Below are 568353 nucleotides of genomic sequence, written 5' to 3' on the forward strand. Positions count from 1 at the left end.
AGTCTTGACAGATACCTACTTAAATGTGTAGGGGTGAAGGGTTGTGATATCTGCAATTTAATTTCACACAGCTTAGCAAAATATATATATATATATATATAATATACTTATTTATTCAGAATACATAGCAGAATGTCAACATTTGTTGAATTGGGCATATGGTGTGTTCACTGCACTATCCTTTCAAGTTTTTGATATGTTTGAAATGCTATAGAAAACTTGGGGAAAATACAGACTCTGGGCCTCACTGGTGGCAAATGGATTTTTTAAAAGACCACAGGCAACTCTGATATATCATCAGGGATGAGAACCACTGATCCAATGCCCCACTGAGCATGAAACTGAGGTGTAAATAGTTGAAAGACTTTCCAAAGGACAGAACAAAGGCTAAAATTCATGTGTCTTGGCTTCCAGTTCTATGTACTTTTCTTGTATATCCTCTAAAGGAATTTCTTAGATAAGAAACCTGACCTTCTTGAACACCTAAAACTCTTTGTCAGCAGATGAATTGCACAAGGTAAAGGATTTGGGCACTTAGAGGATGCTCAATTGTTAAGAGTCAGGTTATTAGAGGACCAAAAATCATTAGAGGGTTAAAAAACTGTAAGGCACTAAGGGCAAGGACAGTCCTAATTTAAAAAAATGAATTGTATTGAAGAGTTAAATTTTCTTTTAAATAATTTTATTACTTTTTGTGAAGATAATCCATGAGATTGAATTTTCACATGTTTGTAAGATTTAATATATAGACAAAATCATAGCTTAGGAAAAAATTCGAAAGTCCTATTATTAGTTGGGAAATGAGGTTACAGATGAAGTTCTTGGTGTTGAAAGAGCCCAGGTTCCTTGCAGAGAGACATGAAGAATTGAAGAGGCATCAGTAGTAGGTCCCAGTGTCTAGTGGGAAAGGCATGAGTCTTGGCAGTCAGACAAGACCTGGGTTGGAATTCTGACTCTGCCATTGACTAGTTTTGTGACATTAGGCTAGTTATGTGAGCGCCCCGCATCTGTTATTCAGCCCCTCTTGCAGGCACTAGTTGCTCGGATATAGCAGTTAACACAAGCTGCACAAGGTGCTGCTCTCCTAGAAATCCAATTAAGGAATGGGGGATATTCAGGTGGGGGTTCTAACTCCAAAGGTACTGAAAGCAGCTCTTAACCAGGTGGAGATGAAGTTGGACCGGGAGAGGGAAAAGAAGGCAACATTTTAAGGAACTGTGGGGGAGCCTAGTAGCCTGGAGCAGCTGAGAAACACATACAGTTCCTGTGGCTTTAATGCAGGTGATGGCGATTATTTAGTGAAACAAGTATGGAAAGACCTAACTCTGACCCAGAAGTAAGAGGCAGGGCTTGGGGCGTGAACCTGAGCGCTTTAAACTCTCTCTCTGCCAGGGAAGGGGACTCCAACCTCCAGCACCACAAAAGTAAAACGCCTGGCCTCTGAAGAACCCAAGACAGGTGGCGTCGGGACTGGAGGCTTATGCGGGGGGCGTGGCTTCAGGCAGCTACCCGACGTCCTCTTCCGGAACAGGCCTGTGCCCCGGAAGCAGTTGTTTGCTGAGCGACTTTGGTCCCGTTTAGGAGACTGCGTGGGTGTTGTCACCATGTTTCTGTCCGCGGTCACCTGTAAGTGGGGTTGGAGGCGGCGGCAGGGCCTGCGGCGAGGGCGGGAGGAAGGCGTCGGGACGGTGCGGGGCCGGGGGCGCGCGCCGGCCGGGAAGCTGCCGCTGCGACTCTCCCGGCCTTCTGGACTACAGCGTCCGGCATGCCTCGCGGCGCACGACTTTGCGGGGCGAGTGGTGCTTGGGGTTCTGCGGCGCTAGTTCTCGGTCCCGTTGCGGTCCGAGACGGGTAGTCGAGGCTGGTCAGCAGCAGTGGGGCGCTTTCTCCCGTCCTCCGTACGGATGTGGTAGCACAATCCCTGCACGTCCTAACTGGGAAAAAAACCCTCAGAATTTTTGGTTCACTCGTTTCGAACCCTGAAGATGAGGAAGTGGCTTGAGAAGGGCAGTGACTTACCCTAAGTCAATACAGCTGGGCTGGGAAGGAAGTGTCTGGCTCCCCAAGGCCGCCCTCTTCCCTGCACCAGGCCAACTTCTAGGTTAGTTTCCCCTCCACCTGATGTGATGGTGGTTGCGGTGCATAGGTTAACTTGTCAGACCAGTGGCTTGTTCCAGTGCAATTTTTGCACCTTAGAAGAGGAACATGTGGAGCAGATCTTAGATTTGAAAAGTAACCGGTCCAACTGAAAAGAAATTGTACAAAGCATTACATCCAGAATTGTGTTGGTCTTATTAGATCTTTGTCTTCTTTCTAGAATCCTAGCGGGGTCCCTACAAGCTAGGGAGTAGTTACTTGAGCGACAACCCATGGCCTACTTTGTCACTTACATATTTATTACAGACATTTATATGAACTTTGCATAAGAAGGATAATAAGTTGCTATTTTCTTTTCTCTTTCAACCTTCCTCTCTGCGAGAAAGTTGCCAAGAGCAAGTCAAAGTAAGTAAGGTTTCTCTTTTTTTTTTTAACTTTACTTGTTTATGTTTGGTTTGTTTTTCCAGCCCCTGCCAGTACATCCTTATGTTAAACTAAGCATTTGGTCTCGATTTTCTGAAAGTTGGTTTGAGGATTACTTACTTGGTGAATTGTTTTGGTTCTGTGAACTCTTTCAGAAAAATTTTCCCTCCTGCCCAACTGACCTACTTAAGTGAGTGTTCAAATAATTGAAGGAGCTCTTGCTGTCTTGTTCCTAAACAAACCATCAGGGTTCCCATGCTCTCTTTGGACTACCATCATATTTCTGTTTCCTCAGAGGGAGGACTGAGGGCCATTTGTCTGGAGCCCACTACAGGAGTCTGGCTGAACAAGCTTTGATTTGATTGAACTACAGAGTCAGTTTTAATGAGTTTTGTAATCCTTTGCATTCATGGAATAAGCATTTCAAAAATAGCAGATTAACGATTCTGTGCTGTACCAGAGAGACTATAAATACCAAACTGATCTCAAAATACATTTTGTAGACAATAACTGAAGTAGGATTTTCTGTGTTAAAAATAGGAAAATTCTTTTCTAGAAAAAAAAAAAAAGAAACATTCTAAAGCAGCCGTTGCTTACAACCCAAGACACATCACAGATCATAAAACTACGTTTTTTGGATTAAAGTTAATGAAAAACATGTAAGTTAGTGTTTTCTCTCAGATAGCTTTTATTCATACTGCTTTTCCCACAGTCCAGTTATTTATGTTAGAATTCCCCACCTCCAGGTTCTGTAGGAATCTCCTATGCCTTTGGTTTCTTTAGAGGTACTCCCTGCCTCTTATTTTCTTTGTATCCTTCTTGTGACATCTGTCAAATATGTCTTGCCTTATAGACCTTGTCTACACAACTCACCTTCCATACTAAACTGTTGGTTCCTGGAGAGGAAGGGGTTGGTTCCTGGGAGGGGCAGCCTTACAGAGCTTTGCGTTTCCCATAGTGCATTCCACAGAGTAAGCACTTAATATGTATTTGTTGAATCTTTTTGAATGAATGACTGTTGTCTTTCTTAATTAACATGTTGTGTGCCTCTTACGTATGAGGCACTGTGCTGGACATTGAAAGGGAGGCAAAGATGTGTAATGTATTTGTAGATGCTACAAATTCTTTTTGGAATTAGATGAGAAATAAATAGCATGGTCTACATAGGGAAGCCAGGCACATGAAAAATAACAGTATAAGGTATTAAAGGGTCTAGTGAGGCAAAACATGAACTTTATGTTTTGTTTTTTTTTAAAGATTTTATTTATTTGAGAGAGAGAGAATGAGAGAGAGAGCACATGAGAGGGGGGAGGGTCAGAGGGAGGAGCAGACTCCCTGCTGAGCAGGGAGCCCGATGCGGGACTCGATCCTGGGACTCCAGGATCATGACCTGAGCCGAAGGCAGTCGCTTAACCAACTGAGCCACCCAGGCGCCCTGAACTTTATGTTTTGAATGACTGTAAGTTAATCGAAATATGAAGGGGAGCAGGGTTTTACGTGTTAGCAGTGTAAAAGTTCCAATCTTTTTATTTTGTCTCTTCTGATTGTGCTCCTGTTGCACATCCTGGAAGATAGGGCTCTTTTGATAGAGCCATCTTTACGATTTCCTGACTGGCCAGCTAGGGTTGCCAGTACTTTTGTATTTTCCCCCTTCCTGACTTCTGCTCCTTCTAAGTGGTGGGTGTCTGAGTCTGTTCCCACATGTGGTTTGATTTTGTTGATTGGTTAGTTGATTACCAAGGCACTCTATAATCAAACAGACCTTGGGAATCAGAGCCATTGAAACTGTGGTTTATGGAAAATGTAGGCTGTCTTAGAACTGAACCTTCTTAGGGCTAAGTGATATCCCACAACTAATACTACTGTACAAAGTTTTCAAAATGTGCCATCCTCCCATGACTGATTTTAGTCTATTTCCTCAGCTTGTAATAGCTTATTTTTAAATCTTAGAACCATTCTGGTGAAAATGCTGAGCCAAGCTGGGACAGGTTACTCCTTCAACACTAAGAGAAGCCGACTACGGGAGAAACTGACTCTCTTGCATTATGATCCAATTGGTAAGATTCAGAGAAATTACTCCACAATAAGTTCAAGTGCTTTCAAGGCCTGTTGCCCTTTCCAGACTGATGCTCTACATGTCTTGGCAGTTTTGTGGTCCGTTTGACTCTGTAGCATTCAGTCAGCCAGTGAGTATTGAATATTTACTATAGTGCCAGTTACTGTCCCAGGTGTTGGGATACACCAGGACACAGTCAGCCTCAGTCTCTGCACTCTTGGTATTTACAGTCCAGTTTGGAAGGGAGAGAAAGAAAGAAAAAATGATGTTCTGCTCAGTGCTTTGAGAGACACAAGCAGGATGCTGAGATACAGCATAAAGGTGGGGAAAGGCAGATTCCACCTTTATCCTATCCTTTAGGTAGGAAAGAACCAGCCATATAAAGAGAGCAGGTGATACTGTTCAGGAAACAGAAAGAAAAGAGTGTCTTTAGATGGTGAGAGAATATTCTCCTGGGATTGTCTAACAGTGGCAAGCGGTTAGGTCCAGATTTGAATTAAAGTATGCTATCTATATATTAGTGCAGAAATAATATAACTATATATTATTTCCATTTTGTACCCTCTGCTAAAATGCCATAATAAATGGTAACTTTAAATGGTCTCAGTAGAGGGGCGCCTGGATGGCTCAGTCAGTTAAACGTCTGCCTTGGGCTCAGGTCATGATCCCGGGGTCCTGGGATTGAGTCCCACATCGGGCTCCCTGCTCAGCGGGGAGCCTGCTTCTCCCTCTGCCTGCCACGCCCCCTGCTTGTGCTGTCTCTCTTGCTAGCTCTCTCTCTGTGTCAAATAAATAAATGAAAATCTTAAAAAAAATAAATAAATGGTCTCAGTAGATAGAAGTATTTGTCCAAAAGAGATAAGTGTTCCCAAGGCCAGATTGCCTGCTTACAAACAAAAGACAGCAGCTGATTACTATTGGTAGAAGCCTAATTTTGTTTTTGGATTTCATGAGCAGATTTATATAAAGTAAACTAGCAAACAAATTATTTATTTTAAAACTTCAGGCCATTCATTTCATTTTTGTGCCCTTGATTCTGAATAGCCTCTTGATAATTGCTTCTTAATAAGAACTGTACTGGAGCTTCTGGGTTGGTGACCGTGTAGTGACTGTGGGAGAGTGACCTGCTGGGAGAGGGCGTAGAGGCTGTGCGCCCCTTCCCCATACCTGCCCTATGCCTCACTTCCATCTGGCTGCTCCTCAGTTACTAACCGCTGGTAGCTGGTATCAGGATTTTTCTTTTTTTTTTAATCGTGTTGTGTTATTTTTTTTTTTTTTTAAAGATTTTATTTATTTATTTGACAGAGAGAGAGACAGCGAGAGCAGGAACACAAGCAGGGGGAGTGGGAGAGGGAGAAGCAGGCTTCCTGCCGAGCAGGGAGCCCGATGTGGGACTCGATCCCAGGACCCTGGGATCATGACCTGAGCCGAAGGCAGACGCTTAACGACTGAGCCACCCAGGCACCCAATCGTGTTGTGTTATTTTTAAGTATAAAGACTATCAGTCACATCACCTACAGACCATGTTACCCACTGCTCTGGCTGCCAGTCTCTTGTCTGTCTCCTAAGCAGTGGTGAGGCAGATACCCTTTCCCCGGGGAAGAGAAACGATGGTTTGTTGCCTTTGCCAGTAACAAAAACGTTGGAGAGCCAGTGGCAAAGCTCTTGTATTGGCATCTTTCATGTGAACTACATCAGAAGAACCAGGGTGTCTTTCTCTGTCTGATCACACCACTTCTTCCCAGGTTAGCACCTCCGGTCACCGTACACAGATTACCAGTGTCTAATTTGATGACATTAGTCATCTTTCTAGTCTCCAAATCAGTCTGAATGGTGTCCTTCACCTTGATGAGGGGATCAGGATAGCAGATGGTGTGAGCATCACAGGTCACCAGGTGAGGGATTCCTTTTGTCCCCACAAAGATCTTCTTCATTTTGCACAGCTTCTACTTGGCCTCCTCAGGTGTACTATGATGAACAGCAGTGTGACCCTTCGTGTCCTACATCAGACGGAAATTCTCCCCAGTCTTGTCAGTGCTGATGACATCCATAAAATCAACTGGGTAGATTATATCAGTTCGGACCTTGCCATCAGTCTTACTAAAACACTGCATACAGATCTTCTTGACTTCATCTCCTGTTAGGGTATGCTTAAGTCTGTTCCTTAGGAAAATGATGAGAGGGAGACATTCAGTTTATGGGGACCAGTAGATGGACGAGGAGCAAACACGCTGGTCAGTTTATCCAGCATCCAGTGCTTTGGAGCTGTCACATGCTTCAGATACTTCTTGGGACCACAAGCCATGGCTGTGCTGGGCACAAAAAGAGAGCACAATTGAGTTGAATTGTAAGACACCCAATTGGTGATCAGAATTGAATTGGTACCGGAATCCTATTTCCCAAAATTAATCCATTATATAATGAAATACAGATACTTAACCTCATAATCAGCTTTTTTATTAACTAAGAATAAGGACTCATAGACTCTTATTTCTGGCCAAGATGGAATAATAGGAACCGAATCTCCCTTCTCCCTGGAAACACCAAAAGGACAGTATAGGCAATAAAAGTGGCCCTGAAAGAAAGGAGACAAACTAGTGTTTGTGAATAATTAGACAAAATGGGAAATTCTTTCTTGTTTGCTTACCTACACAAGTCTTGTATCTTCAGATGTTATGAGCACAAGCACCTGTACTCTCCAGGCAATCTCTATTTTATAGATGAGGAATCTGATGCCAAGGATCTTAATCAGGGACACACTGCTAAAATATGTTACAAAGATTTGAACTCAAGACTGTCAGACTCCAGTGCCCAGGCCCTAAATCACTCTATGTAGGGACCTATTAATGAGAGGTTTCGCAGGAGGCTAAAACCTACCCACCAGTGCATGACTTCTGGGCAGGCTATTAGTGCAAATCCTGGCTAACAGCTACATTCATAGCTGCCTTCAGAGCTGGTGCAGAAGGTCTCACAGCCACTGTTGAACCATTCATTATGCTGCATTCATCAATGGCTAAGAAAAATAAAAATAATATCACCTTCAAAAAAAAAAAAAAAGGTCTGTACCAGTGTGAGGAGGCATATAAAAATGGCTCTGAGAAGCCCAGTTATAAAATTGGATAGTTTCCATTCTTTAACAAGAATAAAATTCCCTGCTGTTTTTATGGTGTTATAATTTCTGGTTGTTCTTTATCATAATATAAAAGGAATTCTAGGTTTGTACCTGATGATTGGGAGTCTGAATTTCAGGATGATACCTCATATGGTAGAAAAATTATTAGAATGATAGGGTATGTGTCTTAGTCCTTTTGGGTTTCTATAACAAAATACCACAGACTAGGTGGCTTGTAAACAACAGAAATTTATTTCTGAGTTCTGGGGCCTGGGAAGTCCTAAGATCAAGGTGCCAGCATGGTTGCTTTCTGGGGAGGGCCCTCCTCCTGGCTCGTAGCTTGTGCCTTCTTGTGTCCTCACATAGTGGAAGGGCAAGCAAGCTTGTGGGGTCTTTTATAATGCATTAATCCCATTCATGAACACACCCTCATGACCAAAGCACCTCCCAGAGGCCCCACCTCTAATACCATTGTGTTTGGGGGGTTAGGATTTCAACATCTGAATTTGGGGCAGGGGGGTACAAATTTTCAGACCATAGCAATATGATACGGAGTTGGTGTGATACTTTTCTCCCTCTGATTTATTTGTATCAGCTGGTGAAAACTCAAAGTGATGAACTTTAAAGTAATTGTTTTTCTAGCATTTAGCTCCTTTAGAGTTTATTTTTAGGAACTTGTACAACATTAATGTTACTTGAATGACCTTTTATATTTTCAGTGTGAAAATGTATCAGGATTTTCATCCTTAGTATAGACGTGTTAGGAACTTATTATTTGTCAGATTGATTTTAAGTTTTGAGATTGGGAAAGAACAACCATGAACAATTCTGATCCTAATTGAAAGTGGGAGAGAAGACTCATATATAAATTTCAAACAGACTGCTAGAACTTTTCCGATAAGGAATGGTCTAAGCCTTGACAGCACAACTTTGTCTTTTCTGAAGAAGAGAATGTTCTGGGATAGTGGACTGTCTGGCTTTCTGCCCACCTACTGAATGCCCCGCAGGCTAGCATGATAATCGCCGTGGGGCCTGCCCCAATGCCCAAGGCACCAAATAGCTTGGCAGTCCTCCCAGCAGATGTTACTGCGGTGAGTAAATGATTAGTTTAAGGGTAATGTTTTGTTAGTCTGCTTTTAAAGGAAATCAGGTAAAGACACAGAAAAGTTCCCAATTATCTGAGCATTCATAGTATACTCTGGCTAGAACCAGCCTCTGACTTTTCAGACTCCTTTTCCTCATAAAGAACTAGATGCTAATTTCCAAGGAGGAAGGATTAAAGGCTGAGGCGTAAGCTTATTAAACTTTGCCAAATGTATGAAGGCTTATAAAGAAAATGAAAACTTGTCAGTTTTGATTCCTTGGATGACTAAACAGGACAATATAGACTTTAATTGAAGCAGAATAGATTTAGGTTAGATGTAAGGAAAGAGCTTGACAGATGCATTCTTCTATGAATTAGGCAGCAAATATTTTGACACAATTAATTTCTGTTTATGATCATGGACAGCAGGATGTCATTTCCATTCAGCTGTATATCCCGCAACAACCCGTGAGGGAGACGGAGTTACCCCCTCCGAGGGAAGCGAAGGCAGAGCATTTTGAGAAATGTGCCCAAGGACTCACAGCAGATATAAATGGTAGAGCCAGGGTTTAAACCCAGTCTTTTCAACTTCAGGCTCCCTATTTTTTCTATGACATGGAGCCAAATTAATCTTCCTGTTATTACTGTTTTTTTAACTGGGGAGTACTATAAGGCATTATAGGAACCATGAAAACCTTACTGCCCAGCATCCAGTCTCTGATCTTTCATCCAGGCAATTAGTACTTTTTTAAAGATTTTATTTTTATTTATTTAGAGAGAGTACGTGTGGGTGTGCGTGCATGCGCACAGACGCACATTAGTTGGGGGAGTGGTAGAGGGGAAGGGATAGGGAGAGAGAATCTTGAACAGACTCTGGGCTGAGCACAGCGCCCGAAGCAGGGCTCGATCTCTGACCCTGAGATCATGACCTGAGCTGAAACCCAAAGGTTGAATGCTCAACTGACTGAGGCATCTAGGCGCCCCAGGCAATTAGTACTTTTGGTTTTGTTTCAGAGAGCTGTACTGTTATGTAATTTTCAATAATGAAATTTTGGTTATAGTTTTCATTCTATTACCATACTAGAAAATCCATATTTGGGTATTAAGCCATCTCTGGAAAGTACACGATTTGATGTGTATTTACTCCTCTAGCCAGACTGCCTTTTCTTCCTTGGTCTGCTCAGTTCTTGTTGCTTTTTTCTCTGGAGTCCAGCTCTCAGTCTGGTCTTGCTCATCTCCTGCAAGAATGTTCATTAACTGGGTGAAGACATTGAGTGTTTTCCATGTTTGGTTGCTAGTTTTGTTTTTTGATTTGGATATTTCACATTGGGGGAGAAATAACCTTGTGGGGTACCAAAGATGCCATTGATCAGCTGGTGAGCCTTCCCTTGATTACCTTCCCATTTTCTCTAGGTTTCTCTGGCCTCTGGGATCAAGGAACTGAGTTTGCCAATCTGTTCCATTCCCATGTCAGAGGAATAGGAAAAGGAGAGAAAGGAGAGTGCTTGTGGTCTGATATGTATTTTTATTTAAAAATGGTGATGGTTTAGTTTTCTGCTACAACCCATTTTTCTCTTACAGTGAAAACAAAAGTCCTCTTTGTGGAACAGAAGAAAATACGTTCCCTCTAAACAATGGATTGAAAATGAATTTGATTTATAAATGAGAATACTGAGGGTGGGATACTGATTCAGAAATTCTGCAGCATGTAATAAAAGAAGAGGAAATGGCACGGAATCACTGCCTCCTGTGATTTGAAGGCCATTGTGAAGAAAAACAATGTACTGAAAGAAACTTCTTCATATTAGGCCATATATCATTGCATCACATTTATTTATCTTTCTGGATATTTTTATAGCCCTTAATAAAAAATATTAAAATAGCCTGTGCTATTGTCTCTTGGTGATGTTTTCCCCCACTCTTTGAAATAAAAAACAACTACATTACTGAAGAATAACCATTGTTCGTATAAAAGAAAGTTTCCATAATGAAACTTGTGCAAGACTTTCCAGTCTGCTCCTCTTTGTACCTCATAGGAAAGGCAGAGTCACTCTCCAGAGTGATCTTGAAAAAACTCCCAGGTAATAACAGAGAGGGTAACGGTGAACAGGAATAAGGGGGCCAGCCTTGTAACACAAAAAAAACCATGAGAACTTCTGTTTTGTGCTTATATAATTAGAAAAAATGCCATTGGTCCATATTCTCAAACTCCGGTCACTGAGTAGATACTGAAGCAGTATCTAGGAGTTTCTAGGAATGCTTTGGACTCCCTTTATCTTCTAGATTTCCTTTTTTCTTTTTTTTTTTTTTTTAAAGAAGAGCTATAGTGTATTTCCATAGAGCCATGGCTAGGGCTTTGGGGCATGGTACCACACAGCCAACCAGTGGAAATTCCACTAATAATCCCTAATGTTCAGGTAAGGTAAGACTGCCTTACCCAGATCCATATACTTTCTCACTCAAGCTATTGTTTCCTACAGATTTTCAGAAATACTCCATTTTCTCCTTATCACATTTCTGACTGAATGTAAGAAGGATCAGCTTTTATTTTGAGATCTGCTGGTTCATATCCTACACCATTTAAAGCATTTATGTAGAAGAATGATGGTGTGCCTACCATGGCCTCAAGAAGGATGAAACCAGTGTTTCAAGGTAACAGGTGTTCCCTCTCCATGGCCCAGCCTGTCTATGGAGGACATGCAAGCGTAGCTTTCTGAAATTGGAATTAGATGTAGACAGTTGTTGAGTTTCGGGGGCTTGTGGCATTAGAGTCGATCAGCTATTTTCTGGCATCTTTTGTTAAAGCTTTGGTTCAAAGCAATAATAGGTGAGATCTTGGCTATTTTTCGGTTGAAACTATGCATAGTGGTTTTGGGTTACAAGAAAAATCCTTCACCTGGTCCTAGCTAAGCCTGCTATAAAGGGTCTGTGACATAAATGAATCGCCATTAAAAAAAAGCAAAACAACAACTTAAAATCTGGCTTAACAAATGACTTGTCTATTCAGCACATGAGCTGAATGTGGCCTACAGGTGGTGTTTACATTTTTCAAAAATCAATTGCTGATACTTAAACATTGAAAAAATTTCAATAAACATCCAAACTTCTGGCTTCTCTCGCAAAACAGAAGCTATGACAACACCAATGCCGAGTACCAACTGTCTCTCTTAGGAGCTGCTTGAACAGTCCAATTCATGTGACCCTTCCCTTATTTAACATTCTCTGCTCGGACTCTAGACATTGTTGTCCACAAGCCCTGCCCTGTGGTGGACATACAGCATTCATGATCTGTTGGCAAGTGAGTTTGCTGGTTCCTCATCGTGGTAATGTTTGTACAGGTCCTGGTCATGGAATCCTTAATTTTGGTTGGCTCTTGCAAATACGTGAAAAGCGAAGAAATCATTATTATAAAAGAGTAAAGGCTGAGGATGACTTCACAAACGAACATATTTGCAAAAAGAGAAGAGGGTATTTTATAGTAAGCGGCTAACTAAGAGAGGCCACCTCCCTCCCCCAAGTACATTTTATTTCCAGGTACATTTATTTTAGGGTTAGTAGCAATCAAAACAGATCAAGTGGCAGGTCTTTTTTGTACGGATAAGAAGACTGTGTTCCTGCAGCCCGGACACTGACCGCCGCGATGAAATTGGATCTCTTGAGCATTTCTTCCAAGGACAGACTTGGGTAGTAAGCCAGGTAGAAGGCCAAAGCCCCCACGAAACTGTCACCAGCGCCCTGTAATTAAAAGCACAGTTGTGGAGATAAGCATGTAATCACCTGGTGCCCAGACTGTATTTTAGAAATATTTAAGTACACCTTTCATTTTAGAAGAATTTTAGATTTACATAAAAAGTAAAAGGATAGTACACAGGTTTCCATATACCCCACATCCAGTTTTGGTAACGTCTGGAAACCTCTGGTAATGAATGAAACGGTAGTGATATTAGTTGAACTCCGTACTTTATTCGGATTTCACTAGTTTTGCTTAATGTCCTTTTTTTCTGTCCCAGGATCTCCTCCAGGATACCCTATTACATTTAGTTGTCATGTCTCCTTAGACTCCTGGGGGCTGTGACAATTTCTTGGACATTCTTTGTTTTCAATGACCTTGATAGTTTTGAGGACTGGTCAGGTATTTTGTAGACTGTGCCTCAGTTGGGATCTGTTTTCCTCATAGTCAGACTGTGGTTATGGTTTTTGGGAGGAAGACCACAGAAGTGAAGTGTCATTCTCTCTTCACATATATCAAGGGTACATACTGTCAACATGCCGTGCCACTGATAATGTTAATCTCAGTTACTCAGCTAAGGCAGCCTTTGCCAGGTTTTTCCCCTGTAAAGTTACTTTCCTCCCTCTTCATGCTGTACTCTTTGGAAGCAAGTCACTCAGTGTAGTCCACACTTAAGGGGTAGGGCAGAGTATTACTTGGAATTCTCCATGGGAAATTTGTCTCCCCCTCCCCCTCATTTATTCAGTCACCTAATTATATCTGAAGGAACTCATGGGTTTTTAAAATTTTTTTTTATTCTTTGGGCTATAATCCAGTACTACATTATTTCATTGCTCAGATCCTTCCAGCTTTGGCCATAGGGAGCTCTTTCAGTTGGCTCCCGTATCCCTTTGACATAACCTCATTGTTTTGTTTTTTGAGTGCTTTACTTTCTGGGATATTATAAGATGCTCCAGGTTCATCTTGTTTATTCTCTGCTTTAGTCCTAGAATTAACTGTTTCTCCATTAAAATGGATGCAGACCGTGGTGAGAGCTATTCAGATATTGTTTTCAAACTAACTATAAGGACACAACAGTTTCTTTCCCTTTTCTCTGAAGCTCCAAAGGTCTGAGTTGGTAAAGTACATATATGGATCCATAGAAATAGAAAACACCAAAGAAAGTCTGTTGACTTCCGCCTCAGGTGGGGTAATACACGTGTTCACCTAACAAAAACCATTCTGGTATTTAATAGCTTTGAGATTCATTTTCTAGTTTTTCCCAGTTTGTTGTTCCTTACACCCAAGGATTTTCATAACAAATCTTGAGCCCTATACTTCAGGCTTCATGAAGAGCCTTGCCATGCAACATTGTTCCAGTTGCAACTGAAGTTTTAAGGAGCTATATGCCCAGGACAGTGATGGGTGCTAGCAAAGGGGTAGAATCCACTGTGGATTAAATGCTAAGTAGTGTGGCAGAGTTTATAAATGCTGTTGGATCCTCAGAAAGAGTTTGAAGACAGCCTCCCTGTAGAAGGGAGTTCTTATAGATGAGGCAGATTATAGAGAAGGAAGGCCTCAAGGAACAAAGACACAGGAGGAGGAAGGAACAGAATGAGCTCATGAGACAGTGAATGGCTTTAAGGAGAATGACATTTCCCCTTGTTTACACAGATAAAGCAGTCGGTATTAAACTTGCCAAGGAGTCATAGTAACGCAGGTGTGAATTCAACACTTTCCTTCCTCCCATAAATGTTTTCTAAGTGCCCAAAATGTGTCAGGCACTATGCTAGATGCTTTGCAATTGTTTGTATCAGTCTTTCCTGACGGAAACAATGGAGAAAGAGAGACAGGGCTCTTGCCCTCCATTAGTTTACAGCAGAGCAATGCAACAGTGCTAATATTTGGTTTTCTTATTTACAAGGAATGGGGGCAGTATTTTTTCCTTTATGTATCTTTTATATTACTGCTTAAGCTTATTGTTATAAGCTTATATTTTTCAAAAAAAAAAAAGAATAAAAATACTTCATGAACAGTAAGTCATGTTTCTGTACCTCTCTCACCTTTAACTTGTGGCCTGACCAGAGCAAAGGCACAGGGCTGAGGGGAAACATTCTAGCATCACTGCCAGAAATCAGTTTTATATATTCCTGTTGGCTAGTGGGGTATTTAGCTGCAGACAAGATTTTTAAGAAAGTATAAAAAGCATTGTACTTATATCTGAAAGACTATTGAAATTGCTTCCCATTATAGCCAAAGCCAGGGAAACACAGTGTTTGGTGGAATTGTGTGTGCTGGAAGCATTATTTAGGCAACAGTGATTTTCACAACTTGATTTCCTTTCATTCTTAGTGCTACACACTGTGTTCATAGAGACTGCAAAGGTGCAGAAAAAAAGAAATTCAAAAAAATAAAGACAAAACAGATCAATATTTCTCGTGAACTTAGATGCAAAAACCTTAAAAAAATTTAGTAAACTCTGTGTGTGTGTGCGTGTGTGTGCGCGTGCACGCATCTCATGACTAATAGGGTTTATCCCAGGAATGTAAGATTAGTTTAACTTTAAAACTAATTACATTTAGGGGCGCCTGGGTGGCTCAGTCGTTAAGTGTCTGCCTTTGGCTCAGGTCATGATCCCAGGGTCCTGGGATCGAGCCCCACATCAGGCTCCCTGCTCTGCAGGAAGCCTGCTTCTCCCTCACCCACTTCCCCTGCTTGTGTTCCCCCTCTCGCTGTGTCTCTCTCTGTCAAATAAATAAAATCTTAAAAAAAAAAAAACCTAATTACATTTAAAACTAACATTAAAAAAATCAATGTAGTTCACTAAATTAAAAACCTTATGATAATTTTAGTAGAAGCAGAAAAAGCATTTGAAAAAATTCTACATCCATTTGTAATAAAAATCCAGCAAATTTGAAACAGAAGGTATAACTTGATTTTCTTGATAAAGGGCGTTTATTAAAAATCCGCAGTTAGCATCATACTTGATGAGAAAGATTGAATGATTTTCCCTTGATACTGGAAACAAATCAAGGATGTCTGTACTCATTACTTCTATTTGACATCACACTGGATTGTTGGCCAGTGCAATAAGAAAAGAAAAAAAGAAAAGGCAAGCAGATTTGAAAGGAAGAAGTAAAACTCTTTTTTAGCTGATGGCATAAAAAATCCTAAGAAATCCAGCAAAAAAGCTACTAGAAATAGTAGATTTAGCAAGGTCACAGGACACAAAGTCAATATAAAAAAATCAATTGTATTTGTATATAGTAGCAATGAACAGTAAAAAAATCTAAATTATCAAAACATACCACTACAATTAGCATAAAAATGTGAAATATTTAGGGTTAAATGAATCTGTGCAATATGAATGAATATGTGCAAGATTTATACACTCTTACTATGGAAAGTAAAAGAGATTAATGAAAACAAATAAATGGTGAAATAAACCATTTTCATAAATAGGGAAACTCAATAGTGTTAACACGTAAATTCTTCCTAAACTGATGTATAGATTCAGTGTAATTCCAATAAAAAAATCCCAGTTAGAAATTTTTAGAAATTGGTAAACTGATTTCTAAAATTTACATGGAAATACAAAGGACCTAGAATAGATAAAACAATTTTGAAAAAGAACAAAGTTGGAGGGGCGCCTGGGTGGCTCAGTTGGTTAAGTGACTGCCTTCAGCTCAGGTCATGATCCTGGAGTCCCAGGATCGAGTCCTGCAACGGGCTCCCTGCTCGGCAGGGAGTCTGCTTCTCCCTCTGACCCTCCCCCCTCTCATGCTCTCTCTCTCTCTCATTCTCTCTCTCAAATAAATAAAATCTTTAAAAAAAAAAAAAGAACAAAGTTGGAGGATGTAAACTGATTTCAAGACTTACCATAAGATATAGTAATCAGACAGTGAGATATTGATGGAAAGATAGACACTGTAGATCACTTCAACAGAAAGAGAGTCTGTGAATAGACCAGCAACTTATTTTTAACAAGGTAATTCAGTGGAGGGAAGGATAGCTTTTTCAACAAATGATGAAGAAATGGATATCCATATGGAAAAACATGATACTTCACACCATACACAAAAATTAACTCCAAATGGGCCATAGACCCAAATATAAGGGTTAAAACAACAAAACACCTACAAGAAAATAGAGGAGAAAATCTTTGTAACCCTGTGTTAGGCAGATTTCTTAGGATACCAAATGCATAAAACACTTAAAAAACTGATAAATTTGACTTTATCAACATTTAAAACTTTTGTCCTTTAAAAGAATGCCAAAAGACAAGCCATGAACTGGGAGAAAATATTGGTAAAACATACATCTGATGGGGCACCTGGGTGGCTCAGTCGGTTAAGTGTCTGATTTGGTTCAGGTCATGATCTCAGAGTTCTGGGATTGAGCCCTGTGTCAGGCTCCATGCTCAGCTGGAAGTCTGCTTGTCCCCTGCCCTCTCCCTCTCCCCGCCCCCTGCTCATTCTCTCTCTCTCTCTCAAATAAATAATTACTAAAATCTTAAACCCATATATCTGAGAGAGCATTTTTAATATTTCAATAGTGCAACCCCAAAAGACAAAAACCCCATTAAAAATAAGCAAAAGATTTGAACAGAGACTTCATCAAAGAAGACAGACAATGGCAAATAAGTATATAAAAAGATGTTCAACATCATTAAACATTAGGTAAGTGCAGATCAAAAACACACTGAGATAATACTACATACACATTAGGAAGGCTAAATTAAACAGGCTGAAAATACTGACTTTTGTTCCAGTGGAACAACTGGAATTCTTTTTTTTTTTTTTTTTAAAGATTTTATTTATTTATTTATTTGAGAGAGAGAGAATGAGAGAGAGCAAGCACATGAGAGGGGGGAGGGTCACAGGGAGAAGCAGACTCCCTGCCGAGCAGGGAGCCCGATGCGGGACTCGATCCTGGGACTCCAGGATCATGACCTGAGCCGAAGGCAGTCGCTTAACCAACTGAGCCACCCAGGCGCCCTCACAACTGGAATTCTTATCTGTTGCGGGAATGCAAAATGATACAGACACTTTGGAAAATAGTTTTGGCAGTTTCTTACATTATTCAGCAAACACTTATCATATAGCCTAGCAGTTCTCCTCTTAGGTATTAATGTAAGAGGAATGGAAACATATGCACATAAAGATTTACATGTGAATGTTTATAGGAGCTTTGTGATCGCTCCAAGTTGGAAACAATCCAGATGTCCTTGAATGGATGAATGTGGTACATCCATAGAGTGGAACACTACTTAGCAACAGAAAGGAACAAATTGCTAATGCAACATGGATGAATCTCAAAAGCATTATCTTAAGTGAAAGAAGCCAGACAGAAAAGACTACATACTATCTTGTATGATTTCATTTATATGAAATTCTAGAAAAGTCAAAAGTATATCAACAAAAAGCAGACCAGGGGCTGGAGAATATCAACTCCACAGGGGCTGCACATGGAACTTCCTGGAGTGATAGAAAGTTCTGTAATTATGATTGGTGGTTAAATTACTCTACGTTTGTCAAAACTCATTGAATCATACACTTAAAATGGGTGAAATCTTATGTGTGAAAATGATATTTCAATAAAGCTGATTTTTATATAGGCAGGGGTGGAGGGAGGGGGGCACTGAGTCATGCAGGAGTGTAATGTAAGTTTTGAAAACTTTGGCAATATCTAAGTGCCCTCAGCTTATTGCTGATTAAAGTGTATGGTTGGGATAATTTTTGAGACTTACTATGGGCCAGGGTTAATTAAGTGTTATGATTGGCATATAGGAACCTAGCAGGCCTTTTATCGTGAGCCCTAATTCCACCTCTGTTCTTCTACTATAGATGTTTCTCTTCTAGCGGTGGGGCTTTGAAGTCAGATAGATTCGTATTTGAATCTTGGCTTTGCCACTTACGAGCTCTGTGACATTGGGAAAACTAATGTAAATTCTCTGTGAGTTTTCTATAAATAATGGAACGATTAATATCTCATAGGGCTTTTGTGAATCTGTCATTCCTTGCTTCTCAGTTTTCTTACCCCAATTCAGTTCACAGAACTCATGTTGCTACTTTTTTTAAGATTTATTTATTTGACAGAGACACAGCGAGAGAGGGAACACAAGCAGGGGGAGTGTGAGAGGGAGAAGCAGGCTTCCTGCTGAGCAGGGAGCCCGAAGCGGGGCTCGATCCCAGGACCCTGGGATCATGACCTAAGCCGAAGGCAGACGCTTAACGACTGAGCCACCCAGGCGCCCCTCATGTTGCTACTTTAACTTAACCTTTCCACCTTACTCCCCTATTCATTCCATCGCCCTGCCCCTCCCCCACCCCACTTTGTGCTGCCACGCCCCCCTTTCTGTGTCCAGTCATGAAGTATGATCATGCCACTCTTCTTTACCTTCTCATGTCTTCCTGCAAAACCCCTTTCCTTTCTTTTTTTTTTTTTTTTTTTAAAGATTTTATTTATTTATTTGAGAGAGAGAGAATGAGAGACAGAGAGCACGAGAGGGAGGAGGGTCAGAAGGAGAAGCAGACTCCCTGCCGAGCAGGGAGCCCGATGCGGGACTCGATCCCGGGACTCCAGGATCATGACCTGAGCCGAAGGCAGTTGCTTAACCAACTGAGCCACCCAGGCGCCCCCCCCTTTCTTTTCTTTAGAAGGGCCTGTTCCCTTGTGTCTTCTCAGGGTATCTCATTTTGCCCCAGCTACTTAAAAACACTTTGATAACCTATGTGTTCAACCAAAAATCCCATAAAAAGTTCAGTTTTCTATTTCCTGTCTGCCTTTGTAAATAGTGGGCTGTAGGTTAAATGTTCAAGTCCACATAAAAAAGAAATCTGCATGCAATGAGGTTGACCCATCCACAAATGCAGAAGTGATGTATAGAAGGGATGGGTAAGAGATAAGTTGTTAACAATCACTTGAAAATTTATTAAGAATCCATGAATCTGGGGTGCCTGGGTGGTGCAGTCAATTAAGCATCTGACTCTTGGTTTTGGCTCAGGTCGTGATCTTGGGGTTGTGAGATCGAGCCCCAAGTCAGGTTCTGTGCTCAGTGTGGAGTCTACTTGGGACTCCCTCACCTTCTGCCCCTCTCCCACCCCTGAATAAATAAATCTTTAAAAAAAAAATGAACTCACGAGTATATACTGATTTTAAATAGATAAATGAAAAAATAAATAATGTAGAAGGGAAAACTCTTCTTAAAGTAGAATGCCAATTAGTAAATACAGAAGTTTGAAAAATCACTTGTAGCCATCATAGTAATAACTGATTCAGGCAAGAATCATCAATGGATGCTTTTAAAACTGCTGGATAAAGGTTTGATGAGGATACAATATTTATAAGTTTGAAAGTATCGCCATAGAGATGGCCTATTCATAACAGATAACGGTCTAGTGGAGAAACCTGGGGGACACCACCTTGACCAAGTGAGCAACATACCAATAATGAGACAAACTGCCATTGCATGCTCCCCGATGTGGGACAAGGACATAATGTCACTTATGTGGTATTCCTGCCTAAAACACGTTACCTAACTCAGATCATGGGGAAGCACTGGACAAACCTAAATGGAGAAAAATTCTATGAAAGAGTAAACTTGTGATTTTCAAAAAAATATCAATATCATGAAAGACAAGGCTGAGGACCTGTTTCCTATTAAAGGAGCTAAAAGAGCATGACAATTAAATGCCATACAAACTCTTGGATTGCCTCCTGGACCAAAAAAATTATAAAAAACACTTTTGAGACATTATTGGACTGTGCATAAAAGATTATTTCAGTGTTAAATTTCCTGAATTTGATAATTATATTGTAGTTTTGTTATGTCCTTGTTCTCAGGATGTCTCTCCCGAAGTAGTAAGAGGTTAAGAGTCATGATGTCTGCAACTTACTCTCAAATGACTCATCCAAAAAAAAGTATATTTATGTACTTTGAGAGGCAGCAGTAAAACAAATGTGACAAAATGCTAATCACTGGTGAAACTCTGCAGGGTATATAGGCCTACGACAACTTGTCAGTTTTACTTAGATAAGCAAACATTTTAAAGTTTTTAATACAAGTTGATTTTCAAAACTTCTTTAGTAAAATTTCATCAGTGGCTTTGTGAATTTACAAAGGAGCCAATTTCATCCTCTGAATAATTTTCCTTTCTCTTTTTTTTTTTTTTAAGATTTTATTTATTTTTTTGACAGAGAGAGACATAGCGAGAGCAGGAACACAAGCAGGGGGAGTGGGAGAGGGAGAAGCAGGCTTCCCGCAGAGCAGGGAGCCCGATGTGGGGCTCGATCCCAGGACCCCGGGATCATGACCTGAGCCGAAGGCAGACGCTTAACGACTGAGCCACCCAGGTGCCTAATTTTCCTTTCTCTTAATTCAATTAAGTGGACATCGACTCCAAGCTGGGGTGAACTGAACTGAGAGATGCTCCTCCCTGCACTGAGAATCCCCGTCTCGTCATCTCATACAGACAGTTGCCCTTTCAGCGAAGGACTAGGCAGTGACATGCCCCTGCAGGTCAAGGGGACTGGGAGGAACCTTCCGGCCATGACACATGTGACTGCAGAAAAACTGAGGTCTGAGATGGTAGGGGCTGCCACCGTGGTGACAGCGTCTGGTGCCTCATATCAGGACTGCAACTGGGCTGTTGTTTCAACCAAGAACCAAGAACCTCGACTGAGGTGACACCCATATGTTGAAGTCTTATGAGAGGTCAGAAATCTTGTCCAGTTCTTTCCTTGACTCCTCAGAGTTACACAACCCTTACACAATACGTGCTCACATACAGTATATGCTCAGTCAAGGACTGCTGACGGGCCACTTCTCAGCTGCCCTGGTCTCAGGTGGGGTGGTGGTGGCGGTGGGTGTTGCATGTTCTTCTTTACAAAGAGGGCAGCTGTTGGGCCTCTGAGTCCCAAAACACAGAGAAGTAGGAAAGCCCTTGGAGGACAGGGGCCATCAACTCAGAACCATGAAGACCAGCAAAGGCTACCTTGAAAATCACATTATATCCCAAGATGGAAAAGCTCTTTGAAATTTAAGCATGAAAGGTGTGGAAAAGTAAGTACTACTTAACCTTCACAGAGGAGTGGAAGGGTAAGGAAGGGAGTGAACGTTTATTGTTTGCTCTGCATCAGGAAGCAGCAAAGCTGGGTGCTTACATACACACCCAAGACATTTCATCTTTACAACCACAGCCCCCTGACCCCTGCAACCCTTGTGGGGACCGAATCTTAGAGACATGAAATAATTTATCCCGGGTCACATGGCTGGTAAGTGGCAGTTTGCATCCAGACCCAACTGATTTCCATGTTCTGTTCACATTACACCACAGAGCGACTGTTTGTGGGAAGCAGGGAGAGAGGGGAGAAGGAAGGAAATCACCAAGTTAGGAAACAGCTTTCTCCCTTCTATCCCCTATTCCTTTGTCCCTCCCTCAGGCCACAGTACTGGGGGCTGTGATTTGTCAGGCCCACAGTCTGGGACAGTCTGAAAACTCTTTGAGGGCAGAGGCCCTATCTCTGTCCCCTCTGTCTCTCCTACTGCCTCACCCACTGCTTTGAGTTGACCTGCCCTGTTGCACCTAGTTCCATTGTGTTCTCTTCCAAGGTGGCCAGAGGACTCGCTGAACTACATGTGACTTTCTTTTGTGTCAGTGAAAGTGGAGGTTAGGTTGCCACAGCCCAGAGTTACTTGAGATTCATTCTCATTGTCGAATCTATTTATATCACAAGGCTTTCAAGTGCCAATAAATTCCTCGGCTGTTGATTCACATCTTCAGTATAACTATTTTTATACGTTGGTATGCTTTTTTTTAATGGAAAGTGCTTTAAAAGTGGAAGCTGCATTGTATCACTTTGATTTTCCTGTAAGGAAAGTACTTTCCAATCAATCATTCTTGGAATAATGGAACAGTTCTCATTGATACAACATGATGGTTTTAACCTTTTACTGAAAATTATTTCTGTGCCAGAAGGGGTGATGGCATAATTCATCTTTCTTCCATAAAAATACCCAGGTGGTTACTATTCGCTGCCTTCGCACAGTGATATCCTCTTAAGGAAGAGCCGCTCTTACAGGATGGACGGGGCCTTCACACTCCTGGGTTTGGAGAAGTCCTGGCGTGTGGCACCCGCGGAGGCAAGTGGACTATGAGTGGAGTGAAAGGACAGCAAAACACGCCCGGCCTGCGCCCTCCAGGGGGGTTGGGCAGGGGGAGGGGCCCAGGCGCTCTGCGGGGCTGGTGGGGTAGGGAGCATGACACTCAGGTGCAGCTAGTGAGAGGCCCCCCCGGGGAGCATCTGCGAGGTGGGAGCTCCTGAGGGCTGCACCCTAGAGTTGGGGTGTGGGTTTGGGGTGGGCAACTTCTGCCCCAGAGCCTGAGGCATTCCTGCCCTCAGGAGGTTGTTACTCATTTCCCTTCTCCCCGTCGGAGCCCCCTCTCTGTCCGACTGTCCCACCCCCTCACTTACCAGCTCACTTCCAGTCTCTCAGGGCTCCCCTCTCTTGACGAGAAATGGGGCGCGCACTGACGGACCTCACCGAGCCGCTGCCATCCCAGCAGAGCACGCCCACGTGTTGACGCAAGTCCAAGTAGGCCGAGTTAACTCTTTCGTCTGAGGTTCTGCACAGACAGGCTCTTGGCTGGGTGCTGTGCCTACCGTGGCCTTGATTTCACAAGACCCCGTGGAGAGGTGGGTGTGGTTGGGGCCCCGGGATTCAAGGTGGCACTGCACCAGGGTGCCCAGGTGAGGGGGGCACTGTGGTCTGCAGGCCATGCTCAGCTCATCACGCTGTGTGCCTGGCCAAAGGGGCACCTTCTTCTAATTTGCACTAAGTGCCCCAGAGGTTGGCAGCAACACTGGAGGGTCCTGATTTTAAAACTGAGGAACTAGGATTCGAGGAGGTTAAGCAACTTGCCCGAGGGAAGAATAAAGGTGGTAAAGGGCAGTCAGGAGCTGTACCAAGGTCATCTGTGTGGAAATCCAGCAACAGAGCAGGTGGAGAAGCTATTTTGGGAAAGAAAGATTGGGCTTTTGGCTAAGGCTTGAATTTTCCTATTTCCCCGTGGGAAGGCTTAGGTTTTCTATAGCACTGAAGAATGACAGGGATGACAGAGTGAAGACGGTGAATGTCTAATGCTGTCCCTCTGTACGGGGACCCACTTTCCTCCGTGTGCTTGGAGCAGGAGTAGAGAAGAGACTGTGACCTTGCTTTGCCCTCGTCAGGTGTGGGGGAGAGTGGGAGTGCAAAGAAAGCTAAGGTTTTAGGAAACACCACCTCCGATGAACAGCCAGTTAGTCTAACCGGGTTAAGGAAAGAGGAGAGGTCAGGAGGGAGTCTACAGGTCAGAAGGAAACAGAGGGAACTAAGGGCAGTGGGAAGTGAGATAAGAGGTGAGAGAGCTGGTTGTGCCCAGAGAGCAGGATGTGAGGTGTACTCCCATATAATGGAAGCCATGCGGGTATTAACCATTCCTGGGAGTCTCATGTAAGTGGGAGGCTGGAGGGGAGGTGAAGAGTCACTGGAAATGAGGGCATCTGGGAACTATGAGACTCAGTGATGGTTCACCCTCGTGGCACTGAAGTCATCTGACAGGATGGCAGCAGTGGGGTGGAGAGAAAAATGGTGATGTAGATAAACAGAACGGTCAGGCAAGGAGGTCAAGGCATTGTAAGTGAATTGCACGAGGCTCAAAGATACAGGAATCTCTACAGGAGGGTAGATGAGGGATGGCTGGAGGCTGCAGCAAATGGGCTTTGGGATAGGAGCAGCTTTGACCTGCGAAGGCTTTCTGGAGAGTTAAGGATGTAAAGGAGCTTACGATGAGGAATAAGACAGCCGGGGCGGGGTGGGGCGGGGGGGCTGGGGCTTCAGTGGAATATTCAGGAGGGAGAGAAGCACAGAGCAGCAAGGGACTCTCCTGGGTTCCGTGTCTCTGACTTTCCTTCGTCTCTATCATGGGGCCCTTTCCCTTCTCCTGCACTAACAATATTGGCATTCCCTTGGCTTCCGTCCTTGGCCCACTGTCCTTCTCATTCCCCATAATTTCCAGGGGGGTCTCTACTGCTGTGCAGTTACAGTTTCAACTGCTATGAACACGATGAGTCCCAAGTCAGTATCTTCAGCACACACTCTCCTCTGTCTTCGGATTCGTGTATCCAACTGTCCATGAGTCTGCTCGACCAGGCTCATGTCCCCTGCAGGCAACTCTAACTCGGCATGCCCCAAATGAACTCGCACCTCTGCCTGAACACGGGGCCCCTTATCTTTCCCACACTGGAAGTCTGGGGGTCTTCTGGATATTGCCCTCCCACAGAACGAATTATTCACCAGTTGCCAAGTTTAAAATCCTAAATATTTCTCAAATCTGTCCTCTCATCTCCATCCCTCCTCCCATCACCCTACTTCATGCTCACATCACCTCTAGAGGATGGCATTAACTCCCTGACTAGTCTGGCCCCTTCCAACCCAGCCTCCACACTGCTGTAAATCTGGCCACTTTACCTCCATGCCTAAAGCCCTTTGAATGCTTCTCATCTTCCTTAGGATACAATTTTAGCTCTTCAGCATGGCGCATGAGGCTCCCTAGCACACTTGCCTAGTTTCATCTCTCACCTCTTCCTATTCACCTGTGGAAACTTGGGTCTTCATTCACACAAATATCTCGCTTGGACTCTTCCCTAGACTAACTCCTACTCATCTTCTAAGACTCCACTGAGGTATTAACTAGTCATCACATATTTACTGACTGGCACCACATTTAAAGCACGGTGTCTTCCCCGATCCCAGGAGTCTGGGGAGGTACCCTCGGGCATGCTCCTGCCCTCCTCCTTGGCCTTCATCCCTTCAGACTAGCATGGCGCCAGGCTCACCACTGAAACACGTGCTGACTAAATGGAGAACTGTCAGGAGGATGGGTGCTGAGTGATCAGGTGAGGAGCACACATTGTCCCAAGAATGCCCTGGAGCAGGCATGACAATGAGACAGACCTGTGAAAGTCCCAGTTTGCCAAATTCTAGTTGATAGAAAAGTGGATGTTAGAAGTTAGAAGTTAGTTAGAAGGCATGATGGGTATTAAGTGTGGTTGGGGAAAAAACCCATGTGATGAAAATCCCCAAGGTAAGAACTTGTCAGGCGGCTACAACAGATCCCAGACAATCTTGCAAGAATGATGTCATCACGAGGCTTCAGTTCTCAGGAATCCATCCCCACGCTGGATGACTCATCACCCGAACTGCTGACGGACCCTAACAGCTAAAACCCTCGCATTCTTCCTCGATGGCTTAACACATTCCATCTGAGGAGTAGATACCACTTTCCTTTCTTTTCAAAACCTCTCCCTACACAAAGCTATTCAAAGCCCACACTGTGGACCGGAATTCCTCAGCCAGGCTTGTGGTTTTAGAGGCCAGGGAAAAGGCAGATGGGATGAAACATGACTAAATCCCAAATCAATGCACTATTTCTTCTCCAGAAAGAATATCGCAAGGGGTTCAGGAAAGAGAGAGAGAACAATGTCAGCCTGCCAGGATCCCTGCCATCTTCCACCCCCACGCCAGCAGGGGGGTGCCAACGTTGAGATGGCGCGCCCTCAGGCTAGCATGGGGGCCAGTCCTGCTTTGCTCCTGCTTCCACGTTCTGAGAATGGGCTCCTGCCTCGCTCCTGTCTGCAGGGGGTTGAGGCATGAACATCTGGCAGGCCTGGGGAAGTACAAGTCATTCTTTATCCTTTAAGGGCTAATCACGGACTGGCGGGAGCCCTCGTGTTGTGACCCCCGAGGAAGCAGCAGAGAGGGAACAAACAAATGTGGTTTTAAGTCCTGCCTTTTTATTAGCCATATGTCATCTTTTAAGAATGGCAAATTCAGTATTTTTATACCTACAGTGGAGCCCCGCTGGACATAGCTGGGGAAAATGGTTTTTTCAACTGGGAACATGTTTTCATAGCTGGGACAATGCAGTAAATGGTCTGGAATCAGATGGACCTGAGTTTATGTCCTGATTTCACCATCCTGGCAAGTTACTCAACCTTCTCTGTGACTATCTGTAAAATGGGAACCTACCTCATAGGGCTACTATAAATACTGAATTAGATAATGTGTATGAAAGGCCTAGCCCGGTGTGGAGCAGAGTGGGTGCTCCACAAGAGGGGTGGACTAGACAGCATCATCTCAGAGGACTCCTTCGTTTGTTAACGTTTTTCGAAACGAAAGCGCATGGCCTAGGTCAGAAGGGACCAGGCAAGGGTTCTAAGGGACAAAGAGGGTCGTGATCCTAGGGTATGACCCCAGGGTCCCAGGGGAAGGAGTGCATGCTGTGACTAGCTTTATGCTGCAGGATGCTCTCATAGCCAGGAAGAGACAGCAACCAGTGTCCTGCAGCTCTTAATTACTGGGGAGGCCAGGCTCCAGAGAGTTCTAGTGGTGACTGCCTGTAGGTGCTGGGGTCTGGGACATCCATTCCTCTGTGGGGGCAGGGAGATACTTTAGGAGACCTTTAAAGAGGCTGTGAGGAGGAGATTAAAGAAATGTGCAGTGAAGAGTGTAAAGGCCCCCCTTGTCAGTGCAAGACTGGGGAAACGTGGTAAGTGTTATGCTTTCACTTGGGGAGAAGGAACACAGGCAGAGCAAGGAGTGAGGCTTCTGGGAGAGGCCTATAGGGTGAGGGGCTGCAGGAGAGCACGGGAAGAGGGTGAGCCACTGGCGGGGAGAGCTGTGGCCCTCCACCAGCACCCCGCTTTCCCTCACAGCAAGCCAGTCGCCGGGCAGAGGGCTGTTTCTGCCGGGGAGGAGGACGTGGTGCAGAGCCTGGAGGACGGCAGGCAGGCTGAACAGATGGCGCGGGGACACTCCTCTAGCTGTGCTGGAATCTCAAGTCAGGGCCCATCCTGGTTAGTGATGGGACACTGGGCCACCTGATCATCTTCTCCATGGGACTGACCTCACCACTCACTAAGTGTGGGCAGAGAGGGGCCCCGCCTAGACCCTTCATTCCATCCAGGGCATGCATTCTCAACTGGGGTGGCACCTCTCCGACGGGGGTGAAAATTCATGCTTGCGTGAGGGGGAGGAGGTTGTGGTGAAACATTTTTTTAAGATATTACAATGATTTGTGGCTTTCTGAAGGCACAGTAGGTGACCATATCTATCTATCTGGAAAGAGAGAGTATCTGTGGTACTAAAATTTCATGGGGGAAGATGACAAATAGGAAAAAAAAAATCTTAAAAGGCTCACTTGGGGTGGGTGGTGATTACCGCAAGACAGGTTGAGAAACCCTGAAGTAGGGCCTCGTGTCCCCGAGAACCTGCCAGTGGCCTGATTAGGATCTGCTGGTGTGCTAAGAAACCCGACCCAGGGGGCGCCTGCATGGCTCAGTCAGTCAAGCGTCTGACTCTTGATTTCAGCTCAGGTCATGGTCTCAGGGTTGTGAGATCGAACCCAGTGTCAGGTTCCACACTCAGCACAGAGTTGGCTTGAGTTTCTCTCTCCTTCTCCCTCTGCCCCTCCCCCCACCCTCTCTCTCTAAAATAAATAAGTAAATCTTAAAAAAAAAAAAAAAAAAAGAAGCAGCAGCCCTAGCCAGCAATCTCCAAATTGCAAGGCACGCTAGGCAGGTGTTGGTAGCTCCCTGCTTGCTTTCGGCTGAGCCAGAAATCCCTACCTCTCCCAGCCAGTTCCTCTCCTGTTTGCCTCAGTCAGGCCTCCATGACCACCAGTGAGCCCTGGGCAAGCCCCACGCCCCGCAGTGAGGACTTCCCAAGGAGATTAGAACTAGTGGAGCCTGGCCTATCTTCCCAAGGTAGGAAAGTGTAAAGGTTCTCTCCTCGGCAGACAGCAGTGAGTCTGACGAACGTACCATGAGATAGGGTGATGCTTACACAAGAGCCCTGCTTCACAGCTCAAATCTGAGTATCTCTATTTTCCCTTATCAGTGCATACTGACATCATAAGGATGAGATCACATCCTTTCCAACATCAACCTTCTGGCTGTCCTAACCAGATCAGTTTAGAAGCATCAAGATGGACAGTGAGAATCCAGCTTCCTTATCACTATTTTGTAAGAGCTACTGATTTTTATTCTAAATAAACCTGTAGGGAACATGGACAAATCATTATGTCATAAATGGCCATGACTGTGGCTTCAACTATTAGCCACTTTTGTTTATTACATTTAAATTTCAATTATTAGGCTGAGATAGTCAGCTTTTAAAACACTGTGTGATTAAAAGAAAGAGCAAATATTTCCTGCCTTAATGTATTTCAAATGATTATTATTTCATATTAATCATGTATGAAACTGTATGCAGCAAAGTATGGATGATTTTTATTCCTGTCTTTTAAATAGGCACAATGTTTTCCCAGCTCTACAATTTATTAGCTATTTGATTAAAAAAAAAAAAACACAAAAACAGCACCTTTTGGGGAGCCTGGGTGGCATGGTTGGTTAAGTGTCCAACTCTGGGTTTTGGCTCAGGTCATGATCTCAGGGTCATGAGATGGAGCCCCACATGGGGTTCCATGCTCAACGCAGAGTCTCCTTGGGTCTCTTTCTCCCTCTCCTGCTGCCCCTCCCTTCACCCTCCCCTGTGCTCTCCCTCTCTCTTTCAAATAAATAAATCTTAAAAAAAAAAAAAACAAAACCGCTTTTTTTTTTTTTTTTTAATGTCAGCTCTAGGCCCAACATGGGGCTCCAACTCACAATCCCAGGATCAAGAGTTACATGTTCTACCAACTAGGCCAGCCAGGAGCCCCCCCCAAAAAACAGCTTTATTGAGATATAATTAATATACTATATAATCTGCCCACTTTAAGTATACAATTCAATGTTTTTAAATATATTCACAGGGTTGAATAACCATCACCACAGTCTAATGTTAGAAATTTTCGTCCCCTCTATAAGAAACCTTGTACCCACTAACAATCACACCCCCCTCCTTCCTGATCCTGCCACGCCTAGGAAACACTAATCTACTTTCTGTCTCTGTAGATTTGTTAAGTAGGCACACATTTTTGAACAAAATCATTTCATATTCCAACTCCATAATTAACCAATAGCTTATTATTGCATAATCAGCCAATAACTTAATCACATTTAACCAATTAGATTCATACCTCATCTCTTGATTTTCGCTGGCACTTTGTGTGAAAGTGAAGTTGACGTTGGTCTAGCGGGAACTGCTCTGTGTTACTAAAACTGCATTCCTAATAAGCACTAAGGCAACAGATTTAACTTCCTGCCCAGAGATGTTCACCGAAGAGTCAGTAAAGTTTTTAAGTGAAATGATAAATGCACCAGGAGCTTGCCGTTGAAGAATTCCTATGGTGAAGGTGTTTGTAAAGGCTAATCTTTAAGGGCACCTGGGTAACTCTGCCTTCGGCTCAGGTCATGATCTCAGGGTCCTGGGATCGAGCCCCACGTCGCGCTCCCTGCTCCGCGAGGAGTTGGCTTCTCCCTCTGCCTCTCCCCCAGCTTGTGTTCTCTCACTCACTCACTCACTCTCTCTCTCTCAAATAAACAGAGTCTTAAAAAACAAAAAGTAAAACCTGGCTAATCTCTAAGGTAAAATCCACCCACATTCTCTCCAGCACAGACATGTTGACTGGGCTGGTTTTGAACTCTTGGTTTCCATAGATTTGGTTTACTTGAGGGATTTTCTTTTTGGTCCTCTCTGCAATGATTACTGTGTGGCAATGGACACTTAGCGTCCTTCTTGAAGGTCACGACTCCCTTGCATAGCACTGAAATGGGTGGTTTCAGTCCAGACCCTTCCGCTGCTAGCATGTGACAAGTTCTGGTCACGAGAGCTTTAGTGCGTATACACACACAGTCTGTCCTTACCAATCATCACAGAGTTTTCCATAGCAAACAGCATGTCTGAAAATGGATATATTTTTCTAGACCTTGTAGCTGTTTATGAGGCAGTGGTGTCCCTCTCTTAGCACCAGATAAATGGGTGGGCTGAAATGGCAGATCTGAGGCACGTCCATTAAGATGAGGAAGCAGTCATTATATAGACAAGAAGGTGGATCTGGCCAAGGAAATTATAACTTTCCCCAAGTCTTTGCCCTCGTGTAATGCTCAGATTACCAGAATCCTATTTGCGGAATAACAATGACTTGCACTTTTTCACCAATATGCTTTACAGACCGTGTTTGCAGATGTGATTCACTTTGAGTCTCATTACAATCCTGTGACGTAGGTAGGATGGGTCTTTCATTTTCCAGATGAGAAACCAAGTGTGAGAACCTGCTCGAGGTCAAACGGCGAAGTGGCGGAAGCGGATGCCTCAGCTGCGGTAGGTCTCTGCGGAAGCTCTTAGTCACACATACATGGACTCCAGCTTTGCTCAAAAAGATTGTGGAACTTTTTCTTTGGAATACTTTCCGAACCTGTAGCACATCTTTGAACGTCCTCAATGGAGGCAATATCTCATCTTCTAAGTCCGTGGTCCTCAAACTAGAGCAAGCATTAGAATTACCTGGAGGGCTTGTTAAAACGCGGATTGCTGCGCCCACCCCCAAGTTTCTGATCCATTAAGTCTGAGGTAGGGCCCAGATGATGTTCCCAGGTGGTGCTGACACAGCTAGTCCAGAGCTGCATTTTGAGAACCACTCCTCTAAGGAATTTACTTCTGGAAAGAGGGAATCATTAATAACCAAGTCTAGTGATGACAGTGGGAGATCAAGCTAGGGAATTCCACCGTTGGCCAAGACAGTGCGCAACGATAAAGACCACCACCAGTTCTGAGGGCAATTCGAATAAAGAACTCCAAAAAGGTTCTAAATAATGGCGCTTTGGTTGGACTAAGTGTGAAGCTTCCCAATATCACTGCTTTAAAGGGGATTTCACTCTTTCAGATGTGTGCTAAAGAATTTTTTCTGGCACAGTAGTACATGTGTGAGATGTGCGTTACCAACTCTTGCATTTCCCAGCTTGAGGAAAAGAAAAGAAACCATGGAGGTGACACCCACATTAGGGAGAATCAGTATCAGGGAAGAATTAATGGCCATTTCCAGCAGTTGACTAGTCAGACTGGTGTAGCAGGGGTCCCTTCTGGGCTGCAAATGTGACAGGTGTGGAAGATGGGGGAAAACGTGGACTCTTCCTACCCTGACTGTTCTGTTGAGATTGGAATGGAAAAGGTAAAAAGATCTAATTTTGGATGCCAAAGACAAACATGCAACATTTTATGGGGAAAGAATTTTCCAGCAGGCAAGAAAAATGAACTGTCTTAGGTACTTAGGCTGGGAGTCAATCCTTCGTGTCACAGAAGGGAAAAAAAGAGGCGGAGGACTGCCTAAATATTCGTTCTAATTTTATTTTCAATTCTACATTACATTAAACTCTCCTTGTACTCCTCTTTAATTTACAGCAACTGCTGACACAAATTGGTGTGCCTTCTCTTTGACATCAGTATTTCTCTTGAATTATGCATTTCCATCTGGAATGAGGTTTGGGGGCTAAAGCCGTCTTTATTTTAGATGGATGAAAACAGAGAGGAATCAATTGGGGGTTGAGTGCAAAACCAAAGGTAGGTGGGGCCGATATACATTCAAGGTAGCATCTCACTGCCCCAAAAGACTATAATATAAATGGTATTAAAAAATGACACCGGTCTTGCAATTTTCAACATATTGATTAAAATTCAGCTACTAGAGAATAAGAAAAACTATCAGCCCTCATCCCAGAACTTCCAGATTCTTCATTTACTGGTACCCTACAAGTATTTAGTAACCATTTGTAAGAGTACAGATGATCATAGAAATTGCATCAACTCTATTTGATCTACATCGTACATTGGTTGTGGTGGTTCACCCTCAGAGGTCAGCGCCATGGACTGATCTGGCTCCATTTGTGGTGATATATGGCTCCTGGTCCAAGTCAACCAGTGGTCCCTATTGACAGAGGTCATTTGCTGGCTCCAACTGGGGCCTGATTCAGTATCTACTGGTTCTGGGCTGGCCACTCATACCAGTAATGGGGCGTTAAAAAAAAAAAGATTATTTATTTGAGAGAAAGAGAGAGAGAGAGCAGGGGGAGGAGCAGAGGGGGAGGGAAAAGGACGAGGAAGGAATCTCAAGCAGACTCCACGCTGAACTCGGAGCCGGACGTGGGGCTCGATCCCACAATGCTGAGATCATGACCTCAGCTGAAACCAAGAGTCAGACGCTTAACCAGCTGAACCAGCCATGTGCCCCAAAATGGGGCATTTTGATGAAGCTATTTTGAGTTAGCCCTTGCATCAAAATGACCATACAAATACTGTCTCAAATTACCAAATAACATACAGAACAGACATCCCTATCCCCATATCCTCTTCTGCACCTCATGCCACTCTCAGCCCAAGCCTGGGCTCTGCCCTAAAAGCAATCCTCAGCCATCTCAGAAAACCCTCCATTTTTAATCTTTCCCAATCACACACTCCACCCCAGGAGTGGGAATTGGGGACAAGTTGAAAGTCTTTGCTTTGTACACTGCTTGGTGATTTAGAAAGGAGAAGAATTTTATGTTTTACTTTTTATGTTTTACTTATCATAGTTTAATGTGAAAAAGTTCTTCAATCAGTATGGCCACATGAAAGCAGCTTGGTCATAATACTGTTGGGCTAAAACTGGCTGTGCCCAGCAGCCACGGCATGATGTCACTTCCTCTTTAATAGCGACCGGTGCTCGACCAGCCTGAAGAACATGTGAGAGGCTCTACTGTCAACCTGGGAGTGGTGGCCGTGAGGCCAGGGAGCCCGGTGCTGCCCTCGCCCCTCTTCAGGCTCAGAGGCAGGGCCGGCCTGTGCTCAGCAGGGGCTGCTCTTAGTCACAGCCCGCGCTGCTCTTTGGGCTGGCTGGCCACAGAGAGTGGCCTGTGGAGACTTGAAACTGGTCAAAAAACCCCATTCTGGCCGAAAATGTCTGCGGTGGATTAATTTATTCTATAATTTAAAGAATTCCATTATCGGAATGCAATTAATGAAAGAGAAGTAGAATCCTGAATATGAGCTAAAACTGGAATAAAAAAAGGCCCTTTCTTCAGGCAACATTAATGGAAGCTTTGTATATAAATAACTTTATATATTGGTGAATAAATGGCACTTACAACTACAATGTCTATGAGTGATTCGCTGGGTTCTAAAAACTGGCCTTGCCTTCTGTGGTCAGCCATCTTTTTTCTTTGGGACTCCACTATTCTCAACAGAAAACAGTTAATCCGATATGATTTAGTATCTCACAAAAGATTCTGCTAAAACATTTTCCGCCAAATGTTCATCTTCTAACAGCTGCTTTTTTATGTCAGTGAGAGGTACTTGAAATAAAATCATTGTTCTCTGTGAAAACTGCATGCTCCATAATACAGAGCTACCAGATTATTAAACAGTAAAGATATCTGATAATATTAGCACCAACCACAGGTCCCTCTTCTGCTGATGCACTAAATTTTGAGTAATTAGTCGTTGTGCAATATCATATTTATATCCTTTTTTTGCTTGAGCTGTTAGGCCACAGAATCAGTAGGCAGTTGCTGTTATAAAAGGGTTCTCTGGGGTATTTATAATGTTTCTGGTTCCTTACAGTTGCTGGTTCACTCTCGGGTCTTGGGCTAGTTGTACATGGTGGGAACGAAGGATGGAACTGAACAATTGTTCTGAGAGTCTCACTGCTGAAGGCTGGTGTGGATGATTCACAACAAACTGTGGATGCCTTGGCTGGAATACCTGGTGTTTTGTCTACACAACCCCAATTCATCACATACTGGCTGATTTGTCACTTCATCAGGGGGAGAGGGTGTAGTTACGTGAAGGCTGTGTTCGTATCTGGAGAAAGCTAGCGTCTCGGGCACAGGTGTTAGGGGAGATATCTCAACGAGCACTGTGTTGCAAAAGAGTTCCCTTCACATGCTGTTTACTTTAAGTGAAGGATAAATTTCTGCTCCAAATGCCTCTCTGTTGCACAGATAAGTGATTCCCCAAAATGGGGGTGGCAGGCAGCCAGACATGCCCAATGGAAGGGCATGCAGGGATCATCTGAGCATTTCATTTTATTTTCTGTAAACTACACTGCCATCTTCCTGTGCCATCTGCAGAGAATCACCAATGATATGGACTATTTCTGATGGGAGTACGTCTTGGTCCTTAGGTGAGTCAAGGCTCAAAACATGCTGACAACCACGGACACTGGTAGAAGGATCTATTGGTTTTGACCATGAAATAAGCATCTTACTTGGTCCCCCGACCCTTTTATTTTAAAGGAAATGACCTACCGTTATGTTCTCTGAATTCTTAAGAGTTCTTAAACTCACTTCTCAGTATCTCCATTGCCACCTCCCTCGTCCAGGCTGCCATAATCTGTTACCAGATAAGATCACTGCAACAGTCTGGGTGGTTCCCCCTGCCTCCAGTATTGTAATCTCCAATTTATTATTCTTTTTCTTTTTTTTTTTTTAAGAATAAATTGGAGCCCAATGCAGAACTTGAACAAGGGACTTAAACCCATAACCCTGAGATCAAGACCTGAGCTGAAATCAAGAGTTGGATTAACTGACTGAGCCCCCCAGGTGCCCCTCCAACTTATTCTTTATAAGCAGCCATGTTAATCTTTTAATAGAGTACAAATCTGATAAAATCTATCTCTGCTTAAACTCTTCAGTGACTCTCCACTGCCCTCAGGAGAATGTGCAAATTTCCGGTTGTGGCAAATGAAGCCCTTCACAACCCGTCCCTTTTATAGCTGCACCTCATCCTTTTCCATCCTTCCTTGTACTGTAAGCTCTTTCCACACAGAACTACTTGAAAAGGCACCAACACTGACACACCCTCTTGGCTCTGGACCTTTCATGAGCTGCTGCCTCTGCCTGGGTTACCCTTCCCCAAGCTGACTTGTCCTTTACCTCACCTTCCCTTGCCCTCTCAAAGCAGGGTCATGGGCTCCTCAGGCCAGGTGGGCTCCTCAGCCGCGCTCCCATAGCACTTCAGGTGCATCCCCATCACGGCACTTCTCATTTGACTGGGCTACAGACTCTTCCAGACCCAAGCTCTTTGGGGCCAGGGACTGTCTTATTACACCATTGCCCTATTATACCAGCACACACCTGCTGTTTGCAATGCAGAAAATTAAAATACAGTGTGCTGAGTAAATGTGTGCACAGTGGGGTGCTCCCCACCCCATTCTGCCATAACTTCCCACCGGGGTCTTTTCTGTTTCTTAAAAGACTGTGACTTTCTGTGTTTAAAGGACGGTGTTTTTAGTTCTTGAGGTCACTTTTGTTTCATCGACCCTGGGACAAGAATAAGGTGACGGGCAGCCTCAGGATCCCAGGCTTCTCTCTCTAGCGGGCTTTTTTGTTTGTTTGTTTTAAGATTTTATTTATTTGAGAGAGAGACAGACAGACAGACAGAGACACAGAGAGGAGAGAGAAAGAGAGAGCACACGAGGGGAGGGAGAGAGGAAGAGGGAGGGGGAGAGAGAATCTCTAGCCGGTTCCACGCTGAGCGTGGAGCCTGAAACTGGGCTCAGTCTCACGACCCTGAGATCATGACCTGAGCCGAAACCAAGAAAGGCACTCCTTTCTAGCAGTTTCAAAAGACATGAAGAATAGAAAAGAGAAGGTCTAATATATACCTTCTAGGGGTTCCAGAAGGAGATGATTGAGGAAGTAGGAGAGGCAATAATAAAGAGAGAATGCTTAAGAATTGTTCAGAATTGAGGAGAAACACAAATACTGACGTTCAGGAAGAAGAGAGTCATCAGCAATATAAATGAGAAGAAGTTCAGATGTGGGCTCATTGTAGTAAAACTGCAGAATGGCAAAGATCAAGAGAAAGTCTTACAAAACCCTACTGTTCTTCTGTTCAAATGTAAACGCTAGGTTCTGACATAGGCTGCATCTTTATAGCACTAAGCATCCTAAGCCAAGAGGTCACATTGTGTTTGTGACATTTTATTTCTTAAGAACTACTTGTAGCAAAAATAGCAAAATATGAAGAAATAACAAAGCTGGGTGGTGGATCCATGGGTGGTCATGATCTTGTTCTCTATACTTTTCAGTGTCATTGAAACATTTCACAATTTATAACGAAGGAAGGAAGGGAGGACGCAGGCGATCTGGCTGGCCTTGGGATGACTGGGGGAAGTAGTCAGTGTAAGTATTTGATGCAAATTATATTTCATGTACAACTGAATCTACACAATTAGATGCCCACATGCTAAAAACTAAAAGAGCAGACTAAGTAGAGGAAGGCAGTTTTCTTTTTCTTTTTAAAAATTTTAAAAGATTTTATTTATTTATTTATTTGAGAGAGAGCACATGCAAGCACAAGCAGGGGTGAGGAGGGGCAGAGGGAGAGGGAGAATCCTGAAGTAGACTCCCTGCTGAATGTGGAGCCCGACTTGGGGCTCCATCCCAGGACCCTGAGATCATAACCTGAGCCGAAGGCAGACGCTTAACCGACTGAGCCACCCAGATGCCCCAGAAGATGGTTTCCTTAACTGGGAACACGACAGTCACAGGAAGTCACTTAGCAAATGTAACCATGATCTTTCTTTTCCTAGTTTTCTCTCTTTTTTTTTTTTTAAAGATTTTATTTATTTATTTGAGATAGAGAGTGAACGAAAGGGAGCAACAGGGGGAGAGGGAGAAGCAGACTCCCCGCTGAGCAGGGAGCCTGATGCGGGCCTGGATCCCAGGACGCTGAGATCATGCCTGAGCCCAAGGCAGACGCTTAACTGACTGAACCACCCAGGCGCTCCTGTTTTTTTTGTTTTGTTTTGTTTTGTTTTGACCAAAGGAAGGAAAAGGATATAAAACTTTGTCTTTAGAGACCCTTTCAGGGGAGTTGTAATTCACCTAACCTCTGGACCCCCTCTATCCCCAAATCACATCGCTTTCTCAGGGTTGTTCCACAGTATAGAGCCCTCCTATCGTGTTTAAAGGAGTGGAAGGACGAGGAGGGAAGTGTGAGTGACCGGCCGCCCCTTTACACCCTGTCCCACTGCAGTACATTTTACACACGCACGCACGCACGGCGCTCAGGCCACCGACAGTCTATTCACACGGCGCAGACATCCTCAGCGCTGAAAATACACAAAGTACTCACACCGCTCACCTACAACACACACGCTTTCACACCAAGGCAGACAGAAGTTCGCCAAGGCTCTTTTTTCATTTCCTCGTTCACCTCTGGCATCAGCGACAGGCACGGAGGGCAGTGGGCATGGCTCCAGCTCACTGGGCTCCACAGTTCGGCTCCGGAAGGTTTTTTGCCTCTTAATTTCAGGTCTACCCAAGAAACATCTTCACACCCTGGAAACCACAGAGAAGCACCCCGCCACGGGCTCACACTGCTCTCCTGGGAGAGGCGGAGGGTGGGCGTAGGAGGCTCCAAGCCGGCACTGGGAATGGATAAGCAAGCTCCTACAACCTTAAACCAACCCTTCTTACGGGGACAGGGACTATTTCCTGTCCTTTCTTTTTTTTTTTTTTTTTAAAGATTTTATTTATTTATTTGAGAGAGAGAGTGAGAGAGAGCACAAGAGGGGGGAGCGGGAGAGGGAGAAGCAGACTCCCTGCCGAGCAGGGAGCCCGATGTGGGACTCGATCCCGGGACTCCAGGATCATGACCTGAGCCGAAGGCAGTCGCTTAACCAACTGAGCCACCCAGGCGCCCTATTTCCTGTCCTTTCACTTAGGTAGCGTCGAGGCCCACAGAACACTCTAAATCTAGATTTAGATTTTGCTCTCTTGACTTTTGCTGAGGTTTTGACAGTTTTTTTTTCTCTTCTCTACATCCTACCGCCCCCCCTCCACACCCCTCTTCTCACTACCATGGCCCTTTTTAATCTCTGGCTGGATCTGAGTTCTGAAGCACGGCTGGTGACCCCAGCTTCTGGCTCAGGAGCCCCAAAGACGTCCGGCACCAGGCACACGTACGTGCATGTCCAGGTCTGGCCATGGGACGGTACTTTAGGAAAACGGAAAACACAGCCTTGTATTTGGCCCTGGTCCAGTTCCTCAAAGTGAAGATGACATTTCTGGTAAGCAGTTACAATTAGATTTTTAGAGCCCTGGGTTTTCAACTGATCACATGCAGGATTAAGAAAGATAATGTAAAATACTTAATTCTGCCCGATTAGCCAGCAAATGAGGTGATCTGCTGATACGGAAGTAATGTAATAGAGCTAATACGGACCCCCGGGCATGACAGATGTCTTGTGCCTTGTCCATCAGTCTCTTCAGCAATCACCTTGTCCTCTGTCCTTTCTTTATACTCACTCAACTCCTTTTTGTCGTCTTCATTTTTTCTGGTAGCCAGAGTTGACAGTTTGCTCAGGTATCATGTCCATTTATTGATATCATTCCTAAGGTTAAGATGGCTATTTCAGAGCCTCAGCTGGGTGTTCTGTATGCTATGATGCTGGTTTCAGAGATGCCATTTACCCTCTGTAACTTAATTTTGGCCTGGCTTTTCTATCATGCAGGTAAAATAATCTAAGGATAGGTTTTAAAATGGGAAACTGGGCATTTTGTTTTCATAATATTAAAAAAAAAGCATGTGTATCTGAGGTTTATTCTTTCCCTTGGCATATTCAAGGTAGAATTTAAGGAATATAAGGAATCCTATAGCTCCTCGAGTCCCCTGAGAACACTGGGGGTCAGTGAGCCTAAGTGACCCTAATACATATACTAGTCACTTTCCCAGAAGGAACTAGAACTCTTTTGTTATTTCAGGAAGGCCTGTTATTATATGCCAAGCATATAGTAAGCAGTGGGATTGCCCAAAAAGGAACTCTCTGAGCTGGACCTTGAGGATGGATAGGAGTTTGCTAGGCAGGGAAGGAGGAGTGTTTTTGTCTTTCCTTAAACTGGAGAGCTAGTTTGGGAATGTTAAAAAAAGGGAATTATATTTTCCCTAGCCTCTCCAGTTAGCAGTCCAGGCCCCTATTTAAAGAAGTCTCATGGAAAGATGATCTGGTTATGTTCTCTAGGAGTAGTTCACCTCTCCTTCAGGTTTGGTCATTCAATGACGAGGATGAATGGAAGTGGTCTGTGCCCGAAACTTTGATATCTGGACTGGAAAGATCCTGCCACACTACTATCCGTGCGTCCAGCTCCTTGTCCTGTACAGGAAGATGCTGGAATCAAATGGCAGTGGGACCTGGGTTTCTTTCCACTCCGTGGACTGGAGAGCATATGCGCTCCTGGTACATGCTTCCTGGTACCCTGACATGATCCGGGTACAGTGGACACATAGGGACCTAGTAATGAGCACTAAGAGGTACTGGGTGCTTACACGTGCCAGACACTGTTCTTACGTGGGTTCCTGCCTTTAAGTGAGGCTGCACTCTATGGCACAAAGTAGGCCGTGCCTTTGCAAGATCTGGAAGCTTCTGAAAATCTAGAGGAGTGGAGGGATTACAGAAGCCTGTATCATGACAAGTGACAAGGAAAGTCAGTGCTGAGATGCCATGTAGGAGGGACTGAAGGCTGGGCGGACTGCCACAACATCAAGAGACAGAGGGGTGCGGTAGAGAGTACCCGGACGTAGGAGTCGGACAGACAGACCTGGAATCAATTCCTGGCTCTGCCAACTTGCCAGCTGTCTGACAGGGCAGATTCTTTGCCGTTAGGAGCATTACTTTCCTCCTCTCTAAAATGGGCATTAACCCGTCTTGCAGGGTTGTTCTGAGCATACAGAGTCCAGCACAAAGCCCAGCCCAGCACAGCCTAATGCCTGGCCTTTGGGCTTTAGCCTTATGTCCCCAAGAATCTGTAAGAATCATGGAGGTCGAAGATGCCTCAGAGATCACCCACTCAGACACGTCCTGTTTGGATGTACAACCCGAGCCCAAACGTAATGAGTCCTTTGCCCAAAGAAGCCTGTAGGTTAGTGGCTAAATCAGGGTTTGAGCTCAGGACATCATCTGGCCTTACCTACTGGGACCGATGATTACAGTTAAACCATAAGCAATATTCTCAAGATAGTTCACCAAAAAGGTGATTTAGGCTGATCCTGTTAGTTCACTTCAGATTATTTTCTCCTCACAAAACAGCAGACTTTTCAGTATTTGCTTTAGGTCACTTCTGAAGTACGCTCATTTGCTTTCTTGTGTGTGTTAGTCTGCTTGGGCCATCATTTAAAAAATCACTGGCTGGGTGGCTCAAACAACAGAAATTTATTTCTCACAGTTCTGGATGCTGGAAGTCCAAGATCAGGGTGCTCACAAGGTGGGCTTCATTCTAAGGCCTCTTCTCCTGGCTTGCAGGGGGCTGCCATCTTGCTGTGTGCTCTGATCTCTTTGAGTCTACACAGAGAGTGAGCTCTCTGGTGTCTCTTCCTATAAGAATATTAGTCCTATGGCTCCATCCTTATGACCTCATTTAACCTTAATTACCTACCCACTGCAACATACGAATTTTGGAGGGGACACACTTCAGTCCAAAGGATTGTTATATATGTTCCTCCATCCCTCCTGAGCCTTTCCATTCAGGTCTGTTTCAAATGGGAGGTACATGGACAATGAAGTATGTGAACTATTAAGTACCTAAAAATGAGGTATCACCTATGGCCTGGCTCTTTTTACCATTCCTTCAGGTCATCAACTAATAGAGACCGAGAAATGTGGCAAAGCCAAGGTCTGGATCATTCAATATATTATTAATTGTGGGAATGAGGGTTGAAGAGTTTAAGACTGGTAAGCAGACCCCTTCTGAAAGAAAACGTGACCATGAGTAAAGCTTCTCTGAAGATCTGCCATGCATTTGAGTGATGAACAGAAACAGTGCAGCTTTGACATTTATTCTGTTATTTCCAAGGGAAACTGTATAAAATAACATATTTTTAAGGGAAATTGTTTCTTTAGAAAGATTAAGGAAAAAAATCCTGTCAAAAGTGTGTAGGGAAATATCTAGACTTAAAAAGGAGCTCCAGTGCCTGGATCTGAAGGCAATGCAGATCTAGTTCTTTGGCATCAGGTGTGTATCCATTCAGAAGTCATCTTAAGTCAAGGGGCTACTCAGCCTACTTATATAGAGATTTTGGAATGCTTGAGAGGTTCTTTATGAGACCAAGAGTGAACCTGGCCAATTACTGGCTCCTTTGTGAGGATACCGCCCGGCACACTCTTTGAGAAATGATATCCCCTCTCTTATTTGCTAGATGTGGCTCCAAATAGTTTTTTGCTATGTCCCCAAATCATATGTCCTCCAAATTTCAAAGTAATGCATGAAAAATAAAGGGTCATGGAAATACTGAAACAATTTAGAATATGGAGTAGAATGTAGAAGTCCTCCTTTATGGCACCTGCCTCCTGTCCCCTCCTCTTCCCCATCCCAATGAGCAATAGTAGTTTGGTGGGGTTCTTTTCCCCCAGATTTTTAAATATGCTTTTATTTACAGAGAGCTAGAGTTATTTTTAACTAAATGTCACCATTGCTATTAAAATTTGATTTTCTCATATTGATGATTATGTAGATACATCTGATCAATTTTTGATTATTACAAATAAAGCCAGAATAAATATTCTTTAGCAATATTTGTATATATGAACATTTCTGCAGGATAGATTCTTAGATTTACTGGGTCAAAGGGAAAGCATATTTAAAAAATTGGGACTGTCAAATTGCCCTCTGAAAACATTGTAAAATTTACACTCCCACCAGAATTATCTGAGCGCATGTGCTTCCAATTTATTTGGACTTTGACATTATCAGTCTTTGTTTTTTGCTGAACTGATGTTAAGGGGGGAATCTTACTGTGATTTTCATTTGTATAATCCTGATTTCTTGTGAGGTTGAACATTATCACATTTATTTTCTGTATTTCTTCTTCAGTGAATTGCCCATTTATGTTGTTCGAGAGAAATGGTTGATCTTTCTGAATTGTAGAGGCTTCCCCTAATTACACATATTAATCTCTGCTGGGGGAAATATTCACATTTTCCATTAACAGATATTCAAAAGTGCATGAATGGGTCTGGAAAAAAATATGGAAGGATTTGTACTAAGAGTATAATGGTGGAGAGGGCCCCTGGCTGGCTGGGCTGGTGGAGTGTGCGACTCTTGATCTCGGGGGTTGTAGATTCGAGCCCCACTTTGGGTGCAGAGACTACTTAAAAATAAAATATTTAAAAGGATAACGGTGGTTATATCTAAGTGGTAGACTCATGGGTATTTGACTTTCTTCTTTATACTTTTCTATGTTGTCTGATTTTTTTCTCCTCTTGAGAACTAAGTATGTATTAATTTTATGAATGGAAAGAAAAAAACCCAGTAGACTGATAAGTAGGGTCAAGGTGCTCTCAAGGCCGTTCCAAAAGACGATCTTCCAAGATACTTTGAGCAGTGGCAGTATCAGTAGATACTTAACTTTCCTGAGGTCAAAATATGGAGGAAACGACAGTTAACTTCTTGGATAATAAATTGACATGGCAGTTAAAGTTAGCCTTATTATTTTATAGTTACCTCTTCAGCATCCAAGATTCTACTGCTCTTTACCCACAGTGTTTTCCTCTCCCAACCCTTTTCCAAGTCCTGGCAATCAACAGTGAAGGGAGCTCAAACTGTATCTTGGCTATAATGTAAGTTTCTGGACAGAACTGTGCAAAGGCTCTTTTCAAGGACAAAAAGGAGTAGGAGGCTACAAAGACCCCTCAGAAATCCTACTAATTATTAACAAATGCAAAGAATGTATGTGTTCATCAGAAGGAAAGAGGTGGGAGGGAGAAAGAGTGCTTTGCTGGGGAAACACATTTTAAGGAGCGTCACAAAGACTAACACTGGCAGTGCCCGGGTAAGAATGGTGAGTGTTCAGTCCTCTCAACAAGACTAGGGCCAAGGAGGAAACACCTCAGTTTGCCTGAGGTGGGGAACAGCTCTTAAGAGCTCTAAATTCATTGGTTCTAATGACATCTGGCAATATTAGCTTGGTCTTCCCCTGGCTAGAGGGTGGGAATGGAAAGAGGATGTAGGTTGGGGGGAAAAGTCATACAAAGATGGGAAAATGGCCCTTCAAATCTGGGTTTTCAAAGGCTGAACAATTTCAAAGAATGACAATTCTGAATGGTGCCTCAGAGGTAGATTAATGGGAGTCAATCCTTAAGAACAGCCTGGATGGCTGAAGGCCAGATCCTGGGATGTGGGGAATACTCTAAAGAGAAATTAACTTGGAAAACCGGGGGTAACCCATCAGTCGCAGCAATCACTGTACCTTCATGACTGCTTCCATGCAAACTTTAAAAGAAATCATCCCCACTTCCTACTGGTGCAATTTTTAGTTCCTCCAACTCTCCAAGCCCTGAGTATCTGTTGGGGGCATCCATGCAGCTGGGCTGACACTGCCTCATGCCTCACCCAGCAACGGTGAATACCACAGGACTCAAATATAATGGACAGAAGAAAAAGGGGAATAAAGAAGAGGAAAGAGAATCCCCATGCCCCTGGCTTTTGATTAGTGTCAGCTTACTTACATACCCTGCATTAGGATGACTTATTATAAGGTAAGCGATTCCTGGGAAGACAGATTTAGCCTATAGGCCAAGTTCTTAAAAAACAAGAGTATGAATGCAGATTCTAGGACTTTAACCATTTACACGTACAAAAGCAATTTCTGTATCAATTTGCAGGCCAAGGATAACTAATGTTCTAATATATCACACTAGCACGATAACCTAAAATATGACCATGCTTAAATGTGTGCGACTCTTGACTAGGGAGTGATTATTTAGTGCAATCGAGACCAGAAGGCCAAGCCCCCTTACGTTCAGGGTGGAGGACAGCATGGAGGACACGAGGGCCGTGGCATTTGGAGGCTGAGATTCAGGTAACACAGAGACACATCTGTCATGTCTCCCAAACTGAGCGGAGGACATCTGCACTCCTGCCCCATCTCATGGTAGTACAATGGGAAAGACGGAGGTAAAAATAGAAGTGATACAGCCAACTACTGACACGGAGGCGAGCTGAATAGAGCAGGAGCACTGACGTTGAACGGGCAATGGCTCCTTCTAGGGCAGCCTGCCTGTCTCGGGTGGGCAAGGGGAGCCAACTGAAGGGGTTTCCACCGGCCATGCCATCCCCGATTTATTTATTTATTTCAGTTTGGCCAGCTCTGGTGAGGTGTGATTGACAAAAATTGTATACATTTAGGTGGCACGACATGATTTTTTTTTTTTTTTAAAGTCTGCACCGTGAGGGATTAGGAGGAGAAAAGTGAGGTCATAAGCCGCCTGAGAGCGAGTAACGCCCTCCTGACAGAAAAGTGAAAGAGCCCATTTGTTCCAGAGAAAATGCCTCCCTGGGAGCTCCTCGCCTCACCATGTGAATTATCTCCTCTTTATTGGACTTATGAAGAGGCTGAACAGTGGTGTGCAGAACAGGCAAGGATTTTCATAATGACAGTGCAGGATGAGAGGACAAAGATAGCATAAAAAGGCTGAGGGAGATTCTACACCCAGAAAATAACTAGCCTTGTTTCCTGTGTCACCTCCGCTCCAATGGGGGGGCGCTGAGGGCCCATTCAGTAGATCCAGTGGAGCTATGAAGTGGAAGATTCTTTATCCCAAGAGTATCCGCTCATCGGTGAAGGGCCTAGATGGATCTTTTTCTTATTGTTGTTTGACCTTTGTTTTCTAAATTGATATAATTCACATACCATAAAACTCACCCTTTAAAAGTGTGCAATTCAGTGGTTGTCAGTATATCCACAAGGTTGTGCACCCATCGCCACCATCTAATTCCAGAACATTTTCCTCGCCCCAGAAAGGACTCCTGTACCCATTAGCAGTCAATCTCCCTGCCCCCTCTTCCCAGCTGCTGGCAGCCAGCCATCTACCCTCTGTTTCTATAGGTTTATCTATTCTGGACATGTCATCTACACGGAAGCATATAATATGTGGCTTTTTATGTTTGTCTTCTTTTTTTAAGATTTTATTTATTTTAGAGCGAGAGAGAGAGAGCATGAGTGGTAGGGGCAGAGGGAGAGGGGGAGAGAGAATCTCAATCAGGCTCTGATTGAGAGCCTGAGCATGGAGTGTGACATGGGGCTCGATCCCAGGACCCTGAGATCCTGACCTGAGCTAAAACCAAGAGTTGGACACGTAACCGACTGCGCCACCCAGGCGTCCCCAAGTTTGTCTTCTTTCACTTAGTGTAATGTCTTGGATGTTCATCTATGCTGTAGCCTTTATCAGTATTCCATTTTACGGCTGAGTAATATTCTACTCTATGTATGTACCATAATTTGTTTATCCAGTCATCTGTTGTTGAAAGTCAGGTTGTTTCCAATTTGGGAACGTGAGGAATAATGCTGCTATAAACATTTGTGGATAAATTCTTGTGTGGACACGTTTCCATTTCTTTTGGGTGTATACCTAGAAGTAGAATTGCTGGTTAAATTTAGAGTTACCAACCGGGTAACTCTAAATTTACCTTTTTGAAGCCCTTCTGGACTGTTTTCCAACGCATTTCCATTTCCATTTTACCTTCCTACCAGCATTGTTTGAGGGTTCTGATTTCTCCATGTCCTTATTACACCTTGTTATCATGTAGCCATTCTGGTGGGTGTCAGGTGGTATCTCACTGTGTTTTGTCATTTTAGAAAAAGATCAAAGCCATCCATGTATATAGTGTAAAAAGATAAGGCTTAAAGAGTAAATGCCCCATCTCTCTCCAGAACCATTTCCATGAGGCAGATACTTTAAAATTCCTTCAGCGGTTTCTTCTGGTGTTTATCTTCAATTCCTGGTTATAGGCTTCTACTGCTGCTTCTTAAAATCAGTTTCCAATATTCTCTCTTGACTTCTACCTCTGGAGCATGGGCATTCCGCTCTCTTCTCCCCAGGTGCACGGACACACACTCACTGTATCCTTCCATCTTCAAAACAGGATTATAATCTCCATGTTGGGATAAATCAATAATTGGCACTTACACTGTTATGACTACGTATTCACAGCCGTGTGGTGTGCAGAGATCATATTTACTTCATCATGCTTTAACCCTTGGATGGCAGATGACATAGAGCAAAAATCTGCCTCTTTTCTTCATTGCCACAGTTTTCTGCATATTAATTACTACTTCACCCTCAAATTCTGCAGGAAAACTAAAAATCTCTGGGCATATTCAAACACATGGATATTCCACTGTGTCTTTCTTGGTCCTTTCCTGTTTTTGTTTTTGTTTCTCGGAGACATTCCTCCAGGGCTCTCCGCTCTCCTGCTCTCACCGGGATGGCCTGGTTAGGGGCTTACTGCATTGCTGGGGCCCTGGGACTCCCCTTCATTGTCCCGACTTCTCTCCTCAGTGGCCTCGCCTGCTTCCTGGATCCCGTGTCTCCCTCTAAGTTTTATCCCTCAGTTTACAACAGCATATCTTCCAGTAGCTTCTTTATTCCTCCATTCCTGCCTTCTTTTGTGTTAAATAGATATTTTTAAGGGTACCACTGTAATTCCCTTGTTTCTTTTAGGGTTTTGTTTTGTTTTGAGTTATTTTCTTAGTGATTGCACTGGTGATTCCAGTTAACACCTTAACGTAAAATAACCTAAGTTAGACCAATACCAACTTCATGTCAATAGCATGCAGAGTTGTTTACGGCTGCTTTCATGCTAGCACAGTGGAGGTGAGTAGTTGTGACAGACCGTGTATACGTAAGGGCTGTGAAGCCTAAAACTTCACTATCTGGCCCTTGATGGAAAACACTTGCTGATCCAGTCCAGTGCCCTGATCTTTCGTGATCCCATTTTTGGCCTCCTGCCTCCAAGCATTAAGTGATCGTTTCTCCTCTGAGCTCCCACTGGGTTTCACCTTTCTTGAAACCAAAACGTTAACTGCACGTGCTAAGGAACCAGATGAAAGAGCACAACACAGTATCAACAAAGCGTGGAAACCTCCTTGTGCATCTGCATTTCAGATGCTCAAGGTGCCGTCCGTCATGATCTGTGAAGTCCGATCCTTCAACACGAAATGTCTCTGAGGATAATGACTACTGATTCAAACCTGCGCATGTCTGCGGCTGGTTTCCTCGTCACTTGGTCTTGGGCCCCAGCGGTGCATCGCCACCCGCGTGTTCTGTGCTGGGCAGGGCTTGTGTCTGTCTGACCAGCATCCACTTTGATTTTTTTTTTTAAAGATATTATTTATTTATTTGACAGAGAGAGAGAGAGCACAAGTACGCAAAGCGGCAAGCAGAGGGAGAGGGAGAAGCAGGCTCTCCGCCGAGCAGGGAGCCCAATGTGGGAGTTGATCCCAGGACCCTGGGATCATGACCTAAGCTGAAGGCAGATGCTTAACCCACTGAGCCACCCAGACACCCCGAGTTCTTTGATTTGTATTTGACACCAGGGATGGGGACGCGACATGGGGCACGTTGTGGGTCGGCACTGTGTGGGTGGGCAGCTGCCCGGGACCACTCCCAGGGCGGGCCCACCTGAGCTCAAAGGCCATCATAAGGCAGACAGAGCCAACAGGGAGAGCGTGAGCAAGCTCCAACTACGCGGCTAAACCTCTGCATTCGGCTGCACCTTCAGACTTCCCAGTCAGGTGCACCAAATAAATCCCTGGTTCTGTGTAGGCCTGAGTTGTGCTTTGGTGCTTACGAGCAGAAGCAGCTGTGACCCACACAGACACTGGAAGCAGAGGCTGAGTCTCTTTTGGGGGATATCTCCATATCTTTACTGTGTCTCTTTTGCATACATCTCATATAATCTTTACAAGAGTTACAAGAGGCAGGTTACTATCCTCCTTTTACAGATTTAGAAACTTGCCCAGGACCATAGTGCTAGGACGTAACAGAGCTGGGGGTTCAAAACTCAGCCCATGGACTCCAGACACTTCTTGTATAAGGCGCTGCGTTAAGAACAAGCAGGTTAAGTGAACATCTTCATGAGGACCGACATCTTCATGAGGACCCTTCATTTTTAAGGTATAGTTTTTGCCCATCATATGCATTTTATTTTATTTTAAGTAAGCTTTATTTTTTTACTTTTATTATTATTTTTAAAGATTTTATTTATTTGATAGAGAGAGAGAGAGCACAAGTAGGCAGAGCAGTAGACAGAGGGAGAGGGAGAAGCAGGCTCTCCGCTGAGCAGGGAGCCCGATGCGGGGCCTGATCCCAGGACCCTGGGATCATGACCTGTGCAGAAGGCAGATGCTTAACCAACTGAGCCACCCAGGCACCCTTAAGTAAGCTTTATGCCCAATGTGAGTCTTGAACTCATGACCCTGAAATCAAGAGTCACATGTTCTACTGACTGAGCCGGCCAGGCGCCCCCCAGGACCCATCATTTTCAGCAAAGAAAGAGTAAACTCTTCTGCTCTAATTCAGGACCTGGACTAGTTTTAGTCTAATTTTAGAACTAGGAAGGAACCTCTCAAATTCAGGTGACTACTTGACAGGATAGAAAAAAAATAATGGTTTCCAAAATGACTCTGTATGAAGGGGATGACAACACCAAGTATAATTTATCAAATACCTGATCAAGCACACTGTGAAAGGCAATCAGGATGTAATTTCATGTTATAAAAGCATTCCTTGTACTTATCTATTTTTCAAAGCATATTCGCACCCATAACTTCATCAGATTCACCAGGCTCCTTTTTGATAAATGACCCACATCTCAAAGTCTTTTCAAAGCATACAAACCAAAATATACTTTATAAATAATTACATATTAATTTCTTACAAATAAGAACTCTAAAATGTTTATTCTTCAACTCTAGTTTCGGGTCCCTGACATTTATATACTTTGCTAGTCAGCTCTTCTTTTTAAAAACATTTTTAGTAGGCTCCACATCCAGTGTGGAGACCAACACGGGGCTTGAACTCATGACCCTGAGATCGAGACCTGAGCTGAGATCAAGAGTTGGCCGCTTCACCAACTGAGCCACCCAGGCAGGCCCCCGGCTCCTCTCAATTCTAGGCCATAAGCAAATAATTTTTATTTTCCCAGGTTTAGAGGAACCCTGAGCTTTTTTTTCTAACTTGTTTCCTTTCCATCCCATTCTGGGCTGTGACTTGTCCACTTAACCTGCTTGTTCTTAACGCAGCGCCTTATACAAGAAGTGTCTGGAGTCCATGGGCTGAGTTTTGAACCCCCAGCTCTGTTAAGTCCTAGCATTATGGTCCTGGGCAAGTTTCTAAATCTGTAAAAGGAGGATAGTAACCTGCCTCTTGTAACTCTTGTAAAGATTATATGAGATGTATGCAAAAGAGACACAGTGAGCACGTAGTAAATGTTAGCTGTTACTATTTGTTGGCTAAAAGAATGAGTTCTGCCAACCAGTGCTCCTTGCTCTTTCATTCCACACGCGAAGCTTGTAAGAACCAGGGACTGCTATATGGTCTACAATCTAAGCCCCATGAGACAGAGACTTTGTCTTGTTCGTCACTATAGCCCCAGCACCCAATAGATGACTGGCATATAACAGGGATTCAGTACGTATTTTTTGAATCAATCAATGAATGAATATAGGTAATACAGGTATAATGCTACTGATATTCTGATTTTATGGATGAAGAAACTGAGGCTCAGAGAGGTTAAGTGACTTGAATAAAGTCCCCCAGCTGGTTAGGGAAGGATTAAGATCTAGTCCTCCCACCTGGTTTTTCTTCTCTTCTACCCTATCACCTCCTCGGGCTCTTACCTCATGATCCAAAAATTCAGGTGCAGGATCTTTGTTACTAAATGATGATTTTTCAAGGGGGCAGACATGATTCTGAAATTTTAAAACCTACCGTGGTATCCACAGCCTTGACTTTCTCGGTGGGAATGTGCTTTGGCACGGCTTCTGTCTGTGACAGCATCACACATCCTTCAGCACCTAAGGTGACGATGACCACGTGGCAGCCCCTTTCCATGAGCACCTGCGCAGCCTTCCCGGCGTCTGCAGGGCTGCCGACCGCCAGGCCAGTTAGGATCTCAGCCTGGGATACAGACAAGTGAGAGGAAACAGCAGTGAGAATAGTAACCTGGGTCCACTTCCAGATTAGATTTGTTTTTCTAGAAAATGTCTCCCTTCTTTTGCGTAACAACCAATGCCGTGGGGAACTCTGATGCATACTGGCCCAGGGAAGGAAATAAAAAGCCCAATAACAATGACAACAAAAATGAGCTCTCAAGGACATTCTTGGGACAACTGGGGAAATTTGAATGTGGCCTGGATGTTAGAAGACAGTACAGAGTTATTAATACTTTTCTTAAGTGTGATCATGGTATCGGGGCTCCTCTTAGAGATGTGTGCTGAAGTAGCTAGGAGTCAGGTATCATGTAATCTGCAACTTACTCTGAAACGATTCAACAAAAACAAAAAGAAACACACACAGGGGAGAGAGGAAGCAACATAGCAAATGTTAACAACCATCTGGGTGGACAGTATGTGACTATTCATTGTATTGTTCTTCCAGCTTTTTCTGTGTGTATGTGTGATCATTTTCATCAAAAAGAGTTAGAGGGAACAAAGAATTCTACAGAAGAAAGGAAGAGGGGAGGGAAGACAGGAGAAAAGGGAGGGGCCGCTGACAATGATTTTGATATAAATCATGTCTGTAAATTTCACACCTAAGGCCGTAATTCTTCTAGGCCCCCTCTTGGGCCATAATGCCTTTCTCTTATTACTAGTCACAGCTTTCCACGTTTGCACAACACCCATTTCTTGTGTTTGTTTTTGCTCAAGAAGATGGAAGCAGGGTAGGAGAGGCACTGATGTGTCGCAGAGAGAGCAACGTGCTGACATTTAGATGTCCGCTACTTACTGACTCTGGAACTTTCCCCATGTCAGTGAGGGGCCTGCACAGGACCACAGTTCTCTCCCAGAGTGTAGAAAGGGCTCTGGCTGAAGTAGGGGTGAAGGACTGTAGCCCTGCCTCCTCATCCTCTAGGCACCCCTCGAGCACCTCTGGGCACCCTCTCTGGTCCTGAAATTAGTGGCTGCAAAATTACTGGACTAGATGAATTATAGGATACTTTTTGACTCAAAGGGTTTATAACCAAATTCTGTCTTTTCTGTATCCCATTTCTTCCTGAGAAAGGGTCTGTGTCTTCCTGTGCCTGCTCTGCACACGCCCAGATTAGCCCTTCCCGGGGCCTAGAAGTCACCCCACAATGTCTGCTCCTTCTGGGCTTTGGTCTTCCCCAGCAGCAAAGGTTCCATTAACTTGACCATGTGTCCCTCCCGAACAGTCTTTTTCACAGACCCTTCCTGTCTGGGTTGGCTGTGCCCTGAGGCCACCTTCTGTTTTCTTTTCATAAGTTTTTTACTGATCTTCATTATTGAGAATGCTTACATCTGTGGGGTGAGATGGTCTATTTTCAGAAACACTGAATTCTTGTGGTTTCTAAAAACCTGTTAAAAAACTATTCTTTGATGAAAGGATCCTGAACGTAAAAGATAATGCAACACCCATGTACCTACCACCTGCTTTTAATAAATCTTTATGTGTTAACTTCATTTGCTTCAGATATTTCTCTTTAAAGGAGGTAAATCATGTTTTTCATAGATATTATTTGGCAATGTGCTTCTTCCCTTAATATAATTTCATTTGTGCTGATATGCGGAGCTCTTCTTCTGCTGAACTGCACGGTATTCCATTCACTACAAATATATTGCAAATATACTACAGGTTAAAAAAAATTACTCTCCTTTTCATGGACATCAATTTTTCCATTTTCCCCTTTTACAAGCAATGAAGTATTGGATATTCTTATCACTTATATGTAATCTTTTTTCCTCTGGCCGTTTAAAAATATTTTTGTCTTTATGTTTCATTTTACGAAGTTCCATTAAAATGTATGTTAGTAGAGAGTTATATCCATTTATCTCAGGTGATACTTTTTTTTTTTTTTTAAAGATTTTATTTATTTATTTGAGAGAGAGAGTGAGAGAGAGCATGAGAGGGGAGAGGGTCAGAGGGAGAAGCAGACTCCCCACTGAGCGGGGAGCCCGATGCGGGACTCGATCCCGGGACTCCAGGATCATGACCTGAGCTGAAGGCAGTCGCTTAACCAACTGAGCCACCCAGGCGCCCAGGTGATACTTTTTTTTTAAAAAAGATTTTACTTATTTGTTTGAGAGCGAGAGGGAGAGCAAGCGGGAGCGAGAAAGCATGAGCAGGGGGAGGAGCAGAGGGAGAGGGACAAGGAGATTCTGTGCTGAATGTGCTGCCTGATGGTGGGGCTCGATCCCATGACCCCGAGATCATGACCTGAGCCAAAATCAAGAGTCGGACGCCCAACCTACTGAGCCACCCGGGCGCCCCAGGTGGTACTTTTAATACACTTTTGATCTGAGGACTCATGCTCTTCCTCAGTTCTAGACAACACCTTGCAGTTTTTCCTCTAATATTGCTTTTCTCCAGTTCCCTCCTTTCTCTTCTTCTTTCACTCCAATTAGATGTATGTGAGAGCCGCTCGAGCTATATTTCATTTCTCTAAACTTCTCCTTAATATTTAAAAAATTTCTTTCTGTGATACTTTCTAGGTGAATTGAGTTTTTCACTTGTTTGTGAATTGATGAATTCTCTTTCAATTCACCAATTCTTCATTCCAGTCTAATGTTTATCTTCCTAATGAGTGTTTTATAGAAATATTTCAAAGGTGTTTTTTCATTTTCAAGATTTCTAATTGATTGGTTTTTAGATTCACATATCATTGCTTTGATCCCGTTTCTCTTTCACACTTAACTTTCTATTTTTTTAATGAATGAGAATCTCAATATTTAAAGTCTTTTTTGCATTGTTTCATTATTTGAATTTCATTCATGTTAGACCATTGATTTTGTTGGATAACTCTTGAGCATTAGGTTTCTTCATTTGCAGGCTCACGTTGCTCTCTGCGAGTTGGGGAATCCCACGCTTCAGCTCCCACGAGGCTTATCCCTGCCTTTCCAGTGGTTTCGTAGTTGCATCCATCAGGCCCCTGAGGGTCTCTAAACCAGAGCCAGGTGTTATGTCGGCAGTATGGAGTTCCTGTTCTGCTGTTAGTGATATTGCCAACCTAGTCACATTCCCGGTCACCAAGTTAGCAGTTGGCTTGATTCCTTCCTGATCACAGGCAGGACCTCTGTCCTGTCTCCTCAGCTTGGGTAGCTTTACATACTGCTGTAGTCTCAGGTAGCAGGCCTAGCAGCTTCCTCCACTTTTTTGGTTAGCAGGGGAGCCTCAGCCCAGCATCTCCAGGGTCCAGCAGTGGGCACTGCTCCAGTCTCCCCCGAGGGGCACATTTTTAGTGCCCATGACCCACTGGAGGTCCCTACCACCTATGCCTGCTTCTAGCACACTCAGGGCTGAATGCTCTAGGATTCTGTTCCCTTTCTGCTCGTGGAGTTATCTTGTTTCTGAGCTTGTGAGTATCTTTTCATTGTCTCTTGTATATTTATATATTAATGGTTTGTGTATGGAGCCGAGAGAGGTTTTTTTTTCTTCTTTCTTTCTTTCTTTTTTTTTTTTAGAGAGAGAGCAGTGGGGTGGGGAAAGGGAGAGGGAGAGAGAGAATCTTAAGCAGGCTCCATGCCTAGCAGAGCCCGATGCCAGACTCGATCTCATGACCCTGAGATCATGACCTGAGCCAAAATCAAGAGTCAGATGCCTAACCAACTAAGCCACCCAGGTGCCCCCAGAGAGGGTATCTTAAAGCATGAATTTACATTATTATCATGATTAGAAGTCCTCCACAAGAACATTAAGCTTTTAAAATTTTTCTTTTTTCTATTGAGTGTTTGAGATCAATTTTCTTAAAGACCAAAGTTTGTTCATTTGTTCATTCATTCAAAAAGCACTTACTAGGTGCCAACCATAGGCTAGGTACGATATAACAGATGCTAATTTCCAAAGGTAACTCCATCAATGTATATCACATCGTAGATGCTCTTTTCACACTGTGACAAGGACAATCTTCTATTGAGAGGTGGGGCGCAAGGGCAGACTTTCCTGCCTCAATCAATAGAATGGGCCAGAAGGGATACTGCGTGACTTTGAAGTAATAAGTAATTTGAGCTGTGATGAGTGTTTGAAGAATAAATATAGGGCTCTGCAAGTATGTAGTAGGCAAATCAGGTGGCAGTGGAGGGTTAATCGCACTTCTTATTGGGAAATGGTTACTATTTCCCACAATCCCTTTCTTCTAGCACAAGGCCTGGCCATGGTGGTTGCTCCAAAATATTGTATAGCCTATTGTGATTTGTTAAAATTAGTTTCCTTGTGGCAGTCTTCCTTTTCGTTTACTTCTGTTCTGAGAGACAACAAAAAGGCAGGTCAGGAAATCCTAGAAACGTCCAGTCTTTGACCCACATGGACAATTACTATTATAGTTCTTTTATTTTTTATTTATTTATTTATTTATTTTATTTTATTTTATTTTATTATGTTATGTTAGTCACCATACATTACATCATTAGTTTTTGATGTAGTGTTCCATGATTCATTGTTCGTGTATAACACCCAGTGCTCCATGCAGAACGTGCCCTCTTTAATACCCATCACCAGGCTAACCCAACAGGAAACGACAGATGTTGGCGGGGATGTGGAGAAAGGGGAACCCTCCTACACTATTATAGTTCTTTAATTACTAACTTTCTCTCTCTGCATGTTGCATTGTATCATATGTCCTGCCTCCCAATGTTGAGAGAGAGCTCTGGTCTAAAACTGTCTGGCCAAGAAAGGGAGCAATACTGAAATTTTCTTCCTAAAATGCTTCAGAATGAATGGCACAATCTGAATGTATTGGTAGATATCTTATGCAGCTCTATCCATTATGACCCTCAGATGGACTGAGAGGGCCCTCTCCTAACAGAGGGGCCCCCGAGGTCCTTCCCATGGCATCAATGGAGCACCCCTGTCCACCCCTGTGGTCACAGGGTCTTCACAAGAGAAGGTGGCAAATGCTCCAGGGGTTGTATATTACTTAGGGTTGTTGGACCAGCTGAATTTGAATTTCAGATAAATATCATTTCATAGTACAAGTACATTTAATATATTATTTGCTATTTATCTGAAATTCAAATTTAACTGGTCATCCTGTATTTTTATTTGCTAAATCTAGCAACTCTAATACTAATTAGTCCATAGAAGGTAGAATTAAAGAAGAAAACCAACCACCAATAGTGTGAAGGCAGGGAGAGGACTAAAATTAGCTGAGGTTTGATAAGTGCCAGATTATGGAGATGACTCAGAGAATCTTTTTGTTTTCCCCCTAGGACTCACTAATTTCCTTTTCTCCACACCCCAGTTAGTGAAAATTGTTTTCACTGGGTCCAAGAATTTACATGCAACCAAGCTGACGTGGTTAGTCCTGCCTCTTTCCTTTATCCACTTGCATGAAAGTCTTTGGCTTCTCATGGAATGAGTAAAACGTTCCATCCTTACCTCAGTTTCATTGCAGCAAAACACATCTGAGAGTCTGTAGAAGCGAGGGTCCAGGTCAGCAATAGCAGGAGCTGGATTGAACAATGTTTTCACTGTAAAGGAATGGAAAGGGGGTTCAGTGGTCACCATTTTTAACATGGTGCGCTTACAGTCACTAAGGGAAATCCCCTTGTGCAGCCATTTTCCCTATTAGATGAAAAATCAACTTAGAAAAGTCTGAAATCTCAATCTCCATGGTGACCTAGTACCAGCCCCTTCTTATTTCTATTTGCTCCATTTTTCACTTTACAACATTTCAACTTCAAGGGCAAGCAACAGTATTACAACCAAGGTGATTACAAAGTTATGGCAAAGGCCAACAACATTAAAGAAAATTTTAAATGCTGTGGCATGAAAGGACATGTATGAATGTGAACATTCAGGCTGGTGTGAACATTTTTGTTCATAAATCCATTTTCCAGGAAAGAAAAAGAGAGATGTTAGGAAAGAAATAATGAAGAAGTAAAAAATTTCCTGGTAAGAACAGGATGTAGGAAGTTCATGTACATACATAGGTTCTGAACACCTATGCATGACTTCCAAATATATCACGATTACTCATGCAAACATAGACTTTAAGAATTTATTTTTAAGTAATCTCTACACCGAAGGTGGGGCCCGAACCCACAATCCCAAGATCAAGAGTCGCATGCTCCACCAACTGAACCAGCCAGGCACTCCAAACATACACTTTTCACAGAAGCTTACGTTCTTGGCAATCCGGGAACATAAAGGAAAGCTTGAGAAAGGAGGAGAAATTCAATCTGAGGCTGAGGGCTAGCTCAGACTATGAGCCTACAAGAGAAGGAAGGATGGCGATAGCAGAGACAGGGAAAATGAGAATGTCACAGCATTACAGTGTCAGAAGAATTTTTACATTTTTCAGAGAAGAAAAGTGAGTTTCAGAGAGATGAAGTCAAAGGTCATACACTGGGACATGGTTAAGCTAGGTTCCCATCTGGGGTCCTCCAGCTTTAAGTCCAGTGTTTGGTCATCTCTCTAGACCAGGACTACTTATAGCAGCACAAGCCCCTATCCCAATTTACAATATTTTAAAACAGCCTTTGGGGTGGAACTTTGTAAATACATATTTTTTGAAAGTGTTTAGAGATTCTGTTCACAGGAAGCTCCCCCTTTGTCAAAACATTTACTCATCCACCAGAGGACCCAACTAGATTGGTTGGTCTTCTTTTCCTCTACCCAGGTCCATTGATTTATGTGTTTAGTGACCCCAATCTACTATAGACCCAGAGAGTCAAATCTTCTAGCTGCAGTTTTCAAAGACCCTTCCAGAACAGTGGCTCCCAAGCTTAGGTGCACATCAGCATCACTAGGAGAGCTCATTAAAGTGCATGACTTTTGGGCTCCACCTCAAACCCACTGATCAGAATCTCTTGGGGAACACGTGCACGGATGAGTTCCCCAAGTGAGTCTTCCGCAGTTCTTGCGGCACTGAGCCTCTTGGGGAGATGCTCATCAGCACGTGGCTGATGGAAACTGCCCACTACTTCCGCCTGGTGAGGCTAGTTTGCCTCTACACCTTCGTTAGTCTTCGCATTTTGGTTTGGCCAGTGGGTCTTGTCCAGTGGTTTACAGGTAACACGATTCCCCCATTTTCATTATTTTAGAATCCAGAATGTCCACCCACAGAAATTCTATGGTATATTTTTGGCTGCTCATATTTTTGTATAGGTTACTGTGCAGCTTAAATTAGAAAACGGGTGTAAAAGCCCTGTGTAAACTGTAGAGTGTTGTACAAACGTAAGGGATTATTACTGTTATTATACTGTCCTTCACACACAGCCCAACACCCCGCCTGTCCACCCATCTCTTTTGCCTTCTGTTGGAATTCGTAGCCTGGCAACGGTCTCTCTCATTGGTGTTCCCGCTTTTGCAAGGTCTTAGAGATGTCAATTATGCATAAAGGCCCTCAATGCCCAGCATTGCAACACATCCATTTACTTTTTATGGTTCCAGGACAAACACATGGCTCCCTATTTTCCTCAAATGGTGAATTGAAAAAGCAGTATTGTGATCTCCAAATCTGCATGCAAAGGCATTTGAGCACAGGGTAGAGCAAGCTACCAGTATGGAACAACGGCATTGAGCCATTCTTTTTTTTTTTTTTAATTTTTTAAAAGATTTTATTTATTTGAGAGAGAGAGAGCACGAGCTGGGGGGTGGGGGCAGAGGGAGAGGGAAAAGCAGACTCTCCGCTGAGCGGGGAGCCTGATGTGAGCCTCGATCCCAGGACTCTGGGATCATGACCTGAGCCGAAGGCAGACGCTTAACGACTGAGCCACCCAGGCGCTCCAGCACTGAGCCATTCTTATAAAAGTGCCATTTTATCTCAAAAGATCTCTGATCCAGCAATTCCTTTTTCAAACCTATCCTACAGAAATACACAGGCATGCAAAAATGAGGTCCAGTGATATTCAGCTCTGCTTTAACAGAAAAAAACCAAAAAGAAACCTAAGCTTCAACAGACAGGACTGGTTAGGAAAAAAAAATACCTCTAATGGAATACTCTGCTGCTGTTAGAAAGAATGAAGCAGATCTCTGTTTCGTCACAGAAAGATTTCTATAATTTATAAGTGAAAAAAGGAAGTTTTGTAATAAAAACTACAGTATGACCCCCTCTTTTTTTTAATAAAACAAAGCATAATTATATGTGTATTTACATTTTTACACTTGCACAAAAGAGAAAAAGTCTGAGAGGTTACTTCCTAAACTAATAAGGGATTAGTTCTAAAGGGTGATGGGAACCAATCTGACCACAGATTACCTGGTATACGCCAGGCAGAGACAGCATTCTTAAAACATGTATAACACCTTACATCAAAAACCAAGTACATTGTGAATGAAATGATATTAATGTCTGGCTGGTGCTTCTGAATATAACCCAAGGTTGCAGTGCGAGGGGGTGGGGAGTAGTGAGCTGGGGTGTAAATGCAACAGGATTGGCCACGTGTTGAGAATTATTGAGGCTAAACGATAGAATATGTGGGTTTACTGTCCTATTCTCTGTATGTCCATATATATTTGAAATTTTCCACAATAAAAACACATTTTAAAGAAACAGTTACACTGAATTTTAAGCAATAAAAAGAGTTGCTGGAATGAGAAATCCTACAATTTAATTTGACCATAAACATTGTATAAAAATCAGTCAAATCTTATTTGCTTGTATTTTATCGAAGGAAAGCATTCTGACCAATGCCGGACAGTAATAGGCTGGATGCAAAAGCTTAGAGTCTGACTAGTAACTAAATTTAGGGGAAAATGAAAATGCTATAAAGAAAGGACTCTTCTTTGGCTCATGCCACCATAAATAAGCATAAACACTTTACCCTGGTTAAAAAAAATGTGAAGAATGAGTAGATAACGCTAATCAAAGAAGAATGCACATTTGTGATAGATATGGTGGGAAAAAATGATATCATCCCGGAATCACGTAAAAACAGAGTCATAAGCAGCACCATGGAGTAACTTGGAGCTGCAGAGTGACCGACAGCACCCAACGTAATTATTATTCATGACAACGGCAGACGGACTAAACTCCTGGTGGTCTTCACAGCACACCAACGGCCGGCACAAGAGCGTCAGTGAGGAACTGGGGAGGCCTCTGAGGGCAGCTGCGGAGGTGCAGAGCCAGGAAAATGAGGTGGAAGCTCAGAATGGTGTCACCATGCAGGGCAGGAGCCGGACAGTTAAGAAGGTTCTAATAATTAGCTCAGAGAAACAGGAAGAAAGTCACCCTAAGCGAAACCATGGGAAGGCTGGGGTAACCAAAGCGCTGGCTTGGCGGCCTCCCTCGAGGGGTTGTTTTCTGTGAGTTGAGTGAGCAGCAGAAACACTCCACAAACTTGGGCCATGGGCTGGACAACGTCACTGTGAAAGTCAAGGTGGCCAGCCAAGAAGTTTGGTTTGCCAAATGGACAAGGACTAAAGTGTCATTAAAAGATATTTTGTATCCTACCTAGAATTTAATCTTGGCGATCTTACAATGTCAATTATTTATAATTGTTCCTGTAATGTTCCATTTGCTTTGAAATGGATATAAACACCAGACCCGACATGCATAATTTCATCACAAGCAGCTGCAGCACCAGCCCTGCCGTGGGCCTGCCTCAGAGCATCATGACCTAGAGAGGAGGGGGCCGTCGAGGGCCACTGGTTCATTTCTGATGTTGCACGTGCTGTCCCTTTAAAACCAATGCTTTCCTTTAGGTGAAGACGAGAGAGTTCTGAAACCGTATGTTCAAAGATGGAGGGGGGGGTGTCTTTTCCCTCTATATTTTAACAACTATATATAATTCAGTCATAAAATGTGTTTAACTCAGAATTCATTACTTGTAAGAAGGACAGATAAGGGAACTGTGATAATAAACCCACAGAGGAGGAGGAGGGGGACTTTACCACCTTCTTATAGATGGAATACTGCTGGTTATCACAGGAAACAAGTCTCGCGGGGCAATGGACAGGACACGCTCAACACATCTCTAAGTGTTGTCTGCTCTGCTCTGTGATCAGTCCATTCATACATCCTGACATGAAGCAGCTGGGAGAGCTCTCAGACCAGTTCTCTTGTTTCACAGAGGCCCAGAGCGAAGAACTGACTTGCGTGTGGTCCCCCATTTACTAAGGGATGGATTCTGAATTCAAAGCCAAACTTCATGACTCTCAAACCAGTGCTCCCTTCATTGTATCAGTCTTCTCTGACATGAGAATGAAAACACAGTAAGTTCTCACATACACACACTCATGGTATAGAATCTAAGCTGCTTCTGGCTGGTTACTACCAAGTGAGGACCAGCTGAGTTCTGGTCAGCAGAGTACGTGTGCATGTGTGTGCAGTGTGCGTGTGTTTTATGGGAGCGGGTAAGGGACGCATTGCAGAAAGCACTCTAGCGTCTCCGAGGAATGAGCAGCAAAAACACTCGAAGCTGAGGCTACACGTTGAACAGTGTTACAGTTCGTGGATTTTACTTTTCTTCATAAAGGCTCAGTTCCTTGGAGTCAATGGGATGTGGCAGTTTCTTTAAAATGTGTTCTAGAACACATAACTTGGGTCTTGGCCTCTGAAATCTGGGTTTCTACAATGACCTTGGTTGAGCTAATTACTTAAACTCACCAAGTCTATCTTCCTACCTTCAATTTGGGAGAATAATGCCTGCCATATCTTTGTCATAAGGTTTTTCTGAGGATCAAATATATATGAAAGTACATGGAATTCATACTGAGACATGCTGGCTCTTAGTAAAAGCATGACGTCGGCTAGTGCTCTTTGGCTTACCATCACTACCCCTGCCCATTCCCTCCCAACCCCCTTTTTTTAAATGAAGGGCTTGAATTCACGACCCTGAGTTCAAGACCTGAGCTGAGATCAAGAGTCAGATGCTTCACCAACTGGGCCATCCAGGCGCCCCATACCCCCGCCAATTCCTGATGCCCCAGGTCCTCCAGCTCCTCGCCTGGCAGAGCTCCCTGGCAGGTGATGGAGGAAGCATTTTTGGATACACCCAAATGACAGCCCAAGGCCAGGCTGTCTGCCCATCGGGATAGCTCTAGCCTCACCTGCAGTGGCTGTACCCGTTCTCTCCTCCACAGGCTGGGTAGTTAACATGTAACTAGACTAGGACAGAGGCAACAGTGATCTCTGAGAAGCAAGGGAGAGTAGGAAAAGTAGTTAGATGAGAATATGCCCTGACCGATAGAAGGCAAGACAGGAGCGAGAATGAAGTGGCACGTTGTATTCACGTCGCTCAATTCACAGGAGTGCAGCGCAGGCAATGCTTACCGTAACATTAGACTCTATGTGTGACACTCTGAGAAATGTAACCAAATGGGTTTTGGCTTCGAATGCTTTCTGACAGCTTCGAGTCCATTAAAAATACATTAACTGTCAGTGAGGATTTGCCATGGCACGTTGTTTTGCCAAGAGGAAAATTTGTTAAATCCGGACATACATTTAAAAATTCTCTACAAAATCATTTCAAGTAACTTACTTTCATTGCTATGTAGAACGCCGTAGACTTTGGAAGAAATCACTTATACAAACACACACACACACACACACACACACACACACAGTTCTTTTTCTTCTCTCTTTTTAGTTTTGTATCTTGACGAGAAAGTTTTATGTGGAAAAGTCAAAGAGGTTCTCTCTCTCTCTCTTTTTGTAAAGATTTTATTTATTTGACAGAGAGAGAGAGAGAGAGCACAAGCAGGGGGAGCAGCAGGCAGAGGGAGAGGGAGAAGCAGGCTCCCTGCTGAACAGAGAGCCCGATGCGGGGCTTGATCCCAGGACCCTGGGATCACGACCTGAGCCGAAGGCAGACGCTTAACGACTGAGCCACCCAGGCACCCCAGAGGTTCTCTCTCCTAAGTCACAGAACTACAGTTGCAATATCAAAAGGAAGCCATTGTTTTAGAGTGGCAACTTTCGCTTTTGATTTTTTTTGACCAAATGGTGCTACGATCCAGATATTACCCTAATTTAAATTTAAAGAGAGAAGTGAAAAAGAGAAGAAATTTGGGATTTATTGAGATTTATTACATCATGCTCAGCATCATATTTTATTTTGTTTCATTCTTAGAAGAACAATTCTGTAGGGGAGTATTTCTATATGCATTTAACAAACAAGGCTCAGAAACGTCGGATAATTCTGGAGAGACCGCAAAGCTAAAAAGGAACGGAAATGGGATTCTAACTCAAAAGATGCTTTGCCCAGGAGTCAAGGGTGAGCAAGAAACAAACACAAAGAAACTATTTGGATTTTTAAAGAGTTTGTGATTTGCTGAGGCGGAAGTGGGGAGTGAGTGGGATGACAGGGAAATCAACCTTAGCCATGTGCTGATAACTGTTGATGCTGGGTGAAGGGTTTTACTATGCAATTCTGCCTGCCTTTGTATGTTTGAAAATTTCCAATATAGAAGGTCAAACAGAACCAACTCACTGCTTAAAGGACGTTGACAACATAGAAAATACTACATATAAATAATCTTTTGTTGTTTACAGAGCAGAAATGGAGTATTACAAAAAGGAGAAAGAGCTAATTTTCAATTCCTAGATACATTTATCAAAACAGACCCACCTGGGCCGTCATGATACATGACATGCAGCTTGGCCTCTGCTTCCTGGGAAAGCCATCATTCTATTGTTGGGCCCTGAGCTGCTTCTGAGGTTCTAGTAACTACTTGTATTATTTCTGCTAACTAGATTGAGGATTTATATTGCGGATATCAGTAGTGCTACTCAGGTTATTTTTTTACCCTATTTGTAAGCTTTTCTCACACTATCAAGAACTACAAGAAGACCGTGAATCTCACAGGTGGGAGAAAGCATATTTTACTCCAGGGAAAGTACTGCTTTGCTTAACTTGAAAGGCTACCTTTCACTATAACAGCGATAAAAACTTTTGTAGGAAGAATAACAAATATGTAAAATCACCTCCATTGCTGTGGGCCATTGTCAGGGCTTCCAAAGACGTTTCTGGAGTTATTTCTAACTGGCAGATCATGACTTTGGCTCTGCTAATGGTCCTGGCTGCTTCCCTCAGGTCTTCAGTATTCAAAAGTAAATTTGCTCCAGCCACTATAACGATGATATTCTGGCCTATAAAGAATTTCCGCATATTTATGTTAAAAACCAAGAGATGATATTCTGCAATGTTACAATCACCCTTACAAAGTCATAATGCTAAATGTGTTTTAAGTCTTAATTTTGACATTTCTAGGTGATTCCGGTGAAATTCTATATTCCTACTGTATCTTCTTTTACAATATCCCTGCTCTGTAGGTTTAATATTATTCTGATAATTTTGAGTAAAATCTAAAACATAATTCCCCTACCAATATTCTTGTATACAAAGAATACTAGCTGGAAAATGATATATAACATAGTTAAAAATGACTGGTACAGAGTATGCGGTAAAGATCCAAATCCAAAATGACAGATGTCATAATGATGTGTACGAACAGGAGTAAACTTGCCCAACACTAAAAACTAAGGCTTTGTAGTATGCAGTCAGTTCGCGTGTGTACCTTAGGGTATTCTGAAAATCAAAACATATTTTATAATATCTAACAGATGGGAAATTGTGCCAGATAACCTAAGGTCAAGAGAGGGACATGTGACCTATGCAATACCAGATCAAACAGAAGCTGAAGTAAGAATCTTACATACTCATTACTTGGACCCACTCTCAACAATCCCACCTAAATGGGGAAGAAGTGGGGTGCATTTTAGCTGTGAGGTGAGCCCTCAAGAGCTGTGCTGTCCCCTATGAGAGTCACGAGCCCAAGCCACATGTGGCCCTCGAGCACTTGAAATGTGTCTGGTCTAAATTGAGATGTGCTTCAATTGTACAATACATAGCAGATTTTATTTTTATTTTTTAAAACTTTTTTATTATGTTCAGTTGGCCAACATACAGTACATCATTAGTTTTTGTTGTAGTGTTCAACGATTCATTAGTTGCATGTAACACCCAGTACATAGCAGGTTTTAAAGACCGGGTACAAAAAAATAAAAAAAAAAAGGTAAAATATCTCAGTAGTTTTTAAGAACATTTTGATTACATGTTGAAAAGGGTATTTTAGATATTTCAGGTTAAGTGAGTATATTAAGATTAATTTTACCTATTTGACTTTTTAAAATGTGGCTCATGGAAAATTTCAAATTCTGTCTGTGGCTTGCATCACGTTTCTTTTGGACGGCATGGATCTAGGGGACGAACTACAGCGGTCATTTCTTTTCTGTGCTCCAGGCTGCTTGTGCTGATCTTGTATAGACATGACCTAAAATTACCTCTGAACACAGAACACATGCTAGCCTATCATCTTACCACAGATGTGTCTGTTGGCCACAAGGAGGACTTAATAAGGTGGGGATGGTTCAGCATAAACCCAATCTTGGTACTGGAAAAATTCAAAGTACCCACACACTGAAAGACAGCATATCTCCTTCCTTTTGTCCTTCAGTGACCTCATTCTCTCTGCATCTGTGCTGCTGACTCCTGGATCTACGTTTCTGGCCTGGCCTTGGCTGATAAGCAACAAGACCAAGACTACAGCTGTCCAGTAGACATGGCCATATGGCCAGATCATTCATGCCTCCAATTTAACTTGTCAAAACTGAATTCTTTACTTTACCTTGCTACTCATTCCTTCACTTAAAGGAGCTGATGGTCCCCTCTCTGGGTATTTGTGTTAGCTCTTCTATGACAATCTAGAGTCTCAAGGGCATTACCAGATACAATATATAAATCAGACAAGTTCTAGCATAACAGGCACTCAATACACAATATTAAACTATATCTTTGCATGGAAAGTGTAGTTTCTTGCTACATCGATAAGGAAGAAATGGAACTCGAAGATATCCCTAGAACACAAAAAAGAGGTTTAAGACAGGGAATGAACTGCTGTTGACAGCAATAATTACTTAAAATTTAGCTGAAAGTAATGAACACAGACTGTCTATTGTTAGAATGAAAAATTTTATCTTCTTTAAGTGGAATACATTTTTTCATTGTTGTTATTGCAACTCTGGGATCACTAGAGTAGAACTAAAAATACCATATCTTCTGTGAGAAATGATTGTATGAAACTATATTACAAATCAAAGACATTTTATGACAAATCCTAATTTCACAAAGTGCACACTGACTGCCCACAATGCACCAGGTTCTGTCTGAGGTGCCCCATGAAATGCTTGGTACTTCTGAATATTCATTCTGAATTAAAGAATTTCACATAGGTTTTTTTTTTAATATTTAAAATAGTTGGCAGAAATGATGAAAACTTTACTTGAGGGTAAAGGGAAGTTACTGTTTTTAAAGACAAATGTTTCAACTGTTGCAAGGCCCTGTGACAGACAGACTTAGTTGTATATATAGGCTTTTGAGATTTGATTGCCATTTAAAGAGCAGACAAAATTGAACACTAATGATAAGTTAGAAGTAATTAGTTGCTGCCATTTGCTCAGTAAATATTCTATAAATATGATTCATTAACTTCCTTGTGCACCTATCTATTTACATTTATTTACCTGGTATAACTGAAATGACAGATGAATACTTAACTGCTTTTAAAGACAAATATCAATTCTGAGTTCATATGAAGGGTAATGGGACATTTCAGGATATAAATATTATTTTGAGGCAACTGTAACACTTCCTATGTATTGATGGAAAATTTTATATTTAAATGATCAAGTTGGGAAGTATAAATAAAGGGAAACATGCACAGTTAGATGGGAAAGACCACACTTGGGGCCTTGGAGCGGTGGGTATAGGAAGAGATCCATAGGATTACGGTAAAAATTGATGCTCCTACTCTCGTTCTGGACATGAACTGTTTCATGAAATGACACTTCAATATGCGAAACACGTACCTTCATTATTGACAATTATAGACGCAGTTCCCGTAGCAGCATCTTGAGTCTGATATGTAAATTCTAAAAGAAAAAAGAAATTACAATCATATACACACAGCCTGGCATGGATAATCTCTCTTAGCAATTTCAATGCACCACTCATCTTTGGAAAAACTTTTTAACCTTTAACCATCTGGAATGATAAAAGAAATAAGCAATTAGCGCTAATTTATACCCATCACCTATACAACAACGAAGACAGAAGCCTTTACACTTAGTTGCACCTTTGCTCTACATTAGTAACAACCCAGCAAACCACCCCCCTTCCAGTTTGCCCACATTAATCATAGTGGATACATCTGCATTCCTCTAGATCGTCACATTTCTTTTCTTCAGTGAAAGAAATGACAGACTTGAGTTGAGAAATTAAAGGTCAAACCTATACAATGAACTTGGTTGTGTTTCTTCATAAGCTTTGCATCTCATCAAGAATCATGGTCTGGAGTGTAAATGGAAATGTTGATCAGGCGGTCTTTGGCAGCAGCGAAAAGCCTTGAAATGGAGCCAAAGACCTGCATTCTGCTCCTGACTGGCTCCAACTAGCTGTGTGCTCTTGGACACGTTGAGAACCAGTCTGGCCTTCAGTTTCTCTTTGTGCAACAATGGCATCAGCTTCAGTGGTTTCCAAGATCATTTCCAGCCATGACAGTCAATGACTTTTCTTAAAATATCTTTTGTGAATGCAGCACCTGTTTTCTCTTGTCACCTGCTTTTGAAACATTTCTACGAGATGAAGGTTTGTAACCTCTTATCATTTTATTCCCATCTGGAGGAATGTACATGAAAGAATTAACCAAATGACATTTAAGTAAGACGAGACGAGGCTGTGCATAAAAATTCTCTGGCCACCAGAGGAGGATCTAATAATTCTATTCTATATTCAACTGTTCTTGTAACCAGATACCAGAGGAAAGTCATAAAAACTAACTTTAAAAAAGTTGCAATTTTACCTGTAGAAATATCGTTCTGTTTTAAGTTTTCTATATAGTCTTTGCCAAAAGAATCTTTGCCAACCTGTACCAAAAAAATGATGAATGTTAGATCTTTTACATTTAGTAAAATGCTACAATGTAGTTTTTAGAATACTTTAGCATTTTAAAAGGGCATATCTGCACAGTACTTTATAAACATTAGCTAATTAATCTTCTTAATGTAAGATGCTAGACTTGATTTCAGCCCAAAGAATTGTTCCACTTATATCCTACCTAAAACGTGAAGCATTTAATGACTGTCAGGAGTTCTAGAACTCTGCTCTCACTTTGATCTGTTCATGTGGAAACTCCCACTGAGACAGAGCTGTCTACCATCAACAGTCCTCAATATTTATGAAGAATCTCAGTTGTTTGTACTTCACTATAAATGAGGGCATCTCTGTAATGACTTGCCTGGTGTTTTAGAATCTTACCTGACACAGGATGGGTTCAGAGAAGAGGGAATTTAAAAAGCCCTCGCTAACTTGGGTAACTCGGTATCATGGAAGTCTGTTGCTTTTGCATCCTAGCATGCATTCTGGAAATGATACTTCAGTTTTTCCCTTGGGCACCCATTCCTCTTCCATTCATAGGCAACATGGTTAAGGTGGCACATTTGTTACAATCATTGATCCTATGTTTGACACATTGTTACACCGAAACTCCATAGTTTAAGTTAGGGTTCACTCTGGTGTTGTACATTCCATGTGTTTTGACACATGTATAAACATGCATCCACCATTATAGTATTATCCAGAATGGATTCCCTGGGGTAAAAACCTTCTGTGCTCTGCCTATTCATCCTTCTCTCTGTCCAAGCCCCTGGCAACCACTGATCTTTCTACTGTCTCCATAGTTTTGTCTTTGTAACCTTTTCAGACTGGCTTTCACTTAGAAAATACATCTAAGTTTCCTCCATGTCTTTTTTGTGGCTTAATCACTCATTTCTTTTTAGTGCTGAAAAATGTTCCGTGGTATGGACGTACTGCAGTTTATCCATTTACCCACTGAAGGACATCTTGAGTTGCTTCTAAATTTTGGTAATGATAAATTAATGTGCAGGTTTTTGTGCAGATGCCCTTTTATTTTTATTATTTTAATTTTAGTGTAGTTAACATACAGTGTTATATTGGTTTTCTCCTACTTTCTTTTAAATTTTAACCAGTTAGGGGACTTCACAAAAACAAATTTCCAGGAGGTCCTGAAAATCCAGAGGTTCTGGTAACACTGGGCCCACATTCCTGCAAGGCTACCCAGCTGGAACTGCCCCAAAGGTGAGTGCATGCTCTCTAGACCAGAGCCCCCACCTGGCCTACTGCAATTTATGTTACCTGCTTGGCACCTGTAGGCTTTAGGCTTGCCACTCCTGAACTACTATTTCTCTGTCCTGCAGGTGAGCACTACTTCAACGGATCATGTATCTATCTGGGTCTCAGCCACTCCTGCTGTGCTCTGCTTTTCCACAGAAAATCGCTCCCTTTGGGATATATCAATAGAAAGAAACCTAGAGATTTACTTGGGCCAAGATCCTCAATGAGTGAAGAGAAAACTTCCTGGTAAGATTTTGGATTGTCTAGATCAGGGGTTGGAAAATATTTTTCTATAAAGGGCCAGAGAGGTAATAGTTTAGACATTGTGGGCCAGATGGTCTCTTTTGCAACTATTCAACTCTGCTGTTGTAGAGTGAAGGCAGCCAAAGAAAATCTGTAGACAAATGGATGTGCCTGTGTTCCAATAAAACTTTATAAAAATACGTAGTAGGCAAGATTTGCCCCATGAGTGGTAGTGTGCTGACCCCTGATTTAAATGCCACCTCTGAGAACTTCTTCCTCAAAGGACATTTTTCCCTGTGCTCCTTGTCTGGCAGAAATGCTGATTAGCCAATAACCTTGAACAATATATAATAATTTCTTATTAACAATTTCTATCTCTACAATGAAGAGCATCCACTAGAAAGCAATGCTGTGGGGGAGAGCTCCCCGGTGGAAGGAGGTAATCTATCAAAAGTTTTCTTCATGGAAGGCTGGCCGTTTATCTACTGAAGCATCCCATTTCTTAGGTCAAAGATTCATACCAGAAATAAATTGTTTTCTCTTCTTTTTTTTTTAAACATTATTTAGCTCTCTCCCATGGGCAATCAAGATACTATATAGTTGGAAAAGCATCATTATAAGAATGTTGTAGGGATTAGAGGAAGGCCATTCCTAGGCATGTGGGGCCTGGTACAGATTAGAGCGAAGAAACTTCTCTCCCCTTTCCTATCAGTTTAATACAGGCAAAATCTGTTTAAGGTGAATTTCAAAGGCATATTTGATCAATGGTGCGATGATATAAACATCAGGAAGTGCAGGGATTAGGAAGAATTGTTCAAAGGGAGGAGAAAACCAAAAAGCATGTGGCTTTGCCCTCAGAAACTGTCGGAGGGAAAATCAGACCTAGAGAGGCACCTGTCACACCAAGTGGAATATCGTGCCCATCCAAGACATAATCAGGGATTATGCTCATGGTAACTGCATTTTGCAGGCTTGCTGCAGTCGTATTTTATTTGTAATGTTTTTTAAGTAGGCTCCATGCCTAGCATGGAACCCAATCTGAGGCTTGAACTCACGACCCTGAGATCAAGACCCTTGAGGTCAAGACCTGAGCTGAGATCAAGAGTCAGACGCTTAACCAACTGAGCCCCCCAGATGCCCCATGCTGCCTGTCTTCTTCCTGCTCTGGGAATCACCTGAAGGGCAACGTCCCTCAGGGATGGTGATGGTTCCAGATTTATTCCAATAGTGAATTCCTGGCAAATCTGTCCGCTGTCTATGTGAGACGTGGAACAAAAATACTTTGCCTTTGCCCTCTTGGAATTTCCATGACAAAAATAAAAATCTGGTAATTAAAAAATAATGGCAAAGTAACGACGCTGCGGAGGATCAAGAGAAGTCAACCTTAGCTGCATTAACTTTGCCTCAGGGTCGTGGTGACACATTACCAAGTAAAAGAACTGAGTAGGAGGGCGATATTCACATTTGTGTCAGGGAAGTTGACCCGTGTGGTTTGGGGCAAGCCGCTGTAACTGCCCCTCGGCCTCAGTCTCCTTATCTGGAGAGTCACAGTGAGTTTGCTGTGGGGATAAAATAACCCGCAAGAAGCGGGCTGACAACTGTAAAGGATTCAGTAAGGGCTCGGTGCTATCACTGTCCCTGTCCCCATCCTCATCATCACCAGCTCGGTACTGCTGCCTCCATGGCCACTTCCCTTGGGGAATACCTGCTGCTTGCATTCAATCCTGCCTGTGTGGTTCTCCCTGATGCTTCCAATTCTTCCTGTTGCTCCCTATTTTCAAATAGAAGAGCACCTGGTCATGGAAGCAAGCAGGCGGGGGCACTGAATTATTTTAAAAATAAGACTGTATTACTATTATTGTAATAAAAACATAACATCTGCATTAATGGTGAAACTAATGCTGTTTAACGTAACCGGGTATCCTGTTACTTCCATAAGAATAACAGAGCCAACCACGAGCATGTGTGTGTCTTAGACATACACATTTATTATATCGAAACGTAGGCAAAAAGCAGCAGAGATCTGAGGGCTCTTTTTTCCTTCTGCATTACAGAGTAGCACAGATGCTTTGGGCAATGTCATACTAAAAGAATGCCATTTTCCCTGTTTCCCCACCCTCAAACCTCTTACACAATCATTTATTCTGCTCGATTGACTTTAAAAAAAAGGTCGAGAGAAGCGAACATCTTCCAACCCCCTTTGGCTACTTCTGACTCAAATGTAAGCCTCTTCCCCAGGAACTGGAAATTCATAAGCAGACATCAGAGGAGTGGAACCAAGGCTCAGGTGCCATACAGTGCCTGCCATTGAGAGCGGACTGAAAGCATCTTGAAAATCACAGTGAATGATACAAATGGAATGATTTGTAATGACTGTAAATGAAAATCACAGTGAATAATTGTTGAACACTACATCTGAAACCAATGATGTTGGCTAATTGAATTTAAATAAAAAAAGAAAAAAAAATCACAGTGAATGATTTCAAATGGTCCTGAAACAAAAAGGACTTGACATAATAATATCATAGGGGAACCTTCGTAGGTATTTTTGGAGGCTTCTGTTTTCCCGGTCACATTTTGCCTATCAAATTGATAAGAGAACTTTAAGTGTAAGTATCTTGGCCATGAAGCAAAATAGTGCGAATGGGAGTCAGGAAACTTGGAATCGAATTTCAGTTCTGCCATTATCCAGCTAGTTAAAATTCTTTACATTTTGCTGCAAATGGTTCCACCTGAGCCAGGTAGGGTGGGACTGGGGTGAGTTCTCTCTGGCAGGTAGGAAACCAGGAGTTCTCAGCCTTCGCTGGGCATTAGAGCTCCCGAGGAGCTTACAGATATCCTGGTGCCCAGGTTACACCCGAGATCAATGAAATCAGCCCATGTAGGTGGGACCGTGGCCCACGCCCCAGGTGACTACAATGTATGCCTCCAGCTGAGGCCCACTGGATTGCAGGATGAACGCTGGGAGAGTGCGTGTGAAGCTTGGTGTGGACGATACGAGGAAGGAGAGCGGTCCTGCCTGGCACTACGCTGGGAAGTCAACTAAGTGGGAATGCGGAATGTGGCCTGCAGAGTCTGCCCGGGGCGAGAGGCCCAATAGGGTCCAACACGGGGATCAAGGTATTGTAAAGCTACACACAGTGCCACGTTTGTGTTTGCGGACTCCGGTCTCATTTTGATGTCACCAGGCTTGCCTCCCTTTCTCTGTGGGCTTCTCTAACACTCGTATTTGGCAAAAATCATTGGATTTCTCTGTTCTACAGAGTGGTCAGCAGAAAGGCACTATTAACTTGATGTTATCATTTGACTGTGTTAAAACACAAGGTGAGTACAATATATTTGTGTCTATTTTCTTGCCTTCTGAGAACTTAGAAATCCTTTCCCCCTCCATCTAATCAAACCTCACCTGTTTTTCAAGTGCAACTTAAGGCCTACCTCCCCTATCCTAGCTCTTCTTAATGCTCTCATTTCAACTCCTAGAGCATTCCTAGTAGATACCATTAAATATTTAATTGAATACCACCTTATATTGTTTGCCTAAACAATCTTCCTAAAAGTCTAGCCTTCCTAGAAGCTTATCGGAGACTCTAGCTTAGCGTATATTTATCCCTCCTTAAGTCCTGTGCGTGAAATGTGTTCTGTAAGTATTTGGTCATCTTAGTTGCCTGTCTGTTCATTTTCCTTGGCCTATCTTATCATTCTTAAAGGGACATGACTACAGGCACTCAGACTGTCCTAGCTGTGGCTGCCAGAAGGTCTTATACAAGGTTTTGCTTCTAATAGCCCCCTGGAAGGCATTCCTATACTCTTTCAGTAGCAGCAGTGAAATACTTTTGGGCAGAAGGATTCTGGGAAAAGCACATAGTCTTAGGTAGCCTGGGTAAGCATGTTCCAGGTGAAAGAAGCCAGGTCATCGTCAATTATGGACAACCACTTGCAGTTAAGTCAAGGTAACTCCTAGAATCCCAGCTGCTCTTCAGGAAATCCCAGGCTCAGCTCTTCCCTGAAGCTTTTAGAGTCATGCAGTTGAACAGAACTTTCTGCAGTGATGAAATGCTCTCTATCTGTGCTACCCCAAACAGGCACTTGAAATGTAGTCAGTATGATAAAGCAACTCAATTTAAAATTTTATCTTAATTACAGTTAAATCAGCCACACATGGCTAGAGGCTGCCATCTTGGATAATGCAGCTATAGAGAGATGTAAATTAGAATAATGGAAAACAGCAGGACTGGGTGGATCAGGAGCATGAGCATTTCCTCTAGCTAAGGGTCCTGAGGTATTTCCTTCACTTTTACCACCGAGAAGGCTCTCTGCATTGAGGGAGAGCCAGTCAGTGGCTTCCACAGTCCAGAACCAGGATCCAGTGCCGAGGAAGGTGACTGCAGTTAGCACTACCATATATTGAATGTCCACGTTTCAAAATGGTTGAGGAATGGGCTGTTTGGAATCCCTGAATGGTAGAAAACATCTAGGAATTCCATCTATCAACATATAGTTGAGGTAAGTAAAACCTAGAGGACCAAGATATCTTACCCAAGGTCAAATGAAGTCGAATATTTCTGCTAAAAAAGTTATCACTTCTATTAAAACAGGTTACCAGTTCTCAAAGTTACAATGCACAGAAATATAATTAACACTAAAACCAAGTTGAATGCAATTTAATCTTTGTTATACAAGACATTTTGTGACTTCTCAGTGCCTGAGGGTCATGATGAACAGCAGGTTTGGGAGCCTAACATGCATTTGTTGTCCTATAACAAAACCCAGCCGTTGCTTTTTTGAATTAAGTCCCTCATATTAACCTTTTGACTTGTCACTTGTGGCTTTGTCATAAAAGAGGACAGAAGAATACAGAAAATTCCTGTTGTTCAAGCTCTCTGGTGGTTTAAATCCCATCTAAATGGGGATAATGGCCTTGAACATAGAAAATTAATGTTACAGTCACCATTTATGAGTCCTGCTTATCTGAGAGTGGAGGTGGGTAGGAGGTAAGAGGTCGCTGGTGGTAATCCAATTTTCTTCCATTCTTCCTGTATGAGACACATATTGTTTATTTGCTTTGGGTCCTAGGGTACCCTGTATTTGGACATGTGGCCAGGCATTCTAATCAATATAGCCAGTAGTTTTAGTCAGTCGTCCTTCAGCAGTTTCACATCATTATATATAACCTGGAAAACGCTGGTGACTACTTTTTGATCTCTGAAAACTAAATCTTAATGCACAATCAGTTGACTGTCCCACAGTAATCTAACAGACAACCTAACCTTTTTTGTTAAGATGATGAGTACTCTAATACACTGCTTTTCAAGCCATCTGTAGTGAAGGCTGTTTTTTTTCTTTTTTTCATTTTCAATCCACTGTGGACTAATAATTCTGTAAAATATAACAACAATGAAATAAAAACAGAAAAGAGTCCTACAAAATACCAGGCTTAATTTATTATTACTATTATATTCATCAGCTATATCACTATTCTGTCAAATGCTATAACTGTTGCTAATTGCTTACTCTTAATTCCTGTTCAGACCCAGTGACAGTTTACGGCCCGGCCTGAGGATCAGACTTTGAGCGGCGTGGGCTCTAACACACCGCTTCTGTCACACAGCTTAATATCTGCCCATTCTGCAAGGAAAACACACAGCTGCTTATATTACAGAGGTGGTTTTTTTTTTCTTTTTAAAGGAAGCTCTATGCCCAGTGTGGGGCTTGAACTCAGGACCCCAAGATCAAGAGTCACGTGCTCTACCGACTGAGCCAGCCAAGCGTCCCTAGAGAGTTTTGAGAGTGTCATGTTCAGGGTAAGTAAGACCAGGTAGTTTCTTGAAGGTCTTCTCACTTGGCTGATTTCAGATCTGGGTCATTCGGGTCCACACCTGTTCAGGGCTTCTTCCCACCACATAAGAAGCAGGCTCTTTGGGCTCAGACTGGGCCACTGCATCTCGAACTCTTTTTTTTCTACCCTGGCCCTCCTGAGCAGCCAGTTTTGGATATCAAGAAATAACATTTAGCTTGAATGGAATGATGGAGGAGGAAACAATTAAGAAAATCGGGTGAAGTCCTATGAAAGGTATTCTCACAGACTCTTTGCCCTGCCAAGAAGACTTTCATTTTCTTTTCCTTTTTTTTTTTTTTTAAAGATTTTATTTATTTATTTGAGAGAGAGAAAGAGAGAGAGAGAGAGAGCACATGAGAGGGGGGAGGGTCAGAGGGAGAAGCAGACTCCCTGCTGAGCAGGGAGCCCGATGTGGGACTCGATCCTGGGACTCCAGGATCATGACCTGAGCCGAAGGCAGTCGCTTAACCAACTGAGCCACCCAGGCGCCCACTTTTTTTTTTTTTTAAAGATTTTATTTATCCATTCATGAGAGACAGAGAGAGAGATGCAGAGGCAGAGGGAGAAGCAGGCTCCCCGTGGAGCAGGGAGCCCGATGTGGGACTCGATCCCAGGACCCTGGGATCATGACCTGAGCCGAAGGCAGACACTTAACCGACTGAGCCACCCAGGCGTCCCAAGACTTTCATTTTCTTCTTCTTTTTTTTTAAGATTTTATTTATTTGACAGAGACACAGTGAGAGAGGGAACAGAAGCAGGGGGAGTGGGAGAGGGAGAAGCAGGCCTCCCGCTGCGCAGGGAGCCCGATGTGGGGCTCGATCCCAGAATTCTGGGATCATGACCTGAGCCGAAGGCAGACGCCCAACGACTGAGCCACCCAGGCGCCCCAAGACTTTCATTTTCTATGATATCTGCCTGGATTTGTAATCTGAAAATATCACTTCCAATTCTCCTTGGGCTGTGGCCTTGGGGCCACGACTCAGGTGACAACTGACTGTACAACTCCTTAACGACTTCAAGTGTTTTATGATTACATGTTTCACTGGATGCATATTGATGGGCTCTTGCTTAATAGTCCTTGTCACAATATCTTGGCAAATAATTCCCCTGAGCTCAATATAAGCTGTTTTGCATGTGCCATCAGTCTTACTTCACCAGAGCTTGGATTTTAGTTTGTTGCAGGGTGGTCGTAGGTAAGTTAATGTTGCTAAGAAAACTGAAGGAAATTTTCTACCTGTTTTTCTTTTGTTCCATCTGTTCATTTTTATCTTGAGTCATTTCATGATTTTGGTTTCTACTTGGAATTTGTCATCTTAAAAAAACTGCTATATAGCAGGTTGGCTATTTGGCTTAATAAGAATATAGTTCACCATGGAAAAATATCATGAATGGATAACAACAGTTTCTATTATAAAAAAGATATTTTTCTTTTGAAGAAATCTGAGAATATTATGCAATGTGTTTAAGCTTAAAGAAATCTGTGTCTAAAGATTCCAGGTGGTCTAAGCAAAGTCACCCCGTATGGGTTTTGGCTGAAGCCATGCTTTCTCATCCTCTCTGTATGGACACCCAGGCTAAAACCGAGCGCGGGGCTGAATGGCCGACAGCTGCACTGGGGCACTGCGGATATGAACAGCTTGCCCAACTGTACAGGTGCTCCCGTGCACTGTCGTACGCAGACCAGAATAAAACAAACAGCACTGTTGCTTTATCAAACTCCTGACTGTGCCATTTCCCCAAATACAGCCCTCTGCTGTCTATTCCTCTCACATCCACTCCTGACGGCTGTATGATTCACTTCCCAAGTTCAGTTCCACAACTCAAATATTTTCTATTTTGCGTTTCTCTTTGCTTCAAATTCAACAGACCCAAAATAACACCAATCTCAATCTTCGAATTGGATGAGATCCCAGGGGACATCCAATTTTGACTTTCATGGCTACATGAATAGCATTTATGAAGCTTCCAAGAGGGGTTCTCTAATCTCTCCTTTTACGGCTCCAGCTCGAGGGAACTCCTCTCTTCCCAGAGCAGCCATTTTTGGTACTTTGCTTCCAATACCAATTCTCTGTCCATGTTTTCCCGGCCAGGAAATATCCTCCTCCTTCCAGTTCCCAAGCCCGTTAAGTCAGCACCATCTGATGACTCCCCAGGCCCTTCATTTCTAATCAAGTATAGGATCGGTCAGGCCTACAGTAGCTCCCTCTCCAAGCCCCATAATTCCTAGCACGTACTAGGTCATCAATAATTAATGGCTGATTGGGGCGCCTGGGTGGCTCAGTCGTTAAGCGTCTGCCTTCGGCTCAGGTCATGATCCCAGGGTCCTGGGATCGAGCCCCGCATCGGGCTCCCTGCTCGGCAGGAAACCTGCTTCTCCCTCTCCCACTCCCCCTGCTTGTGTTCCCTCTCTCGCTATGTATCTATCTGTCAAATAAATAAATAAAATCTTTAAAAAAAAAAAATAATGGCTGATTAACTGACACTTAAGAGTTCAACCTTAGAAGATGTGCGTTTCTTACTTTGAATCTTGTGCTTCATGTGATGTTTTTGACCAAACAGCTAGATAAGAATTTCATCAGGTTAATCATAAATTAGAAATAAAACTACAGCTCATTAGCAGATGAAATGATAATTGTATAGTTTGTACATCATTGAAAGATTCCTGTGGAGAGAAGAGTGCTGTATACAATGGGAAATGACATTGCAGAGAAATTTTGGTAAAACTGACCCAGCTCACAGGAGTGAGCTCATTCTTTTAAATCTCTTAGATTTTTCTTATCCTTTAGTGTGTAGACTGAGTCTAGCTTTCCTAAAATAAACTTTAGTGTTCTGCCAGTAATGCTAGCATCTTAAAATTTCATTAAACACGCAAACATTGAACCTTTGGCAGCCAATTTTATTTTCGAATGATTTCAGTCAGATGAATAGGAATAGGGACTATTGTATCTTACTGTCATTTCCTTACATACCTGAAAACAGAACTATGCCTAAGGATTAGTTAGAGGTAGTTCATTAAGGCCCAGATTCCTTTCTGATGCAAGAGCTAGCATTAGAAGAAATAACTTAGAGATGAGTGAATCACCACTTATTAGACCAAGTTTCCAAAAGCTGTATTGCAGCAAAAATTGCTAAAAACCGGGTGACTTCTGCTGTTTAGAAGCCAGAGTATAGAAACCCAGTGGAGTAGGCGAATTCCTCTCACTTCTCACCCTTCACTTAGAAGCTCAGTAAGTTAAAGGAATGCAGCATTAAGCTACTTCCCAGAGGACTCAGTGAGGTAGAAACGAATATAAAGGATAAGGAAAAAGACTCCCTCCTATTTCAATCTTTAACAACCATACAAAGCGGATACTCAAGCAAAGTGCATGCACATGCGTGTTCACAGCAGCACCGTTCACAACAGCCAAAACGTGGAAACAGCTCAAGTGTCCATCAACAAACAAGTGGATAGACAAATTATGGTCTATACAATGGGATATTATTCAGCCACAAAAGGAATAAAATAGATACATGCTATAAGGTAGATGAACCTTGAGAATATTATGCTAAGTCAAAGAAGCCAGACACAAAATGTCATGTATCCTATGATTCCATTTAGAGGAAATCTCCAGAATAGATCAATCCACAGAGACGGAATGCAGATTGGTGGATGCCAGACGCAGGAGGTTGGGGGGTGGGGTATGGGGGGAAACTGCTTAATGGTAAGGAGTTTTACTTTGGAATGACAGAAATGTTCTGGAACTAAGAGAATGGTGGTTGTCCAACATTGTGAATGTACTAAATGCCACTGAATTGTTCCCTTTAAAATAGTTAAAAAATAAAAACCAAGTCTTAAAACCAGACCCTTGCCTCTAGAATCCTCTCCACCGTCCTTTACACTTACCTTGCATACCATGGATGTCTTTGCTCCAAGCCTGGCAGCTTGGACACACTGGTTGGCACCTTTCCCTCCAAAGCCAATAAAAAACTTATGTCCATGGATGGTTTCTCCGGTTTTTGGCAAACGAGAAGTAAGACTGCCATAATTTAAAAAGAGAAGGAAAAAAAAAAGGCACATTGGTAACTGCAATCAATTTAAGTTCTTCAGAAGAGAGAGGGAAGGTTCTCTGATGGAGTCTAGTCTTAGCCATCAGAAATGCAAGCAGAAGTAGAGAAGATCACCTTTTCCTTTAAGATAACACTTGGTAGTTGGCCTCGATATCCAGAATGCATCTGCTGACAGGATGCCTGCCCGTCCCCCCACAGTCCCACAGCCGCGCTCCTAGAGCCACTTCAGTTTCTAGTGTCTGCTGCATCAGGGGTGTTCATGCATGCCTCCATTTTCCATCATGGGGAGCTCTTGGATGGAAGTCCCTTCCGATTCCCACTTCCCAGTGCCCAGCACAGACCTTTATTCACAGTGGGACTTGTACATGGGACCAAGTCAATGTGTGTTTCTGTACTGGTTTATCTGGTCACTTTAACAAGAAGTAGGAAGTGTACCAGGGCTCTGGTAACCATGTTCAGAAAGGACCTAAGGAGAAGAGGGAAGTTGCAATTCTAGGCGCTAAGGAATCCCATTTGTTTCCTGGCAGGTGGGGGCAGGAGTGGGTTATTATTTTGATGGCAGGATAGGTGTTAGTCCCAGTCCATCCTGTATCCCACCCATTTCAAGTACTGACTCAAAAAGAGCATCTATTCTTAAAAAATGGATTCTAGAGAGCTAAGTTTAGTTGAAAATTTTTACTACAGAAAATTTCAAACCTATAAAATTAGAGAAAACAGTATATTGACTTCCCTACCCCCATGCACTCATCACCCAGATTCAACTATTGTCACCTCCTAGCCAACCCGGTTTCAGTCTCTACCATCGTGGACTTCTCCAAGAGCTAAGGATTTTCACTCACCTGTTACTGCCTGGTGAGGGTTTTAGTAAAGGAGACAAAAAGTCAGAGTAAAAGGTTTCCTCCAGGTATGATTTTCATAACATTAAACTGGAAGATGTGAGGAAACATCTTTGAAGGACAGAAGATGTGAAAATGAAAAGGGTGAGTGTGAGTCAGTGAGTGAGGAAGATGGGCTTGATCAGCATGAGGACTGGATGGCCAGAAAGAAGTGGGCTGAGGGCCAGATGGAGCGATGGCAGGTGTGACCAAAAAGGTTAATTAGCTTTAGATGGGAAAGAAAGGCCAAGAGGGAAGTTCACGACAGTAAGTCGATTGAGAACCTACCCTGTTTTGGCAGATCTGAAATTTATATTCATTTCCCACCTAGGCTGTGATCTATCTGAAATCAGTCTCTTGTGCCTAATCTTAGAGTACCTGGACAACGCCAATTCCCACAGATCACTAACAGCCTGTTTGCAATGGGATGATCTATGACTGATGCCAAGAACACACGATGGTGTTGATAATGACCAAGTTCAACCTGTGCACCTCCTTTATGTAGTTCTAAAAGTCTCAGTAAATTGGGCTAAACTACTCCATTCCCTAACACTGGAGTGTCAAATATGGCTATTTGAGATTCAAGAGACTCATCAATAATTTGAAAACATTCTATTCCACTCCTCCCCTTTTCAGTGCTATTTTTACCTCCTATTCTAAATGCATTTATAGTACTGATGAAAAAAATATCCATCTACAAGGTTCACTTCTGAAAAAGGTACTCAATCAAGAGAAAAATGGTTTTAATGTAATGTTATTATCCTGTCATTTAATTTAGCAATGACAAGTGATGATGAGATTTTGATTTGCATCAGAAATCTTAAACATTTTAGGATTCTGTTATGAACAGGCAATGATGAGTAATCTGTGCGACTGAGTAACTATGTGACTTCTTGGCTTATTGATGCTGCTACAAACATCCCTAACAACCTTAAAAAGAAAAAAATATCCAATGTGGCTAAAAACAGGCCAAATAACTTAATTAGTAAGACTGTCGGTATAGAAACTTATGACTTCCACTATGTTTATACTTAGATCTGGGTCCCAGTCCTCTGGTTTGAATCAAGTATATTTTTTATTATTGGCTGTAGGAAATCATGAAAAATATATCAGCAGATGATTATTGGGATGTGTATATAGGACGGAGGAGTGAAATCGGGGATACGGTGTTGTGTTTGATGTGGGAGCAGATGGCTGGGATTTAAAACTCCTTTCTAAACAACTTATATTAACACAAGCACTGTACTAACTTAGCCATCACTAAAATTTCTCCCTCCTTTGGAATTCTACTCTTTTCTTTCTGCATCTCTGCCCTACTCTTTCTTTCTTCCTTCAATTGTAGACTCTCCCTGTATGGGGACAAGGACCAAGTCTGCCATTTTATCCAGAGTGCCTGCCACTTAGCATGGGCTTAACATATTTTTTGACTGAGTGAATTTTTTAAAGAGACTTCCCTTGTCTCCCTGAAGGGTAGCAGAATATGAATGGAGGAGCTCAGGACACGCTGGCCAAATGTACCACTTTGGTATAGTGCTAATGTTGGGCTGTCGGCCAGTGAAAAGTAGCCAATGGAGGGAGAGGCTTTCTCTGAACTGCCCCTTATCTGCCTCAAGACCAGTCCCCCAAAAAGACTCAACAGCCATGAATCCCCTCCCTGGGAATTTCATCAACCAGCAAGGACAGACTCCTGTCACAGACGAGAAGTCAACACCACACCCAGACAAACGTCACAAACATCGTCATACCTCCTATTTAGTCTACTGAGGGCCAGTTCATCTTTCCTAAGTCATTTACTCTCCCCTAAGAGGCCTCCCACCGCCCTTCCCTATCAAGAAGGTTGAATTCTTAATCACCTTGGAGAGTCACTCCTTTTCCCCTGGGCATCGCCCATGTATACCTGGGGCATACAGGTTAATACATTTGTTTGTTTTTCTCTTGTTAATCTGTCTTTTATTACCACGGTCTCAGCCAAGAAGTGAGAAGGGAAGAGGGAAAATTAGCCCCTCACCTCCACCTCTCTTTTCTGTGTCTCCCCTGGGTAGCTTCCATTTCCTACTTCTGAAATGCGGATGTGGCGGGGTTGATGAATGGGAAGACTGGTGGGGATGTTCAGTTGTCTGGCAATGACAATCCCATGGTTACCAGACCTTGCCCACTGCATTCACAAGTATTAGCAGCACTCCTCTCCTATAAGCAGGAACTCTAACTAGAAAACAGACTATCATTCTTCATTCATGTGTTAATTCAACAAATGTTAAATTGGTGTTTATCAGTCTACCTCTATGGGACAAAAGCAACTTGCTGACAATGTAATAAATCTTAACCCTAATGCAAGCAATATATGAGTGGAAAAAAAATGTCTGAGCACAAGATTATTATGATCTGGTTCATGTTTTTTTTTCTTTTAAAGATCAAATTGGCTTTATTAAGCGATTTGTGAATCGGGCAGCATCTAACAGGTAGAGGGGAGCGCCACAACTCATGTTTTTTAAAGATAAAAAGATATATGTATATGTTCTCATAATATGTAAATGCACAGAAAGTGAAATGTTAATGATAGGTATCCATGAAAAGGGTGGAGAGAGGGAGCGAAAGTTCATGTTTTACTTTATATACAGAGGTATACGCAACAAGAATATATTTGTGCATTATGGGAAGCCACTTGTTACTACTTGAGATTCATCTGGCTTCTCAGCATCTTTTCCCAGCTACCTGGGCTGGTAGCTGGCTCCTCGTAGGTGCAACCCAACACAGCCTTGCCCAATGCCACTCTCTTTCCATTCCAGGGTTTCTGTTCCTTGGTCATAGTTCCCCGGCTGTCCGCAGCAGGTAACCAGTTAAACACATCAAGCATCTTTGTATAGGCTTTTCTTGCTCCCTGGATTATAGCCGTGCACAGATTATATGCTCTTAGACCTTTGCCTTGTGACCTTTCTGTTGAACCCAGACTAAGTTTACTGCTTATTTTATTGATTTTTTTTTTTTTAAAGTAAATGGAATGGAAAGCGGAGTTGAGAGCAACTAGAAAGTTACAGACAGGCAGAAGCATTCCCGAATTATAAATCCTAATTTACCTTGAACTAGGCTTTCCTATCTCTTTCCTTATTAAAATCATGAAATTAAGGTCTGGCTCAAGAAAGGACCTGCACAACGCACCATCCCCTCGATGAAAGCATTAATATGATTTGCCCCAATTCAGACATGAGGTTTAGCAGGGTGCCACGGGCAAGGGGTTAAAAGGAAAATAAAAAGGGAGCAGTATACTGGTAGTAATACACTGTTGCTACCATTTAAAAATTAAAAATTGAGTGAAGTTTCTGAATGAGGGAGAAACCGCAGACAGAGAAAACCAATCATAAGAAATATATTTGAATTTAAAACAAATTCGTAGCTTTAAAAATGTCACATTTTAAATTTGCGCAGGAGGAAACACTGCTAAATGTTCACAGATGGCCCCGCAGTCTTCTGGGCTCTGAGAGGTCACGTGGCTAGAGCCTAGTTGCGCAAGGCAGCAGGCCTGAGCCACTTACTGATTGTATTACCTTTGACAGCTTTTCCCTCTTTGAACCAGCTTCTTCTCTTGCAAAACAGGTTTAATAATACTTGTCAACTCCTTAAATGCCTGGGTTTTGTGCTCGGAGTTATTTCACTGACAGGTGTTATCAGAACAACTAATCAATTGCTTTTAGCTTCTTGACAATGATGTGCTTGTTACAGATTCTCAGCGATGATTCATACCAAAGGAAGGAATGACCTGGTGAAACAGGGATGAGAAGTCTTTCGACCAAAGAGGTCACACTCTCCCGGCTCCAGCCCAAAGTCGAGGAATGATATGTTGCTTTTTGGCTTTTTGCATTCCATCATTTCTTCTGGCTGCAAGCTTGTGACACCCTGTACGCCTCTAGAATAGGGGATTGTACTATTATTGCCCAATTAAAATTCATTACACTCATTTATTATTCCTATTGCCTGTACTCTTCAGCCGTTATCTGTTCTGCTCAGCATTTGTGTATGTCACATTTATAGGAATGCGTGTCATTTCCAAACCAACCTAGTGATCTCTTTCTAGCTCTGTAAAAAACAAAAAAACAAAAAAACAGCTTCAAATCTTCATTCTGTGGTTCCTAACCCTAAATTTGCAGACATAGGATTTATTTAAGGGAATGAAAGCTGAATTATGCTTTAAACCATTAAAAAACAAACTGATTTTGATTATTAAGTCCTATTTTTCCTAGCTAACCAGTCTGGGGCTAAAAAGTAGTTTTGCCTGAAGATGTAGCTATCCTTGAATTTATAGAATAGATACGAAGAATATTGTTCACAAGTGGCCAGCCTTTCAGAGTGTCCTATCCTTGAACCTTATTTAAATTTTGCTTGTGTGAAAAAGTGTGCTAGGCACGGGGAGAGCCAATAAAGAGGAGTATGTTATGGTCTTACATGGCTGCCTTCCTTCCCATCTCTGCTCAGATGTTACCTCCTTGGAGAGGCCTTCCCAGACTACCTTACAGGAGATGTCCCTATTCCTAATTTTTGTTAAGTATTCATGCATTCTGACAAGGAATACTATGTTTCTGGATCAGAGACAGCTTTTTAATTACTCATAATTGTGTTAGCTCTCTGTGTCCCAATCTCCCCCAGGGTGACATGAGAGGAACTTCCAAATCATGAATTCTTGGGAGTTTATATAAAAGCTGACACAGCTGTTACTTCTCCCCTCTGGGGTGGGGAAGGAGAGGGAGAAAACACGGCCTAGTGACCTTGGCTTTGTAATATAAACGAATCCTCTCAGGGGAGCGAAGGGGTGGGAGATCTCTAGATTTACAGCCCCTAGAATGTAAATAAATGTGTTCAAGGAAGAAGTCCATAAATCTCTCGAAAAGTCTCTGACTTGCAAGGTTTGTTTGCCATTCAAACATTCTTTAATCCTGGTGCTAGTGATCTTTGCTCAGAAAGTCCTGATGATGCAGAAATGTGAGAGCATTCATGGGAAGAACATTCATGGCTTTCCAATGATTTTCTTCAGATCAATAGCACTGTCTTGACATTATAATACTCATTTATTTCCCTCCTATCTTCTTTTGGATTAATTGTATTCCATTTCATCTTCACTACTGATGTTATTAACTCGTTTTTTTAAAAGATTTTATTAAGTAATCTCTATACCCAATGTGGGGCTCGAACTTACAGCCCTGAGATCAAGAGTTGTGTTTCACCGAATGAGCCGGCCAGGCGCCCCTCCCTTTTTTCTATTTTAAAAAGTGATTGATCTGAAGTTTACAACGAGCATCTTTAACTTATATGGCTTATTTTCAAGCATTACCACTTTATTTGTAAGTGTAATTTATTCTTCCATTTCCCTTCCTAATCTTTGTGCTAGTATTGTTACCTATTTTACTTCTGTAGGATATAAACCTTACAACACTGTGCTGTTAGTTTTAATTTAAACTATCAATTGCCTTTTAAAGAAATTAAGAAATGGAGGAAAGAAGTCTTTGTATTTGCCGGTATATTAACCATTTCTGGGGCTCTTCATTCCTTTGGCTAGATCTCAGCTTCCATCTCGTATCATTTCGGTTCTGCCTAAAGAGCTTCCTTCAGTATTTATTGTAGTGCGTGTTTCTGGTGATAAATTCTCTCAGCTATTGTTTTTCTGTCTTTATTTCCCTTCATATTTGAAGGATATAAAATTCTGTTTACAGTTTATTTTTTAGGCACTTTAAAGATTTCATTTTTTTTTTCCTGGCTTGCATTATTTCTGACAAGAAGCCTGCAATGAATCTTTGTTCCCTTATATGTAACGTCGGGTCCCCCCCCCCCATGCTTTTAAGAGTTTGTTTATAATTGGTTTGCAGGAATTTGATTACAATGTGCTTTGCGGTTTACAGTATGCTTATCTTGCTTGGGGTTCATTGAAATTCATAGATCTATACATTTACAGTTTTCATAAAATTTGAAAAATTTTCAGCCATTATTTCTTCAAATATTTTTTGTGCCTCAACTACTCTTCTTAGACTCCAATTACACAAATGACATACTCCCTGTCCCAGATCATGAAGACTGTATTTTGGTCATTTTTTCCTCTATGCTTCAATTTAGATAATCTCTCTTACTGTCTTCAAGTACACTGATCCTTTCTTTTGTAATGTCTACTGATAAGCCCATCAAGTGAATTTTTCATTTCAAAAATTGCATTTTTCATTTCTTAAACTTCTATTTCGTTCTTTTATGTATCTCCCACTTTTCTCCTCACTACATTCATGTTTTTCTTTAAATCACGGAGCATTTTATAATGGCCCTTTTAAAATCCTTTTCTGCTAATTTCACCATCCCGACCATTTCTCTATGTCAGTTTTGATTGGTTATGGATTACATTTTCTTGATTCTTTGCATGCTATTGATTTTTGAATGAATGCTGAATATTGCAAATGTTACACTGTTGTCTTAATTTTGTTGTATTTTTCAAAGGGTTGAACTTTGCTTTTTTTGGGCAGCTAAGTAACTCATCTGTTTGGTCCTTTTGAGGATTGCTTTTGAGATTTATTAGGGAGAGTTTAGAATAGCCTTTAGTTTAGGGCAAGTTTACCCCTTTTACTAAGTTGTGGTCCTTCTGGGATCTCTACTGAATGCTCCAGGGGTTCAATAATGTCTCTGGCCAAATAGAATGCAATACCTCCCATTCCTGTGTAACTTCTGGGAGATGTTCAGCTTAGAGCTCTCTAGTAGTGGCCCAGCTTTGTGGAGTCTCTATGTATGTCCATGTAGTGTTTAGCAACAGACTAAAGGGGACTCCTAAGCAGACTTCTGGACCCTTCCTTGATTAGCTCCTTCCTCTCCAATACATGTTCCCACAAATTCTACCCACCTTAGTCTCCCTAAGCTATGAACTCGGTTTTCTCAACGCACTGATATTGCCATACTTCCTTGAGTTTCTTTTCGCTGTGCCATGGTTAGTAATGCGCCTCTGGAACTCACCTGTTTATTTCCTTTCTCGTCGGGATAACATGCCTGTTGTCTTAACATCTGACTGAAACAGCTGCTTCATTTATTTTGTCCCTTATATATCCCATTTTCTTGTGGTTTCTGGTGGGAAGGTAAGTCTGGTACTAGTCACTCTATCATGGTCAGAAGTAAATATTTTTTTTTAGAAGATTTATTTATTTTAGAGAGGGAGAGAGCGCAAATGGTAGGGGGGGACAGAAGGAGAGGGAGAGGGAGAATCCTCAAGCCGACTCCCTGCTGAGCACGGAGCCTGACACAGGGCTTGGTTCCTGAGATCATGACCTGAGTGGAAATCAGGAGCAGGCCGCTTAACTGACTGAGCCACCCAGGTGCCCCCAGAAGTAAATATTTTTGAATGGATGGTCTACACCTTGAAAGACATTTATAGAGATAGCTGAGATGACAGATGCCTGTGTACATCACAGAGTGAGGCAAGAGCAGTGCAGAAGTGCTGTGTACGAGCGTAGCCCAGGGAGAAAAGTAAACCAGTTATTAAAAAGCAATATGGCCTGAATAAAGGAAACAAAAAGGGGCCGCATCCTCCTTCATCCCTCTGACACAGGATTGAAGAATGAGTACAGAAGGCACTGGGAGAGGCATATAGGTCAAATAGTTAGAAACATATTTAAAAATTAAAATGCCATCTGATGTCAACCAATCTTTTTGAATAATTATACACAGACCTCCTCCCTCCCAGCTGAGCAAAGTTCTGGACAAGGAAGAGAAGCTTAGATAGAGAGGTAGAGAAGGAGCTAATCCTGGAGCTAGAACGTGCGGGAGGAGAGGGCAGGACAAATATGTGTGTAGGGGGATGAGTGAGAGGGGACTGGACAACTAGAGGATGCAATAAGGTATGTGGGAAAATCAGGATGCAGAAAAATAGAGCAGAAAGGGAACTGGTGAGACTAAAGCATTCATTGAAGTTCCTGATGAGAAACATTTTAATTCATTGAAGAAGGCAAGTATGAATAGTGACAAATAACTACAAAACCGGTATTTTATTTTCTATTTTGCCAATTAATTATAGTAAACTTTAAATTTCAAAATGACTTCTGTCACCACATTGTAATTATCTAGGCTACTTCTTCCTGCCATCTGCTGGTGTAGGTTAAAGAAATACAAATGGAATTAATTTTATCCTAAGCAAAATATAATTAGAAAGATAAATCAGTGTACAAAAAAATAATGTATTCTGGAATCAATTATTAAAAATTTTAACTTATCTACAATTTTTGGGTTTTGGTGCTCATGCTTCTTTCACATTCCCATCATCATGAATAATCAAGAACAGATCACATTTGAACTTCACAATAACGTTTGTAAGATGGGTTAGAGTAGGCGTTATCTTCACTTTGGCAGCCAGTGAGCTACGTGAAATATCATTCTTGTCCTTTGAGCCCTTCACTGGTTCCCAGGGCCTATGGAATGAAACCCAAACACCTTAGCATGGCTGATGAGACCTTTCTGTAACATCTAATCTCTGATGCTCTACGGACCCAGCAGTGGCTGTCCCCGGCACGCTCCATGTACTCCCACGGCCCTGACTTTGCTCCTTGTGTCATCCCAGCTGGCCAGAAGGTACCCCCTCCTCTTTTCTGCTGGGTTAGCACCTGCTTGTTTTCTAAAGCTTGGCTCAGGAGGCATCCATCCCATCCAGGCAGTTTTCCCCGTACCCCCACAGAACCTGCAGGCGCTAACCGCATCACACTACAATCATCTCTCTTTGTGTCTGTCTTCTTTGGACTAGCAGTTCCTCTGGAGCAAGGATCATGTTTTACTAATTGCAGTATCCCTAGCACTTAGCACAGTCCCAGTCTTTCAATAGTGTACACAAGTAACCAAAATACTGGACAGACATTCATCACGAAGCTCACCCCTGTCCTCTCCCAAGAGTGCAGACGCTAGGGCGTGAAGAGCTGGAAAAGGGACGGATCACTAAAGGAACTTGTTTGTAATACCACATGGTAGTGTGCTTGCTTTGTCATGTGCAGCTTACTTTTTTGTTTTGTTTTGCAGTTTACTTTTTAAGGTGTTTACCGCAAAGGGATCAAAATTAGCAAATTTCCCATGAATGATCTCTTTTGATGTTAGGGAATCTGGTTGACAGAAACATGTTTACCAAAATATTAATTTAAGAGTGGGTAACTGATACGCAACTTTCAAGACCAATTTAAGGAGCAGAAAGGATAATAAAGGATATTCCTCTACCACTGGGTATGCATGACACTCCTCAGGTCAACATTCCTCTGGCTTTTACTTTACTGAAATTGTGATGCAGAAGAGATTTTTCTGTTCCAAGTATGACAAATCAAGAGGCTTCTGGTGGAATGCAGGTTAGAGGTCATGCAGTATGTTAGACACATGTAACCTTTTCTAGGTATGGTCTATATTTTTGGCTTTTTTTTTTTTTTTTTTGAAGTAATCTAGGTCCTACGTTTCATCCACTTTGGATTGAAAAGCTTCTAAATTCACTTATTCCACCATCCAATTAAAATCTTTTAAGAATTAAGCAATCATTTCCTGACTTGCCAAGGATTAAATTTAGATGCTTGGTTGAACATGAGCCTTATCTCTCAAGCCATCACTTTTAATTGGAGCATGTAAAAGGATAACACAGGGTTTTAGCTGGCATCATAGTCTATCGCCATGGAAATGTAAACATGGCTTTGTATTGAGCTTGTCTCAAAGCAAGTTTTAGGGGTACAGAGAGACTGGGAGATGGGAGATAAATTATGTAAAAAACAATGCTGTAGATGTTGGAGTGCCCTAGGAGTTCAGACCTTCAGTGATCTCATCCTGCCTCACGACCTCAAATATCCTCGATACATTGATGACTCTTAAATTTATATCTCCAGCTGGTCCTATTCTCTGAACTCCAAACTCCTATATCTGTCTTCTTGACGGTCTCAGTTGGATGTCTAACAGGCACCTCGAATCTTGCATGTCCACCCTGAGCTCCTGATACTGCCCTCTTCCTAGCCAGCTTGCTCTGCTCCCAATCTTGTTTCTTGGCAAAAGTCAGCTTCCCCTTCCACATGCAGAGGCCACAGAACTTGGGAGTAATCCTTGACCCATCTGTAGTCCTCAGCAAATCCTGTCAGCTCTGCTTTCAAAATATAATCTGATGCTCACTTCTTCCCACTTGGACTGCTTTCAAGCTACCGTCATTTCTTGCCTGGATTATTGTAACAGCTCTGAACTGGTCTCCCCTTTTTTGCCCTTGCCTTCCTTCAGTCTGTTCTCACAGCCCCCATAGTGATGATATTAATATGTACATCACGTTAGGTCACCCCTCTGCTCAAACCCTCCAGTGGCTTTTCATCTTATTCAGGGTATGACCCAACATCCTTTAATCATTAACTGCCCTCCCCCCTCCCATTCTTTCTTCTTCAGCCACACTGGACTCCTTGTTGTTCACTGATCATATGAGGCATGTTTCCACCTCACGGTCTTTGCATATGCTCTTATCCTGAGTATCTATATGGCTGGCTTCCTTTCCTCCTTTAGGTTTTTACTCAAAATCACCTTCTTAGTGAGGCTTTCTGTGGGCAAGCACCTAAAATTACTACTCCCATCTCCCTTTCATGCCTTATTTTCCTCCTTAGCATTTATCTAACATACTATGCATTTTACTTATTTCTACTGATACGGTCTCTTCCATTAGAATGTAAGCTCCACGAGGCAGGGATTTTTGGCTGTGTTTTTCACTGCTGCATCCTCTGCACTTAGGGAAGTACCTGGCATATATACAAAGTCAATAAATATCTGTCGAATGAATAAAAGATGGGTGATACACGTCATAAAAAATAAAGATTATTAATGAAAGCATGATTAACAAAGATCTGTGAGCTTAATCTCCAACGAAGTTTATTTGTTGTTGGGTTTTCATGGAATTCTGTCTTTGGAGGAACTCTGACTTAATTTTCCACAAGCTTGATTTATCTTTGCATTGTGGAACTTCAGAGATGAGTGTTCAAGAAGAGAATAATGATAAACATAGGTGGCTATTAAATAATGCTCACTTTGCCATGTTGGATGAGCTAATGATATTTTAAAATTATTAGTACACAGAGCTTACTATTCATAGCAAACTGAAATTAGACATAAAAAAAAGTTGCTCATTGATTTAATTAGCAGTGTCTGGCACACAGTAATGTAATATATAAAGTGAATTGGATTGGGTGCTGTCCAAGAGGGCTTGGTTACTGAAGTAGTTTTATTTCTGAAGTGATTCTACAGTATAGGCACGGGTGTCCAAGTTGGTGCCAGTTAAACTAAGAAATAAAGTAAGGGACAGTCACGAAGATACCATCTTTAGACTTGAAAATTACAAATCCTTAGTTGTTCTCCTTTATCAGCTTACAAAGTAAACAATGAATGCACACACTATAAGCTTTCAAATGAACTGCAGATGAAAAGGGCAATAAATACCAGCCAGAGGTAGAGGTAGAGGCAGAATGCTATAATGGAAAGATAAAGCTTGGGAAACGTGGGTTTCCAGCTTTCACTGTGACACTAACTGGCTGTGTGATTTTGGGTGAGTCATCTAACTAGTCTCTTAGTTAGCTCACCTGTAAAATGTGGAGAATGGACTGATGGGCTTCAATGATCCCCCAAGCTCTAAGTATTTTAAGATTTTTTTGACTTTAAGCTTTATCACTGTGGTAGGCAGAATAATGTCCTCCCGCCCCCCTGCCCCACCGCAAGGATGTCTACATTCCTAACCCCCAGAACTTGTGAATGTTACATTACATGGCAAGAGAAATTCAGGTTGCTAATAAGCTAACTTAAAATAAGGATATTATCCTGAATTATCCATTTGGGCCCAATATAATCACAAGGGTTCCTGTAATGTAGAAGAGGAAGAGGAAGGCAGAAAGTGAGCATCAGAGTGATGCCATGTGAGAAAGACTTGATGGACCATTGCTGACTTTGAAGATGAAGGGGCCATGAGCCAAGGAATGTGGGAAGCCTCTAGAAGCAGGAAAAGGCAAGAAAATAGATTTCTCTTAGAGCCTCCAGGAAGGAACGCAGTCTACAGACACCTTGATTTTAGCTCAGTGAGCTCTGTGTCAGACTTCTGACCTCCAGAACTGTACTAAATTTGTATTATTTAAGCCACTAAGTTTGTCAATTTGTTACGGCAGCAAGCGGAAATGAACACAATCATGATATGTACCATAACTAGCAAAGCTGGACCCAAGTTTATCACAGATAAAGGGTTTTAAATAAAAATTCTATACTCAGGTATTTTGTAAAGATCTTCAGAGGCAGGAGTAATCAGCAATCATAAGAAGTTTGCAGATAAGCCGTGAGGCAGTCTCTAAGGGAGTAAAATTTTTACTAGTGATTCATGAGAAGTAGAAACCTGGTTATTTTACAAAGGAAAGAAAATGGCGAGAGAAGAGACATTAGAAAGGTTATATACAACATGAGTTTCTTACTTCTCTGGACCTCAATTTACTCCTTTATGAACTGAAGGGCCGGGATAAATAATCTCTAAATTCCTCTAGCTCTTTATTTTTAAAGGGGACGGGGAGAGAGAGAAGGAGGGCGGGAGGAGCAGAGGGAGAGGGAGAGAGAGAGAATCTTAAGCAGGCTCCATGCCCAGTGCAGAGCCTTGCGTGGGGCTCGATCTCACGACCCTGAGATTATAAGCTGACCTGAAATCAAGAGTTGGACGCTTAACCGACAGAGCCATTAAGGCACCCCAAATTCCTCTACTTCAATAAGATTTTAAAATCCCAACAAATGTTACATGAGCCTTTGACACTCCACTCTCCCCCAAGTATGAAGAGTATTCATTTTATAAAGTATAATTATCCTTAATGTTTCATGGTCAAGCATAACAGAAAGCTCAGACTTAGTTTAAGAAGAAAGTGGCTCTGAATTTTAAACCTGACACTTATTCAGGTAGGGTGCATGGGAAAATTGCTTAGCTTTCTCTTTTGCCACTGCACCTATAAAAGTATGTTTTCAGCAATCATTATACCTGCCCCTAGCAGTCTCTCCCCCTTCCTACTCTTGGTCTGGAAATATGATTAACCTAGCTTATAAATATTTTAAGCAACATAAGACTAAATTGGGTACATACAGACCCTAGAGCTATTTTCTAGGTAAAACATAGGTGGTGCAGAGATTTGGTGACTTGATTTTCCCAAGACCTTTTTACTTATTTCCAGGCTCTCTGCTGTCCTTTGGAAAAGCAAGGTTGCAGGACAGATGAGGTCTGAACTATGGCATGTGTGATCATTTTTAATTTTTATAATGTAAAAAAAACAGTATATTTGAAAAGCCACTCACAAAAATATTAAATGGAAGCAATCTGAATGGTAGAATTTTCTTGGAATATGATTTTTTTTACAATGAACATATTTTTATAATTAAAAAAGCCATTTTCCCTTCCTCCCTCCCCCCCTTTTTTATTTTTGAATAGGCTCTAAGCCCAAGGTGGGGCTTGACCTCACAACTCCAAGATCAAGAGTTGAGAGCTCTAGCACCCAGCCAGCTAGGCACTCCGCCATTTTCATTTTAAAAAAAGAAAAATTAGGGATCTCTCCATCCAACCTATTTTCACTTAGCATATTTTCATTTTTTGATCATTGTTTTTTTTTATCGTTGTAAACATTGTGTTTATGGGTTTTTATTGATTCACACTCGGGTTACCATAAGATAACCCATATACTGATACATACAATACTGAAAAGCAAGGTGTAAATACGAACTGTTGCAGGAATGCCAACAGTCAATATGGTGAAGGGTGATTGATCGATCGCCTTTTTGACCTCTGCTCCACTCATTCAAGTTCAGACGAATAATACCCAACCTGGTTCATGTCACTGTTCACAAAACACCTTCATTCATTTTGTCCTCACAACAACCCCGGGAGGCGGGCACGTTCTCAGAGATAAAATGACTTGACCAAAGTTACTTAGGCTAGTCAGGGGACAGGTTCAACAAACTGGTCAAGAAAACCGGAGGTCTTTGCAGGCACTTCTAGTAACAGTAAGAGCTTCCACTACACCCTGGTCTCTACGTTCCCTAACTTGACAGTTACCTTTACCAACTCAAATTCTGCCTCTTCCACGCCAGGGAGGCAGGCTGCGGGCTAGGGAAACCTGTAACTCACCCCAAAAGCGGGCACTCTCCATTGCCAAAGCCCCGGTGCCAAGCACAGTCCGCCCCCTCCCGCGACCGCAGGCTCTGCGTACTGCGCCGGACTAACCTGACCAGGTCGGTCATGCAGGAGCCCACCACTACCACCGCGGGCACCTCCTCCTGCCACTGCCGGCCGGGTTCCCCAGATGCGGCCATGGCCCAAAGGAGCTGTTCTCCAACCCAGAGGCTGACCTTTGCCCTTTGTCCAACCCTGTAACCAGAAACGCCGCTTCTACGCTCCCTAACGACGCGGGCCTTCCAGACGCCTCTGCGGGTCGCCCACCTGACTGCCCGAAATAACCCCGCCCCCAACAGCCCTCTGTTCTTCCCGGCGCGGTCTCCCTGCACCACCTCTCGTTACAGAGCCCTCCCGATAGTTCCAGACTCCATGCCGCTCGCCACCCACGAGACCGGCGCGGAGGAAAGACCTTTCAGGCACTGCGGGGACGCCTTTCCGAGTGCCCGGCTCGGTGCGTCCGGGGGCGCGCACGCCGCCCGGCTCCCGGGCCGCAGAGGGGGCGGGGCGGGACGTGCGGGGGCGCGCACGCATCCGGCTCGCGGTGCGCGCGCAGGTCGGTGCGTCAGTCGGGGGCGCGCTCGGGTAACCTGTACCCCCACGTAGTCGCCGGTTACCGATCGGACTAAGTTCCAGGTACCTGGACTGGGGCTGGTGCGGGGAGGTTGGATCCCGAGTCGCACAGGTGGCCTGTGCACAGGACCGTGGTTTAAGTATGCCCGGGGCTCGCCGCCTCTTCCTATAGAGAAGGCCCCCGTTCCAGAGATGCCCTGCTCATCCCCATCATGCTGGTCCCCGCAAGAACGAGTCCCCCAAGGCCAGAGGCTGCTCTTTTTGCGTATCTAGCCCGCCCCCTGCTCCCTCAATAACCTCAGACTCCTTTCTCCTGTCCGCCTGATGAGGGGACCATACAGTTTGGGAAAAGGGAGAGTATCCCTTTTTAGATGGCCCCTAGAGTGGGGTGGTCATTCTTTGGGTCTGAGCCGACTTGTTTTTCTTGAATGTTGCCCCTGGAGAAACTGCTTCCCCACTTAACTTCCCTCGTGCGCTGTATGACGTTGAGGTGACGCAGCAGGACGCCACCCCTTTCCGTTCCATGACGTCAGCAGGGCACACGTTTCCGTGTTTGTCATCCCATCTTAATTGCGAGATACTGGACCATGCCTTAGACGTCTTTGTAGTCCCCAGGCTGCCCATCCGAGGACCTTATGTGAACCTGTTCGAGCAGCAGACCCTGTAAAAATTGTATTTCTACATTTTCCTTCTGTAATATCTCAAAATCAGGAAATATAAATTGCACAACTAGCATTCAGGGGAGGCTGGCTGCTGTAAATTTGTGCCTAGCTGGGATCTATTATAGAACTGTGATGTGTAAAAGCCACTATTGTGGGTGAGCCCCCATCCATGTCCCTGGCTCAAAAGGATCACACCAAAGAACCATCGTCTTTGGCTATTTGGTGACCTATGGTTTTGGAGTATTTCCCCTCTGTCTTAGAGAAGTCACTACACTTACGGTTGAAACAGATTTTAACGCTGCAGGAAGTCTTGCACTGTCAAAAAATAGTATTGTAGCTGTTCTGAAACAAAGAAATTCATTCCTTCAGGTGTTAGTTGAAGGTCCTGACAGTTGCTGAATTGGGACGGGTTGTTGTCACCTTAAGTATAGTTTGGCTTTTGTGCAGGTTTCTTCCCTGTAGCATTTGACTGGTCGATCACTCAGGCCAGCTTTGGCAGCAGACCAGCTGTAGTCAAACGTGTTTCTAGTGGTCAAGCAACCATTAGTTCAACTTCATAATTTTTTTCTGTTCCAATTTTATAAGTTGTACACTTAAACAGATGACTTTGATGCCTTCCTCTTTGGTGATTGCAATTATACATGCTTAATGTGAGAGGAGGATGGGTATAGTGGACTTTGAGGGAGATCTGGGTTTGAATTCTGATCTTTATTCTTGCTATGTTTGTGACTTTAAAAAAGTTAACTTAGACTTGCTGAGCTTTAGTTTTCTTATCTGTGAAATGGGAACAATAATAGAGAACAGGATTGTTGGGGGGAAGTAAATGAAATTACAGGTAGAGGTGGGTAATATAGTGCCTGATACTCAGTTGATTTTTCAGAATGTGTTGATTCTTTTTCCATTTTTCATAGAAATGAGAGGTAAAAGAATGATAGGCATTATGGGAAAAAAGCATGGAAGAATAATTTTGTAATGTAGGTGAGATCTTTGCTTTTTTTCCAGATGAGTATTTCTGTGTTTTGCATATGATCTAGATAAGCATCCTTTCAAGAACTGTGACATCAGTGGATAGAAATAAGAATGGAAATGTCGCAGAATAGGAAAAAAATAAGCTTCAAAATGATAATATGGGTTAGTATGCTGTTCAAAGGCAAATTACAGAAGTTATCCTTATCTGGTGTAGAGTGGGAATTCTAATACCTGCCTACTGCCCAGGATTGTGATGATCAACTGTAATAATGTATTTGGAAGCTCTTTGCAAGTGGTAGTGTTATAAAAATGTACAGCATGATTTTTATGATTGATAATACCGGGCATTAGATGTTTATTCTTACTTTGTAGTGACATTGGAATGGTGGAGGGAGGTCATCCGTTAAGTGGCTGGAAGAGGAGATTGTTTTATATTTGCAGAAAGGATGATTTGAGTACTGAAGTATAAAGCTTTTACTGCCTCAAAGGTACTTCTGGGTGTCATCACTATATAAGGTCATTAAGTTATTTTTTGAAAGATCATTGCAGTCCTTCCCTTTATTATTATCTGAAGTGATTAAAACAGGTACTGGTTTTCAACATTTATTTTGGCAGAGACTTGTAAGTCCTCATATGGTAAAATACATGAAAACTAGGACCAGAACATCATTTCCTTGTAGTTGTAACTTGTAAGAAATTAATTTGCTTTTGATGCAGGATTATCCTTTCAGATTGAGGAAGAAAGTGATTATTTAAATGGACTTATTCACCTCTGAAAGTAGAGGTTTTCATTTAGAAATCTATTTAGAGGAATTCATGCATTCCCTCTCCTAACCCCTTGGGTTTCCAAATAATTTAGATATGCTTTGTTGGTTTTACTTCTGTATTTTCAAGTGTAAGAACTTCTTAGTGCCTGAAAGGCAAAGACGTTTAGATCCATGTTAGTTTTTGTTGCTTAATATCCGGCTAAGTGTTTATTTTCATGATTCAGTTGTTAAATAGCTTTTTGCTACATATGTTCCTCAGATACATTATCCTCGACCACATTTTTTGAGGGCAATATTGTCTTCTCTCCATACCTCAATATTTCTCTAGTTTTTGTCTCTTTATTCATTTGTTTATTAAAAGATTTTTACTGGGTGCTTAGCGTGTGCCAGGTACTTTTGTTAAACACTAGGGATTCAAGACATAGTCCCTGCAGGGGAGAGATCACAGAGCCGGTAGTTATAACACACTGTGGAGGGACAGCATATCAGAAGTAAGTAATTTCTTGTAAGTAACAACTGGTAAGCAGATTATGCTTATTCTTGAATTTTATACAGTATTACCAATCAAGTTCTTCTTGTGGGGACACAGAGGGAGTGGTTCCTAACTTAATGGTGTGTACATGTTGTGTGTTGGGGGAGAGGATTGTTAACAAAGGCTTCTTAATGCCTCCGAGTGGGAAGCTGCCAGTTGTAAGACAGAGCAGGGTAGCTTTAGGTCGTGTGGGGCACTGTGGCGGTCAGCTTTGGAAAGGAGGAGGGAATTGGATTTGAAAGGTTGCTTCTGTTCCTGAAAAACATTGATTCAGCCTCTGTCCTGAGGAGGTGAGCAACAGGGGGTTGGTTTCTTCTGGAGGGTCATTGGAAGAGGCTGCTGTAGGACAGGAAATGAGGTATTTATTCATGCAAGAGAAGTTTCCTTGTGCTGTGCCAGTTTTCAGGAAACTTGTTCTATCTAGTTCCTCTGAATACCCTGACCACCATTCTTTCCTTCTGCTTTCAGTGGTGATTTGCAAGTCAAGCTAAAATGTCCCCAGAAGTGGCCTTGAACCGAATTTCTCCAATGCTCTCCCCATTCATATCTAGTGTAGTCCGCAATGGAAAAGTGGGACTGGACGCTACGAACTGTTTGAGGATAACTGACTTGAAGTCTGGGTAGGTACCAGAACTACTTCAACTAATGTATCAGACCCAATCCAGCCCTTACCTACTAATAAACTTTTCTCACCAGATTTATAAAAATTGAACACCACAGAAATTCATCAAGTCATGATCTTATCACATGATGATGCAGTTGGTTTTGTCCAGATCTTGACATTTTATGTTTCTAGTTGTTTTATTTGTGTTGTGGGCCATTGCTTTATGATCACAATGTTCGTGTCTTTTTTTTTTTTTTTTTTGGCATGTCTCTTTGTTAACAGTGTGCCATGTGGTTTTTAGCAAGTGTGTTTTTCATTCATTGACTTGTTTTCTTTTTACGTCTGCTGCAATCCAGCATGTACTCTAAGAGTTGGGTTTTGGGATTCTGAATCTGATATCTCTTCTAATAAGAAAATGGGATTGGTAATCTCTCCTAATAAGAAAATTGTAATAGCTAGCCAGAATGAGTCATTTTTCACAATGGGGTTGGAACAGTAGAATCTCACACCTGGGAATATTGCATTAAAAAGCCCCTACTTTTTGTTTCAAAATAAATGTAGATTTACAGAAAATATACAAAATTCTACAGAAAATTAATGTTGCTATAATGCTGTTGATTGTTCTACAAGCCTTGTTTGAATTTTGCCAGTTTTCCCACTCATGCACGTCCTTTTTTAGGTCCAGGATCCAATCCAGGATCCAAACTGGATTTAGCTGTTGCATCTTGGTGTTCTTAACCTGTTACTGTTTCTGTCTTTCTTTGTCTTTTATGATTTTGACACTTTTTTTAAAAAAAGATTTTATTTATTTGTCAGAGAGAGAGAGAGAGAGCACACACAAGCAGGAGGAGCAGCAGGCCAAGGGAGAAGCAGGGAGCCCGATGCGGGACTCAATCCCAGGACCCTGGGATCATGACCTGAGCTGAAGGCAGGTGCTAAACCAACTGAGCCACCCAGGCATCCCGATTTTGACACTTTTGAAAATAGCACTGGTTAGTTATTTTGTAAAGTGTTGCTCAGTATGGGTTCATCTACTGTTTTCCCTTTATTACAGTGAGAATTGAATTTTTTTCCCTAAGCATACTATAGAATTGATGCTGTATGGTTTTCAGTGCATTAGGTCAGGGAGTACGTGATGTTCATATGTCTGTGACTGGTATGTTAACTCGGACCACTCAGGTAGGATTGTGTCCACCACGTTTCTCCACTATAGCGTTAGCTCCATCTTCCCTTTGTCATTGGTGAGTATCTTGTGGAGTGATGTCTTGAGATGGTGCAGATGTTCGCTTCCTCATTGTACTTTTGGCCACAAATTTCAGCGTCCATGGATGGTTCTGGCCTGCAATCATTATTACTGTGGTGCTGATCTAAGTGATTTTCTATTTCCCTTACTCCCCCCCACACTTGTTAATTTGACTTCTGCTGTAGAGAAGCGTTATCCCTCCTCCCCCAGTCCCTTACTTATTCGCTTATTTATTTATGTCAGTGTGAATTTTGAGGTGTTTATTTTAGTCTCTAGGTTATCATCCAAACACTGTGTTCATTTATTTTGTTGCTCAGTTGTTCTAGCTTTGTCATTGGGAGCTCCGTTGAGTTGGTGTTTGTGTCTTTTTGACATATCCCTATCAGTTTTTGAGCACTTTCTTACTAGAAATATGTTGCATTCTTGATTCTCTTTTAGCTTTTCTTTTTAGTTTCTTTTGCCTGCTATAAGTCTTGCTGTTTTTTGACTAAGCTGAAGACTTAGATATGAGGATATACACTTACTTTCTTCAGTAGTGAGATAAAGAAGACTAAGTCAGTTGGATAGTTTATTGGAAAATAGGATGCTTTTTAAAAGATCTGGCATTGGGGCGCCTGGGTGGCTCAGAGGTTTGGGCATCTGTCTTCGGCTCAGGTCATGATCCCGGGGTCCTGGGATCGAGCCCCACTTCGGGCTCCCTGCTGAGCGGGGGACCTGCTTCTCCCTCTCCTTCTGCCTGCCGCTGCTCCTGCTTGTACTCTCTCTCTCTCTAATAAAAAATAAAAAATCTTAAAAAAAATAAAAGATCTGGCATTATCTTCAATTTAGTCAGTGGGTGGGGGGTTTCTTTTGGGGCAAAAATGTCCTAAAAGTCGATAGTGGGGATGGTTCTACAATTCTGTAAGTATATGAAAGGTGACTGGACTGAACTGTGCACCTGTAAGGTTTTTGTGGGGTGTGGATTATAGCTTAGGGAAGCTGTCATCAAAAGAAGCCAAACCCGTGAACCAGGGATGTTTACTGTCCCAAATGGATAGGGCATGGAAATAGGTCTTTCTTCTTTAGTTTGTCACAAACATTTTTTTTTTTAAGAGATGGCCAGAGGACTGGGACTGGCTTATGTAAGATGATGTCATCTGAACTTCTTACTCCTTGTATCAGTATTCTGAGAGAACATTTGGGTTCATCAACATGAAGTCACTTTATTTCTTTTCCGCAGACTCCTTCTCCAGTGCTCCCCAATTCCTGAATATTTGGTTGAGCATTTAAATGCAAATAGTGGGTCTGATGATACATTTGAAATGAATCCACTAGACCTGGCCCGGGCTGGACTAGCTCTGTGAAAAATATTTGAAATGGCATCAGTGGCATTTAGTATTTATGGAATTTACTTTCTTTAGATTTAAAAAAGGAATGCAGATACCTCTACCTACATTAACAAAGTTGCTATGCATAAAATGATGTGAAAAGCCTTACTGATGTAGAGCATTAGTGATGCCTTTTTTTTTTTTTTTAAAGATTTTATTTATTTATTTGAGAGAGAATGAGAGACAGAGAGCATGAGAGGGAGGAGGGTCAGAGGGAGAAGCAGACTCCCCGCTGAGCAGGGAGCCCGATGCGGGACTCGATCCCGGGACTCCAGGATCATGACCTGAGCCGAAGGCAGTCGCTTAACCAACTGAGCCACCCAGGCACCCTAGTGATGCCTTTTATGTAGTGCTTGTCTGAAAGATTCATGAAAGTTCCTCGGAATCTCTAACAATTCTTTCTTCAATCCTTCCATCAGGCAAAGTGTGCATTCCTCAAGTTTCTATAGCAAAACAGTGGCGGGGTTTGGGAACAGAATGGCTTCTTCTTAGTGTGTCACGTATTGGCATTTCCCTTTCTTTTAGATCAGAAGCACTCATGGTTACAAGAAATGGGGTGCACATTTGTGAGTTCTGTGAACTGGAAGGGGCATACCCTATAGGGCACAGGATACACAGCACTAGTCTTGTTTCTATATATGGCTACTTGCCCTTGAAGCGATGAGGTGTATCTATATTCTAGATCTGGCTCATAGGAGGAGTAGATAGGTAAGAATCTATTCAAAGTAAGATATTTTTTTAAAAAATAGTAACTCATCTTTATTTCTCTAATGGCACCTAAATCTTTGTACCTTATGTACACCTATGTATGTATGTATGTGTGTATGTATGTGTGTGTGTGTGTGTTTCTAAGCTCCACTGCTAGACTGTCACAATCTTAAGGACAGGGTTCTTATTTATTTTTAGGCCTCCTTAAGGCCCGCTATGGTACCTTTCCCATATAGTGTAGCAAGTAGGGGTTGAATGGGTGAAGAGGTAAGATGTTTTCCTAGAGAAGATGCCTGGTTTGGGGATCATAGTGGTTTGGACTTCTGGCTTGGAAACCTGTTTATTGGTCTGGTGGATTATTGCTTAATCTTTGTTATATGTAGTCCTTTAAAATTTCATTTCTTGACAAATGAATTGATATTTTTGAAATTATAGTGAAGTGTATTATAGTATGGGGTTTACTCTTCTAGGTAGAGGGGCCAAATTTTAATTTTAGGGAATTATTCCATGAGGCCACTGACTGTTTATTAGCTTTTTGCTCTGTGTTAATTTGATCACAAGCATGTGCTATTTGTAAGATGCCATATTTTGTCATTTTTAGTGATTTACTAATCTTGAAGCTGTCTACATGTTCAGTGTTCTGGAATGGTGCCTGGCAAATATAAGAGAGGAAAGCAGAGGGCTTACTGCAACCTGTGGTAGCCAAGCCTTATTATCTTTTTTCAGCATATCACAGTGACTCACCCTTACTGGCACATGGCTGTGTTTGGGGCATCTGCTATGACATCTCAGCCGCCCACAACTACCTGTTGCATTTTTTGTTCATGTTCTGAATTTCATTACTTAATTAAAAATAGATACTCAGTGTACTTGGTTACTAAATAGAACAGTTTTCAAAGATGAGCGCTATAAGCTTTGAAGACTGATCTCCGTTTGCTGGATGGCAGACTGAGGCTTTATTAGCCCTGTGCCTGGAAGGAAGCTGCTGGCCCAGGAGGCAATACTTTAATTTTGAAGATGGGCAACTTTTAACCATTTAGTATCCAGTTGTTCACTGGGCTTTTCCATTTCACTTTTTTTTTCTGTATTCTTTTGTGATCTTTTTCCTTTTCTCCTTGTGCATATCTTTATACTTTATGTATTCATTATATAAAAATATATTCCTAAACCATATATAGTATTATATTGCATGTTTAAGAAGTTTCAACAAATGGTGTCATCATATATATATATATTCTTCTGCAGCTTCTTTTGCTTAGTAGGAAGTTCTTGAGATTTACTTACGTTAATACTTATGGTTCAAGTTCTTTGGTTTGCACTGCTATATCATATTCCATTGTATGACTACGCCTCCAATTTTTTATTCACTCTCCCACTGATTGACTTATATGTTGTTTTAAATTTCTTTTGACAAAGAATGCCATAATGAACATTCTCTCACCTTTGTGCAAGAAGATATATACATGAGAATATTTTCTGGGGCATGGGTTTTTGAACTGGGTGTGTTTACCCATTAGTGGTTATAAAATCTATTGAATGAGTCACTCCAACATTTAAAAAATGAATGAGAATAGAGTGGAAACTACCAGAATGTGTCACACATAATAAGAATAAGCACTGTTTTGTGAATTTTGCTTTCAGTTAAATAAGTATGTGTGTACTGGGTTAAAATGTAAAATATGTGTGTCATGAAAAAAAAAGTTTGAAAGCAAAAAAAAAATATTTGAAAGCTGTTCCTCTAGGGTATATTCCTAGGAATAAAATTGCTGGCTCTTAAGGTATATGCATTTTCTATTTTATTAGATATTGCCACATTTTATCAATTTCCTTCCACCAGAACTGAATGAGAGTTCGCATTGTTCTGTAGCCTTCACAATACTCTGCGTTGTTGTCAAACTTAAATTTTTGCCAAGTTGATGGGTGTGAAATGGTATCTCATTATGTTTTTAATTTGTATTTCCCTGATTACTAGTGTAGTGAAGAATCTTTTCAAATCTTTATTGCCAATTTGGATTTCTTCTTTTAGGAATATCCTTTGCCCATCTTTTAAGAGGGTTGTTTGTAGTTTTGTATAGATTTTAAATCATTCTTTACATATTTTGGAAACTAATCATTTAGCACTTATATGTATTACAAATATCTGCATTCAGTTTGTGGCTTATATTCTTAATTTGATGCTATTGATGTCCAGAAGTTTTAATTTTAATGAAGACAAATGCATCAGTGTTTTCCTTTTTAGATTTGTGTCACGTGTGTGTGTGTGAGAGAGAGAGAGACAGGGAGCATTTCAAAAAATTCTGTCATACTCAAAAGTCATATATTTTCCTTTAAGAATTTTAAAGTTTTTCTTTTTTGGTCTTCAAATAGAAATTTATTTTTTTCTATAAAATAGTTGTGAGATAAGGACATAGTTTTTTTCTTCAAACAGATTGGTTGTCCCAGCATCATTTATTGAAAAGGTAATCCTTTGCCTGTGGATCTGCAATCCTACCTCTCTTATGATGTCAAGTTTACATCGTACATGGATCTGTTTCTAGGCTTTCTGTCCTGATCTGTCAGCCTCATTGTCCTTATGCCAGTTGCACACTGTCTTAACTATTGCAACTTTATAGTATGTCATAATATCTGGTAGGAAAATTCTCATCTATCTTGTTCTAATTCTTTTTTTTTTTTTTTTAAAGATTTTATTTATTTATTTGAGAGAGAGAGTGAGAGAGCACAAGAGGGGGGAGCGGGAGAGGGAGAAGCAGACTCCCTGCTGAGCAGGTAGCCCGATGCGGGACTCGATCCCGGGACTCCAGGATCATGACCTGAGCCGAAGGCAGTCGCTTAACCAACTGAGCCACCCAGGCGCCCTATCTTGTTCTAATTCTTAAAAATTGTCTTGCTTAGCCATATATTGTAGGTACTTTTTGATAACCTCATTTAAATAGTCACATGCCATTCTCTTAGGACATCCCAAAATTCAGTTAACAAAAATTCTTCTTTTTAACTCATTGAGAAAAGGAAATGAAGGGAAACTGACCTGGTGAAGGACTAATTGAGAATTAATGGTCAGGAAAGCTCTCTGAGGAAATGACATTTAAGTTGAATCATGAAAGATGAGAGTAATCCAATGTGAAGAGCGGGGGAAGTTGTTGTAAAAAGGGAATACGATGTGTAAAGGCAGGAGAAAGCTTCGCATGTTCAAGGATCTACAAGGCCACTGAGTGTTGGAATGTAGTGAGAGAGCATGAGAGGGAAATGAGATGAAATTTTAAAGATAGTCAGGGGCCAGAATATGTAGAGCCTGGTGGGCTATATTAGGAAACTTGGGTTTTATTCTGGGTAGAATGAGGAGTGAGTGAGGAGCAGAGTGACATGATCTAATTTGTATTAAAAACAAATCATTGGTTGTTACATAGAAAGAGGCTTGTGCAGGATAAGGTAGACCAGTTAGCTGTCCATACGTACACTAGATCAGGTGACAGATGATGGAGTCTTAGAATATGGTGGTGGTGATGGAGATGGAAGGAGGTGAATAGATAAACTAGTTAGAAGGTAAAAACATGAGGATGTTGAATTTGGGATTTGAGAGAGAATCAAGAATGAATTCTTCCTTCTTAATTTGAGCAAGTGGGTAAGATTGGTGGAGGAACTGCTTTAATTTGGTTTGATTGTTGTCTGTGTCTGCCATGCAGTTATCATTGTAGCTTTCCTCTTGCCTCTTTCCTGTGTTGAATTTCATGTCTTTCTTGTTTTTCCCTCTTGCTTTGTTGGAGCATGCACTCTAGTAGCATCCCGAGAGAGAGAAGAGGAGGTTTATTCTTGGAGTTCCTGAAAGTCTGAAATGTGTTTATTCTGCTTTTAAACTTGATTGATAATTTGGGCAGGTATAGAAGTCTAGGTTGCAGATTATCTTCCCCTCAGATTTGAAAGGCCTTGGTCTGTCATATTGGGGACCCTCAACACACATATTGTTGTAGTTTCATGGATGCAGTGTCTCCTCTGCGAGGATATTAATTATTGTTTGTTTTTAAAATTGAGGTACAATTGACTATAGTTTTAAAAAACTCTGTCTTTAGTGTTGCTGGCTTTCCTCAAACTGATGATTCTGGGTTGTCCATGTCTATTTAGGAGGGAGAATGTAAAATGTGAATTTGAAGCTTTTTATGCATAGGTAGACTTCTCAACTACTGAGCTTCACTGTAGTGGGATCACGTAGCAACTTATCTCTTTATTAGGTGATTGCCAGATTCATTACCTGGAGATCTTTTCTCTGGGGCTATAAAAAATAGAAGTGTCTATATGGATGCATACATTCCTGTGTGTCAGCAAAATTCTAACTATTGGGCCAGAGTATGTAAATTTTAAGATTTCTGATGTATTTGGTGTATTCTTCTCAGGTCTGGTCTCCTTGAGAGAGACTGGCCCAAATAGCCAGCTGCCCCAGCTGCCCCAGCTCTGTTCGGCCCCACAACCAACCTATCAGCTGAATGCAGCTGCACGCATGAGCCAATGAGAGGCCAGCAGAACTGACCAGAATGATGAGAAATAATGAATTTTCTTAAGCCACTAATGTTGGGGTAGTTGGTTATGCAGCAATAGATAATTGATAAGGTAACATATATTCATGTTACCTGTATATTTTGAAGGCTGTCCACATTAGTACAATAGAGCTGCTGCCTCCTTTTTAATGCTTGCATAATATTCCAGTATAAGAATGCACTATAATTTAATCAGTTCTCATTGAGAGATGTTCATTTGTGTCTGCCTGTTGTTATAACATGAGGTTGTAAAGAATCTCCTTTTACATTTGTCTTTGATATGCCAAAATGTTTACTTTTTATGTTGTCATCAAATCGATTTCCCTCATGGATTCTTTTAACATTTTGCAAAATTAATGCCTTTTCCACTGAGACACCTGTTTTCTTCTGAGACACCTATGCTTTCTTCTGTAGTTTTATTGTTCCTTGAAATTAATCTGGAATTTATTTTGGTGTATGATATGATGTAGGAATGGGATATTATTTTTTCTAAGTAATCATCTGGTTGTCCTAGCACTATTTATAAAATAAATCCTTTACTTGTTCACTATTTTGAAATGCCATCTTACATGCTAAATTCTCATATTTATTTCTGACTTTATTTTCAGTGATCTGTATTTGCTTTGGGCAATTATATAGCTTTTCAATTATTATAGCTTTATAGTATGTTTGAATACTCATAATCTTACCTGCTGGGGGTTTGATTGGCATTGGATAAAACCTTTTTTGTTTGGAGAAAATGGACCTCTTTTACAACAGGGGTTAGCAAACTTTCTGTGGGATCAGATAGTGTTTTAGGCATGTGAGTCTCATGGTCTGTGTCGCAACTGTTTAGCTCTTGTAGCATGGAATCTATGACAATACACAAAGGAGTAAGTGTGGCTGTGTTCCAATGAAACTTGATTTACAAAAAGAAGCAAGTGGCCCTTGGATTGTAGTTTTACGATATTGAGTATACTTGCTTTATAGTATTGATACCTCTTCAGGAGTATGGTCAGTCTGTCCTATTTATGCCCACTTTTATGTTTGTAAATAAAGGTTTGTGTTTTCTTCATTTTGTTCCTGCACATTGACTGTTCACTTTCTTCCTAGGTGGCTTATTCTTCAGCTGCTTTCGTGTAGAAATTTTTAGTGGTTTACTGGCAAAGATGAGAGCTAATATAAAAGGTAGATTGAAGTAGAAGGAGAAGATGTATTAGAAAATTTAATAAATCAATAATCTCTTATCCAAATCCCGAAGAATATTTAAGAAGAGATCAAAGAAAGTTCAAAGAAAGGAAAAATAGAACCAGAAGAGCTAACACAATGCTGGAGGAAGGGGCTGGGGTAGCACAAGCCAGAAGTCAGGTTGGACAAAGGATGGAACCCAGTGAGCCATCTTTAGAGGTGTGGGATGGCAGCATAATATAGTGGTAAGCATGTAGGTTTTTTAGTCAATGAGGTCTGAGTTTGAATCCTGATTTTGCCACTTTATTAAGTGGCATTATTAATGATCTTTGGCAAGTTACATACCTTTTCTGTAACTCAGTTTTCTCTTAATTTGGGATGATATTAATAATTGTCGTATTGAGTCGTTATGGGGATGAAATGATGTAACTCAATATAAAGCACTTAGAATATTTGGTCACAGTGCTCAATAAATGGTAGCTATTTTTATCTATAATAATAACAGTGCTATTATCATATTAAATGTTATATATATTACACATGTTATATATATATTATTATTTATTGTATTGTTGTTAGGCAGCTGGTAGAATCACTTTGGCATTTCAGAATCAGGGACTCTGTAAAGAGTGAGTGTCCATGCAGGCAGTATAAAGGAGCTGTCTAAATAAGACTCAGGCAAGCAGAGCAATATAAGAGGTCACATGTGTGTAACAAAAGTCAGAAATCATGGAGCAGAAAAGGACAGGAGAGCCAGAGACTTCTGTTTCTAGAGTAACTTTCTATCCTTGTTCATTGCTTTTTGGAGGCAGAAAAAATATCAGTGTGGCTAATTTAGACGATGCAGGTGGATCTACTTTGAAATATTTGGTTAGGTTGAAGAATGAATGGGCTTGGAGATGGCAACTTCTTTTTTTTAACAGACAGAACCTGTTTTCAATAGTTATTAGAGATTGAACTTTGGCTTTCTTGAGCAGAGACATGCAACAGTTCTCAACAGAGGGTTGAAGAAGCTGCCTGCCAACACCTCGTAAGATGGGGACTAAAGTGGGGAGCTCTGTTGGAGGGTGGAGAGCTAGTGTGGGCAGTGGATGGGTGGGGTTGTGAGTGTTAAGGCCAGAATTTTGGCTAGGGCTCAGGGTGCTAGGGCACCAGGGCTAGGGCTAGGCACAAGGGCATCTAGAAACACAGTGAACAGTGCACAGTGTTGATATTTTGAGCACTATTACCTTGTCCAGGTTATGCTCCAGGAAGTACTTCTTGTTTTTCTTCTTTTTTTTTTTTAAGTCAGAGAAATACAAGTTGTTCTGCTCCTCATGCTCCAGCCCATAGTCTTGTCTTCTCTTCGATCTTTAACTTGGGTAGCTGCCTGTCCAGCCGCCTTCCGATTACAGTAGTATAATACAGTAATGTAAATAATGTTAATTAAACAGTTAATGGGTCTCTTAATATTTCAGAGGGCTTTCACTTATTTTGTATTTAGGGTTTTTTGGGGAAAAAGTCAAAGGGATGGTATTGGCCTTGGCCCAGTAAACTTTGAAAATCATTGACCTTAGGAACTTGTGCTAGGATTCCACAGTCTTCCCACAGAGGCTAGAGTGGTGAATGCTGGGAGAATTCTGCCTCTGGAGTTGTAGATGGTTATGAATCTGGTGCTTTTCATGCCCTGCAGTGACTTCCTTTGGAATGGAATTTGGGGTAGGGGAAGAGGTGAAGGGAAGTAGCCAGTCTAATGTATAAAGGAAAGGAGGTAGAAGATTCATTTAATCTCTTCCTAGCTCTACTTTGTACTATTCAAGGGAACAAAAAATCACTCTTACTGTTATCTTTTGTGTCCTCTGTTCTGTGCAATTTTAAGGTGGTATTTTTTGATGGTTTCTGTTTCATTAAAATGACAAATTTGCAGAGTTCTTTAAGATTAGAAGATGAGCAGGGCTCTTTTAGTTTGTGTGAATAGGCACATATTAATAAGTTTATCTCAAGACTGCAAATTAACTAGTCCTGTGCTCTCACTTACGTGTTAAAGGATCCTTATGCCCATGTAGACAGCCCTCTTTTTAACTTCCGTGATGCTTGAATAATCTTGCTTTCTGGTGCCATATTCTTCAGAAATAATTTTGTAACTTTCCTTTCAGGGCCACGTTTCCTGAGTAATGTGGTTATCTTTCTAATGGCATGTGATGAAAGTTGTTTTTCCTGTTGACCTTGCTTCTCTTGACTTTTTGAAAAATGTATCCTTTTTGTTTTCTGAAACAGTTTTCATCTCAACCTTTCCTCTTGCCAATTTATTGATAAGAGCTCTTGAGTCAAGTGGAAGTTTTGGAGAATGTTTTGAAGTTCTACCGTGAAGTGGGTACAGTGCCCTCACGATGATCGTTTTTTCCATCTATGGACTCCTTAGACTTTTTTTATCTAAAAAACATCATGTTTAAAATTTTGTGGTTCAGTAAATTATTAACATGCAGATTCAGTTTGGGGCTTAGCACATACTTTCCTTGTAGTGTGGTAAAACACACGTACTATTTACCATTTGCACCGTTTTTGAGTGTCCAGTTCAGTGGCACTGAGTTCAGTGGCATTTCAGTTCAGTGGCGCTGAGTTCACGCCCATTGTGCAGCCATTACCACCATTCATCTCTAGAACCTTTTTAATCTTGCAAAACGGAAACTCTGTGCCCATTAAATAATAACTCCCAATTCCTCCCTTCACCCACCCCTGGAAATCACTATTTTATTTCCTGTCTATGAATCTGACTACTTTAGGTACCTCGTATAAGCGGAATTATGCAGTATTTGTTCCTTTATGACTGGCTTATTTCACTTAGCATGAAGTCTCCAAGGTTTTTCCATGTCATAGCATATGTCAACATTTCCTTCCTTTTTAAGCTTAGCTGAATAATATTCCATTGTATGTATAGACCACATTTTGTTTATCCATTTACCCATCGATGCACACTTGGGTTGCTTGCACCGTTTGACTATTGTGAATAATGTTGCTGCTATAAACATAGGCATCCAGATATCTGTTGGAGGCCCTGTTTTCAGTTCTTTGGGGGATATACCCAGAAGGGGAATTGCTGGATCATATGGTAATTCTCTGTTTAGTTTTTTGAGGAATCACCATATCATTTTCCTCAGGGGCTGCATCATTTTATATTGCCACCAGCAGTGCACAAGGGTTCCAGATTTTCCACATCCTCACCAACATTATTTGGTTTTTAAACGTTTTCTTTGCTTTTAAATTAAAAAAAAACTGTAGTCATCCTAGTGGGTGTGAAGTGGTATATCATTGTGGTTTTGCATTTTCCTAATGACCAGTGGCATTGAGCAGCTCTTCAAGTGCTTAGTGGCCATTTGCATGTCTCCTTTGGAGAAATAGCTGTTCAAGTCCTTTGCCCATTTTTTAACTGTGTTGTTGTTGGTAGTGAGTTGTAGGAGTTCTTTATATATTCTGGATAACCAATTCCTTAAGCGTCTGCCTTCTTATCCCTTTCCATGGGTTGCCTTTTTATTCTGTTGATGATGTCTTTAATGCACAATGTTTTTACTTTTGATAAAGTCCAGCTTATTAATTTTGCTTCTGTTGCCTATCCCTTTGGTGTCATATCCAAGAAATTATTGCCAAATCCAATGTCTTAAAGCTTTCCCCTTATGTTTTATTCTAAGAGCTTATCATTTTTGCTCTTACGATTAGGTCTTTGATTCATTTTGAATTTTTAATTCAAAGTTTTTGTGTATGGTTTAGGGGTCCAAGTTCTTTTTTTTTTTTTGCATGTGGATATTCAGTTTTCACAACACTATTTGTTGGAAAAGACAGTCTTTCTCTCTATTAAATGGTTTTGGCACTGTTGAAATTATTTGACCATATATTTGAGGGTCCATTTCTAGGCTATTTCTCATATAGTTGGTCTATATGTCTGTCTTTATGCCAGTACTGCAGTCTTTTGATTACAGTAGCTTTTTAGTTAAGTTTTGAAATTGGGAAATGTGAGACCTTCAAGGTCGTTCTTCTTTTGCCAAATTGTTTTGGCTATTCAGGATCCCTTGAGCTTCCATAATAATTTTAGGATGGCTTTTTCTATTTCTGCAAAGATTGTTGTTGAGATTTTGATGGGAATTGCTTTGAATCCTTAGATTGCTTTGGGTGGTATTAACATTTGAACAGTATTAAGTCATTAGTGAACACAGGATGTCTTCCCATTTACCTGTGTCTTCTTTAATTTCTTTCAGCAATGTTTTGTAGTTTTTTTTTTAAAGATTTTATTTATTTATTCATGAGAAACAAAGAGAGAGGCAGGCAGAGGGAGGGGGAGAAGCAGGTTCCCATGGAGCAGGGAGCCTGATGCAGGACTCAGTCCCAGGACCCCACGATCATGACCTGAGCCGAAGGCAGACGCTTAACGACTGAGCCACCCAGGTGCTCTGTAGTTTTGAGTACAGTAGTCCCTCTTTTTCTGTGGTTTTGCTTTCCGTGGTTTCAGTTACCCATGGTCAACGATGGTCCAGAAGCAGGTGATCCTCCTCCTGACACGTCAGAAGGCCAGTAGTAGGGGCACCTGGGTGGCTCAGTGGGTTAAGTGTCTGCCTTCGGCTCAGGTCATGATCCCAGGGTGCTGGGATCGAGCCCCGCATCGGGCTCCTCGTTCAATGGGAAGCCTGCTTCTCCCTCTCCCTCTGCCTGCCGCTCCCCCTGCTTGTGCACTCTCTCTCTGACAAATAAATAAATAAATAAATCTTAAAAAAAAAAAGGTCAGTAGTAGCCTAATGCTACGTCACAATGCCTACCTCGTTCCCCTCACTGCATCTCATCACACAGGCATTTTATCATCTCATACCTCCACAAGAAGTGTGAGTACAGTATAGTCAGATCTTTTGAGAGAGAGGCCACATTCACATAACTTTTATTACAGTATACTGTTACAATTGTTCCATTTTCTCATTAGTTTTTGTTATTAATCTCTTACAGTGGTTACTTTATAAATTAAATTTTATCATTGGTATATAAGGAGAAACAATATACATAGGGTTCGGTACTATCTGCGGTTTCAGGCACCTGCTGGGGGTCTTGGAATGTATTTCCTGTGGATAAGTGGGTCTGTATCCAACCTTTGCCCCCTTGGTTAAGTTTATTCCTAAGTATTTTATTCTTTTTAAAACTAGTGTAAATGGGATGTTTTTATAATTTTCTTTCCAGATTGTTCATTGTTAGTGTATATAGAAAGGCAACTGACTTTTGCATGATCATGTATCCTGCAACTTTGCTGAATTTGTTTATTAGTTTTGATTGTGTGTGTGTGTGTGTGTGTGGACTCTTCAGGGTTTTCTACATGTGGATCATGTCCTCCACAAACAGATATTTTTTCTCCTTCCTTTTGGATACCTTTTATTTCATTTTCTTGACTACTTGCTCTGGTTAGGAGTCCCAGTACTATTTTGAGTAGAAGTGGTGAAAGCAGGCATCCTTGTCTTATTCCTGACCTTAGAGAAAAGAGAGACCTTAGAGAAATCTTTCACATTTGAGGGTTTTTTTTTTTTTTTTTCCAATTCATGCTTTGATTTAAGCCTTTGGCTAAGGAGGCAAACTCATTAAGTACAGTGAGAAAAGTTAAAATAGTACTGAAATGGTGAACTTATTTTTGAACTGTAAATTCTTATGAAAATAGCTTCTGTAAAGGAGTCTACCCCCAGATTTAAGCCAGAATAAATGGGTGGAGCACCCTCATGGTTTTAGAAACAGCTGAGGGGCTTTAAACTCAAAGAGGCTTTTTTCCCTTTTCAGTCTGTGTAAGAACATAGATTTGCATTCACACTGTATTTTCACTCTTATACGGTAAATGTATCTGAATATATACTGGTTGAGGGGATAGCGGTGGGAAGAACAGAGGGAACCAACATCTGTAGACGGTTTGGGCTCTGTGCTAGTGGCTCTTAGTGGGCTTCTGCCTATAAAACAATCACAATAATGGTAGCAGGAATAGCTGCTGCACCAGATCCTGTCCTTGCCATATTAGGTCTATTACCTCCTGAAACCTCACATTGCTGTATGAGGTATAGATTTTAGCATCCTCATGTTACAGGCGAGGAATCAGTCCTGAGAGGTCAAGGTGAGCGTCCTAAGCTATTATGTGGCCATGCTAGGGTTTGAAACCGAGTCTCTGATTATATATAGCCCTGCAGCTTTCCCCTACATTTGTTGTCTTTGTGTTGTTTGATTTTAATTCTGTAACCGTATCTTAAGCTCCTTTAAATATGGACCTTGACTCATTGTGGTCAGCACCAAGAAAGTGCTGGTCATATAATAAATTAAGGTACAGTCTTTCATATACATTTCTTTGGTTGGTTAATTTGATCTCTGAGATTCTGATTATCACTTCTCTGGCCAGCCCCTCTCTTAGCACTGTCTCTTTGTGCTTGATTTTTTTTTTTAAAGGTGAGAGAGGGCTATGCTGAATTTGAGCCAGGCCTTTGTATCATTAACACCCCTTTAGAAGGAGAGGAGAGCCATTAATTGATAGACCTGCTTCTACCCAGAGTAGAAGCCTTTTAATTGAGAATTAGTGACCCATAAAATACTATTCATTGTTACTATTACTGTATTAGTGCATAGATCATGCTGACATTGGTTAATTCAAGAGACTCTATATAAAGCAGTAAGGACAATAATAAGAGCTATTATCATTCATAATGCTATTATTGTAATATAAGTGATTTGAGAGATATTATCATGCTTAATCCTTATAATAATCCCCTTAAGGCAGATGAAGTAGCTGAGACTCAAGTAAATTAAGTGACTTGTTCAGGGTTGCCTCGCTAGACCATTCCATCAAAAGCGGGCCTCCCATGTTTTTCTCCATCCCAGGCTCTGTCCTCTTGCCAATCTCAAGCTTTTATTTATATATGTGTGTATATATTTATTTGTTTTCTCAAAGAAGGCAGGGTCCTCATCTGGCGTCCCAGCTGTATCCTCCGTGTCTCACACAGAACCTGGTACATAGGAGAAGCACGGTCAGCATGAAGTTGGGAAACTGAAAGTAGTTTCCGTGGTTCCAAGTTCAGGGCCGTATCGCAGTTGTCTTTTGGGCTAGAAAAAGTACTTAGAGGGCACTGGGGAAGCCAAGAAGTGCTTAGTTGTTGTTCCTCCCTTCCCCAGGACATTAAAGGTTTAAACTCATTGATGAAAAAAAACACCTTTTTATTGAGGTACGGTATACATTTAGAAAAGTGCTTCTAAGCATATGTATGTTACCCAGAGAATTTCCAGAAACTGAACACATTTGTGTAATTGGGTCTTAAAAAAACGGAACATTACCAGCATCTCCCACATCTTCTGGTGCTCTCTCCCTCCCATCACACATGCACAGAATAACTACCATCCTGCCTTCAAAAGGCAGAGGTTGCATTTGCCTTCTTAAAATAACTTAACATAAATAGAATTTGTGTCCCACAAAATGGCATTTTGTGTCTGGCTTCTTTTGTTTGGCATCATGTTTGTGAGATTCTGTATTGTTGTGGGTCTGTTCTTTCTCCTGGCTGAGGTAGGAGCGTTCCGTTATGTGAACAGACCAGTTTCTCGGTTCTGCTGCTGAGGACGTTTAGGTAGTTCCGAGTTTTTGTCTCTTATGAGCAGTGCTGCTGTGAATATTCTAGTACATGTCTTATGGGTGAATGTATATATAGATATCTGAACCCTCTGGATTTTAAACTAAGAATAGGATAAATAAATATTGAAAAATTATTTCAGTTCCATATTGTAATTAAGTAAGGGAGAAGGCTAGGGAGGAAAGAGAGAAGGGGGGTAGACAGATAGAGGGGAGGCAGAAGGGCAGTGTGAGGGGGAGATAAAATCATGGATGAGGAAGAGAATATGAAGAAAGGGTGAAGAGAAGCAGAGGCACGTGTATAGCCGTTGAGAAGGGCTCCTAATGCCATGTCCTGAAAACCCTGCCCTGTTCCAATCTTGAGGATGGGTTTCGAGGTATTATCACTTCCTGAAATGCACCTCTCTGTACGCCCCATCCGCACCTCTCAGAGGCTCTTTGGCCTCCAGGCTATCCATTTACCTCCGTCTGTGCAGTGGATTCAGATCTCCAAGCAGACAATGTCTGTCGTATATATTTTTTTCTATGAAGAAATGAGCAGTAAATGAATTTAGCTTTTGTGAATAGTATAAAGCTTTTTTTTTTCATAGGTTGTCTTTGCCCTCAGTAGATCTGTGAGGAATGTTTTTATAACCTCCCCTTACAACTTTTTTTAAACACATGAGGGCAACACAAATCTCAGAGAGGTTAAACATCTCATTTAGGGTAACTTAGCTGATAAGTGGTGGAGGCCAGGACTAGATCCCAGGACTGGATCCCAGGTCTTCTTTACCAAGTATTCTGTATTTTTTCAAGAAAGCATTGGCCATCATGTGATTAAGGAACAGATGCCTTATAGTGTATACCCAGGTATTAGGTTTACCTAGTCCTACTTCTTATTTTCTGGATCTGCCTAAAGACCAGGAACAAATTAGGCCTCGAATCTGGGTTCCATTTGATATTTACCCCTCCATATGCTATTCTGTGTTGATTTTTTTTTCTCCCAAATCTTTTTAAAGAAAGTATACTATATTTTACCAATCCTGTTCTTCTCTCATAGCTCCTCTGTGGTGAATTAAATCTGTTTGAGTTAAAATTTTTTTTTATTATTATTTTTTTAAAGTAGGCTCCTCACCCAATGTGGGGCTTGAACTCATGACCCTGAGATCAAGAATCGCTCGCTCTACTGATTGAGTCAGCCAGGCACACCCTAAAATTTTTTTAAATACAAAGTCATGTATAATGACACTGGGCCTTCTTAACTGGAAAAAAAAAAAAGTGCATTGGCCAGGAAAAGATAGGAATCACTTGTTAATATAGTATAGTATAGTATGGAATGGGTTTTCTACGTATCTGTATTTATCTGTATTTATGAAATATCTTTAGAGATGAACATGAAAAAGCTCCCCAGTTACTGGTTAGAATTCAGATGGAAATTGGTTAAGTGACTGAGACTAAAACTTAAACATCAGGAATAGTTCAGTTTTAGAACTCCTTCAGAAAAGATAGCTATCTAAAATAGCAGTATTTTCTATGCTATAGATGGGCTAGATCCCAGATCATTTGACAAAAGTTTGTAGATGCCTCCAAATTAAAGATTGAAGGGAGGGAATACAATTTCATAGTTGGTACTAGGACAGAAATTCAACACATGTAGTTATTTTATGGTCTGTCACTGATTATCTCTTTGACCTAAATTATCAGACTCTATTTTTTTTTTTCCACATCATTTAAGCCATTGAAGAGTTGAAAGCTTGGTTGATGTTGCAAATCTTAACTAAAAGCATGCAGTTATTGGCACTGTGGGATAATTTCTTACAGCACATCACCGTGTATTTAACTTTTCCTAAGAGTATTACTCATCATATTTTTATGGAATAAAAATATCTTTAGGAATTGTTTGTTGGCAGGTTTTTATAAATATATTTATTAAATTCATCTTTATACATGTTTATGTAAGAAATAAAAGAAACGTGTAAGTCAAAAGAGGACTCTGGGGGCCAAAATAGTTCAAATGGAGAATTGCAAGTACAGGTGTGTTGGCAGAATTGCCAAGATAAGCAATCTTTAAGCCTGAGTGGAGGCCTGGCATTTAAAACTGTGCTGTGCTCTCTCTAGACTCTCTGAGAAATGAGGACTGACTGCCACGGTTGTGCCATCTGTCATGTTGCAAGATCAGGTGGCCCTCCAGGCTAGATCATCAAATTAGTTAATATCTTCTTACAAGGAAGGAGTCCAGGAATATGTTGGAGCTACATCTGGATGCAAATGAAGTAGTGTTGCAAATTCTGAGCAGTCAGATAACCTGATGATACATTTTAAGCAGTGAACTGTGTTGATATTACTGACAATTTAGCAGAGATATCAAAAGAACACTTGAATAAATTAGTAGGGTTTGTTACTGTGGTGGGGAAACCAAGGTGAATAGGGAGATTGGGGGACATCAAAGTAAAGCAGTTTATCTTCCTATCCAAGGACCTTCAGCATTTAAAGGAACTTTTGAGAAATTTTCTCTGTCTTTGGTGAAAAATACGTGTTTTAAAATTTTTCCGATCTGTTACCAACTGATAGTTTTGTGAAATATAATAGAAATGAATTACTAGAAAAATGAAATAAAAAAGACATGAGATACAAGGCTGGGTTTTTAAATATTTGATTCATCTGACTTAAAACTAGTCTTACATAATGCTATGAAAGTTTCTTACTCTCATTTTCTCTACTTATCTTATTACGGATTAGTAACAGTTAATAGTGCACTGGTCCATGGACCCCTCTTTGAGTAGCACTGTTCTAGAAAGTTTTCTGCATTCTAACAGTCCAGGAATTGGCCTTTGTAGAATTCTGTTTGAGAGTAGAGATAGTACATTAGTGATAAGTAATTCCTAACTACACATTGGATAATCTGAGATACTGCTTTTTTTTTCTTTTTAAACAAATATGGTAGAGGGTTGTAAGAATGAAGACCTCTCTCAAAATTACTAGAATTTTCAGTTAGTTGGGTCAGTAAAAACTGAGAGAGCAATACTACTTTATTTATGTAATCTGCATGTATACCAAAGAAGCATGACTCAAGTAGGGAGAGAATGTTTACAGTGTAGTCTTTTCTGAGTAAGCATTCTTCCTTTATTCATGCACATATTAAAGCTCAAACATTGTTTCATCGCTATTTGTTTGTTAAAGCAACATATGGATTTATATTTATAAGTTGGTGTACATCTTACACCAGGTCAGTGACTTGGTTGGCATTTCAGTTTTCTTCTAATTGGAGCTGATGAAGATTTGGTGACTGTGCTAGGCACATTAAGTCCCAACTTTTATTACATTGTTTTTGTTAAGATATTATCATTTGCTTTTTCAAGTTGGTTTTATGTAGAATTCATTTCTTTTTTAAGAAATTTTATTTATTTTATTTTTTAAGAGTTATTTGAGAGAGAGAGAGAGCGAGAGAGTGAGAGAGAGAGCGTGGGGGGAGGGGCAGAGGGAGAAGAGAGAGAGAATCTCAAACAGACTCCCTGCTGAAGGTGGAGCCCGACATGGGGCTTGATCTCATGACCCGAGCCGAAATCAAGAGTCAGATGCTCAACTGACTGAGCCACCCAGGCGCCCCAGAATTCATTTCTTTTTAAAAACTTAATAAAGAAATGGTGTTGGCTTTAGAAGTCCTATTATAGTATAATATTATCTTAATCTACTTGAGAATTACAGAATTTCAGGATTAGAGGCATTAAACTCTAATGACCACCATGTGCTGAATGAGCCCCTTCTAGACTTCCCTGCCAGGTGACTGTCTTTTCACAGGGAAGCCCCCTGATGCCCAAGGCCACTTGCTGGGCTGCAGATACTGTTAGAAAGGGCTTTCCTATGTTGACTGAAACCCTTTTTTGTGTCACTTGTACCTCTTGGCACAATGTAGAGCAAGCTTAATCCATCCTCCATGTGACAACACTTCAAATAAATGAAGCTAGCTAGCTATTGTGTGTTGTATTTTTCTCTTCTGCAGTCTAACATGGAGTCGCTGCTTATAACCAGGTGATTTGTGTCCTTTCAGCATCCTTGCTGGCTTCTTTCCAGTGAGATCCAGTTAGTCTCTGTCCTTAAAGTGTAACATCTAGAACTGAATGAGGTGAAAAGAAAGAATAAATAAATAAAAAAGGAGAGGATCTGTATGGTTTACTTGGAGAAATGTTAGTAATCAGAAAAGCAAATAGGCTAATGCATAAATTTCTGGAAAAAAAGTATAAAGCACATTTCCCATTACATACCAAAAAAAAATCTAGAATTCCACATATTTTGTAGAAGATCCTGAGAACAAATTAAATTGAGAGTATCATTTTATTTTATTTTATTTTATTTTTAAAGATTTTTTTTATTTATTTGACAGAGAGGGACACAGCGAGAGAGGGAACACAAGCAGGGGGAGTGGGAGAGGGAGAAGCAGGCCTCCCGCTGAGCAGGGAGCCCGATGTGGGACTCAATCCCAGGACCCTGGGATCATGACCTGAGCCAAAGGCAGATGCTTAACGACTGAGCCACCCAGGCGCCTGAGAGTATCATTTTAAAGAATAAGCTTTATGCCAATTCACCATTACAAAACATTGATCTGCTAAGTAGAGAGGAAATATTATGTGATTCATATCTAAAGATGACTTATGTCTGGCCAGGCCAATGAAATGCATCAGCATGTTATTTCTTCCATAGTGATAGCCTATAGGAATTAACTCAGAAATCTGTCAGGAATATATATATATGTATATATATATATGTGTGTGTATATATATATATGTATATATATATGTGTGTGTATATATATGTGTATATATATATGTATATATATATGTGTATATATATATATATATATAGTCAAGAAGATATTCTTTAATTGTTCTAGTGACTTTAAAATATAGAATATATGTAAAGAACTTATTAGGTACTTTCTCATAAAATGCCAGTATTTTAGAATGTATTTTGAATCCCTGAAACTATAGATTTTTAGTTTTTGGCAATGACCATGGTTATTTACATGCATAATAATGATATTTATTTTAAAGTCTTCATGATTTAATTATATTATTTACTGAACATGCCACATTAAAAAAATTTCATTTAGCTATAAGAAGAATATATGGTAGTTTTTAAAATACTAGAGTGAGGGGTGCCTGGGTGGCTCAGTCGTTAAACATCTGCCTTCGGCTCAGGTCATAATCCTAGGGTGCTGGGATCGAGCCCTGCATCGGGCTCCCTGCTCCACGGGAAGCCTGCTTCTGCCTCTCACACTCCCCCCCGCTTGTGTTCCCTCTCTCGCTGTGTCTCTGTCAAATAAATAAATAAAATCTTTAAAAAAAAAATACTAGAGTGAGGAAGACCATTCTATCACAAGCCCAGAAGCCATAAAACAAAAAATAATAAAATCAAATCATTAAAAAAAATCCTGACCAGTAAAAAAGACATAAAAAAGGAAAAGCTATTTCTTATTTGTGTACAATGTATACACATATACACGTATATACATAGTTATTTCCCTCTTATGGGTCAGTAACCCACCCTGGGTTTAAAGAAAATTTTATGTATCAGCTATAGGCAGGAGATAACGTGAATCTTATATCTAGCAAAATGTATGCAATAGTTACATTTTCTGCTTTTTTTCTTTTTCTAAAGATTTCATTTTTAAGTAATCTCTACACCCAGTGTGGGGCTCAAACTCACGACCCTGAGATCGAGTCACCTGCTCTAGCAACTGAGCCAGCCAGGCACCCCGTTTTTTTTGTTTTTGTTTTTTGTTTGTTTGTTTGTTTGTTTTTTGTTCTTGTTATTGTTTTAAGTGTAACACCTACAACTGATTGAAGTGTTCAAGAAATAGTTTTGACCAATGTGGAGTAGAGCACTGTTATCTTCATTTTTCTGGAAGCTACATTCCGTGAGGTTGTGTTGGATAGAGCTGTGTGTTGCAAACCATTGGTAAATTGTGATCCACTGGTGTGGATCATTTTACATGAAATCATTTTAGTGGGTCTTAATTTGAATTTTAAAAAATATGAAATAAAGTTGAACAAAAAATATCTGTGCATTTCATGTAATAAGGCTAAGTATTGCATAAAAATTTGTTTTAGTTTACATATACATACAAATACATACACACGTATATGTACATACATGCTTAGTACAGTGTAGCAAGTGGTCATATAAAATAGTGATTTAAAAGTTTCTTACTGTGTGTAAAAAATTTTGAAGGCCTCTGGTCTAGACTAGAGGCTTCCCCTTTTTGTTTTTTCTCTGACAGCTCCTTCTAGTCTCTTCTTCCCTGTCTACCACTTAGATATCCCACTTTCATACTCTTTCTTTTGTGGTTTTTCTGCTCTGTAACATGAGGAGCCTTATGGGCTCCATTAGATTTGCTTTAAGATCTAGGGAAATCATTTTATTGTTCTGATTCAATCTCTTGTTAATTGGACTCCCTCTGAGAATGTCTGTGGAATGAAGAAGGCATAGTAATGTCGTGAGAGGGTCAATTGAAGTTTTTTTAAATTCTGAAAATTATTGCCCAAGTGAATTAAGGGTTTAATGAAAATAGTGTTTGAGGTAGACCCTCCTCCATATTTTTGACTTTGCAGTTTGTGCTTTTGAGTAATCATAATAGTAAGTATCTACTATGTGCTAGGCACTGTTCTAAATACTCTGTATGTACCAAGTCAATGGATCCTCATAACTCCATGGAGTGGGGCTATCATTCCCAGTTTACAGATGAGGAAAGCAAGGAAGAGACAAATTACTTAAATTCATAGTGTGTAATGATAGTATCTCAAGCAGCAATCTACGAAAACCCCCCCCCAAACCATTGAAAACCCCCAAATACATGGATGCGCATTTATCCCATTACCCTGTAGTTCCAGATATGCTCATATGGCAGGTGCTACATCTTTTTGTAATCACTTAAGTAGAAGAGTTTGAGGATTTAAAAAACTTTTCTTGGGGCACCTGGGTGGCTCATTTGGTTAAGCATCTGCCTTCAGCTCAGGTCACGATCTCAGGGTCCTGGGATTGAGCCCCACATTGGGCTCCCTGCTCAGCAGGAAGTCTGCTTCTCCCTCTCCCTCTGCTCCATCTGCCCCCACCCCGCCCACTCGTGCTCTCTCTGCTCTCTCTCTCAAATAAATAGGTAAAATCTTTAAAAAAGATCAAAAAATAAAAAATGTCTGTTCTTCCATCCTTAGAAGGCACCTTTCACCAGCAGGAAGGAGAATCCTGTAATAGCACTTCAGAATCTATGAATTCCCCCTTCCCTTCTTTTCCACTCTTCCACTTTCTCTCTTTCTCCATTTCCCCCTCCACCTTCTCTGTTTTCACAACAGCTCATTCTTCCGTTTTTTTTTTCTTCTCCCTGTCCTTCCCCCCACCTCTACCAGTTTTCCATCTGTTCTTTTCTGAATCCTGCCCTTGTACTGTTCGTATTCACTTAAATATATTTTTCATACGGAAAGCATATACTGAGCACTTAGTGTGAGGCACTGAAGAGATGCAAATATAAATGAAGCAAACACCAGGAAAGCCAGTAAGGGAACGATCACAGCTCTGCTAATTTATACCCTTGAAAATCTGAGCTCCATGCCAAGCTTCTTTCCAGTCCTTCCCTTTGAGGAGCAGGAATTGAGATTGGGATTTAGATACCTAATATACAAATGGTATAAAATATAAAGCCCTCAGAATTCGGAGAATTGGGAATATATCCATTTAGGACATGTTTTGGGTCAAGGAATGAAAGTGATGACCTAAAAATAAAAAGTTTACAGGAATATTTTTACTGAACAAATTAGAGTTTAGTATAAAAATTACTTTTTATTTTTTTATTTTTTTTAAAGATTTTATTTATTTATTTGACAGAGAGAGACACAGCGAGAGAGGGAACACAAGCAGGGGGAGTGGGAGAGGGAGAAGCAGGCTCCCCGCGGAGCAGGGAGCCCGATGCGGGGCTCGATCCCAGGACCCGGGATCATGACCTGAGCCGAAGGCAGACGCTTAACGACTGAGCCACCCAGGCGCCACTAAAAATTACTTTTTATAAAACTATATTGCACATTAAATGGATAGAAGTTGTATGTAAGTTGGCTTTGTCCCTGGGGATTTCTTTTTTTTTTTAAGATTTTATTTATTTATTTATTAGCGCACACGCGCAAGTGTGCATAAACAGAGGGGGGGCAGTGGGAGAGGGAGAAGCAGACCCCCGCTGAGCTGGGAGCCACACACGGGGGCGTGGGGGCGGGGGGAGGTCTCAATCCCAGGACCCTGGGATCGTGACCTGAGCCAAAGGCAGCCACTTAACTGACTGAACCACCCAGGCAGTCCACCCCTGGGGATTTCTTAAAATATTTATTAATAGAAGAATGACCAGCATCCCCACAGTTGGATAGGAAAACAGTCCAGGATAGTTATGTAATTTTTGACTTTGACATGACCTTGGAGTGTGCTTGTCATCTCCAGCTCGCTCACCTGCACTGTTTATGCGGCAGGTATCAGGTGCCTCCTGTGTGCCAGCAGGTGGGCTGCTGGGCTCTAAGGGATCCAGGGTGTGATAGGCTGTTTCCTTGCAGAGCTTTCAATCTAGCTGAGTTTCTGTCTCCTTGGTTTTGTCCTTATTTAAGGACAATGGTAAGTAAATACTTTCTTTCCCCTACCTAGCTTGACCGGATCCAATGCATTCTTAAAGGCCAGTCATATTCCAGTGAACCTTCCTTGATTACCCCAGCTGAAAGTAGTTTCTCTGCTCTGGCAACTTCTATTGTGCTTATTTTCTTTAACCACTAATTTGGCAATTAATCATGTTAATTGCTTTGTGACTTGTTCCTATTGTCGTCTTGAATTGTTATTTAAATTGTGCTTATTTGACTCTCACAGGTTTGATTTTTGTCTTCTGATTTACAGTTCAAGGTTCTAGAGAATAGACACTCCTTTCTGTACTCTCGTAGCAGTGATCTCTAAACTTTTGATTATGCACCTCAAATAATTTGTTTATGAACCCTCAATACATGCATACTTATTTATGAAATATAGTTACATGTTATAAAACATATATAAAATATAAATTAAAAATAATGATGTAAGATGAAATAAGCAATATTGAAAATAATTTATATTACTTATAACATGGTATTTTCACCTGTCATACCCAAAAAAGAAATCTGCAAAAATATATAGATATTAATGAAAGAGAGGCAACGTTGGCTGTATACACTATGCCATAGGACCAGTTTTTAATCCCACTTGGTAGTGTTGGTTTGATTTTAGCCACCCTGATGAGTTGATGTGATGCCTATTGTAGGTTTAAATTGCATTTCTTTTGTGACTAATTAGGTTAAGCACTTTTTCATGTATATTGGCCATTTGGATTCCTTTTTATGAAGTGTTCTTTCAGGTCTACTAACTTGTCTTTTTCTTATCAATTTATAGGAGATCTTTATATATTTTATATCAATTTTATATGTTGCAAATATCTTCTCTCTGTGGGTTTTTTTTTTTAAAGATTTTATTTATTTGACACAGAGAGACATAGCGAGAGGGAACACAAGCAGGGGAACCCGGAGAGGGAGAAGCAGGCTTCCCACTGAGCAGGGAGCCCGGGCTCCATCCCAGGACGCTGGGATCACGACCTGAGCCGAAGGCAGACACGTAACGACTGAGTCACCCAGGCGCCCCTGTGGTTTGTTTTTTCACTCTAATTTTTTTTTTTATGAACAGAATATGTAATATTAATATAATCCAGTTAACCCATCTTTTCCTTCATAGTAGTACTTTTTGGGAATTTTTGTTCACCCAAAATTCTTGAAGATATTCTTCTATTTAGCCAATTAACCTTCCTCCCATTGTCTTCTAAAAATATTTTGCTTTTGCTTTTCCCATTCAGAGCTTCAGTTCACTTGGACTTGATTCTTGTTAAAATTATGAGGTAGGGATCAAGTTTCATATTTTTCCCTATAGGCATTTCTAGCTGACTCAGCACCATTTATTGAAAACAGTTTCCTTTCCGTACTGTACAGAGATGCCTTTATCATAAATTAAGTGTCCAGTTATATGAGGACCTGTCTCTGGACTCTATTCTGTCTTTGTCTATCTTTGTGTATCAGTATCAATATTTTAATTACTAAGATTTATAATAATTTTTGATATCCAGTAGGGCAAATTCTCCTGTTAAGTTTTTTTCCTTGTTGTGGTAAAATATGCATAAAATTTATCATTTTAACCATCTTTAAATGTACAGTTCATAGCATTAAGTACATTCACATTGTTGTGCAACCACCATCACCATCTATTTCCAGAACTTTTTCCTCTTGCAAAATTGAAACTCTATACCCATTAAATTACTGTCTTTTGCACCCTCCCTCAGCTCCTGGCAATCACCATTCTACTTTCTCTCTTTGAATTTGATAACTCCAAGTACCTTATATGAACAGAATCATACAGTATTTGTCCTTTTGTGATTGGCTTATTGCACTTAGCATAATATCTTCAAGGTTTATCCATGTTGTAGCATGTGTCAAAATTTCTTTCCTTTTTAAGGCTATTAAATAATATTCTGTTACACATATATGTCATATTTTGTTTATCCATTCATCAGTCTCGATGGACACTTGGGTTACTTCCAGTTTTTGGCTATTGTGTGTAATCCTGTCATGTTTTTCTTCTTCAAGAGAATCTGGTCTCTTCTTGGTTCCTGACATTCCATTTACATTTTAAAATCTGCCTCTCAGGTTCCAGATCAGTTAAGGGCAACTGACATCTTTTCATTATGTGTCTTTTAATCTATGAGCATATCTGTATTTGTTTATTTGTTTTCTTCTAATAATAGCTTTCTACATAGAGATCTTGCACATCTTTTGTGACATTTCTATATATTTGATAGTTTGATGTTATTTTTTTAAGAGATTTTAGTTATTTATTTGACAGAGGGAAAGAGACAGCGAGAGAGGGAACACAAGCAGGGGGAGTGGGAGAGGGAGAAGCAGGCTTCCCGCCGAGCAGGGAGCCTGATGCGCGGATCGATCCCAGGACCCTGGGGTCATGACCTGAGCTGGAGGCAGACGCTTAACCACTGAGCCACCCAGGCGCCCCTGATGTTATTTTCGATGGCATCTTTCTAAAAGTTTTTATTTTTAAACTGATTGTTGATGGTGTGTAGATACACGGATACAGTCTATAGTTGATTTTTGTGTATGACCTTTGTCCAGCAACTTTGCTAAGCTCACATATTTCCAATAATGCCTATGAAGATTTAAAAAGCTTTCTATATGCACAGTCATATTATCTACACATAAGTATAGTTTTATTTCTTTCTCTCCAATATTTATACCCTTATGTTTCTGTGCTGCCTGCCCTTGCTAGGACTTCCGGTACAATGTTGAATAAAAGTGGTGAGGGGGGTAACATCTCCTTCTCTGTCTCAGAGGGAAAAATGTAACATTTTGTTGTTAAATGTGATATTGTTGTAGGTTTTTTTGTAGTTGGCCGTTATTATATTAAGGAAGTTCCTTTCTGATCCTTATTTGCAAAGTCTTTAAAATCATGAATAGATGTTTAATTTTATCAAACATTTATCCTGCACTAATTGAGATAATCCTATTTTCTCTTTTATTCTGTTAACAAAGTGAATTAAGTGCACATATTAGAAAAGAAGAAAGGTTGAATATTAATAAGCTAAGCATCCATCTCAAAATACTAAGATTTCCCCCTTCCTAGTTAACTGTTAAAAATAGTTTTTGAGCCCCTCTTTCCTACTGGAATCATACTGTAAGTTAAAGCACATTTTTGTTATAGGAACACCTACTAACACTTAAAAATATTCCCTACTTTAGAGTTGAAGTCTGTCATTTATAAATGCGGACACAGCATATAAACTGGGAATAACAGTTGATGCCACATGAACTGGCAAACATTTTTTTTTAATATTTTAATTTTACAATTTTTAAAACATTCTGAGCTGAGTCACATATTTTGGTAATGGCATTTTGGAATCCTATGCTGAGGATTGAATCCTTCACTTTCTAGTAGGGCCTAGAAATAGATTTCAGGCTTTAAAGATGTAGAGGTTGTATTTGGTATATCGGGAACATCATATGTCATCGAGCAAGCAGTGCCATTCTTTTGAATGATGTAAAAAATCTCTCTCGGTGCCGTTTTTTTTGCCTTCTTTTACCTATTTTAATTCATGAGTCCCCTCGTAGAAAGCCAAAACTTGACCTAGCAGGTTTTGATGAGCCATAATTCCCTTCCAAGGCTGAGGGTGTACGATCCTGTGCAGCAGAAGTGCAGATGATGCCTATTTTGCAGATGCTTTGGTAGCTGTTGAGATAGCCTGCAGCCCTCTTCCAGCTTCTTTGCTGCTGCCTTTCAGCCTAGAAGCTATGATAATTTTGCAACTGCTTTGGTCTGAATGGAGTCGGAAGAAAGAAATTCTGTAAAATGAAATGGTTGTGAATAGGAGCTAACAAGAATCCACTCTAATTTTTGTGACTTCACATTTGTGTAGCAGCCAGTATTGGTCTTTGAGCCGATCTTGTTTCACAGTTACCTGTGATTTTAGGTTGCCAAAGCTGAGGACTTCCTTCTCAGCTGCCGGTGAATATTGTTGGTTAAGCACCAACGTCATTATCAAGAAAACAGGAAGCTCTGTAGGAGAACGGGCCAAATGGTAAATTAATAGCGTAAAGGAAACTGATGTAGACTCAGGGAAGGAACCCTGGACTCATCTACTTTGTTCTTTTCAGATGGCTCGGAGAGGAGAAATGGTTTAAATCATGCTTTTTTCCAGAAAGCATATCCAATAAGAGGTTTAGTATTAAATTAGAAAACATGTATTTTGCTTTTATTTTGCATTCTCTTAAAAATGCTAATGTCTTAAAGGTTGCAGAATACCTTTGTATAACTTTGTTAATTCAGATTAATTCTTGGCTGTCACTAAAACCCTATATGCCGCAGTGAAATTGCCAACTTTTCCTATTTATAGTGATTCCTTAATAATTTGAATCAGATCTCAGGAACTATGAACAAGTAATAAGTGAATGATTCAAATCCAAATTTATTTTCACTGTTTGTTTAAAGGGTTTGCTAAATAAGTCAGTAGTGTTAACATTGCAGAGCCTATTTAATCAAATTAGGAGCACCTTGTTCCCACTTTTGCATCATTGAATTACGGTGTATACAGTTCTAATACTTATTACTGATAAATCATTTTCACTTCACTAAAGCTCACATGGTAGAACAGTCTGTTTGCCAACATTTTGTCAGCCTTTACTTTTCATTATTTTAGGTACTTAATAAAATGGCATTTATTGACAAATTTTAATTCTCATTTTTTACTAATTCTGATGGTTTCCCCTTTAATTATTGAGAGATGATTTAGAGTGGTGTTTAAGAAAATGGGCCCTGGATCAGACATCCTGGGTTGGGATCCAAGCTCTGTAATGTGCCTCAGTTTCCTCATCTGTAAAATGGAGGTAATAATAGCATCTATCTCTAAAGGTTGCTGTGGGTTTAAATAGTTCAGTCTAATTAAAGAATTTAGAATAGTACCTGCCACATAGCAAATGCTCAACAAATGTTAGTGCCTGTTGTTATTTATCGGGAAAATAGAATAATTTTAGGAAGTGACTTTAAATATAAATTCTGGGTCACATGTATAGCTCTTCAAAGGGAGGACCTTTTACAAATAATCACACTTTTATCTCAGAGGTGAGGATAAGAGCATCTTCCCAACTCCAGTTAAATCATCAGTTTTTGTCATGAAAAGAGCATAAGACTGGGAGTCAAAGTTTATGCATTCATTTGGCAAACCTTTGCCTATGTAGTTGTTGGAGTATCCACGTCCTGGACACCAGTGCTAGATGCTGGAGATTTTACAGATGACTGAGAGATGCCTAGGTTAGGGAGACTAAGAGTGCCATGAAAGTGGTTTCCAGTCCCAGTGCTCTCACTGAGCACCTGTGAGACCCTTGGCCTTCACTGTCATCATCTGTAAAATGACAATTTCTGGGTTTAGTTTATGATAAGTAGATGCTAATATGTCATCAGTGCTGGATGCTTAGTACTATGCTAGATGCTACACTAGGACATTAAAAAAGTATAAAACAGTTTTTTTTAAAAGATTTTTTTATTTATTTGAGAGAGAGAGAGACAGAGCATGAGGGGATATAGGGGCAGAGGGAGAGGGAGAGGGACAAGCAGACTGCCCACTGAGCATGGAGCCCGATGCGGGGCTCGATCCCAGGACCCTGAGATCATGACCTGAAGCCGAAGGCAGACGCTTAACTGACTGTGCCACCCAGACTGCCTAGCACCAAGAACCTTAAGACCTGGTTGGGAAGACAAATAACAATTGGAAAATAGAGAAATAGTAATCTCGGGAGTCATGTGATTAGATGTAAGATAAGAGATGGTAGGGACAAGAGTATGTGGAGGGTGTTATGCTTAGCATTTTACTGTATCTGTGGTTAGCTGGCTCTATTTTCTGTAATAAAGCACCACAGTAAACTACCTGTTCTGATGTTATCAGAAATTCTCACTTGATAATTCCCACTTGCATCATCTGCAGAATGTGGTAGTTTAACTCCCTTTGTTCTCCCATGTGTTAAACTTTAAAATGGTGCATTCCCAGTAAAAGATATATTTTTAGAGCATAGTTCTTCATGCAAAAACTTTTTTTTCCAATATAATACCAAGATATTTTTTTTTTTGTTCATCCCTGCCGTATTCTGTGTACCTAGCACAGTCCCTGACAAGTGGTAAGCACTCGGGAAATTTAGTTGAGGGACAAATTTGAGGTTACATTTAGATTGTCAGCAATTTTTAAACCATTTAAAATTATCTTCTTATTCAGAGATACTCAATTTGGAATATTGGTTTTTAAATCTTAGACCTGTGTTAGGACAAGTTGCCATTATACAAATATAATTTTAATGAAGCCAGCTGCTTGTTATTTTAGTAGCTTTTTCATACTTATATAAGGAAATGATTTTCTAGATGAATGAACTCCACTATATTAGTTATCTGTTAATGATGTCTGATTGCAATATCCTGGGAGACCTTACATCAGAACTGCTCAGTCAGGCCATTCCCAAACTCTGACCCAATGGAACCGTGAGGGAAATAAATATTAGCCGTGTGAAGTTTTGTAATGTCACAATATAAAGACTTCCGTATATATTTTACTTGAGGAATTCATTAGTAGATTACCCTTGCAGTTTTTCCTTCTCAAAAAAGAGTGAAGCTCTTTAGAGGAAAAAGATAAATGATAAATCAAGCCATCTAGTCAAATATAAAAAGGATCTACTTAACTTTAAAATATTTATATAATTATAAAGTAGTCCATGTTCATCATAAAAATCAAAATAATGCAGAAAGGTAATCAAAGGAAGTTGTAAAAATTACCCCAAATCCTGCCATATTTTGGTGACTCTCCTTCTGAAATCTGTTTATATGCATAGACATACACACAGATCTGTCTTTTCCATAAGTGGAAATCATTCTATTCATATGTGTTCTTTGATCTTTTTTAACTCGTGCCCTTTTTTGAGTAGCAGAAAAACCAATGCCGTCCTTGAATGCGGTTTGAAATTTCACAGTAAATTAAATACATGACCAAAACCAATTTTATTTTATTTTTTGAAGATTTTATTTATTTATTTGACAGAGAGAGACAGCGAGAGAGGGAACACAAGCAGAGGGAGTGGGAGAGGGAGAAGCAGGCTTCCCGCTGAGCAGGGAGCCCGATTCGGGGCTCGGTCCCAGGACCCTGGGATCATGACCTGAGCCGAAGGCAGACGCTTAACGACTGAGCCACCCAGGCGCCCCTGACCAAAACCAATTTTAGACAGAGGTAATTTTAAAGAAGGGGAAACATTTTTAGTTTAATCTTAAAAGAACCTTTAGTTAACATGACATTGGCTTGTTTCCCATAAAGCTGTTTATCTTGGGTAATATGGAAGATAGAACATAATAGATATTTTATTTTATGTGTTTATTTGTTTATTATTTATTTATTTATTTATTTTTTCATAATAGATATTTTAAATATTTGTGTAACATTTCATGAGAGAAGCTGAGTGCTGTTTAGGAGAGAGAGACCTGCTAATGGCAGCTTCGTCTTTCCCCTGTTGCCTTGAACTGTTAAGTTCTTGGCCCCAAATTTGTATATTCCTCTTAGCAAAACAGAAACCTGCAGTTAACTGGAGATTAGCCATTTTAACTTGGGAATGCTCTTTGGGGAGTATGACCCCTGCCCTTGTCCCCACACCAAGTAAGTGGTCTTTTCAACAATATACAGCGCTCGCTCTAAGGTGAGTTTTGGCAGATTTTTCTTCTGTCTTTTCCGTGATGTTTTCATGGCCCTTATGGATTGGCTGGCCCACCCATTGCCCTGGCTCTGTTTCCATATATGATTTGGCTGTTGTCTCACACTGTATACTCTTGATTGCTCTTTTTCCTAAACTTGTTCCCCTCCTAGTCGTCCCCAGTGAGTAAATCCACATCTCTCCATTGGTACTGCTGCTCCCTGAGTCCAAGTATCCATCATCTTTCTTTCCTGAAACTCACTCCTCTTGGTTTCTGTTGGACATCTTTATAGTCTCTTTTTCCATACAGTAAATATGGTTGATCTCTTAAAAAGCATAGAATCAGATAATATTACTCTTCTTAAAACCCTCCTTTGCGCTTGGAATAAAATCTGAATTAATTGCCACCAACTGCAAGGCCCTTTTGAGATCTGTCCCTTGGCTTCGCCCTCGTCCTGATCTTTTGCTGTTCTCTCCCTCGTTCACTCTGCTCTAGCTGCATCGCCCAGACATATCAAGATTTCTTCCCCCAGATATATCAGACTTGTTCCTGCCTTCACGCCTTTGCACCAGCTGTTTCCTTTGCCTGGAGTGCTCTGGCCCAGCACTTGCCCTGGTAGGCCCCTTGGTGATAGTTACGCAGGTTTCGGATTTCTCCTCCTCCCAGGGAGGTCTTCCCCAGTCTTCCAGTGCCCTGTAGCTCCTGTTCACTGCAACACTGTTTTATTTTCTTCACAACATTTAACAGTCTTGAACCATCTTTATACCTTTGTCTCTTGTTTATCGCTTCTTTTTCCCTTGTCAGAATTTAAGTTCCTTGGAAGGGTAAATCTTGTTTGTCTTGTCCATGTTGTATTCCTAACACATACAACAATGCTCAGTAAATCTTTTCACCTAAGTGAAAAAAAAATCAGTGAGTGAATCACTCAGATGAAGAAATGTACTTTTTAACACCCTAGGGTGGCTGGAACCAGCTGTCATGGGAGGTTGGGAGGACGGGAGGAAGGTGAAGGGGCAGAGCATAAAGCACCTTTTAGTCCTCAAAGCATAAAGTAAAGAATACAAAATATAGCCCAACAGTGAATGTCACAACTGATTTCACATTGAAAAAGAACAAGTTATTCAAACAAACTAGAATCAGATTAATCCTGAGGATTTCCTGTTCTATTAATAACTTCAGTTGCTAAGCTGTGTAAGATAGGGAGATAATTTGATCTTCACGCCCAAAGGAGATGCTTGATTGTGAATGGTGTTTGTTTTTTATTAAAAAATTTTTTTTAAAACATTGTTCTTTGAATATATATGAGAAAAAATTCTTAGTGTTTCTTGTAGGTCATTTCTGTCATTAGATCATACTTTATATTTTGTAATGCTTTAATTTATGTATTTTCCATAATTGTTTTCAAATAACTGCCATGCTATGGGCTAGGAAAGATTATACTATAAGGGAAATATTTTAGTACCTTTAATAAAATGTGCCCCAAAGAATTTTTTATATTGAACAGTAAAGGAGAATGTGTTCATAAAACCTATAAGAAATTGAAATAGGTTACTCTACAATTACTAGTGCAACTTTGTTGTTTAGTTTGTAAACTGGTGTTTTTTATTGTCCCCTAAAGATAAGAGGAATAATCAACCTAGTGATTTATGTTACATACATCTGAGTTAAACTTTCCATCTGGTTCTTTTCTTTTTCATGTTCAGATAGTTTTGGGTAAAGTAATGGTAAAACTAATATGAGATCTCAGTTAGTTTTTTTAGAGTCCCCGTTTTTTTCCTGAGAGACAGAGTGCGCACATGTGTGTGCAGGTGCATGAGTGGGGAGAGGGGCAGAGGGAGAGGGAAAGGGAGAATCGCAGGCGGACTCTGCACTGAGCACGGAGCCCCACACGGAGCCCACCCACGACCCAGAGATCAAGACCTGAGCCAAAATCAAGAGTCAGACACTTCCATCCAGGCATCCCTTGGAGTCAACATTTCTTAAATTTATTTTCAAATGACTATTGCCTTCAAAGTGGCCATCTAGGGAAGTGGTACATTTATTCTAACAATGCTTCCATTCCTTAAAATACCCTTTTCAGAGATGCCTCATAGTCAGTACTGGAATTATGAAAGAAATTTAGCATTTTTTGCTTTACTTTATAATTGCAAAACCTCGTTTTTTAAAACGAAATGAAGACTTATAAATTCCTCTATTGACTTCATATTAATATTATATTAATTTATGAAGCCAATACTGCTGTTATGCAATTGAAGTTATGACTTGTGAGATCATGAAAGAGATCTTTTAAACTATATCTGTGTAAAGAACAAAGAACATTGTATAACTTTGTGAAGTAATAGATTGAAAAAAACCAAACCCAGACCTGAGTGACTAATTCACCCTCCTTTTACATTTGGATTTTATCTGAAACTGAGGGCAGTGTACTGTGCTCTGCTGTAGATGGAAGTCATGGGGTGCCAAATCCAGAGGAAGCACCTTACCTTTGGAGGTAAAAAGTGGACTCTTTTTAGTATGAGTGAAAGTTAAGGGCCTGTATTTAAAATCTGTCCATAAAACTACTCTCCTTTTATAATTTTTGACATCAAAGACTATAGACCTGTTTTGGACGGTACATCTACATTAGAAGCCAAGATACACTTATTGGAGAGAAGTAGTTGAAGCTTTGTTGGTGTTTGTCCTTAGAAAGCAGATAAGTTTTATTGTGAGATAAATGGATTATTTGTTTTAGGGCAAGTCTTATTGTCTTGGCCTCCATAACCATCAAGGGCTTTTATTTTCTTTATAAGCCAGTGTTTTAATCTTTTATCTATAAGGATCACTTTTTATTTACTTTATTAAATGTCATAAATACGTGGGCTTTTAAAAAAAAAATCTTTTCTTCTCTTTCTTTAAAGCTGCACATCATTGACTCCTGGACCCAACTGTGACCGATTTAAACTGCACATACCATATGCTGGAGAGACATTAAAATGTAAGTAAATGACTATTTTATTGAAAGTGTAGATTACAGTGCTAGTTATCAGACTTTGTGCTTCCGTTTTTATTTCCGGCTGTTAGGTGTTAATCACTAGGATTTACCACTTTTTTAAAAGTTTGTCTTTCATTTCTAGTTGTACTCAAAGTAAGGCACTTGGCAGGGGATAAGCTGTGGTCAAATAGGCATACACTGAAATTCTTAATTTTTAGGCCTGGGGGTAATTCGTGTATTTTTTTTCCTCCATTGGCCGATCATATGTAATACCCCAGTAGAGAGAGTCCACTGCTTTCAAATACCTGGCTATTTAGAAACAACATTTAGGTAGGAATGACTGCTGTGCACCACTCCCGTTAACCCCCCTCTGGAGCCGTTGCTGCTAAGAACTGTTGTGTCGCCGATGTACGATTGCCACCTGAGCATAAGAGTCCTACCCCAGAGACTCTTGGCGTAGTTTAGGAATGTCAACGGGTTTCCTATTTTATAGCAAGGGTCAGAAATGCAAATGGCTACTACAGCTGGACTGGTAACAGAAATGGGGCGAGCAGGCTAGGTGTGGCAAATGGGGGCACACCTGCCCTCCTTGAGGGGCTGCCTCTGTTGATTTACTGAGAACAGGTGGAAGTCCACATCAGTTTTGGATGCTGACTACTTTTTCAAAAATTAAAAACATAGTGTGGGCCAACGTAGTGCAGGTCCAACCAAATGTGTGTGGGGTGTGACTGGAAGGGACCACTGGTTTGTGACCTTGATGAAGAGCAGGCAGTACCTACCGTTGGATTCAGTCCACCGTCTACACCGCTTGCCTAGGTGTATCAGCCCTTCTCTGCTGTTACAACCAGTGCTGACGCTCTAGCCCAGTGTGGTAGTAACGGCGGCTTTGGTCAGTATTGATCTCACCAGGAAGTTTCTCTCTTGAACCTATTCTTGTGGTCAACAGGGTCTTGAAGTCTCTCCATTCTTAAAAAGAGGAATAAAGAACATAAATGTTAAAGAGGGGACAGATGAGTAAATAGTGCCTTTCAGACTGTGGACTATGTATTTTACAATTACAGGCCACCAGGGGCCACATCTTAGTCTTCCGTAGAATCACAAATGCAGCATTAAGTGAAAAATGTAGGACGTGCTAACTTGCGAACCTGGCATTATTAGATCATTCTCTGGAAACCATTAAAATACATAAGAATTTCACCTGCCTGAGGTAGTAGGACATTCTAGATTGTGACTGTTTTTGAAAAAATTATTAACTGAATTTAAAAGAAATGATCAAAGTAAATCATCCACATGGTTAAAGATGTAAAAAGTTCAGAAATTTTTTACACATGAAAGCAGTAGTCTTCCGTTACGTATCTTCCCAAGTCTAGTCCTGTTTCCCAAGGGAACCACTTAAATTTTGTTGTTCTTGGTTGTTTCAGTATGTAGTTCTTCTGGGGATGATCGCTGTATGTCTAAATGTTTATGCCTCTGTTTCTTGACTTACCAATTTTAGATATTGTTATCTTTTGACTTCCTGCTCTGATACATGAGGCATCAGCCTATTTTCACCACGCTCTTTATCTTTCTCTTTCCTCCCCTTTAATGTAGTTATTATCACCACAGTTGGTTCCTGTGTTGGTTACCTTGTAGCTTTAACATTTTTCCTTTCTTTTTTTAAGGATCATTTTGAGCATCGTATGGTACAGTTAAATGAACAACCCCCTAGAACGTTCTTAGTAAGTGCCCGGCACACAGCGCTGTTGTTATATAAGGACAATCTCTGGGTTAGTATATTTTTATTTAGTTTCCCATGAACCAGAGAGAGTGTCTTTGGGCTCCCCACTTTGTGAGACGAAGATACTAGATCCCGCACTGCCCTCCATTCCTCTTCTTTCACCTCCCAACTTTTGTATTATTTTCCTTTTGCAGTGTCAAAATTTGTAACTTACTGTCTGTTCTACAGCTAGAGTTATCTTCTGTGCTTTGTTTATAAATTGCTTGAATGAGTGATATGTGGGCCTACTCCTGTATTGTTATCACTGCGGGGTTTGCCTGTTTTATTCTTTTGGATTCGACCTTGTTTTGTAGAGTCTGTGTATTGAAAATTCTGTGTTTTGTAGGTTAAAGCATAATTGCTGGAACACAGTCAGATACCTTGCTTAGATTCTATTCCTTCCTCCACTCTTCTACCTTTCCTGGGGTGCGTCTGATGATTTTTATTTACCATAGTCATAATTAGGTATCTTAGTTTCCAAGAGCACTTTCTTGCTCTTGCTCTCTGTTCCTCTTTCACAGCATCTTGTTCTTATTTTATGAAAACAGTGTCTTGAAAGCTTTCAAAGAATATAGATTTTTTTTAAGACGTTTTCTTAATTATTTTAATTTTCTCCAGGGATTGTATTTTTGTTTATCATCTTTTTCCTTCTCTGTTATTCTGTAGTCTTTCCTTAAATAAAAGATGGGTTGGGGTGCCTGGGTGGCTCAGTCGGTTAAGCATCTGCTTTCAGCTCAGATCATGATCCCAGGACTCTGGATCGAGCCCAATCGTGGGCTCCCTGCTCAGTGGGGAGCCTGCCACTCCCCCTGCTTGTGTTCTCTCTCTGGCTCGCTCTCTCTCAAATAAATAAAATCTTAAAAAAAAAAAAAAAAGATGGGTTTTGGTTGTTTACTTATATTTATGACAGACAATAAAACATTGATAAGACTTCTGTATGGGTGAACTGAGCTTATTGAGTGTATGGGTTATAGTATGAGGAACCTTTATGTGTCATATTAGGGAGTTCAGCTGTTCTGGTACTCCCTGAAATCATTCTATTCCTTTAGAAAATCCCCTACATTTTTTGGAGGGGCATGCACATCTGGCCACCATGCCATTTTTGGGGGGTAGGTATCATAGACTATTCCCCATGGAACCTTTTGTTAATTTTCCCATTCTTAGCCCCATTTTTCATTCTTCCCTTTCCATACACTGGACGACAACAGTTTTTATGGGTTTGCCAGGACACATGGCTTCCCCCTCATCAGTAGCCTCTTGCTCACTTATTGCAGCCAGAGCTTTCTCTGCCCTGTCTCATCAGTTCCTACTCCCCTATCTGTATTCTGCCTTCTAGGAATTTGTTGAAAATGCTATTCTACTGATTGCTACTCTCTTCCCTTCCTCTTCACTTAATGTTGTTTTGGATTCTTATTTTCTGTTTCATTATCATTTAATGGAAGGATGGGTCTTACAAGGGAGAAGAAATAAATGTGTGTGGTTAGTCCACAGTCTTGAGCCAGAAATAATGTAACTTCACAAAGATCTTACTCGCTGTTTGAGTTTGTGTTAGAAAGCATTTACTAATATTCTGTATCTTCTGATTGCTATACGATTTTCACAGGAAACCTGTTATAACATTGATGATTATGGTATTTGGACATGCATTCACTGTATAAGTTAATTAAGTCCTATTAAGCTACTGCTCAATATAATCATTATATACTAGGGACTTAATTTAAGCCACAGAATGCTCTGGAATAATGGAATGAAAAATAACTGTTGAGGTTCTTCCACATTAAGATGAGTCAAGATTCTAGCATTCTAGCCTTAAATAGCCAACCGCCAAATAAAAGGAAACAACAATTGATTATACACTATTTCTATAAAAGGTCATTGAATTCGAAGAAGGAGTATTTTTTTTTCTTCTGAAATTCTTGACATTATTTAGGAAGGCCTTCTGAAGGATATTGGTCATATGATTAAGTTTAGTGTTAGAATCCCTTGCTTTAAAAAAATTATGCGTTAAACTCTAAAAGTGGTATACTTTGAGGTATCGTAGTGCTTCACCATGGAAGCCAAACTACCAACCTTTTAAAATTTGCAGATAGAAATTGTTTTTTAATAGCTGTTGAAAATGTGATAGAATTGTCAAAAATAAATCAAGTACATGAATTATGAAACACAAGTCACTGTTCTCTGACAGTATAAAAATGGAAGAATTTACATGAAGAAAATCAAAACAAATGCACAAACCTTTTGATATAGTTAAAATTTAAGTGAAGATCAGCAGAACCATCTTTACTGGACTAGTGTTTTGTGAATCTGCCCACATAAATTTGTTCACGTCAGTGATTACGCAATAAGGTTATCTTACTTTCCTTAACTTGTGTAATATTTAGGTTATAGTTATTTCAAGTTTCTTTCTTTACAGCTGTACTTATTTTAAAATTATTTCAAAATTAAATCTGTTTCCAGTTTTTAAATAAATGTTTCTGTGAGGAGTTTATTGAGTCATTATGTGTTGATGGTAGTAGTAATGTAGAATACTTAGATATTTTATTAACCTCAATAATTAGTATAGGTTTGTTCTGTGCGTGGTTTGAAGTTCATGGAAACAGATAATTTACTATAGCAGCCAAGTTTATTGTAAAAGAATAAATCATCAGGGCAAATCATGAATTTGCAAAGAATCATTTTCTCCTCTTGGAGAACACTAAGATCTTGCATTGCTTTTAAAATAATGTTAGACTCACTCCTTTTTCTTTTTCTTTTTTTAACTCCTTCATTTTACTTTTAGAAAACCTGGGAAAGCCAAACAGTTTTTACATATGTTTTTACTCCATCAATTTTTATAACCTCAAACATATTATATCCAAGATCAGTATGGTCATAGTGGTTAATTATCACAGTATTTGTGATTGAATTCCACCTCCTACAACCAATACAATGTTAATCTTTAGATAATTAACTATTATTCTCTGTAACAAATATTTTAACACATGTAGTTTTCTAAAACAAACATATGTAATTGAAAGGTTATATAGTTTGGGGCGTCTGGGTGGCTCAGTCGTTGAGCGTCTGCCTTCGGTTCAGGTCATGATCCCAGGGTCCTGGGATCGAGCCCTGCATCGGGCTCCCTGCTCAGCGGGGAGCCTGCTTCTCCCTCTCCCACTCCCCCTGCTTGTGTTCCTGCTCTTGCTATCTCTCTCTCTGTCAAATAAATAAATAAAATATTAAAAAAAAAGAAAGGTCATATAGTTTAATAGTCCTTGGAATATAACTGTCACAGCAAACAGAAAAGCTCTTTGCCTTATTTAGGAAACAGACCCAATGAGACTTAATTTCATGGTAACAAATTGAATAAGTATTGATTTAAATTATATTCTATGGTAACTACTAGATAAATATTTTCTAACTTTTACCTTTATCTTTCTAAACACAGGGTAATGGCTAAACCAGGGCTTTACAGTTTCAAAGCCATTTATATAAACAACTTCTTTATCTAAAGTTTCTCATTAAATCCTATTGAAAACTTGTGGTAGGTGGTTTCAACTATAATTTTAACCAAGGCTGAATCAAAGTATTTGACTTTATAGTAATTTTATTTCATAACTTTAAGTTCAGTGAGGTTAGAGATGGAGACTGTTTTGTTTGTTAAATGATATTTCCAGGCCCTAGCCTAGTAAAGATATTCAATTCAATATTTGTTGAAGGAATGGAGTGAATGCAATTAATGAAGCTTAGTGTTCAGATTTTTGTTGGTTGAAGTATCGTGTTATAAAGAACGTGGCATTCTATTACTTGTATCAGTCTTTTACCAACAGGAATTCCGTCTTTAGAAGTTATTTAGAATATATGTATACTATTAGAAGTATACAGGGAATTTGCAATTGGAACCCTGCTCTTAACAATTCAGAGAAAAGGAAGGACATAGAGTACTTTGTAGATTTGGAGTCTGTATCAATTTTGTCTTTATACATTTCACTTTGCCTTAAAGTAGATTAATGAAAATAGCATGTAATTAAAATTTGTATCTCAGCATATTTTATGTATTAGCAAACAGTTGTTCTGTAAATGTTTCCTATGTGAATAAGGGACACTGTGCAGTTAATAATGAGAGAATGAAAGACAAGGGAGAGGACATGTTTCTCCCATGAATTCGTGAATTGATGCTACAGAATTACCCACATTCAAAATTAAGTCATTGAAATGAAAAAGACCAGAAGATTACAGTACATTAGGAATGAGTTCTTGTTTCTTCAGCTCTTTTTTTTTTTTTTAATTTTTTTATTGTTATGTTAATCCCCATACATTACATCATTAGTTTTAGATATAGTGTTCCATGATTCATTGTTTGTGCATAACACCCAGTGCTCCATGCAGAACGTGCCCTCCTCAATACCCATCACCAGGCTAACCCATCCTCCCAACCCCCCCCCCCCTTCTTCAGCTCTTTTAATGTGAAGAGGCAACTCTTGGGCAGTGAAAGAGTGGCCAATTTTGGGTGTAAGATTCTCATGCAAGGTATCAAAGAATGTCTGAATTAAAGAGAAGTCCTTGAATGTCACGATTATAGAAGAGACAATTGGTACTTACTTGAACAGGATTGGAAAAGTAAATCTTCAGTGATCAAGACTGATTTAAGTAAAATACATATTAAGGTCTAGGATGGTGCCACTAAAATGCGTGAAAATCTACCAGTTATAGCAAAACTCAGAAAAAGAGCAGTGCACTTCATAAAAACATGCATTTGTAAATATGGCGACCCTAGTCACTGTATAGCACTTAACTCTTGAAGAAATTATTGTGTGTGTGTTTTTGTGGACCCTATAAATAGGGTAGGGAGTGAGGTTGTTTTGCTATTTTATTTCCAATCTCTAGCTGATTGCCTGGCATTTAGAGGGGCTTGTTTAATAGATGTTGGTGGAATGCATTAACCATGTTCACTCTTTGGATCTGGCAATGATGAGGTTTAATGAAGAAGTGACAGAACTTTGAAGTATCCTCAGTTTTACAAGTTCTTTTAATGGCACTACTTATGTAACTATATGAAGAGATTATTGAAATATTTTAAGTATATTGAGCAAGTTTGTGGCCAGTAGATCAAGCTGTTTGCTAACATTGGTTTCAAATTTGAAATTATCTTTTGTTTAAAATTTGTGTTTTTCATACTAACAGTTTTTTTCTTAATCAGGAACTGTTTGGTTATAAGAAACCCATTGAAAGAAACATAAAGAGTTGGTTTGTCTTCATGAGGAATTAAATGAATTCCATGGTGCCCAAGGGCAGGAAGCATAGCCAGGCCTCAGAGGGACTGGAACTGGGACTAGCAGGATGGTAGACACCAGAGCAGACAGTCAGCATCTGTGCCCTTGTTTGTCTGTCTCTTTCTCCTGCAACATAGTCTATTGTCACTTTATTCACTTTATTCTTTCCCCCCCAGATGTCTCTGTTTTTCCTCACATAGAGTGGAAATGGCTGAACCCCCTATGTGGTGACTCAGTTTAGGGCTACCAGAGACAGCCTCTGGTCTTTGAGTCTAAATTCCTGGGAGAGAGGGTCTGATTGGCAGCTTGGACTGGGTGTCCACTCTTGATCCAGGGGTTTGGTCAAGAGTTCTGGGTTATGGTTATAGGGGGACAGTTTTAGCACAAGGTAAGCATGAACTGGGCAGGTAGCCAGAGAGGTATCAATTCACTGTTACAGGGATTCTTTCTAAAGAGCTTCCAAATGAAACTATAGACCTTTTCCTTTTGTCTTTAACAATAGAAGCAGTATGGTTGTTTATCATTTGAGAGGAATGATGAACATTTCAAAGCCATTTGCAACAGAGTGAAGAAGTAATGCCAAAAAATTATCTCCAAAGGTTTTGAAGTGGAAAGACTTTCCCAGAAGAAAAGCCTTTTTTTTTTTTTCCAGAAGAAAAAGTGAAAAAAAAAAAAAAGATTATGATTTGGATAATACATTCCCTCCCATGTCCTCAGAGGAACATCGTAAAGTTGCTGTTCATTTCCAAAGCTTTGATACTACATCACTGAATTTAAATTTGTTTGTTTTGGGGAATGATTACAATAAAATGAAATCAACCTTAGAACTACTATTTAAGTGGGATGTTTTATTAAACAGTGGTCAAACATATACAAAGATTTTTATAGACAAATTGCAAATAGTGTTTCAGAACTTCTGTTTTACTGGATCTTGAAAACTCCATGTTTGATCCCATCTCCTTGGGTGGCTTGACTGCTCTGTGTGTGCACGCACATTCACACAGGGCTTCTCGCACTTCAGATCTACCACCTATTGCTTTGTCTTAGCTACCTGCATTTGTCAACTCAGGATGCTCTTTTTTTTTTTTTTTTTTTCCCTTTTCCTAGCCTTTGTCCTCTAAGATCTTTCTTATGGGGCACTGTGTAGAGAAACTCAGGGTCCTGACACAGAAACTGAACACCAGGGTGGGAGCCCGCAAAGGACCCGGGGTGTTGTGGCGAATGTTGCCCCAGCTGAAAAAGATAGTAAGGTCCTGTTGATTTAATCTTATCTATAAAAAGTTTGCACTCTGGTTTGTTACCGTATCTTGTATTTTGAATTTTAACCAGTAGATCCAAAAGCTGGCTGTGGTGGCTATAGCTGTTGGCACTCTTGTCGGGATGGCAGTGTGATTTCTTTCTTACATTGTTTAAAATAAATAATCTGTTTGGAAAATGTTAACTCCGTACTCTTTCTGCGTTAACCCTGTCTTCCTCCCTTTCAGTATTTTAGTGACTGAATCCCTCAGCCTGGTGTTCAGGGCTGTCACAGCCTGCCATTCCTGCCTCCCCGGCCCCCCTCGTTGGAGCTCAGCTGACAACAATCCAAGTCAAAAGCCTACACAACTGATCTGCTCGTTGTACTTCTCAAATACCCTGCCTTTCCAGTTTCAGCTTTTGTTCATACCATTTTGGCTCTAGTAGGATGGGCCAAGGAAATCATAAAGTAGCCTGACTGTTTTTGTGGCATATTTGGTTCTTCATTTGCACTCACAAATCTGCCGGCTCTAATGGATGTGCTGTCTCTGGAGGCTCCTTGGCTGGTGCACTTCTGGTCTCCAAGATCACCTGCAGGGAGAGTATGCGTTAACCATTTTCACTCTGACTTGTAGCAGTTGAGTTAAGTAAAAAAGTTGGACACTATGTCCAGGGACTTAGTATTTTGCATCATGGTGAGAAGTATTATAATTTTCCTTGGTAGCATAGTTCATTTTACTTTTATTTTTATCTTTTTAGAAGATTCATTTACTTAAAGATTATTATTATCTAGCATTCAGGGTATTTTTAGAGGCTAATTAAGGAGGCAGGTCACCTTTGATGTAGTGAATGTTCTAAAAAATGCTCATGAAAGGCAAGTAAGAAGTGCTAATTTCGTGGATTAGACATTATCTCTCCCTTAGATTTTGAGGATTCCTTTGTCCTGGTATTTCAGAACATTTTATTTTCTTGGAATTCATGGAATGTTAGAAACACTTCTGATTATAGTTTATTAAAAAATAGCTGATAGATACAATTGTTAAAATAACTTATTGAGCATTTATTTTGTACAGAGTTAGGCTTGTTAAAATAACTTATTGAGCATTTATTTTGTACAGAGTTAGGCTTATTTATATACATGATCTCATTTAATCACACAGTAACTCTGAGGTAAAAATTTATATTCCTTTTTTAAAGTATTAATGTTAATTCAGGTATAATTTACATATTGTAAGAGGTACCCATTTAAAATGTACAGTTCAGTACACTCTGTCAGTTGTAAACACCTGAGTCACTCAACCATCGTCAAGATACAGAACATTTCCATTCCCCAGAGATATAGAATATTTCATTCCCTCTATCAGTCCGTCTCCTCCACCACCATCCCTGCAATCCCTGAGCCTTCTCTCTCAAACTATAGAACACTTTTCCCTGTTTTAGAACTTCATATAAATGGAATCATATATGATATAAGTTTTTGGTGTCTGGTTTCTTTCATTCAGCATGATGTGTTTGAGGTTTGTCCATATTACTCCTTGTATCAGTACTTTGTTTCTTTTACTGCCACCCAGAATGACATTGTATGGATATATGTGCCATAGTTTTTTGTATTCATTCATCTAATTCACTCAAAATGAGTTTTTACTGGATCTTGAAACTGCCATTCCTGCAGGAATTGAGTTTCCAGGTTTTGGCTATTATGAATAAAGCTGCTATCATATTTTTGTACATGTCTTCTGTGGAGATATGTCTTAATTTTCTTGGGTACATTCCTAGGAGTGGTATTGCTGTGTCATAAGCTAAGTGTATGTTTATAAGTAATTGCTAACCTGTTTTCCAAAGTGGTTGTATTGTTTTATGTTCCTACTGGTAATTTATGAGATGTCTAGTTACTCTATTTTTGCCAAATTGGGTATAGTTATTATTTTTTAATTATATCCATTCTAGTGGGTGTGTAGTGGTATCTCATTGTGGTTTTAATTTGCATTTTTATGTGCTGTTGGCTATCCGTCTTTTGTTGTGAAACGCCTGTTGACATCTTTTGCTCAACATTTTGATTGGATTATTGGGCTTTTTGTTGAGTTATAGGTAGTCTATAATTTATAGAGTCTAGAAAGAACTTACTTGTTATTTTGTCAATATTTTCTTCCAGTCTATGGCTTCCCTTTTTAGTTTCTTAATGATGTCTTTCCAGGAGCAGAAGTTTTTAATAGTAATGAAGTCCAGCTTAACAAGTTTTTCTTTTATAGTTTATACTTTTGGCTTTTTGTTTAAGAAATCTTTGCCTATCTGAAGGTCTTGAGGATTTTCTCCTAGGAGTTTTATATTTTTACCTTTGACATTTTGGTCTATGATCCATTTTGAGTTAATTTTGACCACATATATGTTAACTAACCGCTTAAGTGTGAGTCTGTTTCTGGACTTTACATTGTATTCCACTGATGTATCGTCTGTCCTCATGTGCCTGTAGCACTGCTTCAATTCCTACAGCTTTAGAGTAAGTCTTTAAATTAGGTAGTGTGAGTCCTACAACTTCTTTTTCAAAACTGTTTTGGCTGTCCTAGGTCCTTAGTATATCCACAGAGATTTTAGAATCATTTTGTCAGATGTCTGTAGAAGTCCTGCTGGAATTGCATTGAATCTGAAGATCAGTTTGTAGAGAACTCACATCTTAATATCAAATGTTCCAGTAGATGAAAATGGTAGTCTCTCCATTATTAGATCTTCTTTAATTTTTTTCAGTGTCTTGTAGTTTTTCATGAACAGGTCTTGACAAATGTTCTTAAATTTACCTCAAAATATTTTATATTTTTGAGGCTAATTTATAGCACATATAGGTTTCTTTGAATTTTATCTAAGTCTTTGTCGCTAATCTATTGAAATATCATGGATTTTAGTACCTTAACCTTGTATTGCTTCTGTGTCCTTAAATTCACTTATTAGTTCTAGTAACTTTTTTGGTAGGCTCCTTATGTATTTTCTTCAAAAACAATCATATCGCTTGTGAAAAAGACAGTTTTGCTTCTTCCTTTCCAATCTGTAGGATTTATATTTATTTTTACTTTACTGTACTGAATGGGCTCTCCAGCATAGTATTGAGTAGAAGTGATGAAGTCAGACATCCTTGCCTTATTTCCAGCCTTAATGGGAAGGTGTTTAGCATTTCATCACTAAGCACAATTGTCAACTGTAGTTTCCCTTTATCAGTTTGAGAAAGTTGCCATCTCTTTTAACATGCTGAGAGCTTTTATTATGAAAAGAATGTTAATATGTTAAGTGCTTTTTCTATTAGGATGACCACATGGTTTATCTCTTTTATTCTATTAATATGATAAGTAAACTGATTTTCAGATATTGAACTGTGTTGCATTCCTGGGATTAATCGCAGTTGATCATTATGTATTATCCTTCTTTTATGTTGCTGGATTTGGTTCATTCATATTCTTTTAAGGACGTTTGTATCTATATCTGATGCTGTTATTTCTGTACTTCTCTTGTAGTCCTTTGGTATCAGAAGGTACAAACTTCCAGTTATAAAATAAATACATCATGGGGATGTAATGTATAGCATGGTGACTATAGTTCTATACTGCCTATTTGAGAAAATACAAAGAGAAAGCCAGTAGTGGCTTGACCCTTCCCATTTCTCTTTTGATACCATTCACATTAATACCATTGGTAACAACCCCACCAAAACAAAACAAAACAAAACAAAAATCCTTGTTTTTCTTCTGCCTTTGGCTACAGGGTTAGGTTGTAAAAGGAAGGGAACAAAATGTTTTAGTAAGATCATGTCTTTAGTGATGGGGAATTAGAGCCATTAAAAAAACACAAACAACTTAACCAAAAATATGGCAAAAGACGAAGGTGGTGGCTAGAAGGCTTAGGACATTCCAGGGAGTTTTGTAGATTTGGGATTGCAGATGAAGACCAGATACATCTCATTTGTGAGGGGAGAATGAAGGACTAAGGGGAGGAAATAGAGTTAGCTTGAGCAAGAGAGAGAGAATTGTTTAAAAAAAAAATTCTTATGCAGTCTGAATAAAATTTATGTCCCTCCCCCCCCCCCTTCCTGGGGCCTTAGAAATTAGAATCTGCATAGTACTGTCATGCCATGTGTTGGATAGTGGTGCTGTGAGCCTAAGTTGATGTGGTTGCATTCAGTGCATAGGAAAGTTACATACAACTCATCTCCAGTTAGTTCTTCTTTTGTACTTATGCCTAAACCTCTCCATCTGGACAAGTGCCAATTTGCCACTAAATTTAAATAAATAAGAACATTTCTCATCAATAGGGGTGGCAAATTTAGCCCCTCTTTAGAGCACTGAGCAATTTATGACCATATGTTAAATACCATAAAACAGCTTTAAAGACTTGGTCCCTGGCCATTGCCAGATTGCACCGTAGGAGTACAGCAGTGCTGTGAGGGGCTGGGAATGCTTCCTCCGGCCCTTGGAGGCCTCAGGAACTCACGGATGTCACAGCCAGAGAGGCCTGTTTTCAAACATTCCCTTTATAAAGGTGAAATACTAAAAGATTCCGTTTTGGCATTTGGGTGCAAAGAAGGCAGGACTTCTTTTTGATTCTTAAGGGTCAAAATTAATATGGAAAGTGTTGTGTGGGAGAATGAGTAACTTGGCAGCAGTGAGTCCAGAAGGCAAGTCTAGGAATAGGTAGTAGATATCCTACTCATTCTTTTTCTTGGAGCATGAACTGGACTTTTATAAGGCATAAGCAAACCAAATATCACATGTTTCTAAATTGTTTTCTTTTTGCCAACTTTTATGGCATTAATACTGATGTTAAAAATGGTTATTAAAATTTCATCCCGTAGCGCTGCCAGTTGTAAGGGTTTTTTTTCTTCTAGGAGGATGACTCATTATTTGGTGAACTCCAAATATTGGTTTTTTTCCTTACCATCATCACAGGCTGTGAATCATTTATGGCATCCAGTGGGCTCATGGCTGAGGGAATGAAGGGGTGTGCCAGCAAACATGTGATTTTTGGTCAAGTCGTGCTGGAGGACCTCAGCTGGACACTTAGCCATGTTAAACCTCTGGTTCAGGCAGGGGGCAGTGTTATTAAATAGGAATGGCAGCTGAAAGCTTTGTACAAGATTTTTCTGACTGTTGTCTCTGAAGGATAACTTTTCCTACAAAGGAAGATGATGAAATTTGGCTGTCAGAGGTCCAGGATTCCTAGCCTTCTCGAATGTGTAAGTGCCAGCCCAAGGGCTGATTTCCTGTCACTTCCTGTGTGGTTTTGCACTACATCCTCTTTGCAGCAGATCAGTATTTTAGGTCATCTATCATAACTGCTGTCCTGTAAATTCTTGGCAATTTGATCTCAGTTTACAGAAGGCAGCCGGCATGTTTCTCTAGGAAATGTAGCTGGAGAGTCCTGTCTCCCACTTCCTAAGGCCAGGAAGTACACTATTGTTATTCGTCGCTGCTTTCTTCCTTTGAAAGAACAAAAATCTTCAAACTTTGGCAAATTCTGAAAGTGCCCGGTACAGTTTGAAATTACCCATTCCATTTTGTTGGTCTAGGGCAAAAACTTGAGTGACCTTTGACATCATTTGCAAATCTTGCCTGGTTTTCCAGAACATAACATAGATATGTGTGTTAGTGCGAGTTTCCCCCCCTACTGCACATGAAGTCCTACTGAAGTCCTCAGAGGCACAGCAGGGTGTTTTGTTTTGTTTTGTTTCATTTCGTTTCATTTTGTTTCAGGTTTTGATTTTCAATGGTAGTTCTAGCTACTTAGGCCACGTTATTGCTTAGTTATTTCTTCTCTGTTTCTTTCCCTCAACAGTGGGATTTTTCTCTCCCGGTCAGCAGCAGCCATTAAGACTTCACTTTGGGTATGGCTTGAGTATTTGCATTGGATTTTCAAACTGTATGGAACACAGAGATATTTAAGTCACATTTCTTTACTATTTAATATTAAGATAAAAGTGTCAGTTTAGTTTTTTCAAGTTACCATGCCAGAGGGTGAACTGTGTTGTAGAGTTTAGAGAGTGAGTGATTTTCCTTCCTTCGAATGACTCAGCAGTCACAATTTGGCGATTTTTTAAAAAAAGGTTTTCTTTATTTGTCAGAGAGTGAGAGCATAAGCAGGGAAGTGGCAGGCAGAGGGAGAGGCAGAGGCAGGCTCCCCGCTGAGCAGGGAGCCCGATGTGGGGTTGGATTCCAGGACCCTGGGATCACGACCTGAGCTGAAGGCAGATGCTTAACCGACTGAGCCACCCAGGGGTCCTGGCAATTTGATTTTATTTATGTAGTACAAGAATTGCCTTTAGCCCAGTTCAACTGGGAGAAGAACCCGTTTGTAAAGAGAATGCAAACTCATGCATGAGTTATTTTACATGGTACCCTTAACAGTCTCTCGTGGCGCAGATCATTTCTGCTTCTGATTCTTTTCTCATCTTTGTAGAAACTCCACCTTTTGTGGGGTTCAACAACATCATTAGTGTTGGTTTCCTTTGTGTTCTGGTTCTTAAGATGAATGGAGGGCAAGGAAAGTTAAATTGTGCTGCTTTACAGAAAAAAAGTGAATGCCATGAAGATGGATTTGATGTCAGATCTGCGGACATGAGGTGGTATCATCAGAGAAGCAGCCCAAATCCTGCTAGTGCACCGACGATGGCACGAAGGAAGACATTTGGATTAAGACATGGGAGAATTTGATATCCAGATTATTTGTATCAAATCAAATCTGTAGTTCCTGAGATAATATGTTGTTAAACTCTAGGGGTGGGAACCCCTTTGATCTCTAAGGTCTGTATGACCCATGAAGTAGTTGATCAGGAAATGTTTGTTTATTAAATGAGTGAAATCAGGGCACTTAAAAGATTGTCTTGTGTGGAAAGTCTTAATTGGAAGGAAACTAATTTTTGTGACCTTTCAGTGGGACGAGGGGGTATCTAAAGATCTGAGAAAGAGCACCATAGTTTCCTTATTGAAGAAAGGGAAAGAGAAATATGAAAGCTTATATACATCAACCAGGTTGATACGCCTATTTAGAAAGAACCCAGAAAAAGACTCAGAAATGTAGTTTACCAACAGTTGGGCTGGAATAGGCCTAACCAATTTTACTTTGTAAAGAACAACTCTTAATACATGAATGTCTTATTATAGAATGATGAATATAGTACTAACTTGGGAAGAAAAGAATAAAGTTGAATCTATCCTGAGAGTAGCAGGGCTTTTGATTCTGTCTTTGAGATGGATCCAGGAAGCAGATCATGAAATGATTAGTTAGACATAAAATGTGTTGCTTGACAGTATGCCCGAAGTCTCATAACTGAAGAATGAATGCTACTTAAATGTCGAAATCAGAGAATTTGGTCATCTTAACGTAGAGCCTCTGTGGAGCAATTGTTTCTTCTCTGGTTATTTATTTATTTTTATTGTTCTTATCCTCGTGTTTTTCTTTCCTGTAATTTCACCGTACTTGGGTAAGACAAGTTCCAGGCAATTGTACTCAAACATCAGATTTTTTTACCTGCTTTCACAGAGTTGGCCATCTCCTATAGAAAGGAAAGGAAAGAATCCACAAACGTCAGAACACTTTTACTTCTCCACCCCAGCTGTCCAGTCGTGGAGCACCTACCTCCCCAGTCCAGATTCTGAAGCACCTTCATTGTTTGGCACTATCATAACCCTTCCAGCGTTCTCTCTTCTCCTGAACCAGATTATTTTTTGACAGTCTGTCCCTAACCTTTGTTTTCAACTCTGTCTGCTGTTCTCCCTTCTGAACATCTTGTTCCTATCAGTGTCGTCTGCTCATCATTCCTGGGGCACATGATTTTCTGCTCCCTCAGTTTTGCTAATTCTTTTACCCTTGCCTGTAATTACCTTCTCATGTTTCTTTATCTCAGCCTACTACGGGCAGCACGGCGAGTGGACATTTTAAGAAAGGATTAGACAGAGCATGATTTTAGATGAAGTGTTCAGTGAAGTAGGAGACTGTGGTGGATTGTCCAGAGGTGGCCACAACCAAATCTCCTGTCCCACATGCTCTTCTGTACTGAGTGGGACCCTGCCACTCCTCCTTCAGGGATTGGAGTATAGTTTTCCTCCCCTTGATTCTGGGTGGGCTTGTGACCCTTTTGACCAGTGGCGTGTGATGCAGGTCATGTCACGTGACTTCTGAGGCTGTATAGCTTCTGACTTCTCAGCAGGAATACTTGTTTGTGCTGGGAGCCCCGAGCTCTGCGTAAGAATATGTCTGACTGAGGCACCTGGGTGACTCAATCAGTTAAGCATCTGCCTTGGGCTCAGGTCCCGATCCTGGTCCTGGGATCAAGCCCTGTGTCGTGCTCCCTGCTCAGTGGGGAGCCTGCTTCTCCCTCTCCCATTACCCCTCCCCCGCTCATGCTTGCTCTCTCTCTCTTTCTCTCTCTCACTCTCTCAAATAAATAAATAAAATCTTAAAAAAAAAAAAAAGAGTGTGTCTGACTACTGTGAGGTTGCCATGCTGCCAGGTAGCTGCGTCACATGAAGAGGCCACTTGGAGGCATGCAGTTGGCAGTTTTGGGCTTTGAGTTACCCAGCTACCGGACACGTGAGTGGAGCAGTATTGAACCCTGTCCACCGGCTGAATAGCACTTAGTGATCTCAGTCGGTGCTACGAGGGGCAAAAGAATCACCCATCTGTACTCTGCCTGTATTTCTAACCCACGGAATCTGGGAATATAATAAAATGGTTGTTGTTTTAAACCTCTCAGTTTGGGGGTAGTTTGTTAGGTAGCATTAGTAATTAGAACATAGTCACTGGAGGGACGCCTAGGTGGCTCAGTTGGTTAAGCAGCTGCCTTCGGCCCGGGTCATGATCCTAGGATCCTGGGATCGAGTCCCACATCGGGCTCCTTGCTCAGCAGGGAGCCTGCTTCTCCCTCTCTCTCCCTCTGCTTGTGCTCTCTCTGTCAAATAAATAAAAATCTTAAAAAAAAAAAAAAAAGAACATAGTCACTGGAGAACAGGAACAGAAGAGGAACCTGTAGGAGGGTGGAAGGGATGGGTCTAGGAGCAGACATACAGAGGTTCAGGCTCCACAAGGAGGAGGAAAAGACCAAAGAATTAGAAAGACAATGGGTAAATTTTAAGGAAAAAGGGTGGGGAATGCACACTGATGGTCTGTTATTACCAATTGTATATATACGAACGTATCTTTGAATATATTTATATTTATTTTGTATGGAGCTGGGGTTGAGGTCACCTACCAAGAGGCAGCAAGAAGGTCTGGAGAGGACCTGGCTGCCTTGTAGAGAAAATTGAAGACGGTATAGATTATTGGCCTTCAGTTCCTTGCCTTTAGCAAATACTCTTGTGAGGAAAGATAAAGGCATGGCATTTTATTATGGCCTGCCTTCCTCAAGAGAGCTTTGTGCATAGTCTACACCATCAGTGTGAAGCACTTTGAGCCCTTCAGAAGAAGGAAAAGCAGTTCTTTCAGAGGAGTGCCTCAGACCACTGTGGCTCTGTGTTTATGAGTTCTGAACCTCAGCATGACTCTTTAGCGTTTCAGATAACCAAGCTGCCTGCGGTTTGGGGAAATGGAAGGGATCCTACCTTTGAGAGTAGGGAGTTTGATTTTAAGTAGCAGCTTTCTTGAGAAGGGAGGGGAACAAATCTCTAGTTCTAGTTATGGAGCTTCGGAGGGCTTTTATCCACATTGAGGACTCAGCAAGTGTTGTTCATTGAATGGTGGAATGGCTTATATAAAAGAATTGTTTTCTGGAGCATCCAGGGGTCTGGCCACCAGCCACATGCAAGTCAGTTTTTTTCTGTGAAGGATTACATGCTCCACGTCTCTGCGTACTCCTGCATGTTTTAGAAGGTTTTAACCATGTAGTGGACTATCTGATTTGTTGTTGAAATCTTTTAATTAATGTCGTACTGAGGAGAGCTGCTCTAGAACCTCACTGAAGTGCTATTACTGGATAACAGAGCACTACTTTCACGACAGGGTAACCATGATGGATCAAACCTATACTTCGTGGATTATAGGCAGAATATATGAAATTCTGTAGTATTGTAGAATTTGCCCTTGTGCCCTAAGGGATTAGACTATATTTCAATTGGTCTCTGTTAGATGCTTTTATTTCACCATTTCTTCATGTTTTATTTTTATTTATTTATTTATTTATTTTTACTGTGTTGGGGTGACCTTGGCACTTCTGAGCTGTTATGACTTGTGTTTTGCGTATTTCTCCACCCCTTCCCTGAAAATTGCGGTACATGTAGATAACTTGCTCTTACAGACCCTGCTTGATTTGTTTCTTTCTGACTTGCGTAATTTTCCTGGCAGGAGCGTGACTGTCTTTGTCCTTTGTTATTATCAACTTAGATTTAAATGATCAAACAGAAAAAATTGTCATTGTGATACCATTGCTTTTAAAAAACTGCTTGGGGGCCTCTGGGTGGCTGAGTTGGTTTAGTGTCAGACTCTTGATCTCGGCTCAGGTCTCGATCTCAGGGTTGTGCGTTTGAGCCCTGCATCGAGCCCTCCACACCTAGCGTGGAGTCCACTTAAACAAACAAAAACACTGCTTATTTTCTGTTGCTTGATTTTTGATTTTTTCATATTTTCAGTGAATGTTGGTTAGAGTTCGTGCACCTTTAACTGTTTTTACTCTGGTAGTAGTTTTATTTGTAAAAATTTTTTCATTCATTGCTTCTGAAAAGCATTTTCTTATATCTACTTTGGAAGAATTTTAGTTTATTTATCCTTATTTTTCAGCATCCTAAATTTTCATTCATTTCCACAGATTTCCCCCCACTTTAGCTTCTGTGGATTACGGGACTTGCTTTTGTTCATTGTTGGACTTGTTTAGCTCTGTCGTATGTGAACTCAAAGGATCCTTCATACTATTTTTTTTTTTTTAACATCTTTCTTGGGCCAGCTGCTGGGCATTTCAGAATTATTTGACAGTAGGAAGTATTATTCAGTGGGTTTTTTCCCCCCCATGAATTCCACAGGCTAAAGCTTGGTTTTCACAAAGTTTCTGAAAGTTTATGAGTGGGCTTTTGCACCATCTTCCAAGCACTGTTTTTGTGGGAGCTGGAGCACAAAGTCTGGTCTGAGATTGTTCTTTGTGTGCTACTTTGATTCTGCTTCTGGTGCTCTGGTTTGTGCCTGTGGATGCAGTCAGCAGAAGTCACATTGTTAAACAGTGAACTCAGAACTGAAAGAAAGATCGGTGGTTTCTTTCCCCCCATCTTGCATTCTGTGGTTATTTCTCCTGATTTTTTGGTGAGCGTTCCTTGTCTGTGTCAAGCTGTGCCACATCAGCCTTAGATTTCTGCTTTGTATAATTCAGAGAGGAATTAGGAAGAAGTATTTACAGTCGTATAGCAGTCCATATTTTCTAAAGTATTTTTACTTAAATGATCTCATTCTAATCTCCCATATAAGGGAGAGCTCGTAGAGTCTAAGTGACTAGCAGCCTGAGGTCACATAACTGGGAAGTCAGGGACCCAGAACTCAAAACCAGGACTTCCTAGGATAAGCTCAATGTTTTTCCCACCATAACATGCTGGGAAAAAAATAATGTTTTTTATTATCTTACGGTAACAATGTGCTTCTCAGTAGAAGCAGATAATAGCAAATCAATGTGAATAATCAGCGGCTCATAGCGAGAAAGTTCAGCAGGAAGTAAAAACAGGCATAGGAAGTAAACACAACATCAGATGTTAATGGCATCTGCCATACATCACTAGGAAAGGTGGTGGTCTGTTGACTAAAATCTGTTTGGAAATGAAATGACAAATTCCACTTTTGTGTGGCTCTCTCTTGGACACTTGTGGTTGGTTTTCTTGCTGAGGGCAAAATTCACAAGAAGTTTGTGAAAATAGGGTCAGAAGTTAATCAGGTTTATGAGAGGTAAAGGCTGAGTTTCAGCTTTGAGAGGTAGGGAATAGTTTTAAATGCTGTATTTTACTGTATGTGTCTTTAAGACTAGTTAGCCTGTGATCTTAAGTTATCTTGGAGGCCCTGACCTTGTAACATGACTTTATGATTCCGGTCTGTTATCTCATCTGATACATCTTTAATTGCCTTAATTATATCTTTTTGATATAATAAAAACTGTTGTTTTAATTTACGATCAGATCACAAATTAAACAACAGTTTTAAACCACTTTGTAAAAACTCCTGGGTGATATTTCTTTAATGTGGAAAAGATGAGGGAGGAAAACTTAAAGGTCAAGATAATAAGGTGGATCAGATTATATAGCTGAATTCTTTGGACATTTGTGAGTGAAAAAATTGGGTTTTCATTTTAAAACGTACTTAAAATTTATTTATAGATGAAATTATCAAAAGATTTTAACCTTGGCCTGTACTTTAGGGTAGAGTCTAAGTGACCAGCTGATTAAGTACCCAGTTTTATTTTATGAAACAGAAGGGATCTGAAAGAAATTAGATAGGATCAAAGGCAAATGTAATTAAAATAGAATATTCTCCCCTCAGCCTGTTAGTCTTGCTACATTTCCTCTTAAGAGACATGGATTTGTCAGAACTTATGTCATCCTAATAATTAACAGAAGCAGAAGAACTCTATTTTTAGAGCTAAAGATCCTTTGATGCCAACTACTTTACTACCTGTTGTAGCAGCTTCTTTCGTCGTGTTCTTGGTAAGTAGATATATAGCTACTATTCTTAATTTGAATATTATTCATGAGACAACATTACAGTGCTCATTCAAAAAATATTTTTGTGGACAGAACAACTTTATTTCCTCATCTGCATGATAGTTTCATGGTACTGAAAGGAGAGCTCAGTAGAATTCTTATTTGAATTAATTAGCCATACCCATGTTCTTTTTGTAGTAGTGATCTTTTTGAAAAATGGAATTACTAGAATTGCCAAATAACCGTCAGGGTGGAGAAATTGTGGATAGTGGCAGCAGACTACAGATGAAGAAAAACATGGTCCCAATATTTAGAGAAAACGAAGGAGAGATACATTCTTACAATTACGGTCTAATTTTTATTCTGGTGTGTTGGGTAAGATTCAAGAGCTGATTATTAAACAAATGGTTTGAGAGCATTTGAAACATGTTATGTCTTTAGTAGCCAACAGAGGTTTACTTAGAAGCAAGTTATGTCAGGGGGCCTGGGTGGCTCAGTCGGTTAAGCATCTGCCTTTGGCTCAGGTCATGATCCTGGGGTCATGGGATCAAGCCCCACATCTGGCTCCCTGCTCAGCGGGGAGCCTGCTTCTCCTCCCCACTGCTCTTGCCCTCTCTCGCTGTCTCTCTCACTGTCTCTCTCTGACAAATAAATAAATAAAATCTTAAAAAAAAGCAAGTTATGTCAAACTAACCTCTTTTTTTTTTTTTTTTAAGATTTTTATTTATTTATTTGACAGAGAGAGAGATAGCGAGAGCAGGAACACAAGCAGGGGGAGTGGGAGAGGGAGAAGCAGGCTTCCCGTGGAGCAGGGAACCTGATGCGGGGCTCCATCCCAGGAACCTGGGATCATGACCTGAGCCGAAGGCAGACACTTAACGACTGAGCCACCCAGGCGCCCCCTTATTTCTCTTTTGATAGTTGATCAGCTGACGTAGCAAATCACTTCAGCAGAAAATCTTGACCATTTCTCTGTGTTATTTGCTGGATATTTTATGTTTTTGAACCAAAAAATGATAAATTGGTTAATCATTGGAAAGTTTTTAGGGTCATATATTTTGCTATGTTTTATTCCGCATTTTTGTGAATGGTATGGATATATTTGTTCAACTTTTGGGAGAGCACACGTTTAAAGAGATTGGTACTATGGTATGGGACAAAACTTAAATTTATCCCATTAGGCTTGTATATTGAATCAGAAACAACAGGATGAAATTACTCTATTATACTCATAATAGAGTCCCTTATTAGATTTCAAAAATTAGCTGCAAAGGTAGAGGAAAGCAGTTACATGAGGGAAGATCGGGATATATAGTATGAAGCATTAATGTGATGTGACTATAGAAAAAGCTAACAGTCTTGTTCTGTATTAACAGAAACATCCTGTCTGTAGCTTGGAGGGAGGTTCCTGTGCTGTCCCTGTGGCATAGCAGACCAAACATGAGTGCTGTGTTGACAGTGTGCACCACGGTGCAGGAGACACGTTATCAAACTAGTGTGTGCTTGACACAAACAGTGCTTGAAGAAACTCGGGGAACTAGTTTTTAAAGATAGAAAGGACTGGAAATGAAGTCTCAGAGAGGTTAAGTCCATTGTCCAAGATGGGATTAGCTAATGGCAGATCTAGTTTTCTTCTCTTAGTATACAGGGTTCTTTCTACTCATCACACTTTGCTTTTCCAGAAAGTAAAACCAGTATTACCAGGGAGAAGTTACTAGGAAGCAGCTTTCGACTCTGCACAAGAGTTTTTAATAATTGGTCCAGGTCTGGGGCACCTGGCTGGCTTAGTCGGTGGAGTGTGCGACTCTTGATCTCCGGGTCATGAGTTTGAGCCCCATGTTGGGTATAGAGGTTACTTAATTAAAAACAACTATAGTTAAAAAATTGGTGTTGTATCATGAGAAATGAGTTCTTTGTTATTGGAAGAATTGAAATAGATACCATATAACTTTTGTATTGGAGATATTGTGCCTAAAAGGGGATAATTCTCAGCTGTCTGGAACTGAGCTGGATACATGTGCAAAGCAATCAACCATGTTCCTCTTTACATCTCTTGTCCTGGTTAATTATTAATAATGTCCCCTTCCCACTGTAGGGTGCTCTAGTTTGGATGATAAATTATATGATTGGCTTCATTATAAAGGTTTCTTTCAACTCTGTATGTCTGCTGAATAAAAATTGTTTTAACATGAATTGTCTTAGTTTGCCAACTGAGATCAAGTCCTAGTGGCAGTATGTGGAGTCTCTGAGAAAGTCACTTGAATTTTTTTTTTTTTTTAAATGGAAAATTTCAAACATAAAAGTAGGGAGAATGGTATAATGACTTCCGAGGTACTTGTCACCCAGCTTCACAATTATCAGCTCATGGTCAGTCATGTTTTATGTGTCCTCTGTCGACTTTTTCCCAGATCATTTTGAAGCAAATCCGAAGTGTCATATCATCCATAAATATTTCAGTATGTATTACTACAAGATAATGACTTTTTTAAAAAGTAACTTTAATATCATTGTCACCCTTCAAAAGCCAACGCTAATTCTTAAATCCATCATTACTGGTCAGTGTTCAGATTTCCCTGGTTGATATACACACACAGAGACCTGTGCACACATGCATATGTGAAATGTGTGTGTGCGCATGTGTGCATGTGTGTGTTTTACAGTTTATTTCAATACTCATTGTGTGTACATTGCAATAGATTGATATATTATTTAGGTCTCCTATTTATAGTCACCTCAACCCCCTGTGCTCCCTTTTGTTTTTCCTTTTCTTTCTACTCTTCTTCTTTTTTCCTCCTTATATTCTTTTTTCCTCCTTTTCTCCTCCTCCTCCTTCATTTTTTTTTTCTCTTTTCTTTTTCTTCTTTGTTTTCAATTTATTTGTGAAGAAACTGGGCCATTTGTCCTATAGGGTTTCCCCCAGTTCGAATTTTGATGATTTTAGCCCCATGGTGTGATTGTAACATGTTCCTTTGCTCCTGTATATCCTATATGAATTGGTAATTTGATCTAGAGGCTTAATCAGATTTAGGTTTATTTATTATTTTTTTTGGCAAGAATGTTTCACAGGGTCACATATTATTCCATTAGGAGGCCTGTAATGTCTGGTTGTCTTTTGATGTAGCAGAGCTTTTCATGGTCATGACTTAGATCTGTTAATTTAAGAGTTGCAAAATGTGATATTCTATTATCTCTTCCTTACTTATTAGCTGAAAATTTCTATTAAAAGAAGTTTTTCCTGATTAAGTGTTTGGTAATCCTAAGTACAATTCCTTTAGAAGGAGAGAATAAATACTTGATTCTTTTTTTTTTTTTTTTTCTGGTTTCCAAATATTGAGTATGTTTCTGTGTATCTTCCAAAGACAACTCTGTGTTTTTTTGTGTGTGTATGTTTTTTTTTAAAGATTTTTATTTATTTATTTGACAGAGAATGAGAGAGAGAGAGCATGAGAGAGGGGAGGGTCAGAGGGAGAAGCAAACTCCCTGCTGAGCAGGGAGCCCGATTCGGGACTTGATCCCCAGACCCCAGGATCATGACCTGAGCTGAAGGCAGTCGCTTAACCAACTGGGCCACCCAGGTGCCCCTAACTATGGTTTTTTAGAGTATTGTTGTTAACTCATGGGTTTAAATTTTGATGTGTTTTAGGCCATTGCACTTATTATTGTTATTGATGTTTGAAGTGACCCATCTTTGGCTAGTGAGAACCTCTTCGTGACGTGCCTGAGTCTTGTTGATATGACCCCAGAAGCCTTTGATAGCTTTTGTGCTTTCTGGCATGACCAGATATTCTAGGCTCCTCTTGTGCTTTTTTCATTCTGGGCCTCAGGCCAGCCTCATCACTCTTCCTTGCCCTCTGGGGAACAAGCAGGGAAGCAATTTCTTGTATGAAATTGCTTCATTTTGCAGAGTTGTGTGCCTGTGTCTAGTGAGTTCCTAAGCCAGATTCTCTCAGGTCTCAAGCTATGCTTTGGTTTGATGAAGTTGGTATATCAGGCAGCTTTGATAGCTTGAACCATTCTCCTCTACTTGAAATAATTTTGTTTGTTCCATCTTTTATTCCTCTTCTTGCCCTTTGGGTGCTGCATTTCTTTATTGGTTGTGGGATAGAAATGGAAGTACTGAAGCCCTGTCTCATCTCACTGAACTTTAGCGGCCCATACTGAGTGCTGCCTTCTTGTGAGGTCATCACTAAACGAGCAGAACTGTCAGAGATGAGATTTTGGAAAACCACACACAGCCACAGTTCGATATTAGATGGGTCATTTTTTCAGGAGCAGCATATATTTCTTTATTGAACAGCCAAATTTTTGCCTTAGTTTAGATTCCTAAAACACAGAGCTTAAGACAAGGATTTGGGTATAAGCAGCTTATTTGGGATCCCTGGAAGCACAAGGAAGGAGTGGGGAAGAGAGACAGGGAGGGAGAGAGCCAAAAAAGGGTACATAAATGATTTGGTAAATCCTACTTCCAGCTTCCCAACTGTGTATAACTCATCTCAGCATTGTTTCAAGGATGGCAAGGAAATTGTTTATATATTCACTCTCACCTCCTCTTCTTAGTGTCATTCACTTTCAGGCACTGGGGCTTTTGTTATTGTTTCTTTCCCCTTGTTGCTGACCAAGCTGCCTTTTAGGCCAGTTAGATAAAGTTATTTGAGCTGGGTGGCCACTGGTTTATAGCTATGGCCAGGGTAGGGGTGAGAGTGCAGAGGGGTGAGGTAGGATGTAGCGGAATGAGGAGGAGCGGTAGGGGAGTGAGAGTGGGGTTCAGGGTGGGGAGGTGGTGTTGTTCCCCAGAGATCATTTGTCCATATCTGGAGGCAGTTTTGGTTGTCACAACTGAGCGAGGAGGAGAGTGCTACTGGCTGGCACGTAGTGGGTTGAGCCCAGGGATACTGCTAAACATCCTACAATTCATAGGGCCGCTGCTTGCAACAAAGAATTATCCAGGCTCAGATGTCAGTAGTACTGATTTTGAGAAACTCTGATGTACAGGAATCCAGAGCTGCAGGTGACCACTGGGATGGGTGGACCAAGGGAGAATGGCTGGGGCAACAACAGCATCTGCTCTGCTTCCATAGATATGTTCTAGGTCTCTTGCCACTCTGCTTTTGCTCATGGTGTTCCCTTCATATCCTCACTCCTAAATCCTTTTTATTCTTTAATGTTCGGGGTATATATTTTATATTCTTCCACTTTTTATAAAAAAGTATCAGTGTATTTTATACAGTTTGTTTCTGTTAGAATTTTTGTGTTGCCTGACACCCAGCTCAAGTGCCACTCTTTGATGAAGCTGTCTCTTACATTCTTTACTAATTCCTCCATTTTCAGAATTACCATTGCATGTTTTTTTTGTGACATTTCTTGCAACGCTAATCAGTTTTTACCCTCTACTATTTTTTTCTCAAATTGTTATTTTTAAAAATAACATTACTCTGGTAAAATTTTTGGAAGAATTGTATGTACAATGAGTATCTGTAAACCTTTTATCTAGTTTATCAGTTGTTAATATTTTGCCAGTTTATTTCTCTCTCTCTGGACTCACACACATATGTGCATATGTATGCAGATATAGATATCTATTTTTATCTATATATCAAAATATTTTTGCTGAACCATTTTAAAGTAAGTTGAAAACATTTCTACACTTCACCTTGAATACTTAAGTATATATCTCCCAAGAAGAGGGTATTTTTCTTCTGTAGAATCTCAATGCCATTATCACACTCAAGAAATTTAACATTGCCAGAATAAGATTATTTAGTAAGTGGTCCATATTTATGTTTCCACAGTTGTCCGTTAATGTCCTTTTAGCTTTTTTCCTGTGGTCTGTGATCCAGTTAAGGATCATACACTGTATTTCCTGTTCATATCTACTGAATTTTCTTTGATCTAGAACAGTTCTCTTACCCATTTTTTTTGGTCATTCATGATATCAATGGTTTTGAAGAGTTGAGGCCTGTTTTGTAGAATGTCCCATAACTTGGTTTGTCTGATTATTTCTTCATGGTTGTATTTCAGTGAAACATTTTGGTCAGGCTTTCTAAATGAGTGATGTTCTGTCCTCACAAGATCCATGGTGTCCGTTTGTTCCATTATTGGTGCTGCTAAGTTTTACCTTGTGGTTAAATTAAGGTGGTATCTGCCAACTTTCTCTATTGTGAAGATACCTTTTTCTTTTTTTTTTTTTAATATTTTATTTACTTAACAGAGAGAGACAGTTAGAGAGGGAACACAAGCAGGGGGAGTGGAAGAGGGAAAAGCAGGCCTCCCGCCGAGCAGGGAGCCTGATGCGGGGCTCAATCCCAGGACCCTGGGATCATGACCTGAGCTGAAGGCAGATACTTAACGACTGAGCCACCCAGGTGCCCCAAGATATCTTTTTCTATTGTAATTTATTAGTTATCTGTAGGGTGATACTTTGAGACTGTATCCTGTTCCCCAGTAACCTTTTGTCGAATGGTTTTAGTATCCATTGATGATCCTATCCTGAATCAATAATTTATTAGTGTTTGTAGTTATTTTTATAATGTCTTACCTCTAAGATTGTATCTCCTAGATTACAAGCTTTATTGGGGGCAGAATCTCTTAATTCTTTCTCTGTTACTGACACTGCATGGAGTTACTGCATATGCTTAATTTTTTGAGGTATTGAATGAATTAATAAGTGAAGATTATCTCTCTAGAAAATGAGAAAAGTCTTCTTTTATCCTGTCAGCTTAACCCAAATCTTTATAGTCAATGTGCTCCTTTTCTTAAGCTTCCTCAAGTCTAGAGTAATCATTACCATTTTGTTTACATTGCTTCACATTTCAGGAGTTTTTCCATAGTGTTCTCTAAAGGACAGTGTCTCTTTTTCTTCTCTATAAATGCAAAACTGCTTATACTGTACACTTAAACCAGCCTTTTTATCCATCTCCCTGACAGTTCACAGAAAGTGAAATGTAAATACATGGTCTAGAGGCTACACCTAAATTAATGATGTGTATATGAAAATCAAGTTTATTTGCTATGTTTTCCTTTATTATTGTTTTCCCAGTTTCTCACAATTTCATGACAAATCATCATTACTGATTTGTTTTAAAATTATCTTTAGTTCCTAACTACCTTTTAAAACTACAAAAAAAAAAATCATGGAAAGGTTGAGAAAGCGTATTTTCTTTTTACGGTGTCAATGCATTATAGTCATTAACGGCAACTGGTAATACATTATATTAATGGAACAGTTTGTGAATATGCATTAGAAAATTATTAGGACTACATTTTCTGCAGTAGAATATTTATTATTCAATAAAGTAATGCTAATTCATAGCATTTGGCTTAAAATACTATTATTTTATGCACTGAAATGAGTATACAAAAATACAAGGTTAAAGGTTCATTTAAAACATATTATAACATATGAAAATGGGGCTTTATACCCTTTCCTAATTAGTCCAAGTTTCTAAGAATCAGCAACATAGAAAACTCCCTCTGATATACCTAAGAATCATGTAGCTTAATTTCTTGAGAACTGTCTTTTATTATAAACCACTGAAATAACCGGGCATGTTTAACTTGGAGAAGACTAAAAGAATAATCATTTGCAGATGGATTTGGGGACCGCCATAAATAATAATGCTTAGGGTAGGACTACCCTTAATAGGTAAAAGTGATTTGTAGGTATATGTATATTTTCAACATATGAAAGAATTTTTTCCATCCACTAATAATTGCCTAGCAACAGAAAGTGCTGCCTAATGAAGTAGTGAGTACATTTCACCAGGAAGGAATCATGGAAGATTGAATGACCTTTCCTTCATTCCCTTTGCTCTCTTCTTTCTTTTCATTTGTTCCCCTAGACCTGTGCTGCCTAACCTGGTCACTACTGGCCACCTGCGGCAATGTAGGACTTGACATATGGTGAGTCTGAGTTGAGATGAGCTGTATGACACGTCAGATTCTGAACTCCTGGTTCTAAAAATAGTGTAAAATATCTCACTAATTACTTTGACATTGATTACATGTTGAAATGATACTATTTTATATCTATTGGCTAAATAAATGTATTAATTAATTAATTAATTATTTTTATATATGATTATGTCTTAAATATTTATTTATTAAGAGTAAACATCAGTTCGGGGCCCCTGGGTGGCTCAGATGGTTACGTGTCTGCCTTTGGCTCAGGTCATGATCCCAGGGTCCTAGGATCGAGCCCCGCATCGGGCTCTCTGCTCAGTGGGGAGCCTGCTTCTCCCTTTCCCGTTCCCCCTGCTTGTGCTCTCTCTGTCAAATAAATAAATAAAATCTTAAAAAAAAATAGAGAAAACATCAGTTCTAGATAAGGAGATGTAAACACTCTCCACCCTCTCTCTCTCAGTGGTTGCAATGGAAAACCCTAGAGTACCTGAAGAATACCTATAGCAAATACCTGAGGACTCTTAAAAGTAAATAATAGCAGACATACTAAGAACAAAAATTAGAACTCAAAGAATGACCCGTATAAAGTTAGTTTTCTGTGTCCTGCCCCCCCTTTTTTTCTTTCAAAGCTCCTAGTTTAGACCATAGGGCACCCTAGATCCTGGAACTATGCAGTAGGTATGGACAGAAAAAGCTCCAGTGAACACCCTTTCTCTTGGGTCAGAAGACCAAAAGGGGAGGGGCCCTTCAGGCTGGAGTTTTTTTAAACTTTGTTATTCCTAACTCAGGCAAGTTCCAGTGATGAAACTGGACTCTCCTTCAGCAGCCTCTCAAACTTTTCTTTTGCTACTTTACCGGTAGGTGGACGCAGTCAGGGGAAGTACACAAGAACATGGGGAGGCTGAAACTCCCACTTTCTAGGCAGGAAAAGACACCCCTGGGAACCAGAGAATATATAGGGGGAAGTCTTAGAGAGGAGAGAGCTGGAGAAAAGGATCTTTTAATTTGTGTATGAAGTCTCAGGCTTACCCTCTGCACATGTATGGAACCAGACAGAATCAATATAGCAAAGGCTTTGAGAACTGATCTGTAGTGTAGACCAGTGCCTAGATCCCAGACTGGTCTCTGGGTAACACACACTTGGGGGAAAACCAGAATAACATTAAATGGCTTTGAAAACTATACTGACATTTGAACCAAGTCCACAGAAGATGGCTTAGCACTTTTCAGTTTGAACCTAACTTTATGCCAATTCATTCAGCAACTTAAATGCAATGGACAAATTCCTTGAAAGACACAAACCATTAGAACTTTCTTTTTTTTTAAGTTTTTAAAAATTTATTCATTTGAGAGAGAGCGAAAGAGTGAGAGTGAGTGAGAGCACGAGCTGGGGGGAGGGTCAGAGGGAGAGGGAGAAGCACACTCAGGACCCCAGGATCTTGACCTGAGCTGAAGTCAGATGCTTAACCTACTGAGCCACTTAGGTACCGTACCCTCCATCAGAACTCTTTCAAGAAGAAATAGATAATCTGAATAGTTTTATTGTCCATTAGAACAGCTGAGTTCATAGTTAAAAACAGTCTTTCAAAAATAAAAGTGCAAGCCCAGATTATCCCAGATGAATTCTACCAAACATTTAAGGGAGACATAGCACCAATTCTGTACAATCTCTTTCAGAAATTGAAGTGGACACAAAATTTCCAAATTCATTTTATAAGGCCAGCATTCTCCTGATGCCAAAACCAGTCAAAGAAAGTACAAGAAAAATGAAACAAAACAAACTACAGATCAGTATCCCTCATTTGAAGAGAGGAGCAGAACTCTTTAAAAAACATTAACAAATTGAATCCAGCAGAAAAAAAAAAAGTGTATATGAAATGCATATGCATTTATGACCAAGTGGATTTTATCCTGGGAATAAACCTACAACTAACATCATACATGGTAGGAAAAGACTAAATGGTTTCCTCCTGAGATTGAGAACAAGGCAAGGATGTTCACTTTTACAAGTTCTATATAACATTATACTAGAAGTTGTAGACAGCGTAGTATGGCAAGAAAAAGAAATAAAAGGCATACAGATTGGAAAGGAAGAGGTAAAACTGCCTTTATTCACATATGACATGTTTGTCTACATAGAAAATCCCAAGGAATTTCTAAAAATCTTTTAGAACTAGTAAGTGAGTTTTTCAAAGATGTAGGATACAAGGTCAGCATAGGAAAGTCAATCCTATTTCTTTTTTTTAAATTCTATTTGTTTATACTAGCAAGAACAATTAGAAACAGAAAATTTAAGAATAGTGCCATTATAATAGCTACCCTACAAAAAAAAAGGAAAAGAAAAAATACTTAGTTATAATTCTATTAAGATATGTTCAGGATCTATATGCAGGTGAAAGGAATTGACGACCCCAGTAAATGGAAAGATATCATATTCATGGATTGGAAGACTCAATATATTTATTTTCTCTGAATTATCTACAGTTTTAGTACAATCCCCATGAAAATCCCAGCTGGATTTTGTAGATATTAAAAATATTATTTTAACAACTCAGGAAACAACAGATGTTGGTGAGGATGTGGAGAAAGGGGAACCTTCTCATACTGTTGGTGGGGATGCGGACTGGTGCAGCCACTCTGGAAAACAGTATGGAAGTTCCTTAAAAAGTTAAAAATAGAACTACCCTATGATCTAGCAATTGCACTACAGGGTATTTAACCAAAGGATACAAACACAGTATTTCGAAGGGGCACATGCACCCCTATGTTTATAGCAGCAATGTCCATAATATGGAAAGAGCCTAGATGTCCATCGACAGATGAATGGATAAAGATATATGTGTGTGTATATATATATATATATACATATATATATATATATATATATATATATATATATATACACCACATCTTCCTTAACCATATATATGTGTGAGTGTGTGTGTGTGTGTGTGTGTGTGTGTGTGTATAAATATATAAAATGGAATATTACTCAGCCATCAAAAAGAATGAAATCTTGCCATTTACAATGATGTGGATGGAACTAGAGGGTATTTTATGCTAAATGAAATAAGTCAGTCAGAGAAAGACAGGTACCATATGATTTCACTCATATGTGGAATTTAAAAAACAAAACAGATGAACATAGGGGAAGGGAAGGAAAAATAAAATAAGATAAAAACAGAGAGGGAGGCAAACCATAAGAGACTTTAACTATAGGAAACAAACGGTTGCTGGAGGGGAGGTTGATGGGGGAATGGGGTAAGTGGGTGATGGACATTAAGGGGGGGCATGTGATGTAATGAGCACTGAGTATTAAATGCAACTGATGAATCACTAAATTCTACCACTGAAACTAATAATATAGTATATGTTAACTAAATTGAATTTAAATAAAAAATAAAAAAATATGGGTGCTTGGGTGGCTCAGTTGGTTAAGCGTCTGCCTTCGGCTCAGGTCATGATCCCTGAATCCTGGGATTGAGTCCCACGTTGGGCTCCCTGCTCAGTGGGGAGTCTGCTTCTCCCTCTTCCTCTGCTTCTCCCCCTACTTGTGTTCTTTTTCTCTCACTCTTTCTCAAATAAATAAAATCTTTTAAAAAAAGATTATTTTAAAATTTATTTTGAAAGGCAAAGGAATTAGAATAACCAAAATAATTTTGAAAAGAAGAACAAAGTTGGAGGACTCAGACTATTAAATTTTAAGACTGATTCTCAGGGGTAGTGTGGTATTGGCAAAAGAATAGATACTGATCAATAAAACAAAATAGAAAGTCTAGTAATTGAACCACATAAATATGGTCAGTTGATTTTTCACGGTTATGCAATAGCACTCAATGGAAAAAGGATAGTCTTCTCGACAAATGTTGCTAGGACAATTAGGCATTCATATGCCCTCCCTGCCCCCAAAGAAGGATCTTGACCTGTATCTTAAACCATGTACAAAATATAACTCAAATCACATTCTGAAATGTCAAATTTCAAACTATAAAACTCTGAGAAGAAAACATAACAGCAAGTCTTTGTGACTTGAGGTAGGCAATGAATTCTTAGATACAACATCAAAAACCAAATCCTCAAAAAAAGTTGATAAATTGGATTTCACCAAAATTAAAAATTTTTGCTCTGCTGAAAATGCTTTTGAGGCTTTGAACAGATAAGACACAGTGGGAGAAAATATTTGCAAATCATGTATCTGACAGAAGACAAATTTCACCAGAGAAGGTGTACAGGTAGCAAGTAAGGACATGAAAAGATTCTCCACTTCAGTTGTCATTAGGGAAAGGTGAATTAAAACCATTGAGATGCCATGACACACCTATTGGAAGGACTAAAAACAACAGGGGCAGTGACAACAACTACAAACTGACCACATCAAGTGTTGATGAGAATGTGTAGCAACTGAAACTCTCATGCTTTGTTTGTGTGACTGTTCAATGAAAGAGCCACTCTGGAAAACAGTTTGGTAGTTTGTTTTAGGGTTAAAGATACACTTTTTCATATGACCTACTGATTCCACTCTTAGGTATCCAGAAATGATAATCATTTCTCTAGAAATGGAAATTTTATGTTTACACAAAAACCTGTATATCGATATTTGTAGTGGCATTACTCGTGACCATCAAAAACTGGAACTAATCCAAACGTCATCCATTGGGTAAATGGATAAACAAACTGTACATCCATAGAATGAAACACCAGTCAGCCATAAAAAGGAACAAAGTGTTGATACGTGCACTTAAATGTATCAGCATATTTGGCTGGTTCTTAAATACCTATGCTAAGTGAAAAGAAGCCAGCTTCCAAAGGTTGCATACCAGATGATTCCATTTGTGTGACATTCTGGACAATGTGAAACTGAAGGGACAGAGAACAATCAGAGGTTGCCAGGGCTGAGGGATGGTGGGAAAGTTTAACTACAAAGGGATAGCATGAGGAAATTTGGGAGGCTGATAAAATTGTTCTGTATCCTAGTTTTGGTGGTTTACACAGATCTATGTACATGAATCTATGCGTTTCATAAAACTCAAGTGCTTGTACACAAAAGAGGAGAATTGTACTATATATAAAATTTTAAAAAATAGTTTAAAATTATTTTCACCCTTTTATTCATTTCATGTGGCTATTAATAAGTTTAAAATTAGGTATGTGACTTGTATTACATTTATGTTGTACAGCACAGCTTCAGGAATGCAAAGAAGGATTAGATGTAGTCTCAATCTTGAGATAGGGATCTGATAGAAGGAAGTCTCATAAGGAAAGGAGGCCAATTTAAATGACTTTGTTTCATCTGCCCCCATTTCCATCCTTCTCCTACAAGTAGTTTTTGAGGACATGTTTCATGCAAATTATGCCAACTCTCAGATATGATAATTCTTTATAGTCTCTTTTCCTTGATATAGGAAAATAAATTCTACCTCTCAAGACAAAATGTGTGCCATACAATGGAATCATTAGCACTCTCTCTGAATTTGTAGGACAAAGAGAGTATATCTTTGAGGCACGTGATAAATTTTTTCATGATATCTTTGTGATGAATGTTTAGTCTCGTGGTGTTATTGGGTAAATATTATTTAAATGATTGTACCCAAGAGGTACTGATTAATTGAACTGTGGCTGCCAGAGAGGGAGTTTTCCAGAAGCATGCTTATATCTGTTTATAACTCAGAACTGGGAGTGCCAACCCAAAATTGGAATAGAATCTAAGAATATTATAACAGGCTGTAAATAGAGAGATAAATCTAACAAGATTGAAATATAATAGGGATAAATTTAAAATCTTGAAATGGATTCTGAAATTCAGCTGTCCAAATTAAGAATGAGGGATATGTGGCTTAGCAATAATGTGTATATAAAAGTCTTTGGGCTTTTAGTTGATGGGAGGCACAATACAAATCAACACTGATGTGGCTGCCAAAAAAACGATTGCAGTTTGCAGTGGTATTTATTAATAGAAGTTTAGCCTCTAAAATGAAGGCATGGATTTTTTTACTTGATTCTGTGTTCTTTAGAGCACACCTGGAATCTTATGTGTAGTTCTGGGTTATTATCCTGGAAGAGGGCTACAGACAAACCGGTATACATGCAGAGAAGAGAGAGGAGAGGACAATCAAAGAAACTGAGGCCACATTAATGTGAGGAATAGTGAAAGAAACTGGAGCATTTAGCCTGGTCAAGAGGTGACTCATGGTAGGGTTGAAAGAGAGGTCACAAGAACTGCCTGCAAATAATTGAAGGGCTATGATATTAAAGTGAAACTAGAGTCATTCCATACATTTTTAAGATCCAGTGGATGAAATTTTTGGAGAGAAAGAGAATTAAATTTAAGTGTAAGGAAACATTATCAAGAGTTGGAGCTAACTCTTGGAAATAAGTCACCTCTCCAAAGTCTTTTGTAAAACTACTGCTTGAACCTACCTTTCCACTGAAAATCTCTGTCACTCTGGCATTTCCACCAGATTCATGTCTGACTCTTACTTCCTATACTTGGAGTTTCAGTAAATTACCATTTCATGCAGCAATTGATAGGAATAATTCTTTGATCATTGGGAAAACTCCAGTTATTTACAATTTGAATTGTTTCTTTGAAACTCTGTTTTCCTGGCACTTATTTAAACTTTAAGATAGATAAACTAACATGATAGTATTTCACTGGTGTAAGAATAAGGAGAGGAGCCTGTGGACCAGCTGTGTTCTTTTTGTGACTGGGGGGCAGGACATCTGGTCCATCCTGCAGATCTGGTGATTGGGCCTTCTGGAGATGGTGCTGATAGCTTCTAAAGATTGTCAGCTGCCAAGGTATAAGCATGTGAATAAAAACTATCTTGCACCTGGAATTTCTGTGATTTCATGTATATGTAATATTATGAGCCACGGTAAGTATGTATTTTCAAAGGGAGGAACTTCTGCCCCTTTGGTCCCACTATGGTAGCCTGGCAATTTTTAGGGAGTTAAGAAAAATAAGACCTGAAACTACCTTTTTGTTGTCAGGTGGTCATAACACTTCTAGCCATTCTAGGGGTTTTGTTTCTTTACTTTCTCCTTCTTCCTTTTTTAACCTCACCTTATATCACCTCTGATCCTAATTTTATTTCTTACTTCTCTTGCCTACTCTTCCATTTTATGAAAAGTTGAAGTAAGCAGTATCCAAGTAATGTGTACTCTGTGTTTGTATTATCTTCTCCAGGGTGAAATAAAGGAAATACAATGTTATTGCTCTTCTGTATGATTTGTGTTGGTCTTTTCTCTACCATCTCTGCCTTGAGGTCAGGTACTATGTTTTCTACTTCCTGTATAACTCCCCAGGTGTCCAATATGTGCATCTGTGCATGGTGGGTTTTTAATAAATGTTCTTGACTGATTTACTGACTGTTCACCATAGCAAGAAAATAATGCCACATTTTATTCCAAAGAGGCTATAGAGTATTGAGCAAAGTGTTCTTTGAAGTCTGAAGGTAATTGTTTGAGAAATTCTGAAATGTAAGAGTGTGAGATTCTGAAAGATATTTAAGTTACTTCCTTGTTTTGAAAAATACTTGTATAATGTTTTCACTGTATGCAATATAGTAATCTCCCTCTTTCTCTCCAAAGAGATCTTTTTAGTTGAGGGTGTGCTAATCTGGTATACATTGTTTGTTTTTTAAAGAATTATTGTATATTCAAATACTTTTGGCTGCTTTAAAAATTTTAAAAAACAAAAACATTCTCCAATATTTTCCTTTAAAAAGGGGCCGTTTGGAGGAACTTTTTTTTTTTTTTAAGTAAGCTCCTTGCCCAGCATGGAGCCCGAGGCAGGGCTTGAACTCACTACCCTGAGATTAAGACCTGAGCTGAGGTCAAGACCAAAGTTAAGATCCAGTCAGATGCTTAACTGACTGAGCCCCACCCAGGTGCCCCTGGGGGATCTTCTTGAAAAATAAAGATCTTTGTTAGTATTCATCTTATAAAAATATTCTTTGCTTTTATAAAGGGCTCAAATTGTAGAGTTTCTTTAAATGGAAAACCCTCCAACTGTATTTTCAAGATGATTTTATTTATAACAAATAAATTTACTTATAACCATTGAGTAAACACTTGCTAATATATTTGTGTTTAAGATTTAAGTAGAACAAATCTTTGCATCAGATTAAAAAACAGCTTTATTGAGATATAATTCTCATACCATCCAATTTACTCTTTGAAGTGTACAGTTCAGTGGTTTTTATTATATTCAGGAAGTTGTACAACCATCAGTATTAATTCCAACGTTAATTTTCATCCCCATCAGAAGAAACTTTGTACTCATTATCATTAGCAGTCCCTCCCTGCTCCCCTTGTCCTGGCCTCTGGCAACCATTAGTCTCCTTTCTGTCTCTATGGATTTACATATTCTGGACATTGCATATAAATGGAATTATACAATAATCATACACTATTTGTGGACTTTTGTGTCTGACTGTTTTCACTTAGTATAAAGTTTTCAAGGTCATCCATATTATAACATGTGTTAATACTTCTTTCTTTATAGCTGAATGGTATTCCATTGTATGTATATACCACATTTTATTTCTACATTGATCAGTTGATAGACTTTTGGGTTGTTCTGCTTTCTGACTGTTGTGAACAATGCTGTGCAGACATTCATGTGCAAGCGCTTATGTGGACATATGTTTTCATTTTTCTTAGGTATGTACCTAGCAGTGGAATTGGTGGGTCATAAGGTGATTCTATATTTCACATTTTCAGAAACTGCCAAACTGTTTTCCAAAGTGATGGCACCCTTTTATATTCCCACCAGCAGAGTATGAGGGTTCCAATTTTTCCACATCCTCACCAGCACTTATTATTGTCTTTTGGATTGTAGCCATCATAGTTGGTGTGAAGTAGTATCAAATTGTGTGTGTGTGTGTGTTTTTTAAAGATTTTATTTATTGAGAGAGAGAGAGGGAGCATGAGTGGCGGGGGGAGGGGCAGAAGGAGAGGGAGAAGCAGACTCCCTGCTGAGCAGGGAGCCCAACGTGGGGCTCGATCCCAGGACCCTGGGATCATGACCTTAGCTGAAGGCAGATGCTTAACTGACTGAATCACCCAGGCACCCCTCAAATTGTGGTTTTGATTTTGATTTCCTGATGACTAATGATGTTGAGCATCTTTTTATGTGCTTATTGGTCATTTCTGTATCTTCTTTGGAGAAATGTCTAATCAAATATTTTGTCCATTTTAATTTTTAATTCATTAATTTATGAAAGTTAAGCTTTCTTTTTTTAAAAAAAATTAATTCCAGTATAGTTAACATACAGGGTTATATTAATTTTAGGTGTACAATATAGTGATTCAACACTTCCATATGTTACTCAGTGCTCATCAAGATAAGTGTACTCTTAATCTCCATCACCTATTTCCCATCCCCCTGCCACCTTCCCTCTGGTAACCATCTGATTGTTCTCTGTAGTTCAGAGTCTGTTTTTTGTTTGTCTTCCTTTTTTTCCCCTTTGCTCATTTGTTTTGTTTCTTAAATTCCACACATGAGTGAAATCATATGGTATTTGTCTTTCTCTGACTGACTGATTTCACTTAGCATTATACTCTCTAGCTCCATTCATGTTGTTGCAAATGGCAAGATTTCATTCTTTTTTTTTTGTGGCTGAATAGTATCCCATTGTATATACACACCACATCTTCTTTATCCATTTATCTATCGGTGGACACTTGGGTTGTTTCCATAATTTGGCTATTGAAAATAATGCTGCTTTTGCCCATTTTTAAGTTGGATTATTTGTCTTTTTATTGTTGAGGTGTAAGAGTTTTTGATATATTCTGGATATAAGTCCTTTGTCAGATACATGATTTGCCAAATCATGTATTTCCTCTTTTTCTGCAGATTGTCTTTTCACTTTCTAGGTAATGTCCTTTGAAGGACAAAAGTTTAAAATTTTGTCTGAGGTTCAGTTTACCTAGTTTTTCTTTTGTGTGTGTGCTTTTGATTTCATATCTAAGTAAACACTGCTGAATTATGAAGATTTATTCTTAAGTTTTCCTCAAAGAGTTTTATAGTTTTCGTTCTTACACTTAGGTCTTTGATTCATTTTGAGTTAATTTTTGTATATGGTATGAGTTAGGGACTCAGATTCATTTTTTGGCATGTGGCTATCCAATTGGCCCAGCACCATTTGTTGAAAAGACTCTCTGTCTTTAGTCTGTTCAGGCTGCTATAACAAATTACCATACACTGGGTGACTTAATATTTATTTCTCACAGTTCTGGAGGCTGGGAAGTCTGAGATCAAAGTGCTGGCAAGTTCAGTGTCTGGTGAGGTCTGCTTCCTAGTTCATAGGCAGTCTGTCTTTTCACTCTAACCTCACATGGCAGAAGGGGGCAAGGGAACTCTCTTGAGTCTCTTTTATAAGGGCATTAATCCCATTCATAAAGGTTCTGCCCTTCTGACCTAATCACCTATCAAAGGCCTCACCTCCAAATACCATCACATTGAGGATTAGGTTTCAGTATATGACTTTTAAGGGGATACATTCAGTCTGTAGCAGACTTTTTTATTTAAGAATTTTTAAAATTGTGGTAAGAACAACATAAAATTTACCATTTTAATAATTTGTTGTGTATATTTCAGTAGTGCTAATAACATTAACATTGTTGTACAACTAATCTCTATAATTCTTTTCATCTATAAAAACTGAAATTCTGTACCAATTAAACAGCTACCAATTCTCCCCTCCTCCCCAGCTCTTGCTAACCACCATTCTTTCTGTCTCTGAATTTGACTACTCTTGGGACCTCATGTAAGTAGACTCATGAAGGATTTGTCTTTGTAACTGGCTTATTTTCACTTAATCATAGCATCCTCAAGTTTTATCCATATTATAGCGTGTCAGAATGTTCTTTTTAAAGGCTGAATAATATCCTATTTGTATGTATACCACTTTTTTTTTATCTGTTTATCTGTCAATGAACACTTGGGTTGTTTCCAAGGCCATTGTAAATAATGCTGCTGTGAACATGGGTGTACAAATACCTGTTTGAAACACTGATTTCACTTCTTTTAAGTATATACCCCAGAGAGTGGAATTGCTTGACAATATGGTAATTCTATTTTTAAATTTTTGAGGTACTGCCATATTGTTTTCTATAGCAGCTGTACCATTTTACATTCACGTCAGTGGTGCACAGGGATTCTCATTTCTCCAGACCTTCACCAACACTTGTTATATTCTCTTTCTCTCTTTTTTTATAGTAGTCATCTCTTTTTTTAATAGTAGTACTTCTTATGAGTTTGAGGTGGTGAGAAGACTCTTTTTGTCCCATTGAATTGTCTTGGCAGCCTTGTCAAAAATCAGTTCACTATAATAAAATAAGTAAGTCACAGGGATGAAAAGTATAAAACAGGGAATATACTCAATAATATTGTAGTACACTTATCATGGCGATATGTGTACAATAGTATATATAGTGATTGTTGAACCACTATGTTGTACACCTGAAACTAAATTAATATTATACATCAACAATACTTCAATTAAAATAAAAAAATTCAATTGACAATAAATGTGGAAGTATTTCCAGTCTCTGAATTTTATTCCTTTGTTCATATGTCAGTACCACACTCTCTTGATTACTGTGGCTCTGAAAAAAGTTTTGAAATTGGAATATGTGTCTTCCAATTTGTTTTTTTTCCATGATTGCTTTTTGGTCATGCTCGAACCCTTGCATTTCTGTATGACTTTTTTAGGATTTGTTTGTCAATTTTTGCAAAAATGCCAGTAGGGATTTTGATAGGGATTACATGAAATCTGTGGATTAATTTAGGTAGTACTGCCATCTTAACAATATTAAGTCTTTTGATCCATGAACATGAGATATTTTTCCATTTATGTGGGCCTTCTTCCATGTCTTTCAACAATGTTTTATAGTTTTCAGTGTACAAATTTTACACACTTGCTTCACTAAATTTATTCCTAAGTATTTTATTCTTCTTGATGCTGTTGTAAATGGAATTTTTTAAAAAAATTCATTTCTGGATTGTTCATTGATAGTGAATAGAAATGCAGTTGATTTTATACATTTATCTTGTCTCTTGCAACCTTGCTGAACTTGTTTATTTTGATTTGTGTGTGTGCGTATGTGTTTGGATTCCTTAGGATTTTCTATATGCAAGATCATGTCATCTGTGTACAGAGATAATTTTGCTTTTTCTTTCTAATCTGGATACCATTCATTTCTTTCTCTTGCCTAATTGCCCTGGCTGGACTGTCCAGTCCAATGTTGAATAGAATTGGCAAGAGTGGATTTCCTTGAATCATATTTTTAATGTTTAGTGTTTTGGAAATATGTATTACTGACAATGATCCTTTGAGAACTTGAAAATCCAGCTTTATGTCCTCTTGTAGTAACAAAAATAACAAAACTTCTATTGAAAATCCAACTTTATGTCCTCTTTAGTAAGAAAAGTAACAAAACTATTGGAATTTATGCATGCTGTTTATTTTTTGAACATTAATATGCACAATAGATTCTAGCTTGGCTTTTTCCAAAACTTTGATGCCTTTCCTCTGTTAGCTTTATGAGTTTGTTTTTTAAACGTCATGAAAGTAAGCCAACTGTGGGACTTCTAAAAACATGTCTCTAATGTAAATGTCCTCTTAAGGAATTGTGTGTACTGAGTATAGTTGAGTAAGAATAAATAATCAGGATGTTCATAGTGTCTCAACTAGTGCTTCCTAGTCTTAGTTTGGGCTAATGCTTTGTAGTTAGCACATTTGAAGTAAGTTTATAATTTGTAGTAGATAAAGTGGAAAACCAGAGATAATGCTAGTGGGTAAGTGAGGGAGAAGCAGTGATTATACTACTTTTGATAATTAATTTATTTTTTTCTTTTTATTTATTTATTTATTTATTTATTTTTATTTTTCTAATTTTATTATGTTATGTTAGTCACCATACAATACATCATTAGTTTTTGATGTGGTTTATTTCTACATCCAACTTCTGAAAGGTATATATTTTTTCCTTTTTTAGATTCAAGTGTAATTAGCATACAGTGTTATATTAGTTTCAGGTGTACAATATAATGATTCCGCAGTTCTATACATTTCTCAGTGCTCATCAAGATAAGTGTACTCTTAATCTCCTTTACCTGTTTCCCCCATTTCCCCACCTACCACCCCTCTGGCAACTGCCAGTTTGTTCTCTATATTTAAAAATGTTTTTTGTCTCTTTTTTTCTTTGTTTTGTTTCTTAAATTCCACACATGAGTGAAATCATATGGTGTTTGTCTGTCTTTGACTGACTTATTTCACTTAGCATAATACCCTCTAGGTCTATCCATGTTATTGCAAATGGCAAGATCTCATTCTTTTTTATGGCTGAGTAATAATCCATAGTGTGTATATACTACATCTTCTTTGTCCATTCATCTATCCATGGGCACTTGGGTTGCTTCCATGTCTTGGCTATTGTAAATAATGCTGCAGTAAAAATAGGGGTGCATATATCTTTTTGAAGTAGTGTTTTTGTTTTCTTTGGGTAAATATGAAGGGTATATTTTCTTGCTCATATTTATTCTCTACAGAAAGAGGTGGAAGTAACTCTTCTGAACTTTATTCCTTATTGTAGATTTTTGTCAGTACTTAGAAATCCAATTCAGAGAGTAGAGTTTTCTCACATATTAGAGCCTTTCTTGAATATATTCTGTATGTCACACTTTGCCCCATTGGAAATATGAAATAAGTATAAGCATGTTTATTCTCTGGATGTTTGCAAGATATTTAGGAAGATCAAGTATGTGTACTTACCTTGTACTGCTCCGTATTTGTGGTTCTGTGTTTATGTTCCTGTCTCCCTAACTAAATGTAAGTCCTCGAGGAGAACCATCTTTGTATCGACACAATGTGTATCACAGTGCCTCACGTATAGCGTGTGTTTGTTATGAATTTTTGAAATTAATAGAACAGGAAAGACAATATAATACTACAACGAAATACTCCAGTGCATGGCATAGCCAATCAGTATTGTTGAATGTCAGAGGTAATGATGATCAGTGTGTAGTGGATTTATTAGGAAAGTCTTCATGCAAGACCAGGTAATTAAGTGGACTCATCAAAGATAGGTAAGACCTGAGCAAGGGGAAAGGGTATTTCAAGTAGGTGTCATAGTTTGGAGGCAGTGAGTGGATCATATCGACTAGAATAGAAAGTTGGTATTGGCTTGTAGATAGAAGGGTGAACAAATAAGTAGGAACATCATATTTCAGAGGCCTTAAATGCTAGTTTGAAAGGTTTGCCCTTATTCCATTTGACATTAGCGAATCATTGGCATTTTTTGAGCTAGAAAGTTTTGGGGCAAAGTTGTACTTTAAGAACATTTACTTGGTGATAGTACATATCATGGGCTGGAGGGAAACTTGTATCAGGAGACCATTTAAAAGGGTACGATAATAATTGAATTCTTCAAGGTCTGTCAACTCTTAACAGAATTTTTTCTTTGCTCTTTAGTGGCTAGCATAGTGGCTAGCGCAGGGTTCAGTTTCTTTTTCCTTGGATGCATGAATGTATGAACTAGGTCATCTGGGCCTGGATAGAGCTGTTAGCAATGGGAAGTACCCTTATGAGAAACATTTTGGTGGAAGAACTGAGATGACTTGTTTTCTAAGAGTATAAGGGATGTGAGTAAGGTCCCTAGAAATAGGGAAATCAGCTAGGGGAAGAGAGGAGTGGGAAAAGGGACAGTCATGAGCATGTTTTTAGATTTGCTGAGTTTAACATTGAAATACATAGTATGTAGTTGGAGGAAGAAAGGCTCAGATGAGAACTGAAGTCTGAGTGTATCAATTTGGATATCACTATGAAGATACCGTTTGAGCAGGAAAAATGATTGGACTGATAGAATTGTTGTGCATGTACACATGCGTACATACTCTTACACGCTAGAACCCAGTATGTGTGTTTGTCGATATACTAATCTGCTGGTTGGTATTAGCAGAATGATGAGTACTGGTTCTTGGGGAGAGCAGAGGGAAAAAAAAAAGCTAAAGAAGGAGACAGGAAAGGAACAGAGGTGGAAGAACTTAACAACACAAATTTGCTAAGGAGACTTTGTAATTTGTCTTGTGTTTCAAGATGGTGTTAGTAATGACTAGTAGTACTCCCATATCACTTACTAAGTGCTTAGTGTGCCAGACACGTGATAGGCATGCTATCTTTATTTATCCTCACATCAAATCTGTGATATCACTACTATTAGATCCTCTTTTACTGATAAAGAAACTGAAGTCTAAAGAAGTGAAAATTTGCCCAAGATGAGTTGAGCTAATAAATAATTAGGATAATTGTGGATATAAACCTGACTTTTTTTTTTGACTCCAAGCCATATATTCTTTCCATTACACCAAAGGTTTGTATGTTTAATTTTTTAATTTCTTCAAGATAGGGTCTTTATCTTTAGAGAAATAGTTCCCAGTAAAGGTTTATTAATTAGCAGGCAGTGATTGAACAGTCATATTTCCTATAGAAAAATCCACACGTACTTTGGATGTGGCTGCTTTTCTACGTGGGTATTTATATTTATAGTGTGGTAGGGAGATAAAACTTTTTTGATTGCATGTTGTGGATATTTATTTTGTTTTTAAAGATTTCATTTATTCATTTTAGAGAGAGAGAGCATGAAAGAAGGGGGACAGCAGAAGTGGAGGGAGAAGTGGAGGGGCAAAGAATACCAAGCAGACTCCACACCCAGTGTGGAGCCCTATGGGTGGGGGCTCAATCTCATGACCTTGAGACCACGATCTGAGTCGAAATCAAGAGTCGGATGCTTAACCGACTGAGCCACACAGGTGCTCCTGTGGGTATTAATTTAAAAGATGGTATCAGTTCTTTCATTTGAGGAATTAATCATTCAGAGAGCACTTTTCAAATTTTTTTTTGTTAAACTAATATAAACTTCTTTTAGAAGTGTTTCTGATGCATGCCTCAAAACATTCATAAATTAGCAAGGAAATAATAAGGGCCTGATGTTTTCTTTTCTTTCAGGGGATATCATTTTCAATGCCCAATACCCAGAGCTGCCCCCTGATTTCATCTTTGGAGAAGATGCTGAATTCCTGCCAGATCCCTCGGCTCTGCATGTGAGTACTGCACGCTCGTTTCGGATGATCTTTATTTGTTGAAGAAAAATAAAATTGGCTTTTGACAATTGCTTGACAGATAAGTTTGCCAAACATGTGGGGTTTTTTCCACCCCTTTTTTCTCTGTCCTCTGAAATCAGTATAGCTCTTCATGTGCCAAAATAGTTTAAAGAAAAGATTTTTTTTTTCAATTGCAGTTTTACTTTCAGACTATTTTGAATTAAAATCTCTAGCATATTGGTTAAAATATTTTTACTTCAGCTTGAAGAGACATGTTGAAGACATTTCTTTATTTTAATTTAATACATGCCTGCGATCATTTTTCTAATGTTTACTAACACTTCATCACAGAGTTTGTTAGGGGAGTGTTTCTTGGCTCTTGAAAAGAGGCCTTTTTTGTGTAGAAGTGAAAGTGGCAAATGTGGACTTGTGTCCATATTATCTAGTATTATTATCAGAAGGTTAAAGACCAGATTAAGTTGTTCTTTATTAAGCAAAACCAAAAACTTTGTAGTTAAAGTAACATGTTTCTGGGGTTAAAGCGGGGAAAGGAGTGGTGGTACTCGTCAGAGCACATGTGGTTTACATAAAAAATTGTGTGTTTCACATTGCTGGTGGAGAAAAAACATGTGCCATTTTGTTTAAAAGGTCTGACCAGACAAAATGTCTCTTTATTTCCCTTCTCAAGTTCAATTTTTCTATGATGCCTATACTATAGTTCAAAACTATGTTCTTTGTTTTGTTTTCTGGACATTTTTTTTTGGTCTCAGAGTTTTGTAATTAAAAATTTTGATGACTTACTGGGAAATCTTGCCCCCCTCCCTTTTTAAAAAGGGAAGTGTTAAACAGGAAGTATCAACCCAAACCTAAAGAATGATCTTAAATTTTAGAACACAGCTGTAAAAATGCAATTGGCAAGAGTAGGATGGGTTTGTTGCAAAATTTCTAATAATTACGCTCAAACTGTTAGTTGATTTTTAAAAATTTATAGTTTAAGCATGGTTCCTTTAGATGCTGTGTGTTACATATTCACCCCATATTGAAGCTGAGGGGCTTACCTGGAGAAAATGAGGCGGAAATATCTCTACAGACCTCTTCTGTGGTAAAGACGTCAGTGGAGGGTAGCATTTGCTAAATGCCAAAGATGTGTTATAGGGTAAGTGCTCCAGGAATTTAAAGAAAGTTGTCAGAAAAGGCTCTGTAGTAGAGGTGAGACTTGGACTCATTCTTGAAGAATGGAGCCCAAGTGGGGAGTATGGCAGAGAAAATTTCAAGTGGGGGGGGAGTGACAGAAACAAATGAAATGTGTAATATATTACAGAAGAAGGTACTGACAAGTTTGCTGAAGTGTAAGTTAATATAAGGAAGGGCTAGGGAAGGTTAGAAAGGGAAATTGGACTAAGATTGTGAAGAACATTGAATTCTAGGTTAAGAGCCACAGAAAGAGATGATAATTGGAGAATCGTGTCACAGCAATGTGGTCAACATCATGGATTAAAGAATGATTGAGGACCGGAATCGAGGACTGTTGCAAAAATCCGGGGGAGGGAGAAGGAAGGGGCTTTGAGCTAGGATGACACAAGAAGAGGAATACCATGAAGGAAAGGATAAGAAATGTATTTACAACTTCTTTTTTTTTTTTTTGGAATTGCCTTTAAAATTTGCAAGGCACATTTTCAATGGTGATAAGTATTGTGAGAGCATAGAATTTAAAAGCCAAAAAAGGACTTTGAGGTTCAGCTTATTCCACTTTTCTATTTTAGTATTGAGAAAATTGACCTAGAATTATATAATTGTGCCAGAGTTGATATTATAACTCTACTCTTCTGATATTTAGTCCCTGAGAGAAATTTCCGCAGATGTTTTTGGGATTAGCTGAAAAGGGACAGCCAAAAAAAAAAAAAAAAAAAAAACCAAAACATTGTATCTAAGAGAAAGATTACCAATCTAGGGGAATACTTTCTCTTTAGCTGTAGTCAGTCTGAGCACTCAGCTAGGCTACCCAGTACTTCTCCGTAGACCAGTGGTTTGGGCAAGCTTAGTAAAGCAACCAGGGTACACCCTCCACCAGCTGGTGAGGTCCTCCCAGCCCTAGAGGTGCCCTTGATGCTCATTGTCATCTGGCTCAAACATTAGGACAGGATACATGTCAGCAGACGTTTCTCTGAGCATAGCATGCCTCCGAAGGAGTTTTCCCTCAGCAGTTAACGGGCTATGGTTTAGTTCTTCAATTCAGTTCAGCCTTTTTTCTTTCCTTCCTGAAATGCACAGAGCACATTCACGAATAACCTGATTAGTCCATTTTGGTTCTGAATGAAGGAGGGATTCCATGTTTCATCACCCATGGAGTAGAGAGCAGAATGTCTAGATTTTTTGGATTTCCCCCCTGAAGTACTAACTGCAGGAGGGAATGAATATGTACCCTTAGATTCTGGGAGCGTAGTCCATAGTCCAAAGTAGTTGCTATGGCAAAGATGGAATTTCCTTGACTCTTCTGGGTTTTATCTTAAAAATTAATAAAAATTATTTTGCATTTGGTTCTATAATATACCTGTGCTTTTTAATAAAAAGTATATCAAGTTATAAATATTTGAGAAAAAAATGTGTCAGTTTGAGAAATACAATTTTTGAGAATATATGTGATCTTTTATTTATTCAATTTATTTAAACCATCTTCTTTCTAGAAAAGGATTTGAAGTAACTTAAAGGATACACATAAGGTTAACAAAAATATGTGAGGTGCTCTAATCCATCAGATGAGGCCACCTCTTTCTAAACTCAAGCTCTTCATTCACAAAGATGAGTTTCATTAAGAACTTTAAGATCCTCAGATGAATAGGGCGCCTGGGTGGCTCAGTTGGTTAAGCGACTGCCTTCGGCTCAGGTCATGATCCTGGAGTCCTGGGATCGAGTCCCGCATCAGGCTCCCTGCTCAGCGGGGAGTCTGCTTCTCCCTCTGACCCTCTCCCCTCTCATGCTCTCTGTCTCTCATTCTCTCTCTCAAATAAATAAATAAAAAAAATCTTAAAAAAAAAAAAAAAAAAAAGATCCTCAGATGAATAGAAAATACTAGGTAGAGATACCAGATCCAGATAAATACAAGATAGATACCAGAGATGGGTATATCATAGATACTGGAGAATCATAAAATCATTGAGTTATAATCGTAGTTGTCCAGTGGTTCCCATTTCTGACTATTCATCAGAATAATTTAGGAAGCCTGTTAAAAATACAGATTCTTGGGGCACCTTCGTAGGGGCTTGGTCAGTTAAGCGTCTGCCTTCAGCTCAGGTCATGATCTCGGGATCCTGGGATCGAGCCCTGCATTGGGCTCTCTGCTCAGCAGGAAGTCTGCTTCTCCTTCTTCCTCTCTCTCTCTCTCTCAAATAAATAAATAAAATCTTAAAAAAAAACCCCAAACCCCAGATTCTTGGATCCCACTGGAATCTGAATTAGACCTGTTATGGAGCTGAAGAGTCATTAAATTCTCTGGGCCATTTCTATGTATTAGTCTGTGAACTGATATTGAGAATCACTAATTGGGGCACCTGGGTGGCTCAGTCGGTTAAGCATCTGCCTTCAGCTCAGGTCATGATCCCCGAGTCCTGGGATCGAGCCCCGCATCAGGCTCCCTGCTCAGTGGGGAGCCTGCTTCTCCCTCTCCCACTCCCCCTGCTTGTGTTCTCTCTCTCTCTCTGTCAAATAAATAAATAAAATCTTAAAAAAAAAAAAGAATCACTAATTGAACCCATCTTTTTTTCACATTTTTTCACTTTTATTTATTTATTTATTTATTTTATTTTATTATGTTGTTAGTTACCATACTGTACATCATTAGTTTTTGATGTAGTGTTCCATGATCCGTTGTTTGCATGTAACACCCAGTGCTCATGCAGTACGTGCCCTCCTTAATACCCATCACCGGGCTAACCCATTCCCCACTCCCCTCCCCTCTGAAACCCTCAGTTTGTTTCCCATAGTCCATAGTCTCTCATGGTTCATCTCCCCCTCTGATTTCCACCCCTTCATTTTTCCCTTCCTTCTCCTAATGTCCTCCATGCTATTCCTTATATTCCACATATGAGTGAAACCATATGATAATTGTCTTTCTCTGCTTGACTTATTTCACTTAGCATAATCTCCTCCAGTTCCATCCATGTTGATGCAAATGGTGGTTATTCATCCTTTCTGATGGCTGAGTAATATTCCATTGTATATATGAACCACATCTTCTTTATCCATTCATCTGTTGAAGGGCATCTCAGCTCCTTCTGCAGTTTGGCTGTTGTGGACATTGCTGCTATGAACATTGGGGTGCATGTGCCCCTTTTTTTCACTACCTATGTATCTTTGTGAGCCCATCTTTTATAATAACATCTCTGACAGAAGGCCCACTTGTCTTTGCTTGACATTATTTCCAGTGAGGTATCATTTTTCCATTTTGGGGATGGCTCCATTTTTTTTTTTAAATTAACAGCTTTATTGAGGCATAGTTTATATGCCGTTTAATCCACCCATTTGAAAGTGTATAATTCAGTGGTTTTTACTATATTCACAAAGTTGTGCAACCATCATCACCACAGTTAAATTTAAATTTTTTAAATTGAGGTATAATTGACATTTTAGCATTATATTACTTTCAAATACACAACATAATGATTTGGTATTTGTATATATTGTGAAATGATCACTACAGTGTCTAGTTAACATCTACCATCATCAGAGTCAAATTTAGAACATTAGCAGTCCCTGCCCCTTCCTCTCCACTCCTACCCATACCCACTGTAAGCAGTAACTATTCTACATTCTGTCTCTGTATATTTGCCTGTTCTGGACATTTCATATAAGTGGAATCATACCATATGTGGTCCTTTGTGACTGACCAATTTCATTACCATACAGTTTTCAATGTGTCATATATCACTATTTTGTTTTTTATTGCAAATAATATTACATTTTATGCATAGACCACATTTTATTTATCCATTGTCAGTTGATGGACATTTGGGCTGTTTTCATGTTTTGGTGATTATAAATACTGTTGTTGTGTAGGCATGTTTTAATTTTTCTTACATATATCCCTGGGAATGGAATTGCAGGGTCAGATGGTAACTATGTTTGGCTTTTTGAGGAACTCCCAGACTGTTTTCCCAAGTGGCTATACTGTTTTACATCCCTGCCAGCATATAAGTGTTCCAGTTTCTCCACACCCTCACCAACACTTGTTATTATCTGTCTTTTTGATTATAGCCTATGAAGCGGTATCTCTTTGTGGTTTTGGTTTGTATTTCCCTGATGGCTACTGATGTTTTGCATCTTTTCATGTGCTTATTGGCCGTTTTTATATCTTCTTTGGAGAAATGTCTATTCAAAGCCTTTGCTCTTTCTTATATTGGGTTATTTGCCTTTTATTGTTGAGGTATAAGAGTTCTTTGTATATTGTATCTCTGTATATGCCAGAATTTTCTTCAATTCCGTGGATTGTCTTTTCACTTCTAGGTAGTATTGTTTGAAGGACAAAAGTTCAAGTCTAACTTATCTATATTTTATTTTGTTGCATATGCTTCTGATTTCATATCTAAGAAATCATTGCCTAGTCTAAAGTTATGAAGTCTTACTATTATCTTTACTTAAAAACTTCTATAATTTTTGCTCTTACTTTTAGGTATTTGGTCTATTTTGGGTTAATTTTTGTATATGGTATGAGGTAGGAGCCCCACTTCATTTTTTTTTTTTTTAAGACATTTATTTTAGAGAGAGAGGGAGAGAGAGAGAGTGCATGGAGAGGCAGAGGGAGAGGGAGAAAGAGAGAAGCAGACTCCCCACTGAGTTCGGAGCCTGACGTGGGGCTTGATCCCATGACCCATGAGATCATTACCTGAACCGAAACAAGAGTTGGGCATTTAACTGACTGAGCCAACCAGGTACCCCCCACTTCATTATTTTATAAGTGGAGATCCAGATGTCTAAACATAATTTATTGGAAAGACTATTTTTTCCTTATTGAGTTGTCTTGGCATTCTTGTTGAAACTCAGTTGACTATAAATGTGAGGGTGTATTTTGGACTATCAATTCTGTTACTTTGATCTGTCTTTTAACCTTATACCAGTACCACACTGTCTTGATTGCTGTGACTTTGTAATAAGTTTTGAGATGGGGAAGTGTGAGTTTTCCAACTTTGTTCTTTTCCAAGACTGTTTTGACTATTGTGGGTCCCTTGTATTCCTTAGGATCAGCTTGTCAATTTCTGCCAAGAATCCAGCTGGGATTTTGATAGGAATTGCATTCAGTCTGTAGCTTCAGCTAGAGATTTGCTATTCACCATTTTTATTCACTGCCTGGAACTCTCTTCCCCCATTTATCTGAATGGCTTGCTTTCCTCCTCTCTTCAAATGTCATTGTATCAGAGAGGCCTTTCCTGGTGTCCCTATACAAAATAGTGGTAACACCCTCCCCATTACTCTCTCATTTTTTATCATGCTTTGTTTTCTTCATTACACTTACCACTATTTGATAAATTTTTCCTTGCCTATTTGGTATCTCTCTGCCAGGGTGACCAATGGCCCTGGTTTGCTTGAGGCTGATGGGTTTTCTGGGATGTAGTACCTTCAGTGTTGAAACTGGATAGTCCCAGGTAAAATGAGATGGAAGGTTACCCTTGTTTCTTCACTGGAATGGAAGCCTCATGAGAGAATGAATTTGTTTTCTTCACTGCTATGTCCTAGTAACTAGAAGAGGGCCTGGTGTCCTAGTCACTAGAAGAGGGCTGCACAATACATGTTTGTTAGGTGAGCAGGTTTCCTTTAAGGTTGTGTATTTCTTAAGGGACTTACTGGTTTCCAAGACTAGAAAATATGTTTTAGATGAAAATTTCAAAAGAGAAGAGATTCAGTTTTAGAGAAACTGGGAGATAAAAATCAGTTAACAGAATCTCCGAAGCAGTGAGTTTCAGCCTTGGTTTTGCAATGCCCTGTGGTATATTTGGCTACGTCACAGGGCGTTGTGAAATTCTTTTCCCCAAAAGTAATAGTGATAATTCACTTTAATTTAAAATAAAATTGCATAAATGATGAAGGGTAGTTCATAAATTTAAATGAGAAGGACATGTTGCAATTATAGCAGAATTGGAAACCCACTGATACCTGACTTCCTAGTTTGAAGAAGGTGAGGGCGATTTGGGGTTTGGTACAAGCATCTTCAGGGTAGGAGTCTAATGCTACTGCTTCCTTCACTGATTCTGTTCTGCTCACCTGGAATGTAAGCAGAGAAGGAAGTGTTGTGCTGACACCTTGTCACTTCTCCTGCCCTGCTCTTCACTGTGCTTCCTCCAGAAGGACAGCTTTTGAATGTGTCCTTGCAAAACAGTTCCCACCCCCTGTGTTCATGAAATATATGTGACGATTGCACTTTGCTAAGATGGACTGCATGGCCTGCTGCTGAAAAATGCCGGCCAGGTGTGTGGTGCTCCTGTTCCTAGACACTTCCCTGTGCCGTGGCCTACAATGCATTTTAAAGCAGAATTCTCTGTCATTTTTAAAATATTTATTTAATGCCTCATTTGAGACCTTTAAAAGACTCATCTTCAGCCCTGAAGCTGAATGTAATGCTCAAGATAGAGAAGTGCACGGAACTGCAGCCTGATATGTGCGGGGACGGAGCTAGATGCATGTGGTGCTGTGGGGACATATGGGCGGAGCACTTTACCAGCTCTGTGGATCGTAAGTGTCAGAGACTTAGAAACATAGTATTTGATTGTTTATAAATCATCTGCGTTTTTATGTAACTTAGAGACAAGTGGCGTATCTACAGGAGAGCGTACAAATCACAAGTGTGTTACATGGAGAATTTCCAAAAAGTAAACACAGCGTGTAACCAGCACTTTGATCGGGAGCAGAACATTTCCACTTTCCAGTTTCCAGGAGCCCCATTCACCCACCCCTCCCCTCACTGTGACCACCTTGCCCATGGGTAAACACTGTGCTGACTTACATCACCATGGTTAATTTTGCCTCTTTTTGATCTTTCTACAAACGGAATCACACAGTATGTACTTGTGTGTCTGACTTCTTTAACTCAACATTGATTTGTGAGCTTCACCCCTGTGGTTTGTTGCTCTTTGCTCATCGCATCCCATGAGCAGAGCACGGTTTATTTGTCCATTCTAGTACGATCGACATTTGGATCCTTTTCAGGTTTTTGCTGTTGTGAACAGTGCTACCATGAACATTGTTGTACGTGTGTCAGTGAATATGTCCGTGCATTGCTGAGGGGCATATACTGGAGGGCGGACTTGCGGGGCTGCATGGTGTAGAGGGCTAAGGAGACACATATGCATACACACATATAATTTTAAAGGTATGTGGTACAAACTGGGCTTTAAAAGCACAGTTGTAGAAAAACAGAACCTCTTGAAAGTACAAACCAGGTACACTTAAAATGAAACTTGACCAGTTTATCAGTAGGAGGCAGAAACTGTACCAGTAACTTGAATAGGGAAAATTGACTATTGACTTTTTTCTTTTTGATTGTATTTATTTATTTGACACACACAGAGAGATAGAGAGAGAGCACAAGCAGGGGGAGTGGCAGGCAGAGGGAGAAGGAAAAGCAGGCTCCCCGGCGAGCAGGGAGCCCGATGTGGGGCTCGATCCCAGGACCCCGGGACCATGACCTGAGCCAAAGGCAGCTGCTTAACGACTGAGCCACCCTGGCGCCCCAAGAGTTATGAACTACTTAAAGGGATAGAAGAGAACTCTAAAGAATGCAAGCATAGCAGTTGCAGAGAGCAGCTACTCTGTGGCTGAGAGAAAGAACCCAAGAGGGAACAAACTCGGAAGGCCCCAAGCTCCTTGTTGGAGTGGGTGTGGCTGCAGCCCACTGGATGTTGGGGGTGCTGCAGGCCAGAACTGGTGTGGCCTACTGGGTGCTGGTGGGCCAGTGGGGCGGGGTGCCAGCAAGCAGGCTGGAGGGGAGCACCACCAGGTCTCCTGTATGCCGCGGGCGGTTGCCCCGTAGGAGCAGCTATGAAAAGTCCGTCGGAACCAGGAGAAGAAGCTGCTCGGTCTGTCAGGCCTTGCACTGCCCCTCCATCACTTTCTATCGACTAGCGAAACATTGCACCGGCTGGTGAAGGAGAAGTGTTTGCAGGGTCCAGTCCCGGTTCAGAAACAGGACAAAGAAGAGGAGATTTGGAATCAGTGAATAACTAGCACAACTAGATAACGCCAGACTTATCTTCCAGTTTATTGTTTTCTGTGGTGTCTAATCTGCTGTTAAATCTATCTAATGAGTTCTTAATTTTAGGTCCTGTGTTTTTCAGTTCCACAGTTGTTTGGTGAATTTATCTTTTCATCTATAGTTTTCTCCATTTTATTGCACATGCTAACCATATTTAGTTTCAAGTCCTTGTGAGCCAGTTCTAATACCTGGAATATCCTTGGGTCTATTTATTTTGCCTGCTTTTTTCTTTGGTTATCAATCACGTGGTTCTGTATTTGGCGTTTCTCGTAGTTTTGCGTGAATGTCAGACATTCCTGTTAAAAAAAGAAACTGTAGAGGCTTCAGATGATGCATTCATCTTACAGAGAGAGGGTTCATGGTCTCCTCTCATATGCAGAGAGTGTTGGTTGATCACCTTAATGCAGACGGGGGCTTTGCTGGGTTGAGGCTGGCTTGTGTCTTTGGTAAGGGTCATCTACCTGTGGTTCAATACGATTTCCAAGGCAGTGTTCTTCAGGGTTTTTTTCTGAAGGTCTGGAGTGGCCAGTGTTCCTAGCATGTTTAAGTGCCTTGGCCTATAAAATATTATAAAGAATTCCACATCATTTATCAAATATTCAAACACCCAAACAACATGGATCATTGCCCTGATAGATTCAGAATCCTAAATTTTATATTGCAAGACTGCTGATAGCTCTGCTCTGCTTTTCAGAGGTTCTTGCTTAATTTTAGCTTCTTGCCCATGGACTGCCCCAGAATTCATCAGATTGTCTTGAGGGTAACTGGCTACATATTTGAGGCCTCTCGAGACTCTGCCAAAAGTTCTAGTGATTTTTCTGAGTCCAGCAGCAGCTTTGTGAGTGTGCAGAGCCTGGATTCTCAGCCTCCTCCTGTGCCTGGAATTTGCAAATGTCCCCAGGGTAAAAGCAGAAGTCAATTGTCTTACATTTTTGAGAACATACAATTTTACTCTTTACTTTCATAGCAAAAACATAAAAAACTTTAGTGGACCATAAACTACTACTCGCTTTCGAGCGCCTGGGTGGCTCAGTTGATTAAGTGTCTGCCTTTGACTCAGGGACTTGGGATCGAGTCCTGCATGGGGCTCCCTGCTCAGTGGGGAGTCTGCTTCTCTCTCTGCCCCTTCCCACCTGCTGTGCACGGGTGTTCTCTCTCTCTCTTTTGCAAAAATAAATAAATAAAATTTTTAAAAAGAATACTACTTGCTTTGTTGGCAAGAATACAGAATTAATAAAAATTATTAATAAAAATGTGTGATTTTCATAAAAATATTCAGTAGCATTAATAAAATGTTTGAAAACAGTGTACTTCCTTTTTTATGAAAACCTAGGATTTTACGTTCCAGTAGATTTTTCTAAGGTAGAAATAAGGGTAAACATTATTTAGAGGTGGCATCTCTAGTTCTCTTGAATTGAATGCAACTTGGATTCAAAGGATGCATCAATGTATGATCCAAGTGAACATGAGAAAGTTACTCGAAATTTTGATGTAAAATTGGTTTATGTGCTGATGAATTAAAAACTCTGTACTTCTACCATTATTTGTTTTTACTTACCAACAGTGGAACCATTTTATGAGGTAGGAAGAAAGTCGATGTTGTTATTCTTTGTAAAATGTACTTCCTAAGGGGAGACAGTGGAAGGCCCTGGTTTAAAGACAATGATTTATGATTTCGTCTATTTTTCCAAAGGTGTTGGCTGTTATAACCAGTTGTAGATTAAGGAGAGGAGTATTAATATATACACGTGTGTATACACACATATACTTTTGAAGGCATGTGTTATAAACAAGGCTTTAAAAGCACAGTTGTAGAAAAACAGAACATCTTGAAAGTACAAACAAGGGACATTTAAAACGTTCACTCTCATAAGACAAATGAAAAAAAAGGCAAACCAAGTTATTTTTTGAAATCCAATGGCAAATATAACATTTAGCAGATGTTACCAGTTTTGATTTACTCAATTGAATTTGTAAAAATGCTTTTGGGAAAATGAGGTACAGAGTTGCATGTGAAGCATTTCAGCTCAAGAATTTGCTTATCCAGAGGAGTTAATGATCCACTTTTGGATTATTCATTGTCTTTGATTGGTTGTCTCTCTTTGTTATCCTCTCTTTATCACTTCCTATCCTCTCCTGCATTCTCCTCAAAGAGTTGGGTTTAAAAATTATGATAATGTATTTTTATTATTAATCACTTAAAATATAGGCAAGTGCCAAGAAAATAAATCAGTAATTGCACACAGTTTAGAGATGAGTATGGTTACCATGTTAATGTATTTACTCCAGTGTTCTGTCTGTGTCATATACACGTATGTCCTCTATAGTTGTCAATATTTGTTTTTACTTTATATATTATCATAGACATGTCTCCGATGACATTACAGATTCATCAGAAGCAGCTTTTAAGATTGGCTTCTGTATTTTTGACCTGTCTCTGATGGTTAATACTTCCCCAGGCAAATAAAAGCTATATCTCAAACCAGTCCTTTTTCTTTATTTTTAAATTTGTTTCTCATAAAACAAACAAACAAACAAACAAACCATGAGTGGCATTTAAGACTGTTAACTAAGTGAAATGGTGATAATTTGTGAATTCTTAATAACTAATAGTTGGTTATGGTTAATAACTTACGAAAAACAGTCTTAATTCATCATCGTAAGTCTGATGTCTGTGAACAGAGATCCTACCCATGTGTCTCTAAGAAAATAAGGGTGGCATGAAATTTTAGTTAAAACAACATCAGACTTGTTTTTGGCTAGTGTACATATAGCGTTGAGTAGGAGATGAAAAACTCTACCTTTCAAGAGGACCTTGGTTTATTTGGAGAAATAGGACTTAAATGTAAAGAAGAGAAATATTGTAGCAAATGGCAGTGTGTTGTCATGGCACCTTCTACTACCTCTGGAGCCACTACTGTTTTGTGTAATAATGGTGCGATCCCATGTTTGTCTTTTCCCAGAGCACCTTAAAGCAGAGACCATATCTTATTCATCTTTAATTTCCCCAGCACTTATTTGTGGTATAGGTACTTAGTAAGCACACACTAGCGTTCTTTTTTTTAATGAGTGAATATGCTCAGTACCACAATAATGGCACAGGAGTTCTGATGAGGTGGTCATTATTGAGTCTTTGGTGGTCTGAGGCTTCATGGAGGAGGGAGAGTTTTAGCTGGGTCTTCTAGCAGGGCTAGGACTTAGGAGATGAAAGAGGGGATGGCAGTGTAGGTAGGGAGACAGCTTACAGGGAAGCATCACAAACCGAGGATAGCATATCGGAAGCACTGAGCGAACCGGTTTTGTTGGAGGAGAGTTTGTATAGGCAAACACTAGACAGTACAGTTACAGAAGATTGAGGTGAAATCGTTAAGGGGTTTGGAATACAAAGCTAAAGATTATTCATTACTAGTTTAGGCTCTGATTTTAAAAAACTACTGCAGCCTTAGATTTTGTTTTCCTTTTTTTAAAGTATGGCTTACCAAGACACTGAAGCTTTTGTGAGGTGTTCATGATCTGAAGATAATATTTTTTCCCCCTGTGGTATTGAGGATTACAGAAATTTTTGGTACCTTTACTTTTTAGCCACCTGCTGCAAAGTACACTTCTGGAAATAGTTAAGAAATGTGTGCACATTAATTTTTTTCAGAGGAGTCAAATTTTTATTATATATTTTTAAAGAAAAATGTTCAGTTAATTGTTGATTATATTCCTTCAGAATCTGCAAATTGATAAGTTTACATTTTCCACTTGTTTCAAAGGCTGGTCTTACAACTAGCTTACTTTGTATGCTTTTGGTATATAGGGCCCGATGAGTGAATAAGCTTTAATAAGCTTTTAATTTTAGAACTTTTAGTTTTAGAATTTTTAGGTTTAGATTTACAGAATTATTGCGAAGATAGTACAGAGTGTTCCTGTATACTCCGCATTCGGTTTCCCCTGTTGTTAACATCTTACCTTACTGTGATTCGTATGTGAACATGAATGAACCAGTATTGATACATTATTATTAACTAAAACCCATACTTCATTCTGATTCCCTTAGTTTTTTTTCTATTGTTCTTTTTCTGTCCAGGATCCCATCCAAGATACCACGTTACATTTAATCCTCATGACTGCTTAGGCTCCTTGTAGGTTGTGGCAGTTTCTGATTTTCCTTGATTTTGATGACCTTGACAATTTGGAGGAGTACTGGTCAGCTCTATTGATTATGCTGGGTGGATTATGCTGGCCAAGGTACTTAGTGTCTATGCATATACTTAATTGATAAAACTGTTAATATTAGTACCAATTTCACAAGGCTCTTGTAGGAATAAAGAAAGTAACATTTGAATGGAAAAATGGAAATAAAACTGGAGGTGTGGAAACCAAAATGACCATGGGCAACATATAATCATAACTCCAGAGGGCTTAGCAAATATTTGTATTTTTCAAGGAAGTCCTCTTATTTTCCTATATAACTTGAAGCAGCTTATTTTGATTTTTGAGTTTACATTTAAACTCATATAAATATGAGGTTTTGTACTTACAGAAAGTCTTTAGGCTTGGGATTATTTTGCTGTATTTGGGTTACCTGCGGGGATGGGAACATTAAAAAGGAAAAAAGCCTTATAAATTTGAACCTGATTCTAATGTATGCTTTCTCCAACATTTTCAAAAAGCTAAAAAAAAAAAAAAAACCCTCTTAGCCATTTAAAAACATTTTTCAGAGAAATTATCTGCATCCGGCTGAGAATTTTATGCCAAACTGCAGCCCCCACACAAGCTTTGGAGAGCCAAGAAATTTAAACCTGCAAAGTGTCAGCTCAGCCCTTACGCTGGTCTGATGTAATCACTTAACCACAGCATGGCTTGTAGCCTTGAACTGACAATGACTCAGTAGACCTCGTATACATTAAAAAAATGTTTTTAAATGGTTAGGATTGTGAAAATACCATAGAAGCACAATATTATTATAAGCAAAACATTCAACACAGTTAACGCAGTTTCTTGACTGTATTTCAGGAACATTTATGAAGAAGCCATATTGAAAAGTGAAAAAATCTGGATTATTATAGATTTTTTAAAAGAAAGGCATATAATTACTTCACAGAAATCATCACTCATTTTAAATCAAAGGGGTCCTTTAGGAGATTTGAAAAAATTAATTGGTAAGAATAATGATTAGTATAAAAATTGTATGTAATTTGTGTGTTTTTAAAAGTACGTTTTAAAAGGATTTATTCATTTCATTGATTTGGAGTTGTTTGCAAGGTTAACATGAATGTTAGCTCAGTCAGCCCCTGGAGGAATTATTTTAAAAATGCTCAATCGGTCCCAAGGAAGTTTGAGTTTAATTTAAAAACTAATTTATTATGTTAAAAGTGTAAGTTAATGATTTGTTTTACTTTCAGCCCCTACCTAGGTACTACTCCTGAGCCCAAATTCACTAAATCCACTCACATTAAATTAAAAGTATTTTATTTTATTTTATTTTTAAAGATTTTATTTATTCATTTGAGACACAGAAATACAGAGAGAGAGAGAAAGCATGAGCAGGGAGAGAGGCAGAGGGAGAGGGAGAAGCAGGCTCCTTGCTGAGCCAGGAGCCCGATGTGGGGCTCGATCCCAGGACCCTGGGATCATGACCTGAGCCGAAGGCAGACGCTTAACCATCTGAGCCACCCAGGCGCCCCAAAAGTATTTTAAAATCAGGAAAAGATGAAATAACTATTTCAAACATTTGAGTTTGTATGTTTATATTGATACATGAATAGAACTGAATAGAAATAATTTTGAGATATTAGCTATAGATTTATGTTGTAAATGTATCTTTTCTAATTCATAGTGAATAAATCATGGCACCCTTAATATATTTTTTTAAAGATTTTATTTTTTATTTGCCAGAGAGAGAGAGCACAAGCAGGGGGAGCGGCAGGCAGAGGGAGAAGCAGACTCCCTGCTGAGCAAGGAGCCCGATGCGGGGCTCGATCTCAGGACCCTGGGATCATGACCTGAGCCGAAGGCAGATGCTTAACTGACTGAGCCACCCAGGCATCTCCACCCTTAATATTTTTTGAATGAGAAAATCTGTAATGGTAATTTTCAAACTTTTAAGACTAAAAATAAGCAGTTGAAATACTGTCCATTAACCTAATGACTTCAACTTCCTGAAGAGAGCCTAGGAACCATTTCTTACTTTTAGTTAGTACCTTTTTAGACCTTTTTATTTATAGCCATTAAAGTTGTAATCTAAATTTTTGTGCTATTTTACAACATGTCCTGTGAGAATTTTTGTGTTCTAAGAAAATAATGAAGTAGATGTTTATAAAATTTAAGGTAAAGGATTAATGAAAATTTTGAAAGTTGAGAAACTTTTAACTAGATTAAAAAGTTAAGATTAGTTGAATGATACAGCATTTTTTTTAAACTTTTAGCATCATTTTATGACTGTAAATTTATAACTATCCATTTTTAGAAATCAAAGCATAATTCTTAGATACAATTTTTAGTAATCAGAGCAAAACAGTGTTCTTTATAACTATAGAATTTCCTCATTTTAAAAAACTGTGTTATGAAGAATTTCAAACATATTCAAGAGCAGTTTTGTATAATGAGTCCTCATGGGTCTATCACCTAGCTTCAAGAATTATCAACTCCCAGGCAGTCTTGTTTCATTTGTATCCACATTCATTTACCTCCTACCATATTATTATTTTTTTAAGAGTTTATTTATTTGAGAGAGAGAGTGTGTGAGTGCGCACAAGCGAGGGGAGGGACAGAGGAGAGAGAGAAGCAGACTCCCTGTTGAACATGGAGCCTGAGGGATTGGTGGCTTGATGCTGGGGCTTGATCCCGGGACCCTGAAATCATGACCTGAGTCAAAGTCAGATGCTTAACTGAGCCACCCAGGGGCCCCTACCATATTATTTTGAAGCAAATCGCATACATTATGTCATTTCATCTGTAAATATTTTGGTATTTACTCAAAAAGATAAGGGATCTTTTATTTATTTATTATTATTATTATTATTTTAACATACAGTGTTTTATTAGTTTTAGGTGCACAATGTAGTGATTCAACACTTCCATACAACACCCGTGCTCATCACAAGTGCCCTTTAATCCCCATCACCTATTTAACCCATCCCCTCTGGTAACCATCAGTTTGTGGTTAGACTATAATTAAGAGTCTGTTTCTTGATTTGTCTCTTTTCCCGCTTTGCTTGTTAGTTGTTTCTTAAATTACACATGAGTGAAATCATATGGTATTTGTCTTTCCCTGACTTATTTTGCTTAGCATAATACAGTCTAGCTCCATCCACGTCATTGCAAATGGCAAAATTTCATTCTTTTTTATGGCTGAATAATATTTCATTGTATATACATACATATATATATACACACACACACACCACATCTTCTTTATTCATTCATCAATTGGTGGACACTTGGGCTGCTTCCATAATTTGGCTCTTGTAAATAATGCTGCTATAATATACATAGTGGTGCAGTTATCTCTTTGAATTAGTGTTTTTGTATTCTTTGGGTAAATACCTAGTAGTGTGATTGCTGAATCATAGGGTAGTTCTATTCTTAACTTTTTGAAGAACTTCCATACTGTTTCCCAGAATGGCTGCACCAGTTTGCATTCCCACCAACGTGCACGAGTGTTCCTTTTTCTTCACATCCTTGCCAACACCTGTTGTTTCTTGTGTTGTTGATTTTAGTCATTCTGACAGGTGTGAGGTGATAGGAATCTTTTGAAAGACATCACCAAAATACTATTATCTTGTCTAAAAAATTACCAGTAATTCCCTAGAATTATCCAGTAACTACTCAGTGTTCAAATTTCAAATTGTCTGAACCAAAATCCATATATTGTGATTGTTATGTCTTTTAAGTTTCTTTTAGCTGATAAGCTTTCTCCATCTTCCTTTTGTCTCCATTTGCAGTTTATGGTTGAAGAAGCAGGGCCATTTGTTTTATGAAATTACCACAGACTGGATTTTGTTGATTATATGCCCATGGCATAGTTTAACATGCTCCTTTGTTCCTCTGAATTTCCTATAAATTGGTAGGTATATACATGTCTCCGATTTCATGTACCTTTAACCACCTGGTCATATCACAAACAAAAAATAACCCCCAGCCCAAAAAAAAAAAGAGGTTCTTGATTTTGTAACAGCCATCATAGGGACTATGTGCTTTATTTTATACATGAGAATTAGAGGCATCTTTAGTTTTTATTTAGATAATTGTGTATAACGTATGACTAAAGATTAAGATCTACAATGATACGGGTTATATAGCAAAATGAGACAAATGTGTGTATAGTGATTTGAAAAGAACTATCAAAAACAACAGAAAGATTCTAAAGGGGCATTATCCTAGAGTTATTTAAGGAAGATAGACCTTTTTACTTAAACCCCTAATGATACCACTCTTAAAAAAATGCAGCAGTATAATATATTCTCATAATAATGACCTTGATTCGTCAGGAAAGGAGAATTATATTTAATGTGGCTTAGTTTTAAAGAGTAACAACCACAACTAGAGAGTCAACAGTTTGGCACTTCAAGGATTGAAGAGTTATATATCATAGTTGTAAAACATGCTGTTGTGGTTAATCTGCAATCCCTGTTAATAATGCATGTAATATGTGCGCATTGAATATAGGAGTCATATATATTAAAAATTATAGACATTCTCCTTTATCAAGAATAACTGGGAAATAAAGTATACTCATTAATCAAATATTAAGACTAAAAATTTACTAGATAAGCCATATATGGATCACCAATTCTTTTAAAATAATTGAATTTTTTTTTTTTTTTTTTTTTTTAGATTTTATTTATTTATTTGAGAGAGAGAATGAGATAGAGAGATCATGAGGGTCAGAGGGAGAAGCAGACTCCCCGCTGAGCGGGGAGCCCTATGCGGGACTCGATCCCGGGACTCCAGGATCATGACCTGAGCCGAAGGCAGTCGCTTAACCAACTGAGCCACCCAGGCGCCCTAAAATAATTGAATTTTGATAAAATACCCTTTACGCTAAAAGTAGAACATAATTTGATCTTTCTTTGATGATTCAGAAGATTTTAAGGGACTGTTTATCCCATCAGAATTATTATTATTGTTAACCTTGATTATCATTATGTTGTAGCTGCATAGTAAAGTTGGTTAATGCAGATTTCCAAAGTCATGTTAATTACCAGAGAATTATTACTGGATTAAGGAAATCTGAATGGGCTTTGTGACCGTGGTATTCACAGAGTGTCAAATAAAGAGGTGTATAGGACCCAGTATGCATGGATATATATGTGTGGCTGCATACACGGGTATGTTCACCTCTGTGCACATGTCTACGTATTACTGTTAACTTTATGGTGTATATTGTTAAACACACACACACGCATATACTAACTTGTGACATATGCAGCCATTACCAGTACTAAGGAAGCTGCAAATTGAAGGAATTTGATCAAAATTTACCAAGAGGAAATTGGCTCCAAGGCATTATGATTTTGGCTAGAGAAGATAGTGATCCTGGCACCATATACTCCCTATTTCCTTGTGAGAGCTCCAAGATTAAATGAATTAGCTACATAGAGGCAGATGCTTGGTAGTTTTCTGGAAGCACAATTATAAGGTTTATGAAAAACAGGAAGATCAACATCTCATGCAGGTTTTTTTGAATTGGGAACTGATTTAATGTGCTATTTTGTATCCCTTAGACCTTGTCGATTGAGCCATGATAATTTGTTTTTACAACTTTTTTTTTTTTTCATCCTTATTTTAAGTGTGCTAACCTTTGGAAAGAAATGGTATCTTGAAATGATTTTAAGATAATATTTTTCAGACTGTTCAAACTTTTTGTGATTGCTGACTATAATTAGTCATGTTGCAATATTGTATTTTCAGAACTGCTCTTCAGTCTCCCTTGTCTGCTTCTGCTCAAAACGCAGACCAGCTTAGCTCCCAGTAGCCGGTATCTTTCTTGACCCTGGAAAAATTTTGAATCCTTTAATACATTTAACTTAGTTTATAATGAATTGAATAGTCGTGATCATTCACTTGACAAGTGTCCACGTTGAACAGCCCATGTCCAGCCCAGTCTTTGCGCAAAGATGAATGGCACTGTCCCTGTTCTCAGACTGTTTATGGTCTAACAGAGGGAAGTTAAAATGAAGTAACTGGATCACCCAGATAGTGATTTATTTTACAAACATTAGTGGGCACATTGAGTAGGTGAACTTTCTTTTTATCTTTCAGTTTCAGTGCCTGAGAAACTTTAGCCATTTATTCTGTTGCATTTTGCTTACACCAATAAACACGTTAGGTATTTACCACAAATGAAGGAACCATGGAGGGAACTAAAAATATTTCTAGGAAATGCCCTAAAATCTTAATTCACGTGTTGCAAACTCAGATGCCTGTAGGAGCCAGCCAAGTAATAAAAATGAGTGAAAAACATAGGTGTAAAGGCAGTTGTAATTGGTGGGGATTGTGACCTACTGAAGCGTGTATGCTTTGTCTAAAGATTCTAAAATAAAAAATTTGTATGGTTCAAAGAAAGCATGTCTGCAATCTGAGGCTGCCAATTTGCAACCCCTCTATAATTCCTTAATATTAATGGAAGCATCACAAAGACATTTGAGGGAAACGATGGTGATTTAAAGTTAAATACATCCAATTTAAGAATGATCACACCATGTTAGTAATCTATTTGGTGCTTTTCTTCTGGGGCATAGGTGACATTAAATTAGGGATGATGGGATTCTAGGAGGAGCCTGGAAGATATTACTGATCTAGGCAGGTGAGGGGATCAAGTTTAGGAGAATCATTACTATTGGAGAAACATGTTAGTAAGAATGATGTTGACTCCTCATTGCTGAAGACTTTTTTTTTTTTCCTGGATATGGCAAGCCCTAAATTCCAGGTGATAATTATTAGAGGTAAGTCAGAGGTCTGGAGACACATTCTCTTAATACCTGGGAAATGTGTGAGGCAACTTTAATGGGAAGCTTTAGTAGATGGAGCCTTTCGCCATCATTTAGACAGTGGATCTTATGTGAAGGCCTAATGAATTTATGTGAAATTACTTGGGTCTTTGATCTCAGTGAGAAAATTCATCAGAAAGATGATCAGATTTTCTGGGTTTCTGCCTTGCATTAGAATGCCTGAATGCAACTCCAAAAATCACTAGGGCCAGGGAGTATGTATCACTCCGTACGTCTGCCGAACCAGTGTCTCAGCGGGTGGGACTCGAAAATCTGCCTTTTTAAGATGCTTCCACGGTTACTCTGATGATAGCCCGGATGGGAACTCAAGCTGTAGGTAGAGAAGTTTTCAAATACTTGCTGGAAGATATCAGGTTTTCTTGGTCAGTGAAGATTGCATATTAACAGCCCTGTATTAAGGAAATTAAAAAAAAATTGGTGTTTAGTGATAAAAAGAACTCTATTCTGTTGGATGATAGTGAGTTGTCAGGAATAGAAATTAGTAGCTCGGTATATTAGAGCTTTGTTAAGGTTCTTGAGGCATTTCATTGGAGGGGTACACGTTTCTCTAACTGAGCTCCAGGGATGGCTGTTTAGATGGTACATTTGAAACAAACGCTTTTCTTTAGTTGGCTGTGAGGGGCCGCCCAGCTTTGTAAGAACTGATGAGGAGTGACTTTGGCGGCTGGAGAGGGACAGTGAGGAAGTGAAAATTGATAAAACTGGGTAATCGTTGTGTATTGCTAAGTTTACAAATGGTTCAAAGGCAGTCACTGGGGCTTCTCTGTGGGGGCCCTGTTTTAGTTTCTCTGGAGAGAGAAAGTGTGCAAAAGACATAAAGGCTTACTAGCCAAAGGTTCACATTTCCAGCTTGGCATGGAGCCAGCATTCGTGAGCCACCCCGGTACAGGTCGTATGTGCTGGTTAGGTTTCAGTCAGCGGAGGAAAGGTAAAGACATCTGTTTACAGGACCATAGAGCCAGAGAAGACCTCCTTTCTAAGCTCACTACTGTGCCGAGGCTTGTCAAATACAGCCCCCAGACCAGTGTCAGGAACCACAGTGGTTGTTCGTTTTTCTCCTCTACACCCTTCAGCAGGACTATTGGCTTTTATAGAAGTCTTGCTTTATTACCTGCCCCCTCCTCCAATCCAAAACCATACTGGTATTTGAAGAGCTCTATCTTAGATGCATTTATCTTATGCTCATTGAATGAATATAATCGACAAGGGTAGAGTCTTCCATCTTTCCCTTCTTTCTATCTTTTTATTTATTTTTCCCTTAAGAGAAATAATTGTAATCGTTATTGGGTTAGTGGAAATAGATTAATCTTCTATGTAGATTTTTCTGCAGATTATATAAGGAACTACTTAACTTTTTTCTCTCGAAGAAAACATCAGGACCCACACTGAATCTGTACTTTGGATTATAGGTCTCTTGAATTGTTATGTGGCTCAGTAAGAGTTCATGCACCTCTCCCTCTGTGGTTTCTCCTGAGGGAGGTAAAATGGAGATACAGTGTTAGGGTGTATTAGCACTCTTTTATTCTGCCTTCTCCTTCTTCCTCTTCTCCCTCTCCCTCTTCCTCCTCCTCTTCCTCTTTCACAGAAAATCTGATTGAAACTGGCTTAAACAATAAAGGGAATTCATCAGCTTATAGAACTTAAAAGACCAGAGGTGGGCTTCAGATAAGGCTGAAATAATGTAATTTAAGAACCTAGTTTCTTTCTGTTTCTTTTCTTTTCTGCTCTGCCTTTCACTGTGTTGATTTTATTCTTAGTCTTCATATCCACCCAGTAGCTCAGTCCCTTTTCTTGTGAACACAGAGTTGTTACTCCAGTTCAGACTTTATATTCTCCCGTGGAAAGAAAGAATGCTTTTATTTTGCAGAAATCTCAACTGATGTCTTCATTTATCTCACGGGGTAGATGCTAGGTGTGCAGGAAGTGTTGATAGGGTTAGGCAGTCAGCACCCATGGGGCTCGGAGTGGAGGTTCTTACTCAAAACCCACACCTGAGAATGGGGAGGAGTGGTTTCCTAAAGGAAATCTGTGTTACCAGAAGGAGGGAAATGGATGTTGGACATCAAACAATAGATGGCTACTACATGTGGATTTAGAACAATGATGTTATATGGACCTGGGGCTAGGAGGTGGAGTTTTTAGGGAGAAGGATAAAGACACTGAAAGCTTCTACTACCCCATATATTATATTTTGTGGATATCTTTTCATTTAGTTAGTGTTACTTTGCATTGCTTTTTTTCTTATAGCTGCTTGTGGCTGGACTAACAGAAACAGCTTGGGGTAGCCTCCTTTTTAGCTGATGTTTCCCCTCATCATTTACACACACATTGTGTTACTAAGATACTGGTGACTTTAAGACCACTGGCCAGGAAGGCCCAAGACTGGGGTTTTGACTAAGAGGAGGAGGATCTGTCAAGTCCACAAGTCTGGAATTCAGTTCAAGGAGCTCAGCTAAGGTCAGGAGAAGCAGTTGTATAATAAAAATCATTGTAGCCCAGAGGCCAGGTCTAGCTAGGGAAATCCTCTAGGGCAGGGGTCAGAAACCAGGCGCCAGAGCCCGCAAGTGTTTCTCTAGTTACAAATAACTTGGTTGAAGCTCTTTGTTCTGTCTTGTTCCATACTGTCCATTCCTATGGGTCTCCTTGTGATTACCTAGTTGGAAAGAAATGAGAATTTACCCTGAGGTCTGGTCCTGGCTGAGGCAGGCAAAGAATTACTGTTTTGATTCAGTAGAATGGGTAGGACTCCTCTAAGATGTTGTGACTCACCTATGGCTAAAAAACACTCAGTGCCACAAAGGGTCACTAAGCTTGAATGATCTTTCACTGTGATGTAAATAATTTGCTCCAAGCTCAAAATCTATGGGTAGAAGTTGGGATTCATAACCCTCTCAGTTTAAAAGACTCCTGAAGACATTTTCTAGTGAAAAACGAAACCCTAACAAAGTGTTTGCTTTAACTAAATGATTGCAGTTAATTTCTTGTAAAGAAACACAGAAGCACACATTAACTTAAAATAAGCTCACACTGTTGTTTCTTGTAGTACAGCCAGGAAAACCAGTAGCAAGCTGTCTCCTTCAAAATCACATCCCTGGATGATATTCGAGCAACCTGGACAATTTAAATACATCCCCAGGAAAAACAATTTGAATTAAGTTAGAAATTATATCTGCCAATTTTCTTTCTGCTATTACAGTGTTGCCTTTTATTCTTAGGATCTGAGTAGCAAAGATTGAAAAGGTGTGTGGCATTAGTGACTCAGATAAATAACAATATTCATTTCAGTTGCACAATAAATTTGGGCCTCAAAGGGTTTTTCTGTTTTTTTGTTTGTTTGTTTGTTTGTTTTGGTAAGTAATGGGGTCTTTGTGAGCTGGATGTGTGCTCAGCTTAAAGGAATTTAAAATTTATGTTCTTTAAAACACTTTGTTGGCCACACAAAAGGATTTTTAATGCTTAGGACTTATTAATCAAATTTTAGTCTATACCGGCATTTTTTACAAAATTGAAGTTCGTATTACTTATTCGTACTTTTTTGATGAACAGGAGGTATAAAACTTGAGCATTTTGGCCCCAAACAGATTTGATTTTATATTCAAAAGATAGCACTTTAAAGTTGTGTGGATATAGACAATATCTTATAGAGGAGCTAGAATGGATTTAGTTATTATTCAAGTCTGCATCCTCCAAAGTGCTTCTATTCAGTGATGTTGGTGTTCCCCATCTTAGTCCTTCTATCCATGTCATAGAAAAGCTACCATTCCTATTCTTTAAGTGGTTATACCATTGAGAGAGGAAAGGCTAGTAAAGCTTCTGTGGAGGGTACTCTTTCCCTTCTTTTCAACCCTGTTGCGTCTGAGGGGTTTCCAAGATAGAAAGGAATCTGCTCTGCTCTCTTCCTCTTCATAAACAAGAAAGGCTGGACAAAGGAATGTGGCTTGAGATTCCTTCCCTCCCTGTTCCCTCCAGCCCTTGTGTCCTGTCATCTATCTACCCCCAGTTCCAAAGAAAGAAGCAGAACTTAGAAATGTCCCGGCTGACCTTCAAATAGGGACCTATTTGAAATGGCAGTTCAACATGACGTGGGGCTGCACGCTGGTCACCTTTTAAGGAGAACAGAAAGGTAATGTTATAGTAACTTCTGATGGGCAAGAAGGGATACTGCAATTTTTTAAATTTTCTAAATGGAACCAAAGGCATAGTTTTAGCTATTTTTGTATATTCTAGATTAAAAGCATGTTTACCTATGGAAGAAACTAAATAAGCAAAGTAAACCAGTTCCAATGATTCTGACACCCTAGCACAAAATTGCGATGATAGAAAAATTCTCGTGTGATGCGCCAGTGGGTCATCCCTCTGTAGATATTTGAAAATTCCCCGCATCCCTTCTGTTAATTGGAAGCTTTGCTTATCTAGCAACTGTGGGTGAGGCTGCCTATTGAATGGCATTTCAAAAAGTTCAGATTTAAGATCCCTTGTTTTGCCTTTTTTCTATTACAAGTCTGTCAATTCTGTCACTGGGAAAATCATGTGGGAAAGTGGTCTTTCAGCCACTAAGGTTAATTGTGGATTTTGTTCAGGACATTACCTTTGTCCTTCTCAAGGATAGGTTAATTGTCGTGTTCTGTACTGACATATAATGTGGGTCACTTTACCATTAGTAGCCAGGAGACTTTATTGATTGTAAGCCACGGAATGGACTGCTGTATTTTATCCTTCAGGTCAATACAGAGTCCTTTTAGAAAGATCCTAGGTCACAAAAAGTTAACAACAACAACCACAACAAAAATCAGGGAAGTTGGTTTTTGGTTGGGAGGCAGGTCAGAACCTTGGAGAGCTCTAAGAGTAAGCCGGGGGAGAAATCACAGTCAGAAGCTTCCATGGCTGGCCCAAATAGACTAGATTTTTTGAGAAGATGCCAATTCCATTTTGCTTATTGTCAAGATATGTATGATTTAAGGTGACAAATCCCTTTCACTCTAAGCATGAGCTGTGTACTTGTGGACTAATTGGTGACTTGGGGCTAAGATCTTAAACTAGAGAAAATGCATTTCTTCAGCACATCTGCTTGTAGATCCTCTAGGTCATTTTTGGATTCCTCTTATCAGGGCTTCTGGTACCAAGATGAAGATGGTCACAAACAGGAAGGGTGGAGGAGCATAAGATTTCACTGAAGTGTTCACTATGTATTAGACAAGATCCATTTTTCCAGTAGAATTTTTTTCCCGATGACATCTTAGGTAAAACTTCAATAAAACCAAAGCCCAAGCCAAACCAAACCAAATAAAAAACAGAATGGCAGAGGTGTTCTGGTGAAAGCAGGATTTAAGAGGTCTGGAGTGCCTTCTACTCAGATTACACTTGGCTCCCTCAGTAGCCATTGAACACAGGCAGCAAATCACCACATTTCACCAGAGTACATTCAATGTACTTGTCAGACACAGTTCCCAAGTAGGTGTGAAGATTTAATCTAACTCCTTCTAGGAGTACCTTTATTAGCCCATATTGATTCCAGAAATGGCCTTATATTGGTTGTCTCCTTACCTATTCATTTCGATGTCAGAGATTTGTATCTTTCCAATTAGCTTCTGTGCTTGCCAGAACCCACTGAGCTTTCAAAGACCATGATTAACAACTTCAAACATCATGGCAACAATCTCAGATCTCAAACTCACTAGGCCCTGCTTATAAGGATGAAGATAATTATTAGAGTATTTGAAAATAAAGCCCCTGAGGATTACAAAATGACCCTATTTAATTTTTTTGCCTTACCAATATTTATTTCTGTGAGTACCCTACACACTTTAGTGGAACAGAACGCAACTGTGGTGGACTCTCCCTTCCCATGCATGCCATTTTGTTCTTAACACTTGAATTTTCTCAAAAATAAAATCCCAACACATTAACCACAAGTTAACAATAAGGGATATGATCAGGAGTGTTGTCTTTTTTGTTAGCTGCATGACTGTAAATGTGTGGAGGGTAGTTATATGAAAGTGGGAGTAGACTTGCTCTGAGGAGTCCCAAAGTTAGCTTGTCTTAACTCAGCTTCCCTGTCACCTACCCTTACATTTCATGTTAACTGTACTTTAAGAAGTTGCTATATTTTAAGAAAGTATAAGAGAAGTTTAAAATAATTTCACTTAAATTATTTTAGGTGATGCGTTAGAGGAGTTATAACGTACAGTGTGGATATTCATTTTTGATAATGCTTGGTCCTCTTACAAATAGGTCAGTTAGCAAATTCATTTTTATCTTTTGTATTCCCTAGTTGAAGTGACATTTAAAAAATTCACGCTGTCCAGTTACAGTTCTTTTAGAAATGTAAAATGTCATTGGTCATTTCCTAAGACTTCCATTCAGAGAAATGTAACACAGAGGAGTTTTGGTTGAGAGAAGCGTAATAAATTCCTACAACTGTTGCCATTACATGATAGCATATTGCAGTAGCTTTCTGGAAATGTTCTGCGAGGTTTGGAATTTAAGAAACAGTTCAAGGTTCCTTAAAGCATATTTATTTAGGGTTAAGTGATGCAAGATTTGTTCTCCAGAAGGCTATGGAACTGGGTAACTCTGAGTTGATAAAAAGAGACAATTGAAGTCTGACCTTATAAAATATGTAAATGGCAAGTGGAATTTCTTAAACTTTGAGATTGAAACACAGTTTGGAATGAAATATTTGAAGTATGCTATTCTATTTTTAAAAATTTATAGTTTTCCATTATGAAAGTACATTCACATGTTATGTATGTGCACATATATACATACATATGTATAACAATACAATTAGAAAATGTGGAAAATCTAGAACATTAGGAAGAAGGAAAAGAGAACGCTGCTAAATAGCTCCCAACTATAGAAATCAGTTGTTAACATTTCTTCTAGTAGTTTTTTAATGTATATATGTTTTTTGGTTTAGGAACTTAGGAAGGGATGGGGATAATCAAAGTTAAGGTCATGATGTGTATGCAGTTTTATATTTGTCTTCATATAATATTTTGCCAGTATTTAATAGTATTTTCTATGCTATTGCCCAGTATTTGTAAACATACTGGCTGCTTATTATTCCTTTGAGTGACCATAACCGTTTTTTAACTATTTCTTATTATCGGGCATTTAGGTTATTTGCAATTTCATGATATCTTAAATGACTGTACATTTTTTGTCTATGGTGCTTTTTTCCCCCCTTATTTTTGCTTTTTTCTTAGATTCTCAAATAGGACTTCTAAGAGGTTTTGAGAATGAACATTTTTGTGATTCTTGGAAAAAATATATAAACTGCTTGTATCAATTTTCACTCTCATGTGTAAAAGTGTCCATTAAATTGCATCCTTCCCAGCATTAGCTATTTGCTTAAAAAGTGAGGAGCTGGCCAGATCATGAGTCCCATGAGAGCAAGAGACAATTTGTGGGGCCCAGGCCCCATCTTGGAGTAAAAGTCAGGCTACTGAGTTCAAATTAACACCTGGTTCAAGGGAGGCTAGTCGAACCATGGGAGCCAGGGTATGTAGCTTCAAAGAGTGGGGGAGAAGTTGCAGAGTGATCAAAGCTAGAGGTGATTTAGGAATACCCAAGAAGGGTCAGAGGTTGGCACCTTACACAGTCCCAGTGTGGCTCTTTCTGGGGGATAAGAGTAGTCTTCTTGGGGAATGGGAGATCTAATATAAGTTGTGAGGGAGACTTTTGTTCTTGATGCTCTTTTATGCTATTGGAAAAACGCTGTTTCTTTTACCATGTATATATTATTTCTTCCACAAAAAGTTAGTTTACAAAAAAGAAGAAACCAGAGAAATTACATTTCTTTGATTATTAGTAAGGTTGCATGCTTTTCACATATTGTTAATCCATTTTGATTTCTATTTTATCTGAATGCCAGACAGTGCAAAATTTTGTGGTATGAAGTGTCAAATAATTCCTTTTATTAATGGAAAATTTTTGTTACAAGATTTGTTTTTGTTAAAGAAAATTTTTTCCCCTTAGATTTCTTTTCCTTCCATTATTAGGCAGTGATGGGTCCCAGGGCTCATTTGCTAATTTGCTTATTTTCCTCCTTTATTTCCCCAAAGATATGAACTTAGTACATTGTTTCCCGATTCTCTCCTGGATTGATGTCCTTGTGTGTGTCTACATTTGCCTCAGTATGGCTCAGAAGCCATGTTTTCAGCAAGTGAGCTGTGAATTGGGGGTGAGATAGGCTTCTGAAAACAGTATCCCTCACTATGTTTCTGACGTACGGAAGCTGACAAGGAGCTGAGGATTGGTTGGGCATGTTCAAGGTTGTGGGGCCATTGATTTGGGAGTATACATATGTGGTGGAGCGTGTTGATGAGAGAGAAATGTGGGAAGGGTGAGGGTCCCAGGAGCAGGCAGCCTCGGCAGCGGAGCCGATGTAGGGGGTCCTGAATTAATGCCGGGTGTGAGATGAGTCCTGGCTGTAGAGAGGCAGGTGCCAGTCGTTTGGCTAGAGACTGACACTTCAGTGAACTGAAGAGAGGGTTGGCAGATTTATAGTCTATACTGTCACTTGTCCGCACTTGAATATCAACAGAGCTCTTCACCCGCTCTAGTTAACCAGTCTTTAGAATGCACTGATGTGACACCTCCCTGAACTGCTTCATCAGTGTTTAGGGAGGGTGAGGAAAGTTTCATGGCAGTCGTTAACTCTTCTGCTTTTGTTTAGTCACTTTTATTGGGTTTTATCACTTGCTTCTAATGTGTGTTTCATTCTTCATTTTTGAAATCTCTCTTTTTTTTAAGATTTTATTTATTTATTTGTCAGAGAGAGAGGGGGAGGGAGGGAGAGCACACGAGCAGGGGGAGCGGCAGGCAGAGGGAGAAGCAGGCTCCCCGCTGAGCAGAGAGCCCTCCGCGGGGTCAATCCCAGAACCCTGGGATCATGACCTGAGCCGAAGGCAGACGCTTAACCGACTGAGCCACCCACGCGCCCCATGAAATCTCTTTTCTATTCTCTTTTCTTTGGTAGTATGTGTCCTGTACTTACTCTTTGTGGCCATCCTCATTTCAGATTTCTTCTTTCATGCATGACCAAAAAATAAGTAGAATAGAACTTAGTATAGTATATATAGAATAATATATGTGTGTGTGTGTGTATATATATATATATATATAGTGTGTGTGTGTGTGTGTGTATATATATACACACATATTTGTAATATAGGGGGAAATACTTATTTTTCTCTTTTTTCTAAAGAGGCTTCTTAATTTATACCTTGAGCTACACACACACACACACACACACACACACACACACACACACCTGCCCCGGTTCCCACTCTGTCCTGGCTTGCACACTTCCCTGAAGAAACTTTGGACATTGTCTCTACCCAGGAGAGTGGAGAGCTCCAACATCTGCCTTGTTAGACCATTTTAAAAATATGTCCTAGTCTTAGGATGTGACCATAATCTTGTAATATCTTCTTTGTTCTCCCCTTCTAAACAAAGTGGCTCAAACCACAAATTACGTAAGTGAAAGTGGTCATGTAGCAATAGTGGGGGGATTTTTATTTTGTTGAGCCTGTCTGTACCCCTGATGGGGATGCTTTTTGGCTAAGTCATTTCCCAGTGAAGTGTGCACTGAATGGCCAAAGAGGTCAAATGTATTTCCATGTACTGAGAGATTGTATTTTAATGGGAAGGGACTTGTTGGCATATCTTTACATATTTAACAATTAGGTTGAATTACTTGAAATGAATTCAAATTGGTAAGAGATGTTTGCCAGCTTATATATACATATATATATATAGTTTTATTGAGGGATATAGGCTGGTAACTTGCCAAACAGCTAAAGAGAAGAGAAATGATAGAATTAAAAAAATACAAGTTGAGGCAACTAAACTTTTTTCTTTTTGTCCTAGAACAGGGACTCAACTACTTGATGAAGAAATGAAAGATTGTATATTTTTCCTATTAATGTTTAATGATGATCTCTGAAGGAAATGCAAAGCAAGTTACATAATGATCATTTTAAGTTCTGTACTGTGTTTTATATCTTTTTTTTTTAAAGATTTTATTTCTTTCAGAGAGAGAGAAATCAAGAGACCAAGCAGGGGGAGGGGCAGAGGGAGCGAGAGAAGCAGACTCCCCCCTCTGAGCAGGGAGCCTGACGTGGGGCTTGATCCCAGGACTCCGGGATCATGACCTGAACTGAAGGCAGACGCTCAAAAGACTGAGCCACTCAGGCGCCCCTTGTCGTTATATCCTATTGATACTTTGTGGTCTTGAGTAGCTCAAAAGGAATTTTCAGAATCTTGAGGTCAAGAGGTTTGCCAGTGAGGACTTTTGTACTCTTCTTATCAAATCAGTTCATAGCTAGGGCTGTCTTTCATTCACTGTACTATGCTCAAGAGCTTACTTTTTTCCTCTGTTCATCAAATCTTTATTTGAACATCCCTTAAGACCTATTTCATGATTTCCCCATTGTCATTTGGTGCCTGTAAATCAAACTACTTAGTAGATCAGAGTAATTGCTGTCCTTTTAAAGGATGCATTTTTTTAAACCTTTTGTTTGTTTTCTTTTGATAGAAGACTTTTCTGGTGAGATTATTAGTTATGATATTAATGAATGTGATTATGTGGTACTATAAATGAAATGTGTCAATATTTGGAAGATCTGCATAACTCTGTGAATCAGTATTTTCTAAATGACCAAATGCATGATGGTACAAAATCATGCATTGAGTAGAAGATATATTTAAAGTGCAAGATAGATGAATGGAATTTAATGTAAGAGTATGAAATGCTTATTAATACAGTTTCAGATTCCACATTGCAGCTAACCTTTATTTTTTTTAAAATTTTTTTGAAGATTTTATTTATTTATTTGACAGAGAGAGACACAGTGAGAGAAGGAACACAAGTAGGGGGAGTGGGAGAGGGGGAAGCAGGCTTCCCCGCAGAGCAGGGAGCCCGATGCGGGGCTCGATCCCAGGACCCTGGGATCATGACCTGAGCCAAAGGCAGATGCTCAATGACTGAGCCAGCCAGGTGCCCCTGCAGCTAACCTTTAAGAAACTTCCACTTGTTGAGTTTTGGTATAGTATCCAAGAAGAATATATCTAGAATTATTTGACAAGGCTATTAAAATACTCCTCTCTTTTTAAAGTACATATTTGAGTGAGGCTGGATTTTTTTTTCATATCCTTCAGCCAAAACAACATATTGCAACACTAAACGTAAAAGCAGATATGAGAATTCAGCTCTTTTATTAAGCCAGACATTAAAGAGATTTGCAAGAATGTAAAACAATGCCATGCTCTATTTCTTTTGGAAATCCTAGTGATTCATTAAAAATATTTCTATGTTAATATGTAGTAGGTTTGTTATTTTAAAATGAATTAATAAATATTTTAAAAATTTCTGGGTTTTCATTTTTTATATAGTAAATTTAATCCCTATAATTCATCTACACAGAAGCTCTTTCGTGTTCTCAGTACTTTTTTTTAAAAGAGTGTAAAAGGTATCCAAGACCAAAATGTGTAAGAACCTTTGGTGTAGTGCTTAAGCAGGGACTTGGAGCCAAATTGCTTAAGTTTGAAACTCAACTTGATTGCTTAATAGCTCTGAACAAGATATTGAACTACTTTTTGCCTCATCTATAAAGTGTAGTAATATAGTCTATAAGGTTGTGATATGGATTAACTTGAATATATGAAAAGTTCTTAGAATTTATATAGCATTTGGCAAGCAGTATAATTATCACCTGTTGAACATTGGTAGTGTAACATGTGTTCTCCTTTATTGATGCTAAATTTCTAGCTTTCTAGAGATTGGGTGTTTTGGGGTATTAACACTGTCAACTCTTATCAGTAGAGTCCTGTATCCACAGATATCCTGTATCCGCAACCTTTTCTGTAATCCTTTTTCCTCCAAGTCCATGGTTGTCAACTTTTGCTTTGCATTCGAATCACCTGGGAGCTTGAATTTAAAACAAACACCCCAATACCCAAGACCTCGGAGAGGGATCTCAGATTAACCCAATTGAACCAAAATCAGGAGGTGGAGGGTAGGGCCCAAGTATTAGTATTTTTAAAGCTGTCTAGGTGATTCCGTTGCAAAGACTGGTAACCACTACTCTGGAGTCTGACCTTCTGCCTGGAGGTTCCACCTTTCCCTCCATGTTCTCCAATAAATTGGAGCTGATTTCTCTCTCACACCCTTTATACCATTGTGCCTAGAGGTATGTAGGTGTTCTCCTTGCTCTTCAGTGCTGCTACCAAGGAAATTGTCATTCCCTTTTCCCTAAAATTCTCTACATAAATGATTTAATATGCATATAAAGGATTCTTCCCAGCCAGGCAGGCTTTTGGTGGTACTCCACATTGTCAGTCCCAGTTACAGACCACCTCTGCTCCCTCGGTTGTAACCGTCCTGTTCTCTGACCACACCTCCCATTTTTCCAATTCATTCTTTTTAGTAGTTATCTGTTAGTATGTTTTCTGTTAGTTATCAAACCCATTAGTCTTTTTATTCAGCCAATAGCACTGGCCCTGTTACTGCCGGACACCTACTGATTGACCTAACTGGAGGAGCAAACCTCACCCTAATGAGCATTAGCCTACCAGGCTTTTATTACCTTTGTCATTCCTATTCTATTCACTGTCCTTGAATTTGCAGCAGCCCTGGTTCAAGGTTATGTATTTTCCCTATTAGTAAGCCTTTCCCCATATAATAATACCTAATGATCCACCAAACTCAGGACCATTGGTTCTGCCACCCTTTCACGAATTCTCACCTCCCTTACAAACTTGCTTGTCTTTTTCCTGGCTTAACGTCCACGGTTCATAATTGTAATCATTCTTTTGCAAACCCTCTAAGATCTTTGCCTCTCTTTCTGTTGTGCTTTTCTGGCAAAGTCCCAAGCTTTGTTAAATCCAAATTCCTCTCACTTCACATTTGCACCCAGGCAATGAAATTTATGCTAATTGGTCTCACTTAAAAACTATCCCTCTCACCTCAGTAGGGCTTTTAGTGCTATCTGGAATTCTTCCTACATTTCTCCAGTCCATTTAGTCTACTAAATGTCTCTTCTAAGTGACTATTTCATACTACTTCTCCAACTTCCAATATCCTTTCCTTCTTCCTGACTCCCATTTGATGACCTTCCTTCCTGTTTCAAGGAGAAAAGAGAAGCTCTCTGGACCACATGCTCCTTTCACCTCATGGAACAACCTGCCTGCACTTAACACTCATTTACTTGGCTTTTCCTCCCGTTCCTATGGGTGGACTCTCTGCGCTCATTTCTAAGGCCAGCCCTCTTGGAGATCCCATCCCTGTCTACCTATTTGCTTTCTTTCCTCCTGCTATTCTGCCTCCCACCCCCACCTTATTCCCCACCCCCTTCTCTACATGGACATTTCAGCAGAGGACAAACATCTGAGCAGAACTTGCCCTTGGACCCCACACTCCCCACTAGTTGCCAGTTTGAATTGTCTGTCTTAGCTATGTGCACTTTCTACGTATCCTTTCTTTAATGCTTGACAGTCACGTTTTACGTTACCAAAGAGCACCTGCTGAGGATGCTATTCATGGGTGTGTCACTGGGCCCATTGGCCAGCTCTCAGGCTTCCTTAACTCACCTTGTTAACACCATTTCACACAGCTGATCACCTCTTTCTCCTTGAACCACTCCCTTCCCTAGGCTTCTGGGATGCATGCTGTATGGTGCTCAGTAGCATTTATTACCATCTACTGATCTATTTCATTGTTTGTTTATTTTGGCCCACTAAAATGTAAGTTCTTGGAGAGCAAGGGCTTGGCTTGTTTTCTTTACTGCCTAGAACGGTGGCTGATGCTTAATAATAGGCATTTGATAGCTATTGTTGAATGAATGAATGTGAGCTTCACAATGACTGTCTGTTGACCAGATTTTCCCCTGTTCCCAGCTCCTTTCTTGCTCATAAGCTGTCATGGCCATTTCCTTCCTCTCTCTGAACCTTGCATTTCCTGATTTATTTTCCCTCTTCTCTACTCCATTCCTATCATTTCCAGGCCAAACCATCACCGGTGTGCTTATATTTCTGTGGGGCTCTGGTGTTTACAGAGAATTTATTAATATCTGGTATTACAGATGCAGATGGTGTGGGGATCTGGGTTGAATGATATTAGCATATAATGCTGGATTTATGTGCAGATTGAAAAAAATTAAAATTATAAAAGAATAAGAAGGAAATTAAGTCTTCTAGGGCTAAAATGATGGTCTTCTAGGATATTTAGGTTTCTTGTTTTATCACTGCCCTGCTCTACACTTTACTGTTTCTGTCTCCTCATGATGGAATTCCGCCTTGACTTTCTGCCAGGATTTGTAGAAGGCAGGCAAAGTCACCAAGCTCAAAAGATGCTTCTAACTTCAGTTCTGCGTTTATTGCTAATTAAGAGTGATCTGTTCCTCTTAGATTTTCATAACTCTTTCCCTCTATGTTGCTGTGCTCATGTGGTACTGGATTTGTATGAAAATTCCTTTTTCACTGGCCTTTTATTTTTGGCTCCTGCAGAACCTTGCCTCCTGGAACCCTTCAAACCCTGAATGTCTGTTGCTTGTGGTGAAGGAGCTCGTGCAGCAGTACCACCAGTTCCAGTGCGGCCGCCTCCGGGAGAGCTCCCGCCTCCTGTTTGAGTACCAGACGCTACTGGAAGAGCCGCAGTACGGAGAGAACATGGAAATTTACGCTGGGAAGAAGAACAACTGGGTAAGGTGTTTTTGAGGATGGGAAAAAAAAGGCACTTCCTCTGTAATAAAGTAATCAATTCTGATGTTCATTTGTAGTAAATCCCAGCCATTTCCTTAGATAAACATGGTTTCGGTTGCCTGTGTACTTTCTTGAAATTTCTGTGTAATTCCTCGGGGAGGAATTATATGAGAGGGTGAATACCAGGGACCATTGGGAACCACTTAGAAGCAGAAGGGACTTAAACGTTCATCTGGTTCACATGTTCCTCAAAATGATCACCTGGGGAAGTTTGTAAAATTTAGAGTCTTCTATCCTCATCCCCAGATGTTCACGAGTCAGGGGTGAAACATCGGGACCTGCCTGTATAATAAGGGTCCCTTGGAGGTTCTGAGGCAGGTCACACAGGCCACATATTTGAGACACTGACGAGAGCCCCTTCCTTTTCGGTGTAGAACGTCTCTCTCTGCCAGTCAGACAAGAGAGGTCAGTAACTCTGGAGGTACCTAGCTTATCTGGAGCCTTTTATAATCTCTTTTTGTAATTTTTTGACTTTGTAGGATCTTACAAATGCAAGTTGGATCGTATCTCTCCTCTTCCCAGAACTTAAATATACTGTTTCTCACGTGCTAAAGCCAAAGTCCCTCCAGTGGCGTAGAAACGCCCTACGTGCTTCCCATCACCACCACCCTCCACCCATCACTGCTTCTCTCACTTCGTCTCTTACTTTCCTGTCTAAAAGTTTCCAGTTCCACCGTACTAGCACCCTTGCTGTGTGTAGACACACAGGTGTGCTCCTGCCCTAGGGTCTCTGTGTAGCTTCCCCTTGTCTGGCATATTTCCCCTAGATATTCTCATGGCTGACACCCTTCCTTTTTAGTTTTTACTCATGTTATATTCTCTGTGATGCCTGTGTTAACACCCCCATTTTTTTTTTTTAAGTAGACTCCATGCTGGCTCCCAGGGTGAGGCTTGAACTCACGACCCTAAAATCAAGACCTCAGCTGAGATCAAGAGTCAGTTGCTTAACCGACTGAGCCACCTAGGCGCCCCAACACCCCCCAATTTTTTTAAGCAACTTTTTTGAGGTATAATTTACGTACCGTAAATTCACCTGTTTTAAGTGTCCCATTCAATGATTTTTAATACATTTGCCAAGTTGAGCAGCCACCACCACAATCCAGTTTGAGAATGGTTCCATCACCCCGATAAGATCGCTTATGCCCATTTATGGTTAATCCTCTTCCTACCCCTATCCCAAGACAAAGTAGTTGGGAACTACTCAACTACTTTTTCTCTGTATAGGTTTTCTTCATACAATGGTATTCTTTTGTGGCTGGCTTCTTTCACTTAGCATAATATGTTTGCGCTTCTTCCACGGCATAGCATGTGTCACTGCTTGCTTTCTTTTTGTGGCTGAATGATTCCATTGTATAGACATACCACATTTTGTTTCTCCATTTACCTATTGATGGACATTTGGGTTGTTTCCACTTTTTGACTCTTATGAATAATGCTACTACAAACATTCACATGCAAGTCTTTGTAACACCGCCCCTTTTTAAAAGATTTTATTTATTTATTTGAGAGAGAACACGAGCAGTGTGGGGTGGGGGAGCAGAGGAAGGGGGAGAAGCAGACTCCCCGCTGAGCATGGAGCCCCACGTGGGGCCCGATCCCAGGACCATGAGATCATGACCTAAGCCAAAGAAGGCAGATGCTTAACCGACTGAGCCACCCAGGCACCCTGTGTAACACCCCCTTTTTTTTTTATTAAAGATTTTTATTTATTTATTTGACAGAGAGAGACACAACGAGAGAGGGAACACAAGCAGGGGGAGTGGGAGAGGGAGAAGCAGGCTTCCCGCAGAGCAGGACCCTGGGATCATGACCTGAGCCGAAGGCAGACGCTTAACGACTGAGCCACCCAGGCGCCCCTGTAACACCCCTTTTTTAAAATCGAATCTCGCACCCCCCCACCTTTACTCTGCTCTACGTTTATTTGCATCTCTTTTTAACATACATATAATTAGCATGTTGTATAGTATAGTGCTGCATAAAATAACCATTTCAGAATTTAGTGACTTAAAACAACAACATTTATTATCATAGTTTTTGTCAGGAATCTGTATAGACCCTCTGCTTCTGGGGCTCTGAGAAGCTGAACTCAAGGTATTGGCCAGGGCTGTAGTCTCCTCAAGGCTCGACTGGATGGATCCATTCTAAGTTCATTCATGTGATTGTTGGTACCATTTAGGTCCTTGTGGGCCTTTGGATTGAGGGTCTTAGTTCAGTCCTGGCTTCTGGCTGTTGGCTGCGGCTGCCCTCAGCTTCTTGGCTCTTCACAGGGCCTCTCCACAGGGCAGCTCATAAGATGGCAGCTGGCTTCACCAGAGCAAGCAAGCAGGAGAGAGAGTGTGTGAGATAGACGTCACAGTCTTTTTGATCAAATCTTGGAAGTGATATCTCATCATATTTACCGTGTTCTGTTTGTTAAGTCCAGTCCATACGCAGGGGAGGAATTATATTGAGAGGGTGAATACCAGGGACCATTGGGAGCCACTTAGAAGCAGCCTACCACACTCATTTATTGTTTATTGTTTGTGTGTCTCTCCCCACTGGAATGTAAAATTTCAGGAAGGCAGGTATCTCTGCTCTGTTCACTGTTGTATCAGAAACACCTAGAACAGTGCCTGCCACATTGTTTATTTTCTATAAACATTGTTGAGTGAATGAATGAATAAACCTGAGTCTAGTTAACCATAGAATAACTTTTAGGTTTCTTTCTCTGTCTTAACTCTTTTAGGTTTCACTTAGTCTTCCTTAAGTTAAGTATGCCTCCTTCCCCTTTATTCTTTAGCCTTTTCTTAAAGGACATGTTTCCCAAGGTCTTATACATGATTAATGCCTTTGAATCAGTAGGTTTAAAATTTATTGTTACAAATCATCTTGTTTGTTCAGTTCAAGTTTTTTTTTTTTCAAGTTTTTTTTTTTTAAACTATTTTGTTTATTGTGGTAAAAGACACATAAAGTTAAATTTACCACCTTCACCATTTCTAAGTATACAGTTCAATAGTGTTGAGTATCTTCACATTGTTGTGCAATACATCTCTAGAACTTTTTCATCTTGCAGATTTGAAACTCTATGCCCGTTAAGTACCAGTTTCCCTTCCTTCTAGCCCTTGGCAACTACCTTTCTACTTTCTGTTTCTGTCATTTTGAGTCTTTTAGATTCTTGCAATAAATGGGATCATGCAGCATTTGTCCTTTTGTGACTGGCTTATTTCATTTAGCATAATGCCTTTGAGGTTCATGCAGGTTGTAGTATGTGATAAATTTCATTCCTTTTTTAAGATTGCATAATATTCCATTGTAAGTATATACACATTTTGTTTACCCATTTACACGTTGATGGACATTTGAGTTGCTTCTGCCTCTTGGCTATTGTGAATAATGCTGCACTGTATAAGGGTGTGCTAATAAATCTGCAAGATCCTGCTTTGAATTCTTTTGATTATATCCCCAAGAGTGGGATTGCTGGTTCATATCGCCAATGCTATTTTTCAGTTTTGAAAAACCTCTTTACTGTTTTCCATAATGGCTGCACCGTTTTCAGTTTCCACCAACAGTGCAGAGGTTAAGGCTTTAAACTATTGATGATTTTGCATCTTGAATCTGTTCGCATGGATTGTAAGGAAGACTTTGTTGAACTTAGTTTATCCTCTCATCCTAGCATTTTTCTTATTAAATAATCATCTTAGTTCTCCCCTCAAAAACAGATGTTAGGTTAATTTGGCATGACTTCTTGGTGAACCTCTGTTGTCTTTAGTGCTGATAGACTCATTTGAAAATGGGAATCACTGTCAAACTAATTGGTCTTTGGTTTTTAGGGTTTTCCTTCCCACCCAATTCACCCTTTGAATATTAAGGCTGATTTTAAATATATCCAGTTTTATGGCACCTTTTCCGAACTAAAAAGTTTTTAAATTGCAGTGGACCCTTGAACAACACGGGGTTAGGGGCACCATCTCCCCCCTTCCACCCCTATCGTGCAGTCAAAAATCCATGTATAACTTTGGACTTCCCCAGAACTTAACTACTAATAGCCTCCTGCTGACCAGAAGCCTCACTGCTAACATAAAAGGTTGATTAACACATATTTTGTATGTTATATGTATTATATACTGTTTTCTTCCAATAAAGTAAGCTAGAGAAAAGAAAATGTTGTTTTAGAAAATCTTAAGGAAGAGAAAATACAATAATAGTCCTGTACTGTATTTATTGAAAAAAAATCTCTTTATAAGTGGACCCGTGCCGTTCAAACCTGTGTTGTTCAAAGGTCAACCTTATATTCATTGGCTCAGCTAATACTTGACTTACAGTCCATCTAGATGTTGAAGTTTAAAATCATTTAAAGCAGCTAGACAGTTTAAATTTATAGTGTTTTCATTCTTCACTTAAAAAGCCTACTACTGCTATACTTACCCCAGTTTATTTTGATTTACTATTGAATAATTTGTAAGCATTAGGGCAATGGGTATGGATTCAGGGGAAGTGAAGAAACTGAGAATCCCATAGCAAGGCAGGTTAGAGGTTAAGCTTCCAGCAGAGCAGGCCTAGGGAGGGCCCTAGTAGAAGTGGGAGCTGAGACTACAGAAGTAAAAAGATAGGCCTATGAGTTAGTTACTGGTCAAGGAGCAGAATATAAAGGTGTCTTGAGGGATGAAACACATTCAAGCTTGGCAGACTGGTTCAGGAATGCATTAAAGGACAGTGTGCTAATGGAATCCATAACTAGACCAAGAATTTGGACAATAAACACAGGACGCCGGCAGAAAACAAGGAACTTGATTTTGAGTTTTGAGCCAAGACTTTTCAAATCCAGGACTGTATGAGTTTCCTTTTGCTGCTATAAAAAATTACCACGAACTTGGTGGCTTAAAACTACACAAATTTATTATTGTTATAGTTCTGGAGGTCAGAAGTCTGAAATGGGTCTCCTTGGGCTAAAATCAAGGTGTTGGCAAAGCTGTGCTCCATCTGGAGGCTCTAGGGGGGACTGTTTCAAAATGGGTACTTAAGAAATGGGCAGATGTGCTCTCAGAGATATCTTTGAGAAACTGTGGAGAAACAGAAAGATCCTGGAAGACTGTAGAAAGTACAAATGTTGTGGAGATTTTTAAAAGAAATCACACTCAGGTCTTTACATGGTTGATTTGCAAACTTTTTTTTAAAAGATTTTATTTATTTATTTGACGGAGGGGGGAGAGAGAGAGAGAGAGCACAAGCAGGGGGAGCGGCAGGCTGAGGGAGAGGGAGAAGCAGGCTCCTTGCTAAACAGAGAGCCCCATGGATGTGGGGCTCAATCCCAAGACCCTGGGATCATGACCTGAGCCAAGCAGATGCTCAACCAACTGAGCCACTCAGGTGCCCTATGATTGGCAAACATTTAAATAAGAATGTAGTAGTCAGTTGGAAGGACAGTTGGGTAACCAAGAAACAGTCATGGCAGTTTATTTTACCCTTCTAAGGAAGGTGGATGTCATTGACTTAGATTATCTCATTTTCAATAAAGCATTCTGTCATTCTCCCTTAGTATTCTACTGACTGTATGTTCCTTTCTTGGTTGTTTGAATCTGTGGAAGAGCTACACCTAAAAGATTGGATGTAACTCTTGTCAGCCATCAGGTGTCTTGTGGAATGTCACAGGGCTTTTCTTTTGACCCTATTTTTTTTGTTCACTGTTTTATTAGGACATGCTTTTCAAATTTTCTGATAACATGGAGTGTGAAAAGGTAGTTATTATGGAAGACTACAGAATCTATTTAAAATTATTTTTATATGTATATGCACTGGAATGCTGTAGCAATCCCCCAAGATGCAGTTTGATAGGGGCTAAGCCAGTGCAGGACTGATGTCCATTTATGGAAAGTCTGCTCTGCTAGTTTTGGGTAAAAAAGGGTAACTCCCCCCAAAAAAGGGTAACCTAAAAAAGTTTTGGGTAAAAGTATACCAGTGACAGCTTTTGCTCTTGAAGGTGTTAAAAATCCAGTTGAGAAGACTCAATGCACATTTGTAAAAAAATGAAATAGCAGTGTTGGATAAATTGTCTCAAGTGGTAGTACAGCCTGTGTAAGAATTTAGAAGACCCAGTCACTGAGGAATGAAGTGACTATGGAAAGCTGTCCCTGATGAACTGGAGCTGGCGGAGGCCATAAGGGAAGGTGGATACGGCATGATAAGTAGAGGAGGGCAGTGGGTAATGGTTGGAGAATAACTTAGGGGCATAACCTACATGGGGAACAAGAATTGTAAGCACACGTATATGACTGGTTTACTTATCAATAAATCACATCTATTATCTCTCTCTTTTTTAAAAGATTTTATTTATTTAGAAAGAGTGTGCGCGTGCGCGCGCAGGCGCATGTACGTGCTTGCGGGCGGGGGGAGGGGCAGGAGGAGAGGTAGAGAATCCTCAGGCAGACTCCCTGCTGAGTGCAGAGCCAGATGTGGGGCTCACAACCCTGAGATCATGATCTGAGCTGAAACCAAGAGTTGGACTCTCAACCAACTGAGCCACCCCAGGGCCCCACATCTATTATCTCTTATTGGAATATTGAAGCATGAAGACTTTTTATACGAAATAAATTGATGTTTATGAATTAAAACATTAACATGCTCTCCTATAAACACCGTGAGATCAATATAATTGTAAACCCATTTATTTTGGTTCTCCTGATCCGACTAGCCCATCTGACAACTACTCTCTGTGATGAATCTAAGACTGTGCATAATTATTTCATACCTTTGGATTACAAAATCCTGTATTCTTTTGAGAGGATGGTGACTGCTTGTCGTTACTGAATATTTCTTTCTGCCACATATATTTACATTCTTAACTTTCCATTTCTGTTGCAAAAGTGTGAGGCTCTTAAGAACCTGAGATGCCTCTTCCTTGTTACTGTCAGCTGGCAAAAGGAAAACTGTAATAGCCATGGAGAAGAGGGAGAGGGTTCTGATCTCCTGTCAGCCTTCTGACAAGCCTGCCAATTTGAAATTCAGTGCTGCCTCCATACCACCTCAGAGACTCTTCTTTTTTCCCCCAAACTTCCATCTAGAAGGTTTCAGCAAGTGCACACTTGAAAGTAAACATTTTTAAGAAAACCAGCAAAAACCCTTTGTTCTTTGCCTTTGTCTTTTTATGAAGTCATTTGTCTTATTTGCTTTGCTCATCTCCTTGAATGAGTAGATGTTAGTTTTGAACATTGTATTCTTTATCTCTGGTGGTTTTGTAATTTTTAGTAAGCACTGTTCTTTCTTTTTAATTTGGAGAAAACAGATGATACATTGAAATGTAAGCTTGTATGTTCAGAATGAACAATTCTTATGTGCCTGCATTGTCAGAGTTATTTTTTAAGTATATTTATTTATTTATTTAGAAATCACTATAGATTCACAAGAGGTTTTAAAATAGTACAGAGGTCTTGCCTACCCTTCACTCAATTTCCTCCAGTGGTTGCATTTTACATAATGATAGTACAGTATAGAAACTAAGAAATTGACCTTGGCACGATGTATGTGTATGCCAGTTTACCACAGGCATCATTTCCTGTAACTACCACTGCAGTCAAATACAGAATTATTCCATCACCACAAAATCACCTGTTACCTCTTTGAGCAGAGTTAGTTTTAAGATTAGAATGTTAGTTTTGATGAATGCCACAATATAAGCTACAGGTATTAAAATCATACATACTGTTTTGATACACTATATCAAAATAAGGGTGCATTATCAGTTTTCTCAATGGGTAAAGCCTAAGGTCTCATTTTATGTTATATATATCAACTGCCTTGCCAGTGTTTCCTGCATGGGTCTGTTGTATCTGAAGAACCAGTATTTGTTAATTGTAACAAAGCACAGTAAGGAAATTTGTGATTTTTTTTTTCCTTTGGCTTTTAATTCCCAGAACTCAAAGTTAATCATACCTAATATTTCGATCAAAGACATTTTTCTTTCCTGCTATGAAATGAATGTTTTGAGATGTTCCACAACCACGTTTTCACATTTTTTACATATTAAAGAATACCAGTGGGTGATCTGTGAGATAAAACAGTGTTTTGGCAACATATTTTTTCCTTTTCTGGGTATTTTCTTAATAATGACATACACTTATATAATGGAGAATGTGAAGCAATTATCTTTTTTTGTTATTGTAGTTGACCCCCAAATTCCAGTAAGATTTTAGGAATCCATGGCTTATAAATTAAGTTCTGGCAGCGTTTAAGAATATTGTGCAGAAAAGAAAGGAGCCATTCCATGAGGAGCTCCTCATTTGAGTTAATGACTGAGGCTTCTGCCATCTCATCCTGCTGTGATTTACGTTTCAGGGGAAAGTATATGAGGTTTGTTAAAAAATAAACAGGCATATTAAAATTTTTTAAGAGTTTATTTGAGCAGACATGGATTCGAAGTGGTTAGGAGCATTCTACTGACAAAAGCTAGGGGGCAGGGTTTTTGTAGAGAAGACAAAGCAGCAAAGCAGGGGACTTAATTGATTGGCTGTAGCTTAAGTAGTTGCATCATTTGGGAAAGCCCAGTTGGCTGTTTGTGATTGATTGTTCTTCTTAATTTGGAGGCATTTATAGGAAATGATTGGTTTAGATTTCAGTTTGCTTAAGTTAGCTACCAAGCCATGAGAACCCCCTCAGTCTGATGGCCTCCTTGTTTGATTACTTTTATAGCAGTATGTATTAGAGTGTAAAGTCCTTCAGAGCAGAGGCCTGTATACATAGGAAATGTATTGGAGAGAGAGTGATCTGGGAAGTGGGAGCTTCAGATCTAATTCTGTCATTAGTTTTGTGTATATGTGACTATAGGTTTTCCCTGTGTCACTTTCCTGGAGGTAACTCCCCTGTCACCCACCCTTGACACAAACATAAATGAGATCCTGTGTGTGGGAAGCAAACAGAATTAAGCAAACATGGAGTTATGTAATACAAAGTATTATTATTATCATTAGCCTTCTCTTGTAAATAGTTGAAGTGAATTATGATAGTAGGGGCTCCATAAATTCTAGATTAGTGGTTGTTCCCATATTATCTCTGTAAATGCTGTTAATCATAAAGTACCGTATGTGGATTAGTAGAGGTTGATGTCACTAAGATGCAGATAAGGAATGGAAAGCAAGGTGAAAGGGAAAGTTACTTTTTAAGAGGGAGAAAGTGGTGCTTGTCTTTCCAGGAGCAGTTCTGATAGAGTTCTGAGCTGGGGAGAGCAGATTGTAGGGTGTCAGGAATGCAGGTGGAGAAAATGAAGTAAAGACAGTAGTAGGTTTAGACAGTTTTTGGAGGAAGAAGGAAAAACCATATTATCTGGAAATGGCAGTGGGGTCCCATGATCCCCCCCCCCCCCACTAACCAGATGACATGTATCTGCCTTCCTGTGAGGAGTGTGCCAGGTTCATGGTATTTGGAAACTCAAGTAGGTCTTCAGGTATTTGTGACAGAGAGTATCTAACTGAATGTGGGGATTAGTATTGATGGAACAATGTCTAGAACTGTGCGGTCCAGTACAAGAGCTCCTAGCTATACATAGGTGGCTGTTGAGCACTTGCAAGGTTCCTCTGAATTGAGATACATGCAAATGTGAAATGCATACCAGAATTCAAAGAATCCATACAAAAAATGATCTCATTAACAATTTTTATACTGGTTACATGTGGAGATGAGAATATTTTGGATATATTGGGATATAGTATTAAAAGTGATCTCACTTGTTTCTCTTACCTTTTTAAATGCGGCTATTAGAAAATATTAAAAATCTTAAATTACACATGTAGGTGTGGCTTACATTTGTGCGTTGTATCATCTTTCCCTTGGAGAGCACTGGTCTAGAATGGTGGGAGAGGAGGGCCAGAATGCTAAGAGAGGGATCAACATATCTGGAGAGTCTGGAAGCACGTGGGCCACGAGGATGGAGTGGGTGTTCTGGCGATGCCTGTCTGCCTTATGTAGCAGGGGACCCGAGGGTCTTCTCTCATAATCCCTGTTGAACTTACGCTGCTTGGGAGTTACGCCCTACAGTCGTTTGACTTGTAGACAGGGATAAACTTGGACTCGCTCCTTTGAAAAGGGTGTAGTGTGGTAGTCAGCTGTGTTAACGCACACTTCTAGAACTGACAGATTTGTTTGTTTTTGTTGTTAACCACATGAAACTATTATGAGTTGAACATGATTTAAAATAAATGAACCCATGACAGGGGTTCACATTTTTCTTGTTTTCATAATGGATTTGTTATATTGAATTTTGACCCGTATGTCAGTAGGAGTACTTAGTATCATGCTAGCAGTAGTTTATATCACAGATTTTGACTCCATTCATAAGAAGTAGTATGTGTGTACCTAAATTAAAGACCTTATAGGTGAATATGATAGCTTTTTCAGTGTTACTGACATGTAAAAGGAATTTTTTTATTTTTTAAATGATCGAGGTACCAGTAGGAAATTCATGTTTCTTTTAGCAGCAGGGTGCATCAAGTGGAAAAGACCTGGTTTTATGGAGGCATATGAAACACAAAGGACATCCTTTCCACTTCCTTTGCCTGCACCCACCTTACAGAGCAGCATCTGAGGAGGGACTGGAATCGTGCCCACTCCACCACTTCTGTTTGTGAGGCCACGTGTTTGTTCTGAAACCTTGGGTGCCCTGCCCCATTTCCTAGGTGGCCATTTAGATATAGGGAGCACCCTTTACATAGTCTTCTCAGTGTGAAAGGGATCTACAGGGGTCTTCAAAGGACCAGATGCTTTCTTTCCAAGTAGTAAGAGGAAAAAGGTGAAGAATCCTGTATTTGAAGCGTTCTATCAGGAAACCCCTCAGATTATTTTATGGCTTTGGGAGAGAGTACACATAACTTAATCCCCCCACTCCTAAAAATGCTTCCTAGTTTTTCAGTGAATTTATGGTACCACTAACTCTTTTTAACTGTAAAGAAGTGTTGACTAGTTCAGAAGGCACGGAAGCCAAGCAGTTCTTGCCTGGGAATTTGGAGTTAGCACTGAGAAAGTGAGGTTGGTTTCCTTATGAGTAACTGGTGTGTCACACATAAATTTTTTCTCATATTATCTAGTCAGAAGAATCAGAAAGTGGTAGGTAGAGAGAAAGTAAGATAAAGCACAAAGCGAGCAGAGATAAGACAAGGAGAAACTGCTGAGGGTATTCAGGTCTTCCGAACTGAGGCTGGGCTGCATTTTTGTCTTAGATTCCATGAGATACCCCATATCCTTTTAAGAAATTATCTTTCATTTGCTCAGGTGAGTTTGCATTGGAATTCTGTCACCTAAAATGCAGAGTCCTAACTCAGTTACTTCCAGAGCGTCTGCTGAGTATCTGTGTCAGAGCATCACGTCATAATATTTTGTTCGTCTACTCAGAGTAGACTTTAAGCTCCACGAGGACAGAGACTGTATTTTGTTTGTCTTAAGATCTCTATCACCTAACCTGGCACCCGGCACAGTAGGTGTTCAGTAAATGTTTGTTGAATGAATGAATGAGTGAATGCATGAATTATGAGCATCTCATTATATATACTTTTAATTTGCAGATTCCTTTTTTAAAAGATTTTATTTCTTTATTTGAGGGAGAGAGAGTGTGAGCAGAGGGAGGGGCGGGGGAGAGGGGGAGGGGAGAGAGAGAATCTGAAGCAGACCCCGCACTCAACACAGCCTGATGCAGGGCTCAACCTCATGACCTTGAAATCATGACCTGAGCTGAAATCAGGAGTTGGATGCTCAACTGACTGAGCCACCCAGGTGCCCCTGCAAATTCCTTTTTAAAAGTTTTTGAGTGGGGGTGCCTGGGTGGCTCAGTCAGTTAAGCGTCTGCCTTCGGCTCAGGTCATGATCTCAGGGTCCTGGGATTGAGCTCTACATCGGGCTCCCTGCTCCGGGGGAGCCTGTTTCTCCCTCTCCCACTCCCCTGCTTGTGTTCCCTCTCTTGCTGTCTCTCTCTGTCAAATAAATAAATAAAATCTAAAAAAAAAAAAAGTTTTTGTGTGGGTAATAGAATCATATTATTGAAAAATCAAAATCTCTTAAAATATATGAAGTGAAAAGTCTCTCTCCCATCTTTGTCCTGTGTCCACCCAAATCAGAGCCACCTTCCTTTTCCTCCTCCACCCCAGGTAAGCACCGGTATAGCTTTTTTCTAGTGTACCTTTTCAGAGTTTCTATATGCACATATAAGGAAATACAAATATATATATATATATATATATATTCCTCTCTTTTAATGCAAATGATAACATATATTATACACCATGTTTGACATCTTGCTTTTGACCTAACATAACTTTAGGATTTTTTTCCCCCCAAATATAGAGACCTCATTCATTCTTGTACCTGTCATTCTTGTACCTGTCATTTTGCATGTGTTCAAGTATGTCTTATTATCAAGTAAGATAAATAACTAGAAGAGGAACTGCTAGATCAAAGACTATGTGTATTTATAATTTTATCTCTAAAATGCCCTCCATAAGTTCATACTAATAATTTATTAACCCAGCAGCAATATATGAGAGTGATTATTTCTTCACAGTATTGTCAACAGTGTATTAACATATTTGTAGATTTCTGTCAAGTTCCACTTTGCATAATGGTCTGGTAGCTTCTCGACTGACCCTTCCACACATAACAATTCTAATCTGGAAAGAATATAAAGACCTGTGCCTGAAGATGCTGGATAGTGATTGAAAGCAGTTAGATACTGGATAGAGGTTGATACTTGGAAGAGGGGAAGGCAGAGCTTACAGGGCAAAATCAAAACATCAAATATACATGAAAGTAGAGTCCTAGAAGGAGAGGAGAGGAGAAAAAGAGGGAGCAGGGAAATAGTTGATGAAATAATGCCTAGATATTTCCAAATATGGTGAAAGACATAGATTTACAGATTCAAGAATGTCAACAAACCGTAACCAAGAAAAATGCAAGTCAGAATACTGAAAACCAAAGATAAAGAGAATATCTTAAGTGATCACAGAAAAATGACACTTTATCTATAGGTGAGCAGTTATTTAAGTCAACACTGACGTGTCATCAGAAACAGTGGAGGTGAGAACACAGTGCTGTGATATCTTTAAAGTGCTGATTTCTGCCAGTCTGTTTGGTAAAAAATGATATTCAGTTTAGTTTTAATTTGTATTCCTTTTGTTATGAATGAGGTTAAGCATTTTTTCATGTTTTAGAGTTATTTGTATTTCTTTTCTATATATTTGTTGCCTGTTTTTCTCTTGTGTGTTTTTTTTTTAATCTTTTTTTCATTAAGGTCATTACCTTTTTGTGATAGGGTTGCAAATACATTTTCCTCTGTTAGTTGTCTTTTGACTTTGCTGATGGTGGTTTTTTGCCATCCACAAAATTTTTATATTCAGGCCATCAAATTTACCCATCATTCCCTTTATATAGCTTCTGAATTTGGAGTCATATTTGAAAGGCATTCCCTGTTGCAAGGTTATAAAGGCATTCATCAGTGTTTTCTTCCTTATGGTTTCAATTTTGTACACTGAAAGTCATAATCCACTTGGACTTTATCCTCATATATGATGTGAAATATGGATCTAACTTCATTCCTAGATGGCGATGCAGTTGTCCCACATCATCAATCATTCACTAAATGTATTTGGTCTTATTTCTGGACTTACTTTTCTGTTCGTTGATTTAATACCAGTATTACCCTCCTGTAATTTCTGTGTCTTTACTGTCTGGTGTAGCTAGCTCCCTCTCATTGCTTTGCTTCTTTGAAGTTTTCCTGGCTGGTATCAATTGTTTATTTTTCTACATGGTCTTATGACTTGGCTTTCTAAGAGTTCCCACAAAGAAATGAACCCCAAAGCCTAGACAGGTCCATTCTTCCTGAAATATCAGAGTACTCTGCTCTTTCTTGGATAGATTTTTCACAGGTTGTAATTTATAGGAGCATTATTTTGATTAATATCTTACTCACCCACTACATGATAAGCCCCAAGAGGGCAGAGGCCATGTCTCTTTTACTCATTATATTTACTATGCCTTGTCTAGGGCCTGACAGACACACTTTAGGCTCTTAATCCATAGTAATGAATAGGATGAATGGATCTTGAGTCTTGAGGTTGAGCTCTGACTCTTTATTACCCTCTCAATGGCTGTGGGCAAGTTTCTTGACTGTTCTAGGCCCAAGTTTTCTCATTTCTGAAATAGGTGTAAGGGAATTACATATATTGAACAGGGTTTTGGGATAATTGAATAATGTAACTTAGAAAACATTTTGTAAAGTGTGAGATGTTATGAAATCCTAGTTAGACTAACTTTGGCTTTCCTTTTCATATGTAATGGGTAATTATGGCTTTGCCAAGGAACAGTCTGCAGACTTGGGCTGTTGGTTGTCAGAGTCCATTTGAAGAATCACCCTTACCCGACTGTCACCCTGTTCAAGTTGTAGTCATTCTTGAGTGTTTCTTCACTTGTAGCTATCCAAGTGGTAGAAGCAGTTTCAGGTGACAGCTTGTTTGTTGACAAGGGAACAGCCTCTAAGAAAGAAAGTGAAATTTTCCTTTACTGAGCAACCTGGGTTTGGAGCCCATTCTATACAAGATGTCTACCTGTCACTACCTGTCACATGACACAGCTGCTATTAGCAGAAGAAAAGCTCAGACCTAATAAATTGCCAAAACTCAGAGTCTTGTTAGTTTAAGTTACTTGCCAATGTACTGTAACTTGAAAAAAAGGAAGGATACACATATTTATTGCTAAGCTGGGGAAATTGCCATTAAGGCAGTTGGCAGAACAGCTGACATTTTAACAGTCATAGGTCAGATAATTTTCTACATCTATCCAAGAGAAGATTTGACCAAGGACTGACAAAAAAATCAAATTATTCTGTTCACTTGGCTGCATCTAAATGTCTCATTTTCAGCTTACAGGAAAGATTGGTATGGAAGCAATCTTTGACGTTGCAACAGAGTGACCGTAAATTGCTTAAATAACTGTTGGAACTTCGAATATAAAAACACAGAAAAAGTCATCTGAGGTAGAACTCAGAACGGATTTTTCACTTATGTTTTGTTCCTTATGTAATTTATAGCTTAAGTTTTATATTAAGACATGTTTTAAATCAGCATTTACTTAGTTACAGAGAAGGAGATTACTTCCAGGTCACAGGGAAAATCAGCAGCAGAACTGAAAACTGAATTCTTAAGTTGTAGTTTCCAATGTTTCTAAGTTAGAAACAAGTGCTAAGTTTTCTTTATTCTCTTGTGGCAAGATAAAGAATGTATAGTCAGCTGGAAAGTTGGAGATCAAAAAGCACTTTCTGTGGTTTCCAGAGCACCGAATTCCTTTCACAGCCTTAAGGTTCTCATATTATGACATTAGTTGTGTAAATCAGTCCATTGCTGATAAACACAAACTCCTCTTAGTCCTTGGATCAACTTGCCTTTTATTATGAATTTAGTTGTGGAAATCAGTCTTTTGCCAATAAACATAAATTTATATTAGTTCTAGGATCAACATTTTGAGAGGGGATAAAGTAGGGATGGTCTAAGCGTTTTTAAAGGAATGCTGGTCTAAAATAGCTGGTAGAATAAAAATATATTGTACAAACTAAAATAGGGCAAAAGAGCTAAAATGTAGTACATGGACTAAAATAACTAGCAGTTCACATGAGTCCAAGTGCTAAATATGTAATTATATTTCCCATTACCTTATATGTACAAGACTTGTTTTAATTTTTAAATCCTACATTTTACTCCTTTCATTGTTTTCAAAAAAAAAAAAAAAATGTAGAAGAGCCATTGAGTCTAACAGTGTGAAAGTTTTGAGACTGCCATTTTAACTCACCGATTGACATTGTATACCAGTAGGTAGAAATGGCTGTTTATTGATTGTAGATGGTTTGAGTCTCCAAATTAAAAATGAAGATGAATTGAGCTTGATTTATTATCGTCTGTCCAACCAACTCCCTTCTGCAGTATCTTCTTTTTTTTTTTTTTTTTAAAGATTTTTTCTTTATTTATTCATGAGAGACAGAGAGAGAGAGGCAGAGGGAGAAGCAGGCTCCCAAGGAGCAGGGAGCCCGATGCGGGACTCGATCCCAGGACCCTGGGATCATGACCTGAGCCGAAGGCAGACGCTTAACCGTCTGAGCCACCCAGGCGCCCTGCAGTATCTTCTAACCCCTTGGTACTTGTAAAAAACCTCTCTCAATATCCCCAGGAATGACTTAACAAATATTCCGTGTAGATGCAGTCATTTCAGTGTTTACTAATGTTATGAGTGATTGTTGCACATCCTACAGCGGTTAGGAAAAGAGAATTTCGGGGTGACCTCTGATCGGTGTTAGTGCTTATTTGATCCAGTAACCTGACGTCCTTGCTCTTTCTTGAACATTTCGGCCTGCACCTGCATCAGCCCTTTTTATACTCTCTGTTCTCTTGGCCTGGGATGTTTCTCCTCCACATGCCGCATGATTTTCTTCCTCACCTCTTTCACGTCTCTGCTCAATTTGCCTTATCAGATTATTCTCTAAAGGAGCTAAACTCTACCGTTTGAGAGGTTTGAGCAAAGGAGGATCATAATCTGACTAATGTATTGAAAGCATTGCTGTGCCTACGGAGACCAGAGCAAGCTTCCAGAGGAACAGTGGCTGAAGCAGTTGGGTGTGATTGCAGTGAGCTAGGCTGGAGATGGCCGTGGCTCAGATCAGGTGGTTGTGCTGTGGTGAGAAGTGGTTGGACTAAGGATCTATTTTGAAGGTAGAATCAACAGGATTTTCTGCCACTTTGAACGTAGGATGAGCAAGAAAGAGAGGAGTCAAGGATGCTTCTGAGGTTTTTGGCCTGAAGGAATGAAAGAATGGAATTACCATTTACTAAAATGAAGACTAAATATCAAAGGAAGGGAATCAGGAGTTTGGTTTCATTCATGATAGTTGGATAAATGAAACAAGTTAGGGAAAGGTCTGGGCAGAGATAGAACATTTGGGAATCATCATCATATAAATGGTGTTGGAAGTCTTGAGCCTAGATGAGGTCACCTGAAGTGTCAGGAAAGGAGAGAGGTCTTGAGGCTGAGCTGTGGTGGTGTGCTCCAGCGTGCAGAGGCTGGGGAGGCTGTAGGGAGGGCTAGTGAAGTAAAGTCAAACCAAGAGAGGGTGGGATCCTGGAAACCAAGGGGAGAATGTTCGGGAAAGGAGCAATAATCAGCTATGTCAAAACGCTGCTGAGAGAACAAGTACTAAAATGAGCACTGAGAAATGACTGTTGGATTTGGCCATGGGGAGGTCATTGGTGACCCTGATGAGCTGTTGGGGCTGACTGGTTGTGGGGGGCGGGGAGGCTGACAGGAGAGGGTTCCAGAGAGAATAGTAAAAGAAGAAATATAGACCAGTTCTTTACAGGAGGTTATTTTGTAAAGTAGAACAGAGAAATGAGATGGGACCTGAAGAAAGGTATGAAGTTAAGAAAGACTTTTTATTTTATTACATTTTTTTCTTTTTGGTAAAGACTTTTTAAATGATGTTTGCATACTGATGGGAGTGAGTGGGTAAAGAGGGAAAAATTGATTATATAGGAGAGAGAGTGGGGACAGTGGTTGGGAATTTGTCTTCTTTGATGAGTGTTCCTTCCTCTGTAGCATTGTACCAGCACTCAAGGAAGACTCTTCTGTTCTTCCCACACCCCCCAAATTCCTACTGGGCTAGATGCCCCTCTCATAAGCTCCCATATCATTCTATAGTGCTTTATGTTGTCCCTGTACTCACGTCTTTCAGTATATGAGCCCCTGTACTTAGGTTGAAAGAATCACACTCAATAGGTGGTGTTAGTTGTAGAATCCTCTAGGAGCTTAACAAAATGCCAAAACCATACCTTTCTAGTAATCTCGGACTATAATAGAATGTAAGAATTTTATTCGGCTCTTTCACAAACCTCTTCCTCCCACCCACCATGGTGAGCTGTGTGTAGATCCTTGGGTGGCTCCTAATTATTCTTTCAAGTAGCCTGCGTGTATTGGCGTGCCCTACGACTAGCTGCTCAGCTCCCGTGATGCCTCCTGTTTCTCACCACTGGCATTTCTGGTGGTGCAGTGGCTTCTGTGAGCCTGTCTGGCTTGCCTCAGCGTTGAGTTTGTCCATTCAGTTCTCTCATTTCTGCTTTTTGTGTCATGGGGTTGGGCTTGTGGCAGTGAGGAAGTGCTCTGTCCTTAGCCTGAGGTCGATGTAAGTTAAAGGATGTTGTAAGCAGTAAAACAACGAACCACCATGCAGATGGTAGTTAGCAATTTTATCTTTTGAGCTCAAGGTTTATATTTCTGTTTGTGTTTTCAGGGTTTTAGGTCAGCATTTAAAAATGGCCGCCAGTTGTTAGGGTATTTGTAGAAAGCTGTGGTGATTGATGTGGAATCATCTGTAAGAGGTATGTAGGTAGCTTATGTGCCTTCATCCACCGATCCATAAAGAAATATTTGTAAATGCTTGTTGTGTTGAAGCATGTGTTTTGGGAGTTTGGGGTGCTTGTTTTTATTTTAAAGGGGAGAAGGCAGTGGAGATATTGGGAGCTCTTCAGTGTTCCCCAAATATAAAAATGATAGAGATCCACTCTTTTTTTTTTTTTTTAAGATATTACTCATTTATTTGTTGGAGAGAGAGAGAGCTCAAGCAGGGGGAGCGGCAGGCAGAAGGAGAAGCAGGCTCCCTGCTGAGCGGAGAGCCCGATGCGGGACTTGATCCCAGGACCCAGGGATCATGATCTGAGCCGAAGGCAGCTGCTTAACCAACTGAGCCACCCAGGTGTCCGATAGAGATCCACTCTTTAGAGTAGTTCTGGATCATCCCCAGAGTTCTTTGTTCAAACAGCATGTCGTAATGAAACCCAGTATGTCAGAATCCCAAGCTGAACTGCAGGCTTGGAGTGAGAGAGGTTGGAAGACCCAGGACCCCACCAGCTCAGCACCCTACTTTGTGGTCTTTGCAGAGGTTCCTTGGAACCCCTAGGTGTCTGACAGCCCAACTGGAAGGCCCCTTCTCCACACTATGACAAAGTTTTTTTAAAAACAATGTGACACCTTAGCCATGCCCATCATAAAAAGGAACTCTATGATTTCCCATCGTCATAAATTGAGAGGAAAACTTTTTTCTTTACGTGAGTTTTTTTCTTTAAAAAAAAGTAGAAGTCATTATTTAGGCTTGGTTAAATGTTTTAAATCTCTAAACCTCTGTACATCTTTCCTATGGAGACTAGTTCATAGAATTACTGAAAAATATTAGTTGGTGATAATGATGTTAATAGATTGTTTAGGAAATTAGAATCTTATTTGGGGTACCTACTGATAGACTGCTTTCTCTGGGCAGAAGTTTGATCTTTGTATGTACTTCCAGATGCACTATAAAGGATAGTGATATATGTCAGTCACCTGTGGGTTATAAATCTTAGTGGTCTGAATGCTTAAGTGAAAAAGAAATGAATCAAAGGGAGAGGTGTGTCTCTATTGCTTGGATTAAAAAAAAAAATCATGCATTCATGTATTCTTTTTACACGTAAAAAACCCAAAAAGGTAACACGACATTATAATTTTATTGCACATTGAAAATGCAGATTTAAAAAGTTCTAATTATGCTTTTAGTAGCTAATAATTTAAGAATTCTTTTTGATCTTTCCCTGCTTTTCCAGCCTTCTTTTCTTGCTAATGTTAGGAAACCCAAATTGAAAATGCCTCCAGTTTGAACAGGTTGAACTTGTGGCCTTGGCTATAATTGTCACTTCACAATCAATTTCTTATTTTAATCTTATTATTATACCTTTTGTCCTACAGACTGGTGAATTTTCAGCTCGTTTCCTTTTGAAGTTGCCAGTGGATTTCAGCAATATTCCCACATACCTTCTCAAGGTAAAAATATGTGATATCACATACGAGCTTTTAAATGTAATTATTTAAATGTAAATGAGCTTTTAAAGTAGTTATTTAACTCTGAATATTTGTATGATTGGCTTGCCAGCATCTTTTTCAGATAATGAATTTATTAAAAGTATTTATTATATGAAGATTCACTGAATTTGTTATCTAAAAACTAAAATAGTAGCCCTAAAAGTAATTTCAAAATGAATTTTCCTTATAAGGTAAAATTAGTATAAGTAAACTAAATTTGGGGGAAAGTCACTGTTAGTAATCTTACTGGGAGGAAAGACTCTTATGGAAATTATCTAATAGGCATTCTGGGGGCGCCTGGGTGGCTCAGTCGTTAAGTGTTTTCCTTCGGCTCAGGTCATGGTCCCAGGGTCCTGGGATGGAGCCCCGCATCGGGCTCCTGGCCCAGGCTCGGCGGGAAGCCTGCTTCTCCCTCTCCCACTCCCCCAGCTTGTGTTCCTGCTCTCGCTGTCTCTCTCTGTCAAATAAATAAAATCTTTAAAAAAGTAATAATAATAGGCATTTTGTCTTTAGGTAGGATTGCATATTAGCTATGCTAAAGGGCATCTCATTTTCCTTATTTATGTCAGCAGTTCATCTCAGGCACCTTCACAGCCGGGCTGTCGAGACTCTCTTTAGACCAGTGTATATGGCATTGTTTAAAATGTGACGCAGGCAAGGTGTGGCTGGGAGAAGCAACCACCTTGGGGCAAGGTCTACAGATGCTTTGTACCGAAGAGGCAGAATCCAAGTGACTAGGCTACAGTTAGTGTAAAGGAAACCACGTGGACCAGGGAGCAGGTTCTGAACAGAAAGTCTTAACATGAGGCCTAGGTTCATCACAAATGAGGATTTTGGTTGCGATTTAAGATATGGCTAGCTGTCCTCAGCCCCATATTTCAATCTGTAGTTATATAGCTTTAGTCTGATGTAGGAAAAATTTTTGCCTTCCTAATTTGATGTTGTTCAGAGAGTTAATGGTATTTAGAACAGTCTAGAGAGAAGATAGAAACCTTGTACAAGTTTTCCTGTATATTATAGTAGTCATACATAATATTAGATATTAATCTTGATAATGATTAGAAGTATGGTCTGGTGGAATATGAACTATAGACTATAGAAAAGATTAAGGAACACTTTTTTTTATACATTCCACTCAAGGTGGGGAAATTATTTTCTTTTCCCCTAAGTAAAACATGGGATTTTTGTGCCTCATTAAACTTTCATTTTTAGTTTCCAGTTGACTAGTTTTCCACTCCATATCCAAGGGTTATGAAGTCCAAGTGAGAATGGAAGTCAGCAATTTATATTAGTTTCTCCACACTCCTGTTGTGGAAAATATACATATGAGATCTGTGATTACCAAGCATAATTAATTTGGTTTTAGCAATTATTATGCTCTATTAGAGTGGCAAGCAGTCTCCTTGGTAACTCTTAGCTCACAGATGCAGTGACCTCCGTGGATTCCAGTTAAAACTCGATTTCAGCTCATTTAAAACCAAATTCAGTAGTATATAAGAGTACATTATATAATCACTTTAATCCATAAATTTACAGTTATAGTATCTTTGTTTTGATTTGTTGGGCCTTACCAGTTTGAATGGTTGTCTTATTTGGATCTAACGTTGCCTCTGCTCGTGTTCTTGAAGGTCAAAGGAAAAAAAATCCTTCTTGGATTCTAGTCTAATTTTTTTCTCTTCAAAATCAAATTTCCATATTTTCTGTTCTAATAGTTCTAACTTTTTTTATTATGTCCTTACTTTCCTTGCCAGTCAGACAGGAAAAAGTGGAGCCTATTTGGCAAGATGGGAAAGTGTTTCCCCTACACCCCCCAAAGTACGATGAGATGACATTTCTGCTATAGATGAAATGCCTACATTGCAGCACTGATGTCTTTCTGGACCTTTAGTCTGTGCAAAGAGAGTAAAGCAACAAGGCAAACAAACAAACAAAAAGCAAGAAACTCTTGTATAGCACAAAACAACCAGGAAAAAAATACCTGCGTCCTAGAAGGAATCCAGAATACCTGTTGAAAGTTTTAAGATCTGAGTTCCTAAAGTTGTATCATAACCGTGGAACATTTGGCTATACTACTCTGAAAACTCAGTTTGCATTAGGAACTGATTTACGTATTATTGGCATTTGGATGCTCCTAATCTGATTATCAGGTTGCTCTCGATAGTCTCAGTCCCAAATAAACGCTTCGGGTTCCTAGGATGAGGATACTGTTCACCAGCATCAGTGTAGTTTTACGTTGCCATCCCCAAGAAATGAAGGGTGAAGTAGACCTTTTAAATATTGGAATAGCATGGAGTTTGACTGCATCCTGATTTGCTGCAGTGAGATTTCATTATGCCATCATGAAGCCATCATCCACTTACAAGTTTATATTTCCAAGCATACGTCTTTTATCCACTAATAGAATTTTTTGATGTTAGAATGAAAAAGCCATTAAATATTCAGTGATATGATTTTACTTAATATTATGCTTCAGGCATATATGGTTCTTACGTGGAATAGAGTGAATTTATTCTGAAAATGAGTCCTGACTTCAGTGTCTAGATTTTATTCTTGGATGAGGTAAGTCAGTGGGTTAGATAAATCATTTACATAAGAACTCAGTAAAAAAAACAAAACAAAACTTCTGTATTAGTTAGGATTCTTTATTTGTGGGTGGTGGAAATCCAGCACAAACTACTATAAATGAAATGGGAAATGTAGCTCAAATCCTCTCCTTCCATAGTCCATATAGCAGGAAACGGATCCCATGTTGGATAGTCTACAGATAGGCATAGATCAGCTTTCCCGGGTCTGTCCCACTTGGGCCAGGTCCGCACCCTTGAACTTCTCAACTGGTAGGTTTATGGTGAGAAGTTGTGGTCCTCAGAATAAAGGGGGTATTACTGAAATGACAAAAGTGTGAGATTCACTACAGTTATTAAACCAGAGAAAGATTGTTTATACCTGTTACGTTTTTTCTTAAGGAACTAGTCATGAGGCTGAATCGTATGTCATTAGAAGATGCTGCCCTTGATTTTCTTCAGGATGTGGTGAAAATTGACTTATATATATTCTTGTCTTTACTCTTATTCTGAGAATTATTAAACCTGAGTATGTGATGCAGGGAAAGCATTTTATTTTTCTTCAGGAAAAGCATACTCCATAGTGAGATAACTAAGGAAAAGTTCTAGTTGTCTACTAAAATTTTTTATCATCTGAGCAAGAAGTACTTAGAAACTCAGAATATAGTGTTTGGGGGAGAGGAGAAGCTTACTTGTAAACATGGTATGTGTGTGAAGTAGCCTCTTAAAATAATGAGCCTGTTTATTCAGAATATAGTCAAGTTAAAATTTTATAGTTAGGACCCCCCCTCAGCATCATACAGAAATATCTAGGAAAATGGCAGCATCTCACTGCACTAGAGGGCTAAATAGTAATCATTTCCTGCTGATAGTGGATGTGACAAACATAAGCTTTAAAAAGTATCAGTGCTAACTTTTCTTTGTTTGATAAGACCGTAATTGTTCCTATAGTTGTCTTAGTTCATTCAGGCTGCTCTAACAAAAACACCATAGACTGGGTGGCTTAAACAACACATATTTATTTCCCACATTTCCGGAAGCTAGAAAGTCTAAGATCAAGTCACCAGCGGATCCATTGTCTGGTGAGGGCCTGCTTCTTAGCTTGTAGACAGCTGTCTCCCCACTGTATCCTCAAGTGGCCGAGAGAGAGAGCTTCTCTCTCAAGTCTTTTCTTATATGCTAGTCCCATCATGAGGGCTCCAGTCATGCGACCTGATTACTTCCCAAAGGCCCCTTCTCCAAATACTGTCACCTTGGGGATTGAGCAGCATCATATACATTTTGGGGGGGACACTAAAAATTAATTTTATTTTATTTTTAAGATTTTATTTATTTATTTCAGAGAGAGAGCATAAGCACAAGCAGGGGGAGGGGCAGAGGGAGAAGCAGGCTACCTACTGAGCAGGGAGCCCGATGCGGGGCTTGATCCCAGGACCCCGGGATCATGACCTGAGCCGAAGGCAGACACTTAACCCACTGAGCCACCCAGGTGCCCCTAAAAATTCATTTTATAGCAGTAGTGTAAGTAGTTGCTGGGAGTGTCCCTACACTTGGTACCATGGTGCCCAAGCCCAGTCCAGAGGTAGGACCGTAACCAGTTTGCTGAAGTACTTGGACTTCTAGTTTCTATAGGAATCTTCTTGGCATCGTTTAACTTCACACAATTTGGAGGACTGCTTGCTGCAGTTTAGTCCCACTGTGGCATCTGAATCATAACACAGTATGGAAATGAATTGAAGGTGAGAAAGCTGAAGTTGGCCATCTGTGTCAGGAGAAGAGGTTCTCAGCCTTCTCATCCTTCTTCAGAGGCCGCCATGGCTAGACTGATCAGGCAGGGCACACTCAGGGTCGGGTGGTGGCACACAGGTCCCTGTGTCAAACAGAGGCAGAAAGCAGGAATTAAGGTCAGGTTATCAGGATAGCTTCAGGGGCCCAGGACAGGCAGAGGGTCTCAGGGAGCTACCCAGAGTGGAATCATACGTGGTCTAAGAAGGTCCTTAACCTGGAGGAGAACCTCTAAGACGACTTGCGTGCTGAGGTTATCCTGTGTAGGAGCTGCCTCCCCGGTCACGCGGACGTTAGCAACCGCAGGTGCTCATGGGGCCAGGCAGGCCCTGAGAAGGAGGGAGTCTGGCTGGCTGAACTACCGAAGGAGATGGGGAGAGCGGTAGGGAGGCAGCAGGCGTGCGCGTCAGCTCTAGCAGCAGTTGCCCCGCACCTACACAGTTGTGGCCATGTGAAAGTAGGGGCCCCGTGGTGCCAGATGCGCAGATGTTATTAGAGGGAGCCGGGAATCTCAGGGCTTTTTTCATATGAAAAAATGGCTGCTTTTTAAGTGATAGCAGTGGATACATATTTTTTTAAACTACTGCTGGCCAAACAGAATGCCTCCGTGTGGTGGCCATGGCAGCCTGGTAGCCAGGTGGGCTGCACAAGGGTGTTCTGAAGAATATCTCAGGTAGATACAACTCCCCAGAGCACAGGGCGGTCATTGATTGTTGGGCTGTGAGAGCAGTGGATGGATTGACACTGCATTTTGCCTTCAGATATGCAGACGCTGATTCTGAACTAGGGAACCATTCTGTATTTGTCAGTGTTCTCCGGAGAAACAGAAAAAATTGAATATATGTAAGAGGAGATTTCTTACAAAATTGGTTCCCAAGGTTATGGTGGCCGAGAAGTCCATAGTGTGCCATCCGGAGGCTAGAGAACTGGGACAGGCCTGAGAACCAGGGGAGGAGAGGAGGCAGTGGTGTAAGTCGTGGAGTGTGCAGGCGAGAGAACCAGGAGTTCTGCTGTTCAAGGGCAGAGAAAATGGACTTCCTGCCTCAAAGGAGGGGAAGGGAAAGGGGAAAGGAGGAGAGCAGGAGGAGGGGGGTGGAGGAGAGACAGGCAGGCTGGTGGGGTGGGGCGTGGGGGATTCATCCTTAGCCTTTTGTTCTGTTTGGGCCCTCAAGGAGTGGATGATGCCCACCCCCATTAGTGAAGGTGGATTTTCTTTACTCAGTCTGCTGATTCAAATACTAATCTCTTCCTGAAATACCCTCAAAGGAACAACCAGAGATCACGTTTTACCAGCTATCTGGGCATTGCTTAGCCCTGACAAGTTGAAACAAAGTTAACCATCATATACACATTCTGTTCATAAGGCTGGTGAATTCATGACTGGAACCACTAACTGAAAGATAACTAATGTATAATTTCGTGCAGAAAGCAGTTTAGGCCTAGATTTTTGGGTATTTTAGGGCATAGAAAGTATATTTTAAAATTATCTCCTGAGGTGTGGTGTGTGTATTGTGTTTTCCTTTGGGAGGTATGATGCTCCAGAATTCTATTACATATTTATTGGATACTTTTCCACCTTGATTGCTGTCATATTAAGTGATAGGGATCCATATGAAGTGGCTTGGTTCACTGAGATTATTTTAGGAATCTATGGAACCAAAGTGAATTTGGGGAGATTGCATCTATTCTGTCTAGTCTGGGGGGAACTTGTAACAGTGGGTCACAAGTGCCAAGGGCGCGTGGGTTCCATTTAACTCTGGATGATGCCAGTTAATTTTAATCAGTGGTTCTCATGGTGGGCCACACTTGATACCCTGGCCCTACCTCGGGTCAATGGAACTAGAATCTTTGGCAGTAAAGCCCAAATATTCTTATATTTTAAAAATCCCCCAGGTAATTTTAATGTGCACCCAGGGTTAAGAACTGCTGCTCTAAGTAGAAGCTATGGATTTCTACTTTGGCTCAATAAACTCAGATGTAAATGGATTTATTGGCACGATGATGGCATGACTGCGCCCCGCTCTCGTGCCTCCAGCCTCATTTATTAATGGGCTGGCAGTGCTAAGCTTAGAAGGCTGGGAGTGAGGAAAAGGACTATTGGTATTGAATATATACTGTTTGTAGGAATCAGACTAGGTGCTGTATATACGTTATCTCCTTTAATATTCTCAACAACTCTGTGAAGTCGTTTTTTTCCCCTCCATGTTTTTATTTTTATTTTATTTTATTTTGAAGATTTTATTTTATTTATTTGACAGAGAGAGAGACAGCGAGAGAGGGAACACAAGCAGGGGGAGTGGGAGAGGGAGAAGCAGGCTTCCCGCTGAGCAGGGAGCCCAATGCAGGGATCGATCCCAGGACCCTGAGATCATGACCTGAGCCAAAGGCGGACGCTTAACAACTGAGCCACCCAGGCGCCCCTCCCTCCATGTTTTTAAATACATAAGGACTCTGGAGGCACCATTATGTAAGTGATCCAGGTAGCAATTTGTGGAACTGGGATTTAGAGGCAGATTCCTTGGCTCTAAAGTCAGTGGTCTTTCCAGCACACCACACTGCAGCCAGAAACACTCTGTATTGCTAGATTAGAATCTAGAACGGGAAGCTAGGGCTCCTGAGATCTGTCCTGACGTAGAAAGAATAAATGAGATTGAGGAAGGACACTCAAGTGAGAGCTGCAGTGGTCTGCGTTCCAAGGCAAATCTGTCTGGAGGGTTTTTCAGAGGTGACATGTTGATGTGCTCTGTGAAGCCCTGCAGTGAGTAGGACAAAGGAGGAGGGTGACGTGGATGTCACCGAATTAGGTGAAAGTGGGAGATGCAGTGCATAGGGACTCCGGGGACAGCACAAAGAAGAGAGAAGGTAGTCAGAACGGAATCAAGTAGTGACAGTGGTAAAGAGGTGAAGGCAATGTGGGGGAGCTGAAGACAGCCTTTTGTGGTGTGTAATTCTCTGTCAAGATGGCCGGAGATGGGAAGGGATGCTGAAACTCCCTGCCACTGTAAGAGAGTTAATTGTGTTAATACACGAGTCCTTTTGTTTTAACTGAAGTGAGGAGGTTCAGGTGGACTCGGAAGTGGGGATGACGCTGAAGCTGTTAGAGGCTGAGAAGTTAGTGAGGGGGGCAGAGATGGGATCCAGGCCCTTCTTCTCTTTCCTTGACTTACATTGTAGAGTGATGTTAAGGGGGATCTTAGTGTGACCCAGTGGGTGACAGAAGGAGAACCTTGAACTGAGGTAGCTCCAGAAACCCCCTTCCCCCTGCCCCAGTATCCTTAGCTGTTTACAACTGAAACAGAGTGTCCAGAACAGGCTTGTTTTCACCCTTCCTATCTGTCTGTCTGTTTGCCTTTGTATGTATGTGTGTATGTATGTATGTATCCGTCCATCCATCCATCCATCCATCCATCCTCTAACCTTGACCCTGAGCCCAACCTTGACCCTGACCATGACCATATTGGCTGGACGTGGTTCTTCAGTGCAGTACTACTGTGTTTTAAATAGTGTTGATTTAAAGTGATACTGCAATCTGTTGAGGATTAGACAAGCAAAAAAAAAAAAAGGAGTTCAAGGATAGTTGTAGGCCTTTAAAAATGTAGATTGTTATGGATTGGAATGGTTAGAGAAGCCTTTGTGACCAAGTTTAGGCATAAACTAGACCCCTGAAGAGGCATAGGTTCTAAAGACTGGAAAGGGAAGAGGGACAGCTAAGGTGTGGCTGATCAAGTCATTCCTGGTGGGACTGTGGGTGTACTTGATTTAGGGTGCAGGGAGTAATCTAGACTGGAAGAGAAATTTCTTGCAGAGAATAATGAGAGAGAAACCTGGAAAGATAAGGTTGAAAGATCTTGAGTGCTTGAAGAATGATTTCAGACTTCGTTAAACAGGTAGTCTTAATCTCTTTACACCTGGATTATCATGGTAATAGCTTCCTATTTCATTTCTTTGGCTTCACGCCCTCCCTTGTCCAATTTCTCTGCGATATTATACTGCAAGAGTAGTCTCCCTTAATCTTCTCTTGAAACTAATAATGGTTTCTTCTTGGATCCTGCTTCCAGAGCCTGTCCATCCATGCAGTGCTATTTATACTGTTCCCCAACCTGTGCTGGTAATCTAAAATGGGCAGCTCTCCTCACTGTCCTGCCAGTACTGTGAGAATTCCCAGTGCTGTCACTTTGCTTATGTTCCCCCTCACAGCTCTGAAACCCCTACTCTTTAATCTTTTCCTAGAGAATTTACTTAACTAACGTAAGAATATAGTGAAGCCCAAAGAAGTTCCAGTTACTTGCCTAAGACCATTAAGTATTTATTCGGAGCTGTTGACAGAATATCTAGTCTTAATTATTGGCAGCTGGGACTAGAGTGGAGCTACAGGATCAAAGTGGAGAAGAAGGGGATCATGAAACCAAAGTGAGGAAGTAAGTGTAATAATACAACTAGGGGAGAGCAAAGGCCTGAACTTGAAGGACCCAGTGGAAGAGAGTTGTCATCTAGGTGGAAGGATGTCAGGAGCCCAGAGTTGTGTAAGCCAAAGATTTTAAAATGTTATTGAAGAAGGCAATGCTCAAATGCCATCGAATGAACAAGAATAGACCCAGGGGTGGGGGGAACATTTGATTTGCCTGGAGCCATAGGGATGGTGAGAATAAGAAACATTTCAGTGTTATGGTCAGGGAGAGACCAGATTGTTGGTCTTCATGAGAACATAGGTGAGGAGGACATATACTCAGTGGGTAGGTGACAAAATGAGTTGTGGAAATGGGATGGAAACTTGAAAAACTGAAATGATTAAATGAAATTGTTAAGAACAACGGAAATGATAGCATACTGGCCAAAACAGTCCTAGAGAAGGCTTTTCAAGAAATAGCTTTAATTCATGACAGACTTGAATATGATAATCTTACTGGTGTTCTGTCTTTGAAAAGCTTAAAGGGAATGTTGCTGGGGAAACCCATTTCAGGTGGTGCTCTGGTTCTTTCATATAGTCAGGGAAAATAGGTAATGACGTGAGTGTCGAAAAAGTGTGTGTGTGACAGTCACATTTTGTGACTTGTCATCAAAGATTGAGTTTTAGTAAATTTGCAGTTTTGAAATTTCTCATTCTTGTCACCTTCCCTTGGGAACAGGGGAAGATTTTGCATTCTGTGGCCCAGAAAAAGAGAATTAGGCTGATTAGTTTCCCTGGGATTTTTTTTTTTTGATGAGTTCTTGCATTGTCCTTTATTATTTGGAATTGTTTGAAAGTCCATTTAGTTTTACATATTTGCTAGGAAGGAAACTGATAATCTCCCCAAAATATTCTCTTTATTTGACATCCAACCAGCTAGTTAGGGTGATATATATTGATTATAGTCGTTTCTCACCACGCATAAGATAGCAAACATTAAAAAGCTTTCTGATCCTGATAAATGACTATAAATTCAAAGACTGACCTCACAAAGATTTTTCTCTAAACTACAGATTAAATGATGCCTCAGAATTTGAGACCTTTTAGTTTAGGGAATTTTTTGGATCCAAAAAAAGTCGCGCTTTTAGAAATAAAGATTGCTTTAACTCATTCTTGTGAAATCTGGTTTTAAAGCAAAACAGTTGTCTGGTGCTTGAAAGACCATAAAGAATTCACAGGGAACCCTCATCTTATCTCAAAGGAAATAGTTTCTGTCTAGTCAAATAGGAGTGGGCATACTTTCATAAAAGGGGGAGTGCGTACCTGGAAGAAAGTGCTGTCAAAGTAGGGTGCTGTGTATTCTCGTAAGAAGTTGGATTTATCATTGCGAACCTTGAGCCAAATTTAGCATTTGAGACTTACTCACGAAGGAATTAGTGAGATGGTCTGAAAACTTACTCTGCAGGGAACTTCCCTTTCTTCCTTCCTGAAGTAGGGGACTCCTGGCTGCTTTAGTTCATTGTCCTTGTATCTCCCTCCTCTAGAGAGAGAAGCAAGGCTTAGAGAAAAATACACTCTAAATCAGGGGCCCCAAACATCTTCTCTAAAGGGCAAGATAGTAAAATTTTAGGCTTGCAGGCCATATGGTCTCTTTCACAACTACTCATTTCTGCTGTCACAGCATGAAAGCAGCTACAGACAATATGTGAATGAATGAGTGTGGCTGGGTTCCAATAAAACTTTATTTTCAAAAACAGGCACTGGTCTGGATTTGGCCTGTTGGTAGTTGTTTGCCAATCCCTTTTCTAGACTATGGAGGGGAATATTTCTTCACAAAGTGCTGGGGACATCATGGAAAGATAAGTGAGGATGAGTGGTTTTTAATACCGTGGTCTCTTAGTTTATATTTTCTAGTATCCTCAACGTGATTGAAGACTCCCTCCCTCTTTTCCTTCCTCCTTGTTGCCTTTCCTGCCTTGTTTTCTTCCTTCCTTTATTCCATCTTCTTTTATTTTTAATAATCTGTTCGTAACATATAATTTACTAACCTCTCTTCCATGTCTCAGAGTCCTGCTAAAACATGGTCAGGCTATTTGGGAATATTAATGAGATAATGAATATGATGGTACTTAATGTATGTCCGAGCTTGGAGTAGATGCAGAATAGAAATCGTTTTGATTTTATTGAGTCATTTAATTTGTATTGCAAAGTATTGAATTTATTGTGGACTAGGAAGAAAATAAGTATTCCACTGGAAGTAAGATAAATTATATTTGTTGCTTCTCTTTTCCTCTCTCCTGATTTTCTCCATCTAGAATTCAAAACCCAAATTTACTCTTGCCGCAGATTTCCAGATATAATTTGTGGTAATTCTGACAATAGTATATTTTCCTACTAAAAATGAAGAACAATCACAGGTGGCTTCTGTGAACTTCCTTTCTTTTTGGGTGTTCTTTTATAGTTTTATTTTGCCTTTAATTTTTTTTTTTTTTTAATTTTTTTATTGTTATGTTAATCCCCATACATTACATCATTAGTTTTAGATATAGTGTTCCATGATTCATTGTTTGTGCATAACACCCAGTGCTCCATGCAGAACGTGCCCTCCTCAATACCCATCACCAGGCTAACCCATCCTCCCAACCCCCTCCCCTCTAGAACCCTCAGTTTGTTTTTCAGAGTCCATCGTCTCTCATGGTTCTTCTCCCCCTCCGATTTCCCCCCCTTCATTCTTCCCCTCCTGCTACATTCTTCTTCTTTTTTTCTTTCTTAACATATATTGCATTATTTGTTTCAGAGGTACAGATCTGAGATTCAACAGTCTTGCACAATTCACAGCTATTTTGCCTTTAATTTTATGGTGTGCTTATATTTTTGTTTTCTAACTTAGAATTTTAGAATATATATGTATCTCAAGTGATCATCAGTAGCCCCATATGTGGTGAAAATCTTCAAGTGCAGTCTGTTCTGCTACAGAGCTTTAGTACCATGAATCAGTTCATACATGACTGGTAATGGAAGCATGTCAGTATAATACAAAAGTTGCATGGTTTATAGTTGATTTTTCCCATCACGTTAATATGTTGACCACTAAATAACAGCAGCTGAATCCCAAGTACGCTAAGCCAGATGAACACAGCAAGGAGTGGAGGGATATGGTGTTGCACACAAGGTCCATTCACGCCATATCCTTCCACTTGGCTCAGTTTTGCCATACACCTTGTATTTAAGTATTTATTGCATGGTTTCCCCTGATCTTTGTGAAAGGAAACCAACTCAAGACAGTGAGCCACAGCTATCCCTCTCTGGCATCATTACATTTTGTCCCAAACTTGCTCTCTACTATATTTTATGATGATGTCCCCCCCCACTCTTTCCTATAACTCAGCATTCCAACCTTTCCTTGTAGTCCCTTTCATTAAGTTATCTTTGCATTTTCAGGGCTCTTATATGTACTGTAATAATAATTCTTTATTCATTAGGAATATGGCATGGTATTTTAAGTATGTCAATATTTTTAACTGGAGTTACTTTGGTTTTTGTTAATGCTATGGTTACAAAGTTATACAGGCAACTGTAAGGTAAGGTCTAGCCTTACCATATTTTCCTCATTAACCTCTTATTCTTAATATGTAATTTACTAGAATGCAGGATTTTTAGAGGAATGAATATATCACGTTGTAATAGAATAACTTGTATTTTCAACTAGAGATTCTCTTCTTTTATAGGCTAGGCATTCTTAATCCTTTACACTTTCAATATATATTATAAGTTTTAAATTCTTCTCTATCCTCATGCTTCTCTTCAGGAAATGTTCCAGATTGCCAGCATCTGTCTTAAACTGTGATGCCCAGAAATAAGCACAAAACTTCAGATAGGATTGATCAGGTCAGTGTTGCATTAGAACTCTTCATCATTAGTTAGTATTGATCGAGTTTGTAAAAAACCCAGACCTCCTTGTTTTGTTAATCCTGTTTTATGCATTTTTTTTTTTTTGAGGCAAAGTATAGACTAATTCCATCATATCTTTTTGAATTTGCCTGTGTATGGGGGAGGTATTGCCACCTTTAACCACATCGGAACCAAGTAGCACAGGGATTATAGGATGTGATCATTACAGGTGACCATTTTTAAGTCTGCAATTGCTTTTCTCTATGATGGTTTTTTTCTCTACCCACATCATAAAGGCACCACTTGGCACCTGAAGGAGGTCAGTTTATTGCTGTCACCTGTTCTCATGAATCCATTTAATCAATCAGCAGCCTTATACTTCAAAATAAAAGTAAAATCTGGTTAGGGGCATAAGATGACTTCATAGACAACAGTAATGCAATTCATGATGATTTTAGTACTACAACAGAAGTACAAAGATCTTTTAGTGGGTTGGTGAGAGATTACATCTGGTTAGGAAAGAGGTAACATTTGGGATGGGCCCTGAAAGATTGTTAGTATTGATAGAAGCTAGAGACAAAGAATGAGCGTGATTTCAGCTCACAACAGTAGCACATTTGGAGAAAAACAGAGCAGTCCAGTTTGTCTAAGTCATAGAATATGTGTCCAAAGTCGTGGGAGATAAGTAAGGAAAGGCATTTTAAAGATACAGATAGAGCCCTAAATATTCAGCTAAGGAGTTTAATGGTTGTTTTTAGTAGTACTGTGATTAGGATTGTATTTAGGAAGAGAAATCTACCAGGAAACAATATATAATATGACTGGGAAAAGGGGCTGATAGGGTTCAAAGGATTTGAAACTGAGTATTAAAGCTCCAGGTGACCCATGTTTCAGACTTGCTGAAGTTTTCACATGTGTAGCTGAAGTGCTTGCTCATCTAGCTCAATGATCAACCTGGGAAAATGAGGGAGAGGAAAGGGTGCAGTCTGGAGCTTCCAGTCAGTGCTACCAAAGTGTCTCTCTTTCGGTTAATGAGAAGTACAGAATTGAGAGTCTTTAGAAACACTTAAAGCAGTTTGACAGAATAATCACATATCTGTTGTCTTGTAATGATAAAAATACTGGTTTGCATTTTGATGTCTTGAAATTTTTTCTTGTCCTAATAACTCATTTTGAGTGTTTTGTATGAAGCCATCAGTCTGGGAAGGATTAGGAAAAATAAAACAAAACCAACAGTAAGTGCTCTTTCGCTGTGGGTAGTTTGAGAAGCCTTGCCCTGGCCCCCGCTCTGTCTTCTGTGGCCCCTGGCTGCCGTTACCCCCCAGTCCTGAGACCCAACAGTCTTGGAGGTATCCTTGGGGTTTCTCGGTTTTGTTTTTTTTGCTGAGCTGGGTTTTGTATTCACTGTTACCCAGTGTTCTTCTCCCCCTTTTCTCATTATAAATGTATTCCCAGTATCTGCAGTTGGACAAGGAACCTGCAGCCCTTGATCAGAATGATATTTAATACAGAACTGGAAGACAGGGATTTTTTTTTCTTTTATAATATATTTTGAACAAATTTTAACAGCATGCTTATATTTTGATGTAGTTTCATGATAAAATAATGTCACAGTGATTCCCATCCTCTTTCCCCCATTTTTTGAGGACCCATTTCCTTTCTTAAGTCCATTTACTGTGGCTTTGTTTTTACATTCTGACCATATTATTGGAAGGGGTGATACCTAGAAATAAGGTTGGTGTCATTCTCTGTTCCAGGGTTGCTTATAAAAGGTTTTGGCTCTCTTGAAGCAGGATAAGATGATGATTTAGGTTTTTCAAGCTTTGTGCTAACTCTGAAAGTAGTCTACATTGCCCCAAATGTCTGTTCAATATGTGGATACTTCATACACTTCAACATAAAGTCCTGGAATACTGATGGTATTCTTAATCTCTGTTCCATAGACCAGAGCTTCACAGAGCATCTGGTCTTGGCACTCTGGTATCTCCCAAGACCCTTTCAGAGGGTCCATGAAGTAAAAATTATTTTCAAAATTGAATTGAGAATTTTTTACTTCATGAGTGAATAGTGGAGTTTTCCAGAGGCTACATGGTATTAGTGTGTCATCATCACTCTGATGGCCAATAGCATGTTTGCTTGTGCGTCCTCATATTTTAGAAATTTCTCGGTTTTATCCAAGTGTGTTCAAGAATAAATGGATAGGGGCACCTGGGTGGCTCAGTCGTTAAGCGTCTGCCTTCAGCTCAGGTCATGATCCCGGGGTCCTGGGATCAAGCCCCGCATCGGGCTCCCTGCTCGGCGGGAAGCCTGCTTCTCCCTCTCCCACTCCCCCTGCTTGTGTTGCCTCTCTCGCTGTGTCTCTCTCTGTCAAATAAATAAAATCTTTAAAAAAAAAAGAAGAAATGGATAACTTGAATAGTCTTCTATCTATCATAGTTAAAGAGTTAAATACCTTCCCGTAAAGGGAGCTCCAGGCACAGATGACTTCACTAGTAAGTTTTACCAATCATTTAAGGAAGAAATAATACACAAATTATACACACATTCTTTTGGAAAATCAAAAAGGAGGGAATGCTTTCCTGACTGATTTGATGAGGACAGCATTGCCTTACACAAAAACCAGACAATTATAAGAATACTACAGATGATTCCCTCTCATGAATATAGATGTAAAATTCAAAATGAAATCTTAACAAATTCAATACAATATTGTATTAAAAGGATGATACATCATGATGAAGTGGGGTTTATCCCAGGGATGGAAGGTAGACTGAATATTAAAAATCAGTATGATTCACCATATTAACAAACTAAAAAGAAAGATCACATGATCGTCTTAATTGACACAGAAAAACATTTGACACTTGATAAAAACTCTCAGTAAACTAGAATTGGAAAGGGACTTCCTCAGTCTGATTAAGTGCATCTGTGAAAATCCTATGGCTAGTATCATAATTAATGATGAAGGATCAGATGCTTTCTCCCTAAGGTTAATAGCTGGTAGGTTAGTAGATGTTTACTTTCATCAATTCTGTTCAATACTAGAGGTTCTGGCCAGTGCAGTAAGGCAAGAATAAGAAATAAAAGGCACTCAGAATAGAAAGGAAGAAGCAAAAATGTTTTTATTCACAGGCGGTATGATTATTTATATAGAAAAGCCCAAGGAATCTACAGAAAAGCTGTAGTGAATAATAAGTGAATTTTAAAAAAAGATTTTATTTATTTATTTATTCTAGAGAGAGCACACGGGAGAGAGCACAAGCAGGGGGAGGGGCAAAGGGAGGGAGAAGCAGGCTCCCCGCTGAGCAGGGAGCCCAATGCATGGCTCAGTCCCAGGGCCCGGGGATCATGACCTGAGCTGAAGGCAGACACTTAACCAATTGAGCCACCCAGTGCCCCAATAAGAGATTTTTTTAACGTTGCAGGATACACGATCAATATATAAAAACTCAATTGTATTTTTATATGCTAACAACAAATAATTTGAAATTGGAATTTTAAAAATACTATTTTATAATATCATCAAAAATAGGAAATAGGGATAAATCAACAAAAGGTATGAAAGACCTATATGCTAAATCAGTCAGAGAAAGACAAATACCACGTGATTTCACTCATGTGGGATTTAAGAAACAAAACAGATGAATGTAGGGGAAGGAAAAAAATAAAAGAGAGAGGGAAGCAAACCATAAGAGACTCTTAACTATAAAGAACAAACTGAGGGTTGATGGAGGGAGGTGGGTGGTGGATGGGCCAAATGGGTGATGGGTATTAAGGAGGGCACTTGTGGTGGTGAGCACTGGGTGTTGTATGTAAGTGATGAATCATTAAAATCTGCTCCTGAAACCAATTTTACCATATATGTTAACTAACTAGAATTTAAATAAAAACTTGAAATAAAAGTGCCATCTTTTAAAAAACCCAATCTATAAAGCCTTGCTGAGAGAAACTAAAGAAGACCTTAACTAATAGATATGTCATGTTCATATATTAGAAGGCTCAAACCTTGTAAGGTATCAGTTCTTCCAAAATGGATTTATAGATCTGACCCAATCCTAGCAGGTCAAAACCTAGCCAGCTTTTTTTTTTTTATACAATCTGATTCTAAAATTTATTTAGAAATAGGAAGGGCCTAGAATAGCCAAAACAATTTTGAAAAAGAGGAACAAAATTGGAAGACTTACACTGCTTGATTTCAAGACTTATGCAAAAGCTGAAGTAATTAAGACAGTGTGGTAATGGTTTTAAAAAGACAAATAGATCAGTATAGATCAATGTAACAGAGTAGAGTACCCAGAAATAGACTCACACATGCATAGACAACTGATTTTTGACAACTGTGGAAAGAGAATTCAGAAGGAAAAGAAAGATCTTTCCAACAAATGGTGCTAGAACAATTGAACATCTATTACCAAAAAGGAACTTCAGTCCATACCTTTGAACCATATAAAATTTAACTCCAAATGGATCAACTTAAATGTAAAACCTAAAACTACAAAATTTCTAGGAAAAAACATGATAAAACTGCAATAGAGCTGTTTTTTTTAATCTGTTTTAATTTCTGATATACTAAGTATCAAAATAGATAACCCACATAAACAAGAGCTCTTTGGAGTTCTTGCCACTTGTGAAAAGAGGGTCCTGAGACCAAAATATTTGAGGACTGCTGCTATCGGCTTTATAGCCTGTTGTATTTCCTACTGGATTCAGAGCATAATATAAACGTGTTTCATAAAACTTCTGCATTATCAGTCATGATAATTGTACTAAAAAAGTGTTATCAGCTCATACTAATGTAGAGTAAACCTGAGGTCATTACAAATAGCTCTTTAAAATCAATTCTACTCATAAGCTGCCAGCTTCTAGGGTTTAGCAAAAACTGTGGTCGGTTTAGGTACATTTGGTGAATACTCAAATGTAGAGATCCAGAGTGCTTATCCCATTTTGTACGTTTGCCATTTTCTGTTATGACTCAGAGCCACCTATTTATTCAAAGAGTATGTGGTTTCATGTTATAGCTAGCATTTAGAGAGGGATTTTGGTGAGAATGTTACCACTGACGGGGCAGTTATACCTAAGTTTATACAAGGTGGCATAGTGGGTATCTATTGTTGTCCGCCTGGCATCTCTCTTTCCCTTCTTGTAATAGTATTCCACGTTCATCTTCTTCTCCCGGTGCCATCGCTGTGGTTCCAGTAGGGCTGTACATTACAGTTCATCTTCTGCCTGGCAAGCATTAGTCCAAGGGCTGGGTACATGATGGCCCAGTCAGAGTCTTCCCGAAAACATTTGAAAATTGAAGTAGAAGAGAAGAACTTTTTCTGTGTTGTGATGTTTGTAGGCTGGGATGAACTGAGTCCATAACTGTAGGCAGCCATGTTCCTCACCATGTGAGAAAGCTTCTAGATCAGCACTGCTCAGGAGAGAGAGAATGTGAGCCACATGTGATTTCTAGTAGTTACTTTAAAAGAACTAAGAAGAAACAGGTGAAATTAGTTTTAATAATGTGTTTTACTTATATTCAGAATATTTCAACATGTAATCAAAATTAAAATTATTAATATTAGATATATGTGTGTGTGTATATATATATTTTTTGTTTTGTTTTGTTTTGTTTTTTGGTGCTAAGTTTTTGAAATCTGGTATGTATTTTACTTTGTACCACCTCTCAATTTAGACTTTTCCTATTTGAAATGCTCCACAGCCACATTTGGTTAATGGCTACCATATCAGACAGTGCAGCTCTACACAGGGGGAGCAAGGAAAGCCGACACAGTAAAAGAAGTAAAGATGAGAGAGAGAGATTTAGAGAGAGAATACTGTCAGTGGTGAGGTTTTGGTTTTAGTCCTTGAACTTTGAGGAGCTGTCTTGGCTTTAACTCCCACTATCAGCTGTCCTTTGGAGTTTGAGCTTCCCTCATAGTTTTCCAGTAAATAAGCTTTTTAGCTTAAGTGAGTTTGATTTTGGGTTTTTGTCATTTATAACTAGGAAGGCATTTTTATCTCCTTTTTTTTTTTTTTTTGGTGAAGAAACAAGCTGAGGGAAGTTAAATGGGTTACCCAGGGTTATCTTAATTGCAGACTGCAGGGCACAGGTTTCAGTCCAGGTTTGTCTTACTCAAAAGCTCATGTGCTTTCCACCACAAGAGACTGCCATGAAAATGAGGTGTAGAGCAGACCCTTTGCTCTGGGGAAAAGGATGGAGCTTTACTCTTACACATGCAATGCCCAACATAGTTCTTTCTAGCTTCTGATATAATGAAATTACGAAAATACTTCTTTTTTGATAGGAGCTTCTTGGTGGGAATGCATAGTAGTCCTTTCAACACATTCTACCTCCACTCCTTTCTAAAAAGTGACTTCAGCAAGTCACTTGGCAATAAGTGGAACCAACTTCAGTCCTGCATATCTTGTGGCCACATCCATGCTGCCTTGTAGATTGGTGGAGTAATCTAACCTTGTTTCATCTGAAATACATGGTAGCATGTCCAGGAAACTTTATTAGCATCTCTAAACAATTACGTCATTAAAGAGCAGGATTTATGAGCTCTGTTAAGGCCGAGATCTATTTTCCACCCTGAATAAAGTTAAGCAAGTTCTCATAATAAGTTTAGAATAATTCAGTCATTTTTAGTTGCTGTAAGCGATGTTGCAAAAAAGTGGAAATCAACAAGAGGCTCTTCTGTATTTCAGAATCATTCTTTTGAATGATTACAATACTCTAATGTTGAATTGATAGTTGATCCATTTTAGCAAATTGTCATAAACCCATATGCTGAGAATTAACATGAACGAGGCTTGAGGTTTTATGCTAGGACACCCAGGCAACCCATAATTGCAGTAAAAAAATTTGTACGTGATGGCACATAACTCAAAGTTCAAGTTAATTTATTTACCTAATTGGCACACTATCAGATGTTTCATTATTATAAATTGACAGTTCAAGGCAGTTTAACTTACCTGGGCAGTGTAACATAAAAGCTACCCCCACATTAAAAGATACAAAGCAAGTGTGCTGTCTGGTTTACAAGTCTGAGGTCTGAACCTACCATCCCCATCACACCTCTTACTCAGACATTCCATCTGTACCTCTTTTATGCCATGTGTTAAAAGAAAAAAAAGATGGTAACTTCACGTTGAGAGTCTTCCCATTCATGATCCTGTTACATTGCTCTTGCTTCTCACCTAGAGTTACTACGGTTGGCAGCCAATTCTTGGTGTCCTAGGAACTCTGCTCATGAGGTCCTGCCATGATGAGAATCCCCTTCAAAACTACTTCTCATTTAATCTCCTCTCTATTTGCTAGGGCTAAGTAGTCTGGTTCTTTCCTTTCTTAGATGTTGAGTGTAGGAAGGGAAACTACATCTATACATATACCCCGTTTGGGCTTCTAGGGTAGCTGGCAAAGTTCTGTATCTGTATCAGGGGCGTTTGTCTTCTAGTAATTCACTAAGCTATAGATATTTTTTGCAAAGGTTTCTTACTTGTATTTTTCAATAAAAAGGTAAAATAATATAAATAAAAACAATATATTGATTGTAGAGAGTTTTAGGGAATTGTATTTTCTGTTTGCTCTGCCTTAGTCTTGTCTTTTGCTAAGAGCTGTAATAGTGTAAGAAAGTCTCCTTCAGAGCCACCCTTAGAAAGGAGTCCATTCATCCATTCAATAAATATTTATTGGATTGTTACTGTGAATCAGGTACTGTACTTGATGCTGAGGATATATATGATGTATATATATATTTATATGTGATAAACATGATGTGATCTGTGTCCTCACTGTGCTTTTTAATTATGTCAGTGATACCATAAATTGAAAGACCGTTTATTCTTTAGTATACTGTTTGGGAATATTATCATAATGATTTATATTTATATCTGAAGCCACTGACATTCTTACTGGTAGACATTTATCGATAGGTAGCATGGTAGTTATCTACTGCTCCATAAGAAATTACTACAAAACCTTTTAGTGGCTTAAAACAATAAATATTCATTATGTCATAGTTTCTCTGGGTGAGGAATTTGGGAGTGACTTAGCTGAGAGGTTCCAGCTCCGAGTTTCTCATGTGGCTGCAGTCAGGATATTGGCAATGACTATAGTCATCTGAGGGTTTAACTGGAGCTAGAGGATCCAAGATGGCTTACGCCCATGGCTCTTGGCAGGAGGGCTTAATTCCTCATCACATGGGCCTCTCTATAGGCTGCTTGAGTATCCTTACAACATGGCACCTGACCTCCTCCAGAGCAGGCAGTCTGGGAGCATGAGTGAGAAGGAAGCTGCAGTGCTTTTTAAGATCTAGTGTCTGAAGGCCGTGTACTGCCACTTCCTTTTATTCACTTCATTAAAAGTGGCTTAAGTCCTGCCCACACTTAAGGGAAAGAAAATTAGGCTTTCCTTTTGAAAACAGGACAATCAAAGAATTTGTAGACACATTTTAAAACCACCACAGGTGGTAAGTAGGTAAATAGGTCAAGAGATAGAAAGATAAATACTAGGGTCTAAAAGCTCACAAGCATTACATTATCCTTATATCTCTCTACTTGCTTACCTTAACCTTACCTTTCAGCCATACTAAAAAAATTAGCCTGAACTTTTCTTACTCTTTCTTGGTTTTGTGCCTCCCTCAATCTGGAATACTTTACATTACAATTTCTGTTAAAATCTTACCCATCATATGTGGCTTTATGCTGCTGTCATGTCTGGGAGGAGTGAAGGTTTGAGAAGGGCCTAGAGTGGGCAAGTTTGAATCCTGTTCAAGGAAAATCAAGATTGTTGAATTGGGATTGCCAGATTAGAGGGCTTGAACTTCATTTAGTACACGCTCAAGAGTCATGTAAAGTTTGAAAACAGAGGCAAGACACAATGCAGGCTTCACTGGCGCTGGCTCAGGGAGGCAAGGAGCATAGGCTGAAGGAGACTGCGTTAGTCTGGAAGTGACGCGATAGACTGGGAGCAGTGCAAATAGGAGGGAAGGGCCGATGTTTGTAAAAGTTTAAACTCCTGCTGGCAGGATTAGTCTAAGTCACCTCTGAATTTCACTATGTCATATAGCACAGTGCCCTGAACACACTATGTGCTCAATAAGATTTCTCTGTAAAAATTGATACATGTCTGTGTGTATAGTACATATAAAATGGTTGAATGATAGTATAGATGAGTTCTTATAGCATTCAAGTGAACCCTACTTTTTAAACTCATTTTTAAAAAAGAAACACGATCTACAATTACAGCAATTAAAATCCTAAATCTAAAGAAAACATAAAAGGAAATATAATTCTAGAAGTGATTCTATTTTTATTCAGAACCTATATTTTATTTAGTATGATGAGACTAGCCTAATAAAGAATAGAAACAGACTTCTGATTATGTAATAGCCCGCAATTATTTTTATGGTTATTGCATTCCAATCTTCTTATGCAATATTTACAATGTACATGTGTAGCAAGGGCACAAAATACAAGTTCTAACAATCTTAACAGTAAATCAGAATCAAGTCACGCAATGTAACATTTGTGAGCTGGCTTGGCTGATGCAGACAACCTTTGTTAAGAATGCATAAAATACCAAGTTTATAACTGTGGTAGATTTGGAGTTTTAAGTTCTAAAATTTAATTATCCCCAATTATCCCCCCCACCCCATAACTAATTCTGCCAAGACATTTTGATATTGGTTTAATTGTGAGGGTGGGGGAAAACTCATATTCAATTTTGAGAAAAACAAAATGTTTTAAATATTATATGAATGTGCTGAGAATTTCAGCAGATTATGGCTACAAAAGATTATGATTCAGCCTGAAAACATAACCTATGGAGAATCATCAACTGTTCAGAATGAGCTCTTCCAGATGACAGATCTTACGAAGAAAACCTGCCAATAAAAGAGAGAATGCTAGAAGAAGAAGAATCCCGTTGACTTTCAACATATGGCCCCGACACTGACATATTTTATAGTTTTTAGTGAATAGCAACCCAAAATAACTGGGTTGATAAAAACTAAAAAGAAAAAAAAATGAATGCGTGAATTTAAAAAATTCTTCTCTGATTCCCCCCCCCACTTTTATTTCAGGGGATATTTTTAATGAAGTAAGTGTGTATGTATCTGTGTACAGGGGTGATGAAGGGGTACCTCCATATTGTATTTTCACCTTTCAGGATAATAGAGACTCCTAGCAAACTGAAATTAAAGACAAATATCCATGTAAATTAATGCATTAGTGAGAACATTGCCATCACTGTCGTCTTATCCTCATTATTGGTTCTCTCAGCTACATAGTCCCTGCATTTGTTCTTCTCTTCCCCTCTGTTCTCTCCAGGGAATCCCTCTTCTTATCCCTTTCTTTGGTTAAACCTTTCAAGTACTACTTAGAAAGGGGCCACTAGAGATGGTCTGGTTTACTTCCTTGGTGTTAGGTAGGTTATATACTATGGCCTAATGCTCCATGAGCTTGTCTCCTGTGTTCATTTTGACTTTCATTTGATAAATCCTGAGTACCTGCTATGTGCCCGGCACTGTAGTAGAGAGACTTAGTTTACAGGCTGAATCCTGTCTGATATATTTCCAGATGTCTTGGGTATATAATGGGTCAAAGAATTACAGCAAGTGAAGCTTGTAGGTCAGGTTCACAGGTCAAGTTTACTTCTGATATTTCCTTCCCTGAAGTGGAACTGATACAAATAGATACTCCCTCTAGAGAGCTCTTAGTTTCTCCTAAATTCCATTAAAATTGCCCCGCCGCCATGAGAACCGTGGTGCTAATTTAGAGCAGGATTGGCCTAACAGGAAGATTAACTGCCAAGTAACTGCAAAGCAGTGGATAAATACAAACACATCAAAATGTCAATATTCGGGGCGCCTGGGTGGCTCGGTCGTTAAGCGTCTGCCTTCGGCTCAGGTCATGATCCCAGGGTCCTGGGATTGAGCCCCACATCAGGCTCCCTGCTCAGCCAGGAGTCTGCTTCTCCCTCTCCCTCTGCCTGCCTCCCTGCCTACTTGTGCTCTCTCTCTATCTCTCTGTCAAATAAATAAATAAAATCTTTTTTTTAAAAAAAAGTCAATATTCCAGCTCTTCTGCTTACTAGTGTGTGCCTTGGTTTCTTCATCTGAAAAAACAAAAAAACAAAACAAAACAAAAAACCTGAGCATATAAGTAACCTACTTCCGAGAGTGGCTGTGGAGATGAAGTGAGTTAATGCATGTCACCAGTGAGTCCAGTGACTGCCGCAGAGCATTCTGTAAATGTTATCTGTTACCATTCCTCTTACTGTGATTGTGATCAGAATTAATTCTTAAAATAACAGGACAAATATTTACTAATTTCTATGACTAATTATTATGATTTACACAACAAATCCAAGCCTAGATGTTGCATAGAATAAACTTTAAAAGGGTTAGACCTACTTTAAGGCACAGGCTCAAATAGCTTCATTAAACCTAACTATAGTCAAATTAGTTTTGTGCTCTGGTTTTCTTTATTGCTTTAAGAAACTTTTCAATTGGCACAAAGCTTTTAGTGTCTTTTCCTGTCGGTTCTGGGGTGCTATGCAAACTTTCCCCTTTGTTAGCTGAGAACTCCTATTCTAATCCCCCATATGTGTCTCTTTTTCTTTGGAGAGAGGCTACTTCATCATCTCCCACCTCCAAGGGCCATACCTTGGCTCTCTTCAGAAATCCCCATGGAAGTTTATATTTTGGTCGGTAAAAAAAGAAAACCAAAGCACTAGATCATGGTAGGAAGCATCATTCCTGACTATCCCATCCTCACTGGAAAAGCTCCGGGAAAAGCTCACTACTGCAGCCTTTGAAGTACCTTCCTTATCAGTCTTAAGTTGCCAACAACTTGGCTTGGCACTGACAAAGATGTTATCTTAAAGAGATTATGCATTTCTCCTTTTCTGTGGACATTTAAAACCATCAGAGCAAAACAGTGTTTCAAATGTGAAGTTCATTGAACTTCACCCTCAGGTAAAGTTACACTCAAGATTTGTGCACTTTACTTTCTGTAACTTATACCTCAAGGAAAAAGAGTTGTTAAGTCACAGTTAAATTCTGGGCAAGAGCTTAAGCTTGTAGTCAGATTGCTTGTGTCTGAACTACACACCCACCATTTATTACGTAACACTGGCAAGTTGCTCAACCCCTCCAAGCCTCAGTTTCCTTAATTACAAAATGAGAACAGTAATCTCTGTCCCAGATGCCACCGTGTTAGGGTTCTGTCTTGACTCCATATGCCCCAACCTCCTCACAGCCGTCTTTCTCCCTCTACCCGGAGTTTTAGAAAGAAACCCCAAGATTCTGTTTTATAGTTTCATCATCTAAGTGTGCATCCCTTAACTATACCTGAGTTTTACCTATTGTTTTAAAATTTGATGTGTCAAATAAGTCTCTTTCCATCTACAGGTTCCTCCTTTCCTTCCTTTTCTTTCACTTACAATTAGTTGTTGAGGAACCCAGGTCATTTACTTGAAGAGCTTCCCCTAGTCTTAGACTTTGCTGATCGCACACTCATTATGCAGTTCAGCCTGTTCCTATGTATTTCCTGCAAACTGGCAGCTGAATGGAAAGGCTTAATCAGATCTGGGTTCAGTGCCTTTGGCAAGCCTATGGGTGGTGGTGGATTCTTTTAGCATGAGGCGGGTAAACATCTGGTTGTCACTCTTTCCATGATGTTATTAGCAGGGATTGGTGCTTCATGCTCAGATCCCTTAATTCATTGAGGGTTACAAAATGGTGATACTTTAATGTTATCATTCTGTTTTTATTTATTAGCTGGAATAATTTTATAAGGAGATGATTTCTCTCATCTACTATTTGGTTATCCAGTGGTGCAGTTCATATAAGAAAGGCAGGGTAAATGCTTAATTCTTTCCTATTATTTGCCTAGAGTTTAAGATAATGAATTGGTCTGTCACTCTTAGAAGTTGACTAATTGTCTATATTCAAATTCATTTTGAATTTATGACTTTAAATATAGTTGATGGATTGAAATTCAAATTGTCCCATCTCTGGCCAGCAGTAACCTTTTCAGGTTGAAAGGTTCCCGAGTCCCTTTGACATGACCCTAGTAGTAGTCTTTGATGTCTGGTAGAATGAGGTGTTTGAGACTCATCTTGAATATTTCCTGATCCACATCTGAAGTCAACCATTTTTCTAAGAAACTCTTGATTTCTTCTAGCAGGAAATATTTCACTCTCATGTTAGGCTCTTGGGATGTTCATTGCTACTGGGTTGACTATAGTTTTTCGGTCTTTTCGTGGTACGGAGCTAGGAAATAGATATTCAGCATGCTTAAGAAACTTCGGTGGTGAAAAATTTCGAATGTACACAAAGGTAGAGAGGACACTATATTGCATCATCAAGTAATACATTACCTAGTTTCAAAAATTACAAACAGAAAACTGTTTTAATTCTATTATTCTTCTTTCCTGTTCCCCACGCTGGATTATTTGGAAGCAAACCCCTACTTGATGTAATTTTACGTATAAATGCTCTAGTTCCTGTTTGGTTTTTTATGCCATCCTCTGTCTTTCCTTCTCTTCTGTGAAGTTGAGCCCTCTTTTACTGACCTACCTCTGACACTTCGCAGGTGGGACTTAAAAGTCTGTAATCCTCCATCTTCTCAAAAAAGGTCATATTTTAACTAATGGCCCAGAGCTAGGTAGTAAGATTGTTTAAATTTTTTTCAGGGTGGGACTCTTAGCGCTCCAGTGAAAATCTCTGAGCACGTATGCATTTATCTAATTACTAATTTCAGATAAAGTCTTAGAAGTGGTATTCCTGGCTCTAAGAGTATACAAGGAAGAGAGAGGGAGAAAGATCATCTATATATAATATATGTTTTTAATATTTAGTAAATGTATTTACATTTATTTTGTATTAAATATATTTTTTCTTCCAGAAGATTGTATCAGTTTACTTTACCTCTAATTTTTACAATTGATGCTCTAAGGTTTGGTTACACTTGGGAGCAAATTGCTGGGACCATTAGGAGTTGGGTGGTGGACAATTCATAAAGAGTAGACTTGGATTTATGGGGACAGATTGCCATTTAGCATTCTTCAACCCCAGCACTACTGACATTTTTATCAGATAATCCTTTTTTGTGAGGGGCTGTCCTGTGTATTGTAGGATGTTTAGTAGCATTCCTGACCTCCACCCACTAGATGCCAGTAGAACTCTCCTCCTGCCCCCCAGTTGTGACAACCAAAAATTTCTCTAGACATTGCTAGATGTCTCCTGGAGGGCAAAATTGCCCCAGGTTGAGAAACCACTGAATTTTTTCCCCTAATTTTGTTTCTATAATGGAAATCTGTTTGTTAAATTTAATTCATAGTCTCTGCATACCAGTAATTAAATTCCTGTAAAGTAGTTAAGTATTTTCTCTTTTTTGTTACAGTAGTTTTGCGGGGCGGGGGGAACAGTCTGGGTTCAGTTCCTTTGGTAAAACTATGGGTGTTCTTGCCTTATTCCTTTAACAGACAGTTTGTGGGAAATGGAATATATTGAAAACTTGTTTATGAATCATAGTGTTTTTGTTCCATTTTGGTCACTGACAACCCAAGGTGTTCTCTAACTCGGGCCGCATTGTCCTGCTGTGTTACGCCCGTGCCCCCCTCTGTGAAGCTATCTGCTGGGGTCTGCCATCCTCCCCTTGTCCACTTTAGTGCACTGAGGACCCGTTTGCTGCTGCTTTATCTGGTCATGATTTCACTTAAGAGTTTAACCCCTTCCTCTTCTCCCCTCCCAATCACAAATGAATTCAACATGCATAATCTTGGAACTTTATTTCAGCTTTTGGAAAATTGCATGTGCGGTGTTTCCATTGGAGTTGAAGCTGGTGAAGTTGATAGAGACCAGATCTTAAATGTTGTAGCGGGCAGACTGCATTTTGTCAGTTGTACTTTTCAAACCTGTTTGAAATGGTATGTAAAGAAATAGGAATCATTTGTTACATTGCTTTTGCGACAGGAGCCATGACAACAGAGTGCTTTTCTGACCCTGATTTCCTCTCCAGGGCTCTAGTCCCTGCTTCAGCTCAGTTGGTACTTGGGATTTAGGATTGCAAATACATTTTCTAAGGAACAGCCACTTACAAACTTTGGGAAGTGCTTGAGCTAGGTGAAAGGCTGTGTCTTCGATCAAATGATCAAGCCCCCTTGACCTTCAGATTCTTCCTTGTACTCACTGTCAGAAAACTTGATAGTGAGCTGTGCTTCAAAGTCTGCTTTTCTCTTTATTGAGTTATGTATAAACTCAAATAACTTGTTGTTCAGGTTAATGTCTCTTGGCCTACACCAAGTTCTCTCTAATCTCTCTCTATTCTGATATTGGATGCCACTGGTAACATATTTCTTCATTCAACAGATACAGAGTGCCTTACTTCTCAGAGCTAGGGCTAGGACCAGTGCTTCTAGAGCAAATCCAAAGTTAGCCCTTTGTAGATTCATGTGTATGTTCACGGATAGAACAGGATTTTGACTTCCCTAATTCTTCCAAAGAAACAGTGCCACTCTATTATTGGTAAGTCTTCAGTAGTCCCTTTCTGTAGACTTTTGCGCTCTGTTTTCTTTACTGCCCTCCATGACATTAGTAGGGGTGAGGGAAGATGAAAAGCGTGGAGAACTTTTCTGGAGGGAATGGTCACCCAAGCCATGGTCACACCTAGACTGGTGGAAGGTACCTGTTCACTACCTAGAGTCTCTCCATTGATTTGGATTAATTTGGAATTTCAAGCTCTTGTTTGAGATGTAAAAATTTTCCTTGAATAGAAAACTTTATTTATACTTTTAGGACACATTTAACTAAATAGATATTTGAGACCATGCTTTTGCCAAGGTTTTTTGGGAATAGAAGATTTGATACAGACCAGGAAAAAGGACAGCGATTTTTGAAGAAGCCCCTGGAGGCTATACCTAAGGTAGTTGTCACAGATTTTCTCAATTCGTGGACCCTCGGTACCACATCTGCATTGAACCCTGAAGATTCTCCATACCACTGAGTTAAGAAGCCAGCTGTTGTCTTGCCTGCCTCCATTTTTAATATAAAGTGCACCCAATACAGGTAATACAAGTTCTAACAAGTAAGCCTTTTTCTTGATGACAATGGAAACTGTTGGGATCTAGCAGAGTTTTCTGGGACACAGAGTTGTCTGGATTGGACCACATCTCTGCTTGAAAGCTGAGAGAGCTGATTTTTTTTTTTTTTAATGCAGATTAATTGGCCTTCAAGCTCCTAACAAGTCAGGGATGGAGCTGTACAACTGTGGGGCCCCACCCTTGTAGTGAACAGTGGCTCCCTAATTCATAATGGCATTCCCTTATAGGCAGAGAAAATTTGTACTTAGAAAAGGTTAAAAGTAAGGTTAAATTTGAAAGAGGGTTTTAGCTTCCTATTGCCATTTCAAATTATAGCTACTATCAAACAAAGACTCTGAGCATGTGTGTGCATGCGCATGCGTACACAGGGTATCTGTTTAGGGGCTATCCCCTGCTTTTGTTTACCATACAAGGCTTTGTGTTCTGAAGTTTTTGGCAGGTACAGATAGTCATTTTAACTAATTATTTGAATGCAGTATACAATGTTTGCTACTTCAGAGATCACTAATAGGTAGCTAACTCAAATAGAATGTTCTTTAGCATTTATGATTCCTGTAATAGAATAATTATTTTTATTTCACTTGCATTAAACTATTTCCATATTGTCTCATGTACTTTCCCTCATTTACTGTATAAATTTTATATTTATATGTATATTTATTTTATGTTGTATAAATTGTATAATGTAGATTATTAGATATAATTAAATTTATTTGAGGTAGAAAACTTCATCCCTGTTTTTGTAAAATTTTAGATTAAAAATGTTTGTGAAAATAACCTGTTTCAGTAATTTAACGTATAGTTTGAAGTCATGTAAATCCTAGATGACCACTTAATGTTTTTAACAAAGGATTTTATCATCTCAGGTTTGAGGTCATTTAAAATTCTAGATGACCACTTAACATTTTTAATACAGAATTTTATCATCTTAGTTTTTTTTTTACTTTGTATGAAGGTATGTCTATACTATGAGATCTTCAAAGACAGATTCAGTGCCTTATTCATCTTTGTATCATCAATACCTAATGTAGGTGATTAGCAGTGTTCATCAACTTGACATATTCTTTCATTAATTGTAAATTGGTAGTGGGAGAAATGACTTAGAAAATCTATAAATATTCTCTCAAAGATTATCATCCTTCATTTTAAGAGCCTAAGCAGACCTCTCAGCCTTTAGGTTTTAGAGACAAAAACTGAAATTATCCAGAGTTTTGCCTACTTACTGGCAATAGAATTAAATATAATTAATGGGGGTGGAGAGACTGGCTAGTTATAAAAGGACATAAATGTTTGTAACAACAGAGCACAACCTTCTATATTTGAATATCTTCTTATAGCATGTGTAAGTAAAGTTTTTCCTCTTAAGGACTAAAGTTTTAAGAGAAGACTGCTGTTCTTTGTTCCTGTATGTTTTATGAATTTAAAATATTTTTATAGAGTGTATAAGATGCTATTAAAATTATAGTAACTTTTGGCTTTTATTCCAAAGTATAATTATCTTTGATTACAGACTTCAGAAAAGGTAGTGTATGGAAGAGCTGTTTATCTCACAAAAAAATTTCACATAAGATTCTAGAGCTTACTTTCTAAAAATAAAGGCTGTTCTTTTTGAGGTAATTTAAATTTTTTTTTTTTTTTTTTAAGGACAACTGTCTTTGGTTTTGAAGAACAAATATTTTTCAGCATGGTTTGTTGTGAACACCCAGAACGTCTAGCAATATGATCATATCACTTCAATTCCTTTCTTAACCTCCCTCCCACTCCTTCAACCCCACCCCAAAGCAGATGCTCAGGAAATACAACAAAGGCACCATATCATGTTATCAGATTTCCTTTCTGTAGTTCTCTAGAGTGCCAGTATCTTGGGAAGATAGGACAATGTTAAATGTAGTTTTCAAGAAATCCATTTTATATCAAGAAAATTAAATATTAACAGAGAGGTTGATGACTTGAGTAGCTGGGTAGATGGTGGTGCTGTTTACTTCGATGCGGAGAATAGGGACTGGAGAGGGATACAAGTTTGGGGTGGGTGAGCAGGTTGAAGGGTTGATGAAGAATTCCGATTTAGACATGTTAACTTGGAGCTGCCTAGTAGACATTTTGGTGGAAATGTCCAGTTGATAGGATATGAAGGTCTGGAGTTCAGGAGAGTGTTTGAGGTAGAAATATAAGCATGGAAGTGTGTAGCATGAAGACATTATTTATATCCATTGGAATGCCTGAGGTCATCTGAGGAGAAGGTAGACAGCGAAGAGCCCCAAGGCCTGAAGAATATTTAGAGGTCATATAGAGGTGAAGCAGTCAATAAAGGAGCCTGACATAGATGATTGTTGAAATGGTATTAAAACCAGGAGAGAATAGATTGCAGAAACCAAGGGAGATGTTCCCAAAGAGAGCACGGTCAACTGTGTCTAATGCTGCTGAGCCTTGACTGAGAGGAAAACAGTGTTAAAAGTGTGGTGGCTAGCTTGCTTGTCCTTTCCTTCCTTCCTTCCTTCCTTCCTTCCTTCCTTCCTTCCTTCCTTCCTTCCTTCCTTCCTTCTTATTAGTATTCATTAACAAGTGGTTCTCAACTTAGATCTTATAGTTATTCATATTTGTAGCATGAACCAATGTTTCATCTCATTTTTATGTCAATTGAATATGCAAATTAACATATACTCTCAAATAACTTGGGGAATGTTGATTTCACCTTCTCTAAATAAGAGAAATTTGCAGAGAGAAAAAAATGACAATAAAAAACATTTCTCAAAAAGCCATCAAGTGTGCCAAATTAGTCTCAGAACAGAAATTTCAGGATGCTGGATAATTGGGAAGGGGATGTAATGTGGGAGGGAACCCATAGACACTTCTTTGTGTTTAATGTCTTTCTTTATCTGCATTGTGGATAAGTTGGTATTAATTATACCTGTCTGGACTATTTCATGAAAGAAAACACACGTATCTCTTGAGAAAGTCGTCAGAATTTGGTGACTCCAGTGACAGTGTTTCTTCACTTTCTTTTGTTATAGTTCAAGTAAAGCAGAGATTAGAAAGAGGTAAAATAAAAGCTCTTTGCTTCCTTTACTAGGAAATGTGGCTTATTACAGAAAGGTTTTATGATTAATTATGGAATTGCAGTATTATTTATGTAAACTTTATTCTGTGTGGTAAATAGTAAATAAGTGTATTACTATTGATAATATATGACCATTGTATATGTTTTTAAATAAAATTTTGAGCTCTAGGGGCGCCTGGGTGGCTCAGTCAGTTAAGCGTCTGCCTTCGGCTCAGGTCATGATCCCGAGTCCTGGGATCGAGCCCCGTTTCAGGCTCCCTGTTCAGAAGGGAGTCTGCTTCTCTCTGTCCCTCTCTGCCCCTCTCCCTGCTCATGCTCTCTCTCTTGCTCATTCTCTCTCAAATAGATAAATAAAATCTGAAAAAAAAAAATTGTTTTTGAGCTCTAGGCCCTTGGTTAGGTATTTTTCCTTCATAATTCTTTTCATGGGAAACTCAGAGTCTCATTATATTATTTGGATTTATGGTGCTTATTACACCATATAATTCTTTGTAAATGTAAGCATTACCTTTAATTTGAAGTAAAGGTGGGCGGATTTTATTTTATTGATTGAAGCAGTGTCAAAGACATTAGAAGGTAAACTGTTTACTTTTTTGTTCTCAAATGGATCCATTTTGAAGAAGGCAGAATTATCCTATTTTATTGATAGTGGCATAAACAGTAAAAGTTATTTTATACTGTTTTATAAATATGTTACCTAAAAATCAGTCATGAATTTAGGCTTATAGTTAATGCTATAGATATATTTCTATAGATTCAGTGTACATTTATTTTGCATAGTGAATTCTTAAACTATAGGAGCTCATTTTTTAAGAAACTGTTCAGGCAACCCTTTTATAAAGCAAATAACTTTTTGTAAGCTCAAATTTTTAGATTAGATTTTTCAAAGTAGTTAACATTGGGTACCCTTTATCATATTTGTCCTTGATTAATGGTGTGACGCTAGGGAAGTTAAGAAACCTCTCTGAGTTTCATCCTTCTTATCTTTAATTCCAGAATTAGGTTAGATAATCTCTGAGGTTCGGCCTTGAAATTCTGTGATGCTTATCTTAAAAATAACTGTACCAAACAGCATTTAAAAAAGTTGTTAAGGACTTGTGTATCCTTTAATGAAAGCAGTATTATTAGAACATTGGGAAAAATTAAAAAAAAAAAAGTGGGATCTCGGTAACATAGATTTGTCTATTGGGCAGACTACTTGGATAAGGCAGAGGAATCCACAGATCACCTGTCTCAACCTAAGGGGAAAAACATCTCCAGAAATAATGGGAAAGAGAGTACTGCTTTAGATGAGCTGTCTGATGGCTTTTTAACAACACTGTAGTAAAAAATATATAACATAAAATTTACCATCTTTTTTTATTTTTTAAAGAATTTTTTATTTATTCATTTAAGATAGAGAGATACAGAGAGAGAGCGAGCAGGAGCCGTGGGGAGAGGCAGAGGGAGAGGGAGAAGCAGGCTCCTCGCCCAGCAGGGAGCCCTATGCAGGGCTCGATCCCAGGACCCTGGGATCATGACCTGAGCCGAAGGCAGACAGTTAACCATGTGAGCCACCCAGGCGCCCCTAAAATTTACCATCTTAACCACTTTCAACGTACAGTTTAGTGGTTTAAATACATGTACATTGCTGTGCAACCATCACCAGGAGCCATCTTCATAATTCTTTTCATCTTGCTAAACTGAAACTCTACACCCATTAAACGGTAACTTCCCATCCTCCCCTCCCTTCAGCACCTGGAAACCACCATTCTACTTTCTGTCTGTATGATTTTGACTATTCTAGTACCTCACACACATGCAATCATATATTTGTCTTTTTGAGATTAGCTTATTTCACTTAGCATAATGTTATCAAGGTTCATCCATATTGTTGCAGAATTTCCTTCCTTTTTAAGGCTGAATAGTATTCCATTGTATGAATATATCATATTTTGGTTATCCATTCATCTGCCGATGGACACTTGGGTTGCTTCCATATTTTAGCTACTGTGAATAATGCTGCTATAAACATAGGCGTACATATATCTTCTCAAAACCCTGCTTTCAGTTCTTTTCAATATATAACCAGAAGTGGTATAATTGCTGGATCAGATGGTAATACTATTTTGAATTTTTTGAGGAACTGTCATGCTGTTTTGCTCAGTGGCTGTACCATTTTGCATTCCCACCAACAGTGTAGACGGGTTTTTAATGGGTATGAGATGGTATCTCTGACTTGCATTTCACTATGATTAATGCTTTTGGCCTTTCATATATCTGCTTTGGAGAAATGCCTATTCAAGTCCTCTGCACATTTTTGAGTTGGGTTGTTAATTTTGTTGTTGTTGCATTTTGGGAGTTCTTTATATATTCTAGACATTAATCCCTGAGCAGACATATGATTTGCAAGTATTTTCTTTCCTCCTGTGGGCTGCCTTTTTACTCAGTTGATACTGTCTTTTGATGAACAAAATTTTAAAATTTTTATGAAGTCCAATTTATCTATGTTTTCTTTTGTTACTTGTGCCTTTGGTATCATATCCAAGAAGTCATTGCCAAATCCAATGTTGTGAACCTTTCTTCCAAGAGTTTTATTGTTTTAGGTCTCACGTTTAGGTCCTTGGTCCATGTTGAGTTAACTTTTGTATAGGTAAGGGTCCAGCTTCATTCCTTTGCATGTGACTATTCAGCTTCTCCAGCACTTTTTGTGGTGGTTATTGAATACAGTGAGCAGAACAAGTAATCATGGTATGAGAGACCAACCCATGCCCTTCAGTGCTCAGTGCTTTTATAGATCACATTGTTCAAAGCATGATTCAAATAGAAAGAAAATTACTTTTAAACCATGTAAAATTACCTTGACTTTCTCATTTTAAGTAGCCCTCTATAAGCATATTAATTTTATTATTTCATTGAACTGCTTATTTGATTAACTAGTGACCTAAGTAAACATTTGTCAGGATATGTCTTCCCTGGAGATGTATTAAGCCCGGAGCATATGAGGCATCTTTTCCCCTTCAGTGTTAAGTTAGAGAAGTATTGTGGTGATGTTGTGATTACAATTGTCTAAGAACATTAAGAACCTTCGTCTGGATCTTTTGTAACCATAAAAGGCAATGTGTCATGCTTTCCTGTTTTGCATGGATGAGAAGGGAGTAAAAAACACCCAAAGAATTTTTATTGCATAGAAATATTTCCTTCCTAGCAGTGTGTGAAGCAAGAATGAGCCTCGAAAACAATCTTATATAGTGGTGGGAGAGGAAAGCAGGGAAGCCCAGTGCAGTCACCCCGACTCAGGGGCTGGTCCTGCCGCCCCGGGTTCCAGCCACATTCTCATCTCCCTGTGGGCGCGGCACTTTCTCCTGGCCACGGTGCCCTTCCATGCTCCTCACAGCCCTCGGAGGCAGGGAGGCCAACTAGGAGCTTCCTCTCCTCCAGAAGAGAAACTTGTCAAAAGTCTGTGGTACAGATAATTGGTGAAGACAGGCTCCAGCCAACTTCCCTAATTGCCAGTGTGTGGCGAAGCCCAGAGAAGTATCCATTGTGTTGAGATGTTTTCTGTGAGGCAAATTACTCAGTACAGAAAATGTTGCGTTTTGTGTCTCCAGTGGTAGCTTGAACATGGTAGACCATCACCACTACGTAAGGTTGGTGCGCCTGGATGGTGGATTCGAGAATAGCCTACAGTGGTTGTCACACTTCACACATCTTAAGAGCCCACATTTCCCACCAGCCTAATTTACCTTGGGCCCGCCCTCGTTTCTAATATTCTCCTACCCCTCTTTCTTTTGCTAGCATCTCCCTCATTTCATCCCTAAAACAATTTAGGTTGCTGAACAGAAATAAAACAGAAACAGAACAGAAACTTTTTAAAATTAAAAGAGACCCGTCATTTCTTCAGTCTGTGCCCCACACGTGCTTCATTCCCTGGGTGTGGAAATGATACTGCTACCGAAAAAGCACAGGGGTATGTTTTTATCAAATGCTCTTGTAACGATGTTTTTACATGCAGTTTCATTTTTAAACGGTTCTGTACTGTGTGTAAGAATCAAAGTACTAATACATAATATGTTCTGTGCTTTTTAGTAATGGGTTAATAGTAACACTGTGCAGACAACCTAGAGTTGTTCGTTTTCCTTGGAGGTGAGGAAACAAATATGGAGATAAAACAGTAATTTCATGACGTGGCTATGGCATATTGCTGTGGAGGGAAGGAAAATCCAGGCCATTCACTGTGATAGCCATGATGTGAAAGTGGGGAGCAGTCATTCTGCAGCTAGTGTGTCTTTCAGTTTGAGGTTAAAAGTGTTGCATTCCTGGGAAGATGCTACAGTGCATTCTCAGTACCATGCAAATAAATATGTGCTGCTAGATCTCTGATGTCGGGTTGAGGATTGGTATTGCATAGCCTTAAATGAAATGTTTTAAAGATAAAAGAGTGAAACGGGAAGAGTTTATACCATCTGAATTCTATCAGTGGTCAAGAACAGCAAGGGCTGTCAGATCACCCCTAGGTTCCAGTCCCAGCTTTATCACGGACTCTGACCCGGGGCAGGTATTTAGGTCATTTATGCCTTAGCATCCTCTTCACTAAAGTGAGTGCAGCACCCTTCTCAGGGTCCACTTGTAAGGTTGAAATAAAATAAGGCGTGTACCATTTCACCTAGTGCCTGGTGCGTGTAAAGGCTTCCAAGGCCTGAGGAATTTGATAGTTGTTATTTTTATGTAACCTTTAAAGGCTGTCAGAGGGGGCCCCTGGGTGGCTCAGTCGTTAAGCGTCTGCCTTTGGCTCGGGTCATGATCCCGGGGCCCTGGGATCGAGCCCCGCATCGGATCCCTGCTCAGCCGGGAGTCGGCTTGTCCCTCTCCCTCTGCCCCCCTGCTCTCTCTCTCTCTCAGTCTTTCTCAAATAAATGAATAAAATCTTTAAAAAAAATAAAGACTTTCAGAGTATTTTACTAATAGACTCGAAGCTTGATTAATCCAGCCAACATTACAGGAATATGTTTTGTCAAATGCTCTTTGAAAGGCATTTTTGCATGCAGTTTAATTTTTAGACAATTCTATACTATGTATAAGAATTAAAGTAGTAATATATAATATGTTTTGTGCTTTTTAGTAATGGGTTAATAGTAACACTGTGGAGACAACCCAGAGTTGGTTATTTTCTTTGTGAGCTCATCTGGACACATACCTCCTCAATCTTAAGTCATATCTTTACTCCTTTATAAAGCTTCTCCTCTTATCCTCAGTGCAAATTGATTCTTCCCTTTTCCGTGAAGGCCTCACTTTCCCCACTTCTTCCAATTCACTGAGAAAGTATTAAAACATAGTCATTTGTCCACTTGCATCATTGTCTTCAATAATCATTGCTCTCTCCACCCTAGGACTCATCCCTACCTTACCAGGCAGCCTCAGTACCTAGGACATGTCATTTCTCCATCCTCTGCCCTCGTCCTTACCAGTTTTGGTGTGTGAGATGAGGATGCCTTCATTGTTCTTCAGCCTGCTAGGCTCTTCCCACCTCCTTGTCTATTCTCCACCTTCCCCTTTCTGTGTACCTTGTGCTTCATCATCACTGCTCTGCGTCTAGGATCTCAGTACTCTCCTTGGTGTGCAGAGTCCTCAACTGCTGCTGCCTCTTGCGTCAGATCTGTGGAGCTGGATCTTTGCCTTGGACCATGCACTCCTAGACACTGCTGATTCCCTGCCCAGCTCGTCCCAGAGACCTGCTGTTTCAGGACCTCCTCCAGGGCCCTCCTAACCACGTGCTTGGTCCACTGTGATTGTCACAACATGCTTTTTGTCTTTTTGCAGTCTGATGATAGAATTTTTAGAAGAAAGTCCTAGAACCATACTGATTGGTCCACTACAAATCTGTGATTCTGACTTCATTTTAGACCTTTAGTATGGCTTAACAGTAATTTCTTACCAATTCTTTAGCACATTTTCTTTACTGACTAATAAATATTTTCTATTTTCCCTATGCTCCCAGTCCTAACTAGGCCCCCCTCCCTCTTGGGAGGTGATCGTCCCTCTGACTTTACTGAGATTGTTGATGTTTTCTGCTGCCGTGCATGTACTTGCATTGTCCCTGGGAAATTGATGAACAAAATGTTACAAAGCAGCACTGTGTCCCTGAGGTCTGATCATGTCTTTAAGTTACCAGATAGTAAGGAAAATTAGAAAGAGAGTGATACACACAGCCCATCCTCCCTTTCTCCGAATTGATAATGAAGGAGACACACCTACCTAATTTAAGTAAAACCTCATTGTTATGCACTTGGTTCTCACTCTAGATTTGGTTACCTTAAAGATGTCCTGCCTTTTCTTGTGGTGTAGGGTAGAGCAGGATGCAACTTGATGGGTAGCATGGCTGTCTTTTCCTTCTGATTCCAAAGCTGTGATAGCTGTTATTATGCACGTGAGTGATAGAGACGCACTGGCAGCCATTCAGAATTTTTATCCTTGTGCTGAAGAAAGATTTGGGGAGGGTCTAAAGGCAGAAGAGTAGTAGCAGTTATGAAATTGATTAGAGTAATAGGCCTGGAAAGGCCTCTCAGTAGGGTGTGTTAAGAGGGAAATCGGAGCTGGGCTTGGAGGGGAGAAACATCATGTGATGAGGTAGTGTGCAAAGAATGTCTCAGGGATGTAAGTGGTGATCTTGGCTGGAACAGCCTGAGAGCTAGCCTTGACTCTGTTGAGAGATTAGGGCCCAGGGCATTTCTCTAAAGTAAAATGTAAATATCAACCATCGTAGAAGCTTCTACATAGAATTTGCCCATCATTTTATTTTTGTGTTCAGTTGTATTTGAAAGTAGAACTTGGATGGGATCTATAACTCACATGATTCCTTTCCTACTTTCTGTAATTATGGCTCTTGAAGGAGCCAGTGGGTATGTGGAAGGGAAGAGTTTTATGCAAAAGCTCTTGGATGTCTCCATTGTGGGTAGTTTCCTGAAGAGGTAGTGTTGATGCCTTATACACATGCTGTCAGCATTTTAGTCCATTGCCAGAGAGAATAATCCTAGAGACTGATTCATTGGAGGAATCCAGGGGGCCAAGTTGTGGCCTCTGACAGGTCTGGGACAATAGTTTAGGGGCCATGGTCCACGGTCCCTGAAAACTTGGCCTGAGGAGCCCTTCCTTCTCACGGACCTAGAATACCAGGTAAAGAGAGAAACCTAAGGGAATCTTAAGCATTGCTGTTTTTGATGCTTTACCAGTCTCGTGTAATTTATTTAAAAGGACAAAGTGTGCATTCAGGCACACCCCAGTGTCACCTTATGTAGTGTAGTGTTAGAAGCAAATGAAACTAATTTCTTCTTTATTTTTATTAAAAAAAAATAAAAAGAAGATTGCTCTTACAGAATGAAGGATAATGTAGTAGAAACAATAAAAGGAAAGCATTTTTACAAGAAATAACACTTTTCAGCCCCTCTCCTTTGTGCATTTCCTAACTTGAATACTGCTTTTAAATGTCATTTATAATCAGACATAACATAAGGAATGTTTTAAATACCAAATTTCAGTTTGGGATGAATAGAACCTTATTTGTGTTGTGTCAACAAATACATAAATATAAATTGTTTTAAGGTGCATATTAAGCTTTATTGGGCAAAGAGATAAATATTTTGTCTCTGTTACTGCTTAACTCAAGCAACAGTAAATCTTTTAAGTCCACCAAAACATGAATCATTGCACAATGCATGGTACATTATAAGTGTATTCCCCAGAAGAGATTTATGCATCTGACTTTTATGGCACTGAATTTCAAAACCTCATAAAGAAGTCATTTTAGAGAAATGTCATGCTGACCTGTGCTGAGCGAGAGGTAAAATTTGCCCATGTGATCAACTTCATTCCAACTTGACTTGAAGAGTTATAGATATAGTTGAAAACTTGCATATTGCAGATACTCAGTAAATGTTTGTTAAATGAATATTGAACATTTTACTCGATTAGTGGTGTTAGTGGTTCCTCTAAAATTTGGAATTTGTAACCCCAGTGACTGAAACTTGATTTCTTATGTAGCATGCTATCAATCCTTCCTTTTGGGCTATCAAAGAGAACCTTACTGTTTCTAGGACATTACCATGGCATCATCACAAACTACTTGTGTTTGCTTTAAAAATTCATATCATGGCATCTTTAATATATGGCAGTTTTAATATTTTGGCATCTCCTACACATTGACTTATCAGGGAAGATTATGTCTTTATTTTACTTTAAATGAAGTACTGTTTTCAGAGATGATTTCCTTAAATCCATCTGCACTGAAAAAATGTAATTAATCTGACATTTTGTAAAGGTTTCATTGAATTATATTCTTGTCTTGTGCTGTACAAGGATAAGCACATATACATTTTCAACTAAGATTAACTTTAGGATGTGTTAAGGAAAAAAGATAGCAGTACATATTTTATGATCAATATATTTTAATTAGTCAATTTTCAAATGAGCGTGTCCATCTGTAAATTGTGGATAGGATATGTCCAAGTGCAGAGGGAAAAAAAAAGATTTAGAGCCTAGACAAATAGAAGAATTTTCAATCTGTGTAAAGCTCATGTCCAAGAATAGGCTGGTTGGTGTGTGACCCACCAGTGTACTAATACATTGACACAGTCCCCAAGTGCAGGGAAAAACTGGACTCCGGCTTGAAAACCCTTTTGAATTAAAAAAACAGGTGTTTGTTTTTGTTTCTGTTTTTTTTCTAATTAATTTATTTTATTATTTCTTAACCACAGTGAGTTTATTTAGACCCCAAAGGAAACATGCCTCAGTCTTGGAGGAGCTTATAGTTTTCACTTTACAGATGGACAAGTTTATCTATAAATACTTGTTTAATGCATGTGGACACCTGTTTCCAGGTTAAAAAAAATTCTTTTTTGAGTCCAGCATGGCATATAGTTACTTTCGTGGCTGAGTAAGGTATTCTTTTGCCTAAAGAAGGGAGAATGTTAAAATATGTTTTCAAGGGCCTTATCTATTTTTCTAGTACTATGATTCTATTATTTAACTACTCTACTATAAAACTTCACTTAGAAATAGCAATATAAGAACTTACTTAAGGTGTACTTTTCCCTCTTCAAATTAATAATTTGAAAAAGGTTCTTAAGCACAAGAATGCTCCTGAAAGTCTCCAATAGATGCATCTTCCTTGGTTCCAACATAGTTTCCCGAATTGTTTCTAATGGCTTCATATGTCTTCAAATATCTGTAAGAGTTCTCTTACCTTCTAAATTAGGAAAAAACAAATGTTTACCTTGACTTGGTTTTTCTCTGCTCTGCCACCATACTTCATCAGCCTCCTGATTTGTTTTTGTTTCAAGAATGCAGGGTGCCTGGGTGGCTCAGTCGTTAAGCGTCTGCCTTCGGCTCAGGTCATGATCCCAGAGTCCTGGGATCGAGTCCCACATCGGGCTCCCTGCTCGGCGGGAAGCCTGCTTCTCCCTCTCCCACTCCCCCTGCTTGTGTTCCTGCTCTCGCTCGCTCTCTGTCAAATAAATAAATAAAATCTTTAAAAAAAAAAAAAAAAAAAAAAAGAATGCAAAATTAATTTTAATATCCGTTTAAGCAAATCTTAATTAGCAGGGAAGCAACCCTGCTGTTAAGAAAAAACAACAACAACTATTCATATAATTCATTATAGTCTCTCTGCCTGTTAATTGTTTTCTTCTTTAGTGTGGATCAGCAGAAGCTGACTGTGTCAGTAGATGGTTTGGACCCTTTCCGTGAGGAGACTCTTTCAGTTCTAGGAAATTATATTTTTCCTTTGAAAATTTGCTCCATTACATTTTCTTTGTTCTCTTTCTTTAGAACTCCAATTTGTTTGATATTAGACTCTAGATTTGAATTTTTTCCTTTGTTTTCTTATACCTCCCCCTGGTCCTCTTTGCATTTTTGATTCTGCTCTCTGGAAGATTTCTTTGACTTTATCTTAAATTTTTCCATTGAATTTTAAAATTTTGCTATTATTTTTAATATGTTAATTTTTTTAATTTTAATATTTCTCTGTTTTCTTGGAATTTCTTCTTTTTAGTGTTGGAGGCTTTCCTCAAAAGTCTGGTGGTTCTTTTATATTTAGGAGTGAGATACTAAAAGTCTGGATAGAAGCTGTGTGTGTGTTTTTGTGTGTGTGATAGGGAGAGGGAGCAAGATTATGTGTTCGTGGGTTGTAGAGAGTGCTTGTCAACTGGGGGCCTAACTATAGGAAGATTAGGCAGTGAGCTGTCTTTCTCACTAGAAGATCCTCAACTGTCAGTATCAGTAGGTCTTTCCTGGGGGTGGATTTTAGAATTCTCCAGAGAATAAATTTTTGGTCTCTTGCCTGGGGATGGAGGGTGGAGTATAAGATATATAGGCCTGGCTGCTTACATTATATATACATATAAGATATATAGGCCTGGCTGCTTACATTCTAGGAGTGAATTTCTGGTTTGAGCTCTGTGATGTAAAGAGCTGGAACAACATAAGTCCCATCCTTACCACAAGAAAACAGCTGGACAGACAGATTTTTGTAAACTCATCAAAGAACTGAAGTCACAGAACAAAAGGCCATCCCCAAATCTGGAAAGAGACAGAGGCCCTCAGTGACATCCATGACATAAGCATTTGCTAACTTGAGACAGAATTGCTGGATGTTTGTAGGAGATTAAACTAGAAATTTTCATGAATTGCTGGAAGCCAAGGCTCTTGAGAACATTTCTGGGGCCCACTGTCATAGAAGGGGCGCTCACTCATTTATAAGCTTATACACACAAAGGCCCTGCCCCTGGCCTCAACTTCCACAGAACTGAGGACCTCTGTCTTACCCTTTGGGGTTTTCTCTGTGTGAAAAAGTGAATGGGAACTTACTTCTTATCCCTATCACCTCTGCAGTTTCATCTGTTATCTTAGCTAGAAGTCTCCATTGCAGTATATTATTACCTGAAAATAGCCCATGACAAAGGAAAATATACGGTAGATCTCTCTTTCTAAAAAATATATGACGTACATACACATAGATCATAGACTGTGTGAGATGTTTTTCTTCTATTTTAAAATTTTTCTATAGGGGCGCCTGGGTGGCTCAGTCGTTGGGCGTGTCTGCCTTCGGCTCAGGTCATTATCCCAGAATTCTGGGATCGAGCCCCACATCGGGCTCCCTGAGCAGCAGGAAGCCTGCTTCTCCCTCTCCCACTCCCCCTGCTTCTGTTCCCTCTTTTGCTGTGTCTCTGTCAAATAAATAAAATCTTTAAAAAAAAAAAAATGTTCTATAATGCTACAAATAAACGTTTAAGAGAATACAGCAAACGCAAGTATGTACCTGCAATTATTCACTGCTGCTTAAAAGATTCTCTTTTGTTTGTTTTCTTCCAGCTTGCTCTCATCTAGGTGTCTAGGGTAGTAAACATCTAGCATTCTAGTGGAACTTGCCATTTGGATGTATAACATGGTGACTGCAGTCATTCTTTATAGCGGGACCCCCGGGACTGCCTGAAAGCTCACTGTTGGGGTCCCCTGCCTCATCCTAGGGCTCTAACTTGAACTGCTCTGGAGTTGCAGGTGTGGATGAAGATGGCCCTTGGGCTTGTGCACTTATTCTGTTCTCCCAGGTGAGGAGACTTTTATGGAACAAGATGGTTATTGAATTCCCAGGAAATGCTGAGCTGCTCTCAACCTTGGTGGTACCTGGGGAGCTTTAAAAATTCCCAGTACATTAGGTTGCATTCCATACCAATTAAATCAGAATCTCTGGGGAGGGGACCCAGGCCTCTATAGTTTTTAAGACTCTCCAAATGATTATAGCTTACATGGCAAGTCACTGCTCTAAAGGACAAATTGAATGTTTTCATTCCTGTGTAGCCATCTGGATGTTCAGGGCTAACCTGAAAAATAATCTCTGTGCTTACTATAACCAAAATATGTACCTTGTGGGATTCTGTAGACACTTCATGCCCTGTGACTATCAGGGCACACTCGTGTGTGTGTGTGTATGTGTGTGCATCTGCCTTAATGGGACACATATTAAGCACTAAGGGGAAAGGCAGTCTTTTTCTTCTGTTTATCATTGTATCCCAGGTGTCTAGAATAGTCCCTGGTGTTCTAGTAGATTATCAAGAGATATTTGAGAAATTAATGAATTCAGCTCTTTTTACTGAAAACGGGCAATGACTATTCAATGGTCAAAACCTCATTCTGCATTCTTTGATTTTTAAAAACTCTCCCAGCCCCAGTGAGGAAAGACCTCTTCTTCATTCCTATAGTGTGTATATAGTGAATATCCATGGTTTGCACAGGCTTTGTGCCTAGAAAGTCATAAAGCTTGGAGAGCCAAACCTACGGAGAAATAACAAACGTCTCATTACAAAAGTGAAAACCACCTTACTCACTTTTCCGTTTCACACGTATCTTGCCCATCTCTGTCATCCAGTCCCTGTTGTTACTGCAGGAAGCCCTGAGATGAGTTTCACACATTCCCTGATACTGCTAAGTAGTTTTCAAGAACAACTTTAGGGCCTGATTTTCATTCTTTTCACAGTTAGATTTTTGGCCAGAGGCCAAATGATAGATTTCTCGGTATTATAACAGATGATGTAATCCACAGTTACATTTGAAGTTTACAGTAAACAACCTGATGAGAAAAAAATGGATATTTTTATTGTGTTTATAAAACAGACAAGGAAACACTTTTAATCACTTTGAGCAACTTGCTCAGGCTTACAACCAGTGTTAGCTCAGCTGGAACTTTGGTCTGGGTCCTCTGATTTCAAATCTGATGAGTGAGAAGGGTTAATATTCCACTTGTTATGTAATGGCACACTGGGTTGATTTTTTGCTTCATGCAGTGAAGTTAAATGCTGTTAAAAACTTTAGTCACAATAAATTAGTTTCAATGCCATTAATATTTATTTTAAAATTACTATCAGTTATCGTTGTTAAACTGGGTTTTTAAAATTTTGTTTTGTTTTGTTTTGTTTTTGAGGTGTGTGTGTGTGTGTGTGTGTGTGTGTGTGTGTGTGTGTGTAATGAGTTAGCATTGTTTTATAGAAAGATCTGGGGACTTGAAGGTGTGCTCCATGAATTGGCAGAGCTATAGATATTATACATTAGGCTGGGTTTTTCAGTCTCTAGTTTTCAAATAATCTTAGAATAATTTTCACATGTCTTTGTTAACAGGAATTATCCTTACAACTCCTTAACTCCTAATGTATGAGTAAAAGGTAGTAATCAAGAGATGGCCAAATGACAGAGTGCTTATATCCTGTACTCAGAACATAGGTCCTTGAGAAAAGTAAATTACCTCTTGTAATTTCTATTCCAGCTGTTATTTTCATGTCTTTATTGTCTTTCCTGTGGGTATCACCAATCAGAATATTTAATTTGGGGCTTGAAATAGATAGGTATGCTTCCAGCTCAGGGTCACTCCAAGGGGGCTATACTTCTTTAAGGTCTATTCTTTTTTTAAGATTTTATTTATTTATTTGACAGAGACACAGTGAGAGAGGGAACACAAGGAGTGGGAGAGGGAGAAGCAGGCTTCTCGCAGAGCAGGAAGCCCGATGTGGGGCTCGATCCCAGGACCTTGGGATCATGACCTGAGCTGAAGGCAGATACTTAACGATTGAGCCACTCAGGCGCCCCTTTAAGGTCTATTCTTTAGGATAGATTTATCTTCAGGTTTACCTCTGGACTTATTCATGCGTAAATTATATGTATATCCAACCAAAGGGCCCATGGCAGAGTAGAGTGATTTTCTTATCTGGAATTAGAGGACAAGTTTAAAGTTCAGATTTGCCATTTGCCATTAGCTTTCTGAACGTGTTTTCTCACCATGAAAATTAGGGTAGTACTTTTTATCTTTCTATTTTCCTGGGTTTTGGAAGACTCAAATGAGACATGTGTAAAACATATTCTTAACTGCCAAGTGCTATATAAATAATAGATATCATTGTTTTTTCATCAACCATAATGATAATATTATTTTCCTCATTCTTGAGCCTTTTTTTTTTTTAAGTAGGCTTCATGCCCAGAGTGGAGTCCAATGTGGGCCTTGAACTCATGACCCTGAGATCAAGACCTGAGCTGAGATCAAGAGTCGGACGCTTAACTGACTGAACCACCCAGGCTCCCCTCATTCTTGAGCCTTAATAATATATTTTCCCATTTTTTACTACTTTTATAAATTAATTTTCCAATTTCAGATTTTATGTAAAGATAGGAAAGTCAGTTTATTTTCGCATTACCTTTAACATCCATCAGAACCTTGTTTTCCAACCCTAAAACAATTAAAATGGAGCCTTATGCCAATCAGGACCTTGCTCTGATTAAAAAAGAAAAAAAAAATACTAGCTCCTTCAATACAGGGTCTTTTATCCAAATGGATACATGATGCTTATGTGTTACTGGCTCAGGGTTTCACAGTTTTCCATCGCAGAGGAAGGTCAGGGTGACTATCCTGGTAGGGGTGCGTGGGGCAGGGAGAGAAGGGTATTTAGATGATTGTAAGGATGGGAAAGAGTAGAAATCTCGGTTCCGTCTCTACTTGTGTATGGGCTGGATGATGTAGGAAAAGTCATTTCTCCCTTTGGGGCATATTTACCCATCTTTTGAAATTTGAAGATGTTAAAATTGGTGATCGCCAAAGCTCCTTTCAGCTTTAGACTTCATTGAGTCTGTGACTGAATATCAAGGGAAGGTGGGGGAATTGTAACCAAACTGAAAATAATAATAAACTTGGGGTAGTTTGCTTTCTCAGAATCAGGGAAATATGAAGATATAAAAGATAAAGAAATAGAAATATTTGATGTTTAGCACCATCCAAAAATGACCTCCTTGTCTCTGAAAGGTAAATGATTAGCACCAGGGAATATGGAGTTAAAGTGAAATATGGCTTAGTATTCTCCTTATGCTAACTTGGGAGAATAATATTTTGCCAATCAATACTTTGCATATAATTGCTTATATAATAGTTTCTCTAATTGTTTTATTCACAAAATTTAGCAACCATTCTCTAGATTTGGCATTTTCAGTCTACACATTGCTAAAATCAGCTGTAAATTTTAGCCCATCAGGGTAGTTCAATAGAACTGGTTATTTTGAGGTCAGAATAACTCTAATATCAAACCTATCTAGGATTTGGCAAGAATAGAAAATTACAAACCATTATCCCTCATGTGTGACCATAGATATAGAACACTTTAATAAAATATTAGCAAATAAAATTGAATATTTAAAAAGGTAATAATAATACATCAAGTGGAGTTTTACCCTGGAATGCAAAGTTGGTTTAATTTTCAAAAATCGGTGTAAATAACTACATTAGTAAAATAAAGAATAAAAATCATATGATTGCCTTAGAAAAAACAGGAAAAACATTTGACAAAATTCAGTACCCATTCATAGTATAAGAAAAGAAAAACTCTCAGCAAACTATGAATAGAAGTCAATATCCTCAATCTGATTAAGGGAATCTACAGTAAACCCGTAATGATTATCATATTTACTGATGAAATGTTGACCATGTTTTTCCCTAATATCAGGACAAAGGCAAAGATGTCTGCTCTCACCACTTGTATTCAGTGTTGTATTGGATATGCTAACGAGTGCAATAAGGCAAGAAAAATAAATAAAAGACATAGTGATTGGCAAGGAAGAAGTAAAAATGTCTTTGCAGACATTATAATTGTATATGTAGAAAATCAAATGAAATCTACAAAAAGGCTATTAGAACAAAGGATAAATTTAGTATAGGCACAGGATACAACGTTAGTATTAGAAATAATTTATTATATTTGTATATACTAACAAAAAACCGGAAAATAATTAAAAATAGTACCATTTGAAATAGTATCAAAAAACATAAAATATTTAGGAATACATTTAATAAAAGATGTGGAGGATCTCACCACTGAAATCTATAATATATTACTGAGAAAAATTATAGACATAAGTAAATAGATAATACTTTGGGGTAGCACCCAGGAATTGTCAAAATACCCCCAGGATGGTTTGAAACAGGGTCCTGGTTAAAGAATAGGATAGAATGGGTTTTTAATTCTCCCATATAGTACTTTGTACTTAACAAATTACATCCAATCTCTCCCTACTCCCTTACACACACACACACACACACACACACACACACACACACACCCCTCCCTGATCACTTGTACTTATTTCTGCCACCCTCACTAGACTGTGAGTCCTTAGAGGGTCAGGATCATAGGATCATGTCTTTGTGTTCATACTCTCAACATCTGGCATAGTCTCTGGCACATGGGCCCTGAGTAGGCTATATAGTATTACTGCCTTTTTGCTGGGATTATCTTCAGATCATTCTTTATGGTTACCATCAAAGTATAAAAAAGGTAACTTTTGAGGAACTGACACTTCTGTTAAGATCTAATTTTTCCTTATTGTATTTAATCTTACTGAGTTTTAATCATTAACAAATTTTTGTTATGTTATATAATTATATATTATATAAATAGTATAAATATATAATATAAGTAATATATGCTTATATTATTATATAATATACAAACTCTATAATATAAACATATAAACATATATATTATTATGTTCTTATGTGTTATATATATTCTTGTTTATCCTCGTACACAAAAGGTGGTACACTGTATTCGCTACTCTGCATTTTTTTTTTTTTTTACTTAACAAAAGTATCTTGACAGTCTTTTCATGCCACTATATAGCTCCCTCTTACTTTTCCATTTTTTTTCACCAATGCCTAGTTGTCTATTTTGTGATTATACCATAGCTTCTTTAATTATCCTCTATAGACACTGGGTTATTTGCAGAATTTGGCTGTTATAAATAGTGCTGCTGTTGAATAATCTTGTATATGCGTTATTTCCTGTGTTTGCTGATATATTTGTAGGACAAATTCCCAGAAGTAGAATTGCCAGGTCAAAGGGTAAATGCATTTGTAATTTTGATGGGCACTGCCAAGTTTCCTCCAGAGTAGTCTTTTCATTTTATAGGTGAGGAAACTGAGGCTTTGGGAGTTAAGTCATTTATTATGAGTAGCAAAATGAGGACATGTCTCTAGGAGGTCTTTCCAGACCAAGTTTGGATCAGATGCATTTTCTCAATGTTCCTATAATACCCTTTATGTCCTCTCAACAAAGCCTTTATCCCATGCATTGTAACTGTTGATTTCATTTACCTGTCTTCCTATCTACATGTTTATCAGTATAGCCCTAATACCTAGCACAGGGCCTGATACAGAGTGGATTCCTAATAAATATTTGTTGACTGAATAAATGGAAACAAGTTAGGTCTTCCCGATTTATAGTACAGTGATCATTATATTCCATTTCACATTCTTAAAATCAACTTTAAAAAAAAACACATCAGCTATACAAATAGATGCAGGATATAAGGGAGATGTATTTAGAACTGTTCATGTGAAAAAGATTTAGGGCATTTAGGATTCATATATAAAGAATTTGGGAGTCAGCTGTCAAAAATCTTACGTAATACAAGACTCATTAATGGAAGTGCTGTTTCCAGAATAAAGGAGGTGGTAGTTCTAAAAGCTGTCTCTGGGGTGCTAAGTAGCATAATTCTGGGTGCTGCAATCTAGGAGGTATATAGGTGAAGATGATGACTAACAGTGGAAGGTGAATAGGATAGTGAGAGATCTGAATTTCTACCAAGTATGTTTGAAGAATTAGGGCTATTTATGTCAGAAAAGAGAGAACTTAAGGAAGGTGTTCTGTTTTTAGGTATTTTGAAGGGCTTCATAAAGAACGAGGATTTTTCTCTGTAGTTTCAGAGAGGAGAACTGGAGCTATTAAGCCAAAATGATGGATTTGCAGATTTTAACTCAATGTAATTGAGTCCAAAAGTGAATGCCTTTTAAATGTCACAAAAGCTTTGGCCTTTGGATTCTCTTCATGAGGAAGACGAAGTCAAGACTTGTCTAGAGTGGGGACCAGCTTAGCGAACACAAAAACTATACCCCTCCCGAGAGAGATCTCTTTTCCAAGTAGAGACTATTAGAAGCATAGTGTTGATTTCTTTGAAGTCCATTCCAAGGGGTTGCAACGTCAGGAGTTTCTGAGGAAATGCCAGAGATTCTGTGAGTGAGGACTTCAGCACCCCTGTCAAATGACCTGAGGTTCAGAGCTAGGTCTTAGTTTCAGGAGGTAACTAGCACGAGAACCAGTCATGCTCTTGGCACATACATGAAAGGTTGCACAGAGTGAGTGTAGTCTGATGTCCATGTGGATATCAGAGCCTAAGTCCATATTGAATACTGGATGCAAATAATAAGAGGAGTAATTAAGAAAGAATATCACTTATTGAGCACTTACATGGGCTAGGCATTTTACAATGCTCCCTGTAGTCCAAAGAAGTAGATATTAGCATCCCCTTTTTATAGATAAGAAATCTGTGAATCAAGAACTTAAATAACTTGTTAGAGTCAGGTGTCATGTAGTAGAGACTGGATTCAAACCCAGATCTGTCCTCTTACTCCCTGCTCTCATTGCCTTTCCCTACATTGTCCACTGATTAGGAAAGGGCCTCCGAATATGCCAGGCCAGGCTCCCATTGATTCAGGGCCTCAGTGGGTTTGAACCTAGTAGTAGTCCTCACAGTTTGGGGAGCAGAGTAAATGGGGCCTAACAGGAAAGTATTTAGGCAAAGCAGAGGTTGAATCTCTGACATCTGTCAAAAATGCCATTGTTTTAAAAATTGAACTACACAAAGCTTGGAAACCCAGTTGACATAAGTTTAGACACTCATTTATTTATTTTTTTAAAGATTTTATTTATTTATTTGACAGAGAGAGACATAGCGAGAGAGGGAACACAAGTGGCGGGGGGGGGGAGTGGGAGAGGGAGAAGCAGGCTTCCTGCTGAGCAGGGAGTCCGATGTGGGGCTCGATCCCAGGACCCTGGGATCATGACCTGAGCTGAAGGCAGACGCTTAACGACTGAGCCAACCAGGCGCCCCTAGACACTCATTTAGAAGCAGGGAACTTACAACAATTTTTAGGTATCGTTGATCTGAAAAAAAAAAAAATTAAACTGTGGTGGAAAAAAAATTTTTCCTGCTTGGTGGGTTTGGGGGGAGGGTACAAAAAGAATAGTAGGTAGTCTAGGTTTTGGGGTGAGCATGGGGGCTCAGGCAACTAATTTCCAAATCCTTTCACTTGTGATATTACTGAACCATTCCTCCAACAGTTTACATAGTTGTCATTTTAAAGTAGTTCTAGAACATTCCGTTATGTTACTATTTCATAGTTTTGCCAGCCATTTTCATACCATTAGATACTTAAATTCTCTTTCCTTCTTCCCGTCTTCCTCTTCCTCTCTCCCTCTGTCTCACTCAGCTTTCTTTCTTTCATTCCTTCCTTTGCTCTCGCTCTTCTTATTTCTAGGTAGTGCTGCCTTGAACATCTTATACTAATTTCTGTTATTTTCTTTTGAACTATTTTCTTGGAATAATTCCCCAAAATAGAATTATTGGGTTAAAGGAAGATAAGCACAATTTGTTACAAATTTCCAGGTTGCATTCAAGAAAGATTATACCAATTTATAGTATAATTGACCCTTGAACAACATGGATTCGAACTGTGCAGGTCCACTTACACACAGATTTTTTTTTTTCTAATAAATACAGGACAGTGCTTTAAATGTATTTTCTTTTCCTTATGATCTTCTTAGTAACATTATCTTTTCTCCAGCTTACTGTATTGTAAGAAATCAATATATAATACATATAGCATACAAAATATGTGTTAATTGACTATGTTATCAGTAAGGCTTCTGGTCAATAGGTTATTAGTTAAATCTGGGGGGAGTCAAAAGTTATGCATAGATTTTCAGCCGCGTTAGGGTTTGGCACCCAACCGCTACATTGTTCAACTGTATTTCCAACAGTGTGAAAATTATCTTCATGATTAATTAAGATTCTGTTTTTTGTGGGATGGGTCTGGCCCAGAACCTGGCCTTGGAAACTAAACCAATCCATTGGTTAGGATGGTAATCCAGGAAGGTGACAGTACCAGATAACCACAAGGCATTCAAGTTGGCAGAAAGAGAGACCAATGGCAATAATTGATATTTTATTTCAGTCCCTAAGAGCATGGGCAAGAGCAAGGTAGGGCCAGAGTTGTGTAAGATCTGTGATGCCTGGCGGCAAAGCACCTAGGGTCAGGAAACTAAAACTCAGATTTATTTACTGGAATGCATAGAAAGTAAGTTGTTGACCATATGTAACCAGGTAAGACCCACAAAAATAACCAGAAAATCTGGGACTAGCTGGGGAGGTGGGTGGGGCTTTGGGAATAGGAAGCAAAGTTTTTGTGTCCTCCAACCCTGGCCTCATTGGATGTCTGTCATTTTTACTTATTTTTGCTAAGTTAATAGTTACATGATAATGCCTTAAAATGATTTTTTATTACCTTGTAAAGTTGTGCTTTTTTCCAGGGTTCATATTCTTGGAGCACTTTTTCAAGTTAAATCTGGTTCTTCACTCTTGTTATGTATGTGCCATGGAGAGTAGCGTTATATCACATTTAGCTGTTCTGCCCTCTCTGGCCTTTAGATATTTAATATTATATTATATTGGTAGATATTTGCTATTTGATATATTTGGGGGGATAGATTCTTTTATATTTGAAAATATTTGTGATGATATTCTATGTTTTTTTTTTTTTTTTTGGCTCTTCCATAGTTGGAATAAATATGCTGTCCTGTTTTTTTGGTACATATATCTTCATTCTTTAGCCTGCACATATGGCACGAGCTTAAGCTCTTACTTATTTCTTTTCATCTCTGTTCACTCCTCAGTTATTTACTCTCACTTTTCTTCTGCAGTAAGAGTGCTTCTGGATTATCATGTACTAACACTTTGTATTTATTTATGAATTCCATTTTGACTTTTTTTTAAATTTCAACCAATACTGTATCTTTTTTAAAAAGTAATTTTTCTTTTGAAACAATTTAAAATTTGATAGTATGAAACTGGTATCATAACTTCATTGTCTTTTGGGTATTTTTTCTACTTTTCAAATACTTTTTTTAAAGGTTTGAGTAGTTGTGTATTTCCTTGTACCAGGATAAACGTTTCTTATCACACCATCAAATCAGGAAGTTACAAGGGGTAGGGGTGAGTTGCCATTTGACTTGAGCACCCTAATTGCTGCACACACACGCTTAGAAATGTTTTTTTGTTTTTTTCCCAGAGAGGGGGTAGGAGGGGCAGAGGGGGAGAGAGAATCTTAAGCAGGCCCCACACCCAGTGTAGAGCCCAACACGGGGCTCTGTCTCACGACCCTGAGATCATGACCTGAGCTGAAATCAAGAGTCAGACACTTAACCGACTGAGCCACCCAGGTGCCCCACATGTTTAGAAATGTTGTTCTGAAATTCTCAGCATTGATTCTGTTTCATGCTGATTGTTTGATGGCACAGAATTGAAGACAACTAGAAATTACTGTTTTTTATCATTGCCTTCACACTTCTCAGAGGAACCTTTTGAGACTGTTGTGAGGATTAATTTGATGAAGATGATGGTGGTGGTAGTAGTAGTGGTGGTGGTGATTGCTCTTTCACTGTTTCTTTTGGACAGAATCCACCGATCAGCATTTAAACATGGAAGTTTATCATTTGTTTTTCTCAAAGGAAGCTGACATCAAGTTCTGTAAAATCAGTATTTTATTTAATCTACATAATAATTTAGGGAATGTTGTTATCTTTACTATATTTAGTTTCCCCAGCATGGAGCAAATTATATTTCTCCATTTATCCATCTTTCTGCCATCAGACTTTATGTCATCTTTGAATAAGCCTCTAATTTTCTGATTTAAATTAATACCCACTTATTGAATTTTTTGTCCACATTGTAAGTGGGGTCTCTCCCACTGTATTTTCTAGCTGTGGGCCATTGTACATAGGCTTGTAGTAGTTTGAAATGGATTTTTACTTTGCAACTTTGCTGAAGTCATTTAACACGATTTAAAATTGATTTTATGGAGTTATATAAGCATATAACTTTATAACTTAATGACATAGAACTATTTCATATATAAAATATTTTTTCTTTCCTTTCTGTGGTTATACTTTTTAATTCTTTTCCTCTCAAATACCTGATTGCCCATTCAGTGAAGGAACTACTCTTGCTTCCCTAAGACCTAGGAAAAACGGAATCAGATTACCCTGTGAAAGTTGCAGCCAGCACATAAATGGATAAAGATATTAACATGTGATATTCTCTTTGGGAGGTGAAATGGATCCCAGGTGAGCAATATTAGACCTGTTTGAATGTGTTCATGTATCTGAAGAAAGAGTGTATCAAACCAAAGCTAGGGAAAGAATAGGACAAAAGAATGTTGTAGAGTTAAAGTTCGGCAGTAACAATTCCAGTATTACCCAGAATGAAGGATGGGTTAACCAGTAAATTTTGAATAATCTGAAAGTGGAGATGGATGCAAGAGGATGTAGCTCAGACATAAGTACTCTTAGTATCCCCACTGGTCCCACTTACAAGGTTATCCCAAGAGTGAGATTGGTGTATCAGCCTTTATTAAAATGCAGTTCCTCTAACTCTCCTTCTTCTGAGCCCTTGCTCACCTAACAACCCGCACAGATCTACAGAAAGAATAAACGCACTGATCTTAGGGGCTTGGAGTATTCCATTCCCTGTGACTGTGATTTATAATTACGAAGTAGTAGACTGATATTGTGGGAAAGAATGCATTAACCCTGTGAACTTAGAATATTTTAGTGCATAATTAATTTCTCATAGTGAACTAATGAGTTAGCATTCTGGTTGTAGGTCACGTCCCCTTGGGCAGTGGTTCTGCAGTTGGTGTGCAAACAGAAGTGTGTCTGAGCTCAGAAGGCTCATGAAGACCATAAACTACACTCCTGAGGCCTCTTGGAGAGAGCCTGACAACCTGATGGTAGTGTTTGTATTGCCAAGGGGCATACAGTTATTATCTTAGTTTTCTGTGAGCACTTATTGCAATAATAATATGATTCTTACTACTTCTCTCCTTTATGTGATAAATTATGTTGTTTTCCCTGTGTCCAGTTGTTCAGTCCAAGTATAAATTCTGCTGGTTCATACTGGAAAATTATTACAATGTGGTCTTGTGTTTTAGTTAATAAGATTTTTATTTAGTTATTAGAGCCATACTTATGTAAAAAACCATTGTGGGGGCACCTGGCTGTCTTGGTCAGTGGAGCATGAGACTCCTGATCTCAGGGTTGTGGGTTCAAGCCCCATATTGGGTGTGGAGATTACTTACAAAATCTTAAAAAAAAAAAACCATTGTGAATGTCTTGTGTGTTTATGGAAAATAAAATTGTATTTGCCTAATGAAGTAGTTTGAAAAGCACAACATTCTTACCTGTTTTTGGAAAGTTCAGAAACATTCTGCAACAAACTCACTGGCTATAGGTATTTTTTAAAAACAATAATTCTTAATAAAATAACATTTTTGTTGGTGTAAGTTGTTCATTTAAATTTGCTATTTCCTTATACTTCTCTCTTATTCTCTTGTAATTTTGAATTTTTATCTGTTTCCATTTAATTACTAAAAAAAATTTACAATGCCCTAATTAAAAGAAAAACCTATTTTCTAACTAACAGTTCTGATTTAATGATTTAGATTTTTCTCTCTTTTGGGTTGGTTGCAGCTTGTTTGTTTTGTTTCTTCTGCTCTTAGTTTTATTTTTTGCCCTTTCTAATTTCAGTTTGCTATTGCTTCTTGGCTCTTTGTAAAGATTTTTTCAGAGAGATTCTTTTTTTTTTTTCTTCAAAGATTTCTTTCTTTATTTTGAGAGAGACAGCAAGCAGGGAGAGGGGCAGAGGGAGAGAGAGAATCTCAAGCCTACTCCCCACTGAGCATGGAGCCTGATGCAGGGGCTCAATCCCATTACCTGGAGATCATGACCTGAACCGAAATCAAGAGTTGGACGCTTAACCGACTGAGCCACCCAGGTGCCCCTCAGAGAGATTCTTGATTGTTTTTTTTTTTTCTTTCCTCAGTAATCTAGACAGTTGGAGAATCTTTTGTAAGAGGGCTGATTTCCTTAAGAAGGCTGCCTGACTTTTAAAACCCTATTAGTTGGGGCGCCTACGTGGCTCAGTCGTTAAGTGCCTGCCTTCGGCTCAGGTCATGGTCCCAGGTCCTGGGATTGAGCCCTGCATCGGGCTCCCTGCTCGGCAGGAGGCCTGCTTCTCCCTCTCCCACCCCCTCTGCTTGTGTTCCCTCTCTCGCTGTGTTTCTCTCTCACAAATAAATAAATAAAATCTTAAAAAAAAAATCCCTGGTATCATTCAAATAAAGATGCTTGCCAAATTATCTAAAAAAAAAAAAAGTCCTATTAGTTGAAAACATCCCTTTTGGAGGTATGTGTATGGCCACTCCCACAGTCAGGAGTAATAATCATTCAGTATTGCCTTCTATTCTTCAAACTCAGATGATTTCACGCCATGTAACTATTTGAATAGTAATAATAGGAAGCACAAGAACATGCTGGAGAGGAGACTGTGCCTGGAACAGATAAGCTATTACCTGTTGGGATTTTTGTGCCAGCGGAAAAACAGCCAGGAAGTTAGTTGCCGATTGAAAGGGCAGAATGATGTCTGTTGGTCCGTGATTTGGAATTCAGAGTGCAGGGGCTGTGTGTAGGCCTGGCCAAGCAGGGTGTGGCGTCTAAGGGGGGTGACAGTTGTGGTGCCACTCATTTATCACAGGAGGGACCAAATGAGAAACCGATTCTGCAGAGGCAAGTCAGGATTTGCCAGCAAAGAGTTCACACACAGAGACGGCAACAGACAGGTATTATTTCCAGGGAGATGGGCCAGGCTCAGTGTGCATTGAGAGCAGGAAACAGGTGGGCCAGATATCCCAAGGTGATCTGAGATTACAGTGACAGTGATGGTGGTCATAGTGGCGGCCACCCTTAACACATGTTGTTACTGACACAATAGTTTTATAACCTTTCCCATTTTACAGTGGAAGAAACAGAAGCTCATCCAGGTTTTAAATGATTTACCCAGCCAGGTTGACATAGCAAGTGAGCACGGAGCCACGATTCTTACTAGTCTAACTCCAAAGCCTGTGATCTCTCTACTGAACCACGATGCCTGGGCTCTACCCTGCAGACACATTGACACATGACTCAGACGACTGACACAACAGGGTCACAGCTGCTGCACCTAGGACTGAGGTTATATGTTCTCCAGGTCTGGCTTTCCCATAGTTTATTCAGTGTGTGTTAACAAGAACTGGCAGGTCTATGTTGGCAGATAGAGTGAGGCAGGGTCTCCCAAATTCCCGTCCCTGAGATGATTCAAATTCTCCTGCTTCTCTGCCTAATTCTCTCACCTGTGTGAGAAGTGATATTTTTGTAAGTTTATGGAGCAGAGTGCAGGCTGGCTGTGACTCCCAGGGCCTCCCCTGTGGTTGTCCTGTTCACTCATCCACATGAGGAACCTGTAGGCCTCCTGGAGTGCCCCATGTAGTATCCCGTAGCCTGTGCAGGCAGCCACCCAGATTGGGAAAAGTACTAATTTATTTTTATTTCACCCTCTTAGAATTTCTACCGTTGGTGCATGTTTCATGATGTTCACAATGTATTAGCGCTCCAGCTCATGTATATGGCTTACAGGTAAATACATGCAGACATACTGATGTGGAGCTCAAACAGTGTTTCCTGATGGGGTGTGATTTTAAATGTTTGGAGATCAGTATGCTAGGGCAATAGACCCCAAACCTGGCTGGGCAGCTCAGTCTCCCGGTATGTTTTTTAAAAAAAAGGCTCAGATTTCCTTGACCCACCCACACTTAACTGAAGCATAATCTCCATGGGTAGGGTCCAGGAATATGATTTTTAACAAATGCCAGAATTTGAACCATTATTCCAGGGTATGGTCCCTCAAAATTATACTTGTAGTTGCTGGAACAAATCTTGGTGCCAACTGTTATCAGTAGACTTTTGGGAATCTGAAGTGCTTTGAATTGGCTTACTTGTTTATTGTTTGTTATCCCTTGTTGAAAGGTTAGCTCCAAGAGGAGTTCACCACTTGTTCCTAGAATAGTGCTGGATGCATAGGAGTGCTCAGGAAATATTTGTCGAATGAATGAATGAATAATGAAACCCTTTTCCCGCTGTGTTTGGGCAATCCATGTCGCTTCTTTCCTCAACTGCCAAGGAATGAATGAGTTAACAGCTGTGCGGCTGTCAATTTGAGCACTCTGATGACGTCCGTGGTCGTTCCTCTGAACTGACTGCAGTTGTTTAATGTTCAAAAATTGTAATATTAATTCTCTTATTTTATTATATTTCAATACCATCAGAGAAAGTAGTGGAAGTTGGAAGGTGATGTAGAGATCTGCTTTAATTTCATTGCTCATTTCACGTCCCTGTGTCTTTAAGGAAAGGGCCAAGCTACAACTTGGTCATTCTCCAGATCCAAGAGGAAATGGATTGTAGCAGTTGTGCCTTTGTAGAGCAGATGTTTTGGTTGGAAAGGCTATCAACCATCTGACTCATAATAAATCCTCAATTCCAGTAAATTCCCAGTTTTTAGTTACAGTAGGTAGGATGCAGGAAAACAATGTCTTCCACTTTGGGATCTTTGAATTTGTCTCAGATATGACCACTATTCCCCGTGCATCACTGTGTGTGAAAGAATGAAATGCTAGGGGAGGTTAGAGCAATTCCAGGAATAGGCTCAGTCAGTTTTTAGGAGGGACCATTGGAGGTAAACCAAAGCCACTGCCCCCTCTGACGTAGTATTAACGACAAGAAACACAACTGCGTTGAGTCTTCTTGTAAGTTTCTGTGTTAAAATCATTTCTAGGTTATATTAATTTGAGTAATCTATAAACAAGCCTGTACTTTTGTTTGTTTTTTTTAGGGAGAGGGTTTCCTTTTTCCTTTTCCATAAACTTTGAAAATAATTATATGGTTCCTTATATGACATCTTTAATTGTAGAACATTTGTTGTATGGGGAAAATTTACTCAATACATACAAGCATCTCAAAATTCTACCAAGACCTTCTATCCAGTGTTCCAGATGGATAAATCCGAGTCATAGAAATATTAAGTAGATCATATTTTGTGTTATGATCGTGGTTGAGAGAATTCATTATTGACTTGGTAAACTGCCATCTTACTCTCCTCCCTCTGCTTTCATCGAGGAGCCCATTTCTTTTTCACCATCACTGAACTCACTCTTCACAGAGATGATTGAAGCCTTCAAGGTCCCACTGCTTCTTCAGAGGGTAGCAGTTCCCTTGCTTCTAGTCAGGGGCCTGGCTCTGGTTTCGGGGAGCTTCTCAGACCATCTGTTCCACCAAGTGATGAAATATTTCAAGTTTGGGAGTAAGCAGTTCACTTGCTAGAACTCCTGACATTTCCTGAGTTGGTCTCTGGCTTTCCTATCCAACATCACATTATTCAGAAGCAATACTATTCTCTTTATACTCCTTCTGTGTCATTTGTCCTTTCCAATTTTGCTAATAAAGGGGTCATTATATACTCAGTAAGCTCATTGGGCACAGTACATTAAGAGAGTACCTTTTACCTTCATATTCTCAGGCACATTGGTACATCTTCAGAATTGCTGTAGGTGTCTCTTCGTTGAGGGAAAAGGTAGAATAAATAGTGTCCCTGAGTTCATCATGTGTTACGTTCAGTTGTGATGAAAACTGGTGTGTGGGAGAGTCATGGCAGGAGGCCCAAGATTCTGACTACAGCGTAAAGGGGGCAGGCAGGAATGGTCAGTTCTCTGAGAATGGGTCTCATTCTTCTTGCCGCTCCCACAGTGAATGGCGTGGTGCCCTGTGCCTAGGGAGCTACTGGATCCCAGTAGGAAAAGCCTGGGCTTTGAGCTAGAAAGGACTGAATTTGTGTGCCGATGCTCTATTTACTAGTTGAAGACTCTGGACGTTCTGCTTAATGTCTTTTAGAAAATCTTAAATCTGCAAAATGGAGAGGATACAGTATCTGTCTTAAAGCGTCGTTGGTGATGTCAGTTTCGGTGTGATATATAGCACCCAGACACAGATAAGCCTTATTAAGCCATTTTCTGTTAAGGAGCACTGCTAACTTAGGTTTGACTATTTTAGGCATCAAGTCTCGATGCCAGCATCAGGTGGAGGCCAGCCATTCCAGGTAGATAGCTATAGACAAACCTAGCAAGATTCCTAAACTTGGTGAAAATAGCAATATTGGGGGAAAATAGCAATTTTGGGTGAATTACTAAACCTGTGTTATGATTTGAGAATTATGCTCATTTTATTATGCAACTAAGTATAAATATGTACCATAAAACTTTTAAGTATGTTTAATGGGTTTCTGATTTAAGATTCTAGCTTCTCTCTTTCTTTTTATTCTTAAGAGAACAGGGTCTTTATATAGTCAGGTCTGGATTTTATCATCTTCCAATTGTTTTTTTTTCAATTTTGAAACAATATCAAATTTATAGAAATATAAGAACAGTACAAAGCACTTTTTTTCTTTAACCATTTCAGAGTGAGCTGTTGATGTGATGCCCTTCACCTCCAAATACTTAGCATGTATTTCTCATAAATAAGGACATTCTTTGACATAATTATAATATAGTCCTAAATATCAGGGAGATAACATTGCTATAGAACTACCATCCAATTCTGAGACCCCACTGACTTTTCACCAGTTGTTCCAGTGGTTTCGCGATAGCAGAGGAATTCCATTTGAAATCATGTGTCACGTTCAGTCATTGCGTCTCTTTAGTCTCTGATAGTTCCTCTGTTTTTCCTTGACGTTTACAAGATTTTTGAAGATTATAGGCCAGTTACTTCATAAAATGGCTCCCAGTTTGGGTTTGGCTGGTGTTCCATCATGATTGGATTGTTTTAAAAAGATTTATTTATTTATTAGAGAGAGAGAGAGAGAGTGCGTGTGTGCTAGCGGGGCGGGGGAGGGGCAGAGGGAAAAAATCTCCAACAGGCTCCCTGCTGAGCGCAGAGCCCAAAGCAGGGCTCCATCTCATGACCTTGAGATCATGACCCGAGCTGAAATCAAGAGTCAGACGCTTCACCGACTGAGCCCCCCAGGCGCCCCTTCATCTTGACTGGATTTTGATGATGTGTCTGTGGCAGGAACGTCAGGAGCCATGCTGTCTCCGTCTCATTGCCCACTCTCAGGTGGCATACACCCTGTTTGACTGATTACTGATGATGTGCTCACGTGGACTGCTTGTTTCAGGTGATGTCTGTAAGGTTCACTCCGGCATTCCTTTTTTTCCCCCTTTGTATTGGTACATATTTTGTGGGGTGGTCCTTTGAAATTATATCAATATCCCATTTTCATCAAACTTTATATTTATGTATTTAGAGCAGTAAGGACTCATGATTTCCCATTTTATTTAATGGATTCGAGTCAGTTACTATCATTTATTTTGATGTTCAGTATTCTTTCTCTGCCTGTCTAATGAACAACCATGTTCATACTGGTACCTCCAATTCTGATTGAGTACACGAGATTTATTCTATTATTTTTCTCTTTATACATACTTATAACTTCCTTCTCTGAGTGTGATAGATCCAGTTCCCATTATTTTTAATAACCCTTAACACATTATATATGTTACATATATTATAATGCATTATATATATTATATCCATCCCCCTGTATGTTACCAACCTCCTATCGTTTCTGCTGCCACCCCCCGCCCCCCTCCCCCTTGTGGGCACCCTCCTCATTCGGCCTGGGCTCTGACACCGGCACAAAGTTGCTTTTGTATGGGAATATCCTCCTCACTCCATTCTGGACCACTCTAGACCTCTCTCCCCCTACTCTACATTCAGCCTTGCCCTCTTCAATCCATCCTTCCCAGGCAGTTAGAATGCTCTTTCTAAAACAATCTGATTGTGTCCTTACCCTGTTTGTAATCCCTTCTCACATTCCTCTTAAAATAAAACAAGCTCTTTGCCTTCCATGCATCAGGATTGTTGATGATTGGGCCTCCAAACCTGTCCAGCTTCATCTTTGACCTCTCCTCCCTAGTTCCACTATTTCAGCCTCCCTGAACAGTGCCCTGAATGTGCACATGCTCTTATTTTTTCTCCTTTCAATCACTTTTCAGCAAAAAACATCTCTTGCTTGAAAAGCCTTATGTAACAACCAGTTCTGCCTTCTCTTTAGGTTACCCTGTCGTCCTGCCAAAGGTGCTCGCCTCTCTTTTAACACACCTTTATTGTAACAGTTTTAACATAATGGTCAGTTTACTTATTTTTCCACTTGACTGTCAAAGTTTTGAGGGCATGCGTTCCCTAGTGCCTTCTAGGTGGTACCTAACACACAGTGGGGCATTAATACATGTTTGCAGAATGAATGAATGAATGAATGAATGAATCCATCCCAAGGCCAGTCCCAAAGATATACTCAGTATAGTAGGGGAACGGAAGTAATTGAAGACAGAAGAAAATTTTTAAAAATCTGCAACATACATTGTCCATACTGCATAGGCAGCAGCCAGTCCAGCCTTGGTTTATTTGGGGAAAGGCCTGGTTTAGTTTGGTGAGGCTTTGGGAAGTTTTTTTGCTCTTGTGTTGTTTTGTAACATAGTTCAGGAAACCTCTTTTGGATTGTTACACATGTTTTCTTGCACCTTACCAACATTTAATTCAGTAAGTAATAGACCCAAGAAACCTAAGAAACTAACAGCCCGACCTAGTCTGCTATCTTAATTGCCTTCTTTCATGCTTATTTAGTATAAACTTTTTTCAGTAAGTTGAATCCACATTCCAATGTGAACTAGAAATGTTAAGCTGTTAATAGCTTCCCTGGAGAATTGCAACTTGCTGGAATGCTTCAGTTCTGTCATCATCATTTATGCATCGTGAAATGTCACAATTTCTGTTCATAAGCACAAAACGGTAAGCGTTCGTTAATTGGTCTATCGTAAACCTGTTATTAGTTTAGAAATTAAAGAAATATTCCTCACTAACTCAAGTCAGTAATAAAGTCTAACTCAGTTTATAGTTCTTCTAAATCTGGTCATCAGCACTTCTATAATTAGTGAAGTTCTTACAAAGCCACCTACTCAATAGTTATGCTAAATCCAACATTTATAATTTTACATTTTGGGAACTTTTAATATAACATATTCTTCCTCATATGAATCTTTCCACTCTTCATAATTCCCTCCTCTTTGGGATCTTACAGTTCCTTTTTAATTCACACAGGCTTCATTTAGTAAGTGACAAAGAGTTTTCAAAGCAAATTTGGATATAGCAGAATGATGGAGTGAAAAAAAAAAAAAACATTGAGGCCCGAAATCGGCAGTCATGGGTTTTGGTTTCAGCCCTGTGACTAATTGGCTCTGCACATTAGACGAATCACTTCCCTTATCTCAGTTTCTCCATCTGTAAATCTGTGAAGTGTGGGTGTTGAAATAATGGTTACAAACTTTATTTTTAATATACTGGCAACGGTTTTACAAATGCAGTCTTTCTCCGAGTGCGCAGTACGCAAAAACAGAATTAGTAGCTGCTCTTAAGACATAAGCTCATCAGGTACACATGACCCCTGGTTCTCCCTAGAACACAGGGTAACAACCACTGGATCGGATCTCTAAGGGGCTTTTTACCTTTAACGTTCTCTGATTTTGTTTACCCCTCACTCGTGTCATTATACCTACAGCACATTTTCGCCATCGTCACGGACGCCAGGGGCCAGTCCCACAGTGCCGGCTCTGTCCTCACGTCCTCTGCTCCTCCACGGATACGGACGTGGCCGGTTAGAAGAATATTTGTACTTTTCAGCTCCCACCACCATCCTTTCCTCCATTTAACCCTGAGTTTTTGGAAGACGTCTTAGATACTTATTTTTATTTGTCTAGGAGACCTTCTCTTCTCCTTGCCCAGTGGAAACATCACAGTTTGTGTTCTCCTGTTGAATCATGGGATGGCTCTTTCTCTATTGCTTTTCAGTTCTGCCTTCACCTTCTGACCCATTTTCTTTTCCTTAAGTGCCAGTTCTCTAAGCCAGTGCTTCTCAAACTTGAACATTCACAGAAATCACCTAGGATCATGGGGGAAGGGAGGGAAAAATAAAACAAGACAAAATCAGAGAGGGTGACAAACCATAAGAGACTCTTAATTATAGGAAACAAACTGAGGGTTGCTGGCCGGGAGGTGGGTGGAGGGACGGGGTAACTGGGTGATGGACATAAAGGAGGGCATGTGATGTAATGACCACTGGGTCTTATATAAGACTGATGAATCACTGACCTCTACCTCTGCAACTAATAATACATTATATGTTAGTTAATTGAATTTAAATTTTAAAAATTAAGTTTTTATTTTAATTAAGAAAAAAAAAGAAATCACCTAAGAATTTTAGTATGCCCCTGGTGAAACTGATGCTCTTGGTCTGAGTAGCAAGGCTCCACTCATCCAGGCTTCAGCTGCCTGCCGTTGGCACATGTGAAACCATGCCTGCATTGCCAGCCTGGTACTGGCCCTCTGTCCTTCTGTCCCTCTTGTATCTTTCTATGGAGCTATCCCTCTATCTATTTTGAACTAGATATTCTGAGATACGGAAGAGGTCGAACTGTCTTCCCTGGAAAACATCCAAAGCTGCAGGCTGGGAAAGCCGAAACCTCTTTTCCTGCCTTTTACCACTTTGGTAAGTTTTGCATTTTTCCTCTTGGTTTACCCATTACTTTCCTGCTTTCTGTATCTCCTCTCTTGTAAAAGCCTCATGCCAGGAAAGAGTCTGATGGATTCATTCTCAAGACACAGAAACAACTGATGAGTTTTTCAGCCTTTCCTTATAGGGCTTTTGATGATTAATCATGCGCTACCTTATAGGATATCTTATGGGAGGAGAAGAAAAAAACTTTTCTTACCTTCATGTGTTGACATCTTTATGCCTCTCTGAGTTGGAGGACTGATTCTTGCGATTCTTCTTTTTTTTCCTTATTGTGTTTATTGAAGTGTCTTGTACATGCTAGGTACATCATAAATGAGTATTGGCTTAGTGACAGCACATGGTGTATTGTTGGAAGTTTATTAGAAAATGCCAAAAAGATTTTTCTTGCTTTTCTGTTCTGCACACTTTGGTCTCTCTGTTAAGTGTTCGAACTTGAATTTTCCTCTTATTCCTGGGGTGATCTGAATGATCTTAATGGCCCATCCTGCCCAAACGTACTCCCACTGATTAATATTGGAAAGTCAGGTTAATAATCTACAAAGGCTTTTTCTACTAGGGAAATCTATGTGGGGAACCCACGTTTGGATCAGTAGTTCACTGGCAAGCACATGTAGTTATTCTTCCATACATATATTCATACATTTGTTCATAAATATTAATTGGGTGCCTATTTTTGTGGTAGGCACCATGCTAGGCACTGAGAATACAAAAAGGAATGACATAGTCATTGCTCTTAAAGAAACTCAATCAGATAAATAAAAGCACATATGTAAATAACTTTAAAATACAAAAGAAACCATGAAATGTTACCATATAAAGGGTGTGGCTAAAGACCTGTAGGATTTCAGAGGAGAAACTGTTACATCAGAGGGTGGGATCAAGGAAGTCTCACGACAGGACATGGCATCCAAATGGGACTGGAAGGAATATGTAGAATTGGGAGATTGGGGGGTTGGAGGAAGGCATTCAGGATTGAGAGGCGAATGGAGGTCGCATGGAGTGTGGGCACCTGCCGCAGTCAGTGTGTGTCAGCAGGGGGAGGGGGAAGACAGCTTGGAGGGGCTTGAACGCCAGGCCACTGTAGATGCAGTGGGTTTGTAGGCCTGGAGAAAGGTGCAGTATTTTCTCTGCTTCTCAAAGCTCATCTTCTGCACTGAGCCTTTCCTTTGGCCAGTTCCAGAGGGATACGGCTCCAAGCTTTTTCCAAGTGTTTTTCAGAGCTCTCTGCCCTTTAGGTTGTGTAGATAACACCAATACGCAAATCAGAAGATCTCTGGTTACTTCAAGGAGTGAGTTGCTGGTAGGCTCCATTCTCTGTTTTAACACCTGTGGTTTGCAATTGTCTTCAGTTAATGAGGGTGTGGTGCCAGGTGGCAGAAAGAACTTGGAAGTAACCGATTGCCTAGTTGCCATGGGCACCAAGCGGTTTGAGCCAAGTGACTTGCTGGGTGGGTGGGTGCAAGGTGTTATGCACTTCTAGGATGCCTTTTCCTTCTGTCCTCACACACAGAACCACCTGGGAAGAATCTTTAAACCCTATAACTCAAAGCAACTTGGAGAGGAAGGGGTAGGGTGTAGTTTTAATAGTAGGAAGAATAACATGGTAATGGAATTGCTGTCAGGCCAAGAGTCTGGAAGGAGGAAGAAAAGTGAAAGTAACATTTATTGAGCACCTTCTTCATGCCTGCTTCTGTGCTTGGCACTTTCACATACATTTGCCAAAGCTGTGGACACCTGTTGCTTTTCATTATGTCTACATTTAGCATATCATATGGAAAAAACAAAAACATGTAAACTCATTGCAAAAAAATTTTTATTTCCATCACTAAAAAATCACCATTTTTATGCAGTTTTTAAGTTGCCTGACAAACTTGCAAAACACTTCATATATTCAAATGGCATATTGCTATGGATTTTCTACCTTTGAATTGGCACCTCTGATGCCTTTATTTTCATTTGTGAGGTCAAGGGGGTATAGAGCAGAGTGTGCAAAGTGTTCATCCAAGACCCAGGATGGGCTAATGTCCATCAGGATGAGAAGCAGTAAGTCCAGAGAAATAGCCTGGCTGCAGCCAGAGCCTGGTGCTGCCAGCAGATTGCTCCTGCAAAGCTTTCTTCTGGAATATGCGGAGGTATGCTGCTCAGCTTTGTCCTCAAAGCCCTTCCTGGGTTCCGATTAGGGCCTGGCATTCCATAGTATGTAACAAGTAGTCCAATAACCCAGGGGTGAAAGTCTCTTTTTAGCACTTAATTCTGTAGATTTTGATTTGCCATGGTTATCATCTATATTAGTTTAATAATTTACAAGAGAAAATGTTAGTTATAAGTAAAGGAAAACCACTTCAAACTGGCTTAAGGAGATAGGGCAATTTATCAGCGTTCCAAAGCCCAGAGAAGGTTGAGGATCCAAACCACAGTTAGGGCAGGACACAGCTGGACCAAGAGCCTGAGAACCAAGGATGGTGAATCTTGTGCCAGGACTCTCTTCTCATTCGTCCCCACTTTTCTCCACGTGTTGGTTTTCTTCTCTCACACTACAGCCTCGCCTCTTCCGTGTGTGGGGAGTATGACTAGTGACAATTTCCTTTGCCTCTGCACAGGGACTGGCCTGCACTTGGCTCCCAAGTTCACAGATCTTGAAGAAAGGACTGGTCCTACCCTGGACCCAGGGGCTAGGAACAGGCAGCTTGATCAGGAGCACTAAGTGTTGCGTCTAGAAGAGAGAGCGGCTTCCCAAGAGAAGAGAAGGTGCCAGGGAAGCCTTGTCACAGATGTCCATTATATCCATTACCACTTTACATCTGTGCTTCTATCACTTAAAAAGAGCGATGTAGGGGCGCCTGGGTGGCTCAGTCGTTAAGCGTCTGCCTTCGGCTCAGGTCATGATCCCAGCGTCCTGGGATCGAGCCCCACATCGGGCTCTCTGCTCCGCGGGAAGCCTGCTTCTTCCTCTCCCATTCCCCCTGCTTGTGTTCCCTCTCTCGCTGTGTCTCTCTCTGTCAAATAAATAAATAAATTCTTTAAAAAAAAAAAAAAAAAAAAAAAGAGCGATGTAGACTATTTATGTAAAAGCCGTATCTACCTTTTCTTTAAATTATGGAGACATACAGGGAATATGGTCAGTGGTTTTCATATTTGTTCCATACGTGCTCAAGTAAAACTCACTGTTGTTTTAACTTGTTTTCTGGGGCTCTTGGATAAAAGTCTGGCACAAGGTTCGTATTGGTGTGTGTGTGTGTGTGTGTGTGTGCAGAATCACAACACAGAGGATGTCTGAAGATGTGGTTCAGTGTGATTTGTAAAACAGTTGCAAAAATGGATGTTTATTTAAATAAGTTCAGCTCCTTATTGGACTCATTAAGAACACAATTGTTAGGACAACAGAGGAAATCCCATATTCCAGATTCTTTCTCTAAAAATGTTGGTGAGTAGAGAAGGAAGTAGAAGCAAGGAGACATCCTTTGCTTCTAGTGAGGACCCTGGCTCTACTGCAGAGGCTCTCCTCCCCTCCTCCCCCCGCCCCCGGCCTTTTCTGGAGAAAAGGCTCCATTTCACACACCTTTTAGAGTGACGATGCTGTGACTAGTCAAAGAATGTTGGTGAATCGCAAGGCTACGTCTGTTAGGTATGATAACTGAGGGGACAGGATTTGACCAGTGAAATCTTGATCATTATTATTTTAAAAGAGCCAGGATTTTTTTCTCCCAAAGTTTATTTGTACAACATGTGTTTCAATTTAGCTTTATAAACAGAAGCTATAACCACCATGTTAAGGGTAAGTACAGCTTTGCAAGCAGATTCCTGCATAAACGAGAGCAGTGAAATGGTCTTTGTTTATGAAAATAATAAGTAAGATATAAATTAAAATAAATCCCTAACCCCATACTGTATCATGACATCTAGTAGTAATGAACTCAAGATGTCACTTTTAAAAAACATGGGTAGGTGACAACAGTTCTCTCCTGGTGTCCTGGACTCACCCTCTAAGAGCTGGCTATTTCAAGAACATTGCAGTTTCCCTTTCCTGACCTGACAATCAGCTCTGCCTATTTTCACTGAGTATAGTTAGTTAATCATAGAATGTGCCTAACCATAGATAATTGAAGGAAGGTTGATACTGTGGCTTAGAACTCCACAGGCCTCCTCAGTGTTCTTAGAGAAGCCATCCTTCCTTCTTAACTGGGTCTGTGTAAAGACGTCAAATGAATACATTTTATTTGGCATAGTGACCTTTATAGCTTTTAGTCTTTATACTCTTAAGGATTTTAATTTCTTGTTCCATAGTTTTAAAAAGAAAACATTAGGGGCATCTGGGTCGCTCAATGGGTTAAGCGTCTGACTTCAGCTAAGGTCATGATCCCAGGATCCTGGGATCGAGTCCCACATTGGGCTCCCTGCTCAGTGGGGAGTCTGCTCGTCCCTCTGCCTGTCACTCCCTCTGTTTGTGCTCTGTCTTCTCTCTCTCAAATAAATAAATAAAATCTTTAAAAAATAATGAAAAATAAAAAGTAAACATTAAAACACATAAAGCATATACTTCTTAATTTATTTTGAATACCCATTATGTGCCTGGTATAGGCTGGGTAGTCTACTTGGGTACAAAGGGAGTAATGGTTCCTGAAGATGCTCATGGTGTTTTGGAACATAGAGGATTTAGACACTAAATGGAGAACAAGTTAAGTGTATAGTAAATCTGTGATATCTTTTCTGCATATGGGTTTTTAAGTTTTTTATAACTTTGGGCATTGATACTGAGTCTATTCTTTGTGCCCAGCAGCATGTGTTGGGGTATAGCATTGTGGCTAAGAGTCCAGGTCCAAAGTCAATATACATGGCTTCAGAACTCATCATCACCATTTAATCTCTCTCAGCCTCAGTTTCTTTATTTGCAAATGTATAATAATAGTACCTCCCTTTTAAGGTTGTTATGATGATTATGTGAGGTAATGCATATAAAGCACTAAGCAAAATGACTACTGAGTAAACAATGAATAAATATCAGTTCTTATTATTAGGCATAATAGGAAGTAGAAGATCTCTACCCTGCCTTCAAGAAATTCTATTTGGAATAAAAACTATATACTGCTTAAACAGCAAGGGAAATTCATGAAGAATATGATAACAGCCAAGGGCAGGCATAGATTACATTGCAGTTGAAAGGAATCTTAATGGAACAAGTGAATTTACAATGAGAGTTTTAAAACCATGTCAATTAAAAGGAAAGAAAGAGCTATTTGATAAGGGGATGGCTGGTGTCAAAGTGTTAGTCAAGATCTGATAAAGTATATGGGGAATGGCCCAATTTGACTAGACTATGCTGGGAGATTCTTTTTACTCCCATTTCCATTTGAAGAAACCAAATCAGAAGTAACTCTCTTAAATGCTGCCTTCCTCAGAGATATCAAAATATCAGAGGAGTTTTCAGGGTTAGGAGCCACACCAAAGGCAAAAGAGGCAGACATGGCACCCACTTATTGCTCGTCCTCGTCTATTTGGCTCAGCTTCCTTTCTCTTGGATTTGTTTTGCTTTCTGACTCTGCTGCTTTCCCTGGCACTTGTACATTTCCCAGCATTTTGGTGAAGAGGAAGTGACCTGATTTCTAAAATGACCAGTGTCATTATTGGACAGAGAGACCCCTTAGCAGTGAGACTAAGGTCTTACCTACATCATTTTCCTTGTTCTTCAGTCTTTCTTTTGCTTAAAATTTAATTCCATTTCTGGCATATTCATTGTCATGTCTTAATGCCAGTAGAATCTAAACCCAATTTTGATTGGGCTGCTTCTATTGATAGACAACGCAAGAGATCCAGGAGATCTTTCTATCCTGGGTCTCCTGTCTTAATGAGAGTCCACTGCTGAGTCCACAAACCACCTTTCACCACTCTCTTTAATCTTCCATTCCCTCCTTATTCCTTTTCCCCTTTCCCTGCTTTAATTTTTCTCCATAACATTTGTAACATGCTATGTATATCTTACTTTGTTAAATGCGTGAATGAATGGTAGCACTGTGAAAGTTTTGTTCTCTTGAAGAAACTTGACTTTGAAAAATCTAGATTTATGTAGTTTGATGATGAATCCATAGTATCAAAATATTGGGGCCTCTAAAGTACAAATCTTACTTAGTATTTTTAAAAAATAAGGATCTGTTTTGGAAGTTTTTAATTTGCTTACAGTTTTTCAAAAACTGATAGCTTTTTGTATAAAGAGGTGCTTCCTGAGACCTAGTTTTAGTCACTCTTGGAATCATGATTAGTCCTGGGTCTAATTTAATACCATTTAAGTGTAACTCAGAATGGTTCTTACTTGATTTTTGACATACTGTATAGTGGCTTCTTTATAGTCCTTATTGTCTACAAACTGGTTTTGCTAGGAATGGTTATAGACTTGTTTTTATCCTTTTGAATTGAGGAATACAGTGGCTTTTTTACAGTCTTCTTAAGTGACCTGTAGTTTGTAATATTTATTGTTCAGCTCATGTCTGTCAGCAATAGTTAACTGGTAGTTTGTACCTATATTGACATTCAACATATATTGTTTAATGGCTGCTAGCCTCACTTGGAATTAGCACATCAAAGGGGTGCAGCATAATGATAAATTGTGCTTGTGTTTACTTTCGTTTCCAAGGCTAATCGTTGTTTTTTTCTACACCCTTTTGATATTTGTAAAGAGCTCCAATTGAGAATAGTTATATGAATAAGTCATTATGATCTACACAGAATGTTACCTCTTATTAGCAGGTGCATCTTTTGCTTTATATGGTTCAGACTTGAGTTTTCTTTAACAAAATCTTAAGTAGTCATAGATTTAAGGAAAAATGAAATAGGTATTGAGAATCTTCCTAACTGAAAGTACTTTCTATTAACTCCATCATTTACTCATTCTTACAATCTTTCCAGCATTAATCAGTTTTTTTTTTTTTTCTCCAACCAGTTTGCCATATATGTGCTGTTTCAGACATTGGGTATACAAAAACAAACAGGAAAAGCTCCCAGCCTGCAAGGAACTCACCACCTAGTGAATATTCACTGTAAGCCATAGGAACTCCTTTCTGTTCTATAGCCAAGTGCTGAGCCAGATCCATTGTTAAGTCTCAGCAAAATATCATGGCCATTATTTCCTTGCCATATGTATATCAGCGCCTGATAACGCTTTTGTAAAGGTAGGAGGCAATACTCTTTTTTGCTTCAGCAGATTTGACATCTTTCCCCCCATTTTAGCCTCTGCAATTTTAGATGGTACAGATAGAAAGCCTTGAAAATGTATACTTGTGCATTTTTAAGTGTCCCCTACTACACTATAACCTCCCCCTGCTTTCCAAATGTTGCCATTAGTGGTTACAATAATCATCTGTAATGTTAGCTTCTAAGAACCACAGTACAAGAGCTTCTTTTATAATTCTCCCAGATGGGAAGGAACACATGTACAAGCCTGTTAGAGTTGCAGAAACTGGAAACAGTACTGTGTAGATTTGTATTTTTGGAACTCTTTGGGCTTATTTAAGCACTCAGAGTCAAACTTAGGTATCCATTAGAAATCAAATACCAATTCAGGGGAAACTCATGTGTCACACCAAGGCAAGTAAATTATATTAAAAGTAGTTCATAAAAGGAACTCCTGGAAACAACTGTTTTCCTATTCAGACTAATATTTCATGTACTTTTTGCAGGATGCCAGATGATAAATGTTGATTATATAAACCAGGGTCATTCCATTTGTTTGGAGGACTGTCTCTGAGCATTTCTGTTCTTTGCTTAAATAGCAGTGAAATGAGAAGTTAAAAAGTAGGAAAAGGAAATAATTATAAATTATCCAGGTATATGGAGTGAAGCTGCTAATTAAAAAGGTTTTCAGTGGCCTCTCGTTTTTTGCAGTGTTTTTTGTTTTTGTTTTTAACCAGGTTTTGTGACTTGTGGTCAGAGCCTTGACCTTTAATAAGGAAACTCAATCACTGGGGGAAGGTGTCTGAAAATCAATGTTGGTTCTTTTTTTATTATTTTACTTTAAGATGACCAATCTAACACTAAAGAGGACTACTTCTATACTTAGATCATCAAATGAATTTGTCTCTCTGAATGTGAATGTTTTCAAACTCAGCTTCCACCTTAGTTTTAGATATTTTATGAGTTTTAGAGTTGTGTTAAAGAATTACATAGTTTCTAGGGGCGCCTGGGTGGCTCAGTTTGTTGGGCGGCTGCCTTCGGCTCGGGTCATGATCCTGGACTCCCGGGATCGAGTCCCTCATCAGGCTCCCTGCTCGGTGGGGAGTCTGCTTCTCCCTCTGACTCTACCCCTTCTTGTGCTCTCTCTTTCACTCTCTCTCTCTCTCAAATAAAATAAAATTAAAAAAAAAAAAAAAAAAGAATTACATAGTTTCTATTTGTTGAGACCTAAGTAATTTTTAAAATTTCCATCCTCATTTTACAGAAAGGAGCATTCAACGTTGAATACTTAATCATCTGTCAAAGAGCAAGAAATGATAACTAAACTCAGATTCCCAATCTTTACTCTCCTTTTGAAACCACTGGTTCTAGGGACGTTGGTATATTATGGGGGACAGGAGCAAGGAGTCAGTACTGTTTCCAGATACCACTGCTGAAGCAACCTTTGTAAAGCCAGTTCCTGAGAAGCACTAGGTGTGGAGAATAAAGGTTAGAAATTAGCATTAATTTGTTTACTGTTGTATTCATTCAGCAAACATGGAGTGGTTTCTGTGTTCCAGGCACTGTACTAAGGTCTTCCTCTTATATACTCCCTAAATCATACTATCTAAAACACATTCCAGTGGCATTACAAATCTACATGTAAAAATAAAATGTTAGATGAAATGCTAGGGAAGTAAATAACCTCAGAGTTATTGACCAGATTTAAGTTTATAGAAATCTAAATTTTCTGTGCTGTCAGAAGAGTCCCCAAACAAAGTAAAAAGCCAAAAGCTGGACTGAGAGAAAATATTTATAACACATGTGATAGACCAGGGTTAATAAGCCCAGTAAACAACAACAACAAGGAAAGTCCAAGAGTCTTTAGGGCAAAGGATTTGATCAGAGAAGTGACAGAACAGATGACCAGTAAGCAAGTAAAAAGTTGCTCAGCTTTAGTCATTGAATCTCAACTGAGGCACCATTTTCCAGCAGTCAGACCGCCAACATTAAACTGCAGAATGACCACAGCTAGTGTTATCAGGTTATTCAGGATGAGCAGAAACAGGTGCTCTCTCCTACTGATGCAAATTCAGGAGTCCAAATGTAAAGTGCTGTAAAATTTTAGAAAAATAATCTCAAACTATTAAAATGTAAAATGTTCATAACCTTTGATCTAACAAGCTCAGTTTTAGTTACCAATTTGGAAATATAATACATATATATCCTTTATATGAGCATATTTAGTGTAATACTATCAAATGGCTAAGAACTACAAACAACCTGAATGTCTGTTGCTAGGGGAATGGTTAAAAAAAAAAAAATCCATGCCATGGAATATTATGTGGCTATTTAGGAAGCAGTTGGTAGATTGATATGTATAATACAATTCCACTAAGGAAAACAAAACAGAAGGTTAAAGAGCTATTTATATGCAAGTGTGTGTATGTGTATATGTGCTTATGAGCATAGAGAAAGCTGTTTGAAGCTCCATACACAGTTTAATACTGGTTACCTTTAAAAGTGGAGGGCGGAAGAGCTTTTTCTTATAAGCTTCTGTACGGCTTGACTTGTTACAACAAGCCTGAATTTTGTCATGTAAAACCAAGAAATAATTGAGAAGTAAAAGAATAAAAAACACGAAGCATGAAAAGGGAGGAGGGAGGTGGTCCGAGAGACAGAAGATCAGGAGAGTGTAGTTTCCTAGGAGCAAGAAACTGAGAGTATTTCCAGAGGAAAGAGATCATCCATGTCAAATACTGTTCAGAGACCAAGTAAGATAAGCCCAGAGAGGCATTTGCTGTGTTTTGTGGATGCTTTGGTGAGGGCAATCCCGATGGCCTAGTGGGGTCAGAAGGCCATCTCCTGTGCTAAGGGATAATGGGAGGGAAGGGCGTAGAGACTGGAAGTGCAGACAGCTTTTTTAAGCAGTCTGTGAAGGAGAGGAGAGAGATGGGAGAGAATGCTATGTAGAGACTGGCATGATTCTTTTCTTTCTTTTTAGAATTTTTATTTTATTTTTTATGTTTTAAAGATTTTACTTATTTATGAGAGAGAGAGCACACGAGCAGGGGGAGCGGCAGAGGTGGAGGGAGAGGGAGAAGCAGACTCCCCACTGAGCAGGAAGCCTGAAGCGGGACTTGATTCCACGACCCTGGGATCATGACCTGAGCCAAAGACAGACTTTAACCAACTCAGCCACCAACTGAGCCACCCAGATGCCCCTTTAAAGTTTTTATTTTTTAAGATGGGAGAGACTTCTGGTTCTTGCCCCTTTGTATCCTTGCCGCACGTGCATCCTGTAGGCACAATAGAAGGCAGAGTGAGGATGAGGTCAGAGCTGAGCTGAACGAGTGTGATGACCAGCTTCCCACGGTATAGGAAAGGAAGGGGTGAGGTTAGTTTTAGACAGAAGCAAAGACCCTGTATCTGAGGATCTCAGTGCTCACGGTCAGTGATTCTTACAGTCTAGATTGGGACCCTCCTAGGATGGCAAGTGGGCCCTCCAGAGGACCTGTGAACCAATCCAGAAATATAGGCCAGTTCTTACCAGTCCTTACGGGTGAAAGATGTGTAGTCCTTTTAAGTTTTCAAAAAATTTATATTTGACTTAGAGCCACTACCAACCACAAGTAAAATGATTAAGGGTTACTAAAATCTGGTATTCACAAAGTAAAACCATCTTGCTACTAGAATTTATGCTAACTCAGTATTTTATTCAGAAGTCTGGCAAACATTCAGTGCTTGGCAATAATCACGAACCTGTAAATCCCAGTTTTGACTCAGGACACTTCATCAGTATTGGCCTGAGTTGGTTATGACATTCGATTATCACTATTCTTGCTTTTAAATTATAAATTACAGGAAGTTTAGCTTTGTCGTTACCAGTTTAGTTTATTATGGGTTGTTAACCTCTCAATGTTTTTTTGGTACGTATTTGGATCAACAGTGTTTTTGTCCTATAATATTCTGATAACCAGGCTTTTAAGATATGTGTGTCTTGTGGTTCATATATGAATCATGCGCAGTTGTTTGGCAAAGTCGATGTGTACGTAACCCCCTGCCATTTGCTTTTATGGTGGCACAGTTCATAGCGATATGTTTCTACTATCAAGGTATATATAATAAAATTACAGGGTATTTTAAGATTCTGTTGTCTTATGATATAAATCATGTTCATATCTCCTATTCTTCCTATAAAAAGAAAATTACAAGCCATTTATATATACATTATAAAAATTATAAGACATTACATATATCATTAGCAACGTGTTTACTGCAATTTGTTAACTGTGCTTTTGACTAATTCTTGGTTGTCGCCAGATTCACTTTTCCCCTCTTGGAATGGGGGTACAAATGAGATAGGTGGGAGTCTTCTCCTCACCATGGTCGGCTCTGGTCAGAAAGTTTGAAAGCCACCACTCTAGGGAAGTGATTGGCATGTGGCAAAGGATGTGCAGAGCTGCTAAATTCAAATCCAGGTACCGGAAACGCTCTAGCCTCAGTGCCAGTGGGCTGTGAGCTCAGCCCCGGGAAGATGATATGAGAGCAGGGACTGATGACATTGTGTTTTTCACTCCCTGCTTAAGGATGTAAATGAAGACCCTGGAGAAGATGTGGCTCTCCTTTCTGTCAGTTTTGAGGACACCGAAGCCACTCAGGTGTATCCCAAGCTGTACTTGTCACCCCGAATTGAACAGTAAGTATCAACGTCATTCATTTTATGTAGCCTGGTGTTTCTCCTTGTTAGCCAAACATGTCTTGATAATTTTGCCACTCTTGAACTCTTAAGGTGATTTCTCCTTATTGACTTTCATTTTCTTAAAAATGAGTTGTGTCAGGAGTTTAGATTGCAGAGTAAATGCAGTTAGTATTTGCCACTGCAGTCTCTGGATGAGTTTTAGTTGTGCAACTTGTGATCTGAATACTGTACCTTTGTAGAGAGAGATGAGTAGGCAGGCGGAATACGGAACTGCGACTCCTTCCAAATGTTCCCTGGGTACATATGGTTATAGCCTAAAGAGGACTGCTCAACAGCGTCCTATCCAATTTCTTATATTTTTGTAAGTTTTAGTTATTTGTAAAAATGTAACTGGCCTCCTGAAAATATTAACAAAAACTTATTCAGAAGTTAGTAATGGTGATCTTAAAAGCAGGTAGCTTAAAAAGATGACACATTTGAATTTCCCTTCTGTGTCTGAATAGCACTATATAATTTTACACAACTTTCAGGCTCTAGGGTACAAGTAGTTTGATATACCACATTTGTGTTTTACCAAGTAACTTTACTCGTTGGTAATGAATTTTACGAGGGCTAGCGTCACAATGTGCTTATTGTTAGCTGAAATGCTTCAGAAGCTTATTCTACTTCAAAGGAAGCTGAGGCTCATTGAAAATAGATTGTAAGCAGATTTGGTTGGGAACTTCTGACAGGACAGATTTTCCATCGACAGAGAGTTTTTACAGATTCTGATTTGAAATGTATGATTAAAAATCTCTGTCAGTCAGTCAGGGTTGGCTGATTTCTGTCTGTGAGGTATGGTCACCATCCAGCATTCATATCCTGAGTCATTTTTACTCCCTCTGGCCCTGGTTGTTCAACTTCATGAATCACGGACACCATCTTCCACACTGATAGAAGACATAGGTGTTCATTGTCACGTAGCGATGACGAGGAGCATCAGTAACCTACAGGCATTCTGTCATTTATTTGTATACCGCTGAGAGCACCTTGGACAGGATTTTACAGTAGCACACAGTTCACTGAATGTTTTAATTTTTAATTGAAAGTACTAACCCATATCGGTAAAGACGCCAAAGAGTGTTGGAGGCAGTATGATGAACCGGTAATAAATAGGCCAGGGCTCTCGGGGTGAGCATATCTGCTTTAAACCCGGGTCCTGCCACTTACCAGTTGGTAAAATCTTTAACGTCTTTGAACTTGCTTCAAATGGGGCTAGTAATACCTATTTTATAGTGGAATTTTGAGGATTTTATTAAACACTGTTCTTATTGCATTAATTGCCGTGCCTGGTACTATAGCACGTGGGAGCTATTAAGGTTGTCGTTATCGATAGTGCTCGTGGGAGAAGAATGCATGAGGGAGTGAGTGGTTAGGACAAGTTGGGGCAGAAAAGGAGAGGATGGGTAAATAAGTGAGCAGATACTAGTTCTAAGTCGTCACTCTGTACATACACGATGAATTAAGAAGGTATGTTGGTGATGAGAAAAGAGGGATCTCAATGAAACCATCGCAAGATGTAGGTAATAAGAATATTATTAGTTAAGCTGTAGACAGGAATTTGCCAGCCCGGAAGAATGATTTTCTCAGCACCCACGTTATTTTTCTTTGAAGTTACTACACCTGGTTTGCAAATAAACTTGCTATTAAAATATTTCTCCCTCTAAGATGATGGACTCTGAAAAACAAACTGAGGGTTCTAGAGGGGAGGGGGGTGGGAGGATGGGTTAGCCTGGTGATGGGTATTGAGGAGGGCACGTTCTGCATGGAGCACTGGGTGTTATGCACAAACAATGAATCATGGAACACTATATCTAAAACTAATGATGTAATGTATGGGGATTAACATAACAATAAAAAAATTAAAAAAAAATATTTCTCCCTCTAAAAATCTGAGATATGATGTGACAAATTATCAGTGAAGGCTATATTTGAAAAGTTATTTCCTCTAAAATCTAGCTTTCTACATGTCCTCCCTCTTTTTTCATGTTAAGAACTGGCTGCATCTTACTTTTCCAGGTCAGTTTCTTACACTTTTCCCTCCAGTAGCCTGTCGTTTAGCCAGACTCCCATCACCTTAACGTTTCTTAATTTACCTGTGTGCTCTTGCCCATGTGCCTTCGCTAAAGCTGTTACCTCCGTGGCAGTCAATGCCTTCTCGAACACCCTTTTCCTGTTGAAATAGACCTTTCCAAGTCCTGTCTCTATCATTTCTCCTGAGCACCATTGGGCTGCCTTCTCTAGCCATTCCCTGAACTCTTTTAATACTGAATTTGTGTCAATTAGAATCTGCTCATCACAGATTTAATTAGTGATGCGTATTTGTTTTCCCATCTTTTACTAAATTGCAAGCTACCCCAGGGCAGGAACAAGTCTTTTCATTATGTTAATGTCTTGCAGAAATGCAGTGCAGGGGGACTAGGAGCCTGGTTGGCAGTAAAATGGGTCAATAAAAAATTCTGACCCTCTGCTGCACTGAGGGGTCTTACGTTTTTCTTGGTTGATACAGATTCACTTGATAGAACTGCCTTTGTAATACCAGTGAAAACTGTCAGAAGTTCTTACGTCCTTGAGTAGAAGTTTTAAAAATGAGGTTTCAATGGGGCGCCTGGGTGGCTCAGTTGGTTAGGTGACTCCCTTCGGCTCAGGTCATGATCCTGGAGTCCCGGGATCGAGTCCCGCATCGGGCTCCCTGCTTGGCAGGGAGTCTGCTTCTCCCTCTGACCCTCCCCGTCTCATGCTCTCTGTCTCCCATTCTCTCTCTTTCAAATAAATAAATCTTAAAAACAAATTTAAAAAAATAAAATAAAAATGAGGTTTCAGAAAAAAGGTTAAAATGGAAAGTGGCCAAGTTTGTGGTATGACTTTCTAAGGGCTTACATAGTTACTAAAGTTATTAATATCTTTGGTTAACTCATGCAGAGTTCAGTGTATAGAACGGAGGTAATGTCATTTCAGTAAGGGCAAGGTTATAGGATAGATTTTAAGAACTGAATGAGGAGAGGCTGGTACTGGTCTTTGATATTGTGTTAAGGTCTCATTTGTTTTCTCTGTTTCATACTATCCTGTCAACTTGGAACCATCCAAGCATTGATTATAGACTCAGACTTGGAGAGTGTCCTCAGGAGTCATGGGGAAAGCATCCCATGTGGCCCCACCCAAAGCCAGTGCCAGATGCTTGCCCTAAGCTGAGGCTTGTATTCTTTTTGGCTTTTGCTATGGCTCTTTCTAGGAAGTTCCAAGCCCCATGCAGTGCATTTGACAGGCAGGGGTCCAGGCCTGATCAATGTGGGTCAGTGATAACGTAGATCAATGGCCTGATCCACATTAGGTGAAAATTGGCAAGAAAAGACTTGCATTCCCTCTCTCTGCTCTCCATGGGCATGGAAAGGTATCTTGAGCCTGAGAGATACCTCATTTCAGTCTGGCTAATGTTTCTCTGCCCCACGTTGTCCATGCAGTGGGCAGGAATATTATGCTTACACTAACTAGTCCTAGAAATAGGAAGAGGCTACTTTGGGTCTTGTCTTCACATGTGGGAAGAGGGATCAATTTGCTGTACCCTAAAGATTTCTAGGGACATGGTTACCAAATGTCCTCAAATTAGACAATCCCCACAAAAGGGAACATCTGTCAGAGACATGGGGTTGAAAACTCCCAAGTGTATTATAATGAATGAAGCTCTAAAATATAATCCCACTTCAGAAGTCTGTCTTTTTGCCCAGGATCCTGGAAGAGTTTCTGGTGTTTCTGGCGACACTGGAGCCTGACTGTGCACCTTTATGGTGTTTAGATGTATGTTATTCCTGGGCTCCCACTGTGCATGTGTATGGCTTGCAAAGTAAAGCTTCGGAGAACTGCGCATTCTTCTTGCACACGGGACATTTATGAAATACACTTATTTCAGGCTCTCTATACATTTGTTTTCCAAGGAACCCAAACCAGTCAGGTAAATGAGACACTAAGTACAGTTCATTAAACAAAACAGAACCAGCTAGTGGTCAGTTATGCAAAATAGACTTCAGTTGAATATTAAGGGAGGGGAAAAAAAAAACACCCTAGTTTCTAAGCCGGTTGCCTTTTTTTCCTGGCAGACAAGCTGGCCTTGCGAGGTTACATCATCAGCCCTGGCACCAAACCTGCTCTCCCTTTCCCTCCTTCTCAGACTGTTGGCAGTACCAGCAGCGACACCAGAGGTGAAACGGGCACTTCTCTTTCCCGAAAGGTGTGGGCCTGTTTCTTGGCTTGAGCCCGTTGGTGGGAGTGGTTTGAAGAAAGCCAGCTTGTCACTCCCTGTGCTGTTCCCACTCGGTGCATAAAAAGAGGATTTCAGCCCCTGAGGCAGACCAGGTGGCATCTTTCACAAGTACAGAATTTGTTTTTAGAACTTTTTGTTGTTAAGTTACAGTCCGCCTTAGAAATAAGTCCTCAACGCTTAGCAGCCCACAGACGCTCACCATTGGGGAGGCCCGTGTGCCCGCAAGTACTTTCAGGCAATGAAAGCACAAGAATTGACCAAGTGTCAGGCCCTTGGCTGGGTGCTTCAGAGGATATCAAGATAAATGAGATATGGCTGTGCCTTTATTAGTTTGCTTGATTGTAAGGGAAATTAGAACAGATAGGGCAAGTCCCACCTCGTGTTTTAGTAGAAAAGGCACGGTAAGACTTGGCATCAGAGGCCCCTGGTTCTTCCACTCATTACCTGGCAGTCTTGGCTCAAGATACTTAGCCTTTTGAAGCCTCACTCATGGCATCCTCTGCAAAGGTGGGTAAATCCTCACTTTCCATTTCATTTCCTCCAAGGGGGACACAGAGGAAAGCGCCCCCTGCAGTGTCGGCATGCGGACGATGCTCAGGTAGTGCTTCTTGAGTTGTACAGATACCAAAATCCGACTTTGTGAGTACCGTGAAAGTACAGGGCGGGATGAGATCACGTTTCCATTTGACTTGGTGGAGAGGGGACTCTGTGGAAGATTTTGGGAAGCCTGGCTCTTCTCGCACAATGTGGCTTTTCTAGAGATTAAACATGTGCTACTGTGAAAATCATAAAAATGTATTTGTTTAGTCCTTTCAAATGTTTAAAGTGCTTTCGCTTGACCATCCCATCTGATCCTCACGGTAGTATCCCTAACATGTTCTAGAATACATCTCTTTTCCTCTATGACCTGGAGTTCTTAGACCCTTCCCGGTCTCCTCCGCTGACTCTTCTTCCTTTTTCAACCCATTAAATTATGCTAAATTATGTTTCCCACGATTTCATCCCCAGAACCCTACCTCTTTGTGGATGCCCCCCTAAATCCCCATCTCTAACCTCAGCTTTTCTCCCTGCTTGTAGATCTGCTTTTCTAGACGCTTGATACACCTGTCTGTCCATGTGTTCAGTTGACACCTGAAATTGGAAGTGTCTGCAACCAAACTCCTCATTCCTCCAGTAAACCAAGGTTTCTTCCTCACAGCCCTGTTTCTATTCAGGACACTCCCAGTTTCTTAGGCGTCCAGGTGCTGCATCCAAATGGTGTTAGCCAACCCCCGTTTTGTACTAGAAATCCTCCCTCCATTATATCTGTCCTTCTGGTCATTCCTACTGTCATTTCCTAGTTTAGTCCTTCAGTTGCTATGTCTCCTGATGGCCTTTTAACTTTTCTTCCTATGTTAGTTTATCCAGCACAGAGCTGTCACTGTCTTCCTGAAGGAAGTTCAGGTCATATAATGTTCTTTCCCTGCTCAGCACCATCAATGCCCCCCCCATCACCAACTGAATTCAGCACACATCTCTCAGTGTGACATCCAGAACTTTTTCTCTTGTCGTCCCAGCTGACCTTTCTATCCCGATCTGGGTTCTGTGTGTATCCTGTTGTTCAGCCAAGCTAGTTTTCTGGGATTTCCTGTGAACACACCTTGTATTTTATTCACTTCCATACCTTTGCTTGGGCTGCTGCTTCTACGAGAATGTTGAATTTTATTTCCCTTTCCTGTAGAATCTGTCAAACTTCTGTCTATCCTCATAGATCTTCTCAGTCCCCACCTCCCCTATGGAACTTTTCCTGACCACCGCCACCTGCCTCCCCGGTAAGACTGCGCTTTTCCCACCTGTGTTCGTGCCTCTGTTGTCATACTGTTTCCCTGGACTATACACTCCTTAAGGGTGGACCTCTGTTTCCATCATTTGAGGGCTAGTGAGCCACAGCCCATGTTCCGCCAAGCTGGCCCTGCCCTCGGGCCCTGCCCGAGCTCAGCTGCAGCTCCCACTGACTGGACTCCCTGGCAGATCAGAAGGTTTTGAACCTGTTGGATCTCTGTGCTACAGAGGCAAGTGGTCTCCAAAGTGCATGTGTCTTGTGGCCCAGCCAGCAGGCTTATTTCCCTTATGGGCCCCTGGTCATGTTTCCTAGAGGTGGAGCTTTATTTCCTAGATCAGCTGAAGCCAGAAGGTGGTAAATATGCTTTTGATCTTATGTGACCTATCATCTCCTCCTGTTGTGGCCTCTCCAGCCCTCTTTTCCCTGCCTTTACCCCACAGTGTGTCTGGCCACCGACATGGTCACTTGGAACATTTGGATAGCCTGTAATCCAGAAAGGCTGGGATAAACTGAAACTTGTCTAAAGGGCCTAGGGAAAGGGTTGGGAGGAGCTGAAAATTAAAATAATACTACTTAGAATTATGGGTGAGATTTAATGAAATTATGGATATTAAATTCGGATATATCAGATAAAGTAAGTTTTTAAAGCAATGAGCAAATTCAATATCTTGTGATTTTATTTAAATTTAGTACTGACTTCAACATCTTAACGGAATAGAAAATTTTTGTTTTAGATGCTCAAAAGATTTTTTAGAATAATTAGAAAAATTGTATAACTAAACACAGATTTTAAAGAAAAGATAATTCTTTGCCCCCCCCTTTTTTTTAACCTACATCAGTTGTCTCAAGAAATAAGACCCCAGATCTCTTGGGGTGATTTTGTGTCAGGATTTAAGTAATAGAACATCATAGTAAACATGGTTTAATTTAGCCTTACTCATGTTTACTTGAGTCACTGAGATAATCCTATAATAAATATTGTGCTCCTAGAGTTTTTTTTTTTTTTCCTTTGATAAATATATAGTCCTGAGTATGCTAAGACAACCAGCTGTCAGGAGAAGATGTGTATTTGGTTTTAGTGGAACGAGCTATCTTAGCCTCTAGGGATTTGAGATGTTCGTTTTACTAGTCTGGGAGCAGGGCCAAAAGGGTTTTTCGTGACTTCGAATGGAATTCTGAAAAGTAAGTTCAGCAAGTTTTCATTAGTGAGTTTGGCCTTTTGTCTTGCCTGTGCCTCCCAAAAGATCAAGAGCTCAGCCTGCACTTTGAAACATTACCAAAAAGAACCAGAACGGAATTTAGTTGGGGGAGAAAATCAATCAGCCCCCAAATAGCATATTTTTGGAAACATTCTGGTGTAGAACTCCCACCTCCCCAGCTGCCTGAGTTGGTGGTGTATCAATGTTTTTATCTAGCTTTCTTTTTAGGCAGAAAAATATACAGTTCGCAAGAAGATGTATACAATAAGTCTGTGATAACTCAGATCTCATGGGTACGTGTTTCTTAAACTTGTTTGCCCCTGAAGCTTTGTCTTGGATTTATTTTGTGTCTGTGGGCAGTTCTGTGCCTTGTTTCTCTTAAGCACTGTTCTCCGGTCCACAGCATAATGATTAGCTTTACACTATAAGATATAACGTTGTCTTCATTTAAAAAATCAGCCTAGCGCCTTTCTGCTCAAGGATTTTGTGCAGTGTTTTTTTCTGTAATGAAGATGAGAAGTTTATGATTTTCAATTTTACACTACATTTCAACAGCAAAACTCTGTGCTGTTTTATGCAGTGTTCATTTGTATTTATTCACAAGTAGGAAAATATTCCTCAATGGAAGGTCTGAGATGTAGAGTGGTAGTTAACAAAAACATTAGGCTGTGTTATAGGTAGGAACAGAGAAATTAGAAAGTGGAAGAGAAAATGGCTTAGAATGCTCCAGAACGGATGGAAGATACCAATCCTCAGATAGAGGAAATACAGTGAATCTCAAACAGGCTAAGTAAAAAGAAATTGACACCTAGACACATCATCTGAAGTTGCAAAACAATCAAAAGATTGAAAGTATCCGAAGTTGACACACTGTGTTTTAAAGGAATAGCAGATTGACACAGACCTCTTTGAAAATCTGATGAGAGCCATGGACTTTAGCCCAGAAAAATCTACAGACACAGAAAGTTTAAATACAGTTTTGAGAGTAACACACCTGCCCCTGAAGCCAATTCACAAACCTCATTTGAGGATCCTTGTTCTAGATTTCAGTTCTGCATTTTTAATGCCTTCTATACCTCTCATGCTAGAATAATCTCTGAGGCTTCAGATTTCATACTTAAGGAGTAAATTATGGTCCAACACTACCCATTTCCCCTCCTCCAAAATCTACTCTTCCCCATGTTCTTTATCTTCCTTAATAGCTTGACTAGCCTCATGCCCACAGCCATGACACCTAGGCATCCTATTTTTGACCTTCCCCTCACCATGGTTGCCCGTATGTACACAACTGTTGGCTGATTTTGCCTCCATGGTATCTCATGTTCATCTGCTCACCCTTCCCCAGCCCCGTTTCAAGCCTGTGTATTTTACTGTTTGCTGTTTTAATACTACCTATTGTAGTCTTTCATCATGTTCTACCATTTTTTCCTTCATACTGTCTTGAAGTCTGAATTCTTCCAAGTCTTTATTTCTTCCTGTCCTGTTATTTCAGTTGCCTTCCCCTTTAATCCTTTCTGTCAAACCCTGGGTGAAAGTAGAGACTGATATGTAAAAAAGGGGGCATAAAATTATGAGAAAGATGGCCTTCAGTACTTTGTGGCAGTTATTCCCATCTCTTTCAAGTGTGAGGACCAGTTTTTAGTCAAAACCTTTTTCATGAGGGGGCGCCTAGATGGCTCAGTCGGTTGAGCTTCTGACTCTTGGTTTTGGCTCCGGTCGCCGCAATGGGCTCCGCACTGGGCGTGGAGTCTGCTTGGGATTCTCCCTCTCCCTCTGTCCCTCCCATCCCATGCACTCATGCTGTCTCTCAAAAAAAACAACAAAACAAAACAAACAAAAAGAAAAACACCTTTTACATGAGGATGGAAGGATGGCTTGACTATAACCGGGCAGCACAAGGAGATTTTTTAGGATTGTTTTAGGATGATGGAATTGTTCGTTCTGTATCATGATTGTGGTGGTGGATATACAACTCTACACATTTGTCAAAACTCAGAGAGCTGTGCCTTGCAAAGAGTAAATTTTACTGTGGTTAAAAAATAAATTGAAAAACGTTTCACAGATCTGTACAGATAAAAAGTAATACTTTTTAGTATTTCATGTGAATAAATGAAACTGCATTTTATAATCACTTCAGTGTGTGTACATATTTGAGAAATGGATACATGTATATGCTTGTATGTGCTGTAGGTGTGTGTATGCATATGTGTATACACACATTCATAAATCTATTTTTATATGTGTGATATATTACACATTTGACATTTATTTGGTCTTAAGGTGCTTGGTATCCAATAAATTAGTAAACCTTTTATATCGATGTAAGGCCCCACAGTGCCCTGAAGCCAGGAGATTGGGAACATTAGTAGTAAGGGATGTTTAATAAACGACCATTTTCCCACAAATTTTGTTGTGTATTATTTGTTTAAAAGCATGTTTTAATTTATTTCTTGCTCTCAAAATAGCTAACATAATTACTATGTTCAGAAGCAGTTTTTAACCTTATTGTTGTGTCTCCTAGTGGAATGACAGATCCACCCAGAGCCCTGCCATTCTCGCTCCTCTCTGCCCAACACAAACACCTGGGTTTCTTAGTTTAGCTCACGGTGAGGACAGAGGAACTCCAGAAGGAGCAAGGCTCCAGGGTATTGAAACCAAGACTTCGGAGCTCTCTTTTTGTGCTTGGGCTTGACCTGCATGAAGCTCTTTTGGTTCACAGCACTTCTTTTTCTAGGGCTCCTAGCTCTCAGATCTTCCACTCTTTTCTCAGACGAGTATGTTTCTAGCTACACGGTGATCTCTGAATCGGTCTATTACATTCATATAACATCTTCGTTTTCACAGCAGAGTGTGGGTGTGGATGGGGGATATGACAGTTGGATTATTAAAAAAAGTCATCTTGCCTCATTTTCTTCTTAAAAAAGTATATGGTTATGTCCACAACATGGTTTCAAAGGGTAATTATTTAGTACCAAAAGTAATGGCATGGTTCTTGATTACAAGTGTTTGGTGTAAGTAGGTAATGACTAAGGCTCTTAATGTATAAAATTCATATATAAAGTGGAACCCCTTATACTGTTGTTGGAGGCAAGGTCTAACATCAGTGATGTTGTCAGATTTTACTATGTGAAGTTTTATTAAAGAGCATATAATTTGATCCTGGTATGTCTGATTTTGATTCCCATAATATAAGGCTCATAATTATATTGGAGTTTTTCTGTACTTATTAAAATTCAGACACGCTGTCTTTCACTAATGACTTTAATGAATGGAGAAGCCTTTAGTTTAAAACAAAACAAATGATGAGTTAACATAATATTGTAAATAGGACCATAACAGGGAATGAACATCCTGTCTGTGAACATTATCTTTTATAGACAGCTTCACCAAAATAGAGGCCATTCTTGAAAAAGACGAAAATCTGCTACCTTGCCAGATTTCAGCTAAACCAAACCATTACTTTGAAGAAGTTATGCATCAGTGGAAAACTTATTTTACTGACAGCCTTTTTTTTCTTTTTTTCCTACATACGAAGAACTTTCCCCTCCTACTTTTTAATCCCTCCCCTCCCTACTCCACCCCAACCTTTAAAAAGGATGATGTAAGATTGGATTGTTTTGTGCCAAGTGTTCATCCTGGAACAGATTTTTATAGCCATGTTTCTCTGAGAAGAGGAGTTTATGACCAAATGGTGATAACACTTCCATGTTTTCATTTCCTTCTCTGACCTAGTGCTTTTTTCCTAACTTTGTTGGAGTTTAATGTGACCAGGCCAATATGTGTGTTAAAGCCAAGGAAAATTATTTTGAAAGCTTTGAAGTTTTCATTAACTATAATATCATATATGATTCTTTGGAAAAAAGCAGATTATGGAGCATGTAATTATTCTAAAATTTTAGAATTTTGTATTTGTACACTAAGGAAACCCTTCAAAATATTTGTTTGTGGGTATTATGTGTTTTGGTGACTGATCCTTATTATTTCCACTTTGTTAGGGTTATTCACTCTTCTTTTACTTTTTGTATACTCTTTCTTAAAAACACAGATAAAGCTGGGCCTGTTTGATCTTGGTCATTGGAGAATTTGATGTTACCAAGTGGTAGAAACAACTGAACTGGTCCTCAGTAGGGACGTGACTTGAAATACTTGGGCATAGAATGAAGCGAGAAAGAAGTAGGTAGATTTCTGTGTACTCACATGGCAGGTTTCTGAGTTGAAGAAAAAGAGGAAATGTCAGAAAGATGAGCAGAATTATACATTTTTAGGTTAAAAAAGAAACCTGGACTTCAAAACCATCATATGTATTTTCTGAGGGAGTGTGTCTGTGTGTGGGTGTGGATGTGTACGCTGGGTGCTAGCAAGAGCTAGTACTTGATGAGCACTTAGGTCACATGTGTAAGTATGCTGCCCCATTAACTCATTCAGTCCTCACAACAACCCTATAATCGTAGTTGGTTACTACTGTTGTCCCTATTTTATAGATGAAGAGGCTGAAATTCAGAGAGGGCCAGAAATTTGCCTGAGTCACATCCCTAGCAAGTTGTGGCATCACCATTTGCATGTAGGTAGGTTGACTCGAACAGGATTGAGGGTAGAAATCAAAGGGAACTTCAGCTTACTGGTAATGTTTTGATTTTTTTTCAGTGTGAATCTAGGCATTTTAATTACGAAATTGAAATTCTTTAAAAAAGTCTGATTGGAAGAAATTTACTGGATATTTGATGACTTACATACTTTTCGGTGGAACTTGTGTTCTGCATATAATAAGTGGGATTCTTAGTGGGGCTTCTGAACATTCCATAATTGTTTGAAGTACTATGCGGTGATCCCTGTCATCTACTACAGGGTCTCTCAACTTTGGCCCTGTTGACATTTTGGGCTGGATGGTTCTTTTCTTTAGGGGGCTGTCCTGTTCACAGGTGTTTAGCAGCGTCCCTGATCTCTGCACACAAGATGTCAGTAGCACCTGCCAGCCCCCCAGTCACCACAGTCAACAATGTCAATGGTGTCGCCTGGGCAAAAGGTGGCAGGGGAGGCAAAATCAGTCCAAGTTGAGAACCACCAATCTACTATCATTGCCCTTCAGGAGCCTTCAAGAGTCTATCTGTACCTGTGCTAAGCTTGAGAAATATCTTTCCTTCACACCATCAAACTGTTTTCCTTTAGTTTATGTAACAGTTGTCATGCCAAGGTCATGCAGAACAGTTAGGAATTGAAATAATGGATCCTTCAGTACTCTTCAGTTATTACTCTATTCCTGTCTTACCCCTAAACTCAAAGCCTCTAGTATTTACATATGTCATGTGTGCTATACAGCCAACTTGCTTTTAGGGTCTCTCCAAGTCACTGCCTACCTCGTGTCCTCCCTTAATCTCAGGAAGGAGGACCACAGCTCTCTACCTGGTACCGGATTTAAGGTGTGTTTCTCCATTTGTGTCTTTGATTTTTTTTTTTTTCTACTTTCCATTCCACAGATGAGTATGTCCCACTTGGTTCTCAGTTTCCTCACAGATTTTGGTGATCAGAGCAGTTTTGCATGTTTATACTTTGGGGCTGATTTTTATAACCTTATTGGAAGGGTCCCCCGCCATTTTAGTTCCAAAGGACTAATATATCCCAAAGATCAACAGGGCACAAAGCCCAGTTCTGCCTTTTGCCCAAATTCCCAACCTTCAGGAGATAAATGTAGAGAAGCCAGAAGCAGAATCTTCACCTCTGTTCTCCACAGCTGCAATACCCTTTATCCTGGCCCACCAGCCCCCACCCCCCAAGGTTAAGTATTCAGTGGCATACAAAGGCAGGCATTGGCCAAGAGCACTACTTTGCAGTAAGACAGATTTGGGATTAAGCCGGACTGCCGGTCTCTGGTACGTGACCCAGTGTCAGTTACTTAATCTGTGTAAGTTTCTTCATCTGTAATCCTCACAGAGTTCTTGTCAGGATTGAATGAGAGAAGGGTTAGTGTATAAAGTGCTCAGTATAGTGCCTGGCACATCATAAACCCCTGATACATGGTAAGTTGCTGTTCTTATTACTGCTGTCATTGTCATCAACATCATCATCATCTTCCTCCTCCTCCTGAAATGTTCAGAAACCCCAGTTTTTGAGAATTCCACTCCAGATGCTAGGCACTAGGACCTTAAGGTAATGTCAGCCCCCTGAATTCATTTAGGGTAAGCTAGTGGGGAAAACATAAGAACAGACATCTGAATGAGAGACAGAAATGAACTCAAGATTTCTATAAGGGAGCAGCTCTTGACTTTTTTTGGGTCACAACCCTGCTCCAAACTTGAGAAGCCCATGACAGCTATGACCACCCTTGCCCCTCCGACTCCAGATGATTTTGCATATTCTTCAGAGAATCCACAGACTTCCTTATGTACAAGCCCAGCACCTTTGGGGATCCGCTACCCTCAATTAAGAATCCTTTCTCTGAAGTTTCTTCTTGAGATACCAACCAGTGAGATGGCCACTGACCACTGCAGTGGGTAAGCTGGCTAAGGACAAGAATCACAGACAAGAGCAATCCAGCAGCCTCTGAGCCCCAGCCGTGACAGACACTATGCCGGACACATTATAAACATTATTTCATTCAACCTGCATGGTCGGAATTGCTGGCTCTCAATTGCATGTGTGGATTTTGAGGCACAGAACGGTTAAGTAACTGTCAAAGGCCAACAGTGAGTACGTGGCAGCAACAGGGCTCAGACTGATCTGTTATTTTCCACAGCCTTTGCTCTTACCTGCTACCTAATGCTTCAGTCGAGGGGCCACAGAGGTCTGGTTGAGGGCAGTGAGTGCTGTGCTTCCGAGTATGGTCTGCAGAACACCTGCCTCCACGGGAGCCTGGGAGTTGGTTAGAATTGGATTCCTGAGGCCACCCACATTCTGCATCGAAGGTCTGGGAGTGGGTTCGGGAACCTGTGCTTTTAACAAGTACCAGGGGATTCTTAGGCTCACTAAATATTTCGGGAGTCACTGGTCATTTCAGTGCCATGTGGCTTAGAGTGCCGGACAGAAGTAAAACAAAGGACTTTGAAGGGCAGACAGAAAGAGCAAAGAGTATGCCCTCCATGTGCTCATGTCTTTAAATACTGCTTTTGTTTTAGCTCAGCCGTGGCTGTTTTAATCTGGGCCCTTGTGGATTTTAATTAATTTAGTCCACCCTTTCTTTTGCTGGAATTTGGCTTCCTACGCTACCTTCTCTTCCTGACTTTTCATCACTTCTTAAAAGTTGTGTTTTCTTCCCACTTTTTAATGATACTTACCCGTCCTAAGGCCCTCAAGAAATGCATTATGTCTGAAGCCTGAAATTGTCACCCTGAGTTTCAGGCATTCTGTCATTCTTTTCCTCTACTCTGTCTGGGCTTACTTGCCTTGCTTTGTCATTCTTCTCCTATACTTTGCCTTGCTATTTTTTAAATAGATTTATTGAGATATAATTTATACACCATACAGTTCATCTATTTAAAGTAGACAATTCAACGTTTTTTGAGTGTATTTACAGAGCTGTACAACCATCACCACAATTTTAGAACATTTTCATCACCCTGAAAGAAACTCCATACTCATTAGCAATTACTCCCCACCGTCCCCTAGGCCCCAGTAACCACTAATCTACTTTCTGTCTCTGTGGATTTGCCTGTTCTGGACGTTTCATATAAAAAGGAGTCATATAATATGTGGTCTTTTGTGACTACACTTAGCATAATGTCTTCAAGGTTCATCTGTGTTTATCATGTACCAGAACTTCATCCCCTTTTTTTGATTAATAACACTCCATTGTATGAACACATTTTATTTATCCATCCATCAGTTAATGGGCATTTGGATTTTCTGTTTTCTATTTTCTATTATAAATGATGCTGCTACAAACATTCATGTTACAAATTTTTGTGTGGATGAATGTTTTCAGGTCCCTTGGGAGGAACATTCACTCAGGTTTTTTCTCCATTTTTTAATAGGGTTATTTTTCCTTTAATTACTGAATTGTAAGAGCTCTTTTTATATTCTGGATATTAGACCTTTAACAAATACATGATTTACAAATATTTTCTCCCATTCTGTGAGTTGTCTTTTCACTTTCTTGTTGGTGTCCTTTGAAGTCAGCCACTTGTTGAAGTTCCTTTTGGCTAGTATTTTTATCTACTTCTTACTATAATCATTTTTATAGTTTTCCCACGTGCATATTTTCAACCTTTTCTACATTCGATCATTTATCTCCCTCATTGAAGATCCAAATTGCCATTTCTTCATTTTATAACATTTAAACATACAAATTATAAACCTAAAATAACTGATACAGGATTCATATCCAGAAAAGGAACTTAATAAGAAAATGGCAAAAAAAAAAAAGTCTTAAGAAAAGTGGGCAAAAAGCATGGACACTTCACAAACAAGGAAGCATGGATGACTAATAAAATAGGAACAAATATCTCATCAGTGGGCCACTGTACATTGTTGAGTGGCTGGAACTATTGAGTAACTCTGGATTTTGCTTAGCCTCTGAGACCTTAAGACTGAACTGGGCTTTTGATAAGAACTAAAGGCTTGGAAATTCTTCAACCACCTAGTGAAGCCATTCTGATCCTGGCTTGGAACCTGATCTTAAGAACTCGTATATTGATTAAATTCCCAGCATTTGGAGGAATGTTAAGAAAAGCCAGTATAGGCTTTTAAATTCATTTTTAAAGGTGTTCAAGACCTCCCCCCCACCCCCGCCCTGAGAGAGTCCAAGGACTAAGGAAGCCTTTTCATTTTAGCAGATTGTCTTGGACCCGAAATTGGACCTGCAGGTGGATATAGTAGCATCTAGAGGGTCTGCTCATTCCAGAGCTAAACATCTGGATCCTTTCTGGAGATCCGAAAGGAGAGATTTTGCACTTAATGACTGTCCTTTACATTGTCACTAACTGTTCATTTGCAAGACAACTAGAAGTCTCAGTGAACTGCAGAGTGAGAAGAGGGCCTCTGTAGACCCTGACTTTGGACCAGGGGATTCTGCACCCAAACATTACAGTAGCCCCAGGCAGATTTACCCTATGGAGCTGAGCCAGCATGGAGCCTCTGCACCCACCTGTTTTTTTGGAACACTGTCCTTTCTTAGAAATTAAAGTTGCTTTCTTTTTCATTTTAACAAATCATTGAAAAATGTTCATTTACGTATTTGCTTAAGTTCACATCTTTGTGATAGAACACCCTCATTAAACAGATTAAGAACTTTACAAATCTTAGATTTTGTTTACCCCTCCCATTTCATCTTTTGTTTTTAAAGAAGAAAGGAAAAGTGGCAATGCATTACAAACTGATCATTTTCCCGTTAGGAAATCACTTTGGTGATATGACCCGTTTTCCAACGTGAATGTTATACTCCTTTTGTTGTGTGGTGCTGTCCTGTGCAGTGTAGGACACTTAGCCTCCTTGGTCCCGACCTGCTGCATGAATGACCCCTCACTAATGGGGGCCACTTAACATGTCCCCATTCATTTCCATATGCCCCCTGAAGGGGTGCTGTCACCCCAGTTGAGAAGGAAAATAATCACCTTTTTCCTTTAAGTGCCAAATGATAAACCGAACATCTCACTATGTGTTTATGTGAGCATCTTACTCCTGATCTTAGAAGAGATTTCCAGGAATCCCAGAGGTACTTTACCCTTATTCTGTAGTTGTCCAGCCTGTTGGTTTCAGATCGTGGTCTCATCCCTCGGAGGGTCGTTTCCTGCAGAAAGTGTCACATGGCTCTAGCTTGGCCCTTCCCTGAGAGAGTGCCCTTGGAATCTGGCTGCACAGAGACACCTGCTTTGGCACCAGTCAGGTTTTCAGGGCTGTTCTCTATGCTTACTAAGTTTTTCAAGTGTGGGCAGCCCCCCACGAATAAGTTACATTTCAAACGGTATGTGTATGTTGATTATTTAGACTCTGGGACATGTTTTTGCCATGGAAACCATTCAGTACATAGTTAGGTTACCAAGGAAACTAGATGTACTGAAGGAGTCCTTCAAGCCGTAGTGCCTGCCTTGTATATCACCACCTTTTGAGGGACAGAACCCAACCCTTTATCTTTCTCTTCAGAGGCCACCGTTGTATCACTTGCCTTGGGGGATGGCAGGGAGCCATCCGTGATCCAGCCATGGCAGATGGGACAGACTTGGTTCGCCCAAAAGAAGTCCACCTACCCAGAGGTCCCCAAAGCCCAGGCATATCTTCTTTCTACAAAGTATGAGTGCAGAGCAAACAACACCTGAGCTGTCACTCGGTTCCAGCTTGTTAATCTGGAACAGTGCTAAGCAGCTTTCCCTCATGGCCTGTGGAACCCACCCCACATCCCAGAGCCCAGGAGAACTGGAGCGGAGTAAGCACAGAGTAGATGACGTACTCTCCTTTCTTCCTTATGTTTTCAAGTGCCTTGGCAATACACGATTGTCTCTGTGAGTCACCTGTGTGGACCCTGTGGTCACCCAGGGAAGGCCAACCAACTTAGACTGGGCAGGAGGCCTTTCCACAAAAGCTTATGACCCTATGATGTAGGTTCTTGAGTATTAATTGCAAAGCATTTCCCTGTTATATGTCACTTATTACAGTAAAGATAGGAACTGAGAGAACAGTAGGCCCATTGTACTGTTCTTAACACGGGGATGGTAACGGCATTATTGCTGCCATGTTTTTATTGTCTTTGTTAAAATTAAGCTGAGTGTAACCTCAGTGTTTATCGAGCCTGTTTCTCACCTGCCCTGTCCCCTGGCGTGGTGGGTTACCGTCGGTCTGCCAAACACTGGGTACGTAGTACTCAGCCCTTCAGTGTGACTTCCTTGGAGTCATCACTTGGTGCTTCCTGGTCAGGGTGCCAGCTTCCATCCTCCTGTCTGGTCATCACCCTTCCAGGGCATCCTCATTTTCATCTTTCCTTGCCCATCTTTACATGCTGATGAGTAGCAATCATTTAACTTGACGCTGCTATCACGTTTCCTACTTTAGAAGCACACTCTCCATTCTTCCTTTTGCAAACTAGGTAGGGCTGGTGATGTCCTGTTTTCCAGTGTTAAAGTCAACACTCAAGTACCTTAAAGGACCTGCCCAGCTCTGGCAGCCCTCCCGGCGGGTCTGTGGCTGGAGCACAGACCTCCGGGGGCCCTCTCCCCCTGCCCTTTCCATGACACCTGCACCCTGGCTGCCTCCTTTAGCTCTGCTCATTCCTTGCTGGTAGCTCTCTTCAGAGTCTTTTCCCCCCGGTGTGAAACATCTCTAGCAGAGAGCGCAGCTCTCCGCTCTGGCTGCTCTAGTCAGTGTTCTTGGCACTTTGGCCCTGGTATACCTCTTACTTCAGCAAATTGGCACCTTAGGATAAGCTCTTGCTGTAGCATATTTATTAGTGAATTGGTACCTTTGCATATTTTATAAAGTGAATTAATGCCTTCAGGTATTCATCTTGGTGCTTAATAATCATATTTTGTTTTATATAGTGTCTTTTCATCAGAAGCATATATTATCTTCCATTATATAGGGGAAGTTAACTAGTTAAATTGCTTGTCTAAAATCTTTTTTTTTTTTTTTTTTTTTAAGAGAGAGGGAGAGTGGGGGTGGAGCAGAGGGAGAAGGAAAGAGAGAATCTTAAGCAGGCTCCATGCCCAGGGCGAAGCCTGACTTGGGGCTCAGTCTCACAACCCTGAGATCATGACCTGAGCCAAAATCAAGAATCAGACGTTTAACCAACTCAGCTACCTAGGCGCTGCTGCTTATCTAATCTTAACAGTAACAGAAAAGGGGAGAAGGAAACTATTTCTTTGAGGAGCTCATGTGAACTAGACACTGCACTAGGTGCTTTAAATTTATGATCTCATTTCATCCTTGCAAAAACCCTATGAAGTAGGTAGTGTTTTATGTTTTGCAGGTGAAGAAACAATAGTCCAGACAAGCTAAGTCACTTACACTGCAAGTAAAAAGTAGAGGGGATATTAAAATCTGGCCTTCTCTGATTCTAAGGCTTGCACATTGCTGTGCCACACACCTTCTCTTGGGCAAAGAGCACCATTTGCGGGCCTTTTAGTAATGAACAGAAGCGTGCCTTGGACACACGGTGGGGAGGGAGAAGCTGGAGGATAGTCATTTCTTCTTCCCGAACACCACCAGAAAAGAGCAAACTCACTCCTTTCTCTTTCGTCTAAACATCACGGGTCTGTAGACAAATGCTCTGATGTAAGTTTGACCTGGTAACTCAGTTGAACTGAGGTAAACTGACCGAGAGCATCTCTAAGTGTTTTAGGGGCTGTTAACAGAGCACCCTTCATAGACCTTGCCCAGGCTGAGCAGCTGGAAAGTCACTTGGAGAGGTGGCGAGACCCCAGAAGGACGAGCAGCCGAAAGTCGGGGGTCTGTGTTCCGGCCCTGCTTTCTGCCTCTCACTCCAGCTGTGTGACCTTACGTCAGCAGGTCATGTCCCCTCTCTGGGTTCCAGTTCCGTCACCTGTAAAACGTGGGAACTGAGCAGATGTCCCTCCCAGCATCTGCAGCTTTACCGTCATCCACAGAAAATTCTCTGTCATGTCAGCAGGAAAAGAATCCTTAGGAAACAAGACCGTGAGAATGATGGCAAACCTCCATTGACTCGACGCCCTTGCCGCAAGTTACAGTTTTTGAAAGAGCACCGAGTGTGAACAGCTCCTAGAGATTTGACTCTTGTAAGGAAGGTAGGCACCTCAGAAGGTAGTGTTGTAATCAGATTTGTAAGATAGTTATTGATTATTAAATGATTGGTGAATAGTGTTGAGGGTATTTAAGGGTACCTATGGTTTTTGGTTTTACTTTGTAGGTTCTAGAATAAACAGATAGGAGGTTTTGGAATTTCTCTTGGACACTATGTCTGCAGCATTTTGGCTGATTCCAGATGACCTGTGAAGCCTTATTTATGCCTGTGTGGTCAAGGCAGAGTGGGTGTGTTTGAGGCAATGGCGGACTTTGCTGTTACCCAGACTTTACTACCATAATTCTTAAATAGTGCGCTAAAACGAATAACTGACTGCTAATATTTATATAACAAATATGAGAAAAACTGTAATTTAGAGCAAGATAGTTCAAAATACTTTGATACAGTTTGGTCCCTTCCTTAATAAACTAAAATTTTAAACCTTTGCTACTTAATCTAGCTCTGGATTTCCTCAAGTGGAATATTCAGTTCAAATCTTTTCTTGGGGAGGAGAGCTTCCAGGTCTGATGTCTTGGGACATCAGAGTGTTTTAGGTATCAGTGGTTTTCACACACAGATTTTCCTCACTTTTCATGAGCACTGAACACCTCAGCAGAGAGTGGGCAGGTGTGTGTGGTGTGATGACCAGATTATTTACAAGCACTGTAAATTAAAGTGATAAACCTAATCCTTCCAGGGACTGTTTTTATTTTAAAAGAATGATTTTAGAAGAAGTAATCCAAATGAATCTATCATGTTAGAATATATAAGAGCTTTCTGTATGTCTTCCTGAGGCATTTTAGCTGTAACATACTGCACACAGCATCACTCCTCTGTGTGCTCAGAAGACCCACACTTACATTTAGCACCTTCCCCCCCTTCCCCCCCCCGTAAAGGGTTTAAACTCTTGCTTTAAACAGTTTAGAATGAAGATCCACAGACCCTAGGGCTGCCCTGGCATCCCGGAACTGCCAAGTCATAGGCATTTGGCTTTGGAACTTTCTTGTCATGTTTTAAATGCTTCTGAGTGGAGCTTTCAGGAACCCCACTGTACACTGGGCAGCTTCTCAGCTCCAGCCATTGGCCTTGATACCAGCTTCAATTTCTCTCTGCCCAGGAAAGAGCTCCCTCAGCTTTAGAGGATTTTCCCCCTTCTCCATGTCTAGCCTGGGCCTTTTTGTTTTGGACTAGAGGCAGGGAAATTGCAGGAGCTGGGTGGTAAGGAGGAGCTGGGAGGCTTTACCTGCTTCACAGTGAGGGTGTCTGGGGTGAGTGTTTGGGGAGGCAGGAATAGGGGCGGGGCAACAATTGGAGAGAACCAGCAACTTTGCTTTTTGAAAATAGTATGATACCACAATACCAAAAACCAATATTGTAATCACTAGTAATCAAATTTCTCTCGCTAGGGTAAAGAAGGGAAGGCTTCACAGAAGAGGTGTGATTTGAGCTGAGTCTTAAAGGACAGTCACCAGCTATTAGTTAGCGAGCCCTAATTACAGATCCAGTTGATTTGGCTGGTGGCTACACCAGGACTTGAACATAAAAGTTTATATATTACTATCTTTGCCGACAGTTCAGTCTGTAATTTAGTAGGGGGGGTGGGGTGTATAGATAGTTCTGTTGTTCTGCAAAGCCATTCTTTGCTTCATTCAGCTACAGTCTCTTCTACCCCTACTTGTCTTTGTAATAAAAGCTTCCAGGAATCACTTGAGCAGTTTTGTGTGTTATTCTTAGTGGGTAACACTTTGAAACATTAACACCTCATAACATTTCACTGGGAGTTGTTTTTTTCTCCCCCATGACTTTAGCATTTAAGAATGTAAAGACACATTAGGATTTTGGATCCTGTTTCTTGGATGCTCCTCCTTACAGAGGCTTATTCACAAATGGCTTTTTTTCCCTCATAGTTTTTCTTTTAATGAGTATTAAACTGGTCCATTGTTTGTCACACCTGTTCCCTGAGCTGCTAGTTGGTGGTTTTGAAACTACAAAGTGTGTAACAATCACCTTTGCTACCTAAAAGGCTTTCCTTCTGCTTTCTTCTGTTCATTTACATGTGGATTTCTTGATATTGCATTTTTGGAACAGTTTCTCAATTCAGCTTCTTTTTATTCAAGACTTTAGAAGGAGTAGTCCAAAACTTAGCCCCTTAAATTGCTGTTTAATTAAATTTAATTAAATTGCTGTGTTGAAAAGTAATTGATATGTTCCACTTTGTGTTGTCATCTTTGAGACCTCTAAGTCTTTGTTGAATGTGTCGAATCAGAATTTTATTGTTTTATGAGATGGCTTTCTGGAACCTTCTCAAGAGTGTGGTCAGCAGACCACCTGCACCAGTCTTGGAACTTGTTAATAGTCTAGATTCCTTGAACACACCCCAGACCTACCAAATCAGAATCTTGATGGCTGAGAAACCTGCATTTTTATAAACTTTATAGGTTGTTGTATGCACACAAAGTTTGAGAACTTTTGTCTTGAAGTTGGCTCAGCACTCACTTATTTGGGATTTACTACCTAAATTTCTCCAGGACATACACGATTGAGTTTTGGTCTTTGTACAGTCTCTCTTTGATTTGAATTCTATGAAGAACAGTCTTAGGAAGGAGTAGGATCCTACTTTTCCTGGTATTCAGCAGAGCTGCAGAGAATACTAGGTTCCAAAACTATTGTCAAGGTGCAAGTCACCTGGACTCTCGCACACCTTTTGTGTGTGGTGCTTTGGAGGTGTCCAGGAGCAATGGACCCTGCACATGGTGCTTGGAGATCACCTGCCTGGGTCATAGAGAACCACGCAGACTATAGCTAATCTAAGCGCTGGAGCCTTATAATAATAGTAATTAACATAATGACACTTTGTATTTCTCAAGTGCCTTTAAGCTGAAGGCCTAAAAGTGCCGTATTAAACACAGTGTACAACCTACAGCTGAATACAGAAGTTCTGCTTAGACACTTCTCTTGGATAATGGCATGTTCAACTTGGAGAAATGGGAATATTTCAAAGGAAACACTTATGATTTTAGTGGGAGGCGAGGTGGTGGTGGTGGTAGGGTGGTAACTATTTTGGCATTCCAGGATATATCCTGGGTGAAAACAACCCATTTTTGGTTAATTTAATTAATGCCTTTAATAACAAGAGTTGTTTAGCTAGAAAACACCCTCATTTTTCTTATTAGCTTTTCTGTGCATTTTGTAAGTTCCATATTCCTTTTGGCTCCTTTATCCACCTTTCTTTTCCCTGGCCCTCCTTATTTTTTAATCATTTACGGAGTCAGAGAATGTTAAAACAAACAAACAATCTTCTAGAAGGGACATTAAAGATCTTATCATCAGACCCTTTGTTTTACAGGGCAAGATAATTGAGACTGGAAAAAATGAAGTAAAAGACTCACCCAAAATGGCCCAAAGAGTTTGGGTATGGGAGATAGGAACATTTAAGTTCTACTCTCTTAGCAAATTTCAGTTATTCACTACGGCATTTTTTAACAACTATGGTCACCATGTTTTCCATTAGATCCTCAGACCTTGTTCATCTTAGAGCATAAGTTTGTGCCCTTTTACCAACCTTTCCCTCTTTCCCCCACCTCCCAGCCCCTGGCAGCCACTTTTCTGCCCTGCTTCCAGAGTTCGTACATTTGTGTGTTCGCTTGTGGATCTTCTCTCAACTGAGCTGGAGTATATATTAAATGAATACAGTTTAAAGTTGAGATTCAGTTCAGGTCTTTCAGAGACCCTGTTTAGTTATCACCATTTTGTCTTCCCGTTTTTCTTTCTTTTATATTCTTTTTTTAACCTCCACTTTTGACCCTATGGTATTTCCTTGCTGTTGCTGCCTTTTCATTTTGCTTCCATTTGCATTTTCTGTACGATTCCTATCTCCTTCTCTTTCTTTTGCTTTTCTGAACGAATCCTGTTGCAACTTAGCAATTAAATATCCCAGAAAAGTAAAATTGAGTAAATTTTTAAAAATCCTAAACACAAACACTTTGGAAAAAGGCATACTTAATTAAAAGATAAAGAAAAAAGAAAAAGTACTGAGAGACTTCTGGAATATTTGAGTTTGTTTTCTTTAAGCACTCCAACAGCTGTAGAAATAGAGAATTCTCTAGTATCACAGTCTTTAATAGCCTCCATCTGCTCAGCCACCACAGGTGTATGCATAACCAGCACTGCTCTTACGGGTGATTTATGATGACCTATGTCTTACAAATAAAATGAAGAACAGTTTCTGAGATAGCAGATTAAGAATTTGAAGAGAAGAGGATAGAAAACTTAATCATTTATTCATCCAACAGTTGACTGATAGAGAGGGACCATCTCCTTATAGAGTACAGTGTGTTTTAATGCAGGCTGGTGAGACGCCTGGTGGTTTATGCAGCACTGGTCTTCATCTTTGTAGTAAGATGACTGAGCTAAAGGTCCTCAGTACATGTAAAAATGCTTGGGGAAGATGGAAGGGGCCAAGCAAAGCCTTGTGATTTCCTATTCAAAAGAGCTCAGTTCTATAACTATTTACTGGGAATCTAGAAAGCAAGTATTTGTGTACTAAGGACCAGGTGCTGGAGGAGATACTGAGCTATAGAGAGAAAGGTAGAAACAGTGGGGGAACATAGCAAATTCATTCATTTCTCTGGGGAAGAAAAGTAGTGCCGGAAGCACTAACCATGTAATTCCCCATACTAACCACCAGATGGGGCCATCAGCCATAGGCAGCTCAGTTGCTCTTCCAGTGGGCTTCCTAGTGAATAGTAGGGGGAGGAGGCGTGAAACTAGCTGCAGTATATACGGATAATCCCCCAGCATGAGGCACCTGTATGGTAGGCAAAATATTCCCTTTATTGTTTTTACCCCCGCTGTCTGAGAAGAAAGCCAGAGTAATCTGATTAGATTTGTTTGTGAAATAATGCTAGTTACTATTAGCTCTTTCTTTTCTGATGCTTACAAATTTAGTTTTGGGGCAAGTACAGATACGTTTTTCTGAGCATATGTATTCATAGTTAAGAGAGAGCATGAGAAAAGTTATTTCTCTGCCTGCTGTCTTGCCTTTCTAGTTAATTCCTACTCCTCCAAGTCTCAGCTCAAGTGTCCCCTCTTCTCCAAAGCCTTTCTTGGCACTCTTTTACCAAACAGAGTGAAGAATGCCCTCTTTCGTACTCCTATGTGGCTGTTTATGCTCCATGATAGTTCTTATCTCATTGAATTATTTTTTTAACGGTATTATCTCTGCCACTAATTAGGAGATTCTTGAGACCATATATGATTTCTATTTCTATATCCACTCTTGAGTACAAAACTGAGTGCAAAAGTTGGCAGGTATTAGTCACCGAATAAGCAAGTTTTAAATATTTGGGAACTATAGTTTTTATAGACTAAGGAATATTAAGTTATTAATAGTACTGAGAAGTCTTCCCCAGGATTGTAAATAAGCTATCAGGAGTCAGCTTACAAAATAATTGATTTTAGAAAACTTTTAGAAAGAAGCATTTATCTTAAGAGGGAAAGGGTTAGAGGATTAGTTCCAAGGACCATGCAATATGAAAGGCTTATCTTACTGTAGGTCTGCTCCTAGTGCAGCAGATGTATGGAATTTTAAGACTTATTGTGGAATTTTAATTTTGTGGCTCATTTGGAATGCATTTTCTTATTACTTTAATTGAAAAAAAAAGTAGGTATATTCCTTAAATGAGTTTAAGTAGCCTGGGAACATCTTTGAGTAGTAGGCCAAATTTGATTCTGTATTATAAATTTTTAAGAGGATCTTAATGGGAAAATATGATTCACTCCAATCAATTCAAGTGATAGAAATCTGTTTCACAGCCAGCTTTTCTTTAGAGTGAACTATGTATTTCTCTTTAGAAAACAAACATATCCATCTATAGTTTTTAGACTTCTGTGAGAGTGAAAATAGCTCTTTAACTTAAAGAGAACTGTAAGACTTTTCCTTATAAAAATAACATCCCATTTATTTCCCTGTGTATGGAAAATTTCCATTTCTCTAATCTCAACTGGAAAAGTTTCTCCAGGGCAATTTAGAAAACTAAAGAAAAAAGTATTTCATCATCTTCAGCAAACATTTATCAAGTGTCTGCTAGGGGAAGGTCATATTCCCAGTTCCTTGGAAAAACCCCACTTATCCAAAGGTGAGACTCCCGGCAGCCCCCTGGAAAAGAGTGTTGATCCCAGCACTCAGAGAAAAGGAGGCTGAGGAGGTGCAGAACGTATTTTAAAAATGCACTCAGCTGTTTTGTTTTATACTGACCTGGAAACTTGGTTAGTCTATTTTTATACCCATAGCATATATGGAACAACAGATTAGAAGGTAGGTAGGCTGCTATGGATAGACATGCTTTGATAGCAGCAAAAAAGACAGCCGTACAAAGTAGGAAAAACCAAAAATACAATATGCTAACTGACATCCTCAGTGGTGGCTCCACACCATTGATAAGAGTTTGTACTCAAATCCATTAATTCTGGTAAGCACATTACTTAAGGATGTGGGCTGTGGCCCCAGACAGGCCGGGGTTCTAGTCTCCCATATACCACCTACTGATGACACAACCATGAGCAATTTACCCACCATTCAAACTGAGCTTTTCTTCTGTGTCAAAAATACCATGAAAACAATTAACAAACAAACCAACCAGAAAGATACCTATCACAAATATAACAAAAACTGACATTTTTTCCCTGTAAGAACTGATCAGAAGAATAGGAGAAATCCTGTTGTAAAAGGATAAAGAATAATTCCATTTTGTTTCCAAAAGAAGAACTAAAACAACTAATGAATCTGCAACATTGACCCTCACCTAGTGATCCCCAAATTCAAAATGGAAATGTTACAATACTTGCATCAGCTTTAAATCAGCAAGACAGTAAAACTGTACAAATAAGCTCTAAATGAAGCAGCTCAGGGAGAAAAAACAGAGATCCAAAGGAAAAACAGAGTGACTGCTTGTAGGAATGCTCACCGTAGCAGGAAAGTAAAAAAATGCTGGTGGATACCCTCTGTTCTCCTAACAAGGTAGCTCCCACTTTTCAGCTCCCAGCGGCCCTAATGCCATCTGGAGCAAAGGTGGTTTCTGGGAACGGACCCCTCTTGGCATTCGGGATCTCTGTGTTACCACTCTGACCCCCGTAAGAGCTTCCAGGAGTAGTCCTCTCTTAGGACTGTCAATCTTCACATTTGTATTTGTATTCCCCATTTCTCCAGCCTTTCTGGTGTCGGTCTCTATTATTTGGAAGCCGAATTCTTAATCTTTCGATGTTAGAGAAGGGCAGGGTAGCATGGCTGGAGACTCCTAACTCCCCTCCTGATCTGACTGGCCCCGTGCACCTTGTGCTTACGTTACTGCTATTATTGCATGACTTACATTTTGAATTTTTACCCAGAGATTGTGGGAGGCTTTTTAAATAGGAAAAAAAAAAAAATTAAGGTTGGCAGAGCAGGACATTTTTGTTTATTCCCCATTAATGCCTTTGTCATTGCTTTCTCTGTTTCATGTTATCACCTGTACCTTAAGCTGTGGTAGCCTCAGTTCTGCTTTAGTTCATGCCTGGAAATTGTACAGGTATAGAAAGCAATTTGTGGAGCTTTGGAATCATCAAGAAGATTCTCTTTTCATTTGAATGGCTGGAGGAGAAAGCATTTGATGTGAAATTCCTGTATTCTGAGGGAACTGATCTGTGGCAAAGCATTGCACGAGTTTGTGATGAAAAGAAAATGTAATGTAGAGTTCTTTATTCACTCAGCCAACATCGTTGGGGTGCCTGTCGCATGCCAGGCACTCTGCTAACCTGTTGGGGTGGAGGTAGGGAGCTGTGGAATAAGGGTGAGGACGGCCAACCCTCCAGAAGAATGCAGTCCACTGGCAGGCACAAGCAGAGAAGTTAACTAGCTGGGAGAGGGATGAATTCTGTGCCGGAGGTATGCACACAGAGCCAGAGGAAGCCAGCCGAGAGCGCTATGGATTCTGTCCACCTAGGGTCCGAGGGCTCACAGAAGGGGTATTGAAGCAAGAGTGAAATTTTTCCAGGAGGTGAAGGAGAGGACAGGCATTCCAGGCAGAAGGGACATGTGAACGAGGCCCAGAGGCAAGAGTGTGCCTAGCATGGCGAGTGGAGCAATGTGGATGCTTAATCATGAGCGTTCCTGGCTGCCGCTCAGTCATGGGCTGGAATTTAGTTAGGTAAAAGGTAACGATCCAGAAGGATTTCACATCATCCAGAAAGAAAAAACAAAAAAATGATTGGTTTTTAGTATGTTCCTTGTGGCTGGATCCTGTGCAGAGCTTACCGTGTGTTTAGGCTGTTCTGGATGCCCTTCCAGGTCCCTCCACACCCCCAGCCGGCTGTGTTCATGTCTCTCTTCACACATTATGTTGAGAGCGTTTCCCTGTTTCCTCAGCCTCCGTGCTGGGCTGCAGAGACAGTGATTTAAAGGAGCCCACACCCGTGCACCTACGCGTGATTACCACCCACACACAGTCACACAAATGTGCTCTTTTGTCTTTCCTTCCATCATTCCTAATAAAAAGTTGAGCCCCTGCGAGGCACTTTCTAAATATTTGATGGCTTTTTGGGGCACAAGCACTAGCATCGAGCACAAGGAAATATTACAAGCACATTTATCCAGAGAACTGAATTAAGTGAGCAAGGAAAGGGGCACAATAAATTGCTTTCTTTAAAAAAGAAAAGTAGGTAGGTGGGACCTCCTAATGCAACAGTGTGGGCAAGTGAGCAAAGGCTGTGATTTGGTGGGTGTTAGAAAGTGACAGTGGTGAATCTGGGAGTCTGGAAAGCGGAGAGACTTGTGGTTTAAACGTGTCAGAATCGGGCACATGAAAGATTTCTACCATCCATGGTTTTTTTTTTTTCTTTAAACATAATGTTGTTTAGTCAGATTTTTGGAGACTACTACAACGTTAAAAGTATTAGTGTCGTTCTCTTTGAATTTGTTAATGGTGGTTTATAATCGTGATGATCCCAAGTTTTCCAGTTGTGAAGAGCCGGCTTTTCAACAGATTCCCATTAGAGGAAAGGCTCATAACTGAGGAATTGTTTCAACCAGCTAGACATCGTCAGGGAATTATGGGTAGGCAGTTTCCTTTTTAAGTGGCTTATAAAGCATTTGAAAAATGCCATTGTGGGGCAGAGAGCACATGTCCAACCATTGTCCTTTTTTGGGGAGGGACACTAGTTGGCACATTCTTGTTTTAAATCGCCTGATCCCAGGGCTTCTGTGTGACTCCTGGGTTGCTGGGGATGGCTTGCCGGGATCTAGGTTGGTGCTGGAGGAAGCCAGCGAGCCTATCCAGGCTTGAGCGGGTTTATAGTGCCAGTGACTCCGGAGCTGGGGCGTGGGGATGGGGACCAGAGTTGGGCTGGGATTCGGTGGAAAGCAGAAATTAGATGCAGATTAGATAAGGCTAAGCCATTTATTTTCCTCATTCTCAGGGAGTCTCTGGTTTGGCCCAACCTCCCAAGGTGTCTCAAAGGGCCTTCTTCCTTTTATTCTGGAACTGCTTAGCACCCAAACTCTCCTACTTTTCAAGCAAGGGTTAGCCAGTGCTCTGTGGCAGACCTGCCCAGGATCCTATCCTGAAGCCCCGTGAGCAGGGCTGAGCCGTGCATTCAGAGTAGAAAAGGGAACACAAGTGGGTGTGTCCTTTTGGCACTTGTCCCCCTCCAGTTTGTTCTTTTGTGGTCAGAGAATCTTGCACAGCAGTTACTCAATGTCAACCTGGCACAGCTGCAGCTAATTTAACCAGTCATCTGTTGAGTGAGGTACTATTTCCATGTTGCAATTGGGGTAAACTGAGGGATGAGGTCTTTAATTATTTGATTTAAAGCCAGAGATAGACTCTGCTAGAACCAGGACCAAACATTTGGACATCCTTTCTTTGCTTTCAATTTCAGACACAGGTTTATACTATTTCCTGCACCCTTCATGAGCCTAAGTTTAAATTTTAGCCACTGCAACCATCTCTTCAGACCAATTACTAATTCCTAAAATGAGTAACAGCCCAAATGAAGCCTTTTGAACTTAACGGCCAAGTGCCTGGGAGTTGCAGTTGTTTAAATAGAAATTATTTAGAAATTTGAAACGTCATACTTTTGCCTTTTTTCATGCTCCCTCTAGTAGGTGTTCAGGCCCAGATGAAGAAACTACCATCTTTGGGCTCTGAGTGCATGACTCACGCCAGGGCAGTAAAGATAAAGGGCACTTGAAATGTCCTCCACTTCATGCAGAAGGATGCCTGTGAGAAACTGGAACTTGCATCATGGTTCAAGTGTAGACTCCAGAGGCTGCCGGAACTGGGTTTGAATTCCGCCTGCGGTCCTTGCCAGCTGGGAAATACTGGACAAGTTCCTTACGTTCTCTCTGTGTCAGTTTTGTCCCCCGAGGGCAGTTGTGAGGACTCCGTGAGTTATAGCTAGTGCAGCGCGGAGCGCAGTGGCTGGCGGACTCCGCTCTGCCTGGGCCGTGCCGGGGGCCAGGCTCCTCACGGGGCGCCGTGACGCACGCCCCTCATCTCGTCCTCCCACCACGCAGCCAGGTAGTCCTCTTCCACGGCTAGAACAGTGTTAGTCAAACATGTGATTTTTAAGCATCTTGACTGAATGTGACACCGCATCGGTGACATTTTGATAGCTGTCATTTCCTGGCTCAGTTCCGCGTCTTTCAGCACTTTCAGAAGCATCGACCTTTACATGTTGGGGCTTCTCCAGCAGCAGTTATAGCCACAAATGAAGAAGAGCTATACATGTTCCCATCAAATATCATTGAGATTTGTGTCACAGGCCTCTAGTGACAAGGACTTATTTAGCTGCTAGATGTCAGCTCTTTTTTTCCTTCAGATAAAATTAAACTGTGGGACAACCATTCAATCCAGGAGAATAAATTGCCTTTTAAATCACAGTTCTGTAGAGAGTCAGGACTGGTACCAAATATCTTTACTTATGTACATTTTTGTTATTTTGAGTATGTGGACAGATAGAGTGGGATGCCCCAAAGAAAAGATGTCGGAATTGTGTTGTTTGACCTGCTTATGGCATTTTCCCCTGGTGACGTCCTTGCTCTTACCCGTGTGCCTTCTCGGCCTGCAGCTGCTCTGCTTTCTCAGTGACCTTCATCTGAATGTGAGGCTCTGAGCGCTGGTTCTTTCCAGCCAACTCAGTAGGTGGACCGGGATAAGTTTTATAATGAGTTTCCTTAACGGCCCCAATTGGCCACTCTCAAAATAATTGTGTTAAACGTGGCCTCTTGTGTTATATAGGGTAAGTCAATGGCTAGCTATCTGGGGGGCTTTAGAGATGTAGAGAGCTGTAGCCCCTTGGGAAAGAAAGAGCATATTCTTGGACTTGAGGCAGGTCACAAAAAATGTACATCTGGAAAATAATCACCTATGACTTAGATGATGAAGGCACCCCTTGTGTCAACTTACAGTCCTTGCGTAGATCACACAGAGCTAGGGGCAGAGGGCTAGGGAAGGCGTGTAAGGCAGTCACCCCTGCCTGGTAGTCAGTCAGGGGCCATGTTTGGACATTAATGTTGTGAGAAGAGTGAAACACTGACCCTGCTCGGCCTTCGAAAGGGAAAAGGGAAGTGAATCGGAGGGCAGAGCAAGAGGAGTTTTGACCGCAGTCAGAAAGTAAGATGAAGGGAGAGGCAGAGTCTGTCTCCACCCGACACAATGTACTCCCCGCAGAGTGGAACTTGGGTTGCACAGGGTGGGCTGATGGAACTGGCCAGAGGGCCCCCAAGTGGACCCACATGGCCCGAGGCTTGAAGGTGAGGTGATCTGGAGCCATGAGAAGGAGAATGAAGGCCACCTGCCCCTTGGGGGTGTTTCCCTTGAGGAAACTGCCCACTGAAAATTGCTAGGTCATTTCCACCTAGTTTCATCTTTAGGCCCACAGCTGCTCACCTCTTCTCAGTCAGGGAGGCCCGATACTGGAGCAGAATTTTCCCTGGAGATCTCCTCTTACCAGGAAGGCCTAGACTCAGTGACTGCTTGGCACGTCTGGCACAAGGAGATAGATGCTTTCAACTTACTGGACCTCATATCTTGATACCAGGGATCATAGGGATGGAAAAGAAATGCAAATCCCTCTCCGTGTGACATGTCTGGCCACCTTCGCGCAAGCAGTAAAAATACAGCGTTGGTGGAAACGTGGCAAATAGAGCAGGGCGGTTCTGCCCGGATGGGTGGTTGGTATTTACTCTTCTCTCCTCTTCTATGTGGTTCTCGTTATGTCAAACACAACGGAGGGAGAGTTACCTCTCACAGTCCTGGCTGGAGTTGGCGCAGTGCATCTGGCCCAGAACAGGCCTCTTTCTGGGCCGCCCTGTGGGCTGCCTGCACTCTGGGAGCACAAATATAAACCTCGGGCACATGAGGACACACACAGGCCGTGGAGCCTGTCAAGGGCTCTGTCATGTTCCGAACGAACAGATGTTTATCCCACAACATTTTTCTTCTTGGGGTTTGTCCAATGCATTAAAAAAAAAAAAAACTGTTTACACTAATTATTCCCTTTTGCTGCCTTTGCTTGTTTTGCTTTGCTCTTTTCTTTTTCCCATACATTAAGGACTATTCGTGTGAGGAAATTCTGCCCAGCTGCTTTCTGGAACAGGCCATTCCATAGCTTAAACCAGGAACCCTTTGTTCTTGGATCGGAGTCGAGCTCAGATTGCCTTGTCACATGTATCTTGGCACTTTTTTCCTGCAGTTTATAGGCTTTTTAGGATCCATTTCCTTCCTACCCCAAAGATGATCAGCTTCCATAACTTTTCTGAACATAAGTAACTCCAGATCCCTTCCTTGTTGCAGGTTTTCTCCTATGGCTCAGTTGGTATTTTATTCAGTCCTTTATTAAGCACATACGAAGTTTCTGAATACCATGGGTCTGTACTAGGTATTAAAAGAGAAATGGAATTCTTTTCTCATGCATTGGTTTGTTTGTATTTCCATTTACTTATTCATTTCCTTTATTCAAGAAATATTTTTTTTTTAGTTCCTACTATGTGCCGGGTCTGTGCTGGGCACAGAGGAATCAGCAATGAGCAGAACACACATGGTCCTTGCCTCCAGGGAGTAACCAGTTTGGTGGTGAGGGGGGTGGGGGGAAGACATGTAAAGAATTAATTGCAATTCAGAGAGATACATGCTATAAAAGTAGGGTGCTCAAGGTTCTTTGAAGAGTGGGAAGAGTGTAATTGGCCCTGCCTCAGGCATCAAAAATAACTTCTCCGAGTACCTGACATGTGAGAGTATTCCAGACATAGAGAACAGCATATTCAGAGACAAGGAGGTATGAAAGTGTGTTTGGAAAATGAGAGTTGGTTCAGTGGGCTCGGTATCTATAGAGTGCAAAGAGACAGAGAAGACGGTGCTGGAAAAATAAGATGGGCAGCCAGGTGGTGAGGGTCACGTGGCATGCCACATTTAGAAATCTAGAGTTTGTCTTACAGAAAATCGGGGTGGGAGGGGCGTTGAAGCAGAGAAAATACACACACAATGTTATGAGCGGAATTGTGCTCCCCCAGAATTCATATGTTGAAGACCTCACCCCTAATATGTCAGAACGTGACTGTATTTGGAAATCGAGTTTTTAAAGAAGTTTATTCAGTTTAAATGAGGTCATTAGGGTAGGCCAAACCAATATCACTGTTGTCTTTAAAAAAAGAGGAGATGAGGACACAGACACACACATAGGGAAGACCAAGTGAAGGCACAGGGAGGCAGCCATCTACCAGCCAAGAAGAGGGGCTTCAGAAAAAGCCAGCCCTGCCGGCACCTTGATCTCGGACATTTGTCCTCTAGAACTGTGAGAAAATGAAGTTCTTTTGGTTAAGCCATTGATTAGTGAAATAATTTTAAAGAGAATATTTAAGTAGCTTAACAGAGGAAAACATTTTTAAGGATATCAGAAATACATTTATGTATAAGTAATCCGTGTTATTTAACGACAGGCTATTTTTATCTATTTGTTAACCAGTTACGCTAAGTCCCTTTGGTAGACAACGCTTTGTTGGCTGAGATTCAGTTACTCTATGTATTCCAAAGTAGTTAAACTGTGGTACCTATAAAATCAAGAAGATAACAATGTTCAGATGCTGTTTTTCCTGCACGGTCTTATTTAATCCGTGTTTCTACCCCATGAAGTGGGTACCATTAATATCTTCCTCGTTGCCAATGTTGAAACAGAAGCTTAGAGAAGTTAATAATTTTCCCAAGACTACACAGCTAGTGAATGTCAGAGGCAAATGCTTCCATTTATCTGAATAAATGAGAGTTTTCATTAATATGTGAAAAGACTTTCTTGGACCCCATCCAAGGGCTTTTTGTTACAGAAGAACTCAAGGAACCCAATGCAGTACACTCACACCTAAAAGGTGTGCTTCTGTGGTCTGCACTCGGAAGATACCTTTCAAGAAGGTCCAGCATGGAGTTAAACCATTTTATTATGAAGGGCTGGACTTGCCCATGTAGGATGGATAAAATATATCCTTTCTTTCTTTGGCTAGGATTAAAGTTGTATCCTTTGTACCGAATTAAATAATTTCACCAGAATTGGATTTCCTTGGAAGGCCATCACACAGGCCTGTGTAAGTGTAATTGGAGTACATTTAGTTATTTGGTAAGCTGTGGCCTGCTATTTCTGGAAGTCCGCACATGGCTTGGTGTGGTATCTTAGGAGTTTGCTGGTCTGCTTTGAACAGGTAATGATCACTCCTAGTGGCTATGAATTTTTTCCTTTTATTTATCTCAAATTCTCCCCCCCTTTGGAGGTTTTAAAAGGTTTGGGGGCATGCGAAAATGAAATGGCTTATCTCCCAAGGTCCTTATAGCTTTTTGTTTGGTGCAGTGTTGACAGTTGTCAGTATATTATGATTCTCAGGGGACAAGAAGCATAGTTCTAAGCAAGTTTCTAATTTCTGAAGGTAGTATCCTGAATGGATTTGAATGACCTCTCTAAAAGTTGAATGGCTTCAAGTCAGACCTGAAATGGAGACAGGAAGATATTAGTATCCTCGCATCTTTTTTCCTTCATGTCTTATCTTGGCAGAGACCTGGTAACTTCCACTGTGGTCCAGGATAGTTAGTCTCAGTTCTGCTCCCCAAATCAGTCAATTAAACCAACCTTATAGTGACACTATAATATAGATTCTGAGCAAACTGATAAAAGATTTAGCTTAACTCCAATGTGTGGGCTTCTTATTATTTTACTACTCATATTGAAGACCTGCCTAACTGTATTTTATTATGGGTTTATTTAAAACTTTATTTTTTTTAAACCCTGGTAAGGATTGTGGGTCATTTTTCAAGGGCTCTTTGGAGCCTAATATTGAATGAAATTTTCTTTCAAGCTGTGGTAACAAAGTAAACCTGAAACCTATTACTTTAATTATCATTGTAGGTATCTTCGGTTGAGGGGGGAAAAAAATCACTTTTACTTTTAAAGACATTTTTACTCTAAGTGTGCCCAATATCAATGACATTGTTTCTTGTTACCCATCCTGGAAGATACTTGACAATGTATGTTAAAAAAACTTTGAAAAAATTCATACCTCTTGCTCCAGAATTAATACAGTTATAACCTGGGTGGGGCTTTTTTGGCATAAGGCATTTATTCATCTGTTTTTATGATCTCTTCAAAAAAACAGTCTAAATGTCCAATAACAAGGGGTTAGATAAGGGTGTTATGACATATCAAGTATAGCAGAATCCTGTCAGCCATTTAAAAAAATAACTAATGGCATAGAGATACATTTCTAATACAGGGCATTCAGAAGTCTTGGTACAGTGTTAAGCTTTAATAACTTCAAAGTTTAATTCTTAAAATTTCTTTTACATTTCAGTTTGTGAATTTGGGGTGATTTTTATTTTTTTGGTTTCAGGTAACATTTGTCAGAGAGACTGAAACAAAAAATTAAAATTAGAAATTTGAAATTTTATAAGTAAAGTACATTTTATAATCATAAGCACAAAAATTATAAAACATAAGTAGTGGTGATAATTTATTAAAGCAGACTTTTAAAACAGTATGTGCAGCTTGCTTGATTCCAGTTGTGTAAAAGTATATATATATATATACTTGTATGCACTGGAAATAAAAAAGGAAGGCTATACATCAGAATTAATAGTGGTGTCCTCTGGGGTGGTAGGATAATGAATTGTTTAATTTTCCTCTGTGCTTTTCTCTATTTCTCAAGTTTTCTACAATGAACATGTACTACTTTCTATTTAGAAAAGTGTTATTTAAATACTTTAAAGAAGAGCCAGTATCTTGACTTTTCTGATACCCAAAGTATCACAGCTAGTGTATATAAAAAGCTAAGAATATTAACTCCATCCACCAATTGCCATTAAAGTAATTAACTTAGCTATTAATGCTGAAAATAAAGAACAATTAAAATATAAGAAATATTCCTCCCTATAGCTACAAGTTATGTTTCTGTTTGATAGTATCACATTTTTAGAAGTTATTTTTAGATATTTGTGAACTACAACAGAATCATATGAACTTCAACAGAATTATATAAATGTAAAAGGGAGATTAGAGGGCTTTTTGGTTATTATTGTTTTGTGCTGTATGGTTCTAAGCGATTAAACAAAAGATTCATGAGTAGAAGCAATAAAGGAAAAGAATTCATCTTTGTAAGAAATTTATTTCTCCCTCACAATTTTAAAGTATTGTTAGGAGAGAAATCAAACAGGATATCCATTAAAGGATATACAAATTAAAAAGACATTTAAGTGAAGTAAAAGATATAAAATGATATACAATGCAAAGTACATTTGTACAACCCCAGATCCCCTAGATTTGTAGTCCCTATCCCCGAAAATAGCCAGTTGACAAGTCTGTGTGTCCTTCAGGAATATACAAGGGTATACGAATGTATCCTGTCACTTGTATGGTATCAAACTAGACACAGTATACTGTAGCCTTCTTTTTTTTTTTTTTTTATTTTAACTTAAAAATATATCATGGATTGTTTCATATTAAGCCAGGTAGGTCCACTGGATGGTTATAACATAATTTATTTAACCACATGGTTGTTGATGAACATACGAGCTTTTGTTTGTGTTTTCAGCCTTTTGCCACTGTCACTACACAGGAATGTCTTTGTGCTACACTGAGGAGTGCTGTTACATGTCACGTCTGTCAGATGATCAGAGGTGCTGGTGGGACTCTCAGATTCCTATAGTCCTTGAGAGTTTTCAAAGCTTTTCTTTTTTTTTTTTTTAAAGATTTTTTTTTTTTTTTTTTTTTAATTTATTTGAGAGAGAGAGCATGAGAGAGAGAGCATGAGAGGGGAAGGGTCAGAGGGAGAAGCAGACTCCCTGCCGAGCAGGGAGCCCGATGCGGGACTCGATCCCGGGACTCCAGGATCATGACCTGAGCCAAAGGCAGTCGCTTAACCAACTGAGCCACCCAGGCGCCCAAAGCTTTTCTTTTGTATTACCTTATTTGCCTCCCTTGTTTGCCTTCACAAATGGCTAGTTCTCCACTGTTAGAGGTGATCAAGCATCAGATGCATTTGCAAGGTCACCGTAGAGACCGGGTCACTCATTGAATGGTCAGGGTGCCTTCTGGCCAGGTTGCAGAAAGGTGAGGCAGTCCATTCGTGCTTCCCTGTCCCATAGGTCTTCCCATAATTAAGGCATATGTGTTTTGGCAGTTGGTGTTTTCTTATTAATACTGACTGAAGACAGGGGAAAGAGGAGGGAAATCTCATGGAATTCTAATTGTTTTTCACAGTTAGCGCCCTATGCTCAGTTTTAATTGGACTGCTCTGGTTGAGAATTTCATTTACCCCTTGCTTGGGGTGCTTCTCAATTCCATATTAATTAATACATTATGTCGTCGATACTGTGGCTGGTTCTCGTAGGGTGTTGTGTGCAGTACCCAGACTGTTCACTGATTTTTAAGAGGCATGTCAGAGAAAACTATAGATTGGGGCCTTGTTTTCTTCAGATTTTAGAGTTGATTTCATTTTCTTCTCTTCAGCTGACTTAGAAACAATGGCTACTTGATTTTTCTGTGTGGATAATTTTAGAACAAAGGACTTTCTTAACATGTTATATGCTCTTCAGAGCTTAGTTCAGGGATGTGATCAAAAAGGGAATGGAAAAGTCACTGAAACTCGGGGCATGAAACACTGCTAAAGATGACCTACCTCTTCTGTGTTTGTTTCATTTTGTTTTGAGTTGTGTGTTTACAGTATCCAGCATACTACCCTTAGTGGAATTGACCATTCTTTTTTTCCTGGCATCTCATAATATGATCAAATGAGTCCTTTTGCTCAGGGCTTTGGAGAACAACATCTGCGATAATCTTCATGCGTCTCTTCTCCCTACTTCTAATTGCTTAATATTCATTGTGTCAATTTTTCTTTTCAAAAAGGTTTTTATAAGAGTTTGGAGGATCTCCTCTGAATGGTTACAGACCAGGGAAGATGCAGCGGTGTTTCATGGCCTCCAACCAAATTTAGCCCCAACGTACCTGCACCGCATGTGTCCGCTTCCCTGTTCTGCTTCATTGGCTCCTTTGGATAGGAAGAACACTGGAAGAGGACTGGGCCAGAAGTCCAGAGCTGTGGCACGCTGCTTTGACATGTCTTTTTTCCCCAGGACATCCTGGGTCTGTTCTTTCTATCAGCATATACTTCCTTGCAAAGAAAACCTTGTCTCAGCAGGGTGTGGCTGCTCTCAGTGTTCTCTGGGTGTGTGTGTGTGTGTGTGTGTGTGTGTGTGTGATGGCTGTGGACAAGTGTTCCTGTCCTTTCTTAATGAATAGAGAAGAAATCAAGTTTCGAGTATTATCAACAGAGCATTCCAAGTGTGTTTTCTGGGACTTGACAATTTAAAGCAACTTTTAAAATTTAAAACCTCATGTATTAGCTTGGGTTGCCATAAGAAAATGCCAAAGAATGGGTGACTTAAACATCAGAAATTAATTTCTCACAGTTCTGGAGGCTGGGAAGTCCAAGTTCAGTGTGGTCAGTTTCTGATAAGACTTTTACTGGCTTGCAGATGGCTGCCTTCTTGCTGTCTTCCTCAGATGGCAGAGAGAGGAAGCAAGCTCTCCAGATCTCTCTTTTAGGGCACTAATCCCACTGGACCTGGGCCTTGCCCTCATGACTTCATCTCATCTAATTACCTCCCAAAGACCCCACCTCCAGATACCATCACATTGAGAATTAGAGCTTCAACACATGAATTTGAGGGGGACACAGACATTCGGTTCCTGCGTGAGTTAGCCTTGTGGGGCTGCCCAGGTACAGGTTATCATTTACATATTACAAGGCCCTAGGTGAGCAGGATGATATATAAATATGTGACTCTGTTTACTCTTACCCCCTTTGGTGTGTACAATTCACAAGCCCCTAGGCCTCACAAGACTTCAGGTAAGGACCAGGTAGGGTGCCAAATCCCCCAGATCCAAACAGCCCCAGGAAGGGGTGAGAATTTTTTAAATTAGCTGAGATGTCCTAGGATTCAGAGCAGTGGGAGGGTGTACTTGAGTCACCAAAAGGAGCCCCAGTGACCCAGCACAGCTCCAGTGATCTGGCTCCCAGGTTGTTGAGTGCAGCCGGGAGCGAGGCTTTTGGATCACCCTGAGCGTGGCTTTCATGTGTCCATCTGGGCCTGCATGACTTCATGCTGGGACTACAGCATCCCTGGTCTTTTCTTGCTGATTTTAGATGTTTAACTCAGGTCTGGTTGTTGGATTGGCATGATATTGTCACTTCTGTTTGATTTGTAAGTGCATCATTTGACGATGTACTGCCAGGAACTCGGTGATGGCTCGGTATTGCCAGTGACAGTTTCTGGCAGCTGAAAGCCGTCTGTGGTACAGGTTGGTACATGACCTTTGGGTTTGCAAGTCTTGGATATAATCCAGGAGAAACAAAAAATGAGGACAGGATTGAGAAATAGGATTTATAAAGGTTAAGGGAATTAGGAGGATGAAGAGAAAGATTAACTACAAACTCCCTTATATACAGGTATTTTCAGTGAAAAATGAATTATTAAGGGAAAGGATCCCTTGCTTTAGAGTAGAATGGTGTCTCCCAGCCAATTTGTCTGTGAAGCACATTTCACCAAGGAGTGTTAATTTTCCCATTAATCTTCACAATAAAATCAGAAATGTGGTTTTCCATAAGACTGTATTCTAAACCTTTGGGCAGGCCTGTTGACCCATTTATTCATTCATTAAACAAGTATTTACTGGGTACTTTGTACCAGGCACTGCTCTAGGCACTGGGGATACAGCAGTGAACAGAACAGACAAATTCCTGTCCACGTGGAGATTACACTCTAGCTGGGGGAGATAGACGATAAAATAAACAAGAACATGGAGAGAAAGCAGGGAAGATGGGCACAGTGTGTGGGTGGCGGTCGAGGTGCGAGGTGAAGTTGCTATCTTGGACAGGGTGGTCAGGGAAAAGCCTCACTGAGAAAGTGACATTTGAGCAGAAGGAAGTACAAGAGTGAGCCATGCATATATCTAGGGGAGGAGAATCAGCAAGCGTGGAGGCTGGGATAGGAGTTTACCACAAGTGATCAGGGATCAGCAGGGATCCCAGTATGGCTGGAGTAGAATATGTGCTGGGGGTTGGGAGGATAGAGGTGGAGTGGCAGTGGGGAAGATGAATGATGTGATCCGTCATTTTAACAAGATGACTCTGACTGCTGTCATGGGGACAGATGAAAAGGGCAAGGGTAGAAGCCAGGAGACCGATTAAGAGGCTCCTACAAAATCCAGGTGAAAGGTGATGGGAGCTTTAAGCAGAATGGTAGCAGTAGAAGTGATGATGAATGGCAGGTGTCTGAATATATTGAGGCAGTTGAGGATTTGCTGATAGACTGGATGTGGAGTAAGAGTAGAACTAGGGTTAATTCCAGGGTTTTTATTTGTTTGGTTGGTTTTTATGGGTTCAACCAGAATAATGGAGTTGCCCTTTACTGAAATCAAAAACACTGTGAGTAAAGCAGGTTGGGGTGTAGGGTGGGGCTGGGGAAGATCAGGAGTTAGGTGTTAGATGCATTAAGCTTGAGATGTCTGTTAGATCTCCAAGTGGATATGCCAGTTGGACAGTTGGATGTGTGAATCTGGAGCTCAAGGGAGAGGTCTGGCCTGGAGATACATATCTTTGAGAGTTGTTGGTAGATAGGTACCATTTAAAGTCTTGATACTAGATGAGCTCATGTAGCCAGCAAGTGCAAGACGGAGAAGAGAAGACTGGATCTGAGCCCTGGAGCTCCTACAGGAACCAGCTCAGGGCAAAGTTGAATGTCTAAGTCAGGGGCCAGCAAACTTTAGCTGTAAAGGACCATATGGTCACTACTTTATGTTCTGTGGGCCAACCATTCAACTCTGCCAGTGTAGTGCAAAAGCAACCATAGACAGTGTATAAATGAGTGAACATGGCTGTGTTTGGTAGAACTTCACAGACACAAGCAGCAGGCTGAATTTGGCCCATAGGCCGTCATTTATCAACCCTTAGTATGTTCCTGCATTTGTCTTTGTGCCAAGACTTTTCCTGCTTTCTTAGACTGTAGGACTGTCTTTTATTCTAGCAGTCCGTTTTGATGAGCTAGCTTTAGTGTGTGATAGAACCAGTATGTAGCCTGATATACTAAATTGGTCTGGCCTGATCCAGCCAGAGAAGTCCTAAATTTCAAAATTTTACTTTACTTTCAGTTCTGTCTCTTACTATATTTCAACTCAGTTATATGAGGAGAATACGTTAACAATTACTAGAGATAGTATAATCAACAGAGGTGACTTACAGAAGAAGCAGCCAATTTGCAGCAGGATAGATTTAGGTTGCATATAAATAATAACTTTTTGATGGTCATGGTTGTGAAATACTTTACCCAAGATAATGGGATAACTACCTTAAAAGATGTTAGTTTTCTTTGATTTTGTTTTTTTTTAAAGGTTCTTTCTACAATTTGGGGGTAACTTGTGTGCATTTTATAATCCGAGGACGAAGGCGTTAAGTACATGGCACTGAGTTCTCTTTTTGACCATTGATAGTATCTGTTCACCTAGTTATATGCATTTAAGGTTCCTTCATGGGGCGCCTGGGTGACTCAGTCAGTTAAGCATCTGCCTTTGGCTCAGGTCATGATCCTGGGGTCTTGGGATCGAGGCCCGTGTCCATCGGGCTCCCTGCTCAGTGGAGAGCCTGCTTCTCCTTCTCCCTCTGCCCTTACCCCTTGCTCATGCTCTCGTTCTCTCTCTCTCAAAATAAATAAATAAAATCTTTAAAAAAATAAGGCTCCTTCATGTCTTTTCATGGCATGATAGGTAATTTCTTTTTAGTGCTAAATAATAGTCCATTGTCTGGAGGTACCACAGTTTATTTATCCATTCACCTACTGAAAAACATCTTGGTTGCTTCCAAGTTTTGGCAATTATGAATAAAACTGGTCTAGACAGCCATGTGCAAGTTTTTGTGTGGACATAAGTTTTCAACTCTTTTGGGTAAGTGCCAAGGAGAATTGCTGGATTATGTGGTAACAGTGTGTTTAGCTTTGTAAGAAACTGCCAAGCTCTTTTCCAGGTTGGCTGCACTGTTTGTATTCCCACCTGCAATGAATGAGAGTTCCTGTTGCTCCACATCCTTCCCAGCATTTGGTGTTGTCAGTGCTCTGGATTTGGGGTCTTCTAATCTGTCTGTTAAGGTCTTTGGCCCCTTTTTTTATTTGAGTTGTTTGCATAATTACCTGTTGATGGGTCTTGGTTGGTGGGTTCGTTTAGGGGGCAGGATTAGGAGTGTATTTCCAAAGAATTGTCATTGAAGTATAAAAGGGCCTTGTAACTATCAAAAGGACTTTGAGTAATAGTAATAGGTGTTGAGTAGTAGAAGTTTGCTCAGGGCAAAAACAGAGTCTGTTTATGCAGCCTTGTGTCATGTTTGAGAAATTAGTCCATTAAGATGGCTCTGAGATAACTGAATTTATCACTATGTATTGCTTATCTACACAATAAATATGTATCTATTGACAGTCAGTATGTAGATATACTGATGCCAATAATACAGTTCCCAAGGACTATGAAGGCCATCTGGGTCGATCTGAGACTCTCCTTCTGGCCTCATTATTCTAGGTCCTCAAATGGTTCAGTGGTATTGGGAACTTTAGAACCTCTTGTGAACTGTTGAAGAAAGAGCCATTGTAAACCAGCCTTGAGTTGCATAACAACTTCCTCACTCCTCCATTCAGCTTTTTTTTGTTTCACCCACAGTCTCAGGTTGTCTAGAGAAGGCCCTGAGATGTTGTCTCAGGTTCAGAGATGTTGTCCTTCCAGAATCTGTCTCTCTTTGCTTTGGGGGAGGGTGGGATGTGTGGGAATGTGTCAGAGCTGATGACCTTCCACTTGGGGAGAGGGGTTCTCCTTCTACTAGAAGATATCACAGGGTCTGTGTAGAAACACATTCCAGGGCACTGAAAAAGTGGGGTGATTCCATTACACTTTAGTAGGGCTTCTCTCCTGAGGGTCTCTAGGTTTCTAAAACATGACACACATAGAATCATGGTTCACGGTGCTATGTTGAGACCTCGCTGGGGCACCCCTGCAGCCCCACACAGGTGAGAAAACTGTGGAACGGAGACGTCCTTCCTATGTTCAGAGTCACACGACGTACTAGATGGTGGTGGTGGGACTCGAATTATGGAGGGTCAGTGTCAGAAAGGATTTGGAGCATCTGTATTGTAGTTCATGGTTCCCAGCCTTTACACAGAGGGCCAGGTTGGGATAAGGGGATCTGCTATGGGGTTATTACAAAGACTGCAAACTCATATGTACACCAACTGTTGTTTGCAGACTAAATAAATGTCTAACATTTGTATGCCATTATCTGAAAAATCAATGCAGACTCTGCTGTGATTAATAAATTGGAATTTTGTTTTCAGCTGTCACTGCATCAAAGGTATCTTTTTATCATTGTGTATTTTCTAATTGCACAGATTCTTAAAATATAACTGCTATCATTTGATTAGTCTGAGTGAGGTTTTGATGTGTTAAAATGTCCCTCATGCTTGACAAGTTTGGGAAAGGCAAATCTAGCCCAACCCTCCAAGTTACTTTATGGGCTAGGACTCTGAAATCCAGAGGAGATTGTCAGTAATGAAGTAGGGCCTAGATCCTGGTTCTTGTGGATCCAAAAGGGAGTATCGTTTTGGTGTTGTTTTTTTAAAAATATGTCATTTATGGTTCCCATTAATCCAAAACACTCCTATGAATCAAGAAAATTCCTAAAATACACTTCTTCCTTCAATATAAATGGAGGTCATATAATGAGGCATGAAGCAAGCAAGCAAGCAAGCAAGCAATAACAACACCCTCTAGCCAAGGATGGTGCCTGGCTTTACCGTCGAGAAGCCCAGCAGCTGCCTAACCAGGGAGCCGATCCCCAGCTCAGACAGCATCTAAACAAGCCTGACAGGTGTTCGCTCCGTTCTAAGTCTTGCACAGATTCTGCAGACACACTGTCAACCCAGCCACACGGCTTTTCACGTTACTTTTGGATAGAAGATGCTACGCAAAAATAAAGTACATTGATTTGTTTGTGAGAGCTGAGGGTAGACGCCAACATCTGTTAACCAAATGGCGGTGGTGTACAAAATGCATCTCCTGTTTATGTGTGTGCATGTGTGTTTTAGAGAGAGAATTTGTTTTTCTTGGGAAAGCCTAATCTCAGAGAGTCACAATGCAGTTATTTGCTCACAAAGACACACACATAACTCTCTTTCCTTTGTGCTCTTATTCACACAAAACTTAACTCCTCGTCTGTTGAGCAGTGGTTTGCATTTGGGCCCAGGAAGTAAGTGTACACTTGCTGGGTTGGATCAGTAGCTCCTTTACTATTGTTAGTCTTCTTTTGGAGATGAAATAAATCTCGGGGTTACTGGGAACCTTAACTAAAGATCCAGGGCCATGACTTGTGAGGATTACCTGGACTCACTTCTATTCAATTTTCCCCGCCCCCTGATTCTAAGGAGTTTCAAAATTCATGAAACAGTTAGTGTGTAATGTCTTACATGTAAGAGATGTTTAATATTAAATCAGTCATTGGATGGATTGCGCACACTACTTGGTGAGGTGGCTTTGATTAAGTCGCTTATTTTCTTAAGACTTTATCTTGATAATTTTCTTCTGTGGTTCATAACGAGATGGAAGAGATTTTTGCCTTTACTGTCCTGAAGCTTTAGTGTTATTCTCTTATGTTTATTGAGGCTGAAAAGAATAAATAAGGCTATTTAAATCATTGGCGACTGTAACTCCTTTATGTTGAGCAGTGGGTCTTTGAATAGGTTAAAAAAGAACATAAAGGCAGGTGGTGTATAAGGTGCTTGTTAGCTAAAAAGACCCACCCAGTTTAGAGTAACATTAATGTACCAAAACCTCATTTCTTACCAGAACATAGTTATATTGGAACAAAACTCCAGAGAGAAATTTATCTGCCTGCAGACAGAGCACATACACCTGAACCCCAGGTGGGTGTTTGTGTTTGGGTCCGTTTCTAAGTGGAATGATCTCATGTTCTGCTCTTACCGCAGAATGGTGCAACACGGACACACACCTGTGTTTTGATCTTTAAAATCTGTCGTGGTTACATGTCAGGCAATTTTAAATAGCTTCATGGATGATCCAGAATTCATGTCTGCCAGAAATATCGTTAAACACAGTTTTGTAACTGACTTGGACTCCTGTTAATATTAAACTTTAGTTACATTGAAAATATATTGGGTCTCCCATTCCAGCCGTATGCCTGAGGCTTTTGTCTGAATGCATCTTGGTACCCAAGTAATGCCCTGGACAGGGCTCAGTGTGTGTGGTCTTTCCAGTTATTATTGAGTGGGCAAGCTACTTAGAAAGTCAAGCAGATTATCTGGCTCACCACATTTCTTTTATTTTCAGTATTGATCTTAAATATTTGAAGCATTCTTTTGCCCTTTTAAACATATCTTTTTCATAAAAGTTAGCTTAAAATGAGACAATTTAAAGTGCCCACTAAATGAGTCGCTCTTACATGGAATATCACTGATTTCTGTCTTTAAAGGGTGGTGCATAACCCAAGGTAGGGTTAAGTGTGGGAAATGGTAAAGAGGGCGAAAGAAGGAGAGCTGAAGACAGGGCGTCCTTTCTTTAAAAGAGAGTGACTCATGAATGCAAATTAAGGCATTTCTGTCATGTCTGCAAATCCATGGTTAATTCCTGCCGTAGCCTACCACCGTATTTTCGGGGCAAAAGATTGATGTGGTAAGCGTTTGAAAAATGATTTATTTTATTTTCAGTCTTCTATGGGCAATTTCAGAAATGTACAAAAGTGGACTAGTATAATGAACCTCAGGCCCCCGTGACCCTGCTGCTTCTGTCTGTGGGCGTCTTTTTCCCCACTCCCTTCCAAGTCCCAGCTCTTCCTCCCCCACTGGATTATTTCAAAACAAATCCAAAAATGGGTGGTAGGAATGTTTGTCTTTCAGGGGGACATTTTAGAGGACGTTATTGTCACACAGAGAGAGCAAAAGGTAGGTGAGACAGGAGAAAGAGTGGAAAGAAGAGGGGAAGAGAGGCAGGTGAAATTGGAACTGTAGTGAGGAAAAGTGGTAGCCTACCCCATTATTCTCTACTATTTATTGTAACATCATGGATCGTGAGGACTTGATCAGTTTCATAATGGAGAAATAGGTTTTGGCTGTGCGTGTCGCTGGCTCTGCGGTATGTGAGCCTTGATTGTTGACTGTTTTCTCTCTCTCATGCGTACCTCTGCATCTCAGCCCCAGTCCTGCCTAGGAAAGTGACGGTGGCAAGATGCAAAGCTCCTCGAGGCCTGTGCAGCATGACCTAGGAGGGTGGCCACTAGACTGAGCATCTGGGGGGCAGGATCCACGTCTGTTTTGCGTGGCACTGTTGTGACTTCCACAGTGCCCGGTGGGTATTTGTTGAGTGAGGGAATTCTTCTTTCCGTAGAGCCCTTTCCACATACAGTTCTTTGTGCTTTGAGTCTTTTAGTATAAAATTCCGTCTATCTTATTTCTCTATCTGAAATCTAAAAAGATTCTTGATAATGGCCTCTGGCTTTTACCAATGGAATTGAAACACACATCCATAATATAGTTACAACCATTCCTATATAACAGAACCATTGGAATTATTTTTTATTTTTATTTTTTTTAATTTTTTTTTAAAGATTCCATTTATTTATTTGACAGAGAGACAGCAAGAGAGGGAACACAAGCAGGGGGAGTGGGAGAGGGAGAAGCAGGCTCCCCGCTGAACAGGGAGCCTGATGTGGGGCTCTATCCCAGGACCCCGGGACCATGACCTGAGCCTAAGGCAGACGCCTAACCACTGAGCCCCCCAGGTGCCCCTGGAATTATTTTTTGAAGATGCTTCCTTACTACCTTTGTAATTTAAAAGGACATGCTTCCATTTCAACCCACCCCTAGCCCAGGCAGTAGACATGTATGAATTCTTTGGGCTTGAACCTGAGGGTTGCTTGGTAACAGAAATAAAATGCAAATCCACCATCATGTCATTGGGTCCATAAACATTAGCAGATTCTATAATGAGGCCTGGTGGATTTTGAACGAATATTTCTGAATTAACTTTGCTGTAGTGGCACTGTTTATTTCTCCCATTTACACCTGTTTATTACTATATATTTCTGTTTTCCTTTTTCCGAGAATACTGGATGGGATACCCCTAACGCTCTGTAGTGAACTTGGGTTGGGCAGCTAGCCGTCTGACCGCCACAGCCCTTCACTTACACACTCTGTTATCTGCAGCTTGTGATGTGGATTGAGATGGTTGACATCAAGAAACTCAGAAAAGTTGAGATGTGCATAAGATGGTAAATTGCAAACATAGACCAGATCCGGAGTACCTTATTTGCAAGTTTGATGTTTTAATCTCTGGACTGCATGAACTCTGAGACATATGCCATGTAGGATCCACAATACAGTGCCCATCTCGTGTATCTGCTCCTCATGCCTTTCATGAGATCATTTCTGGGCATGTATCCCTTTCTCCATTCTACCTACAATTCGTCTCTGTCACAGCAGCAGAACATCCCAGCCATCTAACTGGCTTGTTGCTTAAAATACACTGGTGACGACTTCCTTAAACTATCTTGTATTCTTTGTGGTAAATAAGCTTGAAAGTGATTTTTTTTTTTTTTTTTTTTTTTGAGAGGAGGGAGGAACCCCACAGTTCAGGGGCTTGAAAACAAGTTGGTTACAGTCCTAAACTATACTGAAAAATGGTTATGGCCAGAATCCCATAATGGGCCTGAAATCACTGAAAATAATTCTGGCATGTGGAAAGGTAGAATTTGGCCCGTTTCTTATAAATAGCTGCCTGTATCTTGTAAACAGACTCAGTCAAATGCTAGCAGCTATTTGTCAGAATCGTGCATACCAGGGACTGAAATGGAAAGTGGACAGAAGCCATCGTGGAACTAAGCTTCTCCCCAACAACAGGCCCTGGGGCCCTTTGAGAGCTGCCAGCTAGACATGGGAGGGCATGGTCTCTGCTGTGCTTTCCTTCCTGGTGAGCTCCCTAAGGATAGAGAAGCAAATCCACCGTTCCTTGAACTCCTTAGTCCCTAGGCTACAGTTGAACACAACAAACACATATTTAATATTGGTTTTTTAATTGCTTAATTCTAAGTTAGTATTGAATGCAGACAGACTAGAGTTTCAAATGGGTTTTGTTTGCTGAATTTTATGAGTCCCTTCATTAAAAAAGGATTTCTTTCCTGTTGGTTTATCAATGTTCTGAGCATTTGTGGATTTACAAATAAGTAGAAATTATAGTTTTTACTCCCAAGGGGCTTGCAGTGTAGTTGGGCAGGTAAGACACATAAAAGAAACAATGAAAGAACACAGCAGCATATGTGACAATGTGAAGTTGTGTGATACAGTCAGAGGTAAATGTGCTGTGTAAGTAAGACAGTTAGTGATAGCAAAGGGGGGAGAGGGTGTCATGGGCCAGAGTCTTCAGATCCTGGCATACGGCAGTTACACAGAAAATTCTGGTTGAACAGAAGGCTAGGAGATTAGGGATCGACAGAATAGAAGGAAAAGTTCACATCTTTCCTTTGAAAAAGGATTGTTTTTGTTAATGCCATTTATGAATAGCATCAAAAATAGGAAGTACTCAAGGAATAATTTGACAAAAGAGGCATAAAATCTGTATGCTAGAAACTATAGAAGAGTAATTAAAGAAGACTTAAAAAAGTGAGAATATATTATCCATGGATGATAAGGTTCAATAGTAAGATGTTCGTTTTTCCCAAGTTGGTCTATTGATTCAAGGCAATCCCAGTCAAAATCTCAGCAGATTTTTTTTTTTTGGTAGGAATTGACAAGCTAGTCCTAACATTTATGTGTAAATGCAAAGGACCAAGAACAGCCATAACAATTTTTAAGAAGTGCGTAGTTGGAGTAAGGACTTACACTACCTGATCTCAAGACTTACTATAAGGTTATAATAATTGAGGCAGGGTGGCATTCATATAAAGTGATAAAAATAGATCAATGGAGTAGAATATTGAGTCTAGAGATAGAGCCACATGTATATGGACAATTGATTTTTGACAAAGGTGCTAAGGTGACTCAACAGAGAAAAGATAATCATTTCAAAAAATGATGGTGGAACAGCTGGATAGCATAAGCAAAAAGATGAGCCTCAGTCATTTCCCTATACCATGTACAAAATTAACTCAAACTAGATTATAGACCTAAATGTAAGAGCTAAAACCGTAGAACATCTAGAAGATAACATAGGGAAAAAATCTCAGTGGCTTTGGGCTTGACAAAGATTTCTTAAGTATGATACACAAAAGTACATGAAATAGAAAATTAAAAATCAAATTGGACTGCATCAGAATGTTTGCTCTTCGGGGTGCATGGGTGACTCGTCCCACTCTTGGTTTCGGCTTAGGTCATCATCTCAGGGTTGTGAGATCAAGCCCCTCGTCGGGCTCTGCGCTGAGTGTGGAGCCTGCTTTAAGATTCTCTCTCTTTCTCTCCCTCTGCCCCTTCCCCTGTGCATGCATTCTCTCTCTTTCTCTCTCTAAATAAATATATAAATCTTAAAAAAAAAAAATGTTTGCCCTTCAAAGGCACTGTTATGAAAGCAAAATGGGAAACCAGCAGACTCAAGAGAAAACATTTTCAAAATGTGTATGACAGAGAACTTTAATCTAGAGTATACAACGAACTCTTACAACTTAAGAATAAGACAAACAACTCAATAAAATATAGGCTAAAAAGATTTTAACAGATATGCAGTCATTAGTGAAATGCAAATTAGAACCACAGTGAGATCACACTACCCACCCACTGTAATGACTAAAATTAAAAAGGCTGACCAAACCAAGTGTTGACAAGGATATAGAGGAACTAGAATGTTAATGAGAATATAAAATGGTACATCTATTTTGAAAAGCAGTTTGGTAGTTTCTTACAAAGTTAAACATACACCTGCCATATGACCCGGTCATTCTCTTCCCAGGTACTTAGCTAGAAGAAATAAAAGCATATGTCCACACAAATATTTGCAGATGAATTTTCATAGCAGCTTTATTTATAATAGTCAAAGGTGGAAACAACCCAAATATCCATCAATAAGTGACTGCATAAATAAAGTGTTTTATACCTATACAATGGAGTACTACTTACTCAGCAGTAAAAATGAAAATATCTTTGATCCATGCAACAGTAGATGAATCTTAAAATAATGCTGAGTGAAAGAAACTAGACAAAGAAGAGTACATACTGTATGATCCCATTTATATAGACGTCTAGAGAATGCAAACTAATCTGTAACGGCAGAAAGCAGATCAGTGGTTGCCTGGGGAGAGCGCTGGTATAGTTGCAGGAGGGAGAGCTGACAAAGTGTAAGAGGAAGCTTTTGGGAATGATGGATACATTCGTTATCTTGATTTTGGTGATGATTTCTCGGGTGTATACATATGTCAAAAGTCATTAACACTGTTCACTTTGAAGATGTGCAGTTTATTGTATGTCAGTTATTTCTCAAAGCTGTAAAAAAGAAAAGTATTGATTGCTTAATGTGGTCATTTTCATTTGACTGATGACATCAATCAAAGAGATATTTCCAGCAGGAGCTCAGTGTCCCATTGATGTTGGCAGGAGATTATCCATTAAGCCAGGTAGAAAAGCTAAAGCAATCACAGTTCGTGGATCTTCGTTAACTTGACTGGGTTTCTAGCTCCTGTTCTTAGCTTGTGTTTGCCTTTGTTTCAGAGAAGGTCCTCTAGAGCAATAGTTCTGTTTATGGTACTTATGGAAAATAAATTAATCACATTATAAAATTACATTTTGATTAGATTTTAACTTGTTCAAGATTGAAGCTAATAATTATGCACTCTTGAGCCCTTGGTCCTCAGGTGTTAGGCAAGGTGCTGGATTGGTGCCCTGTGCCAAGTGGACCCAAGTCAGCCCTCAACAAGGAGTCTGAAGGCCTGGTCTCTGGCTCTGGCTTTGCCGCTTACTAAACTCATGACATTGGCAAGTCGTGTGTCACAGAGTCCCAGTTTCCTCATGCATAAAATGAGAGTCATAATAATATTTGACCTGCCTGCCTTTCAGAATTGATATGAGTTCCGTGAGCACCCTTGAAAAGCTGTAAAATGGCATAAAAATGCAAGGGGTTATTGTTCCCTCTGTTGTTATCTTGCTCAGGATCTCATTGCCTGCTTATTCATTGCTCAAGAAAACCAAATTACATAATCTTTATAATTAACAAGAAGGAAAAGAACACTATGTCATAATACTACTTCTGTGTAGAAACAGATGACGTCACTCAAATGTATGACACTATTGCAATGGACACTCCACCCTGTTCCTTCAAAAGCAGTTCTTTCTCTTGTCCCTTTTTTCTCTTCCCTCCTCTGCTTCCTTCAGTTAGTCAACAGATATTTGCTAAGCACCTGCCAGGTGTCACGTCTTGTAGGCAATAGAAATAAAACAAGGAAGAAAACAGATGAGTCATGGCCTTCGAGAAGCTGACATTCCAGTGAGGAGCTGTGATGCAGTTTGATAAGTGCTATGCGAGGAAAAACAGGGGGTCTGGAGCACCTGGGAGGACTCCTTACCCAGATTTGGGGAGTCAGGGGAAGGGACGTCTAAATTGAGACCTGAGAATAAGTGAGAATTTAGCCAGGCAAAGAATGGCAAGGAGTGTTCCACTTGAAAGGAACAGCATGTGCAGAGCTGTAGAGAGAGCCTAGTGTGACTAGAGATTAGAGAGAAGGGGGTTAGGCAAGAGGTGGAGTCAGGGGCTTCCTGAGATTGTGTGGAGCCTGGGAAGCCATGGGATGAGCAGCCAGGAGCCATGGCTGGGTTTAAGCAGGATGGATTGGCCGGTTCCCTGGCTCCGCAAGAGGCTTCCTGCTCCCGGCTCCGAGGTTCCCTGTGAAGTCCTGCTGCTGATCCTCAAGATGAGGGAGGCCGTGGACCTCCGTCTAGGCGAGGTTTTCTTGGATAGAACTTAGCTTATGGTGACCAGACTGACTTTGTTTAACATTGTTTTTCTGAAGAAAACAGAAACCTCTCCAAATAAACAGTGACTATTACTTATACTGGTTAATGAAACATACTTTTCAATGTTTCCCTCACAATTTGCTGTGTGGTTGCAACAGAGACATTTTAAATGGAGATTCTCTGCCAGAGAGAAAACTGTGCTCGATCAGAGAAGACCAGAAAGATTTGAATACAGGGGAAACTCTCTGAGGTCAAATGCAACAAGATTTTTTTTTTTTAACAGAAGGATAATTAATTTCTGTTCCCTTTTCTTCAAATGTCACATTGGCATTTTTAAAACAACTCGGGGAAGGTGTGTTAGCTTTTGTAGGCCGCAGGGATACTATTAAGAGCGTGTCTGCAGTTTTTGCTGATTGGTACCTGCGTTGGTCTCCCTTTTATCTATTTTATAGCTGTAGGTTACTTTGGACAACGTCTCACACTATACTTTTCAGATTCCTTGGTCTCTAACAGCTAATAATAACATATAATCTTTTCAGAATTTTCCTCAGATGCCAAGATGGTTGGTTGTTTATTTCTTTTTATATTCAGAATTCTGTCTGGGAAAAAAAATCTCTAAAACATGAGGATTCTGAAGGGCGAAGGGCTGGGGCCCTATTAGCGTGGGAGCTGTTTCCCTCCTCTGGGTGGGGGGCGTCTGTCAAGAAAGCTGGAGTTTTCAGGTACACTAGTGGATTGTTATTAAACAAAATATCGGTGCCTGTTTAGTACAGTTCAGACGTGAACAGCCTCGGTGTGTAAAAGTGGCTGTCATTGGACATAAGGTCTCAGCAAGCATATTGACACAGGCCATCAGTCAACTTAGCAGCAGAAATGGGAATGCCAGGTTGAACATAACACATTTTTTACACAAAATAGTTGAAAATTCAAGTCTGGATAGTATGGAGGTGGCTTTGGGCAAGTCGAACACACACATAAAATACTAGTTCGAGCAAGCAAAACACGGTATCCCATGCTGTGTCCTAAAGGCACTGCTGGGGCCATTGCTAATGCCTAACCGGTTAGAAGGCAGCTCGCTGTGAGCTCGCACACTTTATAGGCGAGTGTCAGCTTCCACCATTGTGGGCAGTGTGCTCTCCCAGTAGGGAATAATCCAAAATTAAGACTTTTTCACACAAAATTTTTAACTTTTTAGAGGTTAAGCATGCACACTGTGTCTGCTCCGCTATAACTTCACCTGTGTTTGTGGGCTTGTGAGTGACTGTTCTTTAACCCCATTTTCTTCATCTCTGAATTGGCATACCAGTTTACCAATGGAAATGTCAGCCTCGGGAGGACATGAGACTGTGTTCTCTGCTCCTGAGAAACAGCATCATAGGTCGAGTCACACTGACTTTTGATTCAAAGCTTCAATGCATATGTGTCCCTGACCAGTTTATTTAGCCTCTCTGAACTTATAATGTTATTATGAAAGTACAACTTAGTAATACGTAATTTACCTAGGCTGAAAGAAGTAGAAGAACTAGTGTATGGGAAATCACGAAACGGAGGGCTTTGTGCTTTACAAATGCTTAGAATGTGCTTCTCTCCCTTTTACAACTACCAAAAACACTTGTGATAGAAAAAGGCCTGGTGCATTGGCTTAGAACATTTCTCCTTTACAATTATCTGCATGCCCTACCCTTGAACCTACATGGGAGGTGAAGATGGGGTAAAAGAGATTAATTAGCTAATTGCTGTTTTTGTTAGCAGGAGTCAGGAAATTATGTCTGCTGCAGTCATAGTTTTAGAGCACTAGTAACCAAACCTGATTCCATGTCGGAATCATTTGAGGACCTTGCTCATGAAAAATACATGTTTCAACTTCTGTTTCTCCTAGTATGTACAATTAAGTACCTGAACAGAAGCTCTCTAAAAACTCTGGAAATGAACTAAGTGAAAATTAAAGCTGAAAGAAAGAAAGTAATACAGCCTCAAAGGCCAGAAATAATGTTTAGGCAGGAGTGCAGTGCAGTAGGTTAGGGCTAAAGTGAGCTTTCAACCCAAAGACATCTGCTTAACTGTGATGTCTTTAGACTTAGGTTCTCAGAACTTGATGTTGAGAATAGGAGCCAAAATCCAAGGTTTTACCCAAGGTGATGCCAGTAAAAGGAATTCATATAAAATTGGGACCCTAGAGTACAGTACCCTCCATGTAAGGAAAAATTGGAAAAGAATCTGTACCATAGAAGGAGACAGCAAAGAAACATGCCTGCCTAGAGCTTGGCATTGGGTGGAAGGGAGCCAAAGCTGTCTCCTGAGAATTCACAACCACAGGCAGCCTGTAAGCAAGTTTACCATCTGTGTTCACACTGTCCCGGGGTCTGAAAACCTACAACTAGAGTCTTCTTTAACGTAGTTTTGGATTGTGGGTACCCATACTGACTTTTTGCTCCTTATCCAAAGCATCTGACCCCTCCTTACTTTCCTTGCCTTTAGTTCCAGTGACTAAATACCAGGAAAGCCCAAGACTGGCTCTTCTTTTGACCTTCAGTTACTAGAGTTTATAATTGGCTGAAATCTTCTTCATTAATATCAGTCTTACCTTAGGCCTTTAGGTAAGCAGAGACCCACTATGGTATCCACAGTCGTTGGTCTTGACCTACAGCATACAAGTGGGAAGGGGGAAAAAGAGAAGAGAGAACTTTTTTATGCCCTAACTATATTAAAAAGCAATCCTAACCATAACAACCCTCCCCTCGAAAAGCAATCCTAAAGCAAGCCCTTTGTGGGCTTTAGGTGTGGAGGTCAGGGGGTGTGGTTTAAGAGTGTGGTGATTTTGGCCGCAGGACTGAGAAGGGAGCATCTGATCAGAGTATGAGACCCCTAGGGCGGCCAAAGAAGGAGAAAGTTGGTAACTGGGCCCTAGGGTTCTCCACAGGGCCTGTCCCACTAAGTGCCCTGGGAATGCAGGTTCAGCAATGCTACCACTTAGGTAAGATTATAAAAAGGTAGAATCTGAGTTTGTTTGGCTTGAATTTGTGTACCTGTTTCCATGGTTCTGTTCCAGTACATCTTTTAGTGCCTTCCTTGTTTTTGTGCTTCTTGGAGTCATTTTTATAATGCAGTGCTAATCCCTCTGCTGGGTCAGCATTAGGGCAAACAATTGATTTTGGAATTATTGTGCCAGTTGGTGTAATCCCAGAAGCAAGGTGGCGTGTGTTACATTACATGCTGAATTGACTTCTTGGCTGACACAGCCTCTGCTCTTTGATTGCATGCTTGTCACAAGTTGCTTGTTTTATGTGCATATTTTTAGCTAGGCTGGTGCAGGTACGTGCCACCCAGATCTTCCTTTCCCTAAGCCTGTATTCGCTATTTGGTTGGCTGTGGGTTTTTCTAGCCGATGACAGTCTTTATGTCTAAATTTAAAAATTTCACAAATGACTTTGTTCACTACTGTGAACAACCAACCCCTTGAATTGTTTGGCAAATAGTAAATGCTCAGTACATTTTTTGAATGCATTATTATTTTGTACAGACTGCAGTTAACATCCAGAAGATAAAACTGAGAGTAGGTGTTAGCTAAGAAGATAAAGAACTGGTGTTGTAAGCCAAGGTTGCAGAAGATTCAGGGGCTGTGTTGTCCCTTTAGTTGGCAGCGAAGCAGGTGAGGAGCAGAGAGCCAGCTAGTGTGTTGGGTCAGTCAGCAGACTGAGCTGTAGAAAGGTAGCAGTGTGTAGCAACCGAAGTTTGAAGAGCCTGCAGACAGATGAGTTTCTGGCCAAGACCTGGGAGCCATTGTCAGCAGGTATAGAACCAAATCCCATGGGCCGTAAGACCCAAGTAAGTGCTCCGTATCTAGGATTGACATGCATGCAGGGTATGGGTAGAGCTGGACAGTTCCTAACACCCTGTTCATTTGCAAAGGCAGTATTAGGAACTCCTGTTTGTTCTGTATGTGTTAATAAAAGTGAGCTGCTAATCAGAGTTTGCGCTGGTATCTTCACTCCTAAATGTGTGAAATGTGCCTTTTAGGGAAATACAGTACACATCGCACTCTTGTTGATCTTCATAGTTGAATCAGTATCCACTTTCCGAACAACCTTTCCTAGCTACTATGCTGTTGACAGTGAACAATAGTAAGAGAAGAAGGCAGGACCAGAGATTGGATCTTTGCACTAAATTTCTTTCCCTCATTGGTCATTGCTGAGTCTTCTGTATTTCTTTTTTCACGGATCATCATTGGCCATTGGCCTCTTGATAAGTCCAAGTGTCTTTGTTGAATGTGTTTGTACCTTATTACCCTCTACTAATGGAAGGCTAACAAGGTTAATTTGTTAGAGAAGTGAATGAAATATAATGTTATCCATAGATATTAACCCCCTTCTTCACTCCTGTTGATAACAACACTATATCATTTCAGATGGAAGAAGGCACCACGAGCTCCCCGTTTATGACCACACTGTGCACACAGTCAGTAAGAGGGTCAAGTGCATATCAGTAGGCAGCTGGGAGTTTGCTGAAGCAATTAATCGGTCTCATCATCTATAAATAATAGTTTAAATAACTTCCTCTTCTTGCTCATTTGACTGAAACATCCAATCAAATTCAAACAATAGACAGCATCATTGACCTTTCCAAAAATAGACTAAGACTACAAAGTTTGTCTTTTGTGATTAAAAACTCCAAGCTGTTTACATTGTTTGCCAAGTTTTGTGAGTTTTTTAAGGGGTGGGGAATAAATTTCAGGAATAACCAAGGAGCTATGTCTTATGTTCCATTAAAGAAAACAAACAAAAAAAACCCAGTATGCTATTCTGTATTTAAGTGTCATCTTTTTTTTTTTTGTTTTGTTTTGTGTTTGAGGATTTAACTATAAGGAAAGAAATCCTAGTATACAGCACGGTAGCAGAAATAAACAAGATGCCAGATTTCAGAGTTGAATTTGAATTTCATATTCTTTGGTCCTCATATCACATAATGATTGTTTTTACCCAAAAATACCATATGGCTAATGTGGACCCGACCTTCTCAACATTTGTTTGCTGCCTTACGCACATATTTTCATTTCTTTTTTCTTTTCTTTTTTTTTTAATGTATGGAGCTTTGAGTAAGATGCCAAGAGAGATGATGGGTGTGAGGAAGCAGTGCCCACTCACAGTGGACGTGACGTTGGCCTAGGTGTTACATGGCACACTCAGTCTCTGTGCATAGGGAGCAGCCTTCGATTTATGGCTCTAGTTGTCACCAAGAGACCGTTGCTAATTTTCCTTAAAAACTCTTCTGTTGTGGATTTTCAATATGAAGGGAAGGAAAAAAAAAATCAGGACAAGTGTGGCCAAACTTTTAAGATTTGGCTCTATCAGGAGTTTCATCTCCATTTTGTAGCCTCGACTAATCCTCCACAGTTTCTTGCCAGGGATTTCTTAAGTCTTAAGGCTTACAAAGATGCTGGCAAGCAAGTGCAGTGCATCAGCAGGAACAGGTTGCAAAATGAAGACAAAGCCTCTGGCAAGACATGGAGGATTGATAGAGGCCAGGCCACAAAATAGAGCTGAAGCTCCAAGTAATGAAAGAGCACTGTGATCACTGTACAGATGCAGAGACGGGATGTTCCTCCATTTGGGGAGTCATGGAGGGTGAGCCACCATGCCCAGTTGGCCAGAGGAACAATTGGGAACAGCGGGCCAAGGGCATCCTTTGCCAGAGGATGTTAAAAGCTTTTAGAACTGAGAGTACTCTGAAGGCTCAGAACAATCTCTGGATGCAGTGCACACCTCCACTCTGATAAGGATTGTAGACCAGCTGGAAAAGCACTACCGGGTCAAAGGATGAAAATAAATCCTAGAGAAGATAACAGAGATTTGGTTAAGTACTACTTTATGGAGTACAGTTCGTGACCAGGGTGCTTACCATATTCCTAATATTGCATTACTTTAGCCTTGCTCTATTTGTAGTCCTTGGCTTTGACCCTCCTCTGCTCATCCCCACCTCCTTGCCCTCCTTCCTTCCCATCCCTGTTTGTGACCCCTCCTTTCCTTTCTTCCCCCCTCACCGTGCCCTCTCCCTTCTCCTCTGGTTGAAGGAAGTAACTTATCTCTCAGTAACTTTATCAAGGACTGCTCATATTCTTACGAGGTTGAGTATGAAGTTCCCCAGAGGACAGAAAATTCTACTTCAATTCCAGCATCTGGTTGCTTCAAAAAACAGCAGGGTGAGTTGAATCTGTCAAAGCTGGACTTGGTAATGTTGCTCTAGTTTATGTGATGGGAACATTTTAGTTGGGGCTTTTGTTAATTTAATACATGCAGCTGGGGGAAGAGTAGAACATGGCATTAGTTACCTTGTTGATAACATTATAAGTACCATTATCTTTCAGTATCCGCCCCCCAAAGTTGAACAGATGAGTACAAATAATCAGGACTTTGATCCTTTCTTAAGATGTGATGAAAGGGGGGGGGGGGGAGAGAAAAGAAAAGAAAAAGAGAAAAGACAACTATAATAAAAATCTTCAACAGGTAATATAAGATAAAGTCAATAAAACACACAGCACAAATATATATGCCTTTAGTGATTTAAACACGGGAGAAAACCACTCCCATTGTTTATTGCAGTTTATTGTGGCAGAGATTGGCGGAGACCAGCATGTATTTTGTACCTTCACCGCACCTGTGTCCTGACACACCCCCAAAGAGAGGGTACATTCTTATTGATGAGTCATTGTGGGACACATCCTGTCTCGTGTATAGGGTAATGATGTGCCAAAATTAACACGTACCAAAATTGGGAAAGTCAGAATGAAGTGTCAGAGTGAGCCAAGGTGACAGGTAGTACTTTGACCTTTATAATGAATTCACTCAATTTTACTTCTTCTAAGTCTCTGCGACTATGTTCTGCCAGGGCTGCCTTATATGTTAGGACCTGGGTTTCTCACTTCAGAACATTTATCAATTAATTCTACACAAAAAGGGCTCACTTCTAAAGGCTCCTGTGAAGCAGTTTTGGTCTACTCTGGCAGTTAAAAAGGCAAGTAACAACAGCAGGATTTTTTATTTGCCTCAGAGTCTTTTCTGTGTAGATCCCCATCACCCAATAGCCTCTTTTATTCCATTTGCCTACATATGTCAATCGGAAATTTTAGGAAGAATTTTGTGGATGAGTAACAACTAATTCCTGCCAATGATTTTCTACCTTTTTGTGAGGGTGTGAGTATCTGTGGAACTTCTGGGGAGAGTCTGATCCTCACAGATGACTCAAATGTTGGTCCACACTGTCAGTGACTACTGAGCTTCTCCCCCAACTCCGTGCTCATGCTTGCTGGAAAGTTCTTAGGGAATGCATTCTGCGCACTGCTTCAGTCTCAAAGATCAGGCTGGTTCTTGAATTCTCTAAACATTGGCCTAAACATTATAATTTTCATACCCGCTACTGCCAATCTCTAGCTCAATGCAAACACAAAATTATTTTTTTCCGAAAAAGCTACAAAAATTAGGAGGAAAGATCTTTTTTTTTTTTTTTTTTTTTTTTTTAAGTAGGCCCCAATGTAGGGCTTGAACTCACAACCCTGAGATCAAGACCTGAGCTGAAATCAAGAGTCAGACACTTAACTGACCGAGCCACCAAGGCGCCCCAAAAAGGAAAGATCTTAAACGCATAAAGCCTTGCGAACTTAAGAATTAGAATAAGAACCTTAGCATATCGCCTATGTAAATGACAAACATCACTTAAGTGAAGTCCACAAGACAACACTACATATTTTTAAGGGCATATCAAGAGCCCTACTAAGGGTAATGGAAATAGAACAGAGATGGGAGGTGAAGAAATAAAAAAAGAAAGCAAAAGCAGGGCTTTGCCCCGACTGGTGGTGGTGATAAATGTGCTATATTAACTAACCAGTATTACGAATTCAAAACTTTCCCCAGAAGTTCCACAGATACTCACACATGACTTTGGAATATCTTTCCTCAGCGTGCTGAGGAATGGGGTCATTTCAAATGCCCTCATAAGTGCAGAGAGATCACATTAAATTCCAACTCAGACTGGGTTTTCACTCTATAGGAGATTTTTGAGTATAAAGACCTTGTGTTAGTTGGGCCTGGACCATATAACAACTTCTTGTCAGTCACACATGAACAGAGTTGACACTACCTCTTTTGGGTTGTGTTGGTAAAAAAAACAAAAACAAAAACTCATTTTTTGGTCTTTTTTTTAAAAAACTCTTTTTTACCAAATTGTCCAGGCCCTCTCTTCTTCAGCCAGCCTGGATTGTTGAGCATTGAACTGAAGACAGCTACCCAGGATAGTCACTTGTGTGTGGAGCCAACTTGCCATGAGCTTTTGCCATGAGAAGACACTAACCTGTGGGGGATTGTAACACGTGCGGTATTGCCTAACCTATCCTAACTAATCAAGTATGGGACTAGTATTATCCCTCATGTTATAGGTGAAGAAGGCACAAGAGATTAACTTGTTCACATTTCTCAGGTCCTAAGTCAGACTCCAAAGCTCAACATCTTAGCTTCAGTGCAGTTCTTCCTGTGAAATTAATGTGATCCTAAATTTAAGATGGGTTAGGTCCCAACCCTTTTGTAGAATATAGAGTGAAGCTAAATAGCTTTGCCTGTTTCAATTAAATAGACATTACCATCTGAGGCATGTACACATACCTGACTTATAGCTATAATGGACGAATATACATTTATTCCCCCTAAGGGGCACTAGAGTAATTTGGCTACTTCTAGAGGAGTACATTTTTTTGCCAACACTTCAGTTTTCAAAAATGATAAAAAATTATATTGCTGACTTCTTTTTAAATTGGGCGGTTTGTTCAGATTATTCCATGGAAGAAGAAATTAAGACTCAGAAAAGCTTTCAAATAGGACAGACATGGAAGGAAAGATAACGTTGTGAAGGCTGAAGGGGTTTCCAGGTGAAAGGGACTGCAATAAGCAAATGCATTCATTTTCTAATATTTTTTGAGCACTCACTGTATACCAGCCACTCTTCTAGGTGCTTGGGATACATAGCTGAGCAGTACAGATGAAAATCGGTATCCTCATGGTGTTTATATTCTAGCAAAGGTAGGAAAGAAGTATTTGCAAAGCTTCCAGGTGGCAAAAGAGGAAATGCAGCTCAGAGGTAGATAAGAACCGTAGAGAACCTCGAGTTCCAGCTGGAGGAATTTATATGTAACTTAGCTGGAAGTAGAGAGCCAAGAGTCTCCTATAAGGATGACCTGATCGGAGCGATGGACCAAGACTCACTTAGACAGATGGAGTTCAGGAATATTAGAAAGAAAGATCTAGGGTAACCAGAATCGTTGATGTCTCTTCTGAGTCTCCATTTTTCTTCTGGGTTCTTGATGGTGATGGTGATGCTGCTGCTGATGGCAATGAGGTGGTGAGTGGGGCCTGAAACCCCACCAGTGCTCCACTTGCCCAGCTGCTCTTCCTGCCAGGCTAGGGCCCTTGGACACATCCCTCCATTTAGAGGGAGGGGCAGGCGAGAATTCTACCACTGAACCACCAATGCCCCTAGAGGGAGGGGCATCTGTTTGTCATTCATCTTCAAGGGAGAGGGGGTGTGTCTTTGTATAATCTGCATAAAGATTCCTTACGTGCCTGCAGAAGCCTGGAATAGGCAGCAGCGCTAGGATTTGACTCCAGTCCTACCTAGCTACTAACCTGGTGTGATTTTGCCACTGTTTACTACGATTACCACAGCTACCCCTATTACACCAACTACTGCGACTACTACTCCTAGCTTGAGGGAGGAGAGGAAACAAATAGCATCTGACATTCCTTGAGAGCTTGTTGTGTGCCAGGCACCAGTATTTAGTGCCGTCCTTACGTCCGTCGTCTGATCTTTGTCGTGTCCCTGTGGGGCAGGTACCGATACTAGCTCCCTGAGTGGCAGAATGTGGGTTGAAGCCCATCTTTGTGACTCCAAATCTAAGGGCTTACTCACTATACTAGATCTCCCCTGAATACTTAAGGATGAAGTAACTCAGAAAACAAAATTGCTACACTGTTAGAAATCAAATAAAACAACAGACTGTTAAAGCAGCAGGGTCTAGCATTAGTCCAGTATTCTGCCATGGTGGGTGCTCAGCCCATGTTTCACATGGTTTGTACACACAGCCATCTTGAATGCCGGCACTTGAGTTGGGGGGAAAGGTTAAATTAGAGGACGCTGTAAAAGTAGATAAAAGTTGTGAAAATTCTGATGGTGGTTTCTGGACACTCCCAAGAGAGCTTAAGTTTGGTGGGATAGGCTGACTGCTAATCAGATCTAATTTCACTTCCTTTTCTATACCATGAATGTATGTCTAGTTCACCACCTATTACTGGTAGGCTTATCCTCTGTGATTAGGTCCCTGGTTTCTGCTGCTACTGTTTACATTTCTGTGTGGTTTTGTTTCTTTGCTTCACAAATGGAGCAAAGAGAGAGAATACATTTTTCCTGAGATAGTTTATCAAAAATTGTGAGAGGGGAAGGGAAGGTGTTAAAGGCCGTGCACACACATACCTATGAGAATGGGATCACTCCAGCGGCAGCAGACTTGGAGTGAGCTACGGTAAGAAGACACTTGTAGGCAGGTACGTAGCTCCAGATACTGCTCCCTGGGGTTCGTGGTAGTCCAGGAGAGCCTGGCTGTATTCAGGACAGACTCCCAGTAGGACAGGGAGCGCAACTCAAGATGTGTCCGTAGTGGGCCATTTACGTTTATGAAGCATTTCCTAACTGGGTGTTGCTATTCAAACAAACAAACAAAATCAAAACTGACTTGTTGAGTTTGGTTTAGAAGTACTGTAGGACAATGGTTTTAAAACCTTTAAAATGTTTTTTTGTTTTTTTTTTTTGAAATGTTTTTTATTTATTTATTCATGAGAGTCAGAGAGAGAGAGAGGCAGAGGGAGAAGCAGGCTCCCCGCCTAGCAGGGAGCCCGATGCGGGACTCGATCCCAGGATCCCGGGATCACGACCCGAGCCGAAGGCAGACGCCCAACCATCTGAGCCACCCAGGCGCCCCAAACCTTTAAAATGTTTTAAGTTAGCAGAAATACCCCCTTTGCCAACCTCAGTTTGTACAACTTAGAATCAGAATCTAGCATGGTGGACCTCTGTTTACTCACTTAGTCTTTCTGATGTCCAGAAGGGCCCCCTGTGGTACTGCCTTCTAGACAGATTCTTCTTTTATTCTATCTTTCCTACAATTTCGATTTCTTTTCTCTTGTCTTCTATTCTTCAGACCGTTTTCTAAGTTCCTAAGCAGTTATATCCGACTGACAGTTTCATCCTCTCACTACTTGCATAGGATTTAGCAGACCTACCTGGGTGAGCAGGGGCTCTGGAGCCCATAAGTGGGGTGAGGAGATAGCAACCTCCACCCACGTGTATTAGCTGCATCAGTTCCTGATGAACTGATTAGAGGTTTCACTCCTTATTTTTCTTTGTTTCTTGGTCCCCTTCCTTTGCTGGGAGACCAGAAACACGGAGTAGATGGTTCCAGTCATAACTGCTTTCACCGGCTGTGTTCTCAGGAAAGTCTTTTAATGTGTCTGGTCTTGGATTCCTGAAATGTACAGTGAGGCAAAATTAGGTATGAGGGTGCCTTATAAGTTCTTTGCGATAATAAGTTTTGAGAGTCAAAGCCAGTTGAGTTGGTCACAGTTGCCCTTACACCCCAGTCGCAGAGCTTGGAGAGCCTTTTCTGGCCCACGGTGGGCACCAGGGCAGGAGTCAGCTTGTCTCTCCTGATTCTTCCTCAGAGTGGAGGTGGAGCTGGGGTGATGGTTACTTTGTTTATCTCCGAGGCAGTGTTGTTTTCTGTGGTAGCTGCCTTGGGTGGAGAAGGTTCTGATTACCTATTAGCAATCTGCTAAGATTGGCATCCCACAAATTGGGGGTGGGGACTTTGCCAATAATAGAAACTTTGGACTTCAGCCCGATCCTCAGATTCCTTGTAGAAGGTGTGGCCTGGAAGAAAAGGATTACCTTGATAAGGAACAGTAAAAATTTTTAAGTTTCTAGACACTGACTTAGAAGCATTGCCAACCGAGAGAGAGGAGGGAAGGCCTGCCAGATGAGTAGATGATGTATGTGCTCTAATTGTGTTGTTATTGTTGTCACATTACTCATTCATTCATTCAACATATATTCACTGAACAGCCATGTGTCAGATACCTGTCTAGCCACTGTGGGTTCTTTATTCCTCAGGGCCACCACTGAGGACTGTTTGTTTTTTCTTAGATATTTGGCCTACAGTTAGGGTTTCCTGCCATTAGAAGGTAGTGATTTTTTTTGATCATGCTACATAATCCAATCCTAGGAATTGAGATATAGACATGGTTTACTTGAGATAAAGATTCCAATATGATTTTCTTTTATAGAAATAAAATTATTTCATAAAATAATTAATCTTGAATTCTAAAGGGAGATATCTCTATTTTAAAGTACATGTTATAGGGGCGTCTGGGTGGCTCAGTTGGTTAAGCAACTGCCTTTGGCTCAGGTCATGATCCCAGGGTTCTGGGATTGAGCCCCACATCGGGCTCCCTGCTCAGCGGGGAGCCTGCTTCTCCCTCTCCTGCTCCCCTGCTTGTGCGTGCTCTCTCTCTCTCTGTAAAATAAATAAATAAAAATCTTTAAACAAATAAAGTACATGACATAGAGAAATCCAAAAGAAAGCAGGAGTCTTGGTATAATTTTAAGTACCTTATTCACATACCTTTAACTATTCTAATTGTTAACCCTGTGGTTTCATTCCATGGTGTCACCGTTCTTTTCTTGTACTTCCTTCCTTAAATGTAGAAATCTCTGGGCTTATCCATGGCTCACTGGCTCTGCAGCTTCCCATAATGTCATTCCATCTCCTTAACTCTGAAGTCTCTTGAAAAAGAAAAGCCTGCAGGGGGAGCTAGGGTAGGGGAAAGCCTCTCTTCTCTGGTTCTTCCTGCTTTCCTGTCCATTATTAATTTATAAGATATTCACTACCTATTACGTGCCTGGAATGGAGCCAAGTCCTGTGGCTACAAAGATAAATAAGAAAGATGTGTTTCTACCCTTGAGCTGCTCACGGTCTAGGGAGGGAGAACAGCATAGGGGACAGTAAATTATACTCTGCTGTGGAAAGTGCTGTGTTTGAGTTATGAACAAAGGACACTGGAAGAATAGAAGAGAGTTCTAGTAACTTCCTGAAAGGGCGTAGGGGTTTCACCAAGGTATGATGATGGTTGAGTTAGATACTAAAGAAAGCCGTGGAGTTTGCCAGGTAGCAAAGGTGGTAGCAGGAGACAGTATTTCACCTTTATAGCTCAAGCAAAGAGAAAGATGCCAAAAGCGTGTACTATAGTGACTTTTTTTTTCAATGAAAAAAGGAATTATTTTGTTTTTTTTCCCCTTGAGAGAGAGAGAGAATGTAAGAAAAAGGAAAAGAAAGGCAAGCAAGCCTCCTTCTTCCTAATAGTGTCAATTGAAGCTCCTGGATGAGGTGTTCCATGAAACTCAAGTACAGTAGCAAAACTTAGTTATTAAATAATTTCGGCCAGTCCCTTTGAAATGAATCTCCAAAAGGAAAGAAAAAAAAAAAAAACTACAAACTTCCTCAGAGCAGATTTCTTGAAATAATTATATTTCTTCTAAACAAAATATTTTAAACATTTAAGCGGAACACTTAACAGAAATTTTGGAACAAAGACATAAAGTGACTTCATCCCAGTGTTAACTCTTAATTTCTTATACAAATGTAGGACAGTGGTACAAGACAGTTCAAATATTTTAAATCTGTTGTCAGAATGCAGTCTATATAATTAGGAGCTCCAAGTTTACCATGATACTTCTTTTGGATCAATAATAAAATGAGTTAGCATCTCCTCAGCAAATAGTAGCCAGAACCTTCAGAGGGTACCACAGAAATTCATTCTCAAGTCTCCTGAATTTCCTGTTGGTCATCTAAATGGAGAATAGTCAGGTTGGTTTTGGAAACTGCTGTCTTTATGTTGAGGTAGGTTGGGACTTAAAAATACTTTTTTAAGGGGTGCCTGGGTGGCTCAGTTGGTTGAGTGTCCCACTCTTGATTTCAGCTCAGGTCTTAGCTCAGGGTTGTGAGTTCAAGCCCTGCATGGGGCTCCATGCTGGGTGTAGAGCCTTCTTTAAAAAAAGAAAAAATATATGTATGGTTCTCAAGCATACACAAAACCAGAAAACAAATGGACTCCAGATAGGTATCCTACATATTTAACAACATTTTGTTATACCCTGCATCCATCTATCCTCTCTTCAGCTTCTTTTTAACCTGCATTCATTTGTGTGTTTTTGTGCATGTGTTTGTGTAGCTCTGTGTAATTTTATCTTATGTAGTTTCATGTAACCACCACCACAATCATGAGCCAGGGCTGTTATATCACAGCCCAAGAACTTGTTTGTGCTATCTCTTTGTTTTTGCATTATACATAGGGAGGAAGGTAGGTATTTATTTTGAGGGAATGATTATAAATGGTACTGTGCTTTTAATTTTGGTTTGCATATATTCATTGTTAGTACATAGTAATATGATTAATTTTTGTGTGGTGATCTTGTATCCTACAATCTTGCTAAATTTATATACTGATTCTACTGGCTTTTTGTAGATTACTTGGGATTTTCTACATAGGCAGTCATGACATCTGCAAATAGGACTGTTTTATTTTTCCTTTCTGATATGTATGCCTGTTATTTTATGTTCTTGCCTTATTGCAAGAAGTTCTAGCCTTATTGGCTAGGACTTCCAGTACTATGTTGAATAAAGGTGGTGAGAGGCAGCATTCTTGCCTTGTTCCTGATTCTAGATGGGAAAGCATTTGGTCTTTTACTATTAAGTATGATGTTTGCTGTGGGATTTTTCTAGACGTTCTTTATCAAGTTGAGAAAGTTTGCCTTTATTCCTAGTTTGCTGAGAGTTTTTATCATGAATGCTTGTTGGAATTGGTCAAATGTTTTTTCTGCATCTATTGATATGCTTACTTGATTTGGTAATTGAAATCTATCTTGAACTGCTACCTTCCCCAAACACTCATTGCAGGCCCCATATTGCCAGTGGTTAAATAAAGTAATCTAAGGAAGAGGAAGATTCCAGAGAAAGCAATCTGGGATATGAATTCATGTTACTGTTAATTCTACATTGATGAATATCAAGAGGAATTGATCAGATACTTGTTGAGAATCTGGCCTTTGAAGTTCTTTCCTTTCTTAGCATTGCTGTGGTATTTATTGAGGTGGGTATAGAGCAGAGAGGTTAAGAGCATGCACTTTGGAATCCGACTTTGTTCTAATGCAGCCTTCATCATTTACTATGTGTGACCTTAGGCAGACCACTTACCTAAGCCTCCGCTTCCTCATCTGTAAGATGGGGCTAATAACCTCATCTGTAAAATGGGGCTAATAACTATCTCATGTTGTTGTGAAGATTAAACAAGATAATACATATAAAATGCTCAACACATAATAGGCATTTAATAGTGTCAGCTGCTCTTGTCCTAGTTGTTGCAGTGTTCATATATTTAACAATAATTTATTAAACTCTCTCACATCCAAAGCATTGTGCTGGGTGTTTTGGATGAGACAGGGTTATATGAAGTGTCGATTCAATCTTAGAAGAATGTGCCATTCAATTTTCAAACATCCCATGTGTTTGAATAAATGAATGAGAACTTTCTTCTCTTCCCCCATCTAAGACCAGTCAGTCTTTGGTCCTTAGCTTCTCACCCCTGCTCCTTTGCACCTGTCCTGTCTTTCTCACTCTCCCCTTTTTCCTCTCCACCACACCTTCCTGGTTTTTCTAACAATCAAGCTGTCCTAGGTGAACCAGCTTCCACCCCTCTGCTCTTGCCGACTCTCGTGGGGATTTCCTCTTTCTCCCTCATTTTACTTTTTCAGGTTTTCATAGTTCCCCTAATTAAGTTTTGGGCCATCTTTCTCTTTAATTGCTTCTGTTTCCTTAGAGAATCTCAGGACAACCTGAAAACCTCAGGGCAGCCCCTCTTCATGGTTTGTTCTCTTATTTCTGAGCCCAAAATGACCATGGTTATGACTAAGCTCTTTGAGAGACACCTGAATCCAAAGTAATAATAATAAAAAATTTAGTGACATTAACCTCTAAAAGCCTTGATGGTGCCCAGAATTTCTTAATAGAATCTGCACTAAATTTTCCACTTCTCTCCTCATTTTATCCTAATTAAACCTTCTTTTCCTCAGATAAGAGCACTAAGATAAATTAAAAGCTCCAACTTAATTTTTGTTTAATTGCTACATTTCAAAAGAACTCATTTCTATTATTTTCTCATTGCAAATTTACAGGTTTTCTGCTACTCTATGGATTTTTAAAAGCTTTAGTGGGATTGGTCTATGAGTATAACCTCTTTTACAACATTATTTCTAAAGGAAAATGCATCCCCTGACTTCACAAACAAGCCAACTTTGGGAACCCACTTTGTTGGTAAATGGGGCACTCCCTGTCCTAAATGTTCCAACTTGTAGAGGATTGCAGTCCTTTCAGATATTTTAGAGAACCAAACCAGCCTGTAAGTGCAGTATTTGGTTCATCCTCCTTGGAAAGAAAACCACCTAATTAGAGTTGCCATGACAACTCTGTTTTCCTGCAGTAAAACAGACCTATTGACCTGAAGTTAAGGTTGATGGAGCACTTGTACATGTTGGTGACAGAAACCGTCACCCAAGACCTTAGAACATTGGCTCCATTTCCCTCCTGTCTTCTTTTCTGATTTATGCCCCTAGCAAGCATTTATTAAGCACCTATTGTGTGGAGAGCTTATATAACCCCATGAAATAGCTGCATAAGAAGAAAGAAACAGTATAAAATTCTCTCATTGAGATAGAATTAAATCCAGACACCTACCATCACCTTCATCATCTAGCCCCTGCCAGCACATTTGGCCCTTCTCCTCCCACCTGCCCCTGGTGCCCTCTGTTGGGGCCACATCGACCTCTTCCTGAACTACAAGCACTCCAGGCTCATTGCCACCTTTGGGTTTTGCACGTGCTGTTCCCTCTACCACAGACTCTTTTCTGTGAAATGTTTACTTATTTGGCTCTACTTCATCACTTGAGTCTATTTAAATTTATTTCCTCAGAGAGGCTTTTCCTGATTGCTGTAAAGTTGCCTCCCACTACCTTCCCACATCCCTAGTCATGCTCTTTGACGTTATATTTTGTTTCCTTCTTAGTGCTTTCTGTTCTTTTCAGTTATTTTGTTATCATTTTATCATTGCATTGTTTTATTTTTGTTTATTTATTTATTTGACAGAGAGAGAGAGAGAGAGAGAGTACAAGCAGGCAGAGCGGCAGGCAGAGACAGAGGGAGAAGCAGACTCCCTGCTGAGCAGGGAGCCCCATGGGGGGCTCGATCCCAGGACCCTGAGATTATGACCTGAGCCAAAGGCAGACGCTTAACCAGCTGAGCCACCCAGGCGCCCCTGTTATTGCCTTGTTTGTCTCTTATTAGAATGTCTCTTACTAGAAATTCTATGAGGGCAAGAGTGGTATTTGTCTTGTTCCCTGCCATGTTTATTAATATTTGTTGAGTGAATGAAGAGGAGAGTGATTGAACATCATGGTGGCCAAGAACGGCTTCAGATTGCTTCTGATGCTCAGCAAGTGAAATAGCATAGTTTTTTTTTTCAATTATCCTTCTCTATTTTTAATAGATTAACAGGAAATCACTTGCTTATTGTACAGTTTTCTAACAAGCCCCCCGCCCCCAAATAATGCGTTACTGAAAAATACAAAAATAATAAAGTGACTAAAAAGGAAAAAGAAAGAAAAGAAAGGCTTTGTGGACCGGCACTCATTTAAGCATTTTGGATGATGGACATGGTTGGGCAGGAGTAATGGCCAGAAGGCATTTATGTGTGAGGAATTACCTGTATTTGTAAGTGCTGGGTGGAAATCGATAATCATTAAGATAATAAGAGCATCTTCGAGTCACCAGCCGAACTGTAGTGAAGGCACCACAGGAGAGGAAGTGGAAGGAAGCTGGGCACGCAAAATTCAGAATGCTGAGGCAGCGGTTCAGTCGGGCCCGAGAGATACGGGGGCCATCCTACATTCAGGAAAATAAACAGTGGGCCCGAAGTAGGAAAAAAGAAAACTAGAAAGTCTCCCATGCGGAAGCGATTCTCTATTTGAAGAAAAATGTCTAAAGTTGTAGAGTCTTGGGGCAGGGGTAGGTAGGGAGAAGGACAGGCCCGGCCCGTTAGACCAGTGACCTAAAAAGTTTAAAAAGAGCCCTTTAGCTACACTTTCCTCCAGGGCAAATGGGTTTTTTAAGTTCATGAAATGTGTGACTTTTCAAGCATTTGACAGGAGATACCCACTAAATGAATGTATTTTGTAGTTTGGTGTGAGTGTTGATTTTCTTTCTTGAAAGAGAAACAATGAAGTACTTAAGTATTAGCACTCAGTGGTTGTAAGAAGTAGCATTTAAAACTATGTGTGGACCACTTGCTAAATACCTTACATGATTCTTTAATTCACTTTTCACAGTAGCCCTGGGAGCTTTGTTATGATCCCCACTTCATAGATGAGCAAACTGAGGCTTAGGGAAGTTTTAAACAACTTGTCCCAAGGCCATCATTCTGAGTGGCCAAATTGGATGTCAAATCCTCGTGGCCCATCTGATTCCAGAAAAAGGGCTCTTAACCACCTCATTTTTCTGGCTCATTCACATTTGAGGCTAATTTTTGTTAAGTTTTAATTTTGTATCATGTTCTATATCTCCATGCTTTTGAGATGATGACTTTCTTTCTAAAACTGAATTACTTGATGTTCAGTCCACAGATACTCATTGCTTGCCTACTATATACAAGGTATTAATATAGCGTATTAACAACATTAATTGAAAAATTCACCTAGCCAGTTATATATTGCATTCCATTAGAGAAAATTGAACTCATTGAACTCCTATTTTCTTCTCCTAAAATTGTCTTTGTGTGTCATAGAACAGCAGATATGAGCATAACAATTTAAAGGATAATTTATAGGGGTTTTTTGGGCAATTTTCTATGTTGATATTTAAACTGAAGAAAAAAGTTACAAGAACAGAATGTGAGCCTCTGGAAGACAGTATGGAGGTTCCTCAAAAAGTTGAAAATAGAGCTACCCTATGACCCAGCAATTGTACTACTGGGTATTTACCCCAAAGATACAAATGTAGTGATCCGAAGGGGCATACGCACCCCAATGTTTATAGCAGCAATGTCCACAATAGCCAAACTATGGAAAGAGCCTAGATGTCCATCAACAGATGAATGGATAAAAAAGATGTGATACACACACACACACACACACACACACACACACACACTGGAATATTATGCAGCCATCAAAAAGAAAATGAAATCTTGCTATTCTCAATGACGTGGATGGAACTAGAGGGTATTATACTAAGTGAAATAAGTCAATCAGAGAAAGACAAGTATCACATAATCTCACTGATATGAGGAATTTGAGAAACAAGACAGGATCATAGGGGAAGGGAGGGAAAAATGAAATAAGACGGAAGAGGGAGACAAACCATAAGAGACTCTTAATCTCAGGAAACAAACTGAGGGTTGCTGGAGTGGAGGGGGTGGGAGGGATGGGGTGGCTGGGTGATGGACACTGGGGAGGGTATGTGCTATGGTGAGCGCTGTGAATTGTGTAAGACTGATGAATCATAGACCTGTATCCCTGAAACAAATAATACATTATATGTTAATAAAAAAAATTTTTTTTTTAAAGAATAGAATGTGAGCTACCTTATATCTTTTACCCAGTTTCACTGATTATTTACATTTTGCCCCATTTGCCTTGTCATTCTGTGTATTTATATTTATATATCATGGTTATTTTTTAACTCAGCCAGTTAAGAGTAAGTTGGGCCCATGATGCCCTTTACCCTACGTGCTTCGGAAAGCATTTCCTAGGAACATGGACATTCTCTTACAGCTACAGTGCAGTTATCAAATCAGGAAATGTATCATTGACACAGTACTATTATCTGATCCACAATCTGTATTCTAATTTTGTCAATTGTTCCAATAATATCCCTGTTAGCTATTTTTTACCCTGGTCCAGGATCCAAGCCAGGATCACACATTGCCTTTAGTTGTCATGCCTCTTTATTTTTCTTTAGTCTGGAATAGTTTCTCAGTCTTTATCTTTCTTGACCTTGAACAGTTTTGAAGAGTACAGGCCAATTATTTTGTTCCTCAGTTTGGGTCCATTTGATGCTTCCTCATGATTAGATTCAGGTTATGAGTTTTTGGCAGCAGTGCACATACATGATGTGTGTCCTGAGTGCATCATACTAAGAGGCACATGATGCCAGTTTGCCCCAAGTTGGTGATGTTAACTTTGATCGCTCAGTTAAGGTGGTGTCCACCAGGTTTTTTTTAATGTTACTAATTTTCTCTTTGTAGTTAATAAGAAATTTATGGGGAGATATGTTGAGACTATGTAAATATCCTCATCAGACTTTCACCCACTAGCTTTAACATCCATTGATGATTTTCTAGCTTCATCTTTCCTTCTACATTTATTAGTTGGCTTTCAGTTCTAAAGAAGAGCTTTCTTTGTTTACTTATTTATCCATTTATCTATTTGTATCAGAAAGACTTACTGATTCTGTTGTGTTTAATGGGACATACGCCATTTCTGTCATTATTTTGTTGCATAAAGAAAGGTAACCTCACCTCCAAAAAACAATTGTATTTTGAGTGCTGTATTAGATTTCTATTGCTGCTGTAACAGATCACCACAAATGTAGTGGCTTAACAACACAGATTTATTATCTTATGGTCCTGTGAATCAGAAGTCCAGTACAGGTGTCACTGGGCTAGAAAGAAGGTGTTAGGGAGCTATATTCCTTTCTGGAGGCTCTAGTGGAGAATCTGTTCCCTTGTTCACTCCGGTTGTTGGAAGAATCCAGTTGCCTACAGTCAGAGGACTGGGATCCATGTCCTTGCTGAAGGTCAGCTGAGGGCCTTTCCCAGCTTCTAGAGGCTGCCTGCATCCCTTGGCTTGTGGCCATCTTCCTCCATCTTCAGAGCCAGCAACAGGTCCCTCTTGTTTCCCATGTTTTCTGTCCCTTCTGTTGTCACATCTCTTATTTACTCTTCTGTTTTCCTCTTCTACTTTTAAGGACTCATGTGATTAGATTGAGCCCACCCAGGTAATCTGGGGTAATTATATCAAGGTCCTTAACCTTCTGCAAAGGCTTTTTTGCCGTGTAAGGTAACATATTCACAGGTTCTGAAGATTGGGGCTTGGACATCTTTCGGGAGCCATTATTCTGCATTGCAAATGCCTACCCTTGTTCCAGGCTTATGCGAGGGGTTTGCTTCCATTTAATCAGAGAAAACATCAGGCAGAGGATTATAAGTGAAGAAAATATTCAGTGAGAGATTGTTTCATATTTAGTTGAAAGGAATAGGCTTGTAGTCAGGAGTAGGGGCTGAGAAGAATATGTAGTATTAACAGGGCCTCAACAGCAGTGCCTGAAGGGGTGGGCAGGCTGCCGAGGAGCCAAGCAAGCATGTAGGGCTTAGTGTCCAAGTGTCCTTGTTGCAAAATGAAACTGGGGTACTGTTGGCTGCAGGAACTTCCACGCATGCAGGGCTGGTGAGAAAGATCATACGTGGTGGAGAGGCATGGCTCAGTGTTCCTGTTTCCTGAATGTAGCATCTCCCTTTTCACAGCACCTAGCGCTCCTGCTTCTTAATCATGTGCTTTCACTCTTCCTTAATTTTGTGCCAGGAAAGTTTATGTACTAAGATTGGATCTCTCTGTTGTTACAGGATTTCTAAAGCTTTCTTTAATAAGACAGGCTCCTAGGGTTCTGAATCCAAAAAACTACCTACAGCTACACTGCTACATTAGACCAGGGGACAATGATAGAACCAAAAAGGATTTCAGAGTTAGTTGGTCCCATCCCCACTGTGCATATAAGAAAATAATACCGGGAGAGCTAAGTGATCACTAAAGCCCCCACAGCCAGATGGTCTGTGGTATGAGGCAGGGTATGGAGCAGTGGTGAAATATGTGGCTTCAGGAATTGAATGTCTGGATTCAATCCAGTGTTTATCATTTACTGGATGAGTTAACTGAGTGAGTTACTTAACCTGCCAAGCCTTACTGTCCATCTGTAAAACACATCAGCCTTAGAGGGCTCTGGTCAGGAGTAAATAAAGCTAACATATGGAGACTTTCAGTACAATGCCTGGCTCATGGAAAGTGCTCAGTGCTCAGTGTGTGGTAACTGTCACTACTGTTCTTCTAAATGGTAGTAGAATTCAGATCAATAATGTGGACTCCCCACAGCCCTTGGGAATTTTAGGGTCCCAGTCCCAGAAGCAAACTGTGTAAGTACTCTGCATACCACTCAGGGACTCATCCATTTGGTTGGTTGTTGCCCTTCCCATTACATCTTCGCTCACCAAGTTCAATACCTTCTATGCTTTGCATTTACTTATTTTTATACCTTGGTTTCTCTTTCTCTTTCTTCTTCTCTCTGCTACCAAGGTAATACGTGCCAGTTATAGCCACCAGTACCAATTCCAGTACCACCAAATAACGAAGTATACAAGGTAAAATGTCCTTTTTGTCCTACAGCAACTCTCTTACCCTGAAGATTACTCGACAATGTGATCTCCTCATCTCCAAGTGGTCAGTGAAATTAAAAAACCCCTCTCCATTTGGATTTCCCTCAGTTAATCTAGAACGTCTATCCTTTCATCACCACTGGTTCTTGTTCTCGCTCTCTTGCTCTCTCTCCCCCCTCTGAGGCTCGAAGAAGGTCTCTGAGATACCCAGGCAGACCCTGTTCTCTCTGACTCTGTCCCCTTTCCGCCTCTGTGTCTTTCCGTTCCTGTCTGAGGGCTGTCCTCCTCAGTGCTGATCCTCCCTTCTTCCCCATGCGGGGGGCGTCTCTGACCTGTGTGGTGCCACCCTCTTCCTTGGGGCAGTGAACCTCGAGCCTTCACCTCAGTGAAAAGGCAGAGGGGAAATGTGACTTACCGGAAAATATACAACATTTAGATGTAATATTTTCACAGTGTTGTTCCTTTTAGTTCATTTTGGGTTTTTGTTGTTGTTTTCATTTAGCCATAAAAATGGCATGATACATACTATTCTGCAACTTGCTTTTTCCTTTAACAATATGTCATGGTCATTTTTCTAGACCCTGACCTGTATAGGTCACTCTCATTCTTCCCTCGTGGCTACGTGGTTCTCCACTGGAAGGTTCACTCTTATGTGTTTCGCTCCTTGATTGGGATGTTTCATGTTGAAACTCGCTTACATTTGTGATTTGGTTCTACCCGTGTGAACTTGTCGTACATTCTCTCGGAGCATTGGCTCAGTCCTCACCCTTCTGAGGAGGCTCCCATCTCCAAATATGCCTGATCCACGTGTTGAGTCTAGAGGACACTTGGAGTGTTTGCTGCTCAGGTGATGAGCCTGGCTACAGCTTGGGTTTGAGGATGGGCTGTGAGTGGGCTTCAGGGCTCCCCCTGCTCTAAAGTGACCCTGAGCCCTGGTTAGTTCCTAGCAAAATGAGAACGCACCCACAAAAGTGAGTTGTCCTCAGTTCGCCACAGCTCATACTGAGAAGCATTCTCTGTCTGATTGGGAAAGAGGGTTGCTGATCCTCTGAGTGGTTGGAGGCTCTGCGGTGAACTGCTGAGCCCTGCAGACTTTGATGCTCAGGGTTTGCCTGGCGGCCCGGAAGTTGTGGACCCCTCCCTGCCTTTCTCCTTGAAGACTGTAAATGTCCACAGGACTTCTATGGGGTTGTTAGTTTGGGAGAGCACCAGGACTCCTGAGAGTTAAGAGTGTCTGGACCTGCATCCTTACACCAAGAGGTCCGGTCAGCATGTCCTTCTTCCGTGTGGGTCTGGGTGAAATTACTTCGGGTCCATTGATGCCCCGATGCCATTCTGAGACAGAGCCAGGATTGAGTGGCTATGGTTCAGCCCTACAGCTTGTTGAATAAGTCATGTTTGCATTACCCTCTCTGCTGTTAATATTGCTCTGTTACTAAGTTTTGAGTATTGTAGTTTGGAAAGCTTAAGAAAAATCAAAATTCTGAAGCAATCAAGAAAGTGAGTTTCAAACAAGTTAATAGGCCAAACCCAATTATATTTGGCCAGTGAAATTGGTGTCATCCTTGTCTACATTTACCAGAACCCATTCCCTTCCTGAGTAAGCCTCTCTCCTTCTGTTGCATCTGTGCCACTGGGTTAAAGAAGCAAACACATCTGCCTTGTGGGGTAACGAAGCTCCCCACAAGCCCAGATTCCCCTGAGCTGCCTGGAGCGGGGGGGCATGCCTCCTGGGCCTCCCGCTGCTTCTCCTCTTGCCTGCCCTGCAGTCTTTGTCTGGGCGTGCAGGCCCTTGTTTACTGTCGTGGCTGTTTTGAATCATCTATTTTAGAGAATTTGATAAAAATAGTGCTTAAACCAATGGATATATATATATATATATATATATATATATATATATATATATATATTTAAGTAAAAGACACAGGTAAATAGTGATATTCAGAAACAGGCTCCCGATTCTGCACAGATGGATATTAACAGAACTGAACTCCCACTTTCTCCATTAGTAAGTAAGCAATTTATTTAGTAAGATAAAATGTTTTTTAAATGACAGGCATCTACTGAATGCATGTTATTTCTGTTAGAATTCTGACTGTGCTCATAGCCTCCTCAGTCCCTCATCTCTGCAAATTCCCAGATGTCCTTTTTCCTCAGCTCCCTCTGCCCAGTGTGCTCCCTCTGCTTTCCAGGTGACTTTGGAGCATACTGCCTGGTGGTGGGGCCTGGTTCTGTGGAGGGCAGCCGTGCTTCCATCCACTGTCTGTGTCCTGCTTTGCTAGACCCGTGGTGACATCCTGCCTGCACATTTGTGGCCCTTCCCTGGGGCCATAGCTGGTGGCAGCAGAAGGCAGAGTAGACGGGGTGCTTTTAAGCAAGCACCTGCCCGCTGTTCCTGCTTCTCTTCATCATCCACTGTCTTAACTTTATCATCCTCTCGGTCATCTTGGGCAGCCGCAGTGTTACGGTGGGGAGGAGGAACTGGAGAGGGGGCAAGAAGATCGAATGGGCATCTGAAATGACGTGGGCGATTTGGCTCTCCAAAGTGGAACTGGGGCCAGGCTGAACACTGCCAAAATTGGAAGACCAGCAATTTCACCTGTTAGCCGTGAAGGTCTTCAGCTCCTGAGGATAGAAGACTCCTCCTTCTATATGTTCGAGACAGTGATTCTCATGTTGGGTTGGGGGCGGTTGAAAAATCTATGCTATCAGTCCATATCAGAACCAACTACAAGGTGTTTTGTTTCAATTCACACATTTCTTCACCCTGAGATTCTAGTATGCTACCCTGGAATGGGGATGAGAGAAGAGATACTTCTTCTATCCCTTCCCTTCTCCCCAAGAGAATCGCTGGAGGGATGCCATGTTATGTGGATGTGCTGGGGTAGATAAAGGTGGAGAATCACTGCCTAGTGGCCCGTCTGTTGACTGCTTATATATGCTGTAGGCGATGTTCAAGATAGGCTAATTTCCAACATTAACCAAAATGGCCTGTGACTGTTCCATGTGAACCAAACCAAAATCACAACAAAAATACTTACCTTCGTGTTATGGACAGTTTAGTTGACCAACTTAGTCACAAAAGATAAAACTACCACATCAAAAGTATTCCACCTCTAACTGGTGTTTTCATTTATGATGAATATTATTAACCAGCTGTTGTTAAACATTGACTCTAACACATACTTCCCGAGGAGATGGAATAGTGACTTTTGGAATTGTTTTGGAATTGTGGCACCTTCTTGTTGTACCTAAATGGTTTATGTGTTGGACACATGTTTTTAATTTAGAACAACAACAAAACAACAGTTGAACTTTACACAAGCCTTTTTGTGAGAACTATAGACATCATGAGTGTCACAGAGCCAGACCCAGGAATGGCTGCCACTAAGCTGAACGTGTCATTCATTCATTCATTCTGAATATTTTGTTACTTTTTATCGCTAAGTTATTGTCCATTTTATTTACCCAGCCTGTTCCTCCCCCGAATGTGTCTTTTAAATTTCTGCAGGTGAATTCAGTCTAAACTTTCCCTGGCTTACTAAAATTTTGGGTGTTTCATGCTTCAGTCAGTGTCCTTGGAGTGCTTGTCCCTCTTGTGATGGCAGAAGCATGCCTAAGTAATGCCCAAGACACTGCCTTAGGCTTCTGCTGACAGCCCCAAGCTCCTCACAAAACATTGAAGGTTTGGCCCGCATACCATCAAGAAGCCAACATCCCCATCCTAAGTACAGGCCTGGCCTAAGGTTAACAGTAAGACCAGCATTTTGTTGCTTCATTTTCCTATTAAGCTCTGGGTTGCTGATTGAAGCAAAATTCCAATGTATTGACACACTACCACATTGTTAACACGATAGGGAGGATTTGATTATGGGAGAACAAGTCCAAAAACGGTAAATTGACCAAAAAAAAAAAAAAAAAAAAAAAAATCCAGGGCCTTGCTTCTCAAGGCAGCTTTTGTGGTTGCATTCCTTTATTTGATGTGGTTCCCTCCTTTTCCTGTGCCAAACGGTGCAGTGTGGAAAAATGATGAAGTTGCAAAAAAGGGCAAGGGAGGGGCCAGGAGGAGATAGGGAGTGAACTGTTAGTAACAAGAGAAAGAAAACAGAGCTTAGGGATCAAAGACAAAAATACCTGTTTCTGGAAGCAGGAGAAAGAAAGAAATGCAGGATTCCTTTCCCTGTGCTTTGGTCCAGACTGAGCCCACTGTTGGCTGGCACCTTTCAGGCCGACCCAGAGCAGGAGACAGGGAGGCCACAAGCTGCTTGTAGGTGAGAAGAGCAGCAGCTTGAGAAAGTCAGAGCTGAGTGCCGTGGGTTACCAAGAACAGCAGGGTTAGCCAGGGAGGGCCCCAGGGAAGAGGGGTGGAGAACAAAGCCTGCCTTCCATCATCAGATTATGGGACTGAACACGTTTTAACACCAGCCAATCTTGGAGGCAAGTCCTAAGACAAGCATCGGAATCTAAATGAGGAAAAATGTTTCCATGCAAGAACAGGATTTTATTTATTTACAATTTTCAGGCTGGGCAGCTTTTCTAATTGTATGGTGTGTGACTACCCAAAGTGACATTTTCTGAGTTTTAAAATTATCTCTCTTTGCACTGTGAAAAGAGCATATATGATTCATCTTAATATTTCTGAGGATCAGTCACCAACTAACAGTATTTTGGGTGGGAGGAAGGCTTTTGTAGGCAGCTTTTTCACCTAGCATAGAAGTAGAAAGCACCAGAATATGCCTCAAGCTTCATTCGAGATGTTATAAATAGCTCCCCTGCACAGCTCCAACCCAGTATCATTATGAGAACTCCCACAGTCCACGAGGTGCCTCGAGGTGCCTAATGCTCACCTCACCTTTGCCTAAAGAAGACTGATGCTTGCAGTTTGCCCTCCTGGTCGAACACAGTTTGTAAGAGGTTTGAGCAAAGGGGCTGCTTTTCGTTTTTGCTAACCCACTCCAGGTCTTTTTGCCTCTATTGCTTCCTGGATACATCCCTATCTTCAGCATCCCTAGAACTGTCAAATGATCCTACGATCCTAGATCAAGAGCCAGCAAGCAAACTACAGCCCACTTTGTTTGGCTCATGAGCTAAGACTTATGTTTCACATTTCTTAAATGGCTAGAAAAACACTTAAAGAGTAATATTTTGTGATGTGTAAAAATGTTATGAAATCCACATTTCAGCGTCCATAAATAATTTCATTGGAACCCGGCGCGTCACCTGTTTACGTATTGTCTGTGGCTGCCTTCATGCCACAGCGTCAGAGTTGAGCGGTTGCGACAGAGACATTGTGGCCACAGAGCCGACACCATTTGCCGCCTGGCCCTTTACTGACGAAGTTTGCTGACCCCTGTCCTAGGCCCTTTCACAATGACTGTTTCAGAAAAGATGTATACATTTACTGACTTTTAATGTCCATTTTGGAAATTTGACTCCCGTATCTTTCCCTACCTTCATTTGACTTTAATACCACAAATATTTATTGAGTGCCTACTATGAACTTGGCGTTATTCCTGTTTCTGGTGTTACAGCAGGGACCAAAACAGACAGAGGTCCCCATTCTAGTGAAGGGTGCTGGGGGGAGACAAGAAACAAAGACCCTATGTAGAGTGTCTTCTGGACACATACGCCATAAAAAAGGTGAAACAAAGACGAGGGGATACCTGGGATGGAGGTGGGTTCTTACAAGTAGCTGGTTCGGGAAGTCTTACGAAGACGGTGATATTCGAGGGAGACCTGAAGCAGGTGAGACAGCAAGCCCCGCAGATGGCTGGGAAGAGTGTTCCAGGCCGAGAGAAGAGCAGAAGGACTGGGCCAGCTGTCTGAGGTGGAATAGTCCCGGCCTGTCCATGGCGCAGGAATCCAGATGAGAAGTTACAGGAGACTGGACAGGGCTGACTGAACGGGGCATGTGAGAGAGAAGAGCCCGGGATGCCTGAGGAACCAGTAGGCCGGAGCTGCCACTGGCTGGCTGCTGGACGAGGGCGGGAGCAGGTGTTGCAGGCAGGCTTTGCCGTGAGCAGGTGGGGTCGGGAGCGCACTTTAGACATCCGGGGGGAGGCAGCGAGTAGGCAGTCGGCTGTCTGAGTCCCAGGTTAAGGGAAGGTCTGAGCTGGAGTATAAATTTGGAAGTTGTCGGTGTAAAAGAGACATGTTAAGCATTGAGACTGGCTGAGATTCAGTCTCCAACTTCAGACTGTTCCTTCTCTCCAGGACATCTCTCACTCTCTGACTAAACAGAACTTCTTTTCTTATCTTTTCTTTTTAGATTTTATTTTTATTTATTTGTCGGAGAGAGAGAGCGAGAGCACAAGCAGGGGGAGCGGCAGGCAGAGGGAGAGGGAGAAGCAAACTCCCCGCTGAGCAAGGAGCCCGACGCGGGACTCGATCCCAGGACCCCGGGATCATGACCCGAGCTGAAGGCAGATGCTTAACTGACTGAGCCACCCAGGTGTCCCCAGAACTTCTTTTCTAACCTCAAATTTTCTTTCCTGCCCAGGTCACCACTGGCATGCATCCAGATCTACCATTGTATCTTCTTACTCCCTCTCCAGGCAGATGCCCTCTTACCGGTAGCTCTCCTGGGCAGCCTGAAGTGTGAAAGGTGCTTTTCTCATGGGGGCAAAAGCTGCTCACTGTGGTCCGGGATCCATGGTCTGCTGCCCGCAGAGTCCCTAGCCTTTGATCCAGTGCCTTGCCTTTTTAAGTAGAATCTGTGGCCTCCTTACTTCAGTCCCCAGTCTTGATTTGACTCCTCCCTTGCCTCATCTTCTGGTTACCCGCATGTAACTACACTGCCTTTTGCCCGTGAATAAACTCAGTGGTGATCACCTTTTTTCTAGTTGTTTCCATAAGTATCTTATACTCCCATACTAGACCTTAGTCCTTAAGAGCATGTCTGTGTTTCCTTCACCTTCTTGTCCACAGTGCCTTTCAAATTGTCAGTGACCTAATGCCCCAAGGATGGGAGGCAAATTTGCTTTTACCACACCCTTCCCCATTCCCGGTCCCAGGTGTGCACCCTCGGCGTGAGGTACAGAGCAGTGGTGTGCGGACCAGCTGCCCCTGCATCCCCTAGGGAACCTCTTAAAATGCAGATTCCAAGGTCCCATCTCAGACCTAATACATCGGCTTCTCTGGGATGGTGCCTGGGTATCTTGAGTTTTTAACAGGCTCCCCAGGTTCTTCTCACACCGTCATGAAAACTACTAGTGCAGAGAAAAAAATCACAAGCCCGTTTCACTGTTTCCAGCTGTTGGACCTTGGGCAAGTCATCCATCTCAAGCCTCAGTCTTCTCATTTCCACAATGGGTGTAGTAAGACTTGCTACCTACTTTGTAAGGCTGTTGTTAAAAAAAAAAAAAAAGGAGCACTTTGGAAACAAATTATAAAGTGTTATGTACCGGCACCCCGGCTAATCTCATCTTCTGGTATCTTTGCTTGTTTTTGTGTGCACAAGCCCAACTGCAGCTTCCTACAGATTAGCTCTTGGAGCACAGAGACCAGCAATGTGTGCATGAAGTTGCCTAATGCTGTTTGTGTGCCTGAGGCTCTAGTGAAAAACAGTAAACAGGAATCAGGTGGATATCCTTCTCTGCCCTGGACAGGCAGAGGCATTCTTTTTCCTCTTCTCCGCATTTCCTTTGACCGTTAAAAGCAGTGTGCAATGAGGAGGGAGCTATAGAAATGCTCGTGCATTTAGCTGAGGGTAGCTATGGTATGCATTGATTTTTTTTTACTGGCTTTATTGAAGTATAACTGACAAAGTTGTAAGATCTTCAAAGTATACAATGTGACGATTTGATATATCTATGTATTGATTTTTTTCCCAGTAAATATGTTATAAAAGTACTTCATAGGAAAAGTGACGTGTACCTGGATAATAGAGCAATAAAGCCATTCACTGGGGTCTGAGTTGTACATTTCTAAACAAGCTCGTAGTAAATGTACTCAGTCTCGATGCCTGATGCTTGAAAATAGTTTCATTTCTTAAAGAAATTGTGGTGGAATCAACTGCAGATAATAGGCCAGGGATCAAAAGGCAACCAGAGGGGAAAAGCTTTTCTCTTGCTTCGCCTGTTCATGTCTTGTGCGGCCAAGGCATCATCATAAGTAGTTCATCCCAAACCTTAATAGAACATCTGCTAAGTCCATTGTTGTTTCGGGGGATTTACTTTAAGTGCTTTTCCACATGCCAACAGAATCCTGATGGTGGACATCTGTTAAGATTGCTGTCCCTTGAAGGCTTTTTTAAGATGTTAACAAACTTAAAAAACACATTTCTGAACAAAAATTTGGTTAGTGTTCGTGTCGTGAGACATATTCTGTTTGCAGTTGCAATATTCCCATCTTTTGTATTTTTTTTAATGTCAGGTTTCCTTGCTTGCATGCCACCTCCTGTCTGCTGGGAGTTGCCCATCAGGTCCTCTGGCCCTCAGAGTTCTTCTGGGTTTCCTGGGGTTCATTTGCCTAGAATGAAAAAGGCCTTCATTGCTTCGGTTCAGGTACCTAAATCAGTTTAATAAATGTTCCTGGAAACAGCCTTTGTGGCTCAGCCTGAACTATCCAAGCCACAAGGAGCCTGTGAACCTGATGCACGTGGAACCAGTTGTCAGGTCTGCAGATAGATTTTTGCATCAGAAATCACAAAAGTGGTACCTGAAGGCCTAAGTGGGGGGGATAGATTTAGGTCAGAGGCACCTGGATTTAGATGCCTCTCTGCCATTTACCACTTATGTGACCTTGGAGAGGTTCTGTAGCTTCTCTAAGCTCCAGCCTTCCCATCTGTAAAATGGGATAACACCTCTGTCGCAGGTTCGTATGAAGCAGAGATGATGTCATACAGGAGGGCACTTAGCATAATGCCTGATACCTAGTGCTTCTTTTTTTTTTTTTTTTTAAAGATTTTAGTTATTTATTTGACAGAGAGAGACACAGTGAGAGAGGGAACACAAGCAGGGGGAGTGGGAGAGGGAGAAGCAGGCTTTCCGCTGAGCAGAGAGCCCGACGCGGGGCTCGATCCCAGAACTCTGGGATCATGACCTGAGCCGAAGGCAGACGCTTAACGACTGAGCCACCCAGGCACCCCACCTAATGCTTCTTAAATGGAGTTATTATTCCTGTCCCATCCTGTGGAAAATTCACTCACTGTACCAACGAAATCCGTCATATTTTAAACTCTTCATGTATACTGTGTGTAAGCAAGGAACAGCTGATTCAAATAGTCCATAGAGTATGTCTTCACATTTTTAAGTCACTCTATTTAATGATTCCATAACTTGCTAAGTAATTTCACTTAACAGTTTCAGCTTCTTTTTAGACTTTGCTCCAGAGGAACATTTCATATTTATCATGGTCTCAGAACATTTCCATTCTCATATGTCCCTCTAAAAATGGGAAACAAGAAACGGGATACAGTACTCTAATAAAGACCTGCTATATACTGTGAAGCATGTTTAATGGAAATACTGGGTTAGTCGCAAACGCAACATGGCCAGGCCTCTATCAGTTCTTATTGAACCCCTCATCCAGTTTGACTCCCCAGATTTTCTTCTACTTGTAAACTTAATTTGTCACTCGGATCTCTTATTTTTTTCTCCTGTTATACTCATTAAGATTTTTCAATTTTGATTTAGCCCCTGGTTTTGTTTAACTGAGGTATCAAGAGACTCTTGAGATGGCTCAATGTTGAATCTATGAAATGAGACAGGGGCTAACAACAGCTCTAGAAAATGCTTTACTAGCACAAAGAAAATCCAGTTGGGGAAACCAGCAAACCAGAGTCTCTCCTTAATGTACTGTCTGTGCACTTCTGGGTTTTCAGAGGCTAGATAGGACTTTTTTTCTCCATCCTACAAGTTAACTTGTTGTGACATATGATATCTTAAGACAAGAACAAATGAGATGACACAGTGCTGAGTTTTATGGATCTAAGCTTTTGTGAGGATAATTTCAGCCACTTATACCACTGTTTCAGGACATGGTGGGGGTAGAGTTTTAAATTTTTCACACTGTCTTTCTATGAAAGATTTTCTGACGAAAAAGGATGTAGACCTTGGAACCAAGAAGACTGGGTTTTGAGCCCATCTCTGCAGCTTAATTGCTGGGTGACCTTGGGAAGACACTTAGATCCTTAGAATCTCAGTGTCCCCTTCTGTAAATTGGACTACTTAGGTCTACTTGGCCAGGTTGTTATGAGGTTTAGAGATAACGAAATGCCTACTAGAGTGCCTGGCTAAAGCAGATGCTCAGTAAATCACAGTGACTTGTGTTTTGCTGTAATGGGTCTCCTGGCAGGCCACCAGGAAACATACTCTGGCATTATAGAGTGCCCCAGATTCCTGAGGGCTTGGCATTCCTCTACCTTGAAGGGAATCAGCAGTAGTGCCCTAGTACAGATCCAGAATAGGAAACTGAAGTCCTTACACAGAGTTGGGCATAGAGTTAGTGTTTGTTGAGTTGAATTGAGAGTTCACCTTTCCTTAGGATGTGTCTTAGCCTGGGGGCTCATGGCAGCTTGAGTCCATCTACCATCCTGGAAGTTCTCCCTGTCAGTGCTTCACCCTCCAACACTCCCCTGAATCATCCTGTGGAGGAAGCAACCAGATCATCTTCCTCTCCCTCGGAACCCGATTCGGAGGCAGAGCAGGATGGTAACGCTGATCCAAGTGTCTCTAACAGGGCCTTGACATAACCCTTGACCACAGCGTACACAAGCAGGAGACATTTTAGAATAAAGTCACTCGTAGAGTGCTTGGTGCTCTCTTCATTTTACTATAATTCTAATTGTTGCTTTATCCCTTGAGAGAGATGGGTCTTTTTGAGAGTAGTGCTATCCCACGGCACTGATGAGAAAATTGAGTAGAACCAAACAGAACAAATGTGGCGGAAGCAAGAATTATAATTGAAAATCACTGGCCCCTTCTGGTTTTCTCCAGTGCCAAGTCATGTTTTGCTCATTTTATTTGGCCAGTGAGGTAAAACCCCACACGGAGAGGAGGGAGTTACCGTTCCATAATGGGTTAAAATCAAACCCCATTGTCCGAAGTGAGGCCTTCAGACAGGCTGACTTCCTGCATTTTTCCATGTCAAAATGCTCAAAAATATTTCCCTTGTGCTGTAGCAACGTAGCCAAGTCAAGTCTTCAGTAATAGAAGTGCTCTGGGGTGCCTGGGTGGCTCAGTCGTTAAGCGTCTGCCTTCGGCTCAGGTCATGATCCCAGGGTCCTGGGATCGAGTCCCACATCAGGCTCCCTGCTCGGCAGGAAGCCTGCTTCTCCCTCTCCTACTCCCCCTGCTTGTGTTCCTGCTCTCGCTCGCTCTCTCTCTGTCAAATAAATAAATAAAATCTTAAAAAAAAAAAAAAAGAAGTGCTCTGAATATTTGCAGACAGAACCCCATTCCCAAAAGGCTCTATTAGCTGTATTTGCATAGAAAACAATCGCATCAATACGGTGAACACTGACAATTCTTATATTTGACTTTTAGATCCAGTGAGATGGACCTGGAAGTGTTTTTCTGGCTACCATTTGGTCTATTTAACTCCATTGTTGGAAAGGTTTCTCAGACTCTGGCCTTGTCCTTCTAATTTATATCCACAGATTCAGTTTCAGGTCTGAGAATTAGCAGCCAATTTCACGTCTCATTTCAGTCCATAAAGAGACAGAATGTACTTTCTCATCAAAACAGCCCCTTCACCCCTTTGTCCTCCCAATCTCAGCCTGAGACCCCGCCGCTCTAGTTGACTTTTCCTCACTTTTTACCCTGCTTCCTCCCCTCACTGGTCTGGAGATCAGAGGAATCCACAGCAGTGGTCCCTTCCATCCCCTGCTCCCCCTGTCCCGCCCCTCCTGCACCTCCCCTCCTGCACCTCCCCGCCTCTCCCTGCCCCTCCCCGCCACCACGGAGCCTGTCGGTCCAGCCCTGCCTTCTCTCCAGCCAGCCCTGCACCCCTGGGAAGCGCTCAGGGAGCCCTGCAATCTCTGCACATGCTGAGCTTTTCGTTGTATGTGCTTCACCCAATAGTTTTTGATTCATGAATATTAAATAATTAGAGCTCACCTGGCTGGACCTCCGTCCTGCACCCTTTAAAAACGTAATAGCTTTTTTATTTCATGGCACTTGACTTTGTTTATTCAGCACGATCAGGGCAGCATTCAGGCTATAGCAGGCCTGTTAAATATTTACCCACAAGACGGATATTTATACATGAATCAGCAGCACTTATCAGTATATGATGCTGGCAGTCAGGTTCAGTACCCTCACAAGCTGAGGAACTACTGAGTTAAAGAAAGGGTGCAGTAAGTGTCCTTTTAAAAATAAATCCAGCGACTGTGGTTGTTTGATGGTTGGGGTGGGAGAGACTGAGGTAGGAGCAAAATGCACGGGAATGCTTGCTCTGCTGCGGGGTGGAAAATTGTAAAGAGAAATGAGGTGTATCACAGAGCCTGCTTCAGTGGTGGTCTGGGTGCTTCTGGAAGCCCGATGGCATCACTGCAGTCCCGACCTGGCTCACGGGGGGGCCACACCCTCTGTTTCTTCCCATCCCTGGAGCTGTTTCAAGAGTCAAATCCCCCTGCTCTCAGGGAGGCATGGAATCCGGCAGTAACAGCGTGGACTCCGGCAACAGGCCAACCCGAGTTCAGATCTTGGCTTTACCATCTCCTAGTTGTGTGAACCCAAGGGAATTTCTTCTGCTGTCTGAGCCTCAGTTTCTTCACCTGTAGAATTACAGTGCGAATTCTCACCTCACTGAATTGTGGGGAGGATTAAATTAGGTAATAAGAAAGCACCTAGCAACAAGTGTTAGTTCCCGATAAGCACAGAAGCAGAGTGCAGAGAGATGGGCCCGCTGGCCAAGCAGCCAGTCTTTGGACTTCTCCACGCCTCTGCCTCTTTCCATCATTATATGTGTCAGAATGGCTATGTGTCAGAAGCAGAGGGAGTCTCAAGTTTAGAGGATTACCCACAGACTATTTTCATTTTTTTGTATTCAATTTAATGAATGATTAAGAACTTGTCCTGTAATATTGTATACAGGTCGAAGCCCATTGTAATCAATCCCAGGAAACTGTCCAAATTATTTTATTTTCTGGAATTTCATTATGCTAAAGATTGTTCTTCCAAGTACGCTACGAGAAGCCTGGATCTTGGTATTTCTATGTTATACAGGTATTTCCCCCCAGGAACGACAAGATAAAAATATTGGATCTCTTTCTCTTGTACTATAGAATTTTCTTCTTAATCAGTTTCCATCCTAATGGAACTGTTAGAACCTTCCACTTAGAAGTGTGCTCTCTATGTACTTTTGCATACAAAAGAGGGGACAAAAAGCCTTCTTCCAGTTCACAAGAAGTCATAGGAATTTTCCTAGCTTCCTTCGGAGTTTAGGCTGAATCTCCTCCAATGTCTGCTCTGAGAGTAGCAAACGGAAGTGATGTTCTTGCTGATTCTGTGCAGTTGCAGACTGTAGATGATTCATTAATGTCATACTTAGTCAAATGCTGTCTCATAATTTTCTCAGTTGTCAGGGTTGTTGTGCTTTTTAGGTCTCATCTGAATAGAAAAAAGTCAACAGCAAATATTTCCACCCCGTTGACTTCCTCACATCACCCGGGATTTTATTCACGTGTTGGGGCTTTTTCATTCCATAAATAAATAAACGTAATATCCATTTCTACTGGAAAAATTAATTTCAGGAATCTTTGGTCAATAGGGAGACAGGCTGAGTCTAGGACCCTTTCAGTACTTACATGTGTTGTTCCCTGTATTGCAAACCCTAGGCTAAGTCTGTCTGCTCTAAACTATTTAAGAATGATTTTCTAGACTGTTATTGTGAAACACTTTGCTTCCATTTACAGCCTTGTAACCAGGGATTTGGTTAATGAATAATCACAGCATTAACGGATCTTAGGGGTCTCTTTATACCCCATCATATTACAGAGGTGGTTTAAGGGGCTTTTACAGTAAGAAACCTATACGTTAAAATAAAATTCAAACAAGAAAAGCAAATTAGGACCAAAGGAAAGTGAGAGTAGGAAAGAAGATGAAATCAAGATTAAGGATGGGATACGAAATGTATACTGTGAGGTTCTGAGCAGTTCCTTTAATAATGGTATGCTGGTTGATTTAAACTGAAAGGGAATCTCCACGAAAGTCCTGGAAACTATTTCTGGGTCGGTGTTGTGTCTTAGTGCTTGGATCAATGATTTTTGACTGTACTTTCTTGTTTAGATGAATGTCAGTGTTGACTTGGACTAGTTGCAGACTTTACCCATATTGACCCATAGACACAGGATGGAGCAGCACAGTGTTTCAGAAGATGTTTAGTTAGTTGCCACCATTTAAAACTTGAGAACTTAAATCATCTGGATTTCTGGCTTCACGTGAAAAATAAGGGTCCGTGAAGACCAGGCTTGTGTTTCCACCATGGCAGAGATTAGCTGGAGTTGGAGGGTGGAGAGCCCTTCCCACTGTGCAGAAACTACAGTTCTCTGTGCTCATTTATATCACCTCCCTGGGCCGGGTGGAGCCTGGAGTCTGCAGCCCCTGTCCTACACACCACTGGCCCCACACTAAACTCGAGGAGGCTAAAGCCCCAGGAGGCTTCCCCCGGGCAATAAAGCTGGTAAGGGGCAGAGCCAGTCCCTCCATTGCACCGTGGTGGTGCTGAAGGAATTCAGTTCAGTTCCATATGGGGGTTTAAGGAATGACTTCTCTTTGCCCAGCACATAATGGAGAGTATGGAAATGTGTGTGTCCATCCAAGGTCCAACCCATTAATATTGGTAAGACATTTACCCACGCCAATCAGAATGTGCCAATTTGTCCTGTTGTGTGATAGAATCATTAGTTTTTACTGATCATTAGTTGGTAGTCATGGGCAGTCTGAACATGCTGATTTAACAAAACAGATAAAAATAAAGAAATGTAATCATAAAGTGAAGCCCATGTTCCCATCCTCATTAACTCAAGTGGTTGGTGGGCAGACGTTAAGAGAAGGCGAGTCTGTTTGGGGTTATCGCTTCCTACATTGCCGGAGCCCTAAGAGAAGTGTCCCTTGTACTCTTGTCCTTTCAGTGCCCTTGGAGGCTCCTCAGCTCTGCATATCCCAGCCTTTCCCGGAGGAGGATGTCTCATTGATTATGTGCCGCAAGTGTGCCACCTACTCACCAACAAGGTAAAAGCTGGTCTCCTGGCCCTCCCCTCGTGAGGCTCCTCCCTCCAGCGGAGCCCCGCCCCGGCACTGTCGGCGTTGGCCTGCAGGCTCGTGCTCTGCACCCCGTCTTAGCTTCAGCTGCCACCTGACGCCGGCCTTTCCTACTTCGAGTTACAGTTCATCCATTTCTCTCCCTAGTTCCTTGTGCTCCTTCTTCCTTTCCTAAGGATTCTGACCTCCCGTTCCAGTCTTATCTGCATCTTTTAAATTTCTACCTTCTCCTCCTTAAATTTCCTTTATGTCCTAAGTTTTTGCTAGATCTTGCACCTTTGAAGTCCTCCATTTCCCAGTTATCTCGTGCTGCATGCGTGCATGAGTGTGGGTGTGTGTGAGTGTGTGTTTGCCACCAGTGAGTATCAAGGTAATTCACTAGAACTGCCTTCACCTCTTTCTGCTTTTCTCTACCTCACTTTTTACTACTCAGTGCTTGATTCTCCACATCCTGTCTAGGAGCAGCTTGTCAGAGTCCCACTCCCAGGGGCAAGATTTCCAGGTCAGCTGGTCCGGTAGGCAGGCCCATCAGGTTATCTAAAGCTTTCTCTTAGCTGCATGAATGAGTCAGTACATTGGCGACTAGCTGAGTTTACATTAATGGCTATTGCCAGATATTTCTAAAAAGTATAAGTATATACTTGTTAATGTCCAGCCGGTGTAGTTAGCTGAAAACCAGAGATGTTCGTCCACAAGCAATACTGACTTTCTTTCTTCCACATCGACTGACTCCGTTTGCTCAGTTCCCAAAGTACTGTTTCCTATGCTCCTATTGACTTGTGCTCATTGGCTTGGAAAAGAAATCTTTTGTTTGTCTCTTTCTTTCAAAAGATAGCTCATCTCTGTAGAGGAAATATTTTTAAAGTACAATAATATTTCAGAGGCTTCAGTATTATTTTTTAAATGTCAGGGAAACGAAAATCTGGCAAGTCTGCAGTCTCTGGGCTTGGCGCAGACTCCAGGGCATCTAACTCGTGGGGTGGTTGCTTCTCATTGGACCAAATTCCCCCAGCCTCTGCCCTCCTTCAAAACTGATCGGAGGATAGAATTCTTATTTACGTTGTGGGACTTTGCACTGCCTTCAAATCTGTGTCCCAGTATTATAGAGAAACATACAAATTTGGTCTTCCAGAACTGAGAAGAAAAGCCTTTTTTTAAAGCCCTCCAATTGAGATTAATTTCTAGTCATACATTTTCCTCAAAAAAAAAAAAAATTCTATTACCATTTTCCCAGATATACAAGAATCAGTCTGTTTTTCTTATCTGGTTCCCTTTCATTAATTTTACTTGTCTTTTAAAATTGATGTTCTTATGCTTGCTACAAACGAGGACAGTATGGGCTGCTTTTAGAAACAATCTCTTCAAATGAATTTCCATAATTACGTTGGAATCTATCTTTATAGCCAGTTTTGTTGTGGGTTTCTGTTAAAATGGTTTTCTGTTTTTAAAATCAAGTACACAGAACTGTTTTCATCCCCTTTTTAAACAAAGCCACTTAAGCAAACTTATCATCTGTTTTTCTTTTCCCAAAATAACATTTCTGATCCTGCATTAAGCCTGCAAAGTAAGCACTGTTTTTATAAATTGACATAAACCCCTATTATATAAATAGAATTGTTTTACTTCTAAAGGGTACAAAGTGGGCTATCACTACCAATTGTGTCAAGGTTATTTCAAGCACTTTATCTCAAGCTTTTGTTAGCCATGGAAACTCATTGTGGCTACAGCCAATATAAACAATTTGGGGGGCCTCTTTCTCCCCTGTTTCTTTGAGCCATTTCTTTGAGGACATTATAAGGAATGTATTTTTGTGTTAGTAGCTGGTGGGTAAATGACTAACTTTCAGATGTCCAGCTTAATAAGTTCACAATTTTTTTTTTATAAAAACTGCCATTTGGTGATAACAAGGAAATACAAAAAGGCAAAATAAAATCCCCTATTGTAACACTCCTTTCCTGGATATTGGGAATTTGAAAAGAAAGAATTCAACGTTGTCCTGCCTTTTCAATAGGAGTTGTAGTTCAGCATAAAATAGCCCCCATTTGATGAGAGGAAGCTCTTCTTTACAGACAACTGCAGGTGATAAATGCACAATGGAGTGATAGAATTTAAAAAGTCGCCATTTTTCGGCTCCTAATGAAATAATTGATTCAGACAAGCATCTCCAGCAGGTACTAAAACCATGAGGTGAAAGGTTGAGAGAGGGGCTAGATCTTCACATGCTTTGAGAAGTATACCCGCGGGTCACTCCCGGCGGCAAAGGGGAAACCTCCCTTTACAGTGGAGTGGTCCTGCTGTCGTCCCTTTACAGTGGAGTGGTCCTGCTGTCGTCACCTTAACCAGTGATCAAGCCCACTATCACCTATGAGGTTTTCTTGCCAAAAATTTTTAACCTGAATCTAATCACACCTTTAGTCTAACTTCCAGTTTATAGGAAATGTAGGGAGTAGAGGGAAAAGGAAGGAAACAACCAGAGAGTCTAGAATGCAGAACATCCTACATGACAACTAGCCCAATTTCTCTGAAAAGTCAATATCATATATCACATAGACATATGTACACACCCCAAGAGGTACTCTTATTCTACATTAAAAGACTTTCTAGATTAAATGCCTGATCCTTGATTATACCCTGCCTTTAAAAGAATATTTTGGGGACAACTGGGAAATTGTGACAATGCACAGGATACTAGATGAAGTCAGAGAATGATTGCTAGATTTGTTTTGGGTATGATAATGACATTGTGGCTCTGTAGGAAAATGTCTTGTTTTTTGGAGATACACGCTCACCTGTCTGGGGCCAAACTAACTGTCATGGTGTCTCTAATTTCCTTTGAAGTGTTTCAGCCAAGATTGATTGATAGCTTGATGGGGAGGTAGATGGCTGGATGAAGCAGCTAGACAAAATATTCACAGTTGTTGAACATAGGTGATGGGGATGTGGGTATTCATTTTACCGTTCTTTCTACTTCTCTGAGTCTCGGAAATGTAAGAAAGCATTTGAGAATTCCCTACTCCTCATCTTCGGGTTCTGTTCCAGGTGCAGTATGTGATTCAAGGGTACCACAAAAGAAGGGAGTATATTGCTGCTTTCCTCAGTCACTTCGGCACGTAAGTTCCTCCTTGTTTAAACCGCATGCCAACAATGTCCTCATGTCCTGATGACCCGAATGTGAGAGCTTAAGAAAATAGCACTTCGTGCTTCTACATACTAGCTTTTCAATGCCATTTTGAGTCTTTTTGGCATGTTGCTCACACTAAAGCTCCTAGGAAGATCGTCTTTAGGATCCTTTGCTAAATCATAGAAGCAAATCTCTTCCTTGGAGCAGCATCGTGACTAACCGCAAACCCAGCAGTAACAAGGGCAGCACTACCTGCTTGTTCTAGGGCTCTTTACAGTTTGCACAGTGCTTTTCACCTCCGTCTGCTCCCAGGAGTCATGAGTGAGCCAGCCATATTGGCACAGTTGACTCAAGAAAGACCTGAAACTTTGAGAAGCCTAGTAACCCGAGGGAAGTCACCCGCCTGGCAGAGATCGCGCCAGGTGGGAGCCCGGGTTCTCAGGACTCAGGTGTCCCGACAGGGCTCCTACTCGCAACTTGCCACCCAGATCTGGGGACGAAATCCAGCATTAGACCCAAGAGCAGCGACTCCCACTTAGGATTAGGAGGAGGCACAGAGACGGGAGGGGGACACCTGTGACTGCAGGTAGAGGGGGCATCTCCTCCTGCTGCTACTCACCCCCCCACTCCCCTCCCCCTTCCCGCCTCGGCCCTCCCCCCCTTCCGCTCGGGCTTAGCCCAGGGGCAGAGGGAACCTGTTTTCCCCAGTCTTCTTCAAAAGGTGGGGCGTTCTACCCATTCAGGGGCACTGAGCACTAAGGGGGTCAGTGGTCTGCTTATATCCCACCTTATTCTGGAGAAGGTTTATAAATACAAAAAGATATATATATAGTAACACAAAATTAAAATTTTAAATAAGGAAATGAATAAATTAGGACCAAAAAAGTGGGAATAGGAAGGAGCAGGTGAAATAAGGAATAAGGTTGGCCATTCCCTGGGATATAATTTTATAAAGTGTGGCATAATTATGGGCAAAATTTCTGACTCCTCAAAAACAATTTTAAGAAGTTTTCTCATTATCCCTAGTGGAAATTTTTATGCCTCCAAAATAGAACTGTCAATATCTAAACAGTGTGACTGTCTCTCACATGAGTCTTTAATACTTATGATTTTTTTCAGCTTTATTTATGAACATTTTGAGAAAGTACTTAGGATACAAACAGTGGTTAATAAATGATACCATTGGTCTGATTTTTGAGGAAGATTATCTTTAATATGTATAATTAAAAATGAAGGCGCTAGCAGAGTAACCTCCCAGGTAGGGTGTGTGTCCCCCCTCACTCCGCTGGCACACAAGAAAAATAGGAAAACTGCATTTACATCTTTTTAAAAATCTCATTCTTGGGGCACCTGGGTGGCTCAGTTGGTTAAGTATCTGCCTTCCGCTCAGGTCATGATCCCAGGGTCCTGGGTTTGAGCTCTGCATCCTTAGGCTCCCTGCTCAGTGGGGAGCCTGCTTCTTCCTCTGCCCCTCCCCCCAGCTCATGCTCGCACTCTCTCTCTCTCTCTCTCAAATAAATAAATAAATCTTAAAAAAAAAACCCAAAAAACTCATTCTTTTTAAATATACATTTTGTATATGTTTTATTATGCATCCAACACAGTAATATAGTCGTACCTGTATACAACTATTGAATCAAATACAGTTGCTATTATATTACTATACTGTGTGCATAATGAAAAGGATTCGGTGCTTGTTTTTACTTACAGCATGCAGGATCTGAAAAGTTTAGATAGCAGTGTTGTAAAATATTGAGTTGATTACAAATTCATGAAAAGAAATATAAACTGATGAATAAAATTATTAACCTAAGTCAGAAGATCTGAATGATATACTAACAGTCTTTGAGCAAATCACGCAGCCTTTAGTGTCTTAGTTCCTTCACCTTTACAGTGAGTTCCCCCTTCCTGCTTAAACTGGGAGGCCATCAGGATTGACAGTCTGATTGGCCTGACTCAGCCAGGGAGACAGCAGACGCCTCCTGGTGTGAATGACAGAGACAATGGTGTCTGTCCTCAGTGTGTGGTTAGTATTGTCATGTTATGGTGACGTGTCCCGGGCATCAGCTCTTGTGGAAAGTGGGGGAGGCGAGCCTATCGGAAGTCTACCCAGGCGCTTCAGTGGTCCAGGGCCGTTCTCCTTGACATGTGACCCGTGTCCTGTGTGTCTCCCACCCGAACCAGCACCCACCCAGCTAATATGGCTTCTTCGTCTTGAGCCTGGTGGGGAGGACAGGGGCCACGAGTGAAAGGATTCCAAGTGCTTTGGAAGAAAATAATATAGATTCCTAAACTGAGTAACGTCGTCATTGCTCATTACTGCTGAGTGGCTATGTGAAAGTGAGACTTAATCATCACCCAGAAAGTAGTGTCGTTGCTGACCTGGTGGCTTCACTGGTCCTGAAGTCATAACAGTACATAGCAAAACTGAAACTTAAACGTAGATGCTGTCATTCCAAACCCCACGTCCTTCCTATGGTAACACTCCCTTAACGCTAAATGCGTCTCAGATTCAATCACCGTGATTTTATGAATATATTCTTTACTTGGTTCCATCTCTCTTATGCCTTATTTTGATGAGGGTTTTTTCTTTGTGTGTGTGTGTTTTTATCACCTAGAGGCGTCGTGGAATATGATGCAGAAGGCTTTACAAAACTCACTCTGCTGCTGATGTGGAGAGATTTCTGTTTTCTTGTGCACAGTGAGTATACTTTTGCTGGGAGCATGTCAGCATAGATTTGCAAAGTACGAAATCATATGTAAAAATGACTATGAAAACCTTTAGTGTCCTGATGTGGTTCCTTTTACTTTAGTATATTTACCCACATGGTCTTAAAGAGAAAATACCTCTAGACCAGTGGTTCTCAACCAGGTATAATTTGCCCCTCGGCAGATGTTTGGCAGTGTGTGAGAACATTTTTGATTGTCAGGATTGAGCAGGGCGGAAGTGGGGATTGTGGCTTCTGGCATTTAGTGGATAGACGGCAGGGATGTTGCAAGACAGTCCCCCAACAACAGCAAAATTATCGGGTACAAGATGTCAGTAGCGCCGAGTTGAAGAAACCCTGCCCTGTGTCCCGGGTTCCAGATTCCTGTTTCAAAGCGTCTTCCCAGCATGAGGTTCCAAAACTGTCAGGATTATTCAAAACATATTTGCTTTGGTCATGTGGTTATCATCCTTATTAAGGGAAAAGACTACAGCTTTGATAATAATATAATAAATAGTTAAAAGGTGAGACCAGTTGGAATGTATTCCCAGTATCACTTTTCAGTTTTATTCCATAGACAGCCATCTTATTTTAAATGCTTGTTGTGTTACGTTAATCAATGAGTCAATAAACTTTGGTCCAGCTTTCTCTCTCTCTTTTTTAAATTAATTTATTTATTTTAGAGAGAGAGAGAGTGGGGTGGTGCAGAGAGAGAGAGTCCCAAGCAGACTCTGCACTGAGCATGGAGCTCCATGCGAGGCTCGATCTCAGGACCCTGAGATTGCGACCTGAGTTGAAACCAAGAGTTGGCCATTTAACCAACTGTGCCACCCAGGCACCCCTGGTCCAGCTTTCTCTTAATAGATAATTTGAAGTTTCTTCTGTTTATTTCTTTGTTATGTAAGAACCATTGACCCATGGTGCCAGGTTCCAGTTGCAAGTCAACCAAGACCTTTATTCTTTAGTAATTTGACATGGACAATGCCCAGTCTTCAAGCCAAAGACACAGAAGTTCCAGCTCTCCCAAGTCAAGTTACAGAAAAGCAGTGGGCTGGGGTTGACTTCACTTAGTGGATAGAACTACCCTTGACCTTTAATAAACTATTCCAGGAAGAGGCGCTTTGGCCCTATTTAGCCACAAAGGCATTGGTTTGGGGGTTTTTGTTTCCCCAGCAGACTGACGTTCTTGGTTGTGATTTGCGTAGACTAAAAAAATGGCTCTGAAATTCATTTGTCTTACCCCATTTCACACCAACAGACAGTAAGGGAGGAAAGCCTTTAATACCATGGTATAATCTGCACAGAGAGAACTGAGAGTTGGCTATGTTTTTAAGGTGTTTCCCAATGATAAACACCTTGCCATGCAGTGCTTCCTATTGAACTTCTACTCTATAGCGAGTTATACATTGGGACCATCTCTTCAGATGCATCTGAAGAATGCAAGCATATTGCTGTGTATTAATTATGTGCACAGATAAAAAGAAAATTGGAGAGGTAAGATTTTAATTTGGGTGTTCCTTCAACTAGTTGCACGACATTGTTCAAATCACTAGGACAAGCTTCCCTCCACTTGAGTTTCCTCATGTGTACACTGGGGATCTGGTTGTTAAGTCCTGTGGAGACGTTCAGATATGGAGCTTAACCCATTACACAGGGCCAGGTGGAAGAGGGAGCCTCACAGTCAAGGCCTCCTGGCAGTCTCCTCTCTGCCTGCCATCTTATGTGGCTGGTACTTCCAGCCACCACTTTTGATTGTCACCTTATGTGTTGCTGTTTTGTTTTTTCATTCTGAGCCTTAATTCCTTTGTGAGATCTCATTTCCTACTTGCCATATTCACTTTGTGCACCATCTTGATCCCAGTGATTCTGCCTCTAGCCTGGTAACCTGCCCCCAGATCCTGATTACATCCTTGGTTTGTCTCTCATGACCCCGGACAGTTGCCTGGGTGATCCGGTTGGTGTGACTCCCCTAGCGCAGCTCAGCAAGAGGGGCCTGTGCCCTGCCTCGAGTGGTGGTGGTGACAGTCAGAAGCCTCCCAGAGTGGCTCTGAGAGGACACAGAAGGAGGGACACACAGAAAGACAACTGCAAACGTTAAATTAGAGGAATGCTCAACCAAAGTGGCATGAAATCTCAGCTCTTTAAATGAAATTTACTTTGGTTGTCTAGCCGTGATTCTGTTTTCAAAAATCTTGATGTCAGATCATATCAGATAGAAGAGAAAAAAGATATTCTTAGCATTGCTTATTCTCACCTGTGCTTTCCACATGCAACTCAAGAGTCACTCTTCTGGTGGTGGCAAGCAAGAATGATGCCCAGGGATAAAGGAGTACTCACCTGCAGCTCCTGCCCTCCCTTAGTAGGCCATTTGGTGTTACAGCACTTCTTGTTTCTGTGGAAGGTCTGTTCCCCAAAGGATGTTTCCCCTGGTACCATGTGTCCAGTATTTCTTACAGCTCCTTCTCCACCTTCTGTCTTAGCTTTCCCAAGCCAGACATGTAACATGCAGTCCCAAAGCCATATTTTCATTTAGTTTTGGTTACCTTCTCCAGAAATGTAGAACCCACAGGCAGTCTTTAGAACAACGACAAGGACTTCGGGATTCATTTAACTTACTTTTTCCAGAGTGTTTCCTCAGGCTGTTATTCTCCTCCTCCCTAGGCTGCTTGCCCCTTGTGTCTTAGCGTCACTGTCTACACTCATGGTTCTTGGGCAGATAGGACCTTGTCTGTGAATCAGGGGACTTGATGCTGTTTCCCACTCCATCATTAACACACAGCCTGTCTTTAAATAAATTATCCCCACCCTATTGCTTCTTCTATCTAAAATGTAGGACTTGGCTGCATCAGAGTGAAGCTTGGTTGGATAACGTGTCTTATTCCATCATGCAGTTAAGCATCTGACACTTTCCTTTGGAAGTGTCTGCTTGCTTGGTTACAACACCCAAGGGACCACTTGTTCCCTTTTTTTCTTTCCATGAGGATGGGGGAGTAAATATGGGCTGGCAGAGACTTAACATTGTTTTATATATAAGAGAGAGATGTAGAAAAGGAGAGAGACCCTCCCTAGTGGAGTCTAACGAGAGACAGACAATAAAGAAGTAAACGATCAGATATATAAATTTCAAATGCTGACAAATACCATAAACATGTGAAGTATTCTGAGTTTTCAAGAACATGAAGAAGGAAGGAAATGCCTAGAGATGGAGCCAGGCTTCCGGGGCTGGTCCACTGCTCGATGGAGAGTGGATACCTGGCTGGACACCAGATAACATCCCTGCTCTCCTTCCTTTCTCCCCCCTCTCCCAGGCCTGGGAAGAAGATGGTCACTAGGGCAGGTGCTGGTAATAATTCCGAGCATTTTGGATGCTAGAGGAAAGAGGCACTCGTCTCTTGAGGCAGATGGCTCTGACCTCACACTTTGCTATAGTGTGCGGAAGCAAGAATGCCCTCGGGGAAAACATTGTGCATATTCTGGGATCTCTCACGAGACACTGCAACCTCCCAACATTCTGACGGTTTCAGGAGTGGGGGTGTGGCCGTGATCATGGCCGTGGAGTTTTTTCATCCATTTATTCCTTCTTTCCTTCCTTCCTTCATCCATGATCAGCATACTGCGAGACTTGAAACCATGCAAGGATCAGGGAGTGCTGCCATCCGAAAACTGTTTTTGGGAGGGTTTCCTGGCCATCATCTAAGAATTGTTTGTAGTGGCTATGGAGGTAATTCCATATTTGCCAAGCTCTGGAGGGAGATGTTATCTTTAAGCCAGCACCTTTTCCGAATGCTGGGTGACAAGAGAACCAGTCAGCCAAGCACAGTAACACAGAACAAAAGCAGTCACTGGGAGAAACATCAGCTCTTCTTCATGGTCCCAGAGAGGAGGCAGCCGCCTGTGGCAGCAGGATTGCTGCTTTGAAGTGGAGGGTATTGAGATCTGTGACTCCCAAGGCAAGTGAGAGAGCGTGTGATTGTATGACAAGCTGTCTTTTCCCATCACCCGTAAATCCTTGGTAAGTGACCCTTTGAGTCATCCAGCCTGGACCAGAGGCCATGTCTCCCTGGCAAAATGCCTGTTATTCTAAATCTGACCATTTGGGCTGTTCCATTTAATTTCTTATCCTCTCTACCCCTAACCCAATCACTTTAACCCAATTTAACTGAGTTCTGGGTTTATTGAGAACCTGTATGTGCTCAGTACTGTGAAAGTTCCCACGGGATATAAGTAAATAACTCAGGCTTGACCTTAAGACACTTAGAGTCTGGCATAAGAATTGGCAAACTACATCCTGCAGGCCAAATCCCACCCTCAGCCCGTTTTCAGATGGCCCTCAAGCTAAAAGTAGTTTCTGTGTTTTTAAAAGGTTGTTGGGAGTGCGGGGAGGAAGAATAGGCAACAGAGATGGTAAAGCCTAAAATACTGACTCTTTGGCCCTATACAAAAAACGTTTGCAGCCCCAGGTCTAGTTGCTGAGAACAGAGATCAGATAATGGTGAATTATAGTGGTATGCATTTTTTTTTTTTTAAAGATTTTATTTATTTATTTGAGAGAGAGAATGAGATAGAGAGAGCATGAGAGGGGGGAGGGTCAGAGGGCGAAGCAGGCTCCCCACTGAGCAGGGAGCCCGATGCGGGACTCGATCCCGGGACTCCAGGATCATGACCTGAGCTGAAGGCAGTGGCTTAACCAACTGAGCCACCCAGGCGCCCAGTGGTATGCATTTTTTAAAACAAATAGTTTGTGAGCTTGCCTACTATATGCCAGGCACAAAGAGACATAGGGCAGAGAGAACTTCATGTGTTTTATATATAAGAGAGAGATGTAGAAAAGGAGAGAGACCCTCCCTAGTGGAGTCTAACGAGAGAGACAGACAATAAAGAAGTAAACGATCAGATATATAAATTTCAAATGCTGACAAATACCATAACGGAACAAAGCAGGGGGCTACAGAGACCGAGGGGAGGTGTCGTTGGGTCGGTCAGGGAAGACCAGTTCCTGAGCGGAGGGGAGTAGACTCATCTCCTTGCCACAAAAACAACGTCTTGTAGACTATTTAGCAGCAACAAGCAAGATGGCTACTAGGTAATTCAGTAAAACCAAAATTGTGAGGTTTTTTAAAACTTGCTGAGTTTTTGGATGCAAATCACATTTTTATATAAATAAATAGATTTGAAGAACAAATCAGAATCATTAAAGTGATTAAAATCAGGAACCACAATGTTATATGTTAGAATTCGTTTCAAAGCAAATCTATAAAAAGTGTAGTATTATTTTAAAATTCATGATTACCTCAGATGAGGCATATATAAAGATTTGTGGCTTAATTTTATCATTTCTAGTAGGAATAATAGCTATCAAAGCAGCAGGAACTAAAATTGATTGTGAATAAAAAGTGAAACTAATCAGTTCTCTTTATTGTTCAAAGAGATAAAAGAATATGGAAAAAGATAAAAGAAAATCTACTTTCTAAAATGCCTTTTTGCTTTGATTATGAGAACTATTGGTCCTTCAGATACTTTAAGCATTTTGGTTAATTTTTATCCTGGACTTCCTTGAAAGTGGTTAGCTCTGCTAGGTGAAGCGATTTTTGTCTTTTGATTCCATACACAAGCACACCCTGTTCACGGTTTACAACCCGAATAGCTCTAGAACTTTAGCGACCACTGTCACTGTTTTGATTCAAATTGAAACTCCTGTTTCATCTTCAGAGTCTACTTTTAGAAAGTCTTTTTCTGCAGTTTCTGACACTGGTGTGAGAATTTAATTTCATTAATATTCTTGGGAATATTCTTTTCATTCTAATACCTTGAATTTATGTGACACCTTTTAAATGACCTTAAAGGACTTCTTGTAAGGAAGGAGGTTATAAATCAGATGCATGATACCATGTGGTGATTTCTTGCCCTGTACCCTCTCATATATATTGTGTGATTCCGTTCAGTTGTAATTATTGGATCAAAGCAATTGCTAAAGTGAGCTTATCTGATCAAAGAAAGGGCATTAAAATGCAGTGATTTTGACTTAAAAATGTATGCAGCTGCTTCGAAATTAACACATTGTAACCCAAGAAGGCATTTAGCTCAATGAAAGAAAGGAAGCTGTTTACAAAGAGTAACTTTTATAGTATTGATCCAGTTCAGTATAACCTTTTCTTAGAATTAATTTTAAAGTAGTATTGACATTGGTGAAACAGGGGCGTTATTTTGGTGCAAAACTTCTGCTGTTGTTGAAGATAATAGAGTAACAGTAGTTAACAGGTGTTGAGTATATACCGTGCTGTAGACACGGCTCTCAGGTATTTTGCATATACAGCATTGTGTTGTTCAATCCTCATAATATTCTTCTGAGGATAATTACTAGTATTACCACATTTTACAAATCATACAAGTGTGACACAGAACTGTGACAGAGCTAGGATTTAAAATCCAGGACCTGATTCCAGAGCCCATGTGCTAAACTGCATTACTCTACTGTTTCAGATAATTGGTTGGCAGTTTCCCCAAGTATGTGATGAATTTTGAAAGCCTTTGGAGCTTCCCAGAGAACGCGGAAGCTCTAGGAACAGAAGTGTTCACCCAGGCACTGGGAGATATGTGTAGACCGTCTCATTTCTCGGGCCCATGAATGGACATCTCACCAAAGAGGCAGTACTGATCTGAAGGCAGTGAGGCATGAAGCTGGCGCTCCTCAATAGTGATGACAGGCTGTCCAGCTGTAAACCCCTGCCCAGCAGCACAAATATACCGGCTTGAGTAGGGTTTCACTCTGTGGCTATAAAAAGACCAAACTCTAATGGGTTAACCAAAGCATTAACCACCTTTGACGATCAAAAACTAGATTTAACCTCTTTAGACGTAGTGAATGTGGCCAGTTATAATGGCTCATTATACAAAGTCCTGCAAATGCAGAACCTACAAAGTTGGAGGCAAATAGGCAATGTCACTGTGAGAGTTGCCCAGGTTCTAAGACAGGAAGAAGTGGCAAGAACTTTGGCAAGCTGCATGCTCCTTTACATGATTTTGATTTTTTGTTTCCTAAAACAGAATATAATCCAAACATTTCTGTGGCCTGGATTTATCCTGATGGCCTGTGAATCTCTTTTTAAAAAACACTTAACAGTATGGAGGTTCCTCAAAAAGTTAAAAATAGAACTACCCTATGACCCAGCAGTTGCACTGCTGGGTATTTATCCAAAGGATACAAACACAGTGATCCAAAGGGGCACACGCACCCCAGTGTTTATAGCAGCAGTGTCCACAATAGCCAAACTATGGAAAGAGCCCAAATGTCCATTAACAGATGAATGGATAAAGAAGATGCAGTATAGGGGTGCCTGGGTGGCTTAGTTGTTTAAGCATGTGCCTTCGGCTCAGGTCATGGTCCTGGGATCAAGCCCCATATAGGGCTCCCTGCTCAGTGGGGAGTCTGCTTCTCCCTCTCCCTCTACTGCTGCTCTCCCTGCTTGTGCTGTCTCTCTCTCTCTCACACTCTCTCTGTCAAATAAATAAAATCTTAAAAAAAAAAAAGATGCAGTATATCTATACAATGGAATAAAACTCAGGCATCAAAAAGAATGAAATCTTGCCATTTACAACAACATGGATGGAACTAGGGGGTATTATGCTAAGCGAACTAAGTTAGGGAAAGACAAATACCATATGATTTCACTCCTATGTGGAATTTAAGAAACAAAACAGACGAACATAGGGGAAGGGAAGGAAAAATAAGATTTAAAAAAAACAACAGAGGGAGGCAAACCCTAAGAGACTCTTTTTTTTTTTTTAATTTTATTATGTTATGTTAGTCACCATACAATACATCATTGGTTTTTGATGTGGTGATCCACGATCCGTTGTTTTCGTATAACACCCAGTGCTCCATGCAGTACGTGCCCTCCTTAATACCCATCACCAGGCTATAGGGATCAGACTGGGGTAGCTGGAGGGGAGGTGGGTGGGGGGATGGGGTAACTGGGTGATGGGCATTAAGGAGGGCACTTGAAGTAATGAGCACTGGGTGTTATATGCAACCGATGAATCACTGAACTCTATCCCTGAAACTTAATAATATACTATGTGTTAATTAAATTGAATTTAAATAATTTTTTTAAAATTTTTAAACAGAAAAAGGGAAAAAACACTTTTTATTATAAAAATGTCAAACAAACACAAAAGTAGAGAGGAAAATATAATAAACCCCCTGCCCCGTGCCCATCTCCCATGTTGCAGCTTTGTCTACCTTGTTTCATCAATCCCTTCCTCCTTTTTAAATTAATTTTTTAAATCTTCTGGAATATTTTGAAGCAAATGTGAAATATCATTTCACCTATAAATACTCAATGTGTATCTCTAATAGATAAGGATTTTTTAAAAAGATGTATCCAAAACAATGCTATTAGAATATTATAATACAATAACAAATTATGATATTATTTAATATCATCTAATAACTAGTCTGTGTTCACCTTTCCCCATTTGTCTCAAACATGTTTTTTTTTTTTTTACATGGTTTGTTCATTGTTTTTTCCATTGGTTTATTCAAATCAGAATCCAAGTTAAGTCAGGACCCATGAATCTTGAGAATCTTTCCTTAGAAAAGAAGAGATGTGGACCCAAATAATGGATGTCACCACCCAATTTCTTTCCCCATAGTTTAGTTAAGAAAATGTGGAGTGAAATTATTAAAAACATCACTTCACTCATGGGCCTATAGAAGAGTAGGTCTGACATTTGTTTATCACTTTCATTTCAAAGTGCTTTTAATTACCACATTTAGAATATGAGTCATGAGTCTCTGTATCAGTTCTGAATAGAATTCTTAGCACTAGAATGAATGGTTAGGGATTATCTAGCCCAGGGACTTCTAATGTTCTTGTGCCAAAGACCCCTTTGGGAAACCCTGTGGATCCATTCTTTGAACAGTGTTTTAAAATGCATTAAATAAAATATATAGCACTACAAAGGAAGCCAATTCTATTAAAATACTATAATCAAATCGTTAAAAATGATTTAATCATATGATTAAAAAATATGATAAGAGATATGGGCTTCTTTGATGACACCTTGAATAACAATATCCACTGGCAAATCTAATAACCCTTGTAATTTTGAAATAGTGATGAGCATAAAGAATATTTTAAGATATGAGCAGCACCTGCAATGTGATACAGAAGTATCTGTAATTTTTTTTTTAAGTTTTATTTATTTATTTGTCAGAGAGAGAGAGCACAAGCAGGGGGGACCTGCAGGCAGAAGGAGAAGCAGGCTCCCCACTGAGCAGGGAGCCCGATGTGTGACTCGATCCCAGGACCCTGGGATCATGACCTGAGCCAAAGGCAGACGCTCAGCTGACTGAGCCACCCGGGCGCCCCTGTAATTTCTTTTGATAACAAAGTTAGGGTACCGCTAACACTGCTGTAGACTGTTGCCTATGTTCATAATTGGAGGAAATGCTAAATTTTAGTTAAAGGTAGTGAATGTAAAGATATGCATTTTTCCTCTGCAAGTTCCCGGATGCCCAAATTTGATCCAAGGATGCTTGCGGAGGTGTATGGATCTCAGATTGAGAATCTCAGAAAACTCCCTGTATTAGAGGTGGGATGTGGCTGAGTACCTAACCCCAAGCCATGCATAATGTTAGGGGAGAATAGGACTAGAAGCTGAGTTCCTGCAATCCAATTAAGCATTTTTCCTATGTTTGAATGGCCGAATTCTGAGATTCCCAGGCAAGGTAAAGGTAAATACTTTTGCAGCAATATGTTGTCAGTATTGTATTGCTGATACCTTAACACTAGCCTGAAGAGCTGAGTAATGTCCAACATAAGGAAAATACCGGAAAATAATGCTCAGGTTTAAGGTTTAATGACCTTCCTTTTGCATATTATATGCTCCCTAGTTGCACAAGTTCAACTTTCCTAAGTCCATGGGGCATTTTTTCCCCTACCTTTTTTGAGGTATAACTTACTATAACTTATAGTAAAACTCACCCATTTTAAGTGAATACTTTAATAAATGTTGGCAACCACATATGGCCACAGCACTAGCACCAGTCAGGACATGGGACATTTTCATCACCCTACAAAGTTTCTCGTGTGTCTTTGCAGCGGATCCCCTCTCTTGACCTTCAGCCCCAGGTAGTCACTGACCATTTTCTGTTACTACACTTTATAATGTTATAGAGTGTATAGAATTTCATAAAAATGGAATCAAACAGTATATAGTCTTTTGTATTTGACTGCTGTCACTTAGCATAGTGTTTGTGTGTCGGTATTTCATTCCTGTTTATTGCTGAGTAGTATTCCCTTTTTCCCTTCCACTAGTTATCCATTTACCAAGTTGATGGACATTTTATTTATTTCTAGTTTCTGGCTATCAAGAATAATGCTCCTATGAACATAATTTAAGCATAAGTCTTTGTGTGGACATAATGTTTTGTTTCTCTTGGGTAAAAGCCTATGAGTGAGAATACTGGATCATAGAGTAAATATGTGTTTAATTCAGTAGTATACTGCTATATTATTTTCCAAAGGGCTGTAACCTGCTACATTCTCACTAACAGTGTATGAGAGTCCCAGTTCTTCCATATCCTCTCCAACACTTGCTATTATCAATCCCTTTAATTTCAGCCATTGTAAGGTATGTAATAGTAACTCATTGTGGTTTTAAAGTACAATTTCCTAATGACTAGTGAAGTTGAACACCTTTTCATGTTCTTTTTGCCAAGTAAATTGTTTTGTGAAATGTCTGTTCAAGTCTTTTTCCTGTTTTAATTGGATCGTTGTCTATTTCTGAGTCATGAATTCTTTATGCATATTAAAGCCCTTTGTCAGTTATATGTTCTACACATTTTTTCCCCAGTCTGTGGCATGCCTTTTCATTTCCTTAACTGTTTCTTTGAAAGAGCAAAAATTTTAATTTGATGTTCATTTTATCATGTTTTCATTTTATGGCTGTGCTTTTAAAAAGTTTCAATTCCAGCATAGTTAACATACTGTGTTGTATTAGTTGCAAGTGTACAATATAGTGATTCAATAATTCTATACATTACTTGGTGCTCATCATGAAAAGTGTACTAATCCCCATCACCTAGTTCACCCATTCCCCTCTCCCACCTCCCGTCTGGTAACCATCAGTTCTCTATAGTTAAGAGTCTGTTTTTTGGTTTGTCTCTTTTTTCCTTTGTTTGTTTGTTTTGTTTCCTTAATTCCACATGTGAATGAAATCATATGGTATTTGTCTTTCTCTAACTGACTTATTTCACTTAGTATTACACCCTCTAGCTCCATCCATGTCATTGCAAATGGCAAGATTTCATTCTTTTTTATGGCTGAGTAGTATTCCATTGTATCTATATATACCACATCTTATCCATTGTCTATCGATGGACACTTGGGCTTCTTCCATAATTTGCCTATTGTAAATAATGCTGCAGTAAACATAGGGGTGCATATATCTTCTCCAATTAGTGTTTTCGTATTCTTTGGATAAATACCCAGTAGTGGAATTAGTGGGTCATATGGTAATTTCGTTTTTAATTTTCTTAGGAAACTCCATACTGTTTTCCACAGTGGCTGCACCAGTTTGCATTCTTACAAGCTGTGCTTTTAGTGTCCTGCTTAAGATAGTCTTGCCTCATCTAGTTCAAAAAGAATTTCTGCATTGTTTTCTTCTGCAAAGTTCATAGTTCTAGCTCTTTCAATTTCCATTCCATTTCAAGTTCATTTCTGTGTATGGTGTAAGGTAAGGGACATGGTTTATATATTTTTTTCTATACTATATCTGTTTGTTTCTGCACCATTTGTTGACAAGACTATCCTTTTCCCTTTGAATTACCTTGACACCTTTGTCAAAAATCCGTTGAACATATAAGTGGAGGTCTCTTTCTGTAACCCCGTTTTCTATTCCATTGATCTGCATGCCTGTGCTTTCACTTTATAGTAAGTCTTGAAATCAGAGAGTGTAAGTCCTTTAATCTTATATGTCTTTCCTCAGAATTGTTTAGGCTGTTTAGATCCTTTGCCTTTCCATATACATTTTAGAATTAGCTTGTCAGTTTTTTCATGAAAAGCTTGATTGGGATTGCATTGACTCTATAGCTTAATTTGGGGGGAATTGCCGTCTTAGAAATATTGAGTCCTCCAATTCATGAGCATGTTATATGTTTCCATTTATTTAGGTCTTTTTTAGTTTCCCAGAGCAATGTTTAATAGTTTTCAGTATACAGGTCTTGTACATCTCTTGTTAAAATTCCTAAGTATATTTTAAGCTATTGTGAATGGAGTTCTTTTTAAAATTTTTCATTTTCTGATTGTTTATTGTTAATATACAAAAATACAATTCATTTTTGTATATTAACCTTTAGTGGATTCCTTAGAATTTTTATGTACATGATCATGTTATCTGCAAATAAAGGCAGTTTTACTTCTTCCTTTCCAACATGTATTTCCTTCCTTCTCCCTTCCTTCCTTCCTGCTGTCCTTCCTTCTCTCCTTCCTTCCTCCTTCCCTCCCTCCCTCCTTTCCTTCCTTCCTTCCCTCCTTCCTTCCTTCCTTCTTTCCTTCTTTCCAGTGGCCTCCAGACCTGACCCATGCAATAGTTTACCTGTTTGTTGATTTAGTCCATCGTGCACCATGTATTGAGCACCTGCTGTGGTTCAGACTCTAGGGAGACCAGGATGAATGCCACCGGCTCTGAAATGGCTCCGTCTAGTAAGAACATATAAAAACAACAGTGAAACATTTCAAATGCAAAGCTAGGCATCCACCAGATGTTTTGAGAACACAGAGAAAGGGCACCCAACCTAATAGCACAGGAGGGCTGTAAGAGCATTTCAGGCAGAGAGGCTAGCATAAACAAAGGCACTGAGGGGAGAGACAAGAGTCAGGAACTGTAAGTCACTTAGGATTTCTCAAATGTGTGTTGGATCCTGGGGAGTTGTGAGAGATTGAGCTAGAGGCAGGCAGAGCCCAGAATTCAGAGAGCATTATGTACCAGGCTGATGAGTATGGACTGTATCCTGAGGACAGCAAGGAGTTATTGAAGTTTGCTCAGCAGAGAAGTGGTATATATTTGCTTTTTCAAAAAAGGGACTGTTTTGGTATTATGTAGAAGATGATTTAGGCAAAAGATGATTAGACCTGATTGAGAACAGTCATAACAGGGATGGAGGGGAAGGAACACTGTATTTACACGTTTCTGTTTGGGAAGGTGAAGAAAGTTCTGGAGGTGGACGGTGGTGATGGTTGCACAGCAGAGTGGATGTACTCCATGCCGCTAAACTGCACACTCAAAAATGGTTAAAATAGGAATTTTTGTGTTAATGTATATTTTACCACAATAAAAAAATGGAAACATAAAAAGACACAATTCATTAGTAGGCAGGCATCTTACTGGCGAACTTTCTTCAGTCTCAGTCAACATGGTGTGTTTCTCTAATTCATTGTCAGTCAGAGGTTACTGGTGATAAGAAGTGACCTCTAATGATAGGCAATAATAATAATAATGCCATTGTGATATGTAAATAATATTATTTGCTGAGTGCTCACTCTGTGCAAAGTCCTGTGTTAAGTACTTTACATTCGTAATTCCATATAATTCTCTCAACAGCCCTGTAAGACGGCTCCCTATCTCCATTTTACAGTAGAAGAAACTAGAGCACCTAGAAATAAAGTGACTTGCCAGACGTCCCATAGCTAGTAGTTGAAGGAAACAGCATTAGAACTAAGACCTTTTCATTCCAGAACTCTTATTCTTAACAGTTCACTGGAGCTTCCTAGCCCACGTGCTGGGGCACACCAATGGGTTGGGAAGAGGCCACCGATGGGCTACTGATCGCTTTAGTTCTCGTGGGAGCTGGATCCCATGTCGGCAACCTCCGCTGGCCTCACACACTTTTCCCAGGGTGCCATAAAATCACACCATTGTTCTGATGAAGCCGTGATTTGAAAGAAGCTGGGGAGCATGGTGTAACACAATGTTGTCTTTTCTGAAACAATGAGAAGACCCTAGATATGTATACGATGAGGGGAATCCAAATCCCAGTCTACGTGATGGGTAAAGATCCTAATTCCTAGTTCCTTTCTGCAAACTAGGTCCCACAGGGTTCTCCAGTGTTGCTTCTGACGTGCCCAGCTGTGAATCTGTGTCTTTGTACTCTGAGTCTTTTGAGCTCTCCAGAGTGTTGAAAAGGTGGATTAGGATTCCCTGTCTCCAGGGAAACCATAGTGCCTACCAGTGATCAGCAGACTTTGCATACAGGTGAGCCTAGTGAAGATAATTGCAAAAAGGAATCCATGAGTGTGATTGAGGCCAGGGAATTAACATGCACATTTTAAACAATCTCTGCAGTCTCTGATCTAGACCATTGTTCCCACTCGGTTTGTTTCCCAGTACAGAGACAAATTTAGTTCCTTGCATTTTCCCAGTTAGTCTTTCAGATTAGACACAGAGTCTTATTCAGCTTTATAGTCCTGAACATTTACTGGACTGGGGTTTGCCTTTTTATGTACTCCCAGGTGACAGGTGCATTTAACTCCATGAACATTTAAGCATATTCTTTGTGCCAGGCACCATACTGAATACTAAAGATCTAGGGCCAAATGAGACATGTTCCTTTTCTAAAGAAACTCACAGTCTAGGGGCGCCTGGGTGGCTCAGTCGTTAAGCATCTGCCTTCGGCTCAGGTCATGATCCCAGGGTCCTGGGATCAAGCCCCGCATCAGGCTCCCTGCTCGGCGGGAAGCCTGCTTCTCTCTCTCCCACTCCCCTTCTTGTGTTCCCTCTCTCACTGTGTCTCTCTCTATCAAATAAATAAAATCTTTAAAAAAAAAAAACAAGAAACTCACAGTCTAATGTACTCAGATTCCATGAGGCTTTTCCCAATGAAGATTGTCTTAGGAAGAAAGGAAAGAAATGAAGGAAGGAAGGAAAGAAGGAAGGAAGGAAAAGAAAGAAAGAAAAGAAAATCTCTTTGGCTTTGTTAAAATTTCTTAGTTTTCATTTGGCTGTAGTTTGGAAACCTCATATGTATTGTAAACTGTCTCCTGTGTCAGACAAATTAAAAAGAATTTGCAAAGTTTATCCTTAAGCTCTTGTTTGATTGAGACCTCAGAAATGAACTGTGGTCTGAATAAAGCATCTCCAAATGGTGCATAGCCTTTGTTTTATGTCGGAAGAATGAAGCGGGCCAAAACCTTCAGTTCAGACTGTCCCACCACAGTTAGTCAATGAGAAGGTAGAACCTATTTGATGGGACAGCACTTGAACACTGTATTTACAAGAAGATGAAAACATGCTCAATTGGCCTTTAACCAAGAGGACAGAATACTTCAAAAGACCCATTATTCTGGGAGATGAACAGCCCAAGATTGCAGACTCAGTGGACTCCACAGAGAGTAAACAAAAAGAGACTGTCTGTTCTAATGTTCAAAGACGGTTTACTCCAACATCATCCATTGTTTCCATTATTCCAGAGATCATGGGGGCTGCAGAAAACCAACACAATCAGAAAGAATGGCTTCTTGATTTTGGCTTTCCAAATTTGATTCTTTTAACAACTAGAAAGTCCTTTGAAACAGCCCAGATTTCACTTTGGTACCCTGAGAATGTTCTTTTTTTTTTTTTTTATTGTTAATCATACATTACATCATTAGTTTTTGATGTAGTGTTCCATGATTCATTGTTTGTGCATAACACCCAGAGCTCCATGCAGAACGCGCCCTCTTTAATACCCATCACCAGGCTAACCCATCCTCCCACCCCCCTCCCCTCTGGAACCCTCAGTTTGTTTTTCAAAGTCCATCGTCTCTCATGGTTCGTCTCCCCCTCCGATTTCCCCCCCTTCAAGAATGTTCGTTTTTTTTTTAAACCCTGTATGGACCAAGGAGGTACTGATGAGTGGCTATGGTGTTGAGTGGGAGTAAAGACCTCAGTGTCTATTTCTGGTCCCATTTTGTCCTGTCAAGTGAGTTAGATCAGGTCAGTCTCCCCACATAAGGTAATAATATAATTAAATCAGCTGTTGTCCTTCAAGTGAGCTAAGGTGCAGAAAATTGAAAAGCAGGGGTAGCCACTGTAGTGATTCACCTCGCACGACTCCTGAGTATTTCCAGTTTTGGAGAACAGGAAGGAGGTAGGACTTGGCCAAAATTTTTAGGCATGTGCAGGCTTGTTTTTGCGTACGCATGCACACATACACACACCCACATACACACACCCACACACACCTCAGTGATGACACTCAGCTAACTTAACACTCCTGGAACTAAGGCTTTGAGAAGAACAAAAAGTAATTGTCCCTCCCCCCCACACACAAAATATAGGGACCCTCCCTAAGAATCTTCCTTTTTAAATTTATTTTGTTGTTTGAATAGGCAGTATAGTCACCTAATAAAAAAAAAAAAAATGACAAAATCTCTCCTTCACCCCTGCTCAGTCCATCCTGTTTCTCTTCTTGTCACTTTTTTGGGAAGTACAGTTGACATACAGTGTTATAGTAGTTTCAGGTATACAGCTTATTCGTGGCACTTTTATTGGTTTTTTTTTTAAATTCAGCCTTGCAGAGTTTCTTCATGCGGATAAAATAAACGTAAGAATATATTCTTCATTTTCTTCACTCTTACGTGAAAAGAAGCATATTAGACATCCAATCTGTGCCTGGAACAAGTACTTTTGATGTCTTGTTACCATGGATGTGCAATTCCTAACCTCACCTCAGTCATGGTTACTGAGTTAACACAAAGGCTCAGGACCTGCAGCTTTCCAGCTCTTGTAAATTTAGGTGGGATTTATATAATGCTTCTGTCACTCTCAAGTGGATATTAGAAATGTCTCTTCAATAACCCGGTATAAGACTTTACAGTATTTCCAAGTACTTTCCCACTTATCATCTCATTTAATTTGAATCTCCCCAAGCCCCATGGAGTTGGTAGGGCAGTTATTATCCTTGTTTCTAAGGTGAGAAAATTAAGGGTAAAGGGTGTGCATTGGGTCCCACATCTGGGTCTAAGGGCCATTCTCTATACCTAATGCTACTTATCCTATTTTCCAATAACAAGGAAGAAATTGCCTTCCATAGTTTTGTTAATACTTTTCCGTATCTACCACATAGTCTTTCGTGGTTTTTTAAAACTTTTTATTTTGAGATCATTGTACAGTCACACGTAAGTGTAAGAAATAATCAGAGAGATGCTGTGTACCCTCTACCCAGTTTCCTTCAGTGCTAACGTCTCGAACAACTGTACTACAATACCAACAACCAGGATATTCACATCGACACTATTATGGTGCAGGGCATCTCCATCCCCAGGAGGATCCCCGGTGCCCTGGTCAGGTCCTCATCCCTTGTAGTTTTTGTGAATTTCCCCTAGAGTTTCCATTAAATCAGCCACCCTCATCCACTGACTCCATCATGTTCATACTGTTAGTGTGACTTGATGTCCGCTGCGGAGATTATTCCCTGCAGAGAAATCCTGCAAAGTTATAGTATGATCCTTCCCAATGAGAGGCAAGTTTATGTATTTAAATTTACTAAATACTGTTCCTTTAAAAGTATCTCATAGCTACGAAGATGTAACTCAATCCAACATTTCAGCAAACAAAAGCTGAGGCTCGTGCTCTCCAGTTATCCCTACAGGTACATACTCCCCTTCCAGAGCAACCAAATTACTTAATCAACATGCCACCTCTTCTTTATCTCCGAATGAAAGACCTAAAGGAAGCGCCACAGTCTTGCCAGCCAGGACCCATTCCTTATCTGGCTGCTGTCAAACTGTCTGTAAATAATCAACCCAGAACAGTCCTCTGGGGGTTGTTTTCTCTCCCGCTTCTTCCCTTCTCCCCAAGATCTGGCCTTTGCAGTCTCCACCTACTGGAGGGGATCCTGTGCTCCCTGCACCTGGAATGAGTCAGCGTATGGGTACATACCTGCATTTCCAGGGAAATGGACTGAGGTTATCAAAAAACCCAATCTGTCCAACCCCAGATCAGAATCAAGGCATTTTATAGCAACCCCGAGAGCCGTGCTCTGGAACATGCAGTCCAGCTCCTTTGGGAAATACCTGACTGGGGAGTGACTTCGGTCTCCCGGGCAAAACGTTCACTTCTCAGACAGCAAAGCCTTTGTAAAAGGGAAACAGACTCCAAGCTGGGTGGTGATGAGATAAAGGCGGCCACTCCTGTTGGAATGTTTATCGTTTTGGTGGGGAGTTTGTTGAACAAGGGTTTCTACCTTATCTGTCTCCTTTTAGATTTATAGCTCCAGAGCCCACAGACGGGAGGCCACAGATGTGAACACAGGCTGTGGAAAGATTAAAAACAAACCTAGGCTCTTCGATAAAAGTAATCTTGAGATATTTTGGGTTTTGTTCTTGTCGTTTCAGCGAAGAGCACGTTAGAGGCTCTAACAGAGCCTTGACTAGCCGGACTTAGCAGTACTTGGCTAACCATACAGATTACAAAATGCTGGAAGGCATATTGCCTTGGTGTTATTGATAGCATTTCCCATTACTCTGCTCTGGAAAACAGGGGTTTCCTACTACTTTAGTTCAATTAAACGATTGGATTAAACCTACTATTTTAATTCAGTTATACTGTTTATGGAACCCTTGTCTTAGGCCAGCCATAGTATCAGGTACATGAATAAGATGTGGCCCCTCCCTCATGGAACTGAAAATGAGAAAATCATCAATACATCTTACTGTTCCCTAAGAAAGGGCCAGATCGAGGAACAAGCTCGTTAAGTGGTGGTGTCTGGCACCTCCTTTGCGGCCTTTCCGTTGTGGAGGGGGTTTGGGCCACGGCTGCTATTGGTCACGTATTTAATTGTACCTAAACCAGATACCACCTTTGTCTTCTGCTCCTGAACAAAGAGTCATCGTGCTCTTCACCCAGATGGCTTCATTATTACTTCAGTCTGTTGATACCTTCTGCTGTGTCTATGGAAGAGAAAGTATCTCGGCGCTCAATTCAAATCACACTAATCATTGTCATATATGGAATACTCGCTAGGAGACAATCACTTTGCTAGATAGTTATGTGCATTATCTCATGTCATCCTTACAGTCCTGCCAGATAAAAATCGTGGTTTCCATTCTACAAATGAAAAGGTAGAAAGCAGAGAGGTGTAGTAACTTGCCTAAGATCCCACAGGTGATAAATGCAGAATGATTTAAATCGAGTCCCAAATGTTCAAACTCTGAGCCCTTTCTGCTCTGCCTTACTTTATCTTTCATTGGTAGAATGCTATTATCTCTTGATTCTTATAGTGATATGATCTTGCCCTCTTTCCTTGGGATTTGGGAGTCAGTTATGCAGGGGCTGCATGAACAGAGTTGACGTATACATATTATGTTCCGGAGCCTTGGGTGCAGAAAAGAATGTAGGGCATCTTATTTGGCTTTTCCATTTAAAAGATGGCCATCTACAGCTAGATCTCAGTGGAGTGCCCAGCTTGTCTGGTAGTGTTTGAGGTGAAAGGAAGCTACTTCACATGTATGGAATGCTTCAGAAGAACGCAGACCCAAGGGCTTAGAGTTTTCACCCATCATCGAACTGGAGGAGGTTTTCGTAATTGCAGGGTGGTGGCATGTGTTTGATTTGGTTGGGCCTTAAGCTGGACCATAGCCACCACCTGCCACCAGGGCCGTTTCCTGGTGCATCGGGGAGATTGTTCCTTCAAGGGCTCACCCACCCAGGCAGTGACCCAACATGACCTCCTGTCCTCATGACATGGGCCCCCCAGGGATGGCTGTGCTTCCAACTGCAGTGATGTGACTTGGTCTCAGTCTTCAAATAGTTCCTGGTTTTCTTTTCCAAGAAGTTTTGAGAGGTCATCCTGTCAATACACTGCGAAGGGAACAAGCCTCTTAAATGCCATGCCGTTTATCCTGCTTGGTTGAGCTATAATTGAATATTTCAAGTTGCATATACAGTTGACCTTTGAACAATGCGAGTTAGCAGAGCTGACCCCTATGCAGTTAAAAATCCACATATGACTTTTGACTCCTCCGAAACTTAACATCGAATAGCCTAGCGTTGACCAGAAGCCTTACTGATAATATAAACAGTCAGTTAACATGCTTAGTATGTTTTATGTTTTTCACACTGTATTCTTACAATAACTTAAGCTAGAAAAAGAAAATATTATTAAGAAAATCATGAGGAGAAAGTACATTTGCAGTACTGTATTTATTGAAAAAAATTTGCATATAAGTGAATCCACACCGTTCAAGCCCATGTTGTTCAAGGGTCAGCTGTATTTAAGGCATACGACTTGATGTGTAGATACACGTATGCACTATGAAAGGACCCCAGGCAAGCTGATTGGCCACATCCCCATCACCTCCCAGTTACCATTCTTTTCTCTGCGTGCATGGGTGGTGAGAACACAAGATCCACCCTCTTAGCGGATTGCAAGTATATAATATGCTCTTGTTAACCATAATCCCCATGCTGTACATTAAATCTCCAGAACTTATTTATCTGGCATAACTGAAACTTTGTGCTTTTTGACCAGCATCCCCCCATTTCCCCCTCCCCACCCAATCCCTGGCAACCACCATTCTACTCCCTGCCTCTATGAGTTTGACTACTTTAGATGCCTCATATAAGTAAGATCATGCAGTATTTGTTTTTCTGTATTTGGCTTATTTCCTATAGCCTAATGTCCTCTGGGTTTACTTGTTTTGTCACACATGGCAGGATTTCCTTCTTTCTGAAGGCTGAATAATATTCCATTGTGTATATATACTAAATTTTCTCCATCCATTCATCTATTGACAGACACTTAGATTGTTTTCCTATCTTGGCTATTGTGAATAATGCTACAGTGAACATGGGAGTGCAGATATCTTTTCAAGATACTTTTCATTTCCTTTGGATATATATCCAGAAGTGGGATTGCTCGATCATATGGTAGTTCTATTTTAAATTTTTTAGTTTGATACAGTCTTACTTTCCTATTTTTTCTTTAGTTACCTGTGCTTTTGGTGTTATATCTAAAAAAAAATCATTGCCCATGGGCGCCTGGGTGGCTCAGTTGGTTAAGCGACTGCCTTCAGCTCAGGTCATGATCCTGGAGTCCCGGGATCGAGTCCCACATCGGGCTCCCTGCTCAGCAGGGGGTCTGCTTCTCCCTCTGACCCTCTTCCCTCTCGTGCTCTCTGTCTCTCATTCTCTCTCTCTCAAATAAATAAATAAAAAATCTTAAAAAAATAAAAAAAATAAAATAAAATAAAAAAATAAAAAAAAATCATTGCCCAGACCAGTGTCAAGATTTTTCCTTATGTTATCTTGTAGCAGTTTTACAGTTTCTGGTCATACGTTCAGGTCTTTAATCTGTTTTGAGTTGGTTTTTATATATGATTGGAAAAGGGTCCAATTTCATTCTGCGTGTGGATATCTGGTTTTCCCATTTATTAAAGAGACTGTCCTTTCCCCCCTTGTATGTTGTTGGTAACCTTGTCAGAGACCAGTTGACTGTAAATGCATGGATTTATTTCTCGGCTCTCCCTTCTGTTCCATTGGTCCACATGTCTGTTTTTGTGCCAGTCCTGTACTATTTTGATTACTGTAGCTTTGTAGTATATTTTGAAATCAGGATGTGTGATGCCTCCAGCTTTGCTCTTCTTGCTCAAGATTGCTTTGACTATGTGGGGTCTTTTGTAATTTCATATACATTTTAGAATTTTTTTTTTTTAAGATTTTATTTATTTACTTGAGAGAGCACGAGCAGGGGAGGGGCAGAGTGGGAGGGAGAAGCAGACTCCCCACTGAGCAGGGAGCCCGATGTGGGACTCAATCCCAGGGTCCTGGGATCATGACCTGAGCTGAAGGCAGACGCTTAACCGACTGAGCCACCCAGGTGCCCCTAAATTTTAGGATTTTTAAGAAATTCTGTAAAGAATGCCATTGGGATTTTGATAAGAATTGCATTGAATTTATAAACCACTTTGGGTTGTATGGTAAATGTCCATGCCCTGTACAGCAAGAGTTCCATTAACGTATTGAAACGGAGGCAACCCTATGGTATTGGAAAAGATTTTAGATAAATACAAAAAGCATGTGTCACCCCAAATCTTTCCTTTCTGGGGCCATTAGTTAAAAAGGGAAACAGCCAGCCATGCAGGCTAACAATACAGTGTAATATTGGAAGACTCTGCTTATCAGTTTGAAAATGGCAAGTTTAAAATGGCTTTTCAAGTTTCACAGATATGTGCTTAAGCTTGGTAATTGCCCATAGCTTATGACATTTGTGCTGATCAGTAACATTTAATAATTTTAGATGATCTCTTAATCCTATTCTAGGAGCATGGTCGATGTTAGAGGTGATTCCTGCTGTTAAGGGCATTAACTTTCAGTTGGCATGTGTGTAGACAGAGTGCAGAAACCATAGATACAAATACATTTTAAGAGGGGAGGAGAAGGGAGAGTTGTGTTAGCCAGTTAGAGAATTGGGAGAATTCTTTTGGGAAAACATGTAAGGGTTTTAAGATTTCACAGTGAAGGAAGTGTATGGTGTGATGAACAGGAGACCAAGAGATCCTTTCTAGTAGTTAGTCCCGTTTACTACTCACAAAAGCAGCAGTGGAGGTCTGTGACCAAACTATGTTCAGAGCTGTCATTCAATAAGCTTAATAGAAATCAACCACTTATCCCTGATAAAGTTGTACAAGCTAAAGGAAATAGCAAGTTTTTTGCTTTGGTTTAGAATTGTGTCAGCTTGGTTTGGTAATGCGGCCATCTCCTGGGAATATGGTCATTAAGGCAAACTCTTTTAAAACTTGTAGTGTTGGGGAGGGAAGTAGAGTAGAGGGTGAACCCCATATAATAAAGGGGCAACTTGCTGCATAGGCAAAGTCTCAAAGGTAAGTCGAAGGCTAACTGGGCTCAACTCAAGGATGCAGCCCTCAGTGTAAGTCGGAACAGTCACATGAAGGTGTGGTTTTTTTTTTTTAAAGATTTTATTTATTTATTTGAGAGAGAGAGAATGAGAGAGAGCGAGTACATGAGAGGGGGGAGGGTCAGAGGGAGAAGCAGACTCCCTGCCGAGCAGGGAGCCTGATGCGGGACTCGATCCAGGGACTCCAGGATCATGACCTGAGCCGAAGGCAGTCGCTTAACCAACTGAGCCACCCAGGCGCCCTGAAGGTGTGGTTTGATAGAAGTTTACTTTTATTCCAGAGGGGGGTTGGGTGTGTAGCAAAAAGCTGAGAACTGGACAGAGGTTTATTCAGTTTGGTTCAGACCACACAGGATAAACAAATAGGTCCTGAGCCTCTCCCGAGTCAGAAGTCTGAGATGATACCCATGGTGCCTGCCGTCAAGTTGCTTGCTGTCTAACACTGAAGTCTGTGAGATCCGGAAAGCCCACAGTGGGGTAGACACTGCTAAGTTCTGTGGAACACTGAAGAGTGTTCTGAGGAAGCTTGGAGAAGGCTTCACAAAGCCACTCGAAGCGGGGACTGGCATGGCTGAGACAGCACGTGGAGTATTGAGAGCTTCGGAGATGGGAGACCAGGAGGGCCCAGCAGCACCCATGCCCACTCCAAGCTGGGAGAGCGATGGCCCCCAGCCTAGGAAGTCATCTTCCCAGCCACGGCTCTCAGTACATCTTCTGGCATGCTGTAGAACTTCTTTTACTCTGGCTGGCAAAGATAAAAGATAAGAGCTGATGCAGCATCCCAGTGTAGGAGATCGTTCTTACCAGATTTCTTGGATTGAACATCTGCTTCACCCAGCTTTTAATGACAGGACCAGAGCTCTGTGAAGTGAGCCTCCAAACCGTGCTGTGGTGTGTAATTTCTCCTCCTCTTTTACCCCCGTTGTCCATCGGGGCCCCATGGGCTACAGCACAGTATAGCGTGTGGTTCCAGCCCCGACTCAGTGTCAGAACCCACCAGAACCCTGAAAAGGCCTGCCGCCCCACACCCTCCTACCTTTCTCCTCTCCCAGGCCCTTCTCCGTTACTGAGTCAGAATTAGAGGTAGGGGGGTGGTTGCTGAACTTGTGTATTTTAAAAACAGCTTCCTAGATAAATGAGGCACAGCTAGTCTTGCTTGACAGCTGCACGGACAGTGGAAGGAACATGCCTCACACAAAACCTGGCTGGAGTTTCCATACTCACCACATACTGGTCCCCAGGCTGCCCCACATCTGTGAAATGGGATTGGTGCTTATCCTGCCCACTTCACAGGGGTTTTGTGAGGAGTAAATCACATGGAAGCAAATTAGACACCATCATTGCTGTAAAAATGTAAGGTGTTATTTATCCCTATGTTTGCCCCTCCTGTGCCCCCACCCTAGAGGATACAACCAGTCACTTCACTCTTGGGCTATTTCACTGGCCAGCTTGTTTGTCTCTTGCCCCTGCACCTGCCACCAAATCATCGCATTGAAACACCACTTCCATTCTGTGCCTTCTCTGCTCAGAAGCGCCCACTGGCCTCTCTCAGTAGACAGGCTCGCCTCGTCTATCAGACTCTCTCTCTCACTCGCCTTGGCCTCTTTGTTGTCCCTTTTTTGCGGTCTCTCCTTGACTTCCATATCTTTCTTGCACCATTTCTTAAAACCTGTCCCCAGATTTCTCTCTAACCTGATCCACCCCCGTCTTGATCCAAATAACATAATGTTGGAGAGGTTGTGGAGAAAGGGGAACCCTCTTACACTGTTGGTGGGAATGCAAGTTGGTACAGCCACTTTGGAAAACAGTGTGGAGGTGCCTCAAAAATTTAAAAATAGAGCTACCCTATGACCCAGCAATTGCACTACTGGGTATTTACCCCAAAGACACAGATGTAGTGAAAAGAAGGGCCATATACACCCCAATGTTCATAGCAGCAATGTCCGCAATACCCAAACTGTAGAAAGAGCCGAGATGCCCTTCAACAGACAAATGGATAAAGAAGATGTGGTCCATATATACAATGGAATATTACTCAGCCATCAGAAAGGATGAATACCCAACTTTGACATCAACATGGATGGGACTGGAGGAGATTATGCTAAGTGAAATAAGTTAAGCAGAGAAAGTCAATTATCATATGGTTTCACTTATTTGTGGAACATAAGGAATAGCATGGAGGACATTAGGAGAAGGAAGGGAACAATGAAGGGAGGGAAATCAGAGGGAGAGATGAACCATGAGAGACTATGGACTCTGAGAAACAAACAGGGTTCTAGAGGGGACGGGGGTGGGAGGATGGGTCAGCCTGGTGATGGGTATTAAGGAGGGCACGTTCTGCATGGAGCACTGGGTGTTATACGAAAACAATGGATCGTGGAACACTACATCAAAAACTAATGATGTATTGTATGGTGACTAACATAATAAATTAAAAGAAAACACAAATAACATAATTATGAGACTTTAACATATATTTTCTGAGATGATTTTTTAATTGTCGTGTGTATTTGCTTCATTATTCCAGTTCATTTGCTTGCCAAGGTCCAAGAGGACACCTAAGTGATGCGTTACATTGTGATGTGATTATGCGCAGTGCCCTGCATGGGATTAGGCACGCGGCAGGGGCTCCACAGCCATGTGCTGGGCCTGGGCTGGGGGCAGGGGAGCCTGACAGTCAGAGGGCATTTGCAGCCTGTGACACACTTTCACTTCCAGGGTCATTTTTCATCATCACTACACTGGAAGGCGGTGGTTATTTGCCCCATTTCACATGAGAGAAAAGAGGCTTAGGTGAGGTAACATCAGCTCTGGGGGGGAAAGGGAGACAAGGGGACCCCCTGTCCTCCAGGGGAGCCAGGGTGTGTGTGGCAGAGCCTGCAGGTGGGTGTGGAAGCGAAGGGGAGCTCCTGTGGGTCGTGGCCTGGTGGTGTTGGGCGGGCAGGGGCTAAGGCCGAATGAGTGAAGACCCAGCAGGAGTGAGCAGGCAAGACGGGCTGCGGGGGGTGCCACTGCTGGGCTGGTTGCTCACCAGGGCTAAGAGCAGGGTCCAGGTGACTCCAGCTGGCCTCCTCAGGACAAGGCAAGTGACTGGGAGTCAGGAAGGATTTAGGTGACTCAGCCCCTGCCCTGGGGGTAGCCAGGCAGTGGGCTTGGCAGGCCATTTCCTGGGGAATTTTCAAATGGACCAGTGATTTCATCTTTGTCTTCTAAAGCACCTCCGTTCCCTGGGAGCTGTTGTTTATGGGGCCCTCGGACTGAGGCCCTGTGGTCTGATCTCTTAAAGGAGAAGCTGAAAAGCACTGGGAACTTTCTAGGCCTAGAGGTAGCAGTAATTCCATTCCTGACCAGCACTGATAAGAAACCCTTCCAGTCTTCTCTGGCTTCAGTCAGAGTTCAAGTCAACAGTGCTTTGACATTTCAGTATTGCTGCCTAATTTATGAAGGCATAAGCTCCATGCAGGTAACCTGCTCCTGCCTCTGGTTGAAGTCATTGTGCTTATTGCCTAACTGGGATGGGCCTGGTGAGGGCTGGCAACACCAGGCCAAGAAAGGCTAGCCCAAGACCAGCAGGCAGGCCTGAGGGTTGGACAGCTACCCAGCAAGTGGGTGGAGACCAAAGCTGAGTTATAGAGCTAGAGAATCCAGGGCGTGGTGATGGAAATCAGCCACTGGGACAGTAAAGATTCATGTTGAATACATATGCATTTATTAGCGTGGCTGGTTCCTTTGTCAAAAACATCATAAATTCACAGTTCAGGATTTTAAAGTAAATAAGATTACTGATATTTCTCTTTCAACAGTCTGTAAGCACCCCCTCACTAAAAGAAGAGTGCAGAGTCTTTCAATTCATCTTAAACCTGAAATATTAAGATTGGGTTTTTTTTTTTAATTTTTATTTTTTATTATTATTTGAGAGAGTACAAGCAGGGATGGTGGGAGGGGCAGAGGGAGCGGGCTAGAACCACGCAAGGCTCAGTCTCATGACCCTGAGATCATGACCTGAGCCGAAATCAAGAGTTGGACGCTTAACCAACTGAGCCACCCGGGCACCCCTAAAATTTTTGTTTCTATAAGCTGTTGGAAATGGCTTTCAAAGGATTCCTCCCCTGCCCCACCTCAAACCCCTGCCCATGTCAGAGGTTAAGAGCAAACCATATTTTCATTAAAACATTTGATGAAACGCTCCCCCCTTCCCTAAGTCTACCAAATTTTGATCTCAAAAAAATAAAAATAAAAAAAGAGAAAAAATGGGGCTAAAATGACAGGAAGATTTGTCCCTTCCCCAGTAAATATTACACTTTAGCTGGGTAACTTGTGGAAGCTTGTCAGGTCGAAGTGACTCACTTGCATAGATGAAGTTATTTTTAGAGATGTAATTTGTACTGTTTAGAAAAGAATAAAGAGATGGTAAGAGGCTAGATCGCTCATTATAGTTTACAGAGCTCATGAACCCAGCATCCATGCAGAAGATGACTAAGCAACGGGTCGGTTGGTACTTTCTCTCAGAATTTTACAGACGTGAGTCACCCATGTTAGACTGCAGACACAGCATGGAGGTACCTGTGACTCAGCTCCCATTTAGAAAGAGCACTAGAATTCAGTCCTGGTACACTTTTATAGTTAAGTACCGAGGAAATTACATACCACAGCAAAATATGTCTCTGTACCACGCAGCCGTCGGATGTTTTTAGCAAGGATTGATGTATCTTCATCTCTGACCTCTGAAAGAATGTCTCTGTGATCCACGCTGGCTAATGCGCTGCTTCAGTCTGTTGCCGTGCACAGCTGGGTCACCTTCTTGATGTTTGGGTCTCTGACTCTGGCACACAGCGGTCCTCAGTAGAAATCTCAGCTTCACCCTTCCTGCACTAGGATGTCCAGCATTCAGGCCCACTTCCTTTAACCGAATGTGTGTGTGCGCGCGCACATGCGTGCACAAACATGCATGCATGTGTGTGCATGAAAATCTTCAGCCTACTGTATTTAAATTCTGTTTTTTCTGAACTGGCAGAAAGAGCTTTCAGAGGCTTGCTCCTGTACCCATGTCAGGGAATTAGAAGAAATAAAATCACATTTTCTTGAAGTATATTCTTAGTTTTTTAAAAAACATCATACACACGTTGATAATAATGATCTCTGTAAGTAGGCAAACTTGTCGAAGCAAATGCGTTCTCTCTGCAGGGCTGCTGTGGGCTCCGCGGGCCAGTGACCTGCAGGTGGCCCCTCACACCAGGCTCGCCCCCGGTCATTGGCACACACTGATGATGCAGCCTGATTGGAGTTAAGCTCTCTGAACATGACCTGTCCTTTCAGATGTACAGAAAATGCAGTTTGCGGTTCGTAGACATAGCAATAGATTATTCATGACCGACAAAGAATTTTATATTTATTATTTTTATCAAAGAAACATGAACATGGTTACAAAAGCAAATACTCCAGAAAGACGTATAATGAAAAGCAAAAGTACTCTGCCCCATGCCCGCTCAACAGCGGTCACTCTGACATACTTCCGTCAGCGGGCCTTCAGCTCCACAACTGTTTCATTCCTCACCTGCTGACCTGCTGTGTATGTAGCACCAGGGCATGCAGAGGTTAAAAACTTGGTTCTGTTGTCAAAGAGAAAAAGCCTTGTGTACACTCAAGTCAACTCAGCAAACACTTGAGCATCTACGATGGACCGACTCCTGTGTGAGGCTCCGCAGTCCACAAACAGGTGGGTGCACTGCGGAGTTTGCAGGCAGGTCGGGGAGGCAGGTATGCAAACACATTAATGCAGCTGCTGTGTGGAAACCCTGTGATGCAGATGTAGGATACCCCCCTTCTGTGGGGTTCTACAGAAATGTCCCAGAGCTAGGTCTTGAAGTGCTACTAGAAATTTCTCTGGAGATAACAAGGAAGGAATGTCCTGGACTGAGAGAACAGTGTGCTCCTGGACAGATGGGGTGCATTCAGAATACAGGGAATAATTCATAAAATTGCATTTTTAGGGTGCATGAGCTAAGGCAGTAGCGGGAGATGAGGCGGGAAGGAATGTGCCTGGTTATGAAGAGCTTTGTATGTGAGGTGTTCAAAGTATATCCTATTACTGTTGGAGAGCCTTGCGAGGATTTTTAGCATGTGGCATTATCTCAGTGAGGCTATGGGTCTGTTGGCAGAGGGGAGGACGAATTCAAGTGGGAGAAAGCCGGGGGTAGGAAAACCCTTTGGGGTAACTAGTCCAGACAGGGTAACGTGAGGTACTGAGTTAGTGGGAGGCGGGAGGGAGGGAGAGGGAGGGATTGCAGAATCCCGTGTTAATTCCTGGCTAGGCTAGCTGAGTGGCGAGCAGAAACTTAAGAAGAGGACCAGAAAGTGGTGGGAAGACAATGAGTTTTTTTTTTTTTTTTTTAAAGATTTTATTTATTTATTTGACAGACACAGCGAGAGAGGGAACACAAGCAGGGGGAGTGGGAGAGGGAGGAGAAGCAGGCTTCCCACGGAGCAGGGAGCCCGATGCGGGGCTCGATCCCAGGATGCCGGGATCATGACCTGAGCCAAAGGCAGACACTTAACGACTGAGCCACTCAGGCGCCCGAAGACAATGAGTTTTAATATATTGCGTTTGAGGTGTTTATGGGATAAGCAGGTGGAGATACTCAGCAAGTAGCCGAAAATTGGGTCAGAGACAAGGATTGCAGAAGTTATTATTTTGGGACTGGAGCACGAATAGATGAGAAGGTTCGGGATGGGTTGTCCTCATCTGAGGAAGCGACACTGGATGATTACAGAGATCAGAATGGAGAGGAGGCTTGAAGCAGGTGTAGAGGTACAGTTAGTATAGAACCAGGCGCCTGCGTAGATGACAGCAGAGGAGGGACAGAGCTGATGTGGCCAAATGGGAGGAGCTTTCAATGGGAGGTGAGACTTGAGGGTGTAGGCAGGTCTGGGAAAATGAGTAGCTTCTACTCGGGGTGGTCATGAGAGAAGGCCAGATTTCACTTGAGACAGGAGGTGGCCGGAACATTCTGAGAGGAAGTGAGAAAGGGGACTCCTGGAGCGGTAGCAGAGGTAACCAGGGTGTGGTGCAGACTGGGTGTTTGTCCTACGAGGTGACAGAGGGCATTAGGAAGAGTCAGGAGGACAATTTTTTTTTTTAACAGCAGTAAGCCTCACTGAAAGTGAGGGACTGGTCAGCTAGGGAGGAGGTAGAGGAGAAAAGAGGTACGTAGGGTCTGCACAGGGCCAGCCCCAGCCGCACAGAAAGGTGTGGTGGACAACTTGTCATTGTTCGGACCGACCCTCAGGGAGGGTCCAGCGGCCAGATTGCCCGGTAGGGGGTAGCACAATCGGAAGTGTGTCAGGAGACCTGCCCCGGAGGCTCCCAGTGCGGGCTGCAAAACTGCTTCGGACCTGACCGAAGAGACGCAGACATTGAGCGGAAACGTTTAGAGACCTGTGTAGCAGTTTGACATCGCTGCCACATCCAAACACGTAATTGTTTTTTCAGTTACTCAGTTTCGTCCGTGACAGGTTGGAAATCAGAACAAAACTAGGTCCTTCACCCCAGCGAATTCAGGAAGCACAGCTCTCCAGCGTTCCTACCTCAGCCTGAGCCCTGGTGCAGAAACCGCCCACTCCTCAGATGAGGCCCAGGGGCCTGTCGCCCCGCTCTGGCCCTGCAGTCCCAGTGACCAGCACAGCCTGTCTAAACATAGTATTTCTTGGCCACAGAGTTTGGCCCCTCATGAGCAAAACATAGACAAGAGTAAAACACTCAGCTGGTGGCCCTCGCTGTCCTGCCCCAGTGGCCCCTCGGAGCCACTGTGGGGTTTGCCCTTGGCTTTCTCTGCCGCGGCCAGGTGAATGGGCCGCTTGGGAGACAAAGTAGAGTTGTCCCTGGACCTGCAGCTTAGTCAGCCAGAAACCTCGGGACAGTTCAGCAGGGATGCACCTCAGCAAAGCCAAGGCTGTTGATCTCATGATCTACTTATTATTATCTGCTCAAGAAAAATGGCACATTATGAGAAAAAGAAAACAAAGCTTAGGTAGTAGGTAGGCAGTCTCTCTTCATCTGAACCCCAGACCAAGTAACGCAGCCTCCTACTCCAGACTTCTCACACTGGACCGTGGACATTTGGTTTGCTGACCTTTCCCAGTGATGAACTTGTTAGGGCAGAGTTCACTTCTCCTTCATTTCGAAATCCCCTTCCCTTGGCTCAGGAGTCAGTCAGGGCAACTCAGAGTCTTGATAAATCTATGTATAAACTTACAAACTCTTTTCTTATTTGACCGATAATCATGCATTTGGTCCTATTCTCATACCAAGTCATAACTGATTTTTAAATCATTAAAATGCCATAGGTCATACAATGGTAAAAGATGCCTTAACCCTCCCGGGCCAGGACCAGTCCCACGGTCAGGAATGCTCATGGTCACTTTGAGGTTCAGACAAGCAGCTCTCTGTCCTCTTTTTGTACAAGTCTTAAACTGCCCTTTTTTTTTTTTTTAAAGATTTTATTTATTTATTTGAGAGAGAGAGAATGAGACAGAAAGCATGAGAGGGGGGAGGGTCAGAGGGAGAAGCAGACTCCGTGCTGAGCAGGGAGCCCGATGTGGGACTCGATCCCGGGACTCCAGGATCATGACCTGAGCGGAAGGCAGTCGCTTAACCAACTGAGCCACCCAGATGCCCCAAACTGCCCTGCTTCTTAAACCAAATACGCACACATATACACACATGTATAAATTTAGATAGAGGGGGCGTGTGTGCACGCGTGCATGCACGCACACGCATGAGATATGGCACCACCTGTTAAAGCATTCCTCTAGACCTTGGATTCCCACACCTCTCCTCCTCTGTTCTCTTTCCACTTATTGGTGCCTGCTCATGCACTCCTTTGCAGATTTCCGTTTAATTTTTCCATGAGCTAAGTTTGAGTGATGACTTAGTAAGTTGAACATTTAAAGAATCAAACCTGTTTTTCCATGAAACCAATTAATGATACACCTCAAGTGAACCATTTGGCTTCTGGAAACAAAGAGTTTTCCATCCCACGGAGTATTGGTAAGGGGTCATGAATAAGATGGGGCAGGTAAATATAGCTGTTTTATTGTAAGGGCAGCAGACAGGCTAAATGAGAAGGTTAATTGTCGAGTCCATATCAGGCTCCGCTGAGGTGTGACCAGTTTAAGGTACTTTATATTAAAGCCCTTTCGAACTTCCCTCTCTTTTTTATTCCTATCTGATTCTTTTCTTCTGTCCTTAAGTGTTCGTGTATATGAACTTCCAACTTTTGTGTTCGAGTCTTCATCTTGTAACCAGAGCCTGATGGCTGTACCCCACCTTCTTTAGAAGGAAAAGCTAGATAGGCCCCATCTGAGCTGTCCCCACTAGCATTCAAAAATTATGTTTTTATCCAGGAGACCTTGGTTAGTCCATATGGGCTAGAACAGGGGGTACAATTAAGGTAATGAAGCTGGCGTCCGAGTGCAGGACAGGTAGAAAAGCAATTCCTGGATGCAGAGGAAGCATACTGAGTTACTTCAGGTGTGAACGCTTAGTATTTGCAGCAAACCTAAAAATGGTGGGCGTGGGAGGCTTACTACAAAGTGTATTCAGCTGTGTAAAGTAGGGTTGCTGTTGTTTAAAATATACATCCCCACTTCTGTTTCTCCACGGTGGGAACAGACATGGCTCCCAGCCCCCGCCAGTCCCCTCCTAATAGGACAGTGCCTGTAGGATGTGCTGTCAACAGTGAGCCTGTCCAGAGATGGAAACAAGAAGGAAGGGTGTCAGGTGACAGAATATTGGCAGAACCTGGATGTGAGTGAATGGGGAGCAAGCGGTGGCTTTTATTTCAGACATGCAGTGTAATTCTTCCCCAGTTGATAGCAGAACATTCTAATGGCACCAGAACCACTGGGTTCAGAATCTGAAGACCTGGATTTGAGGTCCAGCGCTGTTCTATAACTGTAATTCTAAACAGACTGCTTTCTGTCTCTGAGTGTCTGTGTTCTGACCTGTAAATGGGGTAATATGCCTAGCTTGAAACGTACACATGAGATAGTGTATGTGAAAACATATTTAAGCCATAAAACTTATGTCATGGCATTCAGCAGGCGTCCGGCATTATCAGCCCGAAGTGCAGGCGAGCGAGCAGTCAGGGAAGGATATAGCGATTTTTGAAGTCCTCAGGTACTAAGCGTTCACACCTGAAGTAACTCAGTATGCTTCCTCTGCGTCCAGGAATTGCTTTTCTACCTGTCCTGCACCCGGACGCCAGCTTCATTACCTTAATTGTACCCCCTGTTCTAGCCCATATGGACTAACCAAGGTCTCCTGGATAAAGTCAGTATCGATAGATGGGACTTTCTGGGACTTTCTAAAGGAGGAAAGCTGAGGGCCAAGGCCAAGCCTTCAGGGTTAACAAGTCCCTCAGTTGAGCTTTGGGAATGAGGGGCTGTTAAGCAGATGGAGAAAAGACCGCAAATATTTTAAAAGGAAAGGAAGTAGCAGATCAATATAGTGTTATGGAAACCATGGGAGAAGAACAGAAATGAGTAACAGTGTCAAATGCCATTAAAACCCCATAGATATGAACATAAAATGCTTTCCCAGTCAAAGGGAAGAAAACAAGAAAATTGAAACATCAAAAATAAGAAGTCTTAAAAGTCTGAGATCATTGTACCCTTGAGCATAACTTACAAAGTCTGAAAGACAGACGCCTCCTCCTCCTCCAGATCTGTTGTGACTATACACGCCGACCCCTCTTCTCCCTCTCTTGTATGCTTTCTTTGTCAACCGCCAGAGAGCTTGCTTGCCCACAGCAACCCCTGGCTGAGATGGCAGATGAGCCGAAATGTCCAGACTGTCAGAAACAAGCAGTAAATATAATTGGTAGCACTTGCAGTGGGAAGAACCTGGACTCCAGACCCAGATGGGCCGGGAGTAGCCCGTCTTCTTCATGGCTGCAAGTAAGTTCTCAGGCTTACCCCAGGGACAGGCCTGCTCCCTAGTGACAAGGGGCAAGAGAGGATCTCGTGGCAGAAGGTACCCAGCATGTTGTAGGTATCTGATAAATGTTGATTTCTTTCCTGTTTCTTAGCATTAAAAATACATATATTTATTAGAATGAGACACAAAACCAAAAACTACCACAAAAACAAAAAACTGCCTACGCCTAACTGTTGTCTGTGGCAAGAGATGTTTCAGAGTTGGGGTAACGAAGACCCCAAAGTCTTACTATAAAAGCAGCTGGGGTAGCTGCAGCCACTCGGCTCCCGCCAGGAGATGTACCAGGTTACAAGTGGCATGGCCAGTGTAGCTTGCTGGATGTGGGGTCAGGACTCCCGGAGTTCTCAGGGCAGCCGCTGAGGCGGCTCACCCCTCCACACTGCAGGCTACTCAGTTACCAAACACACAGATGATTTCCACGGCCCTTTTCTGTACTGCTGTTTAACGAGTGTGTCCTCTGTTTGACAAGACATGGAGATTTTAAAGTAAATATCTCACCTGTCTGCAGCTCAGCTCTACCCTGTGAGCACACCTGTCAAAACACAGCCGAGAGGCAGGGAGTTGGCTAAAGAGGGGTCACAAAGTCTGTGTATTTTACTTGCAGGGAGCCCTCCAGGCCTGGCTCTTACCCCTTCAAACAACCTGGCGGGCTAGTTCCCAAGCCCCCAGCAGCTTAAGTGCCCATAGATGGCCCGTAGCGTACAGGTGGGCAGACCAGATAGCCCCAGCTGCGAGGGAGGGTGGAGGGAACCAAGAGACTACAGACAGCAGGCGTCAGACAATTCGTATAAGGTCTGGCTTGCTCGTGCCTGATGTCGTGACCATGCGGCCCACTCTGAGAGTCGATATTTATAATTTTCACTTTGAGTCATTTAGAAAGAGATCTGAGAGAAGTAAATGTGAAGTCTACCCTAGAAGGATGTCGATCAAAATCAGTAAAAAGGAGAAAAGTTTTGGAGCTTCCAAGAATAAAGTCTCAGTTATTGAATGTGAATTTGCTTTTCTCAGGTCACTCGGATCCAGCCTTTGGATCCGGCCTTTGCTTGAAAATGCTCTTACTCCTTCACATTTGAATGTGCAGGCCAAGCTGCTCAAGGGCTTGCCTCCACGGGATCACCTCGGCTTACACAGTTTTTCTCTTTCATTTGAGTTCATGAGATAGGAGAGTAGGGCCATTGAAAAACATCGTTTCCGACAGCAATTATACCTTCCTCTCAAACGACATTTCTGATGAGAATTGCTGTCAAGGAAGAACATGAATTCATTCCCATTCCCCTACTGCATCCCCCACCCATTCTCACAGAAGAAATAATGACCAAGGCCCCAAAACGGTAACCACTAAACAAAAACATGGAAATTCATAGACCAAATAGTAATCTTTAAATATATGAAGACTGATTGTATTTCTGGTCTTTTTTTTTTTTTCAAAGAGCAAAACCGCTTACAAATAAATAGTTTAGCAAAAAAAGAAAAAGCCTTGGGCGCCTGGGTGGCTCAGTCGTTAAGCGTCTGCCTTCGGCTCAGGTCATGATCCTAGGATCCTGGGATCAAGCCCCGCATCGGGCTCCCTGCTCACCGGGGAGTCTGCTTGTTCCTCTCCCAGTCCCCTTGCTTGTGTTCCCTCTCTCTCTCTCTCTCTTTGTCAAATAAATAAATGAAATCTTTTAAAAAAAAAAAAAAGAAAGAAAAAGCCTTTAACTTACAGGAAGCACCTATGTGAATGGAGGGAGCAGTGCAGTATCCAAGCACAAAAGGAAATGGTCTGGCCACGTTTTCACCAGGCTTCCTCTGTCTTCAGCTGTTCTCTGGTCCGTGGTCAGCTTTTGCTACAAAACCCCATTTGACCTTAGATCCTCCAGATTTTTTTTGTTTGAAGGAAGAAGATTGTAGAACTCAGAGTGAAGAGTTCCAGAGGACTCCTGAATTTGCCTCAAATAGAAATATGGGCAGAACTAAATTGGAAGCTTAATTGAAAGAATTTGGCTACTTTTAATCTATGGGTATTTTTCTTGGCTGGAAGTCAGGTTGGAAAAAGAAATTATATAGACTCAGGTTTGTTTGTTTGTTTTAATTGCTTCTAAGAGAAAGTGAGTAATCATAGGTCTCATTTATGGATATCTGCTATGTGCCAAGTATTCTATATATATTCATTATATCATGTAAAGCACTCAACAGCCTTGCAAGGTAGGTATTATCCCATCTTAAAGATTAGAAAACCTAGACTCAGGGAGTTTAGTAAATTGCCTGAGGTCACCCACGTGGTAACTGGGAGAGTAGGAATCAAGCCCAGATCTGTCAAATTCCAAAGATCATATTCTTTCCAGTATACCGTCCTGTTCTTGATTCCTTTTAGGCTCTGGATACTGTACACACACTTTATTTCCAACCCAGAGGTTAGAGATTTGCTCATTTGATGGATGAGGAGAGAGGCTCAGAGGGACCAGTTAATATGCCAAAGTTGTACACCTACTAAGTGAAGCCTAGTTCGCCCCATACAGAGCACATGCCTTCTTCACCTGAACATTCAAGTTCATCTAGATAAGCTATTTCCTGTCCATCTCACCAGATGGAACTGAACCTAAAGCCACCAAAGAATGCAGTGACTTCTCTTCAAACATTTCTAGGGAAGATACCCTATACCACCTAATCTAGTGAGTCAGACATTTTCCTATAATTTTAACATCTCAGCACACTATAAATCCGGAATGGAGAATGCTTGGAAAGTGCAATGTACAAATAAAAAATAAGCTAGTGGAGGTTTCTGTAGAGCAGAATGACATGGTGACCTGGGATTCTAACCCCATCTTATGAGGAAACACAGAGTCACTCTTGAGGGCATTGTTTCTAAGCACTGCCAGATAGTTGACTTAAACTATGTCCCATCCCAATCTTAAATCCAGTCCCAAATCTCAGTCCCTACTGTATGGATTGTCCACATAGGAAGTCAGAATTGTTTGAGAGAAAATGGAGGACTCCCATAAATGGCCAACAGCCCATTATCATCAGGCTTTTCCTTCAGAGCCTCCCCTGACTATAAGGGACACACAGTAAGTCTTAAGAGATGTTTTATAAGGAGGAATCAATCCCCATACTGAGGAGTACACAGCTGCTCTCTAATAATAAATAAAAGTGATTCTTGATTTGTGCATTCTACTCTCCATTCTGGAGGATTTATACTATGCTGGGGGTATTTAAATTATAAGAAAATTTCTGACCCTCTGGAGTGAGTGGGATGGGATATTTCCTCTAGGAATGTTCCAGGCTAACACTGCTCATAGAAAAGTGTCCATATTCCTTTGCTTTGTGTTCACAACTCTGCACAGTTTGACATACTCTTCTCTGTTCTGGCTGCCCAATACCGTTCCCTCTGCCTGGAATCCCCTCACTTTCTCCCTCCTCTCCCAGTCAGAATCCTCATGTTGTACCTGCCTGTCAAAATCCCACTTGTCTTTCAAGGCTCTGCCCATCTAATAAGGCTTCTGGAAGCTGTTTTGTTTGTTTGTTTTTAATATTTTAGAAAGAGGGAGAGGGGGAGAGAGAATCTTAATCAGGCTCCACCCCCAGTCTAGAGCCCGACGTGGGGCTCTATCTCACAACCCTGAGATCATGACCCGAGCTGAAATCCAGAGTTGGACGCTTAACTGACTGAGCCGCTCAGGCACCCCGAGGCTTCTGGAAGGTTTTAGACAGATTCTCTTTCCACCCATACCCCATGGTGATTACTACCTCAACTATAAGCCTCACCGCTGTCTCCCTTCCCGAGGACAGTGAGAGTCAAGTGCATGCTGGCACTGTCCAGAGGAGGACCCAGCTTTGGTCACTTGGCCTCCCTAGAGCCAGCTCATAGTCAGTGCTCCAGGAATGCTTATCACATTGGATACTTGTTGCTGTTTTCTCTAGAATATAAAGCTCATAACTAGATCCTTTAATAAAACAAGATTAGTTTCAGACTTTTTTTTTCTTCAAAGGCTATGTTAGTCATCCTTTACTCTGGAGTAGTCACAATTTTTGTAAATTTGTACCTGGCAGGATGTTCCAGTTTTTCAAGACTGGAATTTAAACTGACCAGTGTCAATCCCTCTACTTTAACTATCTTAAATGTGTCCTTTCCTTCTAATCATCTACATTTGGTACATTGTCTATGAATTTTTTTAATTGAAAGCTTACGGCGCTTTAAAGACTTTGCCTAGTTTTTAAGTGCCAACGCCTTTGCATTTGAATATATTTTAACTCATTTAAGGATTCTTTTCATCAGATTCTTCCCTAATTTAGCCAGATTTCTTTTTTAATCCTCCCAGGCCAGGAGTTTATTTATTGTGACTAAGTTCTTTTTTTTTTTTTTTTTGTGACTAAGTTCTTTTAAAGATAGAAGTTAAAATGGTATTAAATGCTATTTATGGTGTTCTCTGTCGCTTGATTTCTTTCTGCATCTCATAAAAACATGTTTCCTTTTTTACATGTCTAGTGCAATCACCGTTTCCTCACTTTTATGATCTATGCCAGTCACTGGTTATGTATCAGCCAACTACTCTGTGTCCAGCCCAGTGTGACACATGCGGAGGATATAAAATATCGAGTACACTGAATTGTTAGCAGTCCAGCCATGACTGGACTATGTGGCTGTGGAAGATGGAGAAATCACTGAGCAACAGAGCAGGCAAGGAAGGCTTCCTGGAAGAAGGTGGGCCCTGGACTATGTCACAGAAGTGAGAGCCGATTGAGAGATTGAACAAGGAGCCAGGCCTGAGGAAATGCTTTTCTGAATTGAATATATATACTGTAAGATATTCCACTGAAGAATATACCACAGTGTATTTATCCAGTCTCATGTAGTTGGACGCTTGAGCTGTTTCCAATTTCTGTTATCACAAACAGTGCTATAGCAAACTTTCTCCTATGTGTCTTCTTATGTACATGTGATAGTATTTTAGGAGTGGAATAGCTGAGTTATGAAGTATGTACATCTTCACTTCTCTTGTACAAGAGGTTATAGAAATTTGCACTCTCATCAGTGAATGAGAGTTCCCACTACCTTGACAACACTCGAGCGTTGTTGGGTTTTAAAATTGTTGTCAATCTAATGGGTATGAAATGGGATGGCCTTGACGTTTTAATTTGCAGTTCCCTTACATGCTCCTTTCCTTCAGTTCAACAAGCATTTATTAAGAGTCTCTCCTGTGCCATGTACTCTTCCAAAGACTAGAAATACTAAAATAACTAATCGCTGACCCTCACCCTTAGGAGCTCACAGTCTGAGTGATTCCGACCTGGGGAGACATATCAGAATCACTTAAGGTGCATTTTCAAAAATCAGAGGTCTGAGGTAGGGCCCACGCAGCTGCACTGTTGATCCCATGGTGACACTGATGCTTACTTCCAGCCGAGAACCTCTGATCTCGTGGGAGGAGAAGCCTACTCTGTTCAGTCTGGGCTCGTCTCTGTGGGCAGGGTGAGAGAGCCTCACTCTTCACTGGCCGGCACTATGGCATCCCTTTTATCTTGAGGTTCTTCTTCCAGTTTTATGTGAATGTCTCATTGGGTGTTGGGATGATTCATTTGTACCTATAAAGTACCTCAAAAGCAAATGCTAAACAAAATATAAGCAGAGACCAGATTTCCCGTAACTCCCAACTATCTGGGACAACCATAAACCTGGAAGGAAACAAACAGAAACGAGAGGAGGAGGAGGAGGAGACGCTCACTGAGCAGGGCTGGAGGAAGGCACCCTGGAGCTCACACCACCTCCCCTCCCATCCATGCAGCGCCGGCTCTGCACGGAGTTCTGGTCCTGGGAAGGACAGTCAGCGGCACCCGACTCTTCAGAAGCTGAGACACATGTGGAATGAAGTAGACAGAGAAAAGAGAAGAGGGAAGAAAGAGAGATGACATTGAGAGTTGGCCTTGATGAGAAGTGGTAAAGCAAAAAGGCACTGGCTGGGAAAAGGAAACAAATAAATTAGAGAAAGCTTGTCATCAGGGGGCAGACAACATGTCACTCCCTGGTAAGCCCTGGGGACCTCAGTGTGCCGCTCTGAGGGCACATCACCTCTTGCCTGTGCACAGTTTAAGAGGTCTGGCCCTTACGTAGGAGGCATTGGGAAAGAGCAAGCTAAGTCTTCCCTAACACTCGAGGCCATCATGTATAATGATTTTTTTCATGTGTTTTCTGTCATCAAGAACAGGCTAAGCTATTTCCTATATACTGTATATGCTGAGATGTGAAGGTCTGTCCAAAGTTTAGAAAGTGCCAAGTGCCATCAAAATAGCTAAAACTTACGTGCTGTGAGCATTTATGCTATGGTTAGAAATTTCACATACATGGAACAGTGGGTAAAGCCAGATTGAAAACCAAACAAACCAACTAAGAAGAAGGAGGGAGAAGGGGAAGGGAATGCATATTTATTTATGACCTGCTCTGCTTTTGTCCAGTCTTGTCAGCAGTGCTGAGAAAAGAATTATCCTCATTTTGCGGATGAGAACATGAGGATTCAGAGAGATGAAATATTTTGCCTATGGCCTCACCACTAATAAATGGTGGGGCTAGGAATTAAACTCATTTTTATCTGACTCCAAAGGCTGTGCTTTTTTCCACCATACCACACTGTCTCCTCCCATATTAGGATGTTTAGAATTTACAGCAGAATTTAAGGATCAGGCTTTAGTTTGGTAATATTACAACCCCACAGATAACCTGTCTTTGTGATCACATCTCACAAAAGATAATGAAAATTTGAAGCCAGTTCAACAAAATCTGGTTAATATTTAGTCTCCCCTGTCACTTAAATGTAAGGCAGGGATGGTAAAAGGAGACACCATTCCATTTTTAATGCCTTGGGTAGGATTACTTCTGAATTGGAAAACTTTCCTTTTATATTTCCTGTAGGCGAGTGCTTTGGATATGTGGTGTTTCACTTTCTAGTGGTTAGAATCCGTGTGTCTCAAAGGTTTAGTGTGCAGTTAGTAAAAGGGTGTCAGTAAGGGGTGGTCAGTTAATAAATGGCAGACTTCATGGGTGGTTTTGTGCTCACTGCAGGGGAAGCCTGGGAATGAGATGTGAGCAAACTGCTTTTAGGGAGAGTTGACCTCAGATGGAGTCATCGTTAGAGGGGCGTTTACAGCAAGTCAACGTGGGGTTAAAACTGTCTGCTAATGAGGCTTCGAGGAACTGGAGAGTCTACAGAGGACTGAAAATGGAAACACCACTGTAACCACCACAAAGTGAAGGCATGAGTATCTTCCCTACTGACCCAAGAACACAGCAATATAGCATTTGGAAGGTTTGGAGAAATGAAATAATGGCTGACTTGTGAATAAGGATGAAAATATCCGATGATGTGACTCCCAGGGAAGCAATTATGGTTAACCCCTCATTTGTTTGGCATTTTCAAGTATTGAACTGTCCCACAGAACTGCATTTTCCTGACAACTCAGACTTTCCTATTTATGTGCCTTGAATGTTTTCAACCATGCTTGGTGGAAATACTTCTGAAATTGGTTATTCAATTATCCTGCCTTCTTGAACAGAAGCTGCAAGAAATAACATTTCTTTAGATGCCTTTCTTTGACTGCAAGTCTGAGAAGACCTGATTAAAAGAGGTTTAGGTAGTTAGGACTTGCAGTGGTCTCACATAACAAGGAATCCAGAACTGGGCATTCCAGGGCTGATGAATTCAGTAGCTCAGTGATGTCAGGCTGACTTTCCTGGTCACAAGGTAGATACACAGCTCCAAGCCTCAAGATCTCACATGACAAGATCTAGGCAAGAATGAAATGGGGGCTTCTCCTTATACATGTCTTTACTCAGAGAGGAAAGTATTTCTCAGAAGACCCCTAGCCAACTTCCCCTTGGGTCTCATTGGCAGGACTGAGTCACATTTCCATGCCTTGGTCTTATGGAAGGCTGAGAGAGTGAATACCCAGCACTTTGGGACTCTGAAGTGGGAGGAGGGCTCTACCCATAAAAAAGAAGGGTGGAAGGGCACCTGCATGGCTCAGTTGGTTAAGTGTCCGACTCTGGATTTTGGCTCAGATCATGATCTCAGGGTCATGAGATCAAGCCCTGCATTGAGCTCTGCACTGGGTGTGGAGCCTGCTTAAGATTTTCCCTCTCTTCCTCTCCCTCTGTCCCTCCCTCCTCCCTTCCTTCTGTTAAAAAAAAAAAAAAAAAAGAATGGAGAATGGATGGCTCTTGGTAGGGAACCAAGAGTGTCTGCCAGGTTACTGAGATTGGGAGTGAACATTACTTACAGTATGGTAATAGCTTGAGGGATGGTTGGGCTTTTCGTTCTATGCTGAATGGCCCCAGACTGGGATTATTTTTGATTTCCTAAATCTGCTTTTATTTATTATTCTCTCTCCTTTCTCTGTGCCAGACTGCTAGTTATCATTACTTACTGTTCATGTACCTTGTCCTAATCTTGCCATAATTAGATTTTTTTTTTTTTCTGGAAAGATCCTATGATCAAACTTGTGAGAACTCTGCCCGAAATGTTCTGAGGGAGTATCTGACAGCTGTCCTGTGTGTCACCTACGTGATGTGGCATTGCTTTTGGCTGTTGGGGGCCATTTTTCCATCGTGAGGTCTTTGGAGAAGTGACAAATTTCTAGAGAGTCTTACGAATTTAGATACAACTCTAATGAAGTCGTCTTACGGTGAAAGGATGAGCATTTGGGGACAGTTAAGCTTGTTTACTAGAGAAAGCAAAACTGCATCTGTCCATCCGAATCCCAGCGTGGTGTAGAGAGAGGCAACGAAGTTTATTGGTCCATATTCGGCTCCTTCTCAATGCCGCATGGCTGCCAGTTGCCTGGAGAACAAGCACGAGAGCTCTGGGACTGTGACCCGTGGGACTCCTCCCTGCAGCGACTGTCCAGCACAGGGCAAGCTGGTGCAGAGTTTCACGATCCCTGCCCTCTGCCAGGGCAGCAGGGCCCTGTGAGAGAATGCTGTGAAATGCCCAGGTCGTACAGAATCACAAGTGTTTTGGCAGGGACTTGTTTCAACAAGTTCTTGAAGAAAGTAATACTTTGGCAGTGGTTATTGAAATTGTACTGAACAAGTGAGGACCATCCCTTCCGTGGAAGGAGAGCTGACCAAAATCAGTCTCTGTATACAGGAAGAAGGAAATAGGAAGCAGTTGTCAAAATAGTACTGACGATGAGTAACTGAACCAAATGGAATGATTCTCCTCTGGGAATCAAACTGGAGCTGGTAGGTGGGTTGTGTTTGAAGGAATCCAATGGTTAAAATGTTCTGTTTTGATCTAGCTGAAGCTGTGAGCCCAAATGGCTTAGAACCCCGGGAGTACCTTCAGAGCAAGTTAGCTGTTTGAAGGCCTGCAGTCTTACTTTACTTTGCGTCAGAAGCTCATGAGTGAGGGGCACCAGGCTGGTTCGGTCAGCAGAGCGTGCGGCTCTTGATCTCAGGGTTGGGTTTGAGCCCCACGTTGGGTGTGGAGATTACTTAAAAATAAAACCTTAAAAAAAAATCACGAGTTAGCTTTATAGGCAAACATTAAGTGGCAGAAACATTTGGGGATAAGGAAAACAAGCTTTGTGTTTTGTTTTTTTTTAATTCTGACTAATTTGTACCATTCAAATCATTCTTATAAGAAAAATGCAAAGTATTTCTCATAAACATTTTAGTTATTAACTCTTTTATGCAGAACATTTTTTAAAGAATATCCTTTTATTGGCTGCTGACTGATACAGATAGGATATCGTTTAGTTAAGTTGAATAAGGTACTTATATTTTTTGAATTTTATTTTCTCATATGCAGATTACCGACTTTATTTCTCAAGTACTCTGACCATTCCTGCTTTGCTGATCATCCAGCTCCTGTGTTCAAATTTTACTATTGGCTTCAACTATGCTTTTTTAGAAAAAGCTCCATGGAGAAATAATCATGCAATCAATGTTTTTCTGGGATCACAGTACATCTCAGCATGTAGCTGGCTGGCAGTTTTTTTTCTTTTAATCAGAACAATTCACTTGCCTGGGTAAATAAATTTACATTCACATTTTGAATTGTTTCTGATCTTAATTGGGCATTTAGGGGGTCCAAGTGGATGGTTCAGAACTAGGTGGGAAAATCATTTTTCAGCATGTCAAAATACCAGCAACTCATTTTCTACAAAACAAAATAACAGGAACAAAAAATATAATGTATTCCAAAGCCCAGAAAAAGCTGGTAGCTTGACAGTCATGAAGACTGTGGTATTCTCTGCATTACTTTGATCCTGAATGTGACTGTGCTTACTTTAAATTGGCAAATTATTGCCACTGAATTCTATTATTCAAAATGACTGCATTTTTGAAGGGAAGCTTACAGGTTAAATACCTTTCACCAGTGCTGTTGATGACCGCTCTGGGGGTTAACGTGAATCTTGTTTTATATTTGGATATTTAACATGTAATATAAACAATTGAAGTGAAATTAAACTGTATGTGAATGGGCATTTTTTCTAAAATTAGTCAGAGGAGATGCAGTGAGTAATCAGAAAAGATATAAACTTAATTTTAGAAAGCAATATTTATTCAAAATGACTGAAGATGTTACAAATCATGCTTTGTAATGTAAAGGGGCTCAAAAGGGTTTTCTGAATTGGATTATTTCTAATTTGAGTCAGTCTGTTTTTCATACTTCGTATTGTTCCTCCATGTTACTAAATCTCTGCTTTGGCACAAATAGGCATGTGCTGAAACTGCATTGAGGCACGTGGAAAATGTGACTTAATGAGTAGATATTCACAGTCTTCCCTCTTTTTGGGGGTTGTGGTGATTCATATGCAGAAACCCCCTGCAGCACTGAGTCAGAGTCAGATAGACCCAGTGGCCTAAGAGGGCCTGCCACTGGACAGTTTTTCTGTTTCTTGTTTTTTTGGGTTTTTTTAAAATTTGCTGCGAATCTGACTTTTCCTTCATGAAATCATTTTGGATGCTTAGAGGGCCTAGCCCAAGTCAAATGTCACCCTACACTGGCATGGTGACAAATACACAGCTAGCTAGTGTGTATTTTCATAAATTTGCCTCATGGAGCCAAAAAGATGAATCTTGTACATTCTTCACAGTAGAGATTTTAGCTTCCTAAACTGTAATGATAACACGGTGAATGTGTTGTGAACAGGAGGCGATGGGGCCCAATAGAAGGAGCTCAGGATTTACACCATGGGTCTGGACTTGAACCCTGTCTCCACCTAGCTAAGGCACGGGCGAGTTAATCAACCTCTTGGAGTCTCAAGTTTGTTCGTCTGTTAAATGCACATGGTAAAAATAATGTCTGCTTCATGGAGTTATAAGTCTCAAATTAGATAAAAATATGTAAAAGTACTCTGTGAAGCTGGGAAATTCCATACACATTTTTTTCTCCTTATTATATTTTCCCAAGTTAATGTGCCTGTTCTTTGCCCTGGAAGTGATAACATCCACACAAATATACAATATATGCCTTGAAGAATGTGCTATTGGAACAGTCTGTGTTTATACGGTCGGTTTGCCTCAAACTAAAAAGGAGTCATTTTATTTTTAAGGATTGAGTGAAAGGACCCCAAAATGAGCAGATACAAGCACATAGTACTTGTTAGCAGTCAACACGGGAATCAGGCTGCACCCTCGAAGCAGATCTAATGCAGCGTTCAGATGAGTCCCTGTTGCGTTCCATTAAGGAGCCCCCACTGGTTTAGGAACTATATGTGGTAACACATCTGGAGAAGCCTCAAAGTGCTGAGTATCAGAATTCACTGCTTGATTGGAAGTAAAGTGATAACTTTAGTTTTGCTGGTGGTCCAGTGGCTGTATCCTATAAAGTAGAAAGATTATCACCTGCTCTCTTGCTCCCCATTCCAAATCCATTCTTTAAGGACAGCCTCCATCCCACCCCCTCCATCAAATGCTGGATGAGGAAGGTACTGCCCAACCTTTGAAGAGTTTATGATTTAAAAGAGACTTAAAACAGATGATCAACTAACTTCTCTATGGAATCCTGGACAAAGTAAGTGCCACGGAGGCGTTCACATGGCTGGGAGTGCCCAGCTTCTGTGAACACTTCATAGCATCTGTCAGCACCCACGCGTCATGCCTCATATTGGTTATATTTATTTATGTGTGATTTTCATTTATGTACCTAGATTGTAAACTCCTTGAAGGCAGGGAAGGCACCTTGGTATTTCTCGTTCCCTCTCTCCATACCTTTTACCTAAGCCTCAAACAGTTTTTGTGGTTCAGATAGTCTGTACCCAACATTCAGGTTTAACCCATACATTTAAGCCCTAACTTGCTTCTTTTCTTTTGTCTTTGCAGTCGACCTGCCCCTGTTTTTCCCTCGAGACCAGCCAACTCTCACATTCCAGTCCGTCTATCACTTTACCAACAGTGGACAGCTTTATTCCCAGGCCCAAAAAAATTATCCATACAGCCCCAGATGGGATGGAAATGAGATGGCCAAAAGAGCAAAGTAAGTGAATCCACTGCGTTTCCTACAAGTAGGAGCATTTCCTTTTTCTAGTCCGGGGGTTGGCAAGCTACTGCCTGCAGGCTAAATCCTGTCCTGTGCCTGTTTTTGTAAATAAAGTTTTACTGAAACAAGCCATGCCCATTTCTTTACTTATTTTGTATGGCTGCTTCCATGCTACCATGGCAGAGTGAGAAATTGCAACAGATCACACATGACCTACAGAGCCAAAAATATTTGCTGTTTGGCCCTTTACAGAAAAAGTTTGCCAACCCCTTATCTAGACTCATCAGGTAGATTGTTTGTTTGTTTTTTTAAATGGGTTACAGGATTTATCTGCAATCTACTGGTCTATTTAGATTAGAGAAAAAGTACTAGAGGAATTAGAGTTGTGGATAAATGGTGTTGATGATGAAAATGTTGGAAGCTATTTTCATTTTTTTTTTTTAAAAAATGGAAAATTTCAGCTGACAGTAAACAAATAGAATTTCTGCTTAGTGGTCAGTACATGGGTCCAGTACCAAGTTTTTCATGTGGAACTATAATGTCTCTGAAGGAACAAACATATACCTCATTGAATCTCTACCACCATTGCCCAAATTAGGGCCTGTGTCTTCTTCGTCTGAATAAATGGCTATGCAAATAGCTTGGAACTGTTAGAATCCCTGTGGAAGTAGGCTGGGAATTTGATAGAAGTTGAAGTTAGCTAGAGTTTGGAGCTTAAGAGATTTAAGTACTGCCCATGAACCTATATGTAGAAAGTGTTCACAAGTCCTGCGGGATAGGTAAATGTACAAGTATGTTGGTGTTTTATGGGTAACACTTTATTTTTTTAATTTTTTTTTTTTAAGATTTTATTTATTCATTTGAGACACAGAGATACAGAGAGAGAGAGTGCGCGCATGAGCAGGGGGAGAGGCAGAGGGAGAGGGAAAAGCAGGCTCCCCGCTGAGCTAGGAGCCCAATGTGGGGCTCGATGTGGGGTTCGATCCCAGGACCCCGGGACGACGACCCGAGCCGAAGGCAGATGGTTAACCATCTGAGCCTGGGTAACACTTTAGTATCTGGAACACCAGTCTTCGTGAACCATGGCCTCCCAGATTGAAGCCACAGTGGATCAAAATCGTAGTTTCCAAAAATATGTCATGGTTAGAGTGGCAGGTGGTTATTACTTTATCACTCTGAACAGCCATACGGTCACCCCTGTGATCCCAGCTGAAGGATGATGAGATCCACAGAATCACAGATATGAAGGATATTTATTAAACATCTTCATTCAGTCATTCAGCGTTTATTGAGCAGCTACCATGGTCCAGGCAATGAGCTCCATGCTTGGGGATAGTGATAAACACATTGGAAGTTGTCCATGTCTTCATGGAATTTATAGCCTAGCAGGAGAGATCAAAGCCTTTATCATACCAGACTTCTGACAGTTTGAAGTATAACAAAACCTGGCCTGCCAGACCTAGAATGCTCTCGATTAGTAGGACTTCTTGCTCTTGCCTCCCCCTCCCTGAGACTTCTTTCCCTCCCAGGGGGGCCTCCTGGCATCTCCTATACTTTCTGTAGGTACAAAACCTTCACTTAATCAGGATTGGGGCTCTGTTCAATAATGACAGGGCTGCTTTCTGTAGAAACACAGACCTTCCCATATTCATATGTGGGATCCAGAAGTGTTATCTGAGACTTCAGTGTGCCCTTTCTCCCTGCATTTCCCCTTTTTATCCATGAGGTCCAAGTCTAAAATTCTATTTAAGGAAAACGACAGGCATATGCAAATGTACCTAATAACAATGATTAAGACTTAGATATATTGAAACAGACTTGAAAAAAAGGGATTCAAAAATAAGTTTTATATTTGGGGTATTGCAATTGTTTAATTTTCTGGGCTTTCCCTGTGTATATACAAGATCTGCCCTTAGAAGATGGACTGTTATTTGTGGTATGTGCTATGGAGTCTGAACCAGACATGTCCTTGTGGTTTCCATGGCAAAACTGTGTGTGTGTGTATGTGTGTGTGTGTGTGTGTGTGTTTCTTAACTAGACATTTTAGCATGTATGAATTGAGTCTTTAAGGAGTTGCAGACCACAAGCCTATGATTTCAGTATAGGAATATTGTAAGTGAAGCCTGTTTATCTTAACAGATTGGTTCAGAGTTGCAAGAGACATTTGCTTTATGTTAACACCAGTCTAAAGAAAACATCTGAAGTAACGTTAAAAAAAATCTGCTTTCTACAGTAGTGAAGATGGATTCATTTTAAATGTAATAAAAGAGAAAGCCAGCCGCTCATACTAGGAAGAAGAAATAGTTTAAAAGCTCTCTTCTTTAAATTGAACCGAGTAACTTCCCTGGGCTGTGTCAGAAAGCCAGGTAATAGATCAACACAATCCGAGAACTGTCCTGCAGGACAGGCTTGAGATTGGTGGAGAGAGTTGGAGAGAAAGGACAGAAAGAGAGAGAGGCCAACTGCAGCATTCCTTACACGCCCTGTTTCTTTGTCCTGTGAAAATATTGTACGTGCACAGTGCGTAAAAGGCTATAATTCACTCGGGGAACTCTGCCCATGACATAAACACTCACGGTTTATGAACAGCAGTAGAACCCGTTGAGTGGAGTCAGCTGTTTATTCCCTCCTCTAGAGCAAAATTCTAAACATGTGGCCTCAGGAAGGACACTTGCTGGCACTGACCAGAGCTTTTCCTAGGACATGTGCTTCTTGCTCATGGCTGTCCAGCAAATTCTGTCCTCACAAGTGAAATGCCCTCTACTGGGTGAGCACAGGCTTTGGGGTCATGCAGTCCCATGCCCAGCTCCTGTCACAAGTTCTAATCGAATAAGCTGTGGCCTTGGGCAGGGCTATTAACCTTTCTGAACTTGATCCTGTAAAACAAGACTGTACTCCTCCCTATTGGATGGGCTTGATCTGAAGGGTCAGTGAATGGACATATGGAAGACCCTTGTGTTTGGCTTCTGCTTTGTCCCACAGTGCCTTTGCTCACTCCTTCTTCCCACCCTCTTTCTGCCCCTTCAAATCCTTCAGCGTTCTTCCCTCCGGTTTTCTCCATGCATGCTAATGTGCAGGCAGCTTCTTCCCCTCTGCCTAGTCTCAGATCTTCCTCAGCTTACAAAAGGGTTATGTACCTATAAACCCATCGTAAATTGAAAATATCGTTTGTAAACTGGAAATGCATTTATCACACCTAAGCTACCCAACCTCCTAGCTTAACGTGGCACTGCCTTCAGTGTGCACAGGACACTTAACTTGAGCCACAGTTGGGCAACATCAGCTAACATAAAGCTTATTCCATAATACAGTGTTGAATAGCTCACGTAAGTTACTGAGCAGTGCTGGAAGTGAAAGAGAGCATGGTTGTATGAGGACAGAATGGTTGTAAGCGTATCAGTTGTTCACCTTCGTGATCGCGTGGCGGACTGGGAGCTAGCTGCAGCTTGCTGCCTCTGCCCAGCACCTCAAGAATTCTGCCACGTAGCCCGGGAAGAGCTCAGAATTCAAAAGTACAGTTTCTACTGAATGCATGTCGCTTTTGCATCGTTGTAAAGTCAACAAATTAAGTGGAACCATTGTAAGTCAAGGACCAGGTGTGCTGCTTTGAAATCTCTTTTGTATTATTTTTTTTGTATCTTTATATTGTTTCATTTCCTTAATCAAATTTTGAGTTCTTTGAAGGCGGGGGCTTTGCATATCTATCTTTTTAAAGATATTTATGGCAGTGTAATTCACATACGATAAAGTGGACAGATTTCAGTATATCTTTTGATGGAGTTTTGACAAAGTTACCTTCTACCTTTTCCAGTTAGTCTCCTCATCCTCAGGACAGACACTGTCCCATGTCTTAGTTTTTCCTTTTCTAGATACTTCTTATAAATGGAATAATACAGATTGTATGCTTTTGTGTCTTTTGTAGTCAGCATAATTATTTTAGATTTATCTGTTATGGTACTCCTTTTTTACTGCTGAGGAATTTCCATTATAGGAATATACCATAATTTATTAATGCATTCATCTGCTTATATATATTTAGGTTGTTTCCAGTTTGGGGATTTTATGAAATGAGCTGCTAAAAACGTTCTTAGACATACAGTTTCAATTCTGTGAGTAAATAACTGGGAAGGGGGAGTATGTGTATGATTAACTTTATAAGAAACCGGCAAATTTTTTCTGAAGTCTTTATACCAGCTTATACTCCCACTGGCCAAATACAGGGTTCCATTTGTTCCATATCCTCCCTGACACTTGGTATTGTCAGTCTTTTAATTTTAGCTATTTCAGAGGGGATGAAATGAGATCTCATAGTGTTTTTTAATCTTAATTTCTTGGTGATTAATGATGTTGATCATCTTTTCATGTGCTTATTGGTATATCTTCTTTTAAAAAGTGTCTGTTCAAATTTTGCCTATTTTTAATTAGGTTGTTGGTTTTTTTTATCATTGAGTTTTAAGAGTTATTTGTATATTTGTCAGATTTATGCATTGCAAGTATTTTCTCCCAATCTGTGGCTTGCCTTTTCATTTTCTTAACAGTGTCTTTTGATGAGCAGAAAATTTTTATTTTTAATGAAATTGATTTTATTAGTGTTTTCTTTTTATGTTAATGTTTTTGTAGCCTCATACGTATTTGCTTACCACAAGGTCATGAAGAAATTGTTCTATGTTTGTTTGTTTTACAAGCTTTCATTTTGGTTTGACGTTTAGTTCTCTGATCCATCTCAAATTAATTTTTGTGGATGGTATGAGACGGACGCTGAAGTTGTTTACATAAATCCAGGTATTCCAGCAACATGTGTTGAAAAAAAGTTTTTTTTCTCTGTTGAATTACCTTCATGCTTTTGTCAAAATAAAGTGACTATATATGAGTGGGTCTGTTTCTGGATACTCTGTTCTGTTTCATTGGTCTATTTTTCTGTTGGTCTACTAATACCAATATTTCTTAAAGTCAGGAAATGTAAATTCTTCAACTTTGTTCTTTTTGAAGATTGTTTTGGCTATTCTGGTCCTTTGCATTTCCATATGAATTTTAGAATTAGCTTGCCAATTCCAACTCCAAATTCCGCACCCCCCCCAAAAAAAAGCCCACTGAGACTTCGGTTGGGATGGCGTTAAATCTGTACAGCAACAAGAGGGAAAATTGACATTTTAACAGTATTGGATCTTCGAATCAATGAACAGCGTTTTTATTTAGGTCTTTAATTTCTCTGAGAAGTGTTTTGAGATTTCAGTGTAGCAGTGTTGCATTTTTTAAGTGGTTTTGCTTTTATTGTAAATGATAATTTTTTAGATTTTATTTTCCATTTGTTGTTGGTATATAGGAATATAGACGATTTTTCTATATTGACCTGGTGTCCTGTGACATTGCTAATAAGTTCATGATTACTAAATTCTAGTAGCTTTTTTGTACTTTTCTTAGTGTTTTTTACATAAACAATCATATCATCTGTTAACAGCTTTACTTTTTTATTTCCATCTTTATTATTTTTGTGTTTTTAAATTTCTTTTTCTTACCTACTTGCACTGGCTTGGACCTCCAGTACAGTGTTGTACACAGTGGTAAGAGCAGACATCTGGCCTTACGTGTTCACATTAAGGTTGAGGTTAGCAGTAGGTTTTACATGGATGTGTCTCTCACATTGAAGTTCTCTTTTATTCCCACTTTGCTAAGAGTTTTTATCATGAAGGGGTGTTGAATTCTGTAGAATGCTTTTTCTGTATCTATTGGCCTGAACCTATGGTTTTGTTTTATTCTATTATAGTGGTTGAATTATGTTAATTAGTTTTTGAATATTGGACCAACCTTGCATTCCATGGATAAATCAACCTTCTCAGTCATGATGTTTATCCTTTTTTATATTATTAGATTTGATTTGCTAATGTTGTGTTAAGATGTTTGTATTTTCACACTCATTTTAATGAGTGATATTAATGAGTAATATTTCACATTCATTTTAATGAGTGATATTGATATCTTGTGTTGTCCTGTCAGATTTTAATAAATGCACTATGCTGGCTTCATGAAATAAACTGGAAAATTTTCCTTCCACCTCTGTTTTCTGAAAGAGTTTATGTAGGTTCAGCTCTATTTTTTTTAATGTTCAATAAAGTTTTACTTACGGAAAGAAATTCAAAGAAATCTTTACGAAATATAGGGATAGTCATCATTTTTTCTTGTGTTAGTTTTAGCAAGTTGTGTTTTTTTAAGCAAGTTATCCAGTCTAAGTTGTTGAATTGACTAGATGCAAGATTGTTTGTAATATTCCCTCATTTTCCTTTTAATATTTGTGGGCTATACCAATATAACTTCTTTCATTCCTTATAATGAAAGTTTCTGTTATTTTCTCTCCCCTTTTCTTAAAACAGTCTAGCTAGGGGTTTACCAGTTTTACTTATCTTTCCAAAGAAAGTTATTTATTTTATTAATTTATGCTTTTATCTTTATTGTTTCCTTCCTTCTGTTTTTTAGTTTAATTTGTTCTTTTTCAAGCTTCTTAGAATGGAAGCTCATGTTATTGATTTTAATCCCTTCTTCTTGTTTAATATAAGCCTTTAAAGCTACAGGTTTCTAAGTTTTGCACTAGCTGCATCCCACAAATTTTGATACATTTTTTTGTTACTTTGTTAGAAATATTTTCTAATTTCTCTTGTGAATTCTTTTTGAACTGTGCATTGTTTATAATTGTGCTGCTTGAATTTCAAGTATTTGGGGATTTTTCTAGATATCTTACGGATTTCTAATTTAATTCTGTTTTGGTTGGAGATCATAATCTGTATGATTTTAAGCCTTTGAAATCTATTGAGATTTGTACTGTGGCCCAATATATGGTCTATCTTGGTAAATAGTCCATGTGAACTTGAAAAGAATGTGTGTCCTGCATTTTTGAGGTATTGTATTATATATACATGTGAATTAAGTCAAATTACTTCTTACTGTTATCTAAAACTTCTATATCCTTACTGTTATTTTTTTGTGTTTATTATTATATCAGTTTTTGAAAGCAGGTATTAAAATTTCCACCTGTGGTTTTGGATCTGTTTATTTCTCCTTTTAGTTCTGTCCATTCTTGCTTTTTGGATTTGGAGTTTTGTTACTTAGGTACACACGTATTCAGAAATATTATATCTTGATAAATTAGCCCTTTGATCATTATAAAATGACCCTCTCTATTTCTAGTAACTCTCCTCGACTTGAAGTCTGCTTTGTCTGATATTAATATAGTTGTGCCAACTTTCTTATACTTATTTTTTGCGTCGTTTATCTTTGTTCATCCTTTTTCTTTCATCCTCTGTGTGTCTTTATATTTCAAGGAAATGTTTTGTAGGTTGGTTTTCTTTAAATCTAGTCTGATAATCTCTGCCTTTTAATTAGAGTATTTGGTTTATTTACATTTTATGTAAGTAATGAACTGATTGAGTTTAAGTCTACCATCTTACTGTTTGTTATTTAATTTCATTTATATGTTTATGTATTTTGTATTCCTTTGTCCTTCCCTTCCAAATCCTCCCTTTAATTTATTTGAGTATTTTTTAGTATAACATTCTTTCTCCTATTGTCCTTTTAGCTACAGCTCTTTGTGTCATATTTGAGTTATTAATATACTAAAATCATCCTTAATTTATCATTGTCTACCATGAATTAACATCATAACACTTCAAATACAATGTAAAAACCTAAAACACTCTTAATTCTCTTTATACTTTCTACTGTCCTTTGTGCTATTATACTCAAATGTTTCACTTCTACATATTTTGTGAATCCCATAATACATTGTTATTACTTTGGCTTTTAACAGTGAGCTGACTTTTAAAGAATTTAAGGAAAGAAAGAAAAATCACATTCCACTTTATTCTGTATTTCCCAAATAAAGGACAAGGAGACTCATTTCCTCCCCAAAAACCCCCACTAATTTTTATTTTTTTTATTTATTTTATTTATTTATTTATTTATTTATTTTTATTTATTTATTTAACAGGGAGAGACACAGCGAGAGAGGGAACACAAGCAGGGGGAGTAGGAGAGGGAGAAGCAGGCTTCCCCGCAGAGCAGGGAGCCCGATGCGGGGCTCAATCCCAGGACTCTGGGATCATGACCTGAGCCGAAGGCAGACGCTTAACGACTGAGCCACCCAGGCGCCCCAACCCCCACTAATTTTTAAATGTCTCCCTTGGAACAAGCCGTCAGAGAACCATATCCACCCTCTATGCAGAAAACATTGAGACTTGAAGTCATCAAGAAAAGAAAGCCAGACCTGCAGGATATCCAGGCCCCCCTGTCTGCCCTGTGCACTTCACCATTTACAGTGCACTCTCGCACACCTTCATGGGATCATCACTGCAGCCCTGCGTGGGGTACAGTGTAGAAATCCTCATTGTCCTTCATGCAGATAAAGAAACCGAGGCTCAGAGTGATTAAGGGACTTTCCTAAGGGCACACAGCTAGCTTCTAGTAGTCAGGGCACAACACAAGGCCTCTGACTTGTGGCACATCTGTCCCCAGGCAGACAGATACCGTTCCCCGTTCTCTTTACCACTTGTCTGAGCCTCCCTCCTCGGAGGCCTGGCACTTGAATAACATAAATACAGAGAGGAAATGCATGTGGCAATTAAGAGCACTGACCCTAAAGTCAAGACAGCTGAGTCGAAACCTGTTTCTGCCACTCACCAGCTGTGTGACTTGGGGCAAATTCATAATCTCCCTGAGTCTGTCCTCTTCTCTGTTAAATAGTGAAGCTAGTTTTAGAGGTTATTATGAGTATCAAATGGTATGTATGGTTTTCTGCTGTTATTGTTTTAGGATTTTTTATTTGAGAGAGAGCACGCATGTGCGAGTGCATGAGTGGGGGGAGAGGCAGAGGGAAAAGCAGACTTCCTGCTGAGCAGGGAGCCCGATGTGGGGCTCAATCCCAGAACCCTGGGATCATGACCTGAGCTGAAGGCAGACACTTAACCGACTGAGCCACCCAGGCACCCCAGTTTTCTATTGTTAATTAACAGATTACCATACACTTAACAGCTTACAACATCTCTTAGTTTCTGTGGATTGGGAGTCCAATACAACCTTCCTGGGTCTCCGTTCAGGGTCCCAAACAACTAAAGATGTTGACTGGGGTTGCTGTCTCTTCTGAGGCCCAGGGCCTCTTCCAAGCTCATTCAGGTTGTTGGCAGAGTTCAGTTGCTTGTGGTTGTAGGACTGAGGTACTGGTTTCCTTCCTGGCTGTCAGCTGGAGGCTGTTTCCTGCCACATGGCCCCTCCATCATCCAGCCAGCAGTGGTGCATCAAATCCTCCTGTTTCTAAGCTCTGACTGTGGTGTCACTGATTGCTAGACTCGATTTAAAAAGGGTTCATTTGATTAGATCAGGCCTACCATTAATCTCCCTTTCTTAAAGTCATCTGTTCCATGTAACCTAACAATCCCAATTATAGAAATGAAATCCACCATTTTCACAGTCCTGGGGATTATTATACAGGGAGTGAGGAATCTCAGGGGCCATCTTAGAATTGTGCTTACCACACAGGGGTAATGTAGGTGAATTTTCCAGCATAGGGTCTGGCATGTTGTGAGCATTCAGTCATTGTTCACCATCAACGTCACTATCCTGGAGGGAAAAAGAGTTTCAGTTAAACGATAGCAAAATCAGCATTGCACCCAACTAAACAGTCCCCTAACCCCAGTGACTTGGCCAGAGATTCTTAGATTCTGGGCTGCCCCATCCATGGACACTATCACCTACAGCTGTGTCTTGGTGCCAGCCCAACCGGCTTAGAAAGTTGGAAAATCCATCCTTCGATGGTTTAATCTACATAAAGCCAACTATCACTTTGAAAAAAATCTGAACTTACTAGTTACCTACCTTGGCATCTTGTATAGCTTTAGATCTGTCTAGATGAATGAATCAAATGTAATCCTTTCTAGTCTGATAAATCTGTGAATAGATGGAGTTTTCCATGAGTTTCATTGTGTAAAACATCAGCTTGATCCTAGAGGCCTAAGTAGTTTCTTAGAATAGGATTTAACCCCAAACCACCCACTGCAATGGTTCTCACAAGTTAAATCCATTATATAAATGGAATCACTTGAAGAATATTTCAAAAAATAGCTTCTCAGTCAACACATGGGAGTAATTCATGAACCTCCTAAAACCATTTGTTGTTTCCCTTCTTGCCTCAAGGTCAGAGAGAGATGTTATTTTCTTATTTAGAAACCTATCCAAATGCTCCCAAAGCAGTCCATAATTCCCCATATGTTCTTCGCCATGCATACTTTTATTATTTGTCATCCAGTTGTCTTTGCAGAATAATTTTCTCTTTCAAGAGTTTTTTATTTAACAAAAAAAAAAAAAGTTTTTTAAAAATCGTCTGCATTCTGGACTATTTCAGTTATCTTTCATTGTTAATACCTTAGTATTCTCAAAGACACAGTTTTCTCCAAATTTGTCATTAGCTGCCAAATGCTTCAATCCAGTCTTATACATTAGCCCTCTAAATAAACCAGATAAAAATAGATCTCCTCTCCTTGATTCCAGAGAAGGGGGTTAGATGTCCCCCCCACCCCGATTTGCTCCCCGTCCCCACCCTTACTGTGGCTCTGAGGCCCCTCTGGGTCCCTCAGATGCCATGGAGCACAGCGTGGAAACCCCATTTCGAAAAGGGTAGTTCACAGTGTGGTCACAGGAGCCCTGAGGCCTGAGAATTCTTTGGGACTCGGGGAGGGCTGCGGGAGACGTGTTGATGCAGTGTAAGTGGTTATAATGTGAGCCTGTGTGTGTTTGTCTCTCTAGAACTCAATCACCCACTTCCTTGCTGCCTTGTTGGTAGCTCCTTAAGGCAGCTCAAACTATGCTCTGTTCCTTGCAGATTGAGATTGTTCCTTGAGATTTCCTTGCAGAGTCAGGCCTCCCTCTGCGGTCCCTGTGCTCGGTCAGCCAGCCCGAGGGACACCCTGACATGTGTGACACCCATCAGTGTTCTTGAAAACCCTGACAGGGACTTTGCCACCCTTTCTCTCTCTCTGTCTCTCTCCCTGGACCACTACCTCCCCTTCCCCCCCCCCCCAACCTCCCTGGCCCCCATGCCTCCTCCGGTTTATAGATATATTTCTGGAACCCTCGTCTGCACCCAAGGGTAGGGGGATGGCCAGGAAGGTAAGAATTGTGGCCAGCTGTGATTGCTCATCCCCACATATCCCCCTCTGCAAGGGGAGCAGCTACAGAACTGAGCCACTCCGGGCCAGAAGAGTCATTGGCACAAAGAAAGGCAGTGAGGGAGGCAAAGCCATCAGTCTTGGGCTCCCAGGAAGCTGTGCCCCAACGATAGAACCTACAGTTCCAATGCTGCTATGATTCATGGGTTTTCTTTATTATTTTATTTTGCCTTAAGTTCCCTAGGAAGAATTCCCTTTAAAAAAAAAAATCCCAACCTCATATTAGCTGTACTCCCTTCTGGAGAGAAGAGGGAATTTTCTGGCCCGGCCAGCACAGCTTGGGCGATCAGGGTGCCCCAGGAGGACGGGAACAGAACCACAATGGAACTGGGGAAGGCCAAGGTCACCCAAGCCTTCCCCTCAGCCGCATGCCCTGGGTTCCTGCGTGGGCAAGCGTGCCTGTCCCTCCCGGGGTTTAGAACTATAGAAGCTGTGAAGAGAAAAGTAAAGCGAATAAATAACATGGAACGATTGGGTCCTTGAACTCTCCAAGAGAATCATTTTGAAAAGTATCTTCAAGGGATTTGGTTTGTTTTTCCCTTCAGAACAGAGACCAACCGAGATGGGGAGGAATCCAGCTCTGCCTGCCGCCCAGGCAGCCTCTCCAAATTGCGTAGGTCAGAGAGAACATGTTATTTATTAGAACCTGACATCTGTTGCTGTAAAATGATAAGCTCCCTTAAAAAGCCTGGCCATCCCTTACTGCTAGTACAGCCCTCATCCCGAGAGAGCTGCTTACCGTCCTTCCAGCCTGCACCAACCGGGCCGTACCAGGCACAGAGCGTTTACAGCCCCGCTCAGCCTCCTCACTCCCCTCGGGCAGGACCCCCCAGGCCCTCTTTATTAGGCCCTGCCGCTGTGTCCCTGGCTTCTTTTGAGTCCACTCTTTGACCTTTCTGAGGTCTGCTTTAAGGACTGAACCTTGCCCCCCTTCCCCATCCATCCTGCCCTCCTGCTTTCTCAGTGGAAAACAGGGTGAGGGTTTACTTTCTGGTCTCAGTCATGTAAGCCAGAAGAAACCGCATATGAAAAGAGTAGCTGGAAAATCAATACATCTTTGTTGTGGAAATGAACCGAGTTGTACTGTTGTAAAGCTACCAAGTGCTCAGGGGAGGGTTCTGATGATCCCTTCCAGCCACTGTGAAAATGTGGTGATAACCAAATACAGCGACTTACTCGTTTGTGAGTTATGGTCATTTATTCTCTTCCTTGGGAAAATAGGCAGATGTCTTACAGAGCCGAAAGGCTAGGGAAATTGGTTTGGGATTTTTATAGCACACCAAAGTAGAAACATGCATTTATCAATGGAATCAGAATTGCCTTTGAACTGTTGGAAGAAGAAATGTAGCAGTAAGTAAAGACAATGCAAAGAATAGTGACCTGGGAGTTGGGAGACCTTGGTCTCATCTGGGCATGATTATTAATTGCACATGTGATCTTAGGAAAGAAACTTCACCTCGGGCCTAGTGCCCTCATCTAAAAGCACTGGGCTAGTAGCTGATGATCACTAAGTTCCCATATATTTGGGGGATTTTAAGTGAAAATTGTGTGTAAGGTAGCTTAGCATGTTTTTTTATTCGTGTTGAGAAAATTCCATCTCTGTTGCCAGAGGTCAGACGCAAATTGAAAACATTACTAAATGGAATTAACTACGCTCTGTGCGTGATGCTTTTTTGTACAACCCATATCTGGTATTTATAGAACACTTCAGTTGCGGAACGTGCACACATATGCCCTGAACACACACCCAGTAGAATACTTCTAGATGTAATACATTTTCAGATGTCAAGTTAAAACAGCTTCTTGGGAATTAGGCTTGACTGTTCCAATGTATGTGTTGGTTTCTGACAGGTGCCGCCAGGGCTGCTCAGGGCTGTCTTGTGTGATGTGGAGTCCAGCCAAGGCAGGAGGGCCAAGTTGCTTGTTTCTATCACTTCTCATTAAGGCATGAGTTCTAGAAAAAAGGGAAGCAGCAAACAAGAGTCAGGCCCGTCCATTCTGTGCACATCATTAATGACAAGCAGAGGCCTTTGTTTTTTCAGAAATGGGATTCTGTCTTGTGGGTTGTCAGATCATTCAGCATAGGGGGCACCTGTGAAAATAAACAAGATTCAGGACTTGTTGAAATGCAGCTTTATAGAGGTGAGCAGAAACAAGGAGCAGATATGGGGGCAGTTACCTCTGCTCAGAGACCAGCAAAATAGCCAATAGCAGAGCTAAGTTGGGTGGCCATGCAGAAGTGTGGGTGTGACCGTGGAGACCTGTCTCAGGACACGGAGCTTGGAAGGAGCCTCAGAAACCATCTAGTAGAGCCAAGATGGAGTATGGTAAGCATTAACCATTGTGGTGGGAATTGAATGAAATAATTGGCATAAGACCCTTAGCACAGCAATTGGCATAGACTTGACGTTCAAGTCGTCATTTTCATTTCCTGTAAAAACATGTTCAAGACCATACAGTACGACGATTAGAACACTATGCCCCTGCTCACTGGTCCAGGGTCCAACCCAAGCCACCTCTGACCTCCCACCTTTACTCTGCCTGTTGCCCGCTCCCTTGCTCACAGGAATGGTATAAGGAAATCAGTGTCCACATCCACACACCCATCCACCCACCCAGTGTGTGGCCGGCCATTTCCGTGGTGGCTCACCTGGAGGCTGAGGGCTGCTGTGGCCATGGAGGAGAGGAGAGCCCAGGGTACTCTCGAGCAGAAATAGCTCTTCTGGGAGTATAGAGACCTGGCACTGAGTGCCTTTAAGGGAAAGTAAACATTCCTGTGGCCGAACTTATCACTAGAATCAGTGGGCAAAAGAAGAAAGGGGGGTTTCGTAATGAAGTGGGCCAAAGGATGGATGCTCGCTGCTTCACAGCCTCCAAGCTAGCAGGAAGGCTGCACGTGCAGAAGAAGATGAAAAATTCCAGTGACTCTTATCTTCCCAGACAGACAGAACCCCTGGCACTTAGTCATGCCTGGTGGAAAATGGAAGCCAAGAAAGCAGAAGTAAGGCTGGAGTGCTCTAGGGTCATCCTTAATCCGAAGTCACTTTGGAGGAGAACAAGTCCTTTGCCTCCTGTGTGCCCTGGCCGGTCAGGGCCGAGTTGCCAGGTGGAGATGCTGTGGCTTGAGTCAGGAGAACCGTCTTCAGGGCGGCCATGATTGTAAGAACCGAGTATAACGGTGGCTTCTGCAGTTAAGTTATTGCTAGTAATTCATTCAGCAAACATTTCAGGGTGATATCTATGATACACAGAGTGCGTGCAAGGCACTAGGGACCACAGCACACCCAGTTTGAAGAGCCCCAACTATAGAGTGTGCTGATGGGTTTGGGGGGTGGTCCATCACTGGTTGACATTCCGTTCTGACAATGGGGTTTAACTACTTAGTACACTGGGTATGAGTCAGAATTACAAAGTGGGGAGCTCTGTCGCTCTTCCAAAAATCAAAATCAATTTGGAAGACCAGAATTTCCCGTTATTGGTCATTTTAGGGATCAGATAGTCTTTAAATGGTCATTATTCCAGTTGGCCAGAAAAGTGAAATTTACAGGAACATATCTGTAAAGGCACAACTGTTGTTTTCTCAAGAGAAATGATAGTGGATCCCCTAGTCTCTCCTGATCATCTGGTAGATGATGAGGATGAGGATGATGATGATGATGATGATGGTGGTGGTAAGTGTGTGCCAAGTGCTTGCGCTGGACCAGCACAGCTCCAAATGCTTCATAGATTTTCAGTTCCTATAAATCTCATAACAACCCTATGAGATCAATACTGCCATTATACCTATTTTACAGATTATGAAGCTGAGGTCCTGCAAAGCAAAATGACTTGTCCAAGGTCACAGGGTAACATAGCACAGGAACTGAGAATATACCTCGGGTTTCCTGACTTTTCGACTGCATTCTGCTCTTATACTGCCCCACCTCTCTTCCCCCTTGATCGCCTGAGTTCTCCCAACTCAGCCAGGCAACTGAGCTCACCATTCTGTTTAGAACTGCACCATGATAAGTGATGTGTGGGACCCCGGCCCTGCTTTCACTGCACCAGAGGTAAGGTGGAAATGCTACATAAAGGGCTGTCTTCTGAGGCAGCAGCATGCGCTGTGTGCAGGGGGGACGCAGTAGGAGAGGAAAGGAGGTCTGTTTCCCGAGGTCAAGGAGGCTGACATTGGCATATGGGTAAGATGTGATCGAGGGAGGACGTTCCTGCCACAGGGAAGAGACCGCCCAGAGGGCAGGAAGCAGGGGGGTTCTGGGTAGCCAGGATACACTGAAGAGGGCAGCAGTAGATGAGGCAGGAGAGAAAGAAAAGAGGCAGAAAGCGGTCTGCAGGGGGGAGGGAACATGTGCTCTGAAATCAGACCAACCAGAATTCAAATCCTGGTTCTGCCACTCTGTGGTAGTATTTTGTTACCCTTGTAGACGTTGGTTTTCTCATCTGCACATGAGGGTAACAGTCCTCTTTCACAGAGGATTGTGAATGTTCTATGGGAAGCTGATTATAAAATGCTGGTATATTGTTGGTGTTTGGCTAATGGTAACCACAGTTATTAATTGCCACGCTAAGACATTTGACCTTTTCTTCTGTGGGCAACGAGGGTTTTCTTAGATTTAGAAAGTGCATATTGATACAGTGTTCTGCCTGGGAGTAGATATATAAATCCCAATAGATCCTTCTTAGCCTGGGAACCAGTCACAAAGGCAGTAGAAACTAAGTTCTGTGGTCACGTTGGCAGAATGTTGTTAATGTTTCCCTTGGGTCCTTTTCCCCCTTCTTTGCCACTTCAGTGCCCAGAGCTTTCAGAGACCAAATAATTTGGTGTCCGTAGATCCCATGCAATATTTAGGACACACTTATACTAAAAAGTTACTTGTTGTTTATCTGAAATTTCAATGGGCATCCTATTCAGAGGGACAGCCCAAGAATCAGTCAGAACAATCTGTGTGGCTTTCTGGGGAAAGGGAACTCACTGGTCTTCTAGGCTTCTCTCTCTGGGGTAACATAAACTCTGCACAGCTGGCTTTAGGCCGTGCCTTCAAGTCACGTCCTGGGCAGAGATGTGAAATGCTGTGGGGTGCCCCTGTGTGTGTTTGGGGGTGGAGCAGGGTGATGTGGGTTGTCTTGTACCAGTCTTCCATAGCCCCACCCTCTTTCTTCAGAAAAGAAACCCATTCCTGCAGATAGTTGGCAGAATGAAGACAGCCTCTGATAACTTGTCTCATGGATTAAGTGCAAGCCCCCTTTCACAGAGCTTTTCTTCCGGGAGCAGTGCTAAAAGTGGGAACTTCAGCTGTGCCATGTGGTGTGACTTGTGATGGCCATAGCAGGCGTGATGGTAACTGACCGAATGCTCCTTGCTCTGGTGAGTCCGAGGACCGGAGAAGGCCAATCCGGCTGCCTCGCTTTGAAAGTGAGGCCAAGGAGACCCAAGAAAGGAAGCCCAAGGTCACACAACCACTCAGAACTTGAGTCTGAATTGAAGTCTGGGTCTATGACCCTAGGCTCTTCACTATTAATTTAGGGTATCTGGAAACTCCCGCCACACTTGTCTAGTTGATTTCTGAACATTTTCCCTGGATTACTTGATAATAGTAGTCTCCAGATCCCCATCTGGCTGCATGGCCTTTGGTGCTGCCATCGCCAGCTTTATGCCTGACTCATCCCCTCCTTGAGGCGCGTTTGTTAAGCCCCTAAGAGCGAGATCACTACTGGTAGGGAGTGGATGTACTTTCTAAGTGCATTCCTAAGACCAGCTTGATCTTGGCCTTTCCCGTTGGTGCCTCCTTGCTGATCTCTTTGCCCCACCCATCCCAAGTGCTCTGCGGTTGAGATGGAAAAATCCACCTTAGAGCAGATGGCTTTTAACCTCAGTTTCAGAGGCATAATTTGTCCACGTAACATGAGGTGAAAATTAAAACAACGCAGGGCGTAGGTTTGAGCCACACAGCGCCCTTGGGCTTAAGAGTGACTTTGACCTATTCCTCCCAGACCAGAATGATTATCCAGCTGCCAGAGAGTTCTTAGAGGAATCACTTGATGAAATGGTGTCACTGGTGAGGTGGTATTAGCCCTAAGACCGGCTTTATCTGCACACCCTGCAAGCAAACCTGACCGTGCAGCAGGGCTGGCCCACGTGGAGACCTGGAGCCGTGATCATGGGATCTTCCACTCTTTTCTTTTTCTTCTTCTTGCCACAACCTGTCATGAGACTAAGAAAACTTGTTTTGAAAATGCTTGACAGCCAAAACAACCTGTTCTCAAGCCCTGTATGAGAGGGTTTGTCCCCTCTGACCGTTTATGTACTGTTAGGTGTTTGACTAGCTGCTGACTGGAAAAAATGAGTTTGCTGTTTTCTTCTCGTATGGTTGCAGACAAGTGCCAGTGGCTTCCCAGGACCTTGTTTCCCTTTTCTTTCCAGCTCTTCACCAGAGACATTTTAAGACGGGGCCGGAGTCTCACTGATGAATGAACCTTAGCAACATATACTTATGAGGATATAACCAATGGTTACATCTCTGCCAACTGAGCTTGATATGTGGGTTGTCTTTCCCAGTCCTATTAGACTTTAACCTGTGATTTTCCACTGGCATTTTGGGCCTCTCTGAAGTTAAACGTGAGAGTCAAACTCTCCAGTTACCCCAGAGGCTAGTTTGGCCTTCCGCACTGGTGGCTCTAAGGCCTATCTTCTGTTCCTCGACCCAAGCCATGCAGGTCTCCATTTTGGATGGTCCTGGGTGGGTCCTGTGACTGTGAAGGAGTCACTCCTCCTCTGAAAATACCGGGGTTGGACTAGAATAAGGATGAGCAAACAACAGCCAGCTGCCTGTTTTTATAAATAAAGTTTTATTGGAACCCAGCCACACCTGTTCATTTACATAACGTCTGGGGCTGCTATCACCACAAGGGCAGAGTCAGACTGTAGAGATAGAGTATATGGCCTACAAAACAGAAACTAATTATCATCTGGCCCTTTCCAGAAAAAGTTCGGTGATCCCCGGACTAGGTGATCTTTAGGGTTTCCAGATCCAACTTTCTATGACTTTTGAACTTGTAGCAGGCAGTTTTTTTGTAGCAAGAGTTCCCGAAGTAACTAATAAGGGGCTTAACTCTCTTCCCTCTAGTAGGGACGACACAAAGCATGCTTTGAGATTGTTGAAATCTACAGAGGATGGGGACTTATTCTGCTGTTTTTACAGTTTATTTTGCTACATGTCTGCCCTTGTGGTGATAGCAGCCCCAGACGATATGTAAATGAACAGGTGTGGCTGGGTTCCAATAAAACTTTATTTATAAAAACAGGCAGCTGGCTGTTGTTTGCTCATCCTTATTCTAGTCCAACCCTGGTATTTTCAGAGGAGGAGTGACTCCTTCACAGTCACAGGACTGTGACTGCTGGCTCTGGCATCCATGGTGTTCACCAGTTTTGGAAAAAGACACCCCAGCTGTGCAGGTCTGACTGCATTCAGTGGCATGGTTCAAGGTGGGACACCATTTGTACCCCCATGGAAGAGTACACCGATTTGTTGGCTTGATCACCATGGCCGTAAAAGGGAGCCAGACGCTGCTTTGAGGACCTGTGTGGCTGCCCGCCCACCCCACCCCTGTTCTATCTGTGTTTGTCCCTGTGTCTGAGCTATAGGATGGGGCAGGAATAGCCCCGAGTGCTGGGGTAGGTTGGTGGCTGCGGTCAGAAAAACAGAAATGGGTCCTTAAGATGCCTTAAAAAATTCGGAGACTAGGAAAGAACTAATCTCTTTCATCTTCTTCCCCCCTTAGCAAACCAAACAAGATTCTAATTTATAAACTTTGAGTCCTAGTGACATGCATCCCCTGTGCATGTTCCAGATGCATAAGAGAGAATCCAAAGTACAGAAATGAATGGTCCTCTTTTCAGGGCCACTCTGGTCTACAAAGAACTTTTGTACTAACTAGAAAGGGTGCCCCCTTGGGGTTGGTGCAGAGCAGAGTTCAACTAATAGCTTTGGGTATTTAAAAAAAAAAAGAGAAAGAAACCTGTCTGTTTGTGTGGGCACGTAGCGCTGGAGAACACACTGCTTAGCAAGGAGAGCAGGGGCGAACTTCGGGCCCCCACTTGCTCCCTTGGCTGATGCCTTTGTGCAGAGTAGAAGCTGTGCCCCCAGATGTATCAGCCACTTCTGATCCCTGGTGTCTTAGAAGTCTCTGGGGTCTTCTCCCAGGGGCCTTGCTGGCCGACAGCAGGCTCACGCTGCCTGGCCTTGGTTTCTGAGACCATGGCAGCCTGGGCTGGCCCCTGGCACGCCCGTTTTTACCTGGCCCCACCAGGGGGGCTGCCTGGCAAGGGTGTGGCTCGGTGTCTCAGGGCAGGAAAAGGGGCGCCTCACGGCCGGAAGCATGCACACTTGGTCCCCTCCCAGCAGGCACCATAGACCTTGATCTCCTCGAGGTGCTTAACGTGGAGAGCCCACGTCTTGGCTCCTCTTTGCCCACTTCCGACCTGAAACTGGCTCTCAGCTTCAGGAACGCACACGATTTTCCAGCGTTCTGTCTCAGAGGTCAGATGCGAGCAGCACAAAGCAATGTGTTTAAGAGGTCCAGAATAGACGAGCTCACAGTGGTGGGAGCTGACCTCGCTCCTGAGGCATTGGGTCACACGTCGCCTGGTGTGTGCAGTGACGCCATTCCGCCGGGACACCCCTCCTCTGCAGGACGTGTTGTCAGAGTGGTTTTCAGGAGGTGGTTATGAGCTCTCCATGGCTGAGATGGCTTTGTGGTCAGATACGATTTCCAGCTCTCAACTCACATTGGGAATTGGGTTTGGGCCAGCCGTGTGGGCAAATTTTGAAAGATTCCTAACCTACCCTTTTCATTCCGCATCGAGCCGCGGTTCCCAGCAGTTCGGGGGCTAGACGATTGGGAAGAAGGAGAAGCCGGGAGCCCACAGTAGCCCAGGACTTAATGTCTACTTCCGATCCCCTTTCTTGGTTCTGAAAGGCTACCGGGGACAAGAGGAAATGTAGTTTGTCATTGTTTTGAGCCCTTACAATGTGCAGAGCACTATGCTAAGGAACAGAGTCCCATGTCCAAGAGCACTTCTCTCTGTGCCCTAGAAAGATGCTGTCGGGAGGAAGAGGGTGGGATGTGGGCATCAGCGCTCCCGCACCCTGTGGGGAAGGGTAATGGCAGCCCAGGGAAGCTGGCACCGGGATATAACCCTATAGTTAGCTTGGGCCCAGAGGCCCAGGGTCTGAGAGAAAGAAAGCTTACACTTAGCAAATGTTTCTTTTTTTTTTTTTTTAAGATTTTATTTATTTATTTGACAGAGAGCACAAGTAGGCAGAGCGGCAGGCAGATACAGAGGGAGAGGGAGAAGCAGGCTCCCCACTGAGCAGGGAGCCCGATGCGGGGCTCGATCCCAGGACCCAGGGATCATGACCTGAGCCAAAGGCAGACGCTTAACCGAATGAGCCACCCAGTCACCCCTTCGCAAATGTTTCTGATTTTTAAAACTTACTACTTCAAATCACCAGGCTCCTGATGATGCCCCTCACTTTGCGCTGCAGATGCTATGGGCAGACGTGGGGTTGGGAACCGCTCTGAGCAGGGCCCTCCCAGTGGACCATGGGTAGGTACCAGAAGCGCGGCAGTGGAATGTGAGTGCCCCACACTCGTGCCCTTCCTGCACCAAGCCTGTGCAAGCACTGTGTTCATTTACTTATTCAGCAAATATTAAATGCCTCCTTGACGCTGGCCCTGTTTAGGCAGTTCTCCCGGGTATTCCAGACCCTCTCGTAAACAGGAGCGACTCCATCAGTGTTTGTTGAACTAAAGTGAAGCCGGAGTTAGTTGCTCAGAGTGTGTTCCTGCAGCCATGTGGTGGGAGTGGAGGGCGGGAGGAAAGGAAACCAACACAGTTTGAGTCCTTACCACGTGCGTCACACGGGTTCCTCATCACAACCACACGAGCTGAGTCCTACAGGAAATACATGGAGATTCAGGGTGGCTAAGCAGCCGCCCCAGTGACACACAGGTACTAAGTGACCCATCCATATTTGAATTCGGTTCTCTCTGACTCCCAGATCCACAGGTCGGGATGTTTGCTGGGTGCTCCCCTTGCCACAGGTTCTCTCTCTACTCTGTCGGATTTTTTTTCTCCCAAATATCCCCCAGATCAATAACTCAGGCCAAATCCTAGCCAAAAATGATCACTCCTGATTCTAGGCTAGAAAGTGGGAATCGTGTGAAAGCAAAGCAGGATGAGGTTGTATGACCACAAGCCGAGCCTCATGTTCACAAGGGAGCAGGTTTTAGGAAAACAACAGCCTTTGATGCATGCTCAAAATTCCTTCCATGGTGAGGCCCTGGGAGAAGAATCTCACCCAAACAATGTACTCTTGGCAAAGGGAGGGTGGGGGTCTTTTCAGGCATAAAGCTACCAGCAAGGACCCAGAAATCACTCAAGGGAGTTGTTGATTTCCCCAGGAGAGCTAGCTTTTGGAAATAAACGTAGCAAAGGATTTCATTTGCCTCCATCCTGAGGCCTCTCTTGCCTCTAACTCCTTAGAGAGGACAGGGGATCGTGGAACTCTTGTCCTTGTGTCAGTTCCCAGCTCAGCAACTCGTGCATCCTTTTCTTAAGTTTAATACCAAGTATTTATTCTGATAAAGAAGGGCTAAAAAAAGAACGAACAAAGTTATTATCTGGCTTGGTCTCCAAAAACCCGTCCCTGCAATTGACAGTTACTGCCTTGACTTACTAGATTCAGGAAAAAAGGATATTCATTTATTGTTCGTCAATCATTTGAGAGAAAATGAGAGTATTTCTGTGTCGCTGAGGTACAGCCCCCCAAAATGAACACAGAGGCCTCCAGTGTCTACACCAGAGTAGGTGGGGATTCTGAAGAGCTACGTTCAAAGCTGGGCAGACCCAGGGCTCCAGAGCCAGCAACAATAGGGAGCTCCTGCCCACAGTGCTCAGGAAGGCAGCCTGGCCTTGGGGCCCAGAGCGCATGGTGGAGGCTCAGCTGCCCCAACCATTCCGTTCACAAGGCCCCCTTAAACCTTGGCTGAATGTGAGCCACCACGCTCCTCTCAAGGGTGATCGCAGAAGCAGACAACATGTATACAAGAGACATCAACTTGCAACCCCAAGCAATTGAGGTAGGATGTTTTGTTCCAGAAGACACAAGTAGGACCCATGGGCGGGGGTTCCCAGGGGACAGATTTCAGTTTAGAATAAGGCAAAACATTATAACTAGTAGACATGCCTTTAAATAATGAGCTTTCCGTCATGAAAGGTATTCAGGCCGGGGCTAGAGGATCACCCCTCAGAAGTACTGTTAGGGCAAGTCCTGCCTTGAGCAGGATCCTGAGATCTCCACTGTGTCTCTGGTTGGTCCCAAATGAGTGGCTCCACATTTGGTGCTGTGGAGCTCAGAGGCAGGACAGATGCCATAGCTGGGGTTGACAGCAGCAGGCTTTGTGGAGGGCCTGATTGTACGCCAGGCCTCAGGAAGATGGGTAGATTTGGGTAGGAAGGGAGGCCCCCGACATGTTGCATGGTCCAGGAAGTTTCCCTTTACCTGCAGAGCAAACGAGCGCCTACTTAACTGGCTCCCAGAGTTGCAAAGGGGAATTAATTACTGTTTGTGATATACTTGAAGATTACCCGATGAAAGACCTTGTATAAATGCAAATTATTATTATTGTCATTAAAGATGCTAGACGTCTGGCCTGCCCGATAATGCCCTGGTGTAGCTCTGAGCAGAAAAGAAAGCCAACCCCAGGCAGAAAGGTTGCTCTGGTTGTTCCAGAGCAATCTGAGTAAGACAGAGCAGGTCAGGGAGGGCTTGGCCCATGACTATGAAAGTGAAGCCACCCAGCTCCTGACCAGAATTAGCACGCAGCTCTCTGCTCCAGGAGTCAAGTGTCAGTGTGCCTCCGAGGGCCGGGGCCCTGCTCAGATTCATTCCTTGATCCCTGCTGTATCCGGTGCCAAGACCCGAGCAGGAGCTAGCCATGAATGAGTGGTTGTCGGTTGTCTGCCGGTCTGAGGGATGGAAGGAAGACGGCCAGGATAGATGCTGGCCACCCAATCTTGGGGTCCTGCGTCAGATCTGGAGACAAAAGGGAGAGATCTAGAAACCTCAGATATGTGTAAGGTCTCCGATGATGCTTATTAAGGCTCTGGGAGAGCCCCTCTAGCGAAACACAGGGAGAACTTGTTTATTAATTACTGTTTCCACTTAAGACACTGTCTCTGGCTAAAGTGGTTGGATTGCTACCAAAGCAATAATAATAATAATAATAGTGGGTGATAGTGTATTAGACCTGGACGTGAACTCAGAAGCCATCCCTTCACTTGACAGAGGAGATGTTGGGGGCTCGGAGAGGCGAGATGGCCCATCCCTGGTCACGCAGCGAGTTAGAGGCCCAGCCGGGATCACACTTCAGGCCTCCCCATTCCCAGTCTACAGCTCAATTATGTCAAGATAATAATACCTCCCATCTTATAGCACTTTATAGATGTAGTACTCCTCAACAACCCTAGAGAGTTTTAAGATGCCAGACGACCTTAATGTGAAAGGACCTTCTGCCCTCTGCTCTTCTGGGGCTCATTATTTAGAGAACATTCATGATGCCCATCACGTGCATCTGGGTAGTTGGCACATGTCCTTCTTGTGCTGTCTTTGCCTTCTCGCAGATGTTCAGAGTAGGCCTCACTCTTCATTAGGGTGCCTAGGACTTCCAGGAACCAGAGGGACAAGCAAGAGGGGGGCCACGTTCCATCCCTTTGTACCTTGTTCTTGCAGTCACAATTCTACTGCAGAGCCACCTTATTCTGGTCCCCAGACGAGGGCCGAAGAGACCGGTCGACACCCCTGGACACATAAACCTGTAAGAGGGAGGGCCGTGTAGGGGTTTGCAAGCACAAATGTGGGTGTAACAGGCAGTAAGCAGCAGTAAGCAGCCCTCTAAATTCATTACTGGGCTGTGGGCAATTCCGGTTTTTATGGAGGAGACTGAAATATAGCTAAGCTGATGTTTGGGAGGAGAGGATCAGCACATCAAAGCATGGAGCAATCCCCAGGCGCACCCCCTCACTGAAGACAAGAGTCCCAGTGACTCAGCGTCCTGCAGCAGCCCCGAGGTGGAGCCATGGCCCCCCTATACATTACCAGCTCTCGTTCCTCTGCAAACCATGGCTATAGGGAAAGAATGTGTACTTCGGAGTCAAGCAGCTCTGGATTTATAAATAGCGTTGCCACCAATTACCTGTGTGATCTTAGAAAAGTTACTTGGCATCTCTGAATCGTAGATTTCTCATTGGCAAGGACAGATAACAAGGCCTACCCGGAGGTAGGCCCAGGAGAAGGAGTCAACATAAAATAATACAGATGGAAGCAAATGGCACGATGTCTAGCAGGAAGTAGGCCCCCCCTCCTGTATACTTAGAGCTTCCAGGGTTCTTGCAATCCATGGAAACACATTTATTTTATATCCTTATACAGTATTTATAACTTAAAAGTTTCATGCAAAACTATTTTGCCTTGCCACATGTGACATACTCTGATTTTATTTTGTTTCATTTTAATGCCAGTTGGGACCCACTAAATGGATTTTACAACCCGCTGCAACCATTATACCCATCATTGGAACCAGCCTGTTCGATACCATGTGTAGGTCTCATTTATCCCCATTGTATGTATGTTCTTCCTTTCCTTCCAGTCCTACCTTCCTGCCCTTGCTGTCTGTAACTGGCACGGGGGCCAGAACTAGCTGAGGACAGCATGGCAGGGCCCCAGGCTTGGTGCGGAGGGGAAGAGCCCTGCCAAACAGGTGCCGCTCCCGGCCCTCTGCGGTGCCTCAGCGGGACCGAGAGGACCCATAACGCCCTCCGCCTGCCAGAGTTCTGCCTCCCGCCGGCCTGCTGGAGAACTTCGCTGCTCTCCCAGCCCAGCGTAGCCCACCTGAAGTTTCTGCCAAGGCCACTGCAGCCCAGCAGGGAGGGTAGGCCTCAGGCATCCTCTCCCATTGAATAATTTCTTCTTTTGGAATCGCTGCTCTTCCATCTTTAAGCCCCAAGAGCCAGATGTCTGGGGATAGTATTTCAGCTGCCAGGCGGTGGGGGGATGAGAATGGAAAGAAGAGGGCCCATGGCCATCCTTGCTGCCCCTCCCCCTGTATGCAAGGGGGATCTATCTGTGAACACCCAGCTGTGGGGGTGAATACCCAGGGAGCAGGCAGGGGCCCAAGCTGCCAGGGAAGACATGAACTGCAGCCTCCAGATGCTGAGAGTCTAAGTGGGAGAACCCAAATTTAGGCAGATACTACTTTAAAGCCCCAGGGAGATTCTCTAGGGAGGACAGGGTTGTTTTATGCCCCAAAGAGTTGATTTCCTAAGCGTTTTCCCAGTCCTTTGGGGGTCTGGCCCTCTTCTGCGGAGGCTGATGCCTGGCTGAGCAGGAGCCTTGGGCAATGCCCACTGGAGTGTGACTTGGGTCCTGGAACCTGCACTTGGCACGGCCAGCTCAGCTGGGACCCTAAGCACTTCCTCTTTGAGGTCTATCCTTTGGTTTTTCCCCTTTCGCTGACTAAGAGAGGAGGGTATTCTGTGACCTTGGCAGTGACTCACGGCCATCAGACAGGCGATCAGCTTCTCCCCAGCGCAGGTGAGCGCAGGAGTAGCCCTTGCCCTGGCTGGGCCCGTGGAGGGATCTTGGCCCCTCCATTGGCATCCACTCAGCCATCTGCAGGAGCCAGGGCTCGGCCCCTGTTCGTGCAGCCCGGGGCAGAGCAAGCAGAAGACTGGCGGTGCCCACTGCCGAGGCATCTGCCAGCTGAGGCACGGTGGGCAGGTGCAGATCGGGAGACAAGACGAGCCCAGAGCTGTGGCTCTGCTCTGGGGTCCCAGGCAGCGCCACCTCCTTAGCACCCCACACCCACTGTCTGCCTTCCGCCTAGCCAGGTATACCCCATCATCTCAGCCCACCCCCCTACCAGGGGGCCCAGCCTTTCTCAGTAGCCACATGGGCACCCTCTCCTCCCAGCCTCTCATCAAGTAGGTTCAGGATGGAGATAGCATCAGGCTGAGAGGAATGAGATAGGGAGGACTGGCCCAGACTCTGCCCCTAGCTCCAGGGCCTCTGGTCAGCCTTGGGGCTGGCCTGCCTGCCTTCCTTCCTTTTTTCCTTCCTTCCTGCACCAAGTTGGCATTCGTTTGCCATGAGGCCCAAAGGAAGGTGAGCCCCACTGGGCACTAAGGATGAACCATCCCCAAATTCTGCCCTTGATTTGTGGAGACGATCTATGCTAACAGCTGTAATTATCATATGCTGTGTTAGAAAAACCACTAACTTCTCTGGCCCTCAGTTTTCCCTTGCCTGTAATGACTGAACTATATGACCTCTGAGATTTCCTTTTGTTCCAAAATTTTATAATTCTAAAGTACATCTTTGAGCCAAATGTCTACCTCCGTTTGAGAAATATCTATTGAGTCGCTATGTGTTGAGCCCTAGACGCAAAGCTGGGACGCAAAGATGGATGAGTGTGACCATGGGTCTGCCGTCAAGGAGTGTGTGGTGGCTGTGGTTGGGATATGACAGAGATGGAGCCCGGTGGAAGGCGGGGGCCCTGCAGCTGGGGGAGGCTCAGGAGCCCGTAAGGACTCCCTGTCCCTCCCTGTCACTTGGCCAGCTGATCTCTCCTGTTCTCCCCCGCCTTCTCATTACACTGCCCCCGGGGATGCCAAGGGGGCAGAGACACCTGCAGCCCCTGGGAGCAAGGCCTCGCCCCTGCAGTTGCAGAAGCTGGCTGCAAGCTGCTGTAGCCCAAAAGAACTGGCCAGGCTCCAGAGGGCCTCCTTGGAGAGCCCAGGAGAGAGAACCACTAGGTAATTTTGATCATTTTAGTAAGCATTTCAAAATACCCTATGATTTAGAAGGAGCCAGATTTCATCCCAATACTTTGATGTCTAGAAATGGTTCCCGGTTGGTTGCTTGTTGAAGTCCTTCTAAAACAGCATTTGATTTAATTCAACACATACTAGGACGATGGTCCCAGCCGTCGGCGGTCTTATAGGCGAGGAGCCCGAGCTGTACAAGACAGTGTCTAGACACCAATCTAAACATTCCAGACTCAAGGCAGACCGTGGCTGGGCCTGAGGTCGGAGGCCTGGTGTGCCCTGGAATCCAGCAGAGGGGCGATTGATTCCAGCTGAGGGTGAGGGCCGCTGCTTGAGGCTGTGAGCATGTGAGGCAACGTGCCCGGTCAGCTATCGGGCTTTTGCATCTCAGGCGTGCTGATTTTCTTGTTTGGCAAGTTAGGACCCCCTAAAAATGAACCAGGCGTGCTCAGGGGTTGGCACATTTAGGGCGGACTACGGGAACCAGTTACAGCCACTTGTTTGTTCCTGAAGCCCACACCAGGAGCCAGGCTGACGTCGCCTGGGGCCCAGCCACAAAATTAACTTCCATTGTGCCAGTCACTTGCCCACCAAGGCCCCCAGAGTGGGATGGGCAGTCTTCACAGGGGCCTTTGCAGGGTTTGGGGTGAAGGGCATTGGAGTAGAACCAGGTCTCTTGGTAGAGAAGAGGGGTGACTAAAATAGGGATGACCCCTGTGACATGAGTAACCCCAAATGAGTCTGTATTGACAGCGGCCGCCCGGGACAACGAGGACAAGGCAAGACCCAGAGAAATGATTAGCAGGACTTGTCTCACACTATTTACAGGACGGCTTTGATTTTCAGACCACAGTCGGTTTTCTTATGACTGATTAAAAGCATGTGCCAGTGGAAGTCACAGCTGCAGAAGAAAAGGGGAAAAAGAAATGAGCCTTAGATGTTTTGGAACTTGCCTCTATTTGCAAAAATGAATTCTGACTTGATTTATATTTCCTTGATTTACTGACAATGAGGGTCGTGGCCCTGAACTGCTTCTCCCGCCCCACCCCCACTCCACCACCGCTTTGGCCTGACCCCGGCAAACAGCACAGAGCTCATCTCATGATTGCCCAGAGAAAAGGATTTTTGAATTCCAGAAAGACTACTGCGTTCTGTTTCAGAAGAAGTTGATTGTTTAGGCTTTTGTAAAATAAAAAGTCCCAAGTGAGAGAGGCTAAAGGCAGCTAGGCCACAGGGGCTCCCTCCTCTGTGGCCGTGGGGGGGGAAGACACACTGCAGTGGCACTGAGATCAGGGTACCACTGGGCAGGTACCTTCCCTGAATTCACAAAGCTTCTGCTTTCTTGCCTGCGAATGGAGAGCCTGGCTTCCTGCCACACCCGACGTGCTGGGAGCGCCAGCCATGCTTAACCAGCTTCGCGTCGCTCCTTCCCTTTCTCCGGAGTCCCTAGCCTCTTTGGGCTTTATTTCCTGTTTTTGCTTTTATTTTCTTAAAGTTGTACCCATTCAGATGTTCAGATGTTGATCTCGTGGATCTCTCTTCTTTTGTAAAGATCCATTGAATAAATCCGGAACTACAGTTCCAGGGGGAAAACCCCGTGGATGAGCCTTTTTGGGCAAAGTTCCTAACTGCCTCCCCCTGAAATCCTCTGAGGATTTCCCTGATGGTCCCTGATGGAGACTCTTCAGGGTCTCCAAGCCCCTTCTGCAGAACACACTGATTGTTAACAACGTGTGATCGCGCCTCCCCGCGGTGGCAGGACAGAGGGACGGCTGAGGAGCCAACCTTCTGTCCCTGTTGTGAGCGGCCCAAAGTGCCACTAAACATCTTCTCAGAGCCCTGCAGGGTTCGTCGCTGACCCCGTCTTGCTGGTGAAAGAGCATCGAGGATGGTCACAGCCACCACCACCGCCTTCCCACGCTGCTGCCGCCTGGGCTTGCCGAGGGCCCTCACTTAACACAGGAAGAGCCGAGACGCAGAGAAGTTAAGTGGCTTGCTCAAGGTCACATGGATATCTTAGAAGCATAAGAGATTGTCTGTATAAATCTTCCTGTTACAGGTGAGGAAACTGAGTCCCAGTTCCAGAGGCCACAACAAGCCAAAGCCTGGACTAGAGCCCATGTCTTCTGTTCATGCTTCAGGACTCTTTCCACTTGACTCACTGACTCCCCCTTACGGTACATACTGCCCTGAACAGAAGATCTCTTGGGGGACCCAGCCCACTTTGATACCCCCATCCTGGGCAACCGGAGCCCCGGGATTCTTAAACATCCCTCTAGTTCCCAGCCGCCGCCCCCTCCCCGACCAAACCTTTGACCAGAGCCTGGCCCAGGGGCACGGCTTGGGCAGAAGACAGCAGAGGCTGCAGGTGCCCTTCAGCGCACGGTGCAGCCCTCGATGACCCAGCTGTGCCGCTAGCGGCTCTGGCCCGGATTTCAGGAGACGCACGGCCTCCTGACAAGTTATCCAAGAAGCCACGGTGGAAAGGATGAACTGAGGGCGGGACCCAAGGCCCACTTCTTCCACACAGGGGCTCCCTCTTCTGCAGCCACACATGCTGTAGCTGTTCCCACAGACTCACAGCCTCTGCCCTCAGACCCAGCTTGGGAACAGTTGACATCTATTGATCATCTATGAAGCCAGGCACCAGGCCAAGGCTGACTTGGACCATCTCATTTAATCCTCATGAGGATTACCCTTTGAGGCAATTTAAGGTTATTTTTCCCCTTTGATAGTTGAAGAAATTAAAGCTAAAGAGGTGAGTCACTTGCCCAAGTGATACAACCAATAAGGAGCAGTGCCGGGCCCAGAGCCCAGGTGTGGCAGGCTCCGGGGAGCACACCACACTCACCGCCTTGTCCTTCATGGCCCACAGCCGACAGGGCCTGCAAGATCACCAGGCTCAGCTCCCTGCTTGGTACATGAGGAATCTGATGCCTGGAGAGAGGAGAGATTTCCTGCTGAGCACCCCGTTCCCTGACTCCTGGTCGGAGGGGTCTGTCTACCTCGCTCCCTGCCGTGCCTGGGAGCTGACGCCTGGCCGAGAGCCACTCCGGCTCTGAATTCGTGGAAAACCTACCCAGCTTCGCTTTCGGCCTGGGGTCAGTTCTTGAAGTTTCATTCTTCTCACCTGAGACTCTGGGATTGGCCTGAGCTGTGATTTTATAACACCCGGAGCAGAGGGACTACAACCAGTGAAGACGGTCAGAACCTTATTTTGTCCTGAGGCATATTTAGCTCGAATTTGGTCTAAAAATAAATTCCCTTCCAGCGTGAGTAGATAGAATGATGAGTTTGACTGACTCAGGGCCTCTCTCCCCTTGGCTCGTCTTGGCCGTGGGCGGGAGGTGAGGAGACTGGCCCTCCCCGACCCGCCGCCCACCACACTTTAAAGCTTGCCATACATTCTGTCTTTGGGTCAAAGAGTTTTTTAAAAGGTGACAGATAACTAGTGCCTTTGGCAAGCTATACCCTGGGCAGGTCTCCGTTTTCTCTGATAAAGAGTGAAATAAATGAAAACAGTACATAAAGAAAAAATAAAGAAAAAAATCTGTAAATGGGTGGGAGCCCAGTGTCATTTTCCCCTTCGCCCTCCTCCCTCTCCCTGAAGCGACTTCGTGAGGAGCCCAGGGGAGAGCACTCCCTGACAACAGCTGGGAGCCTCATGCCTCTCAGCAGCCCTTCTCCGCGCTGCTTCCCCTTGGCGGCACGCGGCTCGCCATGGCAGGGAAAGCCCAGGGCAGAACGGGAAACTTCAGAACTTTCTGAAGAAGGAGAGAGCTTACTCTAAAGCAGGTTCCCTCTTGCCAAGACCTTTTGGTCTGAGGAGCTGGTACTGTTGCAGCCCCTACCCCAGAACTTTCTAAGGAAAAACCGAGCTGATCAGAGATTTGCTTCAGGAGCCGCGCAACTCTGGGCCTGAGCGCGGAGAGCGCGGAGGTGGGGGGGGTGCTCCCCGCCCTGGTGCGCACCTGCTCAGGTGCCTGTTTCGGGGCCAGCTCGTACCTTGGGGAGGGGACACCGCCCTGCCCAGGGGTGCCGGGGTCGGCCACACTGCACAGGATACTTGAAGCAGCAGAGCAAATGCAGTGGACGTTGGCAGCCGCCTGTCCGTCGCTGACCCTCGAGGACGGGCCACCAGGCTCCCCTCTGGCGAACGCATGCGTGTCACTGGGTGAACAGCCGCAGATGGAACATGGGGGAGGAATGAGTGGCCCGCACTTGTGGGCGGTGGCAGGGAGCTGGCAGGGTCCCTTCCCACACGGTCCCGTGCAGGCGTCCCGTCAGGGTGGGCTCATCACCCCTGCTCACGGGGGAAGCACAGCTCAGGGCTTCCCTTGCCCGCCCAGCCTCGCTCCAGGGCTGTGGCCCTTAGAGCCTCGTCGAGGTCCCTCCGGGCCATAAGGACTGACAGAAAAGGGCTTTGAGCTCAGAGACGGCCACGGTTTGGCTGGCTCAGGACCGCGTCAAACAGGATGTGGATGGGAGAGGGTGCTTTATCTTCCTTTCTAACTGTTGGCATAATTTGAAGTTTGAGACTGGACTGTTTCTTCTTTTTCAGTACCTAAATACCACATTTGTTCACTCTCTGAGGCCACTCTCTCTCACTTTAAGCAGCATGTCATGAACATGCCTTAACTCTTCTTGCAAACCGGCGGCCATCAGTAGGTACGTTAATGATAGCCACTTAGGTCTCACTGAGTGCTGTCCGTGGGCTGGCCTGTGGGGTCCCTGCTTCCTAGGGCCCACCGTGCAGCCTGGCAAGTACCACATATGTGCATGTGACAAACGCTCCGGGAGAAGCACAGAGATTGTCTATAGGCAGGGAGAGAACCTCTTGGTCACCAGGGAAGACTTGATAGGAGCCAGAGCATTTGGCCTGAGCATGAGATGGAAAATGGCATGTGTGAAGAAGAGTGGGTGGCCAGATTGGAGTGGGGGGCTTGCATCCTGGACCATGCATGGGCATCGGGGGTTCTGTGACATCCCCTCATTGCTGTGGGGGGGACTTACCTGCAGTTTTTCTGGGAGAGGATCCTTAGCTCTCTTAGCTTTTCAAGGGAGGGGTGCATGAGCCTAAAAATGTAATGGAAGGGCAAAAACAATAGTTTTGACATGTTGGAGCCAGATAGTGAAAATCATTGAGTGCCAGGCTGCACGTCTCGGGTGCATGCAGGGTCTTGGTCGGGGTAGTGACAGAGGCCCACACGTGAAGAAAATGTATTTAGTTGCAACAGACAGGTGAAGTCGGCCTGTGTCCAGAGGAGAACCAGCCTTCTGCAGCAGTTCTGTTGAAGGGTAACAAGGCCAGGAGCCAGGGGGTGTCACAAAGGGTAGAGGGACATTGTGGGGGAAGAGAAAGAACCTTCAGGATGAATTCACCACAGGGCTTTAGGGAGAGGTGGAAACAGGGTTCTGGTACAGAAACACAAATGGGCCAAAGCACATTCAAAGACAATATTGAGGAGCCCTTCATTTGGAGCACACTGGTTTAAACTACAGAGACATCCAGGTCACAGAGTCCCACAGGTGGCTGGAATGTGGGATGGAAATTCAGGGGAGAAATGAGGGCCGGAGGCCCAGATGGGGCGGTTCTGTGCTAAGGGGGCTGAGCCTGAGAACAGCGCCACGCATGAGGGGCATGGAGGGCAAGACAGGAGGGTTCCAGAGAGAGAGTTCATCGGGGGCACAGCAAGGAGAAGGGAGGTAGACCCAGGATGTGGAATGTCACCTGGGGAGGACGGCTCCCTGAGAGAGGAGTCAGCATGTAAATGCTGCCCAGAGCCCGCGGAGGCCAGGGCTATGAAAGCCAGAAGAAGGTGTGACATGTGGAAGAGGTTTCGGTTGACTTGGTGTTGGGGCAGCGGGCAGGCAGTCAGGTACCATGTAACTGCACAGTGGGACCCCAGGGCCTGTGGGGTACTTACCCCGGCACTGAAGGAGCCCTGTTTGGGGCCTTTGTGGTACTGGTGATGACCGGGCCTCTTGGTGGCCCTTCCTGGTTCATGTCACAGTCCTGAGTGAGCCACTCTAGATAAGTGAGGTGTGACTACTCTGGCCTCGTGTGAGTCCAGTGCAGGGGAGAGAGAAGTAGGTGACAAGCCGGGGTGACCAGGGGCAAGGGGTGCCCACCCTGCCCCTCCACTTTCTACCTCACCTGCTGTCTTCCTGCAGAGCTTTGAGTTCCCAGCTCACGACAGGCCGCCCGCTGCCCCCAGTCCCCCCTGCCGTGTTTCTTGCCTAGAACACCCATAATGCCTACTCCTCCTCCACCTTCCTTGGTCTCGCCAGCCCAGCGCCTCGAGGTTCCTCCATACGTGTCCTTACCGCCTTGATTGGTGTTACCAATGTATTTGCCTCCTCCTCTGAACTGGGATCTCCCGCCTGGCAGGGGCCCCATCCAGGTCCCCTGGCAGCCCCTGGCACCTCATACCGTGCCTGGCAGAGCAGGCCCGTGTAGAATGTGGAGCCCATCTCTACAGAATCAAATCTGGGTGCCAGAAAGGCCCGATGGTCTGCCCCAGATCACGTCACCCGTCCGTGACTGGCCAAGGAAGCTTCTCTTGATACCCAGCCTGGCTTTCTATCCAGTAGCCCAAGCTACACATATGTTTGGAAATAAATGGAGACCATGGAACACTTAGAAATCCTTTTTATTAGACCCTCTTTGTCTGTATGAAGTCAAGGATCCAACTGAGTGGAGAGTACAGCTCTCTTTATATTTCAGGTCAAGAAACGACGAGGTGGCTGGCTTGGCCACTCTCTGGCTTGTCTCGGGGGTCAGGCCCTTGTCTTTGGCCTGGGAGAGGCAGAGGGAGCCCGAGTACTGACATCTAATAGGACCTGGCAGCCTGGAAGGTCTACATACAGGCCCTTGAAAGATCTGTGCACGATAGCACAGAAGTGAACTGCTTGGAAAAATCCAGAGGGTTTTGCATCAGCAGGGAAGGGGAATCCAACCCAAGATGCATGAACAATAAATAACAACTGTTCTGAGTTAGGTTGAAAGCTCTGAGTTGCACTTTTTTTCAAGTTGTTTGTGCTAACCGCAATTTTTTTCTCCCCCTCTTTCCCACCAGGGCTTATTTCAAAACCTTTGTCCCTCAGTTCCAGGAGGCAGCGTTTGCCAATGGAAAGCTCTAGGAAACACCAGTCTTGAGAGGTGGCCAGCCAGACTGCTGTGTCCACATGCGGGTCAGCACATATGGCCGCTTCCTGGAAGCCGCTTGGAACGCCTTCACGGTAGCGTTCTGCACACACAGCAGCTTTGCACGCCCCGCCTGGAGCCTAGACTGAAGCGGGCTGGCGCGAACCTGGATCCTCGAGCCCCCACGGCTGGTCGCTCCCTCTTTGTTTCCTTCGGTATACTTCTTAGTTGGAAGAAATAAAATCAAATTCTGACACAGTATTTTTCCAGGGAAAGTAAGATATCACAGATGCACACACCCTTATTCCAGGAAAGCCTTTGTCTCTGAGACCGGGTTTAAGTCTTAAGATGAAACCCCCCTTTGCTTTTATTTTTCCCTGAAACTCGTGTCGTGTGTGTATGTGTGTGTGTGTGTGTGTGTGTGTGTGTGTGTGTGTGTTTTACTCCCCAGCATTTCCCACTTGGGGCGGCTCTCCATTGGAAAAGGCGCTGCCTGAACGAACCTGACCATCCTGCATGGTTTCAGCCACCCAGCCTGCCGGCCCCCGGCCAGTGCTCAGGAGCACGTGGGATCCAGCACCCCCCACAGCTCCCCATGTGTGCGCCGTATGCACGGAGGCAGTCATTAAGTTTGCTGAATGGGCCAGTGAATCCGTCCTTCCCTCCCTCACGTCACTCAGCCCTCGCTAGGCTGATGGGAGCGCTCTTTGGGCTTCTGCAGCCCTGAGCACATCATACCTGGAAGACAGAGGTTGGGTCTTGTGGGCCGTCACTGGCGTATCTGTGACATCCGGGCTCAGGCCTCTCTGCCACCATCCAGAAACAGAGCAGGGGCAGACACCCTGAGGAAGTTCCGCTTGTCCTGTATTTACGGATTGTCAGAGCCAGACGGGGTCTGAGAACTCCCCTCGTTTTTACCCCCGGCCCTCTCCCCTGCTGCTCCCTTACGTGTACAGAGAGAAGTAAGGCCCCAGAGCTACAGAAACTCTCCCGGCAAACTGGGAGCAGACCTGGAGGTGGTGGCCAGGCCTCTCCTTACCATCACACGACTTCCCTTAGCTTACAGGCTGAGGATAGCCAAGCTGACCCCTTGACAAGACTTACGGTTTTGCTTAGCACTGTTGCATCCTGATGGCTTTCCACGTAGGGAAGTGGGACGTGCACGCAGAGGGGAGAGAAGCGATCAGCTGGCCTGCCTGGCCTGTGCGCTTCCCTAGCCCTCCTGCCTTCCCAGGCGGAGGTGAAGCCCCGGCGCACCTGTCGGGTTTACCAGGCCTCTCACCGTTCTCTTGGTTCCCCTTGTGGTTCTTGGCACCCGGTTTTACCGTGTGAGCCTGAAAGGGAGCCAGCTCAGAGCCCTTGGCGGGACCACGGAGGGCTACCTCTCCTTCCTGTAACCTCCAGCACCCAGGAATATTCCCAGGAGGCAGAACAGCTTGGACAGACCCCCCTGCTGTCTACCAGCTGGACGACTGCCCAGCTCTGGGTTCTTACTCGGTGTGGGTACTTTGCCCCCTGCCCCGGAACCTTGGGAACTCTCATGACAGAGGAAAGTCCAGTGCCCTGGGTCCCAGCTGTGCCCTTAGCCGGCTGTGTGACCTAGAGGGAGCCCCTTCTCTGTGTCGTACAAGGACTCAGCTCCTCGGGAGCCCCCCTGGGGAGCTCTCGAGCACTGCTGCTCAGGCCGCCCCTGCAGTTCTGCTGAACCAGTTCTTCACCAGTCGGGGCTGGGACGTCGGGACTTTGATAACCCTCCCCAGGTGATTCCTCTGAGCCCTAAGCCAGCTGACCACCCTGGAGCCTCTGCTGCCCCTGGCTAGCCGACCGCCCACTCAACCTCAGCACAGCTGTGTGCCAAGCGTCCCTCACTCCACCCCATGACACTGTCACTTAGGACTGCTGTGGCCATCTGCCCCCATGGAGGGGCATGGATGGGGCTCGCGGCCCCCAGAGCCAAGAGTTGCCTGCGTCAGGGTGTGGTTCAGACCCAGTAGGGGAGTCCAGCACCAGTTCCAGCCGAGGGCGGTTGGCAGATGTGGGGACGGTGAGGTCGCGTGGCTGGCCTGGACCCTTGGCATTTCAAATAGCCCGGCAGACATGACGGCCGCAGTAGTGGGTAGTGTGACCCGGGGCGGAGGGCGCACACACACTCAGGCCGGCCGGCCCGTCGGAGACACACCCACACATCTGCAAAGCGGGCACACTGACCGGGAAGGGCTGTCACCCGCCTGACCTCAGAGCATCTCACAGCTGACCTGTGAAGTAAGCAAGCGGGCGTGCGGCCCCCGTCCCACCCATGAGGAAACGCGATCAGAGAGGTGAAGCGAGTCACCCATGGCCACCAGCCAGTCAGCGCCAGAGCTGGGACTCAGCCCAGGCTCCTGGCTCTGGGCCCGGCGCTACTGCTCAGGTTCGTCCACGTCCTGGCCGTATAACACACTGACGCTTCGGTGTTCTTGGCCAGCGCAGGATGGCGTGCTCTGTATAGGTTTGTGAGCGTGAGGATTCTACGCATTTTAAATGGACTTTCATCCCCCTTACCGCAGGACGAGGGTTGGGGCCGATTTTCTTAGGAGGCAACCAAACAACGGAAGGTGACAATGGCCGCCTCGTGTGTCCAGTGTCACGGATTCAAAACCCGCACCTGTGAGCTTTAGCGCCACCCCGCCAGCCACAGAAGCCAGGGGTGCTTGTAAAGGGTGACAGTCCCCTGTGTGGTTTTAAACACTTCTCGCTAGTTCAGCCCATCGTCGAGCATTGTACCCGCATAGAGTGCAGCACAGGACTAATTAGTAAATGACTATAAAATGCTTTGAAGAAGAAAAGTGCCATATAGGAGAGCACATTATTATTACCTCATAAATCCTGTCGCCAGCTTAGCCAGCCCGTGTAATTTCAGCTGAGTCTTTGGCTCAGCACGGACGAGGAGAAGGACTCCGATGTGTTGACTAATAATACCTGGGCACCTCCTGGGGGGACCTGGACAGCCAGCGCTGAGCCCTCTCCCAGCCGCTCGGCTGCCTGAGGACCCGGCTCCGCGCGCGAGAGCCGCTTGGCTCCTGGGAATGAACTGGAAAGAGCATGAACTTGAGGACAGAGACTTATATTTGAATCCGGGCTCTGCCCACTTAGTGGCTAGCGAATATTTAACAAACAGTTCTTCAGCAGTTTAAAAAAGGACAAGAAAAACAGGAGGGCCCGATTCGTACTGTTGGCCGGTTTCCACGGTGTAAATATTCCCACTGTGACCGATTTCCAGCTACTAGCGTGAAGTCACTGGGTGCAGACCTGGGAAGGGCAGGGAGGGTGGTTGTGGGAGCCCCCGCTGGGGTGAGTAGACCCCAGGGCGGGTCTTCACTCAATGTCTGTCAGTTTTATTTTCCTCACCTGTAAAATGGCAGTAAATACCTGCCTCCTAGGGTTGTTGAGAATAAAATCACAACTGTACGTAAAGCCCCAAGTAGGGTGCTTGGCGCACGGGAAAGTTTGATCAATAGTGGCTATTATTACTGCGGACCAGAAAAATGATTTTCTGATGTTGACTTTGGCCTTTTTCTGAAAAGTCAGAATGCCCCTGTTAAGAAGTCCTGCCAATGAATGTGGCCTTTGGAAGAGTGACCCTTTCTGGATGACTAGGAAGACAAGCGACGAGTCACCTGGATTTTAGCGAATGAGAGATGAGAAATCTCTGTGGGAGTTCCCACCCCACACCCGTCCCCCCCCCAGGCTGGGGCGGTGGGACTTCAGGCTTCGGGGAGCGCTGGAGAGCAAACGCCGCAGTGACCTGCTTGTTCACCCCGCTCCTACTCTCTCAGGGAAAACTGAGCGGCACAGGTGACTTGTGCTTCTGACTCAGTTTCGGTTCCTGACGACCACAGACTCTTGTTTTGGAGGCCCAGCCTTGGTAGAGAAATAACCACACTCGGTTTGCCTCTTGCCTGGGCCTATAAATAGCGCAGTCCCAGAACTTGCCCTAGTTCCTGGGGACTGGCCCATCCCACGGTTCTCCTTAGCGCCAATGTTAGAAACATCATCTCGTGGTCAGATGACGTCTAATGCTGTTCACGGCATCATCAATGCATCAGTGCTTTTTAAAATGAAAGTGAAAAGAGACCTCAGCTTTTTGTTTATGCGTCTATAGTGCTTACGTGCAGCGTCAGTAGAGTAAACGTTAGGGGGTAGACCAGATGCCAAACAGAAACAGGTGCTGGGTGGCTGGTCAAGACAGTAGCTACCCTTGGGCGCCTGGGTGGCTCAGTTGGTTAGACGACTGCCTTCGGCTCAGGTCATGATCCTGGAGTCCCAGGATCGAGTCCCGCGTCGGGCTCCCTGCTCGGCGGGGAGTCTGCTTCTCCCTCTGACCCTCCCCCATCTCATGCTCTCTCTCTCTATCTCATTCTCTCTCTCAAATAAATAAATAAAATCTTAAAAAAAAAAAAAAAAAAGACAGTAGCTACCCTTATCAAGCTATAAATGACATTCCATGCTGGCTATTTTTTATACATTGTCTTTTTCAATCCTCAAAACAACTAAATGAGGTAGCTTATTATCCCCATTTTATAGATAAAGAAACTGAGCCTCAAAGAGGTTAAATAACTTACATAAGGCCCTGCTACTTTCTCTCCTTCCTTCCCTCCCTTCCTCCTCTTCTCCCTGTCTGTCCCCCTTCCTTAGGACACAAAGGCAATGAGCCCAGGACGCTCTGTTTCTTTCCACTTCCCTTATCCAGCTTCTCCAAATGGAGGGAGATTTACTGAGCATCTACTGTGTACAAGACATTCATATCCTGGTTTTTGCCATTTTCCACAGGAGAGCGGCTTGGGGTGGTTGGGTGGGGCCGAGATCAGATGGAAGCAGGAGTCAGGCCTAGGTCTGCTGGTTCCAAGACTAGACTTCACCACAGAGGGTTCTGCATGTCTGTGTGCACTCAACTAAAGGATGGTTTGAAGCAGTCTTTGTATAGGCAGGCCTATGTGGCTACATAAATATACATAAATACCCACTGATTTTCAGATGAGTGAGCCAGGGCCAGCCCCACAGTTGGAAAAACTCTGACTTTGTGCCATATTCTCAGGTTAAAGTCCAAAACACACTTGGTTGGAATAATGGCCTAATATCTGGGGGAAGTGAGATGAAAACAGTTGTGGCAATTATTAAGGAAGATCACCAGGGTACTTCCAAAGGCACAGGATCCATGAACTGATTCCAGAGCAAATACAAAAGAACTCCAAGGGTTATTTCCTAACATAAATCATGCTCTCCTTCTTCAGGGCTCCACATTTCTCCTCCATTCATCTCTGACCCCTTTGGAAGAGCCACACTTTACATGCTTGGAGTCATGATGAGTTCTGACTAATAGGGGCAATAAAAGTAACCCCACAGGCAACCCAGAAATGACCAGAATGAGCCTCCCAGCTCTGGGCCAGCCGCCTTTGCGCCACTTTGGGAGGAGCCGCACGGCATGTGGAAGGTGTGACAGATACGCATTCCTCCAGAACAGAGCCCACCACCCGCGTCTTCCACGACACCAAGGAGCAGTCCCTCTACAGAAGTCTCTTCATTCCACAGATTCACTTTGGAACGTGTGCTTTGAGCCCGTTTAGGGGCCAGCCAAGAAAATCCATCCCTTTTCACTCCGTGATCACGCTTTGGCCGGGACTCCCCAGCTCCCGATGACCTTTGGCTGTCTGGGCAGGTGCCGATAGAGTAAGAAGCTAGGAAGGCAGCAGGCTCCCTCTAGAAATCAGGTGGTGGCGTGGGTGTTAATAGTGATGGAAGCCCTCTTGGGCACCACCTGAGATCCCAGGCCCTGTTCTGGGTCCTGTGCATCCATCGCCTTCTTGGTCCTCTGGCCCTTTCAGAGAGCTGACGGGCCACCACTGCAGAGAGCCAAAGGCAGGCGGCAGGGCTCCGAGGGCAATTCCTGGGTAGGCCAAAACTCATTGGAGTATAACAATGCCCACAGAACAAGAGGACCACCTCCCCAGGGTACAACTTTGGGGTCATTTGGCTGCATAAGTGCAAGTAGGTTTATGGAGGGACTTTACCGTGGGCTCACTTTATAGCCCAGCTGGGGGCTGGTGTTGTGCCTGGGGACACGAGGTCTGGGGCAAGGGTGGGCCTCCCGTGGCCAGATGGCCCCGGGGGAAGACTCCTCGGGGGCTGCTACCTTCACTCACACACACAGCCCGGCTTCAGATGACTGCGACACCCCTTATCCCCGCTCAGTGCCCACTCCTGACTCTCAAGCACAGGCCCAGGTGGGGTGAGGAGTCCCCTCCGCAGCCGGGCCGTCGGCCTGCGTGGGCTGGCGGCTTGCGCAACCCAGACGGCCACCTCCACCTGTCTTCCCCACCTTCCCCCGCGCACTGCACGGGCCGGCACCGCGGGCTGCCCCCTGGGGCACCTCCTCTGCTTTGCCTGTTGTCACCCCAGCCCCCCAGAACCAGCAGCCCCCGACCTTGCCCGCTCCAAGTGCCGGCGGTCAGCAGCCGGCAGCCACAGGGCAATGGCAGAACTCTCCAGACTGGAGCCCGCTTCAGGGAAACCAAGCCCTTGGCTAATTGGCTTGTTGTGGGAGATGAGGCCCGTGGGCCCTGGAGCCAGCCGGCCTGAGTCAAACGCTGCCCCCACCACTTACTAGAGGCGTGAACCTGAGCAAGCCACATGACCTCAGTTTCTTTCGCTGCAAAATGGGGCTCCTGCCTATGTCACGGGCCTGGCAGAAGGGCTCCGTGATTTGGGACACATGAGATGCTTAGACCAGCACCGGCATGTAGTGAGTGCCCAGAAAAGTCTGCCTTAAGTCTGTCTGTCTTGCTGTTTAGATTTTGCCCACGTTAAGCCTGGCCTCTTCTTTAGTCCATCTTTCCCTTTCAGATTCCGGCTCTGAAGCTTCAGCTGACCACAAAAAAACATCCTTTTCTGCCCCTGACAGGCATGTAGACACCGCCCCCTCCTCCGTGTCTGCAACACTCCTGCTACCAGCTGTCACCCCCACCCCCGGGCTCCTCCGTGAGCCTCTGCCCAGCAGCTTGGCCTGCCGCCCCCCAGCTCTTCACTTCCGTCAAGACCCCTGCTTTCCAAAGGTTTTGTTTATTAAACGGCACTTATTAAGTAATCATTTCCCCCCTTTTAACCAATGACATATACTGGTTTGCTAGGGATTCCAAAGAATGCCAGGGACTGGAAATTACCTCACTGGACGGGCATGTTTCCAGACAAAACTAGAACACTTTATTAGCCAGGGGTTCCTTCTCTCTGGGAAACATGCAATAAACATTAGCCTTCCTTAAAAATCTTGACTGTCGGTCATGGACCCCCTTTCGTGCCTTCCGGGCCTCTGGTTGGAAAGCCTGGGCTGAGGGCCGTGGGGTGTTCACGGTTTATCTGGAGAAGCAGGATGGATGCCCGGTGTTAACCGTCCACAGCTGTGGACAGACGCGGGGCCCCCTCTCCAGTGCCCCTCTCTCCCACGTGCTCCCATGTGCGCTACCCCGGGCTTGACGGGCAGCCCGGAGAGTGAGAAGCAGGTCTCCAGGGCTGGACAGGGTAGCGGCATCCAGAAGCCTTCGTGTCCCACACCCGTGGAAGGGTGGCCAGGCCTGCAGAGGCTGTAGGAGGACACCTCGGAGGTCTCCTAAGCCAGAAGGCCTTGACCGAGATGGGCCTAGAGCAAACAGGACCCAGGTGAGCCCACGAGTCGGGACTCAGGTTAGGACAGACCAAACAGGTGTAGAAGTGTGTGCCTGGAGGTGGGAACTGCTTCTAGGGAGAAGCAGGGATCGAATCCCTTGTATGCATTCGACAGGCATCTGTGGAGCACCCCCTCTGTTCCTGGCATTGGGACTGTACAGATAAGATCAACCCTGCCCCCCAAGAGCCAGAAAGATAAGGCAAGTACATACTCCCACTGCTCATGGGGGTTTCGGGGGGGGGGGGTCAGTGATAAGCCATGTGGCAGAGCAGCAGATCTGCACTGCTTACTTCCAGCCCGGGTAAATCAGGGAGGGCATCCTAGAGGAGGGGTCAGCTGGGCACAGATTCAGCTTCTTGGTTCCCAAAGTATTTTACCCCTTTGCCTTGTGGCAGTGGTTGGGCCTCCTGGTGGGTTCTCCAGCTGGGCTGAGGAGAACATGATGCCTAGTTTGCATACATTCAGTTACTTTTTTTAAAAAGATTTTATTTATGGGCGCCTGGGTGGCTCAGTCATTAAGCGTCTGCCTGGGGTCACAGCAGGTCCTGGGAGGGGAAGGACCCTGGGAGGGGAAGGACCCTGCCGAGGGTCCTGGGATTGAGCCCCCTTGTTATTAAACAAACAAACAAACAAATAAATAAATAAATAAAAGACTTTATTTATTTGAGAGAGAGAGAGCACAAGCAGGGGGGGAGGTGTAAAGGGAGAGGAAGAAGCAGACTCCCCGCTGAGCAGGGAGCCCAACGTGGGAACCCTGGGATCATGGCCTGAGCTGAAGGCAGACGCTTAACCGACTGAGCCACCTCGGCGCCTGCATGCGTTCAGTTATTTATTGAGCATCTACTTGGTGCCAGGCACTGTTCTAGGCACTGGAGTGAATAAAGCATCAGGATGCTTGCCTGTGGGGAGCTTCCATTCCCAGCGGGGAGAGAGAGCACGAACGAGATGCGCCCCACGCTGTGGAGCGTAAGGTACGCTGCGTGTAAGGCAGGGGGGTGGGGGTGCACTTTCACCAGGGTGCTCAGGGAAGAGCTGAAGGAGGCAAGTAAAAGGAGCAAGGCACGGTCGACCTCCTTCCCCTCCCAGGACCTGCTGCGTCCCCAGGCCCCGGGATGGGCTTGCCTTGGGCCGGCCCCCGGGGAACCCACCCAGTGGAGTGGGTCCCTGACTCCAGAGCATCCAGACGTGGCAGGCGAAGAGCAGTGAAGCAAGGAGGCACGGCTGAGTCCTGGCCGGCCGCCCTGGGATCGCACGGGGCACCCGTTCTCCCTCCTCTGTGCCATAAGGAGCCCTCTTCACAGGCTGGTGATGAGAATAAGGCAGAGAGGGCTTGGGGATGCTCTGGGAATGGCAACGTGTCACCGCCACGGAGCAGTTTGCCACTGCCACCATTTACTGCGGAGTCCCTGTCGCTGCCAGGCAGGGCCCCGGGGGAGGCACCCTGAGGACGGGTGGAAACACCACAAGCTGCACAGGAAATGGGTGGTGATGCCCGTCCCGCTTACGCTCCGCAGCCCTCCGCCCGCCCCCGGAGCCGCCTGGCCCTGACCTGCGAGCGGGAGGGAGAACGGCGCTGGCCACCTTCTCCCCCCATGTGGTGCTGCAGGACCCCCGGTGGGCGAGCGGGGTCCCCTGCTGAGTCCTGCCCCAGAGCTCTGCTTTTCGGGTCCTGGACCCTCCCGAGGTGGCATGACCTGCACAGGAGCCATAACCAGCAGCGAGCTTCCAGACCCCCTGTCATTCCCGTCAAAACTGTTTCCCACCGAGAAAGGAGCAAAGAACAGAAACCACCCCCAACCCATCCTCCTAACACAACCACATTTAATGTGTGTTTAACAGCGGGCAACAAATATTCTGTACCTACTCTGTGATAGGAAATGATACGCCAGCTATCCATTTTTAACATGTTCAGAAACAATATAAAACAATTTTTTTTTAAAGATTTTATTTATTTGAGAGAGAGAGAATGAGAGAGAGCGAGTACATGAGAGGGGGGAGGGTCAGAGGGAGAAGCAGACTCCCTGCTGAGCAGGGAGCCCGATGCGGGACTCGATCCAGGGACTCCAGGATCATGACCTGAGCCGAAGGCAGTCGCTTAACCAACTGAGCCACCCAGGCACCCCAATATAAAACAATTTTGTATCCTGTTTGGCTTTTTAACACTCTTTCCTAAGTAGTTGTCGTCTTGCTACGGTCTTCACAACCATCTTTGGAATATCTACCTCATATTCCTCCCTAGTTCACATACTGTCTCCCTTCTTTTTGGCCATTTGAACTATTTCATGAGTTTCCCTACTATAAATATATTCTGTGAATAATTACTTAAACCTACTCTAGGAAAGGCACTTGGGCAAGCCGAATGCAGGGCAGCCAGTCAGCGAGCCACGGGGTAAAAATGAGTATGGTGATGGGCCATTTCACGCCTCAAAAACTTCAGAGCAGTGGAAAATGGGAGAATGTTCTAGAACAATCTGGCAGGGGCAGAGGAAGCACTGAGGTAGGTGCCTTTGGTAAGACAACGAGGAGGGCGTTGGGCCTCCAGAATGAGGTGAGATGGGGCGTGAGGAGATGTGAGGGGGTCAGAGAAGCGGTCAGCTCAGGAAGGCCGAGGTGTCTAGCTGCTGCTGGAAGAAGAGGGAGCCCTTGCAGGCTAGTGGGCGGGGGGAGGGATCGGATCGAAGCGGCATTTCAGGAAGGCTCGTCAGCGTGGTGGCTGGAGGTCAAAGGGCAGGGGCAGCCCAAGCTGGAACCTGTGAGGGCATCTCAGCTCCAGGTGCGGCGGGGGAGGGCACCGGAGCCGGAGGCGGTTCTGGGAAGTTGGGAACTGGAAGAGATGGAAAATGGGAAAACCTCTGATGACAGCCCCTCAGGCTCTGACACCAGCGGGCACAGAGCAGGAGAAGCCGGGCTGCTGGTGCCCAGGCCGCAGCAGGGAGCCGCCAGGAGCCGGAGTCCTTCTGCCCTCACCTCCTGGCTTCCAGCCCTGGGAACGGAAGCAGCCTGGGCAGGTGGCATTGGGGCAGGCCTGGGTGGGGGCCCCACGGAGAGCCCTGAAACCCGCGTCCATCCAGACGTGTGGGCGCAGAGGTAGGAGGAGCTCCGAGACCAAAGGGAAGGTGTCGGGGCCTCGGAGGATGCAGGTGATGCCCTCCTCTGCCAACCTCTACCCGCCAGGGCTGGGAGACCCAGGGGCTTGGCGGGAACACAGTCCAGAACCGCTCCCCCCCCTGTTGGGGTTATGAGCCCACATCTGGAGCCTGAAATAAAAATGCTCACTAAGCTCCACTCTGGCTACCTGACCTTCACCTCTGTGAACCTCGGTTACTTTGTCTGTAAAATGGGATGATAATAGCACCTACTTAACAGGCTGGTTGTGCTGATTGGACGAGTAATGGACATAACATGCCTGCCATATAATAAGCAGCCGCGGATGGGAGCTGCTCTTGCTATTATTACTGTCATTAAGGAGCTCTCAGCCCACCCCATGTCTAGACCTGGCCAGCGTGGGTGGCCGCAGGGGCCACTTACGACCTCGCTGCCGGTCAGCTCACTCACGGCCAGGGCACCAGCCCCAGCCCCTTGGCCAGGACTCCCTGCACTTCCCCTGGGAAGGGCCCGGCCTCAGGGTTGGGGTCTCTCTTCTAGAACACCTACAGTGTGCCAGGCTCTGTGCTGGGCACTGAGAAATCAATCACCTCCAAGAGGCCTGTCTCCAACACCCACACAGAGAACAGAGAACAACTCTGCTCCAAGGATGTTCTGAAAGACAGAGGGTCTGTGGTGGAGGTAAAAGGGGCTCTTGAGACAGATTCCAGCTAGGACATCAGAAAAGGTAACAGGGGAGAGGTGGTACTTGTCTGCCCCATGGCTTCTGACTGGGAGGAGCCAGGAAAGAGCCTCCCAGGTGGGGAGAACGGCAGGGGAGTCAGCTGAGGACTGGCACCTGGCCCAGCGGCGGGCTGATGATGCTGACCCCCGGCTGGTGAGCGCCCCCCTCCGTGCCAGCCAACCCCGGGGTCAGACCCCTGCCCACACCATCCCTTGCCCTCACATCGACCCTAAGAAGTAAAAATTGGCATCCCTATTGTACAGACAAGAAAATGGAAGTAAAAATTGGCATCCCTATTGTACAGACAAGAAAATGGAAGCCCCAAAGAGCGACCCCCAGGCCCCTAATAGGCACTACTGGGACTAGAATTTGGGTCTACAGCCCCCAGACTGTAGGATGCTAGGCTCCCTCTCCGAGGCCACAGATTAGGGGTGAGTGATGGGGACGGGGCCTGAGTGCAAGAGGAGAGGAGCCACACCCACAGGATCCAGGGCTGTCATCCACTTTGGGAAGGGTCATGGTGTCCCCCCAGCATGAGCTCTGAGCATCTACCTGTGACACAGGAGACCCAGGCAGTGGGTCTGGCGGGTGGCCCAGCCCTTCCTGCACTCCCCACACCCACGTCCCCCCCGCCTGCCTCTCCCCTGGCCAGCGCTCAGACCCCTGGGCCTCTGCTCCCGTCCTCTACGGGAAAGGCGGGTGGCAGACAGCCTTACCCGGGGCCATGAGCAGCTTTTACCCTGGCACTTGTCAGCGGGTCACCCAATGTCCGGGCTTCCAAGGGTCACCAAGACCATGTGGTCCAAGGCTAACAGGTGGGCAAAGGGAGGCCCAGAGAGAGACAGGGATCCAGGATGAGGCTAAAACCCGATCTGATTCCCAAATCACTGTTTTTTCATCGGCCTCTGACTCAGCCGCGGCAGGGACCAAGCAGGAGGGCCCATCACCATCAGGACCAGGGTAGGGGTGAGATGGGGATGAAAACCTCAGAGGCCCCATGACAGCAGAAGGGTCCTGGATCTGCAGGGCACCGTCCGGGTCAGGATCACCCTGCACAGTAAGGAAGGGGGGGATGGGGTTAAAGCGCCGCCCCAGACCCCATCTCCTCAGCAAGCCTGGGCTTAGGGCTACAGCTGCCCAGATCGGGGCACCTTTCTGCAGTTTGCTCACAGGCCCTGTGGGGACCACCTGCAGACTTGATGCAGATCTGGAAGGGATCACTGGCCAGATGGGGAAGTGGCTGTAGCTCAGACTCCTGGAGAGCCCCTCTGCCTGGGGCAGAGCAGGAGGGGGCTTGGGCACCCAGGGTGCTGGCCCTGCTCTGGGCTCACTTTCCTCCTGCCTGGCCTGGGAGCTGACATTCTGCTTTTGTTTCCAGAGGCTGGTGTGGGACCCGGAAGTGTTTCCTCGTAATTGTTCTCATTCCCAAGGGGCCCCTGGCACCTGCTTTGAGCTCCCACCTCTTCCGACCTGGTCCTTGGCCCTGGCCCACGCAGAGCCCCCCACTGGGGCTGCCCTTACCCTTGTGTGGGATTGCCGCACGTGTTCAGCCCCAGTGGGCCAGGGCTCACCTCCCAGAGCTCTGGCCTGGCTCTGAGCCCCCGTGGACGGGCTAGCCTCCCCACCATGTTGTTTGTACATCATGTGCCAGCTCTGGCCCAAGCTTGTGGGGCCTTGCTGGCCTCCCTCTGCTTTTCCGGCTGTGTGACCTTGGGCAAGACCATTCACTTGTGCTGGTGTCCACCCCTCTTCCTCGCAGGATGCCATGAGCTGTGGACATGACAGGTGATTGTCTTCGGCCCGGTATGCCTGGACACCCCCTCCATCTCCTCCTTTCTCTTGCTTCTCCTCTTGCCCTTCCCCTCCCTCCTCCACCGTGAGGCTCAGAGCTGCCCTCGACACCTGACAGTGACCAGTGACCGAAGGCTGGGTAATGAAGCTTTGTGTTTGGTGTCTCCTTTCTTCCAGGGGCTCAAAGCACTTTTATAAGCATTAATCTCCTTTATCCACCCCTGCTGTTGTCTTGTTTGCTCTTTATATTTTATTATTAGCTGAGGTGTTGTGTTTAACCCTCAGGCACCCAGGGAGGGGGCTTCCCCAGCCAGAGGTGGAGCAGACAGAGGAGGCCTCCCCCGCCAGCGTGGCTGGACCTGGGGGCCGGCTCCCACCCGGGCTGGGGCCCAGCTTTTGCCGGCACCTGCCTTTGGCCGGGAATTTTCCCCCAGCACCCATGACAGCCAGCCGGGGAGGTGTCCCTGGAAGGCCACTGATAGCTGTGAGGTGGGGACCCAGAGGCAGTGAGGTGTGGCCCAGAGAACACTAAACACAGAGGCAGGAAATCTGGGCTCTGCCCACTGCTGCCATGTGACCTTGGGCCAGTCACTCTGCCTCCAAGCCTGGTTTTACTGAGACACGAGACAGGGGGAATGAGACTCCCGTGAATATCAGATCGGGGTCTGTGGCGTGGATCTGTAGGTGCTGAGGCTCTATGCAAATGTCCAGGGCAGCGCTCCCGCCCACAGGACAGGGGCAGGGGGACCCCATGGGGATGTCAGCCCAGGATTCTCGCTCGGATTCTGAGATGAAAGTAATTTATTCCCCCTCCCCACACGAGAGCCTGTGTCCCTTGGCCCAAGTGGCCAAAACTGGGAGAGGGGAGGGGCAGATGGGCTCAAAAATCGGCGTCCGGTGCCTCCAGATAGACCGCCTGACCTGAGGTGTTCCTTCTGCTGTTGCCGCATGCCTTGGGCAGCTTCTGTTACCCATGAGCTCTCAGACCCAGGCAGGCCTGTAGAGCACATCCAGATGGGGTCGGGGGGAGGTCGACCCTGCGGCGGCCCATCGGCTGCAGGGCCACCCGGCCAGGCTGGTGCTCGCTGGTGTTCCCTGCCCAGAGGAAGAGATGCCTTTTCTGCGTGCAGAGTTGCTCTCTCTTTGCCAAGCCTTATCTCTGGGTGCTGAGCCTGCAGGGAGGCATGCCTTACTCGGATTCGTGCAAAGGTGCCAGGTGCCTAGTGGAGGCCCTGCCTGCCTGGAACGCTTTCCAGGGCAGGTAGTAATGAGCAGCCCGGCTGGGCAGGGGGAGAGCAGTGCCCAGCCCCCCCCCCCGCCGCCCCCACAGTGGGCTGGCCTTGGTATCAGAGCTGCCCCAGCGCAAGGGGACACATTTCTGCACTTCCTCCTCGAGAAATCCTGGTCATCACAATACAGGTCCCCCAATTCCTTGTCCCCAATCCCAAACTCCCCAAAGGACTAAAAACCCCCAGTTTTTAAAATAACTTATTTGGCAGCAAAACCTGGCCCCATCGAACATCAGGCTACCTGTAGTCTTTCTTTTTCCCACTTAGGGTGAATATTCATAGTTGTTAATGAGGAAATACCCATGTGTTTGGTCACAGGGTGCTGCCAGGGCCTCCCCGGACTAGATGTGATGTTGGAATATGCGTGATATTACCTTCTAAACACTCAGACACATGTAAACATGATCTCTGATACAGAAATGGCCGAAAGTTTCAGATAAGAAATCATGGCTGTGTAGTAACCAACACTTAGCACAGGCCTCGCGGTATCCCCCAGACATGGCGCTAAGCACTTCACCCGTGTTGACTTACGTCCTCCCAGCAACTCAACTTATTTCCATTTTATAGATGAAGGAACCAAAGCCTGGGAGGTTCAGTCACATTGCCAAAGTCCCGTAGTTAACTACGGGTGGTGTCAGGATTTGCCGGCAGGCAGTCTGGCTGCTTGATATTAATCCTGCTTTGCCTAGACGAGGAGAGTCAGGCCCAGAAGGAGAAAGGAACTGGCTCAGGGTCCCCAGCGAGTGTGAGGTGGGGCTGGGCCTAGATCCTGAAGCCCCCCCAGCAAGGCCTGCTCCTGCTGGTGGGGCCGGCCGGGGCAGCGACTCCCCCGGAGGCTGCTCAGGAGCCCACAGCCTGCTCCGGGTTAGTCTGTCCGGCCCATCCGGGAGGAGTTCAAAATAGAAGAAGTTCCCGTGGAAAGTTTTAAGATTTCACTGGATTGAAACCAGATGACCATGTGCAAACAGACCCCACCAGCAGGCGCAGGGTCTGGGCATGCGCTGAGCTCCCCAGGCCTGTTCCCAGCCTGCCCCAGGGAGGGAAAAGGCCCCGGGGGTTCAGAGAGCCAGCCACACAGGACACTAGACAGTCCAGGCCTCACTGATGGGAAGGGGCAGGAGACCTCTTCTCTACTGGGAGCCAAGCGGCTCCAGCGCTCTCTGGCTCCAACCGTTTTCCGGTTTCTGAAGATGGACGGAGCGGCTCTGGGAGAGCACCCCTCCTTCCCACATGTTCCCGGGTGTTCCTGTCTTCTTCCACTGACTCGTTCTCCTTCGAACTCACCCTTTCACTTGCACACCTAGGTCATACAGCAAACATACAGAGCATCCACTGTGGAGGGCTGGCTGCGTATGAAACACTAGGGACACAGTCCTGCCCTTTGGAAAACCCCAGACACACTGAATAGTCATCTCAGCAGGAACGGGGGTTTATGCTGGGAACACACGAGCGACCCCGGGCTGGTCACAGAAGAGGCAATGAGCAGGAGGAGCCTGGAGGATGGGAGAAAAAGGAGCATTCTGGCCAAGGGACAGGCTCGATCCCTCCAGCAGGCTGGTGCACAGGGTGCTTAGAGAGGGCGAGTGGTGAGAAAGGGCCCAGGGGTTGACGTGGGCCCTGCTAAAGGGCCTCCGAGCCCCATGACTTGATCCTGAGGATGCGGGGAGGCAGGAGAGGATGTCATGTCTTCCTGGATCCAGCCTGGTCTAGGAAGACTCCTCTTCTGGCAGTGGCCACGTCACGCTCCTCGGGGGCAGGGGCTGGCTCTGTCACCGATGTAGCCCAGCCCCTGACACGGGGCTGAGAGCTTTAGGAAGATACTGCTGAGCCAGGCTGACCTGAAGGCTATGATGTGACCTGCTATGACAGTCTCCCATGTCCTAGAAATCAGTGTGCCGCTCCTATAAGGATGAGACCAGCAGAGAAATCTAAGCCTGAGCTGGGTTTTATGTCATGTGAAGAAATCATCATTAACGTTACCAACAATTGCTAAGGCTCGGCATCGTGGTTATGTAAAACAGACAAACAAGCACAATCTGTTGGAGATAAAAACTGAAGTATTTATGGGTAAAATTATCTGATGTCTGGTACTGTTTTAAAATAAAAAAAAAAGTGGGATGGGAAGTAGGAAAGATGAGAACATGCTGCTGAGTGTTGAGGCTGAGTGGTGGGCTCATGGGGGATCGGGATACTCTTGAGTTAGCCCTTTTGGGTGTTTGGATTTTTTCATGATTTTCATTCCAAGCAGAGCAAGTGTGAGTTTCTAGAGCTCCAACCCTGCAGAGCGATCGCACCAGGCAGACATGACCCCACTCCTCCCACCTTGGAAGTGGACGGGGGGCGGGGATCCTCTGCAGCTGGGAGGTGAGAGCGCAGGCCCAGGCTGAGGGCACCCCTAAATGGCCTGAGAGACAGCTCCACACTGTCTCTCGTCCCCACATCCCCCCAGTCACTGGTCCGGTTTATTCCCTTCCCAAATCTGCCTCCTGGCCCCATGCTCTCTGCCACCCCTCTTCCTGCCCCTGCCTGGCCCAGCAGTCCCTGGCACTGCCTGCTCCACCCTCACCCACCCCGGGGCCACCCTTAGCGAACACAGCACATGGACCCCTAGCCGGGTTGCAGGCTCGGCGCCTCGGAGGCTGATGAGCCGAACAGACGAGGCCCCGCGCCCAGGGCTCCCAGGCTGAGAGCTGGGACGGGGAAGCAGGGAGCAGTGCCCAGGGGACGGGGCTGCACGTGGGCGTCGTGCTCTTTGAGAGCAGACATCGGGCAGCAGTCCAGCCAGGATGCAGAGTGCTGGGATGGATGGCTTTCGGAGCGGTCGGGGGTGCTGGTCAGGGGTGGCCGTCCTGGCCACCTAGGGGTGTCGTGACAGCGACAGCAGCCCCGGCACACAGGGCTGCCCTCATCTCTGGCCGCTGTGTTACTCATGCTTGGCTGTGAGCTGGTCCAGAGCAGGGACGGCAACCATGTCCTGGGGATCTTGCTCATCCCAGGTTCCAGAGCCAGGGGCAGCAGCTGGGCAGGTGCATGGCAAGGCAGGATGGAAAACGCACCCCCCCCCCCCGCCCCAATCAATTACCACACCAGGAGGAAGAGCAGGGGGCATTCTAAAGGACTGAGGGAGGCAAACCTGCTTCCCTTGGGGCCCGGCCACCAGCCCGAGTCTGGATAATTGGAAAAGCATTCCTGCTGATTCCTGCAATCTCCACCCAGATGCTTAATGAAGAAAATGGCTTTCCCGTGCGTCCTGAGCCGCCACACACAGCCTGGGCAGGCCCCACAGGGCCACGAAGGCCCAACAACTTGGTTTTCCCAGGCCCCTCCCACCCAGAGCAGGGCCCAGGAGGCAGTTTCTCAGTCACGAATCAGCCTGTGAGGCCGGCTCTGAGCCTGGGCCTCCTGCCAGGAGCGTGAGCAAGGGGGAGCTGGGCTCAGAACCCGTCCCCAGCGCCTTTGCTCAAGGCTCGCTGCCCTTGGCCCGGCCCCTTCTCCACCTCGGAGCCAGCCTCGGGCCTGGCGGTCCAGCTCAGGCTCCCGCCTGCCTCCACTCTGGGCTCCCAGAGAGCCACTTCGCGGAGGCCCATGTCATGACGGTGGGGGAGCAGAAGATGGGCTGACAGGGAAGAGGGGGGCCGGGGCCAGAGGCAGAGGGGAGCTGCCAGAGCTCTGGCTGTGGAGTGAAACCCAGGGGTGCAGGAGGGCCTCGCCACCCCCACGGGGAGCACCAGCACAAAGGGCCAGCCGGCAGCCGTGGCCACCTAGGAATGCCTCGTGCTGACCAGCAATGGCTCTGGGGACAGTGTCTGGGGGCTCTGGAGCCAGCCCCGCCTGCAACATGAACCCCAAGCCTACTGGGGACTGAGCTCTAGGAGTCCAGGCCAGGGACAGAGCGGGCCCTGTTGGCTCCCTCCGACTCGGGGGGGGGGGGGGGGGGGGGGGGGCGGGCGGGGGGAGACCACCCACACGGGCTCTATCAGATCAGATTACTCTCCGGGTCTCAGGCTCCACCCACAAACCCCACAGCCTCTGAGCCGCTGGGGCCTTCCTCTCTGGAAGGCTTCGTCCCAACAGCTGACCCGGGGAGGCCTCTGGACCTCAGGGAGGGACGCGAGGTGGATGGAGAGCAGAGGAGGGTGACACAGGGCTGGAGAAGCTCCCGCCTGCACTGACCTTTGACCTCAAGGACACAGGCTTCTGCGAGGAGCCCGAGCTTGACCTAGGGTATAGCAGTTATCACCCAGCACCCAGTCTGCTCTGCTCTGGCCTCGGTCTCTGTCTCCAAAAGCACCCCTTCCCTGGGTTCTGTCCCAAAGGAACTGTTTGCTGCTCCTCATGAGTCTACACGAACCACGAGCCGCACGCTGAACGTGCCCTTGTCTTGTACCTGCCGGTCTAAGTCCTGCCTGCCTTTCCCAGGGCCCTGGCTCCCCTGCATCCTCAGCCGCTCAGCACACAGCTTGGGAATGTGGGTCCTTCTGCTTCGGGTCTGAGTTATTGGCGTTCTGTGGGCAGCACCATGGTCCTGTCATCTGACAGTCCCAGATGCGAATCCCAGCCCTGCCGCTTCCTACCTCGCTACCTTGGGCAAGAGACCAAAGCTCAGTGGCCTCATCTATAAAACGGGAATAATGGCCACTTTACAGTTTGTTTTGAACAGGCATTAAAGGAGACGTGTGTGACAGGCTTGGTACATAGGAATACATCATAGGGCAAATACAGTGATTAAGAACACTATGGGGCTGGCGGTGGTGGCCATTGTTCTTGCCATTATTCCTGAAAAGAGTGCAAGTTCCCTGAGGATGGGAACCCTATCTTTTTGCCTCTGTTTTCTCTCCCCTCTGGCCAGCCTCTCTGTTCCCCAAACATCCCTGCATGGTGAGCATGATTGGTGCAGGGCAGAGGTGCAATAAGAATTTGCAGCAAGTAGAAGGAAATGGGGCCCCACTGGATCCGTTCCCCAGGAGTGGAGAGGGATCTGGATCCGTTCCCCAGGAGTGGAGAGGGATCTGCATGGCAATGCTGCTGTGTGTCTCTGGCCATCAGCAGTCCCAGCCTGACGGCCTGACGGCCAAATTCCTGAGGAGGCCCTGGCTCAGTCTGAGCCCCTTCACTGTGGATGCCAATGCATTTGGAAGGGAAACAGTCTTGTCCTTGCGCCCCAGAGACATCTGCTTCTCTGAGAAAAGGTAGCATCTTGGCTCCTTTCTACGTAGCAAACATTCCTGAACACCAATGTCATGCCAGACCCATTGCTAAATGGGGCCTCAGGCAAATCCCAAACGTCTCTGAGCCTTGGGTCTGTCATCAGTCAACTGAGCACTCTATGCATTACCTACTTCAAAGACTTGTTGGAACATTAAATGAGATAATAAAAGCACAGAGCCTGGGACAAGGCAGGTATTCAACAGACATAAGCTGCCCCTTCCTGGCATCCCCCAGCCCTGGCATACCTCACCCCTTGTCCGGTCAGCAGCAAAGGAGATTGGGGAGGGGGCATGGCCCTGATCTGAGGAAAGGGGACTGTCTCCCCAGGCTCAGGCTGCTACTGTCCTCCTGCCCTGTGTGGATGGTGGATTGGAGTTGAGTGCTCTGTCACGTGGGGCCCGTGCGGTCCAGCTCCTGACCCGTGCCGGATTCCCACGTTTAGAGAGCCCTGCCCGAGCCGACGCTAACCAAAGGCCTGCTAGAGGTACCGGAAGATCCCCTTCAGCCATCAGAGGTCACCCTGCCCCTGGGCCAGGCCTGTGGGTGCCTTCCCTGGTGGAGCCACCGCCCATCTGCTCTCTGTGAACCTTCAGACGAGGAGTCCGTGAAGGCCCCATTTCCTCCAGGACCAGTGACACTTGGAGCAGTGAAGTCTCTTCTGGTTTATCTGGAGGAAGGAAGATGACGTCATGAGGTAAACCGCACAGCCTGAAACCACGGGCCGGGTGCCCCAGTGATGTTTGCTTTTTAGCAAAAGTCACTCTTGTGCACAGAGGGGCAGGGAGCCTGGGCCTTTCTGGTCAGAAGGTGGCTGGGAAGACAGAGGGATTTTCAAACACGGAACCACAAGAAAGGAGAGGGCTCCCAGAGAGAACGAGCACCAGAGCCCAGGCAGGACAGCTTCCTGGGTACTGGGGGAAGGTCACTTGCTAGGTGGGGCCACTCTGCTGGCCTCTCATGAGGTCCTGGGCTGGGCACCTGAGGTTCTGAGGATCGTGTTTACTATGGTCATCATAATAAGTGACAACAATGACAACCATATGGACGATAAGTACCTTTTATGTGGATCCATGACCCTGTGAGCTCCTCCACAGCACCCCATGAGACCAGACCCCGGAAGGATGGCGTGATCCCCATGTACAGATGAGGGGGAGGGGACCGGGGGGGCCTCCGCTCTGGCCTTTCAACCTCAAAACTATACAGCTTATTTGCCAACAGGCTGGGTGTTCACCCTGAGGCCCCAGTTTAAGCCCCAACCCCACTTCCGTGACCTGGAGGAAGCCCCTTGCCCTCGGCAAGCCTCTGTTTCTTCATCTGCCCAAGGTCCTGCCTCACAGGTGAGGGCTTTCCTAAGGTGAAGCCCATTCTTCAGTCTTGTGCCATTATTTTGTCAATGTTTGAGCAGTTTTCTCTGAGGAAAACTGGCTCCGGAGAAGGCCCAGGCCCTGGTTCCAGTGGAGGGTGGGACTGGAGAGGGGACCCTCTGTCCAGTAGGGGCCGGTGACCAGCTTGAATGAGGACAGCTGTCTGGAGGGAGTAGGAGGAGCCTCGCTTCCCTCAGGAACCAAGGGCTGCATGAGTTGGGGTGGGGAGGGGTGAGGGGTGCCTGGAGGAAGTTCTCTGTGTGTCTCGGTGGGAGTGTAAGGGTAGGCGTGATGCTCACTGGGGTGATCGAGATCCTTGATCCTACAGCTGAGATGGCCCATGTGCGCTGGTCTGGCCCCGGCCCTGGCCCCTCAGCTCACCTCAGCGCCGGGCCACAGCTCAGGCTCGGACCTGCTCAGAGGGCCTGCGGAGGCTGCATCTCACGCAGTGGGCCCAACTCCTCCCCGCACAGGGCTCCCGATGCCTGACCCTGACGTTTCTTCTCAGGGGCCACAACGGTTTGGGCTAAGGCTTGCCCTTTCTAGTGCTTTTCTTTATGATGCAAGTACCCCATGGGAGAAGCAGTACCTCCTAATCCTGTCGGGGTGCAGAGAAACCTAGAGACCCCCAGCACAAGCCTCTCGTACAGGAACACGGAGACCGGAGAGGGGCAGGATTTGTTGATGGCCATACAACTAGCTGATGGCAGTGCAGGAGCAAAAAGCCAGGCCGCCCTCGCTCTGCTAGGGGGTTTCCCCTCCCTGGCACTGCTGTTCCCATCCTACTCCGGATTTCCCAGCAAATGCCCTCCCAGATGCCACCAGCTGCAAGCAAAGGGCAAGCTTGGGGATGAGGAGCGCTGGTGTGCGGGTACGGAGCGGAGGGAGTATCCCGGGGGGGCCAGGGGAGGTTTCCAAAGAGACTTGGCCTCTTTCGCCACTTTCCCAGAGCCGACTCGGCACCTTGTGTGTGAGGATTAGTCATAGCAATTGCTTGACCCCAAGAGTTGTAGTTCACTGGGTTGGTATCACAATGAAGCTTTTCTGACTCATGGCCTGGGACGACACAAAGCCCTGAGGGACCAGCTAGAGAGCCTGCTGCCTCCACCAGCTGCTCTGGGGTTCCTCTTGCCTGGCGGCTGGGCCTCTAAGAAGGGAGAACAGTGGGCAGTGAGAAGGGTGGGCAGAGGGGCAGGCAGGCCACCAGGGTCCAGCCTTGCATATGCTCTGGGCTTCTTGCCCCTTCCCAGCATCCATCAGTTTCCTTGTCCATAAGATGGAAAGTCCGATCAGATGATCTCTGAGTTTCTTCCCAGCTGGGTTCGGCCTCAGCTGCTCTTGGGGAGGACAGGTGGGTTGGACCGGGCCTGTACCCCACTCCTAGCCCCAAGGACTTCCAGACTTTGGAGCCCTCCCACCCTGACTTCTCCTGCCCTCCGAGGCTCTCTGGGGCCAGGCTGCCCGACCTTCGGAGCTCACTCTGCCTCGTGCTCCATCAGCAGGAGAGCCTCCCAAGTCCCCGAGTCCCACTGCCCGGTTCCCAAATGAGCAGAGCGAGGCCAGGGGAGGGCAAGGAACCTATCCAAGACCACAAGCAAGCCAAGCACGAGGACCTTCTGCTCGCACCAGCTGCCTCAGCTAGCGCCTGAAGGAACCCCCTCAGAGGAGAGCTGGAAGCAGTCAGGTGAGGGAGGACTCCTCAACGTCCCCTCCCTGGCACCCCCCACTCCCATGGGCACCAGCATCAGTTCTCCCATCACCCCCAACCCTCCAGCACCAGCGCCACCAGCTGGCAACCTCCTCTTCCTTGGTGCTTGTGGGCTTTTCTCACTCACTCGTTCCCAGAGGCAGCGGTGGGGAGGATGCTGGAGGCCATCAGCCTGCGTGACTGGTGACCGGGGCTAAACTTTTATTCTTGCTGTGCTTTTGTTCCCTGGCAGTGGCAATGGGGATGCTAATAAATCTTCTCCCAGGGTTGCTGGGGGCTTAAATATGTCGTCGATACTCTAAAGTGCTGGGAACAGAGCCTGACACATGAGTACTCAGTAAATGCTATCATTCATTCATTTACTCACCCATTCACTTACTCTGTCCTGTCTGTCTCTAAAGATTTGAGATGACTCACAATGGCAAAGACAGATCTAAGAGGCCTTTAAAGTAGGGTTTGAGGAGGAGAGAGTTGTCCCAGAACCCTGGGCTGAGGCGTTGTTACATCTCAACATGACTTCCTGGAAGTCTGGTTCACAAGCTGATGCTGTTGACATCAAGCTGTCCTCTTCTGATCAAAGGAAGCCTATGCTTTTCAGGAGAATAGGTTTTTCTGGTTCAAACTTTATAAGCACATGAAACACACTTTGGTCAGAGTTTCCTCCCCCCTTCCATGTTCTTGAATTAACCCCTGAGGAACTCAGGATCTCCTCTTCATCAATTCCATTCCCACCTCTAGAACATGAGGAGCTGGGCACGGGCGAAGCAGAGCCTCTGCCCCGAAGCTAAGCCCTCAGCTGTCCCAGGAGAAAGGGGGCTGGAGGTGGCAGTTTCTGGCACGAGTGGGAACCCTGGGAAAAAGTGGGTCACTGAGACACTAGGGCCTTCCCTCTGATGCAAGTGAGCCCCCTCCCAGGGGCCACTTCCCAGCAGCCAGAGCAGTAAGCACCCCAGGGCGGGGGGGTTGGGAATGGTAACTGAGAAATCCCAGGGCTGCCCACATACTTCCCCTTCTCTCAAATGCCAGGAGGATTCCTCCCGCAGGCGAGGGGAAAGGTGAGCAAGGTTCACCCCATACTGAGTCACTGGAAAGATTAGGGGACCCAGTGAAGTAGGGTCTCCTTCCATCTCCTCCAGAACCCCTGAGGGGGAGCATATTTCCAGGCATGGCCTGAGACCATCTCCACAGACTTAGGACCAGAGAATGGAGCCCTGAAGGCTCCCCCTCGCCTGCCTCCCGAGTCCCCAGAGTGCCTGCCAGGGCACTGCTGTTTGCCTCCCTGAACAGGGAGAATCTCCCTCCTGTCCTGTCCCATCAGGCTCTGCCTCCCTGGCGAGACTCGTGGAGCCCCAACTCTCACCCACCTCTTCGCACTGGGATTCCACCAGAGGGACCCCCACATGCCCCTTCCCAGTCCAGGCCCCTGGGGTGTTTTCCCAGTAGCCTGTAAGCTTCTATCCTTAGCTGTGGGCCTTTGTGCCGTGGGAGGAATCTCCCTGCTTAGGTTCCTCACTGCAGAGAGCCAGCTGAGGAGCTCTCTGCAAAGTGCACCCGTCCTGGGACCACCATCCACTGGAGCTCTGGGATGCAGCTGCCCCCAGCCCCCCATCCCTGTTCCCCAAGTCGGCTGGAGGAAGCAGAGAAGCTGGCCCAGCGCTGGCCTGGTAGCTCTCCATCTTGGTTGTGGAAATGCCTTTGGCGACGGATTTGTAACCAGCCAGGACATATGATTCGCCCACGAGGAGGTCTGCCCATACACTAGTCATGAAACAGTTTTCCCAGAGGGGTTTTTGAAGGCAGAGGCCAGACATGAGTGTGAGGGAAGTCCCAGCTGGTCCTTGGACCCATCTTTTAAAGCTGGTATCACCAGGCAGGGTGGTAATGGGGCAGGGCTGGGGTCCAGGTTGGGACAGGGTTGGATTTGGGCTTGGGGCTAGTTAGGGGGGTGGTGGGTGGAGTTATCAGTTCCTCCTCTCCAGTCCTAGTTGGTCCTCATCACCTCTTACCTGGACTGTGGCTATAGCCTCCTCTGGGCCTCCCTGCCCAAGCCTTGCACCTCTAATCCCACCTCCTTTGCACCTTTGCTGCACTGCTTCCTGGAGGACCCTTAGACATGCCCTGTGAGGTGAGCAAGGGCCAAGTCTCTCCCTGGCTCATGAATCTTCAATGGCTCCCCATTGTCCGTGGAAAACAGAAGACCTTGTGGTCAACCTCAACCATACTTCCCAACCACCCTTCTCACCATGCCCTAAAAGAACCTTGTGCCTCAACCAAAGAGAGAACCATGCCTCTTCGGGCTCCAGGCCTCACCGTCCGCTGGACAGTGCTCCCATCCCTCTCCTCAAGGCATAGCCTAAGTCCTAACTCCTCCATGAGGCTCTGCCTGACCATCCCATTGTGACAGAGACCATTCTCTGAACTCTTGACATTCATTTGTTCGGTAAAGAGCTCAATTTTGGAGCCATAAAGGCCTGCGTGAGCTATAGAGTGCTAGCTCAGTACTAATCCCACTAACTAACTGCAAGCCACGTAACTTTTCTGAGTTTCCATCCTCTGCTCAGTAAATGGTAATAAAACCCACCCAGCAGGACACCCGGGAGTACACGAGGTGGAGGACCACCTGTTATTTTGGCCTTCTCAGTGTCCATTCCTCTTTCTTTGGGTGATATTATTTGGATTTGCTGTTGGATATGTGGTCCAGATGGGGATGGCCTTATGTTCTGGTTCCAGTGTGAGCACATGACCCAGGCCTGGCCACTGAGAATATTCCATTGCCCTGGCCACAGAAACAGGTTCCTAGGAATGGACATGTGACTCAAACCAGGCCAGTGAGAATCATACTTAGGATTTTAGCTAGAGTTACTAAGACTTTCTTTCCATCAGAGTTACTAGCTAGAGCTGATATATTCTCTATTTTACGTAGGCCATTTCGGCTGAGTGTCTGGTTCGATAGAGAGGCCTGGCTAATACAGAGGTAAGGAATGTAGAATGCGTACTATGGCACCTGACGGCTAGGAAGCTCTGTGTAGTGTTTATTGCTGGTGTCTCTATCCCGAACTGGACCAAGCACTCTCCGGCGCAAGGCCCACTCTCTCGTCTGTGTTGTAGGCTGGGCTCCCCGGAGGCAGGCTCTGAGATGACAGCTAGTGCTCAGGTGTTCCTCAGGAAGTGGCCTTGGATCAAACCCCCTGGACAAGGAGACAAAGAAGCAGGACTGGGCAGAGGGAAGCTGAATAGGGATGCCCGATAGCAGCCTCAGCCAGCACCATGGAAGTTCTAGAACTAGATGGGCTCTCCGAGTCATCCACTTGGGCCTTTAAGCTCTGGGATCCATCCGTCACTGAATCTGCACTGCCCTGGGAAAGAGTGAACCCGAGGGAGAGGTGGGTCTCTGCGGCGGAGGCCATCCCTGGAGCGGCGGATGGCTGACCAGCACTGCCAGCAGCTGGCCCAACGCGTCCTCCACCAGAGGGGACTGGGTGGCCATCATGGTGCCCACCACACTATTCATTGTTGAAAACATCCCTTCACTCACTCGCTCGTTGATTCATTCATTCACTCAAAACCCAAGGTTGATGTGGGGCAGTCAGGTGGCCTGGTGGCCTGAGTTGATGGAGTCCTTCAGGAGGACGGTCCTGGTGGTGGTTGGGGGTGGGCTCAGAGCATGATGGAAACACTGCGATGGCGCTGGAGGGGCTGTAGTCAGGTTGGGTACGAGCAGATAGGTGGTGTGGCCTTGCTCAATGCCTGGCATCGAGCAGGTCTAAGACAGCGAGGAATGAACTAGTGGCTGATTAGGGTGCTGTGAGCAACCATTTCAATAGCTTGTCCTAAGCACTTTAAGCTCCTGAGGCCATAACATTTCTTTCTTCTGTTGATTTCTTTGTGTGTAGAGCAGAGTCTGGAGGCTGGCTAAGCCTTTAAAGCCTCCTTTCTGGAGGCTCTCCTGCCTCCCCAGGCAACTCTTCCTACAGCTGTCGTGTCCCCCATGTCCCAGCCCCAAATATGGGTTCCTTTGCATAGGCTCCCCAGACCCTGGGCCCAGTGATCTGAGCTGGCTGGAACCCTGACTGGGCCAGCCCCCAGCCCAGCCCCACCTGAGAGATCAGGCCCTCCCTCTTCAAGGATGAGAAACCAAGACTCAGAGAGGAAGCTCGTTGTTCAAAGTAACAGTCAGTGGTTGAGCCAGGAAGCGGGACCCACTTCTCTCTCCGCGGCCTTCCTCATGTGCAATGTAAACCACAGCTCAGAGCACGCTCCTCCGAGGAAGCAGTGTCCAGCCCCTCTGCCCACAGCCGCCTCATGCACATGGCTGCTCCCCGGGCACCGCGTCCTGAGAGCGGGGACAGCAGGTGCCACAGGGCCCAGTGCAGTCGCCCCTCCCAGGGCTTCTCCAGGAAGGGCCTTCTGAGGCCACTTTATCTGGCCCCGCCCCTTCCCCTCTCAAAGGTGAGCGGTAAGAGGCCACACAGTGAGTTGCCCGTGGGGGTGGAGCCCAGTGCTTGTCCTGTGTTCTCTAAATTGCTCCCCTCCCTGAGTTTACAGAAAGCCCTTAGCTATATTTTATTTTATCTTATTTCCAAATGGTCTTAACAAAGAACAACCCAAGGATCGGTTTTATTACACCGCTTGACCATAAACGTCTTAAGGGCAGGTTGCCAGCAAGGAAGGGTGCCGGCTAAGGGAAAGGCAAATCACTTCACCTGGACCCACCCCTCACCTTTTAAAATACCCCAGACTGCTGTTTAAGAAGGTGGTTCCATTAGAAGAAGGGCATTTTGTCCTGTGAGCACCTGGCTGACTTGGATGTACAGAGAAAGGTCTAGAAGAAGTCAGGCAGGAGGAGAGGGGGGAGCTGAATGGACTGCCTAACAGAAGACTGGAGAGGGAGGAGACCCAGGGAAGGGGGAGGGGAGAGGGCACTCAGGGAAGGGGATGGGTGGAGGAAGGAAGGGAAGAGGGGAGCCAGGGCTGGAGGAGCCTTGTGAAGCTGAGGCCTGGGACTCTGGGGCCGGCAGAGGGGAGGGCAGGTGCAAGTCTCCCCACAACCCAAGCGACCGGAAGGGCATTTGAAGAAGCTCAGGGTGCTACCGGCAGGTGGCAGCTCTTTGCTCCTGCGTCCTCCCGGCCACTCAGCAGTAAGAACCCGCACCTGCTGCCTCCTGACCTCTGGGAATGGGAGAGGGATTTGGATGGCAAGAGAGGAAGGGGCAGGCGCCAGGCCTGGGTCATGACAGGAGACAGAAAGGCCAGGCAGGGCCAGAGGCTGGAGGGCCCCGTCTCACCTCGCTGCTCCGGGTGCTCTGCAGGAATCCCGGGAGGGCCCTGCATTCCTCAGAGCCTGGGCTTTCACACCGGTCCTGCGTGGGCCTGGCGTGCGGGCTGCAGGACCCAGCTGACTCGGGTCACATCTAGGTTTTCTGGTTTGCTCTTTTTTTTCATATCTCCCTATTATCCTCATTCACCACCAGAAGCACCCGGGGCCCGGAGAGGTTAAGTTACTCACATGAGACCCCAAACAGTTTGTGGCCAAACTGGGATGGAGTCCGGTCTGCTCCCTCCCGGAGTCTGGCCTCTGCGCTCAGCTGCCCGACATCACCCCTGGCCGAGCGCTGGGCTCGCCCTGGGCGTCCTGTGTGTAGAGGGGCCCGAAGCACTGGCACTGCGGCACCGCAGATCTGGGTTCAAATCCTGCTCTGACACTGGCCAACTCTGTCCCTTTCGGTAAGTCAAACTCTCCGAGCTTGTTTACTCATCATTATAATGGGGGTTGGATGCAGGGACATGCTAGATGCTGAAGGAGTATTAATTCATCATCACTGTCACTGGCCAGTCAGAGCCCCCCATGGAAGCCCTCCCGCAGGAGAGGCTCCTCGTGCTGGGGAGCCCCACCCCTCCTGCCCTCCGTTCCTTCCCCCCTCCCCCGGCTCCGTGATAAGGTGCTTTTAGAACAAGGCTCCAAGTTCACCCTGGCTTTCCCTGCGTGCCCTGTCCCTTGAGGAGTGAGGGTCCTTCCCAAGGGGAGAGGCAGTCCTGGTGGGGACCCTGGGAAGGACCCGTGACCACACAGCCTCCAGGAGGGGCCTTTGGGAGGAGGACCAGGGCCGGAAATGGGCCGGATGAAGGCCTGTGGTAGTGGCTGGTTGCTTGGTTCCCAACTTAAATGGGGAACTGCAGAGACCACCCACTTAACCACAGGCTCAGGAGCTCTGCCTTTCCATGTTCTTCTGCCACAAAATTCCCAGTGTCTAGATGATGTTTCTGGATCTTGGATGATGGATTACAGCCCATATGGACAGAAAATCCAGCTCTCCACTCCCCTTTCCTTCCTGCTCCTCTGCGTGGGCTGTAGGAATCCAGGCCCAGACTGGGGACCCCTTGCTCTTCCCCTTTCTGCCCCGGGATCTGCTCAGCCTCCAAGCAGCCACCAGCCCTGCTGGGCGGTCCTGGGCCAAGCGTGTTGGCAGGATTCCGACAGCCTGTGGTTTCGGCATGGATGCCCTTCTCCAACTCCGGGACATGTGGCTACCCATTTTCCAGACAAGTTTTCCCAAGTCTCTGCATCTTGACAGTGGGGGCTGGGCTCCATGCCCAGGCACTGCCTAAAGGATCTGGAAATGAGGAAGGAGAGGGAGGAAGGGGAAAATGTTACCCAGTTCTGCCTGTAAGCAGCAAATGTGTCGATCGTGTTTCTTGGGCAGTGTCTGCAAATGCCTCGTAGCATCACTTGAAGCACATTTGGTTACTCGGTACAAGTACTGACAGCGGTGCTTCTCTTGGGCTTACTTTGTGCCAGGTACAGCGAGGACCTCGTGGAGCTCAACTGGTCCTAGGCTTGGGATTAGAAAGGCTGTCCCTCTCGCCCTCAGCCGCGGTTTTGGCCGTCCCAACCCCCTGCATGCCACGCCAGGCTCCATGCCATGACCCCAATGGCCTTGGCACTCACTCTTTGCCCACTTCTTGGCCTCCATCTGGGGATAGTTCAACACCCAGGTGGGCGGTCCATCCAGATCCTTGCCTCACACTTTCTTGACCTCTCCAACTCCTGGGGACTGTCAGCTTTTCTTCAGTAAGCCACCCCCTGGCCAAACTCTGAGACTTGACCCTACCTGGAAGGGCTCCATTTTTCAAGATCCCCCCCGCCAAATGGCAACATGCTGCTCATCTCCCTCTCCCATATGCCTCAAGGGGCCCTTTTCTACCTCCTGTCTCCCACTTCTCCTCCTTTCTCCCCTGGAGCTCCAGGACCCCACACTCTGCCACACACTCTCTTGCATTGTTTCCAGCTCACCAACACCACCAGCATCCAACCAAGATAGTAACAAAGGCGGAATGCTGGGCTCTTCTCCCTTAGGAATACTGATACACAATTTCTAAATAGAATATTAGCACACTGAATCAAGCTGATATGGTTTAATACTGTTAAATCTTATACTGTAACTCATATCAATATACCAAAAGAGGAAAAACGACTTGGCTGTTTAGATGGATGCCCCAAAAAAATGTATTTTATAAAATTCAATATCCATACCTGCTTACAAAAAAAAAAATAAACTTAGCAAAACCGAAATAGAATAATCCTTCCTTAATATGGTTTTAAAATATCTATGTCAGGGTGCCTGGGTGGCTCAGTTGTTAAGCATCTGCCTTTGCCTCAGGTCATGTTCCCAGAGTCCTGGGATCGAGCCCCGCATCGGGCTCCCTGCTCAGCGGGAAGCCTGCTTCTCCCTCTCCCGCTCCCCCTGCTTGTATTCCTGATCTCGCTGTGTCTCTTTCTATTAAATAAATAAATAAAATCTTTTAAAAAATTAAAAAAAATAAAATAAAATATCTATGTCAAATCAGTAGCCAGAACCACATGTGATGCAGAAAGCCTAGGGATATTGCTGTTAACGTAGGCACAGGAAGAGGGGGGCCAGGCTTTGCCACTGTTCTTAGCATTACTCAGAAACTGACAATCAATGCTATGGGCTGGAGGTAATTACCTCGACGCAACGATACCCCAGTAGCAATGAGGCCTCAAGAGCCCAGATCTTAGTTTTAAAATACCATTCTCCACCCAAAGGAACCAGAGAAATGGCTGATCCCAGGGCTAGCACAGGGAAAATATAAGATGAGATTGAAACATCTTTTGTGTGCTAGACAAAGAATAATGGGGACAAATCAAAACAACACAGGCGTCTGCCTGAAGGCTGGATCTGCGACAATGTGAGGATCAAAATAAATAATTATGGTAACAAACCATAACCCTTTGATTAAAATAGGAATCCATGAGTCCATAGTGATACGAGTGAATGAGTGACAGAGAAAGGAAATCTCTACAGTAGAATGCCAACTAATAAATGTAGGATGAGTGATAGAAGTAGATATTCACCATTTGGCAGCCATCATAGTTGTGGTTGAATAAGGGCTGGAGTCATCAAAGGATACTAAGGCTGGTAGGCGGAGATTTGATGAGGAACAGGATATTGGCGTAGTCTTGGAGCATCTCCCTGACACACACTTATCTAAGACAAAGGAAAGGATGGTGAGTTCATGGTGCAGAAACCTGACAGGCACCAACCTGACCTGGTCATCAGGGTTATAGTATCACTGTTGGTAGGACAGGTCGGGAACGCATGCCCAGATGTTTCTCCCTGAGAAGAGCACAGCATCATTTCTGGTGCATTCTTGCCAGGCACCCACACCTGAGAGCAGATGCGAGGAAGCACTGGAGAGACCCAGGGTGGGGGACACCCTGCAGAATGAATGGCCTGTGCTCTTTAAGATGGTCAAGGTCGTGAAAGACGGGAAAAGAGTGAGACCTTGTTCCAGACTGAAGGAAACCAATGAGGCATGACAACTAATGCAACTCGGGATCCTGACTTGGACCCTGGACCAGAAAGGCACACGAGGCATTGTTGGGACAGTTGGAGAAGTCTGGATGGGGTCCATGGGTTGAATGATGGCATTACACTAATTTTGATTTCCTAACTTGGAGGATTGAATGGTAGTAATGACGAGAGGGTGTTGTTTGGGGAGAATACAGACTGGGGTATTTCAGGGTCATGGGGCATCCTAGGTCTACAACTTGTTCTCAGAGGGTTCCAGGGAAAAAAGATTTATCTATACACATCTAGAGTGGCACACCCACACAGAGATGGCGTGAACGTGCTAAAATATTAACAGAGAATCTGGGTGAAGGGGATATAGAAGTTCTTTGTAACTGTTCTTGAAATGTTTCTATAAGTTTGAAGTTATTTCAAAATAAATGATCAGTGAATAAACCTAACACCCCAGGTTACCTTGCCGATGGCTTTCACACAGCTCTGCCAACAGGTGGCCCACGTTGCTCAGGTGTTCTTGACTTCTGGTTAACTGCCCCTTTCATTCCTGAGACAGAAAGGCCGAACTTTCACCCACTGGCTCAGGCCTCCCGCTGTTTCTGCCCCCCACCTTTTGTCAGATGAGAGATCATAGGCCAACCCGAAGGGTCTCTTCAATTCCCCTGTCACTTCTCTTCATCACTCACCTGTTTGTTTGTTTGTTTTAAATATTTTATTTATTTATTTGAGACAGAGGGGGAGGGAGAGGCAGACTCCCCACTGAGCAGGGGGCCGGATGTGGGGCTCGATCCCAGGACCTCGAGATCGTAACCTGAGCTGAAGGCAGACGCTTAACGACTGAGCCACCCAGGTGCCCCTACCACTCACCTATTTATATCCCTGGTTTCTTGGATCCCACCTTTCCCCCTTGTTTTAGGGGAAGTACATTATATAACAGCTTCCAGTGAAAGGATTGGCTGGAAGTCATCTTTTTTGAGATCTGGCATGTCTAAGATTCTGTATATATTTTTCTACACTCACACTTCATTGTTAGTTTTCCTGAGTATAGGCTGGAGATCATTTTTCTTCATAATTTTAAAAACAGCTCCATTGTCCTGCTGCTTAGCATCCCTGTTGAGAAGTTGGATTTCATTCTAATTCCTGATCCTTGGCGCGGGCCTGTTTTCTTTCTACTTGGGAAGTTTTTAGGTCCTACTCTTTGTCTCCATTTGGAAATTTCACAGTCATGCGCTCTGGTGCAGGTCACTAGGCACTTGGTAGGGAGGTGCCTGGAGGGGGTGTGTCCCTTCATATTGGTCACCCGCGTCATTAGTCCTGGGAAGTTTTTCTTGTATTATTTATTTTTTCAATTACCTCTCCCCTACAATTTCTCCACTTTTTCTGGAGTTATTTATAGGCAGATGTTGGAACTTTGGGATTTACTCTGTAATTTTTTAATCTTTTGATTTTTTCCTCTTTCTAACTTTTTGCCTTTTCATTCAGTTTTCTGGGAAAGGTTCTCAACTTTACCTTCTGACTTTTCTACTGGATTTTTAAAACTTTTCCAGCACATTCATTTCAAAGAGCTCTTCTCTATTTTCCAGTGGCACCTTTTGCTAGCATCTTGTTCTTATTTCACAGGTACAGTAACCTCTGTCAGTTTTCTGAATATGAGCAGTCCTCGACAGAGGTTTCTCATGCTCCCTTCATAGTTTTTTTTTTTTTTTTTTTCCCTCCTGTTAGTCTGAGCCAGGGCGGGCTTGGAATGCCAGGCTTTAAGCCAGAGCCTCTGTCCCAAGGCCTCTCGCTTTGACAGTTCCCCATAACCCCTTATTTTCCCTTCCTTCATCAAAACCTACCTGGCTTATGCCCATTTCCTTAGCAACCTGCTGCCACCTCTCAAGGAAACCTCCAGGGAAAGACCCCTACAAATTCAAGTCTTGGAGCAGGGACCTGGGCCCTCCTTCCTTCCATCCATGTCAGGGTTCTGTTGTGCACAAGGGTTTCATAGGAATTTCTGGTGACTGAGAAAAACCACTGAAGGAAGTACTTGGGGAGAGAAGGACCTCCCTGCTCCCTCCCTGTGGTAGCAGATACCCCTCTCTCCTTGGAGAAACAGGTCTCAGGGGAGAGCAATGTGCAGGAGCTTGAACCAGCTTGAGAGAGCCACCTGTGTCAGAGTTTCAAGAATTCGGTGTGCTGGTCCATGCCACGTGGGGAGCTTGAAGTCAGCCATGGTAAGGATTTCCAACACGGAAGTTGGCACATGCGACCTGTCAGGTTCTTTCGGTTTTGTCTTGTTTTTTGAGAGCATGTTATTAAACATACCACTGAATATCAGTGTCCCTCATCTGGTGCTCCAGTTCCTAGGAAGTGGGGTTGCGAAGCAGGATGAGTATCTGGCCGCCTTGCTGGGCATTCAGGCTGGGAGACTGGGTTTGCTATTGAACACCTCTGCAGCTCGTTACATTAATGCGTTGATTTTACTTTATGTGCTGGGAACCAGGGCTTATTATGCAAACAATTGCAACCCATCTTCAAATTACTAGCTCTGGGGCACTTTAAAAAAAATAATAATAAGCACAGTATCCACATAGCAGAGTACCTGGGAGCCAACCACAAGGACCGGAGGCTCCTGATTGTCTCCAGAGAGCATAATGGACCAACTCCAGAAAAGGCAGACTGTGGGCTCTCTTGTCCCGTGGAGCCCTCAATGGGTCTGACAGTCTGGCCCCAGCCACCTCGTCAGTCTTGGGCTCTTGTGCTTCTTCCTTCTCTTGTCCCCATAGGGATAGCTTGGAAGGCTGGGTTGCCCTTGGAAGCCTGAATGTGATCCTGCCCCCAAGGTGACAAGAGGAGTTTGGGAAGCTAAGGGAGAAAGGAAGAGTCTGTGCCTGGCACCCCGCGGCAGTGAGCTGCTCTGGCTCTTGACTTTCCCTGTCCCTTCATGCCCTGTGCTTTCATCTCCTACTGCTGCCCTCCTTCCAGCCCTCCCCACCCCCAGTGCCAGCTTCTGGGGATGGGCTGCCCCGAGCATGCTCCCTGGGGACAGCACAGCGGGGAGGGAAGAATCAGAGAAATGGGTGATGAGTAGCAGTTCTCACACTCACCAACCCCTGTGGCCCCTGGCTGACTAGTTTCAAGGAAGATGCCCGAGTGTACCCCGGAGGGCTGGGGGTACAAGGGCCATGGTGGCAACAGATTCTAGGAATAGTGAGGTCATTCTTACCCTTTCTGCCCTGCTCTGACTTAAGTTCTGTGTCTTGGTTTTCCCATATGTGAAATGGGACTAATCACCCTCAAAACACCCCTGCAAGGTACTAATTACTGTCTGTAAGAGACTTTGAGATCTTTGGATGGAATATAACAGTACTAATAATGGATAATAACACTCTGTCCCTCTCCAGTGCCTTTCATCCCTGGATCTCAAAGCCTTTTACAAACCTTAATTAATTCTCACAACACCCCAGTGCAGGAGGCTGATGGTCATTAGCCCTATTTTACTGGTGGGGAAACTGAGAGAAGCCAGGAAATTGGCTTGAGGCCACACAATCAGTTGGCAGCCCCACGAGGCCTGGAACTCACAGCCCCCGGCCCCTGGGAGCAGCTCAGACAACATGGGCTTCCACCCCGCCTGGTGGGGAAGCTGCTAGGGCAGCAGCAGAGCCTCCCTGTCTGCCGAGGGGAGTCTGGGCCACTGAGCTCTGGAGAGACTTGGGAAAATACAAGGAGGCCCGTAGGCATGGTTTTGCTGGCTTGGCCTAGAGATTGGGGAAGAGGCAACATTTCTAGGGCACCCAGTGCAGGCCGAGACCCTATACAAGGCACTTTTGTCATTTAGTCTCATGCTATCTGTGAGGTAGGCCATATTGTTCCCATTTCACAGGTGAGCAAACAGGCTGGTTGAGGAAGCCGCCATTTCTTCTCACCCTCCGTGGACCAAATGACATGCTTTTGCCATCTTTGTCCCTAATTACGCCATGAGCCATCCAAGTAACAATAGGTATCATTGGCCATCATTTCAGAGCTGAGGAAGCTGAGGTACACGGAGGAAAACTGACTTACTCAAGGGTGTGACCTTGGACAAGTCATGTTCTTCAACAACTTCACCCTTCCCCCACCACCAAGTTCAGAGTCCCCCCACAGCCCTGACTCCCTCCCAACCCCCCATGGGCAGGCTGAGGTTGGATGAGATCATGTCAGGAAGGGCTTTGAAGTGCTGGAGCCAGCAGCCCAAGGGAAGATGAAAAGCCTCCTATCCTGGGCTCTGTGTCATCCCATAGGGAAGTTCTCAGAAGCATGGAAACAGCAGGGTCACCTGGGATGACTGGGTATCATCTGGTGACGGTGGCCCCACGGACTTCCCTCTGGGCTCTGGGGCAGCCTCCCATGTCCTGCCTGGGGGCCTCTCTGGAAAGGACCATGCTTCCTGGGAGAGAAGGCTGAGCAGTGAACCTCCCTGCCGGTAAAGGGCAGGAGGAGTTTGAGGCCAGGTCGTGGGACTGGGCAGCTACTATCCCTCTCCCGGGCTTAGTTCTCCAAGGGAGTTACCTTGAAGACTTCTGAGGTCCCTTCCAGTTCTGACAGTCTCCAACCCCCTGACTCAGCACCACACTCTGCAGAATCTTTTCTGTTTTTAATGATTGCCCCTGCATGAGCTCAAAGAATCGTTAGAAAGCAGATCCATTCCAGGGACAGTGGCAGGAGCTTTGGGACAAGAGCAGGGTGTCGAGAGACCTGACTCCGGCCCCTGACCCTCACAAACATGCTGGATGTTCTGGACAAGAGCCTCAGTTTCCCTGTTGGTAAAAACAGCAGGTAAGTAATGCCAATGGAGTAACTCCTAAGGAGGCTTTTGGAGCCTGAGGAAAGGGATGCAGGGAATGGGAAGCTCAGCTTCTGTCATGGTGAGTGGGTGAGCGTGCAGAGAGCACAGTGCTCATGGAATAGAACAGGTGGGGTGCAGAGCTTGGGGAGAGGAGGGTGGAGTGATCTTTGGGGGAAAATACTAAAAGCTCCATTAGTGGTTTTGCTCACAGCCTGCTTAACCTTGACAGAAACACTAAGATGTGTTACCCTTTTACCTGAGGTAGTGAAAAGCTTTCGCTCCCATGTGGCCTCTCTCAACCCCCTCCACACCTATGGGAGAGGTATAGCACTCCCAATTTACAGATGAGGAGACAGAGGCTCAGGAAGATGAAATCATCTGCTGGGTCGGAAGGGAGAGACCCAGGCCTCCAGCCCAGGTACCTTTCTGAGACATGCTTCTCTAGAAAGTTCTGCACCACAGAGGCCCTCCTCGAATCAGTGCAAGGCAGGCCCATCCTCGGGGTTGAGGGCCCAGATCACGGAGCCCACTTGTTGGACCTCCTCCTCCCGCCGAGGCTCCTCAGGGTGGGGCCTGGCCTCTTGGGAGGAATCTCAGATGGTGAGTCCAGGGTGCGGCCAGCAGTGGGCGGAAGGTGCTGGAGGCAGCTGCTGGCTGGGCAGGGCAGGGCGGGCACCGGGAACAGCGTGACCTGGACAGTGTGACCTGTCATAATTAAGCGGCAAGCCGCGGTGCTGGCGGCCGGGAGGCCCCTCTGTGCCTGCAGGTGGCCTCACTGAGGCTGGGGGCCTCCGTGCCTCCCGCTCTGCTCGTTCCCCTCTGGCCACTGCTCTGCAGCTTCCAGGAGGTGATGTTCTTTCTCCCTCCTAGCAGATCTTCCCCCAAGAGCCTGCTCAGACCTGTCCTCCTCTCAAAGCTCGGTAGCAACTCCCTGGGGCAGAAAATGTCTCTTCTGAAAGCAAGACAAGAGTTTAATTAAGCCCTAAATGTGCACAGTTGAGCCTGAAATTAGGGTGGTGAAGGGGGGGTGGCAAAGGCAATCGAGGACGGGGCGGGGGGGGCGCCTTCAGCCCAATCCTGCCTCAGCTGAGCAAAACAACCCTGCAAGCAAACATTTACAGAGCCTGAGGGCTTTGTTACAAAACATTTCTGACCTAGAGGGAGAAGGCCATGTTCCCTCCGCCCTGAACTTGGATGTTGGCGTCTGGGGAATTTGGAAAGTGGAGAACAGGAACCAGGACGTAAAGAAGGGCCACCTCCGACACCGTCCAGGGTCTCGGGGTGGGGTGGCGGCTTGCAGGGCTTCTGCTGTGACCGGAGCTGGGCAGCTGGGAGCCCTTCCCGCCCCTGAGGGCCAGCTGGGCTCCGGGTGAGCCAGTCAGACCACACACACGGGTGTGCCAGGGTTGGGGCTCATGCCCAGGACTCAGCTTGGCTGGCCTGGGTGGGCAAAGCTCATTGTGCTCCCCGAGGAGGAAGGTAGCCGCCCTGATGTGCACACCTGGCTGGGCTCTTGGCCTTGAGGACAAAGCGGCTGAGACTTTTGCTTTATGAAGGACCACGGGCATTTGGGCAGTCGGCAGCTTTGAGGGGGGCACTGGCTTCAGCCCCTCTCTCTCCTGTCCTCAGGTCTCCCCGGCTTGCTGCTGAGACAGTCGAACGCAGCCTCTTCCTCTGCCCTGCAACTTGGGTTTGGCCTCGCTCTGCCAGGGACTGAAGGCAAGACGAGACGGGCAGACGGGCGTGTTCTCGCTTGTCCCTGGGCACCGACCATTGCGACAGAGCCCCCGCGTGCATGGAAAAGTGCATGCGTGTAGCACAGTGAGGGGGCAGGCTGTACGCGGGGCTGCGTGCCTGGCCCTCCTTTCCTGCGTGTGTGTTGTGGGGGGGGGGGGCTGCGCAACAGGCTGGGTTCTGTCCCTGAGGCAGGGGACCCGAGGACAGAGGGCGCACCCAGCTTGGTGGACACACGGCCCTGGGTGTTAGGCCATCTGCTCACTTAGTGGCGATGGTCTGGTCCACCAGGGGTTGGACGCAGCTCACGGGTTCCTTGACGTGAAGGGACACTCTGCTTCAGAGGCCAAACGGGCACCTTCGCTGGTGGCCAGAGAAAGCACCAGCCAGGCTTCGGCCACTAAGCCGCCTCGGCTTGCTGTTCCTAACCTGGGTCTTGCACCCCGGTGGCTCCCCCTCCCCGGGGCAGATGGGAAAGCCTGACTCAGGCTTCCCAGTACGGAATCCCAGGTGTTGAGAGGGGTGACGACCGGTGCGCAGAAGATCGGGACAGACCCGTGCAGCGGCCCTTAGCCACCTGTGCTCATGTCCCCTTGACAGCATCCCCGTCCCGATCAGTCTCCTGTGGCTGAAATAACAAATCACCACACATGCGCTGGTCTTTAACAATAGCAATTTTTTGTCTCATAGTTCTGCAGACCTAAGTCCAAAATCTAAACGTCGGCACAGACTTTTCCAGCTTCGGGTGGCTTGGGCATTCCTTAGCTTTGGTGACTTCACATCATTGCCTTCTCCCCCGTGTGTGTCTCATCTCCCTCTGCCTCACTCTAATGAGGACACTTGTTCCCCCAGATACCCTAGGATGACCTCCTTATCTTGAGGTCCTAAGCTTCATTACACCTGCAAAGACACTTTTTCCAAATAAGACCACATTCACGGGTTCCAGAGATTCAGTGGTGGATATTTCTTTTGGGTGTGGGGCGGGGGTTGTTGAGGGGGCACCATTCAACCCTCTGCAGTGGCCAGTCAGCCAGGGATGGCTTGGACACTTTCAGTGGTGGGAAGCTCACTACCTCATGAGTTGGCTCAATTCACGTCCAGACAGGTCTAATTATTTTAAAGTTCTTACTGGGTGGAGCTGAAATTCTACTCAGCAGGAACCTCTACTCATTGGCCCTAGTTCTGGCCTTCAGAGCACATAAAATACATCTAAATAAACAAATTTGCTATTCCTACCGCCCCCTGCCCCCAATCACAACGTAAAAACAAAAATCAGACCAAGCATGAGCCAGCTTAGTCCTGATGTCAGAGACAGTGTACAGACTCTGGGGGTCAGGAGACCTGGATTCGCTGGTGGCTCTGTCCCTAGGACCTTGTGCCTCAGTTTCCTCTCCACAATGCCAGAGAGCTGGCTGAATCACTATTTCCATGGGACATCTTTGGAAAATGCATCCTAGATATTCAGAACTTACCCCAGCATATTAAAGGCTCTAAGAAGCCCTGAGTAGAGACACCCCTTTGAGCCAGTATTTTCCAAACTAATTTGAAAATAGAGTCCCTTTATCGACTACCATCTTTTATCACCCTGCAGAACTTCCGGGCTGCTTTGTGGTCTCTGTGTATGCCTGGGGGTCTTTTCCAGCTTTCACAAAGGAAGGTAAACCAAACCATTGAGTTCAAGTTCATGGTCTTTGGTTCCCATCCCCAGAATTGTTGCTAAGCATTTTGTGGGAGGTAACAAATGATCCATTACAGGATGAGAGGCAAGAATCTGGAACATGAGAGGCCCCTCCTTCCAGCCCCAGACAGCTGGCCAAGGCTGTGGGTCATGGCCCCTGCCTGGTACCCCCGAGACCAGGGCCTGTGGGAAGAAGCCGGGGAGGAAGGAGCATCGCTGTTGCTCTGCCCTGCAGGACCTGCTCACCCCCAGGATCCAGATCTCCCCTCGACCTCAGACTCCACCTGCTCAGCCCTCCCTCCCTGTTCAGGTAATGCTACCTCTGAACCTAGCTCTTCCAGAGAAGCTTCTGCCGACAGTCCCAACTAAATCCCTCCTACTAACTTTGCTTGGGGGTGGGGGGTGGTGCAAATCTCAAAGAAGTTGGATCTTATGAAATGGGAGCCAAAAGTCAATCTGGGCCTCCCCGGGGAAGGGCGCTCCTGGTCAGGGAAGAGAAGAGCCTAAAGGTGGTGTCCCAAGGGCAAGGAGAGAGGCTGAGGAGGGGAGGGGATGGGTGGGGGCGGGGAGCTCCAACTCCAGGCCCAAGAGAAAGACAGAAATGTTGAAATGAAAGGTAAAGAAGGAGAATAGGGTGGACTGAAAAGGCCACCAGGTTTACTCCCCTGCCTCCAGGTGAGATGCACCTGGGCCTCTACCCTCTCCTGTTTTTAAAACCCCAGAAGGGGCAAGCCGGCTTGGATCCACCTTGACAGGTGGACTGTGCCCTCAGACACGGCTTTGGGACTATTAAGTGCCCGTGTATTACCACTATGCTAGCAGCTCTCACACGTCTATGACTTAATCCTCGCAACCTCTAAAATTTTACAGGTGTAAATACAGGGACCCAGGGAGGCTTAGTATGTTGCCAAAAGTCAAGAGGCAAAGCGAGGAACAGGACCAGCTCTGTCTGGCTCCGTCCCACCACACAGCGTTTGAGGTTATTTAGTAACGCAGCCTCTGGATCCTGATGGTGTGGGCAGTTCTCCCTTTACTCTGACCCGAGTCTCTCCTACCCTTGCCAGTGTTGGATCTGATGGAAGGACCATGTAAGTAGGTTGGATCTGCTCCCACCCCAGCCTGGAGAGACATCCTCTGTCCTCTGGTACAGGTAGTAGCCTTCCAGTTACTGGGGTGGGGAATATTTGCCTTCTGTTAATGAAAAGAAATAGATGTGATAATAAATAAATGCCCAACCCAGTGCAGTAATCAGTGTCCCTAACAATAAGGCTCTGTGTTTGCTCTTGGCTGTGGGTTATATTCATTGGCTAGAGCCACTTCTCAGGAGCCCCTGTGCACGTCATCCAGGGCGGGGCCCCAGGCACACTTACCAGAGGAGGGGAGGAAGCCTTCCTCTCTGAAGCTCCCAGAATTCACCCTGGGAAGTGAGGCTCCTGCAGACCGGCCTTGGGGTGGGCTTGGGGGTCCCAGACTAGAGTGAGGGAAATGCACCAGGCTCCAGAGTTCATGGGCCAGTGGACATGATGTCTTGCCCTTGGCATCAGAAAACAAGTCTGGTCCCAGCTCTGCCTCTGCTGCCCTGGGTGACCTGACGTAAGCCTGTTTCCCTCTCTGAGCCTCAGTGTCTACATCTGTATAATGGCTGGTGGGGAGGAGGGGTGGGGGGCGCACACGATCTCTCATGTTCCTTCCAGCTCTGACAGTACAGGACCCTGTAGCCACGAAATTGCTTTATGCTTTAAGGGTATGGGCCCCTAGGAAATTGGACAGCCACATGCAGAAGAATGAAACTCGACCATTCTCTAACACCATTCACAAAGATAAACTCAAAGTGGATGAAAGACCTCAATGTGAGACAGGAATCCATCAAAATCCTAGAGGAGAACGTAGGCAGTAACCTCTTTGACATCGGCCACAGCAACTTCTTTCAAGATACATCTCCAAAAGCTAGTGAAACAAAAGCAAAAATGAGCTTTTGGGACTTCATCAAGATAAAGAGCTTCTGCACAGCAAAGGAAACAGTCAACAAAACAAAGAGGCAACCCACAGAATGGGAGAAGATATTTGCAAATGACACTACAGATAAAGGGCTGGTATCCAAGATCTATAAAGAACTTCTCAAACTCAACACCCAAAAAACAAATAATCAAGTCAAAAAGTGGGCAGAAGATATGAAAAGACACTTCTCTGAAGAAGACATACAAATGGCTAACAGACACATGAAAAAATGTTCATCATCATTAGCCATCAGGGAAATTCAAATCAAAACCACACTGAGATACCACCTTACACCAGTTAGAATGGCCAAAATGGACAGGGAAAGAAACAACAAATGTTGGAGAGGTTGTGGAGAAAGGGGAACCCTCTTACACTGTTGGTGGGAATGCAAGTTGGTATAGCACTTTGGAAAACAGTGTGGAGGTGCCTCAAAAATTTAAAAATAGAGCTACTGTATGACCCAGCAATTGCACTACTGGGTATTTACCCCAAAGACACAGATGTAGTGGAAAGAAGGGCCATATGCACCCCAATGTTCATAGCAGCAATGTCCGGAATAGCCAAACTGTGGAAAGAGCCGAGATGCCCTTCAACAGATGAATGGATAAAGAAGATGTGGTCCATATATACAATGGATTATTACTCAGCCATCAGAAAGGATGAATACCCAACTTTGACATCAACATGGATGGGACTGGAGGAGATTATGCTAAGTGAAATAAGTCATGCAGAGAAAGTAAATTACCATATGGTTTCACTTATTTGTGGAACATAAGGAATAGCATGGAGGACATTAGGAGAAGAAAGGGAAAAATGGGGGGGGGAATTAGAGGGAGAGATGAACCATGAGAGACTATGGACTCTGAGAAACAAACAGGGTTTTAGAGGGGAAGGGGGAGGGGGGATTGGTTAGCCCGGTGATGGGTATTAAGGAGGGCACGTACTGCATGGAGCACTGGGTGTTATACGAAAACAATGGATCGTGGATCACCACATCAAAAACCAATGATGTATTGTATGGTGACTAACATAACATAATAAAATCTTTAAAAAAAGGGTATGGGCCCCTAGCTAGTGGGTGTAAGACCTCTGGGCTCCAAGAACTCAAGCCCTTCCTCCGTGTGGTGGCTAGATGGCCATTCCTGCCTCAGTTTCCCCAAACCCTTCCCTTCTTTCCCATGTTCTCTAGCTCCCACCTGTATGGAAATTCCCAGTTTGTGAGACATTTTCAGAAATATTACCCCATTTGAGCCTCACTGCTGCCCTGCGAGACTGGCAAAGGAAGGAATGCTGTGCTCCCAGGATTAGCCATGTGCCGGCCCTTCCCGTGTTGTTCACTGAACCTTCCCCAGAGCCTCAGAAACCCTTTTGGGAGTAAGGCACAGTGTAAATAAATAGATGGTGGATGGATATTTATATAAGGGCATACACACATAACCCTCCTCATGGCCCTGGAGTTATTACCATTACCACATCACAAGGGAGGAAAGTGAGGCTCAGAGCGATTCAGTAACTGCCAGGGTCCCTTGGCTCTCAGAAGAAGCAGGATTCCAACCCAGGTTTCTTTGATCTAAGCCCATGGCCCCTTCTGTCACCTTGAGCTATGCACAAATTAGCAGTCTTCACCCCACTTTGCAGATGAGTGAATGAGGTGTCTAGAGATAAAGTGACTTTGTGGAGGTTTGGCAGCTCTGAGTAGCAGAGTCAGGAATCAAACCTTGTCTTCTGTCGACAGACCTAAGGCTATTTCTAGAAACATCACAGCTGCCTCAAAACAAAAACCTCAAAACAAAAAAGTGGTATCCCTTCCTCCTTCCCTCTCTCCCTTCCTTCCCTTTCTTCCTCCTTCCCTCCCTTCCTTCCTTTCTACCTTCCTCCCTCCCTCCCTTGCTTCCTTCTTTCCAGGAACATCCCCTACCCTCTCAAGCGCTTTCATGTCCCAGGCAGGAAACTGCATGATGTGCTCACTTGTGCAGATAACAGAGCCTCCACTCGGCAGGCTCTGTGTGTCTTTAGACGCACAGGTCCCACAAGGCAGCCTGTGTGCCCAGTGACTCACAGCAGCTGACCCATGGGGGGCCAGGGGGGCACGTGCGTGCTGACACCCAGGGGGTTGCTCAGCAGGGGTTCTGGCAGCACTCGGCCCATTCTGTGTGTGTTGTACTTGGGATGTCTGGCTGAATCTGTGCAGGTCTGCCCTCTGCACCTGAGCATACCCCGGACAGCTGGAGTGAGTGGTGGGTCCTGCTCCGCTGGAGGCATTGAACTTGGACTCTGCCTTCCCATCCCCTGGCCTGTTGTGCTTCCTCCCTAGCTCTCTCCCTTTGGTCTCCACCCTGGGTTCTTCCTGCTCCCTTCCATCCTCTCCCCTGCCACCAGGGTGATCAGCTTTGTTAGATTTGTCACATTCAGGGCTGCAGCCCATGAGGTGTTTCCTTCGATTCATGGGGGGATAAAGTGCTACCCTGAGGGTGGCATTCAAAATTGTTTGGAAACCTCATGCTTAAGGCGTACCTTAGATGATGCTGTCAATGGAAGAGTCATGGGTGTTTCAGATTGTTCTCTGTCTCATATATATCACAATTCAATCTCTTTTCCTCTCAAACGTGTGTGTGTGTGTGTATGTGTGTGGGGGGGGAACTGGCATTTTGGGCAGCACCAGGGGCCCTCATGCCCCTCCAGTCTGCCTGACCCTGCGAGGGCAACCACTGTCTTGACTTCTAACATCATAGACTGATTCTGCCTTTAAAAACAGTTTCTATAATGGAACCATACAGTAAGTATCATTTTGTCTCTGGTTTCTTTTGATCAATATTATATTTGTTAACTAGGTATATGTGTGTTGTACACGTATACACACGTATATATGTATGTGTATATATATTTATACGTGTGTATATATACACATACATATATATGTGTGTGAAAAAAATATATAATTTCCCTTCTCTTGCTGAAATATTTAGGAACTTTTTTTAAGCTGAAGTATAGTTGACATGCAAGGTTACCTTAGTTTCAGGTGCACACCATAGTGAGTGATTTGACAACTCTATACATTCTAATATATTCACCACTAGTGTGAATATATATTCACATATATATATATATATATGTGTGAATATATATAAAATATTTCAGCTGAAATATTTTAAATCAAGACCCAAACATTGCCATTCATCCCTATGTTTTTCAATAGGTATCTAAAAATATGGATATCATCTTACAGGAGCACAATGAATGCCGTGTACATTAAAAAAATTGTACAAGAATCCTAGGCCTCCTCTACTATCCATCTACTACCCTAAGTTGTGTATTTATAAAAGAAATTCACAGGTACAGGTAAAGCTCCGACCCCATCCCTGCTCCTGCCTCCTCTCCTCACCCCGCAAGCTGATGTGTATCGGCACTGCCTTTGGAACGAAATCCAAACCCCTCCCAGACCAGCCACAGGACACTTCCAAGTCTGGCGTGGAACTCACAGAATCATCAGGGTCAGCTGATTCAGACTCCCGTCTGGTTTCTGAATCCCTCTTACAATACCCGCTGAGTCCCAGCCTCTTTCCGATCATCTCCCCCAAACTTCCCGTGATATGTTCAGGAAGATCATCTCCCCCAAACTTCCCGTGATATGTTCAGGAAGTGCTGCCTCCCGAGGCTAAGGGCAAGTCTGCCTCCCCGGGCACCAGCCCTGAGCCCTAGCCTCATCCTTTGGGGCCACGGGGCAGAGCAATAAGCCTAGCTCTTTTGCCACAGGGAATCCCTGCAGGTATTTGGAGCACCTTCCTGGACTGTAAACCTGAGGCCATTTCCCTAGTGTCAGTTATTCCCATCAATTTACTCTTGCTCCGGCATACACGTACTTTCCTGAACCTGGACCCTTCTAATGCTGCCTGCTCTGCACCCTCCCCGAGCCTCACCTTGGCAACATCCCGTCAGACACCTGTGGGCAGTGTCACTGCTACCACCTTCATGAGGCCTTTTCGGATGTGTTCCATCTGATACCCTCTGCATTAACGAGAGAACCCCGGGAGCTCCCTTGGGGTGCTTACTATGTTATGACCTGCTGTAAAGCTGTTTGAGAATCTTTCTCATCCCTCACCGTTTTCCAAATTCTTGGAGGACAGCCACTTCCTTGTCTGTCTTTCTTTTTCTTGAAATGTCTGGCAAACAGTAAGTGCTAACAGTAGGTGCTCTTTATGTGCTCACAGGTACGTGAGTCAACTCTTAGTTGCAAATTACAGATCGCCAACTCAGTTGCTCTGGAACAAGCAACTAGGTCTCCAGTTCCTGGCTTTTCTCTGGGCTCCACTTATATCCCCTGTGGGCCCAGTATGTGGAGGAGCAAAGCAGGAAGCCTGGCCCATGGGAGTCAGGAGACCTGGGTACCCCCTGCTCTGCATGCAAGGTTGGTGTGACCTTGAGCCCATGATTTACCTTACCTGAACCTCAGTTTCTGTATCTGGAAGAGAGGACCGGTAATGTGGGCCCTGTCTGCTACATAGACTGTTGAGAAGATCAGATAAAAACCTAGCGGGCGACATGTCTGTGTGTGTAGAGATGGTTTGTAATGGCCCAGTGCCATGCTAATGGGAAGATTCATTAACATCTTCTGTACCAAGAGTCTGGGGCCTAGATGCGCGCCTTCAAATCCCAGCTCTATTTCTGTATTGCTCTGGAAATTTGGGTGAGTTTACCTCTCTTGACTTCAATTGTCCTCATTTGTTGACTGGAGATAATAATTATAACTACCTCATAGAGTACTTGTGAATATTAACCAAGTTAATATATATGACTCAATTAAAACCCTGTCTGGTGCAAGGTAAGCCCTATAAAAGGTTTTTATAGGTGTCACCATTGTGACTGCTTCAGGCCCCCACTACTGTGTATGTTTTTCCTGATTCTTCTCGCTAGATTGGGAGCTGACTGAGGGCAGGGCCCATCCAGGCTTCAGGCTTTCCTTATGCTCTCCTTTTCCCAGCATGCCAATGGATGGCTGCGACAGCCTGGCAGGGTCCTGGGCTCTGATCAGATTAGAAGTGGGTGGAACTTGCCTGGAGCCTCTCATCCTGGGAATGGTTGGGGCAGGGGGGCGGGGAGAAGCTCACACTAGGGCCAAATAGCCCCTTTCTCCTGGACTTCTGGGTCCTTAGAACAGGAGGGTGGAAAGGTATGTTCCCAAGCAGACCTTGAAGCTGCCTGGCAGGAGACACATTCTGGACAGAGGAGTGGTGGGGAAAGAGGTTCTCCCTTTAGAACTTCACTACCTCCCTTTGCCCTAAAACAGACCCTATGTTCAGTCCAGTTTCTGGGCAGCAGAGGAGGAAGCAGAAGTCTGGCGATGTCAAGAGACTTACTCCAGGTCACACAGGCAGCCAGAGCAGGGTCATCCTTGGACCTCGTTTCCCAATTGGGATCCCAACCCTGAGCAGCTCTGAGACCTGGAATGAGAAGTGAGGGAAGTTTTCCTGTTCCTCCTCTGCAGACCCCACAAACAGTGGCTCTGTTCTAACTCCTAAAGGTAATTTCTGAGTAATAGCACTGGGCGCTTTATCTCTGGAATGTACCAAGCTTAAAAAAAAAAAAAAAATCCAAACAACTGGGAAGTACCCTCTTCCTGCCCGAGTCTTTCTGGGGCACTGAGTGCTCAGGGTCTCCCCGGGACATAAGCAGGTGACCAGAAAGGCTTCCTTTGCATATGCTTTCTGGAAAGTCTTGCACAAACTTCAGTGTAACTCCACACATGGTCTAAGGCAACAAAATGGTTGTGTTGTTGTTTGCTTTTGTGTGTTACTGAAGGTAAAAATACAGTGAATAAAGTGCCCTCATCTTAGGGTAGAGCCTGATGAATCTTTTAACATGGGACCGTCAGCCTGATGCAGCACACTGCAGTTTTAATATTACTATTATGGTGGCCTCTAGAGTGAGGGTTTCTGGATGTCCTTGTTTTCATTTCTTCTCATTAGCGTATGTCCTGTACATGAAATGGGAATCAGGGTGGGTGGAGGTACGTACCACATCTCAGAACACTTAAGCTGGGAGGGTCCTCCTTGGAATTTAAAGGAGGCCACAGGGGAGGGAGCCAACATTGCTTATTCACTGGGCTCTTTCCCCCAGATGCTGATATCTTTTGATCCATGGTTCCCAACTTGTCTTCTGCCCCCACACCTGAGGGAGAGGATACATTCCCTTAGGATTAGTGGCTCAGTGTAGCTGTAAAGTTTAAAGGGAGGGGAGGTGCAGTTTGAAAAAGCCATGCAGGCTATTCTGACGCTCATCCCCACTTAGGGAGAGGTGTGGGACCCACTGATTGTTTGCATTCGCCCCCCCATCCTGAAATGCCGCCCATGAGAAGATACACCTAGGTTTAACAGCATCTTAATACTGATTACTCCCCAATTTGCTGCGTGTGCCTCCCCCACCCCCACCCCCACCGGACCCACTGTTCACTCTCTTTGCCCTTCTGTATGTCCTGGGAGCCTGACCTTAGTGGACTGACTACCTTTGGCTAGACATGGGGTGAGGGGATGAGAGAGAGGGGTCTGGCCTCCCTCCCTAGCCGCCACCCCCCCAGCACTCTTTACCAGTGTCTGTTTCTCTCGGTCCTGCTTGATGGCCCGCTTCCTTGGCACCAGGGCCCACCAGGCTCTAATAACACTGTTTCCTCTCCTTCTCCATCTTAGGGGTGGTCACAGTTTCCAGCCCTTACTAGGCTCTGGGTGCCAAGGTCCCTTGCTCGCTTAGCCCTGCCCCCCATCTCTATTCGGAGATTCTCCATAAAAGCTCTTCCTTTGAGCCAGCTGGGCTGAAGTCTGTTTCCTGATAGATTCCTGACTGATCCAGAGATCTTTGGACAAACACAAATCCTTCCATATTAAACAGTCATTGATTATAAGAGACACCGGCTTTCAGAAATGTTCAAAGATCATCAAAATATATTGCTTACTACAGAGAAATAATGGCAGATTTGCTTAGGCATGATGCAGAGAGGACCATTTATCATTAAGACATGGAGTTTGCTTCTGGCCCATCAAGGCCGGGAGCATAGGTGACGTGCAGAGCACTGGGTGTCAGGTCAGGTGGGATGGCTCTGAGCTCAGGCTCTGACCCCACAGGCTGGGACATCTTGAGTAGGCTGCCTTGCCATTCTGTTCCTTGGCCTCCTCTTTGGCCATCCAGAGTCAACCCCTCTGCTGTCACGTCCCTGGCAGGGATGTTGTGTGAGGACAAGGGAGGCCATGTATGTGAAAGGTTTCACGGACTGTCCAGCACTCAGATGTGTGGGCCAGTGCAGCCCAGAGCAGGCAGCCATTCTGGGATTCAGGTCAGGGACCAAATATTGGGCTGGAGGGACAAAGGAGGAGAAGCAACAGCCATGCCCGGCAGGGAGCAGAGACCCAGAGAGACAGTGAGAAGACAGCCCCCAGCAATCCTCTTCCCCCATCCCTCTTCTCTCTCCTCTGCTTCTCATACCTGACATGACCTTTCCCTAAGCTGAGCCATGATGCTAGGCTGTTTATTCAGCTGAGAATTAAGGAGCACCTGTGAGTGTAGGACAAAGTCATGTGCCAAGTGAAGTCCATGCTTTCCAGAGACCATTAAGAGAGAAACAAAGACATGCCAGGAGGAGGCAGGTCATGCAGTGTCCTGGGTAAGAAGAGGAAGAAGCTGGTGTCATACGGGCCCAGCTGCATTTCCAACTGGATCTCTAATCCACTAACCAAACCTCCTGGACAAGTTACTTAATCTCACTCTCTTAATCTGCAACCAGGGAATCATACCCACCTCGCATGAGACAGTCCCTTAAAGGAATGGGCCTGGTGCCTGGCTCGTGGTCAGGAACACGGCCTCTATTCTTAGTATGTTAGTCCAGGGAGCCAGAGGACCCTTTCTAACCGGGTGATCAAAAATGATTCCCCAAGAAGGAGGCAATAAACTGGGCTTGGGGGTTGAATTCTCGGTTTGGCATTCACCGTTTGGCTGAGGCATTCAGCCGGACCATACGGCCAGTCCCCGCAGCACCAGGGCGCAGCTCTGTGTGTCTGGCGCTTCGGCGGGGACCGAAGGGTGAGGGCAGGCCGCACGACGCAGGCCTCCCGGCGGGCAGAAGCAACCAGCCCAAGTTCTGGAGCTGGGGAAGACCGGGATCAAAGCGCCCCGAGGCGGGCCAGGCGCACCAAAGGGAGGCTAGCGACTTGCATCAGCACAGATTCCGTGATGCTCTGCAGACGTCTCGGTGCTGCTGGGCTTTACGGGAACCCACAAGAAAGGAAAGGGCCGGGGAACAGGCAGGGCGGGGGCGGGCGAGGGCGCGAGGGTGCGCTCGCCCGCCCGCGCGCTCCCGGCGGCGCCGGCCGGGGCCTGGGCGCGCCCGGGACCGCGGAGGCCGCGGAGGAAGCTCCCGCTCCTTTTCCCCCTCCTTCTTCCCCCCCCCCCCCCCCGCATTACTGGAAGGACTGTGTGGGAGAGACCCAGAAGCACCCGGATTTTCGAGCGCGGGGTGGGGGGAGGGCCGGGCAGCCGCTGGTGCTCAAAGGAAAACCAAAAGTGCATCTGTTCGGGCCGCTCCTGTACGCGGCTGCCCCCGGGAGGGTCCTGGCCGCGCCTCGCTTTGCAGCCCCCCCAAGATCTCGCTAAGGCACCTGGGGAGGGGGGAGGCGTGTGGCGCAGGAGGGGACGGAGAGGCGAGTGAGAAAGTGTCACGATTTCTTTTCCTGCGCTCTCCCCGACACCGTCCCCACCCCCAGTTTTCTGGTTTTGCCACTGCCGCTGGGGAAAGGGCTGATCGGTTTTGCGTCAAAGAACTGCATTTACTCAGTCCTGCTGGGAGAGGCGCGTAAACACCCAGGCAGGCAGGACTCAGGGATGAAACGACAATAACAACAAACAAAACAATCCCCCCCCCCCCGTCCGCGTCCCCGCGGCCGGTGTGCACATCCGCCGGCCGCACACCTCTCCCCGGCCCGCGGAGTTGGGGACTCTGTCCGGCGCGCGGCGGGCGGAGGTGCGAGGGGTCTGGCCAGCCTCGCCTCGCCGCGCGCGTCCTTGGGGATGGAGCTCAGGACAGAATGTGTTTTATAGCTGTAAACAATGACCCCGAGTATTGTTTGGGATTACCGTATCTTGGGGCCATTGGGGCGGCCAGATGCCGCCAGCCGTCCCGGAAACGCCAGCGCTTTATATAGAGCCCCAGGAAAGCTTTGAGTTCCCGGCTCTATTTTTCTTTCCTAGCAACTCCCCCACTTTACAGATAAGGAAACTGAGGACCGGATCTGTGACGTGTTACAACGCACAGCGCTTCACAGGGTTCACAGTCTTCACACATCTTCCCGTCGGGTCCTCACAAGGACCTTGTGGGGTACGGATGGCGCCACTTAAGGGCCGGGGAAACCGAGACTAAAGCAGTGTCTGGGCCAGAACCCAAGTTCCTTGACTCCCGGTACAGTGCTCCTCCGGATCGTCTCTGCAGAAGAATTGAAGTTCCAGAGCTGGCAAGGGCCCTAGAGGGTCATCTTTCCCAACCCCTTCATTTTATAGGAAGAAACCGAAGCCCAGAATGGTTAAGGGACTCGCCCCAAGTCTCACAGCTCATAAATAGTACAGCCTGACGTTCGTACTCCGAGGTCTGTGCTCTTTAACCCGCACCTCGCCCCGCCTCACCAGGCGAGGCGGGAAGACCCAGGAGTCCACGCTCCTTGCTCCCTGAACTTCCCTCCAAAACAGCTGAAGACAACGTTGGGGCACACCCTCTGCCGGGCCTGCCTCCCTCCCTCTCTTTTATTTTTTTTTAATTCTTAACAGTCGAGTTTGCTTCTAACGCCCGATTACTATTAGATGCGTCCTAATTGTCCCGCACAGAGGGAGGCCGGAATGTCTCGACTGGTTCATTTCTTCTTCAGGGCTACTCCTAACAAATTAATTGTAGGGCCGGAAAAAAAAAAAAAAAGTGCGTGTGTTCGGGGTTGGGGGGGGGCAGCAGTGGGCAGCCAGCCATGCCGGGAAAAATAGGCAGGTCGGCCCCGCCCGGCGGCGCCGCGCCCCGCCAAGGGCCGGCCGCAGGGCGGCGCGGGTACCCTGCGCGCCCAGGGCGCCCGCTGCACCAGGCGGCGCCGCGGAGGGCGCCGGCGACCGCGCTTGGCCGCGCCCTCCCTGAGAGCGGCTCTGCGCGCCCGGCTCCCGGCCTCGCGGTGGCGCCGCACTGAACCACCCGTCTCGCTCTTCAGGCTGTGATTTTTTTGTAAAACCCGGCGCCGAGGCCCGCGCGGCCGCACTCGGGGGCCCCGCCCGGCGCCCCTTCCCAGGGCGGTGGAGGGGGAGGCCGCGGCGCGCTCGGGAGCCGGCAAGGGAATCCCTCTCCCTCCACGTCACCCGAAAGCGAGGGAACCCGCACTCGCGTCCTCTAACGCAAATGACCATCTTTGGCAACGTGCGCCAATGGAACAGACCAAGGGCGCTGGGCTCGGGGGTGCGCGGGGGTGGGGAAGGGCCAGGGCCCGGGCCGCCTCGGCGCCCCCAAGCCGCGCCGGCGGTCCGCTCGGGCCCCGCCACCGCCTTTCTTCGCCGCGCCGGGTGTGCGGCTGGCGTCAGCGCGGCCGGGAGCCGGGGCACCGAGGGGAGCGCTGCGCCCGCCTCCTCCCGCGCCTCTTCCTCCTCCTCCTCCCCCCGCCTCCCCGCGCGCTCCTCCCTTGCAAGGTGGAGTCTGGGGTTGACGTGAGTGAATCCACATGGTACAGGGGCTGGAGAATAAAGAGTGTGGAGTTGAACTCGTGCCATTGTAGTGACTCATCTCGGGCAGAGCGCAGGGGCTCCGAGCGAAGCGACGAGCAAGTGAGCGGCGCTCGGCGGGCCGGGGAGCGAGGGAGAGAGGCGCGGCCGGGCGACGCGGCCCGTCCGGGAGCAGGCGCCGGGGAAGGGGTGCAGTCGGGCGCCGCAGCGGCGGCACGGGCAGCGGGACCGCGTCCCTCTCAGCGCCGGCTCGGCTGGAACCCCGCGGCCCGGGCGCAGGCTGCCTTCTCCCCGCAAGTGTCCGAGCCGCTCCGAAACTCCGGCGGCGAGTCGGCCACAGGAAGTTTATTCTCAGCTCCTTTTCTAAAAGGAGGAAATAGAAGTTTCTCCCGGCGGGCAGCCTTTCTTTTCGCCGCCTTTTTTTTCTTTTTGCCCTGTCTGAAATCGGGGGGCCCCCGGACCTGGCAGGCGCGATCCGCCGGGCTCTTGTTCTTTTTTTAATTTCCAGTTTTTGATCGGGCGGTCTGTCCCGGCTGGGCTCCGGCTGCGCGCGGGAGCGGGAGGGCGCGCGCAGGGGAGGGACCGAGGGACGCGCGGACTTTTAGAGGGAGGGACCGGGTGGCGGTCCCGCGGCGCTCGGAGAGCAGGAAAGAAGTGCAGCGCGAGGCGCTCGGGAGGCACGGTTCCCGGGCTGTCGCCGCCTCCCGTCCGCACCCGCCACCGTCGGGGAGAAGCCCGGGAGCGAAGACTAGAGCCCGAGGCGCGGCCGGCAGGGAGCGAGCGCGCAGCAGCCGGTGCGCGGCCGCGGCGAGGGCGGGGGAAGAAAAACACCCTGTTTCCTCTCGGGCCCCCACCGCGGATCATGTACCAGGATTATCCCGGGAACTTTGACACCTCGTCCCGGGGCAGCAGCGGCTCTCCTGCGCACGCCGAGTCCTACACCAGCGGCGGCGGCCAGCAGGTAGGTGCGGGCCCCGGGTGCACCTGGCGGCGCGGGCGGACCCCCGCCCTCCTCTCGCCGCCACTGCCTCTTTTGCTTTCTTTTCCCATTTTTGGCTTGGCGAGAAAATTCCTACAGGGTCACCACTGCAAGTTTTGGATTTTCGTGTTGTCCTGCCCACCCTTCTCCCCCCACCACTTTCTTTCTTTCTTTCTTTCTTTTTTTAATTGGACCGGGGAGTGGGCTTGAAGAGCCGGCAAACCCTTTTCCTCACACTACATCTTCCCCAGACAAGCTCCTGGAATTGCAGCCTCCCTTCTCAGGAGCCTGTTAACTCCTCTCCCAGAAATCCCTCCCTCCTCTCCCCTCACTTCTCCGTGGTGGGCAAAAAAATATTTGCACCCACTGGCCCCTCCCGACATCCAAGGACTCTGTTTCTGTGGGAGAGCCCTTTCCCTCTCTTCCCCTGCTCTCCATCAGTCTTAATTTCTGAAAGAGGTTAGGGATTCGGAAACATGGTTGGGCTCTTTCAAGTAATCCAGAGTGAGGGCGAGGGTTGTCGCTCTGGGAATAGGTGCGAAGGTCAGGAAGGAGGAGGTCAGCCTTGATAGGCTCGGGGCCTGCGCCTTTGTGCCCCTGCGCCCATCCATCTCCTGTTAGGGTCAGAGAGGGAGCTTGTACTGCCACCAGAAGGGGCGCCTTGAGGTTCTGGGGGTGGGGGGTACCTGGGGCAAGGACGCCTGCAGAGAGAAGTGGGGCGGGGGGGAGGAAGAGACCTTGCTTAGGCTCCTGGGTGGTTCTGGAAGCGGAAAAACAACTTGTTTCTAAAGCAGCCGGACTGGTTTGCACTGGAAGGATTGTGCATGCGTTCTGTTCTATAAATACCAGAAAGGTGCTGGTGGGGTGCTGCTGGGGTGTCTGCCCTCTGCAGCGGCCTCCCCACCCCCACCCCCCCAGGCTTCAGAGGGAGCTGGCTTAACAAAGAAGGCCACTACAACCTGAAGCCCATCTCGGTCAGGATCTGCGGAGTCTCTAGCCAAGTTGGCTGCAGCAAGAGTTGCCCGGGTAAGGCGGTAGCCTTGGCCTCTAGAAGCCAGCCAGCCAGGAGGGGCTGGGGTGGGCTTCCCCGGGAGGGGTGGATCCTGCCAGAAGATAAAATGGAAAAATGGCTCTCTTTGGGATCTGAAGAGGGATACCTTGTTCCAAAGTGATCACCCATACTTGGTGAGTCCCCAAAATGGCTTTTCTCTATCTCCCCTGGTGCCCCCATAAGCACCCACTGCAGAGAACCTAGTCGGGGCGACGGTGCATTCAGTGTACCCTTAATAATGAGCCCCAAGGTGATGAGCCTTAAATCTTGTTCAAAAAGTGATTTTGTTTGCTTTCCAGTCTCGTTGGTGGTTTTAACTGAATCCAAATATCATTAGGCAAAGGGGGTCAGAGTCATTTATACCCTTGCCCTTACTCTCCAATGCAACAAGCTGCCAAAACGTCCTTCTCCTCCTCCCTGAATCTGAAAGAGATCTTTTGATATCTTGTCTGTCCCTTTTGCTGCTGTTTTCGTGGCAGTTATCACTGTAATATGGCAATCTTGCCGCCTGGCTTTGCTCAGACCCTGGGGCCTGAATGGGAAGTCAGACCGGACATCAGTGCCCCGATTGAATAATCTGTGTCACTAGGGCTTTGAGCCCAGGATGTGAGCAGAGGCAATTCCCTGTTTTGGAAGAAAATCAGACAGGAAACCAGTGCTAGGAAGAAGGAAGAGAACTCAGTCCAGCAGGGTGTAATGGGGCCTCATTACCGAAGCAAAAAGCAGCTGTGGGCTAATTCCTAGCATGCTGTAACACATGAGGATTTTGCAATTAGTAATAACTGGTGCACGGGCTTCTTGCATATACGCCTGCCTGTTTGGCCCTGCAGCTTGAGTGAGGTGCCTTTCAAAGCAGAGGGATTGGCAAGGTAATGCGGCTTTGGACAAGTTTCTCAGCCTGTCCACTCCTGGGGAGGGGGTGGGTGGGGGGAAGGTTTTTCCATCATCTCTCCAACTTGGAGCAAAGCTGTTCTGTGGTCCTTAGGACTGACTTGAGGGGCTTTTGTTACTTCACAAGTCTGCGCTAGGACCCCACCCGATCTCCCACCGGATCTCTTGGGCTCAAGGTAACTTTATTACATACCAGATACAACTTGTAATCACTTTATTTCTCTCAGCTTCCTTTGAGGGGAGGCTTTCCTGGCATTTAGTGCCGGGCCTCCCACCTTTGTGGCGTCTCCATGGACCAGTCCGTGTAAGAAAAGAGGGTTCTCTGGTTTTCCCTTGGGCCAGTGAATATTATATTTTCCTCATCTGTTTGTTTGTGGGGCCTGATATTCCCAATAAGTTTGTTGCTGTCTATTCAACCCAGAACTTCTCTCTAGCTTAATAAAGCTTGATTTTAACACATGGCCGTGAGTTCCAGGGACTTTGGAGGGGTGGGGGGCAGATAACTCTTGGTTAAAACCACTCTTCTTGTATATGGCAGGAACTCCAAGCATGAAAAATATTTCCTGTTCCAGTTATAGTTTTAATCTAAAAGGTTGGTCATTGGTGATTTTGTTTTGTCTGTAATCGTTGCACACACTTCCCCCTCCTGGCCTTTTCTGTTTATTGTTGTTGTTTTCTCTCTCTTCTAACTTTCCTAGGAAAACACCTCCCAGATATATGCCCTGCCTGGCTGCCTGACTATTACGGTTTCAGGCCCTGAGCGTTACGCAATCGGCCAGTTGCACAAACACAGGTCATTTCATAACTTGTTTTCATCAGCTGGGCCCCCTTTTAATGAAAAAACAAAACAAAAACAAGACCCAGAACTTTTCCAAGGCTGCCATTTGTCTGTTCCTCCGATAACTTGTGAAAATAAACCAAGAGGGACAATTCCTTTCTGGAATCAAGGAATACCAGACTAGCTCTCCTTCGGCAACCGCCCTTTCCCAAGAGACAGACAGACAGACACACATATGCATGCGTGCGCACACACACACACACACACACACACACACACACAAAATTCCCCGGAGTGAACTTTTGCCAACTGTACCAGGCTGGGACATTCCTCACATCAAAGAACTTTTACCAGAAATGACTGTGATTCCCAAGTCAGTCCCAATCACACCTCTCTAGTGCCCCCTACGGGACATTCTTAGAAGAACTGTCTGGGGAAGGTATTTTTCCAGCCCCAGACACTGTTAACTTGGTGAGTCTTCGGAATTCTTAGGATTTTTTTCTTTTTAATTTGGGACAGATAAATGCCATATATTTAACAGCGGTTAACTAGGAACTGCTTGACTTTGAAATGCAGTTTTTAAAAAAAAATTTGTTCTAAATAAAACCTGGTTGAAAAAGGAGTGCTTTTTTTTCTTCCCCTATTTTGATGTTTGTCTGTTCTTTAGGGTGCCAGGAATTCAAATTCCCAAGGCTTGTTTTCTTGATGTGTTTGTATTAGGACACTGAGGATTGTTTGGGGAGGGGGCCTTCAGAATTTGTGGGAAGGTGGGAGGTGTATATTAAGGGTTTGCTGCCCCCCTCCCCCCTCCCCGGGTTTTTTTGTCTTTGATCTTATAGATGTTGTAGATTAGGATCAAACGAAATGTTATCCCAGGAATTTGTCTGTTCTACTGATTCTTGATGGTGGAAGTCAGTGTCACTTTTTCATCAAAGTGAACGGGGTGAAGTAGCAGTCATGTATTGTCTGAGCGGAGGTTGAATTTTCCTCTCCAAACTCAAGTGCATTTCCATTGCTTTATTTCTGCCTGCCTTATTGTTCAAGGTGAATGTCAAGTTAGGAGCCTCGGGGTGTTTTTGTTTGTTTCTATCGTTTTTTTTAAAAAAAGATTTATCTTTTTGAGAGCGAGAGAACACGAGCGGTGGGGGAGGGGCTGAGGGATAGGGAGAAGCAGGCTCCCCGCTGAGCAGGGAGCCCTACGTGGGGCTCGATCCCAGGACCCTGGGATCATGACCTGAGCTGAAGACAGACGCTTAACCGCTTAACCGACTGAGCCACCTAGGCGCCCCTTTTCGTGTCTATCGTGATGCAAACACACCAGAACTTATACATCCAAATCACTGTGGTGCCTTTTGTAATCATTCCTGGAGGAGACTAACTACTTAACTGCTATTACTCAGACTCGACGTTTGACAACTCCTCTTTTGGAATCACCTTCAGCAAATTCTTTCAAAAACCCTCCCTGCTCACAAGTCTTTGTCCTTTGAGGCTGAATTTTGATATTTGGAAGTTATCGAAAGATGTGACGTATGAGGAATCAAGTCTGACATAGAAGGTCTGGGTGATCCAGCTGGGTCCAAAGTACAGTGTGACCCCGAGTCATCTTGGTCTCCATCTCAAGAGTCTGCTCGGGAGAGCGGTCACCAAGACCAGGCACCTACAACAAGAGTAGGCACTTTTGCCATCCGTACTTGAGATTTTTCTTTTCCTCTGTTAAACAGGAAGAAAGGTACTGGCTTTGAGAATTCAGGAAGCTAGCTTTGTGCTCTATTTGTTGAGAGAGAGGAAAAAAAAATAGCATCATTACTTTGTGGACATGTCTCATCCATGTTGCATGCGGTGTCTTTTAATGGCCACATTTCAACATGACAGCAGCTGTGTGGTTGGGGTGAATAGATCTGTTCCCAACCCCACTTGGTAACTCTATCCCTCCAACTCACTGGGCCAGAGAGGGAAGCCAGGCGTTCTCTGGCCCAGCACCGTCTCTCCCTCGTGGTGACTTGGCCACATTCACCCTGCTGTGGTTAAAGGGAAGATCAGATGCCATGTCCTTCCACTGAGTGCAAAAGGGGTTCACAGAATAGTGGGAATCCCACCCCCATCCACCCCACCCCCGCTGTGCTTTGGAGTGGGGTTTCTGGCCGGAAGGGCCCTGGCAGGAAAGAAACTGGGGAAACTGGATGGTAACTCGGTACTGACCACTTTCTTCTTTCTGTCCCCTGTTTTTCTTTTCTTCCTTGCTTTGCTTCCACCCTGGCAGTTAGGACGAGGGGGAGAGTGTGGTTCTTTCAAGTGAACCTGGGAAAGAGAGGAAGCTGACAGGAGGCCAGTCACCTGAGAGAGTGTTTGTGGACTGTAAAATTTGGGGGAATCCTCAGTTATTAGCAATCATTTTCATTGTGACACAAGTGACTTTCTTCAGATAGGAAAGGCTGAAGTGATATCCAGTGCAGACTCTGTGAAGACTGGTTGAATTCCATACAGAAGGCTTTGGAGAATATCCCCAGTTTAATAGAAATAGAGAACATTGGAGTCAAGCTGGACCTCATTCGGGGTGTTCTGGGGTGTTTGAAGCAGCAATTGTCCTTTCTCCTCTCCCCCTGAGTTAGTCTCTAGAGATTTTGGAACTTTTCTTTTCCCATGCTGTGAATTTTTTAAAAAGGGGTTCTTGGGGCACCTGGGTGGCTCAGTCGGTTAAGCGTCTGCCTTCAGCTCAGGTCATGATCCCAGGGTCCTGGGCTCGAGCCCCGCATCGGGCTCCCTGCTCAGTGGGGAGTCTGCTTCTCCCTTTCCCTCTGCCTGCCGCTCCCCCTGCCTGTGCTCGCTCGCTCTCTCTCAAATAAATAATTTTTTTTTTTTTAAAGGGGGGAGGTTCTTAAGAGAAGCCAGTCCATTTCCAGACTTGCATAGTCATACCTGCCTGCCTGCTGAGACAGGTCACAGGTATTCATGGGGTTCATGGCTTGAGTGCTTGGGGGCCCAGTCGAGAATCAATGTGATGGAGGAATGCCTGGCTGAGTGGATAGGCTGAGAACACTGACCCTCAGTGCATCTCAAATGCCATTTCTGCCCAGCTCAGGAATATCTGGGCCAAGCCCTGCCCCATCCATGTCTGTAGGAAATGGGAACCCAAACCCTACTTCCTAGACGCTTCTGCAAAAGACTATGGTTGTGACCCTCATTTCTGAATCCAAGGCCCAGCTGTCAAGTTCAGGAAGGTCATTTTTCCAAATCAGAAAGTGCTAGGCTGCAGGGACCTCTGTGACCTGACGAAGCTGGGTAACTAGGGTGCTGTGTTCTGAGCTGTCTTCCTTATGGACTCTGGGAACAGGACTGAACAGCCCCACGGCATCCTTAAATACGGGTGCTTCAGGATAAAGAGGGGTCTTTATGATGCCCACAAACCCACAACAAAGCTTGTAAGGGCTTGAACTTCAGCCTCTTGGTCTGGAGATTCAAGCTGGTGAGTGAGACTCCCTGAGTTAAAGGAAGAGCGCTCTCTCTCTCTCTCCTTTGTTTTGTTTTGTTTTTTGTTTTGTTTTCTTGTTCCCTCTATTTATTCTTTCCCCCCAACCTGAGCATTAGGAGAGGGAATGGTCCTCTAAAAGGGGGGGGGGTCACCGAAGCGCGGCCCAGGTATTTTTGTAAATAAGGTTTCATGGAACACAGGTACACCTGTTTGTTTACATTCTGTCCACAGTGGGGTTGAATAGTTGCGACAGACACCACGTGACCCACAAAGCCTAAAATATTTACTATCTGGCCTTTTACAGCCAAAGTTTGTCACACTCTGCTCCAGGAGGTCGGTGGGGGCCAGTTTGTCCTTTTATAGGCATTCTTGCCCACCCAGAAGTCAACAGGATGACACAGTCAAAGAAAGCATTTGGAGGCTTTGCCAGGCTGGAATGCCACCCAGCCCTCCGGCATCTTCCGTCCTGTCCCTGGAGGAGGAGCTTCCAGAGGCGCTGGAGAGCCCCAGGCAACTCAAGTGAGGTCCAGGGTTCCCTCCTCTATCCCCCCTCTCAGCACACACCGGGTGCTGTGGCAGGGCTCACACGGCCCTTGGGCCTGCAGCCCAGAAGCCCTATCTTGGCTTCTGTTCAGTATTAACCCTTCCACGGAGAACCATGACTCCTCTCAGCATGATATTTGACCGATTCCTGGGTCTGTTGGCGAAGAAGAGTGCCCGGCTGACTCCTGGGACCAGAGGCTCCTCGCCTCACCTTTTCTCTCCTACTCCAGGGTAGCTTTCTGAATAATACCTTTGGAGGGGAGACAAGTCACATCTGGCAGATCTCCTTGAAACGTGTGCAAGCGTCTCAGAGAGGCTCCTGGAGGAGACAAAAGCCTTCCTGAGCACAGCTCTAGTCCCCTCTGGGGATAGGACCTTGTTTTCCGTGCAGTTTAGAACCAGCGTGTTACCCAGATGGCTTTACCTCCCTCTGAAACAAGCTGTGCACGCACTTAGAGGCAGTCATTACCTAGTGCCTTGTTTTTACTGCTGTCTTGTTTTGTCTAGACCCAGCTATTGCTGCAAGGAATCTGGCTGAAGGCCGGGGAGCACATTCTGGAGACCCAGAGTGAGGGCCCTGGAGGGCCCCCGGGGGGCTGCGAGTCATCCACTTATTCCCAAGGGATCTTAGCCTCCCAGCTGTGCTTCAGGTTTCCTGCTTCCCCTAGGCTGAAGTGGGAGCTCTTTTGTTTGTTGAGATGAGGAGTGAATTTCTCGGAGGCTTTCCTGAAAGAAAAGCTGACAGTTCCCTCACAGAGGTGGAGGGTCACGTTCAGCCCTCATGCTGGATGCCTCAGGAGTTCTTCAGACCCAGAACCTGACTTGGGGAGAGAAATGGAATAAAAATGTTGGGTGCTTCCCAGGAGCGGGAAGCTGGCAGTTTTTCCTGGAGCCACCCCCAGCAGAGTGCAGAGACACGGTGATGAGGCACCATCATGGCGGTGGTGGTAGTAATGGTGAGGACGGTGCCGCCGTCCATTTGTTTGGCGCGGTGTTTCTCAACCCTGGCTGCACGTTAGAATCTCCTCAGGCTTTTTTTTTTTTTTAAATACCTTATCAGAACCCCACCCCAGACATATTATTTTAGAACTCTAATGGTGAGGCTGACTCCGACGTTGGTGTTTTGAAAAGGCTCCTCAGAATATCCTAATGGGCAGCCACGGTTGAGAACCACCGGTGTGCTTTTATAGCCAGTGATTATAAGTAGCTACTTATTTAATCCTCATGACAGTGCGGTGAGTTTGATGTTCGGATTCTCCCTCCAAGATGGGGAAACAGTCCTCCCTGATTCTGCAAAGGCCTCAAATCCAGGCCTCCTGCTGCCTCCCCCCCTCCCATCCAACAGCCCAAGAGAAGCGTAGCTGTCTGGGCCTTTGTGCTTCTGCACACTCACCCAAACGCCTGAGCTTTCAATACTCTGCCTCCTCAAGGCCCAGCTCAGCTGTCCACTTTTTCTCCTTGAAGATCATTTCCCACCTGGATTCTTCCTTGTTCACCTTCCTACCTACCTACCTACCTACCTACCTACCTACCTACACACACACACACACACACACACACACACACACACACACACACACACACACACACACACAGAGTCAGCTCCTGATAAAAAGCCGAGTTGTCTTTGCCTTCCAAGATGACTCAGGATCCTTTGTACTGGGCAGCTCTTCTCATAGAATTCCAGAATCCATGGCACCGGTAACTTCACAGAATCCCAGGATTCCTCGCACTGGTGGCTGTCCTCATGGAATCCCAGAATCCCTTGTGCTGGGTTGTGCTTTCTTCCCCGAACGCCCTTGACCTGGGGCCCCGGGGCAGTCTGGGAAGTGAGGCAGAGCCATCCCTCCACCCAGACTGGGGTCAGGCAGCTAGTGGGAAAGAGCAAGGACGGGGCCCCAGCCCCCTCAGTTACAGTGAAGTGCTCTAAGCTCCACTTTATTTTCACAACAGGAGCCCAGGTGTCGTCCGTCACCAGGGACAGAGACAAGGGTGGTGTCAGCTGGCTTTGCTGCTAATACTTCTACTCCTGCTTGGTCTGACCAGGCCAAGAGAGGGGGGAGGCTATACCCCCATGCTAGTGATAGCAAGATTTCATCTGGGGTCAGACCTATGGGGCCTCCTGGGGGAGAGGGATGGTCTGTAGGGACTCTGGGCAGGGATGAGCTGATGCTCTGAGGGCAGTAGGGGTGGGTACCAGCACCCGGGTCTGGGTTTCCAGGAAGGAAAAAGCAATGCACAGAAGCTTATGTAGCACCATGGTTGAGAGCCCTGTCCTCTTTGTCAGGCTGAACTGCATTTGAATCCTGACCCCTCCCTGCTTAGGAGCAGGGTGGCCTTGGATAAGTTACTCAATCTCTCTGCGCCTAAATTTCTGCCTCTAAAATGGAGATAATGGTAGTTCTTACCTCAGAGGGAGAATTAATCAGACAATTGAGGTGAGACTCTACCACGGTGACTGTCATTTAGTGCGTACTCAGTAAGTGACGTTATTATTTTCATCATGTCACCCGCCAGGTTAGGGAAGAAAGGATTTGCAGAACCTTTGTGTGGAAACGGGAATCACCTGAGGATGAGGGCTCCCTTCAGGGAGCTTTCCTCCTGAAAAAGCTGGAAGCCAGGGGAGGACCTGGGGGCAGGGAGGTCCCTCCCTTCTTCCTCCTCTCACTTTCTAGTAGCCGGCCCTGAAGAAAGGCCAAGACCAACTGCTGAGGAGCATGACCCATTTTAGTGTTTCTACTCTGTCATCATCTTATATTTTAAATAGAATGCTTCCTGCAGTATGTTCCGGAGAGTTCTGCAACACGCTCTGGGCATAAATTAAGAGACGGGGAGAAAACTCTGAGCTAGCAGCACTAAAGTTTCGCACAGACACGTCTATGAACGCAGATAGATACGTAGGTAGGTAGAGACGCAGTGTGTCTGCTCCAAGCAAGATGGCGGTTAAGGGCCAGGAGGAGGACGAGGACTTAAAGGGAAGTCTGGCCACAAAGGCTACCACTTTTCAGTCCCATGAGTCGGAGGGCACCTTTTCATGGACCTGGCCTCACCCTGGATCAGGTCATAGCCCCATCCTGCACCTATTTGGAAAGTAACAAAAGCAGGCACAATAAGCTTCCTGGTGATCTTTGTTGCCCCAGAGCTGTTGGTATGCAAATCTCCTCAAGGGCTCCCAAGCCCCAGTACCCTGGGGGCTAATTGGCAGGTGACCCAGAGGCTCGTGAGGCCAGGGGGGGATGGCTGCCCTGCAGATGCGGCATAGCTAGCCCCAAAGGCCGCAGGGAGGGCCTGCTGAGTGTAAGCGGCTAGGGACCACATCTGTCCTCGAAGTCATTTGCGGTATGATCACGTCCTCACGAGCCACCTGGGGACAGAGTCCCCAGGACCTCAGGGGAACAGATCTGCCCTGGGGCCTCAGGAATAGTTAAGATCCCCCTGATTCTTGGATGTCCAGGGAAGCCCACCCAGTGTTCTGACCTTGGCCACCCTCCAAACACTGGCTCTGCTTTCCCTCCTGGCTCTGCTCGCCCTCTTCTGCTCCGTACTTACTGGCTCAATACGATTTTTTCTCCTCATTGCAGAAATTTCGGGTAGATATGCCTGGCTCAGGCAGCGCCTTCATCCCCACCATCAACGCCATCACAACCAGCCAGGACCTGCAGTGGATGGTGCAGCCCACGGTGATCACCTCCATGTCCAACCCGTACCCCCGCTCGCACCCCTACAGCCCCCTGCCGGGCCTGGCCTCGGTCCCTGGGCACATGGCACTCCCGAGACCCGGCGTGATCAAGACCATTGGCACCACCGTGGGCCGCAGGAGGAGAGATGAGCAGGTAGGCCTCAGATCAGGGTAAGGCAGCCACATGGGTGCCTTTCAGGGCCTGTAACACACAGTGTTTTTCTGTGGTCTGCTGGGGAGCCGGGTCGGTGTTCTGGGAGCACTGAGGAGAAGAGGCAGCTCGGGACCACGGGCACATGACCCTTCCTCATGGGAAGCGGAGCCGGAGGCCTGAGAGTCAGGCCTGGCTCTGTCATCTTGCTCATGTCCCTTAGGATCCCTGAGTCTCAGCTTCCTCAGCGCAAAATGGGGATAATGGTGCCTGCCGGACAGGAGTTGTAGCCTCGCAAATGAGACCACGTGTGGGAAAACACACTGTGTGTGGCGCGGCGGCCGCAGATGGGAAGGACTGTTAGGACCTGCCTACACCGATGTCCTTCCCCGATCCTTGGCAGAGGGGCTGCAGGACACACAGCCAACGAAACCCTGGCCGGGAGTTTTTGGGATTAGCCCTTCATTGTCTCCTGGTGTCTGGTGCAGGGGAAACGCTCAGCAGACCTGAAGGGTCACCCTCCAGGCCCACAGTACTTGCCTTTCCTGCTCGGCGTCCCAGGCCTCCAGCTTGAAGCAGGAGCCCATTTTACGTACCTAGAATGCCCGTTCCAGAAGTACGGTGACTCTGGGGTCTTTCGAGTCTGCTCAGCTGCTCCTGCTGACGATGTGTGGTGGGGGGCAGGTCAGATGTCGGCTTTTTTTGCCCTCCAAGGGCTCAGCTTTGAGAAGGAGTCCACCTGGCAGGGAGGGACATGAGAAAGTGTGGGCCGTTGCTCTCTAGACACCATCTACCAGTACTCAAAGGCATGTCATCTCTATCAGTAGTGAGCTAGGGTAGTGGTGGGCCCCCTGATTCCGAAAAGAGAAATCAGAATCATGCATAAAAAGGGGGGATGAGCCTTCGAAGTGCCCCATGTATCCCCCTTCACAGGCGATACAACCAAAGCTTAGACAAACCTGCCTGAGGCTACTTGGCAAGACTGGGAAGTCTGGACTAGAACCCAGTTCACCGGACTCCCTGTACGGTGCTCTTTCTACAGTACCGTGTCACTATGGATCCAGGGAAGGGAAAATACTTTAGCGGTGGGATCCCTTTTTCAAATGAAATATTTGCCTGGAGAGTCACTCCTCTCCATTTCCACCACTGTCCACTCTCGTTCTGGGATCCCAGGTCCACGATGTTCCGATACAAGGACCTTTCACCCGTGGTCCCTGTGGATAATCATGGATCCAGTGCCAACAGTCCCCAGGATACTTAGAATTACAAGGGTCCCTACTCTGAGGAACTGGGAGCATTCATAGGATCTTCGTTCCTCTGAGGATAAGCTGGGCCTTGCATCCCCTACACGCTGGTTTGTTCTGTTAATGGCAGGACTCAGCGCAGGGTGACATGGAGCGTAATGGACACCGTAATAGTTGCTGCTTGCAGTTGTTGGTCTTCTGCTGCTACAGCGAGTGACCAATCTCCCCCTCGCTGCTGCTTTCCAAAATTGTAGTTGTAAACATTGCAGTAGCAGCGATCGTACTGTCCTTTATTAAATAGGCTTCCTTCAGGAGCCCAAGGTGTCAAGCTTTATGGTCACCGATGAGCTGGCTCCCCCCCCATTATGTAAGTGACCTCTAAGTGACAGCCAGTTTTGTGAGGGACTCTTGAGCTAGCAGGACAAAAAGCAAGATGTGCTGAACGCTCGCCATTCTTTTCTGGGCCTAGCTCACACCAAATATAGAAGCTTGTATCTGAAGGGACTTTGGAGACCAGCTTTTCCAGTTTCCCCTCTGTACCCATTTTACAGATGAGGAAACAGAGGTCCAGAAAGGAGAAGGGCCCCGTCTAGGGTTACGCCGCCGTGAGTTAGTGGCCGAGCTAGGACTGGAATCTACCTCCTCTGACCTTCAGCCCTGTGGTTTTCCCACCACACCACCTAGGCGTGCCTTAAGACAATCTGTCTGGAGAATTTCCTTCCTTTTCTGAGAGGGAGGGAGAGAGCCGGGAGCATTTTATCCCGTCAGTTAGGAATTCAGACAATCATCCAGCAGCTTGGAGGAAGCCTGGGCAGTAGCATCCTCAAACCTTGGCTCTTTGCGTTCCTAGCCCGAGGGTCTTCCTCTGAAGCTTACTTCCGCCTTCCTGACCTGCCCCAGGAGGATGAGCCTGTTCCCCAGAGCCAGCATGGTGCCTCACTGCCCTCCTCAGAGCCTGCCCAGAGGCTCCCTCTGAGGCCAGTGGTGGCGACTGAGGAGGCGGGGAGCAGAGGGTGTGTGGCTTGTGGGTGGGTCCGCGCTGGTGCTGACACACTCAGGTTGTAACCATGTTGGTGTCACCACCCCTGCACACGTCCTTGCTGACAGCTCCCACAAGCTGCCCCATATCTTACAGATAGGGGAGAGACTTCTAGGCTAATCGGGAGGTCAGAAGTTGTCCGGAAGCCCCCAAAGGGGAAGGGAGGCCGAAATGGACTGCAACCAGCTCTGCATCTTTTCTGCCCCTCGTCAGTGAGGGATGAGGGGCTTGTCTGGACCTCAAGGGGAGCCCTGGTAGCCCTTTGAGTAGTGAGCCCTGAGTGCGGGACTGCAGCGGGCCCAGCAGGCTCTCTTGGTAACGGCTGGGCTCAGGTTGAGACAGGTTTAGGAGCAGCACGTATTCAGGGCCTCAGCCAAGTGGCCTCATGACCTCAGTTGGGCAGCCAGTCCCCACACAGAGCATGGTACCCAAGGCTGTGGACTCTTGCAGGGCTCTGAAAAAGCATCAGCAAGGAGACCTCTGAATTACATCTTCTTCCTTCTAGCACTTTCTAGGTTAGAAAGGGCTCTCACACTGCATCTCATCTGATCATCACAGAAACTTTTTGGAGGGCAGGGCAGGTCCTAATAATCCCATATTCTACATGGGGAAATCTGAGGCTCAGAAGGTTCAGTGATTTGTCCAAGGCCACACAGAATCGCCCCATCTGTGTTCTGCTCCCAGTCGGCCTTAGACCTCTCAGAAGAGAGAACGTGGAGCCTTGGGCTCTCCAGGGGAGGCCGAGGATTTCAGAGGCTGGGACTGAAGACGGGGCTGGAGGACAGAGGTGGAGCCAGGACGAAGTGTGGGACTCGAAGAGCAGGCCTTTGGCAGGGGCCTGGGGACTCACCGGGGTGTCACCAGCTGGGTGGGCTCTGTGTGCCCCACCTGGAGGCTGCTGCAGGGGGCGAGAGACACAGGGCGGGTGGAGCTGGTGGGAGAGGGGAGCTGGGCCTGGTTCTTAATCCCAGTGAGGTGGGGTCTCAGAGGCAGTGAAGGAGCATGGGCTGATGTCCCGGGGGTGAAGGAGGCCTGCGTCTGCCTCGGCAGGAACACAGCTCCGCCCAAGCCCTGGGAGACAGGGACCTGAGGTACCAGGAGGCCGGTAGGTCTCCCTATAGCCTGCCAGGCTTCCTGCCTCCCCGTGGGCCACACACCTAGACTGTTGTGGGGGTGCGGGGTGGATTTGAAAGTTGAGAAGGTGTGATGAGCTTCTCTGTGCTCAGGGGACCTGAGGCCTCAGAGAGACTTCACGTCTGAGCGGTTGATGGGCATGTTTCCATGGCCAGCGTTTGGAGAATCTGATGTGGGACTCTGGCCCCTTGGTTGGGGCCACGGGGCTTCCTCAGTGTAGGCAGGGGTGGAGTTGTCCTCTCCGATGCTGTGACCTGCTTTTCTGTGTTGCACATCACAGCAACAGACCTGCAGGGCTGTGGGGAGCCCTGGGGCCTCTGACCTGGGCCCAGCCGGGGCCGTGACTCCCTCCCTCACGGGGCGGCTGACAGTGGGGCAGCATCTCGAAATGAGGCAGCTTTTCTCACCTCCAAAAGTGGCTTCGGCTTTTTTCCCATGTTGTCCCTGGAGGGTGGAACCCAGATCTTATTCCCCATAGAATTTTCTAAGCCCCCAGGACTGCGCTTGGCACGTAGTAGGGATGCCATCACTGTCTGAGAACAGCATGGGATGGCCTTTCTTTTGGAATTACTTTCCACCTTGGCCCACGGCCTCGTGTCACCTCTGCCTGCGAGGGGCCCTGGGGTCACAGGAAGGGCTACATGTAAACAGAGCGTCAGCCCTGTTTCGCGGAGCAGCGTCCTTGCCCTGGGGCATGAGTCATGGGCCCCTAACCAGCCTCATCATAAGGAGCTAGATTGTAAGCTCTGCAGGGGGATTTTTGTTCATTTGGTTCTCTGATAAATCTCAGACCCGTCAAATCATGCCTGACACCTCGAAGAAGTTTCTCGTTGGTTGAATGAATGGATGTGGTGGGCAGCAGGATTGAATGTGCCTGAGGGTTCCTTCTCCGTTTGCCTGTCCCGTCCGGCCTAGCCTTGTGCCAGGCACACTAGCGAGTCCTCCAGGTTGAATGGTGAGCAGCTAGCCCTCTGGGGCTGGTAGAGGAAGTTGGGAGTGGGGTGGCATCCTTGGCCTATCCCCTGGCAATAGAACATTCCCCCCCGGGGTGGTTCTTACTCTGGGCCTGGCTACTTAACCAAACGGGGATAATGAGGCTTGCAGAGCTGGCAGAGTGGTGGGGAGGAGTAATTAGCCAGGGTTTGGAAGAAGCTGTTTAAGTGGGTGGGGCCAGGCCTGGCTGGTATGAGGGGACTCTGGGGAAGTGGCCCCAGCTTCTTCTCTCTGGCCTTGGCACAGAATCAGAGCTGACATGACAAATGCTACCATCTCGCCTAGGCTGATGAGTCCCTGACACACTGCTGCCCTCAAACATGGGATGTCACCTTCCAGGGTGGGTTCGGTTCTCAGTGCCCTCCCTGGTGGCCACAGCAGTGAGCCGCAGACTCCGGGAATGCGGGGCCCGGCCACCCTCCTCTCGCCTCTCTCCCACCCCGCACACCCAGTCCCAGAGGGTTTCTTTCTTTCTTTCCTTTCTTTCTTTCTTTCACGAGTGGGAGGGGCAGAGGGAGAGGGAGCAAGAATCCCAAGGGGACTCCGTGCTGAGCGCGGAGCCTGATGTGACCCCGAGATCATGACCTGAGCCGAAACCAAGAGTCAGATGCTCAACCGATGTGGCAGCCCGGTGCCCCTCAGAAGGTTTCTTAAAATATAGTGAGAAAACAAAGCTGGTGAATCATGTACCCAAACCTAATCATGATCCTTGACCTTGGCCTCCAGCTGTCCCCTGAAGAAGAGGAGAAACGTCGAATCCGGAGGGAGAGGAACAAGCTGGCTGCAGCCAAGTGCCGAAACCGCCGCCGGGAGCTGACGGAGAAGCTGCAGGCGGTGAGGAGCTCTGCGTGGGGTGGGAGCACTTCCGGGTGGGCGAGAGCAAGAGCCCTGGGGCTCCTGGCCTCCCACCCTCTCCTTGTCCACTAGTGGCCCATCGATGAGCCAGTGCCGACAGAAACGGTCCTTCCTTTGAGCACAGAGGGTTAGCATCGCCCTGACTGAAGAAGGGAGAGGGCGGGCGGGAGCTGGGCTTGGGCACCAGCCTGGGCCCAGACACGGCCCCGAACAGCCTGCTGGGGCCTAGCACCCTTTCTCCTTCAGCACATGCGCGTTCCCTACTCTCAAACCTTCTGGGGCCCCTGGGTGAGGGATGGCAGAGGGAGCCTGCGCAGGCCCAGACCTGCCCCCTCAGGGCTGTTTCCCAAGGTTCCAGCTGCCCCCGTGCCTACCACCAGCAGGAGTGGCCCGGGCTAGCTTAAGTGAGCTAGTTTGGGCAGGGCTGGGTCCTTTCACCTCGGCAGGGCTTTGGAAGCTCTCCGGGTCTCATGGAAATGGTCACATGCCAGCTGATTTGGACTATCTTGGGGTTTTCGCCTATCCTTCATGGGCAGAAGGCTTCCCCACCTCTGCTATGAGCCTGAAGCTGTCACCTTGGTAGCTCACTCTGCCCTTGTGAGTCACTCGCCCCTGCTGCCTAATTGCCCACACCTGGGGGCCACGGCCCTGCCCTTCCCTCTCAAAAGCCCGACCTAACCAACATCACGTAACTCCCTCCGGAGCCTAGCCCTACAGGATGGGCTGAATGGCGCGTGGAGGAAGCCTAAAGCCAGGACTGACTGTCCCGGGTGGAATGTTTTCAAAGTGATGAGACCGGGGAGACTGTCGGCAGTCCTTACCGTGACCGGCCAGGGAGCGGCTTTGGAAATCACCAATTACCTTGCATATCCCATGACTTTATTTAATGCTCCCAGTGCCATCCACCTGCCCCAGCTTCCCTTCATCCATCCTGGAGCCCTCACTCTTGGGGATTGAACGTGTACGTGTGAATTCCCTGTAGGCTGCAGGAATGCCCAGTGGAGGGGTGTGTGTGTGTGTGTGTGTGTGTGTGTGTGTGTGTGTGTGTGTGAGAGAGAGAGCATCAGGAGGACAGGTGGGCGCTCTCCATCACTAGGTGAAGAGATCCCTTAGTGACCAGCGCTCCATGGTGTGGAGTCCTCCACTAACCTGCTAAGGGGCCAAGTCCTCTGGGTCTACCCTGGGTGCTCCCCACCGCTAGCCCCAGAATAGCCCCTCCTCCGGGGCCCCCTGCTTTTCCTCCCCTCCCTCCCCCAGAAGCCTCACACCCTACTCCCCTGCCGCCCCACCCGCCCCAGCCACCCAGGCCCCTGAGCCACATCCTCCACAGGAAACCTCTCATAAGCTCATGACGTTTGTCAGACCCTTGAGACAGATGGAAACTTTTTTTCACTGTGGAATATGCTGTTCTCTGCTTCGTGAAGCTCTGGCCTGTACCATCTCATTCTCGAACGGGACTCTGATAGGGGAAAAGTGGGGAGGAGGCCCGTGACACCACACCTTTTCGCCTTTCGCACCCGCTCCGTCTGCGGGTGTTTGCTGCTTCTCTCTGGCTTTGTGTCAGAGGAGGGGGCCGAGCTCCTTGCCTGGACCCTGCCAGCCTCAGCCCTGCGCGGGCCACCGGGCTCCTCCTCTGCTAAAGCGCGGGGACTGAACGGAATGTTCTCCAGGGGTTCTGTGAGTCCTGAATCACATGCTTCAGAAATTAGAGCAAAAAAGGGAAGTGGGGCAGTGCCGATTTAGCCGGGACTGCTGGAGAACTTCCTGCCGGCCCGGCACTGTCCTCAGCTTGTGTGCGCAGCTGAGCGGCTGGTGTTGATGCAGCTGAAGGCAGGCTGATGGGGTTGAGGGGGTATGAGGAGGAGAGAGGGGTGGGACTGCACGCTGTGCTCCCGTCCCCTCCAGACCTCACTATGACCCCCCCCCGGGGTAGCTGGGGGCAGTCCTGGCACTGAGGGCACAGGGCATGGTAGCATAGGGACCCTGGAATCGGATACATTGGGGTCAAGTCTGGTCTACCCTACCTGCTTGCTCTGTGACGTTGGGCAAATTACCAAACCTCTCTGAACTTCAGTTTCCTTATCTGCAAAATGAGTTGATTGAAAATAGCTGCTTCAGAAATCTTCTGGAGGATTGCCTGCCGTGTCGGGCACAAAGGAAGCCCTCCATCGTGCCAGCTAATTATTGATTCATCCTTCCTCCAAGCCGACTTTCCTCCTTTCTCAATCCGGAGCTTTGGACAAAAAAAGGCCTCTTGAGCCTCCAGGTGTTTCAGAAGCGGTAGGGTCTGTGGCCAGGGGTGTGAGCTCGCTGCTTTCACAGCTCTGGGTTTCCCTTTCTCACCTGGATTCGAACCGCCCGCCCTCCAGCAGGCCCCTGGCGGGTTCCTGCCCCTCACACACCTCTCTTCCCCCTGCAGGAGACAGAGGAGCTGGAGGAGGAGAAGTCAGGCCTGCAGAAAGAGATCGCCGAGCTGCAGAAGGAGAAGGAAAAGCTGGAGTTCATGCTGGTGGCCCACGGGCCTGTGTGCAAGATCAGCCCCGAGGAGCGCCGATCGCCTCCCGCCTCTGGGCTGCCGTCCCTGCGTGGTGGGGGCGGTGGAGCGGGCGCCGTGGTGGTGAAACAGGAGCCCCTGGAAGAGGACAGCCCCTCCTCCTCATCGGCCGGGCTAGACAAGGCCCAGCGCTCTGTCATCAAGCCCATCAGCATTGCTGGGGGCTTCTACGGGGAGGAGCCCCTGCACACCCCCATCGTGGTGACCTCCACGCCAGCCATCACTCCGGGCACGTCGAACCTCGTCTTCACCTACCCCAGCGTCCTGGAGCAGGAACCGCCTGCGTCACCCTCCGAGTCCTGCTCCAAGGCTCACCGCCGGAGCAGTAGCAGTGGGGACCAGTCGTCAGACTCCTTGAACTCCCCCACTCTGCTGGCTCTGTAACCCGGCTCCCGGGGGGTCCTCGTCACTGCCTCCTTCCCAGGGACCAGCACCTTCGAGTGCTCCAGGGCCGTGAGGGCAAGAGGGGGGCCCTGCCACAGAGCTGCCCGGCTCTGGGGACACCCAGGTGGGATTTGGCCGTGAGGCGCTGAGGACTTCAGCCATCTCTTAGAAGTCATGGGACCTCCTCCGTCGTTCATCTTGCAAAGCAAATCCTCTTTCTTGAAAAGCCTTGGAGAACTTGGTTTGGTGGACTCAGGCATCTCTCTGGCTTCTGAAGAGCCTGCGGCTGGTGTGGACCGTTCCTGTCCCTTGTTATGCTACGTCTCTGGAGTGATGGTGTCCTTCCCCGCCCCACCCAGCATGCTCAGTGCCTTTTGGTTTCACCTTCCCTCTATTCGCCCCTTCCTCCCCCCAGTGTCAATTTCACTTCCTCTTGGTTTTTATCAAATTTGCCATGACATTTCATCTGGGGGGTCTGAATATTAAAGCTCTTCATTTCTGGAGATGGGCAGCAGGTGACTGACTCTTCTGCTGGGGCTGACTTGTCCGGAAGGGGACAGTCAATGTGCAATACAGAACCTTCTCTCCCTTGACACTCCCCGGTCCACCGCCATCTCCAGGACCACCAGCAGGGCTCCCTGAGCTCTCAAGGAGATGTTGCCATCACTGGGAGGCCCGGAGGACCCTTCCTCTCCATCCTCGGAGACAACTTTTTGGAGGAGCGGCTTGTCCAGAAGACAGGGTGTGAGTGAGACAGCCGGGGCACAGGTTGGGTTTGCCAAATGCCTAATTACCAGGCCAGGAGTAGTGCCAACAAGCCACACAGGTGTCCTAGCCAGCTTCCCTTTACCTGGTGTCTTGAGCAGGACGTCTCCTATAATTACTGCCTCGCCATCCTGCCCCTGGACCCTTCTCTCTAGACCAGGGAGGCGTCCCTCCCTAGGAACCACACATCACTCCAAGTCCCTACTGGCTCTGCCCTCCCCCAGCCTGGCTCTCAGGGTGACGCCACCCACGGAGATTTAATGAGCGTGGGCCTGGCCCCTCCCCAGATTGCTGCCAGGTGGCCCCTCCCCAAGCCTCAAAAGGCACTTTTGTTGTGGATGGAAAGGTAGGGGAGGAAAGAGGGAGGCAGAGTGGGATTCGCCTCTCAGTGAGCTGCCGGGCCCTTTCTACCTGCTGTGGTCATCGGCTACCTGATGGAGCGCTTTCTCTTTTACATACTCCTTCCCCCAGAGTGCTCCTCGGGTCCAGCCAGCCAGCTGTGGACCAGTGGCCCGGAGCTGTTGTTAATAAGGCTTGGGGCTTACCTGTCATTCCTGGGGGGCTGCTGAAATCAGACATAAGATGTGTTGCTTCCCACTGCAGGAGAGGTGCCCCCTTCCCCTGTGGGGCGGGGAGCAGGGAGGGGGTTCTCTGGCCTCCTGCAAAAGCACAGCTGAGCGGGCTCCCTGCCTCCCACCCCTCTGAGCCTTTTTCTCCCGAGGGCATAGCTCTGGCTGATCTTCTTGGATTGGCCTCTGCTGGGCTAGCTGCTCTGGGGGAGACCCTGCTATTGTGATTCAGCTCTAGAGATCATTGTATGATAATTTAAAATTAGATGGATATTATTTAAATCAAACCCAGTGGGGGTTAAATTTCAAAGTTAGACTCGGGAGAAAGAGAGAGAGAGAGAGAGAGCAAGCGTAGGAGCTGTAAGGCGTTCGCTCACTTGCCCCCCTCACACACCCAGGCCTCGAGCGCTGGTCCTTATTTGCTGCCCATAGCCCGCTCCGAGCACTAGAAGGGAGCGCGCAGAATGGGGCAGCCAGAGGCTTAAAGTACACAGCCCGCTCTGACTGGAAGTGACGTGTGAAAGGCTAGGCCATGCAGAGAGAGGAGATTAAAAGAAAAAGGATTTTGTCCAAAAATATTTTTAAAATGTTATTTCCCACATTCCCTGGCTATGAGGCTGCCCTCCCGGTTTCCCAGAGGTTCTGGGAGGGGCACTCATTAGACTAGGCAATTGAGTTTCTGGCTTCAGATTAATCGAAGAAACAGAAGTCAGCCAGGAACAGCAGGAGGTGGGCAAAGAAAACCGGGGTGCACTCAGTTCTGAAAGGCTTAATCATCTCAAGTGGTATTTGTGGCCAGTTGGGAGCTCTTTGCTTCTTTTTGCATGTGTGTGTATATATATATATATATATATGCAATATATATATATATATATTTCTTAAATGAAGCTGCTTTGGTGTTTTATTTCTAAACGTCCCTTTGTGCCCCACTTTGCACAGCACTGATCCCAAGGCAGGCCACAGTCTGTGACTCGGGGCCAGGCTGGACATTCCTGAGACAGAGTTTGGCTTTAGTTCAGATTTCAGGCTGTGTTGGCTTTGGGACCAGCAGAAGGCAGAAACTCCACCACCCCGGAGGACTTTAGAGGCCTCTCAGCTGTCCCATTCAGGACCCTCTGGCTGTGTTCCAGGAGGTGGTTTGGCTTCCCCAAAGCCAGAGGTTATTTGGGGAAGGCCGAATATTCACCCCGAACTCATGAGCACGTCCTCCTTGACTTCTTCTGCCTTGTTCTCTGAGTTCCTGCACACACACCATTGTTCCAGAATTACCAGCCACCAGGCCTTCTGCTTTCTCCTCCATGGCTCCAGCTACAGGAAGAGCTGCAGTGGGGGTGCCTTCGTGCTTGGGTTGGGAACCGCTGTGCCTCCCCTGTGTCCCCAGCCATGAGGCAGCTGGTGTGGACTCCAGCTGGGCTGCAGGCAGCTCTGGGACGGCACAGGGCAGGCACTCCTTGACAGGCTAGTGTGAACCACACCCCGTCCTCTCGGCCACCTGGCTGGCCTCTCTGGGATCAGTCCTCTTCCTGGCTGAATGGACGGGGACAGCTGCTGACACAGGAAAGAGAGGAGATCCCAGGTGAAGCTCGGGCAATGGCTGGAGCCAGCTGTAAGCGGAGAATTCACGGGGGAAGTTTTCAGAAAGAAATCATTGTTCTGCCTGTGAGAAAGGCCAGGTGTTCCACTGTGGCCAGTCACACAAGCATCTCAGCCAAGAGCCCTCAGAGGTCACTGCTTCCTTTTCTCAGGCTTTGGGGAAGAGAGTCTCCTCTCCGCTCCCACTTGGCTCTAAGTCTAAGGGAGGACTCAGTGCTACTTTTCTCCCCTTCCCTTGATGGACCAACAGCGCTCCTGCAATCTCACCATTTACCTTTCCGGTTGGTCTCCTTCCTGATCAGATATCACACGGCCCCTTTAAGAAGGAAAGGCAGAAGCCCCTACTATGTGCCAGGCACCGTGTTAGGCACTTTTATAAATATACCCTCTTTAGGATGAGACTAAGGGATGAGGGTATCCCCTCTTCAAGGCCCCCACGTAATGGATAAACAAAAGCACTTGGAGGTGAGAAGGTCTTCCTTCAAAGATCTGAGGCAAGATTGCCTCCAGTCCGAGGTTTGTCCTCAAAGACCCATCCCCCACAGTATCCTCCCACCTCTAAACTTCTTTTCCCTCTCCCTCGTGATGTGCTCCTTTGCACTCCTCAGATGGTTGGAGGGGTAACCTGAGTCCTTATAGAATTTGTGGACCAATAGGATATGTGATGTGTGTAACTTTCTTTTTAAAACTTAAGTAAAGGGGTCTTGCTACTTTCTGCTTGTTGAGTCTTCTTGGCATTCATCTTAAAAGCCAGCATCTCACTATTTATTGACAGGTTGGGTGTGTGTGTATGTGTGTGTGTGTGTGTGTGTGTGTGTGCGCTGTGTACATTTCCAAGTGTGCCTCCTGCAACTTTTAAAAAGGAAACTCAGTCGTCCCACTACTAATTTGACATCTTCTCGTGCTTCTAGTGTTTTGGCCATACGTCAACAGAGGGCTTTCATTTTCCAATGCTGATGTGTTCAGGAAAGGCTGGGTCAAATTTTGAGCAGGGGATGGGAAGGGGAGGGGGAGAAGAAATCGACATTTATTTTATTATTTATTTAAAATGTTTACATCTTTGTGTTGTACCAAGCCTGAAGAGAAACAGCATTAAAATACTCAGTTCCTCTCTCCCTCTCCATTTTTTTTTTTTAATTTAGGCTAATGATGCTTTTTTGTTTCTGAAATGATTTGTGACATGTGTTGTATAAACTGTATAAAAAAGGTTCTGTTTTTAAAGATGGGTGGTCATTCCTCTGGGGACAGTGGTCGCCGAGAAAGTCTACATTGTAAGAAAACACAACGGAAGATCCTGCCCTGTTCCTCAAAAATTATTTTCTCTGTATGATTAAAAGTTTATTCCATTTATTTTAGTTTGTGGTTACTTGATGTCGAGGAAGAAAATATTCGCCTTTGTATAAAGAATAGGTATCAGGGTGTCTTTTCTGCAGTGAAAGATGTATATATCGTATTTTGGTATATAGTGGAAAAGCATAAGCTTTGTGCATCTGTATTTGAGATGTCAATGATGTGGAGTAAAGTCTGCTATAAGATCCTGGAGGCAAATAAGTTGTACAAGATTCCCATAGCTCTACGGGGGAATTGAATTACCTTTGTGAGCAGCTGCTGCTGCTGCTGCTGCTGCTGCTGCTGCTTCTTCTTCTTCTTCTTCTTCTTCTTCTTCTTCTTCTTCTTCTTCTTCTTTTCTTCTTTCTCTCTCTTTTTTTTTAAGTATTGGTGAAATGGTCCCATTGGAAAGGTTTCTAAATAGGCCTCTCCAGGCAGGACCACGAGCTCAAAAATCTTTGTATAGCTTTGAAAATTGAGGAGTAGCTCTGCTCTGAAGCATTTCTGGTGGTGTTTTCTGTTGTTGTTTTGTTTTGTTGTTTTACTGTAATATAGGCCTACAGTATTTGCACTAAAGAAAGCTTGTTAGAAAAAGCTTGCTGCTATGGAAGAAAGAACATATTAAAACTTTTTTTTTTTTGGTTAGCTTTTCCACTTTCAATTGAGTAGTTTTTGTAGAATAAAATGAATTAAGATTGAAGAGGCTCTGATGGTTGGTTTATTCCATCTTTTTCTTCCCATCTCTGCTGTCGTTTCTCTTTTTCTTCTAGACTTTTCTGCCTTTGGCCTTGGGGGTGGAGTTGGTCTCTCTGGTGGGTGGGCGAAGCGGAGAATGGCCTCTTTCTGCAAACGGTGAGGCGGGCCACTGGCTGGGGCATAGAGCTGTCCCCCCCTCCTTCCCCTCCTTTCTCCTGCTTGTCCTCCTGACCCCCCCCTTAACTCCTCCCAGTCCTGTTCCCTCTTTCTCAGGGCCTGACTCTCAGCTAGCTGCCAACTACTGTCAAGCTGTGAGCCAATAAAAGTTCAAGGTCCTGTCCCTTCCTAGGGGTATTTTGTTTGAACAATTTGGCTCTGGAAACCCAAGAATCTTCAAAGAACCAATGAAATGTATCGCTAAGATTGTCCAGGTGAGCAAATGAGATCACGGGCAGGAAAGGCCTCCAAAAAAACAAAAAAAACCCGAGGCGTGCATCTAAGTGGACGATCACATCTTCAGATTTTCTTTCTGAAAAGACACAGGCTGTTAGGTGTGGAATGAGAGGTGTCAGCCCAGACCCCATTGCTGCGGGTAAAGGGGGCACATCTGTTCGGGGCTGATCCTCCCTTGCAGCGTAAATGGAATGGGGGCCAGAGCCTTCGGGAGCGCAGCTGGCTGAGAACTAGTCCCTAAAATTGCACCGGGCACTGCAAATCTGCTTCGGACCAGCTCGGTGTGCAGGCCTCATTCTCTGGAGGATCCAAGAGCACTGGACTGAATCAGAAGGGCCCTAAATCCCCAGCCTGCCCCCACTATGCAGTGGCTGTTGAGTTCGGGAGAAAGCCATTTAACTGCTCTGAGGCTTCGTCTCCTCCTCGTCTGCAAAGGGGAGGGCAACGACCGTCCAACGACAGCGCCCACACCAGCAGGATTAGGGGAGCTCCTCCTTTCCCTTTTGAGAGGGTCTGGGGCATTAGGGGATGGGGCACTCAGAAGTCTCCACACGGGGCCTCCTAGGAATCTCTTCTGCCTGAGCAGACACCACAGAATGAGATGTCTGATTTCCTGGGTGGTGGATGTGTCCCCTAGTTGTGTAAGGGTCAAGGATCTCTGGGAATGTTCACGTGGGCTTCTGTTGGCTTCGGGGACTATGCCGCCCACGGACAAGCCTGTGCTCATGTCTCTCCACGTGCCTCTCATGCCTAGGCACTTCTAGAACACCTTTCATCTTCCACTAACACTTCGAAATCTGCTTCGTTTCAATTTCCACCTCTTCGTCCATATGGCAATTAGAGAGGTCGACGATTGCCAGGCACTTAGGAGGTAGAGTCATAAGCCTCTTTGGGCAGCTGTAAATGCCTTAAAAACATCTGGACAGATTTTCAGTCTTTTTATTTTTTTAAAAAGATTTATTTATTTGAGAGACAGAAAGAGAAAGAGCAGGAGGAGGGGCAGAGGGAGAGGGAGAGAGAGTCTCAAGCAGACTCCGTGCTGAGCCGGAGCCCGATACGGGGCTTGATCTCATGACCCTAAGATCATGACCTGAGCCGAAACCAAGAGTCAGATGCTTAACTGACTGTGCCACTCAGGTGCCCCTTCTTTTGAGAAAAACAGTAAGGGGCCACCATCATTGGGTCCCTAGACCTACCAGGGTCTGTGAGGGAATTTTGCAGTCACTGCTAAATCTAGGCTGTCCTGGTCCAAACCCCGTTGAGTGAGCCGGGTTGACGGTAAACTCTATCGGTGACACGTCCAGCAAAGTTGGAGTTTCAAGGATTAGGTAGAGTGTTCTCCCCTGGGAAGGATGTGTTGGTGACAGATTCCTGGGGCTCGCTTCTGTTGCTGGACCTAGATAGAGTCCCCAGGTACATAGAACTTTGTCACCAGGCTTTCTCTGCTCATGGCACTGCCACTACATGAAGGAAAAGGAATTTTTCCTGGAGCCGGTATTTTCCAAGACGTTCAGCAGCATTTGTGCCTTGGGCTACTGAATGGCGCCTTGTATGTGAAGGCATGTGAGAAGGTACGAAGTGCTAAAATCAGGAGGAAACCTAAGTGGTTAAAACCCATAGACCTTGGTTAGAGAGTTGACTGATGCACCCTGCCTATGACAGCCATTGGGCTCTGGGCTCCAGTGCCATGTTTGAAGTGGAAGGGTGCAATTTCCCTTTGGGCCCCATGTGTTTAAAGGATGGAGGAGATATTTGTGCACGAGCAGCCAAGCCCCTGCTGGCCCAGGGCCCCCCCTCCAGGCCCCAGCAAGGAGGGGGGCCGATGGCCTCCCCTCCTGGTCAGCCTCGCTCCTGATCCATGATGCTGCTCTTGCATCCTGGTGGAGAGTCTGTTCCTCTCTGGACAAGACAACGAAGGACTGCTTCCTGAGAAGTTGTGAGCTGTTAGGACAAGTCCACCCACCCTTTTTACAGTCAGCCCTTGCCTTTGTAGAACCTGCCACAAGTGGAGACAAACTGCTGGCCCATGACTCTGCCCTGTGGGCAGGCTCCTCCTGCTTCCTGTCCACTGGGCCCTGGTGGACAGATGGCCCAGTGAAGTGTCCAGGGATTCTATCCAGTCACTGGAAAATTCCACTCATTTAAAGGAAAAAATAAAATCCACCACAGGCTCCATCTCTGGAACTAGAAAAGTCCTTAATCAAACAAAACACACCTTACCAAGTCCTGGTGTCAGCCAAAGGAGAAACAAAGGAAAACACAGACACTCAGCAGCGTGTGGCTTGGTTTGTAATGGTGTTCAGCTGGGTGTCTCCAAGGACACTTTAAGGACATGGCCCTGCTTAGACATGGGGGACCCCGTTCTTTATCCAAAGGCAAGGCAAGGTGCAGGGTGCTGTGGGGCCTTTTATCTAGGGCTGTTCTAGAATACAGCACTGCCTTGCCTTGTAGGACATTCAGTGAAGTATTCAGTATTATTTAAATCATGTGCGACTTTTTAAATTAAGGTGAAGTTCACATAACCTAATAGCAACCCTTTCAGAGTGAACAATTCAGCGAGATTTAGTACCTTCACAGTGTCATGCAAGACACACACTCCTGCCTAGTTCCAAAACATCTCCTCACCCCAAAAGGAACCCCGACCCATCAAGTAATTGCTCCCCATTTCCCCCTGCCCCCCCGTTCCTGGCAACCATCGATCTGCTTTCTGTTTCCATGGATTTATAGTTAGGCAGTATTTTTCAGAATCCCAATGAGCCTATTTTCTGAACTAGAAAGCAGTCGGGAAACATCAGCACGGAAAATAAACTAGTAAGTATGAATGGCAATATAGTCGGCCCCTTGTTGTAGGGTCTCATAGGTTTCAGCTGGCTCCACATTCATGGTCTTGTTCAGAAGCCCAAGAGACAAATGTTACTGAACGTGTTGAAATTATCAGCTCCAGGAGAAATTCCTTTGCCCTTACACAGTGTCGTGTCTGGTACGCTGGCAAATATAGTCACTACCTTGATCCGCTGCATAAGGCATGCATTTGTTTCTCAAGTAAAGATGGAATAAACCTGAAAAGACCGACTCTGTTCGCTGGTGAAAACAGACATCTTTTTCATGTTGTAAACACAGGACAATGGCATTTATAAATTAATTTTCCAAATTGATGTGTAGACAGAGACTGTCGCCACCATATTCCTACGGATATAAGGGAGAAAATATCTTATTCGTTGAAAAATATTTTTGTGTCCCTACTAAGTGCGTGGCAACCATGAAAGTCGCTACTGGGGACACGGTTGTATAGGACACTATTTATACAAGTGTTAACAGAAAGCGGTTCTTTGCTCCACGATCAAACATTTTCATTTGCTGTATCGATTGACTACAAACTGGAAGCTTCCCTCAAGGTTCCAGTCTGATGGGAGTGAAAGGATGGGGACGGCAGGCATTCCGGAAGCAGACGCTCTGGGGTTTGGCCTGTGGCCGGTGGAGGTTTCAGAGAAGAGTCCGCAGCAGAAGGGCCCTGGGCTAGCCGGGCGGGGGGCGTGCACGTCTGCACAAGAGGGACTGGAGCACGAGCACGTGAGCAGAGGGAGCCGTCGGAGCAAACACCCTGGTGCGGGAGGAGGTGGGGGGGGCAGCTTTGGGGCCTGGGAAGGAGACCCCAGTATCTGAAGCGTGGGCTGATTTAGGGGGTGATGGAAATTTAACCTGAGATCCCAAGGGCCCGACAGGCTTGGCTTTGTCATTAGTTGCTCAGGCAGGTGACATCCTTGCGCTGGGGAGATGGGCGTGATGAGGAAGCGGGTGCCTGTGCGCATGCGCGCGCGCACTCCCTGCCGTTGTTAATGACGCGGGATCGAGTAATTACTGAGAGTCTCCGAGAAGACTTATAAGGTGTCACGGGTGCAGGTATCACTGGGACTTCCCCTAATCTAGGGAAGCTTCCCAGAACTCGTGGCATTTAAGCCAAGATCCCAAAAGTAAGCAGAAATGAGAGCTTTTATTTTGAGGTC

General features: G+C 42.9%; 4 protein-coding genes, 2 long non-coding RNA genes and 1 pseudogene across 15 annotated transcripts; 5 read left to right on the forward strand and 2 right to left on the reverse strand.

Moving 5' to 3' along the window:
- The first annotated feature begins 1393 nt into the window (after positions 1 to 1393).
- MRPL33 (mitochondrial ribosomal protein L33) lies at positions 1394 to 10657 on the forward strand. Its single transcript, XM_036090239.2, has 4 exons — positions 1394 to 1626; positions 2484 to 2502; positions 4471 to 4577; positions 10354 to 10657. The coding sequence occupies exons 1-4, from the start codon at positions 1605 to 1607 to the stop codon at positions 10401 to 10403; spliced, it is 198 nt and encodes a 65-aa protein (XP_035946132.1). The 5' UTR covers positions 1394 to 1604; the 3' UTR covers positions 10404 to 10657.
- Positions 6046 to 6964, reverse strand: LOC118534414 (small ribosomal subunit protein eS4, X isoform-like; annotated as a pseudogene).
- Positions 10658 to 12221: 1564 nt separating the features above from the next.
- On the reverse strand, positions 12222 to 94408 carry RBKS (ribokinase). 7 transcript variants are annotated; one of them, XR_013441628.1, is made up of 9 exons: positions 93811 to 94046; positions 78548 to 78680; positions 67255 to 67318; positions 66263 to 66325; positions 63320 to 63484; positions 55828 to 55919; positions 50206 to 50394; positions 16361 to 16436; positions 12371 to 12507 (listed from the first exon to the last, which is right to left on the reverse strand). XR_013441628.1 is itself a non-coding variant. In XM_036090226.2 (8 exons), exons 2-8 carry the CDS (start codon positions 78557 to 78559, stop codon positions 12334 to 12336), a joined length of 759 nt encoding a protein of 252 aa, XP_035946119.1. In that variant the 5' UTR covers positions 78560 to 78680; positions 94400 to 94408; the 3' UTR covers positions 12222 to 12333. The 7 variants fall into 7 exon arrangements, 6 of the variants coding, with proteins under 6 accessions (XP_035946119.1, XP_035946116.1, XP_035946118.1 ...); XM_036090226.2 differs by lacking the exons at positions 16361 to 16436; positions 93811 to 94046 and adding an exon at positions 94400 to 94408 and having other exon boundaries at positions 12222 to 12507; XM_036090223.2 differs by lacking the exon at positions 16361 to 16436 and having other exon boundaries at positions 12222 to 12507; positions 93811 to 94043.
- Positions 26393 to 33588, forward strand: LOC144379198 (uncharacterized). Its single transcript, XR_013441631.1, has 2 exons — positions 26393 to 27379; positions 33029 to 33588. It is a non-coding gene; the product is annotated as an uncharacterized LOC144379198 (long non-coding RNA).
- On the forward strand, positions 34941 to 83538 carry LOC144379197 (uncharacterized). Of its 2 annotated transcripts, XR_013441630.1 has the most exons (7): positions 34941 to 35035; positions 36526 to 38511; positions 68441 to 68549; positions 68669 to 68831; positions 71761 to 71948; positions 72092 to 74629; positions 83304 to 83538. It is a non-coding gene; the product is annotated as an uncharacterized LOC144379197 (long non-coding RNA). The 2 variants fall into 2 exon arrangements; XR_013441629.1 differs by lacking the exons at positions 34941 to 35035; positions 36526 to 38511 and adding an exon at positions 68231 to 68315 and having other exon boundaries at positions 74514 to 74629.
- Positions 94274 to 486812, forward strand: BABAM2 (BRISC and BRCA1 A complex member 2). Of its 2 annotated transcripts, none has more exons than XM_036090220.2 (12): positions 94274 to 94395; positions 97731 to 97882; positions 133662 to 133738; positions 178527 to 178621; positions 213371 to 213565; positions 233384 to 233458; positions 309666 to 309775; positions 400008 to 400107; positions 403177 to 403247; positions 405877 to 405959; positions 452158 to 452311; positions 486484 to 486812. In XM_036090220.2, the coding sequence occupies exons 2-12, from the start codon at positions 97755 to 97757 to the stop codon at positions 486545 to 486547; spliced, it is 1152 nt and encodes a 383-aa protein (XP_035946113.1). In that variant the 5' UTR covers positions 94274 to 94395; positions 97731 to 97754; the 3' UTR covers positions 486548 to 486812. The 2 variants fall into 2 exon arrangements, with proteins under 2 accessions (XP_035946113.1, XP_077912247.1); XM_078056121.1 differs by lacking the exon at positions 486484 to 486812 and adding an exon at positions 467316 to 467494.
- A 52386-nt stretch (positions 486813 to 539198) lies between these two features.
- Positions 539199 to 563221, forward strand: FOSL2 (FOS like 2, AP-1 transcription factor subunit). 2 transcript variants are annotated; one of them, XM_036090273.2, is made up of 5 exons: positions 539199 to 540161; positions 541098 to 541205; positions 550493 to 550744; positions 555878 to 555985; positions 558426 to 563221. In XM_036090273.2, exons 3-5 carry the CDS (start codon positions 550508 to 550510, stop codon positions 558942 to 558944), a joined length of 864 nt encoding a protein of 287 aa, XP_035946166.1. In that variant the 5' UTR covers positions 539199 to 540161; positions 541098 to 541205; positions 550493 to 550507; the 3' UTR covers positions 558945 to 563221. The 2 variants fall into 2 exon arrangements, with proteins under 2 accessions (XP_035946166.1, XP_035946165.1); XM_036090272.2 differs by lacking the exon at positions 541098 to 541205 and having other exon boundaries at positions 539200 to 540161.
- The last annotated feature ends 5132 nt before the right edge of the window (positions 563222 to 568353 follow it).

This window comes from Halichoerus grypus, chromosome 10, assembly GCF_964656455.1.
Source record: "Halichoerus grypus chromosome 10, mHalGry1.hap1.1, whole genome shotgun sequence".
NCBI classification, from domain to species: Eukaryota; Metazoa; Chordata; class Mammalia; order Carnivora; family Phocidae; genus Halichoerus; species Halichoerus grypus.

Bases quoted from the DNA above. Each gene is read 5' to 3' on its own strand.
- RBKS (XM_036090223.2), bottom strand. From the start codon at position 93,899: ATGGCCGCATCTGGGGAACCCGGCCGGCAGTGGCAGGAGGAGGTGCCC. The intron at 78,681-93,810 runs GTTAGTCCGGCG...AAATTATGGCAG, and splicing joins TGCATGACCGACCTGGTCAG to TCTTACTTCTCGTTTGCCAA. The intron at 50,395-55,827 runs GTAAGGATGGAA...TCTGTATCCCAG, and splicing joins TTTGCTGCAATGAAACTGAG to GCTGAGATCCTAACTGGCCT.
- BABAM2 (XM_036090220.2), top strand. From the start codon at position 97,755: ATGTCCCCAGAAGTGGCCTTGAACCGAATTTCTCCAATGCTCTCCCCA. The intron at 400,108-403,176 runs GTAAAAGCTGGT...GTTCTGTTCCAG, and splicing joins GCCACCTACTCACCAACAAG to GTGCAGTATGTGATTCAAGG. The intron at 452,312-486,483 runs GTAAGTGAATCC...CTTTCCCACCAG, and splicing joins GAGATGGCCAAAAGAGCAAA to GGCTTATTTCAAAACCTTTG.
- FOSL2 (XM_036090272.2), top strand. From the start codon at position 540,063: ATGTACCAGGATTATCCCGGGAACTTTGACACCTCGTCCCGGGGCAGC. The intron at 540,162-550,492 runs GTAGGTGCGGGC...TCCTCATTGCAG, and splicing joins CCAGCGGCGGCGGCCAGCAG to AAATTTCGGGTAGATATGCC. The intron at 555,986-558,425 runs GTGAGGAGCTCT...TTCCCCCTGCAG, and splicing joins TGACGGAGAAGCTGCAGGCG to GAGACAGAGGAGCTGGAGGA.
- MRPL33 (XM_036090239.2), top strand. From the start codon at position 1,605: ATGTTTCTGTCCGCGGTCACCT. The intron at 4,578-10,353 runs GTAAGATTCAGA...TTTCTCTTACAG, and splicing joins CTTGCATTATGATCCAATTG to TGAAAACAAAAGTCCTCTTT.